General features: G+C 38.7%; 4 protein-coding genes across 9 annotated transcripts; 3 read left to right on the forward strand and 1 right to left on the reverse strand.

Annotated features, from left to right (window-relative positions):
* Nucleotides 1–44,968: 44,968 nt before the first annotated feature.
* On the forward strand, nucleotides 44,969–337,321 carry CADPS2 (calcium dependent secretion activator 2). Of its 5 annotated transcripts, none has more exons than XM_068996437.1 (29): nucleotides 44,969–45,382; nucleotides 106,167–106,280; nucleotides 142,708–143,040; nucleotides 164,347–164,427; nucleotides 165,975–166,211; nucleotides 170,350–170,471; nucleotides 187,146–187,257; nucleotides 197,764–197,903; nucleotides 226,325–226,391; nucleotides 232,054–232,162; nucleotides 233,297–233,500; nucleotides 241,082–241,218; nucleotides 244,803–244,990; nucleotides 252,511–252,624; nucleotides 255,801–255,902; nucleotides 260,024–260,087; nucleotides 262,168–262,291; nucleotides 275,924–276,027; nucleotides 279,600–279,756; nucleotides 286,925–287,066; nucleotides 294,917–295,072; nucleotides 297,254–297,401; nucleotides 298,413–298,427; nucleotides 300,939–301,013; nucleotides 304,261–304,344; nucleotides 304,459–304,491; nucleotides 314,017–314,124; nucleotides 332,407–332,511; nucleotides 336,367–337,321. In XM_068996437.1, exons 1-29 carry the CDS (start codon nucleotides 45,059–45,061, stop codon nucleotides 336,535–336,537), a joined length of 3,870 nt encoding a protein of 1,289 aa, XP_068852538.1. In that variant the 5' UTR covers nucleotides 44,969–45,058; the 3' UTR covers nucleotides 336,538–337,321. The 5 variants fall into 5 exon arrangements, with proteins under 5 accessions (XP_068852538.1, XP_068852564.1, XP_068852545.1 ...); XM_068996463.1 differs by lacking the exon at nucleotides 252,511–252,624 and adding an exon at nucleotides 287,196–287,315; XM_068996444.1 differs by lacking the exon at nucleotides 298,413–298,427.
* A 9,757-nt stretch (nucleotides 337,322–347,078) lies between these two features.
* On the forward strand, nucleotides 347,079–349,514 carry FEZF1 (FEZ family zinc finger 1). Its single transcript, XM_069003874.1, has 4 exons — nucleotides 347,079–347,876; nucleotides 348,041–348,175; nucleotides 348,463–348,595; nucleotides 349,210–349,514. Exons 1-4 carry the CDS (start codon nucleotides 347,079–347,081, stop codon nucleotides 349,512–349,514), a joined length of 1,371 nt encoding a protein of 456 aa, XP_068859975.1.
* Nucleotides 349,515–382,130: 32,616 nt separating this feature from the next.
* On the forward strand, nucleotides 382,131–412,566 carry AASS (aminoadipate-semialdehyde synthase). 2 transcript variants are annotated; one of them, XM_068996485.1, is made up of 24 exons: nucleotides 382,131–382,208; nucleotides 384,011–384,231; nucleotides 385,334–385,510; nucleotides 386,150–386,234; nucleotides 386,965–387,032; nucleotides 387,146–387,292; nucleotides 388,266–388,344; nucleotides 388,429–388,556; nucleotides 388,725–388,873; nucleotides 390,020–390,142; nucleotides 390,293–390,404; nucleotides 390,929–390,988; nucleotides 391,082–391,149; nucleotides 395,519–395,640; nucleotides 397,843–397,972; nucleotides 399,491–399,601; nucleotides 400,874–400,982; nucleotides 401,372–401,512; nucleotides 403,380–403,547; nucleotides 405,680–405,775; nucleotides 407,646–407,761; nucleotides 407,935–408,023; nucleotides 408,349–408,525; nucleotides 410,039–412,566. In XM_068996485.1, exons 2-24 carry the CDS (start codon nucleotides 384,019–384,021, stop codon nucleotides 410,155–410,157), a joined length of 2,787 nt encoding a protein of 928 aa, XP_068852586.1. In that variant the 5' UTR covers nucleotides 382,131–382,208; nucleotides 384,011–384,018; the 3' UTR covers nucleotides 410,158–412,566. The 2 variants fall into 2 exon arrangements, with proteins under 2 accessions (XP_068852586.1, XP_068852577.1); XM_068996476.1 differs by lacking the exon at nucleotides 382,131–382,208 and having other exon boundaries at nucleotides 382,558–384,231.
* A 5,544-nt stretch (nucleotides 412,567–418,110) lies between these two features.
* Nucleotides 418,111–549,065, reverse strand: PTPRZ1 (protein tyrosine phosphatase receptor type Z1). Its single transcript, XM_068996492.1, has 30 exons — nucleotides 548,994–549,065; nucleotides 510,421–510,486; nucleotides 476,319–476,498; nucleotides 474,342–474,493; nucleotides 472,826–472,921; nucleotides 472,508–472,574; nucleotides 468,930–469,087; nucleotides 468,205–468,355; nucleotides 462,568–462,752; nucleotides 461,736–461,862; nucleotides 455,356–455,399; nucleotides 449,225–452,792; nucleotides 445,448–445,592; nucleotides 438,439–438,530; nucleotides 435,121–435,206; nucleotides 432,812–432,832; nucleotides 432,552–432,648; nucleotides 431,059–431,141; nucleotides 430,206–430,340; nucleotides 428,829–428,963; nucleotides 427,683–427,846; nucleotides 425,309–425,444; nucleotides 424,202–424,348; nucleotides 423,490–423,583; nucleotides 423,160–423,233; nucleotides 422,076–422,204; nucleotides 420,768–420,914; nucleotides 420,328–420,470; nucleotides 419,641–419,776; nucleotides 418,111–419,130 (listed from the first exon to the last, which is right to left on the reverse strand). Exons 1-30 carry the CDS (start codon nucleotides 549,049–549,051, stop codon nucleotides 418,990–418,992), a joined length of 6,957 nt encoding a protein of 2,318 aa, XP_068852593.1. The 5' UTR covers nucleotides 549,052–549,065; the 3' UTR covers nucleotides 418,111–418,989.
* Nucleotides 549,066–576,716: the final 27,651 nt, after the last annotated feature.

Genomic DNA, 576,716 nt, shown 5'->3' on the forward strand with positions numbered 1-576,716 from the left:
ATAGTTTAATATCTTTCTTATATTGTAGCACCCAAACCTGCCCCCAGCACTCGAGGTGAGGCTGCCCCAGTGCAGAGCAGGGAGGGACAATCCCCTCCCTTGCCCAGCTGGGGATGCTGTGCCTGATGCTCCCCAGGACAGGGCTGGCCCTCCTGTCTGCCAGGGCACTGCTGACTCAAATTCAACTTGCCATTGACCAGGACCCCCAGGCCCTTTTCCATGGTGCTGCTTTCCAGTACCTCATTCCTCAGTCTGTCCATACATCCAGGGTTGCCCCATCCCAGGTGCAGAATCCAGCACTTATCTCTCTTTAACTTCATATGGTTGGTGATTGCCCTGTTCTCTAATTTGCTGAGGTCTCTCTGCAGGGCCTCCCTGCCTTCAAGGAAGTCAACAGCTCCTCCCAGTTTTGTATTGTCTGTGAACTTGCTCAGTATCCCTTCCTGTCCTGCTTCTGAGTCATTTATGAAGATGATGAAGAGCACAGGGCCAAGGATGCAGCCCTGCAGAACCCCACTAGTGACAGGTCACCAGTCTGATGTCACCCTATTCACTCTAACTCTTTGTGCCCAAACTGAGCTGGATAGATATATGTGTAAAACTAGTACACCCATACTTTCTCATCACTGCTATTACTGTCTTGCTGTTTCCATGCTCTTTACCTATCATATGCTCTTTACAGAGACTAAGGCAGATTTTATTTGTTTTTCCCCTTTCCACTTAATCTTAAGAGGTTTTCATCTTTTGGAGACCTGTAGGGAATAATGACTTCTAGGAAATTTGCATTTTCATAGCCCAAAAAGCACTTTAGACAAGAAAGCCCTATTGCAGTCACTGATATTTACCTACCCATCAATCCTGAACAAGGTGCAGGAGGTGTATCTGAGGCCTTCACAGAGGAGTTTCATGTACATACAGAGAGTCTTCAGTCTGTCTGGAGCCTAAGTTGAAATTTCTTTCAAAATCCTTTCTATTTTTTCTGCCATAACATTTCTACTTGAGCAGAAATATCAGAGCAGTCTCATCCACCTTCTTCCATGGTTAAGTGCTCTGCCCTACCCACCTGCCAACTATTACCTGATACCCAGGGACCTTTCCACCTTGTCCTCCAGTCCGTTAGAGGGAATACCATGGATTGTCAGCTCGTTTGTTAAAGTTCTTCCTACTTTAATTAAAAAACCAGTCTACACCCCTTACTAAACTTCATGAACTTACCACAATCTTGATATGTTTTTCACCCCTTTTAAAAATCTGACAAATTCACCTGGGGGATTTCCACTGCTGACCCAACTCCCACATGGTCCATGCTTTGTCTTTAGCTCCTTGCTCAGCCCATGGCTTTGATTACAACTTCCTCAGCTGTCGTGGAGGCCACACACCTGCCTTTATTCTCAGAGAGTGACCCCCTTGTGACTAGATTCTTCTCCATCACTCACATCACTTCAGTGTCACTGCCTGTCCTGGGCTTATCAACTTTTTCTACCTCTCTATGACTTTAATTCTGTGAGCCTGACTTCCCAACAGCTCTCATTTCCCTCCTGCTCTGCCTGCCCTTTACTTTGCTTGTGTGCAGTTGGTCCTGTCTATGTTTATGTCTCCTGCACCTTTGGTCATGACCATGGAAACTGCCTCCATCTAGCCTGTCAGTCAAGTCCACAGCACATCTGGCACCTTTGGCAAGAACTCCAAATCACCAACAGATTTTCTAAACAATATTTCTAAATTATTATATTTCTTATTATCTTGCAGCTAAATATTTGGCCAGATTTTTATGATTCAGCATGTGACTGCTCTTACAATTTTTTTTTGCTGTTTCTGACATGTGTCTTCTTGCCCAATTGTATCTATCAAAATTTTTATTCAAGGAGCACCTTCTTGGCTTGTGCCTATAGCAATGTTGCTCTGTCTCTCCATAGACTCTCATTTTCTTTGCTCTCCAGCTGCACACCATGTGTCTTGGATTCCTCACAGCCTCTGTCTATTCCACCTCTTATTCAGTGTCATGAGTTGACTCACATCTCCCATTCCCATAATACCAACCTCCACTGTGCACTTTCTAATTTTTCAAGGAGGCCTTTGGGTTGCCTCCTCCCAAGACTAGCACAAAGCTCTCATTGGACACCCTCAGCAACGGCAGTCAGCACCACCCCACCTTGTGTCAAAACTGCTGTTTATTACATAATGTTTGTTGGGATAAACAAGTCTGAACAAGGACTCCTGGGCACCATGATGATGGAAGCAATATGAGTGCTTCAGGATCTGAGTCCTAACTGCATTGTTGCTGAATTTGATGGTCCCAGTAGATTCTCTGAACTTAAACCAGGTGAAAGGAGAGCAGAAATCACTTTGTGCATGGTAGGTTCTGTATTAATCTCTATACACAGTTCCAACCCGAATATGGTTTTGCAACATGCAAGGGACATTTATTTCCTACTATGTTCATCTCTAGTTGACAAAAAATGAAGTGTTGACACTTAATCACAGGGTCACATCCTCACTAAAAATCATATATAAAATTTTGTTATGATGCATTGCACCTCCCGTAATTAAGAATAAATATCTGTACTCATGTCAACATGAGTGATTCCAGCTTTTGGGCTTTTTCACAGAAACTTCTCCAGCCTTTTAGAGTTACCAGTTAAGTTCACTTAGTGCTCTATACTTCTGTAATAGTGTTTTCCTAATTTCTGTACTAGGATAATGAATTGTTTTGTGGGAAACTGCTACCTAAAGGAATGTCATTTATCCAATAAGGTGAAAAAAAATTTGGATTTTACATAAGCTCATAGGAGCAAATCTAGATGCAGGACCACGAGGATACCTGATTATAACTCAAATCACCTATTTAAAACTCTGTGAACTGTTTTTCGGCTCTATTTAAAAAGAGTTAGTCTGAAACAACCTCATTGCTGCTGATATAAGAGCAATTCAGAAAAAGCCCTCCTTAAAACCAAGTCATAACAGCAATGAACTGACCTGTTGGAGAGCTACAGCCCGCATTTGGACAGGTCACAGCACAGCACTGGGAATCACCGCCTCGCAGACGACTAGATGGCACTGTTCTGCTTGGCACAGCTGCAAACAGAAACTTGTTTGCTTGGCTACTGAAACACCCAAAGACCTGACTGATGTCGCTTTCATAATCAGTCTGAACACAAAAGAAAGAAAAGGCAATCTTAGTATCTTTTTATGTGAGTGAAATACGTTTTATTCTTTTTTTCTTTAGGTCCTTATTTATTGTAAGGGTACTGAAAAAATACCTAAGCATTAAAAATATATAATCAAGCATTGCATTTTACATTATTCTGGTAATTTGGGCATGCTCTCAATAGCTAAATGCTTTGATCATTATAGACCCCAAGTTAAAATCAAGCTGCAGTGAGCAATGACAGCTATATTAAAAACATATTTTTCATGTGAGTGTCAATGGTTTTAAGATGAGCTAATTTTAGTATGACTGATGGTCTAAGAGGGAAGCAATATTCACTGTCATTCGAGGAGATTCAAAGCCAATTATATATATGGAAAGTAATTCCATGTGTGAAACAGGATCTCAAGGGACAAACCCAAAGGACGAAACTGTTAAGAGTTAAATGATGATATTTATCAGTGCAGTGTTTGAACCAAGATAATGATCTCTGATTAACAAAATCAGGGGTTTATTCTGCTTTGCTAATGACCTAGGGTGAAGTTGTGAACTGCACTTTAAAACTCAGAGCTGACCTGCCCCTGCAGAGCCAGCTGGAGCCTCAGGCCTGTACGGATGCACCAGCTGGAGCTGAGAGGATTTTCAGCTCCGGTGGAATAAGAGGTGAATTTTTCATCATCCAGTTCAGGCAAAATCAGGCAAATTAACTCAGATCACCTCTTTAAATGCTCCAAAGAGAATGCTTCTGTGATCCCATCTGTTCAGCAGAAGAGCTTGGGAACCAAGTGCCCCCAAAAGAAAGGTTCCAAGAAACACCTCTGGGTTAAGAACTTCTTAAATCATTGCAGCTTTTTGCAAAGTTAAGGTCTATCCTTGACATCTTTATTCCTTTGTAGAGTTTGTCTGCCCAAGGGCTGGAGAAGACCTAATGTAATTTAGATTGCAAAGGGGAAGTACAGAAAATCTTGATAAGTATCACATCCTTTCCTGGTTTGCTTCTGTCACTCCATGCAATAATTTCATGTATCTCTCACCTCAAAGACTCAGCTTTATTTTACTGCCAAACTGTGATGAAGTCTTTGCAGAAATCTTTATGCATTTTTGTTTGGCAAAGGGATAATCTGCCACATGCCAAATAGAAAACTTTTATGTGATCATTCTAAAACTTCAATCTTTTAATCTGGAATAAAAAAGCCAAAACTGTGACAGAGGGCTTCATATCTTATATTTACCCGGATTTCTGAAGTTTTTTTTTCTACTACATGAAATAATGCTGCATACTGTTATGTGACAAAGGATTGGTCTAGTTCATCAAATCTTTTGCCTTGGGACTTTTTTCGCCTCCAGTGTTTACAATAAGGCACCTTCAATTTCTAGTGGCTGCATTGTTCTTTGACAAACCTTTGCCCTAATATTGCTATAGGCCTAATGTAAACTATTCAGCTATGCTCACAATTAACCATAGAATGAATTGCCTTGCAGAAAAGAGAGAGAAATTATGTCTCAAAGACCTTTAAAATAAATTCAATAAAATTGATAGAACCCTTCCAGCACTTTGCCTGAGAGCAAAGCATTTCTAAGCAGGCCCATCAGGTCTGGCACGGGTAAACCAGGCGACCCACTCACACTGCCTCCCGGCTGGGGCACACACAATTTACGCAGAGCAGCCTCTTTTCCAATCTCTGATCCCACATGTCAGACCCAGTTAGATGATGGGTCACTCCTGGGTGTTCCAAGGAACATTCATTTATTGCTTTTTTTCTTTCATTGCAGTTCTGTTATACACAGCTTCAGTTAAGACAAGTCATTACTGTTATCACTGTTTAAGAAGTTTTTGAGGATGATTTTTAAAATCTGTAAGGTTTCTGGGACTATTTAACTGCTTTAAAATTAATTAATCTCATTTTCAATTATGATTTTTTTTTGGTCTCTTTTTTTCCCCCCCTCGAATGTGTGTTCTAACCCACTTCAGATCTTAAATCCTTTGTTGTGCAGCTGACAGGAGGTTGACTTAGCACAAGGGAACTAATGATGTGAGAATAAGAAGCAGCAGGCATGGGAAAAAGTGCAGGGATCGCTTTTTCTATGGCAATGAAAATGAATATTTTCACTGATATTGTAGAAAAACACAGCCTTTGACTTGAGCCTTGTACTCAGCACAGGGAGTCTGTTGCCCAGGGTCCTCCTGAAGCACAGGGTGGTCAGGTGTTTCACTCCTGGCAGAGGTGGGGGTTCTAAGGTCAGAAATACAGCTGCCACAAGGGGGTGAGCTATGTGGAGCTGTGTCTCGTCAGAAGGGTGCTGCTGGGGAGTGCTCCATTTCTGCCCAGATATTCAAAGATTGCAAGCCAAACATCAAGACAGAGAATATTTAAAAGAGTAATATAGGAAGGCACTGTTTACCATCTTACCATGTACACATGGGATATCTTTCAAACCTATTTTTACTATCTAGACTCTCCTTAGTTAAATTTAAACCTATTTTTCCTTAGTAGCCTAGAAAATCAGGAGACAATAAAAATTCCACTACCAGAAGCTTCAGGATAAAATTCTGGATACTGGCAATGCTGACTGTATGAGACACTACCTCTTCAATTACCACTTCATTTTGTGTTATTTTTGCTGCCTTATTTCCAAAGTAAATCCATCTTGCTGCCTTACCAGCCCCACTCTGCTTTGCTTATGAGCTCTAACAAGATCACAGCGTGAGATAGCATGATTGCCATCAATAGACAGAACATGGCTGTGATCATGGTGATTTGCTGAGACATCCAGACCTGTAATTGCTTAATAATAACCATATCTGGTCTTTTCTTGCACAGCAATTCTGTGTTAAAGTTGTCTCTGACTCTTAGCTAACTCAAAGTCGTGGTGCAAAAAGTACAGCTGCTTGCAAATGGTGTGACAAATATAGAAACCATCAGATATGTAAGATGCTGCAATACAGGAGTAAGAGCAGCTAGCAGAGAAATCCCTGCTGTGGAAAAATCAGGCTTGAGAAGCCCTTGGTTTCCTGAAATAAAATAGTACATGGTCATACTTAGGAAATACAGTTCTTTATCTCAAATTATAGTTCTATAGGACATCCTGTTTGCTTGTAGTCACTTTTCAAATTCTTTTCTGATCTGACAGTGAATCCTCACACCTGAACATGATTGCTTTATTCTCTCAAAGCTATTCCTTAAGGAATGCCATTTGGGTGAGGATTAGGAAACAGTCTTAGAAGAAAGACTTTTTGTGAAATGACTTCTATATTAAACTATTTTAAGAACCATGATTGATTCGTATGAATTTCTCTGGACCAGCCACTATAAACATTAATCTTTGCAAGAGCAAGTCCTGATGATATTCAGGTGACACTTTTTTTTAATGCAGAAGGAAATTAATGTCTGGGACAGGTTGTCGAGTAGCAGTTGTACCTGTCACCATCATTTTATGCCTGTGTAATACATGAATTGTATCACAATTGTATAGAACAAAATGACAGTCCAGATGTGAAAGTTAGACAGAAGGATATACAGACTCAGATAAGAAACCTGTCTGACTTTTCTGATTAAATTTTACCATTTTGAGTAACATCCCAAGATAATAAGCATGGCAATTCAATGAATAAAAATGCAGTCTATCTATTTTATTTAGGTTTTTTTTAGTATTTTAATGATGAGTTTCTCCATATACGTTTTTTTTTCAGCACTGAGGAGTATCATTACAGTGTAGAAAATGCTATTGAGGAGAAACTAAGAGGAATAAAAAGCAAAGCAGCAGCAATCAATACAAGGATAGGAAATCTGGTAAAAAGAAAACAATTTAGTTAGAAGTCATGACATAGGTTTATATAACAAGTCAAAACTTACAAATCAAATTCCCTGACAGCCCACCATTCAGTCAGTTTGTTGCTCAAAGGTACTTGAGAAAAAACAGATGTTTGCATCAAAACTGAGTGAGGTCAGTTCCTGGTTGCAGAGAGAGAAGATTATGGTCTCTAAGTGTAAATCAAAATAGTTATGTACCATATACAATGGCATAAATATGAAATAAAACAACTCCTCTGTTCTGGTGATGATGGGATGATAGGAACAGTGGCTGGAGTCACAAGACTTTAGGAGAGATGGGGTAGATGCTGAAGCAAAGGACTGGACCATGCAGAAAGCAGGTTATACCTAGCAGCAGATTTTCCAAGTACTTTTCTTCTTCTCTGACGATACAAGCTGTGCAAAATGATGGTGATGATGTGCTGAAATCAAAGTGTTCTATTAATTTATACTTTTGCCCACAGCATGTTGCTGTGTACTTAAATAATTGTGCAAGTTGTGTGTTACAAGAATCCAGAGACTCTCAGCTACAGGAGAGAAAGGAGGAATAAATCAAACCAAACTAGCTGGCTTGAGGGTGCACATAGCTGTTAGACTTCACAGTGTTCTCAAACAGGCTTCCAAGCTGTAAATTTCTCAGTCTGCTTAACAGCATTGCATTTTACAAACTTGCTAATAGTCTAAGGAAAACAGCTATAAATCTGTAGCATCTAATTTCATTCACCTGAGAAAGCTTTCTGATGCTCATTCTAGTCTTTTAAGACTTTTTGGCAATTGTAACATAAAAAAATCCTCCCAAAAATTTCAAGTAGGAACATGTTGCGAAAAGAAATGACATGCTCCCCAGGCAGGTGCAAAGGAGAGCCCTTCATTGAAAAACCTGGCCTTTTTAAGAACTTAGCCAGTTATCAGTTTACATAGTTTTAAAGCATAACAAACATAATTCAACCACCCACCATACACCACGATGTGAGCACTTGACAGTCATGCAGCATATTGTCCTACCCTTAATTCAGCTGTGTCTCTTTCCCACAGTCCTTTTCTACTTAGCTGAAGTAACAGGCCTGAGCCATGATTTTACAAAGGCAACAAGGCCTTCATGCAACAGGAACACAAAAAGTAATTGCTAATTTAATCAGTCTTACACTGCATGAGCTTTCCCTGGTTCATTTTTACCCATCAGATCAAAACACTGACTTCTTCCAGGCTGCATTGAACTTTTTAAAATTCTTGCAGATAAAAAAGCATTAATATTTCAGAAGAACCATGTTGCTCATATCTGAATAGATTTTCTGACTCATGTAGTTACATTTAAAAAAAATTTAAAATATGGATTCCCCATGTAGAGCAAATAATTTATCAACCCTTCAGAAGTTTTACCTATAGAAAAGCATCTTCTGCATTCAAAACTGTAAAACCTAAATTTTAAATTGTATGTTAACAAATAAATTGCTATCTTTTTTTTTAAACTAAAAGCATGTTTGTGTTGGAAGCTCTGAGGATTCTGCAGTTTTAAAGTCATGCCACATTTCAAGGAGTTTACAAGCCTAATTAAAGGACAGACTCAAATTATTAAAGGTACTACTGGGCCTTCCAAGTGTCTAACATTGGTTTAGTTGATGGACTCCAGAGGGAATAAATCTAAGGCCATGATTCTGGAAAATATACACACTTAAACATCTTTTTCTGGAAATGCCAAGATATGAACTCATACATCTCCTCAGGGCAGTGTCTTTTAACTAGATAGATCTTTCTGAGTTGCCTTTCTTAGGAATACTTTCCCAAATCAAAGCCTAAAATAATATACCTGCTGCAGAATGTGCAAGTATATCTGGTGGGGGTAGAGGATGTTCTTGTGTCCTTTGACTCCTGGCATTTTGCTACACAATCAAACTGCCATAGATGATATTTTCAAGGACAGCTAATCACACTGCACTTAAGCAAACAACAATATTCAGCTGCGCAGTGTCCCAAAGTCCAAGGCTATGGAAACAACATTACACTTTAAAGGAACATCCTAACAAATTTGTAGATTCAAGCTCACTGGCAAAGCTGGGAGTCTTAAAACTTAGAGGCCCTGGCAGTTTCTGACCCAAATAACTCTCACGCACAAACATATATTAAAATAAAAAGGAAAAATGAAACAAAAAACCCAACCCAAAACTGGTTGCATATAAGCTATAGTGTGGCAGAGCATGTTCTTATCTTTGCAATATACATAAGGAAATACAATCACTCACCAGTTCATCACTCAGAAAGCTAAATCTGATTTTACAGTGAAAATGCAATTTTGTCTCATCAGGTTCCATAGTGCTGAAATGCTAAACTTAACAATGGAAACTGATGTGATATGTTTGAAATTAAATTGAATCACTGCAAACAATGGTTTTCTCCAGAGACCGGCCTTGACTGAATATGTTTTTCCACTTCATTTTGCAAAGAAATCATCAAGTCTAATGGCTTCAAGCAATCTAAGTGACAGGTAGGTTGAGCAAATAGAAAAGCATCACTGAAAAAATGCCACACATGAAGAAGGAGAAATTACTACACACAGCACTGAAGGCCTTATCATTTCCACATTTCATCTGAAGTCCTTTTAAGCAAAGCAAGGAGCCCAGCCTTAAACCAGTGAAGTCAGTAAAAAGGATTTAGACTTCTTTAATCCCTGAATAAGGCCCAGTGTCTGAAGCCCATTGTGTGAACCTAGTGTATGATCGTAAAAGGTGGATACAGAGGTATGAGTTCGGATTCTTTATCAAATGTCAGAAGATTTGTCAAGAATCATCAGGAGGAAGACAGGGCAAGTTCTCAGCCCACAGACAACATACCTCAGAGCCAGCCTGATGGGTACCAGTGGCCAAGGCCAGCCACCTCAATGGACAGTACAGGCCATGGGCTGAGTGGAGATGCTGCTCTGCATGGCCGCTCACTCCACACAGAAAAGTTGGGTGTTGCGGTGGCTAAGTCCACTTTACACCCCCCAAGTTGCCCTAAAAGTGGTCTCTCCTTACAACACTGTGCTAGAAAGTTCTCCCTTTGTCTAGATTCTGCTGGCCACTGGCCCTCTCCCCCCTCCCATGCTGTTTCCCATTGGCCCCTGTTATATCATTCTACCTTGCCTCTGCCCCCGAGCCCTCAGACTATTGGTTTTGGATGCTCTGCCCGCCTTTGGGAGTTTTCGGGATAAAACTGGTGCGGGCTGTCAGTTTTGTGCTCTTCTTGCCTCTGTTCCCTTGGGGCTGTTGCCATGAAACAGCTCGGAATTGCCTGCAGAGAGCCCCTCTCGCCTCTCTGTCTGCGGCTCGTGCACAGCCTGTGGGTGTGAGGGCTGTTCACAAGCACCTGCCAAGGTGAGATCGGGGCACGCGTGGGGCTGGCAGAGCGCTGCTTGAGCCGTGCATGAGGGACCTGTAGGGACAAACACGGCATCGATCCACCCAAGCTCTCATTCAACAGTTGGGAATTTTCCTCTATGTCATACATGAAATCCCTATTTGTGCTTGGTCTTTGCATATTAAGTGCCTTAATTAATTTGAGCTTAATATTTTTAAATTGAATGTTAAAATCAATCCATCAGTCCAGGTACACTAATCAAGTTTTTCTGGTCTTCCTGTGTTTACTGTATACCTTTACAAGTGTTTTAAGATGTGTTGGATGTATTTTTATGTTTTACTTGTATCTTGGTTTCAAGGCAGATTTTAAAAAACCCCAGTTGCAACAAACAGCCCAGCCCCCCATAAGCACATGACCCTTATCTCAACTAATATCACCCCTCTGACCAGGAGGAGCCATTGGTGGATGGAGATGGTCTGTCAAAGGGAGAGCACCAATCACCTTGAACCAAAGGGGTGGGCTGTGGGCGGACTGTGGGCGGAGCAAAAGCTATAAAGGGAGCAAAAGAAAGACACGTGTCTCATTCTCCCTTCCTCTCCAGCTTGCTAAGGCAGTGCTGGAGAAGCCTACCCCTTTCTAGGGGCTTTTTAGAAATAGATTTCTTTTTGACCAGCCTAAACTGCAAGTTTATTTTTTTCTCTACCTGAGGTTCAGAGCTGTCTTAAGCCTAAAGTTCCTGAATCCCTGCGCTCCTGGGGCATATCTCTCGAGCCATCTGGATCCCAAATTTTTATATTTTGTTAGTTTTTTGCAATTTTTCAACTTTTTTTCTGTTTTAATAAATTGTTTTAATTTCTACAAAGAGTTGTCTCATTCCTCACAACTCTTTTGGGGGCTCTCCGGGATCCTATTTTTGCCCTAAAATCCAGGTATTTTGGTTAATTTTACTATTTTTGAATTTTTGCGATTTTTTTGTTTTTTTTGGTTTTTCTCCTTGGATTTTCTGGGCTCCCACAAGGATTACTGCAGCAGAGAAAGGACACCTCCGGTGGAGAAAGACTTGTGGTAAGGCTTGAACCCTTCTTAAAGGGAACTTAGTTAGGGACTTACCCTTTTTAAGGGCTATTAGTTTTTGGGGAACCTCCGAGTGGAATTCCTTTTGTGAGAGAGTGTGTGGGGGGTTGGCCGCCCCCAGTGTGTGTGTGAGTGTGCTTGAAAGGGTTCATTTTTAAGGGCACCACGAGGGATCACCCTTTAGAGACACAGAGGGGAAGATCGAGTGTGGTGATCAGCCTTTCTGGGGGGAGGTTTCCACGTTTTAGGGGTGTGCGCAGCCCCAAATTCATTTTTATTAGTGTCTCAGTCTCCTCGGGTCTAGAACTGAGGAGAAACCTCATTTTAAACCCCTCTCTTTTCCTTTTCGCCGCGTGGTCGGCGGCCATTTTGAAATTTCGGGCTGCCGCGTGGTCGGCGGCCATTTTGAAATTTCGCGCCGCCGCGTGGTCGGCCGCCATTTTGTGTCCTTTTAATTTGAACTGCACCCCTTTGCCGTTTTAAGTGCATGTGTGAACTTGTTTTAGCTGCACTCTTGTGGCCAGTGCTATCTAGCACCTTTATACTTCCTGTTAGTTTGGAGTGTTTGGGTTATTGGATTGTAGTTGTAATTTGCTTTATCTGCTTTAATCATAAGACACTACTTTGACTGTTTGTGTTATTCATTATAATCTTTTTCCTTTAATTTGGTTATAAATATTTTAAATTTATCTCTCCTTTGCTAATAAAGACAACTCCTGTTTCTTAAGTATTATATGTATAAAGCTATCTAAATTTCAGTTATACTTTAAACAATTTAAATATTCACTAATTATTCTTTTTATAATTAAAACTAATATTTTCTTGCAACATATTTGTTTCTCACCAGCCTGCCATATCTAATTTTTTTCCCACAGATTCGCCATCATTCATTCCCTTATATATCTACTAACCCTGCTTGCTCTTCTCTACATTAGTTGTATTGTATTTTATGCTTATAACTTTATTATCATTTTTTTATTGTGATAGTGTATTGAATTTAGGTTATTTTGTAATATTATTTCCTTATGCAATATTTTAATTGTTTTATATAATACAATACTTTGGTTTATTTAATTAGAAAAAAAAAAAAAAAAAAAAAAAAAATTTTTTCTTCTGCACTAGCTGCTTGTTTGCTTCCCAGTAACAAAATGGGACAAGCGAATAGCAAAAAGAAAGACCTAATGAAGAAATACAAAATCTTCCCAGACAGTCCGTTAGGGCAAATGCTCCTAAAGTGGGAAGAAAATCTTTTAACTAAAGAAAAAGACCAGTGTCAAATGATTAGGTACTGTGTTTTTAAGTGGCCAAAACATAGAATTAACAAAGATGGTCTCAGATGGCCCAAGTATGGGTCTTCTGAAAAATGGCTTTGTGAGGCTTTGCATTCTTATGTACATTACAAAGCTCCAAAACATTCTGATGAATTAGACTATGCTAAAATTTGGTTAAATTATTGGCAAAAACAAAATGAAGACCAAAGCAAAAAAATAGAATTGGAAGAGGAAACTAAATCTAATTCAATTGGACTTAATAAAAATTCAAACCAAATTTTTTCCATTGCAGAAGAACACAAACAGAAAGAAAAACAAAAACCTAAATTAAATAAACCAAAGTGGGACCCCCTAGACTACCTTCCTCCAGTAACTCCTCCAGAAAGGAGGGTCCAAATTGAACAAGAAAGGGTCCTTCCTTCATCAAGCCACCCAATCGAAAGGGACTCAGAAAATGAGAATGAAAGTGAAAAAGAAAATTCTGTTCCTTCCTGCTCTCACAAAAAGACAACCGGACAAAGGATTTCTTCTAGCCAGGATGGCCCAGCATCTTGCACTAGAAAGAAATCATTTAAAACACCTGACTGTCCCACCTGCCTTAGCACTCCCCATGAGTCTAAAATTTTACCTCTTAGGGAGGTACCCATGGGAAATGCACAAGGAGGAATTGGTTACGTAGTTGTACCTCTAGCTTCATCTGAGGTACGGGAATTTAAAAAGGAAATGAAAAGCCTGATGGCTGACCCCATTGGTCTAGCTGACCAATTTGATCAATTCCTCGGCCCTAATATTTATAATTGGGGAGAGATACAATCCATCCTTCACTCCTTATTCACCATTGAGGAAAGAAAATTGATTAGAGCTGCAGGAGTGACAGTCTGGGACAGAGAAAATAATTCTAATCAGGGCCCAATTGGAGAACAAAAATTACCACTGACAGACCCTGAATGGAACCCAAATTCAGAAGAGGGCAGGAGGAACATGAAGGACTACAGAAATTTAATTATAAAAGGGATTAGAGAAGCTGTTCCTCGAGTTAATAATATGAAAAAAGCATTTTGTGGGGAACAGGAAAAGGATGAGTCCCCAACAGCTTGGATGGCTCGGTTAAGGAATAACATTCAACTTTATTCTGTCATTGACTTAGACACTGAGGGAGGCAAAACTATGCTAAAGGTACATTTTGTGCTTCACTCCTGGCCTGACATCAGAAAAAAATTAGAAAAATTGGAAAAATGGCCAGAGAGGGAACTAGATGAATTACTGGAGGAAGCCCAAAAAGTCTTTGTTAGGAGGGATGAAGAGAGGATGAAGGCTAAAAGCCGAATAATGAATAACAGTACTAATGCTCCAATCCACAACCCTCCTACACAAAGAACTTCCCAAAGGGGCATCCCACAACAGCAAACCCAAATCTGCTCTCAGCAACAGCCACAGGTTTGTGTTTGCAATAAACAACCTAACCCAATTGTTCAAAGACCTGAGAGGTTAATTTGCACATACTGTAATAAACCAGGCCACGGGCAGTGGTACTGTTTTAAAAAGCAGAGAGATCAAGGAGTCCTTCAAATGGAGGGACAAATTTTGAACAACTGAAGGGGTCAGGGGCTTTATTCTCTGGGGCAAAAACATCTTAAAGAGCCCTTGATAAAATTAGAAGCTGGACCCCAGAGACAACAAGTGGAGTTTTTAGTGGACACAGGTGCTGAAAGAACCTGTGTCACTGAAACACCTCCAGGATGTTTTATTTCTCAAGATACACTAGATATATATGGTGCTAATGGTGAAAGCTTTGCTGTTCCTGTAATTAAAAATGTAATCCTTTCCATACAAGGACGTACCCATACAGGGGATGTGCTATACCTACCTCAAGCTGGGATCAATCTTTTAGGACGTGACTTCCAAATACCTCTGAGGGTTGGGGTGGTACCGCAGGGTGGAAAAATGACCACTAAATTGTTTGTTTTATCTTTAGTAGATGAGCAACACATTGACCCGGTGGTGTGGGCCAAACCTGGCAACCGGGGAAAAATGGACATCACACCTCTAACAATTGAGTTGCTCCCAAATAGCCAGCCAGTACGTGTACCACAATATCCCCTCTCCAAGGACAAAAGAAAGGGCCTGAAGCCTGTTATCATGGACTTATTACAAGATGGAATTCTTGAGACCTGCAAATCCAGTTACAACACTCCAATTTTGGCTGTCCAGAAACCAGATAAGTCATTCCGGCTTGTACAAGATCTGCGTGAGGTCAATAAGAGAGTCCAAACCAGGTACCCACTGGTGCAGGACCCCTATACACTCCTGAGTCGGGTACCCCCAGCACATGCCTGGTTCTCTGTTATTGACCTTAAAGATGCTTTCTGGTCATGTCCTCTAGATTCTCATTGCAGAGACATCTTTGCATTTACCTGGGAGGATCCAGACACTGGACGGAGGCAGCAGCTGCGCTGGACTCGCCTGCCTCAAGGGTACACCGAGTCACCCACACTCTTTGGCCAAGCGCTAGAAGATTTGCTAAGTTCCTTTTCTCCACCCGAAGGGATTCAGGTAACTCAGTACGTAGACGACCTGCTCCTCTCTGGGGAACAGGAGTCTACGGTAAGAACTGCTACAATTCAGTTACTGAATTTTCTAGGGAGGAACGGGCTGAGGGTGTCAAAACCTAAATTACAATTTGTGCTACAGGAGGTGAAGTATTTGGGACATCTAATTGGCCATGGCACAAAAAAACTCAGTGCTGAAAGAGTAGAAGGAATCCTAAATCTACCACCTCCAACTTCAAAACGAGAAATCCGGCAATTATTAGGCCTATTTGGATACTGCAGACTGTGGATTGATCAGTATTCACAATCTGCCAAATTTTTATATGAAAAACTAATAGAAGAAGAACCTTTTAATTGGACTAATTCAGACACACAAAAATTACAAAATCTGAAAGAGAAATTAACAAAAGCACCTGTTTTAAGCCTTCCTTCACTAGAAAAACCCTTCGATCTATTTGTTAATGTGGAGAAGGGAATTGCCTATGGCGTCTTGACCCAGGAGTGGGGAGGAGTCAGGAAGCCAGTGGCTTTTCTTTCCAAATTACTGGATCCAGTATCCAGAGGATGGCCCGTCTGCATCCAGTCCATCGCCGCAGCAGCTGTTCTGGTCTCGGAGAGTCAAAAACTCATTTTTGGTGGAGACTTGACAGTGCATACACCACACTCAATCAAAACCATTTTAGCTCACAGGGCTGCAGAGTGGTTAACTGACCCAAGAATAGTCAAATATGAAGCCATTCTCATGCACTCAGACCACCTGAGGTTAGTTGTGTGTACACACCAAAATCCAGCTCAATTTCTTTATGGGACCCCATCAGAAAAAGAAATTGAACACAATTGCATTGAGATAATTGATATCCAAACAAAAGTCAGAGAGGACCTGGTGGACTGTCCCCTCAATGAAGGGGAAATCCTCTTCATTGACGGGTCATCTCGAGTGGTGGATGGAAAGCGATGCTCTGGCTATTCAGTGGTCGATGGACACCAAATGTGTGTGCTAGAAAAGGGCAGATTGCCACCAACCTGGTCAGCTCAGGTCTGTGAGCTCTATGCCCTAGAAAAAGCACTCCACCGACTAGCAGGAAGCATCGGGACCATTTACACTGACTCCAGATACGCTTATGGCGTAGTCCACACCTTTGGAAAAATCTGGTCCGAAAGGGGGTTCCTAAACACCAAAGGGAAAGATATCCTACATAAGGAATTGATCCTAAAAATTCTAAAAGCACTGCAACTGCCTCAGGTGATCTCAGTGGTGCATATTCCAGGTCATCAATCGGGAACCACAAAAGAAGCTCGAGGGAACAACCTAGCAGACTTGGCAGCAAAAGAAGCAGCAGTGGAAGAAGAGGTAAAAGTGATGGAAGTAAACCAACTTCCAACTAACACCACCACATCTGACACTATTCCACAAACTAACATTTTACCCACGCCCATTTTTACTGATCAGGAAAAACAGAAATTAGTTTTAATTGGAGCTAATGAGGATTCTCAAGGTCGCTGGTACTTACCAGATAAACGCCAAATTTTAAACAAAAATTTAACCCGAGAAATTCTACAAAATATTCACCAAAGCAATCATTGGGGTTCAAAGGCTCTGGCGGATCACTATCTCAGAACCTTTGGATGCACTGGTGTTTATGAAATAGCCAACCAAATAACCCGGGACTGTGTAATCTGTCAAAAAGTTAACAAAAAGGTAATGAAAAAGAACACGGGCGGAGGAATTGAATTAGCAATCAGGCCTTTCCAAAACATTCAAATTGACTTTACAGAAATGCCTCCTGTCCAGAGGTGGAAATACCTATTGGTAATCGTTGATCACCTTACCCACTGGGTGGAAGCTATTCCAACTGTCAATGCAACAGCCCAGACAGTGAGTAAGGTGATCCTCGAGCAAATTATCCCCCGTTATGGGATAGTCCACCGCATAGATTCAGATCGAGGTACTCATTTTACCTCCCAAATTGTACAACAATTGGCTCAGCAATTAGGAACAAATTGGAGATTACACACCCCGTGGCATCCACAGAGCTCTGGGAGAGTGGAACGGATGAACCAGACAATCAAGAACACCCTCACAAAATTAATGCTGGAAACAAAATGGACCTGGGTAAAATGCCTTCCACTTGCTCTTCTTAGAATTAGGACACAGCCAAGATCTGATTTGGGTTGTTCACCATATGAGATGTTGTATGGATTACCCTACCTTGCTACACCACAAGAGTTGAATGTGAAAGAGTGTGGAAACACCAATGTACAACAATATGTACAGATAATTGCCAAAAACCTAGAGTTGCTAAGGGAAAGAGGTTTTCTACCACAAACTCCCCCACTTGATTTTAATTTACATCACATCAATCCAGGTGACTGGGTGTTAATAAAATCCTGGAAAGAAAAGTCATTAACCCCATCCTGGGAAGGTCCATTTCAGGTCCAGCTAACCACTGAAACAGCTGTCCGGACATTTGAAAAGGGCTGGACGCATGTCAAGAGGGTGAAGGGTCCAGTAACACCACCAATTGAAGAGAAGAAACCTCCAGACAAACCATCAAACTAAACACCCTGTTTGAAAGCTCAACTCAGCATCCCTCACTCCAAGTTAATAAAATCCTGTACTCCCAGTTCTTCCCCAGTTATACCTCAGTAATAAGTGCTAGCTACAAGTTGTTAAACTAAGTTGAAAATATTTTGCTGTTAATTCTGTTCTTTGTTATTCCCTTTTACAGATTCTGCCTTCACACAACCATATTGTCACATCAACTGTATAGTAAGGCTCCATTTGAAGCCAGCATTCTCTTCCAATAACAGTCCAATCAGACTCCAAAATTATGGGCACGATAACTCTAATCTTTGACAAGGCCAACCCTAAAATAACCATGAGTTTCCAGAAGCCTGAGGTCACTGAAGAACCATCTGAAGGTGAGATGCCTAAAGAAAGGACGAAAGAAGCAAAGATGACAACCCCCACCAGCAGAGGCAACCCAAATGCTGACAGCTCCTCTCGGGTATGCCAAAAGGGGAAAGTGAGCAACATCCTGCTACTAAGTGTCATCTGTCTCTGGGTCCTCTGGCCTCCCTTTACACAAGCAGCCGACAGCCGCTGTAACAGATGTTACAAGACTGTGTACCAGGCAGAAGGAGGCTCATTTCAAATTCGACACTTTTTCCGAGCACATACTTATGTTAATCCATCTTGTTATAACATAACAAGGTTGAGTATCTGCTCAGAAAAAGGTCACAAGTACTGGATTGGCAAAAACATTGGCACCCAAATACATAAGCAGAAGGGAGAGTGCCCCTCCCAAGACGATTGGCTCTGTTTCAATTTTAGATACATAACCAAGACAGAAGATTTGTTAAAAAGAAAGACCTATGACACTGACCTGATCCAAGAGGTGGTCATAGAAGAAAAGGAAAAACAAAAAGAAAACAATCCTTTGATGTCAAGGAAAAACTTGTTTATTGACCTGGCAGAAAGGATTGGACAACAGCTAAATTTAACAAATTGCTGGGTGTGTGGAGGAACTTTAGAATCGGAGAGTTGGCCTTGGCGGGGAGTCAGTCTTGGACCCCCCGATTTACTCCGACTGAGTAATCTCTCCCCCACAACCCGACATGACAATGAAACCTGGCTGCTAAGCAATACTGTTATTGGAGAAGAATGCATCTGGAGGAAAGGAAGAAAATTTTTAGAAGAAGTTGGTGAGACAATATGCAAAAGGTACCTGGTAACTGATGGGCAAAAACATTGGTGGATACCTCAAGAACCAGATGTATTCTGGTCTGCAGAAAAGGTTAAAAACAAAAACTGCATTTTGAATCCTGTTAAAAAACTCTGGCAGTGCTGGGATCAAGGAAATCCATATTCTGTCCTGCCACAAATTTCCAAGTACTGGATTACAGCAGCAAGTATACAACCCCACTTCTGGGAAGCACCACAAGACCTCTACTGGATCTGTGGTAACCGAGCTTATTCCAACTTACCACCTCGCTGGAAAGGGAGCTGCACTCTTGGAGCCATTCAACCAAACTTCTTCCTACTTGCTGAAAACGCTGGAGCCCACCTTGGAATCTCCCTTTATGATGAACTTTTCCGTACTAAGAGACATGTAATAGGAGGGACCCAGAGATGGGGAGAAGAAGAGTGGCCAGCTGAGAGGATCCTAGAGACTTATGGACCTGCAACATGGGCACAGGATGGGAGCTGGGGGTACCGAACTCCCATCTACATGCTAAACCGGATCATCAGACTGCAAGCACTAATTGAGGTAATCACTAATGAGACCTCTCTTGCTCTTGAACTACTTAACACACAGCAAGGGCAAACTCGAGCAGCCGTGTACCAAAATAGGCTGGCATTGGACTATTTACTAGCTGAAGAAGGTGGAGTATGTGGCAAGTTTAACACCTCAGACTGCTGCATCCATATTGATGATCACGGTGAAGCCATCACCAAGATTACCCAAAACATCAGGAAACTAGCCCATGTTCCCGTGCAGAAATGGCAGCCCTTGATCACTTCTGAATGGTGGGAAAATATTTTCCAAGGACAATGGTGGAAGAAAGCTTTAATTATTGTTGGACTTTCCCTTACAGGACTTATTTTTCTCCCTTGTTTAATCCCTTGTTTCATCCGTCTAATCACCACTGTCGTCCAAAGCATGCCACTGATCCAGGATCTTCAAGGACAACAGCAGCGTCCACCATTCGCTCAAAAGATTATGCATATCAATAATAGTAACAATAAGAAAACTAGAAAGGAGAGAAAAATTGCCCAGCAAGTGTGGGACAGTTTTAAAGAGCTTGAATCTATCCCTGAAGAGTTATCCACCTCCACTTAAATGCAAAGACCAAAGATGTGAGCATAAGAGAAAAAGGGGGGACTTGTCATACATGAAATCCCTATTTGTGCTTGGTCTTTGCATATTAAGTGCCTTAATTAATTTGAGCTTAATATTTTTAAATTGAATGTTAAAATCAATCCATCAGTCCAGGTACACTAATCAAGTTTTTCTGGTCTTCCTGTGTTTACTGTATACCTTTACAAGTGTTTTAAGATGTGTTGGATGTATTTTTATGTTTTACTTGTATCTTGGTTTCAAGGCAGATTTTAAAAAACCCCAGTTGCAACAAACAGCCCAGCCCCCCATAAGCACATGACCCTTATCTCAACTAATATCACCCCTCTGACCAGGAGGAGCCATTGGTGGATGGAGATGGTCTGTCAAAGGGAGAGCACCAATCACCTTGAACCAAAGGGGTGGGCTGTGGGCGGACTGTGGGCGGAGCAAAAGCTATAAAGGGAGCAAAAGAAAGACACGTGTCTCATTCTCCCTTCCTCTCCAGCTTGCTAAGGCAGTGCTGGAGAAGCCTACCCCTTTCTAGGGGCTTTTTAGAAATAGATTTCTTTTTGACCAGCCTAAACTGCAAGTTTATTTTTTTCTCTACCTGAGGTTCAGAGCTGTCTTAAGCCTAAAGTTCCTGAATCCCTGCGCTCCTGGGGCATATCTCTCGAGCCATCTGGATCCCAAATTTTTATATTTTGTTAGTTTTTTGCAATTTTTCAACTTTTTTTCTGTTTTAATAAATTGTTTTAATTTCTACAAAGAGTTGTCTCATTCCTCACACTCTAGAAGAGGTGAGTCTTACAGTGATTTTCATCCACTTTCCTGGGAAGAAGGGGACAGTGCAGGCCTGAGAGCACATCACTGATATATCATAGAAAGAGGCTTGTTTAGCTCACAATCAATCATGGAAAAAACTACAAATAAACCAGGATGCATCTCAGTCTGAATTCAGTCTTTTTACGGTCATTTATTTCCTTGAAATACCATGAGAGACAGATTTCTTCAATATAGTTACCATATACTAATTATTATTTTTTTCTCTGTCTCCAAATAAAAAATAAAAGGTCAAGGAGAAATTGCCAGTGTCATTTGTTTCTTTTAGAGCTGATCTGCCAGCTAATTCCTCCTTTCAGAGACAGACGGCTGTTAGGTAATTCCAATATCATCTGTCCAATTCCTAGATGCCTGTTTAACAATATTGTTCATTTTTATTTGTTTACTTTAAGGATAGGTCTGCAGGGAGGTTTACAGCCCCCATGCTTACTTAGGGGATAGCCTGTATGAATAAAGAAGGAGTTAGGAAAACAAAACCTGTGAGGTTTCCTGGGGAAGACGTTCTCCTAATCCTTCCAGGAAAATAATGAGCTGAGTGATAGATCAAAAGAAAAAGCACTCAGTTGAATACTGCTCCAGTCCTTAGACAATGTGGACATCTGAGCCTTCCCTGCAGGACAGCAAACATGCGTCCCTAGCAGTGTCTTCTCAGAACTGAGCTCCTCTGTCTTCTTGTTGTCCTACAAAGCCCTCTTGCTTAGTGACATTCTTCTGAGGGCTCACCTCATAAGCTACAGAGACTTCAGAAAAAATTCTAGGGAAACTATGAAAATTCACAGAAACCAGCTCAGTATCTCACATGGAAAGCCTGCAACACTCAGTGGCTTAAAGCCACTGCTGCAGCTACTACAATAGGAATCCAGAATTTACTTAAAACAACAGATTCCAGGTTCACCTTTTCAAAGAACAGGGGCTTTGAAGGCTCTAGTCTTCCCTCCATGGCTTAGAGCTAGTGTTTGGCTCATAAAGTAACAGCTATATGAAAACTGTTATAATAACAATAACAAATAAAATTTTGTCTTCCTTCTACATTCATGTTCTTGTTCTGGGTAAGTTATACAACAACTAAGATGAAAAAATGCAGACCTGCTACAGTCATTGATCTTAATTAATTTCTACCAGTGGAGAATACGATGACAGATGATATATCAAGAATACCATACGTGTCAAAGTAAGACATTTCTACATTTTAAAATATAAAGAAACTTAAATAAAAGTATTCATCATTTCTTTCCTGTATTATTAAAAATTAAACTGTTTTTTTTTTCTAGGCATAAAACTTTTAAAATTTGGCAAACCCTTTGTTAGCCCTAGCAGCATAGGATTTTCACTACTTTTTTTTTTATATTATTATCTTAATACCAGAGTCTACTGAAGTTATAATGACATAGTTTTCATGATTGCTTTTTTATTCCTAGAAAATGAAAGAAGTCTAATGCAGTCTGTAAGAATTCAGTCAAATCAAATGGGTAAAGTCAGATCAAATGAGTAAAGATTAGGTAGGGAAAGCTCACACAGCTAATTATGTTTTTACATATAATTTTATTCTGGTGAAAATAATTTTACAATATGACAGCATCTCAGCAGCTTCTACATTACATGTTCTTTTACAGGCTAGGCTGCCCCTGGAAAGTCAACAGTAAACTGGGAGTCACACCTTGATCCCTTTGATTTCTTCCAGCCATTTTTCCTGGTGGCAATGTTTCTGCAGGTCAGATTCTGGTTTACTTCTGCCTGTGCAGCTGCAGTGTTTAAGAGTGTCAGGAGCAGAAAAGGCAAGAGATAACTGACAGGATAAGCAATAGCTTGTGCTATCTTGGGACAAAATTTGTGTAGGGCTCCAAAGGAAAGGTTCAGCTTTGTATAACGAGAGAGAAGATAGTAATTTAGGAATTATGTGACCGGAGAGACTGATGATAGAGATTAATTTTGGAGCACCCTTTTGGTTCTGCTGATGTGGACAGAGAGAGCAAGGGTAAACAGCTAAGTTGCCTTGGGCAGGAATTTTAATAGTGAGGGAGAGAAGAATTTGGACTGTGAATCAGGAAAAAGAAATTTGAAAGCACATTGATCTTGGAGAACTAGAGACAGTGATCTTGGAGAACTAGAGACAGTCATTAGGGAATATGACCCCAATTACATATATTACCTTAAGAATATTTGTACTTAACTCAGACATTATATTTTGAATGTGTGATTCTTTGTCAGCCCTTCCTAGGACTATACAAATAGTCTCTGGAATTTTACCTGATAATTCTTGTTTGATTTTGTTTGTTTGTTTGTTTGTTTGTTTTGGGGTTTTTTTTTGTGGCAATCAAAGACCTTCTGAAAGCTGATGAACAGAAGTAATTGGCTTTCACAAAGTACCAGGGTTTCATCCTGATTTGGTAGAGGATTCATTTAAACTTGAGTTTTTAATGCCTTCTTTCTTAAAATGATACAAATATATACATTTTCTCCATTCTTATGTTCAAGTAATCTAATTTAGAAAGGTAAAAAGATTAAGCTTTTCTTAGAAGTTGATAAATGTGAGGTTAATGAGCAGTGGAAGGAGCAATTTGAACCATGCAGCCACACTACTTGGTTCTAAATTAACTGTAACCACTCAGAAAATGGACTTAGGTATCATCCTGGACAGTGCAATAGAAATCTCTGATCTCTCTGTGAGAGTAGTTAAGAAGCAAACAAATTGCTAGAATTTAAAAGGAGCAGGTGGGAAAGTAATACAAAAAGTGTAATAATGCCATTCTCTGAATTGACAGAATGATGTATCTGGCTCCAGACTCCCTATCCCCACTAAAGACAATGCAGAAAAGTAAAGAGCTCAGAGCTAGAATAAGAGAATAAGTTAGAGGAAGAGAATAATTAGATACAGAAAAGAGAGAATGGTACTATTTTCAGAGAGTAATTGAAAGAGATATGCACAATACTGAATGAAAAATCTCTTAATTTTTTTTTAAGATTGTCCCTCTTTCTGAGGCATCTATACGGTGTTGCAACCAGTCCTGATGGTGTCAGTACTATACATACTACAGATGAGTCTCACCTACTTTCTAAGTGATAACAGTAGTATGAAGAATTGCATATTAAAAATTTTCATGAAGCCAGCCCTGTAAACATCTTCCTCTTTAATCTGTCTTCTACATTTTCCTGTGACCTGTTCCCTGTCCCTAATGAGGCCTATTGATGCAGCTGAAAATAATGGTTACTGAGAATGCAATTCAGCTCCTCCATGCTAGCAGTAGGCGAGCGATGGCACGGGCGTGCATGGCACTGCTATGCAGATCACACACAACTCTGGCTATCCTTCAAAATATTTGATCATGTCAGTGTCACAAATTGCCTCATCCTCAGGTATGTTCTCTCCCACACAAGGACCAGCAGGTTGGCTCTGAGTCCTGGGGAGGGAGGACAGTGTTAGCAGGTAGACGAAATCACTCTGAAGAATTTTCTGCGCAGCCATCTGTGGTTAGAGGTACATATTCATTACAGCCAATTGAGCCTGTTGCTAAGGCATGCTCTCTCATCTCTCCGTGTCACTAAACTCTCACAGCCAGCATCTCCAAATGGTTTCAGTTGCCTGGGAGACCCTGCTCCATCCTGGCGAGCAGCAGCTGGCCTCTCTTTTGCACACCTTCACAGGGTCTCTGCTGAGCTCCAGCAACCTGCCTCAGCACAAAGCTGCCAGGTGAGCGGCAGAAAGTGCCCTTGCCCATCCCTCCAACAGTCTCAGGAACTGTGGAACAACACCACTGCATACCTGTCACCACAGATTTCCCACAGAGTACCATTCAGGTCCACAGGGGCTATGCTTTTCTTAAAGATGCCCCATGGAACAGGCCCAAACCAGCTGGAAAATCAAGGATGAATATCACAGTTTATACCTCAGGAACAAAATAATTTAATTTCTAAATTATTACAGAGAACTTAGATTTTTCAGGCCCATGAAAATGTGGTAAGAATTCACATAGGCGCTAAGCTCAGCTGCAAACTTCACCCTCTTGAGTCAACTTCAAAGAAAACAACTTCAAATTTACTTTGTTCTAAAATAAAAACCAGCTAATATAATAAAAATTAAATAAAAAACATATAAACTTAGACAATCATTCCATCAAAGCCAAGCACTGTTCTTCACAAATTTCTCCTCCTTGGAGAAGAGATGAAGAGAATGAAACACATATAATTTTGGCCATTAGGGTCATTTAAAGAATTACTGCCAAAATAACTGGGAGAGCTTGGCTGTGACTCACATTTTTCTGTTAAAATCTCATAATGAAAAAACACACATTTGTGACAGACCTTGGCTCCTAAGTAATAGCACATCACATAATTTCTTGAATGTTTGTGCGTTGTTTATTTCTAAACCAAATTTCTTCAAGCTCACAGCTTTTCAGGAAGATTATGACTGTATTTTTGAAGAACCTAATTTGCATGAGTTTTTTTCAAGAAAAAAAAACAAACCCCCAAAAATATACAAAGCATGTCTCTTGCTGTCACAAGTAAAAATCTTCAAATAGCGTAGATCACTGTTCTTCACATGCAAACACAGTTACCTGATATACTGTGGAGCATTTCTTAAACTTGTTTAGATCCTGTTGGACATTAGATATTCAAGACACAGAAATTAAATATTGGTTTATTTACACCTCTGCTTAATCAAAATTTATTAAAATTTAGTTAGGTTTTTAAATTACCCGTACAAGTAGATTTCCTACAAATGAGCTTTTTTTTTTTTTTTTTTTAAGTGGTCCTTTAAACCCTAATTGTAATCAGGCTTCAGACAAAATTTCCAGATGGTAGTTTCATTCTAGACAATCTGCTCTTTCGAGTGCCTCTCTCTGTAAAGCCCAAAGAGCATCAAGTGCATTTATCACATTCTGATGCAGTTCCTAGCACAAGATAAATTTACTTTTCATCTAATGGCATATCAAATATTTTACATTGTAATAATTGATGCAGCGATTGCAAAATTGCTGTTCAGCAGTGGAAAAAAATGCCATTACAGAACACAGCCAAGCACTCTGACAGTCTGATGTGAACCCTAATGAATTAGCTGACAAATGAGCACAGTAAGTTCTGCTCAAGTGTGTTCTCTAAGCAGCAATTCACAAAATTTGCTTTTCACTGTATTTTTCCCTTGTAAGGCTAAAATCCATGCAAATTAGTTCTCAGCTGGGGTCATGAGATAAAATATATTGAAAACATTCGAAGAGAAGCTTCCAGACCCCCTTCCAACCCTGCGCTGTGCTCAACACTTCCTTTCTGTGCACTAAACCCCTCTGAGCCTCTCAGCACTAGCCATGCTTTAACACTTATTGGCTGTGACACTGAAACAGATGGAACAAGAACATTTTGACCACAGCCCAAACCAGGATTTGCTCCTTGGAGATGTGTCTCCCTTGGCCTGGTGTACCCTTGCCTCAAAAGAGTCCTTCTGTAGCATCCCAGGCCCACACTAAATCTCACAGAACCTTCACAGCACTGAATCTGCTAGAGAGATTTTGAAATTCTCTACTGAAATCATAGTGCAAAGCCTGCCTACCGAGTGTTCTGTAAATCTTGTTCTGGCAGATTTTGCTTCAAAAATAGGATGCAGGCCTTATCTCAGTTGAGGATTGCATTTCCTTGAAGATAACGTGACACAGGAATTAAGCTATGTTCCCCCACCTCCTTAAGGAGGTCTATCCATGCTTTGAAAATCCCCATTGTAGTATTTCTAATCTTAAGCAGGTTTTTCACAACTGATTGATCACCTGCATTTCTTCCACTCTGTCACAATACAGGGTAGCCTGTAGTTGTTGGTTGCTCTTTGTGAACAGAGACACTCTTTGCCTCTCCTAGTGAGCCTTCTGTGCACAAGACAGGACAATTCCCCGCCAGACCACCAACCCACAGCTTGCCAAAAACTTCTGAACTAGTGCATAAAGACTAGCAACATGAAACTGGAACTGCAGGATCCAGTGGCTTTGGGCTGAGATCAGTCTTCATGACACACAGAATCATAGAATTATTTAGGCTGGAAAAGGCCTTTAAAATTTGAAGACCTTACATAACAACGGACATTAAAAAAAAAAAGTATTTTAGAGACAGAGATTCATCTCCTCTGTGGTTGGTTGGGAATAATAGGAACTTTCCCACTCTGAGCAGTCCTGACTGCTAAGGTTACAGGGACAAGCAGATCAGCAGCCACCTCTGCTGGATGGTCTTAACTCTGAGTGGAAGGACTTCATCTCAAAGCTTCATCCACATTTGTAGGTGTCAGTTTAAAACCTTTTGAAAGGTAAATTCCCTCATCATCCTCACAATCTAGCCACCTGAAAAACATACCAGAAATACTCAGGTGTGAAAGCATGAGGAAAAGGAGAAAAGGCTCAGGGCTGTTCATCCTGTTGCTTGACCAGAGTGCTCCTTGGAGATGACAGTGACAGTGACTTTCCATCCAACTGGAAAAAGTGCCTCTGAGAAACCATGTTCAGGAAACTGGACCACAAATGTCACCTAGGGGACCATCAATGACCTTGCAGGGAAAGTACTGCAATTGGATGTGATGGTAGGGAAAGATGGAAAAAAATTGAGAAGGCCCATGGTCAGACCATGAACAGCAATTCTCCGTTGCAGAGTTCCACTTGCAGAGGAAGCAAATGTACCTCAGAAATTACCTGTTCCAGAAGGACTGTGACAGAGCACTCACATATATGTGCATGGAAGGGATGCTGTAAAGGATGTCCCAACTTCAGCCCTTAGTTTACTTCCAGAGAGAATGAAAGTCCAAGAGCATACGTCATTATGTGGCTCCAAGTCTCTGTTTTCTACAGGCAGCCTGCTAAGGATGCCAAGCAGGGAGCAGCAGGCAGACAGTGACCTCCACATGCACCAGATCACTGGGGCCTGCAGAAGAAAGGGCATAGCTGGACAAGCTTGATCAGTAAGCCAGGACATGATGAATAACAAATGTGAAGCAGGAACCTGTTGGGAAAAAGAAGTAATAGTGTGTGAAAGGTGTGTTGTGTACCTGCAGACACACTGTGTGCACCTCAGTTCTGAGGCTGTTGCACCTCTCCCAGACACCTGCTCTCTCTGCTGCTCAGGGCACCCATTAGAACTGCAGTCTGGCCCAGGGGTTGCACAGCCACAGCAAAGAACCTGCAGGAGTGGAGCTTTCTCTGTCCCTGTCCCACAGGCAGATGCAGTCTGTCTTTAAGGCAGGGCCCAGCATAGACACAACACTGTAGTCGAGGAGGGGAATGGCGCAAGTGATGGAACCTCATGGAAACGCTGAGAGGTGTCTCTCAGCTCTGGTCACAGTGGATACCAATGGATTTACAGAGGCACTGTGAAAGTGTGTAAAATAAATGCAGACTGTATTCCAGCCTGGGATGGCCTCAGGAATCCCTACATCAGGAATGGGGGACAACACCTAAATATTCTTAATGGTATGGAACCTGGTTGCTTGATTCGTTACCTCCCTTTTATGTTCTGTCACAGAACCAGAGCTCAGAGATGTGATTTGTTTGTGCTGTTGCTGTTTCATGGGACTTAGTCTCTCAGGAGGTGGCCTTTGCTCAGGGAACCTATTCCTCATGAGGCACTCTGATGTCTTTACCTGTCAAAAAGACTGTGTAGCAAGCATGTGTTAACTACAAGCATCTATAGCTTTTATGAATTTTCTTAGAATTCATTTTAGAAGTTACTTCTCTTTGTATGTCATTTATATACCTACTGAAAATGCAGCATTTAGTCATCAGATCTCCTGGAGACAGCTGCTTTATAAAACCATAAAATAATTACATTCCAGAAACAGTTTACTTTTTTGTTTTCTTATTTTGATGATGGTACATATACAAAATAAACCAAGGATTCTGTCATGTTGAGATTATAATGGATCATTTCATCAGTTCATATTTTTTAATAGGTCTTCTTGGTCTTGAATTATCTCACAAGTTTCATAAAGTGAAAAAGAAAAAGCCAAGGGGCATTTTGGCACTGCTTCACAGCTATAGCTTTTACCCTGCTTGCCACTGAAACATTCCATCTTTTTAGAAAGGATGTGAGCACTTTGCTTTGTTGATGTGGTATGCTACCTAATGTATCAAACAAATGAGGTATCAGGTGGCATTATAATAACACAGCACATCAGCAGAGTTAGCTGTCTCTGTGATCAGGTCGTGCATCATTACACAAGAAAGCAATCAAAAAGCTGCTTGAAACATGGCACTATAGGAAGGAAGAAAAAAATTCGGAAGCATCTTTAACAAGAATTCACAGAATTAAATTAAACGAGAATATACTGATATCTTTTACATGATATAAGGTAGAAGTAATAGCCTTACACTGTCATGTAATCTTTTGCAACCAATCCTAGAACATTCCATGAATAATCAGGCATACACTAGATTTGCTTTATATATGCATACTTTTAGCCTCCAGTTTATGTTAGCTCTATTAAAGTAGCTTATGCTTCCCTCTTTTCTTTCTTGATCCTCTGAACTGGTTCAACAATCAATTTACCTGCATTAAGAATGATATTTCAGGTTTTGCTCAACAGTTAAATAACAAGCAGAAAAAATGAAAAATATCTTTCAAGTTTGTGTTGTATCTCTCACCAAAAGTAGTGATTTTTTTTTCAGTCTAGGGACTATGATAGGAGTATAAGAACACAGGTTTTTCTCCATAACATTTACCTGTGAATTAAATCCATTAGCCATCTGAAAAAAAAAGTTTCTATCCTTCTTTACTTAGTCCGCCTTACCTTCATTACTCAATGAGGTAATGGGAGTTTCACCAGGTCTGGAATCAAAAGGGTGACAGGTTTATCCAAAAAGGCAAGGGAGGATGCAGTCTGCAGATACTATCATTCAAGTCCCTCAAAAACAGAGGGAAGATGCTATGAGTTTCTTACTGGCATATTCCATCTCCTAGACCATGCTGGATCAGCTTAGGTACACTGCTGACACTAAGTGCCCTCTCTCTCGACCATTGAAAAATCATTCACCATTTCCTTTTTTCCTTACTGCCCACAGCATTATGCTGCACTGAACCCAACTTTCCTTCTTCCCCTACTTCTGCGTTAGACATTTTGCATATTGTGTTTTCCCTGATTCTTCTTTTCATGGAGAAAAACTGACTCAGACTATGTACAAGTAACTCCAGAAGTAAATGAGTAACTGAAATACACTGTATAGAAAAACAGAGATTTATCAACTGATCAGGTGCCCTTGTCATCACACCCCTTCGGAGAAAGGAACAGGGAGAAAAATGTAGGGGCAAACCTGGGTAATTCAAGAAGGTAAAATTCCCAGTGCAACAAGGTCTTTGAAGTACAGCAGCCTTCTAGCTGAAACACACTTGGAATTGAACAGACCTTGGGAGATGTGACAGCCGATTCCCTCTCTGACAGCCTCTTTTCCCTCCTCCTGTCAGCAGCCTGGCTGGCCTGGCAGCTCAGCCCTGGCTCTGCATTACTGCAGCCACGAGATGTGGTGAAAGGCTATTACTGAGCTATGAACCCCTGCCCAGGCTCCAGTGGGATAATGCTGTAATTGCTTGCTCTCCAGCCAGTCCTTCATCTGACACCATTGTTATTACCAAAATCCCACAAAACTATGTGTTGGCTGCGCATGAAATTTCTGCTCTTGTTGCATGTGTGGGTGGCTATAATGTCTCAGATTCATTTCTCCCACAGCCTTTTCATTTGCTGGCCAGATTTGGCCATTATCTTTAATAGCCAACTTACCCCTTTAAGTAGAAACCCCAGTGCATTGGGATTTTTTGGTTTTTTCCCATTAAAGCAATGTCTGGAGGAGTCCTTGCACCATCACTTGGCTTTAGCAAAAAAGGATGGAGTGAAACTCAGCTGTGAAAGCAAGGTACTGACTGCTCATAACCTGAGCATGACTGATACTACCTTTCATCTGGTTTTATACTTTTCAGGTTTGAACAAAAATGCTGTGACTAATATTTTAATACATGTAAATTAACATATTGGAGTGACTGGAAACTAACATTTGCAATATGTTTGCCAAAGAAATTGTTACCAACATTCAGCTTACAACAAGTGTTCTAAGCTACAATTGCAGCATAATTTTTATTTTTCAATGCAAATTACTCTGGTCAGATTTAAGATACAGCACCATCTTATGGATCTTTCTTTATAGATTAATGAGTGAAACTGGTTATCTGCTGGCAAAAATGTTTCTTTGCAAAAAAAAATGTAGCAGGGCAGAATTATCCATTGCTGCATTTTTGTATTGGGAAAAGCCAGAATGAGCTCTGGAAATGGGAAAGGACATTGTTCTGACACACTCACTTTGGCAAATCTTACATTTATCTACCAAGTCTATGCTCAGGATGCCAAGTATTCCCACTACTGTAGCATCACAGCTTTCAACAAATACTAAAATTTCATGTAAGAGATATCAAAATACTAGAAATAAATTTCTTAGTCACGATAATAACACATACATTTAAATCTCATTTTATTTGTCTCTTTGTTTCAGGGCCATTCATATGAAGTAGGGTCAAATTTTCAAATTTTTCACCTCAATTTTAAATAATACTGACTATGTTTGTAAGTTTTCTTTCCATGAAAGTTTAAATTCATTCCTATTTTGATGATTCTAGAAACTCCAGAAAAAAACCCAACGGAACAAAACCAAACTACATTCAAATAGCAAGGACCAACAATTCTGTTTTCCAATTTACCAGCCCGCTATTTAAGAGATCATTTAATTAAAGGAGGTGTAAATGTTCACTGTCATTTCATGCATTCTTAGTCATAAATGTCAAATAGACTCTTTTGTGAAAGTAAAAGCCAGACCTTACCTTTTTTTCCTTCAATCAGCATTACAAAAAAAAAAATTAAACTAATTAAATGTACTTTTGCCATTTATCACTTAGCAAGCAAAGCATTAGCGGAGGTTAATGCTTTGGTTTTTAAAGTATTAAATTAGGCATGGAACCACTGAATGCTTCAAATCATCAGCAGTGACTAACTACAAAAACCCTGATTCTCTCTGCTAATTCAGATCTGATTATAGGAAAAAACACATTATCACTTAAAAAAGAACAACCTACAATAAAACTCCACCTCTTTGGGAGCCCATATGTGTTTAACCATAAATACAGGTTTTAGTCTCATCAAACTCAACAGTCTTAAAAGTTTTGTGGGTACTTCCTTGACTAGGGTTAAGTTTGCAGGTAAAATGAAGTACCTTCCTGAATGGTGGAAAAAAAATGTATGTAGAAGGGATGGATGGATAGATGTGTGTGTATTGCACACAAGTATTTTAAATTACATGATTGTTATCTAAAATACAGTGTAAAATTCTAGGCACCCTGTCAACAATACAGTGCATACAGTGAAATCCTAGGAGCTTTGAAACATTAATTGATTTCTAGAATAACTTTTGTCTGGCATTTTGATTCTCTAGGAAGCATAGGTTTCAAAAATCCCATTAGACTGTATGTTTGCAACCTTCCTGAAACGTCACCACTGAGGGCCATAGAAGGAGAAAGGTTTTCTTTGTCTTAGGTCATTAAGGGTATGCTGCTGCCTTCTCCCACACTGTCCTATTTCAGGCCTTTTATAGACTTCTGATTTGAAATAAATGTCTTAAACTTCTCTAGAAACCAAGGGACAGCCAGTGCAATGTCCTGATAACAGTGTTGAGGCTTTACATTGAAGCAGTATGATTACACCTTCACCTGTATGATCTTTGTAATCAAAAGATCAGGCAGGTGCTGCTGGAGATCAAAAACCCAGTTGCAAAACTTAGTAGGAATGAATGGCAGGTGAATTTGGCATAATTTCTGCCATTCATTTTGTTAACTTTCCCTTTAACGCTAATCTCATGCCATGATTTAGCAACCATTCCCCAAAGGCTGTAATCCAAAGAACTGATTGCAAGATGCAGGACAGCAAAAAGAAATTATATTTGTATCTGTTGTTTGCCTTTGGAATTAGCTTAACACAAATATTTAAACACATTCTGTATGAAGAAAGTGTCACCTTCTACTTGTTTATCTATTGTGGGAACAAATATGTTTCAGTAAACTTGCATTGAAGCACATGTTTTCATCTACTGCCTTCAAATAAATTTTTTGTGAAAAAAATAGAATTAAACTAAAAAACATAATTAATTTAAAAAATGTACTTAGTAAATGCCCACTTTACTTAAATTTTTTATTAGATATATGAAAAGTTGCAAAAAAAGTAAAATAAAATATTAGTATTGCCCATGGGGTGTCCTGTGCAGGACCAGGAGTTGGACTTGATGATCCTGAGAGGTCCCTTCCAACTCAGCATATTCTATGGTTCTATAAATATGTTCCTACTTTAGAAGCAAATTCAAGAATTACTTATCTGGCAAAGGTTTCCTACACTCCTTTCAGCTTACTGTCAAGCAGAAATTTGGTAGTTTCAGAAAAATCGTGTCAGGGCTTCATTCAAATCAAATGAAAGTCTTACCTGTCTTGATTTTTTAGTGATTTTATGGCAGCCTCCCTGACAGAGTCACCAGATGACAGAAGATGATAAAATGCTGAAGAGCCAATGTGACATTATAAAAAGATGCACACAGCCAAAGGCAGCAGTACCAAGCTCAAGTCCTTGGGAACCCAGGATCCCAAATCATTCCCTTTGAAGTCATCAGATCTGGGCAAAGCCAGACTCACACTGCACTCTTTTTAACTATGACAAAGCAATAGAGCACAACCACCTCAACTTCACAAGCAGAAGGACAGGGAGTTTTGGGAGGGGGTGGGGGAATACGAAAGCTGAATTGTCAATATACTAACTGCAGGTAATGAACTTAAGGATAACATATCCAGATGCTGTTAAGATTGTAGAAAATTACATGAACAATGCAATTTCATGTTGTAACCAAAAATTTCCTGGAAAAAGCATCATTCGTTCACCTGTGAGAGGAATGACTTGAACTGTATTAAAATTGCACTGAAACTGTACTAAAACAACAATATTGAAATCACATCTTCATCTAACCCAAGGTGATCTGTTAGAAGACCAAGAGGCTGAGAGCATGAGAAAGCAGAAAATTTTGAAAAGGCGATGGGGAGAAAAATGTGCCATGTCACTTCCATCTGTGTGGTTTAAATTATTGTGCTGGTTCAAAATAAATGTAAAGAAATATTTCATCCATGTCTAGCCACAGAATAGTAATTAAAAAATAAGTGATTAAGAAATGGTTCCAGCTTGCTAGGTCTAAAAATATTCCTCTTCAAAAAGGCTATCTAAAGATATCCCCCTTCAGAAAGGTCTTCTAAAGGATAAATCCAGACACTTAAATCTTATCCCTGGATTAAAAATGATTATATTCTGTCATATCCAACTAGAAACTTCCTTAAAGTTCAAAGGCAGGGCAGAGTTTAGGAGCCTTTGGAAAACAAAAGTCCACTGAAGAGAAAAAAAAGGGGCTATTTCTGTCCACAGTGGACTTTGAATCAAGTCCTTACTTGTCAGGATTTACATTCAAAACATGATCAACAGTTATGATTAGAATAGTTTTCAAAGAGGCATAATCACAGTGACAAGCTTTTTGCCCTTTCCAGAGCACAGCCCTTGGGTATGCTTGGTACAGCTGCCCCTATCTGCATTCTCTGCAACATTTTTCTGTGCAATAAAGTATGTAAGTTGTTTGCAAGGAATTCTTCTGGGAGATATATCAAATTCAAACTCATACATAGGCATCTGAGCAGATTATGATTGTCTGAGTACTCAAAATGCAGATTTCAACCCTGAGAGGAGGGATTCTTTTTGTTTTGACCATATGCTGTGAAAGGTCTGACAATGGGTTAAAATACTCTCTTCATTACCAAACAGAAAATGACCACATATATCACTCCAGAAAGGTTTGAATCAAGCTGGTTTCTTCACATGCAGTGGAAAGATGTGGTCAGAACTACAAGGCTCTCTTGATATCATTTCAAACTCTTGAAGAAATTTCCATACAGTCTCATCATCCTTTCAGAATGGTTTGATTAAACAGTTAGTCATACTTTGCCATCTAGGAGTATTTTCTTTACATAAATCACTGAGTTAATGACCCTCTGTACCATTTATTTCATTATCCAGAATCTTACAAAACAAACATTGACTCTGACTGTTGTTCTAAACATTAGGGCATAATAGCTTAAAGCTAATCTATTTTCTTTTCCAGAAGAATGATTCTCATCTCATCGGTCAGTGCAGTGCAGAATAGGGCCATATTAAATGACAGGTCATTTCCATAACAAATGGAATGGAAGATATGAAAAGGACATTGTCAATCCACCTGAACTCCAACACACACCTTAAAGGAAGACAAATTCATTGTGACTAGACTGAGACTGAATTCCAGAGTTCAGAACAAACAAGAAATAATTTTCCTGAACTATGCAGGCAGTCATGCATCATGATATTCAGTTACAGGCCCAGTTCCTGGTAAGAGTTCCTACAAACTGCATTTTTGGATAATTTTGATTAGTTATGTACACAGCCAGGGACCTGAGCTCACCCAGGAAACAAAATTAACAGGATAATAATACTCTCAAAATATTTTCAAGTAGATCATATGCAAAACTGCAGGCTTGCATAGTGAGAGTGGAAAGAATCAGAAAGGCTGAGCCCCTTCTGCATCTCTGTTATCCCTCTTCCCTCCTCAGCCCTACTCCTTTCATGACCACAGAGCTGTTCTCACTGGCAGCATCACTGCACCAAACCCCTGCTTTGACTAGAGCCACGTTTCTAACACATGCAGAACGACATTGGTGGCTGTTCAGTTCATAGTGTTAGGAAAATGAGGCAGCTCTGCCATTGGACATACTAAAGGGACAATCATATGTAAGCTCATAAATTCTATCTGTTCAGCATGACGTGGTAAAACTGGTTTACATCTGACAGTGCCAGTTTGGGAAAAGTGTACTTTGAGTGTATCCATTGCCTGTGCAGGAAGACCAAGGGGTCAGGTAGCCCACAGAAAGCTGAGCAGGAGGAAGAGAATTGCTTTTTACAAAAAACCTCATTTTATAAATAGGGAAGGAATAAATGGCTTTCCATGTTCACTGCAGACAGGTGAGACTAATATGTTTAAATTGCTCATGGAAATTGTGCAGATTTTGGTGGCTCATTACTGGCAAGAGGCTGAAAACTCCTGCTCTTGCTCACAGCATCTCCCAGTCATTGTCCCCTCTTGTTCCCATTCTCCTCTTTGCAGGACTGGAACCAAGCTCTAAGGCAATGCTGAAGGGAGTAGAAAAATGAGGCACTTGGTTTCCTCTGCTCAAGTCCAAAAAGCGCCACAAGTTCTCAGCAGGATCACGCCCTGCAGTGCTTCCTGGAAGAGGGATGGGGCCTGGATGACCTGCCCTACTGAAAATCCACCCTGTGTTTCCTCCTCCATGCCCAGGTATCAAGTGGAGAAAAAGGTTGTGACCCCTTTGCAAGAGCCTGTTTTTTCAGCATAAAAAGATGGGTACCGTGTTGGTTTTTTTCAGATAAGCCCATTTTGCACCAGACAGATTCCTCTCTGGGTCTTTCCCTCCAGCACAGGGGGAGTTCTTAAGGTCCCCCTGGTCTTGACTGAGCAGAACAGCTCCAATAAGAAAGGGAGTGGAGGCAAAGAGGTTTTGTCCTCCCGCATGCCTAGGAATTGAGTAAACACAGTGCAGGGTGAGCAGGGACAGAGTTTGGGATCTTTGGAAAACCAATAACAGAGTCTAGGCTGCATGGCACAAGTTCTGAGAATGGGAGGCTTGGGGTTACATGAAGACAAAGCTCTCTGAATTGAAAAAGTTCAGTGTTGGAACTATTTGCCTAGGAAGATTAAATACTAGAAGGTACTCAGAAAAAGGTTAGACAAGCATCAGTCACAAATTACTTAGGTGTAGCAGATCTTATTTTGGAGCAGAAAAACAATCCAAATAATTTCTTAAGTTCCTTTCCAAGTCTATTTCCTATTATTGATTTTAGAACTGAACAGGGCTTAAGCAAGCACATTCCTCTCAAAATTCCAGAGGATTCCATGGAACAGGATTCCATGGAACTCACTAGCTATGTCTGGTGGCCCCACATGTGCAGCATGTCGTATAATATAGCTGGAAAGACCCCACACCCACTCACAGCAGTGAGTCCTGTGTCATCTGGGCTTGCTAAGAAACCAGGTATTGCAGAGACAAGTAACAGTCCCTGGTAACGCTACCTGTGTGCTGATGATAACAGCCACATGAAAGTATTAATGCATTATGGCTACGCAATAGCTACTTAATGGCTCCGTACATTCCTTGATGTTGCTAATCCAGAAGTTCATTAGCCTATAACGAGAATAATTTTTAGATTTTCACTGGCATTATTAAGCTAACAGGACAATAGACTCTGTGGTGTACATGGTCCTAACATCCTCGCCAATAAAGAGAGGTTGTGAGGTAGAGAGGTTTCTTGTGGATAGAAGCATTCCTTTAAAAAAATGAATTTGGCTATTTCGTTAGGATTTTAAAGGAGATATTTGCGTCACTTTTTCAACCCCATATGTAAAAATCAAATTGCCTTAAGTATTCGAGATTAAGGTGTAGAGAACACTACATTTCAGACATAAGGCAATCCTGAAACAAATTAATTCAAAAGTCTCCATTTTATAGAATAGCTGTTAGTACTAAGGGATGATGTGACACAAATTTTATTATGTCCTTTTAGTGATAACCTACTCTTAACATTGCTGCTGCACAGCTTGTGAGTAAATGCAGTGCCACCAAAATGTCAGAGCAGGGCATACAGTTAGCATTTTCTCATATATTTCTGTACATTTACATACGTATGCACAAGCTACACATGAGCTACAAAACTGGGACCTAAGTGTGGAAATACTTGCATCTAACCTAGGTTTTTTTCTTTATATGGATCAGCTCCTGCCATCACTTGTGCTGGTCAGCTCCCCCTGGGGACTCAACTGTGGAGTTTTGGGTTAGATAGTACAAAGAGATTCTTCACACAGAGGGTGGTTGGGCACTGGAACAGGCTTCCCAGGGAAGTGGTCACAGTACCAGCCTGTCAAGAGTTTAGGAAGCATTTGGACAATGCTCTCAGGCACTTAGTGTGACGCTTGGGGGTGGTGCTGTGCAGGGCCAGGAGTTGGATGATCCTTGTAGGTCCCTTCCAACCCAGCATATTCTGTGATTCCGTGATTCTGTGAACTGAGGAGACAACAGGAATTTCTCTTAAGGGCTAGGAAAGCTAGTTAGGGATCAAGCATGTGGATGCTCTTTGATCCTCCCTATGCTCTTATCTGAGACTTAACCTAACTCATGAATACCAGCATTGAATTCTGGCATGCCAAAAGGAAATATCAGGACATAAAAGCCACTTTGTTTAATGATTACTCACAGGGAGTCAAATCAAATGGAACAGTTTGGGAGGAATGCTGTCCCAAACTCTGCAATTCTGGTATATCGGTGGAGGAAAGGTAAGTTTAAGTAGGAGAAGAGGAATATATTACACATTGTCTGCAAATGCAAGCTGTGATGAACAAGAAAGACTTTGAAGCAGAGTAAGAGTGTGATGGTGGCTGCAAGAGTGCAACCTCTGCCACTTGCTTGCCTGGTTGAGAGGACCAAAGAAATAAATCCCATCTTTTCAGGCAGACATAAAGAAGCAGTCTGAATATTTATGCAGAGAGTCCCACAACCTGTATAGTGCTACAGTGAGACCCACAATGAAGTAAACAGGTGGCAAGCCTGGTTTTCAAGGAAATCTCTATTTTGTGAACACAAGCTGAAGAGCCCAGTTCATTGCCAAGTCGATTATTACTACTACTCATTTTATGTGTGGTCAACACCACAATGTCCAGTGATTTCTTTCTACAAATTCCCATTCAAATACTTGAATCTGCACGGAACACCCGAAATTAATGGAGAGGTACCATCTGACATACCTTTGGGAGAAATGCATTCCTGAAATGAAATTAATTTTTATTATATTCCAGAAATGAAACCAGCAGAAATTTTAGCCACCTCCTGCAAACTCTTCACAAAGGATTAAATTAATCTTCTATGGAAAATCTGGAAGACAGGAAAATGTTTCAGCTATGCACAAACTTTTCACACCTTAGAGGTGAGCACTACAGTGGTAGTAGTACATGAATGCTGCTAAATTCTTTTTCTAAAGATCTATTGTACACCGATCATCAGGAAAAGAATGTAAGTTCTTTTGAACTTTCAAACTTATATTCTTCCAAGCAGATTGTAAATCCACATTAACAATACCATAGGCCCCTAGAGCATCTTTATTATGTGTTTTTGCCTAGACAAAACTCATAAATACAAATGGACAACAGTGTGAGCAAATGCCTTCAGAAGCAGTAAGCAAGGCTACAAAAACAACACATGCCCAACTTAACCATCTTATTATAAAAAAAAGAAACACCATAAATATAATAAAAGATATGTTTTTCTACTTTTTGTAGAAAAAGTTTTGTACTTCTGAGGAAGTATTCTGTCATGCTTTCCAGTTTTTCTCCACGAGTTCATGGTATAAAACCAAAGGCGGTCACAGTGGGTAAGGGAAAGCATGAGGCAGTACCTCAGTGCTGTCTGGTGTGCTATATTCTCATGAAAAAGCAATTACAAAGCATCCTAGAAACATCACTGTCATGTCTGGCTTTGGCTATAACCTGGTTATAAATAACGAAAGGTGAGATTCATGCTTAATCACATGGTTTGGTAATCCAAAATATTAGAGGAAAATAGTACAAGAAGTGTCTAAAATGACAATGCAATGCATGAAGCTAAAACTCCTTACTGTGAACTACTAAGCCTCAAAATTATATGAATTTCATGACCAAAAGACAGTTACAAGTGAATTACAAAGCACTGATTCCCTACTAGGAAATCTTTACTGAGCATAAATATGTTCTTACATACCTTAATTTTAGCCACATATTTTCTCAAATGAAGGATTCAAAAACATAGCTATAATTTTTATGTCTTGGGAAAAAAAATTTAAGTCAGTTCAAAACTGATTTTTTCACCACTAGCTATGTTATTGCTTCTTTTATCCCCTAAATAGCAAACCTTACCAACAATATCCTCATTTCATTGCCATATAAAAGAGAACAATCCAGTTCTTAACACCATTTTGTTTAGACTAATATATTCTAAAAACTAAGTAAGGCAGAATATAATATCTAGGCAGAAAAAGTTGCATTTAAATGAGTGCAATTGTACATAAATCTGTGATGAGGTTTGACAAATTGAAGAGTAAACATAAATAAAATAGTTTTGGTTAGATTTTCTTAATGAGAACTAATGATTGACTTTTCATTGTTGTGGTTGGATTTTTTTCAGCTTATAGGTATTTGAATATAAATATTATGCATTGACATTTGTGCACTTAACTGACTGAGCAGCATTTGAACACAAGCATCTGAGGAATTCAGGGACAAGTTCTGACTGATTCCTGTAAGACTGATACCACCATTGTTTGATGGTAGCATTATCAGTAAGGTACAAAAAGGGCTCCAGAGAGGTAGCTTTTGTGCTCTGTAAAAACGTTTAAAATACATATTTGAAAAATATACTCTACATTTAAATGCACCAGATGAAAAGTAGCACCAAGAATCAACAAGAGATCTGAACCAGAAATGCAAATATTTTTTATTAGACAAGAGTAGCTTTAAAGAATAGAAATACACAAGATCAAATAATGGGTTGTGATACAAGTAGCTGCAGAAGGCAAGGGTGTTCATCCTAAGATGTTAGATATGCTGTTAGATATTGTCAATTCATTTTACCAATGTACCCAATTCCAAGCTGAGAACATTCTATTTTGAGCCTGGTCTGACGGAAAAAAAATCGAAATTGTTTTTGTTTTCATCTTTTTCCCCAAATAAGGAGATACAGGGAAAAAAGCTGAGGCCTGAAAGCAATGCATGAGACTTTTGCTGACTTGCTAGAGGTCCTTTGCATGCAGCTGTAGGGGAGACATGGAAGTTTTAAGTAGTGGAAGAAAGTAAATAGCACTTCTATCTTCAGTAAAGACTAGAAGAAAAGAATAAAGAATAAAAGAACTATGAACCAGTCAGCCTCATTTTGATCCCTGGGAAGATGATGGAGCAAATAACTCTGGAAACTGTTTCCAAACATACTCAAAGCAAAAAAGGGATGGGATAGCCAACAAGGATCTATGGAAGAGAAATGCTTGAGCAACCTGATAGACTTCCATGACTGAGCAACCAGCTTGGTGGATGAGCAGAGAGCAGTGGACATTGTTTGCCTTGACTACAACCAGGCTTTCAACACTGCCTCCCTCCCACAGCATTCTCATAGACAAACTGATGAAGTGCAGGCTGGCCAGATGGGAACACTAAGTTGCCCGGCCTAAAGATTTGTGATCAGTGGCACAAAGATGACCTGAAAGCCAATTAGTAGTGCTGTACCCAGGCATTGATACTGTGATTAATGCCATTTAACATCTCCATTAATGACCTGGACAACGGGACACAGCACACCCTCTGTCAGTTTGCAGACACAAAACTTGGGAGGAGTAGCTGATACACCACATGCTTGTGGAACTATTCAGGTTGTGTGAATCAACAAGCTGGAGAAAATGGCAAACAGAAATCTCAAGAAGTTCAACAAAGGGAATTGCAAAGACCAGCACATAAAGGATGAAAACCCCCATGCATCAGTACAGGCTGGGGGATGGCTTCTGAAGGCAGCTTTTAAGAAAGCTGTGGACACCAAGCCGAACATGAGCCAGCAATGCACTCTTGCAGCAATGAAGGCCAATGAAGGCCTCCTCAGCTGCATTAGAATGAGTGCCACCAGCAGGTCAAGGGTATGATCCTTCTCCTCTCCTCAGCACGGGAGAGGCCACATCCAGAGTGCTGGGCTCCATAGTGATACAAGGGGCTTAGATTTTAAGGGTTAATTGCTGTGGGTACTGCTGGTATTGCAAAACTTTGCAGGTGCTTGCTAAACAATGTACTGCTTGCTGAACATTTGCTATACCGGCCAGGCAAAGGGGAAAGATGTATGAGAGGATAAGGATAAGATGCCAGACCATTGATAAGAAGAAGAAACCATGACCAGAATTCCTGCTTTCGGACTTTGGAACTGGCTCAAACCAGTTTTGGGGTTTGGACTTGGATCAGGACCTCAGAGAGCATGCGCAAGGAAGCAAGATGAAAAGTTCAGGTCTGAGGTAGAGTGTTTACTTCATCAGAGGATGACTTTACTTCATCCCAGAGACCCCGGCCCACGACCACCAGGCGGCACTGTGCAGGTGTAATAAGATGCCAAGTTAATTATAATACGAAGCGGAGATAGACGATGAATATGTATAGGTGTATTGCATAACTTGATGCATATGTAATTTATAACCAGATATATTTCAGGCTGAGTACCACAGTCGGCATGCATGGTTTTTTTGGGCTACCTTCCATGCATCCGGGCACTGCAACAAACATACCTACTTTACAACTTTTGAGTTGTAGAGTCTTTTCTGCATATCAATAGTACAAGAGGAACATGAACATACTGGAGCAAGAAAAGAGTCAGGAAAGTGATTAATGATTTGGAGCATGTGAACTATGTGGAGAGGCTGAGAAAGTTGGGATAGTTCAACCTGGAAAAGAGGAGGGTCAGGGGAATCTTATCAAATTATAAATACCTGATGGAGGGGAATAAAGAACACAGAGCCAGACACTTCTAAGTGATGCCCTGGGAAGGATAAAAAGTAATGGGCACAAAATGAAGTACAGGAAATGAATTCTGTTTAAACAAAGGAAAAACCATTTTACTGTGAGAGTAGTCAAACACGGGCATGAATTGCTCAGGGAGATTGTGGAGTCTTCCATCCTTGAAGATGTTCAAAACCTGATTGAACTCAGCCCTGGACAATCTGCTCGAGGTGACCCTGCTCTGCTAGTTGGACTAGATAAGCTCAGAAAGTTCCTATCCATCTTAACAACTCTGATTTTGATACATAGTGTGAAAGAAAGAGAGACAGAGACATCTCCCCTCCATAAAGGTTCAGGCAGCTACTGGAGCAACCAAAATCCTTTCTAAAGAGTTATATAATCTTATGTATGACAACGTGATCATCCTGGCCTTAATGCAGCAGTAGTTGAGAGATGACACTGATGAGCCACTACATTTCAAATTTTTTGGGGTCTGACTGCTTTAAAGTTTCATAGAATTCATATCCCAAACTGTGCTTTGCACATCTTTAGTGGCAAGGTTTTTGTAGTGTTACTTTAATTTTACTTGCTATTAGAACGAGAACAAGTTTTTGCAAAAGGCATCCACAAATCTGAGTGGACATTGTATTCCTCTTAGTGAAAAAGTCATTTACAGTAACCATACTTTTTATGGAACTACCTCTTATCTACTACAGGACAAGCACTACTTGCAATGGAGACACAAGCACTGGCATGTGACTGGTGATGGTGGTCCCACAAAAGCTGGCTTTAGCAATTACTGCACTGAGGAAATGTGATCAGAAATGTTCAGTCGGTTGACATTTATGCTTTTCCCTGACTACCTTTCTGCATTTCACAGATTTTGCTACTATTGTCAGTTAATGTTAAGGACACAAGCCACCCATACAAGTATCCCCCCTATTTCTGTATGACTGCTACACTTTGCACCCAAACTGTGAAGAAAGCCTGTGTGTTTGTTAGCAGGACTCTCCCTCGGTGTTCCCCTAGTTCCCCTGGTAGAGATCCAGAGGCAGAAAAACTCAGACTCTTAATGCCTAATGCTGCCATCTAGCTAATAGCTGCTGCCCATAGCAGGAGGAATTCCACCTTCTGAGAGCTGGTTCACTAGAGAGATAACTGACAGCTTTAAAGATCCTTTCCTAAATTTGCAGTACTGGGCACTTCAAAATATTGATAAAGGACTAGAGTACTTCACCACTCTAAACCCAGTCCAGCTCATACAGTGAGAACTGGGTTGGCTGCCTGAGTTTGTTGAGTTTTCATGCAGGGCTTTGAAAACTTGCCACTGCTAATGAGCAGCGCCCAGAGCAGTGCGGACACAGCCTCAGCTGCCATTGCTTTAGAGCAGCATACAGAGTCATGGCCTTTCTGTGCACCAGTCCATCCCTCCAGCCTTTGTCCTCCTAGTCCCTAATACTTCCCTGTTCAGTAGTTTCCCTTGTCCTCCCAGAGTGTGGACGTGTAGGGAGTGAGAGAAGGATTTGTTGATCCACAGAAAATCCGATGTCCCTTCCTTCCCCAGGCCTCCCTTCCCAGAAGGACCTGATCTGACTCAGAAATTTGGGTCTGACATGGTGAAGTCCTTCTCGTTCCGAGAGTGCTAGTGGTAGGCTTTCGCATGTTTGCACAGCCTTAACTGTGACAACAACCACTGTGACTATGCACCTGTCTGGATCCTCAGACAGTCTGGAAAAACGATTTCAGAGAGATGTGGCTGCAGGCTTTCAACAGAAGTAACCTGCGAGAGCAATGTACACTTCAGCATCAGCCCGCCCGCGACCTCAGAAACGCACGGTTTCGGTGGCTTCCTTTTCTGGGGCCATTTGAGATGCCTGTCGTTCCCCTACCAACACTTGGCAAAGGATGCCAGCGAGGCTCGGGGTCGGCGGCGAGCACAGCCCCCGCTCTCCCCTTCCAGCAGGGAGTCCGGCCGTGTGTCCGAGCCGGCTGGCGAGCGGCGGGCGCGCTTCCCACGCTGGCCGGGACGCGGGGCAGGGAGCACCGCACCAGCCGCTGCCAGGGCCGGCAGGGCCCGAGCGGAGCCAGGGCTCCCCTGGCCCGGGCTGCCCCTGTCGTTGGGAGCCGTGCCGTGCCGTGCCGTGCCGTGCCGTGCCGTGCCGTGCCGTGCCGTGCCGTGCCGTGCCGTGCCGTGCCGTGCGCGGTGTTATGGCACTCACACACGCCCGCCCGGCCCCGTCCCGGGCACCCGCCGGCTGCTGCCCTCGCCGGAGCGGGCGGAGATTTTAGCCCGGCCCCGGTCCCGCCTCTGCCTCCGCCGGGAGCCGCTCGGAGCAATTCCCACGGCAACCTAGGCTCGACCCCCTTCCCAAACCCCGCCTCTGTTCCCCGCCCCGCCGCTCCCGCCCGGCGGCCGCCGCGGGTCGGAAACAGTCCGTGTGTAAACTCGACGTGTCCGGAAAGGTGCGCGGCGCTCCCCGCCTCGCTCCGAGCCCGGCCGCGGGGCGCGCCTGCCGAGCGCGATGCTGGACCCTTCCTCCAGCGAGGAGGAGTCCGATGAGCTGCTGGAAGAGGAGCGGCGGGACGTGCTGGTGGCGGCGGGCGGCGGCTCGCCGCGCTCGCTGCCGCCGGCGCCCCGGGACTCGCGGGGCAGGGAGGCCGGGGCGGCACGGGCAGCCAGCCCCAGCCCCTCGGTGCTGAGCGAGGGCCGGGAGGAGCAGGAGCGCCTGCAGCGAGAGGAGCGGGAGAAGCGGCTCCGGCTGCAGCTCTACGTGTTCATCGCGAGGTGCATCGCGCACCCCTTCAACGCCAGGCAGCCCACGGACATGGCCCGCCGGCAGCAGAAGGTGAGCCCCCGCCTCCCCGCTCCCCTGCCCCGCCGTTCGCGCTCGTTCCCCGCGGGCCATCCCGCGCGCTCCGCGCCGCTCGCCGGTGCCGCGCTGCCGCCGCCGTGGCGCTCCGGCCCGCAACAGGTTGAGCGGGGCCGCGGCACCGGCCAGGCACGGCACGGGGAGCGCCGGCGGCACCGCGGGCGCTGCCGGAGCGGCTGCTGCGGGGCTCGGTGTCAGCGCGCCTTGCCCAAAGCGCACCCTTTATCTAGAAATCCGTCAGTCACCAGGGGTGAAGGCGTTTAAGTTTTTAGAGTTGCGCTCAAAGTCGCCGTGCGAAGGGCGCAGGGGCGCAGGGCGCGGGCGCGGGGGCCGTTCTGCGGTGGACGATACGTTCCTGCTTCTCGGCGCTGCCTGATGCATGGAATTAAACCTTCCAGAGGTGCCTCCTGCGAGTCGCGTTCTCACCGTCTGTACCCAACCCGAGCAAATTAAGCCATAAAACACAGGTGAATGACAAAACTATTTTGTTTCATGAATTAACTGTGCTCCCTGTACATAGAAACAATCAACGTGCATGTTTGTGGTGAGAATGACCTTCTAATGAAGGTTGACCAAAGTTATTCTCTGTGTCTTGTCCATGAAAGACAAGCTTTTGAGACCTGGCAGTGCGTGGTAGGTATCTATGCTTATTCACTCGTACTTTTGAGCTATTGAAAAGGTAGAATACTTAAAGTTTTGAATTAAGGCACTACATTTCCAGGTAACTACTTAAAAGCTCAGTTCTTGAAATGTTTGGTCTAAAAAATTGTATCTTTCTTACTTTCAGTTCTGTAAACAAACTAACTAATCCAAAACAAAAGAAACAAACAAAACTCTCATTCTACATCACTTTTCAGAAGGATAGCGATAGGACACAAAAATGACTTAGTTCTTCTTGGCTTTTATGATCTTGATACTTCCATATGTCTAAGGGTTTGTAAAATCTGATACTGAATGTTTTGGGGTGTCTGAGGTATGCCTGCTATAGGTAATTGTGTTTAGTGAATTCTCAGACAAGTTAACGTGACAACATGGCAGTAATAATAAGATTTGTTTCTGGAAGACTATTTTGTTTTTATTAAGTGTTAGATACTTAAACTCTGGAGCCTGAATAGAGACATCTTGTAAGCAGAAAGCCAAAGAAAATCTGCAATAAAAATTTTCACCCCACTGGAAATTCCCTACCCCAAAACTGAATCATCATAGAAATGATATTTTGAAGAGACATCTGGATCCCTCTAGATGTGACTTTCCACCAGACAAAGCCAAAGCAGACTTGCTGTAGTGTTGGTATCAGTCTAGGTTCAAGCAGGAGACTCAGAAGCCTCAAGCGATGAGATCCATCCCACAACCTCTGTGTGACATGCTCGAGTGCTGCATTGCCCTCCTCTTGATTAAATTTTCCTAATCAGCTTCCAAGTTGCAGCTTGTGGCCATCAATTGCAGAAGATACTGAGCACTTAGAAGTTCTCACTGATCTAAGTCAGTAAGTATAGAGACTGTTTTAAAAATAACTACTGTATTAATTATTTTTATTAATAAAATGTATGAAAAGAGATTACTGATGTGCTGCAAATGCAGAAATAAAACTGTTGTGGATTTAACATATGAGCAATGAACAGACTGATTGACAAAATTGACTTGATACCTAAAATTAAATGTTTCTCCAGCTAATTACTATTTTTAAGTGAATTCTGGAGATTTCATTAATTACTGTATGTACGAAGAGACTTTTGTCATATTTAGGAATTTAGCTGCAGAACAAGGATGTCTTGTCTTTTCCTGGTCAGGAAATAGTATTCTTAAATAAGACATAACACAAAAAATAATTTTTTCTAGGAGTTGCACTTCTGTCTAGAAGTAATGAAATGCACATAGCCATCCTTCCTCTTATTTGACAGTTTTGTATATATTACCCAGTAAATTATTGCCTGTAGGGTAATAGAACTGGTCATGAGTTTTGAGAGTTCAGAAAACCTGCTTTGGTAGTTTGGGATTGCCGAGAGCTGTATGAAGGAGCCCTCTATTATGTGTAATTTCTGTACTTCGTGCTGCACGGTGGCCCCATGTCAGCTTTGGGAATGGGAGTACAACCACCTGTCTTACTCTGTGTCCTAAGGGAAGACGCTTCTGGAGGTGTGACAGCTGCTGTGGAGAAGAGATGACTGAGAAGGGACCTTATTTATGTATATAAGTGCCTGAAGGGAGTATGTCAAGAGGATGCTCTTCGTGGTGCAGAGTAGTGAGACAAGAGACAACGGGCAGAAACTGATGCACAGGAAGTTCCACCTGAATATGAGGAAGAACTTCTTTACTGTGTGGGTGATCGACCACTGGAACAGATTGCCCAAAGAGGCTGTGGAGTCTCCCTCACTGAAGATAGTCAGGAGCTATCTGGACACAATCCGGTGCCATGTGCTCTGGGATGACCCTGCTTAAACAGCGAGGTTGGACCAGATGACCCACTGTTGCCCCTTCCACCCTTACCCGTTGTGTGATTCTGTGACTCATATTCAGTGGAATAAAAGTCTGTCTTTCTTTCTGAATAAATTTTCTATCTGCCAAGGTAGGGTATGGATATGGACTATTTCTTGACCTCTTGCTCTTTTGCCTCAGTTCTGACTTGTGTGACAGCATGTGGCTGGGTGTCCCTTGCAAGCTGGACTGAGGTTCCTTACCTGTGTTAACTGGCACTGTTGGCTACTGCATGCCCTGTCCATCAACAGTGATCCAAGGTATGGTTTTAAATGAGAACCTGTGATGTTCTGTGGTTTCAGCCCCCTGCCTCTTTCTGCTTGTGAACTCCTTGTAGTGCTTTTGCACCAGCAGTCTTTCAGATACCCTAAGAATAGTATCCACCCTGCTTAAAAACAGAAGTAATTTCTTCTTTCTGCCAGTTCATTTGGCATATTGCTGAGCAAATATTGAGGAATGCAGTTTGCTTTCTTTTTAATGTGGAACATATTATCCAGTAAGGGAATGAGATGGAATTCATATATCAAATATCTTCAACTGCATTGTAATATCAATAAGGAAATGGGTTACTGTATGGCTGGCTTCTTATGTTCTTGCTTTAGTATCAGATTAAAATGTACTCTATGGTATCTTGAAACCACCATACTTAATGGACTGTGTTATACTAATTAAAGAATTTTGAATGCAGGCAGTGTTTCACTCCTCTGTTGTCCTTTCTTCTTCCTTCTTTCTTCTCGCAAAGTAAAATTAGCTCTGCTGTATTGTGATTGATAAGATTAACTAAAAAAGAAAATCAAACTTAAGGAAAAAAAAAAGAACTAGCATAATTCACCAGAGTCCATCAGTTCCTCTAACTTGCTTTTAATGACAAATTCAATGTAATTTAGCCCAGGGTTTGCTGAATCACGTACTTTTATAATATGGCTGCCTTTTTTTTTTTTTTTTGTCTCGAGGATATGTGCTAGAAATACTCTTTTTAAACTGTTCAGAGTTAGTTGACGACCCGCTGTTGTATCCTACCTTGCTTTGGTTGCTGGTAGATTTTTGATAGGGAAGGGGGAATAATCTAATATTGGAGGTGTGGAACTGAAGCATGGTATTATTTTTTGAGGTGGGGTAGCAGATCCTGATGAAGATGGAGTTAGCTCTACAGAGTAGAGCTAGTTTGTATTAATAACATATTTTCAATAGATATTTGTAAACATTTAGTCATGTATTTTCCAACTTGTAGAGAAATATTAATGCATCAATGCATTACATATTGTTCTTTTATAAAGCAAAGTTTGTCTGTCCCTGGTTTAAAGTGACTGTCACTTTTTTGTAGTTACCACGTTTTTATGAGTCCTCTCATATTTCACCATTTTTCTCTTCTGCCTCTTCACTCTGCCTCGTTTCTAGTCCCAACATAAAGAGAAAACAATCATCAGCTGATTACATTCCTCTTTCTTCTGTTCTCGTACCCCAGCCAAACTGAATCTCAAACCACCAGATTGGATTTGTCCATAGAATGAGATTTAGGTGGTGAAAGAAATTCACTTGTGACTGTCTTCAATCAGGGGAAAGTGGTGAATGTGAACATATACTGAGTCAGGGATTAGATGACGACCCTGGTAACTGTTGTTTATACTAACCAATTGTACATTCCTATGTACCTACCCAGTTTTACTCAAGGAGTGTGTGCCAAAGGCAGGTTCTATATCTGGGAGATGAATTAAAGTTCCTGGGGAAGGAAGGGACAGCAAAGTGCTACAGTTAACTAGCAAAAAAAAAGGTGTTCTTCCTATGTTTTTTCTTCCTCAACATTTAAAATTTACTCTAGTAATCAAGTGGCCACACAGAAATCCAAGGCTAAGGAAGAAGTAGCACTCCTAGGCTAAATAAGATTTTGTAATGCATGAAAGGCTTAGTACATCAAAGCTGATAATTCAGGTCTTGCTTTCATAGGTGATAGGTATTAGAAGTAATTGATCTGGCTATGTAGAATTCATAAGTGAGTGAATTTATTTCCTGAATACTTGATGACCTATTTTCCTTCCATTCCTTCTCTCCCGTCCAGCTACTAAATCACAAGTAGATCAAAACCATTGACTTGCATCTAATTCTTGATAGTAGAAGCAGTAATAATCAATAATTTTTTTTCCTCTGAATTTTGTGCATTCATTCTTTCCTCTTTCTTGGACTTTATCTGTAAAGGAGAGGTTTACAATAATATGTGTCCAGTAAATAACACTTTCAGGAAAATGCTGTTTATGGGGATAGACTTCATTCTCTGGATTGCAGTTTTACTCCCAATGTTTTTATTTCTTTTGTCTAAAGCCCTGTATTTCCTTACTTTTGAGCTGGTGCTGTGTATCTCCTTATTTGTTGGCTAAGCATGTTTTGGGAAAGAAAAAATGTCTCTTGGGCTCTGAACATGCTTCATAAGATGTTGTTTTCTGCACTGCTAAAGTAGAAGGGAGAGTACATCCAAAGCCATTGTTTTCAGAAACTCTAGATACATTTCAGAGAAAAAGCATAGCTATAAAACTTGTTCATCTGGTCAAAATTGTACTAAAGAGCTTTCTAGGAACATGTCTTCCAATTCTACCTTCATTGTTTCCTTTACAAATTTCAATTCTTTTTGTGGTGTTCAGAAAGTAATTTTAAATCAATTTTATTGCCTTACTTTTCCCCATAATACCTTGTCATCATGCTCTAAGCTGTATATAGTTTTTATTTTTAGTCAAGTGAGTATAGAGAGTTCAGGTAAATCCTGCCAAAACCCATAATATGGTAGCCTACAGATCTCTGTTCATGTTGAGACAAGATTATTCACAAATAGATCTTTTTACCCCTGTCAGAAATGGCTGTTTGGTGAAGAAGTTGGTTTTGCCTGCAGTAGGAAGGTTGCTCACCATGGGCAATTGAATCAGCCATGGCTGAAGAAATACTGAAGGGTGATGAGAGAATCAAAGCCTTCTTGTAACCAGCCCTAGTAACCCGTCAGAGTTCTGTTTTAATCTTAAACTCTTCTTCTGGCCTACCAGCTCAGCATTGATTGATGTGGCTTGGCCAGAAGCTGGCAATGTGCTGGGAAAGCCACGTGTTGGTAAACAGCTGTGTAATGAAGTGATCATGATTGGACAGTCTGCAAACCTGGTCTACTATGATGAAAAATTTATCACTCTCTTCTTTTGCCTGCTTTTTTTTGTTTTCACTGCCTGTTTTGCCTTTACTTGCCTTTGAAATTTGATTAGTTATTGTTATTTGATGGGACAATTAAATTTTTTTTCTGAATATGTGACCCCAGGTTGTTTCCTTTTTTTTCTGTCACCCACATAGTTTGACAAATGTGTTAACTCTGTTGCCAAATACCCCATTTAAAATGCCTGTGGAAGACTAGTTACTAGTTTTTTCTACAGGGGAGCTGAGAGGAGGAAGGTTTGGAGGATCAGTTGATTGCCACCATCTCTGCAGGGATTGTATGGAGGAATTGTCTGGCTGGGCTGCCTTGGATTTTTAACCCTTTGCAGTTGTTATTCTCACATTGTATTTTGTGTATCTGAACTGCTGTAATTGGTGATTGAGAGGCAGAGATACCAAATCAGCTCATCTTGTCTTTAATACTTTCTCTGACATCATCTGTGAAATATACTCATTGATGCTGTGGAATAACAAAGCTGGGGAAAACACTTTCTTCCTCTCTGAACCACACTCCTTTGCCTGCCTGAGGCGCAATATATCAAAATATCAATTTCCACATGCTGTCTTTAACTGTACAGTATTGCCAGACCAGAAAATACTATTTGGTTGCTAGTTGACTATTCATTGAGCAGTATATTTCTGCAAAAGTAAATTTTCAATTTTTCCCCTTTGTTCCCCCAGGCAAACCTGTTGTCACCAGTTCGTGTTTGGGGACACTACTAATCAAGTGCCTTTCCATTTTCATGCTGGTTATTAGAGTTGGTTTTTCTCTTTCTGGCTTTGTACCTTTTTTTTTTTTTTTTCATAAATGATAATAATATCATAATGATATTAACTTCAGGTTGATGTCATCCTGAAGTTGCTTTCGGTATGTATTGGTTTGGTTTTTTAATATACCTCTGTATTTGTGTTCTACTCTCCCGTTATCCTTGTTTTTTCCTTGTGTGTAGATGTCTCCTACTTTGCTAGCTTAACATATCCCTGTCTCCTGCTGCTTCCCTTGCTACAAGTGGAAAGCTAATAGGTCAGGGACAAGACTTGCCTTATCGACCCAAGAGGTATCCTTAGAGGAAGATGGGATGATGTGTTGTCTGCTAGGAAAGTGCTTGGCTCACCTCCTCACCTCTGCTCGTTGAGGTGTGTATTTTGGGGTGTTTGTCTTTATGCCTCAGCTCTGGTTCTGTATTTAGTTGTACTGAGCCCCAGTTAGTATGTTACTCTGAACCAGGTGCCAGTCTCTAAGGTTTCTAAATGTTTAATTTTGAAGTCAGTTTTCATGTAGGGTTTTTTTGGCACATTAGCTGCAAACATGCCTCCTGTATTTCTTTCCAAGTTACTCCCCTTGCTGCCGGCTGATGGCAGTGGCATGTGCAGGTCTGGCACTCAGACTTCTCCGCAACTTCTGGCTGTTGCCATTCAGGATGGGAGGCAGGGAGAGGAACAGCATCTGCTGGAGTCCTGCTCATTTGCCTAGTGCCTATCTCCAGTGCCCATTTCTGCCTAGAAGTGCTGGCACTGAATTGAAAGCAGCCCTGTTCTTGTGTGTTGCAGCTGATTCCCCCAGGTTTCAGAATAGCAGCTGTGAAAAGGCAGTTTTCAATTTGTTGCTGTGTGTGGGAAACTCTGAGCAGCAGGAGAGATGGAGTATTTGCATGTCGGTACCAGGCTGCATCAGCTTAAGCTTGCATTTTGAAGGTTATTTTCTCAGCCATAAGCATTGAAGGCTCTTCATTTTGTGTTTAAAATTCTCTAGAAGTTGATGGTACTTGCTCAATAGAATTTATTTCTGGTTCTTATTTATTTTGCAGTGAGGAGATAAAGCATATGCTTCTCTTCAAGTATGATTACTTGTATGCATGAGTTCAAGAATGTTCTTGAGTGTTTTTCCTGTCAGGAAAGGGAAAAGCATTAATTAACAGCATTGTGAAGAATGAACAGAGCTACAGTGAGTACTTCTTTAAATATGTGGCCTGGTGAATCAAAATTAGAAAAAGAGGAGGTGATTATACAATAATTTTTCTGCAACTCTGTTTCCATTTTTCTCTCAACCATTAATTATTCATTTATGTTCAATTGTCTTGTCTGTGGGGTTTTAGAAATAGAGGCTGGCAGCTTCTGTATAATGAAAGTGCTGGAGGGATACTCGGAGTGATGGTATAGACACAAAACGAATCCTTAGGATAATACTTTGAGTAGACTTGTTTGGGCCATAGACAAGGATGTGGAAGAAAGGACAAATATATTATATGGGTTTAAATGAGATCTCTGAAGAGATGGTGTACATCTACAAAATTTAGAGGAGAAATAGCCATCAGTGATGGAGAGTTTCATGGACTGAGTTGAAGGTGTTGAGAAAGTGTATGGAACTTAATTTTGGAGTAGAGGAGCAGTTCAGCAAGGACAATGACAAAGTTAAAGAGTAATGAATTTGTAGCAGAGAAATCCATTGGTCATGAGAGTTATGCTTTTCAGTATTAAACAGAAATAAAGGAGGAATATCTTTGGGGTGAGTTTGCAAGAAAGATACTGGTCTAGAAAAAAAGGATGATGGTTAAACTGGTAAATACGGGAATAGTCTCAAAATCCGTGTCAGTGTAATACAGAATAGCAAGGGCAAAGAGCTGGTGAGAAGCTGGACTCCATGAAAACCAAAGCAGTGGCATATAGTGCACTGAAGAAAACAGTGGGTTTTTTCTGCAGAAAGTTGGAGTTTTATATGTTTAGATTTTTCTAATGGTGAATTCATGAGTTTTCTTTTTCTAAGAAAAAATTCACCTTCAGGCAGTCTGCACCGAATGTTTATCTTTCTGGCTTTTGCTGGGAAACATCCCCAGTTTGTGCCTGTTGCTCATAAATTCCTTGATTTATTTCTAAATTATGTATTCTGAGGCCTTTTAGCAAGGTTATTTCTTATTCAGAAGTGTTCTACAAATGTTTCTCCACTGCAACTGTTTAATACATCAAATACATATTATTGCTAAAATATTAATATTGACCATTTGATTTTTTAAATTATTTTTGACCCCCTTATGGATGGAGCATAAGTAAAGAGAAGAATTAAAAATAAATAAGAAGTTGTTTGGTATAGATCTGATATTAAATCATCTTAGAAATCAGTTCCCCTTTCACTTTCTCTTCCTTCCTACAGTTTCATTAAAAGGCAGAGGATTTTTCAGTCTCTTACCAGTGGGGATTTAAGGGTAAATAGTGGTATTTTTTGGAGATGGAAGTTAACAAACTCCTTTAGATTTTTTTTTTTTTTTTGGTAGCAATCTCCAGCTAGCAGTTGGAGTATTTGTCTGAATGGACACTTAGATTCAGCTTGTGCTAACTCAAGTGCAGTGTCATTGTCATAGCTGCACGTGCTACACACAGTAGAGGTTCTGAGTATACCTACTACATGGTTATGAAGTAGCTAGGCATGTTTTAGCTTAAATATTCTGTCACACAAGTTCTGACAATCTTGTTTATATGAGTTTGGGTTCTTTTCAGCATACTTTGTCTCCCAGATTAATTTACTTTTAAAACACCACTTGAGATTAATGCTAGCTTTTAAAGTTGTCTTTCTCTGCCACCCAAGTTTTTAGGTACTTAATGTTTAGTTACTTAATAACTTACTTGATCTTCCCAAGCATTTTTCTGTGATAATAAATGTTATAAAATGACTAGCTATGGTTTGGGAATATAAGCCTTTTGTTTTACTGCCTGGAATATAAAAAAACAAATATCCTACAGTGGTAAGATGAAAATTACAAGATCCAGCAGCGTGTGCGTGTATCAATGTATTTTTCTCATGTGTTTCTGAAAAGGAAGTGTCATTCTTAGCTGTGTAATGTAAAGGTAATCTCTTTGTTCTGCAGTCCCCCACTGATACCAGACTATGTGAGTATTTTTGTGCGTGGCTCTCTCTCAGACACCCTGAGTGTAGGATGTACCTTACGGGACTTCTGTTAGAGCCAGATGAAAATTTCTTTGTCTCCTCTTTGCCCCCACCATAGCCTGGGGTGGGTGGGGGATTTTTGAAACCTCTACTTTCTGAATCGCCCGGAAGGTCAGTGGCATGCTTTGAACAGAGCTGCTGTTGTCTTTCCTTGACTCTTCCTCAAACTTTAATTGGAGCAACTGGATTACAACAGTCTTTCTGCTACTTTAATACACCTTGCTGTCTGTAGATGAAAAACACCATGTAAGAAAGAGAAGTTTCATTTATTTAAAATAGCAATAAAATTATTCAGATTATTACTAAATCTCCAGCTGTTTTATGTGTTCTGGATATTTAAACTCTAATGGTTTATTAAAACAATAATTGCTAACAACAGTTAGTCAGAACTCAGTCTGGAATGGCCTTCAAGAGGTCACAGAGGTGTGATAAAATCAGTAAACTGGTTAAAGCCTCCATACATGACCCTCTTGCTGCACTACAAGCTGTGTCTGTTACAAATGCACTTAACTATGCAGAGCAGCACAAAAGGGAGGAGACTTTACAGGCTGGCAGGGTTCTGTTTCACTGTACAGATGCACTTTTGTGGTGTCACACTGCTTACCAGTGTAGATGTGACCTCAGAGAGTCAGAGAGATTTAAATGCAGCAACTAACACAGAGTCAAGAGAGATGGAACCTAATCGAGATAAATAGCACAACAGGGCAGTCTCCTTTCCGAGCTATTAAAGCAGGACAGCATATGCAATGCAAACATAAAAACAGCTGAAATAATGAAGTAATAAGAGCCTTTCTATGTCTGAAGTTAATTAGGGGCAGCAAACTGCCCCTAATTACTGAAAGTGTGGGATCCTCAGCAAAGCTGCCTGGAATACTAATTAAAAGAACTGATTATAAGAAATAGAATGAATAGTTAATGACTAAGAAATAATTTTCAAGAGTATCTTCAGAGAGCAAATAAAGTGCCCTTGGAAAATATTGTGACACCCTGAGCCATCCACTGAATCTAATCCTGCAGATAGACCTGAACTGATTTGCAAGTTTGCTGTGCCTGTGCTTTCTAGTGCTGAGACAGGGACTAATAGGGGCAGAATGACAGGTAAAATAGGAATAGTATTTCCATTTCAATATCAAATGCTCTCTTCAAATCTTCAAATCAAATATGACTTCAGTAGAACCTGCTTATGAAATAGCAATGCTGACATAGTGTATTTTGTTTTAATAGTTGGCTTTGCAGTAGTCTGCTACTCACAGACCTGGGAGAGGTCTTTGGTGCTTGCAGAGGGCCTCTGGGTAGCATCCTCTGTGTTGATTAGTAGCATGTGTATCTGTAGCAACTGTTGGCTGTCAAGTGTATGGGCCACCAAATGGACTGTGATTTTTCCATGTTATTGAAAAAACAGCAATATGGAAATTATATCTGACAGAATAAAAATTGAAAGTTTAAAGATTTATCTTCTTTAAAAAAAATCTAGCTCAATTAATAAGTCTTTTTTATCCTAAGCAGTTCTTTAAAGGGGCTAATCAGGGGTAAAGTGGCTCATCCGGGGTGAAGTTTTATCCAGGCATCTGTTTGAGTGTTCCCACCTATTTGGCACTCCTTAATTTATTAATTTGAACTGTTTTTAATAGCCTTAATTCTCAATTACATTGACACACATATAGAAACTTACATTAGGAATAAATAAAAATAAATGCTTGGAAGCATTGAACCCTAGGAGTAATTTCCTTTACTAGTTCTACATCTCTTCTGGAGGCGGAGGTGGGAGGCTGGAGGTACCCCAGAGTGCTGGGGTGCACAGGAAGGGGGACATGGGTCTTGAAGTAATTAGGCTGTGAGATCAACCCACTGCTGAGTGATGTCACTTCAAGACAGGTGTGACATTTAATTCTCACGGATTGATCGGTGATCATTGTAGTGAGCCCCTCTTTGTGTGGGATTCACATTCACAGCGGGACCAAACCCAGAACCGGAATACCCATGTCCTTTGTTCTGAGCTTTGGTAAATTCATCTGCATCTCCTTGGTCCCATGAGGTTGTGTGTTGTAATGAACTGATAGGTATCTGTTTGGTCCCATAAGGTTCTATGCTGTAACTCTGAATGTGTTCATGTCCTGGAAGGAGGGAAACAATCAACTCCTGTGTGCTCAAAGTGAGACCATGATCCATGGCAGAGGCAGAGTCCTGCTACTGGTAGTGCATTCCTGCTTTCCTGCATGCTGTGGTTCTGCCAGATTCTTTATGGGGTGTGAAAAGCGTGCATTTGTGTGGGGTTTCATGTACATATGTATATAAAAAAGGGAGGAGAGAGAGAGTATGTGTGTATGCATGAGAGAGGCAGGGAAAAAAGCTGTAGGTACTATGGAAGGGGACTAGAATGAGTGCTGCACTGCATGTTATGATATCATTGGTTTTAAAGTTACGCATTAAGCATAAAATACTGAAATACAAGTTACTTAATACTACTACTTTTTCAGAAATGTCATTTTATTTGTTCTCTTTATTGTAGTGGAAGTTTTAAATTGCCATTAATTTCTTTAAAAACAAATATCATACACTTCCAATCCCCCAAACCAAATCAACAAACCCAACATCCCAAACCCTGCAGATCTGTATTTCTGCCTCAGCTTTTGTGGCTGCTTCTTGTAAAACGAAACTCCTAAACCTTGTGATTAGGAAAAAAATATGTTAATATGAATTATGTAAATAGTAAAGATTTTATATTTTATTGAGCTTTTAGAATTGATCTGATTCCTTAGGGTTAGGTCAGAGTGTGCCCTGTTGAAATGAGTGCACTGAATTTCTAGTATTCTAGTTCTGCTCGTTAAGTTTTACAGGCATAAGACTTAAATATCTTGCTTGATTTTCTATTTAGGATGGATTTATACCTTGGCTGCAGACATTTGCTCTCAAAGCATATGTGTTCTCAGTGTGAAGGATAATTTATTTTCCTAATTTGATTGAATTTGTGGGTTTTTTTCCTATAGTGGAAAAATAATTATTCCAACAGGAAAGCAGCTATCCTGATTATGTGGTTAAAAAAAAAACAAAACAGTAAGAAAAAATTCTCCTGCGCTGCACAACTGTATGGATAGTGCTTGCCTTTTACTCAGTCTGACTTTAGTGAGGCTATAGAGCAGCCAACACAGCTGTCAAAAGTCACTTTTTGGGGAAAAAAAGAAGTTGGTCCATTTTATTTTTAATAGTGATGGGCTTAGGGTGGAGCAGTTGCTTTGTATCAGTGGTCAGACTAACACTGCCTCAGTCAGTGCTAATAAGATAAATGGGGTAGTGCATACTGACCATAATAGCTGCAGTAATAACTTGTCTGAGAGATTGAGTCAAGAGGTATGAGGAGCTGAAGCTCTGAGCAATACAGATGGTCAGTGATGCAAATCCATTTCAATCTGTAGTGCTGGAGAGCCCAGAAAATGAACAGAATTGCATAATAACATCAGAAGAAGATAGGTAGCCTCTAACCTTTCCTTTCTGAATGGCTGAAGGATTCAGTGAGAAACTCAGTCATTTTGTCAAAGGGGTGAACCCATCCTCAGACAGGATGTGCATTTGTGTGTGTCAGGCAGGTGTCAGGTAGTATGTACTCACCACAGCCATCCATATGAATAAGTAAAAAAAAAGTAGTACTTAAGGTACTACCAAAATTGAAAACTGTCTCAAAATACTTGTAAATTGCTTGCTAATTTTGAGGCTAATAATTTTAAGCAAAGTAAGTCACTGAAATGATTTGGGTTTGGTGTTTTTTTTTATTTTTTCATGTAAATAAATTTGTGCAATCAATACAGAAGAGTGAGAAAGATTGGAATCAACTAAACTAATCCAGTTTTGAAGAGGATTGGATAGTCTGAGTTAGGGACACCATTTAGAAGCAGTAGCTTCTAAGCAGTTTCATGTGTGTATTTGCAAATTGTGTGCATACAACTTAGGAAACCAAAATAAGGGCTTTTTCTGAAAGGTGGCACAAATAGGGGAGCTGTAGATTTTCCCTCATATGTTGAGTGAAACCAGGTATTTTATCCCCCTGCCAGTTCACAAGATTCTTTTTGAATCTCCAGATAGTTACCAGGGGACCCGTCTGCTGCCAAACAGCTCTGCTACTGTATTTGTGCCTTTGACAGAACATGTAATAAGCCGGGCTAACAAAGCTGCTGGGCCTCAGGTACACCAAGTAAACGTGCTGGCAAATATCCTGGCTGAAGGAAATTGTGGATTTGCTGTGGGATGGCAAGATTATATTGCAAGTTATTGCAAAGCTGATGAATGTATTCAACACACAGACAAGTTACTGTGTATCATACTTGGACTGCAAATGGAAGGGGCCTCCTAGGTTGAGTCAGTCTTGTGGCCAAAAATAAGACATCTTGTCTCTTTTATAAGCAGGTGAAATTTCACTTAGTAGTATTGCCACTGTTTTTCCTTACTCTGATAGGTGTGAGAACCTTGTTTCCCAGACAAATGTGTTTGCAGGTTTGGTTTATACCCACTTCCTGTTCTGTCAGCTCTGCCCTTTAGCTGTAATAACAGCTTTTCCTTCCTGAAGGATTTAGTCGAGGATGGTGTCTCATTCTACTATACAAAACAATCCCAGGTCTGAACCATCCTTCAGGCAGTAGTCTCCCTTCTTCTCTGACTATCCTAACTGCCTTTATCTGTAGGTTTTGCAGCTGGAATTAATGCACCCTTGTTCTCATGTCACGTTAGCATGGTGCCTGGAGTGTGCTAAGCAGTGCATCTGAGCCTTCAGCTCAGAGCAGACAAGGAGAACAAAAACCTCGCAGAAGTTCTTGTGAGTCCTGGCCTGAAGTTTTGGATGCTGAATTTCACCCCTTTCTGTTACCACAGCTCCAGTACATCTTTTCCAGTACATCTTTTTATCCAATAAGTTTTTTTTAATCCACTCTGTGTGCTACTGCATCCCAGTCCTGAATGTCAGTATCAATCTTCAGATTCAGAATATTTATAGTCGTGTTCCTGTTCTCTGTGTCATAACAACATGGAAACACTGTATTTATGGTCAATTGCAGCTAAATTTCTATTTCTCCTTTAACAGTTACCCTCACATTTTTTTGAGTCTTTTTCCGCTTTGTGGTAGTATCTCTGCTGCATAACTGTTGTCTAGATAAGATCTACAGCATTCTTTTAGCCAGAAAGCAAGAATAAAAAAGAAAACACATTACTTGATTTTTATCATCTTTTGAATAATTATGGTAAATGGGTGACTTTGTAATCCTTCCTGTTCTGGGTCAGATACTGCTCCATTACTTTTACCCTGATTCTAACCTTATTTTTATATCCTTGTCCTGAGGAGTCTATGCTCCTCTGAATATAGAGACCTGCTGCCCTCTTTTGGGAAGGAGGATTCTTTGGTCGATGCTAGACAACTTGCAGACTCTTCTAAAGAGTTTGCACACTGCCTCATTCAGGACTCTCAGCTCTTCAGATGACTGAATTGACTAACTCCTCTTAATTCCTTGACATAGAGAATAAATTATCACTTCTCAGTTTCCAGGCTAAAAAGATCTTCCTGACAAAATGCAAACTGCAGAGACCAGGTTTGTGTTCAATAACCATGCCTATCAGCAAGCTCTCAAAATAATTAAGTGCTGTGGTGATAAAGAACAAAACATGTTCAGTGACACAATTTGTATTAATTCATTTGCTGTGTTGCTGTGTGCCTTCCTTCTAATTTGTTTTTAGCCTGCCTGCCATCAGTAGTCTTGAGTTCCTGGTTGTCCAGTAAGCTTCTAAAAAGGCTGTTTCTGGCATTCTGTCCTGGCCACGTTTGGCACACTGCAGAGCAGAATGTACAAAACATCTGTTAGGTCAAGCATTTTGTTGACCACAGGAGATTAAATGGTTAGGTCATAATGATTTCTCTGTAGAATGTGTCCAGACTTGTGAATTTTCACTATACTTTTGCATATGACTTGAATGCTTGTAGCAGTCATGTATAACATGAATAACATGTATAACAGCAGCATTTGGAATTAATCCTTCCCTCTAAAATACTGAGCCAGTGTTTTTGTTTTGAAACCTATTGACATGTATGTACACAAGTTTTCTGTGCAGCAAAAGACATAGACTTGTGCTTCCTTCCTAACTTTCCTTCCTTTGACACCACAGCTTTGTGGTTGAATACAGCACAAGAATGAGTGACTTATGGCCCTACATCATCTTTTATTCTGCCTGTAGTGTGGTGAGTCAGGCATTTCCCAGCACTGGAAAGTTGCAAGGAACCTTGGCCTGTCTGCCTTACTCCTACTCAGCACTTCTAAGTAATAATTTTAGGAAAAGCTGTTATGAAGAATATAGTGAATAATTTTGAAGGTCAGTCATTTTTTTCCCTACTTCTTGAGAGCGGTGTTTGTGCTTATGCTGGGGACCAAGTGAATCACTTTGCAAGTCTGGTTCTTGCTCCTGCAAGGTTTAATTGCACAAAGTTAAGCAAACCTCACTCACAACTCTTCCACTTCTCACACTCCTCAAGTATACTGGATTTTGTGGAATGGCAAATATGTCTTTTGGTTTAGGCTTGTGTTGTCTGGTCCTTTGCACTAGAAGGAAGAAGAGTTTTAGTAAGGGGAAAAGAGGCATCCTGTCAAATTAAGTTGGTAGTCTTGGTAAAAGAGTGGAGAACTGGGAGTTAGAGGAAGGAATAAGCTCTCTCTGGAAGCTCTGATTTTTGTATGCTTCGGTCCTTCATTGTTATGCCTTCTGTGCAGAACAGGAAGAATACTGAAGTAATGTTCCTCTACTGTAACTTTGAAAATAATAGAAATAGAAAAGTTGAGTTTTATCTGAAGTTTTGAAAGGAAATTACATCTCCCAGGTATCTGACTACCCCCTACCTGATAGTGCAATAGCTGTGTAGTGTGTCAGGTCTATTCCTCTGGCATGTACCTAGTCACTGTGCCTTTTTTTTTCTGTGGCAATGGGAGAGATGGAGATCAGGAATCCTGTTCTGTTGCCTTTTGGTTAGATACATAAATTACCAGCACAGTGTGTACCAAAGTTTTTTTAGGCAGCTTTTGCAAGCTTAAAGGTAAGAATTTGCTCCTGACTTAGACAAGAAAGGCCTGTGCTGAGCATCTAAAGATCTGTTGCTCAGCCATATCCTGTGATCTGAGAGGCAAGTGTACTTGATAATTGTATGTGACAGGGTTAGTCCATTTTCTTTTTTCCAAAGCTGAATTGTTACTGTTAGAAAAATTCCCTTTAAAGCAAGTAGATATTATAAAAAACAACAAACAAAAAAGCCAACCTCTAGATTATACAGTGTTCTTGTGAGGAAAAAGAATATACATTTTCCACTCCTACTAGTTGGAGTAAACTTTTGGTGTCACTTCAGATGCTGATGAGTTGACTGAGTACTTCACTTGAGTGAACTCACCAGATGTTTGAAAAGACACCAGGAAACACTGCATTTTCTTCCTACAGCTTATTACTCTATTCATAAGCAGAAAGCCACAGTCCAGCTTCCTCCTAAACTTGTAAAACCACCTGCAAAGATCTTAGTGGTGAATTTTTTCCAAGGTAGTGCAGTGGTTTTTTCTTATGTATAAACTTAAGTGAAAGACCTGAGGACAGAAAAACTCTGAACATAAACTGTGGCCAGTCAGTGGGTTCTCACTGTACTGAAATAGGTCCTAAGCTGTTCGGAGGAGAAAGCTGCAGCTTCCCCACCATGTTTCAATATGATGGAAAGAGAGTCACTGTAACTCACACACTAGAGATGGAGAATAATTGGTTACATTTTTTTGTCCATAGGCTGGACATGAACAGGGCATTTTGACTGAGCAGTGAAGCATACTAACATACCAATCTGGGATTTTGTCCTTGCTGTCTACATTTGTACTCCTGCTTTGTAGTGCCAAGATGATTTGCCAGTCTCTTTCCCTGGGCTCCCCAGTAGCACTCCCCGTTGCCTGGAGGGGTTGCTCTGTAAATGCAGACCTGTAGTGGCCACTGTTGAAAGTGTCTATTATCCATTGGGTTTGAATTTTACAGCTTTTGTCCTACTCCAGTAATTCCGCTGTTGGCCTGTTTTTCTTACACTTGGAATGAGGTTGTTGTCATCAGGGAAGGCTGGGAGGCTTTCAGCCAACTTCCTTTCATTGTTGCCTTCAAACATCTGATGTTATCTGGTCTGCTGTCATGTTATTAAATATGTGTGCTGTCCTGGAGTCACTTAACCTCTTCCCCTTCACCCATGTGCTATGCCCTGCTCAGATCCTGGCCTTCAGGGGACTGGAGCAGGGAAGCTTTTGTGATTCAGTGGGATATTGCACAAGTAGATGCTTTGTGGATAAATCGTGAAGTTACAACAAAGCATTAACAGAGAGTAATAGCTTTAAGACTATTTTCTTCTTTTCTTTTTTCTTTTTTTTTTTTTCTTCTTATCTTTAAGAAGGGAACAAAAAAAATGGTCACACCGCTAAGCTCTAATTACAGTAGCTTTAGAGAGACCTGCTTGATTTGCCTTTTGAGCTCTGTGCTCTGTCAGGTAGGTTTTGATCAAATGCGTTCCTGCCAGCATTCAGTTGTTAGCATTCAGTCTGAGTTAGTCACCAGTGAATTATGGTCTGTGATATGGTCCAGGTCCCATTGCTCTAGTTCTTTTCTCTTTATTGATTTCCATTCTGATTTTCATTTTTGTCCTGGTCTCTCACTGCATGCTTCCTAGTGCTTTTATTTTGTAGCTTTTCAGACTGAATGTCCATGAGTCATGATTTGAAATAAAATGCTAAAAATGACATTATGCAACACTTTGAAAAAAACATTTCTGAGATTGTTCCTTTTAAGTATTAGACTTTGAGAAAAATCATACCACTCTGCAAGGATAAGGCAGTAGGAATTAGACAGAAAAAAGAAGAAAGAACAGGCTGGTAAACTTGAACATTTTAATTTAAATACCTCATTCTTGAATAGGTTTGCCAGCATCAGGCAGAGCAAGAAAATTTTCTTGGCCATTTCCTTTAAGCAGAAGTCAAGAAATTAAATTCTAATTGGTGCAGAATTAAAAAGATGTAATTATATAGATTTTCCTAATCTGATCTGAATAATGGCTGAACAGTGTTGTGTCCCCTTTCACTATGGGCTTCTGTCTTTAAGACTGTGCAAATATCAAATGCTAGCTCCACAAAGTTGTCCAGAGGAACATAACATGGTATGGTCATGGAGCCAAACATTGTATTAAAATAATTTTTGACTGTTTCTAGTCAGCTGTTGGGTCTATATTTCTGGGTTTGTTTCTAGACTGAGAGGTTTCCACACCCCCCTTTGTTTCAGTGGTTTGCGTCTCCCAGGAAGGGAGGTACTTTTTAAAGACCTACTGATGACAGTGGGGAGCACTTCTGATAAAAGTTTGTGTCCCTTGTCTTTCTTATCTTTACAACTCTCTTTACAGCTTTCTTCAAAGTGAGATCATGGGATGCAGCTGCAACTAAGAAGCTTCATTATATGCTTTGCATTAGTACAACTCCCACACTCACTTCTGTTTTTTAATGAGATAATTGAGATCATATAATCCGAATACTGTAGTTTTTATAACTATTTTTCAGGAGTCTAAATATTGGCAGAGGAGTCAATGAATGGCTTAAGGATAGGCAGATGAGAGGGGGAATAATTTGTTCTAGGGGAGGCAGTCTGGATTTCCCTTACTGGTGGTGATGAACACCCTTACTTGAATGTTTTGACTTCGAAGAGAACATCCAAAGGGTTAGCAAAAGAAAACTCTCATTTGGCAAAATTTTCCAGAGCTGAACATACTTTTAGTTTGGGTAGTATAGTGTTTCCTAGTGATTGATATTTTTTCCAGAATTAATTTAAATGGTTTTACTTGTTTTGACAACGGTGCCTCTGAAGGTCAGGCATGAATAAAAGGAACACCTCAAACTGTTCACTCTTTTAGCTTTTCTGCTTTCAAGATACTAATTTAGTAAAATGAATGGGAATTACAAAACTGTTGGTGGTTGGGAGCCTACTGTTTATGACTGTAAAAATAAAATTCATTGTTAGAGAAGGGACAGGCATCTAAAAGACTTGGATGATTTATACAGTGCTATCAAACATTAGTTGTCTGAGGCAAATCTGATGTTATTTGACTTAAAAATGCCTGTTGAGCTAATATGCAGATCAGCTTAGCAATTACTAATTGTTCTGTGACTTAGGAGCACCTGGAGGTGATGAAGGGACTTTAGTGTTCTTTGAGTGAAGTCATACCAATATGAATGGGTACTACTGCACTGAAGATTAGGTGTGTGGCAATAGCAACTCATAGCCATTTTGTAAAATATCTTCTTTTTTTTGATATTTCTTTCAGCCTCCTGTTCAGAAAGTGGTGTGTTTGTAAATCAGCCTTAGAGGGAATTGTGGATTTTTCCTAGGTGTGTTCATCTTGAAAGAACAATAATATACTATTCTTATGTTTATACAAGATTTTTGGGTGGAGGAGAAAAATAGTTGGCTTTAAACCAAATGGCTCATGGAGAGTGTAAATTTATTCTTTAACATGTGACTCTGGGATTTCACCCTATATAAGCAACATAGTAATCAATAATTTTTTAAATTTATTTTAGATTACTTTGTAGCAGTTGTTTGTAGAATCAATATGATAAGGGTAGATATGCCTGAAAGTCCTTGTTGTTAGAAGTTAGAAATTTGGGCTGAATTTGCATTATTTGCATAGCTCTGAATTTTAGCAGAAATGGAGATCAAATCCTGGGGGGAAATTCTGTTGTCAAAAGATGAGGTAGTGTTTACAAAAGGCTCACAGAACACTGATTTATTTTTGTTATTTTTCTGTTGTTTGATACTGTTTATGATTAAGTAATTCATTATATATTGTTATGAAAAAGGTCTGTTTTTTCACTTACACAGAATATTATTTTCTAAAGTAAGAGAAGCATTGGTCCTTAAGTGTTAGCCCCCTTTAAGTGTGGATTTTCCACTACATCGGGGTTATTGTGGATCTTGTGAGCATGCTGCTGTCTTGTTATGATGCTGGAAACATCTGGTATTTTTGGGTAATAAAATGTTCCACTCTCACAGTATTTTGTAACCTGTGATGCTGTATCAGGATGGAAACTGAGAGATGAAAAGTTTTTTGTCAGCCTTTTTAGCAACTGTACAATTCTTGTGTCCTACACGCAATAAATGAATCTGTGTGCTTTACGCTATTGTGCACTGCAACTACTCTTCATATATTTTACAAATAAAAGAATGAAAAATTTGCAGGGAATATACTAATTATTGTAAAATAAGAATTCTTCCATATAGTAGGATTATTTCCCTCACTTTGTGCACGAAGAGGCTTTATTCTCAAGTGCTGTAATGTCAAAGTGGCAGTATTGTCATGGATGTAGTCAGTGACTCAGAAATGAGTTAGCTGATTTTCAGTTTTGTATTTAACTGGAGTTTGCACATGCAAGAAGAAAAGCTTAGGGAGGCGACACGTAAATTTGGGCACATGTGTCTGCACTCCCATTTAGTTAGTGGTAATTTGGTCAGCGCAGACGAGTGTGCATCAGTTCATTCATTAGGGCATCCCACTCATTTGGGACATTTATGAGGTGCCTGCTGTAAAAGTGACAAGCGACTTGCTCGCTTGGGTACATTGACTGCATGGGTGACATCTCTGCTGAGCACATGGAGGAATTTGAACATCTCCAACAGTGAGGACTGACCTCTCTGAACATCTGTTCAGGGGATTGAACACTCTCACGAGGGAAAAAAATTTCCGTAGGTCTAGAGAAGAATTCCCCATGAGTGGAGTTCTCCAGCTGTAGGCAGTGTAGGTGGGACACAGCTGCCTGAGTCTGGCTAGTGGGAAATGTTGACCTAGGGTGTCACTCAGGTTGTGGTAAGGAACATCCATATGACTCTCTCATAAGGAAATATATCCTGCATCCTGAAGTGTTGCCAAACTGTTCACAGTATAGACTGTATGTAGGTGTTTAATTTATTTTCCTGGTGTGCTGCATCATTGCCACATTGAGGTTTGCATGGAGTCACTTCCTTGAGACCAGAATTCACCAAATCCAAAATGAGTAGGGCTCACACAACATTATATTGCTTGCACGTAGAGGGGAAAGTGGGGGGCAGGCTGTAAGAAACCTCTGCTTTCTTTTGTTAAAACAGCATCACTTTCTGAAATCATGTCCTCTTATTCACTGGAACAAGCAACAGGAACAAGCTACCCCATTTAATTTTGGCCAGATGATGGGATTTCAAAGTTTCTGATCTAAAGACTTTTCTGTGAAGATGAATCTCTCTCTATCAATGTGAAGTAGGTTGGATATTAAGAAAAGGTTCTCCACCCAGAGGGCGTCTGGGCACTGGAATGGGCTTCCCAGGAAAGTGATCATAACACTAACCCTGACAGAGTACAGGAAGCTTTTGGATAATGCTGTCAGATACATGGTGTGGGTGTCCTGTGCCAGGCCAGGGGTTGGACTTCAATGATGCTTATGAGTCCCTTCCAACTCAGAATATTCTGTGAATCTTTGTGCCTACTTCAGTGTAGCTGTAGTACAGTGCTGTAGACAAACGCTTCTCACCTGGTGGGCTGGGATGCTCCAGGGTCCTGAAATACAATTAGGCCTTAAATTTGAAGGCATACTGTGCTAACAGAAGTCACGACAATTTTATCCCAGTGCACTTGACTAATAAAGATGAATATTCTATCAATTGGATAGAATCACATATGATTTTCTATCATAGATAGAATTAGAAAGTATATTTATTTGGTTAAGAACTCTGGTTATTTCTTTTTGTATCTTGCATTGTGTTTAATGTTGCTAATTACCTGTTCCAGATAATTTTTTCCCTGTACCTCTTACATGCCTCTTGCAATTTGCTCTGTCTTATTTGAAGAAAAAAGCAGTTGTGTTTTTAATATGATATGAAATTTTATTCAACCTTATTTAGCAAAATACCTTTACTTTTTTTTCTAAACAATTGTTTGAAAGTTATTTTCCCCTGAAGAAGGGCCTTACTTCATTTAAAGCAACTAGCTTATTGGCTTAGGGTTTTTTTTGGTGTGTTGTCTTTTTTGTTTTGATTGGCTGTTCAGTGTTGGTTGCTTGCCTGTTCATACTTTTAGGATCAGAAACATTGCTTTGAAGGAAGAAGCAATCTCTCATAATGAGTTTCCCTTCCTTTTCTTCCCCTCTGCTGGATTGACTGGTCCTAGAAAAGATGCTTTCCCCTTTAATGTTCCGACTGAAAAGAAGCGGCTACTGCAGCACTGCTGTTTCAGCTTTGGCATTGGCTACTGGTCTGTCTAGTTCTTAACTTTATGAAGTTAGATCTCAGGAGATGGTAGCACTTGTTCTGCCTATGGTAATTTGAAAAATAGAATCTTATGCTTTATACAATTTGTTTGCTTTCTCCTTTCTCAAGAATATTAATCTTATTTTCTGGAGAGAAGGACCTTTCAAGGTAGCTTGCTGCCTCTGAAACCTTTAATACTGACTTCATGCTTCACAACATGCTATCATATGTTTGTTTTTAAAATAAGAACAGAAGTTCTACCTCCCTTCTGCAGTTTTTAAAGGAAAACTTACTTGGCATATGGGCTTTTAAAATTAAAAGTTCAAGTTTCAAGTTTTTTTCAAAGGAAGACTTACTGCCTTTTTGAGATTGCTTTGCTTCCTTGCAAGCTTTGACTTCTTATAGATCAGAGACAATGCCTTGGGGAATCAGTGTTCCATTTGAAGTAATAGACATGCAGATTACAGTGAATTCTAATATCAGGAAAGGTCATGATACGGGATTTCTGTATGGCAGTAACATTAAAGCAGAATTGTCATTAAAAACTTACTCATTTTGGGTAGTTTTTGCTATGTTTGGTTTTCAGCTGGCTAGCTTGTAAAACCAGGTTGGATTGCCAAGAACTTTCAAATTGCTGAGAGAGGCACATCTGTAAATGTGAATTATTTAATGAATGTAGCTGAAGGTACATAAGAGATATCTAAGGAACATGAAACTAAAATACAAAGTTAAGTAATGTGCTGCTTTTAGAGATCAGGAGCTTAATCTGCAAGACCAAAATTATAATGGAATGTATATTCAGTATTCTTCTAAAAACTCTTTCAATGGCCAGTTGTGTTCTGTTATCTTTGTGTTGCCATGGAGTTCACAATGTCTCTTTTCTCTGGGAACTTTGCTCACTTATATCACCCATGAGGCACTCTTGTAGCTATGTACCATTCTGATGCTGAAATTTCTGGTTAGAAAGGCTGTGGAAAGCTTTTGTATTGAGTTCTTGACTAACTTCTTCCTGCGTTGATGAAGACTGTCTTCCACTGTAGAATCTAAATGTAGCTGAGGTCCTGGAGCTTTTGTCATTTATAGTATATAGCTTTTTTCTTTTTCTTCCTTTTTTTTTTTTTTTTTTTAAGTCATTGTGTGTTTCTTTCTCCACCACTGTTACTACAAGTTGGTCAGCTTGATGAGCTTATTTTGGAGCCAAAGTATAAAAGGCTTTTCTTAATAAAAAAGAACAGTAAAGTCAGAACTTCAAGCCTACATTTGTGTAGTCTTAAACCATATTCATGGTCATCTTATGGGTGTTTGTTTAAAAACCAAAACAAAACCTGAACATTATTCACAGATCTTTTGGGGCAAAAACTAGTTTGTTTAGTATTTTATTCTAAATTGTCTCAACTATGAGGAAAAGCAGTTTTGGCTCTAGGTTTAATAGGTCTTCCTGCTTGGTTTCTTTGGAGTCTTTTGTTGGCTTGTTAGCTGGAATATGAACTTCAGCAGTTACTTAGAGAAAATTCTTACAAAGTGTGAAGAAGAATGCCGTGGGCATAATGTAGCATTTGTATTGATTTCTCTTTTTGTTTACTGCAAATCTGTGTTCAAGTGTAACATCCTTCTAAGACCTGGCACTTGAGAACTTGTAAGAGCTCTCCCTTCCATGTAGCTTGCCTAGTAGTCTGCTCTGCAGACTCTTTGCTATCAAAGAGTTCACTTTGATAGGGGATGGAAAAGAATTAACAGTTGCAGAGGGATAAACAAAAGTATTGTTGAGATGTAGTCTTTCAAATAATTACTTCTTGTAATACAGTGATCTAAAGCACTTCAGATGGTGTGGAAAGCTTGGCAGAGGAATAAGTAAATTAATATTTCTTGAAGTCCAAGCTTGCATCAGACCTGAATGCCGGTGAAAAAGCATATGAGAAGCTTTAGGAAGGGTTGCAGGTGAGAGGAGGTCATTGCTGGAGGACACGGCTGGTGCCCTCCATGCAGTGCCGTGCCGGCAGCACTGTGTGCCGCAGCCAGCGGCTGCAGTGGGAGCAGCATCCCCCAGGCTGCCGTGCTCTGGGGCTGCTCCACAGCTGCCGGGCCCCTTTCTCTGCCCCTTGCCCGGCTGCTCCCCGTTGGAGGGGATTTAACAGTAGTAACAGCACTGTGCAAAAACATCCTAACTGTCCACGTGCCTGGGAGGGAGGAGTTTGCTGCCAGTGGGCACGGGCTGGGATTTGACTTTGATTTAGCCATGATGGACAGCCTTGCTGCTTTTCCTGAACATGTTGAAGGATATGCCATTGGGCAGGCATCACACAGACAGCAGCCTGATTTACTTCAGTGAATTGACTTGTGAGGGCTTTTCAACCAGTTTTCAACCAGTTCTTGCTCATTTTCCCAACTAATTTTGGTTTTCATTCTATAATGGAGCTCTCCTGCCAGTCTTGTCTCCTTGCACTGGCCTTTTTCCGTTCCTCTGTGCTTTTTCTGTTTTTCTGTCCCAGCCTTGTGCAACCTGACCCAGCTCTAGTTTCCTGTTTTTCCCAGTTTTCATCTTCCAGCCATTCACCACCCTCTCACTCTCTTTCTTCATTCATCATATCACCTTCTATTTTACCATCTTTACATATCTAGTGTCCAGGACCTAAAGGGTGCTTACAGGAAGGCTGGGGAGGGACTTTTCACAAGGGCATGTAGTGATAGTAGAAGGGGGTGTGACCTTAAGCTGAAGGAGGGTAGATTTAAATTAGACATTAGGAAGAAATTCTTCACTGTGAGGTTGATGAGGCACTTGAACAGATTACCCAGAGAAGTTTTGGACTTCCCATCCCTGGAGGTGTTCAAGGCCAGGTCAGAGGGGACTTTGAGTAACCTGGTTTAGTGGAAAGTTCTCTGCCCATGGCAGGAGGTTAGAACTAAATCATCTTTAAGGTCATTTCCAACCCAAATTATTCTATGGTTCTGTGGTACCCTGAGCTGAGTAGGATGGTCTCATTGATTTGAGGGGGAAACAGACAGTGTGATGACACCGGCAAAGGCAGCATGGCTGTTTGTAGTTTTTCTTTGTAACCTGTCTTTGCTTGTTAGCTGTGTCAGAGGGCAGGCCAGCACCTTGTGGTTTTGGCTGCAGAGGGAGGTTTTAGCTTCTGGAGGTTTTTCAGGGTACACAGCTGCAGAAGACTTGATTGACTAGACAGAAATTAGAATTTTATAGCTCTGCTGGGTTGACCTTGGCCAGCTGCCAAACGTACAACCAGCTGCTCTCTCATTCCCTTTCTTAATAGGACAGGAGAAGAAAAGAAGATGGAAAAGTTCGTGTGTCAAGGTAGACAGGGATATCACTTAACAGTTGCCATCACAGGCAAAACAGACTTGACTGGGGAAAACTAATTTATTTTGTGGTCAATCACAAGAGTTGGATGGTAAGAAACAGGGGTCAAAACTAAAATGCCTTCCACTCCCATCACACCTCATCTTTTTTGCAGGCTCGTTATCACTCCTTCATTTCCAGCTCATCTGCCTCTTCCTCCCGACCCTGAGTGGCACACTGGGAAAGGTAATGAGGGTGTGACCAGTACAGGACAGCTTCTTCTTGCTGCTCTTTCCTCCTCACACTTTTCCCCTTTTTCAGCATGGGTCTTCCCCAGGCTCTGCAGTCCTTCCTGAAATATCACATGCTCCAGAGTTGTCTCCGTGGGCTGTTGGGGCACAACCTGCTTCACTGTGGTCTCTCTGCTCGGTGCCCAAAGCACCTCCTCCCCTTCTCTCACCTGAGTGTCGCAGGGCTGGTTCTCACACTTTTTCCCTCCCTCCTCACTGCTGTGCAATATTTTGTGCTTTCTCAGGTGTCTTTTCCCAGAGGTGCTGTCGCCATGCCCGAGGAGTTCAGATGTGCCCTGTGGATGGTGGGTTGCAGCTGTCTGGAACTGGCTGTGTCCATCCCAGGGAAGCCCTGGCCACCCCTCATGGAGTCCACACCTGCACCCTCTCAGGGTCAGTGCCTGGGCAATGACACCCAGTGCAGTAACTTGTCTAAAAGAAGAGGTTGATTTTATGTTGATGGCAAAATACCTTTTCTGGACACAGGGAACATTCTTTTGTCATGCTTTCAAATCCTCCCTTGGCCTACAGAGGTATTTCCAGGAGCTTTTCCAAGATACACCCCTATACTGATCACCACGGTCACGGCCTGGGCTGCCCCTGTGCGGCACTGGGGTGGGCTGTGGTGAAAGGGGGGATCACTACGGGCACATAAAAACAAAGTTACAGCCTAAAACTGAAACTTTTGCTGTGTGATCCAGTTACGGGGTTTCCAGTTGAGTGCTGTCAGTCTTGCTTACCCAAGCAAAGCATCTATCTAAGTATGTTAAATCATGCATAGGAAGAGTGAGATTCATTTAGAAGTGAACTGTGTGTTTGCACAACACAGTGATTGCTCATTTATTTGTGGGTTTTGTCCTTCCCTATGCATTTTGGATATTTTCTAGTAGAATAATAATCTTGATTGCTTTCTTCTGGTAACATTTAAATCCATCTTCCATTCTGCTTTCTTTTATAATTAACTTCTTGGGGGTGCTTTTTAGGTCTAGGTGGACTGAATATTGTGCTCTTTTTATTTATCTGCCATAGCAGCCAGAGAAGAGATAGTCTTGAATCAAGAGCTGCACAGTCCATTGTCATAGTGCTCCTTTTTATTTAAAACAAAACAATTTGTTTAAATAATGCAGGAGGAAAACCAGTTGACTTTACAAATATTTAATTTCTATTCTCAATAGAAATGTGATAAAAGGACATGTGGGAGTTACCTAAACCCCCGTGTATTAAATGTTACTGCTTCATGGTGATTATTACTGTTCTCTGCAATTTGTCTTTAAAAAGTGAGAGGGAAGGTGAGTCAAACTTGGCCTCCCTTTGTGTGAGGTGGGTGGACCCTCAGAGGTGCAAAACAGCCTCTGCTCCCTTTGTACACCAGTGGCATTGGTGGGTTTTTTCAATGTTGCAGTATTTTTTGCCACACGTATTCATGCCCAAACTGGATGTAATTTTAAGGCTGGACCATGAAAGAGCTGTTTCAGTTGGAAGTGTCTTGGGAGGCTTACTTATTTTCTCTTTTTGTCTCTCTCAGGTTTTATCTATTACTTGAAGGAGACAAACAAAGAAAACATGAATATAGAGGTTTCTGTCCATTGTGGCTTTGATCTGTTCCAGGGAGGAAGGAAAAGCTGTGTTGATGCACCCTGTCTGTAAAGGTGACCCTATACCACTGTTGAAGATCAGAGATTGACTTTCATCCCTTCTAGCTTTTAATGTGCCAGGGAAGGAAGAACAGCGGATCAAACCTCTTTGCAAAATGTTTTGCATTTTATTGCACAGCAGAAGTTCTTGTTTTTTCTGTTCTTTCCTTTCCCACTTGATGCACTTGAAGGAATGTTTAGTTTTGAGCTGGCATTGAGAACTAATAGATAAGCTTGTATGGAGAAGGCTAGCTGTTTGGACTGCAGCAGGTAGGGGAGAGCTCAGCACTTGAGACGCATGAGAATAAGGGAAAGATGGAGAGCTAACTTCAATGTTACTTTTATAAGGTTGCAGGTAACATGAAGTCCTGCATCCCATGACTGCTGTGGGGTATATTGGCAGCTAGGCTGTATTTCTGGGTGTCAAGACACTTTTTAATGCTCAGAATAGCAGAGAAGAACATCTAGGTGTGTCCAATAGTTTGTTATTCAAGCATACAGAAATATTTGCATGTGAGCCGAATTCTATTCACATTTACACATATGCTTATCCTTTCCTGCAGAAAAGAGGAATTAAATTCCTTTGATGAAAATCATGCTGAAATGCTGTCAAGGAGTGGAATTAGTGTTTTACTCTGCTATCTGAATAGTCCAGTTGACTTTGAGATTGTTGATATGCTTGAAGGAAAAGCTATACTGAAGTACATGTAATTTTGCTCTAAAGTCAGTTTTATTGTCTCTTAATAGCTCACTTTTAGCACTGAGAGATCTTGTTCTGGAACAACACAAATTCTAAGAATTATTGTAACTTACTTCATATTATTGAGTCCTAATGCTTTAGGTTTTCAAAACAAAACCACAAACCCTACAAATGCCAAAGTCTTTTGGCAAGTTAAACTGTAGTTACTATATGTAGGTGTCTAGTAGAAGGCACTTAAGAATTCATGTGATGTAGAAGCACAGGACTTCATACTTTCCAACAGTAACCTCTTGTACCCTTCTAGTAACTCGTCACTGCTCCTGAGAAGCTCCTGGGCTTTAACTGTGGTAGTGCAATGCATAGGTGCACAAACTGACTTTACATTGTTCCTCTTGCTGGAGAAGTCACGTTGACTTTTCTAGTGTAGATGATCACTTGAAATACAAAAAAAAACCTGGAAAAAATTATCTGTGAGAAGCCTCTGTAAGACAAGGTAAAACTTCTTCAGAAATAATCAGGAAGCCAAAGAAATGCAGTTAGAAACATACTAGTAGCCTACAGCTAAAATCTGAGTAGCATCCAGTTACATACAGTAGTTCAACTTGACGTTAAGTTGAAATTGTTGATGAATTTTAACCAAAAAAAACCCTTTTAAATTAGGTTTGTCTTTCTAAATCAGGAGTTGAATCATCGTTCCATTATTGCTTACTGCTGCAAATGCTATCGCAGTTTCCTTTTTGAATGCACTAATTTCAATTGTACCTTTTTTAAGTGTATGGGGAAAAGTGCTCTTTATAATTTGGCTAAGACTTTATTTGATACTTACAGTATGGCCATTTTTAATGGTCTCTTTAAGCAAAATAATTTTTAATGCATTTCTGATAGTTTGTGAGCAGGAGGATTTTTTTTTTTATGTACAAATTGCATTTGCTTCTAAAAAAAAACCAGATTTATTTTACTTTATTTTCATTTTTAGGTTTTAGTAGTTATGGCAAGGATGATGAAATTGGACCCTATATGTCAGAACAAGTGGAATTCATCACATAGCCACAGAATCACAGCATGGGTCAGGTTGGAAGAGATCACAGTGAATCATCAGGTCCACCCTCCCTGCTCAAGCAGGGCAATACCAGAGCTCATGGCACAGGACTGTGTCCAGACAGTTCTTGAGTATCTCCAGTGTGGGAGACTCCACAGCCTCTCTGGGCAACCTGTTCCAGTGCTCGGTCACCGCACAGTAAAGAAGTTCTTCCTCATGTTCAGGTGGAACTTCTGTGCATCAGTTTCAGCCCATTGCCTCTTGTCCTGTTGGTCAGAACCACTGAGAAGAGCCTGGCTAATGGAAATGTCTGGCTGTGTCTTGCAGATCACTTTCCATCGTTGGCAGAGGTAAGGCAGGTGTTCCAGGGCTGCAGAGTCTCATCTCCAGGTATTTCCCTTAGGATGAGCAGATTGTGCTATGCCTATTTGTCTGCACGGTCTGGAAGGGGCCTAAGCTGATGGTTAGCTGTCAGCATAAATATATATTATATATAATGTGTATTCAAAGACATCTCATGTGAGGGTACAAAGAAGGAGCCCGCCACTATTCAATGCTGACAGGACCAGAGTCCTTTGGACTTTTTGTTATATAAGCTTAGGCTGCATTTATTGAAAAAAGTAGTACCTTGTTAATAATGATTCTTGTGCTCCTCGTTTGTCAATGTTTTTGTCAATGCATTTGCTCCATTACAATATTTTTTCTACGATGCTTGTAAAAGTATGCAAAATCTTTCTGCAGTCTAAATATATTTAAACTCACCAATTTAAACACTTGTTACTGTCTCCTTTTCCTATTGAGTTGTCTTATTTTGCTTTACTGGAGTGGGCCAGAGGTTTTCTACTTGTGAATTTAAATGAGTTCCTTTGTTTTTCCAGTCCAACATCAATATATTATATTTTTCCGCCTACCTTTCTAGCTCAAATTAAAAGGCTGAGCCTAGAAAATTTGTAGGATGTAGGATGTCTGTTTGAATCCCTGAAAGCTCTTGCAGAACTTCATAAACTCAGAAATCTGTGTCTTGACATAACATATGCTCCTGAATCTGTGGAGGGAAATCGTCACTGGAAAGTGTCTTTGAGCTTTAAAATTTCTGCCACAGGGATTTTATTGCCAGACAAGTTGCTGTGTAATTAACTGATAACTTGAAATCACAAGTTCTTGTCAGAAAATGAAATACTACATCATTCTGAATTGAGATCTGTTTGTTTGAAAACAAAGTTAATTGTCCTATACTTCTTAATATTTAAACTTCTTGTGGTTCTCTTTCTTTAGAAAATGGGTTATCTTAAAAATTCTGAGTATTTGGCATATCTTCATTAATTTGCATTTAAATTATGACTTTGGTCTTTTGTGCAGCTAAAATATAAAGAAATGCTGATAAAGACATAATTAGGTAGCACTTTCCTTTAAGGGATTATAACTGCTTACTACTAAGATACGTGAGGGGAAAGGAAAAGAAATTGATAGTGTTGTGTTGATTCTCCGATACACTTTTCTTCTGTAATGCATCCATTGCATACCCTGAAGTTCAAACCAGGAATCCTTTCTACTGGCATGCAAGAGTTTTATGGGATAATTGACCTTCATATTCTCTAGTCTATAAAAGAGAGAGCAGAGATCTGTGAGATTGTGTATATATACATATAGAATGCATAGAGAATGTATTGTTTAAGCAAGATAGCATTTAGCAAATTGCTGGGTTTCCTCTTCCTCTGTTTCCTCTGCTTTTCCATTATGTTAACACTTAGATTAGAACTCAAGCTACACCATCACCCCCTCAAGTGCATTTTGTAAGAATAAGCAAAGGAGGGGGGAAATGACTGTTGCATTCACTTACATGCACTTGTGGAGTCACCTCAGCAATGTAAATAGGTTTGGCACATGCAGTAAGAGTGTATCTGTATGTGTGGGAATGGAATGGCAAAGAGTGTAGCTCTGAATAGTTTAAATAGTATACATTCTATAAAATATGTTAGTAATATACCCTACAGGAACTCTGCTATGAAGCATGTGGTTTTACAAGAGAGGTAAGGGGGAAAAAGGCGACAAACAAAATAGAAATGTAAGAAGAGAAGATAACCACACACTGTCCTCTGTCTCTGGGGAATCATCTGTAAACTGGGAGATCATGAGTTTCTCACGTTGTTCATAGTCTTTCAATTCAAGAAGTTGAGAAATATGAAAGAAATAATAAATTGCTACCTTAGACTGTCTTCTGATTCTCCCTGCCCCAAAGATTCTAACTTCAGTTTTCATTTCTGCTCATAGGAAATCATAGGCTTCCTTGAAAAACTTTGAATGTCTAGTCAAAGTAGAACACAGAAAACATAATAAATGTTATTTTATCTGCTCAAAACAACACAGCTCATTCGAACCCTGTAGCTGTATTTTTTGGGTTTTAGACACTTTCAGAACTGTTAAATTCTTTTTGTGTTATTATCTTGTGGGATGCAGCTGTTAGTCACTCATTTTACAGTTGAAAGTTGTAGGTTTACACGTGGATTCAAGCTGAGTTCTAAACAGAATTTATCTCTGTTACTTACAGTGATTATCCCACGTAGGAAGTGAGGCGACTTCTGTACACCTTTCTGCACATCAAATGAAAACTGGTAGCAGACTCAAAATTTATGATTCACATTTGGATTTAATAGCCACCAGTGAGTCTTTACCTAGAGCTGACAAACTTTGACAAACAGCTTTGGCTGTTGCAGCAGTTCACATGAACATTCTTCCGCCTGCTAGCATTTTTTTGTTTTGTTTTTATTAATTAGTTCCTATCTGAACTAGGACAGACACAAACAGTGTTAACCTGCTTTCCTTTTTTTTTTTTTTTTTTAGGTCCTGAAGAATTTGTGAAAACTGGATTTTAATTTTTTTTCTATTTTAAGGCTGTCCATATTTAAATGTGTTGCAAGTAGGGTTTATCACCGCTGAAGGGAAGAATAGAAGATTATTATAACTCTTCTGTTCTAAACACCCAGTTTTTCCAAGCTCACTGAGTCTTTTCTTGGCTGATGGTTTTGAGCACTTTCTGAGCTAATGGCTAAAAGTTTTCTGCTTTTTAGCTTTCTTGGAAAGGACTTGTACAATCTTATCATTGCATATGGTAATACACAAATTGTGGCTACTTGGCTAATATTTTTTTAATGTGCCATGCCTTTTTTTAATGATTATCTTTTATAATTTATGTGCTCTTTTAGACAGAAATTGCTGTAGTGCATTGCCTCTAGACTGAATTAATGCAAGAAACCCTTGTCTGTATTACGTGCCTGTGCATTGTAGCCCATTTCGCTGCTTGATATTGTAGCAGGAGATCATGCCTGTACTCGTCCCACAGATGACTCTAATGGGATGTTTTACAGTTGGATATATTGCCTTCCATCTTTGGACTGCACTCTTCTTCCTGGAGCCATGTATAAACATCTCTTACCCTGATTATTCTGCTGCTGTCACAAAGTTAGTGGTTTCCTGGTGGAGCATATGTTGCCCATATGGGCTGCTCTACATGCTGCTTCCCCTCCAGTCATTCCTTTCAACTGTGTTGTGGATCTGAGGGTTTTAAGTTCCAACACTGGATGACCTACATATGGCTGAAAAGTAGCCTTTTCTATTTTTTTAGCCACTGTAATTATTTTGGTTCAGCTGTTGAAAGTGTTAAGAGTAAGTTCTATTTAGAAGTAAATATATCACATTCGGCTTTGTGCAAAACATTTGCCTTGTGATCTTTGGGTTGGTGGTGTTTGTTTCCTCAGAGCAGGGAGGTTTGCTCTATGCTCCTGGCAGCTGACAGAAGGGCTGCAAGGGCTGCCGGTGTGCCAGGTGCCTCTGCGAGGAGCGGGGGATGCTCTCACACCAGCGCTCCCCTCCCGCGCTCAGGGCGCGCACCGGCCGCGGGCGGCACGGCGAGCTGGAGAGGCACTGCAGCCTATGAGCAAAGGAACAGCCAGGCTGGCGCCCGTCCCTGAGCCCGGTGGCTGGCAGGGAGTCTGTCGCTAGTGCTGGCCCCGGAGGAAGGGAGAGCCAGGGCACGGGCTGAAATGGGAGCTGGGCTGGCTGCTGAATCCACCCGGAGCACCAATAGGAAATGAAACAAGGCAAATGAATTGATGGCAAGAGTGATATGTGTTGAAAACCATCAGTTGGGATTGATGGAAAGACAGTGATAGCAGTGGGGAATAACAAAGAGGTTTCTTCAGCAATAACAAAACATAAATTAAATTAATAACTGCCTAAGCAGTTTGTATTACAAGACTCTGAGATAATTCACCAGTATAATAAAATCAGTGACGTGCTGGAGTTCTGTAGCCAAATATTTCTTGGGCAAAACAAACTAATAAAATACAGCACCAAAGGGCCATCTGCTAACATGAGACGCTGTGTTAAAACCTGTCATATTACCATTAGCGCGTGTGCATGCATGGGGTCCTGCAAATCTTTAAAAAGGAAAAAAAGAGTAATACTATTTGTATCTAGTTTAAAAGCTGTTAACATACAATCATTCAAAAAATATTTTGCAATTCCCCTTGTTGATACTTATATTTGTGATTGTGTGGGATATTTTTAAGTGAGAGAATTAAATCTTTTTTCCAAAGGGTAGAAATCATCAGCGTAAAGGATTCTTGAGAAAAAACTTAGCACTCAGCTCTGCTATTATCACAATGTTCTATGTGCTAACTTGTAATCTGTGTTAGCAATGTAAGGCAAAAAAGCCCATTTCTGAGAGCCCCCTCTGCATATCTTTGTGAGAAAAACACTTGTAAATGAAAAAGTATGACACTGATCGGGAAAATCATAATTTTTATGTACTGGGCCACTCTGACTGAACTGATGCAAATTGTGTATGGTTCTTCCCAACTCCCTCTGAACCAGCAAGATGATTATGCACTGTGTGTATTACCTCTGCATTTTTCAGTTTCATTGTCTTTGTCATACTGAGGAATTAATGATTAATCTCAAATCAAATTAGTTATCATACAAGCCTTTTATTCTGGCTGTGGTTGCACTGTGACTTGCCAGCCTTTGTACTGTTAACAAAGAAATAAACCTGAGATTTTTGAGACTTGCTTGGTGGAGTCTGGATTTTCACCAGTTTCTCACTGTGGTCTGTTCCCACTGAATCCTGGAGCTGGATGATCACTTACTCAGTTCACTCTATCGCAGTGAAGAAAGAGTGTTATCACTTTTTGTTCTCTGTGTGTTGCTTATACATCTTGCCTGGGAAATTATGCAGCCTCTCATCTCTAAGTTGCCTTCTAGAGGAAGGATGCTTTCGGAAACCAGCTCTTTCCAGTAAAACAGATCTATTAAAACTGATTTCCCCATCTCAGGAAATGTCTCTTCAGTGACTAAAGAGTCTGAATTTTTCCCAGGAGCTGTGGTGTTTTGATCAGCATCCTAAATTGCTAGAGAAAGTCTGGCTTCACTAAGCACTTTTTAGGGTCTTGCATAGTAATACTACCCTGCTGCAGGAATAAAATGAGGGGTTAGAAGCTGGAATAGAGACTAGTCCTTCTAAGCAGTGTGTTAATAAGATAGGAGAAGATGGCAATTCCTAAATTTTGGGTTCAGTGAAGCTTTCCTGTGCAAAGGTAAATAAAACTGACAATTACCTGTGCTGATGATAACACTAAGGCTTAAAAATTATGAAGCTATTTCTTTTGTTTCCCCTCACTATGTTTCAAAGCTTTTCCTCTTTAGGCAAATAGAAACAGCAGACCCCCCCCTGCCAATAAAGAAAAAGAATGAGTTGAACCCTGGTCTGTGTCCCCATGTGGTACAGGGAGAAGTGACCCATATTTATATCCTGCATGTTTGTTACTTATGTGATGCACTATGTGTTCTGTAGGTACATCTTCTGATTTTAGCTCTCAATTTTGTCTTCTTTCAAGGCACAGCTAATTGTTTCACCTCTTTCACCTACGTGTACAGCTTGTATGGTTTCTGTACCTTTCTTCCTGCCTTCTCCTTTCCCATTTCTCTGCCCTAAATGCTTCTGTGAAATCTTAGAAGGAAGGCATAAACTGAGATTTTCCAAAAACCCTGGGGAAAATATTAGGGAATTTACAATTTGATTATAATTGCTGGTATATATTGGATTTGGGAGGCTTTTTGAAAGTTTATATTGACTCTCAATAGCTGAACTCCCAAATCCAACAATTTAATGTGTTTTAACTGCAAGATCAAGCTTTCTTTTCAACATTTTTTGTTTGTGGAGGCAGGGGTGGAAGAAACGGTGTACGAAGTGTTTCCTTAAGCATTTCCCAGTTTTAATTAATAAGATATGTTCAGCTGATTTGTCACAAAATGATCAGCTGATGTGTCTAAGGAAGAAGGGGATTGGGAAGGGAACCAATTTATGTTAGTTTGTAAAAACAGGCAATTCTGTGTTTACCATGTCATACAGTAAAGGCTATGAAAGCACCAAGCTGCCAAATACCATTATTCCAGTGCATTTGACAAATGAGAACAGTGGAAAGACAGTGTCTTGAGACTCATCTGCAGGGGTAAATACTAGCTCCGTCTGATTGTCTGAGGAAACTTTTAAATATCACAGAACAGGTAGAGTTGGAAGGGAGCACTGGAGACAACCTAGTCCAGCCTCCCTGCTCAAGCAGGGTCCCCTAAAGCACATCACTCCAAATTGTGTCCAGACAGCTTTTGAGTTTCTCCAGAGAAGAAGAATCCACAGCCTCTCTGGGAAATGCAGTCTAAGATTACTCACGAGACAGACAAAATTTCATTTCTTCTGATAACTTTAGAGTAATTTATTGTGGTGTTTTTCTTTAAACTTTTCTTATACCAATTTATCAACATGGTACTTAAAAATGAAGAATTTCTAAATTATCCTCGATAACCATATCCCTTTTAGTCCTCTAGGCAGCTTCATTTATTTGAAGTCAGCTTTGTTCTGATTCTGGGTTTCCGCTAAATGACTTCCAGGCATTCCTGCCTACCTTAAATTCTCTATGATTATATTGGAACAACGGATGGTTACATGATTAGATTCAACTGATACTTCAAATTTAAAGTTTGAGGACTGCAAACATGGCTGATTACACGTGTGATTGCAGATTAGGTAGTAGTTTGTTAAAATCTGTTTGGAATTCATACTTCATGTAGGTTTAGAAAAGACAATTTTACTACTTTGAAATAAAAGCAATTTTTTCTAACTGTTGATAACATCTGCTGCTGTTTTAAATCTGAACTCTAAAAGGTTTCTAAGATTTAGAATTTGTCACTTGGATTGATTTCTTGTCCCCTCTGGACTGCTGGGGTGTAGGGAGTTTGTTAACTAGTTGTTCTGCTTTTTTCAGTGTTAATATGTATCCTTTAGAGTCAATGTGCTTGACCAAATTTATTAACCATCATCCTTTCCTTTCATTAATTAGAATACTAATTATCCTATTTCCCCCCTGAATTTCCTGCCAAGAAATCTGTGAAGCAGTCTTGCATAATAGATTTAATTGAAGTGTTTTGGTTAATAAGACAGATCTGAACATACTTGCTTCAACTTCTTAGTTCAGTTCTTTTTCACGACTGCTTATTTTTTTAAACTTTCTCTTGAGATTTAGCTTTCTTTGTGTAAATGAGATCACTCTATAGCAGCAAAGAATTAAGTCTGGATTTCAATCAGTTACTTAAATGCCTGATTTTACAGCAGCAAGTGGTATACAATGAGCATTCTTAACCTCATCCTCACTGAGGTAATAGGGTTTTGGGATTGTCAGCCCATTGCCTCTGTCTCAGCAAGTTCTCTGTCTGTGGAACTAGAGTTGTGTCAATTGATTGCATTTTCCCTGACTTAATTAAACTAACTACTACTTTCATATTTATTTATAGAGCTTTTAATCAAACAGCTTAATTGTCTGCAGTCAACAGCTGAGTTTGACATTGGGGCAGTGGGGTACCTCAGGGTGGAAGCTGCCTTCCATGGAGTTACCTGACATGCAGGGAGGACAAATGTGCATGCATCTGTGCATATGCTGTTTATAAAGATGAATGTCACATGAGAAAATTATTTTGTGATTATTTTTGTTACATCAGACTGCTTGACACTAGTGTGTATAGATATATTAGAGGCAAGTTAAGCTGGTGACTTTAATTCTGGTTTATTTTGAGCTCTTGGTTTTTGCAGATTGAATGGGTAATTTAAACACAGCTTGAGTATACAGTTCCTTATCTTTTAACTAATAAAATCATATTCCATTGTCACTCCGTTTTAAACCTCAGAACAAGAATTCCTCTTCAGGAGAACATCTTATGAACTTCCTGGAAATGTCTGTTGCTACAGAAGGAAAGATGGGCTAGCAGTGCTATTAATATATTGACTGTACTTGGTCCTCTGTACAGTGAAGCCTCTTGATACAAACAAAGTTTTTTAGTTTCTACACGGGAAACCAGGAGGCTTTCATATACCTATATCTATATCTATCTATATATATATATGTATGAATCTAAACAAAGCTTCAGGGACAGCACAAAATTAGTCTAGGGTGTTGATTTAACCTCAAGGATTTACTGCAAATGAGGTAAAGATTTAGAGCTTCTATGGGGCGCTGCAGGCATCTTATCTAAAAGGACCAAGTGTTAGACAGTGAAAATTAGAGATCATTGCCATCTTCTTCTTTGCTTATTTTTAGAAGTAGCAAGTATTTACTGAAATGAGACAAAGCTAGATTGGATATGTTATTTATGGAAAGAGCTAAATCCTGGAATCCTGACAGCTTACAATCTAGCTAGTGGGCATCAGTTTTTTCATCCAAAGTGAGAGTGTTTAAAATAGGTGTAATTCAGCTTTGTTGGAGAGAGTTTTGGCCAAAAATCAAAAAAATACTCAATCAAATGATATAGTGCAATGTGGTTTTTTCTTTCTTTCTTTCCAATGAAAAATATCAGATGCTGAGGAGAAAAACAGGAAAGGGGGGAAAAATAAAAACCACAAAAGCTCTTAACAAAACCAACACACTAGACTAAAACCCTGTGTATGCACTTCCAAATAATCATGCCTTTTTGTCTAACTTCTCTCTCCAGGCCAAAGTTAAGCAACCCCTTGAACTTTGAGATTTATTTTCCCCGTTAGTATTCAAATTGTTGTTTTTGGGATTAATGTTGGTGTGGAAGTGGTAGTAGCTGATAAAGAGCTCTCAACTGGTAAGTGGCTATAGTACCTTGCTGGTGCTTCTGCTTTTTGCCTTTCCTCCTTTCTGCAAGTTCGTTTGAATTGGGTGTTTTGTGCTTGCTTGCACTGCTGAGCTCAGAGGGCCTTTCAGAGGCAAGTATTGCTGCCTCTGCCAGTTGTTTCTCTCTGGCAAGGCAACATAAGCCAGTGCTGTCAGCTGGTCATTTTCTGGACACTCTGCTGTCTTGCTGATAAGGCATAAGTAGCTGAGACAGTGTTTTAAAGCATAAAAATACACCATTTTGTGTGATGGCTATTTCTGCTCTCCATATCACTGCAGTCCTCTTATTACGCATCCATCTTAGTTCTTCTGCTGAAATCAGTACCCTTTGTGCTGGCACAGACCTGGCTGGACTTGTGTGAGGAGACTCTTTCTTCTTTCTCCTCTCTCATGGATAAATTCTGCCAGTGTTGAAATAGTTGGGAGTATACTCTTCTGTTACTTGTGGATGCTGGAAAGCCTTGTTCATGATGGATAGATGGATGTTTGACCTCTGAAGTCAGGGAGAAACTCGATGTGAGTGCAGTGGAACAGAGTAAAGACAAATGTCATGAGGCAGAACTCTGCTTGGGACAGGAAGGATCATTTTAGGGTGGAAAGTCATTTTAAGGGAACTGGAAGACTCTAATGAGTTCTCTTTTGATAGTTTTTTCAGCACACCTGAAAGATCCAATTGCTCCATAAGAAGCTTGCCTGCTTGCCTGTTGTATTCAGCCTCTGAGTTAAAACTCACTTGGACGATACCATTCAAGAACTCACAGTCCTCCTTCCTACATTTTCTTGCAGAATAAGTGGAGAAGGCAATAAGGAGTTACATATTGATGAACCAGAAAAAAAAATCGGTATGCAGAGTCTTGGCATTTCTTAGCACATTTCTTACTGTAGTTGACATACACTCACTGTGCAGCAGATGTATGACTTAAAGTAATTTGTGGCTGTGAACATATCTGTTTCTCTGGTCAGGATGATAAATTTCAGATGTGTATACACAGTATCAACTAAACCATGCTCTGTTGTCAACGAAAGAGTCCATATGAAGATTTTTAAGGAAACTGATGCTCAAAAATACTGCAAGAAAATATATTTACCTGTTTATCTGACCCTCAGAAGCAGAATGTAAAGCTTAAGTCCTTGAAAAATAAGTAAAAATGTAACACTTAATACCATCATGTCTAGAGATAGAGAAGCACTATGTAAGGTTGTGTCTTTAGACCCGTCTAAATCATTAGGGAGTCTTTCCTTCAGTTCCTTTGCAGTTTGAATGTAATTAATTTTGAATAAAAATATGAAATTAATAAAAAAAATAAATAGGAATATAGAGTCACTGAAGCCTGGCAGCTCCATATGTAGCAATCCAGGTAACTCACACTTCAGGATAACTGGGCTATGCATGCAGCCCTTCTGAAACAGCATCCCCCCACCTTGTCCCCCAAGCAGAACAGCTTCTGCAAGAAATAAGTCCTCCACAGATACCTTCCCATACATATTGTAAAGACCATGATTTGTCAGTCAGAACATTATTTCTAAAATATTCATGAAGTCTTGCTGGTTTTTTCCCCTTTAGGAAAAAAAACCAAACCAGTGCTGTAAAGTTGAATTGGATTAGAATAACTCTTAGAAACACAGTTAAGTCATCTATAGAGCCATTGTCTTGTTCTGTGTTTTCAGACATGCTTTGACATTTGCTCCCTGGTGAATTTGATGTGCCTCTAGCAGATGTAGGAGATTCATCACGTTTTTTTTCTTCCCTGGATGATGCTGGAGGAGTAACTAGCTGTGTTTAAATACTTTGCATATACTTTTTGCTTGTACTCTTAAGTTTGGATTTCAGCATAATTAACTCTGAATTTCAGCTATTTCTAAGGCATAGTTCTGGAGGGTGACTGCAATCTGTAAGCTAAAAACTTTGTTCTGGCACATATAATTTAAATGTACTGTGACGCTTTCTAGTTTCAAAAATCTCATTAAACTACTTTGCATAGAGAAGCACTGTATCAGAATTCATTTTCTGGTATAGGCAGGAAATACAAGATTGCAGATTCAATATATGCACTTCTAGGGACCTTAGAACATAATCTTCTGTCTGTGGCACCTTGAATGTGTCTTCCACATTTTCTGCTTTTACCAGCATGGTCTGGAGATGAGAGAACCTTTAAAGAATGCAGAGATGTTTGCAAGGTAAGCTACCCAGAGAAATGTGAATGTGTGTGGTAATCTCTCTCAGACAACTAAGTACTTAAGGGTGCTTTTTTTTTTTTTTAATTAGGCAAGTGTTCCTGGTTTTACCAATTGTATGTGCAGAAGATACATCTAGCTATTTCCTGATGTGTCTTCCTCTTTTCTTACAGATACCTTCCAGCATTAATCTTTTTTTTATGAGTAACTTTGCTATTGATATGTAAAGAAATAATGAAAAATGGTCTCGAAAGCAATTTTTTGGCAGCTTTTGAAGAGGTAGGGTCAGTGGAATAGAAGAAATGGAGATTCTTCTGAGAGATGGACAGCAAAAGGCTAAGATGTAAAAGCTGTGAATTGCAACAAAGGAAATTCCATCTGGGTATCGGGAAATTCATTTCTGATGGTGAATGTGTTTAAGTGTTCGAACAAGTTGCTCAGAGATTTTGCAGAATCTGTATTACTGGAGTTGTGCAGGCCTGGACTGGCCAAGGCCAGTGGTAGTTGCAATACAGCAACTTTGATTGCTGACTTTGCTTTGAATAAGAGTTTGGACTGTATGTTCTCTACATATCCCACCCATCCTAAATTTTTCTTTAATTTTTGTGCGTGAGAAATACACAAATGATATGTACTTGCCCAGTATGCTTGATTCTTCCAAGATATTTTGGACTGATTTATTTGGCCATATGTGTACCAACTGCATGATGTATTCAGACACGGACAGGAAAACAGATGTGTCTCAAAAGCATGGGATACACTGAGCTTTGGTGGCATTGTCCAAAAATAAGAAACTGTTAGGAAAATCCTAGAAAGAGCTATGCTTAGGGAGGGTTGGGAAAGCTTACTTTGTGATATGATTTAGAACTGACTGTAGCATTGTCACACACCAGTGTGCTGGAACATATGGGCTCTTGCCACAGCTGGAGTTGCAAACATGCTGCTAGTTCTGTAAATGATATTGGAAATAATCCTGTACTATAAGAGCTACTCATGGGGGCAGAGTTGACTTTTGGTAATGTCAGACTACCCTCCCTAGTTAATATCTGCCTGCTTCCTTGTGTATTAATCCAGTAAATGCACTGGGTGCAATTTAACCTAATTACTATATATTTTCATTGAAATATACCCTGTTTGCTTCATGTGAAGTAATTGTAACCATATAGGAAACTACATGGGTTTTGAGCATTCTTTTAGAAAATAGTCTGAAAGAATAAAGAGCAAAAGCTATACCTCTGGAAGAGCTGAGATAGATCATGAGTTGGTTTATTTGTGATCTTTAAGAAGCCCTTGAAGGCTTAAATTTTTGCTTAAAAGCTTAGCGTTTTGGAGGCAAAAACAGTGTTTAGTTTAACCAGCAGTTTTAGCTGTTGATAATCAACTATGCAATTTTGTTATGTCTATGCTTGCTTGTTTTCATTATCTGTCTCTGCTCTTTTAACTACAGAGAAAACAGTTAACGTTATTTCATTCTTCCCCCCCCTCCACTCCCCTTTGTTAAGGGGAAAAGTACTTCTTGTGAGGGTGGCAAAATATGAAGATTTGTACAAGATTAGGGCAATAAAATGTGCATGGAATCCCCTTTTCACTCTATTGTGTGCATATTGCAAAATTTGTGATCGATTGTTTGGTCTTTAGTAATAAAGAGGGATGATGGCTTTCTTACTTATCTTCCTATATTACTTGGAGACCTAATTTTTATATGTTAGTATAGTAGCAATTTAAAGGAATGAAAGAACTCTTGGAACCTTAACTCGTGAAAGGTTAATCAAACACATCATACTGCAAATACTTGTCAGTGTGGAAGAAAAGATAAATTGAGAGGAGTTCCCTGTTTTTTCTACACTTCATAAGTTTGGGAATTGATTCCAAGAGGACAAAATGAAAGTGTTCCCAGTAGATTTTTAGTGAGCGTTCAGTAAAAAGTAAATTGGAAACTGTATCTCCTCTCACTTATCTGCAGCCCATCTTGCTCTGAGTCCACTCTCTGATTGCTGTTGTACTCGGGGTTTTTCTTAAAGTTCTTTGCTCCCTCTTTTCTTCTTTATTGCACACCTTTATTAAAGTCTGGCCCAGGACATTGCCACTTGGTGCTTGTTGTCACACTGAGCTTTGTCCTTGAATTGCAGCTGGCCAGTTTTCAGATTCCTGGTGAATCTGATACTTCAGACTTGGGCTGTTTGCTCTTGTGGCTAACCAATTTTGTTTGTGTATGTCTTTTTTCCCCTCTGTTTCTTAACATTATAAAATAAATTGTTCTAATGTAAGTAGAAACTGAGCACAATATGTGATTAAGAGTTATATTATCTTGTGTTAGGATGTCAATAATGCAGGGATTTCAGGAAGTGTAAAAACTGACAGACTCCATCCTCTCATTCATATCCCCAGAAGAAGTTTTTAAAACCAGTTGTTCCTTCTAAATTGTTTACTGTGTACATAAAATCCAAACAGTTTAGTATCCAAGCAGTTACCAAACTCTATTTATTATATTCTTTTTCTCAACTCTGTTCCTTTGAATGCTGTTTTGTAAATAAATATTTGTTGAATACTAATTGTTGCAGTGAAAGCTTCTCTGGATTCAGGCCCAGAGGGAAGCCAAAGCACAGGGATTGAATTAAAACCTTTGGACAAGCTGAGATACATGAAGTCACACCAAAGTGAAATAGAAATATAGATTTTTAACTTTTTGTAGAAATATATGCTAAGTGCCTTAAACATTAAAAAGCTTCAGCAGAGACCTTAAAACACAGTTCTTGCTGCAGCAGTGTTACCTCTTCACAGAATTCTTTTACTTTAGACAAATATAGATAGAACTATACTGCTCACATTTTTTAGATAGAGTGTTCACATAAACAATAAGAGCTGATAGAAACTGTATACACAAGTCTGTGTAATACCTATGTAACACTTGTGTAAGGCTCACGACTGTTAGACTTAGACCAGGATAGGTTAAGAAAAGGAAAACTGGAATCCTGTGTTAATCTTATTGGTCAATTAACAAATATAATCCACACTTCTGTAAGAAAAAAATGTAATAGAGCAAACTGGAATTAGAAGAAGAAGCTGTTTTCTGCCTGCTGTTTGCTGTTGCTGCTTGGCCTTATCATGTAACCCCCTTGAACTCTGCCTGCAAGAAAGCTATGAGACAATGAAATAAAGAACTTAGCAGAAGAGCAGCCTCCTCTGCTCTCTGATCCTGGTCTGAGTAGGAAGGGTAACCCATCGAAAGTTCAACATCTAATAGTGTTTCTCACAAGTAGATTCCCTGTAGCTGTGTGGTATGTCTCCTTGTCTATTTTCTTTAGCTAGCTCTTACTCAGAATTGTAAGACTTCTACAATATTTTTTAATCTTGATCTATTTTTTTTACTCTGCACTGAGTTTAAAAAAATGCATGTATTCCAAAATACTATGTGAATCCAGTTCCCTTTCAAACCTTAATGAACAGTCTGTGTTGAGCTTATTAGGGATATTTATAACAATTCCAGACTTATTAATATGTTTATCTGAAAAAGTTATTGGATGCTGTATTGTCCTCTGAACATAGAAATTATCTTGTTTGGGTTAAAATATGGAGGTGGTAAAAATGGAGTTTATCTGTTGCTGTGTCCTGCAATTCCAGAAGAAACCCTGGCACTGGTTGAAGTCTCTAGCAAACATGAAGAGAGGAAAGGAACATGATCACTTGTTGCCTAGTTTCCTGCGTTGAGCTGAGGGTCAGCAAAATACTGTTACTATACAATGATTTCCACATTTGGGCTACTTTATCAAGTCAAAGCACCATTGTTTCTTCTATTGAAAATGCTAGTGACAAACTCCTGAACTTGGCTCAAACTTGGCTCCCTCGCTTAGATCTCCTGCCATCTGTCCCTGCTCCACCCAGGTTGCATCTGATGCTGCTGCCTTTTCCTTCTGATCTCTTGTGTTTTATCAAACCTGATTCCACAGTGTGGAAATAATAATTTCCACTAGAAATTATTGCAGTCTACATCCACAGTATAAAACTGTCAGGTTTTCTGCCACTCTTCTCTTTCCAGCTGCATTCCCACAGTGTACTGCACTTTTATTTCCTAGCAGGGAAGCATGGATTCTTGATATAAGAAAGGAATAGTGAGGTTTCACTGGCATGGGCTGTTTTGGCAAAAACCTATGAACCTTACCATGAGTACAGAACGGAATGTCTTTTTAAAAATTGATCATAGGTAAATCTTCAGATTCACGTGTTTTTGTAATGAAAGAACTTTTGTTTGAAGTAACTTCTTGCCTAACATGATTATTTGGATTGTTTTATTGGAGAATGTCTTGAAGCCTTTGCTCTCCAATATTTGACATATGGAGGCTACAAAAAAGAGGAGAGAAAGAATACATGCGCTGTATGCTGTGCAGAGTAAAGGTGAAGATCTTAGAGGTAACATGACCGCTGGATTTTCTTTGTTATTTTGCAAATAAAAAACCAAAACTTTCCTGTAGAATGAGTTTCAGTAACAGCCTGTATTTACTGTTGAGTTGAATATGCATGTATAGAGTAAACAAATCTGTAGTATTATACTATACAACCTTGCTGTTTGTTGTGATTCATTTGGTTTATTCATTGAAGAGGGAGCAAGTTATCAATACATCAGGCATGGTATAGAGTCATGTTTCAGCTGGCAGACACTCAGCTTTTGTTTTCATTATTCTGTCTTGATTAGTATTCAGAGCATGGAGGAGAATGTGATGGAAGGGAATTGGTTTGCTGTTTTACTGACTGACTCAGCCATTTAACTCTGCTCCCTCAAGGCATCAAAGACTACAATAAAAGAAATACATTTTGCCAATAACTTCCTATGGAAATAAGTGTAGCTTAATAAGTGTTTTGATTAGTACTAACATTATTACAGAGTGGAAAACTCCTTAATTAAACTTGCCTTCTTTTTTTTTGTTTCCTGTAAGACTCTATTACTGATACTGAAATCCTATGTTAATCTAACCTCTGATTTATAATTGGAGATGAGATTTTTTTTTTTTAATTGAAATTTCAATTGGAAGGTGTTTTTTTCCAGTACAATTTCTTGTGAGAAAGTAGAATTTTCTATGATTTTATTTCTCCTTATTTTTAAGTAGGATAAGTGATAAGGTTAAGGCCACACTTCTGCAGACTTTTATGCTCTATTTTCACAGAATTAAATTTATCTCAGTGCTGTATTGTGCATTGCAATGTGCCTGATGGTCCCTGCTGCTTGCACTGAAGGACTGATGAGAAATGGGGTGCTGGGATACAGCTCTAAAGGACATAAAGTCTTTAGTTAAACATTGTACTGAACACTTAAAACATTATAATGCAAGAATATTAAGAACCTAAACCCCAAAATTTCTCAATTAATTGATTCAGATAAATGAATCTCTGTAAAGCTGGTGATATGACTAGATTATAGCTTAACTATCAACCTTCTTTTCATACCAAAGAAAGGAGCGGGCATTTGCAGTGGTGAATAATTATGTCTTTGGAAGACAGTGGTACTGGGCTTAGGTAGAAATTGAGAAAATAACTCGAGTATAAGCAGCTTGTGTTGAATGTTGGAAAATCTGGATCACAGAGATTATGTAGGGAGAAGCAAAAAATCTGCCTGAAAGGAGGACTGAGCTGAAGATGATTTCCATTTCCTGGTTGAGTCCTGGTTGAGAATTGCAGTCTCTCCATCAGCAGTGAGAGAAGGAAGGAAAGGAGTCGAACATGGGCAGCACTGTGAATATCTGAGGAGGGGTACTGGACCCAAGTTGACACCTGGGTACCATGGGAGAGGTACCAGAATGACACCAGTCCCTTTTTCTAAGTTAAACTTGATTAGGGAAGAAGCAAAGAGACTTGTGGGTCATCTGCTTAGATAAGCCTGTTGAATGAGATCCACTTGTGCATATGAGCTGGGATGAATACAAAGATTAAATCTTTAGGATTCTCTCTGAAGCATCTGTGAGGAAAGAAGATGCATGAAGAGAAAATTTATGAAACCTGAAAGACTGCAAAATTTTGAAAATGGTAAAGAAATGGGGAAGACAAAGATACAACATGGTTTATATTTGAAAATAAATCATTGGAAATCTTGATGAAAGCTATTCTGATAACATCAGGGGCAAGCTTATACAATTTATGCAGTGTGGATGTGGAAATTTACATGGAGATGTCATGAATTATGTTGTTTCTGGTTCTATTTGAGTACTGTAGATTCAAGTGTTAAAGGTATGTTTTTATTCGTGGGGGTGAGGGTTGGTTGTTTTTAAGGGTGTTGTTCTGCCTTTCTGCTGGAGCATACCTGACAGGAGCAGGAGGAGAGGGAACATGGGGAGCAGCATGCTAGAAGCTCTGTGATCACTGACATTGGAGGCAGAAGTAAGGAAAGAGGAGAGAGAAGATGTGAAGACCCTCGGCTCTTGCTAGGAAAGGGATAATTTTGAGGGTGATAAAGAGAAATGAAGGGGATGTCAGGGGACAGTAGGGGTGGATTGACCACTATGGGGACCAGGCTGGGATGCTGATGGGGGGCCAGAGTCCCAATCATGTCTTGAGACAGTGTTCAAGGTCAGCCTCCATCCAGTGTTCCTCTTGGAAGGCCATGGCAATGAGGCAGGTTGAAAACCAAGCCAAGGAAATGTGTCAGTAGGTGATATTTGGGCTGAGGATCAGGTAGGTGGGAGATGAGATGCTGATGCATGCCATGTAGCCACCACAGGGGCCAGAGAAAAGCAACTCCGAAGGCGAGAGGCTCAGGACCTCTCTGCTGCCCTTCACCACAACTTGCAGTGAAGGGGCTGATCTCTTAACTCGTCCAGCACATAATACAGCAGAGAGGACAAACACAGTTATTTTACTCAGAAATGTTAAAATACTGATACTGTCGATTATTCAGGTTCTCTGTTGTATGAGCATATATGTGCTGCAGACCAAATTAAAACTCATCAGTTATGAAAATTGTGGTGGCCTAAATTGTGCACATCAGGTTGCAGAAAGACTTGATGTGAACCAAGGAGCATTTTCAGAAGGGAAGACAGAAATAACAGTAGGAATTAAATTTGTAGGTTATAATTAGTAGGTGGTGTGATAGCAAATACTGCAAGTTCATTTCAAATGGTTAAGAAGAGGGAACTATTTAATTAAGTAGAAAAGGAAAATGAATCCAGAATCTTGATTGTGAAAGAAAAAAGACAACAAATGGTTTCTTTCTAAAGTATGAAGCGTCTTCCTCCCTCCAAAAAAACCCCACAGGAACAAGGATGAGATGGGGAAAATGTGCTGATAAACAGAAATAAATTCTAAAGTGTTTGGATGATACAAGTACATGCCATGCAGAGGAAATCACTTATCATAACAAAAGGCAGCACTAGAAATAGGGTTAAAAGGCACCAAAAAGGAGAAAGTTCTGAATCACTATCAGGAAAAGCCTGAAAATAAAATCTGTTAGCTGCTGTTATAAATTCCTATTTAACAATTATGAGGATCCCTGTGCTTGAAGTCTCTGAAACAGAAGGTACAGCTCAATGTATTTGTGATATTCAGTGTGGGAGTGTATGTGAGTATTTCTCCTTTTAAGGGAATTTTAATCAAGTATCTTCTTGAGGCTCTTAATTACATAAAGATTACCCAGCAAAATATAGCTTTGGATAGCATTATTGTACCAGCCTCTTGTGTGAAGTCTGACAGATTTATTTTGAGTGTGAACACAGTACATTTAGATTTATGTGCTGTGTTTTCCTTCTACACTTAAATGTTATAGCATAGAGTTCTGAGACAAGCTCGTTTTTCCAGAGAGGTGAGTGATTTTGCAAGAATTGATGAATTCTCCCATTATTAAATCTGCTGTGGAAAGAAGGTATCTGCAGATGTTTGAGTGCTGTGTTAAACGTTTTGCAGACTAAAATAACACTTCGACAAAAGAGGACAATGCAGTCATGTATGGTATATGTATGCACAGCCAAAATGAGACAGATTGTGGAATGCTTCATCTTGTGTTTCAAATATATGGTTCAATATGACTAAATATGTAAATTTGGATAGTATGTGTATGTATTTTGGTATAGAAAGGATTAATTGAGTCCAGTGTACCTAGACATCTGAGAAAACAGATTTGATTGTAATATGCTCAAGGATTGTATGTTACCTCTGCATCTCTTTTGGAAAGCTTTGGTTTTTTTCAGCTTGATAATTTAAAACTAGTTTCAGCTTGAGAATTTGAAACTAAGTGGAGTGCTGCTTAAAGCTGCAATCAGATGTCGTTAAAAGATCTGTATTGCTCTCCCCAGTAGTTTCAGCTGCATAAATTAAGCCTTGAGAACTTTCTGCAAACTGACCAGGAGGGCTGTGATGATGTAGTCTGACTTCCTGATATGCATGTAAAAATACATCCTGTTCCTTTTTTCAAATCCTTTCTCTCTGCTAGAATATTTGGTTCAGGGAGATGTTCGTTTACACTTAAGTCTTCAAATGGTGGAGAGTCTCCTACATATCTTGATGAGCAAACCTAGTGGTGTATTAAGAATGTCCATTTGAGTGTATTAGATCGATTGCCAGTGTTGAATAATCCTGTAGCAGTCATGGCTCTTTTGATGTGAGGAGAACAAGATTTGTTGGGAAAAATAAATGCCTTCTATTAGATTGGTCTCCAAGACTGGGGAAGGTGGGGAAACGAGAGGGAGTTCTAGGTACGTGAGATATTAAAGTCTGCAAGAAAAGCAAAAAGTTTCAGAGTTACTTATGTTAGAGAATAGGTAGTTGTTTGTGGAAGGTGTACATGGTATTGGCAGGGGACACGATAAAACTTTTACTTACTTATTGGACATTTCTCTGGTAGAATCTTATAATGCAACACTAAATTTCATGGGTTCATGAGTGTTGAAATCCTCTAGGTTAATGAAAATTAGTTCTCAGAGAGTTCTGGGAAATGGGGCTGAGAAGACAGAAAGGGAAGAGCACTTTCATGAGAAGTGCTCTCTTTGTGGTTAAGGAAATGTTAAGTGCAGATTGGTTGCCATGTGCAGTTGCTTAGTTTCGTCCCTGTAGTTTTCATGAGATTGTGTGCTGTGCTGGTTCAAATTCATATTACATGCTGAGAAATAAATGTATTCAGGGACATGGATGTGTCTCTCATGGGGGATGTTTATTGTGATGGCTATGCAGATGTTTGTATTTATTGTTCACATAGTGTCTAGATTTTGTTTGCGATAAGTGTATTCCTGAGGCTCCTAGAAAAGTAGGAGATGAGGATGTTTGAAGGCTCATCTTGTGAAGCTAGGAAAGGATTTCAAATTATAAATTTTTCCCACTGCAGGTTTCCAAGGTAGAAGAGTGTATTACAAACAGAAGTGTACAAGATGAGATGATACCTGGACAGCTCATTCAGAGCTGAAGCCCTCTTTCACAAGCAGGGGTTATGCTTGGCAAAACTGAAGGTCTGGTAACTGGGTTAGCACAGTGTTTATTTTTTTTGTGTAGTCTCTAATATTAAGGGTCTTTGAGCATCCTAGTTCTACCATACCATAGCTAAATTGGGTTGTGTATTGTCATGTGTGAAGTATGTATGTCTGTATGATGTGACAACTTAACTGTTAATGACCTTACAGGCCAGACTCTGTTTCTTTAATTTCTTCTGTTTGTTAATTGATCAGAAAACCAGTCGATCTAGCCAACTAGACTGTGTCTTACAGTGGCCTTAATCAGATGCCTAGACAGGGAACAAGTTTATGTTGTCATTCCCATAATTATGTTAGTATTAGGGATTTCCTATACCAAATGGAGGGGTTGGGGGTCGTATTTAGTGTTCATTAGCATTTCTGTGCATATAATCTGCAGTCAATTTCTCTCCTAGTCTCCCAAGACAATTTTTGGTACCTACAATATACTTCAGCAAAGTGTTGATATGTATCCGTGTTACCCACTAATCTTGTTAAATTTTTTTTTGTACATTAATTTGCTATTTGGAACTGAAGGCATGTAATTAAGGAGATAACTGTTAGATCTGAGTTTATTGCCCTTAACCTGAGAAGGGATTCAGTGACATGGACTGCCTACACTTACATAGTTCTAGGGAAGTAAAAAAGCTTTACTTGAAAATAACCACTTAGAGTTTACGTATCATCAATTTATGTTTCCCTTCTCTATAAAGAACTGGTATTTTCATGTTTCTCTTGGGATGATGAACTGGAGGATGATAAATGTGTTGTTCAAAACATTCTGGTGTACAAGTATAATAATCAAGGGTCGGGCTTGATGATCTTAAAGGTCTTTTTCAACCTAAATGATTCTATAGATTAGCTTGGAAAAGAAAACTGAATGCAGCCTTGGCTATGATCAGATGACAGCAGATTGAGAGGAGCACTTGATAGTAGTAGAGCAGGGCTGCTACTTAGGGAACTCCTGACTTCCCAAAGAGAAGAGTTAACAAAAATTTCCAGTTCAGCACAGAGAAAAGCACGCCACACTTGCAGGCCAGAGACCCATGTGCCTTTAACAGGTGAGGCTCTGGCTGGCTAGGTTTTCTGCAATAAAGGACCTGGAGATCCTGATGGAGAGCAAGTAGAGTGTGAGTTGAGGGAATGAAGTCTGGCTGCATGTTCAGCTGCATTAACAGGAGTCCAGCTAGCAGGTTGAGGGAAGTACCTTTATTTGCGCATCTACCTGACATTGGTGTTGTCACATCTGGAATATTCTGTCCATTTTTGCGTCCCCAAGTAGAAGAGTGGAATTAGCAAGCTGGAAGAAGTCCATCAGGGTCCCCTGAAATGATTAGAGAGGTGGAAGACAAGATAAACAAGGGGAAGTGAGGAGTTCTGGGATGGTTTAGTCTGGAGCAGGTTAAGATTTAACTGCTGTCTTGTAGTTCTTGAGGGGGACACAGGGCTATAGAGAAGATTGACCAGGCTCTTTACAGAGGTGCCTAAGAAAAGAACAGTTAGGAATAGTCACAAGACACAGCATGGAGCTTCTGGCTAAATTTTAGGGGTCTGGGTGAGAACTTCAGTAAAAGCACTGGAACAGGTTAAACACAGAATCTGCAGTATCTTTAGCATTGGAGATACGGAACTTGTCTGGACAAGGTCTGGATCAACATGATCAGCCTAGCATTGCTTAGAGAAGGAGGTTTGACTAGATGAATTCTAGAGGTCCTGTCCATCATAAATTTCTCCATTTCACAGCCCTCACAGAGAAGGCAGATGGAGTATGGACACAATTCTGGCTATTAATTAAATTAGGTAATTATTTTTGTGAAAATTATTTGGTAAAATTACTTAGTTTGGTGAAATATTTTTTACACATTATCAGAACCCAGAATAAAATGGATACTTTTCTTCTGTATTTTATTCCAGCTTCCAGTGTTATCCTTTCTATTCCTTGAATTTAAGCCAAATTAATCCTGAAACATGTCACCACAGTGTGATGAGAATATAACTCTTATTTGCCAGATGACAAACACAGTCTCCTAGTGCTGTGGTTTAATGCAGCAGCTGGCTAAACAGGAGACAGCTGTTATCTCAGGACACCAAGCTATGTGGTGTGGTCACCAAGGAGGAAGGACAGGATGTTATCCAGAGGAACCTTGACAGGCTTGAGAGGTGGGCCTGTGTCAACCTCATGAAGTTCAACACTGCCAAGTGCAAGATCCTGAGCATGGGTCAGGGAAATCCCAAGCACAAATACAGGCTGAGTGGAGAACAGATTGAGAGCAGCCCTGAGGAGAAAGACTTAGGGGTGCTGGTGGACAAGAAGCTCAGCATGACCCAGCAATGTGCCCTGGCAGCCCTGAAAGCCAGCTGTATTCTGGGCTGCATCAAAAGCAGCGTGGGCAGGAGGTCGAAGGATATGATTCTGCCCCTGTGTTCAGTGAGATGCTGCATCCAGCTATGGGGCCCCCCATATAAGAAGGACATGGAGCTGCTGGAGCAAGTCCAGAAGAGGGCTGCAAAGATGCTCAGAGGGCTGGAGCACCTCTCCTGGGAAGACAGATTGGGAAAGTTGGGGTTATGCAGCCTGGAGAAGAGAATGCTCTAGGGAGATCTTACTGGGGTCTTCCAGTACCTAATGAGGGTTGAGAGGATGGACTTTTCAGAAACAAGAAGGATAGAGAGGGACTTTTCAGAAAGGCACATAGTTCTAGGACCAGGAGTAATGGCTTTAAGCAGAAAGAGCATAGGTTTAGATGAGCTATGCAGAATAAATTCTTCACTGTGAGTGTGATGAGACACTGGAACAGGTTGCCCAGAGAAGTTGTGGCTGCCTCATTCCTCAAAGTGTTCAGGTTGGACAGGGCTTTCAGCAACCTGGTCTGGTGGAAGGTTCCCTTCTCACAGTGCAGGGGTTGCAACTGGGTGATCTTGAAGGTCTCTTCCCAGGCCCGACTTCTATGAAGGGCACTGGTAGCTGAGGTTCCCACTATGGCACGTACCACTGGGCATAATTTTCGTGGTCACTGCATGAGTCATCATCATTTTTTGTGGCTGGAAGCTTTTTTTGCATAGCTTTCAGGCATGACTGTTCTCCTTGGAACTCTGGCAGTCTCAAGGAAGTAAGGCTGCAGTGCCACTGTGTACTCTGCAAGGGACATGGTCTCAAAGAGTGCTGTGACAAGGGACAGCAGAACACAGCTGCCCTAGCTGTAGAGTTTTGGCAGCCACTCCTGACTAAGAGAAGATCAATGAAGCACGGCAGAGAGGAAACAAATACAATATTATAAATCTAGCTGATGATTGTCAGCTAAATTCTATAGCAAATCTCAAGTAGTAGGAGTAGGTACAAAGAAAATGATTGCAACTGTACTGACAACAACATCTCAGTGGAGATAGCTTTTATTGGGGTGTGATATTTACTGCATTTAGGAAAAACACATGGCAGATTCTTTCTTTTCTAGTGTGGCATAGTCTAAAAGTTTGACTTTTTTTTTTGAACAAGAAAGAAAGCTATCATTGCTATGAGTATGTTTTAAGCAGTTAAATTATTCTGTATTTTTGTATTTTCACTCTTCTGCCAAAAAATTAGGGAAGTCTGATTTTTATTTCTTCTTTTCCCCCACAAAATACTTGTTCCTCTTCATTCTCAAAATACCTATTTTTCTTTTCCTCTCAGGTGCCAATCTGACCTTGCTGGAATCTGTCTTCAGTTCTGTATTTTGACAGTCAGTGAGGTACACTTGAATGCCTTCACATAAATCAGGATTTGCTTTGCTCACTGCCTGTGAGTTTTATGCCATCACCTCTACTCCCTGAAGGAAACCAACTCCCAAACCCTCTGGTCCTTCTGAGATACTTTGCAATTCTGTCAAAGAATCTTGAATATGCTGCTCTGGACAATGAAAATATTTAACTTAATGTTGCATAAGCACCCTGTAAGTGGTATTGAATGGCCAATATGTAACTGGTAATGTTTCTGGTTTTTAAACAAGCCACTGAAAGGTAAATGTGATGTTGTGCTTGTTAGATTAGAAAGAATGATAAATGTGTTACGTAAATGAATTGGCTGATTCTGATACTCTAATATTTGATGCTACAAGGCACTGACTTGTTGCACCAGGATTATGTACACAGTGTAGTGTGCAGGGAGTGACAGCAAACAGAATCCTTACAGACACTGTTTTACTTGGAATAACTTCAACTTTAAGAAAATCAAAGAACAGCCGAGGTTGCTAAGTGACAGCAAAATATTTATCCTTTTTTTAGAAAATCAAACTGGTTTATGCAATGAATAGTAGGGGACAGCATATATTGTTTGCTGCCCACATGCTGTATAGGGCCATTATTGCACATAATTAAGACCTGCATAATTCACCACAGTAACCACAGCTATCACATCTGTCTTAGTACTGATATTTTCTAATACTGTTTATTTAGTCTTCTTCCTCAGAAGAAAATCTGTCAAGTAATCCATTATAAATGAATACTCTCTATCTCTGCTGTGAAATACAAGTATTACTGTTGTGTAGGCAGATAGCGGAAGAGGAGGCAAGATGGGAGACAGAGAGAGGAAATAGAGTGAGAATCACTGTTTATAACTGGCTATTTGCTTTGCAGGCTTATTCTCATCACCAAAGTTAGATGCAGCTCGCTAAGAGGCAATGATGTGTTTTGTTTTTCTGGAAGGAGAGGATAATGATGGGTTCAGCCTAAGGCTCCATGCCTTGCTCTTGGCTCTCTCAGAGGAGCTGTGTGTGGCTTTGCAGTCTGACCCTGTGGATAAAGCCCTCTCCACCACTACAGAGAGTGGTGGGAAGCTGGAATTACAGCAGAGTTGGTGTAGGGTGAAGGCTTGGGTGGCTCTTGAGTCTCATTCAGCAGCAGAGTGAGAGATTTTTCAGGTGTTGTTAGATGCAGTCCTGCCATTCCTAAGGCTGATTTGGGAAGAGGAAAACTGCTGTAATGGGCTGACCGGTATCTCCTCCCAGCTGAATTGGGAGACCCTGCAGAGGAGGCACAGGGAGGGAGATGCTGAGCTCAACATCCTTGGGCATGCTCTGTGGCAAGTGGGATGAGTTAGTCCTTGACACAATTTCAAGTCATTTTTCAGGTTTTTTTTGGTTTTTCCCTTGACAAAGAGGTTGTCAGGACAAGAAATAGTTGTGTTCAAAGATGTGTGTGAGAAGTTGACTGGAAAGATATTTATTTGTACCTTCAGTGCTCTTGATTCAGGAGATGAGAATTTATCTCCTGACTGAAGTGGAAGAGAGGGACAGTTGTTTGAGGGAACCATCATGGGGCTCTTTTTCCACTCTGCTCTAAAAAATTATAGCTCTGACTAAAGTTTTTCAAAACCAACTGCTACTGTCAAAGACATTATACAAAATGGCATAATTCCAAAACAAAAATGCTTCCTATTTTTTGGAAGTGTTCAGGAACTTAAGTCAGTTTTTTTGCTACCGACAATACACATGTCAGCCTTGAGGGTTCAGAAACTGGCTCTTTGATTGGCTCCTCCCTACCCCTCTGGTTTTGCATCCTGTGTACAAAATATTTTATCTTGCTCTGTCTGTAGTTGCAGTCATCACCTCCTGCTATTTCCCTAAAATACCCATATAGCCTGAAAAGGATAGTAGCACACCAGAGTGTGGGAGGAGACAAAACCCGGTGCTGTTCCTTGTGTTAACGTCGGGGCTTGCTGATGCTGGCGCAGATGCCGGCTCGGAGCGCGCGGAGCTGCAGCCCGCGGTGCGCTGGGATCGCCGCGAGGTGGCAATGGCTCAGTGTTAGGGCTGCGGTGCGGCGGGAGCGCTGCCCGCCGGCCCCCGCGCTGCTCGGGGCTCTGGGGCAGCCTGCCCGCCGCCCACGCACCGGCCGCGTCTTACACTTGTGCATTTTTAAGGCCAAAGTTTTCTAGGGACTCTAGCTGCTGGGAGTTCTGTCTTTGCCAGCTGCTGTTGGCTGCATGGGATCAGGGCAGTAGTGAGCGCTCTGTGAACTTCGGCAGTGAGAGGCACATGCAGATGCTCTTAATGAAGCATCAAGCGCAGTGAAGCTACAGCTTTATTTTTTTCCTTATGTCTTGCAAAGAGAAACAAGCAGTATTACTCTTGCAAATGCATGCATGCTTCATTTTTCCTTCGCTGGAGTTTATTATTTAAGGAAGCAGAACCTGTGACATTGGAATAACTTCCTAAACTTCGAGATCTGTTTGAAATCCGACTTCTTATAAAAATAGGAATTTAAAGTCTGTGTAAAATCCGTTTATTGAAGTTGTTTAAAGGTATGAGTGGAGGTAAACCAGAAGTGCCTCTAGGTTTTCATACCCAACTTCACTTTAGAAGGGAAAAACAAATCTTTAATGCTCAAAGAAGAATATATTTGGATAGATGACTTGTTTGACATGTTAAATGCAAGGTGAGAAATTTTTTTAATAGTTAAGTGCTTGAGGCTCTTTCATGCCTCTATATTACTCTAGTTAAATTGCTACTGCATCTTGAAAAAGTTATTCTTAATTAAATAGCTCTTTGAGAAGTTTACTCTGTCTTAAGTAAATGTTCTCATTCTTTGATAGCTTACTAAGGTTAGCAAATGTAAAGTGAAAAAAAGAAGTTACCTTTTTTGAAAGACAGAGGGATGGAAGGGAAGAAAAATCTTTATCTGTTGTGTGACTGCAGTAAAGAAAAAACCAAATTCAAGCGCAGTTAATCTTGTTTTCCCTTAAATTTGTCATTGCTTATATTCAGTCATTTTGCAGAATGCAATCAAATCTGATATTCTCAGTTACTGGAATTTAGTTATACATTCTCCCATGAAGCAGCAGTAATTGTTTATGAAGTATCACAGAGAGTTATGGCAACAGATTCTATACCGGTGAGAATGCAAAATCCAAACAAGCAATACAAAACTGAAGCAGGTTAATGGAAAATAACAGAATCAGCAAGGCTTTACTGTACACTTTTGGTGGTATTCCAGGTTTAGCTTACATTTGGGGGTACATGTAATAATGTAATTATTTAAATTTAAAATTTCCTGGGTTTGGTTCTTTCTACTGAAATTAAAATGTGGGAACAGAGGCACTGACAGTGAAGATGAGAGCAGGCTGAAAGCAAAGGTCTGATGTGTATGGGTCTTGCACAGAGCAGAGGAGGAAAGGGCTTGTGTGATTGAAAGGCAGTGCTCCTGCAGAAGGACTTTGAGCTCCATTATGGGAATTCCTACCACAGAGAATCTGCCCAGGCTTACTGCCCTTAAGTTTAAGCATTTCTTTTGGGATTCTGGTTATGCCTGATGTCTTCTCTTGTTCCATGTTGACCAAATTCAAAGGTAGCCCAGACTTTGGCAGGTTGAGCTGCTTGGCAGTATCCAAGAGCTAATGTCCTGTACAAGCACCTGTTTCTCTGCTTTTGCTGCTACATTCCAGTGCAATTAGACTTCCTTTTTCTCTCCATTTCTAGGCTATTACTGTTAGTTTTGTTTCATTTTTAAGTGCTGCAAATTGAAGAGTGTTAATGAATTCATTAAAAATGACCAACATAAAAAAAAAGAGATGAGAGAGAATTCACTGTACGCTCAATATTCTGACAAGTAAAAAACCCAGAGGAGCTGTCTGCTGCAGTGGACTACTATAAATTATTTTATATCTTGATAGTTAACTGTGTCTCTATATGTGACAGTACTTTGGACGTGTAAAATAGAGTTCAGATCATCCTTAATGCAAGTTGTAGCTTTTCATATTTTCCATTGTAAATACTATTATATTTAGCTTTGCAGAAGAACTTTATTCTGCACATCCAGATTTTGCACTGAAACAAAAGTATTTTAAGAAATGTATAGTAATCCTAAAATGCCACTCAACCCTTAGAAATTCTTACTAAAAGCAGTGAATATGAAAGCCATATATAAATATTTTAAACACATTTAGGTTTGCTGAACTATGATGGTTAGAAATGAGAAAGTCAGAATTAAATTTATATTTCATTGCCTTATTCATAATGTTTTTGTTTGATATGTGGGTAATAGACAAGCGAATCACCTAAAGAATGAAGTCTGCAAGCATGAAAACACATTTTCATAATTGCCTTGGCAGGAAGCCTGCATGTTCTCATAGCAGAGCTGTGAATATTCCATGGGATGAAGGAGCTGCTTGCTCAGCAGAGGGGCACTGTCTGTGTGAGTGCTCATCTAAGTCCCCCAGAAGAACATGTGTGTGCTGGAAAAAGCCCCTCAAACCATCCATCATGATTTGCATTTTCTGATATCTCAACTTGTCCAAAATATTTAGAAAATGAGAGAAGAATAAGAGGACTCAAATAAGTGCAGTAAGATTTGATTTCTGTTGGAAACAGCTATCCCGTGTCGAGAAGATTCTGTGCAAGGAGTGGATTGGATTCTGTGCAAGGAGTGGATGTTTGGCAGACAGGTGGATAGGTGCTGTTTTGGGTGGATGTGCAGCCACAATATGAATACTTTTCTCCCATTGGTTTTTAATTAGCAGTGGTACGGGATGGGGTGTCAGTGTCAGGCTGCTGCTCTCGGGAGTTCATGCAGGAAATTTATCCACTCACAGCAACCTCTGTTGAAGTCTGCTTGCCTCAACAGGAGGACTTTTTTCCTTAGAGGTCTCCTGGGGCTTGTTCTGTATCATTAATTGTTCTGTTAAGATGAGGAACAGAATTATCATGTATTTTTAACTAACTTGGATTTTTTTTCAGAGGCACAGTTTTTTTGGCTTTGCATCTCTGCTGCCTACATTTGATTATTTTTAGAGGATTTCTGATACCGAGTGTATAGATGGAATCTATACTATTGTTTCCTGTCAAAATAAAACAGCTTTCAGGTTTGCAATCAATTTGGAGAGTTTTGCAGAAAATTGTTACATTTTTCAAAGAAGCTCATGAGTTTGCAAACTTTGTATGGGATGAAAATCTTCCTGTGATACTAAGAAAGTAGAAGTTGTCCAAGGTAGGCACATTATCAGGATAGCAGAGATTTTTAAGTGTTGTAGCGTAAATGACTTCAGAGTGTTGACATAAGAGACCTGAAAGTCTAAGGTGACCGCATTTACTGCAGAAGCCAAAAAATTCTTTAAGAAGAAGTGATTATGCCATTGGGGGCAGTGTTATTTGCTGCAGGTTAGCCATTACAAATATAACTTTCTGCCCTCTGGAAAAATATTTACAATTTCTGGCTATACGTTTATTTGTTTGTTTGTTTTACTTAAGCAAAGTACAGGAAGGATGAAAAAACCTTTCAGTCAGTTGTGTTTGAATTTTTTTAGTACTAAATTGAAAGTTCAAGAATATGATGTGATATTCAAACTTCTCACAGATTAGATAAGGAGAAATATCTTATTAAATATCTCAAGAGTTGATAGAAACTTTGACAAAAGACCTGTGTCTGGATCCCTGGGGAGCTTCCAAACTTTGCTTTTTCCCATAACATTAAATGTCGATAAAAATGGGTTGATTGGAAGGTTTAATTGTATAATGTGCTCTTCTAGGAGTTTGTTTTCAAAATGTACTCAACTTTGATATGAAGCCCACCAAATGTTATTGGTTGTCAATCTTGGAGTGTTCGTCTGCTGTTCCCTAAGATCCAGTTGTTTCATGTCATTCCTAGTGTTAACAGCATCAGTGGCTAGAAGTCCATTTTCTTCACAGTACACATGCTTGTTGAAACATTCCAATGGTAGTGCCTAGATTACTCCAAAAGTTGGAGGCATCTCAGTTGCTTATATTCAGTTATTTAAAGGCTGAAAAAAAAATGATGTATTCGAAAACAAGCTAGGAGCTAAGTTTTATTAACTGGTACTGCTGCCATGGAGAAGGTCAACCATTATATTCAGCATATGTATATAAAATAGGGCACAGAAGTATCCATGCAGACTTAACCTCTGGCATCCCAAGGACACCAGGGAAAGCACAGAAGTTTACTTGCATGCTGCCTGCGTGCATGTCTGGTTGCCACGGTGTGGCTTGTCCAGCTGGGACTTCGAAGAGCTGCCGCTCACCAGGGAGCCAGGTGGCCATTGTCTTTTTTCCCCTGTTCACAGCTTCCAAGTGTGTACAGTGCTGTACATTTTTACTTTGAGACTAACTGCATTTATTTTTGTTCTCTCCCCTCTCCTTGTTTCTTTCTTGCATAGCTCAACAAGCAGCAGCTGCAGGTACTGAAGGAACGTTTCCAGGCCTTTTTGAATGGGGAGACGCAAATTGTAGCAGATGAAGCGTTTTGCAATGCTGTGCGAAGTTACTATGAGGTGAGCTGTGTGCTTTGTTCTCTGTATTGTGTTCATAGTATGCCTTTTAATGCAGGTACCAGGAAAGTAATTTTAAGTTTCAAAGGCTGTGAACTTCCAAACCTTCTAGAAACAGTTTCCTCCTAAACTGGCTTTGCTGTTTTAAAAGCTGAAATCTACTGCCTGGGCACAAGAGAGAAACTGAACTGGGAAATATTCACCCTTTTTTAAGAAGGGAAAAAAAATAAAAAGAGAAGATAAAATGAAAAACCCCTGGTGCTAAAAATCTTCCTGGCAGCACTTGATGCAACTAGGCACTGCTATCTTTATCTCCATATGTCCAAGGTAGCTCTTTTAATCAGCACTTTGTAAGTCACCATTCTGAGAAATATGTCTTCTGATTTTTAGTTACCATGCAGAAGGTTTTGTGAGGACCTGCCTGTTCCCTTCCAAAAGAACAGAAGCTTTCCATGCAGATGGGCCAGCTCTCACAATCTGCTGTGACCTCCCAGGCGTGTTCAGTGCCTACAGCCCCAGTGCAGATCTGTAGATGTAGTTTTAATTGCCTGAGGAACAGGTCCCATTCCAAACTAGAGGGTGGTTCCCTGTCCATGAGCATCATAGGGCTAGTAAATTAACTTTTTACTCTTAGTAAATACTCCTCTGGTTTTCCTTCATCTCACTTATAACCTGCTCAATGAATCACAAGGGCGGGATGTTAACCTTTTTTTGAGGGGTCTTTCTTCATATTTCAGTCTACCACATTTTTTTTTCAAAATTAGCTTTATTTTTGGTATTTTTATTTGTTCATTTTACCTGTCAGCTGTTCTTTGCTAGTGAGTAGCTTTTTCTTCAAGCAGAAAAAGATCTGATTTATGTCCTAGCTTGGTTTTATCTACAATAAATTACACTGCACAACAAAAAAAAAGAGGGATGGGCAATGGTTTTCCTGTTGTTCTGAAATCATGGACTCAGTGTGTAGGAATAGAAATTTATGTAGAAACCATAAAACTCAGAGTGTGCTTTTCCAAATTATGGTCTGATCAATGAAGTGGTATTTGAAATTAAGGAATTCTCACAAAAACACCTGTGAAAAATGGGGATATGTCTGCAGGTGAAACTAGAATATGAACATTCTCGAGGTACTATTTTAGGTGTGTGAGGACGCAACAGAAGTGGTTAGAAAATAATCCATTTTTCTGATATATCATTTCTTGTGATAAAGAAGTTAAGGCTGGGAGGAAAAACAGTTTAGAAGATGGTGCAGGGCAAGGCTGAGCTAGTTAGTGGCCCAGCAGTAGGTTTCAGAGTAGGGGGATGTCTCAAGACGCTGAACTTGGGGTAGAACTGAAAAAGGACTTAATGATTATGCTTCATTCTTTTAGCACACTGTGTAAAAAGCTTGATGTGTTAGAGAAAGTAGTCTGCTCTTTGGAAATGATGTGATAGTGAATAAAAATGATTGTAAAATAAATGTCTAAACAGTAACTGTTCTGTTAAGATTTACTTTATGCCTTTTTTAATGAAATTTTTTAGACACATTGAGAACTGCTGTTTAGCATATCTGCTCTTACAGTGAAAGGCTGTGCATAGTAATCTAAGATAGCCTTATAAGATGAAAAGCTCAGCTTTTCCAGCTATTTTCAGGCATTCACCATTTTGAATTAGTGTACAAGTTTTCTGGGTGTCCAGTTTCAAATTCCAAAACTCTCAGCATTTCTGTCAAGGATATAATGTCACCAAGGGCTTCATCCTATGTTAATATACCATGAGCTGATATATCAGCTGTAATTTCAGTCTTTTATTTATTTGTTTATTCCAGCCTCCCAATTCCATTTTGCATTCTTTCCACAGACTTTCTTCCAGACTTGTACAGCCCTTTCCAGGTGTGCAGTTTGAGTCAGCATTTGCTAGTCATTTTTGATTTCTTTTCAGGGTTGTAGGACATAGTCACCAGTAGATTTAATGAACAATGCAGTGGTGGAATCCAGCTGGAGACTTAGTTCAAGATACTGCTCCTCTTTAATGCATTTTAATCAAATTGTATGCATCTGATCACATTCTCATCATTACTTGTATGTGTCTCTTGCACCTTTTTCCTTTTCTTTGCTACCCTTTGGTTGAAAATACTAATCTCTATTACTTCTTTGTGTGTTTGTTGATGCTGGGCTTTGATGCTTTCTCCTCTCTATGTCTACCACGTGGTCCCTCATATCTTCCATGGGGTGATGTTTGTTAGTAGTTTGAATTATGGGCATCTTCCTTGTTTCTGTCATACAGCATCTTACAAACTTCAGTGTTAATTTCCTTATGCTTTAGTTGCTCACCTACGGTTCAGTTTTACCTGACAGGGAAGAAAAAAAATATGTCGTCTGCTCAGTAATTATTTTATTCTGAAAATGATTAACTTGCCTTTAATCCTATGCAGTAGTCATGGTTTGAGAGTTGTTGTAATATCGTTTGCAAATCCAGGGTATATCCATTACTGTAGTTGATTTTCCACTTTAACTTTGAATGCGAAGGAGAAGATCTGTTTTGGGGATGTGACATAACTTCTGTATCAGTAGTTGCAGATGTTTTCACTGTAATCTGTAATTACTGAGTTTGTTCAGAATGTGTCCTCTTAAGAATCTTAAGAGCAAGCTCCAAGGATTTGGGAACTTAATATGCTCAGTCTTTGATTTACTTTTTTATAAATATTTGCAGAAAGAGCAATTTATTTGCTAAATAAATAAATAGGAATTTCAGCATTCATTTCACTGTGCTGTAAGTCATGCTCCTGTGTCAGAACCTCTTGGGAAGTTTACACCAGTTAAGTTTTTTGCCTTAGTTCCACTGCTATGTCTTTTCCAATGCTGCTGTGGTTTTTCAGCATGTCTATGAATAATCTGGCATTGGTTTTCATTGATCTTAAAAATGCAGTAGAAAGAAAATAATTCATATTCATAGGAAAAGTTACATAAATTCTAATTCTCAGAAAAGGTTATTTTCATGTTCTGTGTAATCTCACCTTAGCATCCCACCACACTTTCTGAAAGTCTCTCTGAAATTTAGCATGTTTCATTTTTGTTTACATGTAAATATGATTGTCTTGTTTCCCTCTTCAATCTCAGTTTTAGAGAAGGTATGGAAATGTTTACAGTTCTCTTTCTGAAGTCATTCTCTCAGAATTAGCATAGGATTTTATTTTTTTTGTGTGTGGAAAATTCCACTACAGACATTGAGCCAGATTCTGATCGGTAGAGCATCAGATGGTGGTGCTGCTTTTCAGATAAAGAGAAAAATTCAATCATGTGGCAGTTTTCTATGAGTAATTATATTAGACACACTGGTAAGTGTAAAATTAAGTGAGAAAGTGACTTACAAAATAAAGTCTTTTTTTGCTTAATTCAACCCTGTGTTGAATTGTTTGTGAAATAGTAGATAATCTTTTATTCATCAGTTTGTGCATGCTCTTTCATTGAGGCTGGAAATTGCTATTGTGAGAGCCCTAAGAGGTTCATTTGCCACCTTTAATATGCTTACCTTTAATAGGTATGCATATACCTTGGGCTAAACTCACAGTGCTAATCCTTTAGTGTTGAATTTAGGTTTAGATATCAGTAAAACGAGTGCAAAGAACTGTAATGAATATTTGAAATACTGTGAAAACTTTTTCAATATTGTAATGATTACAAGTTCTCAGGTTTTCAGCTCTGCTTAAAGCAATGTGAAGGTGCAAGAAATGCTACGTACTGGTGTTTTTCATGTTTTTCTTACTGCTTCATTTTAAATGTGTGATTCTAAGCCATGATTACCTCATGCTGATTAAATCTGAATGTTAAATGCAGGATCTGTAACAGTTAGTACTGTGGGGTGTTTTGAGAATTTAAAATCAGACTTAGTTTGACTGTCCCAGTTTGCCTTAATGTACTTTCTGTTTAAATTGAGGTGATTTGTGTACACAAACCTAGGTAATAGTTTGGCACTGCCAGGCTGCAAAAAATGAGCTAGAAGTAGAAAACAAAGAAAATTAAAAATAAGAAAGAGCAGAAGACCCCTGTCATAGAATCATAGAATGATTTGAGTGGGAAGAGACTCTAAAGGTCGTGTAGTCCAATCTGCCTGCCACAGGCAGGGACATCTTTCACTAGATAAGTTGCTCAAAGTCCCATCCAACCTGATTTTGAGGATTTCCAGCAATGGGGCACCTAAAAATTCTCTGGATAATCTGTTCTTGTATTTTACCACACTTATTATAAAAATTTCTTCCTTACATCCAACCCAAATCTACCCTTGGCAGCTTTCTAAATGGTAAAAGGAAGGGTATCTCTTCCTTCATACCAATGTGCATAGGTGGCACCTTTCAGCTTCTGCAGTAAGTAGGCCAAGTGCCCTACAATTACCAAGCTCCTTTGGTACCAAATCCTGAACTGCTAAGGCAAGCCCTTGCACTTATCCTTAGAAAAGGATGAATTGTGTTTATGGGAGATTTTTTATATGAAGACATTAAATGTTGTGTTACTCTCTAAAAAAATTGAGATATTTCTGTAAAGAAATGAGTGAAACAATGGTGCTATTTCTGCCTGTGATTATTGAAAAGTTGGTCTGAAAATTTTTTTGCATGGATGTGAGGGCAAAAGGATCTCACTGATGAAATGAGAGAAAGGAACCAGCTTTCTGGAGTAAGTGGTGCTTTGGTTGCTTTTACAGTTTTGTTTTTACTATCAGCTATTTTAGGCACACCATTTTTATTCAAGGCAACAAAAGGCATAATTGATCCTGATGAATGTTTCAGAGATGAAGATGACACCTAAAGGAACCAAAAAGCATTCATTAGAATCAAAACATAGTACACACAAAGTAAATAGTAATTAAATGTTGGAACATTCTGGTTTTATATTATTGAGATAAAATAATGGAATCAGTAGATTAACCATTTATTTAAATACATTAGGCTAGTGAATGTAGAAGCTAGCAGGGTTTCAGGGCATAAATTCACTGGTTTCTGCTTTCATTTTTTTCAAAAGTCATAATTGGCATATGCATGTATTTAAGGATCTGGGTTTTTTGCTCTGTTCAGGTTCTCTTCAAAAACCTGAGTACTACACCAGTGTGGAATTTATGGTTGGTACAGTCTCATTTGGAGAAGCTGTTTCTAAAGGATGGGTTTTTATATTAACTTTAGGATAATCTTGTGGTTTGCCTTGTGAGGATGCCTTTCGGCACCAGATAAATTTGTAGTTGCAACCTATTAGCACTTACACGTTTCCTTCCAGTTTCTTGAAAACATTGGCAGACTTGAGGTCAATGTAATATTCCATGGGGTCTGTTATTTTAGATGTCTGCTTTAGGCCAGTTCTTTTCATAAAAGTTTTTAGGCCACCCCCAGGAAAAATGCACAACACAGGGTTATTTAGGTCATCCGTTTTGCTGAGGAAGCTCTAATGTCTGCAGTGTTTTGGACCACCAACCACAATTTGGCGTGTAATGGAGATTGTCTCACTGTTAGCAGTCTAATTATTTTCCTGAAAGAAGTGAGGGGGACATCAGATACAACAAATTAAAGCATGCTTTGCATGATCTTGACCTCTTCCATGCTAAGGAGAGACCTGACAGAGTGGAACTGCAGGGTTTGTGATGTACTGCTTTCTCTTGAGACTGCTGTTGTATTGCTGTTGCATGGAAAATGTATCAGTGCTGAAACCCAGAAACTCTCTTCTTTACACATAACTAGATGTAAATATTCTTTGCATTTTCAGACTGGAGCTCCCCTTTTCACTCCCACCTGTATGGTGTCAGAGAGGCTGTACATCTCCACAGAAATGTACTGCTGCTGTTGACGCTGTGTTTGTCCAGTCTCTCTGGACATTGATGTTTGTAGATGATCACTATTCATTTGAGGATGCCATAAGGTTTCTATATTAGCATTGTTGTAAAAGATCTGTATTTCAGACTTTAATGAGGTAGGTGGTTGATGGCTAGAGTTGCATCTTAGATGGCTAAGCTCATTACTTATACCAGTCCTTTGATTTGAAGTGGTGTGTGCAGATAGAAAGAGAGAAAGGAATGGCTCATAAAATGTAGATTAAAAAAAATTTCCAGAAATGGTGTCCTTTTTTGTTCATTTTGTGACTGTTGTCCCAGGCAGAAAAGGATGCCTTGTAGGTCTGACATTGCACTGCAGAGGTAATTAGTGTTGGGTAGTGAGGTATGTCTCTACTGTAGTAAGCATTATGTGATGTTAGCTACTTGTTTATTAGATAAATTCGGAATGCCTGTTAATCTGAACAAACCAATTAGAAAACCAGCAGTGGCACACATTGTTACACAACAGTGAATTTGGTTTGGTTTACTTAATTATTTTTTCCCTAATCTCAGTGCTGTTTTACTCAGTCTCAGAAATAACTTACCTGGACCTTGGTTTTGCAATTAACAGCATGTCACACTGAGACACAGACTATGCATGTTTTTGTTGATGCTGTCTTCTGGGCAACTAAAGGCAGTGGGGATTTTTGTCAGCTAGCCTGATATTAGGAAAAAATGTGACAGTTTAAAATCCTATCTGCCAAAATCTTGTAGGAGATACTAACATTTTATTCTGCGCTTTTTTAAATCTGAAAATCATTATGTGAAAGGACTTTTCTTTAACTTCATGATGAAAGGATGAGAACTCATGATATATTTAAGTTAATCCTTCCTGCTACCTTTTCCATGTCTCAGAACAGAGCCAGCCCTTAAAGTCCTTTGGATGTGGAAATATTATCATAAAATATTTCATTCAGAGTTATGTTAATGCCAATGAATTTTCTTTTGTGCTTTCATATTGTGATGCCTGTATGTTCCATTCAGCAGTATCTCAGGGACTCTCCAAATCAATGTGGAACAACAGGACACTTTTTTATTCTTTTAGCAGTCAAACAGATATTCAGCCATGACTGAATTGCTGTCTCTCTCTGTGACCAGAGGGAGGTGTGTACAATACAAGAGAAGAGAAAATTCCTACAAGACGCCTATGGACTCCATTTGAGCCAAAGTTAGTCCAAACAAGGTCTCTGTGTCTCCTGACTCTTTAGGCTCTAGAATTTTCTTGTTTGATTTCTTTAGGCTTCAAGTTTTGATTAGCAATCCACTGTAGAAAGTTGCTATATTCATCTAATTAACCATTTCACTGAATTGCAAACAACTACTATCTAAATGATTTTGTGATCTTAAACACAGAAAAAAAACCCCAAAACCCAAACAAAAAACCCCAAACCAAACCAATCAACCAACCAAACACCCCAAACCCAACCCAATCAACAAACAAGCAATAAAGGAGAAAATCTCACATTTTCATATACTATCAGATTGAATATACTATGTATATTGCACTTACTCTTGGATTTCTAGATGGTGGGATAAATAACTTTTGTTTGCATGTTTTGATTGAACCTCTCTGTCACTGTTTTACTTTGTGCTGGAAAGCTTTACCTGTCAAATCCTTAGAGATGTGTGACTTCTCAAAATCTTTTAAGCTTAAAAGTAATGTCTTTAAAAAATGCTGTTAATGGTGAATTCTTTATCTCTGAATAAACCAAGCTAGAGAAGATGTGGCAGTAACAGATAAAAAAAGTCAGCAAATGCATGGCTGAAATCCAGAAATCAGTAAATGAAAAGTGAGTTTTTAAATTCTCACTGATCTCTCTCAACTCCATTTCAAATCTGTTCTGATACTAATTTCAAAAGACAGCAACAAATTCTTATATCCTGAGAAATGTAAAGGTACAACACAGACAGTGATGATGTAAATATATTCTCAGTGATTTTTTTTCAAGTTTTACTTGATCTAGACTTCCCACCGTGGGGTATTTCTGAAAAGCCACATTGGAAAACAGAATGTTCTCAAGCTTTTATTTTCTGAAGTGCTGTAGAGATGGCTTTTTCTACTTCATGTTGCCTTAAAAAAGCTATACTCCTCACCGAGCAAGCAAGAGGTGTCTTGAAAGTTAAATGCAGGCATAAAGTTTCTATCTACCCAAGATTCTCAACAAGAAACAACATTATCTTAAACAGAGCATACTAGGAGAAACAGATTACCAAGTCTGTTCCAGTTACTAAATGCCTTCTTCAGGCATTGCTAGTGAACAGTAACTACCTCATTAAGGAAATTTCCTTTCCACTTGGCCTTGACATTAAACCATTTCTCCTAATTTCCTCATTCAGTTTTTCCTATTAACTTAAGGTCATTGCATTAATTTAAGGTCATTGCTTAGCTTGCTTTGTTTTAAATGTGAATTGTACAATCCCTTCTTTTATTGAATTATTCTTTGTATAAATGTGTCTGTCCTGTGCCTCCTTAGCAAAGTAGAAATACTGAGCAAGTTACATATTCTTAATCTGGAGTTTATTATTTGATATCAGGCATTTATTATGGTTCCTCTTTGGACCTTTCACACTCTCAGTTCTTAGGGTTCCAAACACAGCCCCAAATCCTGGTGTGGTTCTGATACTTTGTACTGCTTTATGTTTTACTCTGTAATTCCTCTCACCCAGCTAGTGATGATCCTTACAGAAGTGAGTGATCAGAAGGGATTCAGATTTTAAGAATAATGTAAAGGAAGAATATATCTGCAGGTGTTTTGAGCACGTGTCTAGGGCAGCTGTACCCAGAGCTACCCTGTCTGTAACTCAGTTAGCTTGTCCAGAACTGGCTTCTGTCTGTCTGCTTGTCAGCGTGTGGTCACAGAGATGTGCTCCAGCATTCAGAGCCGAGTCTCACAGAGCCCACCTGCTTGCACAGTTGCCAGTGACTAGCAAGATGATTAAAGACCGTGCTGCTGGTTGGTTGGTTTTTTCTTTTTTCTTATGAAATAGTCAAAAGATGCAGTTCTGCATCTGTACTTAGAGATCGATATGGTCCTAGATGTGCATATGATTTGATTTCTCTGGACATCTTTGTGCTTCCTGGTATCTTCAGAACTGATGCCAAAGTAACTGTTAAGATGCTCACCATGCTACTAGGGCAGCACTGCCCAGCTAGAAAGCTGCAAGTGGGTGCTTGGAACTTACAAGCATCATTACTTTCAGCATTTCCCCTCAGCTTGAATGTCAGCGTGCTGGTTCGCAGCCCAGCATGAGAAAATGAATAATCTCCTGGGGATGAGACCTTGATATTTTTGTTACATTTAAGTTTTCCATTCTTGGTATGCTTTTCATAAACTAGGAAACGTTTTCCTTTGAGAGCAGCAGGGATCCTTTCTTTCTGTGTGTTTGTGTCTCTGCAATTTTCACTGTGATAAATACGCTTCATAAATAATACGTTATTCTACTCCTTGCATGCAGGTACTACTGCAGCAGAGCCTTCCAAGTCTAAGAGTAAGAAGTATATTAATCAGATATGAGGTTTCCATTTCAAGGAAATCCAAGTTTTTCTCAAATCTTTATTCCTGATCAGCATAAAATTAGTCACAAATAAACACTTATCTCCCTGTTTTGAGTCTATTCACTTGCAAGTTTCCTATAATCTTTCTTTGAACATTAACAATAAAAGGAGTACGCCTTTGTCAGCTTATATATTAAATTACAGCTTGTTTATTTGGTCTTTCTTTTTTGGTTTATTTGTTCTCCTTGGTTTGTTTATGTCCAGACAATCTGGAATGCTGTGGTAGAAATCTGTGGACAAATTAAAGGAGTCAGTATCCTCACACTACCCTTTCACTATTTTACCAGTTTTCTCTGAATGCAATTCAGTTTTTAATGCTTTCAAGAGTATTTGCCATATAAGTAGTTAAATTACATGAAAGCAAAAGGAAACAAAGCAAATCTAGGTGTCTAGTTCTGTACTGGTTTATTTCAGTGTTGTAATGAGCTGTGACACGTGCAACGTGATCAGTAGTACTGAAGTGCCCGCTGAAACCTCTTTGGCTTTACTCTCTTGTCATCTCTTACACCTTCCCCCAGGGCAGTAGTGCAGGCGTCTTTTATTTGAGATAAATCTGCAAATTAGAAAATATCCTTCATTTTTGCCTTCAGTTAAGGAATTTTGTCATTTTAAGGTCTAATCTTTCATAATGGAAAGCAAGTTACCTTCTTTTCTTGGATTTTGAGCATTTGTAGCTTAATAAAACTTAGCAGAAAGCTATGAGAAAACCACCAAAACAAAACAGCCAAATCATTTTAAAAACTTTATTTTGAAAAAAGGCAATGAACAAGTTTCCCAAACTTAGTAACATTCAAGCAGCAATATTGTGTCAGATCAAAATCCAAGATAGTCAGTATCCTTTGTCAGATATTGCCAAATCAAAGGAGATTTCTAATGAAAAAATACCAGGGCAGGGGAAGTTCATGCAAGGATTTCCAGGAGTGTCTTCTTCAATTCCAGTCATCAGGGCTCAGGGAGGTCCTCTACCCGTCCACGTTTCCATTACTGGTAACAGCATGTTAACCAATACTTCAATTTTGTCTTTCAACAACAGGAAGAGCTTGTGGTTACTGTATTTGTATTCTGTGCAGGCACTTCTGTGTCTGGAAAACAAGCCTTACATCAGTTGTTAAAATGTTACTTTTTCTCATTTCTTAGAAGTTTGTTTTTGGGAGGGCATATGGGTGAAGTTTTAGAAGCCCTGTTGTCTTCTCTCCATAATCAATTAATTCCTCCGATGTAGTAAAGGTGATTTTAGTTGCTGTCCGGCCATTCTTTCTTTGCTTGTGTTGATGGATGTGGAGGGAATAATGGACTTAGAAAAGTAATCTTAAAATACAGACTTTTTTTCTCACAGTGGCATACTGTCCTAACAATTATACACATGTTCAATCGTGAAAAGACCAAGTAAGCTGGTCCTTGGGTCTCCAGTAACTGATTTAAGTTGTCTAACTGGGGAAAAAATTGGTTCTTTTAAAACACCAGTTCTGATCTGAGACTTACAGCAGCAATCAGTGATTAATTGTAAATGATCTCTGTTGCCTTATTCTTACTCTCAGCCTTCTGATTGTGCTTCAGATATGCTGCAAATACAATTGAGAAAATGAAACAAGGGAACAAAAAGAAGAGATGCATTCCATTTATCTGCCTCTGTTTCACTGCATGCTTTGAGCTGATGAGTCTTCTGTGCCTTAATTCTGGCAAGGGGCTCAGAGGCGAAGAAGAATGAGTGTGCCTCAAAGTGTGCTGGGAGCCCACAGCCCCACCATGGCTGTGCAGCTCGCTGTGATGCTTTTAGCTCTCTTTCCCTCTTGGACTACTGAGCACATCCATCAAGGCTCACTGGGAAGTAAGCTAAAGCTTTCATCCTTCCACATGAAAGAGATTCACCACTTTTCTAATCCAACTAGCAGTGAGTACTGCTTCAGAAAGTCAGTTTCTGATGATGATGAACTCATCAAAAAGGAAAAGGTAAAATGTCCTTCTTCCCTACTTGGATTCTCCTGATGCCACCATTATGCTACTCTGAATGTAGTTATAATTCAGCACATTCAACAGTGGTGTTGAACTTCAAAGGTAAGACTGAAAGGAAGGACAGATCCAAGTCCACACCAATCACAGGCCCTGAAGAGAACATGAATAAAAGACCAAGATGAGTCATAACCTTCATGTGAATAACAAGTTTATCACTGTTTGAGGAGTGAGCTTTAAACACACAGGACCCATGGTAGTGGCCGTTGGCCCAGATAGGTATGGATGCCAAAGTCCTTTTTTTGGACACCTCTGAAACAAAAGTTGAGATGTCACCCTAGGATCTACTTGAAAAGTACTCTTCTGGAAGGATGTCTTGTTTCTGACATTAAGAAAGGAGGGCTCTTTCTGAGAGCATTTGAATATCTTCTTCATTTGAGGATAAACCCAGAAGGAGTATGCAGCTTCTGTTTCCTTGGCAATATTACAGAGATGGGTCTGAGAACTGCAGGTGGGCTGCATCCTTCCCATGTGCCAGCCTGATCATCATGACCCAACAGGTGTGCAGCTTGCATCTAGCTGCATTCTGCAGGTCTGAGGAGACTGAATAAGGCCTCTTTGAACAGGAGTCGCTGAGAAATTTCCAAGCAGTTGAGGGGAAGATGATTTAACTTGTGAAATGCAGATTTCTGTTCTGCTATTAACTCTGAGAAGGACTGTGTGTATCACTTCAGAATCAGATTGATCACTGTGGGTGTCTTCAGGTTTAGCATTGTTTTATGGCTCTTGATCTGAATATGCATAGTAATTTCTCCTGACTTAAATATGAAGACTTGCAGGGGCTGTAGGCTTCACAATAATTGTTTCTTTAAAACAAATTTCCTCTACTGAAAGGAAAGGTGCATCTGTCTTTTCCTAAAAAGAGACAGGAGGCAAATGCTGCTTCCAAAATGTTCATATTTAACCATTAAGAAGTTGAGTAAGTTATCCTGAAGGACTGAAAAATGTGTAGATAAGTAACGTGGTACAGGGACTGGCATAATTTCAGTAGTCAAGGAACAAGACATTTCTTTTAGAAGTATATGAGCCCTGTGTTTGTGAACCCAGACCTGATCCTTTGAAAAAGTAATAATGACAGGGAATACAGGCAGCAGGGGAGTCTGCAAAGCACGAGCAGGCATAGGTTGAAAGCTGTGTGTGGAGTAAGCAGTAATAAGATGTCCTTCTTACTACTGTTTGTTGATAGAGGGGGAAAAACCTTTTAACTGAAAGCTCTTAAAATATACTGAGGTTAACAATGTAGAAAACATTACTTAGAAAATAGTCTGCAAATTTGATTTTTGGTGATGGTCTTAATTTGCTTGTTAGCCTAATTTAGAAGAGATGTTAATGAATGTTAAGTTCATGCTGTTAAACTGTCAGAAAAGGTTGTGGTTAAACATCAGTGTGGACACATTCACAACTTTTGTTAAAGACAATGTTTCCACTCAACAGACTTCGACACAGGAGTTGGTGATTTGAAAAGGAAGTATACTTTTCCTGCCGAAGTAGTGTTATAGCTAGCCTGATGACAGTCTCTGATTTGGTTACCTTCAGCACCAAAAGCACCCAAAGACCTTTGATACTCATACTAAAGCAGCATTGCTACATTTTATCCCCCTCTTCTCTGCGCAGAGCAGGTAGCAGAAAGGTCTCATGCACTTGGTGCATGCTCAAGTCCATTGCTTTGTTTGAGGAAATGGCCAGGACTTCAGTGTTCAGCATTCTTCTACTGGACAGCAGTGTAACAACTGACTAAGTTGTTACAGACAAGACTTATTAGACTATTAGATGGCACAGACTTATTAGACTATTTGAACTAATGGAAGCATTTGGCTCAGTCTTTGTTGATTCTTTAAAACATTTATTTGTTTACCTTTAAAACATATTTCTAAATTTTGCAAACTGCAAATGTGAAACAGTTGCTGTTCTGGTTGAAATCAACTGGAGGCAGAAGCCCGCTGCAATTCAGAGATTCAGAATTAGTACAGAATACCTGAGCTACTATGATGGGGTGTGGGAGTGTGTTGGGTTTTTGAGGGTTTTTTCTCTTTACTTTGTTCATTAACTGAGTAAGCTTTATGGTGAAAGAAGGTAAAGTGCATCTGGAATATACTGAAACTTAAAATGGAAGTCTGAAAAAGTGACAAAATGACACTTTTAAAGGTGATTTCTGTAAAATGTTCTTGGTGTGCTTGTAGTTCACATGTTGCTGCGTGACGAGATCCAGCTGCTACCTGTCAGCCTGGTCATGGGTCAGACAGATGGCCTAAGCATAGCCCATTAGCAAAATAAAATGTATTCATGAAAAACAACTACAAGGGAGGCTGTTTACATTTAAAATTTAGCACACATTTAGCTAATTAATAGAGCCTCAGCAAGGGATTCATCACATTACAGCCTTCAGAAATTTATTTATTCTGGACTAGAGCAGCATATCAGGCTACATTTTGTAGAAATGCTAAGGTTCTGGTGCTCGCATTTGGATTGACAGGTCTGTTTAAATTAGAAATCCCCCTCAATTTGTTACATCTGTGCCAAGTTTCAACACATCGAGCCCAAGGCCCAGGAACAGCTTTCTGCCTTACACAGAAGTTGGTTGAAAATTTTTTGGAGTTCCTGAATAATAAGGAGATGTGGTGTTTTAAAAAGCAGGATTTAAGACAGATTATTCCAGTGGTTATCTGTTCAGATGAAGGGTAAATAATGGACCAAAATTTGGTGGGAATTCTATGTTCTAGAATATGCTGAGTTGGAAGGGAGCTACACAGATCATTGAGTCCAACTCCCAGACCTGCATAGAGCATCCCTAAGAGTCACACCATGTGCTGAACTTTGTCCAGTCACTTCTTGAACTCTGTCAGGCTGGTGCTGTGACCACTTCCCTGAGGAGCCTGTTCTAGTGCCCAACCACCCTCTGGGTGAAGAATCTTTTTCTAATATCCAACCTAAACCTCCCTTGACACAACTCCAGGCCATTCCCTCAGGTCCTGTCACTAGTGACCACAGAGAAGAGATCAGTGCCTGCCCCTCCTCTTCCCCTCATGAGGAAGTTGTAATTGCAATGAGGTCTCCCCTCAGTCTCCTCTTCTCCAGGCTGAACAGACCAAGTGCCCTCTGCCACTCCTCATATGGCTTCCCCTCAAGGCCCTTCACCATCTTCATTGCTGTCCTTTGGATGCTCTCCAGTATCTAATATCTTTCTAATATCACCCCAAACTGCACACAGTTATTTACAGATCTAGCATATAAGTCTGTGTTTTAAAAAGAAACTGCTGGTGCTGCCTTCCCTTCTGTGGGAGCTGGGCTTGATAATCAAAGTCATCATCTGCAATACAGACCCAGTGATGGATAGCAGCAAGCAAGAGGTTTCCATAAGCAAAGCTGAATGTTTGTTTTTCAAATTTGCATAACTAATTGACAGCTTATTAGGAAAGCTGAAAGCTAGAGGCAGGAAAACAAATTGGGTAGAGCAGAGGAAAATTATTGTTACAGCTTTTGGGTACCAGGGACATTTAAACCACATTAAAAAATTATCCTTCATGAGGGCAGATGGAGCAGTCTGTCAGGAGGCCTCAGGAATGACTTTCAGCTGAGTGTGTTGGTGTTGCCACTCTTTTCATCCAGTGGCTGTTCTTCTGCAGCACACTGCCTGACTGCTACAACCATGGCCAGAGCAGCAATAAATCTTGTTGCTTGTTCTGGTTTCCTTCTCTGAGTGCTCCAGTTATCCTGTTTCTGCATCTCCATGCCATGCTGGATGGCTGCACTGTTCACCTGCATGGGGCCTGACAGGCAAGAATGCTGACCATATGGGGTGCTGCTGGCTGGGCTGTGAGTTTTGTAGCTGCTCTGAGACTGCTACTGTGTGCAAGGCATCCAGTGCTGCTTCCCAGGGCTCCTCTGTCTGCCCACAGCATCCTGAGCCACACGTCTGGAAGAGAAACTTTGGTGAGGGCAGTGATGGCTTATTGCACTGGTTGACAAACTGGATAACCATGTGTGGAGAAGGAAAGGATGTATCCAGCCTCAAACAAAGCATATAAAGAGCAAACAGCCTTGCCTGCCAAAACATCTACCTCAAACACCCTAAAATTAAAAAAGTGCTAATTATGTTAAAATAGTTCTAATCAGATATGTCTTGTGGCCATGATGAAAACAACAGTCTTAAAGATAAGAAATACAGAAAAAGTAGCTTTAGAGATAGAAAAGAAGGCTCTTAATGCAGTCCACTGATTTATGTTTGAGAGTGGGAGAAACTTGTTCCTTGATTTCTCTTACAAGGAGAGGAAAAGTTAAGGAAAAATTATTTTTAGGTGGCTTTGATTGGAGATTTTATGTAGCTGGTTGTAAAATACCATCAGATCTTTTTAAGGCTTCTTGCAATGGTTTTTCAAATAGGACTTCTAAGGAATATCTTTTGGGTCATGTAAAAATAGGACTTAAAGAGTAGAATTTCCATGGCAGCATTCTGAAGCTCATCCTGCCTGTTTAGCTGGCCCTGTGCCTTGTGCTGGGAGCATTTCAGTATGTTCTTGAGGAAAATGTTGTGAGGAGGAGGAGGTTTCTTAAGAACTAGCTAAAGTTTAGACAGCTAGAGGGCTGTATGAAAAAGATGGGCATTACCTAAGCCAGAAGAGAACTAGGTTGATGAAAATTGGGAAAAGATTGTACCAGATTTTTAAAAATAAACTATAAGAGAAAGCAATAACTTCAAGATAATGCATTGTTTGTAAATGAAATCATAACATCCTATCTGTATAGGAAAAAAATAGGAAAAAGTCTGGAAAAAACCCCAATAAATAGGAAAAAGCAATCTAAAGAAATGTTAAGCAGAGCATGTGTATTAAAAGCTGCAAATAATTTCCAGTAATCCAAGTGAGTAGTTGTACAAATGGTTCTCATTTGAAGGGGACAGATATCTTCAGGTGCAGCACATTTTCAGATGGCAGGAACCAAACTATGGTCTGTAGAGAGCAAGTGATAGCCCTGCAGAAGGAAGACTACTCAAGAAAGAAAAAAAACCCCAGAAGTATTCTGCATAAATCACAGAACAGATAGGGTTGGAAGGGACCTCTGGAGATCGTCTAGTCCAAACCTCCTGCCAAGGTAGAGTCCCCTATAGCACGGGACAGAGGAACTTGTACAGGTGGATTTTGGATGTCTCCAGACTGGGAGGCTCCATGACCTTCCTGGGCAGCCTGTTCCAGTGCTCTGTCATCCTCAGTGTGAAGCCTTATGTTGAGGTGGAACTTGTGTTTTAGTTTATGGCCTTTGCTCCTTATGTCACAGGGCACTGGTGCAAGGAGCCTAGCACCATCGTCTTGGCACTTGCCTTTGAGATATTTATATGCATTGATGGGATCCTGTCACAGTCTTCTCTAGTCTAAACAAGCCCTTCTCCCACAAGTCTTTACTCATAAAAGAGGTGCTCCAGTCCCCAAATCATCTTTGTGGCTTCCTCTGAACTCTCTCCAGTAGCTCCTTGTCTTTCCTGTACTGAGGAGCCCAGAACTGGGCACAGAACTCCTGGTGTGGCCTCACCAGGGCTGTGTAGAGGGGCAGGATCACTTCCCTTAACCTGCTGGCCACACTCTTCCCAATGCACCCCAGGATATCAAACTGTAATGATTTTAATGACTTTAATTGCTGTCAACTGCTACGTTTGTTCCGTCTCCTCTTACTTTAGCAGAAGTAAAAGAGCTATAGAAAAGGACATCATATGTGTCTGTGTGTGTATATATATATGTATATTTATATGTATATATTTTATATTTATTTGTAAACCAGAGCACAGATTATACAGACTCTTCAGCAAGGCTGCTGGAGTAAACGTGACTACTCTTGCAGTTTCCGAGGCATAGAAGGATTGCTAAAGTTCCTGAAGCTTAAGAAACTGTTAAGATTGACTGGATGGGAGGGGGGAAATGGGTGTGGAAAATTAGGAGTAGTTTAATACAAGATAATTACCCACAAACTGTAGTTGCAAATATGGTGGATAAAAGCAACCATATCCATGAGGATGGAGAGCCTGCAGTTACACCGAGTAAAAACAACTGTGACTGGTTACAATCGGTATAACTGAGAACACATTAAATGTAGGAGATTTATAAGAGAAATATTGATAAGGGGAAGAGGATAGGAGAAATTCTGTAGTTATCAAGACAAAGATGCATGCTCTCTGCCTCTGATTTGGCACTTCTTGTAGTTCATAGAAAAAAAAAAAGTGCTATAAATGAAAATGCCATGGGTGTTAGCATCTTTTCTAACTGATACCTAAAACTGCTATTAAACCAGTTTTAGTCTGGCAAAAGGAGACACAGTTTTAGCTATATGTCTTGTTAATGCAAGGAAAAAATAGTATCACAGTAATTAATTTGACAGTCATTAACTCTTTAGGTAGACCTTCATATGAGATGGTTGCTTGGAACCTTTAAGATCAGAATAGCTACGGCCTAGCTATACTAGTTAAATATAAGCTAGGTTTCCCTTATCAGACTTCACATATGGTAACTGAGTCAGATTCCTTGCTCAGAAGGTTAAATATTTATTTTCTAAAGATGTAAACAAAGTCATATTAAGATTGTGAGCAGTTTCTGACTTTAGGAACTGTAATAGCAATAGCTTCTCCAGAGCTTTTATCTATTTTTCTGTCTACTCTACTGGCATTTTATCTTCTCTGGGGCTTCTCTCCAGTGATTTGTTCATGCTCGTGTTTATGTATTTTAGATTAATTTGTTGCTTGTTAAAACAGATTACCATGCCTAAGAGGAGGGAATAAGAATAAATACTGCTTCCTCCCAGGTGAATTTTGTAATATCATTAATCCAGAGAGCCAACTTCCCATGTCTCAGCTCTATTAGGAAGATGGAGAAGTCTCCTTGACTGAGGAAAGTCAGTCTCCTCATTGATACAGAATTCATTCTTTCAAAAACAGGAGATACAGTTTTCATTCTCCCAACCTCCATTACCTCACATTTTGAAGGAAGTGGCTTCTTGCCTGTGTCTCAGTGAAATTATTTGACCATTTCTCTCCAGGACTGTGAGGCATGTTAGGTCAGAGAGCTTGATGCTTGACACTGGAGCTCTGAAGAGAAATAAGAGCTTTAGATATCATCCCTTTGTCTGTGTTTAGACATCTGTGAACCCTGTAATGTTGTGCCAAACCTCCTAGTACAATGCTTTTAGCATGTGGAGGCACCCAGGCCTGGAACTTCTGCTGCATGGTAAATTCCTGCTGTCAGAGCTGCAGGGTCCTTCTGAGGTCTGTCCCTGAGTTTTCCCAGCTTGTTGCATTATAAAGGGCTTCTGATGTCTGCATGCCACAAGTACTTAAATAATTGATGGTTTAAATAAATGGAAAGAGTGAAATGGTTTTTAGGATGTGTTTGTAAATGCTCTCAAATATAGCAGTTTGAGAATTCATTTAAAGCGACCTTAGTGAAAACTGCCAGTGGGAAGATTTCTCTCCCCCCCATCTCGCTGTCCCCACTGCATAGCCAAGCTGTGAGACAGGTCTGTCAACTCACAGAGAGATGGAGCAGGTTATTTCAATTATCCATTTTTTGTTAACTTTCAGCTGGATCAGCTCCTTGATTTATATGACTGATTCATGGAATTGAGATAATCAGCAGATTTGAGTCAGCTGCCAGATAGCCACTGAACACTTGATGAGGAACTTGGGCAAGAGGTATTGGCTGCCTTTTGGTGGCTGCCAGTCTCAGACTGTCATAAGCATTTCTGCTCAAGACTACTTCTTTTTCATAGCATTTTAATAATTTGCAGGGAAAATTGAATTATAATATTACTGGTTGTTAGATGTCAGTATTTAGGTGACAGAGCTGGTGTTAATGCACACACACACAATAATTCGAATTTCATCAATGAAAGAACCTTAAGTTTAATGGTTATATGGAAAATAATTGGACAATGCTTTTTCACCTTTTTTCCAGAATCCTGTAGCAGATTAAAACTTTGTCCACAGATAGCAATTTTCTTTTTTAATAAAAGATAATGCTGCCCCCGTTCAAGCCCTCTCCATACTTTTTCGCTTTTAGATACAGATAATCATGATTCTGTTGTGACATATGAAGAAGCTTTAAAAGTATTTTCTTCATGTAGTGTGTTGCTCATAATTCTTACATAAAAACACAAAGTGAAGTGTACCCAATTAAACACCTTCAGGAGTAAAACAGGATAAGTCAGGAGAGAAGTCACCTTTGTGTGCTTGGGATACACATCTGTGGTACATTTCTTTCCTACTCCTATTTGCACAAATCAGAAAATGTAACTTTTTTCTGACACTGTTCCCAGTGTTCTTAACTAGATAATATGAGAAAAACTGAATTACTGTCTTCTGTTCTCAACTGAAATATCAGAAGATGTTATCTAGAAAGATGAGGAAGTCAATAACAGTTCTGTTGGGTTTTAGATTGATGACATTGATCTCTATGACTGTGTTGGAGTCAGAAGTTTATATTGCTTATGTAGCATTTAGATAAAGTCTCTATGGTATTATGGGTTATTTTGAAGCTGTCTCCAGTCATTCAATTTCTCTTCTCTAAGTAAAGCTGTGGAGTGAAAACCCAGCCTCAGGTTTACTCTTAAAACTAAAACCAACCAAACAAAAACCACTAAATGAAATGTAGCATAATATCCAGAAAGTGCTAGCAAATTAGGGTTCCTACGTTACTTTTGGGCTGGAACCATGCTATATAATGACAATATACAACAAAACTTCCTTTTTTTCTCACCTTATGACTTCCTTACCTGTTAACTGCATGGGCATAATGTTCAAAAATGGGCACTGTTCGTAAATGGTGTTTTTGATGGAAAAAAGTGCATCCAGTTTCATGCCTTTGCTGAGTTTAGTGTTACCTCTGAGTATCTCTGGGTAGCCATGAGAAAGAGACCCAGGCCATGTTTCGGTGGGTGCTGCACATGGAGTCAGGGCAGACCTTGGATGAGGGGAAGCTGTGTCTTCCAGGATGAAAGACCTCCTAGGAATATTTCAGCAGGGAGCATACCCAGTGTTACTGGGGGCTATAGAGGGCTATAGAGGAAGATTACTTCATGGGGGCTGGGAAGCCACTGAAAGTTTCTTGACTAGAAAACTAAACTGTAGAAACCTTGAAGGGCTGATGCACAGGAGATTAAGTTTTGAGTTCAAGGACTGTTTATCTGGATTACCCAATGGATCTAAATTCTTGATATTCAAAGTTTCCTCCTCCTAGATTACTGTTTCTTTTTTAAAAATATTTTTAAAATATAACCTTAGCATCTGGAAATACTGGTATTTTCTTATGTGTTCTGTTTAGACTGAAGATGGGACAAAGCTTAACTAAAATGGCATAGATAAAGACAGCTGTTAAAAAGGTCGAATCTTGCTTTTAATTAAGTACAGGGAAGTCTTGCTGGAAAGCTGGCATGGATCTTTTTTCGAAGTAAAGCTTAAATCCGGTCAAATTCCAGTGTAAATTTATTTCTGTTGCTGGCATTGAGACATAACTGCTTTTTTTTTTAATTTAGGGTTTATTCAAGTCTAGCAGTGGCTGTTTCATTCTTGATGTCAGTTGTTCTTTGCATCCCAAACAATCAAAGGCTGAGTGTGACAGTGAAGTTTTCCTGCCTTTTGACAATGTGTTTATGAACTGCCTCTATGATGGTTTCACTGCCATGACGGTTTCACTGCCAGTTTCTTACTTGATGGCATTGCAGCTCTAATTGCTTCTGGACTACATGGCTGAAGATGAACCTTGCTCTCTGTGCCTGGTATAGTTTAATGGTATAATTTAATGCAGACAGATTCCAAATGCAATCTGCCAAAATATGTATCTTGAGATGTTGAGCTTGGCTCTGTCAACATGTGAAGAAGTGCCTGCCAAAACCAATTGGAGATGCTGGGTGAGAACGAGGGCAGCTCCAGGTAGTGCCAAGGCAGCATTCTTGTATTTGCTGCAGCTTGCATGCTTCTCCTAGGTGTGTGCATCTTCCTAGCTGTGGCTGCTGCACAAGCACGTGCTCTGGGACATGGCACAGCTGCTGCCCAGCTTTGCTCCAATGTGCCGGGCTTCGCAGTTGGAATATTCACTTTTTTTGTCTTGTTGGGCAGCTGCGTACTGACTTTGTGACTGCAGCAAGTATTAGCCTTACCTTCCAATAGTGTGTTTCTTGTTATAGTTCTTTGCCTTTTCTTAGTCTTTACCTCTGACATGTTCGAATTCTCTAGCCTTTTGCCTGTTTCATGTTTTATGGGCTCAGTTCCTAGTGTGAAGGTGAGATAATCTGAATTATTTCACTGAATGGAGCCATGAATTCTGAAACAACACCCCAATACAAATTCTAAATACATAATTAATACATTCTAAATACATTCTAATACTGCTTCTATTGTAACTGAATTTTTTTTAGTATTTAAATAGTGATCATGATAAATATGCAAATTCTACAGTAAATTAGCCTGTCTGTAGTAATAAGTGTGTTGAAAAGTTCTATCATTTGTAGAAGTGACCATGATAAGGAGGTTGTTTCTGGCTGTCATAAAATTTATGATTAAAATAAAAAGCCTTGAGGGATTATTCTGGGCTCTTTGGACCATCAAATTAGAAAATCTGTGTTAGAAGATGACAGAAGGCTCTTGGTATGAGTAATGTGTTTCAGAAGTTGGCAGATGAATAGTGCAAATGTTTCCAAATAGCCTGACACAAAATTGAGTTACTTTTTTATAAAAACTACTTAGATCAGTGTAAGTCTGTTTATTAGATAAGTAAGTGGGAAATATGTTTTGAGAATAGTCTAAAAGAAGCTGTAATAAAAATGAAAAATCTTATGCATTAGTGGAATTATGACTAGAAATTGAGTGGAATAACAGTACAAAGACTAAAATTAGAAGAATCTGCAATCAGACTTTGGCTTTGCAGTGGTCAGGATTTAACCTTATGGGTGACAAGAGATATGTGGTCTTCTCTCTGGGCAATAAAAATGCATTATGATGCATTATGACTAATAGGCTAGTCACAATAACCAAATAACTTAAGCTTTATCTTGGTGTAAGCAGAACTGTTTTTACAGCAGGAGGGTAATGTTTGTTTGCTTATTACATTTGATTTGTAAACCATTTGCATTTCTTGCCAAAGTTCTTCACTGGATTAGCTTGAAAACATTTTGGAATGTAGGTGCTACTCTTACTTGAGAGACAAAGCTAAACAATAAGCATACATTCCTGTACCTTTCTAGTTTATTGAAATTGGTGCCCATAATTGGAGAAAATAGAAAGGAGGTGAAGCCTTGTTAGGCTGAATTTGAAACCAGACTGGGAACAAACTGGAGAAGGAGAACCTTTCAACATCATGGTGGTGTTGGTTTTTACTTCTTTTTCCATCCTCAGTTCTCCACACTGTACTTGTTGCTAGGAGTTGTGAAGCAAAAAAGTTCCGGGCTTTGGGGGTTTTTTTTGGAGGGGCCCTCAATTACAAGAGCTCTGTGAAGATTTTTTTTTTCTTGCTTCTGTGTGTAACTGTCCAACAGAACTCTGCAGGATCTTGAATTACACTAGATAGATAACTAGGTTTTGTCCCTTCATACACAACTATAGTTATCTCTAGGAAAGAGGTTCCTCTGACTGTAATAATTTCGGGCTGCCCCATTAGCTACAAAAGAAGTTTCATGGGTTGTTCTGCTATTATCAGCACCTCCCTCTGGAAACACAGAAAAGGAAAGGCATGGTTGTGGAAATTCTGAGGGAGGAGGATAAAGGCATATGGACAATGTCTTCCCCATCATCCCAGCCTGGGTGAAAATTTTCTTACCTCAGCTTACCATTCTTTCGGACTTGAGGCCTTGCCTGAGCAGTATGGACACCATGGAGGTCAGGGGCAGCTGGAGCTTGACAGGCAGCAGTTGTTCCTGTAGGAGGTAGAGGCTATAGCTGGCTGGTGTGGCTGTAGAGAGTGGCTGTAAAGAAGTTAACTGTTCACTTTTTGTGTCTTAAATTTTTTGATCAGTTAAATCTTTGCCATAGAATATACTGCTAGCAAGGCAAAATAGCTGACGATTGTATAAAATAAATAAATAAGCAATTGAAGGTGTTTCTGACTTGATATATTGAAAAGTAATCTTTAGAATGGTCTAGAGAATGTTGAAGTGTAGTGAATTAATATTTTCTAAAACTTAAGTACTCTAAAGAGAGAGAAAACTATGACTAAGAAGCCTCAAAGTTACCATAAAAGCTATTTGGACCTTGACATATAATTGGAATGCATAAAAATAGTCCAGCTTGTAAAAGTTTGCATTCTGCATGCTGAAATCTAGAGGGATTAAACTGCAGACCAACTGTTCATTAATCTTCCCATTGAAGCATTTCTGTCTGAAGTGCAGCCAGCTGGGTGATTATTAAATCTAAGGAAGGATTTAAGATTTAGAATACATTTTGAAGCTTTTTTGTGTATTATAACATTCCTGCCGACACCATGAATTGATCACCCGTGCAAAAAATTAATCAAGGAAAATGTATTGTTGTTTTTTGATACACAAAGATTACACTTAATAAAAGGGGAGAGAGGGAATATATTTATGATGAAGGTTGACTTTTAAAGAAAGTGGTATTGGAATAAAAATATTTGTAAGACTACAGTTAGCAGCTAAATCATACATGCCAATGGCTTAGTGTCTGCCAGATCTGAATATCCTTTATAACTTTCCAGAATAGAAATGCATTCTAATGAGTGATGAGATGGTATTGCTGTTGAGAAACATCCACACAAATAATAATGCATTCTAAGTGCAAAGATATAACAATTCCCCAAGCACTCCCATTTTCATGATGCATTGTCCCTGCCTGCATCTGCACTCATATTCCATTGTTCTTATCTTCCTCTTAAAACAGAAACACTTTGAAGTACAGATTGTCTTTTGGGAGAAGCAAGGAAGAAATTTTTGTGGCACCAGATACATTCGCATCACAAAACTAGTACTATCTATCACATCAGCTTGCAATTAAACTCAGCTGGTTTGTTCCATCCTGTTTCTCCCCAAATGATTCAAAGTCTTCTGTTGTGGCAATTTAGAACTCCTGGAAGGTATTTATGCCACTTGCCTTGGGATGTTTTGTGACAGTCTGGACAATAATCTTTGCAAGCTTCTCTGTCCTCATTGTGGCAAGAGAGTGCTTCAACTCTAGGGAGTGCTTCAAAGCAGAGCCTGCATTCAGGAACTCCGGGTTGTCCTCTGGAGGGGTGTAGCATGGCCCAGCATATGGAATGGGGTCTAAAATGGGTGAATTGCACAGCTAAACATGGATTGTAGGATGGTTTGTACTCCTTTAATCTTCTAGTTTGAGTCTTTTTATTTACTTATCTCCAGTCATGCAGTTTTAGTTACCTGTGGCAGTTGTTACCTTATTTTCTCCTGTTCAGCCTATTTTTTCTTACTTCCCTTATTTTAGTAATGTTGGAATTATTTTTAAACAGTGGTGGTGAACTATCCTAGCAGCTGTTGGGTCATGCAGGAGGCAACAGGTGCAAGCAGCCTTTTCTGTTTGGTTTGGAATGGGAGGTCCACAGCTGTGGTTCTTGGTCATAGATCTTTTGTGCTGTCACTTCTGCACACTGCATCTAATTCTCAAGAATACTGTTAAAACTATGTCACCTTTCACAGGTTGCAAAAGAAGTGTTTTCTTAGATGCAAAGTGGCTGCATTTTCCCATGTGTCTGTTGTTGCCTTAAATCCTGGGGATCACAGTAGGAGAAAGGTGGCATATTGATAGATAGGACATCATCAATAAGCCTTCAAAGGCTTAAGAGGTTCTATTCTTGTCTTTGTTTTCCAGTGACTACTCAAGTTCTGCAGTAGTCATGATGTGTCAGTTCTTTTCCAGTTTCCGTAGGCCACAGAGTGAAGTCAGTGCTTTAACCTTTCTCCCCACTCAACAGTGCCCTTTCTATTCTGCCAAAAAAATAAGCCACTAAAACTAATTATGACAGGGGAAGAAAGTGGCAGGTTATTTGCTTAAGTTGTCAGTTTGCTGGCACTTTTTCAGTTGCTAAAACAGAAAAAAAATAATGTTATGAGACACCATTTCAGGTGGCTTCAGCCCAATTTCTATTTGCTCATGTCCTTTTTGAGCATTCAGCTGCAGTGGCAGAATATATAAATTGGAAATGAAAAAGTGGCATTGATCAGTAAAAAAATTGTTCTGAAACAGTGTTCTCACTTTGCATGAAGGTATTTAGGATGGTGGTGGGTGATAGGGACTGAAAGGATCTCAGCAGACCTGGTCTGTCTACAGAGTGCCTGGTACTATGTTTAAAAATAGAGATATAGTAGTATGCTCATTTGAACTAAAAGCTGTTAATCTATACTCAGGTGAAAATGGTTAGTGCAAAAGCACATTAATGGTAATAGGGAAGTGAAATAACTAATTCTTTCCATCTCTGACAAAAGAAACCCAGTGTAATACCAGTGATGAAAACTGTCACTTACATAACTTCCACTTTCAGTCAAGTGGAATAAAAACTAGAACCACAAGTGACTCCAGAGGAAAATTTAGAGAAATGAAGGACTATTTTCCCCCTTCCTTATTGTACTTGCCCATTTACTTCAATTTTTTTCAAAGTTAATGCAAGAAATTGGATTTTATATTTAGTAAGATTGCATCCTAAGAGGTAGCACTACGATAAGAGATAAAGTGCTGGGGCTTATTGTGTTCTGTACAGCACTGAGTAAACACCAAAAAGCTGGAGAATTGAGGAGTTTTTTAGCAAGGCAAATGAAAATGTGAGTTACTGATTTTGAGGAGGTGTGTTTTTTCTCAAGTTTGCAGGTACCAGAGGTAGTTATGTGTAAACTAGTCATCATCTGTTGATTGTGAAATAGATAAAAATGCTAAGTAATTTTTTTTTTCCCTGATCCTTTTTAGCAAGGCTCTGTTTGATCCCCATTATTTCTGTGTAAATAGGTTTCCTTTTTGAAGTCTGGTTTTTTTTTCAATCTTTGTTTTTTTCTTTCTGCTTTGTTTTTTTTATCTGCTTTTGTTGTCCTTCATCTTCTTCCCTCATAGTCAGGGTTGGACACCTTCCTTATGTTGGACACCTACACTTTCTGCTGGAAAATAGGGACCAATAGTGAAGTGAGAGTAAGCCTTTTTACAGTGACATTGCCAAGGCATGCTGTATTACACATTCAATTTAACAGCCTCTTTCAGGCTTATGCTATCTAAAGTAGACCCTTTGAAATTCTCATCACCTGGAACTTTCCATTGGTCACCAAAGGGAGGAGTTCTGGTCAGGCAGGATCAGCTTACTGGAGAGCAAGCTGTTAGCTCTCTTATAAAGAGGAAAGAAACTCTGGAACAGTGTGCTGATCAGCTCCTAATGCTTTCATTAAATTTCACTTTACCAACCAAGAAAATGCACTTCGGCAAAAAGAGGCTTTGCAAATTACTTCTTTTCCAGGTAGATGGTGATGCATATAACCAAAGACAGTGAGCACGTTGAAACCCTACACAGTGGAGGAAGAAATTCCTTACGTGGACAAGGAAAACCTCTGCTTTGTATTTCTCTGCTGTAGCAGTATCATGTCTGCTTTGATTGCCAATTCTTGAGTAAATTGGGAAAATAGCAGAAGAACAAGTTCTGGTAACTTATCTGACTTGGTGACAAGACAAGCCCTGCATTTAACTTGCAAGCAAACAAATGTGTTCGTCAAAGCATAAAACTCTACTCCCTCCCTTTGGGATTGTGTGTTGCTCAGTATAAAATATATTTCTCCTTGTGCTTATGGTCTGTATCAGTCAATATATTAAAAAGACGTTTAGAACATCTCACGTCTAGCATGGAGTTGGGTTTTTCTTGCTATGATGCTAATTAACATCTTCCCCTGGGCAGGATAACAGCTGAAGTACCATTTCTGCTGTGGAACTATTGAACTTCATGATTTATTCTAGATCCACTGTGTGTGGTCTGTTCTTCCTCCTCTATCTAATGGTCTTGAGAAACATCTACAGGGATAATAGAGCTTTTTTATCAGGAGAGAGTTAATGGATAGAAAAGCCTATGCCTGTATGGAAGCTGCTCAGTCTCCAGTGACATAAGCATTGTTTCCACAATTAAATAGGAATGGTGAGTTGGCCATTTAGGTGTGATTTCAGACCTCATGGCATTGCCTACAGCATTCGTACAATATCCTAGCAAGGAGAAAAGCGATACGCAGAGGGAACAGTGTTTTCTCCTAAGCAGCATATCAGATTTCCCATGCCATTACTGGACACAGAATTATAAAGATTTCTTTTAACAGCTGGCTACTCCTTATGTTTCAACAAACCAAGCATCACAACATTTTAAAATATACAGATCTATTTCTGCTGTTGTTTTACCTATTTATCAGCTAATTTCTCCCTGGCATAGACAACTGAAAGATGAAAAGTCATTTTGGTAATTGTTTGCTTGTAATTACCCCCATGCAGGGTCTAGCAAGAGCGTTTTCAGGCATCATCTTTGGGGAAGATTTGCATCTTTGTGGCTGCTAGAGTTGAATATGTGGCTGCGGATCAGCCTGCAGAGATCTAAAATTATGTGAACATTTCATTGCCTGTGTGAGCAAATTCACTCAGGAGGGAATATATCCTGGTGATATCTGGAGAACAACTTCCCCAGAATCTTGGTACCACCTGAAGGCCAGTACCATGAGGCACAAAGTCCCCCAGCATGCTTCAGCCTGAGCAATGGGGCTTGGTCAAAGGGGAAACAGTATGGTTAAAGTGAAGATCACAATGCCTAGTCCAGGTGGAGGCATAGCAAAAGTAATCCACACCCATTCTCATGTAGGCAGCAATCTATATACTATGTCTCACTAGGGTGCAAAAACTATTGTTGCTGTTGTCAGCTGTGAAAGGAGGATAAACATGCTTGTTCCAACAGGGTAGCTGGTTAACTTTAATAAATGAATCGAGGAGAAAACACTGCTTCTGGGTGAAACAGTTTTGTGGTTTTTTATGGATTGTCCCTATACCTCTGTTTGTTCTTATGCCCAAAGCATGAACATTGCAGTACACGAGTTTGTGAAATGTGTAGCCATCAGGAACAGCAATTTGAGTAGACACCGGCAATTGCTTGTGCATTTTGAAAAAGCTGCCAAAGAACAAATCCCAGCGCACAGTGTTGTGTAGTACGCTTACCAGCATGTAACCCTGGAGCAGTAGCACACATTTTAATTTTCAAGAGTTTGAGTTTTGGTAGTTTTTCTTACAGATAGCTGGTTGCTAAGCTGGGGTAGATGTCCAGTGCGCAGCTGTAGTGCCCAAAAGAGCTGAAGAAAGTAAAGTAAATCACCTGAAGATTTCAACTTGTCGTGGTTTCTGAACCGTTAATCTTAATAAGAAGAAATCATAGCTTAATATGCTCAGGAAGGGTAGTAGATATATTTAAAAAAAAAAAAAAAAGGAAAAAAATTATTATGGCTCTTTGGATGATGATGGTGGTTTATTACTTTAAATTTTGTTTCCTTTTTTCACCTTTGTGTAATGTGATGCTCTAAAGAGGTTTTAAAAACAAACAAAAAAACACAACCTCACTGTTAGCCAAAATTAAAGATTTTTTTTTATTTCAGATTTCCCACCCCACCCAAAATTAGGGAAAACTATATGATGTAGTATACTTCTAAGAGAAGTAACCTTTCATTAACAAAATAATGATGGAAATTCTGAAATAGAGTAGTCAGAGTTTATAAGTGTGATTTCTTAAAATATCAATCTTTTGCTTTTACCTGAAGGTGAGGACTCTGTTCTGAAGACTTACATAGATTGAAAAGTACGACCCTTTAAGTCTGATAATTTCATTGTAAAAAAATCAAAATAGTGCCTGGAGGATATTTCTCAGGTATGAAAGAGAACAAGGGAAGAAGAAGATGTAATTTAGTTTTTTTTCTAAAATTGTGAAAAGTGCTTCTGATTTCAAAATACTGGGCAAATCTCACTAACTAGCTCAATTTCCGCTCATGTTCAAAAGTTATTAGAAGTAGCTATTAAAATGCACTGATAACTATTAATGTCTTTTTCAATATAAATGCTATTTCAGTAGCCAATGCAGTAATTTTATTCAAGTAGCATAAAAATAATTAATATTACTCTTAGACGGATGATGCTACTACATTAGCTATTTACTTTTGACCCAGAATGATCTTGTTCTTGTAATGGGCTTAGTTGAACTAATCTAAGCATCAGCCTAATAATTTTTGGTGTGTTTTTTTAGTGTTGTATTTTATAAGTGCAGTGAGAACATCATATCTGAAACAATATTTTTGTCAGCAGCTCCAGGGTATAGCAGCAGACAGCGCTGGTCATGATATACATTAATTGCTACTAGGAATAAGCCTTTGTTCTTAAAATGTGTAGTTGTGGAAGCTGTTCTCCAAACTGTCAGAAAGTTTTGCTCCTTCATCAAACTAGCCCCAGCTCTTGGTGTGGTGCATTGTGTGGTTTCAGTCTAGAGTAGAACTACTGAGGGGTGTGTCAGCTGGTCCTGTTGACAGTGACAAGCGTTGCTAATGAGCTGTGGTATGAAAGGCTTTGAAGAGCTGCTGCAGTAGCTGCAAAGGGGCTATTTAATATTACACAGTAACTGTCCTCTGCTTTGTTTTGCCTCAAGTAATGCTTCTAGCACAACATGATGATGCATGTCACATCCAATTTTTAAATAAGAAACTTATTTCAATTCCTTCTAGCTTGCAAGAACAGAATTATTGTCTTTTGCAGAAATTGTAGCGCTCAGTTTATTGCTCTCTTTAAAAAAAATTATTCTGTATGTCATAAACTTAAGAGTTCTGGTAATTGTACAAAGCACAGCAGGAGCTTGAGTACAGAACACATCAGAAAAGTATATTAGAAACCTGAAAAGCATTCACGGACTTGAATGTTCCTTGGACTTCCATTGAAGTCCTTTTAGCCCTTGTTCAGTCTTTATCAAAGAGGTACTTCCGTTCATTTTTATTTTTTTATTTTAATTGACAATTTCTGATATGACATAGTTGCCATTAATTGTTATATAGTTTCAGCTTTGCTTCTGGTAAGCTTAAAGGAGAAGAAATTTCCTTTAAAACAAAAACAATTCCATAAGAACAAAATGTTGCCCTCCATAGCTGTGTATCTGTTTCTGGTTGATAGGGTTCTTCTGAAAAAAATCTCCAAAGAGTAGTATCTTTAGGCCTTATATGACAGTCTTTTCTCTAAGTGATATGAAAAGTTTTAACATTAGTGTGGTTAAGGATGCCCCAAACATCAGTTGCAGTACATTGTCCTGAATGAGCTCATTGGAGATCTAGGTAGGTAACTCTGGTTCATCAGTCATTGTGCTGGTATAGGAGGGCAGTGTTTGGCCCTCATGCAGCAATACATTTACAGTTGTGTCAGCCTCTGGTGGAGTCTTTGCAAGAACATCACCATTAAAGAATGTGTTTGGATTGGTGGTGCTAGCGCAGTGGCCACACTGTAGTGCTTGCAGCTCCTTAGCAAGCTTCAGGAGGCCAACAGAGACCTGCATAGTCCTAATTAGAAGGACATATGTACTTCAACAGGCAAAATAATGTGCAGCAGTTGTTGCAATCATTTATGAATGCTCAAGTGTAGGTAATGAAGCATTTCCTATGGTCTGCATCAGTGCAGAGATTCCTGTTACAGCTGTGGTTGGTAGTCTGGAAGAAAAGATTGATTTATGCTTAATTCAGAACGGCGTGCAAGTAATCATAGTAATAGAAGGAGGAAGGTACCAGAACTCCTGGGTGACCTGTTATTTAGAGGCCGTCACTTTGTGCAAGAGATGTGTTTTTTACTCATTCCACTTTGTCATGAATGGGTGATTTAGATTTCTTAAAGAAGCCTTGTGAATGGTACCAGCTGAAGCATTTTTAATATGATGTTGTGGCAGTGTGAGTTAACAAGGTTCAGTGTCAGTGCTCACTCTGTTACTATGTGGCGCAGTTGTTTAAGCAGTGATTGAAAACTACAGAGGCACAAGTAAAGCTACCAAGGCACAAGTCAAAGTTACCATACTAAAAGATTACACACAATATGGGTTGCTTACCAAAGATCTGCCATTGGTAAAGGGTCTCAGCCTTGAGAGGCTCAAGGGAAGATCACCCCTATGCAGCCAGGCTGTTTAGGTGGTAGAGCTCAAAGAAAACTCATTTCATCTGTCCTGTATATGGAACACAGTGACTGGCTTTTAGTGAAATTACATGCAATGGGAGAGGTATGCATGAGATTTCTTGTACCCACAGCCTTCTTGGTTCCTTGATAAACAAGTCTTGGAAAAGCCACCCACTATTCACTTGTGAGTCGCTTGATCAGTGTTCCAAGGTCATATGCACCAGTGGTCACTTGGGTCACTCTGCTCCTTTGTGGGTTTTCAGAGAAGAGATGGGACCTAGAGGAGCTCCTGGCCAAGCTGTGGCCCAGGCCATGACCTCCTTTGGAGCCTGTACCAAAGTACTGCTGGTTTGATCATATGGCTGAGTGCACCTGTCACACACCTATTACTGTGCTGGAGTGTGCAGGGAACCTAAGAGTTTGCATCCAGAATGCCAGAATTTAACAGAAATGGAAAAAGCTGTTATGGAGGTTGAAATATGTATTGTAAAGAAAGGTAATAAGCTGATTCAGATGCTGTCTAGTATGTCTACAAGTTTGCTGTCCCAGAGACGTGTAGTGTGCATTTTGAGCTGCCATCATATTTTCCATGAAAGATGATGCATTGAGCCCTGACTGTTAAGACATAGGATGTGTATAAAGTGTAAATGTGATCTCCTCCAAGCTACAAGAACAGAAGTGACCATCAAAAATAAAGAAAAGTCTCTAGCGGCTCTTGTGGCAGATGAAACTCCCAAGTGCTGTATTGCTTAAAGAGGAGGAGAACACTGGTGCTGTTGCAGTACTAGAAGGTGTACAGAGGTCAGATGAGCAAGAAGGTTTCTTGTCAGAGGTTGAGAAATCATCCTTGTAGTCCACCTGCCCTACTGCATTTGCTTGAATTTTTTTTTCCTAAGCTTTACAGTGGAGAATAAGATAATCATGCTTGTGTTGCCTGATTATATAATTAGTTAAATTTGGTATGATGTCCAATAAGTAGAAAAGTTATTTAAGGGGTATGTTCTAGAAGTGAAAATCAGTTCTTTTCATAATATTTCCAACATTTTCTCAAGTTGTAGGCACTACTCGATAATGATTTTTCATCTTTAAGCAAAACCGTACTTTTAATGTAACTATCTAGTGCTAAAGACTATTTGAATTAAGCTTTTTTATTAGCATTTGCAGCAGATGAAGTTGCATATATGTAATGATTGGTAAAAAGTGAATTTAAACAGTGCTTCAGTAGATTAAAATTGTTATTGGGGTTTTTTTTAAACATGTTATCTCACCTTTGAGTGAGTTGAACTTTATCCATCAGAAACTGAAGGTGTGGTTCAGTCCAAAAGTATTTAGAAGGACTCTAAAAAACTTGAATTGAAAAAGTTCCTCAAAGTAGATATATATGGCCCATCAAAACTATCTGTTTTCTCCAGAATGCATTTTATTTGTTAATAGAGCATTCCTTTTTAGTGTTTGATAATTTGTTAGCAGTGGGTAACACAGACAGTTGATGTTGATTTGTGGATTCAATAAACCAGTAATGATACTAAAAGTTCAAATGCTGACTGACAACAGCGTCAATCCAGGATGTCTTTGAGGAAATCTGGAAAACGTTGGTAGTAACAGGAAATGCTTCATTATAACTTTGAGTCTTATCAAATTATTTCTAAATAATGTGAGGATTTCCAAAAGATCATGGCTTATCTGCCAAGTCTAGTTCCATGCAGAATTAGATTTCTTTGTCCCCACAATAACTTTTTCTGCTATTTTATATATTACATTCAAACCTCTTAATATTTTTCCTCTTCAGTTCCCCCGTAGTGCTGAGACACTTGAGATAACATTTTAACATTGTACATTTTCGAATAGTCATTTAATTAGAACTAAGTCTAATGATCAATTGAAGTACAGGAATAAAGGGAGTAAGAACCAGAGATTTAGTGGATGTACTTAATTAGTATTTTGCTTTAAAGATAAATATCAATAAAAATGTTTTCCCTCATGGGAATGATTGTGCTGCTCATATAATCTTTGAAAGCTCTGAAACCAAGGAGATTAATCTCAAGAAGTCTAACTGAAGTAAAGGATTTTACATTCAACATGGAGTGTACCATATGTATTTCAGGAACAGGATTAAAGAGACAAATACATCTTAGTGTTTAAAATTTGTGACACATTTGATACATTCCTAAAAGAATTTCTATTCTCTTACGGTTTTCTGTTGCAGACAAAGTCTTGCATATGGAATAGTTTTGTTAAAATGTATTGCTTTTTCATTATCTTGAATGCAATTATTTCATTTTAAAGATTATGTTAATGTTTTTTTTTCCCCCCAGGAAAAAAAAAGGTACATTTCCACTCAAATAGGAGTAGTACAATAAGAGCTTTAGATCCAGAGGATTCCTTTGCAGAACAAACCATGTTTTTCATAGTCTGTTATTCACACTTTGGGTTTATCTCTTCCTTCTATAGCCACTGTATCTTGAAAAAGAATTACCTTGGAATACTTTTAAAAAATTTTAAAAAGTACAGTTTGTGACCCAAAACACATCAGAAAGGAACATTTTAGGGTTAAGGGCACATGCAGATTGTATTTTCTTTTTGCACATACCTGTTGCTTTGTCCAACATGAACATGCCATTATTCTGTGAATATTACGAGCACCAAGTGTTACAATAGGGCTTCCCTTCCTTGGGTAAAAAGTGGAATGGGTTTTTCCTGCAGTCTCTTGGAAAATCAGCTTCAGAATCACAAATAAATTCTGAATTAGTATGGTTCATAAATCAAAGAAAGTGCTAGCAGCTTTTCAGCCCTTTCATTCAGGAATGATAATTTGAAATAATAAGACTGAAAGAAGATGATGAAGGTGAATGATATGCTATGTTTTTACGGTGTGTATTTTGCAGGTTTGGGGTTGGGTTTTTTGGTGGGTTTGTGGGTTTTTTTTAATAAGACCGATCCAGTTACAATAGCAATACATCGAGTTGTGTAATCTTGCAAGAATATGAGATTTTGGGTGAGAAGAGTCTATAAATACTCCTAATTTCTCACTGTCTTCTGCATCTGCTTTTTCTCGTTGGGTATGCAAGCTAATGTGATGGAAGATTAAATATTGTTTATGAACAGTGCAAAGTAGCTGAAATAAGTTTGAAGTAATCTTTTTTACCAGTGAAGCTGTTAGAGGGATGAATCATTTGTAATTGCAGACTGTTAAAACAAGGAAAGACTTAATATCCTTGCACCTGTTTGTGTTGATAAATTTTACTGCTGAATGGAATTTCTAACTATTATTTGCTTTGAAATGAGATTCAATATTTGTGTAGCCTTTTGAGGAAATTAATGTAAGCATTAACTGACAGTAACTATGTCAGGTCCCTCTATGGGTAAGAATTTAACCTTAGATACTTATGTTTCCATAAAAGGAAATGTATTGTGGTACAGATAAAGCATAATATGTGATTAGCATATATTGCTGATGGGGTTTTTTTAAATAATCTCTTTGGGTAAATACTTCTGTGCTTAATCTGCAGCATTTCAGTACAATATCAATTAGGATATCTGTTGAAAAATATATTTTTTTAAGTAACTGAATTTTAAAGTATGCTGCACGAAAACGTGCATTGACTAGCGCTAAAAATTTTAGAATTAATTTTTCTTGGTCTGCTTGCATCTGTGTACTCCTCTGCTCAGCTTTTTACCTCCTCTCCTACTCCACTTTTCTGTATTTTACAAATGAAGCACAGAAGTGTTTTAGGTTGGTTGTTAGGTGCACTGTCTTCTAACACGAGACAATACCTGGAGTCAGAGCTCTACTGTGCTATCATCTCCACTCACAAAATCATACGTGAGTTCATAGCTCGTGGTGACTATAATGACTGTCTGAAAATGCATGCATAATTCCCAGTTCATACATCTGACTGAAGAGAGCAGACAGTCAGAAGAGTGGTGGTTCTGTTTCAACTTTGTGGTTTCTCATCTGTGCCTTGCATTTCGGCTGTGTTTGGGATGTTGGGTGGCACCCAAGCAGCCCCCAGCAGCTGAGCTGTGCAGGGTGGAGGGCCTTGATTCATCTCCCTCTGCTGCAGAAAGCCACGTGGTTCTCCCTGAGTTATCCTTTCAATGGCGTGATGGAGTTTAATCCTGCCCAAGGCACACATCCATTGTTTACACAGCTGATTGTGCTGCATCATCAGCTTTTTGTTGGTTGCATCTTGTAGAGGAACAGTTTCATGAGACTTGGTACTAGAAATTAGCTAGATGCAGGCCACATACAGTGTCTGGAAAGATCGACCTTGCCAAGGCCCTTCTAAATGAAGAGATTAATACAACCATTCTTGAACACTGGAAAGTTTTCACAGAATGCTGCAGCTGATTTAATTGGTTTGCTGTAATTTGCTTTGTCATATCTTAAGAGTATGAGTAGTTGGGAGGAGTTTTTTTATGTTGGCCTTTGATGATTTTACACAGAGAATCCCATATTGTGTCTCCAGTATTGTACCTACAATAGTAAAAACAGCTCTGTGTCTTTGAGTCTATCCTCTCAATTGTTAATATTGATTGTGGTGTTTCTTTAGTTTTTTGGGTTTTGGTTTTTTTTTTTCTTTTTTTCCTCCTGGATTTCTGTCTCATTGTGGGTGAATTTTAAATTAGCTGCTGGTAATTCGAAGTTCATTCTAGTCTAGCTTTTGTAGATTTATGCATAAATACATGTAAAACTACTTAGTTTAAGTACTTATTCAGTGCAAAAATTTAGTTTAAACATGGTCACTTGTTTCTTTATGTAAAACGTAGCAAACTTGGCCAGTATAACTCTTTCATATTAAGCTGTCTTGCACAGAAGCAAAATACTAGCTTGTATTCCCTTATACAGGGATTGTTTTGTATTTATGTCCAAGCCTAACTTTTTCTGTTTGTTTTTTTTTTCTCTTGTTTTACTTTAAAAGGTATTTCTCAAGAGTGACCGGGTTGCAAGAATGGTCCACAGTGGAGGATGTTCTGCAAGTGACTTTAGAGATGTTTTTAAGAAAAACATAGAAAAGAGAGTCCGAAGTCTGCCGGAAATTGATGGATTAAGCAAAGAGACAGTGTTAAGTTCTTGGCTAGCCAAATATGATGCCATATACAGGGGAGAAGAGGACTTCTGCAAACAGCCAAATAGAATGGCCATAAGTGCTGTATCAGAGCTGATTCTGAGCAAGGAACAGCTTTATGAAATGTTTCAGCAGATTCTAGGGATCAAAAAATTGGAACACCAGTTGATTTATAATGCCTGCCAAGTAAGTATTGATGTCATTTGGTTTTGTTGTGTCCAGAATATCTCCCTTCTGCCTGCACGTCTAGTGTTCCTCCCTGTCTGTAGAATCCTTCAATTTTAGGTACATTTCTGCAGTCCAAGGAGATGAGGCTGCTCAGCAAGGAATCTTTGCATGATTTGATTGCTGCTAAGCACTTGGATAAAGCCTGTACAGAGTATATGGTACTTATGCTACAGGGATCTCCTTTTTACAGTGTCACAGCTCATGTGATTTGAGTGATCCTGAGGAATGTTCCATGGTCTGTACACCTCCGTACCCTCTGACAATTACATATGCATGCACATACATTTCTGAGCATATGTGTTCATCAAAAAGAAATTTTCTGCTGTAAATAGATGGCAGGTGATTCAGGATTCTATTGGACATCCAGTGTCTCGAAGGTTCACTTGTTGGAACTAAATGTGCTTCATTTCAAACATCCTCTACAAAACTAATTTTCATATTTCTGCATTGTTGTTTTGTTGGATAAGTGATGTTTCCTGTAAATTACTCACTAATTACTCTCACTAATCAGTAATATAATTGGTATGTAAAAATATTTTATTAACCAGTCTTCATAGTGATGGAAGTGTAAATTAGCAGTTACTTAAGGAGGGAAAACCTGAAGAGAAAGAAGGTATTTATGTAAGTCTCACAACCAAGCAGCATAGATGAAGTATTTAAACTGAGATCACACAACTTCTTACACTGTCTGTAAAATAGTCAACCAGATTACAGATAAAATGTTTTTCATGTATTATGCTGAAGGCTGGTCTGTAGTTACAGGCCATCTTAATATAGGAACAAATTATATGGATTAGTGTGGCATGAAGTCATGTAACTGTTACATGATCGAAACATCTGCAGTATTTAACACTTCTCAGTGTCACAGACCAACTTCCATAATGAGAAAGTGTAATATTCAATGCTGCATCAAATTATGAGCAGTGTTTTGAATTAAAAGAAGTGGAAAGTATTCCTTCTTTTTTTCCGTTTGTCCCCTCTTTTTCCTTTTGCCTTTAAATTCACATTGATGTAAATCACTAAGTCAGCCTCTGTGATATGAGGGTTGGTAATAAGATGAAGAAGCATTGAAATCTGGGGGGATAATTCTGCTTATTTTTGGGAGGGTTTTATATACAACAGAACATAGAGGCATGAGATAGTTCAGTTTGGGTAAGTCCTCAGGAGGTCATTCAGTCCACCTTCCTGCTCAAAGCAGGGTCAGCTGTGAGGACAGACTAGGTTACTGAGGGCTTTACCAGGCAGGTCTTAAAATTTCTCAGAATGGAGACAGACCGTGCAAACCTTCTGGGCGACCTGTTCCAATGTCTGAAAACATGAAAAAGCACTATTTTTCACCAAGTAGATCCTTGTTAATTATAGTAGAAACTCTATATGGATTCCTCTCTTCTGCCTGGTGATTGCTAAGTCTTGCTTTGTGCATTGCTGTGGGTGCTCAAAATCTGCTGTTAGTCTGCACTAGAAGAGCACAAAAAAAGTGTGACTTGTAGGACTTTGAACAATTAAACAAGAAAATTGTTCACTTAGTCTAGAAGTGGTTTTGATGATACATCCACTAGGTTATTGTATCTGTATACTTGAAGGCTTCTTTGTTTTGGTTCATGTCTGTATAAAATTTGATGGACCAAAACTGTTTGGCAAATATCAACAACTTTCTGTCTTAAATTCTTCTATGGAGAGACTGAAACATACCAGTGGCTCATTTTTGTCTTCTCACATGGTAGAATGACAAACATGGAATGATTTTCTTTTCTTATTTTTTACTTGCAAATTAAAGAGAAAATAATCTTGTTGGGGTAAGAAGGGAGAAAGATTGACCACCCTGATGTGTTCAAAGATGACTCAGTGGGATTAAGAGAAGGTGCTTCTCTTGCTCTTCGTGCTTTCGAGCACTGAAGGTTGTAAAATCCCCCGTGCAGGTCTCCGAAGTACACAGTTACCCTGGATTCATGTAATTATTGGAGGATGGGAAGAAATGAAAATCTACTTCCTCAGGAGCAGATATATGAAGCACCTATGTACTTCAAGCTGGAAGGAATGGAAAGGGAAAGGCTTCAAGGCTATACCCTTGTTTGGGGTTCTAGCTTTCTGCAGATTTTAGTTTTCTGAGGCAAGGGTGAGGTTACTTTGCTAAAGCAAAAACTTTCATTATGTACTCCAGCAGAGTTGCTACCAACAACGGTTTTCATATCCTGTTCCTGTGGTCCAGTCAAGCACATAATAGACCAAAGGTATGAGGAGAAGTCTGTTGCAAAGAAAAAGAAAACAATCATACCTAGCCTTGCCAAGAAGTGCAGTGCAGACAGCAACCAGTGTCTGATAATGTAATACCTTTTCTCCTTTGGTGAAATCCCTTATTTCTCATTATAGTTTTAATAATATTTTAGTTTAGCCTCTATCTTATTCCTTTTTATTGACAATTTATTTATAAAAGATGGGATGAAGTTAGACTCAGATTTCAGTCAGCACCAGCAGTTTTCATTCTGCCCTAGAAGCCTCTATCTGTCTTTGTATGGAAATGCTCACTTTCATTTCCCTTTGCTGCTGCTGTTTAGAATACTAGAGACTTGCAGATAATGATAATCAATAGTGTCTGGGAGCAGTGAGATAAGTCAAAGTCCAAACAGATGTTAAAATTGTATTTTTGATAGAGGTTTTGATTAGTTTGGATTCCAGCCTATGCTTCTAGCAGAGAATCAGATATATGAAATTCTGTATATTTTCCAGCTCTGAGAAACAGCTGCCCTTAACAGCAAATCTGTACAGTTATAAATTGTGCAGAAAACTTTTCTCTTTCCCCCATGTTTTTTATACCTTCCAGTCCTTTGGAAATAGGAAACAGAAAAATGTCTTACAATGTTGATGATAAGAGTAAATTATCCTGCTCCTAAAGGGCTGCTAAGCAGACAAGGGTGCTCTGTATAACCGTAGGAAGTATTGTCTGCCAGCCTCCTCCTTGTGACTTTCTCAGCATATAGAAACTTTTTATTGGATTTCAGTAGCTTCTGCTCCCCAGCCTGTTCTAAATGGAGCATTCCCTTCAACTGTTAAACCATTGGTATCTTGGTATCTCAGCCCAACAGACAGTTCTGCTGGGGTGTGGGTTCCTGCGCATCCACACCAGTGCCAGTCTCCATCCTTTGTGTGATAGCAGTGAGAAACAGCCTTCATTCAACCAGCAGACTGACTTAATCAAAAACAAAGTGAAAAATAATAGACCAACTCTCTAACACTGTCAAACATAGTCCATGTAGCTATGAGAATTTTATGCATTTTTCTTTGAAGAATAACTCATTTTCACAATCTTTTAACATACTCTAAATGCCTAAGCTTGTACTTAGGTAGTGAACATTAACAAGAAGTTCACATTAGGATGTTGAAGACTTCTGTGATCTTGTTTTCAACTTCACTATTTAGAGAAAGGCCAGCAACTGCTGCCAACCACTCACATCCCTTTTGTGATTAAAAGGTTCAATTTTGTAAATGTTAAGACTTTCACCTGATTTTTATTTACATCGTGTTGCCTCGAGGTGTGTTACATGATAAAGATATTATTGTCAGTTAGCTGGGACTTAATGAGCTCCTTGACTTGCTTTTGAGATGCCTGGTCAAACTGTTACAATTTCTTTGATTTACAGAGATCAAATATGATGCTTTTTTTTCTATTTTTTTTCTTTTTATTTCTTTAATTATTCACTGATGTAGAAAATAACTTTGCAGTGAGTCAAACTGAAAGTCAAACTCAAACTGATTAGTGGTCTATTATTACACCACTTCATCAGTACCAGTTTCTTTGTCAGGTGAATTGTAACTCCACAGAGTTTATTTTCTTTTGAAAATGCCTTTATAGGGTTACCTGTTTTGGCTGATCTAAATCCCCTTCTTGGGTGCCCAGAAGAGAGAACAATACTTTTCATAATGAAAGAACTTTTGCAAGTCACATTTTGTTTTCTAACAAGCAGTAAATAAGTTTCAGTATAATGTAACAATTTTTAAGAAGAATTACTTGCTAAGTGCTTTAGTTTTGACAGTTTTGGGAATCAACCACAAACTAATTCTTTTTGGAAATAGGTTTAGATGGTACTTTGCTGGAAGATATAATTTTCTGCTTAAAGTCCTTGTATTGTGTCTGATCCTTGATTATCTTTAGCTTTTGCAAGATATAACTCTCTGTTTAAGTGTCTAATATTGAGAATGATGGATTATATTGTATCGTCCATAGTAAATATTTTTAATTCTAAGAGTAGTTTCTGTCAAGAATTTCATCTGACTGAAGTCTGCTTATGGTGCTCAATGCAAGTGCAGTCTTTTCACCCAGCACTTTACTGAAGTCAGATTAATTACGCAGTTTTGGAAATAAGTCAGATTAAGGGCAATTTAATATGCAGCAAGGCCTTCATGACTTTTGCATGTTTTTAGTTCTGATCCTTTCCTTGGTAAAATGATGAAAATAGTGCAGGTATTTCACAGAGCACAGAATTTCCCATACTTCTGGATATTTTCTGTAGAAACTTCCATACTCTATATAAGTTATGAGGACAAATGTGAGTTTATGAAGCACAAAGAATAATGGTCTCTTTGTACAGAAAGTTTCAGTGTAGTGTTGATAATCCTTTTCTTGCCGTAATTAAACAAGTACTAAGATTCCATTTAGTCTATAGACCAAAACTTAAACAGATTCATTAATTTTTTAAGTTGAGGTCTGGCACAGGAAAAGAAAAAATGGTTTGGGCTGTGTATTCTAGAACACATAAATATGTATATCTGCAGGTCTTACAGTCACAAGAAAAGACGCTGACTCTGTGAGATGTTACAATGTGAGCAGGGCTTCAGTTAAGCCAGTGAATTTCTGATGGTCACCAATGACTGTCATTACTTACTTCATGAAAAATTATACCGTATACAACAAAGTAACCTGTGAAAAATACTGGCAAGGTCCATTGCTGTATTTTCTAGGTAACATCAGGCATTAGCTCAGACATCCACTGATGTCTTAAACATCCCATAGGGCTCAAAATGTGCTTTCACCTGGCCCAAGACTGCCCTTTTTAAAAACAAAACAAAACTAACGAGCAAAAAACCACAAACCAAAACCCATACCACACTCTTTTGCTCACCATCTGCTTTGTACTGGAGATCTGCTACTTTCAGGCTTTACCTGCTAAGAGTTTACTGCTGGGTAGCTGGTGCACACCCCCAGCATGGGGCAGGTTTTTTGCTCTCTGGATAAAAGACAGTTTTGCAGACACTGCAGACAGGGCAGGAGTGACGCTAGAAGCTGTCAGGCCTCTCAGTGGGCACAAAGGACTGCAGTAGTGTGAGAAATGTCTGGGGAGAAGAAAAGCAGTAATTTTGTGGGACTGTGGGAGGCTGTAGAGTTATAGTTAGTATTCAAGTGTTGACTGCATTTTTATATGCTAAATGAGAGTCTAGAAAGTTTCTGCACACTGTCATAATAGTGATGTCCTTCCTTAGAGAACAGGTCAGTCCTTTAAAATTGTCCTATGTGTCTGTCAACCTGAAATGTGTTTCATGCCTTTTATAGCAGAAAAATTCAAATAACCACACTTCAGGTTTATTCACACATCTACTTTTCGTTTCTAGTGCCTGTAAATACCTGAATATGTCTTCCTCCATGCCCTCCTCCCTGCCCCCACCCAAAAAAGAGTTTGCATTCTGATTGATTTTACCCTCTTCAAAGGGAAAAAAGATCTCCCACTGTTTGTTCTTGAACAAAATAATTCAAACCAAATATTTCAATGAAGAAATAAATTGTGATTTCTTACAGGATTTAGGATGTTGCCTTTTATTCATGAGATGTCATTCTTGATTACATGCATATAGAATTTTAATATGAAGTTATTTCAGTAGTTATATTTTCTTTTCTTTTTTTTTTTTTTTTTTCTGAGGTGCTTCATTGGTATTTTACCTCTATTCAAGAGGCTTGGAAAGGTATTGCTCCTGACAAAAATTTCAGTGCTTTGGGGAATAGTGCTGCAATCTCAACTATTCCTCCCAAGATTACTTCTGTAATAAGATTGTGAGAAATTCAGAGCTAAAATGAGTGGTGTTTGTAAGGCCAGTTTGGATTTTCAGCTTAATAACATGAGTTCTGGTGAAAAAGGAAGTCTTGTAACCCCAAGTGCTTCAGTTCTGTCAGCATGCAGTGATGATATTTAAATAGGCTGTGGGGAGAGGATTTTAGCTCCTGTAAACAAATGGGTTTTTTCTATAATGGCAGAGTTTACTTTGGAAAAAAAAGTCTCTGATTGCCCCAAAGGTTGTTGACTTGTTCTCTTTTACTCTAATGGTAGAAGAGTGATGGAAAGAATATTAAAACATCCTCAGAAAAGCAAGTTACCTTTTTACCATGCTTAAGTATCTGACTCTGAACAATGTTTAGAAGCCATGCAAGCTACATAATGAAATTCTTTGAACTATTTCTGTTTGTAGTTAAAGGAATACTGAGAAAATACCAGGGAGAAATGGTGTGTTGGCAAAATTAATACATTTTTGTCCTGGAGGTATTGCAGTATCCTTCTTATTCAGCTGTTGGATGAGGAAAATTGGCTTTGAAATATACATTTAAAAGAAAAACAAGTGCATCTTCTGAAAACCATGAAACTATTCAAAGCTCTATTTGTCCAGTATAAGTGTTAAGAAAAAACCTCTGAAGGATAGTTTTGCACATTTAGTTACTTTTAAGATGAAATTTTCATGTGGATTTTTCTATCATAGAGCTCTTTATGTATATATGACTTCTGTTTTGCATCTGCAGGAGGGAATTGGACATTTAGGGTCTCTAGTAGACTGAGAGACTATCAGCACTCAAAGACTAGTGGATTTGCTTGTGTTGTCTGAGTTGGCATTCTTGTTGGCCTGTTCTCCTGTGTATCACCTTTCTTGTCATGAGCGGCCTGACTGGGAATCAGCAGAGAGAAGCTGAGAATCACCCATCTCCCCTGCTCTGTCTTATGCCTTCTCTGAGGATGGAAATCATAGACACTGGGATTTTGGCTGCAGCTCTTTCTTTCAAGCAGCTTTGTTTTCTAGGACTGCCTTTGGCATTCAGTGAGTGCAGGAACAGCAGCAGAATGGCTGTTGTATCACAAAGAAATAAGGAAGTTGTTTTGGGCTTTGTTAAAGGAGATAGTTAAGCTTTTAGGAGTTAAGCTTTTATTATTACCTTCCCTGTGTTTCTTCCCCTAAATACTCTCTTGGCGCTTTATTGAAGTAATTAATGGTGTTTTGACATTCTCTTGAGTTCTAGATCCAAGGGAGTTAAGCTTGCCTGAGCACTTAAAGCTAAATATATCCAGCATTTAACTTGCACTTATATTAAAATCACCAGTGCATTTGACTCATCATGTTTTATATTACCAGATGAGAATAAAATTTGTCTTCTCTGGTATTAAGCAATAAAAATAAGTCTTTTCTAGCACAGGCTTTTGTATTATTAATTTTTTTATTTTTTAATCTTTTTTAAGGAGAAAGATTTTATGTCTTCAGGTAGATGAATACAAAACAAATCATTTTTACAGCCACATTTCCAGACTGATGATTAAGCTTATTAATGTGTCTGACTACTAGCTTATATATGCATTTGAATGAATCGTTGTGAGCAAGCTGAAGAAGTTAATGACCCTTAGCATGAATTTGTCACCTGTTCATCTTATGACATGATAATATTCTATATTTCCTCTTTATCAATTCAAAGTAAAACAGTTTTGCTTAGACAATCATTTCTCTGCAGCGTTTTTCATCCTGAGGTGTCTTCAGCAGCCAGTGTGCGGCTGCTCCTGTGTGAAAGCCACAGGAAAAGAATGACCCTGTTTCTGTATCTCTCTGGCTCACTGATACTAAATTTTTTGTTCTGAAATGTATCTGCTTTTATCCCCCATTTTTTAAGTTTTTGAGGGAGAACCCTCTTAGCTTTTCCTGATTCAGAGGAAGTTTCTTTGCAACTGGCTTCCAGGACAAGGTCCCTAGGGGTTCCTGCACCCCAGTCATTCCAGAGGCAAAGATGCAGGTGAATGTGGAAATGAGCTGTCTCTTTCTCTCTCTCTCTCTCCCTCTCTCTCTCTCTCTATATATATGTATATATCATAGATACATGTTTTGGCCGTAAACTCAACATCAGGAAGAACCAACCCTTTATGCCTTTATGTTAACGGTGGCAGAGCATTGGAGAAGGCTGCTCAAGGAGGTTCCATGCTTTAGGTTTGACCCTGCCTTGGCAGGGAGGTTGAACTAGCCCTTCCTGTTCTGTGATTCTGTGGTATTTTAAATAGAAATATAATAGCACCTCCATGATACAGGATGGGCTGCCATGTATGAGAGTAATTGTTTATGTGAAATGGCTGAGAAATCTACAGCTCTCTTTCAATGAGCTGTAATTTGTGTGTTTATTTTTTCATCCTCTAGGAAGGTATTTTTGTGCCTGTCCTAAAAATGAGAGAACTCTCAGGACACCTTTTTGGCTGTCTCCTCTGCTGAGGCTGTCCTGATCTCTAGGCTCTAATCTCTCAATCTCTAAGCCTTCAGGCTGTCCGTCCCAGGTACCTTCTCACTTTGAAAGAGGATTGATTCTCAACAGAAGAACCATCATGCAGGGAGATGCTGCTTGTCCTTTCATTTATTCCCATACTTTATATTACAAACCTCAAAGACAGTTGTTCGGATTCAGTCTGGTGTCTGTGCTGAAGCTGTCTGATTTGTGATTAGATGTTCATAATTGCAAACTTCTGAAATGTTTACAAGGAAGTGCCTATTTCTCTCTCCAGGTCTTCCTTCTATAGGTAGGTGAATTATCTTCATTTTAGTGCTATAGGCATTATATAAAAATTCTCAGGCCAGCTAAAATAACCTTGGTCAGTAACATGAGTAGACATAAAAAAAAAACCAAAACGTAACCCTCAGACTAAAAGTTTACAGCCTACTGGGGAAGAGGAGAGTAAAAATAGTACTCCTCTGTACTTTTTCCTTATAGGAATTTGTTTCTTGAGATAATGGATAAATAAATTGACTTCCAGACATTTTAGCTATAAACAGGAAAAATCTGAAATAAAATTGAGGCTACATATTTAGTAGAAGTGTCAACTTCTAGCTGATGTTGAAAGGAGGTGTTGTATGGTAAGCACCCTGGGGCTATGGCAGGAGAAATATCCCTTTGCAAACGATGTAAGGGAAGAGTCACTCCCTGTATCACCTCTGAATAAGCTGTCTTCCTAACTGGTTATGCAGTGCCAAGTTTTTTTTTTAATGTAGGAACACTAAACTTCTGTAAATAAGGGAAAATAGTACTGAACCATGCCTGAGAGAGCCTCCAAGGTATACACAATTTCTGGAGAAGCTTTGTTTTACTCCTAGGAGCACTATAAACTCATGTTCCAGTCAATCTGGCACAGTCTTCTCACTGTACTGTGTCTTTTCTCGGGGACTGGAGACATCAGAATCTTTCCTGAAACACCTATTCCTCCTTAGGGAAACTTCTGTGAATGATACTCCATTTTTATCATACTGGAGCAACTGTTTTGCCTTAAAGATGGATAGCAGACTTTATGTAACTGGTGTTTTCACACATGTTTAATGTTGGCAATTTCCATGTTTCCAGGAGAATAGAAGCTGGAAGTTCTATTTTATGGATAGGTATCTATTCATCACACCACCACTGACTCCTAGAAACAGGTGGAAATACAGAACATTCTCCAGTTTATGCTATAGAATGGAACAGAAAGGGAGAAAATTGGATTCCATTTCTGTTATCTTCTAGCTTCTCCACATCATATTTACAGAGAGTTGTCAGCCTGAATTCTGTCTAGTTAAGTCAGCGATATTTAATTATTTGGAAAAAATATTGACATGACATTCAAGCTGGTTTTGCTTACTTAATGCAATTCTCATTAACATTTATTGCCCTAATTGTGTATATTCCTTTTGGTTTCAACACTCCCAAGAAATTCTTACCAGTGATTAATAAGGCAAGAAAACATTCTGCATGATATTTTTGGAGAGTGAGTAGGGTAAGCAAAAGGAGAGGGGATTTCCTTGTGAAGCAAGGATGACTTCAGGAAAATAGAAAACACTGTGAGCCACTTTAGGACATAAATATGCATATACCAACAAGGTTTGCATGCTAATCTTTCGGTTGTCTTGGATATGGTAATTTCTGTGCAGGTGGTGGGAGAGGAGGAGGGTGGGAGACTTTTCCTAAGGAGGATCAGGAAATGAGTCATAATTCATTTAAGGCCCATCACTTCCTGCTAGGGTGGGTGTGGGAGGGTATTCCCTAGGCAGAACCTGAAACTAAGTTGTATTTAAGGTGACAGCCAGTATCTATTTCAGCAGGGTCCGGGGGAAGGTGAGAGAGAGAATAAAAACACCCATTTCTTTGATCATCTTACTCACCAGAGATTACCAGTGCAGCTGGGACTTCCACAGTATTCATGGTAGGCGTACAGATAACTGCTTGAGCACTTTAAATAACTCTGGAGGCTTCTCTGTCTCTCTGTTGATTACCTAGGGACCGTACATTTCTGACTTAAAAGATACTTTATTTAGATGGTTCAATAGCTCTGTGAATAGCTCTGAAGTTTTTTGCCCTAGCTGTAGGAGGAACACCTATACAAATAAGAAGACAAAGACTTGAGTGAAAAAAAAAAGTAAAAGTTAAGCTATTTTATGTGTGGATATTCATAATTTTGTGGTGGCAAAGTTGGGGTGGAAGACATTTTCATAGTTAGCAACAACTGAAGAGTTTGACCTTTACAGTGTGGAAGACAGTGCTGTGATGAGTGTGAAGAGTCTGTCTTGATGATATCCCAGAACTCCAGTATGCAGATGTGAAAACCAAGATACAATTAGATAAAAAATGTTTACAGTATGGCATATTACAGACTTACTTTTTTCATTTCTGTTAATAAAAAAATTATGCTTTGCATCCATGTCCTGGATTTATCTGTAGGATGTATTTTTAATATTTATTGCGGCTAAATCTGTAAGTAGTAAGAGTCTGTCATTATTGTCCTTCCTTTTGTCACAGCATACTGTGCTTTCCTTGGGTTTTCATCCTGTCTAGCAGTGGTGGCCAAGCATTGGAGTTTCTAGCAGTAAGAAGGGCAAACCTGGGTTTTGTCAATTAATCTGTTGTGTTGCAAATGCCAAGAGAGAGGCAGAAAATTCAACTGTTTGCGGTAGCACTTCTGACCTGTGCTAACATCTTTTTTCTCCTCTGTAATCCCCTACTGATCCACTAATTTGAATCCTAATGTGATTCTAATCACATCTAAGTCTGCAGTTTAATATTTATATTTGTTATTTAAAAACAGTGCTTCTCTAGACACCCAGTGTCTAGAGTCTGACTCCTCATCACCCCATGACACTTTTTTCTGAATGACAGACTCTGTTGTAAATATCCAAGTCTGGGTAGCAGTATTTTTATGGTGCAGTCTTGATGTTTTCAAAGGAGGTTTTGGATAAAGGTTTCTTATGTTTTCCTTTTGATTGGTTCCTAGGGAGTTTAGGTGTTGTTTCTGTCTGGTTCACTCTGTTTAGGAGAATTGTTGCATGTTTATTGAATATATTGTGTCCTGGAAAAGGCACTGTAGGGGAAATCTCTGACTTAACAGATGGTATGAAACTGTTACGTCTACTCTAATGTTGCTTGAGCTGCAGGGAACTCGAGGAGGATCTCACAAAACTGCATGGGCAGAAGTGTGACAGATGTGATTTCATGTAGCTCTAGTGTGGCTAAGCTAAGGTGATACATTAGAGGAGAAATAAACCAGTGCACGTCCAGAAGATGCTGAACTGTGCATGGGCAATTACAGCTCAGAAAGTCACTTTGGGTTCCCTGTGGTGAAATCATTAGTTCTTTGTACAACAGTACCATCATTTTCCTGCTCTATATAACCTTCTTATGCCCTTACATTCAGTACTGTGTGCAGCTTTGGTCTCCCTCTCTGAAGGATATAGGGGAGGTCAGTGAGGACTAGAGGGTGGCACTGAAAATCGCAGAACAGCAGCCTTTTGCAGAGAGACTGAAAGGGCTGAAACTCTTCAGTCTGCACCTGAGAAGGTTGACAGGGAGGAGGAGCATGGTTGAAGCTTACAAAGTTATGAGGGTAATGGATAAGGTGAATATGTACCTTCACTCAGTAAATGCCACATCACTAGAAACTGGGACACTCAAGGAAATATGTAGGAGATTGAAAATAGAAGCACTGCTTCTGTATATGACTTTTGGAAAACTTCCAGAACTTTTGTCAAAGGGAGTGATGAGGGCAGAGGTTCAAAAAGGTTTGGACAAGTTGCTGGAGAGCAGGTCTGTAATTTGACATTAATAGGATTTTGCCTGGGTGCACCTTATAATCAAGCCACACATTTCCCTCAGGCTCCACAACTATCATTAGAGATGTTTGCTTTGGAGAACAGCCAGGCCTCAACATTTTACCCAAATAATCTCTTCTGCTGTCCCTGTCACACCCACAATTCTGGTCTATATGGACCAAATTCAGGGGGAGCTAATGTTGTCATTTTCTTTTTCAAATTTGTTTTTATTTGGGATTTTTTTCCCCCTTTCAGAATCTGCTGGTAGTAATGTCCAAGAATTAAAATGATTCCAAGGCTAAGTAAAGAGTCTGTAATACTTACAGGAATGCTAGCTAAAGACAAACCATTAAGTGTCTAAGTATATGCTGTCTGATTTTTCTCTCCTTTTAGCGTAAACAGACTGCTGTGAATAAATAAATATTTCAAATATCTGTATCTAGGTCAGAGTATCTTCATCACTGAATGCCCACATTGCATAATTAACAGCTTCTGTGAACCAAAAAAAGCATTAACTTTTATCTTTGCATTAAGTCAGAGTTAAAACTAGTAGCAGACTCAGTATGGAGATAGTGATTTTCTTTGTAAATATGAGGTATTAGCAGACTTTCTTCAAGTGTTATTATCCAAATACCTAGCCAAAATGGTGATATGTGTGCATTATTGAATTCTGTTTATTTGTTTACATAATACTTGTCAAGATTTTTTTTCAAGACAAGGAACAGATCTCAACTCTTGGAATTTAGGTTATCAGAACACCAAGAGTTGTTATAAAGTAAAATGCATTAAGTGTTTTATTTGGGCAATCAAGGCAGAGCAATTATATGACAGTGTTGTGGAAAGGACCATGCCTATAAATTAATGAAAATCCTGGTTGGAAGCTATAGTTTCTTTTCAGCTCACATAGATAAAAATGGTGCCGGGGTCTGTTCAAATCCAAACAGACCAACAAAAACCTCATTTTTAACTGTGCAAAGACATTTGTATTACTTTTCCAAGTGTCCTGTTCTCAAAATATCAGTTCATGTCTGTAGATCAAAATAGGCAATAAAATATTGAAGACTACATTTTAGTTTGGTCTAGAATAAATTTTGAACTGTTAATTTATTTTTTAATTTTCTTCAGTAATGGTAATACTAAGTAGAAGATAGATGTTACATGACATTTGGGACAGGCCATAAAGGCTAAGGTTGTCTGTCAAGGTTAATCAAGTTCACTGTTAATAAAAGGTTTTTAACTATTTACAGATTCTCTAAAGGGTTAGTAGCAGTCAAGTAGGAAAGAAGATTCATAGGGAAGCAGTTATTGACTGAAGTTGCATTGTACAGCTGCACATCACAGTATTAAATAAACTCTTTCTTGACAGAGATTTCTTCATTAATACATGGTGTGTATTTAATTCTTCAAGTGTCTTACGATTTACAGTATTGGCAATGTACAGTGAAAGTTTGATCTATGCACCTACCCTGAGTGGACTTGTGTTGGCCCTTCCCCCTGCATACATTGTGATTAGCTTGAATATTGTATGTACTTCTTTTCCTGTTTATTTTCAAGTCTTATTGTAGGTTTTACTTGGGATTTTGGTATTGGAAGTCCCTGAATAAAAGGAATCATGAGAGACATTTTAACCAGTGCTGAAAACTCAAAACTGCATATAATTTATTTTCCAAGCTTGAATGTAAGGAAAGGCCATATTAAATTCTCAGCTTTGATTATTTTGGAAACTGCCGAAGTTTCCATCCAATGGTTGATTTAAAAAAAGTCTGTATTTTAAAATTGTATAGTTTTCAGTGTTGTTTTTGGAAAATTTGAATTATTTTTTAATTAATTTAATTAATGTAATCATGACTCTAGACTTTGGGTTGGTTTTAATATTTTTATGATAATCATATTTTACAAATCAGTGTATAATAGGTGTAATTAATGAGTACAAGCAATTCGTATAAGTGATATCTAACAAATCAATATTGAAATCAAATAAGCAGGTTCAGGACTTTATAAAAATATTTCAGAGAAGATTCTCAGCATCTGAGATTGTACATGATTTTTCTGAGCTTTTTTGGTAGCACAAAGCTTGTAAAAAAATTCTGAGTGAGTTCCTATATGAAATGGACACATTGAAGGGACTCAGGCACAGTTGTTGAAAACATTGATTTGATTAGATTTTTTTTTTTATCCAGCTGAAGCCAGTGTCGAGTATTTGACTGTTGACTGGCCTTGCTTTTTACCTACATTATTACTTGTTTTTAAGAATATTGACATACTGTAGAGGGTGATATGCTAATTGCTTTCTCTGTTCATCTAAAGACCTTCCATCCTAATTTCAATATTTATATGATTATAAAACTGCTGCTTACCCTCCCCCCCCCCCAAAAAAAAAAAAAAAAAATTAGCAGTCAATAAGACTTCTTACTAAAACTAATTTTAGCAGATGTTTGAGCATTTTGTTGTGGGCACTCTGTTGCCAGAAAACTGAGTGATTGGCTTGGCCAGTTGTCTGAGAGGCAATCTTGTGCTCTACTAGAGCAAAATCAATACAAAAAGCCTGTGAGGCCTGATGGTGCATTGAGAGAACTTGTCTGAACACCTAATATGGGTTTTGGACTTGTACAGCTTTTATAAGTCTACTTACTGCAGACAAATTGAAAGTAGAAGTGTTTTCGGTGGCTGCTGAGTTTGTCTTTTGACATAGAATTTGCTGAAAACATGCCTACTGCATTCCACAAGAGAAATAATTTCAATAATAGGTGCCTTTTCTTCCTCTTTAACTGTTAAGATTTTCTGTCTCTGACATCATTTCTCTTACATTTCACTTGATTTTGTGTTGCACATATTCTAAAACATATTTCTACCTTTATTTGCCAAAACTAGTGATTTTTGGGGGGTTTTGTATGTTTACTGGGAAAGGGAATGAGTTGGGAAGAGCAGGATTTGAGAAATGAGTTTTTTAAATTTGTGGTTTGCAGAGTTCTGTGGGAAATCCACAGGATTTCACAGTCACAGTCTGGGTCATCCATCAGCATAGCCATTTGTGTGATACATGATAGGGGCTTTACAGCATGCAGAGAATATGAGAGAGTTTTAAAATATCATTTTATTGATCTCTTTTATGAATCTCAATTAATCCTCTGTATAATCTATAGACAAGGAAGAGAAATACCTTAAAACTAAAGCTAAATGGCACAGCCTTCTCTGAAATAGAGGAGTGATGACATTTCCTTTACTTTTACAGCTGTGTCTTTCTTGCTGTGAAACAGGAGGCAGGAGATTTATCAAAAGGTCCAGCAGTACCTTAAGAAAGCTCCACACATCCTGCCCTTTAATTAAATCTGGTTTTTACCTTCTCTGTGAAGTGGAAGCAATTTACTTCTATCACAGTTTTGTCCTTCAGAAGGAAAGTCCTGTTGAATTCATGTCCAAAAATGATTGTAGTTGAAGACTGGGTTTGGCAGCTCTGTTTTTGGCCTGACTTGAAATTTGTTGATCCTTCCAGTGTCCCGTATTTAGTTACTAGTCTTGGTTCACAAACTTGGGACACTTCGGGAATCTCCACAGGCTGTTTGTGTTCAGTGCACAGTGGCTCCTTAGGGCTGCAGACACCTTTAATCTCTTCCCATTCTGTTCCTTTCAAGCAACTCTCTCTGTCTAAAGATAAGCACAGGAACAGATCCTGCGGGCCTGAGAAGTGCCAGGTCTGTCTAAAGCAAAACTCCTTTTTTTTGAGTCAGAGATAAGAGGAGCAAGGACAATGATCTGAAACCTGCCAGTATTTGCATCTACTACACCCATTACCTGCCTGCTGCTTATTTGATTGATGACCAAAATTGAGCACTAGGATTTCTCTGTCCTCTTCCAGCCTTGCTCCTGGATGCCATTAGTTGCTTCCAGAAAACCATTTTTTTCATTATTGTATTATCTCAACAATTTAGTTCCAAGTCCTTTAATCCGTTTGGTTTATGTTGAAAGTTTTTGCCTTGGCTGTCTGGCAGTAGTCAGGGATGGACCCTGCAGGTTACCTCAGAAGGGCATCTGCAAACCTTTCAGCTCAGCAGGGCTCAGACTTGGTTCTGTGTGGCAAAAGGTAGCTATAAAAGAAAAACAAGCATTGCTGTCACACAGACTTTGGATTCCATGTTGCAGAAAAAGAGCAAGTACTTGGGTATGTGTACCATCATTTTAGTCGTTAAATGTAGAGAAATTTATAATGCTATGGGCATATATATGTGTTTCTGGGAATTAAGCTAACACAGCATTAATAAAATAGTCACATGGAGGAACTATCAGTTTGAGCATTGCAAATGTAAAGAAAAAAAACTTGCAGCAGTTCTATGCTCATCTGTATACAAGCTGGTCTCATTTCTTGGGCATGGGGTATCTGACTTAGTTTGTGTGTAGAGTAATGTAGATGTGTGCCAGGGGCTTTAGTGCAGCACCTCCTGGCAGCATTTACCTTTTTTGCCTTGTGTTGCACATTAACCAGATTTTTTCCAGTATACAATTTTTCTTTTGGACCAAAATACACTGCTACATTACAGCCTTGTAAATAATTTAAAGCCAGAAAAAAAAACTTCAGTAGGAATCACAAAGTATGCCATCATTTTCCAACCTGTTAAATATAGAAACATTCAATTTTTCAGATGTATTTCTGTTCTGTGTTGTTCAGGCATCACAGTTTGTCAAGCAAGATAGCATGATGTTTCTGATTTGGAGTTTTTAACTCTGATAAGTTTACAGTCTTTCTTAAATGAGCAGATAATCTGAGGAGCATTGACTTCATGCTGATTCAAGACAGAGCAGCACAACCTGAAGATGCGTCTGAATGTAGGGTGAGATTTAGCCTCTGGTAGTGGCTGTTTGTAGCTTGACTACTGCAAAGGTGATTTTTCAAAGGTTCATAATGTGACCAGAGTTGAGCTGATTTTCACAGTTGGGGTCCTGCTAAATTTCAGATCCTTACTTCAAAGCAAGATATTCCTTGAACTCCGTGACAAGATGGTCGCTACTTTTCTTAGTATGGGTAAAGTAGGGTATTGTCTATTGTCTACTCTGGTCTCTTCAGAAGCAAGGGAGTGTTTTGGCTGAAATCATTAAAGCAGAAATTGGGAGTAGAAAACTTCAGTCTGTCTTTCAGAAGTGGACACTTAAATAAGCAACTGAAATCCTCTTAATAAAAATTGTTGGGCAACTTGCATTTTGAGGATGTTCCCACTCCATCTGCAAAGATGATTGCCCCTTTCAGAGTGAGAAAAAATAAAAGCGACTTCAAGCATTAAGGAGTAAAAACATTTTTAAATTAATAGCTTGTTGTCTGATGGTGGTCGGTTCATTTTAGAAAGCTGTTTTAATGTAACACCATTGGGGGAAAAAAGAGACTATGATCTGTCACTTTTAAAAAAAATATAAAGTAACTTTTTATTCACCCAAGTCTAGTCACTCATAAGTACTGATTCTTCTGAAGAAGCTTTAAAAGCCATAATCATCTTTGCAGAAAGAAAAACTGTCTTACTCATGCTTTTGCTCAGTTGGGAATGTTCCAACTGAATTAACTAGCCCTCAAAAGAGGAGTCCATGACTGTGCCTAGGTTTTACAAGTTGCCATTGCCATATGTGTGGCATTTAGGGGAAACATTGATTTGTTTGGTCAGGACTTCTAATGTATCTGATGTACTGAAAACAGGTCTCTGGTGTCTGTAGAGTGTTCTGTGGTGAGGTCCCCTGCTGCTAAAATACAAACTGATTATGTAAGGTTTAAGTGACATGGGAAGCATCTCTAGTGTTGGTGCCATCACTGAATAGCTATGCAATTACTATTGCAGCAAGCTGAAAAGCTTTTTGTTAAATGAAATTTCTATGTATCCTCTTTTTCAATAATCTCTAAGGCTGTAACTTCTAAAAAACATGACTTCATATTTAAGAGTGGGAAGCATTATGTGTGATTCCCATGTAAATGTGAATTATTCTTGAAAGAAAAAGCAAATGAAACCTTTATTACAAAGCCTCTATTTTAAGTCCTTTCAAATTAGTGGTTTCTTTTAACCAAATTTCAACTGTAATACTGAGAAGAATCTGAGTAGCTGTTCTGCACTGTTACATTTATGTTAATTTCTATGCAGTGTCATATGCTTTCCTAGTTTTTATTTAACAGTTTGAAAATTTCTTTAATGGTTGTCATAACTCGATATCCACAGATGTCTTGGGTATGGATTTGATCCACAAATAAGGAATTGAGGAAAAGAGTACATTTGATGTTAATGATTGTCACTTCTCCCCACTCACATTATGGGTTCTATAAAGTGTCTCCCTATGTAAAAAAGTGGACACAACTCAAAGATTCCAAGTACTGGTTGTATTTTCAGAATTTTCTCAATCCTTCTGCTGTTTTCACTTCATATTCAGTAGAAAAATAAACTATGATTGAGTACACATTCATAATCACTAAGTGCATTGCTTGCAAAGTTGTTTTTTCATTTTTTTTTTTGAGTTTGGAATAAAAACAGGTAGAATGACCTCTCATGGAATGGGATATCAAGGTTACAGTTTTTCTGATTATTACTTCATTTTGTGTACTGCAAAAATAATATTGGCAGATTTATTTCTTACTGGGACAGATGTGAATGACCTACCAGTCATTATTGCCTTGGCTCTTTTCTGTAAGTAAAGCAACATTGTTTGCTTTTCACCTCCTCAGCTTCTTCCCATACTTTACAAAACATCATTACGAACAAACAGCAAACCCATTAGAATGTGTAAGTATTTCAGGAAGAAGACTGAAGTTTTAAAATAAGTAAGTAGGGAAATCACATTTTTAAGTACTCAAGTACAAAGATATGATGGAAAGCAATGCAGAGTTGAGGAAAAAATAGTAAGATTTGCAAAACTAGGTAACGTATTTGTTAACTTAAATGGTCATATTTTTTAAATGGAAAAATAGCTAAATATCGGTCTTTAAGTAAAATCTCTTACTTCTTCAAATGAGTTAGTGATAGAGGCAGTCATTTAAGTTGTGCCTTGACACAGGAAAAGGTTATAGCTTTGTTCTTTTCTCCCACACCCTCCTTTTTGCAGAAATCAAAATTCAGTAATTGAAATTACCTTCAAGCAGATATTTTTCAAGCAATTACCTATCATGGGATATATTATTAAAATAATTTTGACCTTCTCTTAGCCAAAAAAAGAAAACAACATTGTTTTTCATATTTGACAGGCTTTCATACTTAGTAAACAAAAATAATGACAAAAGCATGTGGTTATAATACAAAGGAAAACAGAAATTAGAAATATTCTTGGTGACAAGTTCAATATTATTCTTTTAAGAATATTCAAGAATACAAGCCTGGGAATTTATTTGGAATACTGTAATTGTGTTCTGAAAACCTAAAACATTTGCTTTCATGAAGAACAGTCTTGCCATTTATGCTCACAGTCAAGTCGGGAGCAGATTTATTGGCAGGCTTAGTGGGAGAACCCTTCCAGCCTGGAACATGATCCATCTTCTACTCTCTGGTATAAAGTTGAGCCTCTTTTGTTCTCTTTCTTTCTGGTAGCCTGGATCAGTTCCTGCAAGGATCTTGTAAGATGCCAGATTGCACAGGTGGCAGATTCCACGTTCTGTTACCACTTCCGTACTAGCATTGAAACACTTTTCCTCCTGTTGCTAAATGTGGTCAGATTTGCATTAAGCATATTGCTCTAATTGACCTGTAAGCACTGGATAATGCATTTTTAATTGTTCTGGGTTTTTTTTTTATTGGAATGGCTAATTTTCATGAGTGCTTTGGCTTAAGAAGTATTGGATTTAACTGAGGAGCATTGTAAAGGAGGTGGTGTTATGTATTTGGCCCAATGCACTAACTAGCAGTCTCAGTGAAAAAACACTGAAAAATCCTTAGTTTAATGCAATGAATTATTTGTCAAATTAACTGAGTGTTCATTAGCTGGAGATCTCATTTGATTAAAGAACCAGGTTTTGCCAGTTTGCACCCCTAATCATTTTAAGATTTATTTTAGTCAAGAGTGATTCAGGTGTCCTTAAACCTTACACTAAATGCACTAGAGTCCTTTCAACATGTCACATCATGTCTGTGTTTAGCCCTAGGGACAGAGAGCCCTCCATAGCAACTCTGTCCTTCTTTGGCAATTGTTCAGGTAAGATGGCAAGGTGTGACTGATCTTTTTCAGATGTATCACTCTTTTTTCTTCTTAACCAGCTGTGGAGGTCTGTGCACTGAGGTGAAGTCCCACTTCACCCCCCCTCCCCTCCACTGCCCTTAAAAAGTAAACAAGTGAAAAATGAGTTGGGGAGTCTCATTTATGTTGAGATCCGGCTGTTCTGTTGAGGTGAAGAGATGTGTCCTTCCCCTTTACCTCCCTGACAGAAGTTAGACATTTAGTCCTGACTGTTCTGTAGGTATGAAAATATTGGAAGTTCAAAAATTGGATTTGCCCTGATGTGAGCAGTTGGGCAATACTGGGAGAAAAGAGCTTTGCAAGTGAAATAATACCATTCTCAGAAGGCACAGTCACACAGTTTTCTTTCCCTATACCTATATATGCCTATACAGGAACTCATGGCACCAAAGAGCAGATTTCCTTGCAAACTTTTTCTAAGCCAGTCTGTCATTCCAGTTTTCTGCTTCATGAAGAAATTATTTTAGCTGCTATTTTTATAGAGAAATAATAATACCTCTTCTGTGTAGCCTGAGCATTATGACTGCAAGGGAGCACTGGTTACCCTTCAGAAACCCTGAGTGCTGTGACTAACTGGTGGCCATTATATTTCTTTCGTCTTGGTAAGCCTCAAAGCTGTGTATTTGCTTAGTGTTTCACTGATTTTAGGATGAAAATTCATTTCTCTTGTTTTTTAGCTACATTGCTTGCTATAAAGTTAAAATATAGTGCGTTTCTCACAGTTGGATTTATTTTTGTTCTCTGTCCAAGTTGGATAATGGAGATGAGCAAGCAGCCCAGATAAGACGTGAACTAGATGGACGACTACAACTGGCAGAACAAATGGCAAGGGTATGTGTTTGCTTTCCTGTACCAAAAACATATCTTCATCTGATATTGAGTGGGTTGATCCATAATGTGTGTTTCCTGTTTCTGATTCTAAAATTAAGCAGAAGATTGTTTGAGAACAGTCTGGCAGGTACATTTCTTTCTGCTCTGAAGAATGTCTGTCAACTGGGGTAGGGAGAAAGCAAAACCTGGTTTTGGAAAGTCATATGCTGTGTGATCCTACATTTCCATCAACAGCAAGTCCAATTTTCCTCATTTTTCATATTGGATGGAAAAAGCATCTTTACAAGAGGAAAGATCTTTTAACAACACAACAACAGTCTGTTTTATTTGTCTTTTGTGTCGGCATATTATTTGAACGATCCTCACAGGATATAGTTAGTACAGTTTGAAAAACACTACGAAGGCTTTGGGGTTTTTTGCTAGGCAACCTTCAACCTTGGCCTGCATTTTTTAGTCTCTAACTATAAATTGTTTTTATTTGTAGGGTATTTTTAAATATGTAATTTACTGGCTCTGTCATGCTGTGATGAGCCAGTCCACACGACTTGCTGCAGGAATTTTTGGTCACAGTCAGCTTGCTTGGTCTTTATTATTGAAACAAAATCAACTGTAAAGGATATAAAACATCTTATGATAGGCCTTATAACACATAATGATAAAAATTGTCTGGTTTAGGAGCAAGGTGCCTGTCTTTGCAGACAGTACATTGGGAGTGGTGTTTGTTTCTCATTTATATGTAAAACATATATTTTAGATTAATTTGCATTTTTGTTTAATCTTGAATGACACTCTCCCAAGCATCCAGTATTCAATATTTGGAGAAACTGTGCATAAAATTGACTCTGTATGTGTTCATAGATGCACTATACGTCTACATATGTTTCTTTTTTGTGTTTATAGTTATAAACACAATATTTAAATAATATTGTCTAGCTTCTACAGAGGAAAAAATTGATTTTTTTGCTATCTCTAATGTTTAAGGGAGAGATTACTATTTAAAACAAACCAGTGCATAGTAATTAAACATTACTTTCAAAATGAATGACCCATTTTTAAAAATAAAGCTAAACAATGATAGCAATTTCTTGTCATGATTGTAGTTTATTAGCTTCATACTAGAAACATGACTTTTTTTTGGTAACATGGAAGAAGTAACAAAGCTATTAGTGGACAGGTCATTTTATAAATGTCAGTTTATAAAATATTGAAGGTAGCATTAAAGGTATATTATTAGTTACTATGCTTAAAACACCTGTAATTGGAAATACTTAATGTGTGGATCTTCAACTTGGGTTTATGGTTAAATGATTCAGGGAAGTGTGCAAGGTTCCATTTGTACTTTATTTCTTCTTTTCAAAATTACTGCATTTATGGGTCAGGATTAGCCTTTCCATTACTGTTTTGAAGACATAAAAATAGATAGACACTGAAATTATGACTTTTATTTATGTTTATTGTCCCTTAACTGAAACCAAGTCAGTAAATTAACATGATGTATAATGTAGGAAATTTTTTTCCTCCCTAACTTTTAAAATATATTTTCCAAGGAAAGAAAATTCCCAAAATTTGTAGCAAGGGAAATGGAGAACATGTACATAGAAGAGTTGCGGTCTTCGGTGAATTTGCTGATGGCAAATTTGGAAAGTCTGCCAGTGTCTAAAGGTGGGCCAGAATTCAAACTGCAGAAGTTAAAGCGATCACAGAATTCTGCGTTCTTGGACATAGGAGATGAAAATGAAGTTCAGCTGTCAAAGTCTGATGTGGTTCTCTCCTTCACATTAGAGGTAATCACAGATTTCACTTGTTGATGGTTTAAATTGATAGAATATTTGCCTTGATATTTTTTTGTTATTAGTCCTTTCTTGGTAATTTTAAAATGTTATGGTAAAGAAGTAAATTATGCTTTGTATCTTCGGTAATTAGGATTTAGAATACAGCTGTACAGCACATTTTCCTCTTGCAGCAGTAGTTGCATTTGGGCCAACACAGCAGTGTGGGAAGTTGAATCTCCCACACAAATGTAACTTTAAATGAATTCCAGTTCATTATATAGCTAAGTATAATTTTAAATGTAATAATGAAACACTGTTGTTATCAGGAATGCATTTACAGAATTTTATAAACAAGTAACATTTTCTCACTGGAAGCATTTAGAGAAAACACAGTGATTTTTCTTTACTGATGATCATAGCAGTTTTTTATAAATTTCTGCATTTTCCTCAAGAAGCTATCTTGTGTTTCTGGGATTATGCAGGAAGTCTGGCCTGTAGGGATGCAGTCCTAATCCATACAGAGCTCAACTGACTTCATGAGGAAGCCAAAAATACATTTGGTTTTTTAAACAATTCTGATGACAATACAGAATATAGAATGGTTTGGGTTGGAAGGGACCTTAAAGATCATCTGGTTCCAGCCCCCCTGCCATGGGCACCTTCCACTACACATGATTGGTTAAAGCCCCATCCAGCCTTGCCTTGAAGACTTCCAGCATCATAACTCAGGTCCAGTTCTACAAATGTGGATACCAAGAAATGCTTATCTCTCTTTCAATAATAATAGAATCAAAACATTATCACAATGTGCATTGTGTATTTGTTGGTCAGAAGGTGCCACACCTGTGTTATGCAATTGAAGTGGCTTTAGCTTATTTAAGACAGCAGATAATGTTACACAATAAATATCTCAGTTGTTAAAGACTTTAAAATAAATAAAAATTGCATATCTTTTAAACATTGTTTTTTTCTGAAGTGAAACGAGCATCAGGTTTTTTATGTGTTGAAAAGTCAGATAATTTTTTTCCCATGTCATCATTAAAGATGTATAATTAAAAACATCAAATATGGACAATGAAAAAGTTTCAATTCTTTGTCTAACAGAGAAATTACTTATCCCACTATATACAATTTTAATATTGCTAACTAATAATGTAAAAGCCCTTTCAAAGAGTAGTAAGATCCATCATTCTGTATGCCAAAAAGTATTAGTTCATCAAGCACGTAAAACTGGAGTGCAGGCCTTAGCATTGAAGTACATGAGAAGATGATTTATAACTCCTGTGCTGAATCCTGTGTGTCTTCATCACATGTGTCATGTCTGCCTCGAGGGGAATACCAAGCTTGGAATGGTCCATAAATAGCATTTGCAAGAGGAGTTCTGAAGAATCTAAAAAGTACCTTAAAAATTTTGGCAATAATATTTCTGGTCTTCAAGAAAGTGTGCTTGGTGATAGATGTAAGAGGAAGAAAAGGCTTCTCTGTCCCTCTAGAGAGAACTCTTACACACTAGAAATGATGTGACATTTAGAGGAAAAGCACAGTAAAAGTTTGAAACAATCATGAAACAAAAAATGATGGGAGATATAATTTCTGGTAAATTCATAGCAGTTTTGCTTTGTTTATACCCCTCTCCTCTTCCATCAGAAATGCAGACTGTTAGGTCTGATGAACTAAGGTTTTTTTTTTTTTCTTTTTTGCCATCAGTGATAAAGAGATTACTGCAAGATAAGTAATCTACAGTTCATCCTGTGCAAGGCAAGAATTAAAGTATTACTCTACATGTGATAGTTCTTAGTAGGGCAGATTTTCATTTTAAACATGGTAGTAACCACATAAGGTGATTCTCTTGTCAAACAGTATGTTTTGCTCTTGGGAAGCAAAATCTCAGAAGATATAAGGGCAAAAGGAAACAGGAGAATTGATATTAATGAAGACTGAAATATGGAAGATGTGGTCTTTTTCTATGCAAATGGCCAACTAAGAAATGCTGTTGCATTTCCTTGAAGACAGAGTACTTCCTTTTTTGAAAATATGAGGTCAAATGTACACAATTTCACATTTTTTGAATGACATATAAACATATCTATGTCACATCTTGTGTGGGGACTCAGTTGTAGGGTAACCACCAAAATCCCCATTGAGGGCTGCTGAACTGGCACATGAATGAATAGGAAATCTACATCATGTAGGACAGAGTGGAAGAACCCCAAAATTTCTAGATGGAGGTAAAGTGGCCAGAGTTCTTGCTGTCACTGCACGTTGTTATTATAAACAGTAAAACTTGCTAGTAATATTAAGTGTTCTAATGGGAGCAGACCTTGCTGACTAAGGTCAGAGAGATCCCTGAGCATCACTGCAAGCAACAACCACTGTTTTTATAAGTTAGATGTTTCCTTAAAATCCTGTTTGTAGCAATCTAGAAAAAAAATCAAAACCATAGTAGTAGGAGAAGACTTATTCATACTCTTCAGCTGTTAGGCAGTTTCAAAAATAGACAAGCATTTAGGAAGCTGTTTATCAGCTAATGAGCTAGTACATCTGCTAGTGACAGTTTCTTTGGAAAGAATGAAATGCAACTTTTTTCCATTGCTGGAATCCAGAATTGCTACCAGAGAAAAATGTGCTGTGCAATTAAGTTAGAAACTCAGGAAAAGGGGTACCAACATAAAAATGAATAAACATGAAGTCAGTATTCAGCAAGGTCATACATTTTATATGTGGAAAGATCATGTAGGCGATATTACCTAGAAGGATCTTTAGTGTTGTCTCTCAGCGATCTAACTGCTTGAATTCCTGGACAACAATAGATGGAAAAGAGGGATAACTTGATCATTCTCCCTGAAATGCTGTTATTATTTATAAAGCATAATAGGCAATGTTGATAATTTATTGGTAATATAAAAATGGTATAAATGATCAGTGGCTGTCATCTCACTGTAATATTTACAAACCAGCAATTTTGCAAAACATACAACTATTACTGAGGTTCTAGAAGTTTTAAAGTACTTGGAACAAAGTGGCACATGTGCAAAGAAGTTTAATAGCAACATATTTTAGTAGTTGCTTGCTAACCTAAGAAACCAACATCCTCTAATGAGAGCAAAAGTAGTCATTACTTCTGGCACTTTTAAACAAATTAAACAAATATTGGTTTACATGTAAGGTTCAGTTGAGGACAGCATCTCTTTCTGATAGAGTACATTTTTCCCAGTTTCTTTGCATGGGCCCAAATGGAACTGGCAAGAAAAGCAGCTTTTCCAAAGAGAGCAGGGGAACCTGACTGTCTTCTCAAGTCTTCTAAATTAGAAACATCTGAAATGCAAAAATTCCAGTAAGTTCACACTGTGACAAGATTTATAAAAGGCAGAGAGCATTTAAAGTAGAGCTGCATTTGGCTTTTCTGAGCTAATGCAGAGTAGTCTAGAGGAGGTGAAAATCTATAGGATCTGCCAAGCTCGTAATTTCCCCTATGAGGAAAACTTTCGGGGCACAGCTGGTAGCGGTGGCTTTTTCTTTTTCTCTTCTCCCCCTTCCCCATATGCATACTGAACCTGACTGCAAGTACTGCACTGGGAGAAGGAAAAGATGTGCATAGTGAGGTCAAAAAATTACAGGAGCTGATACCAGTGCTCTGACCTGCCTCTTGCTCAGCACAGCAAAAAATCCCTTCTGAGGTTCAAGGGTTGCAACCTCCAGGGACACAGCACCATAATTTGCCTTTCTAGATATGGTCAGTGTACTTACTTGTTTACCATCAGACTTAGTAACCTATTTCTTCTATAAATATTCCCTTAGATGACTGATTAAAAGATACATTTTCTCATGTATAAAGATTTAGAATTATATTCAGACATTAGCCTCAAATTCTACTATTGGCATTTAAATTATGATTGGAGTGAGTTTTTGGTCACTGTCCAGGCGAAAACAAGCACAAAATTTTCAGTTCCTTCCAGATGTTGTTGAAAGTGGAAAAAGAAGATAAAATCAAAACTCTCCTCTGTCTGTTAAGACTTGAGTGAGTGGACTTTGGGACTTCGGGGATTTTTCCTTTTCTTTTCTATTTTTTTACGTTCATGGAACTTAGTATTGCAGTAACTGTGCTGTGTAATTTTTTCTGAAGGATAAACTATTTGCTTTTTTTCCTCAGATTGTTATAATGGAGGTACAAGGTTTAAAGTCAGTCGCTCCCAATCGGATTGTCTACTGCACCATGGAAGTGGAAGGGGGCGAGAAGCTTCAGACGGACCAAGCAGAAGCTTCCAGGCCACAGTAAGCCACTCTGCTCTTGCTGCATCAGTATCTCTTTTCTGTCATGGGAGAACTTGTCTGATTTTCCTTACAGTTTTTACAATTAGCTTAGTGCTAGGTTGTGTGATTTTTTTCCTAAGTAGTTATCTTGAATTCTCTCTGAAAAGTTAAAATACAAATACTAGTTATTTAGGGTAAAGTAAGTACAAAGTGTGGATGCTATCCAAATGAAAGCCATTGAATGTATGGGTGAGGAAAAGAACTAGAGACTGCATCCTCCAAAAATACAAACCTCTTGATAGATGTTAGCCTGAGGTGATTTTATGTATTCTAGGTTAATGTGCAGGTGGCCTTGTGGAGTGCAACTTGTACAACTCACACCAATGATATCAGGGAAATCAATACTCAGTAATCAGTCTTGACAAAGCTTGATCACCTGCTGAGCCTATTTCATTTTAAATTATAGGATCCACTTCTTTCAATTAATTTTTGATGGGGCGGTTAGCAAACTGACTTGGAGGGGGATAACATCATGCCGTCTGTAGTTGAACCAGTTAGTGTAGCAGAGAGTAAGAAATTAAATTGGTTGATTTGTTTGACCTACATGCTGTCTTCAGACACTTTTCACTCTGTTAAAATGTCATTTGGAATCTTTTGTAGACAACTTTCCAGGCAGAATGTTGGGGTTTTACTGGCACCACAGTGTGCCTTGTGAAAGACAATTTGAAAGTTACTGTTGTTACAATATCTCATAAAATATCTTCTATGGAATTGGGATGGTAGTTTCTATTCCATTTGGACCACAAAGACTGAATGTTTTTAGGCAAAATTAGAAGCACAATTTTATCTGTCTCTTCTATGGTTGGGAGTAGAAGAAGATATAATTTGGTGGACTTTCTTCTAGCTGCAGCAAATTTCCTTGGCAAGTTAGCCAGCAGCATATTCCAACAGCTTTGCAGAACACTTAAGTATGTGGGACAAGATGTGAAATTCATTTGTCATGGTCCCTGGCTGTGTTCCTTCTCCAGGATATGGGAATGCTTATTCTTATCATTTCCATGTACTACGTGAGGGCCTTCTAAAAGGAACGATAATGCAAAAGACACACAGATTTACACATTGAAGCAAGGTCGTAAGTGGGTATTCAACATCATCTGCTTATTTTTTGACCTTTTGGGATGTTTTCTGGTGGCTCAGGGTCCCCTGAGACCCACAAGGCTTATTCATGGAGGGCACATCTCCAAACTGTCCTTTGACTTCAAACTCAGAGTTGCTCTCATATTGTTCCCTGCAACATGTGCCTACAGCCTTTGCCTGCTGACACAGCCAAGGTTTTTGTTTCTTCTAATGGTGTATTGCTCTTTTTCCTCACCCTTGAACTTGTTAGGGTCTGTTTTAAACACTTGGTTAACCTCTGATATCATTGGTGTGAGTATTTAAATTACCTAGAATGCACAAGTTTTTGAATTTTGGGCATGTTTATCTTCCTTTCAGAGAACAGTCTGTGGATGTTAAGGGTTTTGTTTTCCCTAGCTATTTCCAGATATGGTGAACAAAATATGAGAGGGATGGTTCACAATCACTTCATGGCTTGCTTACTTCATACTGCAGGTTAAGGTAAAGGTTGTAGAATCAATCAGAAGTGTATAGATGCATCAAGTAAAAGTTACTAACAGATTAATTGATTTTCCTACTTGTAAAAGTAGAAGCTTTGGGAAAGGGAAGTTCCAGGAAAGATGGAGTCAATACAAGAACAACTGAAATGTTTCTAGGAAAAGGTGTAATGTTGGGACCTGCTCCAAGCTTGTAAACTGATTTCATGAACTTCAGGCTCAAAAGGTATGAGTTGATTGAATATGAAAGACAGATTATGGGATATTCCATCTAAGTGATGTTGTACAAACTTACATGGATTTGTTTGGAAAAAATTATGCATCTTTAGAAGGTGGATTTTTGAGAGGCGCCCTGAACTGTACTCTGGAGGCACAGGAATGGGAGTTACTGGTGCTGTTGACCTGCTGTCCTGTAAAACAGTGTAACTTAAAGGGGCAAGGATTTTAGTGCTCTGAAAAGTATCTAGTTCTTGTGCTCCTCTGATTTGTACTGTTTTCCATTTCTGGCAAGAGTGATTAGGAGACATTGGCATGCCGTATGATTATGAGCATTTAGAGACACAGCTCTTGAGCACAGATAGAGATGTCGTTTGAGGCAATGGGGAGGATATTAAATTAGACAAGCATGAAATTAGCAAATTACGAGCAAACAGTAAGAAGATGGTGAAAGCTGCCTATGGAATGGGACATGCTTTCTTCCATAGTTTAGTTTTTCTGTTAGAGGCAAACCAGGTTTTCTTGGCAGTAGCGATATTGCTTTTATTGATTGGTGGCAGAGGCAACTAAGTGGGCTTAGCAGAGTTTAATCAGAAATTAAGCTGGTGGAAGAGCGCTGGTGGGCAAGCACAGCCAGACCATCTCTTTTCTGATATAGAAAAAACAGCTGTCAGATGCCCGGGGCTACTGCCTGCCTGCTTTGCCTGCTGCTGGAGTTGTCTTCTTACTGGTATAATTTTTAGTGCTGTCTTTCTGATACGAAGGAAAAGTATCAGTGAGGCTGGAGGAGATCATAACTTCAGATTTTATGTAGGATGTGCAGCTAGAAAAGGGTACTGAAGCTCTCATACTAAGCATAGAATGAGACAGTGATGAAAAGTGAATGATTACCACCAGCCTGCTGTGGGAGACTGCTGTCAGGAGCTCCAAATCATGTGCTTGTCAAACACATTTTTCTGTAGTCAGTTTATCATTTTGAACTGGTAGCTACATTTGTGAAAAAAAAAGCAGTATAAAGAATTATTTATGCCTATTTTTTTCATCTGTGAAACATCAGTGTATGCAGTGCAATGCTACTACTCAGAAAATGCAAAAGCTTTGACAGGGAAAAGGAGAAAATGAGATACTCAGATGAATGTTACAAAATGCCACTGCAAGCCAGTGTGATCTTAGAGGAGAGATTAATGGAAACATGAGCCAAGTGAACACTTAATTCACAATTTAACCACTGTTCCAAAATGTTGAATATTTTCTCAATTATTTTTATAAATATATAGAAGTATTCCTCTAAATCCCAAAGTGCCACCATAAGAGTAATAAGAAAATTAGAAGCAATATTCTTTCTTAAAGGGGAGGTGCCTGATTCAAGTCCCTGGAAGGAGAGCATAGTTTTGATCAGTAATAAATATTTTCTGGTTTGTTAATGCATTTAACCCCTGCTTTCTCTCTTGTTGAATAATAACTTCGTGAGTTTATGTTTAAGTGCTTCATTTCCTTCTTTAGCAAGCTAAATGAAGTACTGCTTATATGTATCTTACTGAGTAACTAATGATCATTCTAAAATGCAAACGCTATAGAATAATGCAGTTTTACTGAGCTTATGTCTTGGACAGTTTTACAAACAGATCAGTTACACAGCTTCACATGCAAGCCCTATAAAATTTTTATAACTGCCTGTGAAGTATTTCTTCATTCCTTCCAACTGTTTCCTGCCTTTTAGCCCTACTGAAAATCCCTCCAACATAGCCTGTGACCTTTTCTACCAGAGATCAGTAAGCAGAGCCCTCAGAGGCCCTTTTAGTTGTGTGAAGCTTTTCATAACTTTGTTGCTGTGATGCCACAGGGGGTCATCTGCAAAAATCCAGTGCTAATTTCATTTTTCAAATGTTACTGAAGTGGCCTTGTTTTTAGTCTTGTGAAGCCTAGTATCCACAATTTTTTCTTACTGATTTTTATTAATTCTGAATATTAAATAATGGGATTTCTTGAAAGTGTCATGTTTTAGGCGTGTATAATCATGCCTAAAGATAAAAAATGGGAACATGCTGTCATTTAGTACTACACATGACATTCTCTTGTGACATACAATAGGAAAAGATCATATCTTGATGCTGAGAAAACTTTTAATAGAGACAGGATATTCTTCATGTGAACAAAACAAATAAGATGATCATATTTTACTGCCAGTGATTGCAGAATCCTATTAAAAGGGTTATTATATGTTAGAAGTATGTGAAGAATGCATGATTAAATGTGACTAGAGGAGGCAGGGAACCTCGGTCAGTGCTGCACAAATGAAGTAAATGCTGCTCACATTATTTTTATGCCATATTCTACCATCATTAATTCCATAAAGTATTTGAAGTATGAGAACTTGTAGATACATTGTGAGGTTTGCATAGCAAAACTTCGATAGAGCAGTTTTTAAAAAAAGGAAAAAAAGGGCCTAATTTCTACAATTTAAAACTTTCATAAATTACATGTTCGCCCATGAAAAAAATAGTACTTTTTTAATAGGGTGTTTTAAGGATGTGGTCTAAGACAACATTTCTGAAGGGAAAAAGTATGATAACATTTATAATATGACAGTCATGTTCCAAACATCAGAAAGTTTTCTTTCTTCATCTTCATCATAGTTCCTGCAACTGTCTAATCTTTTATTTTTGATTAAGGGAAACAAGGGGATAGTAACACTTAAAGCTGTCACCTAACTTGTGGTTGACAACACAGATGTACAGTGTGTAAGGAAAGAGAAAGCACACCTAATCTTCTTTTCCCACGTGCTGCTGCTCTCTGTCTGATAGATCTGCATAAATGAAGTTTGTTTCATTCAGTAATGCTTTAAATACACTGCTGGTTTTCTGAAGTCATTCCTCATACTGCTTTCCTGTGTAGGAATTCATGTTCTTGCTTTTTCACAGGAGAAAATGTAGAATGAAAAAGTTGTACCTGCCTCATATGCACCTGCCTTTGATTCTTAAATAGAAAATGAGAGAATATACACACAGGAAGAAAGGAGGGACAGAAACACAAGTTTTGGCTTATTAGAGAGGCAATAATCAAACTCTTCCGTTGCTGGCAAGCTGACTAACTCTCCTTACATTTTGGGGTTTTTTTCTGTTCTTTGTCTGGGTGCCTTTTTTATTGAAATGAATATATTTGCACATGGGAATTTTTATATGGGGATAATGAGACTGTATTTTCATGGTGCCTGATCTAACTGTGCTTAGCTTGCTGTTCATATGCTTCCTATTGTATCTTCTGAGGATAAATTCTCTTTGGGATTTAGCTTCTTGATCAGGGTATTTTACTTTCACCTGTTCTTGTAACTGTTACCTTTGAAAGATTTTTGCTTGCAGCTAGGTGCAGCAAAATCTAGTGTTGATCTCACATAGGATAACAAAGTAGTTCTTCCTACTTTTGGCATACAGAGTTATTTTCTTTAAGACATAAATACATTTTAGACAACATGTACAAAAACAAGATTATATGTTAGAGATCCTCTGTATATTTTTATTAAGATCATTTCACAGGCTAAAGCTTGAGAGACATAATTATGTTGATGTACACAATGCTGAAAACTTGGTGAAGATGAGCATGATCCTTTAATAGTATTTTGGAATTTTAGGGTGACAAGTGGGTATCATGACAGGAAACAAAGTGTGTCTGCTTTCATAAACAAGGCTTGACTGAGTTGTGTAGTGATTGTTATCATTTTCTCCAAGATTAATCTTTATTTCTCTAAAGGATAAATCCAATCATTGTGTTCATCTTGTCATATGTCAGTATGTGTTTCTTTTTGGAGCAATTCACAAAATAGGGTGGAAGAAACTATCTTTCAAAAAATTGGGGGCTGTGATTAAATACCATATATGTTGATTATCCAGCTGTTAAGAGGGAAAAAAAGAAATTAACAGTAGGAAATGATCTGATGTTTCCTTGGTTCTGCAAAGAAAATGATGGAGAAGAAAAAGAATATGCATTTATCCCAGCCTATGTTCTGGATTAATGATGGAAGAGTTTCACAGAAGAAATATGGATTCAGCTGAAAATACACTTTGATAGTTTCATTCACTTGGTGCCTTGGTGCTATGTTCTGTCATTGGTTACTATTTTATATTGTCTAAGAAATTTTTCATCTCTCTTATTGCAGAGAAATACGAATTTCATACCGAGCCTTAATATTAAAAGACATTTGAAACTGCACTGGATAATAACCTGAGCAACCTAACTTTAACTGTTCTTGCTCTGCACAGGGTTTGAACTAGATGACCTCCAGGGGTTCCTTTCAGCCTAAATTTTATGGTGATTCTATGATTAGCTCCCAAAATATTCTAAGTCTAAGGGACTTGTGAAAGCCACTACTGTTAGAAGGGAATATTCAGTTTTCGGATAAAGAAGCGTAGCATGGAAGAAATTGGGATGAAAGGAGATAATTAAGGCTGGTTGTATTCCCTGCTCTATTTGGATAGTTAACAATGAACATAATCCTTATGTCACCAAGGCATATGTTAAGGTATAAAATATATATATACCCTATATAATACATATATAGAGAGTATTAACCCTCCTCATCTAGTGGCACCACTGGAAAGAACAGCTGCGTATCTGTCTTCTTTTAAAATGTAGTATTACATTACATGTCTCCTGCAAGACTGAAACCAGTTTTATTTCACAGTGCATTTTGGAAGTCTTTAGGTTTGAAGATGCATGTCCCACCCATGCCTTTCACTATAGCAATCAGAGCTTGGAGGAAGACTGGTTACACACTGCTTAATGCACAAGTTGTATCTGTTTCCATGCTCATTCCCACCTGATCCAAAACAAATGCAATATCTTACAGACAGATACAACACTGTGCTAAAGCATATAAAGATGTGTGATCCAGCTTAAAACTGGAAGCCATTTGGCTATGAATAACATGGTGGAGCCAAAGCTAATTAAATCTTGCTTATAAGCAAAACAGTTCTGATCAGGCTAAGCCTTATTCTAATATAGCTACCTGGCCTCTGGCTGGGTCAAGCTGAAGGCAAAGGCAGCCTGTAAAGTATCTTCTAGAGGAATGTGGTCTGTCTGTCAAAAAAAAGGTGGGGTTGCAAAGCATTACCTCAAATTTTACCTCCAATCTCCTCCTGGAATATTTTGGTAGAGTGAATTTGAAATTTGTGTTTCAGAGTGGTTTGCACCTGTCTTATCTTTGAGAGGCTTAGTTATTGTTTATGGGCAATAGTTGGCATGAAGAAAATTCCTTTGGATTCTTCTTAAATTTTGATGTGACCTAAATGCCCTATTTTGCATTTTAAAATTACCCTATTCTTTTATCTTGGTTTGATGAGACCTTTCAAAGATTTGCTTATTATATGTCTTGTAAGCAATATGACACAGGAACATTAAAATTAATTGCTAAAAATTTTACTAGATATAGTGTTTGAATTGGAACAAATTTTACAGCCTAATTTAGTTCAGGGTTGTTTTTTGGGTAAAGAGAAATCGTGAAAAAAAGGATTTGAAAGAAAGAAGTTTCTGCTTTTGAGTCCTGTTCAGGCTAAGGATACTTTATACATCCCAAATGCTCATGACATTCAGAAAGCTGTTTTTCACCCCACTATGGGCACTCTTCTTTGCTGTCACTTGGTTAGCATGTGCATTGATCCTCAGAAGTGTCAAGAGGTCCAGTACTTTTAGAATACAGAATAGTCCACTGAACAGATGAAGAAAATATATTTAGAGATCCTGAAATTTCTTAATAACTACATTTATAATAACATCATTTAAGGTGTGAGTCTGCAGGTTAGTGTGCCTATTTGAAAGCAATACTAGCAGGTTGAGAGTAGGAGGACACCAAAAACAAAGGCAGGGTAGTGTGGAAAGCTGATAAGAGCAGTAGGACTCAGAGAAGTAAAAGGAGTTTCAGAATAAAACACACCTACTGGTCTTATGCCAGCTGTAATACTGATGATTTCTGATTTTATTCCTGGCTCTTCCCTGATAGACCCTGCAGGCTCGGATAGGTCAGTGGTTTGTGATTAATTTCCCCCCATCTTTAGACTGACATGACAGCATATACCTGCTTATTCAAAGTACAATGAGTTTATCAATGTTTGTACAAGGTTTTTGAAGGTTTAAAGTGTCACAGAAATACAAAGTAACATGAAGAAATAGGAGTTGCAACTTTTAACAGTGTTGTGATGGATTCATAATTATCTTTTTCAAGGAAAAAGTGAAATAAATATGCATATAGAAATTTCGAGAGCATAAATGACCATATCTTGCCTTTGTGTCCATCACCAGTCTCTAGGTGGGTTTGAACCTTGGAGGTAATGCCTCTTATGAATTGTTCACTTAATATGTATCAGTGGTTGCCATCGCCTGGTAGTGTGTCAGTCTAGATACATACCCGTGAAAATTTTCACCCTGGCTTGTCTTGGTTGCCTGTATTGAAAGTGAGATGTGAAAGCAAGACTAATAATTTATTCATACTGTTTTATGTTTGTAATGACATAACTTGTCATAATAGCATTCTGTACTGTCAGAGTGCACTTTTCTCCTTTTCAGTGTAGGAAGCCTAAATGAGTGTTTTTACTTAGTTGCTTATTATGCACTGAACCCCTCTTCTGGTTTGCCTTTCTGGTTTCTATTAGATACCTTTTTGTTTTAAAGGAAAACTAGTCACAGTTTTGTTGTGGTTTTTTTACAAGTAATTTTTTTCATGTATTAATAGTTTTTTATGCTTAAAAATAAATACATAGTTGTGCGTAGATCATTGTTAGCTCTGAGATAAATAGTAATTTTGAGCTCTGTTAATTCCTTTATTTAAAACAGTTGTTATTTTACCAAAAGCAAATCCTGAAAAAAATGTGCATATTATCAGATTATTCTTTTTTTCTTTAATATTAGTAGTTGTATAAAGGAGCTTTACAATATAGCATATTGATCAGAACACTGTATCCTTGCTGTTGCCGAAGTAAGGATACAATTTGGACCTTTCTGTTCCTTGAGAAAAAAGTTCCAAGAAGGGATTCCTGTTATTCTGTAACAGTCACCCTAAAACCCCTTAATTTTGCTGCTAAATCCACAGAAAAAGAAAAAAATTACCCAAACTTTTTTTTTTTTGAGTGACTATACTAGATAGTGACTCAAAAATGAGTTCAGAAATTAAATGATGGGCTGCTTAGTGTGTGCAGCTACAGGTGCTGAACACAAATTTCCTGTAAGGGAGTGCTGAAGAGATGGTTTGTTAGTCTGCATTTCAAACCATTAGTGTGCTGGCTCAAAAGTTCCCATATAGACAGAAATAAATGGTAAAACACAATAGTGTAGACTTGGCTTAGGTGGACTCAAAGGTGACCTTTAAAGGTAATTGCATGACTTTTCCATGCTTATACCAAGACTTACCTTTTTTCTGTACTTTCCCTTCCTCCTGTCATTCATCTCTGTAGAACAAATTATTTTTCTCCTATCTATATTTTGTAGCTTTAGGAATGTTTTGATGGGAATCTCAGGGTTAAAACCATTACCATTGTCATGCTTCTTCAACAGCTGACAGCCCATTAGATAGTAGCTAAATAGGGAAAGTATTTATGCCAAGTATTAGTGTTTCTTTGATAGGGATTGTGAAACAATGAATTTGTAGTTCTCAAGATTTGCACATAAAATGGTGGAATCACAGTAACACAGGGAAGAACAGAGTCAAAAAAGATTAGCTGAGATCAGTGATGAAAGGCCAAGATACAAAACCAACCTCATTGCCTGAGCGTGGGACTTGTCTGTGCTTCTACTGTGAAAGGATGTTATGATTTGTTTAGAACTTCCTTTATGCTTTGCTTTTCAGTTGCAGCTTAATGTGCTTGCTCTGAGTGAGGAAGTTATGCTCTTTGTTCTTCCTTTAAAATAAATGAGTAATTTTAAAATAGAGAAATAAAAAAATATTTCCCAAGGAAAACATTTACAATGCAAATCCCATTATAAGCATTATAGAACGGTACAAGCATACAAGCTCTTTCCCTTGTGGTTCTAAACTTTAATTCCAGATCTCACTGATATACTGGAGAATGCATAAATAAATAAATAAATAAATAGTGGTTTTAATGTTGCATATAAGGAATAATCTCTACCCTATCGAATCCTTAGTGTTGCATAATAAACTTCTGTTGCATGTGCAGTAACTTTCAACATCCCTTTTCAAAGGAAGAAGCTGCAATGTTCATATTATTTGGTACAGTGGTCAAAAGAAAAAATAAACATGCTTTTGGGTTGTATGAGATGGCTGTTAGAGTTAAATCTATGTTTTCTAGTGTAGCATCCTGGTGTCAATCATTAACAAATGGCTTATTTTTGTGCTCCTAAGAGAAAATGAAATGTTTATGATATTTTTCCAAGTATCAGCAGGGAAGAACTAGTAGCAATTAGCACCAACTAATACTCTCTTTAGGAGTCTCAGTAAAACCACCAAAATCAAATAAGTATGGATTTAACTCTATTTTTATTTGGCTGAGTGGAGCCTCCTCGTCAAATTATAGATTTATTGTCAGATTGGTGTGGGGTGACTTGCACTGCTGGTACAGAGCCTGGCTCGTGGTCTCACATTTTCTCTCTGTCTATATCCATGCAGTTGGATGTAGTGATATGCAATACTTCATGAATTCCACATTCACACAATCCTTCACTAATAACAGAAGGTTTGTCAGACCCGGATTTGAAGTATTTTAATGCATCAATGTAGTTGGATGTGTCAGGAGGTGCTGAACCTCCTCTGTCCTTTAGTTTCCTGGCCTTTCATCTCACAACTTGCACTGTGAGTATGGTTTCTACTCTGAGGGTTATAAATACCTGGTTTTGTACAGTTAAAGTTTGTTTCTAAACAAAGTAGAAACAGCAGAGTTGGTATAGGTTCTTGAAATAGTTGAAACACAAAGATATTGCAGAGACCTCAACATTGTATTTCCAGTCCATCTCCAAGATGTGCAAAGATGAAGTGCTGGTAAATCTCTTGCTCCTGTGGAGCAGTAAGATGCCTAACAAACTGGCTTGGGTGAGTCTTCCTGCTCATTCCAGCTCATGTCCACATCCCTGTTTGGATAGCAAATAAGAAAACTCTTCCAGAAGGCCTCTTAAGATAGGTTAATTAATAGTTAAGAAACACGTTGCAGTTATGAAGAAGACTTAAGAATCAAACCCAGAAAGGTGGCACCAAGGAAGCCAATACACTCTGGTACTGGTTTCAAAACTGAGGTTTCCTTATTGCTGAGGACAAAAAATGGTGTAAAAATTCTGTAGAGTTAATATTTTATCAGAAATAAAATATTCCAATAATAAGGGCTAAAATAAAATTCTAGATCTTTGCCTAGAATAATAAATTTTATTACATTCACTCCCATGATCTCATTAAAAAAAGTTTTGACTAACAGATACCATAAGTTAAATGGAACCCGAGAGAAATTTGCTGCTGTTTCCAGTGTATGAAATGTGTTCCAAACTGAAGTAGAAAAATAAATTCACTTAGAGGGGTTTCTGTGACACAATGATAAATCTTTAGCCGAAATAAACATTCACCTTCTTCCTGGAAGTAGGTACTATTGCAGTGAAGGGAAATAAACTTTGGCAATAGATTTTGTCACTAATTACTGTATCAGCCCACGTACCTCTGACAGCAGCAGAGAAATATGGTGAAAAGACTGTGGCTTGTGGTTAAAGATGAACAAACACCAAATCACTGCAGTTTCTATAGTAAAGAGAATGAGTAGGTAAAAGCAGAAAAATTATGTAAACAAAGGAAAATTATATGGCAAAATGAGAGCCTGAAGAGGCAAAATTAGGAGGGTTTTTTCAGACTTAAATTTGGTAGCTTTAGAGGTGTCCATTATGCTACATGGGCTGCAGTTGACAGTGCTGTGAGGACACTGCAGCAGTTAGTGCTGAAGTTATTGCTACTTTTTCTAGCAAGATTTAAGAAAAACAAAAAAACAAACAACCATACTATAATGGTAGTTATTTAGCTTTATATAAATATTGCATGAGATCCATACTTGTTTTGTCTAAAATTTTGCACTTCCCATCTGGACACTGTCAGCACCAAAATTTTTCACATTAACAAAAGTCATTGGACCAATACTCAAAAATCAATGGCTCCTCCAAAGGTGTGGAGGTGATTGATTTTTTGTTTCCATTGCTTGCATACGTTTGATAGTTAAAACATATCCTATTACAAATATGAAGCATTGCATTTTTCTTTGTAGTTAAGTTTTACTAAAGATACACTGTTTGTAAATAACAATTTCAGAAGATAGATGAATTAGTTTGCTTGTTCTTCCTTCTCATCCTTCCTTCCATCCTTCCTTCAGGAGCTCCATAGCAAAGCAAGCTTTAAATAAATTATCTGCAATATACTTTGACTCAATATCAAAATGGCACAAAGGAATTGCTTCTCTTTTCACAGAAAGCCAGGTTTCAACCTACAGGTTCACCTGCGTGAAAAGTAAAAGTCAGCTGTAAGATTTATTTTCATGCAGAAAATATTTCAGTTATTGATGTTGAAAGTTAAAATATAAAGAAGAGCAACTTCTTTATTCTGCATTCATGTTCTGGAGACCACATTGTTCCTATTGAATACAGAAAGTAGTTTGATTAAACAATTTAAAAGTTTTTGTCTTACGAACTAATATGAACAATCCTTTGTATATTGGTTGACTTCAGTGTCTGTGGTTCAGAAACAAAAACATTTCTGGGAAGTACTGTATTTTCTGTAGGAAAAATATCAGGTTGCAACTCCAAACTTAAAAGAAAAACATCAATTTGTCTGACCTATACCTAGCAGCTTAGCTGCTAAATTTAAAGGAGTTGTTCTGCTAAAATATACACTCCAGAGAGATTAAGCAAATGTGAGAACCAGAAATATTAATGCTTTAATCGGTGTCAAAAAATGCATTTGACAGACTACAAATGTGTTTTGGAAGAAAAATAATTAAATTTTTGAGAAAAAATGTGGATGTAATTACACTAGCACATAAAATCTATAAGTTGAAAAAAGAAATTGCAGTAATGGTGATCAAGATTTGTATCATGATAATTACGGTATTGATTCCCTCAATTACTAGGTAATTAAAATCCACCATTAAACTCACCAGCTCTTTGAATAGGTATATAGTTCTAGAATAAATACCCAAAAGTATGGAAAAAATTTATGGAATTTTACAGTGGAAATAAGAAGTGATTAAGTAAAATCTTATTTACTGGATAGGAAGGCTATATTTACAATCTTGGCATTGTAGGTAAGATTGATCCAATTTAATTACGCAGTTCTTAGTTGCAGATGATGATGGTACAATACCTTATTCAAAGATATTGTTTGCATGTACGTTGCAATAAATTTTAAATTGATCTGTATGCTGAAAATCTGATGTCTTTTTTTATCCTCTCAGATACAGAAGCTGAAAATGTGATATCCGTTTAAATGGAATTTGGTTTAAATGAAGTATTATTCATAAACAGGAAGAATTAACAAATCGTTGATTTGTTGACTGGAGTTGTACCAGGTGTCATAAAAGAAATAGCCAGGGGGGAAAATAAAGTTGAAATCTGTCAGATCTTGAGCACCTGTATAATTTCAGAACAGTAAAGAGTATTTCAAAATAGTCTGGCTTGTGTATGCCTGCAAGCTTTACTCATTCTATCCCTTATTTTGGGTCGTCCTTAATAAATGCTGAGTTCCTGGTATCTTGTTATATTCATGGCACAACCTTTACAGATCAGAATTTTATTTCTAACAGAACTGAAGTTTATTAGGAGGTGTTGACAGTGCAAACTACAGCCAGAAAGGCCATTCTTATTGTTACACCTCATTTCATACCGACAAAACAAAAAATTCAAATTGCAAATTGTTATTAGCATGAACATTCATATGGGTTAGACTACAGGTGGGAATTTTGATTAGGCTGTCATTTCTGACTTCTGCTTCAGTTGTTGCCTGATGTATTAATAGTATGCATGATACCATTATGTGCTTTTAAATGTACAGCATGTAGATGAACTCAATCTATCTAGATAAACTCAATTTGTCTAGATTATTGGTCTCTTATATTCTTTCTTGGAAGGAGCAAACTAAAATGAACATGATACCGCTATTTTGGCTGCTGGTTTCAAATGGTATGAATTGATACCTCTGCAACAACACAAAGCTTCAAAGAAACAGGACTTGTGTTCCAGTAATACACAAGGAACAAAAAGATGAGCTGTGTGTACTTTGCTGTTACATTGGCAGACAGGAACACCGGATGCCCACAATTAAGTGTGATAGTAAAGGATAGAATCTTGGATTTGCCTTTTCTAACAGAACATGATTTCTCATGAGCTCTTTCATGAGGAATGATAGTAAAACCTAAAGTCCATAAAATCTGTGATCATCTGCTCTTCCAGATAAGTCACTTTCAAATAAATGTCCCTAAGAGGCTATGAGAGTCAGCTGAAGTCCTAATCATCCAGGAGCATGCAGATCAGCTCATGGAATGTTTCTACCATGAACATTAAGCTTTAAGAATTTATTCAGACCATTCTTGTTCACCCCAGGATTTTCACTTACTGCTGCAGATGAAACAGGGGATGGGAGAAAGATGTCAGTCGAGGCTGGTAATCAGATTCAATGTTAAAGGTGATTCCTAGTACTATGTGAGTGCCAACAGATGGATGATCCCATGTTACTCCCATTCTCATCAGTATCTCACTGTGCATCTAAATTGAAAAAGGAGCAAATTCTTTCAGGCTCCCTGGGCGAGGCTCATGTGTGCCCCATCCCTGCCTGCTGTGTCCTGCAGAGATGTAGTCTGGGTCTCCAAAGAAAGCTGCACCACTTTCCAGGAAGTTCTTTGAACCTGATGCTAGGGTGCTCAAACCCCAGCAAATGTTGAAGCACACACCTACTGCTCAGCTTGCAGAACCTGAGTTGCTGCAAGTGATGTTCACTTCATTGAACAGGCTGGGTCTCTTCCCTTCAGTCAGCGAGACCACTTATTTCTCTTCTCTTTTGTATGAATTGATGCTGGCACTAGACCTTTGTAGACCTTTGGGTTTGTTTTGTTATTTTAATGGGAGTTTCTCTTGGGTTTTTTGTGTGGTCCTGTCTATTATGGCATGCACAGTTTAATGCTTCTGGAAGCTCAGGGACAAACAAACCTGACAGCTGAGAGAGAGGGTGTAGCTATCAAAGTGCTTAGATTGTGCTTCCAAATTCAAGGCAGCATTCTTCCTGAATGCTGGGATCTGGAGGCTAAACTGAAGATAAAACTATCTCATCTTTTATAAAGGTGCTTTCTCCTTGGAAATTTCATTTCTGTATTGTGACAAAACATACCCCTGCCACTGCCACTGGGAAAAGCAGTAGTGCTAGGCATTGTCTTATCCTGCAGCTGCAGCATCTATCATAAGATCATAAACAGGTTTTCTCCCACTCAGGAAGATAATTTGTCAGAGTTTCTATTTCAATTACCACTTTGTGGAGGCTAAAGCTATGCACACCACAGACACAGTAAGCATCTATCTAACCTAGACGAAGCAAAGAAGACAGAATTTAATGCAAGATTCAGTTAATTTGTGGTGAACTTCACTTTTGGAGTCAGGCATGCTCAGCCACCTGTAGGACTGGTTTATACAGAACTGCTGCTTCCTTAAAGCTTTATTGGTTTTGATTGCATATTACTTCTAGACTTGGTCTTGAAGTCTGTAACTCATGGTAGTTGAAGCATTTTCTTTTTCCCTAATAAATCCCTTTGCTGGAAAATTGCTACTCTTATGTTCATGTTGCAATACTGGAGAGATTGTGTATTCTTGAATGTAAATGAAAATAACTTCTTTTTCTAAATGAGAGCCTAAGATTTTGGCTTGTGTAATACATCCTTTTATAGAGCATACTCTTAAGGTCATTTGTTTTCTTTATTTTATTAGTTTCTGATATTTGTAGTATCTCACACAGTAGACAAAATCAAGAGAAATTGGAGCTGTGCTTAATTTTTGCATTTTGTATGTGTCTAGTAGCATAATCACAATCATTTTAATCTATGCAATGGCCTGCTTGTGGTTGTTGAGAAATATGGAATAGATCATTGAAGGAAGTTGCAATCGAATTTGTATAACTATTGTTTTTTGTACCACTGGCACACAGGGAGGAGGGGGGAAGGCTGACAAACCAAGTGCCTTAACTGAGATAATAGATTAACAACTAGAAGTCTGTCTGCCTAATTAAAGTTCTCTAAAAGCATGGAGCCTTGTGGCAGTAATTATCTTGCAGAGCTATAGTCACTCTGATAATATTTTTTCCTATTATTTGCATTTGTGTTTACATTTTTCCTACATTCTCATATTAAGTTGTAACATCTCATAAAATATAAGATTTTCTTTGCGTAAGTCTCTTAATTTATTCATAGTGTGGTTGCCTGAAGTGAATTGAGACATGATTCTTTGCTAAATTAATTTGATTTGTATGCAGGAGATAGTGAATATGTTTCATAGAAAATAGATCCCTATTTGCTTTCTTGCTTAGTTCTTTTTTCTCTATGAAGACGTAATTTCTGTTCTTTGAGTTTTGCCATTAAAAATTTTTGGATTGATGTTTTATGACAAAAGTCATACAGAAAAACCCTGATTTGTTTTATCACAGAGAAAAGCCATTCTTCTATGTCAATATTTGATCTTAGATGTTCAAAAATGTACCTCCATTTTCTCTCCCCTCCCCCTCCTCCAAAAGCTTTAAAATTAAGTTCTAGGAGTGCATTGATAAATATTCAGTTTATATATATATTTTTTATATAAATATTACATTCCTATCGCTCTCAGGCCTGTGCTCAGCCCCAGTTAAATTTTGTTGTTTTGTTCATTGCAGATGGGGAACCCAAGGGGATTTCACCACTACTCATCCTCGGCCTGTTGTCAAAGTAAAACTCTTTACAGAAAGCACCGGGGTGCTGGCACTTGAAGATAAAGAACTGGGAAGAGTGAGTATTATGTGTAGACAAGAGAAATATGTGAGAAATGATGGGTGGAAGTGTGAATATTGATAAAACATAAATGCTATAAGGCCTTCCATACCAGCCTGCTCTGCTGTGGCTCTACTAAAGAGTGTTTTTTTTTATATGAGTGACTTTTCCCAGTGTTCAAAACACGATAGGTTGACTTAAATTACCTTACAGAAATTTACATCAGGCATACATGGTGGTTCTCTTTGTCTTGTTTAAAACATCAATTTCTACATGACATATCAGTGCTTGTAATTACTCAAATTAGGTGTGAAAGGGAGAGAGGTATGACTTGGCATGTAATAAATGTAGCAAACAATTGGGGAAAGGAAAGGAAGGACTTAAGTGGTAGAAGGATGAAGCAGAATGGGAGAGGAGTGAGGGAGATAATCTGTCAGGGTATAATAAGAGTTTATTCTTGTACTCCATGCGCTTCTCCTCCGTGTTCATGTTTTCCCTATCTTGACGGGATACTCTGAGACTGACTGAGTTAGTGAGAGGATGGTGCTAATAATGCCAAGGTCATGGGTTCAATCACCACATGGACCATCCCCTTAATAGCTGGACTCAATGATCGTTCTGGGTCCCTTCCAACTCAGACTATTCTGCAAATTCTGTAAATTTATCCTTTTCAGGCCAAAATCAAGAGCTAGAGAGTGCATTGTATCATAGAAAGAAGAGGTAGGATGAATTAGGTGTAGAGGGTCTGCAAATCTCCCCCTCCTCTCCTTTTGAAATTTTCCCCTCTGACATGTAGCACATGGAAAATAGCTCACATTTTAATGCTCAGTTCTACAATTAGAGTCCTGGCTGTTTCTGATTCAAGCAAGGACAACTTGTTGGGAAGAGCAGAGCTCTTCTCCACTTTGTGTCCTCTGAGCACAGGTGGTTATGCAAAGACACATTCTCCCATGCATTGTGTCACTTGTTAAGGTCAGGACTGTGTCTTCAGGATTACTTCTTGCCTCATCTCATATCCTTCTAAAGGGCTTCCAAGGTCACTTGGTCAAGGTGTAGGTGGGATGTGCATGGGGAAGGTTTCCATGGGGGTACACCCTGGCAAGAGCCAGGCAGGTAATGAGACAGGTACAAAGGAGCCACAGCTGTGCAGCTGAGCAAGCCAGAGTCACCAATATCTGGATTCAGAACAATAAAAGAGATGCTGAAAAGGTAAACTTGCAGGAGCTGCATAGTGTTACTAAATGCAGAAAAGTTTTGTCTCTGTCCCTTCTTGTTCAGTCCTTTCAAAGAAGCAAAAGGGAAGTCAGTGCCAAGGTGAAGGACAGTGGAGGAGGGACTATATGGCCATTGTGAACAGTAGCCAGCATACTCTTTGCCAAGGAGTCAGAGAAGAAAAAAAGTATCATCAGTATGAAGAGGCTAAGGATCACAGGTTTTAGCAGGATCCTCTGTGTCTGCAACCTCAAATAGCTGAAGTTCAGGTACCAGCCCTGGCCTGCTTTCTTATGCTGCAGCTTGTCTGAGTTTCTAGGACAGGAAGTTAAAAGTATTAAAAATTTAGTTTTAAAGAATGAAAACACTTCAAATATAAAATATTGAATATAGCTTTTGCCTTACTTGTGTCCTATGGCCACAGATGATTGGTTTGTGGGTTTTTCACTGCCTCCTCTCCCTGCACACTCCTGGCTGCCTTCTGACACATCTGTATTTGTCAGCTGGTCGAACCAGTTTGAAGAAGGTTTCTTGGTTGGGAGGGGTGAGGGAAAAGGGAAGAAAATAGGTAATTAAGAAGGGATAGAGAGCTCAGTGCCCTGTTGGAGTCTGACCCAGCTTTCCCAGAGACAAAGCAAGCTATACTAAAGATGAGGTAGGGAAGAGCAATCTTCTGTTTCTGTTGTTGATTCTTACTCTCCTGGTATTCTTTGGCAGAGAGTCTGTTTGTTTTTATCAGATGCTCTGAGATTTGGCAGTTTCTAGCAGAATAAACCTATTAAAATAATTTCTTTTTGCTGTTTTTCTTTTTCCCTTGTGAAAAGGATAAAGGCCATCACCTTTTTTCCCCCTCACATTAAAGCTTGTGCTGAGATTGGGAATAGCAAACAGAAGTACCCAAGAGATGCCTGGATACTGCTTTTCCATTTTATAATCCACTCCTGATTTACCAAAAATGTCCAGCCCACATCCTTGCCAAAGAATACCTTCTGAGACAGGCAAGTCAGCAAAAGATAAGCCTCCCACAATGACCCTATGTAGTGCACATGGTCCTTAGCAGTGGAAAATAACATAAAAAGGGCATGTTGGCTGTGAGTTAGCCTGTTTGGGTGTCTGTCCTTCTGCACCTCCCAGGTCTGGTAAAACCTAGGGTTGCTGACAGACACCTTCCAGCTTGTGGGGATAGATACTTAATTCAGGAGAAGAAAGAATCCTCCAACTTACTCCTCTGGTTTAACCAGAGTATTTGTGAGTGGTGGTTGCTAGTTTCAGGGGAGATTGGGAGAAGATCTAACAGAATTCTTACAAAATAGTTGGCAGTAGTATGTACTCTTACGGTACACATTTTAGCTTTCAAAGTCTTCTTTTGTTGGTGAAGTCTTGTTTTCAGGTCTGAGAGATTTAAATTCAAATAGCGTTTGAAAGGATGCAGAATCCCACTGGGTAAGCTTAATTTTTATATTGGCAACTTTATGCTGGGTCATTACAATGCAGTGACTGGAAGGAGTTCATGTGATCAAGCTAGATTTGTTATCCTTGGAAAAGGTCTGAAGATACTTCCTACTGGTATTTTTCCTGTACTTAAAAATTCAACTCAAACCTACTCTTTCTGAGGTAGGCTTACTGTGGACGTTAATTCTCACCTGTCAAGTACTTTCTTGACAGTGTGTGTCTTGACCTGATACCATTTTTCTACATTACTGAAGCTTGCCTTTCCAATAACCTGCAGTTATCCTGAAGGTTTTGTTTTGTTTAATCTATAATTAGTAATAGAAGGCAGCATCAAGCTACATGGTTTGAATTTTGAACTTCTGTCACATACTAAAAGGTTTCTTCTGCCACCAAGGCATCAGTTTTTTAGGAAAAGAGAAATATGGAGCCAGCAAAGGTTTCCCCAGAGCTGTAGAGGAGAAAGTATTTCCATTAAATCCATCTGTGCATAGTGATTTCTCTCACACAGGAACTTAAGATGTAGACCCTGGTATCAGCAGGTCCCCCATTTCCAGAGAAGACACCGCTTATTTCCAGAAGTAACCAGCTCATTGAGGAGCAGAAGGGGTGCAGGCCTGTGCTTTCAGTGGAGAGAACAGATCATACCTACAGCTTTATATACTCCATGTTTGGAAGCTCAGGCTGGGGCCTCACAACCTCTGCTGCAGAAGTCACCAGGTCAGCACCAAGTGATAGAAGGGATGTTGTCTTATTTGACATCTTCTCCCTTCAAAGCATTTAAGATGTGGTTAACTGAAAGGAAGTAATACTTCCTATGTCACTTGTCTGATATGGCTGTCTTCCTCCAAAAATACCAGTAAATCCAGTTGTGAATCTCAAAAGAAGATTTTCCTTGCTGCAGGATATTCTTCTGGCTTCCTGCTGACCACTTTCAAGTGAAAATAAATCTTAAACTTTATTCTCTGTTCTACACAAACTGGAGAACAGTTGTACGAATTCAGTTTTCCACTGAAATTAAAAGCAGAGATGTATGCTGCACAGGAGGGGAAAGGATGTTATTTGGATTTGGGTTCTGCAGAACATAAGCTTTTGGAGTGGTCTGTGTTTGTACAGACCTCTACATACAGTGACTTGAAACCCTGGCTTTAACTTCTAGAAAGTGAGACAGGCTGTATCTTTGAAGGTTAACTTATTCTAATGAGGAAATGTTAAGAACTTACTTTAGTCAAATATCTTTATAATTTGTGGTACAGATTTTATGTGACTGAAACTTATCTGGCCACTTGAATAATTTTTGTATATGCATACAGAAGGCAGAATTGATGTTTGCATTTGTACTTGGAACAATTGAGAAAGTATGAAGAAGCCTTCAGGGTTTGGTGTAAATACTTCTGCAAAATCAGCCTGGTGGTTTCTGAAACACAAGGATCTGACACCACTTTTGCTTGTTCAGTACTTTGTGTATAAAGATGTTCAAACCTAGTAATTCAAAGTGACAGCCATTGTGCGTGCTTAGCACACATGTGAATACAATGTGAGAGCAGCAGGTGCTGTTTGATTGCTGATACTTTTTGAATATAAGAATATTTCAGCCTTGTCGCTCTAACTGTTCAATTAAAAGAAAACTATTGTCTCACAGCCTGCTTGTCACAGTCAGCTGCAGCCAGTAATAATTAGCTGTGCAGCTATGCTTTTGGTTTTTTCTCCTTTAATACTGTTACTCTGTGTTTGATTTAAAATTATAAAATAGCAGTGCTGGCTAGGTACCTATACTCACAGGATTGCTGGGTTTCTGAATGTCGACTGCACTGGGCATGTTGTTTATCTTCTGTGCCGCATTCAAAGAGCCCCTGAGCAGAGACAGTTTCATTCTGTGACTGTTAATTTAAAGCCTGCCATCCTGGGGATTGTCTTTCTCCATGGCACTTTGAAATTACTGAGGTTTCTCAGGTCTGAGTTCTTCTGTCTTTCTTTTTTGAGTATGGAAAATGATAAGAGATTGCTTCCACTCCCACTTTGCTCTTGTCCCCCACGCAGTCTGCCTGTCAGCACTCTGTGATGTCTGTCCGAGTGTTATTGTTTCCATTCTAACGGGGTTCTCAGTAGCTTCTTTGAGAGTGCCTCTCATTGGAAATGCTTGAGATATTTTGTATTCAGGCATTCTCTCTCTTAGATATGGGGGAGAGGCTCTTTAGGAAGGACTCAAAGATTACTTTTATCAATTGCTAAGACCTACCAGAGTAAGTGTTCAGCCAGCACCATCAACAGAGGTTGACTGTATAAACAGTTCTTTATCATCAGCAGTATTCTAGATAGCCCTCTATGTGCCTATTCAGTTTTTCTGTTGGTTTTTGTTTCTTTTTAACCACCTGTTACCCAAAGCCTTGTCTTGGTGTTTCAGCTGTAATGCAATCATAGCCAAACAGCAAGAGATTACTCAATAGGTGAGATGATGGAGCATGCAGAGAAAACTCATCAACTCCCTTGGTGATCGAGCTTTTATTATTTCTCGTTCTTTAGGGGTTCCCAAGGTGATAACTTTTCTAAGGGAATTACTCTCAAGAGAGACATCTCGTTTCCCCTTTCTACCTCCAAATTTGAGCCTCTTCTTGAGCTTCTTTTTCTGCAGTCACCTGGTAGCAGGTTGTCATGACTTAATGCTCGGGGAAAGCAAGTGCAGTGCTGTGCTTAGCAGGCTGCTGCTAGGGCATTCGAGGGAACTTGTCACTGACAGCAGCTTCTGGCTTTCTGACATTAGCCAGTCTTTGGGCAAGGGGCTGACATAACACAGAACAGCTCCAAACTTTCAAGTTAGGGTAGAAGGTATCTTGAGAGGAGTCAGTAGACATTTCTATCAAAACCAGGTGTCCCATAAGTGAGGCTGGGGCCAGAGTTACACAAACTACATAACGTTAAAGGGTTTCTCTAGTCATCTATTTCATATCCCAAACCAGCTTCAATAATTTTTGGTCTATAACTATTTTCAGATCAGTGAAACAGAACATATTTAATAGATTTTTCTATCATATTTGTTCAGAGGATGACCAGCAGCATAAATTTACATATGCCTAATAATAATGGGTATTTGTTTTATAATTTAAATTTTGCTTGTCCTCTCTGCTTGCACTGGCATCTTTTCAAATTGCTGTGTTTTAAAACATGAAAGAAAATCCTTACATTGTATTAATTAGTCCTGTGGCATGATGAAAGCTTCAACAAATGGAGTTGAGGGACTATGTGATCTTATGTGTCAAGCACTGGCTATTTTTCATAGCTTTAAATAATCACAAATTGAGTTAGAAATGTCTCTGGTAGAGCATGGGAGTTAGAGAGTTTGGTTTCTCTAGTTTGTTGTGGGATTGGTTGCATGACTAGGAGTGTGTTGTTTATTCTGAATAGACCTCACAAAGCTGCTTATGATTAAGGCTGTGTGATGCATACTGAGTTCTCAACTGTTTGTAACTTAGCCAGACCTTAAGATATGAGGTTGAAAGTTTTCATTCTATGTATGGTATAAGATAAAAAAGAAAATGCCCTTTTGGCCAGCAGCAAAAAACCAAACATTTTTAACACCATTTGTGTTCTGAAAGAGCACATCAGGCATGAGAACTTTTGTCTCATAAAATTTTCTAGCTTTCCTTTTGGAGACCATAGTTTGAAGAAAGGATAGGAAGCTGGATGCCAGAAGCAGGAGCAACTCCCTGGGGTATCGGGGCATGGGACAGGATTGGGAGACACCAGGGTACCCCCATGCATCAGGAGCCTCCCTGGGGATGGGGCTAAGCTGAGGTTTGGTTTGCTTTGGTTTGAAGATGACCCAGGCTGTGTTACGAAGAGCAGACTGTGGATAAGCTGCATCTTCCTTTTTTTTAAGGTTGTGTGGTATGGTCTGTACTGAAGGCCAGATAACTATTTTTTGTAATAGCATGCTAAACATCACCTGCCTCTTCAGCCAGGGCATTAAGATGCAGATCTTCTTCGCTTTCATCATTTTTGCTTGTGACAGTGAGCCAAAATTCAGCACAGTCAGCTCAGAATTACCATAATTACCAAGGTCTGGTGCCCAGGATCTGAAATTTCAAAATGTGTCTTAGATCATCCCAACTTGTAAAATCTATCTCATCTCAAATTCTTGTGTCAAAAGAGTGGGTAAATCTATCACTGAGGTTCAGCTCTTGAATATCATGAGTTTTGGTGGAAGTAGGGGATGGGGAGCATCCAGAAAGTGAGGACACAAGTTGGCTGAAACTCAGCCACAAGTGTCAGAGGGGGGAAAAAGTAGAGAATATCTTGACTCTTGATTTTTCTTGAGGTGCTTACAACTTGCCAGTCTGCTTGCCTTCATTAGTCCCTTTTAAAGGCTGCCTATTTTGACAGGAGGACAACTGCAGCCAGGAATGGTTAGCCTGAGAGTTTTATCTCAACATGGGAGTACCTGTTGGAGATATTTCTGAACAGGCTGTTCAATCTGAACCTTTTGCTCAATTATATTCTCTGAGAAAACAAGACTGCCCCCAGTTTGGTTTGTTTAAGCTTTTAGAGTACCTTAGGCAACTCAATCTTTCATACCTTTAAAAGAAGATATGATCAGTGGGCCAAAAATAGAATTAATAGTTGCTTTTCTGGATTGACTCTTTGGCTCAGGTGTACTTAAATTAACTTCTTCCATTGTGACCCACCTGGGGACCTAAATACACAATGGAATCACAAAAATGATGGTTGCTTTAAGTTGTCAAATTAGCTTCAACATCTTTCAACCTGTCCTCTTTTAAGCCCAAGAGAGAAACATTTTCAGTCATTCACAGCTAACAAACTATTTTGAGAACATCACTTGCATAAATGCCTACAATGTTGCTCTATAATATTTAAGATTTCTGTGTTTATTTTACATCCAGATGAGTAGAGGCATAAAGTGAACTTGACACTTTTTCAGTTACAGTGTGGTGTGAGGAAATGTAATGCTAGATATAATTGGAAAACGTGGTCAAGTATTTTTTAATTATCTCAACCCACACTGTTCTGATACTATTAATTTGCCTTACATGAGTTGAAGCAATCCAATTCACAGCAACTATGTTCACTGTGTAGCTTTCTGGTCATTAATAGTTCATTGTACTTTTTAACACAGATTATCTGTTAGTGTAATTATGGTAAACACTGTCCAAACTCTCTGTGCTGCTGCTGCACAACTTACCACGGTGATATCCACGGGTACATGAACAATAAAATAAATCAAAATAAAATAAAATAAAAGTTCAGAAATATATGATATAGTACAAAAATACATGATGCAGCAGAAATTTTATGAAATTTATGAAAGTTTTAGGCACAGTGAGGGTATCCTCTAGGTGACTATTATACCTGCCAGAGAAGACATGTGAGTTGATACCATTTCATTTTTTTAAAGTAGATTATGAAACAACCAGAAGATTAAAACCCCTTAAGCGTGCTGAAAGGAAATCTGAGACAGAATAACCTTAGAAAGCTTCTCAATGTACAACGGCAGTAACCTCACATTACAGTGTTCCATAGTGGAGAGAATGCTTTTAATAGAAATTTCAGCAGTTTTTTACTTTTCTTATCAAGGAGCAGTTGCCAAGTGTTTTGTTGGGAGCTTACAGGTTGTGCTGATAGTATGGTACACAGTAGTTATCATTGCCCCTAAGGGCAATACTAGTATGAAGGTTATTGCAAAGTATGCCTGTCACATGCTTTGTGTGCATGTGCATACATGTGTTTGTGTGTAACAAAAAGTTTGATTACAATGTTCTCTCAAGCTCTCATTGTTTAAAGCTGGAAGGCATGACAAAGTATAACCTAACACAGTGCATACTTAAACAGTCTGACAGATACTTATTCTTAGTGAGAGGTTTGAAATTGAAGCCCCATAATACTTGTTTAAAAATTCAGGAAAGGAATTGTCAGTACTGCGGATATAAATTAATTATACTCTTCTCTGCTTTTATTTTCGTCAGTGTTCTAAAATCTCAGGAAGTTGACAGGAGAAAGATGTCACTTGAGATGCTTGAGCAGTAATAAGCTTTTACAGGACAACAGGAACTGCAACCTGTAGAAAAGGAAAAATTCTTAGCATCACCTACAGTTCTATGTAAATACCTAGTGATTAAATGCAAGGAATGTATAATAGTTCTGTTTATATAATCTTGCAGTTAAAGGGATGAACCAAAAATAATTTTCCCTTTGATACATCAGAACGCAAAGGTTGCCATGCTCATAATGTTTTTAAATGTTTTTTTAAGGAGTGCCTTTTACTCAGAATGAAAATCAGAAAGAAGGAATAAACTCTGTTATAGATAGTGGTTTCTGTGCATTTACAAGAAAAAAAAAAGTAAACTCCTGGTTTGCTAAGATCAGAATATACTGATTCTTCTGCTATCTCTTTAAAAGGTACTGAATGTACTCAGTAAATCTGACAGGTTATTTCTTCCACTGGTTTTACAAAGGTTGCATATTTGATTAGGAGTGATGCATCATATTTCTCTGCTTGACTGGAGCTCCTGATATTAACGGGATGCAGGGATGTGCTTCTGCAAATTATTGAGATGAGAAGCTGAAGGCCTTCCACTTACACCATCTTTCAGATGATTAGATCTGAATGACACTGTTGTAATATTTTTGGCTTAATAACGTCTGTTAGATTATATCTGTTTGGACAGTTTTGCTCAAATACTTGATTTAACCTTCATAGTAACATAAGGGACAATATATTGTGTTTTAGATATATGACACAAGACACAAGTACTATGTGTAAGAAATTAACTTAATGGTTAACATAATAATTAATTTTGTTTTTCAGGAAATGAAAGATGTGAAGAATGGTACTTTTTAGAGTGTTTTTATTTTTGAAATGATAATGATAATTCAGAAGTCCCTGAATGTTATGACAGACTCCCAAGTAATATGTTAATACTTTAGAGTCTAAAGTGGTTCAAAAGTAATACTTATAATAAGAATGAAAGGAAATTATGTTCCAGCAGCATTTAACTGCTGAACATGTTGCTGTGGGTAAGGATTTGATGAAGCAGTAATTTTTAATTGTACTGGCTATAAATTGATAAACTTTCTGGATTGTAAATAAATATTTAACAACTTGTGACTAACACTAATCTAAAATTAATTGTTAGAAAATTCAAGAAATTTATATAAATGTTTTAAAAAATAAATCTTTAAAATTCAATGGTTTGGGGTTTTTTATGTCTATCACTGTAGATTAAACAAAAGGTTTGTGTCATATCACATGTGAATTGTACATAGCATGTTACATTTATTATATTCCATTTGCAGCAAAGATGCTTTGGAATTCATCTACAGTTTCTGTGGTTTTTTACTAAAATTGACTTTTATTAATGCTATTGATCAAAAATTGGAGACAGTAACAAGACATATACTTTGGTTATCTTCTCTCAAGCAGTGCCACTACTGAGGGCTGATCTGTTACATAATGCTACAGCAAATTGCTTCAAAAGGTGTTTCCAGCAGAGCATTGAATAATGTAAAAGTTTAGGTTCCTATTTAATTGTACATGACCCTTTTGAAATGCCAACTGTTCTTTTTTTTAAAAAAAAGCTCTTAATTCAGAGTTTATTAACAGGAGAAAATTTTATTAACTCATAATATGAAAATTCCCATTTATAAGAGAAGGAAGAAGTTAATTTTTGAAATTTGTCTGTTACAACAAGATTGATTCTACTGGTTTATTAGATTTATGAAATCTTTTTTAGTCATCTTTCATATTGGAGGAGATGCAACAAGAATCTTCACTGCTTAGATGTTTCCATTAAAGACTACCAGGGCTGTTTTTTATTAGCTTGCTGAAGTTTATCTTTTCATGACTTTCAGGTAGTGTTATATCCAACGTCCAATAGCCCAAAGTCCCCTGATCTGCATAAAATGATAGTTCCCAAAAACAGTCAGGACAGTGACCTGAAAATTAAACTGGCGGTGAGAATGGATAAACCACCTCACATGAAGCACTGTGGGTAAGTGTCCATTTCCTGGCTGTCTCTATTTTATTATTTTGTCTCACTGTGCCTGTGTTTTTACAAAGTGTATCTAAAACTGTAAAGTTTTTAAAACCTTATAAATTTGTAAAACATTTCCTATAGTATGGTATTGTGTTATATCTGCATTTTATACGTGAAGTTTGGACTAGTCAGGAATAACATTCATTTCAGATGTTCAGTGATGTGTAAAGACAGATGCTGAGCTAGGTCTGAAATGGAGAACTAAGAGTACAGTCTCATTTAGATACTGGTTTTGAATGTTACAATTTATGGCACTTTGTTAAATATTTAGGAGAAAAATGTTTTTTCCATTAAAATAGGATTAATCATATACCTGAATGGAGTGATATTTGCCACATAGTCTCCCCTTTCTTTCTCTGTCTGTTGTATGTACTTTCTCTTGAAAAAATAATATGTATGAATGCCAGTTTAAGGATGTTTTTAACACTGAAACTATGTGGAATAGATTATTCATAAAGACAGCTCCTTTAATCGACTGCCACCACTATTCCTCAGCCCAGCTGCAAGGACCCGTAGTGTTGCTAAAGCAAGTCTGTATCTTTTTTATAAAGCAATCTCAAAGAATCAATATACTGTCCATGCTATTTAGATTTCTTTTTGGTCTGGTCTCCTCCTGTTTGTGTTCTGCTCATTGTATACAGGCAGTAATTGCCAAAATTTCCTATATATGATACTTCCTTTAAAAAAACGACCAAACTGACTAAAGTTTTGTCAAAGTGTTAATTAGTTGGGCTCAGATTTCCCACATATCAGTCTTGTCCTTCATTTTGGTTTTGTGAAACTTAGACACTAATGATTAGGACTGTAACAATGAGACTTGCTAGATGGAGACCTGTGACTGGTGACCAGGAGTTATGAGGAAAGAGAGGGAAACTAGTCATAGAGTCAGGGGGGAACTGGAGCTACTGGGCTTGGAGACTGGAACTGAGATGAGAAAACTTCAAAGCAGAGCAGCAAATACATAAGGGAAATGGGATAATGTAGCAGGAGAGAGCAGGAAGACTCAGCTGACATGAAGCTGGAGTAGAGAGGACCTGGAGAGAAGTGTTTGTACTAAAGCATGATGCTCTCCTGTGAGTCCCACCTCCTGGCCCGTTCATTTGCACTCAGCAAACACCGGTGAAAGGGTTTGGTGATGGTGGCACATCTTGATCTAGATCCAGCCCACTAGCATGGATTCAGTTTCCTGCTGCTGAAAGGTTTTCAGCCCGTTGGCAGTAGTGCAGGATGCAGGGAGGCACGGTGCTACCCGGCCTCTTCAGCAGGCTTGTCAAAAGGCAGCATGGAGGCAGGCTGACTTAAACCACATCAGAGAAGAATGATGTGCAACAGATTCATCTGCACATGACCTGGTTCAATTGCAAACGTCACCCTACACACATCAGGGGTGTTGTGCTGCCATGCCCCTATCCTAAGCAATGACTAGGAGAAGTTCCCATTTTTGATCAGGTCACTGATAATGTTGGGATCATGCTCTCTGCACCCCCAATTAGAGTGTAGATGCAACTGGATCCAGCAACAAGGAGAAGGCTCCAACACTTCCTCTCATCATGCTCCTCTATTTCCCCAGAGGCTGTCTTGGCAAGTAAATGTTCTTCTGGGGTCTTCAGAGGGTCTTCTAGCCTCCCCAGTTCAGTTTTCCTTGCTGGTTTATATCAGTAGTCTTGTCTGACCATTAAAGAACCCCATCAAATATTGTTGTCAGTAATTTAATTTAATCGTTATCCATTTCATCTGCTGCTGATGGTTACTTCCTCAGATTGATTTTGAATACTAATCTCCTGGCACCGTTGTTTACTTCTACATATTATTTCAGGGTCACTACTGTCACTATTCTCCCAGCAGATATTGTAGTTCTTCCCACCAAAAATGCTCTAGGTCAGTCATCATTTCCACCTCCTTATAGCTATTAGCTGTAATGATTATTACCTCCATACTTGTTAAGAAAAGCTAGGGCACCCAGGGATGTATGGACTTGTCCCCCATTAATATATGTGAAATTAAATAAAAACTTAAGAATTCCTTCAATAACTGTTGAAGAGATTGATGAAGTATTGTAGAAAACACTGGAGTTGCAGTGAAGAGGAAGGAAGCGGGTATCTGCTTGGAGGGAAAAGAACACCTGCTAGTAGAATTCTTAGTATGTACAGTCAAGAACTATTAATATTACAAAGAGCCATCATCCAGGCACTCTCTGCAGCCTTCTCTTGACTTCCTGGGTGAGTATAAGTATTAAGTGGCCATTTGCTGGTTTTTTTCAAGAGCTATTCCCACCTGCTTTAATACACATATTAAAGCTGCTCTGGTTCTGAACTGATAGTGTGTTATCAGGGAAATCTGCATTTGTGAAGAGACTGGATATATGTGATGGATGATGGACCTCATCATCAGAAAGGCAAAGGAATATTTTGCAGTTAAAATAGTTGAGGGTTGCTTGGAAAAAAATGGTTTTTATCCCCAGTTGTGCTGCGCAGAAGTTTCCTATAAGGGACTGAAATGTTTCCACCTACAGTAACTGATCTTACTTGTTTCCTGTGTCCAGTTTGATAAACTGGAATCTGATTTCATAGAGGTGCTCGTCACTCACAGCTGTTAGCTGAAGTCAGTGGAAATGGGGCTTTAAATACTCATTGTGCTGTACAAGTCCAGGTATTCTAAAAATTAATATCTGAAGCCTAACATTTTTAGTATTTCAATTGTCCTGTTATCAAGGGATAGTAGTACCACCTCCCAGGATCATACGCATATGAAGATAAATCTTTGGAAGCATCTGGTAGAAAAGGTTCCCACACTCCAGAGGAGCTGGGGGAGTTGAAGCATCGTCACTTCGCTCAGCCAAAGGCTTGTGCTCTGCTGGGCAGGGTTATAACAGTGCCAGGCTCTGCAATTCCCTGGAAAACCTGTACAATGTGGAAATGCAAATAACTCAAGTCTCTCTGTACAGCAGTGTTTGCATAAAACATAGTGAAGGAGGCCATAGGACAAAATAAAGTGCTGAACAGCTCAAAGGCAGCTGCTGCTATCCTGAATGGTGAAAACAACTGGGAGGTTTTTGTCTATGTTATTTATGTTTTATTTGATTTTATTTGATTGTTAGAATGTGGTCATATATTTAAGTACAGTGTCATAGAGTACACAAAAGGAAGGGATATAAAAGGATGACAGAATGTGATCATCCTTTCTCCTGGAATTTCATCATGTCAGCAAATTGAATTTTACAACCTTTATAACAGACTTCTAGTGTAGTTAGTGTGTTCAACCCAGCTAAGTTCTGATTCTTCATTGTATTTTTCAGAAGCTTTATCCTTAACCAAAGTTTGAACTAGACAACTTAATGTTTTCTGTGTGTCAGTCTGAGTTAACAAACTAATGTACAAGATTCTTATGTCTCTTAGGAAAATAAGGCAATCTGTTGGTGTTACATAATTATTTTCAGTTGAGAGTCTCAAAAGTGATTCCGAGTTGAATTCCAATTTAATCCCACAGCCAATTGCAGAGGGATGGGTTTTAGTAGACTAATACTCTATCTAATTACAATAAGAGTTTTTTTAGATATGGGAACTGTGCCCAAATATTTGAGGTTCTGCAGGGTTGGGAAAACCCACAGGCCCAGTCAAATGGTGGATTTTCAATTTTATCTCTTCAGAAAAGTTTTTCCTTTTTAAGACTAACTTTACTTACTGACACAGAGGATATGCTGGAAGACTTCAAAACTTGTCTTGCATTTATGCTTCAAGAATACTGAATTCTACAAATTTTACTGCCTTGTACTTCAGTCACAAATAGTATTCTGGACTGCAGCACCTTCAGATCATGTTCTCTCTTTGATTTCCATTGTCATAACCAAAAATTATATTTTAAATTAGATTATAAACTTGGGATTTTTAATTATGAATTGTAACCTTTCTAAGAGCAAGAAATAAAAGTCTTTATGACTCAACACTACTGTGAATCTCAATTGCAGTTCATTTGTACTTCTCCAACAAAGAGGTTTATATTTATGTTGACACATTCATACAGTTAATCTAGTGTTACTCCACAAATATGATTTCAAAAAAAACACTTGCTCAAGGAAACAATTCATGTTTTTTCAATGTATTCTGTTAAATGCTTTGAAAAAAATTGAACACTATTATACATCTTACAGTAAACATAATCCTATTACTTATTTTACATTTTTATTTTTATTCTTACATGAAAGGCTCTCAAAGTAATAATTAATCTGAAAAGATATATAACTACCCTTTTGTATCTGAATCCTGTCAGTATATTACAAGGCAAAGCATACACAGCTAGTCTGAGTAGTGACAAGGTAAATATTGCTCATTAAGGGGGATTTGTAGAACAGTTCCAATTATTGACAATTCATGATATTTTAGATTCCTTTCTCATAATTTGTATTGCATTTGTCTTCTCATAGAATGTGGTAACCTTTTCCTTATCTAAAATGAAGAGCACATAAAAGATATTTTTTAAATCTCTTTTATTTAGTAAAGCAAATATCCATACAAAAGGAGATTTTTTAGCATTATTAGCATTTCTAATATTTTTTTCATCAAAGGAAAGGAGTAAAATTTGAGCTAAAAACTTCCTCTATAAAATACTAAAAACCTGTTTCTTTCTGTTGAAAGGTCTATTTGTTAGAATAGCAGCATTAGGGAGGTACTGTTTGCTTCGGGAAAGCTCAATTGGATCTCCTTAATTCCTAATTATTTTAGGGTTGAAAACCCCAGCAGGACCGGTTAATTGACTCAAGATAGGTGGGTTACTCTAAATCCCTTCTCTAATGCATGGGGGTTTTTTAAAGTGCCTTTGCACATCTGTGTGTGCATTTAAATCATGCATTATTTTAAAAAGTAGATTGTGTGCCTGTTTAGTTGTATTTTAGCATAGCCTAGTGGTTACTACAGGGTATTATTCTATTGCTTCCAATTTAGAAATAAAAAAAGGAATACTGAGATTTTTTTTTTTAAGCTTGCCTTTAAAGGATTAGTAATGCTCAGTGGTCTTACCAAAAAAAAAAAAAGAAAAAAAAAAAAAAAGGAAAATAAATAATAAAATAAAATCAAATTCTTACAAATTGAATAGCCTGAACAGGACAATATTACAAAGTGGTATTATTTGGGTTTGACTTCCAAAATGAAACATTTTAGCCTAGCTCTTGTCCTGAAGTTTTTCCAAGATTTGAAGGGCAAAATTCATTCTTTTATATTCTGTTCTGCTTTCTGCTATGACACGTTTAATATGTAAATAATGTATCTTTAATTTCTTCAACTTTTGCATTTGGAATAAACATTCTGCAAGCACTTAGAATTTTCTCTCTGTCTCTCATCTATAAAGAAAGTGTTTTGGTGACTTCTTTAAATTTGTGGTCTCCATAATAGTAAGGAATCTGTGTGAAATCATTTTGCTCTCAAAACTTGATGGTTTGGGTTTTGTTTTGTTTTTGGGTTTGTTTTGGTTTTTTTTATGGTTGTATTTTGAGAATATAAAATCACCATTAATGTGCTAACTCCTAAGTTTTTTCTCTTTTGCACTTGCAATTGGCTGAAGTGTTCTTAGGACAGTATTTATAAACAGTAAATGTAGCTACTGGTTCCTGAATGTGACAGAAGAATCACATTTCTCCTCCTTCTGCTGTAGTTTCAGAACTAAAGGATATCTGTGAGACAAATGCTTTGGTTAGCAGCCTTCTAAGATGCCGAATTAGAAGATAAGTAATTTTTTCCTCTCATTTTTATGATACTTGTCACCTATCCTTAGAGAGAAAGATGAGTATAATCTGGTTTGCAGCTGAGTGAAATGAAACACAGGAATAAACAGAGATCACCCAAGGTCATGGTCAATTTGGTGACAAAGCTGAGGGTAGCACTGGGGTCTGCTGGCTTCTCAGTGGTAGGGCTGCCGTGCGTGCCTGTTGCCTGGATAAACTGCAGTCACTGCTGCTACTGAGCTCATAGCTCAGCTGAGAAGAGCCACAGGGGCACTGAAGTCAGCCAGAATGAGGCTGGTGCCAGCTCTTACGGGCTGTTTGTTCATGGTCACCTGGCAAAGAAGAGCAGGACAAGAAACAGAATTACCTTTACAACTTGAAGATGTGTAATCTGGGTTTGATCTGGAGATCTGCTCCCACAGTCATGATTTCAGAAAAATATGCAAGGTGAATACATTGCAATTACTCTATTGCAATTCTGGGTTACTTATACAGATAATGTAAGATGTCAGGAATACAATCACACTTCTCTTAGCACGTACTGCAAGCTCCCTGTCACAGATAAGCCTTCGTAATTTGAAATGTGTCAGTCCTTAGTCTCTGAGCCAAAACACACAAATATGTCAGAATAACTCTAAAAAAACTGTTTTACCAACAGTAAAAAGATGAAATAGAAAGAAATTTTTGGCTAATTTAAACTTCAGGTTTAATTTTTCTTAAATGAATAGGTGTAGAATTGCTTCAAAGTGAAGGAAAGTGTTAGAAACCTACAATAATACCTAAGATGTTGGCAACATCTTAGAAAATTCTTACTAATGCTTGTTACTATATGTTAATATGAAGCATAGACTTCTTCAATTAGTACTGCTTTCTATGAGATAAAACTTGGTATATTACTTTTCAACAGTTACTAAAAATATGTTTCTCCTTACTGTTTTCCTCTTTCAAAAGCAAGAGCTGATTATCTTAGAGATTTCTGTTGCTCTTTCATTTCTTATAAACATAGCATGAACCAAATGTTAAAATACTCAAATGCTTACCTAACTACAGCATTTCTTCATCTACATATGTAAACTCCTCTGGATCCCTTTATAGTATTTGATTTGTCTTTCCAAGCTGGTGTGCTGCCTACCTGGTTGTAACCATAAAGTCAGCATAGTAGCACCATCTAGCTTTCTGTTTGCTGCTATTGCATTTCTTCTTGGAAAAGCGTAGCAGGGCAATGACTTCAGCTACTGCCTCAAAGAGCAAAGTTCTCCCTGTCCCTTGGTAGAATGCTTATTTTTTGGTTTGTGAATGTCAAGACCAAGAAGCATAGGAGAATTCAGATGGAAGAAACTGTTGAGTTTGTTTGAATTTTGCAAGCTTTACATAGCATCAGATAATTTGGAATTCTTTTCTGATCATTTAGTCATATGGCCTCACTACAGCAGCCAAAAAATTTAGGTGTTTAGGCTTTGTAAGAGTTCTCTGAGTTTTCTCAAAGGAACTACTATGTAGGGTGGGATACTTTGACACGTTGGTTTATCTAAGTGGTTGGCCTAAGACACTGGCTATTGAAAAACAGGAAAGGTATGCTGGAGGTAGTAAGGTAAACTTTTCTCTATATATATCCCACTCAGAAATATAGGTTATCTCCTAAATTAAAATAAATGCCCTGTGACCAGAGGCAAAGCTTTGAAAAGGTGAACTACCAGAACAAGAGGTGTGCTTCAGGCATGTCATCTTTTTCTTCTGCCTAATTCACAGTTTCTGAAATCTAAATTCAGGTAAAAGATAAACTGCATAGCTGCCCAAGTGAAAATGCCCTGGTCTCCTTATATTTTAAATGAAACTCAGGCTAATTTGATAGATAGTAAGATATTTTTGCTACAAGTAACAATACAATTAGGAGAAATAACTTCATTTCTGCTGATATTTCTTGGGTTTCCTACTATACTGATCTTTATAGAGTAGTTTCTATTTATATAGTTATGAAGATGAATAAATTCATCCTCATTCAAATCTTACAAAATTCAATAAATATTTTATATTAAATAAACATCACTTATATTAATTCATGTGAGAATTTTATGTCTACACTGGTGACATTTTAGGATTTGTGTTGTCTTCTAACACATACAGCTTGTTCTGTTTGGCAGCAGACGTGCTCCATTTGTATTTTTAATGCCTCCGGTTTTGTTCAAAAAAATTTCTTATCCTAAGAACAGTAGTTAATATCTTTGCCATTTCTTCTGCAATTACTCCTAATTAGTCTCAAATATGTTTAGAAGGTAAATCTTTCTAAAAATGCCTGAGAGATTGCCCACTGCCAGCATCAGGCCTTCCAGTTTCTTTGAGATGACCAGCAATCCATATACAAATGAGACATTTTTCGACTAGCTTTGTGCCATTTGAAACTCCTCTGTGAAAAGATAATCCTCAGCCGGTCTTCTTCATGTTTGGGAAAGGGATGCCTACCACAAAGTGAAGATTTGTTCTTGATTCACTAACCAAATAACAAAAATACTCCTGATTCCTGTCACAGTCATTGCCTTGTGAAATCTTGCTACATTGAAACACTGTGGGATGCACCAGTCTGCTGTAAGATGATCCTATCACAGGAATTGTGTGTATTCATCTCAGCTGCGTCTAAGTAAAACTTAGTCACTCCCTCTCACTATGATTTTATATTGTGCACATTTTTTGTCTCTCCATTTGTTACTGGCAAATGGGATGCAACAATGTTTGCTTGGTCTAGCTGGCCTCTGTAGTGCCCAAGGTGTCCAAAGAGCCTCATTCTCATCTACCCACACAGAGGAACTCTTTTCCAAAGAGTACCTTTTAAACTAATGAGGATGTCTGGAATACAGAAACTGAAAAAAAGCATATATCTCTGAAGGGAATTCTCTCATAAAGAAACTTATTTATGAAGCAAAAGTGAGTTGGAGATTTCTTTTACTGTAATTGAAGAGGTCATGGGGCTTGGTGGTAGCAGAGAGAGGAGGCATAATATTTGTCCAAAACCCAACACAAAACCAAAAAATTGACACTGTGATGCCAGCACCTGCACTACAGAACTGTTGGGATCACTCACATGTTCACAACACTTTTGAATTAGATTTGGCTCGTGTTCAGACTCATTGCATGGACAATGTGACCTTGTATTTGCTTGCCATATACCTTTGAGACACTGGGCAAAAGATTTCATTGTAATTTCTGACAGGAAGGTGTAAAGAAGTACCAGTGTTTCAGGTGAGTTTATTTGACTTCAAAGACAAAAGAGGTGTGAACTACAAAGTTTCATTTCCCAATCCATGTTCAGCCTAGACCTAGCATGACAATCTCAGGTTTGATCAAGACAAGCACGGTAGCTGTAGGTGGTTCTGTAGTGCTGAAGCAAACTGTATTAAGGCCAGGTCTTTACCACTCACGGAAGATATGTTTTGTGGCTGATGAAATAGGCTTTGTTTGAATTTCAAACAGTGGACTGTTGAAGAAAAAAAGGGGGGTTGGTAAAAAAATGTTATCAGCACCTGAAGTATACAGCACAGCAAATACCACTCAGGAATTACCATTCGGGAATGCCTGCTCCTTACTTTACATCAGGGTGTGCTGAAGTGTCATCTAACATCCAGCATCACAAATCTGTATGTGTAGATCATATTTTCTCTACTCAGTGAAAAATCCTGAAGAAGAATATGTCACAAACTGCTATAAAAAGTATCCTGGCTGCGAACTTCAGAATACTTCATTAAATGTAGTCATTGCTAAACACCTTGTACTGGAAAGGACTGGTATGACTGATCTGTAAGTTAACTACTGCATGAAGTTAACATGATTCCTTTGAAACCATAAGAGCTTTTCAATAAAATTTACAAAGAGGATAATATCTTTCTTTTCAAGAGTAAGTCCCAGACAGTTGCTGACTCTGAAAGATCCAAGACCCTGGGACCCTGAAGACAAGTGTGTGAGAATCCCTTTTTGCAAAATAAAACTCATAAATCCCAGCACAGAGTAAACCCAAGTACTTCAAAGACTTCTGACATGTGGAATGACACGACTGAGAAAGTAAAGGAAAACTAAAAAACTAGAACAGTGGATTTATTTTCTGCAGAAATATTGGTCAAATTTTGGCCCGTCATGAAAAAGCAAATTTAAATTGGATTCAAAAGCAGTGGTGTATATTTTTTGTTTATTTTGTCTGGAGTCAAAAATGCCATTCATGTGCCAGTAGCTATCTTATCTTGCTAAATTCTGACAAACCTGTCCTCATTTTTCCATTCATAAAGGAACATGTATATATTAAGGTCAAAATTTCCTATGTACGTTACAAGCTGCACTTTTAGTGATGCATGAAGGTGTTACTATTATTATACCAAGGTGTCTCATGTAAGTATTTTCTGTTATGCTACTTTGTGCTTAATGCTGGTATTTCATTGTGCTAAATGAATGTTAGCATCTTGCCATGGAGAAAAGTGCTAATGTGATAACTGTGTTCATTTAAATGATTTTACTATTACACATTTTTGCGAAATCAATTTACTATAATCAGTTACTTTTTAAAAATGAAATTGAACTTCATGAAAAATGACACATTAAAATTACATTAATGATTGATTGGATAATGATAATGGGTTAATGCAAAATTACTATGGAAGGAAGAAGCCAAAGTGTTTATCCTGCTGCTAGATCCTTAGAGAACAGATTATAGCTATGAGCCTGATTTTCAGTGCTTCACACAGTAATTACTTCTGAGAGGCACAGGGAATCTTTGAAGACCTTAATGATATGCCACTGCCACTTTAATTGCTAAAAGAAGCCAAGAGAATCCTAATTGCTAAGAGAAGCATTACTAATTAAGGTGTCATTCTTCATTTATTCCATAGTAATTAATCTGAAATATTTGTAAAAGCTGAGATATAAATTTAGATCCAAACTCACTTAGCTTAATCACAACAGACTTCATGTGAAAAATATCTATGGATTAGGTAAGGTTGATAGTAAAACTTACAATACTTCTTTTCTTACGAAAAATTTTGGTTTGCTTTTGCTCATAACTTCTTTTAAAAATGAAGTAAAGGAATTGAGAATAGATTTAAGAATCTGTTCTCTATCAATATGTAATTTATATTTAAATTGTGATTCTAGTCTCACATTAAAAAATCATTACAACTGTTTATACAGGGTGTTTCTTTTTTTCATATTTCACCTTAAAGCTCCATGCTTCTGAAATGTTAAGATGGGCTTTCTTTAGCTCTGCGATGGGCAGTGACGCAGGTTCAGTTGTATATGTATTGTCTTTAGATCGTAACTGTAGCAACACTTGTTCAATATCCTCTTGCCTTCACTAGGATGGAGTATGCATAATTGATTAGGTATAGAAACTCCCCATAATCAGTACTGCATGTGTGTCAAATTCTTCTTTGGTTTGTCTTTGCTAAAGTCCTTATTCAACCTCACAAAATAAGCAATTGGAATGAGTGGTCATGCCTGGTACCTGTCCATTTCCTGCCTACTGGGTTTTGTACCTTGTTCTCTTCTCAGCCTTTAATGCAGTTACTCACAGTCTCACTGTCCTAAACTCTTCTTTTGACATGGATTGTCCCTTATGGTTTACCTTAATGGTGCCTTGCATTCATATGTAAATGCCAATTCTTTTTATTCTTGTCTCTATAATATCTCAGAGCCTATGACCAAACATCTCAGTGACCCATAGAACAGCTAGGTAGACTTTTCTAGTCTCTACTGTCAATTAACTTAACTTTTAAGCTCATTAAATTCTTAATTTTAAAGCTCTTCCCATCTCAACTTACTGGTCTTTGTGTGCATGTGCGAGGAAAAAAAATAAGTGAAAAACCTCTGCACATTAGAGAAGAGGCCATAAAGATGGTGTTGAGCTGTGCTGCAGCATCACTTACAACTTGTCCCAATATTTTATGTGACTGACTCCTAATTCATATCTTCTCCACTTGGGCAAATTCAAATGCAGCATCACTGCTGAGAGCGTGGTCGACTGAGTACCTTCTAGCAACAGCCACTTGTTGAAACAGTGGGGTGAGATTCAGCCCTGTACGAAGAGGGCTAATTGCATGTGGTAATCCTACCATGCAGAGAGAAGAATTAAAGAATGAATGGTTCAAAGAGCAGTAAATTGGACTTTTCTGAGGCACCTATGAAGGATTTTTAGCCGCTGATGGCCACCAAAATTGTTACTCAATAGAAAGAGATGGTAATCTGCAAGACCTGAACTCTGTTTGGCATTTGTCTCCTTGACTACAAAGGGAGCCAAGTGTGATGTGTGCCCAGACAGATCTTTACAGAGACTGAGTGATTGCTGAGGATCTGGTAATCACCTCATATGCATTTCTGGGGATTTAGTTTAGTCTCTGTTGTGTCTTGTCCTAGATTTACAGCACCCTGGTGGCTGGAATATGGGAGGTACACTAGCTGAGCACCACAGCTGATTTCATTTAATTCCAGAGGAGCCTTTTTCACCTGCTCTGAATCAATTCTGCAGTGTGAACCAAGCGCTGAAACTTTGGGGCAATGAAGGGATTTTCTTCAAAAGCATGCTCCTTACTCAGACTGATTTACCAAAGTAGATAAGTCCTTTTTTCTTTAGGTACTTGATTTAAGTACCTGAGAGTGGTTGGGCCAAACTGGGTAACATCTTCTACTGATGCCCATGTCAAGGGTTCCATTAAGGCTTCAATCCTGAAAGTATGTGAAATACATGGTATCGTGTGAAATATTGCATTTGTGCTTGTAAATATTTGCTTTATTGGGTTTTTGAAAAGTACAAAGAATGCAATCTAAACAGTCTTTCCTGTTATTGGATATGCTCAAATCAGAACTTTGGAAAGTTCTTAATGTGCAAAAAAAATTTTTTTTCTGTATTTTCATTAAAAAGAGCAAAGCTGGTGGTAACTTAGAAGGTGAAATGATGCAGTAATATTTTACTGAAAATAGACTTTAAGTTCTTTAAATTTTAGGGGAGGAATTGAGAAAATACTTTCATCTAAAACTGGGGTTCTTTTCTAAAACACCAAGTAATACCTTTTAAGTTTCATTTGCATGTGTTTTTTCTACCAAGTAAGTAGACTAGATGGGCTGACCAGTCAGTGCTATGTGGGTTGAAGGTAGTATTAAAAAATTAAATGTTGTCATGCTGTAGCAAAACACATGCCTTATTAGGGTCTCGCAGGGAAGATCATGATCTGAGTAATTTCATGGACGTGAGGTGAAATACAGGCAGGACATTTTTTTTGACTATGCATCATTTGTCTTACTGAAATGAAAGCATGAAGTAGGCTGCTTATTTTAATGCCATAAATGATGAAATTTATCCTATCAGAGGTGTTCTAAAATTTGCAGTAATAAGTTCAGAGTATCAGGAACTTCACAGTAACTCTACAGCATAGTTGAGGAGACTCTGGTTTGACTGGAAAGTTCAGGTTGGCTTCTCCTGAAATTTCTGTATGCTATCTTTACACAGTTCCCATAGCTTTGGAAAAGTGTAATTCAGAGCAAAATCTGACTTACAGTTTTGCTTGAATTTGCTGCTCTGTAAATGCACCCAAAATATGCTGAGAGTATCATTAGAATGAAATTGCGTGCAAGTATTCCTGCTTCTTAGCCTATTCCAGAATTATATATGGTAGACTCTATGTGTTATTTCGTATTATATTTTTATTTATTTCAGATTAAAATGTTTAACTTCTTGCCATCCAAATTTCTTTTGAAAGTTGTCCAGAAACTTCCCTTACATGCTTGAGTCTGTAGAAATGAAGATGTAACTGATTATGACATTCATAAGATTGTGCTGTGCATAGTCACCTAAGCAATATTCTTATTTTCCCAGACTGCAGAACCAAACATCATTTCAATAATTGTTTTAGATTTGGTTTGTATTGCTTTATTCCATTACAAATAAGCACAGCACCCATATAATACAGGTGAAAGATGCAGTTTATTTATTAGCCTTTCTCGTCAGGTGATCTGAGCTGGTTTTTGATACCATACACTAATCTGTGACATCAAATTTAAGAGAGTTCTTTTCACCTGACGTACGTTGACACTGCATGTGGTCTGGCCTGGCCTGGCCTGGCATTATTTCAATACCAAGAGTGCCAGTCCTATTAACTGCAAGGATGGGGGCGTGCCACCTACCTCTTATGTCCTTCTGTCTCTTGTGCTTCCATCTGTTACTTGTAGGAAGGTAAAATTCACCTAATTTTTGTCTTTTGGAATATAAACCTTTACAAAATCAAAGGTACTTATGGCAGCAAAATATTTTTCAGAAACTAAAAGTATGTAACCAATCTAATCCATCCCATGTGTCAGAATGCTGCCTCAGAAACTGTAGTGTCAGTTGGGCTATTGTAGGTCTGAGGGTGGATTTCAATTCATAATACACTATTCTTTATGGGCAAAAACAATTCTAACACAATACTGAATGTAAAGACAGGGGTAACTCTTTATAAATTCAATTAAGTGGTTTGTTGGTTTGGTTTTTTTTCTCCACAGTAGTATAATTTCAATTACTAAAATATTGCATTTAATTTTGACGTAATAGCAGAGCCCCATGGTCCTGCACTACTCCTGTTTTATTCAAACAGTATATTTGTCATAGTTGGCTCTCTTTAAATAGTCCATGTCCTGCTAAATGTCAACACAATTGTGTTGGCAGATCAATACTGTTTTGTCGGGGGCCTTGAGTATGTCTCATCCCCAAATAGGCATCGCCGTGGTAGCCTGGCAGTTTCTGCAATGTCATCAGTGTGGTGATGCTTTCATACAGAGTTCTGCACTATTAGCTCATTCTGTCTTTTTATTTAAATAAAAACTGTAAAGAAGAGCTCATCCCACACTACAAATGGTCTTTTTTGTGTGCTTACCATCACAAACTTGTTTTAATTTAATCCCATCTTAAATTAACTTTGTGCCTGTTCAGCAATGTAGCTCAAAGCCTTGTCTAACCTGGCCTTGAACATTTCCAGGGATGGGACATCCACAACTTCTCTGGGCAACCTTTTCCAGTGTCTCACCACCCCCACAGGAAAGAATTTCTTCTTAACATCTGATCTAAACCTACCCTCCTTAGCTTAAAGCCATTCCCCCTTGTCCCATCACTACGTACCATTGCAGAAAGTCTCTCTCCAGTTTTCTTGTAGGTTTGCTTTAGGTTCTGGAAAGTTGCTCTTAGGTCTCCTCAAAGCCTTCTCCTCTCCTGGCTGAACAACCCCAGCTCTCTCAGCTCTTCTTCATAGGAGAGGTCCTCCATACCTCTGAGCATCTTTGTGACCCTCCTCTGGACTCACTCCATCAGGTCCTTGTCCTTATGTTGGCAGCCCTGGGGCTGGACGCAGTGCTCTGGGTTGGGTCTCAAGAAAAGTTATGTTAATTCTAGCACATGTGTGTTAAATCCTGTGCATGGTTTGTCTTTGGAGCAGCAGACAGCAAAGACCTCTAAGATTGCCTCTCAAGGTGCTGTTTGTATGGAGTAATCTGCAGACAGATTGGCACGGGAAGTGTTCTGGTAGGGGTAGGTTTGAGATCCACAACTGTCTCCATCGGGGTCAGACCAGCTTCCCTTTTTTTACCACATGGAGAGCTTCTCTGATAATGTTAGAAAATTGCCAGCCCAAAACTGCTGTCTGGTTTTCTTCATAGTTTTTTCCAGAGATGAAAATCTATATGGTTGTGATCAGAGAAGTGTACCTGATCCTAAATACACAACTAGTTACCTTGCTCAGTGAATCAGTGGCTTAGAAGTTACTGGTTTTTATCATGGGTTACTACCTTTGTGATTTAAACTGCCAATTTAAATTTTGAGGTCATTTTAAGTTCAAAGTTTTAAGTAGAAGGCACCATGTCATAGACCAAGGAAAAGTAAGAAACTTGGTTCAGTTTTTAGTAGTGCTGGTGTGGAAAAGTGTGCCTAAAAATGTACTCCCCTCACAGCTTGACAGCTGACAGCAATTCTCTTTTCTAAAACTGAATGTTTGTAGCTCTCTAACCTTTTTCATCTGGTTTAAAGTCTTAGTTTCAAAGGGCAAGGTAAGGTCTGAAGCAAAGGTCTAAAGATTTAAGAGTACGGAATGATTCCTTTTAGATTAAGGGCAATAGGCTGGGCATGAGATATCATTTTACAGATCTTTTAGTCAAGCCCTTTAGAAACACATTCTGAGTAATGAAAACATCCAAATGAAATTGGAGTTATTCGAGCAACACATCTGGGACAGGTATAAAATATTACAAATACTGCCAGAAGCTGAGAATACTTGCTAGGCTAAGATCTCTACAAATGGTACAGATGTTACAATTGGTTTTTTTTCATTCACTGCTGATGAAAATTGAAAAAGATTCAGAGGGAAACCAACAACTGTAAATGCAGCTTTACCATTGTTTTGTATATTGAGAAGCAATGGATCCATTTTCTAGGAGAAAATAACTGGGATCCTTAGATTAGAATTGGATTATTAAGTTAATAAAATAATCATGTAATGTAAAATTTTATTGTCATTACAGAATGTCGGTGTTCAACCTGATGTTACATTCATTTTTAATTGAGCTGTGTATAGTCTCCTTAATAGAGGGCTTCATTTTTTTTTCCTTGCACACTCAATATATTTTAATTGAACACCTGATTCTTGCCATCAGCACATTAACATCTGGACACTATGTTTTGTGCATATAGATACACTGATTAAAACTCAGCAGAGTATGACAGATAATGGGAACATAAAAAGACAACATTATAGAACACTTTCAGCCATATTTTTTATTATATATTGAGAAGCCTTTAATTATCTTATTTCATTTAATTAGTCCCACTACTTAGGTCATTTGTTTTTTATTGAAATGGCATGTCAGCAACTTCACTAATTGGCACTAAATGGCATATGACTAAACGAAATGTCTTATGTAGTTTGGTCCAAAAGAATTTCTTATATTTTTTCACATTCCTGAGACTTTTTATTTATTTCACAGTCTTTTCAACAATATAAAAAATATTTTGACAGTGGCTTGATTTAAAATTTAACATTTCACTTTTCATTTTTGTTTCTGAGTTAAAGACAAAGAAGTTTCTAAAGAAAAAGTGTTTACTTCCCAACATATTTTAGCATCAGAAAATAACACTACATTTTTTAGCTTTTAAAAATTTTAGTCTTTCTTTAGAGAGAAAAGTATTTAAAACTTTTTTTTCATTAAGACTTTAATCACAGTATGTCAGAACTTACAGATTCGTCTGGAAGAAAACCAACAGTGCTGTGCCACTCCAGCAGTTGTACTTTAGGGGTGTAGGGATCTGTTTTGCACTGTTCTGTTTTAAACCAGTGATTTAACAAATCTGACAACTCTTGAATATAGATGAGCTCAAGTTATATAAACTTTTTAGTGCATAATATTAATTTCCAGTTGATTATTAACACACCTTCTAACAACAGAGACCTTAGGTAAATGTAATTGATAAACAAAGAATTTTTTCCTGCATGAGATAATTTCTTTGAATAATTGATTATAAGAGCTCCCCCTAATTTTAGGTTCTTCAGTTCCAAACCATCTTTTGTATTTTTCATTAAAGATGTAACATATTTTTTATTCAATAATTTCTCAAGATGTGTGTGGTATCTCTGTACCAGGCAAAAAAGATTGCAGTTTAACTAATTAACATCATTTGGTTTACCAAATACTGATACTTCTGCAAATTATTTCTGTTTTTTGAGTTGTTGGGTAATCTTTATAATATATGTGTTCAACTGTGTTCGCACTTCAACAGATGAAACAACTCATCATTTTGTGATGAATGTTCCCTCCTAATTTGAGAATAAATGGGTTTATTAATATGTATGACTCTGTGCTCCCACAGACTCATGATTTGTGGAAAAATAAGAAATTCTACTAATTTAAAATAGTCTTTTAAAAACTATTTGAAATACCAGTTTCACAGTCCTTGCCCTGAAGTTTAATTTAACCACTTTTTGTGATTACACAGTGGCATTTTCTATCCTCCTCAGTCTGTAACAAACGGGTAACAGGGATCGATTTGAACCAGATTTTCTTCGTCTGGGCCGTGGCATTATACATGTCCTGACATCCACAGGAGGGCAGCATGGTCAAATTAAGGGAGAAGATGGGAGTATGATTATAATGCAGATAAATTAATCTCACTTTTGATTGTTTATATTGTCTTGTGAAAGTGTTCATAATTGAAAAAGTGCATGTTTTCCTGGCCAATACAGGTAAAGGAACTGCATGTTGATTTTAGAAGTTTCAAAGTGTAGCTTCTTAGTACCTACAAATATGAAGTTTTTTTCTCTGTATATACACAATCTATTTTGGAAGAAGGCTTTAAAATATTTAGGGTGGGAGTTATTAAAGCCTAGTTGAAAATTTAGCTGTGCAAATTCCAAGAAATTCTGTTACAGTATTGTGGTAAATCAAATATTTGGAGAGTGGAGGTGGCTATTCTGATATGTTTACAGGACACAGGAACTGCTCTCTTCTCTAATGTTTGACTGAGTTATAGCAGGAAATTATTCCTTTTATATATGTGTGTCTAAATATATATATATATATATATAAATATACGCACAGATGTAAAGTTCTGTTTGGGGAAAGAGATCTAAAAATCTCAATCTCAGATTTGAACAATAATTATTGAATAATAATAAAAATACTAATTATATATTTTTTACATTTAAATTGATCATCCAAACACTCATAGAAGACATTCCTTTGTGTTATTTACAAGTAAATACAATTTTAAAAAAGGTATTTCTAGAACTTGAAGTAAGGAGAAACTACTCAAACCTCTCCTCGCATCCAATTCATCAGCAATACACCTTCTATTTTCTCTTAGATTTTATGGATTTTTAAAAAAAAAATTATTTAACAGCAATTTTACAGGTGAATATCACTGTAGTATTTCAATTTTGAGGAGACAGTTACTTATCAGACAAGCCTGTGCAGCAGGAATGGACTGACCCCAGTAGATGGCTCTGATGCTCCCTCACAGTTAGTAGATTCTGTATTCCTAAATTCCTACTTCTACAGCTCCAATCCCAAATAAGTTCCAGTTTAGTAACTCCAGTGGGGGAACAGCATTTGAATGTTTTATTTTCTACATATTTGTTATGATAAAGAGCTTTGACCAAGAGCAAATCTGTGCTGTTTTTATAGGCTTATATCTTTCTTGTATAGCTTTTTTTTTCCCCCACCACCATCCAAACTGAAACCATCTTAGGAATTTTTTTTCTAATTACATTAATGAATTTTAAAAATCCTGAATGCCATGAAGAAATACACGAGGAACTTTCTCAAAGGGGATACATTTTTCAGTGATGCATTTCTGTTGTATTCTGGTATATGTCCTGTGGAATTCAGTTTTAGATTGTCTGCTTCTGTGTGGCATTTCCAAAGATAAATATCCAATCACATTAATGGTTCTGATACAAATTACTGTACACTGAAAGCTCTCTCTTCCAGTGCCACAAGACAATTGCTGAATAATACTAGTGGGTGCCAGTTTCAGTGTGAAGCATACAAGCTGCTTTCGGGCACAGGTACTTGAGATGTGGAACTGTGCTGCTTACTGGGTGTAGATTTTAAAAGTTTAAAATGGTTGAGAAAACCATTATGGAAATTAATTGAAGCAAAAATCTATTAAAAAGTTAAAAACACACAGACGCCATTTCTAGACAAAGAAATCTTGGGACAGTATTATGAGTATATGAGGAACCTGTGGGGATGTATACCTGCAAGCTTCCCTCCATATCCTTTTGAGAACAAGACACAGGCCTGAAAGTACTTTTGAGTGGCCGCTTCTACATTCTTTTGGAGAAGTTTCTTCCAAAGTGACATGGAGTCAGAAGTCTATTTGTTTCCCTGGCATCTTTAAAATTCTACATGTATTCTGTATAGGAAAGTTTTTTAAAAATTGATACTTTTTAATACCATAAACTGATTTGTTAGGTCATACTATGAAAGCTTTCTTCCTTGTTTTTACCCTTGTATTGTCATCAAAAGATGGCCAGGAGTGTAAAAGTACTTTTTTGAATCTAGTTTTTGATGAAAGCGTCACCTACAGGAGTCATTCTGCACCAGTAGGTTTTTTGAGGCAGAATGACTCTATTAGAATATTAGATTAGCCTTACTGTCTTCCACTGTGGCCAGCTGCAGATGACTAGGAAAATTTATAAGAGTAATTTCTTATTAATCTTCTTAAAGAGTATTCTTTCAGACTCCACCCATCTGCAGACGAAGGACTTTCTGAGCCAGGTATGACTCTTTGCATATGCAAGCATTCCTTGCAATTAAATTTCTCTTTCACAGCCTGTCCAGGAATGCCTAAAATGCACAATGAAATGTAACTAATTCAACTTCATGGAAACAAGCCTCAACAGTTGCACTGCTGTGTGAGTGGAAATTAATGTCTGGCACTGTTCCTACATTCCTTAGAGGTGCTCAAGACATGATGGAGACAGTCTGCACTGCTGATATACAGGCACCATTGTGTTTTCTTGCTGTTGTGTGTTGGGTGGAAAGAAAAGTGGTATTCATTGGATCCAATGTTTACATGAAGTCTGCTAGATTCAAAGGGACTTTTCCAATGTATGAGAGCATGAAGTGTCAAAATTTTAATCCAGAAGAAAATTGTATCATTCCCAATAAAAAGCTTTTTATTTCTGCAGCGTGGGGAGAAGCTGCTATATCAAAGATTCTGTATGAATTCCAAAAAGGTAACTGCATTTTTGCCATTGCTGCTTAAATTGTACTCTAGTGCTTTTCATTCTTGATGGTTCTGTAGTAGCACAGCTAAAAAGAATTGTTTTCTGCCAAGCATGGTGAACATTTTGAAATCTCTACAGTCAATGTCATCTCTGTTCTTTATTCGCTGAGTTCAGACATTTCATCCACAGAAGTTTTACCTCATACCATTGGCTGAAAAGAGCAAACAGGTTTATTATTCTGAATTATGCTTTAGAATGAATAATTTTGTCAGACTGCAAATACCAAACATTTTCCATGCATGTCACATTGACTTTTTATGATTGATTCCTAGGTACAGAAAACCTCCTTCCTAGGATCTCTTTCCAGGCAACTAATTACAACAGCGAAGTTAGGAATCTTTGCACTGTAGGGATCTGGTAGAGCACAGGGAGACAGAAGGGTGCTTCCAAAGGGTAATCTGCAAAGTTCTGAAGAGGAAATACACCCCAAGCACTTTACACTGGATCTATACAAAATACAAGGGAAACAGGATCACTGAAAGTGGAGTTGCAAAGACAAACATATTTAATTTGCTGTTTCCCTTTGGAACATTTTATTTTCACTTTTTTTTAAATCATAAGTGAATTGCATGTTTTGACACACAGTTAAAAGGCTGAACAGCTTTACAAGCTTCTGAAATGTATTTTCCAACTTCTGGAAGGTGAGGGCTGTTGTGAGGGTGCACTAGGAACTCAAGTTCTGAACAGTCTTGCTCTTTTCCACTTTGGTTTCTCTCCCACAGAAATTAATGTGGAAGTACTAACCTCCTGCACTGGACATACTGTGAGGAGTAATTGCTTGGTTTACAAAGCAGTACTCAAGTGTCAAGTAATGCTCCTATTAAGAGAACAATGCTATGTAAGTGAGGACTTTTTAAACTGATTTGTTTCAAAGGTTTGGTGATATTTTTAAGTGGTGGTTTTAATTGAATTATTTTATGGGTTTTTTAAAAAATCCAGCTATCAGGAATTTTAAAAAATAGTTTTAAAACATCATATCATTCTGAATAAACATCTTCTATGTGCACAAATTAAAGGAAAGTGCTAGACTAATTCATTATCATAATTTCTGTCTGTCATGTCAAATCACAAATAGGGATACCAAGTGTAACATGCCTCCTCATTCCTTTGCTAGTTTAGACATACCACTTTATACTAATTCATAAGTACTTTAAAATACCTGCTCATTATAATGACAACAAATGTTATGAAAATACTTAGAATTTAGTCTTTGGAATGAAAATTTATTTATCTCATTCTTTTAATATGTTTTATTACAAGAAAAAATAGCTCTGCTGAGGTCTGTATTCTCTATGAATATTGTATTATGAATTAATTTTGTATTATGTCAATGCAAAAATGGCAGTGAAAAGTATATAACCAGTCAGAGATAATCAAAGTCAAGTATCATGTCTGAAAGATATCACTGCTCTTACTGGCCTCTACCACCAAAGTTTTCAATACCTTTTGACTGTTTCTGTCAGTTGATGTGTATGACCTAGAAACAAAAGTAAATTTTTCATGCAAACAGGTTCCCAGCCATTTAGGCTTTCTAGATCACAAATAATATCACTGCCAGGCTGGAAAAACGGTCATCAGGTTTGTTTTTTTTTATCTAACTGTAGTGCCATGTGCTTCCAGGGACATGGAGAGATGTCTAGGCTGGACACCCAGCTGCTTCTGGGTCCTCGAGATGCTTGCAAGTTGTTTAAAGTCTGTCAATGTTAAGAACTATTTCCACAACCAAAGTGAATCCTCAAGGGAGGGCAGTGCAATTTAGATTTCTTCGACTACTTCAACATCAGAATTTAAATTTAGATTTTCACTTTGAAAACCAGCTTTCTCTTTTTCCTTTTCTCTTAGCTCCTGCTTTCTGTGCTTTTGTGGTCACAGACTGTTACCCTTTTAGATTAAATTAAACTAAGAGGTGACCTTCAGGCATGTACCCATATATGCTGCAAAACACAGGTAGCTGTTTTGTCCATGGGTTCAGTTTAGAGCTAGACCAAAGTAAGCTGCATCAAAAAGCACAGAGAGTGGATGCCAGTTCCTCGGCCCTGGCTGTTTTGCTGCATTACCTGTTTACATTGCATTTAGATTACATTAGAATCAGAGTGCTTTCTACATTTATGTTGGATGAAGGATTTCATTCTTTTATTGCCTGGAATTCTCTCAAGGCCAAAGGATTTTTCTGTCTTGACAAACACTCACATTTACACGCCAAATAGGTTTCATGATATGACGTAAATTAGATTAATAATTCTCAAGTTGCCACTGTACTTACTTCACAGGTTCCTTAAGTACTGGCATGCATATTCACAAATGGTGAAGCGCTCTAGAGTGTAGTAAGGCATCACTGTTAAAGAATCTAGGGATATCAGATCATCCAGCATTCCTATAACCGTTTATACTGTAAGTGAAAAGTGTTTAGCAGGAAGAAAAGCCACACGTTTTCCTGCTCATACAATGAGTATCTTGCTTATTGGAATAAATGGAACTGTTTTCTGTGGCTGTGATGTTTTTTTTCTTGACATTCTTCAACATTTCTTTATTCTTAGCAGGCATAATTACAGTAGTTTAGGCTGATTTTTTTCATTCCATCTGTTGAAGGCTTATTTAGTTCTCTTTCTCAAGAGCACAGAAAGTACTAAAATGAATCTGAGAATGTTTACAGCTAGATTTCTTATGACCCAGGTCATATTGTTGTCTTGAATCAGTTTTCTCTCTCGTCCTCTACTGAAAACAAAAAAATTTCTTAATCTTGCAGGGTTAAATAAAAGGAGGAATGCAGTGCAAGGAAGATTCCTTTTATGCAAGGCGCAGGGATGACTGAAAGTGCCTGTGGGCATTTGGTCCCCATTGGCTCTCTCAGCGAATGCAATGATGCCCACGGATAGCCTGTATTGTTGTCAGTTAAATGGGATCATGAGTGTCTGAAAGGTGTTTGAGAATGAACTGAAAATCATTTTCACAAGTGGATGATTACTTCTGCCACATGTTAACCGAACTCTATCAGAGTGGCCCAGATTTTTGAGACTGCATTAATTGCTCTTTCAACCTTGACTGAGGTTTCTCTTTAAGAAAGGCCTTTGCTGGACTAAACTGCTACACGTATTGATTTTTCTTTCTATATTTTTTTCATTGTTTGTGATAAATGAAGCCTTTTACAAGTAGAGAATTTATCATTCAAGATGTAGATAGATTGCTTCATTCCTTAGAATAAAAAGGCTGGTCTAAAAATGATCTCTGTAGAAGGAGTAAGTCCATTCTCATTTCTCCCTCAGTGAATAGCTCCGGTATTCTGCACACAATTATGTTTTTCAGCTATTCATTAGTGCTGATTTTTTCATCAAAAAGTAGAACCCTGCACTCTTGCAGTGAGGTGAGGACTTAGAGCAAATAAGCTGCTGTCTTCCTTCCTGCATATGTCATCACATAACTGAAGCTGAACTATAATATTTAGCAATATGATTTTGCATTTTAGTAGCACAGTGAAATGCACTTCAAGAGATATTCAAACTTTATATAATTACTTTATGTAATTATAGCATGGTTATGCCCAGACTTTTTAAAGATAATGTTATTTGTTCTGTTTCTGGAGAAGAAAATTATGCTGACTGAGATGAGATGATGTATAAAACATTTTTATCCAGGCGTTTCTGTGTTTTGTAGTGGAAATGTAATTTCTTGTAATTTTATTTGTTTTCCAGGAAAATTAACTATAAATATTAAATGGGAATTTTTTGTATCATATTGTAAGCATTGTGAGGTATAATCATGTAATTCTGTGACTTCATACAAATCCAATTTTTATCTTTTCATTTGGGAGCGAGTGAAGAGAAAGACAGCAGTATTAAATAATTTTGAAGAAGATTGCAGAAGTGTTTTTAAAAGAAAAAGTCTCAGAAAATTGATTGCAGGGTTTGTACATTTAATTGCATTTTCATATTACTACAAAACATGTTAGAAAATCTTCACATTGGGGTCGCATTCAATGACTCAATGTATTTGATCACTTTCTGTGTGCTGAATAAAAGCAGGTGTATTAGTCTTAAGTTACTGGAAATTATGTAATATAAGAAAACTGAAGAAGGCAACCACGCAAGCATATTAACTATAAATATGGTTTCTAATGTACATTTGTACAGACATAGGTGTTACATGTGCATATCTCATTTATTATATATTTTTACAGAATAAAAGTCTGTCTATACATGTTTTAATATCCATGAAAACACCAGTCTTCTTGTCAGAATATTTATTAAACATTCTCAAAACATGATCTTAAAGAGAAGTCAAATAAATCTAAGCAGTTACTATTACAGTGTTCAGATACAGGGGAAGTATTTCAGTGTCTTCCTTCCCTGTATATGGCTGAACTTTAATAATTCAATAATTATTTTAGATTATCCCAACTTTGGAACCCAAATTAAAGGAAGAAAAATTGAAGAAAATGGTGTGGTTAGTGTTTAGAAATATGGAACTGGCTACTTCTGAATATCAGTTTCTTGTTAGTATTGCACATAATCTTTTAATCCTAAGGAAAGGCACAGTGGTTGAATGAATGGCTGTTCTGTGTTTCTTGTTGCTGCTGAGGATGTTTAAAATAGTCTGAACAACTGATGGTGTGCATTTTGTGTACGTTATTTTGGATGGAGAGAGTGACTGTGGCTTCTGGGTGAATGCAGATGCACTCACGGGTAAAGAAATAGCAGGCTGCAGCTCTGTGAGTTCGTGACTGTGAGGTTCTGTTCTGGTTTGCAGTACTGGCATTTACCTGAGACTCATGGAAAATGATGCAATTGCCCACCTTAAAAATAAAACATTCTTCCACTTAGCTATAGGACTTAGCTCACTTCTGAATCTGTTAACCTATTAATTTTCTGCTCCAGGTGTGAAACCCAAGTGTCATTTAATTGTGAAAACTGGCTCTTGTAGATTTTTTCTGTTCTGGACATCAACTACAGTTTCTACAGATCCTAGATATTACTGTCTAAATATAAGAAGGTTCTGAGGTCCTTTGCTTCTTTTTTTTTTTTTTTTTTTTTTTCCCCAAACAGAAAATGAACGAGAAAGAGGAGCTCAAAGAAGACTCTAGAAGCCTAGGAAGTTTGGGTTCTTCCGCTATAAATGTTAGTCTTGAGTAAGAATTAACCTCTTATCTTTGAGGAGCAGGCACACTTAAGATTAGCACAGGATATGCTCCTTGTAAATGGCTGAAACTTTGTACATTAGAAAAAAATTGGTACCATTAGAGATGGCACTGGAAGAGGGATTAATAACATGAGATTATAACTGTGTGTTTATAGTGATTTGTAAAACCAGACAGCATAAGTTTTTGCATTTCTATATTAAATCCCAGCTTTGTGTTATGAATATTACTTTCTTTGTTACCTACTCCTATGTAAGACCTGTGAATTTTAAAGTTAGGTGGTTAATGTTCCACTCCTTTGTTTCCCAAGGAAGCTCTTTTTTAGCACCCTAGTTGGAAGTGATTTTTAGGAGGAATAAAAATGCACATTGCTATTTAATTTCTTTTTGTATGCTTCCTTATTTTATACTTTTGAATTTACTATATCTTATATTATTTCTGCCTGTACTGCAGAACTATAGGTGGTACATCTTACATGAAAAGTAATTTAAAAGGCAGCCAAGTAATATAAAAAGATCACCTTTTCTCTGATAACAAATGTTCTTTTAAGACCTCTTATTTTACAAACACATTTCTACAGCAGGCTCGGTTAATAATGAAAAAGAACTAGCATAGAGTTTCTAGGGTTGGGTTACTCATTTTACAATGAGCAAGAAGCCTTTGTTAATCTATGGCTTCTCTATAGACATTTAAGACAAGAGGGTGGGAACATGGTCAGGATATCTTTGTACTGTAGCTTTGGAGTACTGTGTATTTTCAACTGTATTTTCAACAGTCTGTGGGGCAGTTGCCTTCTGACACATATCACAAAAACCTTCATGATACTCCAAGGGATGCAGGGGAATGCAGTGGCAGAATCACCATGAAGAACAAGGCAATCTTAGGACTGAGAGAGACCAAAGGCCATCTGTGGAGTTTTTTACTTTTCTCCCTCAGGTCACTAAGCTTCGAGGCTATTCATAATTTGTTTCCCCTCCACCCTATGACAATAGTAAAGAGATTAGCATGGCAATATCAATGTTGTGTGCTTTGGGGAAAAGTGAGTGCTCTGAAACATGTCTGAAAAGGAAAACAGTTGGTATTTTGGGGGGGAATGTGTGACCATCAGTCTGTGAGGTAAATTCTTCCTTATTTGCAAAATAGTATAAATTTTTGAATAAACACTAGTAGGCCCTTTTTTTTATACCCTTTCTGTCATAACCCTTACTCCTTTCTTTTAATTTAATTTATAATAGTCACAGAATTAAGATGTTAAAAAGACTGTGGCAAGATCTGGTCTATTCAAAGAAGGCCACATCAGCTGGTAATTGTGTGCATAGAGCCAATTTTCTTTCCTTTCATACAAATAAAAAGCAGAGTAACCAAGTAAGGTAGAGCTTCAATACAGGTATAGCTGGATTTGAAGAAGGACAAACACTGGTGTCATAATAATAAGGGAGCCACAACATAATCTGGCAAACAACATTTAGCAAGCAGGATGCTCAACGTTTATTTTAGACATAAATTTGCCTTTTGAGATGCCTAATATGGAAAAAATGTGCTTGAGAGTACACCCAGGTATGAAGTATGGAAACACCAAGTATGAAAAAGGTTTGCCTGTATCTTGCTTACTCATTTCACATAAGATGTTGGTTCATTGCTCTGTTTTTAGACTGAGTTGCAATCTACTGGGCAGCAAAGCCACAGAAGTGAGGAGAGGGCAGCAGAGCATGTTCTCTTACCAAAGAGGCCCATGTTCATCTGTCAGTCATCTGACCAACCATCTCCCATCCCAGTTATTATAGCTACTTCATAATGTATGTGCCAGCATCCTCTGGAGAGTGCCTTGTGAAGCCAGCATTCATTGGTCTGAACAATCATTGTTCTGCCTTTGGCCAGCCTAGCTGTACCAGATGTCCTTGACAGAAGCTGGCCAGCCAGAAGGGACATCTCATGCATAATATTTTGCTCTCCTGTCAGGTTTTAAGCAGCAGATCCTTACCGCTCATAGGCTCTTGCTTACGATCTCACTGCTCATCCTTTTCTTGCTGTCTTTGTTAACAACAGTGCAACATGACCACAGTGACAGAAAAAATGTCACTATAATGCCAGGAAACTCACTGCAAGTTCTTGGGTAATGAGTATGCTCTCTCTACCACCAAACAGTATCAGCATCTGTGATTTCTCATCTCAGTGGTTGATACTCCTGATTATATCCTCTGATTCAAAGCCTGGAAATTACTAAGGTGACAAGGAGTTTTTGTAATCCAAGAGTCTTTATAGTGAAGTGCTTCTGTTTGGAAATTAGATTCTAGTTTACTCTGAAAAAAATTTAATCTTGTGTGTCTGCTGACATTGTGTTATGTGGGCATTTTATCACACTATCACTGGGACTGACTTCTCACAGACTAAATAAACACTAGAAAATCTGTGGAAACTAAATGGAATAAAAACTGTTGGGGACTTTAACTTTTCTAACATTCAGTATTTCTGTGTAGTCAAAAGTGTTCTACTTCAAGCTACTTTTTCTATTTTTCAGATAAAATTGGTGAAATAAACAGCCTTTTGTTTCTGGATTTTTTTCTTATTTTGAGTGAAAAGGAATGTTTCTACCTTTTTATGATATGAGTAAATAGAATAAAAATCACTTTTTACATATGACAACACTGAAGAAGCAGCTCATAAGAGTAAATTAATACATATATTTGTGTTTGGTCCTCCTCATGTCATGCTTCTTAATAATGGAAAACCACTCCCTTTATTATTTCTTTTGCAGGTATTTGTATGCTCTAGGACAGAAGGTTTGGAAGCGGTGGAAAAAACGCTACTTTGTGCTTGTTCAGGTTAGTAGCCAGCCGTGAAATTTAAATAAAATAGTTCTTGGACTATAAATTGTGTATGATTTCTGGAGCCATTTGTAAATCAGTATCTTCAGGCAACATGTGCAGTATTGCTCCAAGCTTCTTGCAGCACAGAGACATCCCGCTTATTTTTTTTTAATTTATATACCTAGTAAACAAAAATGTTACCAAGTTTTAGAGATATATATAAGTGGGTCCCTACGCAGAGCAATGTTTCAACTGAAACATGAAAATTTCTGGATGAAATTTTTGTGACTTCGCTTTTTACCAGCACTAATTTAAAATAAAGTCATATTTCACAAAATGGATTGTGCTTACTGTGGATTTTTTTCTATCTCAACAAATATTTCCTGCCTTTGAAATTAAAGCAACAATAGTTACTATTAAGAACTTTTTCTGATTTTTTTTAATAATGCCTTTTTTTTTTCTTCATTTCCACATGAAATTGGGTAAAATTATAAAATTATTATTAAAAATGTGGTGTAGAAAACAAAGATGTGCTAGGCTCATGTTTTATAACTTTTTGTCCAAACCTGGAACTGTTTGTATTGTCACATGCTAGTGAATGGTGATATTGATTTGAGATTAATAGAATAGTAGATTTTGAGTCGTCAAAACAGAAATTAATTGTTTTTGGGAGTCTTTGGAAAAAAAAATCATTGGTTTCTGTTTGTGTTGTCTACAGATTACATTTAATGTTCCTCACACTCAGTTGAGAAAACGCTGTTTTGTCTCCTTTGTTTTATTGACAGAAAACTCTTAAACTCTGAGTCTCCATAAGTGTCATACAAAGGTTGAAGCCTATTAACGAGGCTTTTTTAAGAACAAAAGCTTCTAAAACTACTTTACAGAAAGCCTGATTTCTTTATCATGCTGTCAGTCACACTCACCTGGTCTCCTCCTACTCCTAAATGATTAAAATCATAAGGTTGTAAAAAAGAAAATTACTGAACAAGTTCTTTATTAATGTTAAAAGCCAAGAGTATTTGAAGGAGATTCTGGAAAGTCTACAGAATTCATTCAGGTTCTGAGTTTACCAAAGTCCTTTGTGATGAGATGAAGACGTTTTGTGACTATTAATATTTGTTGGGAAGACCTCTATAGAGGATAGCTGTCAAGGCATGGATGTGAGCAGAAAATAATTTCAAGTTGCAAAGAAAACCAGTAAGACTACATGCTCCCTCGTCCTTCATCCTTTTCTTTAACACTCACCCTACTTGTCACTCCTTTCACAAAAAGAATGAATTTGTTCTTTTCCTCTAAGCCACAGGTGTCATCTGATTTTTAAATTGTACATCTAGGGTCACATGGTCTTTATATGCATGCAATATGGAGCCGACATCTGGGAGACCGGTTTATTCCAGTCAAGTTAATTTTAACTATTTTCTACTCTCTATGCTGAAATTGAGATACTGGAGGAGAATATTACAGGAATTTTCTACTGTGATGGGATTTAGTCATCTATTTCATTTTAAAACAGCTATCAATTCAATAAAGCTATATAAAAAATACAATGTTAAATCAATATTTACTGTCCAGACAGCTGTGGCTCATTTATGTAGTCCTGCTGTGATACATTCACTGGCAATAAGCTGAAGTCAATACATGTGAACTAAGCATTCAGTAATGAACCAGTCTGTTGTATTGATGTATTATTGACATATTGACAAGTCTTCCTCTATAGATTAACTTTTAGCTTACAGTGGTAAGATATCAAGGACATGAAATTCAGTGCTAGGACAGAAGCTATCAGTAAGATTTACACATACTTTGAAAACTCAGTTGCGACATTGGTGAATAATGTTGATTTTTTCGGAGTGTGAAGTGAGTAATGTGCACCTTTATTATTGCTGCACATATTACAAGTTGTTAGTGGTTTCTGAAAGAACAGATCAGTGTTGCAGAAAGGTTACAGTATCTGGAAATTTTAATCTCTTCATTATATTTGTTTTTTTATCCTTTACTATCCAGTCACTTTTCTAAAAGGTCATTAATTTAAAACCAGAAAATGACAGGGAGGTAAAATATTAAGTAAAAAGCCTCAGGTAGACCTGATATGTTTTACTTCATTTACTGTCTGATATCTTCCTCCAGTAATCGGAATGCAGATCCACTTCTGTCATTTCAATTTCACCTGGTCTGATGTTTGAAAAGGCATTCATTTGATTCATGGATAATTGTTTTCTAAACACACCAACCACACAGGCTAATTCTTGCTGCTGGAGTGAGCTGCCCGGTGATGGCCTGTAGCAGACACCACAGGATCAGCTGCCAGGTGTGCAGTAACACTTCTCCCAGCACATTAAACAGTGTCTGTGTGCCCCATGGGGACATCCCTTAGTGACACTCTCATAAGTCCCATTCACATTTCTGTACCAGTCTGTCATACCTGCATAGATTGTTGGTTTTGCACCTTGTTACAAAATAGATAGAACAGCTGGTAGTCAGGTGTTTGGACATCTGGAAAATAACAGAATTCAAGTAAATGCAGTTGTAGGAAGAGGATTGCCTTTTATTCTGCCAAGATAACTATTCAAGAGGATGGCGTGATTCTGTTTTTATCTGAGAGTGTGTTGTACATATTCCTGACTTTTGAGTACCCATTATTCTATGAAGTATTTATGCTAATTTGCTGAATTCTTAGGCAAAGCTAATTACAGCTCCATTAACCACTAATAATACACTTAAACCCTGTCAAAGATCTATATTAAAAAGTGTTATTTCAGACTGTGCTGGTGATTCTCTCTGTAGCAAATGGTAGCAGCCACTGATGACCATAAGGAAAAGGGTTTAAGAAACTGCAAGCATAAATAAATGAGGCAAGTTCTGTATTTCATTATTTTGTTGAGACTTTTATTTCCCAACAAAGTCTCCTGGAGTTTTTCTATCTATCTCTTTGGTGACAAAACGTTAAAATGTCTCATTTTCAACAAAAAGAAGAAGTCACTGATTGTGACTTATTCTTCCTTTAAAATAAGAGAACGTGTTTGCAGTATGTTTGATAAAGTAAAATCAGCAGCATTATAATGTCTGTCTTGTTGCAGAGGTAATGTTAAAAATTAATAAAGATGCATCACCCAGATCTTCAACAAGTTTATCTTCAGAAACATTCAGTGGCTGAAGAAATCTGAAAAATATGGGCATCCTGTGCATTTCCATTATTAGTGTCTGCTAGCTTCCTTTCTGATGGCTCAGACTGCCTATACAGTGTGGTTATGTGGAATTGTTGACGTGAAAATTTGAGAGCAGAATGTGGGTCCTACCAGGTTATTTCATTCAACCAAATGGAATAAACTGAAAAATGTTTTTGCTACAGTGCAAAGTATCAAAAATTAAAACTGTAGGTTCAGTTTACAAGGAAAAGAAAAGGAGGAAGCACTCATGAAATATAATGCTAATTGCAAAGGATTTAGAGTTGTGTGACTAACCAACAGCTCCCTCCATGCTTGTCCATGAGGGCAAATGTGGTTTTGGGACTATAAGCAGTGACAGAGGTGGTGCTGCTGCCTCACCTAGAGCAGAGGGCACAGCGCAGGGATGAGCCCCATGTCAGGTCCCATCCCAAAGGGGACCACCAGCCCTGACTGTCCCTGCCCACAGCCCAGACCCCCATTTCAGCCTCCTGGGGCCATCATCCCCAGCCCCAGAGATGCCACAGCAGGGCTGGTCTCCAGTTCCCCATATCCCAGGCCATCCTTGGCCTGTGCCCAGGGCTGGCGATGGGGCTGGTTGTCCTGCTCCCAGCTGGACCCTGGACCCTGCTTGTCAGCCCAGGGATAACTTAAAATGTTTAAACCAAAATATGGTAATTTTCTAAAATATATACTGTTAATGAAAGCAAAACTGTGGGCTCAATGCACAAACAGGGAGGTGAAATTCTGCTGTGCCTGTCATGCTGGAGGATGGGCTGGCTGCTTGTAATAGTCCCTTTCTGGCCTGTAAATCTGAATTTCTGTGTGAACTAGATTGTCTTTTGTGTTTATGTATACTTGAGCTGGTCTTGGTGTGCCCCTTTAAACGTTTGTACCAAATCTGATGTGGAAAGCTGACACACAGTTTCAGTGATCTAACTGTGTCTCTCAAATTCTTATCTCCTGTAAAACTGCCTTTGTTTAACTAATGAAATAATTAAACTAGAAGAGCTGTGTTTAGTTTCTCTCCCCTGTAGACTCCTGCTGTGGTTCTGGAGACATCAGTTTGGCATTTGAGCCCCGATGGCCATTTTGCAGAGAGCTATTACACCTGCTCCTTTTGCTTGTACAGGCTGTGGCAGGGAACGTTCAGTCACCATGAGCTGCATACACATAGATAGCATAGTCCTGTTTCAAAAATGCCCCAATATATAAAATAATGAAATCTTTTTAGACCATTACCCAGATAATAATCACACATTCCATCCTTATTTTCAAAAAACATCAATCTTTTACAAAGAGTAAAGACACAGCACCAGCAAATACATGAATGAAGCTGACAAATGTCCAAATTTTACTTCGAAAAGGATCATTCCTGAAGTTGTAGCCAAAACAGCTAAGTTAGCTGAGCAGTCAGCAGTTAAAATAAAGATGATCCATCGTATATGAGATGAGCTCCTTACCTATCTGTAAATCCTTGCATAATTTTACAGATCTAAGAAATTATATTATAGTTCAAAACAAGTCTGTTGGTCAGGTATGCTACAGTTCTTGGAGATGAGAGTTTCAGAGGTGCCTATACATTCAGTTCCCTTAAGTTTCAGGTGTTCACAAATTCATATGCTCTTTCTTCTGGTCATCTTTTATAGTCTTCCCAGCTCTTCATCTAAGGCTGGGAACACCTCAGTTTTGCTTCATTGATTGCTTTTCCCTCCCAGATAACTGCATTTCTTTCTTTATCATTCTTTGTCTTTCCAGCCAGTTTTTCCTCACCTCTCCTTACAATTTTCTATTTCGTCTACAGAGTCGAAAACCTCCTGGTGACAGATTCTCACTGCTGTATTATTTTTTTGATAATTGTACTTGATGACAAGTAACTAATATTTTTCATGCCACCTGCAAGCAGCTTGGCCTACACAGTACTTTATCTAGTGAGCCAAACAACCCAGGGGTGGGTGAGAACACAGACGCAAAAGGTACAGAAATTAGAATACAAAATCAAACTGAAGGTTCTGATGCTTGTCATCATTAGCTAGAATTGGCCAGATTATATGTTCTTTCCAGTTTCATGATAATTGTGCCACTCCTTCTGCAAACAGTACTTTTATACATAAAAGTCCTTGTTGTCTCAGTTTCTTGGAATATAGTTCTTTTTTTCTCTTACAGTATACTGAGCAATTTGGTCAGTACCACAGTACTATGTATTTTCCCTACCAGAATCTAAATGGCTTCCCTTCATTTTTTGGTAAAGCAACATCCCAAAATGTATTTCAGGAAACTGCAGAGAGATGCGTTTATGGGTTATTTTGTTTGGAGGCTTTTTTCCTTCATTTTGGCAGAAAGGGGAAGGAATGAGAAGTTTTACACTGTAAATACTTCCGGAAAAGAAACAAAAAAAAAAAAAAGGGGGAATTCATTTATTCAGTGCAAATGAAAGCTAATTTAAACTATGGTACATTTTTTATACAGTTCTGAAATGCAATTCAATAATTAAGAAGTCCTTTCTTATTCAGGTTAGCCAATACACATTTGCAATGTGCAGTTACAGAGAAAAGAAGTCTGAGCCTCAGGAACTGATGCAACTGGAAGGATACACTGTGGATTACACAGCTCCTCACACAGGTACTTTTCATGATTTTGAAGTAGGATACTGAAGCACAATATGTTTGTGTAAATTAGCTGATTCAATTTGCTCATTTTGGTCTAGCAGCAAAAAATCCCGAGGTTCTTTGGTAATTATTGCACTAGGACATTCTGGTGTGAAAAATCATGCTTTTAGAAAGAAGCTTGTTGTATGACTAATGAAAAATAAACTTCACACCAAATTTTCCTGAAACATTGTAAGACCACATATAATACAAGGAAAAAATAGTGAATTCTAGTTAGTCTCCCCCTTTCCTCTTTTTGATGGTGGTGGCAAGTGGCAGTATACTGTGAAGTATATTCATAAGTAATTTAGAAAATAAGGTGAATGATGACAATGCTTGTGAAAGACAAATTACTCATAGTCATCAAAAGTAAGTTTGGAGATATCAGAGAAATCTCCACAAGTTAATATTAAAATGGCAGAGGGAAATCTCATGCAGAGGAAAACAATTCTACCTGTGCAGTGGAGGGTTACAAAATTGAAAGACTTCTGAAACATTGAAGATTAATCTTTGAAAATGTTGGGTCAATGTTTAGAACAACTGAGAAGGCAAACAGTGCTTAGAAGGTGTTTGGAAAACCAAAACAATTTTGTCATAAAGAAATCCCCAGCACAGCCACATTGACTGTTGTTCTCATTACATGCTCTGAGAAAAAAACACTGGAATGAGAAAAAGGACTAAGGAAGGAAGAGCAGCATTGATAAAGGGTATGGAGCTGTCTCTGTTCAATAAGAGATAAGGTTGACAGGAAGTTCCAGCTAATAAAATAATAACCAGGAAGGAGAATATGTTAAAAAAATGCAAAATAGCATATGACACAGAGAAAATAATTAAGAAATAAGTTGGAGCTGAATTGAAAGTGGAGTCACGTAAATATTTTCTCCTGTGACTTCTGTATTTATTTTACTTATGTTACTTCCATGTATTACCATTTGATCCTTATAGCTCTAGATTTATCTTATTTCTAGGTCATAAATACCTATAAAATGTTTTAGCACACCCCTCCACACACACCTACTCAGACTAAAACCAGTAATGTAATAAACATTAATGGTGATTTAGAAGTAACCTGCATTTATCAAGATTACCTTCTTATTTGCTGCTTCAGGTCTTCAGGGTGGTCGAATGTTTTTCAATGCTGTTAAAGAAGGCGATACCGTGATATTTGCCAGTGATGATGAGCAGGATAGAATACTCTGGGTTCAAGCTATGTACAGAGCTACAGGTCAATCTTACAAGCCTGTTCCTGCAAGTCAAGCTCAGAAGATGAATCTTAAAGGAGGCAATGCCAACACAGATATATCCCCACTTTGTAAGTTGGCTTTTGTTTTCTTTTGTGGCTTTGGTTTTGATTTTAGCTGGTAAAATATGTAGCAGCTCCCTCAATGAAGTTTAATTAAGCAGAACTTACTCACTAGGCAAATGTGTCTAGCAGTTCATTGTTAGCCAGAAGCTCTTTAACTCAGATTATTAGTAATAACAAGGGAAATCCTGACTTGCAGGTCATTATTTTTATTATAATCCATGAAAATACAGCAATTAGCTTCATATTCCTTACAATTGACCCACATATTACCATGGAGACGGTGTTTGGTTTGCATTATATTTTTCATTAGCCAGTCAGTGTAGTGTTGAATAGAAAAGCATCAATCTATTCTCAGAATTTTTATAGATTTAGGTCAGCTTTATCATACACTCTATGTATTAGTTACCAAAAAATTTCTATGCAGACAGTATGTTGTGAGTTGAAAGGCAATAGATGGGCTCCTGGATGTTTTTGGCACATAGTGTAATATTAAATTGCATATAAAAAATTCTTAAAATTATTCAGGTTTAAATTTTCATCACCTTTCTTTGAGAAAAGTATCATTTCAGAGAAATCAATGTAGATAGCATATATTAAACATACCTTTAAATCTTCATATTATCTCTTTGAAAGTATTCTATCATGTAGATATCTGCATGAAGGAAGCATATGTATGATTTTTTTTGATGGTATTACAGAGGCTGAGTGCAATCTGAGGATCTTTGTAGTAGCCATCAAATTTCTGGAACATCATATGATTATTATACAATGATCCTTCTTCATTATCATATAACCAATCGTACATGTACAGTGATAGAAGGGAGATACATGTTTTAGACTAAACTTGGTTTAGTGTCTGAAGTCTGTAGCAGGTTGACCCAAACCCATTCTCCTCCCTCAGTCCTGTTATCACTCAGTCTCACGACCTTCTATTCATCCTGTAATCTTATATCAGTTAGCTTTTAGAAAACAGTAAAATGTGCTTGTTAAACTTAGTAATATTTATCTAAAATCCTGACTGAGCTGTCAGTGTCACTGAGCTTTTCAATGTCAAGATAATTGAAAAAAGTTTAGTCTCACAAAAGCACTGACATCTGCTTTTTATCTGAAGCAATTTGGAAGGGAATTAATCTGAAACACTTTGTGAAGTAATCTTTCATTTTGGGGCCATTAAGGTGAAGTAGGATGGAAGTAATGTTGCAAAAGCAAAGGTGGAGCAACATCCAAAGAGGGCTTCTGCTCACCTCCTCCCAGTTCCCTGGATTTGTGCTGGGTGGTGGGAGTTCACTGTGTTCCCACCTAATGTCTCTACTTCATGTGCATCAGTTAGAAAGCACAAAAGAAGTGACCACTGTCAGCAGTGGCCAAGGAATTGCTCCTGGTTTTGGACACAGTGTTTACCTGGAAGTGAAAGCAACTAGAACACGCTGACCACAGGGCAATAAAAATTATAGAAAGAAAAAGGTACAAAAAGCAACCACAAGTTTGGATGTACTGAAATTGTGTTTTCAGAGATAAAATTATTGAAAATGTGAAAGAATTAAACAGCAAGATTGTCACATCTTGATATTATTTTAGGCATTATTTTAGAGAGACTACAGTTTTTGGGTGGAAACCATAGAAAAAGTGAGGATTATTGTAAAGACATTTTAAGGGAAGTTCAAAAGCCTCAAATACGTATTTTTCTGTCATGCTTATGTATCTAATTACACAAACTCATATGAATGAGCTGTATATAAATCAAAAATCCATATTTTTTATTATTATTGGGTTTAATGTACTTCAAAGTTGATACTATGTAATAATTCATAAAATAATTCATAACTTACAATTCATAGATTTCTTTGCAATAGAGTAACTTGTGGAATCTAATTTAATGTGAGATTTAGAACCATTGTTTGATTGATTTTTATAATACCCCAGTTCTCTCTACATGAGGAAATTTTTTTTATTCTCTCTCTTGCACTTGAGGTAGAAATGGGCATAATCAAATTATTCCATTTTTAAGAAACTTCAAGAACTAGGGTTTTCAGATATAACCTTAAATAATTATGTAAGACTCCTACTTCCTGTGCTGAATTTCTTGAGGCATAGTTTTACTCCTAAGAAGAATCTATAGATGACCATTTGTCACATTTAAATAGATTCAGTTTCATGAGAAGTTCATTTTCTTTTCCCCTAGAAAAATGTTTGCATGAAGCTAAGTTTCTTTTATTTTTAATCAAGATGTAACACCAAGCAAGTACTTGATAGCTGGCATATATATTAAATGAAATTAATTTCCATTTTTTTTGTCTTTACTATGATGCATTTTTACTACGAGGAAATAGAGTTTTGACCAGATATTTTTATGATTCTTATTTTCCTATTAGTACATAATTTAAGCATTTCCAGCTAATAGAAGATCACATTGTTTTAGTTTCTACAGTATCTTATGCAAAGCCATCTCCACTTACAGAAAGCAGAAAACCAGCTTGGGCTTTGCAAGAAAAATGTCAGTTAATGGCATTCAAACTTTTAAAGTTTGTCCCCATCTTCTTTATCCTCTAAGATGAAAAATCAACTCACCCTGATTAAATGGTCAAAAAGAATTTTCAATTATTTGGAGAAAATTAAATATCTTTAAATTGCAGGATGTAGAAAAAAGTCAACTTGAGGAGAAATGTTTCAATGTTTTTCTATATCGTTTTTATAAAATATCTTCTTTCATCCTGAAATTTTCTTGATAGTTATGAGAAGTATCTGAAAGTGGTCATTTAACAGAATCAAACTGCTGTTGTACCTGTCCAACTTCTAAAATGTAGAATACCACCCAATTTTTTCATCTCTAAATAACTTGGTATTGCAGTTTTGTGGTATTAGGTGACTCCAAAACAAAAGTGAAGCCAGGCTAATATCGGCAATGATCAAGAGAGGGAGAGTGACCTTCAGTTCCACTGTTCTGCATGAGCATATTGAATGAAAGAACATAGTATTTAGGGGATGCATGATTGTAGAATAGCCATAAGTTTCTGAAGGACGTTAATGTTTCAGGGAAAGCACCAATGAAAAACAGATTAATCTGAATCACATAAAGGTTCAGAAAGTGATCCCTTTCTTAATAAGCAGTGTATTAGGGGATATATTCATGCAATTGAAAAGGCTGCTGGAGTGCTGAGCACTGCTAATAATTTGTTCATAACACAGGAGTTAAAAGCAGGACCTGAGGGGATAGTCACATCTTAATGAAGAAATACAAAGCCAAATATCATTCTGAACCTATACCCTCATGAGTTCTGAGACGATCTCTTTCAATTAATTACATTTTTAGAAAAAAGTGAGTAAAAGATATTTTTTCATCTGACATAGTTTTCTTGGCAGGTTTTGCAGCTTTATGTTGTCCACCATACTCTTCTGCCTTTTAGAAGACTGGACTAACTCCACTCTCCCTGCATGTTTCCCCATTCCCCTTTATGTCCATTTCGTGCTTGCCTCCATCCACTCCCGTCTCCCTTTTAGAAGGAAAATGTTTACACCGGCCTCCACCACCTTAGGCAGTCAGTAAGTCACCTGTGGGCTCTCTTCTGTACTAGTCAGGAACATGTAAAAACTATCTAGTATCCTCTTCAAATTTGCCCTTCAACGAAATACTGGCAGTCAGTCAGTGTGGTATTCCCAGCCTGACAGTTGGGCCATATGGGCCAGCAGCTTTCTCATTCTCTGCCAGTTTCTCTGCAGAAGTTATTTTGCGGCCTGATACCTAAATTATAAAGTTCTGGGGTCATAGATTGTCTCTTTGGCCTGTGTTTCTAAGCGTGGAGCACTTTGGAGTCCTGGTCAATGATCAGGAGTCAAAATGTTCCCAATGTAAGCTGTCACCATCTGTCTGGAGTGGCACTTGAAGGAATGTAATGCATGTCTTGCCACTGTCTTTTCCGACCAGTTCCAGCCCCTTCTGTAACAGAGTCATAGTTCTTACCCTACTAGTCTTAGTCTTTAAATCCTTTTAATCCCTACAATACTATATTGCTTGCCTCTAGCTGCTCTTCTTTCCTGCTTGCCTGAGCTAGTTCAGATTGCTTTCATGATGCTTAAAAACAAGCAGAGATGTCACTGAGAGCCACAAAAAGGAGTAGGTCACCACTCAGCAAGGCCAGTACCTGTAGTTCACCCTAGCACAGAGTAGATGATGCAGGAAATGTGTATTTGCTTTTGGGCTGGAACAGGGCAGAGATGCTCTGCAGGGATGCTAGAACCCCTTGAGAATGTGCCATAAACATGAAATTCTTGGTAGTCTTAATTCAGTCAACTCTGCTGAGTCACTGAGGATGTGATGATTTTTATGGCCTTTACAGCTTAACTAAAAGTTTCTTGCAAAGGTGGCAAATGGCATACTTAGAATGCTATTCTGCCAAAATTAATATCTTTGTCTAAAAGAGCACCCAAAGAACATGCTAAAACTCCTGCAATAGCTTTTGTTAGTTTTTAACATCGTTTGAAAACGTATTTGTTTGTCCTATCTTGATCAAAAATAAATGGATAGTTTTTTGGGTAACAGTTTCCAAAAGGTGAAATACACAACCTGAAACAGGCAGTGCAACATGGAAGTAGCAGCCAGTGATTTTGAGTTAAAGGCAACATGGAGAGCATGACAACAAATTCTATTAAGAAAGGAAGAAAAACTATTTGTGAAAAAGCAAGAGAAATATTACTGCTTCAAAGCTCTCCCCAAATGTCTTCCAAATATTTTCCAAGGTTGAGAAATGGTAGGGATAAATGGATTTGTATTCTTTTCTTAACTATTTGACAATATAGCACTTTATATGCCTTTTGCATTTGCATGTTGTTTGAACAGGACAGCTAAAGCTCATTTGTGTAAGAATTTGAAAAAATCAATCTCTCTAACAATTTTTAAAAGTAGGGTCTTGAGTAATTTTTTTAGTCATGGTCATACACTATTTATGAATTCCTCATAATCTTTGCTCAAGTTCTTAAATTTTTTAGTTCCTTTTCATGTCAAAATATTTACCAGCTATCTTGTATGTATATCATAACAATAAACAAAAATGTAATGTATTACACTAGATCTATTTTTCTGTTATTTCCTGCTTGCCTACAGCTAGCAAAGGTAAGTTTTTAGTTGTTTTTCTGTAGCTAAAATATATTTGGTAACAGATCTTGTGTTACTGTTTGACAATGTTACTTGTACTGCTTGATTCACTCAAAAAGATGATCAGTCATGGATCTTCCTTTTAGAATTAAATCTAGCAAATATTTATACACTTAAATCCATATTTTTGCTTATCTTGCCCAAATTATGTAACAGTATATTCTGCTTTCACAAGTCGTGTTGTGTTCAATGGGTCACCTTACTCATTATGATCATCTGGATGTCATCATTCTGATCATCAGTGTGCTGGATCTGTTTAATTTGCAACATCCAGTCTCCTGATTTCAAAATACTTAAATTACTTGTCAGTACTTACACTTTCTCTCATAAAAAAGGGGTATCTTTTATATTGGTGTGGTTAACCAGAGAAAAAACCAAAAGGTTAGTTTAAGAATGATTTGACTCTATATAATTTTCAACATGATAGCAAAAAGAAATATTAATACTTTTTCTTTTTTGTCATATATCTTACTATAAATAATGTTTATAGTATATGATAAACCTGATATTCTTATAAGAAGGAAAACTTACAAGAAATGTTGAAATCAGTCACCTGTACATTAAATATAATGGGTTTGAAATAATTTTATCTGTGTTTGGACATTTTGGAAGGTATAGATAACTTCGTATGTTGCTCAGTACTTTTGGTTGATATCAGTTGTTTATCTTTGAATTAATATGTTTAAATACAGTTAAATTGCAGTAATTAAGAGAGAGCATTTCCTGTACCTGTGTCAAAAATATGAGCTAGGTTTGTCATTAATGATAGGCTAGCCTAATGCTCGTTGAAATATTGCTAATCTATGTAATCACATATGCTACAGATCTTTCAATCATTTAAAATACATGCTGCTGTTTCTCTGGGATGATGGTCTCATACCTTACACCATCGACCTATTGTCATACTGTTTATTTGCTACATCCACCTTGGTGAAATCTGTCACATGGATGTGACTCTTGCTTTGACAATGCAAAGCCAAGTGATATGAATTAGTTTCTGCATCTTTCTAGGATTTGATGTTGCAGATCCTTCAGCTTGAATTAAATAATTCTCCCATCCACAAATACAGCTGAAAGTTGGACTTGACATGGATCAATATGATCTGGGGCTAAATTTCTAAATGTGACTGATTATGTTAGCATCATGCCCACAGATCAATATTGAGTTTTATTATGAACCTGACTCTATAATTGGGTTTAATCAATAAACTTTTGTCTCCTTTCTTTAGAAATTTTAGATTTCTACTATGCAGGTTTTCAAAATTGCATTTAGGATACACTTAGATCTATACTTTTCTGGTAACTAATATAAAAAGACCTAGGTTTGAATTTAAAGGAACAAAGAGCTAAGACCCTATTGAAAGGGGAAGTCAATTTTTAAGTTGATAGGACTGTTCACCCCAATACAGTCTATAGAATCTAAGACAGCTAATGTGCTAATACATAACTAGTCCTTTTGGGCACTGTAAGGCTTTTTCTGTCCATACTAGATAGATAATTCACATTGAAGACTTTGACAAAACATAGCATTAATGAAAGCAATCACTAGAGCTTCTCTTTTGATAAACCCGCGGGGTTTAAAGGCGTTGAAAGATGCAATCTGTGAAGAACAATAAATTTGGGCCTTTGATTGAAGTGCCATTTGGGATGGTATGTTTTCTCAATTTATTTACACAAAAATGCTGCTCCCTTTTTCAGTACACTTTGCTGGAAGGTTGAAGGAGCTCTTTGCCATTACTACATTAAGGTTTGTCTCATTAAAAGCCGAGTACAAAAAGAAGGCTGGAAATGACCTAGCTCAAGCCAGTGTGTTCATTTCTGCTCCAGTTTGCCATTTGAGAAGTAGGCTTCAAGCCATGATGAATATTTCTATTAAGTGGTACTTTGAACTGCAGTAAAGATGCTCTTTCATTTCTGAAGAAATAAATGCATAAACTTGTTGGGGGTTTTTTTTCAGGTTTTTTTTTTTCTTTTTTCCTAGTATTTTGTGGTTATTTTGCTAAAATTAGAAAAAGAGCCATACTAAACCAGGAAATTACAGAATATTTTTCTTTTCTACTTATAGCATTGTTTTTAAGTTGAAACATTTGCAGAGCCCACTAGAAAACAATTCTTTAAGACTTTTTTAATGTACTATGTTGTGTTTTCTAGCAACCTTTCTAAATTTTGGTTTATCTGTCAGTGAGCAGCAATTTTTTTTTCACTGTTACACTCTGTAGATTGATATGATAGAAAAATAATTCAGTAATAATCTTTTCAGATTAAAAGATCAAGATTCTGTAATAATTCACCTCCAAGCATCTCTCTATATGAGTTATTTTTTTGAGATACTTTCAAGAAAGCTTATTGAGACTCATATGCCATGCATATACTGGTGTTTGTAAGTCTGAACACACACTCACGTGTATTGCTCTGCACATTTTCCCTTTGTGTAACAGATACAGACCGTGGCCAGAAACATGGCATGGATGAGTTTATTTCTGCTAATCCCTGCAAATTTGACCATGCTTCCCTCTTTAGACTGCTTCAGAGACAGACCTTGGATCACAGATTGAATGACTCCTATTCTTGTTTGGTGAGTACTGGCTGGAACATAGATATAAAGAAGTGAGAAATAGTAGTAACAAAGTAGTCCTTTCTTCCTTGTTCATTCAACAGCTGCAGTTGTAGGTGGAATAAAGGGTCCAATCGATTGGTTTTAAATTTGAAAATTATATACTTGCAAGCGGCTGCTGTGCCACTCAATAGAAAGCAAAGAGACACAAACTGTCTTCAATTTTGTCAGCTGAAATTTACCATGTCCTCTGGGGAGGTTTGGATAAAAACAGAAGGTTTTGACGACAGTAAGAACTCCTGTGATAGGATTTACTGACACCTGTACAGACATTTTAAGGTCCAAATGTAGTTGCCTCATTACAAACATTTTCATCTGTCTTGAAATGCTTCATTCCACTCTGGTGTGAAGGAGGAACACCAACGAAGGGAGGCATATCCATAAGAAATATAGATATATGGGCTTATATGTACTACCTGAATTGAAAGTAACAAAGGGGAGTATAATTATTAAACAAAAGCAAATAGAATGTGGTCTCTGGATCAAAATGAATGTTTTCCACATTCAAATACCATAATTACTGTCATAAAAGGTAAGATGTTGGCTGCAGTTTCCTTTTCCTACAGTCATTTTCTATTCTGTGCTTTGTGAACTAGTTGAGGATGGGGCTGCTTCAGGTTTTGTTTTCATTAGGGAAGAAAACCAGCAACAATCTTGTGGAAGTTCATCAGATTATACACACTCGTTAAACAGGTTTGTGTGGGTCAGACCTCATAACTTCCTGAGGCTTTATTTTTCACCTGATATCATGTCTGAAAGAGTGATCTCTCACTAAGGATCTAAAATGCCTCACAGCACATAATTTTTTTTCACTTTACTGTCCCAACAGCAACAAAAAAGATAATAGGGATTTATACTTCTTTTTTCCATTTTTCTGACTAGTCTTGTAATACAAAGATAATAATTGGAGTTTTTAGGTTTGTTTGCAGTTTTTAAAAAGGTGAAAAATTATTATTTGATGACAGTTGTCTCCCTTTTAAAATACTGCCAGATACGTACATATAGAAAAGTTAAAAGACTCATTTTCTGTCTGTGGGTTGCACACTGAATCAAAGAGGCCTGAAGGTACATCTGTACAAAGTAATTGGAACTCAAAGAGAAAATGGTTAGCTTTCTACCAGTGCATTGGGGTCAAAATCTTTTTTTATAATAATAATATAGTAAGACACTTAATATAACCTTGAAATCAGGAACTTTTAGAAGAGGTTAGGTGAAATGCACAGTGCTATAGCAACCATAAAGCAGATGTATTTCTTACCATTCTTTTTTAAATTCAGCTTTTAATAAGTGGAATGGGTGATAATTTTTTTAATTGCATATTTAACTCTAGTTTTTTATTTTTTAAATATTGGGAATGTCAAGGTAACACTAAAATACATGGATAATATGAGTGTGATTTTTCTTTTCTCTAACAGCTCATGTCCCATAATTTTTTTATAATTTTTTTATAATCAATTCATCCCTTTATTTTAACAAATGCAGTGTAACCACACAAACAACTTTAAAAAATAAAAGTAACATGTAAGAATTAATATTATGCAAAGTTCTGTATTAAATTATTATATAACCTCAATTTCTTCAATTCTACATTCTTCTTGGTATCGAGAGAGTATTGAGGAGGTTGGGGGGCTTGGGGGGCTTTGTCAATTATAAAATAAAAAATATGTGGTTATCTAATAGCAATACTTTGTAGGATATAGTTGTTACGTGTTTGAGAGTCTTGTGCATGATATGGACAAGGGCAAGGAAAGCACACATTTATATGAAAAATGACCACACAAACAGATCTTTTAAGAGAGAGTGAAGTTAAATTAATGAGTTCTTTAAAATTTTGTATTGTTGTCACAATTATATCCGATGAGAATGAGCAGAAATTTTAATAGTTTGCTTTTGTACTGCTAGGAAATGATATGCAACATTTTGTTAAGTTTTCCATAAAAATGTAGGGAGAGATCCATGACAATGATAACATATTGGGAGAATATAAATCACCATAACCACTGTTGATTATATCTAGGGCTAGGACACATATAATTGCAGAAATGTAGTTAAAATCCCTTTCCTTTCTTTTTTCAATAGAATACCATATTTTCTATCAAACACTGTGTAAGCTACATGAGGCATTGCAACATGATCAGATACTAGATTAAAATGCTGAGTACAGCTCTGGGTTCTGTAATAAAGCTAAGTGTTCTCTAGAAACAGATGAAGCTCCTTAAAGGCAGTGGAAAGATTGACTTCAAAGAAATTAATTAGGAGGAAACAAATTTATTAAATATGAAATACCTTTGAGGTGTTCTTGCTTGCAGATAATACATTAAATTTAAGAGTTTGGGGAGGATAAAAAGCTTAAATTCCTGTCTCATGCAAGTGTTTTAGTAAAGTTAAAACACATTTTTTAAAACTGATGTGAATGTATTTTTAAGTATTGTTCAATATTATTTTTGATGATATTTTGTACAAATATTAAACATCTGATTTTGCAGAAGTATTCACAAGCGTTAGGTAAATATCAGTCTTCAGCTGCTATATTGATGTTATAAATTCATGGCTTTGCAAAATCATTTTGCTTATCCAAGTTATTTGTATATTTGAGTTCAGGTATTCCTCAATCTCTCTTAACCATTTGATGAGATGGAATGATGAGAGATGATGAGAGGTAAATATTACTACAATCGAAACAAGAACAAGGAAAAATGCTTATGTAGAACAGCTATGCAGTAGTTGTAGTTTTCTGAGGTTTTTCTCCATGCTACTTTTTGGAAGCTCACTGTGCTACTTTTTATCATATTTCTGCATCAAGACTCAATTATATTTTTTACACTATGGATTCATTCAAGAACTGTGTTTGTGATGTGAAGGAGTCTGTACTTTGCTCATGTCTGTGTCAGGGATAAGCTGTTCTGGTCTCATCAAAACTCTGACCAAGAAAACTCTCAGTAATATTACTTAGATTTAAGGTCAAATCTTACTCATTTACTCAGGTGGCTTTTAACAAACTACCTAGTTTTGTATCTCTTTCCTAGTAAATGTTGTTTTAAAGTTGTTAAAAGTGTATGCATGTTACATGGGTAAAGGGTTGAATTGTGGTCAAAATACTAAAGTTGCAGCCACTGAACATCCAGAAAGTGTATTTTAATGTCCATGCTAATGTCCCTCAGCATTACCCAAATGTTAGTTTGTATCTTACAATTGATTACTAAAGCAAAATTAATTGTTTTAAAGTGTTAGTTTATATTAGGTTTTGATATATAACTTAATCTGTACCAGACTTCGGATGTATTAGCATGTTTTTTGTAAACTATGTATTTCTTAGTAGCAGTAACTCATAACTGCAAATAGTTTCCTGACATTTAATCCTTTCAGTATGAGGGCTATCATGGGATCTAGTTTCCAGTGCCGTCAGCCTTAGTCAGATGTAAATCATTCTAATATAAAAAGTTTATGTAATGGACATAAAAATCTATGTTTCTATTTTTTGTTTGATTTAAAGCTGAGAGTGGGAAAATAAATCTCAAAATGCCGTGTGGTTTTTTGCCTTTCAGGGCTGGTTTAGCCCAGGTCAGGTCTTCGTATTAGATGAATACTGTGCTCGCTACGGAGTGAGAGGCTGTCACCGCCATCTCTGCTATCTCGATGAATTGATCGAATATTCAGAAAATGGTTCTGTCATTGATCCAACCTTGCTCCACTACAGCTTTGCATTTTGTGCTTCTCATGTTCATGGTAACAGGTAATTTGACGATATATTTTTTAATCTGAAGTATTTAAATGCATAGTCTGAGTAAAAGTATTCATAGGCTCTTGTGTTCACCAGGTAGGGAACCACACACAACAGACATCAGTTCATGAAAGTTTCTTCAGGGGCACTGGAGGTTCCATACAGATTACTGTTTAAAAAAATCTCTTTTCAGTGTGTACTGTCTTAATGCAATGTGTTTTCAAGAGAAAAGGATCTCATCCTGTTAAAAGGGTAATTTTCTTCATTCTGCCTTTATGTTGTGGTACTAAATGGTGTTTCCAGTAAACATTTTGAACAATTTTGCAGTTTAAGGGAAATTATGACTCTTTTTCTGCAGTCTGTAGCTTGGCAGCTAATCATACTATACTCAGTTCTTCTGTCTGTGCTGTCACAGATTGAAATAATATATATTGGGAATTAGGTGTAACCCCCAGCCAGGAAGAGCTAGGACACTTCTGGAATCCTTTCCACTAGACAGGTAGACAACTTCAGGAGCTTTTGGCCACAGTGTTTGTCTTGGGATGATATCTTCATTCCACTTGCAAGTGAAAGAAAGAAATTAAGTTGTTGCTTTGCTATTTTTGCACATTCTTTAAAAGAAGCACTGCTTCATCTATGTCTTATTCCAGACGGGAGAGGACTAGCTCTGCTGCCGGAGAGCAGCTATGGCAGATCAAATCATAGGATAGCTCAGCTCAGGAGGGACCACAGGAGGTCTCTAGGCAAACCTCCTGCATGAAGCAGGGTCAGTTACAAGGTCAGACCAGGTTGCTCAGAGCTTTTTCCAGTCAGGGCTTTACCCAGTTTGAACCTGTCTAATTTCAGTGTAGTTATATCTATTGCCTCTTGTCTACCACCCAGTACACCTGGAGGGCTGTCATTCAGTCCACTTCAACACCTCCTATTCTCCAGGCTGAGCAAGCCCAGCTCCCTCAGCCTCACCTCAGAGCACGTGCTCTGGTCTCTGACTATCACAGTGACAATTCAGTGAACTTGCTCCCTGTCTTCCTTGTGCTTCAGTGGGGAGTGGGGCAGGCAATCTATCAAATTATAGGAGAACATGCATTTATACCTGTTTCTTGCACTAGAGTTGTAGACTGCTATGTGGAATGTGTTTAAGAAGTCCCAAAATAGCAAGGAGAAACCCAATAGATGCTCCCAACTGATCCAATCCTGCCACTAGGGAAAAACATCACAGTCCCAAGAAGAAATTACTGTGTTGCTGTCAGTAAATCCCCAAACTGAATCTTGGTAGGGATTGGAAGAGAGAGATTTTCTGCCCAAGATGTATGCTTATGTTGCTTTACAACCAGTCAGCAATAGAGGCTGTTTTTTTGTCCTCAAGCCAGAGAAGAAGAGGCAATCCTTAGGAAGGATATTGTTTCCTTCACTGGCTCAGTCAAAGCCTCATCTGGAGCTGGGCATTTGTGACCTGAGTGATTTCACAGTGGTAGATTAACAATATATAATACATGATAATAATATCCAAAATTGAAATGTTTTTAAATGTGCTTGAAATGCTGTCAAGAATCTTAACATTCATACTGGTGAGGTAGGAGATTTCTGGCTTTTATTTGGTAACCTATTCTCTGTAAAAGCATGCTTCTTTGTCAATTCCTCAAGAAGCTGACACATTCATATTTGCTATTGAGTCTCAGTCTTTGTTGTTTCTCGCCTTTTTATTATTGGTTTCAACCTAAGAAGACAAACATATGTGATAATTGCTCAAACTTACTTCAAGAATTCAAAAGAAAGGTAGATACATTTCTTTTTATTTCATAATTTGAGTGAAGGACAATCGTGCACGCAGTGCATGAAAATATCTCAGGGAGCACATCATTTACACAGTGGTAAGCACTCTGTATTCTGTCTATTCCTACTGTACAGATATTCTCTGAATAGCATTATGAGTGTTTTAGGAATAAAAGAATTGTTGAACAGAGAGGGTCTGACTAGAACTGAGATATTGTAAAAAGGAAGAAAAAGAAACATGAAGAAAGAAAAAAAGTAAGTCAAGGACAGAGGCAGATACACTCACTCAGAATGACAGACACACATCTATGGGCACATAATATACCCACTCATTCATTCACTGCAGCACTAAGTAAGAGGTATAAGAGAATTTCACAGACAATGCACAACAGGCCAAAGTTCTAGGCTGGTCCCTGGTGTTATACATCTTTGTTTTGTAAGTCAGGCTGGGAATCAGAAAGACCACAGAACAAAGGGCTTTATACTCCGGGCATGATGTATTTAATTTATATGTCACCTTTGCTTCACAGAGGGATCTTAGACCCTCCCCTAGCCTGAGAAAGATCATCAAAATTGATCTTGAAGTCAGGTGGTGGAGGAGCATGTAGAAATGCAGCCGCATCTGTAGTTCATACTGTCCATTTCTTTTATGTATGAATTTTAAAATAACAGGCAATCTAGTGACATCAGTCAAACGATCAGATACAAGTGTCTCTCACCTGCATTTCTGGTGAGGAGAAACTCAGTCTGAATCAGCTTTGGCTCTTTCCACCCTTCATATGTTTTCAAACCTCTTCCAACATGTGTTTGAACCTTCAGGTATTCCCTGTGCTGTTTTGCTGCACCCTAGGACTTGAAACATGTTTCACACTGCAGGCTGCAGTGCTCTTGCAGACTTTAACATGTTACCATGGGCTTATTTCAAAACACCTGGAGTAAACATGTAGAAGTTTTGTTGTCTTAGAGCTTCATGGACATTTGGAGCACAGAGGAGACCTGAGCTGTGCTCCAGTCTAGTCTGTGTGCAGCAACCCTTGTCTCCTCATCTCAGGACCAGAGAACAGCCCCCAGCTTCTTTTTTTTCTTTCCTAAGATATAGGCAACAACTTCTGCTAGATTTATCAAGTGTACTGGTACTTTGTGTGTTTTATGCCAGTGCTGTTGGTTTGGGAACAGAAATGTTTACTCAGGGTCAAACACAATGTGCTGAGTCCTAGATTGAGAAATTCAAAGCTTATTTTTCCTATTCCTTTCCCGTTCATAAGTTAGTCCATTACAACTGGGCTAACAAACTGCTTATGTAGTAAAAGGTATTTCTGCTTTTGTAGATGACAGTCTTAAGACATTCTCTTCCTAAATAGCCAAAAAGGAAAATATTTCACTAAAAGAATAGCTGTGCTGTGTTTAAACAAATATACATCCTTGGGTTTGAGTCAACTGTTTTCTTTTCTTCTTTTCTCCATAAATAAAATCATCTTTCATTGTCCACACTCCTGGTGCTATGTGGCTTTACAGTAGCATCTCCTTTGGCTTCCCATCACAATGGTTTTCTTTTGAAATATTCCATGGTCACTTATATGACATATTCTATATAGCCCTCATCAATATAGTTAGTTCACAAGTAAACTTTTTGCTCGGCACTTATGCATAAACTTATTGCTGGTGAAAGTGAAATGGGCAGAACAGGGAACTATAGGACATTCCTGAATTCTGACATTTCAGTCTAAACAGTCCAGGTAGGAGCTATTGTTTTCTTCCCCATCATGTTCACTCTTGTCTACTTTTCATGCTGTGACTTCTATTCAGGCCCTCTTGTCTGAAATGAATGCTGGTGGGTATCACATGAAGTGTGAAGTGACTTCTTTCCACCTGCTGAGTTACAGACTGAATTGAAAAATTCAAAATTCGAGCATATTCCCTTGTTATACCTTTTTGTGTTCAGAAAGATATGTGATGTATTGGAAATTCAGATACAAGAAGTGAATGTGAAAGTAATGCTACAAAAATCAGTCTATAACTGAAGGTGGATGTGGAGGGTGGGGGGTTGTCTTTATTGTAAGAGCTTCAGCACATGTGTGTTTCCATAGAAGAACAGTCATATTGAGTCAGGGTTCTTCTGTGCCAGTCAGTCATCTCTCTCCAGCATTGACCTACTTGGAGTAAAAGAAGGGCGAGCATGTGCAATATTTCATCTTTCCGACTCCCGACTCTTTGCAGCTCACAATATGCCCTGTTTGGTAACCTGGAGTGAGTCTTTATTTCAGGTACTTGTCTATTGCACCGCTGAACCTCTGTAAGCCTTTTTCACCCTCAACACCTCTGGCAGCGAGTTCCACAACTCAGCCTCCTCTTGCTTGAAGAACTCTTGCTTTGAACTTGACTCCTACACATCTCATTTCATGCTCTGTTGCTGTTGGAAAGACAAAGAAGAAAAATGAAAAATCCTATTCTGTCTCTTTGCTATTTAAGATTCAAGAATTAGAAGTGAACATTGCAATGATTGCATTGGACGGAAGTTTTCTGCTAGTTCCTTGTCCTTTTCTGGTGTTTCCCAGTGTTAATTTGCTCCTTTGGTTGCTACTGAACAGGGATAATTTCATGGAATTAACCATCATAAAATTGGGATCTCCATTCTGAATAACAACTGTGTTTTCCTTACATTTATCTATGTTTATCATTGTTTGCTGTTGTATTGCTGCCTGATTTCATGAAGTCTTTCTGGAATCCCACACTATGCCACATAACTATCATTAAAATTACATTTACTGTCACCTCAGTTCTCAGCTGTTAGTCAGGTCATTTATGAATATTGTAAAACAACACAAGTCTTAGTACAGATCTCTACAGAACTCTACTGATAACATACCTTCACAACGGGTACTCACCACTAATTTTAAATGTAAATGTAGGGACTTTTACTCAGACACTGCTTAATTGCCTTAAAAGCTTTTGGTTAGGGACTCTGGAAAAAGAGCTTTGGAAATCCAGGTACGTCATATGAGCCAGGTCACACTCATCCACCTATTTTCAATCCTTTTAGAGAACTTCATGATCACAAGGTAAGATTTCTATGTCTTATAGCTTCAAAGCCATACACACTTGACAATAGATAATATTTACCCAAATATCCTTACTTTTATCCTTAAATAGCCTTATATTATAGTTCCTTCTAATTTTCTGGGATGTATGTAATACTTACTGGCCTGTAGTTCCCTCGGCTCCTTGGAGACTTTCTGATTTTTGTCCTCCCATTCTGATTCTGATCTCCCATGCCCCAGGAGGATGGCAGTTCTCGATGAGAACTTTCACATAACCACAGATAATTCACGTTGCCAGGTGGTCCTAGCAACTTTCTGCTGTCTGTTTTTCTGATTTGTTCCATAAGGGCTTTTTAAAGTTGCTTTCATTTTTAAAACATTCTGTGCTGAAAATTAAGAATTCCTTTTCTATGGGCAAAGAAGGGTTCCAGCACAGAAGTCTTCTTCATAATAACTTGCTTCATAACAATACACTGGTACAAAAAAATCATTTTCTATGCCTGTAATAGCCTTGCCCTCTCTGAGAGCTACTTTTAGGTCCTTGCCATCATTTGGCAGTGTAGACTCTCTGACAGGCTTCTTGCTTTAGTTATGCTTAGTGGAAATATCTTAGAGTGGAATAAAGGGACACACAATAGAAGTGAAACTATGGAAACTTCGGAGAGTGCTATGCATTCATATATTTCTTTTAATTTTTCAGTGTTTTGTGATAAGAAACGTTTATTTCAATTTTACACTTTGTGTCAAGTCATAAAAGAATGTTCAGAGAAATCCTCTCATTTAAATCTGGGACAAGTAACTTCATAAAAATAAACCAAATAATATCATTACATTGCTCTGTCTCTTCTGAATTTTTTTCTGGAACTTCTGAATAGGTATTTTCTTCTCTGACTAACTTAACTTTAAAGTAAGGTTGTCTATATCTTGATGGTTTCTCCTTCATTTGGTGTCTTTCATAAACAATATGTAGTAACACTTAAACTGCTTATGAGCATCACAGCCCCAAGCCTCTGATGGGAGACCTCTATAAGTAGTTACATTTGGAGTAACTGGTTTCGTTTGTATATATATATATATTTTTTTTTTTTTAATATATGTCATTCAACTAGTGGCACAGTTTTCTATGTACTACTCTTGTAAGTGGCTAGAAAAAAGTTGTCAGTGGGGTTCTCTTGTATTCAAAGCTAGAAGCAAAACACTTCACCTTGTTGCAGGTGCCAGCTGAAGTCATGTTGACTTCACCTTTGTTTAAAGGAAGGCTACTGTCCTGTGTTGGAAAGTGTTCCTAGCTATAAAAGTGTTACAACAAAACGTGTCCTCACTACATTATTAACAGAGGCACATTTTTCAATGTCTCAAAACAAATCTGTGCTGAAAAGCCTCAGAGAAAATGTCAATAGAAAATTAAACATAATTCAAACATTATTAAGAAATATCAGAAAAAAGTTCTGCCTGTTTAAGGTTATACTTGCCATCTTAGGGAAGGAATGCTATTACATACACTTACCATCCCTAAACATTATGCAATATTTTGTCATTAATTTCAACTGATTACTGCCTTTACATACCCTTGTACATTGGGTAAAATGATATTATATTATTACATGCTTTGCTTTTCAGTAGAAGGGAATTAAAAAATCCCACCTAAAATATAACTGCATACAATATTATTAAAAATAACCCAATTTATGATCTTAATCTGCTGTTGTGACCTTCAGAATTGGTATTTTTCATTCAGTTGTGAAAAAGGGGCATGACCTCTAAGCAGATGTCAGAGCAGACTGAGAACTGCATACAGCAGAAGGCTCCATTGTGCCAGTTTTATGTCAGAATATTTGAAGAATAGTTAATATAAACAACAAAATGCTCAGTCTTCAAGTGTCTGGTGATTAAAGCTGTGTTTGAATGCCATGTGGTAATGCACTGTCTTCTTTTTCTGTAACAAAAAGACGTCTGCTCTGTCTGCTTCTATGCTGATGGTGGAAATCATCGTTCTTAGGTTTCTGTAACACAAGCCATGGACTCTGCAAAAGCCTTAATACGGTTGCATTTTAAAGGAAAATTTTGGTATTTAGGTTCTTGAATATTAAGTCCTATAAATAGATAATAAAAATTCTACATCAAATTCTAAAATATTTAATCTTTGGTTTTCTAAGAAATGAGCAGTCAAATTCTTATCTTACTAATTTGAAACTTGTCACTGTTCTTTTATTTGACTGTACATCCTGCTGAATATAAAAACAATTTCTCTTAGAAAGCACTGAATTTTTCTAAAACACTTTGTTTCTAGGAGAAAGGATGCCATTTAAGTTTGGTTTTGTTTTTTCTATGTCCTTTAAATGTAGTTTATTACAGAAATGTTTTAAAGACCTTAGCTGAAGTATTTTTCTTTTATTTTGTTTTTCATAATAATTTCTCTTCTTGCTCTGGTAAATTCTTTTTGGTCAGCCTTACTTTTCATACCTGTGTGTATGTTAGATTACCACACTATGCATTACTCTCTTCATTTTGTTTGTTTTCATGACAGACCAAAGTCATGGTCTATGTTTTTGATGAGGAAAGCTCATTAAAAAGACTTTTAACACTTTTAAAATAAAGATGCATAAAAGCACCAGTATCAATGATGTTCCAGAGGCAAAAAGTCAGGCATATTCAGTTAGTATTTCCAAGGCTGTCTTAACAAAGTAGTCTTGCTTGAAGTAACAATTCACTCTCCAACAGGCCACTAGGAGAAGCTGTTTCCAAAGTTGAGAGCTGGAAACAATCTACGGTCAACCCAGTGTCCATCATATCTAATTCCCGTTGGAACTGGAATACAATTTTATCTTCTGTGCTGTAGGTATTCAAAATAATCTTAATCCTACAATTCATCAAGTGACCTCTGCAAATTATTGCAGGTTTTAAGATGTCTGGAGATCAAAATAATTCTAGAGGGTACTCCAAGCCTTAAAGGATTATATCAAGTGAGGAAAAACAGTCCATTGCAACAGGAAAACTGAAATCCACCAGCTAATCAGTCAGCTTCTCTGGAGTAACTGCTGTCAGGCCAACGATCTTGCAAGATTTTTGCAGTAAAAATAAGTTTTAAAATTCTGGTCAACCTTTATTTTTGGTTCATTATTTAAGTGGTTTATGGCCCAGCAGATACTTTTTTGCTTGAGTTTACTAGCTCTAGTTCGTGAGGTATTTATTTCAAATATTTTTTGATATTTAAGTCTGAGTGAATTAAACAATTTGACTTTTGACCAGAGATAACATTACATCTGTGCCAGTTAGACTGGGATCTAAGCAGATAAGACAGGCCAATCCAAATCCAATTTACAGAGTTCTCAAAAAGTGGAAAACTAATATAAGTGAGAGAGAAAAGGCTACTCAGGTTTTGAGTGTTCACTGTTTCACCTAGTTCTCTAATTCTAAAAAATGTTGTGAACAATAAGGAGGGAAAAGAGCGTGGAGGAAAGGAAAATTCACTCTCCATCACCTTCTTGAGAAGATGATGTTAAAAAGAAAACTCTTCTTAAGACAGTCCATCACTTTTCTTGGCTGAGTTCTTGTAAGAGAGGTCCCAGGCTGCAATAACAAAGCTTAGTATTCGTTTTGAATTGAAAAAAATCGAGTCCCAACCACATATTTAAGACAGTAGGAAAGACACATTTGTTGTTGCTTTTAGTTGCAAAATAGTTCTTGCATAGTTTATGGATGACCTAAACCTTTGAAAACTAAATGACTGTGTGAGTCTGATTTTCTTTGCAGGCACAGTAATTCATAAATAAAAATAACCAGCTCAAAACAGTGTTATTTTTTTTATTCAATCTTCAAAGTAAAAAAAGAAAAAATATCTCAAAGATTAAATGAGTGGGAATTTTGAAGTATTCATCTATATTTAATATTTCAGCTCGTCTCAGAGTCAGATTCTTTTTTCCATGGATTCTTTTCTAATCAGTAGTAGGTATATATTCCCATAAGTAGAAAAATTACCACCAGCACAATATGTCTCAGAATTGTGTTGCAGAATGCCTTTTTATATTCTTGTTGCAATAAGGTTTGCAACAAGAAGAAACAAAATTGTGATTCAGACTTCATGCTATTTTCTAAAAGCGTGTCTTCAATAGATGAGTTTTTCAGTGCTATAGATGGTACTTTTCCAACACCTTTTTGTGTACTCCTTCTGGGACATCTGCTTCTATGCAAACATATATTTAGCAGTTCTGAAAATTTTAGTTGTTGTCATCAAGGTTCCTTATGACAACAAACTCGATGAAGTGACAGGTCCCTGGTACGTAGTGATCCTAGCCTTAGTGCAGGATGACAGATATGACATCCTGCTGGCTCACCTTTTTCACTTACTGTTATCTGGACCCCTAGGTCTTTTCTGACATATATATGACATGCCTCAGCGAGGCCTAATATGACAGAACTATTTACTTTATCAGTCCAGAGCGCAATCTCTCCTGGCAATGAAATCAGACAGTGCAATTTACTTAAATTTGAGCTCATTCCATCTGTCAGAATGCTGAGGTAAAGTATCCTGGCATCTATCAAAAGAGAGAAGATAAGTTTTTTGCTCTTTCACATCAAATTTATACAATGGTATATTGATGTGCCTTACTACTACTGTACCTACCACATCTGATTTTTTATTGTTGTCTTCACAATAATTTAAGGAATTCAGGCATTCTTTCCACCTTGACTTGACAGGTCACAAATATAAGTGATTTAAAGGGTGAGAGAATTTTTAATGTCATGACCAGGTAGCAACTTATCCCTCCTAGATTTAAGTATAGTGCAGAAAGTTAAAGGAAAAAGATATTCATAGAATCCTAGAATGATTCTTGGAACAATCAGAATGTTCCAAGAAAGAATGTTGTCTTTCTTCATGACATTTTACTACAATTCAGTTCTAGAAACACTGAGATAGTTTGGGAGGATCTGGAGCAGATACAGGGCAGATCCACACACAGTGTCAGGTTCAGAAACTCAGGTGAGAAGCAATAGCTGATTTGTTACCTTGGAGCTGGAAGTTAAGAATGTAACAGGAAGTTTTCAGAAACTTCTTTTTAAAGTATGCTGTATGTGGGGAAGTTGTGACTGCATGACAAAAATAATATTTGGGAACTGTGTATTTCATTTTTTTTTTACTTCTGTCACCATTTTAATATAAGTACCTTAGTAACACATTTAGGCTAAGACGTTAGCCTAAGTTTTTTATTGTTTTTTATTTTTGTCTGCTGAATGATGCAATATAGCAGGTCAATAAGAGTACAATGCTTAACATAATATTTATAAATATAAATATAAATATAATATATATAATTATATATATCGAATATAATATAAATAAATATAAGCTTATTTTTTAATTATTGTGACTTAAATTTGATGTTCAAAAAAATGCAAGTACTTTTGTTTTTTAAAGACCTTTTTGTTGCATCTTTGATGCTGTGCCTATGTGGAAGTCTTGAACACATGATGCTATTTGTCAGTATAGGATGAGGATTCAAACTATCCCCACTATGTAGGATTCCTAGGTGTTGCCTGCTGTGGCTTTTCTCACTGTAGTTTCCCTCCCACCTTTACTTTAAAAGCACTTTTAGCTGTATTGTGCCTCTAGGAAAATAAACAGAAGATTCAAGGAGTTGAAATTTAACAAGATTTGAGTAGGCCTCTCTACTGTGACAATAGTACTAATTTTCTTGAGAAAATTGTCTTTTGGAAGGATTTGCGAGAGTTATATGCTACCTTGTGTTCATATAGAGATGATGTAGAAACTTAGGACTTGAATTCAGAAGTTCAGCTCAAAAGTTAAAATCTTTGTCCAGTTGCAGCCTGTTCTTCAACTATATTCACGAGTATTTGCTTATCCTTTGAGACAATGAGAAAAGGGAAAGGGGAGTTAACACTGATGTTAAATAACACTGATGTTAAATAAAAACTTTAGAAAAAAAGGTCATTGTCCAAAGACAAATCCACATGAAGACATATCAACAATTATTAAATATTTAATATTACAGGCCGGATGGAATTGGAACAGTATCTGTGGAAGAGAAGGAAAGGTTTGAGGAAATTAAGGACAGACTTTCCTCCCTTTTAGAAAACCAAATAAGCCATTTCAGGTAAGTGTAACATTTATTCAATGAATGCTCCATTTTTTCTGGAAGAATTTTCTTGTGGTGTTTAATTTTGGTCTTGAACAAGTGGAGTGAAAATAAAATAGTCTACCTGCAAAGGAATAGCTTAAATATGGAATTATTTATTTACACAAGCAGTTGTACTTGAAATTTATTTGTGTAATATGTGAGTTTTATTTTTCTGTGATAGAAAAGATTGTGCAAAAATATAGGCCTTGGTTTTGTTTATTTTTTAAAGTTCAAGCTTTGTATATCTCTACCAAGAAATCTGTCTGAATGAAAGTGACTGTGCCATGACTATTTCTGGATTACTAGAGGTCAGTAAATCATATGAGTAGAGGACTCATTGATAGATGGCAGCTAAAACTCTTCTTGATGTCTTATGTAATTTTCTTGGTTTCATGATATACTTATCTTTCCTAAGGTAAGGATCATCATGCTCAATAGTTTGTCATATTAAAGACTGTCAATACCAGCAGAAGATGTTTAGAGAAGGAGTGCAAGAAACAGAGGAAATGTGGGATTTCCTGCTGTTTTGTGGCAATTGGTTTATGAAACAGTATAAAAATTGCATGTAGACCACCAAACCTGTTACTTTGTCACACTAAGCCAACCCATCTGCCACTATTCTGTCAATCTAATCCTTTTAGACTGTATTTATAGAATTTTTTTTGTCTCTGTATCACATCATAACAGCCAGTTCCACCATTTAAACAGTTCTTTGTGAAACAGAACTTTTGTTTGGCAGGGTTGACTATGAGTTTGTTCAATGTCTCTCTGGTTCGATGAGGTAAATATCTAGTATTCACTGGCATCATAGGTCACTGGGGACTTTTTTGAACATAGAGGACATAGCAGCCTTCACTTGGGACTTCATATTTATATTTAACTAAAGAGAGCTAGGGTTCTCCTTGGAGAGTGTTCCTTTCAGGGAAAAACAATGATCCTTCCTTTCCTTTAAAGAATCCTCCCTGACACATTTCCTCTTTCCTCCCTTCTATGGGGATAAAGAGCTCTTACAGGAGAAATGATACAGAACAGTATAGGACAGAGTGCTCCCTACCTTCAGGCCTTCACATGCATGAGACTAATTGCAAGATGTATAGTAAAGTCTTATATAAATGTACAAATAATCTTTTGAGGTGAAACAAATAAAAATCCCCATCATGTCTGCTAACCTACACTTTAGAGTTATGTCAATGAGCTTGGGCTACATCACTGACCGTAGAATCTTTCTGCCTCAGTCTTGGTGGATTTTGAGCAAATTTAAACAGCATTAGAAACTCCTTCTTGAGAGCAATTGAATGTGTCATTCAAACATGAATGACTTCATCCTTTAGAGGACTCTGAGGTTTGCCTTAAAATCCTATTTAATCAATACAGACAAACTGCTCTGCCAGGTGAGGAGTGGTTACTGTCTTTTACTGCGAACAATTAGAAATAAAAAAGAAAAAAATAGGTGAAATGTCTGGATTTAAGCAAGAATACTGGCATAATACTGGAAGAAAGAAAAAAGATACTGCCTTAGAATCTGAATTTATAAAGCATATAAAGTCACAATGTAGGACATAGTGACAAAGCATGGGAAGTAACATTTTAAATAAAACCTTGACTCAAGACATGTATAAAGATCACCGCTAGTGATTAACAAAGAATAACCTTGGCTGTCAGATTGCTTTCTTAGGAAAACATGGTATTAAAGCAACTCCATATTTCAGTCCTTCAGAATTGTTATGATACCTGTGAAATGCAGAATATTTTGAAAAATACATTCAACAGTGAAGATTTGTGCAGAGTATGCACTGAATTTCTCTGCTTTGGCCTTACTGTCCTTGAATGCCCTGTATTCCCTGTCATCAGTCATTGCCACCATCTCCCAGGCTGGTTTCCTACTGTCCTTTATACTGTCAGTGTGGGCATCCATGATGTTTATTTGTTATATTTCCTAGAATATTTCAGAGACTTTCATGTCCTCCATGTTCAGATAAGTTTTATCATTTTTAAATGCCAGATTCCCTACAGTAACCTCTTTATCTTCCTCATAGAATCACAGAGAGGGTGTTTGATTGTTTGTTACCACTTTGGTTTCTTAATTGTGGCATGCATTTGGCTCCTACTTTTTTGAGTTTTACCTCAGGCTGCTTGTAGGTTTCTTGCTTTTCTTGATTGCATCTTTAAGGTTTTTGCTTTCATTTTTCAAGTTCTTCATTTTTTCATAGATCCCATTTTTGAAATTGTATATACATGCACTAAATGTATATGTACTAAATTTTGGGCTGCTCTCTTTTGCTACATTATTGAATTGTATTGCCTTATGATTATTACTACAGAGCACCTCTTCTGCTCTGCACCTCTCAAGCTATGTCCTCTTCAGATTTGAGACCAAATACAGAATAGCATCTTTTTTTGTGGGTCCTAAATTAGCTGTTCAAGAAAGCAATTCAAACCTGTGTCTCAAAATATTGTCATTATGCCTTGTCCTACTGAAATATCAGTCAAGTGTATGTATCTAGAGTTGAAATCTTGAACTTGCAGCTCCTCTAATCTCACTTAACATTTTGTAATCACGCTGATCATTATAAGTAGGGGATCAGTGGTACAGACTTCCAAGAATCGTCAGCACTTTTTTCCCCTGTAATATGTTGGTACTTTTCCAAGCTTTGCCCTCTCTCCATTGCTTACTGCTGTGTGCACTGGTCAGCTGTCATGGGCAGTTTAACTGAAGAGTGCACGTCTCTTCCTGCCTTTTCAGAGCAGCTCTGAACATTTGCTGTGTCCACCTAAGTCACTAGGTCACACCCATCTGAAAAAGACGCTCTCCCTTGCCTGCCAACTGACCTGCAGCTTCCAGTTTTAGTACTCCCCTATGGCCTTTTTAATTTCATTTTCACTGCTATCAGCCTGGTTCCATTATGATTAAGATGCAGTCAGCCCATCCCGTGCTAGTGGCTGTCATCTAAAGTAGTTCTTAAGGTACTTACACCTTTCCTCTCCATCACCTTGTCCACCCACTGAGACTTCAGATCTCTGCCTGCCTCTCAGGCATCAAATGTGGAAGAGACAATATTTCTGAGAAAGCTATCATGAAGGTCTTGGACTTTAACATCTTGCCTGGCTGTGTGAATTTTATCTCTGGAGTCTTTCCAGAGGTAAAAGCAAATACTGGAATTCTCACTGCAGGAAATCCTGTTTTGACCTCATTTATAAGGCTTCATTTTGGCTGACCAAATGTAGATCTAAAATTCATTGGTCTGAATCCTTTTATCATTAGAAAATATTTGACTAGTGGAAAACATTAGAATAGGAGGCTACCATTCTCATTCTGAGTAATAATAAGAAAAAAATAATCTCAGCAAAGTAAAAAAATCCTTTTTCCAATTGGGGATATCCCAGTAAGATTTTATAGACAGGATTAAAAGAGATTACAGTCACTTAAGCATTGTACTCTTATTGACCTGCTATATTGCATCATTCAGCAGACAAAAATAAAAAACAAAGCTGTGAATGCAATCACTTTTTAATTTACATAATTTTAAAAGCAGCTATGTTTTAAGTTGGAGCTGATAAAATTTAAGGTAAGTGCTTTTCCAAGGTATTTTTAATATAATAGAAAAAATATGGAATATCTGCCAGCATTTATATCTCTAGAAATTAAAATATCTGGCATTTTATCCTTGTCTTAATCCAATTTTAAAATAAAATACAATATACAGAATGCTGCTTCACAGGTCCAACTGCAGTCATGGCTACATGAGAAATAGTACCTCTTTCCAGGAAGATGACAATTAAACTCATCAGAGACCTTTAAATATCCTTCATGGTTGATAAATTGGAAGTTATGCTTTCTGCCTTTTAGGGTTTTTTCTGCATTTAGGCCTAAAATGCTGATAGGCTGATACTGCTGTGATATGAGTGTACTCCATGGTAGACTACTGAAGAGGCTTTCTGCTTTTATTAATACTCTGGGTATGGTAGTCTTCTGCTAACATAATTTAATGCAAATTGTATGCAGACACATCTTAAAGTAAATTCGTAAAGCAGCTTTTATAATTCTGGTAATTTTATATTCTTCTTTTTTTATTATTATTTTACTTTTACTTTTTAAGATACTGTTTCCCTTTTGGACGTCCTGAAGGAGCTTTGAAAGCCACACTTTCATTACTTGAAAGGGTAAGTTTGAGAACATACTTTAAATTCTGCGTGACTACTGAGCCTGCATTTTTCTTTTGCCTTCAGGCTGCTGAAAGCAGACTCATGTCTTCTCAGGTATTTTACTACTGGTTTTAACTGCTCACTGGAAAGTTGGTTGTTTTTGTTTTTCTCTCATTATCTTCCACAGAGGCAAACAATTGTTTTCTGTAGGGCTTGTTTACTTTCACTTCAAGCCACTGAACTGTAGTCAGTGACTATGCTCCTTTTTAATTTAACACTTATGCAGCATTACCTCTAAAGTAGTACAAGTGTACTCTATAGCCCCTCTTTCCTGCTGTTTATGCCTTCTATGCTGCTAATATTGTCTATACTCATATGTAATATTAAGAGCCTTCTATATAATTCAAGTAATATTCTTTAAATGCATAATCTGAGTAAATTTAAGAAGCAAAAGCTATACGCAGCAAATCTGATACGGGCAGCTTTGAATGTGAACTCCTGCCCAGCAAATCCTCTTGAATTGACTGGAAAGGAGAATACCTTATAATGATAAAAGCATCTCAGTCATCTCTGTGGAAAGAGGACTTTAAATTCCAGCAGAGATTCCAAGGGAATTGTACCAGCAGGAGTCTGATGAAGGTATGTATTTAAAAAAAGCTTAGATCTCAGGCTGTGTTGCTTTGCCAAAATCTGAGAGGTTTGGTCCTGGCAAATATTAGTTATTCTGCACTGCAGAACACTTCATGGATAGAGATTCTCTCTTAAGAAACCTCTGCAATGTTCAGAAAACACATAGGGAGTCTGAGTAGATATGTTTTGTTTCACTTACCATCTCAGTGATTGTAGTGCTGTGTAGGTTCCTTTGTGCTTTATGAAACATCCATTTCCTCTCCCCGTTCCTGCTGTTTCAAATGGCAATGGTGCTCTAACTGGTGCTCAAGCAACACTGCTGTCCGTCTTGACTAGGAATAAATGTGCTTTCCTACATTTGTGGATGCAGAATGGGTTAGAAACATTTTATTTTACCTGTCTTTGAAAAATCTGAAAAAAAATCAGAGCAAGAACAAAAGGTTTTGAATACTGAATATTCACTTGTTTATAACCCAGAAGTTATTAATTAAAAAAAGCAAGGTAACACAGGTAGATAAGTCGTATTTGTTTGCAAGTATTCTAGAAGTCTGCTTTACAGCAATGTCTTCCTAATAGCTTCTCTGTTGCTGAACCTGTTTCTTTTCTACCACATCCTTCCCCAAACAGTATCTCTCGCTTCCTCCTTTTAACAGTAATTTTTAGATAGATAAGGGTGTAGCTTGTCTGGGGATCCACTTGAGAAGCATTTTTTAAAGGTTATGTGTTATTTGAAATTTTATTATTTACATGAAAATGTGATAAAAACATACTGAGTTTTGTTTACACCTACCTGTTGAAAGTTAATGGAGTGCAGAATTAAAGTAAAAATGCAAGTGAACCAACAATTTTTTTTTTTTTTTAAATATAGTAATTCAGAGTATATTATGTTGCATTCATATAAAGAGGTATGGATTCTTGGTTTACCTCACTTGCAGTAGGTGAGGTAACAACTCACATGTTTTGAAAACCTTCATATGGACTGTTCTTCTACTTGTCCATAATAAAATATTCTGCTGGAAGTTCAACGTTTTCCCTGCCTACAATAGGCGACATTATTTTCACAGCAAGAACATGTTGAATTTGAATAACTTTACCCTGTTTTAGAGTCCATGGTTATGCAATGGTGGAAGCTTTTCCACAGGTGAGAACCAAGCAAATTTCCACAACCACATCTCTAGTGGTAACCATGATCCAGCCCATCCACAGAACACTCTTGACAGCACCCATAGACTGACTGGCAGGCTGCAAGATGTGAAACAGGAGGGATAAATACCATAAAGGCACTCAAACCAGGGTTGAACAGAAACCTTCAAAGATGAAGATCCAGCTCCACCCCCTGAAATAGTTCCTTTTTGACTTCTGCCTTCAATCATTATCAGATCTGTAGTAACTTCAGGATACTTTTATCCTTTTCCTGTGGGGTTTTGGTAATAATTTTAATGAAGTGGTATAATTGTCTCTGACACAGGTTTTAATGAAAGATATTGCCACTCCCATACCAGCAGAAGAGGTGAAGAAAGTGGTTAGAAAATGTCTGGAGAAGGCTGCCTTGATCAATTACACTCGACTTACAGAATATGCCAAAATAGAAGGTTAGTACAGCAATCAACTGCCAAAGTGGCTGTAAAAGCCAACAGTGCCTATTAGCTGCATATTCCGTGAGCAGCCTTTTCCCTTTCCAGAACAAACCCCTTCCACAGCAAGGGGAAATGTCTCATTAAAATCTCAGCTGGTGAACTGTGGAGCTTTTTCCTATTCATTGCTTTAATATGCCTCCTGGGACCCTGTTTGAATGAAAAGACTAGGACTTCCTAATTTAAGTCGCTCTTTGTTCTTACTTTTGAGTTCTTCATAAATCTAAGAGGTTGTTTATGGGTTATTTTTTATTTCTCTAGCTATTTCTAGTGATTAAACTACTGACAGAAAATTCTTTCCTTAACACCAGTGTCACTGCCTTGAAATTTGAAAACTCTTTGTATAGATTCTTTTCTGAAGTATTTATAAGGCAGACAAATAAATAAATGCTATTTATTTTTGCTGCTGTGTTATCAGATGTTTAATAATGATCTGATGATTAAAACCTTAATTACATCCTGATTGAATGAATTAATGGGACAAAATGCTAGGTTTGAAGGTAATCAGGAGTTTTTCTGAAAGTTTGGTATGTTCTATAAAGTATATCATGAAATTAAGGAAAATTTTGCTAAAAATAATGGCCAGGTTGCAGAGTGTCATTTTACTATTTGTAAACCTTATGTAGAACAAAAAGGAAGTCATAATTGTCAAATGCCTTGTCAAGACAGACTTTTATTCTCCCTAAAATACAAAAAGCTTGAGATGCTTCCATCCAGGTATAGTCAAGAGCATAAAGCTGTGTGCTCTGGATTTTTGGAGCTAATTACAATGAAATATTGAAGGATGAATCCTGTTTTGTAAAAATACAAATTTTATGCATATTAATTTTTTTAATAGCATGTATTTCTAGCAATACACCAGGAGAAACAGAGTTAGCATAGGAGCAAATTGAAGAAGCCTCATATATTTAGCAATATTATAAAGCCAACTTTTTTTCCATTTTTATCTCTGCTCAAATTCTCTGAAAATCATGAGTTAACCGATCTCACAAGTGATTAACAAAAGATACATCTCATCACTATAGAAACCAGTATTATATCATGGAAGTAACAACATGAAACCATCCTAGTAACCAGTTTATCATAATTAATTATGATATCATGTTGTGTTAAAGAAAGAAAGGATGAATATTAAATCTATTCTGGAAAATGGAAAGGAAAAAAAGAACTTTTTTCCTTAGTTTCTATCTTTCTGTATTCATAAAGGGAATTTTTAATGTTTGGTATTTAAATCATGTATCAAACCTGTTGAAACAATGAATATAAAACTAGAAACATTTTTGTAACATGACAAAAGCTTGCAAAAGATATCTAAACTCATTGACAGTAAAATGGATTGGAAAATTTTTTGCCATGATGTAAATACATCTTTTCCCAAGATTTTTGACTATATCCTAGAGGACTGTGGGACTTCCCCTGAAGCAGGCAAAGTTTGCACTTTAGAATATTCACACTGTTAACACTGAGTAAGCTGGAACAGCACATGAAACTGACTCCCATATTTCTACTTGCAGATTTCTTTTTGGATTTATTGCCTTTTGGTTGGAACACAACTAGATTTATTTAAATAGTTTTACACTCACGTAGTTGTAAACTCAAAGCACAATAGATTATTGCATATATAAAGATAAATAGGTGAAGTACTTTTCTGAGAATAAAGTACTGTTTGAAAGTGAAGGACTCCAGCATCATAACATCAGAAAATTCAATGCACTGGATTTCAGTAGCAGTGAGTCCTGTATTGGTCTCTTTTGATACTCTGGTCATTACAAACATCCTACTTTTGTACCAATATAAAAGTAACATTTTTCAGCAGTAGGTTCCATTCTGCTTCTTTAGGTTTATAGGAGCATTATTGTATCTGTGCACTGAAGTTGCATTCTTCTCTTGAAAGTAATTTATGTTAGTGTTTGCATTAAATGCTTACTCCTCAAATTGCATACAGAAAGCATATACTCCTTATCTTTATAATATTTCTTATGTCCTCAAATATGGCTGGCAGCCATTTTGGAGATTTTTGTCCTTTGAATATTTCTTCAGTGAACAACATCATATCAGTTAGTCAAAATGTAACTATTACAAGATAATATCAGCTATAGACCAATAGCAAATACCTAAAAAGTAGAGTTACAAAGAAGGTTCTAATACAAATAATATTCTCATATTTTTACTTTCTTATATTCTTTTAATATCATATATGTTTCTAAATTCCCAGGTGCAATATGGCTGCAAGCTCAGTGCCTGAGTTTGAAATAAAGACTATATAGGACTAGTAAATGCAAATATATTACTCAAAAACATGCACCATTTCTCCCTCACATGACAAAACCCATCACTTGTTTGATGTACTAAAGGTTTTAAGAATATTTGAACTCCTTATATGATATTTATTCTTCCCTAATTATATGAGTTTTATTTCTGTACTGATGTTTTTTCTTTCCCTATTTTTTTTTTATTTAGCAACAGCAGAAAAGGACTCAGGTGATTACTATTTGTGTGCATGTCTGCATGAATTACAGATGTGGTGTGTTGTGTCTGTTGTTATTCTTTTTCTTTTTCTTGATTTGAACAATATCAAGATACCAGAACATTTGTGAATATTAAAATCAATTTTGGTGTAGTATAGCCCATGTATTTACACTGATACTTAATTATGATGTACGTATTTATTTGCAGTTTAGCTAACTTTGTGTTTTGGAATATGATGAAATTGTATTTTCTGTGAAAGTATAACTAAATGATGCAGAAAAGTTTAATTTTGTTAAATTCACAATCAGTTTGTGTATTTAGAGAAATGTAATTTCATAGTCCTCTGCAAAAATTGTATCTGTTTCATAACAGGATTGCTCAGTTTATTAATGAAACTCTTCATGGGAAAAAAAATCTTGTAAAACTGGTTTTATATTTCTCTGATACAGCTTGCTTTAGTGATAAGTTTCTTTTTCTAGATACAGCTGAGGGTTACAAGGATGGTAGTTCTTTGTGTTCCTAATTTCATGATGATGATATGGTGTATGTTCTCCTATAGTACAGGGAGTGGGTTTTGAGTTCTTATATCCCAATATTTAAAAATCATCATACAAAGAGCACAGCTGAGATAGTATTTGCTGTTGAGTGTAGAAGTATGAGGGATTGTGCATATCTGTTCTGTGAGATAGAGCTGTGCACTGCTTTGTCTTACCTGACATACTTACCCAAAGGAGGATTGATTGGGGTGCTTTGTTGGGTTTCACAAATAGTATCAGCCACAGTTATGGGAAGGGGCATTGAGCTGGTGATGAACTGATTTTCCATCTGGAAGGACAGACTGGCCTGATGACTACAAATTCGCATGAATGTAGTTCAAAGAGGAGCTCCTTGCCAATGAGGGGCTTGAAAATTACCAGCAAATTACTAAAACTACATTTTTTAGCAACTGTGTCTGTAACTGAAGAGTCAAAAAATTCCACAGATTTCCAAGACTTCCACTGTTTTTTGTTTAAAAGCTTTAAATGCCCTGTAAATAGGATATCTATTTGTAAGTTTTAAAAAAGAGAGCAGGGAATGCACTAGTGGGATGGATATTCGTGCCACAGTCTGTTAGGATGAGTTGATGGGAGCTCATATTGCTCAGACAATCTGCTGACCCCTCCAATCAACAGGGAGAGGTTCCTGAGGCAGGGGACTCAGAGTGCTCTGAGGGTCCTTCAACAATTTCTCTGTGAAAGGACCTATCTCATACCATCAATTACACAATACCCTAAAGACAGTTTCCCTTCTCGGTAAGATGCCTAAAGCTAGATAGCACAAATATCCCATTTAAAATTTTCATGCCTGTAGGTATTAAAGAAAATATCTCTTCAAATTAGAAATTCACAAACAATTGAAAACAATTTGTGAAATGAAAAAATGTTAGAATTGTTTCCTTTCACCTTTGCACTCTAAAACCTCGCCTGTGGACTTTTATACAATATATACACTTTTATACAACGTTTATCACCTCAAGTACAAATACTCCTTGTGCCATTGCTAATCTTAGTTTTCCTCAGGCTCTTTATGTCAGAAACCCACACCATTAAGCACAGATGACATAGTTACAGGCATAGGAAAAAAATAAAAAAGAAAAAGAGAAAGGGCTGTACCTGATTTTAGTCATTTTACATTAGGTTTCTCCATGCTTTGAAAGAAACCATTGCCCATCTTAGGATAGCGAAGTTGTCCCTTAAGCGACTTGGCAAATAACTAGATTAGAGAATGGATGAGAGAAAAGCCAATCACATACAGTGAGTAAATGGAAATGCACTGTATGAGCTGGCTGAAGCTAGAGGTTTATAGGCTGTGTTTATAATTTAGTTGCTTAATTAAATACCAGTTCTGTCGGGGTCCCTTCCCCCCCGCCATGTAGCCCTGGGAGAGGGGCCCTGGGGGGAGGCACAGTGTTTCCCTGCTCCTGCCCAGCCTCGTTCCGCATTGGTTGTTTTGTGTTCCCCTGCGCGGGCAAAGGACCCTCGGGTCCTGTGATTGAGCAGTTCCTGGGCAGAGCCCGGCCATGCACCTGGAGAAATAAACATCTCTGAAACATCTACCAAGAGTCCGGCCATAGATATTTCTTTTCCACGGGACTCCTGGTTTGATACATCATGTTACAGAATCCCCGCTGTAACACCGGTCTGACTAAAAGTGCAGAAACTCAGAAAGTCGGAAAAAAAATAATTTTATTGAAAGGAGTAGATAGACTGTGTCCACCAGAATTTTTTGTAGCATTGAACACATTTCTCTAATGCAAAAGACAAAGCCACTGAGAGGAATCCCAATAAAATGACATTTTAGGGGCAAATCCTACTCCTGTTGCTGTCTCTAGCTGCACTCCTACAGATTTCATAATGAACTTGATGTACAGTATGCTTAGCCCTAATACCATATATTGTGCTTTTGTGGAAAATAAGGAAAAACTATTTCTAGATAACTATTATTTACACTTTAACTTGTGCACTAGATACTGATAATGAATCTTGAATTGCAGGAGTGTCCTTGTTAGGTAATACGGAGGTGAATATGCAAATTTTTTTTGTTGTGAGAATCCTTTCTCAGCAGTGTGGTTGTCAGGTTCCCAGGTCTATTCCCCAAGTGCTCTCATTTTCACAGTCTCAATTGAACAAGACTCTGAATGTTTCCCAAAAACAGTGGTTACTTTCTTAATGGCAAACATAGTGGTGTAAGCAGCACTTCCATCAACAGTATTTGTTTACAGTCAGGATGACATTTTATTTAGCATCTCCCTGTCATTGTACTGTTATGAATATGAAACAGATTTTTTAAATAAAATTACATTTGCCGTGGCAATTATACAGGGTTCAGCATGTCATTCCTTATTACATGTACAGCTGAATTTCTCATGGAGTATCTAATTTGCTCAGTGAGTGCCATTACCATTATAAAGAGAATAACAGGAAACCTACTATTATAATTTTGAACTATATCTAAGAAGTCTCATATAATGCTCTGGTAGTTTGCAGCAAGGGTTTATAATTTGTCAAGGATATGAATCACAGCATCAATATATGAAAACCTCTTTTTAAGTATGAGCCATTTTCATTTCAGCATATGCTGCCTTTGAGACTTCACTAGCTGAAAGTACTTTTTAAATCATTTTGTGTATGGCATGTCTTATTCAGTATTTAACTTACATTAACTCTTCCTATAGATAATGTTGAACATAAATGGACCTGCCAGATTCTGAGACCAGAGACCAACACCATTCTTCATATGCATTTTGCATACTTCCTATGAAGAGCCTATAGAAATTTGCATGGCTCCCTCACCTGTTTTCTCTCCTTCAAAAAAGATGGCCTTTCTTATACAGACTTCTTATTTTTTACTTATATTTTATACACATCCGTGCACACAGAGTACTAAAATGCATTATTTATTCCTTCTCAGAAGTTAATATTTTGCCCCATTGAAATCTGAATGGCTGAGGACTAATTAACTCTGCTATTACTGCTGTTATGGCCTGAGAAAAGACAGAAACTTACACATAAATACATTTTTCAGCAGAGGGGCATTATCTTGCTGTGCAGATATAAAAGGATGGGTTAGGGATTAAAGTGGTAAATGTCTGTAAAGCAAACAGGGCAGTCAGTATCTTTCATTGTCCATAGATAGTAATTTCTGAGGCAATAGACAGATGATAAAGATTTGAATTACAGGGCAGTTGTCTTATAACTCACTCTTTTTAAAAGACTGGGGTAACTCAGTATAATGGGCTCTTTCTGCCAAATAGGTTGAATAAAAGGAGTAAGAATAAATTGCATTAAAATTGGAGCGAATAGTTGCTGTGTAGTGTACAATTGCTCAAAGACAAATCAGTTGTCATCCCAAAATTTGTTTCTATCAGAAAGACTGCTGGAGGCTGAATAAATATTAACTCCATACAAGAGAACATCAGGAGGAACTCAAAAGTTTGCTGGGTTTTAAGACAAGGATGGCTAATGTACTCATTACATACAAGTTTCTAAAGGAAGGGTAGTATGTAAATGCCCTCAAGGCTCAGAAGGATCTGTCTGGCTTAAAAAGAAGAACACTACAAATATCATTGAAGCTGAGAAGGCAAGTGGAGAGAGTCATTTACCTGGAGAGGACTTGATTAAAGCTCTCCATGCATGTTCATTTCACTGAACAAAGAAAAGTGGATGAATTGCACAGCAGCATAGAACCTTCTTGGTCTCTGTTGTGCAACTAAATGGAAAGGAGGATGTGCATAAACATCCCTGATTCCAGTCTTGGAGCAGAGGTCTGTAAAAGAATCTCTGGTTTTTTAGGTCCGTATCCTGGTACGCCTTTGTAAATACACCTACATCCTCCTTTAGCAGTAGGGCTGAGGCAGTCTTTGTCACTGTGCTTCCCCTTTCCGGTCCCCTGTTTCACCCATGTGAAAATCATTTCAAGTTCTATTTGCTCTACAGGTGTATCATCACCTTTACAGTAAAACTAATTCCCAAAAATTAGCACGCTAACCTTGTCCTGTATCCCAAGTGAGGGAGGGATAGTTCCATCCTTCATTAGCATTTCATCATCTCCATTTCTTCCACACCCTATGATACATTTCTAGACAAGAGTTTTATACTCATGCGACTTAGGCTTTCATCACGTTATCTCTAAGTAGCCTCCTATTCTTCATTTTTATCATTTCAGGAGTCCTTCTCTATTAAAGTTTGAATTCCCCCTTCTTGAATGCTGGTGACAAGAACTGTGCAAAGTCATCCCTGTGAGATGCCTTGCACAGTACTAGCAGTACTGTTATACCAGAAACATTTTATCTAATATAGTCAAGGAACATGAGTTCTGATGTCTGTATCATGCTTGTGTCACACAGCCCTTCTGTGAAAAGTTAATTCAACCCAGTCTTCAGAGTTTTCATCATTTTGAGATGACATATTCCCAGTTTATAGAAAATGTTTATTGCTGTTCGTGTGTCAAAATGTATTGCCCCTTCTTAAAGTATTTTAATATGTTTTCCTTTAACTCTTGAAGGTATTTTAATATGTTTCTCTCTTCCATTCTTTGGAATTACCCAATTCTTTTTACTGCATCTATTTCCCATGTTTTACACATTTGTGTTGTCATTGTCCTCCTAATATTTACTCTAAAGTCCCTGGTGAAAATATTAAGGAAGCTAAGATGGATCTTCAAGGAATCTCTCAAGAATCCATTTTTTGCTCTTTCTCAGCACTGCCTGTTGCCTTTCACTTGAGGCATCTTCTTTATCCCACACACAGTTTCTTTTTTAATCCTCATTTTCTTCAGCTAAACTGGTAGTTTTCCCATGAGGCACAGTATCAAATGCTTTATTAAAGTCAGAATAGATGAGATCTACTGAGTTTCTTTTATACAAAAATATCTTATCTAGAAAAGCTACTGCACAAGTCTAGTTCAACCTACCTTTGCAAATCTGTTACATTTTATTCTATTTTCTGTTCATTTTATGTCCCCAGTTAGTGATTTCTTCAATTTTTGTTTCAGTTAATAATTTTTAACATCTCTTTTCCCTTCTCCTTACATGCCAGCATTAGATTTCTTGTTGTCATTTTTCAGTAAGTCTCTAAAATTTAGTCTTAGAATATTCTGGTTTTTTAAAAATACTTTTTACTAAGTCTGCATTTTCAAGTGCCAGTTTTCTCTCCATCTAATAGGTGAGTTATTCACCTATTCAGTTATTGTTATTCATGAAGCCTTGCAGTTTGCCATGTTTGTTATCTCTGAGTTTTATTCTACAGTATCAGGAAGAATATTAGTTCTTTCCCCCTTTGAAGTGAAATTAGAAGTGAGGAAAAGAAGGAAAATACTGACTGCTCGTGTCTATGTTGCCAAAATCAGAATACAAAGAATCATATATTAAGTGCTTTGATGATCAGCTGTAAAAAATGAGATTTTTCTTCTGCTTTTACCTTTTAAATTTTGCTATTTCTATGCTTTTCCATAAACCAAGATTCCCTTTTTTGAAAAAAAACCAAAAAAAAACCCCAAAAAAAAACCAACCAAAAAACCCCACCTGTGAGGGTAATTTCATTGAATGCTATGATAAATTTTAAAAAACTGAAAATACTGTAGTGTGGCTCAATAAAATGGTAGATTGTGGACTAGGAGATGTAAACTCTTAACTTTTTACAAATCTCATAATCTTTCTGTACTTAGCTAATAATTGTAATTAATTCCTTTTTTTTGCTCCTAAAATTTAAAATGCTATTGAAATCATAGAAAGCAATTATGGAAAGACTGGTTTCAGCTTCCTAATTAAAGCTAAATCCCACTATTCATATAAGGTCAGATTTTTTTTTTTAAACCAGAAAAATACGGAATGGCCTTCCAGATCTACCTCCTTACTGTTTCATGCAGACTTAATTCAGGGAGAAATTGCACAAAAATTCAGCACAGTCAAATCTAAATAATCCGTGGGTAGGTGATACCAGTTTGGGGTTAACTCTTCAGAGTGAGTATCTTGCAGGTTTCACTTGTTAAAAAGACCAAATGCATGGGCCCTGCTGGACCAGAGTTGGGTCTGTAAAGCTCAAATCATGATGTGTCTGTATTATCAGTTGCACTATGTCCTGCTTTACTGTAAGCCCGCTGAGGCTGTGAACTTGGGGGCTTCTCAGCATGCTTGCCTTTTTTCCAATACCTCTGACTGGAGACAGGTTGACTTTCCTGAGTGTCTTGTTCTGGACATGCTTGTTTGAAGAAAAGGGGGGAAGGATGAAATATGAGGCAGAGAAAACAAGTAAGGGCTATATGCTGTGTCACTGGAGACTGGCAGGCCAGAGACAGGAGTCTCCTAGTTGCACTGTGTTCTTAACCAAGAAAAAAATGCCTCTTTAATCAGCAGATTCCTGTGCTCAGCAAATGTCAATGAGAAATTAATCACACATGTTCAACAGCTTACATGCTGGGGAGAAAATGGAAGAGGTAAACTGTGCATTTCTCTTCAAGGATAAACTCTCTTGTGGAAAGCAAGCTTAAGTTAGGTTTTAGACACACTGTTGTCAGGTTTTAGACATCCTGATTGTCTCAAGAAAGGAGGACTGGGGAGAAGTTCCCTGACCTGTGTGACGCAGGAGGTGAGACTGGATGATCTGACAGTCCCTTGTGGCCCGAGGCTCTGTTGGTTCATGAAGCAGTCACTTTTTCATTTCAGTAGCGGTTCACTCAGTTAACTTAGCTCATTTAACAATATTTTCTCGGCACCTATGTGACTCACTGGTAATGCACACTTGAGAAAACATCCATTATTTGCAAAGCCTGGTTTGCTTTTTCATTTTGGCAGAACGTGAAGCTGAAAACAGATGATTGATGGCTTTTTCTGTTTATTTTCTAAAAGATGTCAAGCAGCATATTTACTGACTCGACTCCTGCTGCAACTTGTAAGTTTGAGCAGTGTAAACACATCTTAACAACCTTCAGTAATTGTGGGAAGAAAGACATCATGAATATAATGAAAACTGACAGTACAGATTTCCATTCCTGTAATTCTTTTATGCTTTCAAAGACAAGCACAGTATTTTGCTCAGGTGTTTTGAAGGTTCTAAAATTTCCAAATAGGAATTCATTGCTACTCATATTTTGTATACACTACTTGCTTGGTAAAGAAAAAAAAAGTTAATATTTCATTCTTTATTTCTCAAATTACTTCATAGCCCCTTGTGTATATACACATGTAAATGGTGGATATCCATAAGACATATTCCCTAGAATGTGGAAGGTCCTTAGTTACAGAGAAAAATGGCTAGCTGATGTGGTAACTTACAGATGGGAAAGGGAGCTTTAGATGAAGCTTAAGTGAAATGTAGGGAAGTCTATATCATGCAAAAGAAATTGCATGTACTGATTTATTCCATGAATAAGTAAACAAAAAAAATTATATTTATCTGAGGATGCAGACTGAGTGCAATTCTCTGCCACCTTTTCTTTTGAACAAGTCTTCTACGAAAATTATGGTTTTTAAAATATTGGTTATAAAATATTGGTTTTAAAATATGGTTTTTAAAAAGGTAGAAACATTAAGAGTAATTTGCATGTTTTTAGCTTGTAATAAATAGCTTCAGTGTAAACTAGTCAATAACACGGTGAGTTTCATGGAAATCTGAAATTGGAGTTCATTCAGACTAGTATGTCCCACATTTTTACTCATTCCTGCCATGAAACATCAATTGGAGACCTGCCATACTCAATTTAAAGCTGTATTTATAGTTTTCCTACTATTTTTCCTCCTAAACACGATAATCCTATTGAAAAAAAATGTTCCTGAACATTAGTCCCACAATGACTGAAAACTTTAAAATGTCTAGTTTAAATAATTTATCATGGCTGATTTATTCATCTGCCAGCATCATCCCTGATCATAGGTAAGTCTTCTTCTTCCCAAGTGGTTCCACTTTGGGGACACTGTATTCCCACATTGCCTGTGAGCATTTCTGATCCTCTCTTTCATCCATCATTTTATTAGGCTTATGATGCCTTTGAGACAAACACAACAAAAAAACTCCTTTCCTTTCCATTCCTGATCAAAATCCATCACTTCAGCACAGATGACCAGAACTGCATTTCCTTAATGCCTTGTTCTTGGCAAATGGTACTTGCCTGAGACCATATTTCTCTTCATGGTGATCTTATCACAGTGGTGGAGCAGGATAATCTCACAGGTGGTAAATCTTTTTTCTCCTACTCTCCCTAGTGATAATGATACTTGTTCAATAGCCATTTTTAGACCATCATGAGCTAATTGCAGGTGTGGAATAAGTGAATTTACTCCAGTGCAAAAATGCAACATGAAATTCAATATAATTATTAGAATTACTTTCTTAATAATTTAGAGGAGCCCTTCTAGGATATAATTTTTGAATATTTTACAGCTTATTTCATTTCATTAGGAATATATGCAATTATGAATGCAATTATTTTGTTTGCTTGGTTAGTGGTGAGGTAATGAATATCAGGCCAAGTTTGTAATAAAATGAGTTGTTTATGCTGAAGTCAGATGTTCCAGTCATGCTCTGTATTAATATCACTGGTTTATTCCTAAGACTCATTAACATCAGTGACACTGTTAGTGATGTATATTACCTGTATGAATTGTACTTGCTGTGTGTTCAAGGAGGGGAGTACACTGACTGCTAGAAGAAAGAGTAATTTCAGTCCAGGATAAGTGTAGAAACCACTGGTTTAGTCTGAGTCCAATAGTAGTCTTTATAATATAACCTAAATAATAGGCACTTGTCTGATCCTTTCTAATCTCACTTGATTCAATATGGTTGTTGTTGTTGTATTCATGTAATCATTGTACAGTATAAAAATTGTAAATGCAACACAGTACAGTATTGGTAATGGTGATCTTGGCATTATAAATGTAGTTTTGTGTCTCGTGTGTGCTTTGTGCTTGAACCATGTTCCTACACTAACTCTTTCTTGAGTTAAATCCTGGTTTTGGAAAAAAGAACTATTCCAACACATTTGGTTATGTGGACTCTTTTAATAAGATTTTAAAAAATTCTTTGTAGTTGCTTCAGTAACTAATTTGCCTGCTTGGCTTTTGCATGAAAACAATGTGGGGTTTTAGTCACTTTGAAGTAGATGTTTGCTGGAGATTCTAATCCAGTGTTTCTTCCAAAATTGCATCAAAGCTATATATTTCATCACTGTTATATGCATTAGTGTGCTAGTGCTGGAGAACTGGACAAGTTCTGGAATGTTGCTTTGACTTGCTAGAAATATTAAGTGTTAAAAATATTTGTTGCATGCAGATTGACATTCTTACTAACACCAAGGAGATTATTGTTTAATTAATCTGATAATGTTCTTTGTCATGATGAATGCAAAGTGGGAAAGAAATGTCAGCAGAATTTTCTGCATATGAAGATGTGTATTCACATGATTTGCTATCCACTTGATCCATAAAAATGCACAAAAAATCAGAAATAGAATTCCTGAAACCCTCAGTGACCTTGATATCAGCTTTATAAGTCCTCTGCAAACCTGGTTAATGTGATACTTTATATCTGATTATATTGTACATCATTTTCACCATCTCATGATTTATGCTTAGCAACAAGAGCTTTTTTAGGTAAACAAGCTATAATAGCTAGTGCTGAAGTTATCCCTAACGATTCAAATTTATTCAATATGTAGTTGGACAAATTACTGATTAAAATATGTTTGTAAAAAAATTCTGTTGGACTCTTCCCTTATCTCCTGTGATTCTTTGTGAAATCTACTGCTATGATTTTTTTTTTATTTCAAACTAATGGTTGTTTAATTTCCCTGTAAGTATTTTAGTTACATTTGGTTTACCTTTGTTGTTTCCTTTCTTTTTGAAGTCTACTGGGTAAAATGAGTGAGCCTCATGTCATTTGTAACTTCTGCATTTGTGCTTCTTTTAGGTGGAATTTTTAGCAGGCTTGTGTTAATTCTGTTATAAGATCCTTATTTCATAATGCTGCTTTTCACTATGGTACTGAAAAGAATGCAGATTCACCGTTACTGATAAACAACAGGGAGAAAATTAGTTATTTGAATAATTAGTTATTAGAAATTAGTTGTATGAATTATTGTGGTTTTCACTTTTCTTATTTTTAAATATGTCTAAAATTGAATGTCTTCTTTTGATGAAACATTTGGAATTTTTGACTGCTGCAAAAGGTACGAATATTGCTGATGACAGTAATGAGTCATCTGGTGAGAATGACATTGTACTGACAATAACAAAAAACATCTCCACTATCTGCTGTCTTTGTATATATGGCCTTGGAGAGAAAAAGAACTTCCTTATTGCAAAAGTTGAGCATCTAATACACTGATGCACCTGTTATTTCTCTCATATTAAATCAGATAATGTTTACGATGACCAGTGATGCTTTTGTGAATTATTTTCTCTTTTTAGTGATCCGGACATTCAGCGCTGTTTATGTGTATTAAATTATTATCCTTAACACTTGAAATTTCTTATACTTTAGAAACTTGTCAGTTTGCACCATTCCCATTAGTTTCTGACATCGTTTTCTCTTAACTGTAAATCATATTCGTAACTAAAGCAATTTTGGTTTATATTTTATATTCATACAGAGACCATGAATCAAGCAACACCTGCTAGAAAACTGGAAGAGGTTCTTCACCTTGCAGAACTCTGTATCGAAGTATTGCAGCAAAATGAAGAGCATCATTCAGAGGTGAGGCTGTAATTGCATTTGCTGTAGAGAATGGTTTTTTCCTAGATTTTCTCTCCCCTGATGCAAAGCAAGTCTGTCAAGAAACATTTTAGTTTTACTATCTGACATATGTTTAAGGCAGTTCACATTTACAGAGGAATAAGAAACTTGACGTTTATGAAAAGTGAAGTGAAATAAAACTCTACTTGAATTCGCTTGAATGAACTGTAGGTTTAGAAATGAAAATTAAAGAGCATAAAAAAGAGAAAGCATCTTTGTGCTGGAGGTGGTGAAATGGTATGGAAAACATTCATAGCCTTATACAGCCGTTCCTTCCAACTTTTCACCTCTCGTTCAAAATAGAAAGAAAATATGACTGAATGTTGGTTTTCATCATGCTGTATAAATCTAAATTATAGGTACAAAAATAATTATAGTTATCATAATCTCATTCCCATTGCTCTTCTGCTGATTGGAAAAGTATGCTTGTAAACTTGTGCTTTTAAAAATGTCATTGTAAGGTAGAAGAAATGAAATAGAACAGTTTTATGTTTCTTACTTTCATATCTTTTGCTTCATGATACAGAAACCATAATAGCTAGAATTCTGGCACCTCTTATATCAAGAAATTACAACATTTAACTTGCCCAGATACACTTGTATATATTATTGAAATTTAATTAATAAATACAGTTTTCTAAGGTTCAGGAAATTGTTTTTAAAATGTTCTCAAAAAACTCAATAAATATTTTTTTGGAAAATATGCAAAGGGATAAACATTATTTAGTATATACAGTTATAAAATATGATCATTCAAAACATCTGGTTTTATATCACACTATGGAATCTGATTTTTAGCTTACATCTGTCATGTGTGAACTTGTTATAGTTGTTTTATCTTATACTGAAGAAACAGCTGTTTTGATGATTTGAAATTAATTCCCTGGAGGTCCTGTTCTACACTACTGTTGCCACTATGTTACAGTGTAATGATTACTTAATAAAATGTATATATTGTGGTCTTTGTCTTTTGAGGACCTGCATGAATGTAAGAATATTGGACTTCTGTGGAAAAGAACACAGAAACAGAACCCAAATCAAGTCATACACATATGATTAAATATCTCTGTTCAAAGATTGCTTGCTGTACTTATTTGCAGTCAGAGATGTGGCATTTTTCAGAAGGGTAAATAGATTGCATGTGCCTTCAGAAAAATTTATTCAGCAAAAGTTTGCAATCTTATCTAAGGTACCTTGAAAAGAATAAAGATAATGCTAAGACTATTTTCCCCTTCCTTTGTTCGTGTAATAAGTGTTCAATTTCACTGAAATTTATAGAGCATACAGAATTTCTATATTAAAATATATGTGAGAAAAAGATTGCTGAATTATACATTCCCTACTCAAAAGTAAATATTAAGTATGGTGACTTCACATCGTAATGTTATGGAAATGCTCAGTGTTTGATGCTACAGCTGACGAAAAGGATCAGTAATCTGTAAAATAATATATCACATTTTTTAATACTAGATTTTTTTTTTCTTTTTTAAAAATTCATAACATTTACAAATTTCGGGGATTCCCAAAGGGAAGAGAGGTATGTGATTCCTGATGAACTAAGCATTGTTTTTCTCTGCTTATAGCATGGAACTGTGCATTGAACATGTAGCGTAAACTGTTGTGATGTTTTCTGGTGTTGCATAGTCACATTTGTGTGTCTTTCTAGAATCTAAGACCTCCATTCTTCCTTTAATCCTGTCAATGTTTTTGTTCTAGAATGTGTGTCACCAATTGCTAATTGCTTTTAGCCTGTTATTATCCCTAACAACTGTGCTGTTACATTTATCTGTAACTTTTTCTATTCTTCTTTCTTGCTGCCTGAGTAATGATGCATAGCTCTTGAGAGAGTCAGAAGAATTTCTGTCTGGGTTCAAAGTGTTGTTTACAAAGAGGAAAGAAATGGAGAGAAAATGTGTTCATTTTCTAGTTTTGTTTTTGCTTTGTTTTGAAATTTTGGCAATATTTGCTTGCTTAGAAGGGTCACCTGCCAGTGCCTATATACATTTTCTATTTTCATATAGTTATTTTCTAGAATAAGGAGTCTGTTCCTTTAATGAACTCCTATTTAAACAGGGTTTATTAATAAGAAACTTCTACCAGTTTGATGAAAAAGACTCCATTTCAAACTCTTGCAAAAGTTTTTGAAGCCTCATCTGTCCTCCTTACTATGGTGCCAATTGTCATCCTTCAGTCCTGTCACTGCAGCGCACTAAGTACTTTTCAATAGCAGAGGATGCTCAGCATTTCTTTAAAACCTTTTGTCAATTCATCATTTCTCCTTTTGCCCTATGTCAAAAAGAACTACAGGCAGTCATCAGAAAGTCCACAATGCAAAAACACATTTGTAGACCACTTTAGAGAAGTTGTCTTTTATTTGGTGCCTTTCAAACCTGAGTACATAATTCTGCACTACCCAGGGCCTACATTTCATAAATGCAAGTGAAGATTTCTGTGAATTTTTTTGAAGTTATAGGGACTCAGCTCTTATGTAGATCAAGCTACATGTGTTCCATGCTGGCGACTCAAAAATATTCAGAATTATATATTCAAAATGAGTAGAATAAGTTTGAAAGCAATTACATCTTCCTGTGTTGCGTGTGTGGGTATTTCTCACTGTCAGACATTTTTATAAACTCTGAGCAAAACTCTCTCAGCAGGATTTGATATTCATCCTAGTTCATAAACTCCCTTCACCTTCATCTTTAACTGCAGGATCACAGAGCTCCCCTTGATCCAATGCTCAGCTCCAATACTGACTTTTAAAAGCCTAGATTTATGTGATGGTAAAAAGGTACAATTGTTATATGTCTTTAATGCAGAGCTGGCTTTACTTGCTGACAATATTTTTCACAGATTATTTATCTTCTTTAAGGCTAGGATTACCTAAGAATATAAATTTTTGCCAGAGAAAACATGTTAAATTACTGAAAATGCGTACAGACATTAGTGAACTTTTAAAGATTTATAACATTTGCAGAAGGAAAACTGGATGTCTTGCTCAGAAGAAGCCAACATCTTTAAGGCAAAAATAGGAATTAACATCAAGCTCTAGCTGTTAAAAAACCCCCTTAGACTTCAAGGAATAAAATTTCACACTAAAACCATCCTTTCTGATTACCAAATGAATGCAAAATGTATTCATAAAGATTTATTTAAAAAATAAATCCATCTGCTTTAGAATTTTATGAAATCAAAAGAAACATATACAGTCATTTTTTCAAGGATGAGGCCTTCATGCTTTTCTTTGCTCTCTCACAAAGAGTTGCAGGTATTTATACTCCCTTTTTTGTTTTTTTTTTTGGCGTTATATATTTATTCTTATCATATCACGTTTCCCAGAATAATCTGCTTGATTTCTTAAATTTTTCGATGCAAATTTTTATAAAATATTTTCACATTTTTCACTTGGCCCATTCCTCCACCCCAAATGTGACAGGACATGACATGACACACCCAGATGTATTCTGCCATAGATAGAACACATCTCTTTGCTTTGACTCATGTTCAGTAATTCAATTTTGTCATGTTTTCAGGCATTTGCTTGGTGGCCAGAATTGTTGGCTGAGCATGCAGAGAAGTTTTTGTCTCTGTATTCTGTTGATATGGATTCAGCACTTCAGGCACAGCCACAGGACTCCTGGGACAGCTTCCCACTTTTCCAGCTGCTGAATAATGCCCTCAGAAATGACAGTAAGATCTTAATTTTTTTTTACATACTGCTTGCATAAGATTGTTCAATGCACCCACACCTTAGAAATGTGTTTCTAAATAATATAATGCTCAAAATAAAAGTGACAATGCCTGTTTTTATGGTACATATCCTGGTGCTCCATTTCCTGCAAGCTGAGCAGTTTCTCTCTATCCTTGAGCCATTTCAGTCCTTATTCTGGCAATGCATTAGCCGTTTGGTATTCACAAATTACTCAGTTTTGAATCAATAATGTACAAGTAGTGTAAGAGGTATTGATAGTCTGCATTTATTCCATACTGCTTAAATAAAGTTGTGGTTTATATTTCCTTCTAAGCCTTCTAAACTACTTTCAGACTAGTTATGTCTGTTAAAGGTATAGTAGTCTTAGCATGAATGGAACAAAATACACAGAACGAATGTTCTGTTTGGATCCTTTGTTGGGCCAACTGCAGCTTCAGAAACTTATTAAAATTGCCATGATGGCAATTCAGAAGGTTGCCCAAAAGGGTGCAGGAATTTTTCAATCTTAATGCAGATCTCAGAAGAGCTAGACTCCTGAATGGTAGACTGTGCACTACTTCAAGTGGTGCCTGATCATCTAAAATCCAGATTAACAATGTGAAGCCTATATTCAGATGTGATATTCAGCCTATTTTCCTACCATCATACATTTTCAGTTTAGGAAGCACGTCTCTAGTTGTGATGTTACATGAACTTAAGACAATTCTTTGATTTCTGCAAGCTGTGTAGGTATTTTACAGTAGTCTTACAAGAAGGATTTGTGACATCAGTTCTAACTGTATTTTTGTGTCATTTGTGTTCCTTTGAGCTTTGGTTCCAACCTGAGAGAAATGGTAGAAGCAAACAAGGGCTGTCCTCACATGAAAGAGATTGCTGATAGGCTACTGATTTTTCTTTCCTTAAAAGATTAAGTGGATAATAATGCTAAATTACTAGAATAGGCTTATGAAAGATATTTTATGAAAACTTTCATGTTAAAGCAATTATTACAAATATTGTAAAACTTTAACTGAAGGATATGAAACAACTGTTGTATGAAATATCACACCTGTATACCAATTTCAGTAATTCCCTAATGGTAATAGATATATTAAATGACAGTTTCTGGCAAGTGAAAGCCATCTGGAAAATTACACACTTCTTTTTTTTCCCCAGAACTACTGGAAAGCAACCATGGAAATTAGTCACCTATTAATCAGGGGACATGTTAGCAAGTGGCAAGTGACCGTTCTACCAAGAACTGATTCCCAGGTGGAACATACCTCAGTGCTTATTCTTTAATTAACAGCCTTTTCACCTTGTAACTGCATTGAAAGCATTAGCAAGAGCTTCCCATGCTTATATAATTAATTTTACAGTCTTCCAAGGTAAAATCAATAATTCTGACTTCACCCTAAGTGAAAATCTTTTCCTGAAAACTATCACCTTCATAAAGATATATTTAGAAAAAAAAATCTAAAAAGGGAAAAACTGGAATGTGGTCTCATGAGGATAAAAAGGCTAGTGTTAATAATTAACAAGGAGAGTGAAGTGGAGTAAATTAGCCATAATAGAGCCCACAGTGACTGGCAAAGTCACCTCTCATTATCAAAAAACTCATTAGGAAATGAAGAGGTGGAAATCCCACTGGGTTATTCTCACTCTCTGGCTATATCAGAGATTACTTTTCATACTTCTTTCAAATGAAGAACTGTTAGGTCACCATGTTGCATATTAGGTTAATCTTCACTGAAATTTGGAGGACTGACACTTGCATGTTATTCTATATCAAGAGCATTAAATGAGCTCTAAATCTTTGGTGCATGAATCAGTTTTCACATAAACCTGACATGAGAGAACTCCTAACAATAAAGAAACAATCTTACACTTACAGCATTAAAAAAACTTATATGTAAAACTATTTTTATAACTATGTCACTAAAGTATAATATTACAGAAACTCTGAGATAATGAAAATTGATATTCATGGCTATTCAAAAAATAGTGAATGTGCTATTTTACACAGTGTAAAAAACACTGTGCAAGATTCAAGGTGAATACTTCAAAGTCAATATTCAATTAACAGTGAGAAAAAAATGCATTTTCCAGTATTGTGTATGATTTTTCATGAAGAGAGGGGAGGATGGGGAAGTCCTAAATGAAGCGTCTCATTTCTTTCATGAAGGACTCCATTTTGTGTCACCCGAAGAGTCTCCATTTTTTTCTGACCTCATTCCACAAGGAAGAGTACTTCAGTGATTGCATTCCCGTTTAGTCTAACTGAAGAACTTTAAGAAATGGAGGGAGGGAGGAGGATGATCTTCCCATCTTGTAAAATATTTCTGCTTTTCTCATGAGACCTAACTACAAAAAGTGACTTAAAAAATTATGTTCACTGTGGAGATGAATAATAGATTAAAGATAAATTTGTTGTGATTTTTCAAATTGTAAATATTTGAAAAAAATATTGTACCTGCTTTTATAATATTCATTTTAATGATCTCCAGAGTTGCTATTGTTCATACTCAATTATGCCTGATTCTGTAAAGCTTTGCAGATTGTACAGTGATAGCAGTATTTATATATATATATGTCTATATATAAACATATATATTATGTATAGATATATACATATATATATATTCATATATATCTCTCTCTATGATAGCAATTTTTTTTTTCCAGAATTAGATATTCATAGAGGGAAGAAGAACATAGTTGACCCAGGATTGTGTCTCATTTTCTGTAGTGACCATGTTAATTTTTGTCCACAGAGCTTATAAATTGTGTCGTTAAGGGGCCTGCTTTAGAGGGCAGTTTACTTTCTGTAGTTGTTTAATTATTCAGATTAATCTGGTTTTTAGTGCCAAAAGACATATAATAATTCCTCTTCATTTAACATGGTGTGAGAGATATCTTTTAATGGCATATGCCTAGTTAGATGAAGTGTCTATATATTTTGCTCATATTAGAGGTTTTCCAACTCCACATTCAGTATTCTGATGCTTTCCTTGCCAAGTTTTCTCTCCAAGTGTCACTGACACTATGTGCTGTGCTATTTCTCAGCACTATTGCATTGCTACCTAGTCAAAACTAGGAGTATTATAAAGTTAACTCATAGTCTTCATTCTCCATCGAGTGTTACTCAGTGGAATGTCTGTGCACCTGCTCTAACACTGCCACAGTCTGCTCTAACGGGCAGACAGTGTGATGAAGCTGATTTAGGAAAAACAGCATGTTGAGTGTTAGCCTTTTGAAAGCCATTGCCATAATTATAGTTATTGACTTCAAACAGGAATTCTCTGATACGTTTTTTCCACTATTGCTGTTGGTAGTAGCAGAGTGGCAAACACCACCAAAGACAGAATCATCATCTTCCTGCTTTGTTACAGTCTGTGTACCACTTTTGTACTAGAATTTATGGATAACATTATACCCTATCCTAAACTAAAGGGTAGAGTTAGAAAACAACTTGGACTTAAGGTAATCAGAGCAAACTTTATACCCACACGAATATCTCACCTCAAATCTTACACTTCTCATTCACTGGAGTAGGAATCTTTTCGTAGATCAGGGACTCAGTCCTATTAGGAGCTGCTTTGAAATCATAATCTGCATTCAGATAAGAGCTACATGTCTCAGTTACTGATACTGAGAGTTAACTCAAGCTGCATTATTCCTTACCAGAATATCCAATAATCTTTTTTTCCTAATGGGACTTCTACACAGAGGTAAACTGTGCAATAACCTGTTTATGTCACTCTATCTTTTAAAGATTAAATAAATTTTAACCTTGCTTTCACAAAGTAAACCTCTAAAATTCACTTTTAAAACGTGTCTTATGTGAAAAAGTACAAGATAATTTCTATATAAATTGGGACACTTGCAATTTTCACTGCAATTTAACCAGCTGATTAAGAAATTCTGTGTGGAGGCAGAATGTAATATAAACAGCAAATGCATGGGAATATAAACTTTCTTTTCACATGTCATTGGTTAAGTTTTAATTGCTACAAATATAATCTGGACCCTCAAGGATATTTCCTTCTTGAAATTCACTCTTTCTTATTTTGGATTTTAAGTATGCCAGAAAATTCAAGTGATGTTTTCCAGAGAATCCTATGAAAAGCAGGATAATTATAGACAGTCTGACAGAGTTCTAATTTTGTCAGGGAAAAAGACACTCATGTTAATCTGTATCATTCCTCCTTGCCTTTGATTCTGCAGAAGATCTTGAGCACAGCATAACATGCTCACTCCAGGACAACTCCTAAGATGTGCCTGTTTAAGTAAAAGGAATAGAAGCCTCACAGCTTCTGTTGTACACAAGCACAGTAGATTTGTTTCCTACTGTTAGAGATGAAACCTCATTCCACTACTGGATAACTAGACTTTAGTTTTCATCTCTAATATGTTCTTGTCATATTTTAATATCTTTCAGCTAATTTATTTCTTAATATGGAAACAAAATTAATAGTTTTCTTCTTCAACTTCAATATTTCAAGAATATCTGCTTTGGGGTTCTGTTTCTGTTCCTGTAATGTGTTTTCCTTTAACGTTCCCTGTGCATTACCTTGCTCTGGCATAGGCTTTCATTTTATTGTTGCTTGTGTGAATATGAGATGGCTCATATGAAGAGGGTGTGGGGTGTCTATATTGAAAAGACAATGGAGAATTAAGCTACAAATCTTTGAAGACAAGTGGTAGTTGAGGGATTTGAAGTACGGCATTTTCCTGAAGGATCTCTTGTTTCCCATCTGCTTTGATGCACAGGTGGTACCTTTTGGCAAGATCAGTTTTAATCAGAGGGTAGAGTACCATGAGTCTGATGATGATACTCAGCTATATCACTTATCCCCGTGCTCTGAGTTCTTTCTCTGCCCTGAATTAATCCTTGATGGAGATCTCCAGATGGGTAAATCAGAGCTGCCATGTCCTGAACCCTGGGAAAACAGAATGCTCACAGAGTTGTTGATCCAAGACAGTTCTCTTGTGAGTGTACCCACATACACAGAGGGATTTCTGTGGAGGTGAAATAACTATAAGTCTTGGCATAATTTTAGAAAATTTCACTTCCCTGTAAAGACTGGTGTCATGATATTAGGAAAATGATTCAGCTTTTTAAGTTGAACACCTTTTTGCCTGTAACTTCTTAAAATTTCATGCTGACTTTGAAATAACAAGACTCAGCCTCCTGCCCATGAGGCTTCATTACTGTAATTGCCAGAGCAGGGCTTATAGCAGAGCATTTCTGTGGTGTGCTCAGAAAATACTAAACTACAAGCTTATCCCTTCAAGTAACTGTGATTGCCTGATTAGTTACAGTCCTTCATTGGTTCACTATAAAGCAGCAAGATTGATTTAATTGGCACAGTTGTATTCTTGTTGTTATTTTTCAGCTCAAAGTTGCCTTGAAAACTCAGCCTAATATGCAAATGGATGCCAGCAACCTTTTGTTTCTTAGAGGCAATGCTCATCAGCTGTTTACTGTGCAACTTTTGTACTAATATCCAAATCCTCCTCAGTCCTTTGTTGCTGGTAACAGGTGCTGTAATTTTCAGATGTAGAAGATAATTATAAATAGAGAAAAATGGCACTGTTTTGAATTCCTGATATATAAATAATAAGCCAGAACTAACTAGTTAACAGTTATTTTGAGGAGCAGTGTAAATAATGGATCATGTTTGTAACGGACTCACAGGTGCTCTCAAGGGTGGATTCTCAAGTGATTAATAAAGAGATGATCCTACACCTCTGCCTTTTTCTCAGTGGAAACCCTAATAATCTCTGCCTGCTACCTAGCTGCCTGTTTTTATAAAAATTCATATATCTGATATCTGATATCTCTACCCCTGTCTCTAAAGTGGTTGAAATTAGCTGAAAGTTTCAAAATTCTTAGCAAGAAAGGCAGTTACACAAACCAGAGAGAGTTGATTGCATAATATTGTTTCCTTAGGTAAAGGTGATTGATACAAAATTTCCTATTACTCTACAAGGGTGTTTTCAAGAAAATAATTTTTGCTTCCAGATCATTGTATTCAAGAAAAAGAAGTAACATAGTGTCCAGACATTCAGCAACAAGGGCACTTCTTGCAATACACGTAGAAATAGGGCACTGAAGCTTGATGGCACGTTTTCCCCATTGTCGTCCTCTCTCCTAGGTTCAGTTTGGGCTGAACATCATTCAGGAATGGAAGGCAAAATAGTTTTTTGGAAGTTATAGAAACTCTTTTGACATGTTAGACATGGAGTTGGCATTGGTAGTAGAACAAAAGGGATTGTAATTTTAAAGGATGATGTCCAGAGTGAGCCCTGTGACCCAGGCTGGTCTTCTTAGGAAGAGGAGGAAGCCTCCTCAAGATGTAATTTTGGTGCTCATCCAGTCATACAAGAAGCCTGTATGCCAGAATAGGTGGGAGGAGAAACCCACAAAAGAATTTAAAACAACAGAATACAGATGAGACAAAACAAGGGTTGCCAAGGTCATGAAAATTTCTCGCTGTGGCTGAGCTTCTATGATTTTCATATGCACATGGGAATATTCTTATAGGTCCTAGCAGCAGTGCTAGATTAATGGGTGAACACAGACACATTGAAAACATGAAACATATATTCCCTTGGTGGGACAGGATATTAGTGTGCTAAGAGTTAGCATTTGCTGAGAGAAGACTTCAGGGAATACAGGGACAAGCAGTGGTGGTGGCAAACTAATTTTCATGTTTTGAGCATGTTCAGTTTGCATGTCTATACAGTTTTTCATGTAGTAAGTCCCATCTGTGAAGTAGGTAATATTTTACTGCTTATGAATGACATTCAAATAGTTTTGGGTTTTTTTTGCTTTGGGTATTTTTTGTCCTGTCTTGGTGTAGAAGAAATGAACAAAATTGCTAATGCTTAGATTCAGCAAAGCATATTGTTAATTTTAAGAAGATGCAAAAAGGTTCTGGTTCAGTAAAGAACTTCAGTAAGTACCTAGTTTTCATTACACTGACAGTTTGAAATGTACTGCACCGTCCTGATGGAACACTTCATGTACCTTTTCTGAACTGTATATCCTACACAAGCTGGATTTTTTTCTTATAATGCTTTTGTGTACTAAAACATTTTAAGATATACTTCTTCCTATAACAAAAGGTCTGAAATTTTTGTCTTTTTGTTTTTTTAAAGCACTTTTGTGCAATGGAAAGTTTCACAAGCACTTGCAAGAAATTTTTGTTCCCATGGTCGTCCGCTACATTGATCTCATGGAATCATCAATTGCTCAGTCCATTCACAGAGGTCTTGAGCAAGAGTCATGGCAACCTGTCAAGTAAGTCCTTTTTACAAAATCTGAACAAAGCACCTGCCTATAGCTTTCTGTCTAATAAGGGGTTCTCCCCTGTTGTCCTCTAAATATTCTATTTTTTATTGTATTCCTACATTGTTTATTTCTTCACAGGAGCATCACCAACAGTCTTCCTAATGTAGCTCTTCCAAAAGTTCCAAGTTTGCCTCTTAATCTTCCACAAATACCTAGCTTTACTACACCAACCTGGATGACTTCTTTGTATGACTCCACGTGTGTATTCTTCAATAACTTTCTGACTGTATGTCAGCTCTGCATGGCCTTGCTAGTGTTCTGTGCAGCTGTATTTGGATTGCATGGTATTTATCATCTCTTAGTTGGAAACTGTTGTTTCTTGGGAGTGAGCCAAGCATGGACTGTTAGTGAGTTGCGCTTTCTAGTGCATTAAAATGTAGCAGTCTTAAACCTGATAATGTAGAAAATCAACTTGGCAAAGGTCTGTCATAGCAGGAATGATGTTTAATACTCTAAACAACCTAATGACTCTTCTGAATTAATAAGCAGTGGGGAGCCTTTAGGATAATTGATTTTACATTGTGGTTTTGTAAAATAAGGCAGCCCATTATATTTTTGCATGGGTTTGATTAACTCATTTTGTATTGGTTCTGAAAATCATTGATTGCAAATATTGTCATTAGATTAAGTATCCATGTTACAGGAAAATGGTAACATGTTAATAAGTACAAGAATAAAATTACATCTGTTTCTTTGTCTGCTTGAGAAAAAAAAAATACTTCTTTCTGATTTTGCCCAATATTTCAGTGCTCTTTTCCTAAAAAAAAATATAGAGTATATGCACCCTGCTCTGTGGAAATATTCCCATAGTTACAGGTCAGATTCCTGTGTGAGGACACATTAATATATGTTAGGGAAAGGCTCAAGAAGAACCTTATTTTAGCAAAGGTTATATTGGAAAGCATGAATGTGAAAGATTCCAAAAAACACACATTCAAAACACATAGGTTTATAATATTATTTCAAGACAAGTGTTGTGTTTTCAAGTTTTATGACAGACTCCTAAATAGCATTAGATCTATCTCTGCAAGAGTTCATACAATTGTAGAATACCATGTTAAAAGGGACCTCAAGGATCATCTCATCCAACTCTTCCTGGCAAAAGCATGGTCTAGTATGGCCCAGCACCCTATCCAGACAAATTTTTAAAATGTCCAATGTTGGGAATCCACCATTTCTTCTGGGGGAGATGACTCCAATGGCTGATTGTCCTCATTGTGAAAAATTTCCTCTTCTTTCTAATCAGAAACTCCCCAGAAGTAACTTGAACCCATTATCTCTTGTCTTTTCCGTGTGACTCCTTGTAAAAAGGGAGTACTATGATTGTTGTTCTGCTGTTAATTCCCCTAAAAAGTGACAGAATTCCTCTTAATCCTTGGCTTTGGTACCTTTTGTGTTTACTATAGTAATGCTAGCTTTCTCCTGATGTGCTTATGCAAGTCATTTCAACTTTGAACACAAACTAATTGGCTTTCTGCAACTCAAATTCCTTTCTGTTATCCCCAGGTTTTCAAAGGTCACTTTTTTTTTAAAGAATAGCTTTCAGAGTTAAGATTTGCTAATCTTGGAAGTGCTCTTCTTGCAGTCTGATTTCTGGCAGCCTCATCCTGTAAAAATAACTTGTATAGAGGAAAATTTATGTATTTTGAATATTGAATTTATAATTAATACAGATTCTGGTTGGAGGATTATAGTAGTAGATCTTTCCAAAATGAAGGGTTTGGTGAAGCAATATATTCCTAGACTGTGTTGTCAAAACACGTACAAGTATAGTGAAATTCAGCCATGGGCTCATCCCCCTTGCACACGTTCTTGTATTTAGTTTCATGGTATGTATGAGACAGTATACATAAAATCCTAAACTAACCAGGGAGGTTTTCCTAGAATTTGGTGAGCAGTGAGGTTGACATGCTGTAAACACTCGCCAGAAGTAGCTGTCATTCTGCTGCTTTTCAAGAGAAGTGGGGATGAGCAGTGTCTTCACTGCAGTTGTGACCTTTGTAAGTCCATCATGCCCTTTCAGCCACCCCTCACAGCATTCAAGAAGAGGTCTGCCATGGCGCTGGCTCTGGTGGAGGCACCTCTTCATGTTCTTTCCCCAAAAAATAGAGCTTTGAGGTTATATTTTATAAAATGTGTATGAATTTACAGTCTCGATTGTAGGTAGCATTAAGGTAGCTTTGTAACACTCTGGTATTCAGGCACTATTTTAAGAATCAGCCTATCTGCATTCTATGGAAGAGCCAAGTAAATTTTTAGAATAGTCCTGTATTTGGGTAAAAAAAGAAAAGGCAAAACCACTTCAAGCCACTTGCTCCTCCTCCCATGCTAAGGAATTTCCTTTTTCCTGCCGGTAACAGTGGCTCAGTTCCTGGCAGAGGAAGTGATTTACTTTCACTATTATGTGAAAGAAAGGAGGAGGGTTTTATTTTCTCCTCTTCTCCCATCCCATCTTTTTCAGGGAGAACACACTTACTAGTTAAGTTCTTCAACAGGGAGTAACCCAATACATACACTCTAATACCAGCTAAGCAAAACCTAGTTTCCTGACAGTTTTCCTTTTCAGTGTGATGCACACCCCAGCTTAGATGGACTAGAGGGGTACAGTGAGTTACACATATAGTCAGCAGAGGCATGTAAATTCAGGAGCCCAGGTAGACTCCTTCTTTTCACTGACTCCCCCAAGTCTTTCCCATTTCACTGTGCTCCCTCCTCCCGGCCACAAAACTGATGATTTGGCAAGAAGATGACAATGTCTGTCACAGAGTTCTGTGGGACTTTCCTCTTTCTCTTTGGAAGTGATGATTTTGGCTAATTAATCATTATCAATCTGAATTACACAATGAAGAATCTAGAGTCAAAAAGAATGAGAATGAGCAGTCTGTGAGCCAACTGCATTAAAGGTTTGCTGAAGTCATGTGTCTCTTTTATCTGTAATACAAAGAGATTTAATATTCTCCAAACTTTACTAATGTTTGTGTCCATGCTCTCAAGTTCATGTTTAAGAACCTTCATATTCAATAGAGCTGTTATGTGCCTACCTAAGAACTTTTGCTGAAGAGAAAGAAGTGAAAATATATTCACAGTTGGGCATCCCTTTTTGTGCTTTATTGATGAAAATAGAGAAAATAGATTTTCCCCATTTTCACTTTAAAGTTGCTACAATTCTCTTGAACATTACTAGCAACAATTGTTTATATTTTTTAATTAATTGTTTCTTTTTTCCTCCTTCATCGTATGTGTTGGAGCAGTAAATATAAGCTACTTATAACAGCATTTAGAAAGATCATTGCCTTTTTTCCAGTTCTTTTTGGGCATTGGAAAGTGAGATATGAAAAGGGAAAATTGTTACGAGGAGTAGTCTGTTTTTCTTGATTGGTCTCTGGAGAAGACAACTCAGAGGACACATTGGCTAGACATGCAGAGCACTGTGAATTACTCTTCCATTTGGCTGAAGATAATCTTAACAAGCAAAAATGTTTGAATATTCTGTAATAGCTTTCAATCAGCCACAACTAGTTTTTCCTTACTTATTCATTAATTCAAATATACTATCTTAAATTGCTCTTCGTATTTTAAATATCATTTTAAGTTAGATTTGTGGGTGATTTTAATTGTTTATGGTTTAATTTATAGATTGTTCTTTTCAGTCCAGACATGACATAGTGTCACTGACCAGAGATATTGTAGATACAGACCTGAGGTTGTCTGTTGCTATCTGGTGCCAGTTTACAACATCAGCTTCAGGAAAACTTGAGGCTGGGGAAACCTGAAATAAGATATATTTTTACAGCAGAATAGTCCTGTCTTGTCTTCCACCCAGAAGAGGCAACATCAAAGGAAATGTGTCATTTTTGTTGTTCCTGCTATGGCTCAGCTATAATGAGTGATGAGAGAGACAAGGCTGGAGCAGTCACAGTGCTCCAATAGTGATATAAGGGAGCTGGTGTGAATGTGTCTGAGCTCTCTGTGTGTTTGTGAGTGCTGAATGACTCAGGAGGCCATGTTTCATCTCTATTCTGAGGGGTTGTGTCTGCAGTGCCACATACATTCCTGTCATAGAGCTTACCTCCAGTAAAGTGGTTGGAGACCATGGCCTGCATTTTTAAGGATGGGTATTTAAAAGTATAACCATAAGACTGATGGCATAGTGAAATCTGACTGATCTGCTTTCAATGGAATAAGGAGTTTTGAATATAGCTTGGTCCTATTGAGCTTTCTGGAAGACAAATGTGTATTGTGGGGCAAATTTCTTTCCTTCCAAACATTTCCAAATGTTTCTTTCCTTCTGACTATGAAGTAAGAACAAAGACTCAAGGAACTTGGTTTTTGTTGCTTGATCCTTAGGTTGCCTCACTCCTGAGCTAAGAGAAGTCATGGGGTAGCTCTTTTCCCAATATCTTTGAGGGACTTTACACTAACTGATACTTGAAAAAGTTCTGCTCCATCCTTCCCCCTCATCTGCTGGTGAAAAGTAGAGAGATGGGGCTGAGTGCAACTGATGCTGGAATTATTGAAAATCCTGTTCTGTTGAAGAAATTCTCAATTAACCTTCTGAGCCCTGAACATAAATATCTTGAAGCAGCATAAAGAATGTAAAGCTGGAGTTCACAAGCTGGGGGCTCACAAGGGATGTAGAGCTTGTGCTGTGTTTTGTAAGAGGTCCTCACAAAATGCTAGTTGGTAGTATCTCAGTAGTAACTTTAAAAAAATAATAATTGGAGTAATTTGTAAAATGACCGTCACTGCCCTTGGTAAATTATAGAAGAAATGAAGCCAGCTGCTTTTGAATCTTTTGGTTGATTGATAATACTCTTAGATATTTAATGTTTATATTTTCATATCCCAAGCCACCCTATGGAGTTTCATATGTAGGCAAGAAATTATTTATTCTGCATCTATTGAAGTCATGTGTGGGTATATCTTACAACCCGTGTACTTTATTAGTGGACTGTTTGACTAATTGCTACTTCTTAGGTACCTGGCAAGCCCAGTGAGAAGCTGCCTCTTTCAGCTGTCAATGTATAAGAAGTGAATTAAGGCTGCATGCCTAGGAGGCTGCATGCAACTCCTAAATTTGATATGCTGCAGGTTCTTGGAGAAACATTGTCTTGGATCTTTTTTTGCTGTGTTCAGTATGATGCAAGGCATAAAGCCATAAAATAATTTAAAAGAGACCTCTGGAAATACCTGGTCCACTCTCCCAGTCAAAGTGTGACCAAATGCAAAGTTAAATTCCCATTAGAAAAAATGGGAATTTAACAGGATGTGCATAATATTTACCTCTTTTAATCACTGGTAACCTTCTCTTACTGCCATAACCCAATTAATAAGAAAGGACAACTAGACAGCATCTGAAAGGTTAAATTTTGGCCAGCAAAGAAGTAGAGTTTGTGCTTAATTTTAAAACTGTGGAAACTATTAAATATAGTTTTTAAACAAAGAGTGTCACTTCAGATTCCTGGTAGAGCAGTTTATTCCCTTCTTTAGACTGAAGTAGCTTTACCATAAATATGAAAATAAAAACTTTTCAATAGCCAAGAATGTGTCATGTCCCTTCACAAAAAAAAAAAAAATGGTTCTGAAGTTATGGATATAGATTCAGGCTTGATTTGAATGTAGGAATTACTCTTGTGCCAGGAGGAGGTAAAATCTGAGTTTAGCTCTTCTTTTGCAGCATTTAGCAAATAAATTAGACATTTGTGTTTGAATGTGTGAACTGGGAACAAACAATTTCTGTTGCAGCACTTTATTTTCCTTCCTTGTCTTATTAGTATAATATGTTAATCAAATTCAAGTGTCATTGGACAATGCTGAATAAAAAATTGAAGAATGCAAGCTCAAAATTATATGAAAAGAGAACAAATTAATTAGTGTTTCTCACTGAATTAATTCTTCCATGAACCTGTGCCTGTTATTACATTTATTATAATTGCAAAACTTTATTTGGTAGTCTAATTAAACAAAATTAAGTGGCTACTGCAATTTAATAGTAAACAAAGTAGTAAATGTGTATAAGAATGCATTTATGTTGTTATGAATACATTAGTCTTCCTGAATCCTAAAGAATTTCCTTTGGAATTCCATCAGATGAAAAAGAAACAACTATGGGAGAATAAAAAAAGGTTAAATTGTATAATCTGATAATGGAAATGGTTAGTTTTGTTTTTTGAGAAAGTTTGGTTTCTTTTCTAGAAAATATGTGTTTTTATCAACAGTTATATAAATACTGAGATTGTCCCATTTCTATCCCCATATAATTTGTCTCATTCTTTTACCCCAATCATCTCAAAAATCAATGTAGTCACTTTTGAATCAGATAAGGTCTATAACAAAGCATCTACAGCTTCACACACTGCCAGTGTACACAGCAGATGCAATGATATCTTCAATATTTGCTTGTCACATGACTTAAAAACCAGTCTAACAGGATTATAAATTTTCCAGAAGTTTTGGTTGTTTTTCTTTCTATTCCTTAATTAAACTTAGTAATGTATGAAAGTGGCTCTGGTAGCATTAAGGCAGTGGAGCAAGGGGCATGTGGGTGTGTCTGGAAGGTGGTGCATGGAGGTGTGAGACTGAAGCAGTGCTCCTGCTGCATCCCTGCTGCCACTTCAGAGCCCTGAACATGAGCTGGGCTTTAATTCACCTCACTGCCCACTGCCTCAGGTAACCCGGTGTGAGCCAGTGGTGGTGCTGCTGTCTGAGGGGTGCATTAGCTGGTCAGATATTAGAGGTCCTTTCTGGTTGCTTCCTTTGGTTTTGAATCTGACCCTCCTCTGTCCTGAGCACATACAGTGCTCACTGATTCCTTCCATGAGAGCTGGGGGTCACTTAACACTTTGATAATTCTGTTCTTTTGTCATGAGGCAGAAGAAACAAAATGATAGTAGTGATGTATTTAAACTATTTGGATCTGAATTGGGACTGTCAGGCTGATTTTTGGTTGGTTGTGTCACTCACATCCTGGAATTCCATGTTGTGTAGTATGCATTGACCTTAAACAGTAATTCAGGCATTGAAGTACAGCACATGTTGTGTATGTAATTAATGTAATAAATAATAAATGTAATTAATCTGCATTGACAGGGGAAGTGTTAATGAACTTACTAAGTTTAGTTGTATTTTACCGCAAACAAATGTATTTAAATTTAGCAGTCATTTGAAGAATCACTTTAAAACATTATGGATGATCTGAGATGGCACAGAGCCATATTAATCCCCTGGTTTTGTTTGTACACAAGTTTCTTTAAGGAGTTTCTCTTCTCCTTTTTTTTCCACCCAGATCTGATGCTATTCCCTCAGTTAGAATTCATGAGCATTTATCAAGGGACTATTTGTCTGGTTGTCTCTTTTACAGTATTACTACTAGCATCCTCATTTATTTGGTAGACTTATCTACCAGAGTTATGAAGGCAAGAAAATATATGCACAAAGTCTTCAGTATGTTGAAAAGATCCTTACTATTCTTGTACCCTGTATTTTTCCTATCTTGATCTGAAACTTGAGCTGCTTCATTTTCCATGCTCCCTAACATCCCATTTACCTCTCTAGCCTGCCATATTTCTCAGTTAATAAATGAGAAATACTTTCCTTTTTTCACCCTAAGGGGAGTTATTTTAAGTTTCCCACTACCATTTTCCATTTTTGAAATAAGAGCAACTGTGCTAAAAGAAACAGGGAGGTGAAGGATGTGTGATAAGGAAATCTTATTACCTTAATTATGTGGCAACTGGGTCAGACATCCATACATTTATCTTCTGTTTCTGGGGGGCTTTTTTTTTTGTTGTTTCTTATAGCAATGGATCAGCTACATCAGAAGATCTTTTCTGGAAACTGGATGCTCTGCAGATGTTTGTTTTTGATCTTCACTGGCCAGAACCAGAATTTGCCCACCATTTAGAGCAGAGACTTAAACTCATGGCCACTGACATGATAGAAGCCTGCGTTAAAAGGTATAGTGGAAATGACCACTTAAAAATTGGGAGAGATTTGAAAATTAACAGGAGGGGTCATGCTGGCTTGCAGAGGTTTATCTATACCAGAGTCCTGTCACAGGAATCAGGGCAACTCTAAAAGAGATCATGACTTGTGTTTCTTTCCCAGCATCTGGCAATCAGCAATTTGGCAACATCTAGGAAATAGCAAGGAGAATTTCTATATCTGTTGTGAATAGACCCTTGGAAATGAATAAACCAAGTTGGGGTTTTTTTCTATTCCATATTTGTGGCAAATATTAACAAAACTCAGAATTCTGCTAGAAGAAATCTTTTTGCACATTTCCCTCCCCCTTTACTACATTATTCTTCATGTTCAGTTAATAATATTATTTTGTCAATTTTAGAGCACTGTCCCTAAGAAATATGTTACAAACCATAAAGTATACAGTATTTCTGCATTTATACAACAAATAGAAGAAGGCTGGCTGAAAATCATCCAACCAAAACTAAGTTTTATAGTGCTAAGCTTCTGGAAATTACAGAAAATGTAGTGCTGTTTCTTCTTGAGCTGTATCTTAGCATTGTTGGTATATTCTTTTAAATTTAATACAGGTGATCTGAAAAGACCTCTGCTATAGCTTTCAGTAAATATCACTGAGTTTAGAAGAAGTATCTCTATGTCTAGAAAATTTACGGAGACCTACAATTAGGTGCTTCAGAAAACTTAATCTGCATGCATAAAAACACAGATTTTAAAAAAAATAATAGAATAGGGAAAAATAAATTTTGTAATTTCATTGTATTAATCATAAAATTTACAATACTGATAAGTCTAAAGAAACAGAGAACCTTTATAGATGGCGCAGTGTTGCATTACTTTCTCTAAACACAGTAGGAAAAAGGACAGTCTCAGGCTTACAGTATGAGCCTGTTGCTAGAGCTGCAGAAATCATGATTAAAAAAACAGAAACATTTAAAAGAACATTTCTATTTGATTATGAAAGGGGAATGATACAGGGAATGTATTCAAGTTAAAGTTCTAACAAAGAAAAGTAGGAAACACTAACATTAAAGCCATCCATCTGTTCTAAAGAATTTGGCATAGAGGCTCAGTCAGTTTTGGTTATCTAAGAAATCTTAGAAAAATGGTGAAATCTTAGAAAAATGGTGAAATCTTAGAAAAATGGTGAAATCTTAAAGGGCTGGATGATTATTAGTATAATCTTAGTCTAAAAAAACCATAGACAGAGTAGCAAAGAGATTCAGTGTTAATAATACATGGATTATATTGATTTTGAGCCTAAAAAAAATCTTTACAATCTTATCAACAGGACTATAAAATATTTTAATATTTTAGACAATACATAACATACCAATTTTAATACACCAATGATGTTTTACTGTGGTCAAAGATACTGTATGTCAGGTAATAAAGATTAGAGTAGCAACTCAGAAAAAAATGATGGAATTCTTCTATTACAGCTCCTCTTGTGATATTTATATGATCTTAAGAATTTTTAAAATGGAAAATAGGATTCTTCTGTTCCCATCTTCTAAAAATACTGTTGAATTTCTGGTACCCACATTTAAGAATAATGATGGAAATAAAACATTTTTATGGTTAGGTATGCTGAATTATAGTTTATTTCAGTGACATTGCTCGTTATTTACACTGATGTGAGAAGAAAATAGGGTGTTTATGTTATGTATCTCCTGATATGTCTTAATTTTCAATATACATATTAATATTTTCTTAAGAGTAAACTCATTTTCTTTATTAAAATTCTATTTCCATTGAAGCCAGAAGAGGACTTTTTCATTATATTTCTTAGAAGTAAGCATTTTATACAATAAACTGCATTTTAGCATAAAAAATCTGGAAAATGAGGGGTATTTTCATTGCTTTAAATTGTTCTCAGTCATCACACAAGGAAACATATTGTTATCTAGAAAGCAAGAAGATAATACTTTTATTGTTCAACTGAATTCACTGAAGAAGGGCAGAACCTTGAAACCATCAATGCAATTGTTTATTGAAAGGTTGATCTTCTGGATTTACAGAATTTTAATTCTAAAATGTTCTCGTGCATAGGTACATTGTTAAGCCAACATGTTCAGTAAGATTCATACACGTTTACAGTGGTTGTTCAGAATTATCAGAGATACTCATATTACAAATTTTGTCTTAATAAACAGAACAAGAATTGCATTTGAGGTGAAGCTGCAAAAGATAAACAAATCAACAGACTTGCGTATCCCTTCTTCTCTGTGTACAATGTTTAACGTCCTAGTTGATGCCAAAAAGCAGACAGCTAAACTCTGCATACTGGATGCGGGGCAAGAGGTAAGTGGAATTTAGTATGTTTAATTCCTGTGTTTGGTTGATCTGAAGCATCTCACACTGGAGACTGTCCTTGGATTAATTTCAAGCTAACTGAGATGTGTCACATAGCTCTGTTTGGACAGAAGTGTGCATCAGCTGATCCCTAGAAGCGTCATGCAAGACACAACCCCTCATCTTCCACCAGAGAACACACAGAGTGCTTCTGTAATTTGTTTGCTTTGACCTGTGAGTCTGTTGAACATTCAGAGGATTTCTTGACTCACAACCCCTCCAGGAATTTCTCTTGGGTTGCAACAGAAAAAGAGCCCACTTCAGGACTCTTTTGTAATAGTAAAATGCAGCCAAAATATTGTGCTTTGCAGACAGGTTTTAAATGAGTACGGTTTGGTTTTAATGGGTTATAGACACAGCATTCATGCCTAGGAATATGCTGAAAATAGAGGAAAGAAATAATCAGGTAATTTAATGGGTTTTTTTAATTTGGTCTCCAAGGACAGGGACCATTTTGGCAGTAGTCTGCTGCCAGGTACTCCACAGTGGAGCACTGATGTGCTTTTGAAGGATATGTAAACTTCACTGACTTCTGTCGCTCCCATGTTGTCACTCTCAGAAGGAATAATCTGTGAAATTAAAAGGGTATGCTATGTAGATTGGTGAGACCACCAGCAAAAAATTAAAACTGTTCTTTCTGTGCTAATGCAATAGCAAGTAATTTGGTTTGTAAGTTGTTTGATTTGGTTTTGGAGAGATGGTAAAAACATTTTTCAGAATTTGGCAACAGAAAATGTATGTCTGCTTTAGGCACCTTCACAATTACATTTTTTGGGCATATTTTTCTCAGTTGATTTTTGCATTTCTATACTGTGTTCTTCATTTCATTGACTGATCTTTTCAAGTTAGCATATTCGATGTAATTGTCTTTTTTTTTCTAATTCAATGAGACATTCATCATTTTCCTGTTATACCCTGTCATCTTTATTTTTCCTTTTGATTTTCCGTGACATGAACCAGTTTGCTAGTCAATGGGTAAGTGTCTTTTCATTGTTTTTTTGATTTACATCTTTTTTGTTTAATATTAACAACCACTTTTTATTTTAAATGGTAATATTGCTTTTCATGTTAATTTGCTAGCCAGGCCCTCAAAATTCCTTTACAGTCTGACCGTGCAACAAACTGATCATCAGCTTCTCAGTTCTTTCCTTGTTCATCTTCCAAGATGATTCCAGATGAAGTCTTCACTTTTCTGCTTTTCATACCCAGTGTCCTGTCTTACCAGGTCCCAAAGTTTTGAATTCTTTCACCTCTCAGTGAGGCTCATCAGAAGTAAACCACAGCTATCAACTCTTGATCTGAGCTGATGCTGCCATTTCACCTTTCATGTGTGTGCAAGCAGTAACCTGCAAACACACACTTGCACATGCTGCTTTGGGTACAGGCAATATCAGTACCTCTAGTGACCTGCAGACAGATGGCATAAGCCCCTTCTCCAGGATATGCCATTCTTCTTGCCTGCTCTGGATTATCCCCCTGCACTGTCTGCCAGTCCACTAGGAGCCAAAGTTCAGCCACATTCTTAAAGCCTGGAGTCAAATCATCTTCCACGGGATCTGAAGTTTTGTTTTGCTGAGGGTTGTTACTGTTTTAGAGGAAGTTAGCACTGGAGAGGAGTGGGTTAGAATATTTGTGATCTCATGGTTTTCAAAATAAATAATGAAAAAAAATCAGATTAGTGTAATTTAAAAACTATTTCTAAAGAAATGTCATGATTTTAGAACCTTGTGGTTTTTGAAAAGCTTGGTTCATTTCTTGGTTATTCCTTGTTCGGAAGTGAAGTTACTGTTTATACTTCAATTCTACAAAATTGTATTTGCTTTGTTGTGAGAAAAAAAAGAGAAAAAAATAGAAGAAAAAAACCAAAAAATACAGGAACTGATCTTACATAAATCCATTAATTTAATGTACTGTGGAGATAAAGCTGCAGACACTTTCTGGGAGGGACGACTGTTTTTCATAGATCATAGGAGTATGTATAGTTTTGTCATTCATCAGTGGGAGAATAATTGTTTATAGTTTCCAGAGAGTAAGAAACCATTGCCTTGTGAAGACTTGTAAGCAACAGATATCACACACTCTTTGGGGTGATTAGACTCCTTAGCAGATCACGACAATTTTATATTGGTCAAGGCATTAATGTGGTTGGAATATAATATATATGAAAATGTAGAAAGTTCTTTGATGTATTTCTAATATGCTCTTTTACTGTTCCAATGTGATCCCAGTTGTTTGCCTGAGTTGCGTATTTACATGTTCCAAGTGTTTTTAAACTTTAAAAGAAATAAAAAGCAAAAATTAACGTTTGGTGTTGGTACCTGTAGCAGACACGTATATGTGAACAAACACGTCTCATGGTTTTATTTTCTCTTAATTTAAACCCAAGTTCAATACCTGTGCTCTTTAGAAAATCATTCCTAAAAATATTCAGCAGATCAAATGTTTTGGTTTGTATGGCAACTCTGAAATGGATGAAAAATAGCCTTTAAAAACTTAGGACTCTGAAAACTATTCAGGTGGCAGCTACTAAGTTAGGCTAATGTTTACACTGACCTCAGTACTTTTACTCCAAGCATTATACTGTTAGCTGTTCCAAGTAGTCTTGAACTAGGAAGATAGGGTTAGTCTTTACAAGTCACATTTTCTGTGAAGTGGCTATTGGGGACAGTCTTTGCTGTCACATAAATGTTTCTAAAGGAAGAATTACTGTTTAAATTGATGTGCCTCCTTGACAGAATGGGATCCCTAGTTCCTATTAATTTCAGAAGGGAACTCGGTAGGATTATCTAAAAAGTCTTTCAGATTTATTTTAAAAGCATTTACTTAAAGGTACCTTCTTTATGAAAAAGCTAAAGTCTATGGAGAATGAAGTCTGTTTTATTACGCCTTCTATGGCCTATTAATTTGTTACCATCTATTCTGCTTTGTTGATGAAACTTTAATTTTGCCCTTGCTTGAGCATATTGTAAGATTTGTATAAACTGAAGCTCACTGTGCTAACCAAAAGGCTCTTTCAGGATGAACAATTGGAGCTCATTTTATTTCTAGAGGACATTTAAAATAACTTATGAATGAGAGTTGTCAGACATGAAATGCTGTATTAATTAAATCTTATTCTAGTCTTTTTGCTTCTCCAGCTAAACCAACCCTTTAGAAAAAAATACATGGCCACCTTAATTATATAGGAGAAGACAAAAAGTATCCTTCACATTCCTTCGCCTGAATAAGTATAAGAACTCAATTCATCTAAATAATAACCCCATTAGCTGCTTAACTCAACAGTGTACATGGGAAAATTTTCCACACAGAATGTAAGAAACTGTTGATTGGGTGGATCATTTTCAAGGGTTTGTTCTTCTGATGTTCAAAATGATAATTTTAAATAAATCTGATCTGGCAGGGTTATCAGCTTTGCACCATTTATGACTTATGACAAAAGTGTGTGTTCATATACATGCTAATGCTTTTTTATCTCTTGAAATACAGCAACAATACCATTCAAAAATAGATGACTTGATTGAAGAAACTGTTAAAGAAATTATTTCACTTCTTGTTTCAAAGGTAAAATTATTTACATTTTAATTTCTAATACAGCAGAAAATGGTTGAACTTTGGAGATGTCTTCAAATATCACACAGTTTTTCTACACACAGGAAAATTGTGGAGGACAACATGATTTGTAAACACAACTTGTGAAAATAGTACTGAATTTACAAAATTAAATTTTATAACAATTGAGTGAACAATTTCTATGCAATCTACTACTGAGATAAGGTTGCACTCTTTTTCTTTTGTAGATATGAAATGCTAGCAGCTATTAGAACTGGTAGGACTAAATTTTGTCAATATTGTCTCACATAATACCATGTGTTAGTTTTTTTAAGTTTCTTACATGAGAACTTTCTTCCTATCACTTAGTATTTAAATATTGTATTTAGAAGTGGACATCCAGAGTTTCAGTTTAACTTTTTAATGATATTTTGGTCCACAAACTGTTTAATTAAAAATGTTTTATAAGTTGTTGTTTCTTAAAATTTATTTTGCAGGCTTTTATATTTAAAAAGAAAATGTTTTGACATGATATAAGGACTTGGAGAATAAGTGAAGAAAACTTCAAAGTCTTGTCTTTCTGTAGCACCTCTACTCCAGTAAAAGTCTTAAGGTTTCCATCCCCAATAGTTTGAAGAGCACAGCAAATAATGACAGAAAAGAAGGATTTTATAAGAAGTTTTATTATCTATGCATGGCAAACTACCCAGAAATACCCGTTTTTCAAAGTAGGATAAATGAGCCATATATTTACAATTTACGAGTTAGTGACAAAAAGTAAGACTCGGGTCATATTTTCATCATGCCTTCATTTTTGCTTGTCGCAGCTTGCTGGGGGGGATGGAGGGTGGGAATCTGCTTTTGGATTGGCACCCATCAGTTGAAGAGGAAGGCTTTGTAGGATCATTACAGAAGTTTAAACAAAATTAGTCCATTTATTAATAACTGTGTAGAAACCACACATTTTTGGTCCAAAGGGAGGTTTTGACATAAACATAGCTACAAGCAATTCAGCTCAACAATTTTAAGTTTTACATGTTGCCTACCATGGCTCCCAACTAATCTTCCAGTTTATGATTTTAATGTTATTGGAAAGGAAGAGGAAGAAAGGGGAGTTTAATCAGAACAAATCATACTATTAAAGGTTAAAATTTTTGATTTTTTTTTTCTTAATATCTGAGATTATAAAAAAGGAAGAAAATAGTCATATTCCTTCTGGATTTATGTACAAGAAATTCTAGAGACAATTGCTGTCAATACAGAGGGATTTGCATTATTAGTTATCACAGTAACAACAGAGATTGAAATCTCAAAATAGGAAGCAAATATTCCATGTCATTGGCTGATCACTGGAAGCTTAACCAGTGTCTCCTCGCTTGAGACGTGAAATACCAGTGACATCCTGATTCTGAGGTACAGAGGAAGGCTAATGTTAAACTCTTGGTTTTAGCCAAAAAAAATGCCCTTCAGTGTGCATGATAGCCATATGCATTCATCTTTTGCATCTAATGTATTTTCATTATTTTTTAGCCTTTACCTCTGTATTGTCTCCTTTGTGTCCAAGTGGAATAAGCATTTCAGTCATTGTTTTTAGCTGCGTACCAGTCTAAAGCATTTAAAAAAATCACAGGAATAGCACAAAACATTGAAACAAAGCACAGTGTGTGTCAGGGTAACCAGTTCATAGAATGTGAGGTATGCACAGAAATGCTCTTAGAGTTTCACAAGTCCATACATTGACATCTCGGAAAACAAGTTTCCAGCTACATAACTTAGCCTTTTGTTTAAACAGACATCCTTGACACTGAAATGTTTTGCTCTCCATTATTTTGTGTCCCACTTGTGTCAGATTCATATGTTGGCACTGCAGACCCCATGTTGTTTATGAGATCAGCCTTTTCCATAGTAGACCTTTGCACAATAAAGTTGAACACTTTTCTGCAGAAAGAATCCTTGTCAATAAGATAAAATGACTTAAAGTATGAACAGCAGCTTCTTACAGGAATGCAACTGCAAAGCAGAGAGCTGGTATTTGGTCTAATAAAGGCGGTGCAGAAACAACTGCCACTCTCTTTTGTGATGTGGATTTATTTTTTGATTGGCGCCTATGTGCCGGTGTCTTAATTAATCACTGTAAATATGACAGGTTAGATTGATAAATGACAAATGTAGGTTTGCACTTGCTCCTGCTCCTTGAACTGTTAAAAGCAGGGCTTATTGCAAAGTGATGATCTCAGTTCCTCTGGAGGTGACACTGTTGTGACACTGTTACAGGGCCCATTAACAGCATGCCAGATGGAATTTTGTTCTGTCCTCACACTCATAAAATGATACTCTTAGTTGTGGGAATGACTGTGTTGGGAGCAAGGGATGACTTTTAAAACAATCTTTATATAAAGTGGAGCGCAATTTATATGTGTAAAATAAACGTGCATGAATACAATGGCTGACAGGTATTTTATGTTATATACTGTGAATTACTTGAGCAACATCACAGAGGGATGTGAGAAGGGAATTTGCTTTAAGGCAAATTTGGGGGTGTTCAAACATTAAAGCTGTATGTAATGCTGTTAATAAGATTTTTTCTTTCGGTCAGAAAGAAATTTTGGCAAAAACACCTATTCATTCCTCTTACTAAGGAGTCACACTACTCAGAGAATAGCAGGTGAAAGTACAGGGGAGAGAAACCACACCACAGCAGAGACTTCAGGCATACATTTTCTTGCCTCCTTCTTGGCCACGTTGCAGCTCAACAGCTCATGCTCCTGACAGAAAACCAGTGTTATTACACTTTCAGGTGAAATCAGAGCTGGTTTTCTATTTAATAGCAAAGATAAGAGAAACATAATATCAAGATAACCACCTTTAGCAACTGTGCTCCATCATCTTTGAAGCTGTGGTCCTAGAAAGTAGCATGTGATTTCTACCCAGAATACCTGCTGGGTACACACACTGCTATATTCAACCACTTTCTAGAGGCAGCAATGTTGTGTTGGAAGCAGGCCCACCTCAGGAGAAACTTTGCGTTGGATTTCTATTTCTACAGTGGCTCAGCAGTTTCCATCTGCTTGATCAAAAAGTGAAGCTGCAAAAAGAAGGTTGTCTTTGATTTCAGCACTTTGTGAGATGGAGATCAGATTTACAGTTCGTGTTGCCCTGCTGATCAATACAAATATGAGAAAGAAAAATTCACATTCTCATTCCAAATATTTAATTTTCACACCGTGCATTTAGATTTTTCTCTGTGCTTTTCCTCCAGGTTGTTTCAGTGTTAGAAGGTGTGCTGTCTAAATTGTCAAGATATGATGAAGGTACTTTCTTCTCATCATTAGTTTCATTCACTGTAAGTGTTTGGATTCTCAAAGGTTCTGTTCTTCTTTCTGTGCATAATTCTGAAATTATGTGAAATTTGTAGTAATAAATACTTACTGTGTTTTTTATGCTTAATTTTCTAAAGGTAAAAGCAGCTGCCAAATATGTTGATGTTCCGGTAAGTATAACCCTTTTAGATTTGTTTATTTTAGTGTTCATAATAATTCAGAAATTCGGGGGGCTTTAGCTCACTTTTTTATTGTTGACATTTTGCTTTCCTACAGAGATTTGTTATAGCTTTACATAGAATATTTAAACAGCCACTACAACCTTGAGAGGACATTTCATTTCCCTTGTGCAAAACTCTCAAAGCAAACCATGGAAAGCGTATTCTCAATGCACTTTTTCAGTTGTGGAAGAGTGAGGATTGTAACTTAGATACTCTTTTGTGGGGGTCTTTCCATAATTTGGATAAATTGTTCAAATGTGCAGTATTGGCAACAAGTAAAAGATTCGTACTTGAATATCCATTATTTCTTGATTTCTTATTTCAGGACTCGACTTTGTTTATTTAACCCCTTGCTTGCTCAATCTCCACTTGATTTACCATTGGTTGTGCAGTGTTTGTGTGCTATAAGTAAAAAATAAAGGGGTAACTGCTGGAGTTCTTTTATACATAAAGTCAAAATCCAGCTGTTAAAATATTTTTATTAGAGTATGATAGTAGAATATCTTTTCTTTAAATAAGCGAAGAAGTTGTGTAATAATGTCATTTTCACTGTCAATATCCCTTGTTCTCTCATAAGTCTGCATTCTCATCCCTTTTTAATGCAGTTCTTAAAGAATCTTATTTTCTAAGCATAGCAAAAAGAGACCACAATTACTACATATGTGACAGTTACTATGTAAATTAAAAATATTAAATTAAAATACAGATGAATGCCACATATGCTAAACTGTGTGGTGGCCAGCAAAACCTTCAGCAGTTCTATCCTGAAAAATACAAGCTTAAATGATTTTTTTTTTCAATTTGTGCATGTTAAATTAAAGGAAAAACTTCTGTTTCTGGAATTTGTTATTTTGCTGTCTTTATATTTGTGTTATTCATAATTGTAGTATTTCTGTTGTTTTCAGATGATGTTTTCAGACTTTTTTTTTATTTTGTTGCGTGGATTTTTTTTACCTTTATAAGTGCTCTTTTGTTTTATAAAAAAAGAAAAAAGTAGGCTCAATCTTTCATTCAAAGGAATGACCTCATATCAAATCCAGTTAATTTAATTTACCTCTTGTTCATCTATTGTGCTGTAGAGCAGCCACAAAAGGTCCTTGGTGAGGCACTTAAGACCCAAAGGCCTAAAGAAAAAATTAGTGGACAAACTAGAAATTCATTGACTTCTTTCAGGTAATATGGAAAACTCTCCAAATTACATAGGGTATCTGTGAGGAGGAGACAACAAAGTCTTTTACCATTGGCCTGGATACATTGATGTTGAAGTTCACAATAAAAACGAGACTGAAACCTTTGCCACAAGTTCAGGGGAATATTGCAGATTGAGTCACATAGGGATGCACTTACTGTTCCAGAGAAAGAGGGAGGCAGAGCAGGGAGATGGTTGCTGGAGCCCCACTGCCCTTCTCGCATTCACTGAATGATGGTGCTTGGCTTGAAGAAAGGACCAAATTATAGACAGGCTGTCAGGATCCTTGCATTATTATCCTGTCTTCACTTTCCAGCTTTCTCACACACCTTTCTCACAGCCCAACATGTAAACTGGATTGTAGGGCCACAACTGTAAACTACAAATGTAAACTGTACTTGAGAGAGGCTGTGGATCTGACCAGACAAAGGTTTTCCAAATTCTGTAGGGCTTTTTACCTGGATTGAAAGATTTTCATTGGCTGGGATTTGATTTTGCTTCTTCACATTCTTTCTCTTGTTGTGAAGATGCAGTTGAGGCCAAGAAGTGGACAAACTAGAAATTCATTGACTTCTTTCAGGTAATATGGAAAATCTACTATCATACTCTAATAAAAATATTTTTCTGCCCTTACTGTCACAACTGACAGCAGCTGTCCAGTCTGAATATGGCCTGACATCACAGTCAGGTTAAAGTAAAAACTTCCAGCTGCAAGAGGAGGCTGAAAGTCCTCACATCACAAGGTCATCACCTTAGCTCACAGCTGAAGTGAGAAGTGGAGTGAGGGGCAGCACACAGGGAGGAATGTACACTGAGCTCTTGGTAGTGTGATGGTAACCTAGCAAGCCTGCACTGAAGCTAATTAAATGCCTTGTGGTTTTATTTTGACCTAATATGTTATAAAATCTCTTCATGTACTTCCTTTCCATATAGCTGCATATGTGAAAGTTACTTAAAAGTGACCACAGTCAGTTCTTTCTTTTGATGTAGTTACAAATATGTGCAGACTTGCAGTGTGTTAGACAATGGCATTCTGCCCCTGTGACCCACCTCCATCTGAATGAGATCACTTGGTGCATCTAGGGGAGAAGGGGGGGCAGGGAGTTTGGGGGTGTTTTTTTGAGTGTTTGGATTTGACAGAGTTTTTGATCTTTGATTACCAGGATTTGGGAAACAGTGAAAAATATGCTGGATGCTAGTGAAATAAAAATAACTAGACAAAAAATATGTTAGAAGAAAATGAAGGTAGTACTGAGCAAAATGTTTCAGAGAGAGGATAAGAGGTAAAGGAGATTAAAAAGTTAAATCAAAGATAAATAAAAATAGTAAATTATTCAAAAAGAAGGAAGACATTCCTGGATGATTCTGGGTCATTTTGAGGAAAGGGTTAATTCTATTAATATTGAGGAAGGGTTTAGACAATAAATAGTTGGACATGAAGGTGCACACTCCCTAGACTGCATCCCTCCATTTCTCAGGACCAGGGTGGGAAAGATAGACATAGACTTGTGGTCCATTTAGCAGATAGATTAGTAAAAGTGCTACCTATCTTTGCTGTGTACCCTTCCCTTCATTAATCTTGACAGAGAATTATGATTAATTACATCCAAAAGAAGAAAAAATAAAAGGTGGTTTTGTGGATTTTTTAACTGTTTAAGAAAACATACAGCATAACCCTTAATTTTTCAGAATGCCCTTTAAGAAGTGGGACGTATGCAGTCCCAAGGAGCTCTCATTGCTTTCCCCAACTATGCAAGACTACCCAGACTAAGAAGAATAACTATGATGTCTTGTGATTTCCTAAAAATAATACTGAAAAAATCTAGTTGCTGTTATGCTCTTCTTATTGGTAATTATCACGGTACACAAGGCTCTGCAGTGGAAAAAAATGTGGCTGATGTGCACGTGAAAGAAACCAAATGTTTGAGGAAAATAACATAAATGTTACAAGTAGTGCATGGAGGATGACATTGGTTCTCTTCTTAAAGCTGTTTTGATAACTGGGAATGCAGAAGCTGATTTGAATACACAGCTCATCCAAATCCACTATAACCCTTCAGTAGTTTCTCTTAAAGTCCATGCAATCCATAGGAGATGTAGAAGTACAGCCTAATATTTTTCCTTTTTTTTTTAATATTCTGTTCACAAAGCAAGTTAATTAATGAGAATAGGGAAAGAATGCTGTAAAATTGAGGTAAAAAAAAGTATGTTGTTAATCTCAAATGGTTATTATTACTTAATCATCTAGATAATTTCATTGTGTTCAATTTCTCATCATGTAAGTCAGTTTTGCATACAAATAATTGTGTCCTTAGCTGGTCATTTCTATACACATTTGCTGCATTGACAAATACAACCAGAGCAATTACTCATACAAATTGAGCATCCAGTTACATGCTTATGTGTATACTGCTTTTTGTTCAGAAAGGTATGTTTAAATCCCTTTGTAGGAGCCAGTAATCTATGCCAGTTACTTAGAGGGCACAGAAGGAACCTAATCCTCCCTCTCTTCATATGGGCCACCTGTCATACCAAGTGCAGAGAGGCCATTTGAAGGAGCCAGGGCTGACAGCAGTGCACAGCTCGCACAATGCCAGCCCTCTCGCTCCACTCTTGCCTTTATGTGCGGATCAAAGGTATGAAAAGGGGCCTCACACATGTGCCAGCATTTGACTTATGGGGTCTTGTAGAGGCCAAAGAAGGAACTCTGCCTCCTACCAGGCAGATGCACATGGGGACCTTCCAGATACCTTCGTTTTCAAATATCACACTTGTACTGCATGGCTTCATTTAGCTGGTTTTAAGAAGCGAAAGTCTTTTTGAGGGAAATAAGTGTTTATTCGGGTGTGGTCAAACTGTGCTAGTCATTTTTAAGCTGTATTTTCTTGGAGAACTCTATTTAGAAATAAAGACCACAGATGAGTCATTATCCTTATGCTTAGGGCTTCTCTTGGCTTCCTCCTCCTCTGTATACCCAGACCTGGGAACTGGCCCTTCTGTTTTCTGATCTGTGAAAACAAGCTATTGTAGAATTGGAGGGAAATCCTTGCAGCATCTGTTGTAAGTCAGCAGTATTTTTGATACCTCTTAAACAGCAATCAGAAGGATGACTATTAATGAGTAGGAAAGCTAAAATAACATAGTAAAATACAACTTTTGGTGGCAGGGAGGGAAGCGTATTCTAATACCCAAATGTGTCATAGGGGTGTGGTATTTTTTGAAGACCTTTTGCACTAAAAATCAAAATCCTGGTGCAGACATTTGCATGCCTGTGTTGCCCCATGAATGTAATGAAACTATATGAAAAGATGTTTGTGTAAATGCTTGCAGAATGATAGTTTAAATTTTCCATGACACTTCTCAAAATACAGACATTTCCTCTTTGCCAAAGTTGCTTTTTTTTTTCAAGATGTTTTTGAGAGAGAGGAAAATGCATTGCATTTTTTCATTTAAACAAAATAATTTCTTTCGTAACCATGTGAAATTAAAATGTTACCTTTATAATAGACTGATTATGCAAATTGTGCACCTTCCTGCCTAGCTTATGTATTTAATTTTGTAAGAAATGAAGAGGATGATGATCTAGCCATGAATACTGGTAGTTTTTATTCCAAAAATATTTTAATGGTATTTTAATTCTGTTATTCCAAAGCCCAAGTGATGAGCCTTGCAGTATTTAGAGAAGGACTTTCAGGCAATAAAATTTTCCACCATGCTCTTTCATTTAGTGGTGGACACTGAATAAGGAGCTCCAGTGTTCCTCACAATAGCCCCCTCCAGATCATCACTCCTTTTCATTTCATTGTTACATCCACGCTGTAGTTAAAATTACTCCCTCCAGGATGCAGGGGAGGGAAAAGAGGTGGAGAGAAGAGCAAACACAAAACTGGATGAAGTTTTTTCTTGTATAGTTAGTCTCTAGCATCTGTTCTCTTTGAAACATTAATGCTTTGGCAGGATAGCAATCAGTAAAACTAGTTTCTTGGTTTTTGGTAACACAAGTTCATTTAATACTCTCTGATGCTAAGAAATGTTCTGTGACAAATGTCAAAGTGAGAATAAACATAACTCAAGCATTACAAATGTACGTGATTTTCACTGAGAATTGTGCCAGACTGTTGCATTGCAAAATGCTGTTCAGAAACTTGGGTGTAGCTCTCCTGTAGGAAAATGCCTAATATTAGTGGCAGCATTAAACCCATTACAATCTTTCAGCAGCAAAATATTAGAATGCCTGGAAACTAAGGAAATGCAGCATTACTTCTCACTAGGTGCTTCAGGCAAATATTGCAAGTGGGAGGCATGCATGTCAATCATAGAACAGCTTCTACTGCATCGTGGAAAGTGAAATAATGTATTTTAACATTTGCCTCCTTGTTACATGGACTCTGTGATACTGTTTTCCTGTTCAAATAGGGAAAATTAAGCTATTTCTTCTTTATCTGAATTTATTGCTAAGAAAAAGTGCCTGGCAGTCAGGACCCACCTACCAGTGAATAGTAAGAGACAACCTGCACCTGTGGGATTAGGTGCAGCAGCAGGAAGTAAGAGCACTTCAGTATATAATTAACAAGGATTTTTAAATTTTTTTTTTCCCAAACAGCATGTTCATCTTGCCAGGTTAACTAGTGATTAACCCTAAAAAAGAATGTGCTGAAGCCTACACCCTTGTTTAAACTCATTCACTCGCCAGTGTATTCAGTTACTTGTGTAACCAGTGACAAAGTAACCCTATTTACAACTCCTAATTTCCTGGTATTTTATTTGATGTCTTTGTGTTTCCAGTTTCTCTATTCATCTCTTTGTCTGCTTCTCTTTCATTTTCAGATAGGCAAAACATCTTGTCTGCTGTTCTGAATAAAACAAACTTATAATAACTTTCTATCTATTATATAAAAGCCCACCTTTTTTCGTGGGGAAACTTTCAGACAATCTTTTTTATACTTATCTGGGTAATATACCAGGTTAAAATTTTCTCCCAAAGATGTGCAAATAACGCTTATTAACTTCAGCAGATGTTCTGCCAGAGATTCAGAGATTTTTTTCATATTGAGTATAGATGTGGAGACTGGAATGCTTTAGTCTTTGCAATTAAATGCCCCCTGTGGCAGTTACTTAAACTTTATCTCAGTTTCTATTTGTTTGTCTTCTAAGGTACATTACATTTCTTAGTTGTTGTTTGTTTGTTTAATTCTGTGTTAACTTGGGTTTTTTCTGATGCTTAATAATTTAAAACAGATCAGTAGAGGATCATGTAATCAGAGGTTTCCAAATAATATATAATCCCTATTTAAAAAAAGTTAATACGTTAAATGTACAGCAATAAAGCTATTTTGATGCTTATAGTAGCTTTTTTTTTCTTCTTCCACATGTTTGGAGAAAACAAATAAATTCAGTGCATGTAATATGAAGAGATAATGAAGTATTTGGTATACTGTTGGTTCATTCAATGTTTAATGTGTACTTTGCCCACCACGAGCAAAGATGGTTAACCTTCGGTGATTTTGGTGAGGTTTAAAACAGAGTTATGCCTCGGGGTATTGATAATCTGCCTTACCCAGACTTACTTCTACTGTAGTCAGACACTGTTTAAAAGGAAAATTAATTTTTTTTTCCACAGCAATTTCAAAGATAATTATCCTGCACACATTAAGAAGGATGAAGTGTTTTAAAGAACTGTAATTCTAATTGGTAAATGTCACCAGCTGTTGCAGTTACTCTTACTTGTGTATATTCTTTTTAATGATTACACTCCTGTGCCACAAGCTACATGAAAATATATTCACTAGGTGTGAAATTCCCATATGTCACAGCTTCAAGACTAGGTAAACATCTCAAAGATAAGGGAGAGTTAATGCTGATGGGAAATGTTACTTTTCTTGCTTTGGCTATCTGCAAGATGAACATTTTTATTGAACTTAGTAAAAGAAAAAGTTCTATTAATTGGAGAACCACTAGGTTTGAGAATTCAGTGGAAGATTCATTAATACATTTCACTATATATGCTCAAGAACTATAATCAGCCTTTCATTTGCTAGATTATCTCCTTCACCCATCTCTGAAGATTTCAAAATATTTTTCCATTATTCCTCCAACTTAACTCTAGTCCAATTCCTGTAAATTCTGTATCAGGTTTTAGAAAGTACATATGGTTTCACTGCCGATTGTATTCTCTTGTGCCATCACAAATGAGTATACTAAGGTAAAATATGGAGTTTTCTGTTCTAAATCTGCTTCACTTTGTGATTTGTCTTAATAGAAAAGTATTTCTGTCACATTTTAGTGAAGGTACTTTTTTATGAAGGAAATCTATTGATTTCTGTCAATCAGGTTTTCCAACAGAAAAATGTTTTGTCTATTGAAATCTTACATTTTTATTCTATGCTTAGGATTGAGGTGTGTGATGCAGATGTAAGTATCATTGGTCCTGCTTTCCTCTTAAGAGTTTCATCTAAGCATATATAGATGGGATAAGTTTTTGCAATGAGATTTCATTGCCTCTGGAATGACCAATCCAAGTGTGCAGGAGATATTTCAGGTTTTCACTGTGAGTTTTGGAGATGCTACAAGTGTTAAAGCTGGCCATCATTCTATATTTAATGGTTACTTTTAGAAAATGAAACTGCCATATATGCACACCTATAAATTAAAATCTTTTTATTTTGGAGTATATTCCTCTAAATGTCTGTGGTAGATTCAGGATAAAACGACTTGAACCTCATAATCCAGGAGGTTTCACTCACTGAAGCTTTGAGGAGAGAATGCTGTCATCCTATTACTGTAATAGGATGACAGCAGTTTCAGGACAAGGTATAGTATGGACATGTTGCACCTCTCCTTCCTTCTTGTGCTCAGACTTATTCATATACATTACAAAATATTACATACAAGGTAATAAGAAATAAGGAAAATTTGAAGTTGAATATTCACTTGCAGACTAGAAAGGAAGCCTTAATATAAAATTATATTTAATATTTTAACCATATGAGCATGTTCATCCATACAGGCTTTTAAAATAGGCTAAATATTTTACAGTGTTGTTTGTATGCTGTTTTCAGACAACAGTTTCTGAGAAATAGACATGTCTTATGCTTGGGAATTCAGGGCATGGGTATAAATGCTTTTGTCCTCCTTCCCTAGAACTATTAATTATTCTGTATGGAGTCTTAGCAAAATCTGGATCCTTTATAAATGTTAAGGCCTATGTTAGGGCTTGCTATGAAGTATTATAAAACTTAGCATTCTTTTGCATGCCAGGAGCATTATAAGCTGTTATTTGGGAGTAATACTTCTACCAGCTTGCTCACACAGAGGGCATTTGCAGAAGACTTTCCAAAGTGCCTATGTGCATTCTTTGTTCCTGTTAGAAAAAAGTGAACTCCTTACCAGCGCTGCATACACTGCCAGTAAAGGGCATGTTGCAGGCTGTTAGGAGTGTTGGTGTGGAACAACTTTCCATGACTATGGAGATCCAGAAGTCACAGCTGGACAGCAGAGAGCAGTTTCAGCCACCACTGTGCCTGTCCAGATGTACTATCACATACACACAACATATCCTAGCCTGGCTCATGTTTGCGGGTGTGGTATAAAAATTATGCCTACTCTGCTATTCATACAGAACATAAATCGGTACAAGAAGGGAAAAATGTTGGTCCTTTCTCCTGCCCTGGCCATCCTGTGGGCTGACTGCACCAGTGCAACAGTTTACAAAATATAATGGTACAGGACTACACTCAAAACAGCCTTTTTATGCTGTTGCTCTCAGGGATGTGCTTGAACTTAGTTTGGATTGCAGTTAGTTGAAGCTGAGCTCAAACACAAAATTCAGCTGTAGATTGGAAATAATAATTACAAGAAATCTTAGTCAATGAAAAAGGAACTGAATGCTATTTTAAAGCATTTTCTGAATATGATAGCAGGATTTGGATCTCTGCACTCAGGCTGGAGTGGCGATCCATGAAAGCCTCACCAACAAAAAGAGGGGAAGATGTCCAAGTTTACCATTGATGTTGCCAGAGCCAAGAGTTCCTTCAATTGCATATGGCAATGTGGATTTATGACCCAAAGCATCCATAAATTAAAATGCATAGAACTATATTGATAGTGAAACCTCCTGGACATGTTAAGTAACCAGAATTCCCAGCAGGTTTTGTTAATACAGTTTATACATTTGTGAACATTGTAGCATTTGTTTTCATTATGTTTAACTTCTTCTGAGTCTCAGTTGTTGAAGGGTCTGTCTTTCCCTTCCTGTTACTTTCTCCCCTCACTTTTTGTCTTCACAGAAACCGGGAATGGATCTAGCAGACACCTACATTATGTTTGTTCGGCAAAACCAGGATATCCTTCGAGAAAAGGTCAATGAGGAAATGTACATAGAGAAGTTATTTGATGTAAGTAACTACACTTGCAAAGTTTTCTGGTATCGCTACTACATCAGAAGGGATAAGCTGGACTTTGATGTTCAACAAGGTGTTTAGACATTCTCTGTTGATAATTTTTTCTTTTGCTCATTATTTACAAGCTTCAGCTGTCAAGGGTGGCCTTTCTTTAAATTCTGCATGAAACTTTTAAGTGCTAGAAGGCAGAAATAAAATTGGTAGAAGACTATTTTTTGAAGTAGTAATTTTTGCAATGTGAGTAGTTGAATTATATTCCGTCTTTTGATTTTGAATTCATTAATGGAGAGAATTGGATTGGTGTGGTTTGTGAATTCCATTGTAGAACTACTTCCCCTTAATTAAGAAGTTTTGCACATCACTGCCTGCTTGTGTGCAGAAAGAGTATACAGATGCCAGGTACATCTGTGGGTTAGACTGGTCCTTCTGTGGAATGACTTTTATAATTTTGTTGTATGGATTTCCAGTTTAAGACTTCTATTTCTTAAAGTTGACTTTATAACCATTTATTAAATTTTCAAACTCATTTTCAAAATTCTAATCTGATTTCTGCAAGTTCAGAGTAATCTTCATCCTCAAGGTGCATGCAGTAATTTCCCTCAGTTTTGATAATAACTTCTGCAGCCTTCTTCCATTCATTCCTTTGCCCTGATTCCTCATCTTTTTGTTAGAAATGATCACATTTCAGTTCACTCAAGTTCTGACCACTAATTTATGTCTAGTATGTCCTTTCCTTAATTGCCTGAAGGAGAAGCTGTAGGCAGCTGAAATAGTACCTTCTGTATAAATTTAAAACCCTACACATGTAAAATATATGTAAAATAAAAGTTATTTAATGATAAGCTTGGATCAGTTTACGTGACAATTATCTCAGTCACAATTATATAGGAATTTGAACATGGAAAGAAGTCATCTCTAGCACTGTGAAATGGAATTTATTACAAAACTAATTCTGGAACGGAATATAGACTTTGAAATGTATTTATATGTGTCATCTCCTAAGTATTTTAGAAAGCTTTGCTTGCAGTTTCATTTAATTATGCAAGTTACAGCAAATGTTTTCATAACAGCAATTCACAGCCTTTACTGTGACACTACAGTTGTGGCAGTCACAGAATGTCCCATAACATAGACTCTCAGCCATGGTATGTCATGTCAGTGTTTGTTGTTTGTTAGACTGGGTGGTCAAAATAAGACTTAACTCTCAGATTTTATATTTCCAGACACTCCCAGGCATCTTTACAAAAAAAAAAAAAAAGTATCATCTGTTTTAATAAGCTAAGTGCTAATATGTGTGAAAAGAATGATTTTATAAAAGCTTTGATGCCCTGCAGGGGTAGAAAAATTATCATCCATCCAGCTGGCACCTTCACAAAGTACTAAAACCATATTAGCAACTTCTGCTTCAGTTTGCTTTTGCAGTGAATCTGCAAGCATATGTTTCATTTTCAAGTTTCTATTTTTTTGTTTTTCTTTGGGGTTATTTTTGCTTATGTTGTCATTTTCTGCATGTTAATAAAATTATCTGCCTAAGGCCAAGTCTAACTCTCACTGGAGAGACCACGTTGACTTTTTTGATGTAGTGGGATGGGTCTGAGTCTCAGACTGTGTCCACAGGGTGCACTGGCCAGGGCCTGGGCCCAGGCGTGAGAACTGTCAAGGGATCCTGCACACCACTGAGTCACCAGCACAGTTCCTGGAATGGTTTTGGCTTACCACTAACACAAGGACAGGGCTTCAGCAGGGCTGGGTTAATGTGGGTTAAGGACCTCTTCCGAATTTCATTTCAGCAATTAAGCTTTTCAGCACAAGAAGGCATCTCCTGTATGGATGCAAGTTCTGATACAGCACTTTCCTTTGAGTTTGCAAACCCATTTTTGTCCCCTTTTACTCAGTAGTATACATTGTATGCTGCCATGACCAGTGCTTGTATCTGTAAGAAAACTAAAAAGAGGTACGTGATTTGTATTTTGTGTATCAAATATCTATTTGTGTCTTTATTTTTCTTTCTGCATGGTGGTATCACAATTCTATGTAACATCACAGTGGGAGATATAACTGACTGGACAGATGCAGATAAGAGCATTAACAAGTAAGGAGGCTCATAGGATGCAGAAATTTAAAACAAAGTCATCTCTCTCTGTTAATTCACCTTTCCTGACATTAATTCAGATTTAGAACATTATGACTGAGCAATATTTTGCACATGATTTTTGGAAGGGTTTTTTTAAATTATTGCTTTAAGAAAACCTATGTACTCTTTTTATAAATTCAAATCTATCAAGTTATATTTCAATAGAAATAATAAAATATATTCACATTTTTATGCAAATATACTTGAAGCCATTGGACTGGCTAGAGTTGTAGATCACAGTTTATTTCCTCTTAAAACACACTCAATTAGTATCAGCTAAGTAATCATCAGCCAAGTGAAAGATGAAAAGTACACTTTCCTGTGCTTCAGCCAGGGAAAAACCTCATCCAGAATAACAAAAAACCTGACTGTTCTGTGTGCTAGAGGTCTTAATTACTAACATAGACAGGATCAGGCCTCAGACACTATTTTAATCCCCCAGAAATGCATAATTGCAAGCTATTTTTGCACAGATTTCACTGACTTCATCCAGGGCTGCTAGATGCCAGCAACTGTCAACAGTGACCAAGCAAACAGCATGTATATCACACGAAGTTTTGTACAAAACAAAGATCATTTAAATTCAAGAATAGCATTGATACAAGTACAAATGCCTGCCAGTGAGTCACTATATGTTAAGGCTAGGAGTTGTACAATTTTTGTTCTACCTGAGAAGTCTCAAAGTGGAGAGAAGACAAAAAAATAAGTGGTGTTTTATATGGTGCTTGGTAAGCCTGGAAAAGCAGTGCCATGCTATACAAAATACAAAAATAAGGAGAATGGAATTTAAACTTGTGGTATGAATCCTTAAATATGAAAGAGGTTCAAATCTCCAGTGACTTTGAAAAAAAGACTGGGCTGGTAGTTTCTTCTGCAACACTTTTAAACCATTAAAGTCTTGTGCTTCAGTCCATCTTATGATCATGCAGCAGAACCAAGGTGAATTTTTTTTTCCTTCATTTCCTCTGAAAAACTCAGCTTCTTGATACATTTCATTACTACCTCCTCCATAAGGGCTATAGACAGCAGGCACAGCAATATGTCCAGGTGCTCCTGGTAGCATTGATCTCTCCCAGGTCAGTGTGCCACCTTCTTGTTCTCAAAAGTGGTCACCAGGTCTGAAGTCACAAAGATTTTTCACTTGGTCAGTTTATCAGAGACATGGGAATTTTTGCCTTCCTTTGCAGTATCAGACATGGTCTTCTTCCTAAAATCAGCTGGGAATTTTGCTTGTCAAATTCCTTCTGTCACAGGGACTCAGGACATTTATCTCCTACTCTCATGCAGTTACAGCTTATGGTTGAGGCAGGGCGATGGAGAGAAGTGTTTGTTTTTAACATCACATTTCTTAAAGAGCACTTGGAATTTTTGTAGTCTGTTGCACATGATTAAGCTCTGCAATAGCTCTGGGTTAATGTTTTAGAAACAGTATATTACTTGAATTTTATTTTTTTGTAAATAATTTTAAAAATACTTGTTTTCAGAAAAGACTAAATCAAGTTGGTCAATGAAAAAATTAAATATTTAGAATATAATTACACAAACCTAGACTAAATAGAAATTATTACTAAGTATTATTAATGCCTCTCTTATTTATAATCTGTTTCATGGATGATGCAAGAGCATCTGTGTAGTCTGTCAAAAAACAGTGCTGTATATCGATCAAAAAATTATTATATTTTAAAAATATCCAACTATGGAATTCCCATGTGATCTGGTTCTACCTTCTCAAAATCAATAGGTGTTTTACCATTAACTTTGATAAATGCAGTGCTGTGTCCATAAACATGCCAGGTTATTCCCATTGACTAGACTTAGATTCATGTTTCTACTAGAATTTTTAAGAGGGGACTAGTAAATCTTGAACTTCTGAGAATTTTAATATACATTGGACTTGTACATTAAAAACTATTTCCTTTAAACAAAATTGGATTTTGTTGACAAACCTCTTTGAAAAGCATTTTTTTAATTTCACAGAGAGCTCTGTTAAAACATTGATGCAATACTTACTTTCTGTAGTAATGTGTAGTTCCTGAGTGCCACCTGGGTAGATTCTCACTTTCTTGTACCTGTGAATTGCACATGAAGTATGGATATTCCTGTTTGAACACAGAAAAAAATCATTCCGGACATTTTTGCTTCAGATTCCTTCTTGGTGTATTTGCCCTTGAGAGCACTATATAACAGGTTATATTTGTGTCTGTTGTGGAAAACTTACGGTGTAAACAGATGCATGATTCCAGTTTTATTAAGACTATATATGCAATGAAATCTTTATGCAATAAGTGATTGCTGCTCTGAGAAATAAAGATTGGGTTCAGAGACCAGCTTTAATGCATCAGTGTTCAGCCATTGGTACAACTGAAAGGGTTTCCAATTTTTTTAGGATTTAATTTCTGGGAAAGCTCTTCCGAAGTGTACCATAAACACATAAAATAGTCAGAGTGCACATCTTGAAAAAGTCAGGACTGGCAAAGAGGTGCCCTTAGTTATCTTGTACAAGATGGCACCTGTGAGGAGATACTGGCTTTGGCCCTGGTTGCCCATCTCCTCTTGTGGTTTGATGCAGTATTCCTGTTGACTTTGGAGGGACTGCCCATGTGGGAGGACTTCCTGGAGGCTGTGGCCTCATGCATGGTAACAATTCAACAAGCTGTGTAAGAGATGTAAATGGCAGGGAACTAATACAACTGTCTTTGGAGTGCAGAAAGACTGAATGTCTTTATGAGCAGTTTAAAAGCTTAAGCACTCCAGATTTACATAGCTGGTTTTGGCCTTTGTATTTCAAAGGTTCAGATGTAATGTGATATTCTTTTTCTGTTGAAAAACTGCTTGTATTTTGTCTGGAATGTTTATTAAATGCTAGTGGTGTTCCCATATTCCAACCATTATTTTTATTTTCCATTAGTAGCAGGGATGGACAATTCAAATTCAATGATGTACTTGAGATAATTTGAGGTCTTAATTATTCTTCAAAGATTATTGTGTCATGTACTCTGCTCTATGGCTAAAGGGAGATATGAAGTACTAATTAGACTAATTTCTGTTTGCCATCATATCTACAAGCATATATTTAGTAAATGCTTTATTCAGTTGCCTAATTTCTATAGGTTTTCTGACCTCTTACCAAAAAAAAAAGTGTTTAAAAATGTGCAAATCATGGTGTTACACAGCCAAGAGGAACACTTAATTTAAATTGAGTTTTCAGTAGTACCAACTCCTTGTGCTGTTTATGTCTACTTCAAAAGCACCATTTTTGTAGTATTTAGTATTCAACAATGTTTTTCTAGAAAACTTCAATTGTGATTTTTTTTTCCTTATTCTCAAATTACTTCCTGTCACGCTAATTTTAATAAGTAATCTTCACTTTTGTTGTTATGTAATTATTTGCAAGTGTGTGATTTGATAAAAGGTCTACTTGGTTAAAGGCCACATTTGAATCAAAAGCTGTGTTTGTATTAACCTCTCAGAAACGTGAGAGGACCGTGCCTAATTACTTAAAAAAATACTAAAAAAAATGGATTGTAGCTTGTTGATCTTCTTATTTCTTTTGATAACTCAGAGTAATCTTCAAGAAATATGTGGGCTTCTTTCTCAGATTCTTGAAATTTGATCACAGTGCAAAATTGTCCTTTGGCGCAAACCCAGAAATACACATCTTTGCATGATGCACCTGGACATATGTGGCAGGTCTGGTAGAATCAGCTAATTAACAACACAGGCTTAAACAGGCACCTCATCTGGCAGTGTAGTTAGTTGCCTGATGGTGCTCAGCAGGATTTGGTAGTGCTTTTTATTTTTCTATCCTAATGGTCTGCTGCCCACCTAATTTTGCCTTATTGTCAGCCACTACTTACTGCAGCTTGAGGCCCTCCCAGGAGGCTAAATTATTATCAAAGGATTAGGGAGATGTAGCCTTGCAGCTCTGACATTTCTGATTACTTGTCTATGCCAGAACAGTAATTAGCTGTGACTAATTAAGAAAAATGTTCCTGCCATAGAAAACCATTTAAAAGAACTGAGAAGTAGAAAAGCAATTGAAAAGCTGAGCAGTGCTCAGATTTGCCGATGCTCTTTAGATTTTCACCAAAGTCTTAACTCATCTTTAATTACGTCTCTTATTTTATAGGGAAAATAGAAAGCTCGTGATACGAGAACCACTCTGCAGTCATCTCATGATCTAACAGAATTTTTTGTAATTTTGAAACAGTTGTTTCTTTTTTGGTAAAAGAATTTTAAAGAAGACTGTAGACAATGTCACTGAAAAAGTGAATTATATTGACGTTCAAATATAGGAAACTCTTCTGCAAGATGGAAGCAACATCTTGCAAATTCACTGTTCAAAGTCTTTTTAAAGTTCACTAAATTGTTCCTGATGTTTTCAAATAGACTTGCCTCATTTTTCAAGGTAACAATCTCTATAAAAGAAAAATAGTTCATTTGAAATCTGAAAAATGTAACCTCTATCAGATTTCATATAGTGTAGAAGTTTTCTTTGATTTTTTTTTTTCTGGATTATGCTGAGAGAAAGAGTGCCCACTCTTGGAGGGTGCTGATTATGCTGCTATAACTGCAGCAAAGCTCACTACTGTTGAAATCAATAGGACCACAACACACTTAAAGTAAAGCATGTGCTTAAGAGTTCGTTGCTTCAGGATCAGAATATCCAGCACTTTGTAGGGTATTTTATACTGTAGCTGATAGTGTTTTCTCTAGAGAAACACAATGGCATAACACAATGACTGTATTTTATATGGTTTTGATATGATACGCTTTCACATCTTCATTTTTTGTGCCGTTTTTAGTTCTTGAATTTCCATTTTGTTGTTGTTGTGTTTGGTGCACACAACCCAGAAAGATATAAAAATTATTTTCTCAAGACATTAAATATCTCATAGTCCAGTGTGCATTTAATATTCATGGAATGGATGTCTGACACCTTTTACACACCAATTCAGTCATGTTACTTAAATTTTTCCTGCAAGGGAGTAAGAAACTATGAAATAGATATTCTGATACCTTGCTAAATGCACTGTCTGGGTATAAAAGGGAAATAGAAGATTATTTTTAGGGCACTAAAACCCATAGCCTGATACTCAGAATTCCTTACCCTGTCCTGCTCCCTAATTTCCCTGGCTTGTGTGAGAAGCTCACTTTTTGGAAAGAAAATAAAGAACAATATATAAATTTCTCTTAAAAAGAAATTTTAAATGAGTGTTACGAGTCACAAGAGGAAAAATGGGGAGGAAAAAAAAGCCCAAACTTAATATTTTAAAGCCTATCTGATTTTTTTTTCCCTGAGGGAATTTTTTCAATCAAATAGAACTACAAGGGGGTTTTGCATGTTTGTTTGGGGAGGGGCTATAATATTGAGAGCTTCCAGTACAATTCCCTCATATGCATTTCTGGTATATACTATTCATTCATTTATTAACTTAGTTAAATGCATCTATCCATCACTCACAATATCCATTCACTAAAAACAATAACAATTCTATCTAATGAAAGAGAACTCCTTCCAACATCCAGGCACAATTTAGTCCTTTAACCTTTTTATCCTGCTAGGCATAAAGTAGCAGCATCTCATTCCAGGCACTGCACTTTTTCTTCTTATCTAGATGGCTTGAAATGTGTCCAGCAACTTAATAGAATCAATTGAGCGTGGACAACTATAAAAATATAAAATAGCACTGAAACTTTAGATGAGTCTGTCAGTAAGTGTTAACTGTGGCTGCAGCTTTCACATTCTACACAGTCAAGAGAAATCAATAAGGATTGTACCATTTATATTGTCTTACCTAATGTTTGTTCACCATGAAGTGCCAGGCACAAGCACCATCTAGGGAATATTGATTTCTTGATGTACTGTAATTCACACACATATAAACAGCAGGAGGACCTTGTGGCTTCTCAAACCTTACTTGCAGGTTTGATGTTTATGCTTGTATTTCATTTGGGTCAAGCTTAGTTGAAAAAGGAAAATAAAACTCTGCCCAAGTGTTCACAAATAGACACACAACCATATTGTTGATCATATTACAAGAAAAATAGTGCCAGAAACCATAAGAATAATCTAGTTTTACTAAAATGAGTCAGGCATAACAGAAAAAGGTTGCTATGCTGCGAATCAGAATAGGTAAGGATGCTGCAGAGTGCTCTGACACAGATTTGTCAGTGGAAAGAGCTTCTTCACATATTTGATCATGGGAAACTGAAGCTTTAGCACTGATTTAAATTTGCAGAAGTATTGAACTATATAGAGATGATTTCCTTTAAACAATTTTCAGGTGTTTCACTGTATATTTTCTTATTTCACATTGCATTGACTTTCTTTTGCATTATAGTGCACTCAAAGAGCAAGGAAAAAAAGTAAAAATAATGCACAGAAAATTCATCTCAAAAACCCCAACACAGCTGTAAATCTACATAGCTGAAAGAGTGTTCACAGGCAACAGGGTCAGGGATGGAAAGGAGCAAACCAGGCACCTGCCCAGTGCAAGGACATTTTGTCCAAAGAGAAAGGGGAGGAGAGAAGCAAGAGGGAGGCAGGAGGCTGGACCTCTGCTGCACATTAGGGCAACTCAGTGTAGTGCCCAATCGATGTGGTGTAAGAGAGGAGTAGCTCCAGCAGTGTGCATATCCCTGTCAGATTCACAGCTACATCCAGCCCCAGCACATGGCACTGCAGTAACATAAAGAGTAAATGGATGAGTCAGGACTGATGAGGTGCAAAGAAATGAGCTGCCTGTAAATATTCACTCAGAATGTTTAAATACTGTAAAATATGTACTTGGACTCACTCCACAGGGAGCAGGGAGTCTAAGCAGAAAATTCTAGGACAAAAACTACTAATATGAGTGTAAAAGCTACAGCACAGATGCTGACCCAATTTCAGCCTATCTCCCTTTTGGTACTGAGATGAAGAATATTCTTACTTTACGGGAGGGATGCAGCTAACAGGAGGTCTCCTCCTGTGGTCCCTTTGATGATATCTCACTCCAGGGAGTGAGAACTCCCTAGGGAGTTCTGGATGAGTGGGAAAAAGCAGAGATGGGTGTCTGGATTACATACTTTACAGGCAGGGTGAGCCCAGACCTTTAACCTTACTGAGGGCCACAAAGATGATACAAGACAGGCTGGGAGAGCTGGGGTTGTTCAGTCTGGAGAAGAGAAGGCTCTAGGGCGACCTTAGAGCAGCCTTCCAGTACCGTTAGGGGGCTTATAAAAGGGAGGGAGAGGGACTTTTTATTTGGATATGTAGCAACACGACATGGGACAATGGTTTTAAGCTCAGAGAGTGCAGGTTTAGATTAGATGTTAGAAAGAAAGTACTTACTCAGAGGGTGGTGAGGCACTGGAACAAGTTGCCTGGAAGAGGCTGGAGATGCCACATCCCCGAAAGTGTTGAAGGTCGGGTTGGATGGGACCTTGAGCAACCTGATCTGGTGGGTGGCATGCCTGCCCATGGTAGGAAGATTGGAACTGGATGATATTTAATGTCACTTCCAGCTCAAACCATTCAATGATTCTTAACGTTAGATGTGCACTTAGGAAGACTGCTTAGCATTTGTACAGCTAAGTACATTTGTAGGGCTTTTAGCACTAGAGCCTGATAGCAAGGGGCAAGTGTTACAATGAGTAACAACTTGGTCATTTTGTATCATGTTAATTTGTATATTTTGAGGATCCAAGCTGGCTTTCATTTCAGGGTCACTCAAGTGATGTTCCCTGTTCTGTGCCTTGGAGGATGCTTGTGGATATACCCAAATTGCAACACAACACACAGTGTAGCAAGACTGACACTGTTTGCTCCACAGAATTTTAGCACCGGAATAACCTGTGGAAGTTTTGTTCACGGATGCAGTGCATATGCAGAGTGGAGCAGAGAAACTGTTTGTACTGTTAGTCTCTCGCAGTCATGAGCATCGTGTTAGTACCTACTGTTTAAAATCAGAACAATAACATTACATATGTCCAGATATGGAAGGAAGTTACGTCTGTCTAATTTTGCAAACTTCCAGTTTCCCAGCTTATCTGCCATATGTGAAGAAGCCAGAAAAAAAATGAAGGTCACAAACATTATACAGTAGCATAAATATTGTGAATTGGTGTTTAACAACCAATATGTAATTCAGGGGAAGATGAGTACAGTATATTTTGCATTAAAAGTGTATATTTATTTGTAAATTGGCAGCAGTTCCATAGCAACTATCCATCTTCTAATTAGAAGGCAAAAATACAAAGAAAATAACTTTCCTTCTAAAAGATAAGTTTTTCATATGTTACATGCTCTTTGTTATTTCAGAACTATATCCTTTTTGATCAGGAATTTCAAAGATGCTTAATATGCTTTTAAATGAGCCATGGTTTTTCATTTCTTCTCCTTATTGATTTATGAAAACTAATTTTGTTTCCTTGTATCACCAAAATATCCCATCCAATAACTGTTCACTTGTTTGTCATCTTAAGTCTTTCTGAACAACATTTTTCTGCCAAGGTTTGGGTTCCTTTTTCTGTTGAGCTCCTTTCCCTTTTCTCCTGATTGCTTTGGGAGTGGCAGTGGGAATCCTTCATTCAAATAGGCAGAAAAGAGACTGACTAGAGACTAAAGTATTTCTTCTTAAGAAAAAGAAAATGTTTTCTGAGCTTCCTGGAAGGCTGGAGTAATAGCACAAAAAAAAAAGGAAAGGCAGAAGAAAGTCAAAGGAAGCATCCTCCTGGAAGAAAGAAAAATTTTCTTCCTTGGCCAAGAAGAGTGCATGAGGCAAGTTCTTAAATCTGCTATAATGATTTAAAAAAAACCCAAAACCTTGGGGGCTGGAGTGTAGAGAGGGTAGGAAAAAATAAAAAAAAAGGCAGGGGGGATGTACCCAAACAGAGTTTGTCATTTCAGATTACTAAACTAAAGAAATCTTGGTCCTGATCCCTGTATCAGAAGAAGTATGAGTGTTGAAGCAGAAGGTGGTGTCTGATTCCTTTCTCACCTCTCCTTTCCTGATACCTGTAATTTAGGCTATCAACATTTTTGCACATTCCTAAGACAAAGTTCAAAACTTGGCTTAGTGTTCCAGGCCCAGAGGAGGAAGAAAAACACGGAAGCTGGATGAAAGCCTGAGATGTTTCCAGGAAGATGCCTAGATAAATGGTGCCAAGCATTAGGATTGTAAGACACTGGTGAGGTGAAAGAGGAATGTGTCAGAGGCTCTGTGCAAAGTAGGAGCTTGTGAGGCAAACCAGGAGCATTACAGCAGAAGTAAGCAACGCAGCAATGGGAGGACTTCTGGACAAGTCCTTGAATGAAAATGTAGGAAGGGACTGTAGCAAAATGGGGAATAGAGTTTTTGCATTTGACCCAATATTGATTTAGTCATTTGCATTTTCCAGATCAAAGGCTTTAAAATATCTGATTTTTTTTATATAGAGAAAAAGATTCATTTGTTTGTCCTGCCTGCTAGTCCCATGGTTTCAACAAAGCCAACTCCGTGGGTTTTCCACTCATGCTAGTTTAATCTTAATTTCTTTCAATTTATCTTAAATGAAAGTTCCTAGGGGAAAAAATGGTGCAAAAGGAATAAATGTGGTGGCATCATGATGACCCCCACAAACCAATAGTGTTCTCCTTTGTGGACATCTGCTTTCAAGCAAAAGTAAGCTTCCCAAGCTTTCCAGGTCTGATATCTGCCTACTAAAGGATTTACATTATTACTGGATAGATGCTGAAGTATACTAAAGGACAGTTTCAGCTTTAATAGTTGTATTGATTGTATTTTTATGTTTTAAATAACAGTAAAAGTAAGATATCCTGTGGAAATATACATGTAGTGAATGCACATGTGAAGCAGTGCTTGATCAGTGCCCATTAAAAGGAGTTGCAGTTCTGTCTCAGCACAGTTACGTGTCAGCTCTTTCCCCAATAGTCCCTTTGCTATAAAATTTATGCCACATAATTCTTTTTCTCCAGTCATAGCTGTGCATTGAATCAAAAGGTGGAGAAATTTTTCACGTTTCAGAGAAATAATACAAACTTCTTTGATGTCTTAAACAGGAAGACTGGTCTCACAAAAAAAAAAAAAAAAAGAGCCAGCAACATTAGGGTAGCTGTAAGAATAACCAGGCTACAAGTGTACTTGAAAATTCTGTTGTATCTGGAGATGATAAAATTTTTATTTCTGCAGTCAGAGGCCAGCTAACTGACCATATCTGCCAGCTGTCTCTTACTGGCACTACTGCAGAAGAACATCTCAGTACCATAGAAATCTCTGTTGATTGAGAGCAATAAAGATAAAACTCACAGACACACCAAAAAAAAAAAAAAAGAAAATCACCTTTGCATGGACTTCTCATGAAGGCAAAATTCTGGATTTTGGTGAGAATGTTTTTCCAGGGCTGGCACTGTAAACTTGGGTTCTCAGAGAGTGAAACCTAGCTCAGCATTTTATGTTGTAGCACTGTGACGCCAGGTATGATGAGAAACCACATCCTTGTGGGGCTGGATAACATGTTGCAGAATGGCAGTGGCTGTCATGGGAAGCCATGTGGAGCTGATAGCGGGATGGGAAAGCTCTGACATAAAAGCGTTCTCTTCTCTCAGGTTTCCCAGCTTCTGTTCTTTAATTTTCCTGGTCACTGACAGAGTTTTTCACTGGAAATGTGACTGGAAGTGCCTCACAGACTGGTGCACATCTATGACCAGTGCAATCCAGAAAAGAAAAGACACTGAGGAGATAATTAGTTCCTCCCAGGGAATTGGTGGGAGGGCAGTACCTCACTAGTCAGACTTCTGTCTCCCTCCATTAGAAGAAATTGATATTTTAAACAGTTCATAAATTGTGCATGTCAGGAATCAGAATTGAGAGGCTGGAAAGAGAGAACAAACAAAATATCTACATTTTGATACACTGAATTTTCTGTCTACCTGCACTTACTTCATTCTTCAAAGGTTTCTCAGGCTTTCTTAATCAAAAGACTACCTAAGCCTGAGGGGAAAGCACAAATGCCTTTTGCAAAGTTGCTTCCTTGTTGCTTTATAGGTTTTTCAGAAATGAAAAATATTTAGTTGCAAGCTAGATATTTTGAATATTAATTACATGTTCTTACTTCATTTCCTGTTTTGGTATTCCTGTGTATACATACCTTCTGATGTATTATGGTGGCCCACAGGCTGGAAAATCCTTCCCCAAGTTGGAAGGGGAAGAGACAGGTGGCGGGGGGGGGTGATTTGTGATTTCAGAGTTGCCAAGACTTTACAGCTTTCAGAAGAACATGAACTCATCATTGCTCAGGTAAAAATTCTCATTTAAGTGGATGATATCTGTAACTAAACTTGGAAATACATCTATACCTTCTAAACCTCAGAGTATTTTCAAAAGCCTTACAAATTACATTTGTGTCCCTCACTAACACTCAACAGAGGAAGTCAGTATGACTATTCATATTTTGCAGAAAGGGTAATAAATTATGAAACTTAAATCAGGACCTTTTTTCAGCTTTTGCTCTTTGTGTTTTTAAGGAATAACTTTTTTATTTTTTCACCATTTAACATTTTTTTTAATGTCCTGAAAGTTCCTTGATATGCTACTGATGCTTTCTATCATAAACTTGAAGCAATATAATAGCACTGTCCTTTAATAAAAACTAGGCAATTTTGTCCTTAAATTTTAACATGCTCATGTTATGTCTTATTCAACTCATTGTTATTTTCTCATTTTAGCTTGTGCTGCATTTGGTGTACAATGTCTTCAGTGAGAAGTACACTTTTTGTTACTGTTTCTGGTAGGGCAACTAAAGCCAAAGGAAGTACAAACATCCAGTTGTTGTCTGAGTGACTAAATTCCTGATCAATATTGCGATAAAGGCTTCTGCAGGAACATAAAATGCAGTTCCTAGTAAAGCTGTTCCCCCTGCCATACTCAGCAGAGAAAGCATTATGACGATGCCCATTTATCAAGAGCAGTCAAGGTATAGAAACTCAACGGGGTCTTGTGTCTTAGGCGTTAGGGATACCAGCCCTAGAAGGACTAAACCATTGTGTATTGCTATGTATTGAGCCTCCTTCCAGGTGGCAAACAGCTGCACCTTTTTATAAAACTTCTAAAATAAATTTGAAGTGCTTGCTTTCAGCCGATAAGTGTTATATTTAATTGAACCGTTCTGCAAATGTTATAGCTCAGGCACCCAGAAAGATGGTGAATATTTCATATATTTGTTTTGTATTTCCACCGATCAGCAGAATAATGAAATTCCTTAACTACTTCTCTTTAACTTGCCTGAAGAAAGCACGGTATGTTGCTAAATCGCTTTTCACTAGCCCTGCCGAGAAACAACTTTAATCCTTGTTAGAAAATTGCAGAGTCTGGGCCTGACAAAGAGCTCATGCCTGGCGCATTGTGAGCGCTGGGAGCGGGGCGAGGGGAGCCCTTTACAGCTGCGTGCCTCCAGCCCGCCTGAGCTGGACTATTTAGGCGAGGAGGTTTGTCAATTCCTCCTGACAATGGAACGAGTTTTTCAGTGCCTGTAGCTGCGCCGAGCCCCGTTGGGGATCAATGCTGGCCATTCAAGCTGCACCCTCTTTCATTGCTTTGGTTTGTTAATTTAAGACTAAAGGTCTGCTGAGGGGGTTTAGGGTGTTTAAGAAAGCTGATGAACTGTTTAAGAAATCTGATGAACTGAGAGCGTTTATAGCCCTGGTGTGGCAACTATTGGCACTGAGGGAGCTGTGTCCTTGTTGACCCTCTTGTTATTAAAAATGCACAAGTGCTGCGCTTCTCAATATTTCAACACTCTTTCATTGTCAATACCACCTTCTGAGCCCTTCAGCTTGTTGCTTGCTCTAAAGATCTTCTTAGATTGGGTTTGAAAACTTCACCTTAAACACTAGATTAGACTGATGTTCTGTTTTCCGTGCTCCTGTTGATTTGTTGAACCTTCCCAGGGCTGGAAAGCAAGTAGCAGCTTGATGGGGAGACGGGCTGCTAATATGATTTACCAGTGTACAGTCATGCACAATAAGTGTGAATAAATACAAGGGTCTCACAGAGTCAACCCTAGCCTTTCCTTTTCTCTTATTTTTTACTTTGAAAGAGGTATCTCAGGAAAATGAAGTGAGTAATGCATGCCCTTACAGGAGCTGGATGGGCTATGAATGAGGAGAGAGGAGGAAATAGCGAGGCAAACATTTTTGTTAAAGTGGTTGGCTGCTGTTATTTGCTGATTTGGAAAAAATACATAAGCACTTACTGCTTTACTCTTGCATAGAGAACAGCAAAGAGTGTGGCAGTAGTACCATATAATGAACATCTGCAAGAGATGCATTGTCCTTTCACTGCTGTTGTTACCAATGGGAAAATTACTTTTTCTTAAAACCAGTTAGAAGCAACTGGTTGTTGTTTTTGTTGTTGTTTTAACTGGATAATCTCAGGACAATTATCTAATCACTCAAGTTTTGGGGTTTGCAATAGATTCCCATCAGCCACAGTAGATCCATCCCTGCCTCTGTAACATGCTCATGGTTGTCAAAACGTGGCCTTGGATTCTCTGACAGGAATTTGCAATGCTGTCTTTTTTAACAGACTCCAGAAAGAAGTTATAGGGAAATATTTTTTTCTTGATATGAAGTCTTGCAGATTTATGTTTGTACAGCTTCAGCCTATACTAAGTCCTCAAAACTAGTGGATATAAGACCAGTCCTGAACAAAAATCCTACCCACAAGTACCTCTGGGAGGATTCTAAAAATATACTGGATGTGATTTTTATTAAAAATACCGTGACAATTAAAAATAAAAATGCATTTTTTCTAATAAAATAGCAGTTATATTTTTTCTGAACAAGGTATGTTGACAGAAGAGCAAGTACTCTATATCATTTCACAATCACCAAATTAACCATATGTACTGAAGGTTTAATGCATCAAAGCTAGTCAGGAAAACGTATTGGTTTCATTCATAAAGTTGAATAGAAAATTAATTTCCTCCAATGTCTTAGCTTTGTTTTCAGTGCATGTAAGAATATCACAGGTATGCAGGGAGAGTCAAAGTTTTACTGCGTCCATCCTAAGTTACTTGGCTGGGCTTTAAAACACATTTTGCCAGAAAACTGGAACAGTCTATTGTCAGTAATCTGTCACTGTTCAGTATTGTTGCATAGGAAAATCAGTCTCAGAATTTTCAATCCTGTCTGTAGTTTGTTCATCTGAGCAAGTTTGAGCCTGTTCTGCTTTCTACTTGGTACAGAAAGATACATCATGGATGCATTACTGGATTTCTCTTATGGAAGAATATCCGTTTTCAAACAGTAGAGTCTGAGTGATAATACAGTTTTTTGGCTTATCTTATTGCATTTGGGTAGAATGTTTGATGTAGGAATTTTTATGTTTATTTAGATCAATAGAGTTCCCCAATTAATAAGCACAATCATATTTTATTTTCTAGACATCTGTATACATACAAAACCTGTCATACAGTTTACAGCTACCACTTAGTAACAACTCTGTCACATTAAAAATATTTTGCAGGTACTTACAAAGGAAATCAATATCAGCATGAATGTTTTGGATTAAATAATGTAAATAGGATAAGAATGTCATTCAGTGATTTAAAAAACAGTATTTTATGGATATCCACTCAGTCCCACATTTTAGTGAATAAATTAAACTACTTTTACCAAATATGTAGCTATCTGCCTTTTTCGTGGTGCGTTTTTTTCACTTCTGCAAAATAGTAAATTAATAGGAGAAACTCTAAAAAGGTAAAAGTAATTTATTTCCAGTGATTTATAATTAAAATGCAATTTAACACATTCAAAAAAAATAAACAGAAGAATTATTATATTAATATCTAATTTCAAACATCTTAAAACTGATAGTTAGAATGTAATGAGATGGTTACCTGTAAGGAAAAGGTATTTGTAGTTATTTACTGTATGTCTTTCAAGCTTTTTACAGAGACTTTACATTTTGATGGAAGAATTCTTTCTTCTGTTACATCCAGTAGCAAGTAATTTGTCTTCATATTTTCAGTATATATTTTATTTTATTTGTTAATGTGGAGGTGGCTAATGAGATGTTAGATACTTTCTTTGAATTACTTTCACAAAATATACCTTGCCTAACATGCTGCATTTTAAAATACACACATGATTTCCTCTCTTTGCATATCGCTGTATTTTGCGAAGACACAGGAAATTTTATTAGAAAAGAATTTAAGCCTCTTTCCTGTGGGAAAAGAGACTAGAAACAGAGGTATGACACAAACTCTGTTAATCTCTCACTGTTAAAATTAAAAAAAGAAATCCCTTCCTTTTTACAGTCTGACTAAATGACATCTGGTTGTGATTTTACAGGAGGGGGAAGAAAAATGCTACAACTATATTTAGTAAAATCTCTTCTAATCCAGTTAATTTGAAAGAACTATTACAGTAGCTATTTGGAACTGAGCATTTTTTTACAGTAACATAGACACCAACAGCAGAGGGCTTATTCTTAACCCATCCATTTGTGAAGTGTTGAGTGAAAACATACCCCTGCCTAAGACATAAAAAGGAAATAAGGTAGGCTGTCATTATAATTAGTAAATAATGTAAATCAAAACCTTAATATGATTATTTTGGGAAGGGTGGAGTGGTGTTTTGATCTTACTTAAATACAGTTTCCATGGATTTCTGCTTTTTTTTTTCTTAATGATGAAGTCAGTAAAAAAAAAATAAAAAAGACAAATTCCTTATTCTCTGATACTGTTTTCCTGTTTGGATTGAAAAATCTAGTCATTGTAAATTCTCTCTCAAGATACCCTACCTGTTTTTATCCTTGCTGTTTTAGCTGTCAATTCTCTCCTGTAATTGTATCTTTAATATCCATTCTCACTGACAGATAACAAAGTGCATAACACTATTTTGCTTGAACATGTTGTAACTGAAAGATAAAATGGCAGGTGCTAATTCATGTAAAGAATGGTCTAGGTCAAGTTATTTGATTTCCTACTGACCCATGCAATTCTCGTAACAGGAAATTATATCATTGTTGACTTCAAGTGCTGATCTGTGATCATTTCAAAGTGTTTCATTCCCTCTCATTACCAAATCTGTTAAATGAATACTGCAGTGTTATTTGGTGGTGTTTGTTGTTGGTTTTTTTTATCCTTCTTTTCAGCAATGGTATAGCAACTCCATGAAAGTCATATGTATGTGGTTGGCTGATAGATTAGACGTTCAGCTTCACATCTACCAGCTGAAGACTCTCATCAAGATAGTGAAGGTAAATAAAATGTGTTTGCATTAGACTGCATAGTAAAGAGAGAAAAGTAATAAAGTAATAACATGGATGATCACTCCAAAAGTTAGAAAATGTGGAATAAATTTGTAAACTTATGTAGTTTTATGTTGGGATTTTTTTTCCCACAGTTGTAGCAAATTCCAGAAGTAAAATAGCTTAATAAAACTTTCCGTGTTAATTATATGTGCACTATTATTTGTCATAAATTCTGGACTCGGGGACAATTAAAATCATTCCAAGAAATTTTACAGCTAGCTGTACAGCATTGTTGTATGATTATTCTTAGTAAATTATTGTCTGTCTTGTTACTGATTTTTTGGTTTACCAAAAATTTTAATTTTTGTTTACTGAATAATTTCAATAGTGTTCCTTCTCCATTTTACCCCTTCTCCTAAAAAAAAGGAACTTTTCTTTTTTATGCATATGTAATTACTAGGTTTAATTGAAAATGGTATTCAGTTTATTAGATAACATTTTCTAGTCTTTCATACTCAGGGATAAGTATGAACAGAAATACCAATCCCTCCAGTTCAGTCCTCAGTCATTTACATTGCCCAATGTCAAATGCTTCTGAGCAAAGTGTAATATGCCTTGAAATAGGCAATTATGGGTTAACCTTCCATAAAAGAAAGTTTCCTCCTAGCTCCCTTTCAGATCTTAGTTGATACCCTTAGGCAAGAGACAGAAAACCAATTCAGATTTTTTTTCTTTTAATTCTGTTCTTGTTTAACTTTGGACATTCTTGTTATCTGTACAAATGTGGAGTAAGAGACACCTGTTGTCAGTGGTGACTTGGGTTTTTTCAAAATATTTTCTCATGAAGTTCATGCAAGACTGTAAAGTCAGAAGCATTTTAACTTGTGGTCACCAGAATTGCAACTGCAACTTTCAGGATTCACTAGCCAAAAAGGAACAGAACAGAGAGAAATGCAAGAAAACAGTCAATAACAATGGCATCATGACTCCCTGAAACACCCAAGCTTAGCTTTGCTCTTTTTGACCTTAACTGCTTTCTCTGGAAGCAGGATTTGGCTCTTCACTAGGTTGTGGGTCCAAACAGCAAAAGCAGTTTGCTATTCCTTGTTGAAATTAATGGCTCTTGTGAAAGGTTTAAAGCTATTCTCAAGTGAATCATAGAATGATAAAATGGTTTGGGTTGGAAGGGACCTGAAAGATCATATAGTTCCAACCCCTCTGCCATGGACAGGGACACCTCTCACTAGACCAGGCTGCTCAGAACTCCATCCAGCCTGGCCTTGAAGACTTCCAGGGATGGAGTATCCACGACTTACCTGGGCAACCTGTTCCAGTGCCTCACCATCCTCACAGTAAAGACTTCTAGGAATATCTAATCTAATCATACTCTCAGTTTGAATCCATTCCCTCTTGTTCTATCACTACATGCCCTTGTAAAAAGTCCCTTTCCAAGGTAGTTGTCATCCTCTGAGGAAAAAGATAGGTGTTAGGGGGTCTAAAACCAGTGCCCCATGAGATCTAAGAATGGGCAGACTAAGTTGTACAAGAGAAATATCATCAGGCAGATTAAAGGAAGCTCTTATAAAACTGAATTTCAGGTGAATGAGCAGCACTGCCAATCCACCTTCCCTCTGCCACCTGGCACACTGGTTAGCCTTGTTCAAAAGCAGGAGGCTCCTGCTGGAGGTGGAAATACTGCTTCTGGCAGTGGCCTTTCTGTGCCCATATACCTGATTTGCTATGCTCAACTGTGTTATTCCATGGCACCTTCTGTGGATATTAAAGAGTGAAGAAGATTACGTCAATCATGTTGGTTCTGGAAAACAGAACATTGTGCAGGCTTTGGTTTTGGTGGGTGAAGAAGATAGAACCAGTAAAATAGGAACTCAGCAGACAGGAGGCTGCTGGGAAATACAAAACAATGGTTCAAAGTAGAGTATCATAAGAAACTTTTCCTGCTGCAGCCAAGCTGGGGAGAGACATGTGGGGAGGCACAGTTCCTCCAAACTAGAGTGAATGAAGGCACTTTTCTGTTTGCTTTAGGAAAAAGAAAAAAAAAAAAAAAAAAGGAAAAAAATCTAGGAAGCTGTATTGTTCCTGTCACTGCTTGAAAATATTTAAAGAAAAAATACAAAATAAAATAAATTTTAAAAATTAAAAATAAGTAAATAAATAAACCCCAAACCCAAATAAGTAGGAAGTCATTTTTGAAGGACACAGGATGAGTAAGAGAAATATCATTCTTTCAGATTTGGATGCAACAAGAGTAGTGGCATTATTAAGAAAGACTAGAAGAAGAAAGATTGTTCCCTTTAGTCTCTTTAAAGGCTTATGATGGCATAAGGGTTTCATTAGATATCTGAGACACGTGCAGAGGGATGTGACTAAAGAAGGGTCAAGGACCAAGAAAGTTAGGGAGAAATGAAAAATTAAGCTTGGAAGTGAACATTATTATCCTGCAAAACTATGTCAAGAGAAGAGCAATGTCTGAACCCCAGAGTGCTGGTCTGAGAATGGGAAGAATACAATGTAAAACTGAAGGAAATTGCTGTAGGACCCATTAACAGCATCAAAGCAAATTGAATGCACAGTGTTACAAAAAGGGAATGCAATGGTGACACTTGAAAAAGACCAGGCGGGGTACTCGCAGGAGTGCGTGAGCAAAACATAAGCTGCATCCATTGACTCTGACGTTGACCTGTGAAAGTCAAATAAATCTCAGTTGCAGTGATTCAAGCAAGGTTTAAATAATCATCATAGTGGCAGAAAAAAAACCTCCCAACTGAATGTTACCCATTTTAAGAGTGGTCTTTTGCAGTTCTCTGAAATATTGAGTGAAACAAGATCAAACCTTTTCTTTCTCTAAGGGTTGTACATAGTCTTCTCCTCAGGCAGAGGAATGGGCCTGATAGCCCTTAATTATCTTCCATTTTCTTTTCCCCATATTCTCCTCCAAAACATTCAGAATTTGTAGTGATAGTGTACATAAAATAAGAAACTACCTAGATCAACTTGTCCTTTTTAAGCCTTTAAGGGTAACATCAGGAAAGATTATTTCAAATGTGTTACAGCTTAAAAATAAAGTATGCAGGTGATTTTTCCATGTGCTTACTTGAACATAGCATTGATGAATAAAACAATAGCACTCAAAATTCTTACATGATGGAAAATCAACAAAGAAAGTGGTATCTGCTGGTTCATAGCAAGGATGAATACAAGGGAAACAAAATCTTCTGAAGTGAAAAAAAAAAGTAGATGCAAATCAAAATGACTTAGAATGTAAGTCAAAATTATTTACATTCTAAGTCACAGAGACTTGGAATGTAAATCAACTAAGTAGTCACCTGAGAAATTATGACACTATAGTATAGATCATAATCTATATTCATTCATAGAGTATATATTATAATATGGTATAATCATTATTTTTCCATATTTGGCATATAAATGTAAAGATAAAGTTGAAGATAAATAAAATTCCCCTATGAGGAAAAGGTCCGGCATTTACATTTTCTGTGAAATGACAGAACTGGACTACCTGTAGTCAAATTCACATTTCAATAGGTATTTAGAGAAATTCTCAGCTGGTTTCTTATTGAATAAATGTAACAAATGGAAGTTACTGAGAAATCAGCAGTTAGTGTAAGCTGTAGCACAAAAGACAATCTCTTAATAGAATGACCAGCAAATTAGAATCTCTAGAGTTTGTAGAAAACTCATGCAGCCCAAAAACTAAGACCGCAAAATCCTTATCAAAGCGGTAAGTCCCTAACCTGCAGGAGGACTAAAGCTGGCCGCTGCCATGCTAGCAGTACTCAGACTTGCTGGAGTCCAATTCAGGATGTTTTACTTTTGCCACAGAAAACCTACCGAGACTTCAGGTTGCAAGGAGTTCTGGAGGGGACGCTGAACAGCAAAACCTACGACACCGTGCACAGCCGTCTGACCGTGGAGGAAGCCACAGTCTCAGTCACTGATGCAGGAGGACTTCAGGGCATTACAATGAAAGACAGTGATGAGGAGGAAGGATGATTTTATTTCACAAAGCATTCAGAGATGAGGGGTGATGGTCTGAGGGTGGGGTTTATCTTTGCCTTGGGGTTTTTTGGAAACTTGTCCTTGTTAATGCATTTATAGTTTTGCCTTATGATATCGGTGCAGAAATATAATTTGCTCCATTAAAAAAGAAAGTAAGATTATCAGAGGAAAAGTGCCAAGGACTTTTTGAGAATAATGGTTGTAGCATATTTTTATGTATAGCTTTGCTTAGGGCTGCAAGAACACTGGCATGAAGTTTTGAGTTTCACTTGTGATTATGTTTCTTTCCCTTTTGTTTGCTACCATTCGTTCTTGTATCTCCATCTGATATTGATGTCCTGTGCAGAAACAAGATGTGTGTCTCACTTAAAATACAACTATACAGGAAACCATTCTTGGAATGAGTCAATGCCCTAGGTAAAAAAATAGTGTATTTTCAGGATTACAATTTGTTTACCTTTTTTGTGCTTAATTTTACATTACTATGTGACGTGCATTAAAAATTTTAATCTTGGTTCTTTGTATATTGAGGTTGGTATGTAAGTACAAAGAACTTCAAGGACAGTCAAACACAAACTGCTTAGGAGTGTTATGTCTATTCATTTTGCAAGTTTGAAGATATCTCATCCTGTTGGATGTCAGTAAGCTTGCCATCTATGTTTGTATTTCTGTGAAAATTTTCAGGCAATAAGAACACATTTTGTCGTGGCCATTTACGTATCTACCCAAGTTTGTATAGAATTCTACAATTAAAAGATGTTTTCAATATTTCAAACAATTTGAACCATTGTATGATTCCTCATGAGAATGAGTTTTTTGAAAGATTATTTCATTTATATAGTGATTTATAGCAAATATATTTCTTTTATAGAGCAGCTATATATAGCAAACAAGTATCCAAGGACACAATGCCTTGATAAATGAAAAAAGCAAACAAAAACCTCTCAATAGCAGATGAACAGACAGGGCCCACTGCTTGTTTTTTGATGCCCTCAGTATGAACTGGAAAGAATTCAAATTTTCATCAGTCAAAACTCACACAGCTTACAAAAAGTACAGCAGCTTTTTTTTTTTTTTTTGGTGGGAGCATGACTGATTCCTCAGTTTGTGTACACAAAATCAGAACACAGATGACACCCAAAGAAGTTATATAGGTTGCTGAGGTCCTTATTGAGCCATAGCATTACACCTGAGGGGCTTTACTGAGGGACTGGTGAGAGTTTGCAAGGGTGATGTGGGGTTTCCCTGCAAGAACAGTCTGTAGGACTTCAGGGGTCTATTGCAAGTATTCAGGGCTGCAGGAACCGAGAATGAGAGCTGCAGGGAAAGTGGCTTTCGGCACACTTGGAAGCTCAGCCAAGCAGGGAAGGGCAAGTTACACTTCTCCTAGGTGTATAGGGAGAAATCCCTAAGTGGTAATTTTTTGCTGTGGCAAACCAACCTAATCATCACATGAGCTGAGGTGAATTCAGCTAAAAGGAAGAACTGGGAGCTGGTAAGGAAGACCATTCTGCTCAGCTTTTCATCACCATCTCTGCTGGGCTGGAGCCCCAGCAGTATTTTCCCCTATTACCAGGCTCCTAGATGGGTTTGCTGATTTAGGTTTTCATAGCAGTAAAAGAGTTGCATATTTCCTTTCCTGTCATTTATCCTAGTTGTGCTGGTGTGTGGAAGCTGACAAAGGGCCATTTGGGACTCTGGCTGAGACCCAGACTTGGTAAGGGATAACCTGTCTGGGCAGGAGCTGCAGCCTCAGCCCCAGTCTGGCTGTGGCAGACAGCAGGGTGCAGAGGAAGCCAGGCTGTCCAATGTAACACCCATCTCCCAAACCCAACGTGGCAGAGAGATCAGTGTCAGTCAGGCACAGAGGGAGCTGTGTCTCTGCAAAAGTCTCCCTCTCTGCTTCCCCTCTCCCCATCTTTACATTCCTGAGACCCTGCAGAGGTGCCTGTGGAGAAGCCAGGTGTAAAGAGGTGAAGGCAGGTATCACTGCAGTGGCCCTGCAGTGCTTGCCAAGGCCTCCTAGTGCAGGGTTGTGCCAGGTCTGTGCAGGGCTTTCACTAGAAAGCATTAGATTTTTAAAGTTCCAAGGTGACACAAGAGTAGGAAGCAATATCAAAATTGAACACTATCCCTAGCAAGCCACTAACATCATAGGGAGCTGGAGTGGGACCTGGAAACACCAGGACAGAAGTGCCTGTCACCAGCACAGCCTAGGAGATAAGTGATGGGTCTATTTCCTTCAACAGAGAGTGACCTGGCATTAGCCTCCCTGCCCAGCCCTGCGGGATACAGTGATTTGCACTCACCTCCTCTTTGGGCTTTTCCTCTGTCCCAAGCTGCCCCCATGCCAAGAAGGATTTCCTGATTAGGCAAACGACTCTCCCTTATCAGTTTGGACAATTACAGAGTAGATTGTAGTAATTTCACCTGTTAGGTCCTCGGGAGATTATAGGCCATCATGGTCCTGATGGGCCACACCTGGGACACCCACCCACAGCTTTTGTCCAGGGACTCAACCTCAGCTCTGTCCAGGGCTGCCAGCCTCTGCCCCAGTGATGGGAGAGGAGTGCTGGATTGTCACCTCACTACAGCCCCACCTGTGCTTGTTTATGAGCACTCTTTGTCCAGAACCTGACCCAAAGATTGACTTCAGACCCTTGTGACCATCACAAACATGTTAGTGATCTGATCTCGGGGTTGCCACCGCCTCTTCCCCTGCCTTGCTCCCTGGGAGGGTGTGGTGGGACTGACCCTGACTGGTGGGGCCTTGTCCAGGCAGATGGGGGGAGACCCTCTCAGCTCCTTTTGCCTTAGGGAGCAGTTAACCCTGTCTACATCCTGACATATTTTTTAAAAATTAAGAAAAAACCCACCTGAACAAGGCTATGACTTTTTGTGGCTTGAAGTGGGCCTGAGTTACTCAAATTTCACAAAGCATTATACACGTACACCCCTCGTCAAGCATTTTGCTATACGGTTTCTTCTGCATGCAGTACTTGCAAGAAATATTAGTCAGTAAGATGGAGCTGAGTAAGGAAATGCTAAAAACAAACAAAAATCCAAAAGAAAGATGATGATAATAAAGAAACAGTAAAAAACAAAACAAAAAACCCCAAACAAACGAAAAACCAACCAAACAAAAAAACCCCAAAGGACACTGATGATATAAGCATGAAGAAGTTACAAGATGTTTGGGAAAGATAAATTAACTCAGACACTAAGCCTGGGATAAGTTATTGTTGAAGACACAGCACAGCAGACATCGGTGGAAGACAGGTACAGAAAAGACAGTGCTTCAAAGGTCCTTCAGTTTCTTTCGAATTCAAGGATATTTTTAGTATCTAGATTTGTGAAACCGTGAACCAACGTGAAGCTTGAGAAGGCCAGTGAGTGACCTGCGTGACAGCTCCCGGCGTTAGGCACCGTCGGCTCCTGCAGCCAGGGCAGTGCCCTGGGAGGGCGCAGGGGCCGCCTCTACATCTTAGGTGTTTAAGTGGAGCTGTGTGCCCGTCCCGAGCGGACGGCATCGCCGCTCGCTGAACGCCTTTGTGCGAGGCAGCCAGCGGCGCGCCCGCCGCGCTCTCCCGGGGCTGCGGGGGTCTCCGGGGGCACAGCTACTCTTCCTTGAGCAGGCACGGAGTGCAGGGAGCCCTCAGGAAGGGGGCAGGAGCGGTCTCGTTTAATTCATTCCCCCTAAGTCTTAATGGCATAAAAGAGGCTTTAGAAGCCGAACCAGAAGAAGCCGCGACCAGGTGCGTGCCCCGCGCTGCGAGCGATGCTCGCAGGTGTCCCGCCGACGGGCAAAGGGTGCCTGGGGCCAAGAGCCCGCTCCTCCTGCCTGTCGCTTAGCCCGGACAAGGAGGTGATAGGCAAGGCAAGGCAGCGGCTGGGGGAACCACCGCGACGGCAGGGCGACTTTGGGGCACTGAGCCTCTCACCTCCAGGCAAGCAAAGCCTCCGCCCCGGCCAGCTCAGGCTGCGCCCTTTCAGCTCGCACCGGCGGGTCCCGCCGCCGAGACTGGTGCTTGTAGAGCCGCCCCTCCCTTTAATCCCGACCGGGAGCGGAGGGCGGGCAGCCCCCGGCGCAGGAACCGGCGCAGCTTTGGAGGAATAGCCAGACATAGAGGGCGAGTGGCTCCCGGGACACCGGTGCTCATCGAAGGCGCCCAGCGGAGCGACCTCCCTCCCTCCGTGCTCCTGTGGACACGGCACCCACACAACGCTTCCTGGGCTCCCGGGGGAATCTCGGGTCAGGTGCCGGATGTTTCCAAGTTTTTGGGAAACTCCTCCTGGGACACAGCAGACTCCCGGGGCAGAGGCCGGGGGGGGGCGGGTACCAGTGTCAACTTCGGAATGGGCATCAAGTGCGGCTCCACGAGGGACACGGCGATGAGTGCGGCGGGCTGGGGAGGGAGTATAAGGCTGTGAGGATGGTTCCTGCACAGAGAGTGCCCTTAGGCACCTACCGAAGAGGGTTCAATCAGGTGTTTGACTGCCAGCAAAGGAGCACGGAGCAGACGGCGGAAGCCGCGCGGCAGCGGCGGGGCAGCCGTGGGGGGACCGGGACTTCTTCTGTGCGAAACGGACGGAACCCGGGACGCCCGTGAGACCCGCAGAGACACCACGGCCGGCCTCCCTCCGGCACGGGCGCTGGTTGTTTTAACAGAGACTGGGGGAAGAAAACGCAGCTAAACAAACAAACAAACATGAAAAATCAATCACACACACAGAAAAAGTTTATGGTTTTTGCCTTAGCAGGTGTATTGTGGTGTCATGCCCCCCCTTCTCTTCCTCCCCGCTCCGTTCCGAGTTGCTCAGTTGTCCCCTGTGTCTGTGCCCGGGTAGGGGCTCCGAGCGAGCAGCCGAGAAGGTGGGGAACCCTCCCCGGGCTCCATCCAGCAGCGGCTGCGACAGGGCACGACTCCTACTTTCGTTCTTATTTTCACGTTTCTCACTTGGCTTCTCCCCTTCTCTCAGCAGCGGCACATCGAAACAGGTCCCACCGTAAACGAGCAGGGTTTTGTCCCGCTCCGTGTCCGGCGGACACCTTCCTGTCGCCATGACGAGCTCGGCGCACCCCGGTGCCGGGAAAACAGCACACAGGCGCCCACACAGCGACCAGCTCTTTGCTTTGCTCCAGGTTACTTCCCAATACACTGACAGAAAACGGAAACAAAAAATAAGTTAATTGCTCCTGATCCTATTCAGGAATCTTAAAAATAAATAGCTTCCCCCAGCCAAAGAGCGCGAGGCGTTCATTTAGCAGTAACGGGGCTAAACATTTGTTGAACTGGGAAAGGAACAAATGAGAAAGTGTCATTCATGGCTCCAGCTGCCGCTGGCCTCTCCCAGCCACTTCCACCAAGGGCCCTTTGGAGTTGATGACACCGCTGGGTCCCCTCACAGGCGGACTGATTAGATTAGACGTGATAGCTGCAGTCCACGTTCGGAGCTGGCACACTTAGCCAAATCGCTCGCGTGAATTACGGGAGGGCCGGAAGCGCTACTTTAGAGGGTCACTTGTAATTTCATTTATATGTGATTAAAGGCTTTATATGTGAAAAGGCTTAATTTGCACCAGTTTGGTTTTCGGTTTAGGAAGGTCTGTACAAAATGTACTGTACTGCCAAACTTTTTTTTACCTCCGGGAACACTTGTATTTTGTGGGTCAGTGTCAACTGTTTTTCTTCTGTGATGGATTCGGTTACAAATAGCAATACTTTATTCTTTTGCTTGCCGTGGAACTGCTACAGAAGGATGCCAGCACACACTCACCGTATGGGAAGACTAGACGTAGTCTCCGAAGGTGTGTACACACGCACACACACATTTATATTATTTTCTTCCACCGGAGAAATTATCAGTGGAGAAAACGCGAATGTTACAACTTAAAAGCTGGGAAAGGCCAAGCGCCTTTGCCCACGCTCCAGAAACAGCAGAGCCCGAGGCTGCTGCGAGGTGTACCCGGGCTCTGCCGCCGAGCAGAACCGGAGCCGGGGCAGGGGCCACGGCCGGGGTCGGGGTCGGGTGGGCCAGGGAGCTGCGTCCGCCACCTCAGCAGCCGGGCAGGTGGCGGTAGCAGCAGATCCCCCCAGAAAAGGACGGCGGCGCGGGATCTCCCCCAGCGCCGGCTGATAAACTGTGACGGCGGCTGGTCCACTTCCCCCCGCTGTAACTCCGCCGCTTATACTTTTACTTCCCTTCAAAAGACAGTAAACAACAAGCCCTGAGTAGGAATGAACAGCGAGCCCTCCAGCACCGCAGCAGCCAGGCACTAATTCCCAATTTTAACAAACCAGGGCCAAGCGTTCCGCCGCGGCGGGGTCTGCGGGCGGGCGGGCGGCGGGGACGTGCGCGCAGCGCTCGGCGGCGGTGCGGCTGAGGGAGCACGGCGCCCCTGCTCCGTGTCGGGGTACATCGCCTCTTCACAAATCCGGCGGCCCGGGAGGGAATGTCTCGGGCTGATGCGCAGCGAGAGCAAACCGGACCTTTAGCAGCGAGTCCCGGTAGTGTCACTATTAATGACAACTATTACAACACTAATAATTGTAATCGGGGTTTGTCCAGCCGCCGTCGGGTCCGCCGATGTCGTGGCCAGAAGGGTGTTTTGTAACCTCCCTGGTTCCCTCCACGCTCGGGGTGCCCAGAGGCGTCCCGGAGCCAGGCGGGACGTTGCCGTCCCTGCCCTTACCCGGTCGTGAGGTGCCAGCTCCGAGCGCACGGAGGGAGCAGCCCCCTCGGGCAGCAGAGTTGCGGTAGAACACTCCCAGGAAAATATTCATACACGCAACAGAAGGTTAGCGGAGTTATTATCCTTTTCAATTCATTTTTTACTTAAAAACGCAATGGAATTATTCATTTTATTAAGGAGGAAGAAATTAAAGATTAGGCTCTAAGGCGGTATTTTACCTCCTTCTAATCGCTTCTGGGATCGGATTGGAGTAATCCTGACCACGAGATGAATTCGCCGGTGACTCGGATTTTGAGTGCATGTAGAGATACGTTATGATAATAATGCAAGTGAGCAATATCAAGAACATAGCTTAGGAACGAATGAAACACAAAGCCGATTACGGGGAAAAAGAGAACAGCAGCTTTCCCGGGCAGAGCACGAAATCAACTCGAGACAAAACTTTTGCCCTTAATTCCTGAGACGGTTTGTAACTCTGGGAGGCCGGCCGGCCTGCTCCTTCCCTCCCCAACCCCTTCTGCTGGGACTTGGTACGTGCTGCCAGACTGGAGGGAGCCCGGGCCCGCCGTGCTCCCTAAAAGAAACCGGCCGAGAGGTTCCGTACTGCCACCTTCAGAGCCTGTAAATCTCCCTGCCTCGGGAAAAACAACCTTGCACCAGCAGGATATTTGCGGCTCGGCAGATACGTGAAACATAAAAAGATGTGGTCCGAGAGAGCAAGGCAAAGTTCAGGACAGGACTAAAAGGATATGTTGAGGTTGATTTTAGTAACCCTTTCTATATTGCGAGCAACACCAGCAAGCATCTAGCAAGGCTCCATCTCGGAGACAGAACAGGATGAAGCCTCCTCTCCTTTCCAAAAAAATGCTGCTTTTAGATCGCTACTGAAAAATCAGGCATTAACATAAGTTTTCGTGAGAGGTACTGAAAGAAAGGGAGGTATATCCGTAAGGAAGTAACGGATAATAAAGCTACCGCTTCTCCAAAAGTGTATCTCAACATTGAGGAGACCAGTATAATTGCAATGGCAGGGCTGTAATTGCTGCTTTGGGATATTTACCCTGCTCAAATGACACTACGTATTTTACTTTCAAACACATGTCAAAAAGTCAATCCCAAAAAGACCAGTTAAGAACAAGCTGTTAACATATTAAGTATATGGGATTTGAAGCCTCTAAAACCCACTCAACAATAATTCCCTTCTTCAGCACCAATCAAGAGGAAATTTGCCTAGATTGAATTAAATGTAAATTGCTCTGAAGGAGGAAATTCTCCTCTGGCGGACACAAAGTACGAGAGAGACACCGACACTCCGGAGAAGCGGGCAGCCCGGGGCAGCTGCCTCTCACAGCGCTGGGGGGGGCACGGCTCCGGACCCTCGCAAGTCCACGATCCCTCCTTCCTACGGGTAAGAGGGGGGCGGCTGCAGCAACCCGATCCGAGGCAGCAATTACGGTCTTAACGTCCTGACCCACCTGCCACGGGGAATTGCGGGGGAGAAGCAGGTGAGCGGTACAGCCCCAGTTAGCGGCCCCCCACCTAGATCCGGGGAAAACAGGGAGCAGGGCTGGAGCGAGGCATCGCAGACGGAGTCCCCGCACGGCCCAGCAAGTATCCCGTCCTTCCTCCGCCTCATGCTAGCCCGCACGGCTGTGTCCATCCCGACACGTCCCGAAGCCAGCCCCGGCCTTGTCGCTCGCCTGCGCTACGGGACACCGGAGGGACGGGGCGGACACGGGGGTCGCAGGGTATGCAGAGAGTAGTGCCCGGGCCACGGCCCGTCGTTCGACGTCCGTTCTGGGGACCGCAGGACATTCTCTTCCTCCGTGCCCCGCAGCTCCCGGCCGCGGAGGTACCGTCGTGGAACAGCCGCTGCCTTGCTCTCCTCAAATGGAGCCGCGGTGGCTTCAGGCCGCATCGGCCAGGTCACAGCGCCGGGGGCAAGGATGCCTCCCTACATCCCTCCTTCCTTCTCCCCAACTCTCCCTCCCTTTCTCCCTGGGCCCCAAGCCCTTCCTCCCTGCTCTTACTTCCCCGCAAGAGGGTTGTCCTGGGCCGGTGGCTGCGGGGGGAGACACTGCCATTTGCCGGTTCCTGGGCTGGTACCCGAGCAGTGGGGGTCGGGCCTCCCTGCCTCGCTGGAGGCTTCTCTCCATTAACAAACCCGAGATCTCCTGTCTCTCTCCCCCTGCCTCGAAGAAGGGCAATGCTGGACCTCTGAAATGGAAGCTGCTGCATGGGTCCCTCCTCCGAGGAACGCGGCCTGGCTGCTCGCTCTCGGGGGTGGCAGGGACGGAGAAACCCTTTGGCTTCTCCTGGGTAATTTCGGTAGCGGCCTCTCAGTCACCAGTCGAGTGATCAGCAGGCCTGCGGAAGGAACGGGACCTTGTCCTGAGCCTGAACTGTGGGATGGTGGGGTGGGCGGGAACACAGAAAGTCCTGTACCCACCGCAGCCCCTCTCATCTCCCCGACCACCCCCGCTTCGCTGTAAGGACGAACGCCCGCTGGCGCTGCCGGCCCCGAACAGGGCCGTCAGGCTTCTATTAAATACATGGGGATTGCCTCCGTTTACGTGCATATACTCCTGTACACAGTGTGTGAACTGTATATTCCTTCACGTATCTATGCCAACCCTGAGTTCTTGGTATTTGTGTTGTGTATGTCTTATATAAGGACACAGAAGCTATACTTAGTGCATATGCAGGCTGCATATGTAGATATATATAAAGAAATTTAAATATAAATAATGCTTCAGATTTAAAAGGCACTCCTTCTTCCTACCTCCTTTTTCTTCTCTTCCCCTGCCCCAGGTTTTGAATCATCCTTTTGCTCCCAAGCACTCGTTCCATTTGGCCCAGGAGGTTCCTGCATCCCCACGCGCTGGTCTCGCCGTCTGCTTGTTGCAAGTCCCCCGTTTATTTGTCTACTGTGTTTTCCAAAAGCTCGCCGCCACCTGACCTTGTTCTTTAAAGCAGTGAGCAGTCCCAGGAGCAGTCCCAGGAGCAGAGCAGCCATTTCCCTCCCTCCCTCAGACACACACACGTACGCACGCACAAAGAGCTAGGGCTGGAAAGTGGCAAGGAAACAAACAGCTTCCCCTCCAGCCGCTTCTTCTGCAGCACCTTGTTTGACAAACACCCTGGCGCTTGCCCTTGAATTGAGTTTCACATCCCTATTTAGCACTTGGACAATGATTTTAGATGATGTCATTTAAAGCCGAACAAGAAAATTGATCTCGGATTTGCTTGGCCTCTAAAGCCTGGCTAAGCAGATTGCAAATAATAATAATAAAAAGAGAGAGGGAGGGAGGCAGAGGGGAGAGAGGCGAGAAGGAGGGAGAGCCACCTCCTTCCCTGGGCGGGGGAGGCGCGGGCGCCAATGAAAAGTAGCCGCTTGCTGGAGGGGGGGGAAAAACTTTTCCTGTTGACTGTTGGAAGCGAATTGAGCAATTATCTAGTTTACCTTCTCCTCTTGGAAGTTAACGATTGGCGAGATCTTGGCTGCGTTATTGACACAACACTTTCTATTGATAGAAATAAGTAGCGATTGTCCCGAGTCATTGGTGCGCCAAAGTAAACTGTGATGGGCTGGCATGAGTCCACTGGACTGAGAAGGCTGGTTCCGCCGGCGGCGGAGGCTGTGGTGATGGTGGCGGCGGCGATGCTGGTCTCCCTCGTCGCAGATCAGTAACAAGGAAAGGGGCAGAGAAAGTGAAAGAGAGAGAGAGAGGAGAGGGAGGGAAAAAAAAAAAAAAAAAAGAAAGGAAAAAAAAAAAAAAAAAAAAAAAGAAGAGGCGTCTACCAGAGCGGCTCAAACCGGGAGAACAAATGCAATTCAGCCATGGACAATAGTGGCAACCACACCGCGACCAAAATCCTAACGACACCTCCGTCCAGAGAAAGCCTGTCTGCCAGGAGCAACATGATCAGCACGCCCAAGCCACTCGCCTTCTCCATTGAGCGCATCATGGCGCGGACTCCAGAGCCCCGCTCCATCCCTGTCCCGCAGCTCCTCCATGGCTCCGTGGCCAAAGGCGACCCCAAGCACCCGCTGCACCTCAACTCCTCCATCCCCTGCATGATCCCCTTTGTCCCGGTGGCGTACGACACCCTGCCCAAAGCGGCGGTGGCCGGAGAGGAACCCAGGAAGGCTCAGGTAGATTCCTCTTCCTCGCCCTCCTTTAGCTGCGGCGATCTCTTGAACTGTGCCCTGAGCTTGAAAGGAGATTTCCCCCGCGATGCCCTGCCCTTGCAGCAGTACAAACTGGTAAGACCCCGAGTGGTCAATCACTCCTCCTTCCACGCCATGGGAGCCCTGTGCTATTTCAACCGAGGCGACAGCCCCTGTCACCCGTCCTCCAGTGTCAACATCCACCCGGTGGCTTCTTATTTCCTCAGCTCTCCCTTGCACCCGCAGCCCAAGGCTTACCTGGCGGAGCGGAACAAGCTGGTGCTGCCGACCGTGGACAAGTACCCGGCGGGGTTGGCCTTCAAGGACTTATCGCAGGCTCAGTTGCAGCACTACATGAAAGAAAGTGCTCAGATCCTTTCGGAAAAAATCGCCTATAAGACGTCGGAGTTCAGCCGCGGCTCCCCGAGCAGCAAACCCAAAGTTTTCACGTGTGAAGTTTGTGGAAAGGCAAGTAGCGCCGTACCCCGCCTCCCTTCCCCAGCCTCCTGTCCCCGTCCGTCTGTCCGCCGGTTGTCGGTCGCTTGCTTGCTTGATTTTTAAACGACGGCTCCCCCTCCGCACTCTTACCTTCTAATCGCAATTTTATTTTATTGTCTGCTTTCTCTTCCAAGGTATTTAATGCACATTATAACTTAACGCGCCATATGCCGGTGCACACGGGAGCCAGACCCTTTGTTTGCAAAGTTTGCGGGAAGGGCTTCAGACAGGCGAGCACGCTCTGCCGGCACAAGATCATCCACACCCAGGTGAGCCCATCCTCTGTCTCTTCCTCCCTGCCCGACCGTCCGCTCACCTTTTTTTGGGGAGCTCGGCGTTGTCCGAGACAGCGGCGTGGGGGGCGGCCAATCCGCAGCCACGGGAGGATTTCGTTTGCCCCAAGCGCGGTAGGTACCGCGGGGTGCCCCGCACCGGCAGCTGCGAGCCGTCAGTTAAACACACAGACTCCACTAACCAGCTCATAAACCCCGCGAAACAGAACACAGACCCCGCAAGACGGCCAACAAGCCGTGACTTGGTGTTTGTTTTCCTCCAGGAAAAGCCACACAAGTGCAACCAGTGCGGCAAAGCTTTTAACCGGAGCTCGACCCTGAACACGCACACGCGAATACATGCCGGCTACAAACCATTTGTCTGTGAATTTTGTGGCAAAGGATTTCACCAGAAAGGTACCGGTCTCCAGCACCCACTCTCTTTCCCAGCTTCCCCCTCCCCAAGCCAGGTCAAGTGTCGGGACAATTTGCGACAGGGAGGGTGGTGGGGAGTTAATTTTGTTTCCTAGTTTTATTGTTAGATATTTAGGTTAATTTTAAGTATGGCTAGCCCCGACACATGTCCTGGCCCACGGAGCGGGGCAGAGGTCTCGTTCCGGGGGGGAGCGCGGGACAGTCATCCCGCGGGAATCGCCTGTTCTCCCCGCACCGCAACATGCAGCTCCAGCGCGGTTCGGCAAACGAATTTGCCTCTTATTCCCCCCCTCAAAATACAAGAATTCAGCTGCTTTACCCTCACGCGTTGCTGTGAAGTCTAAACGCAGGGGGTTTATTTCTGCAACTGTCCTGACTTTGGTTTATTCGATCTTGTCTGTTAACATCTGTAAATCTTGCCTTGTCTGTTAACAGCCGCGGGGAGGATGGGGAGAAGGCGGGTATCTGCGGTCGTTTTATCCTAAAACTGGGCTCTGATGATGGGACAGAGTTTGGGGATTTTTTATATTTTCCTCGTCCTTTCAGTGTCTGTCTTTCAAACCCAGGTCCATTTGCCCTTCTTGTCTCATTCCCAGGCAATTACAAAAACCACAAGCTGACTCACAGCGGGGAGAAGCAGTTCAAGTGCAATATCTGCAACAAGGCTTTTCACCAGGTGTACAATCTGACCTTCCACATGCACACCCACAACGACAAGAAGCCCTTCACCTGCCCCACCTGCGGCAAAGGCTTCTGCAGGAACTTTGATCTCAAGAAGCACGTCCGTAAGCTGCATGACAGCGCCCTGGGACTGCCCCGGCCCCCCGCCGAGCTGGGGGGGCCGGACCCGCTGCCCCCGCCCGGGCCGCTGCTGCAGGGCCCGCCGCCGCTCCAGCCGTGAGGGGCGGCCGCCGGCTCGGCCGGTGCGAGCCCCACCGCCTCTTTGCATGCACCTGTTAAGCGGTTTTGTGTATTATGGTCTATATCGCCACTAACGTTAATGGGACAGGTTGTTTCCTATTTTTTTTAAATTTTTTCCTTTGTTCTTTAAAGACTATTTTTTTTGTTGTTGCCGTTGCATCTCAGGTGAAGAGATGGTTAAAAAAAAAAAAGAAAGAAAAAGCGCCAAGCCAATTTCTGCTGTATTTATTTGGGAATCTGTATTACCCGAGCCGGAAACGCTGCACTACTTTAATTATTTCGATGTATATATATTCCCCTTGTGTTGATCCTGCCCTGCCTCCGCTGCCTGCTGGTTATCCCAACCTTCTTGGTTTCCTCCTCTCCCTCTCTCCCTGAATATCGTATCTATATGGACAGAACTGTTCTCTATGTACTGATTTGAATTTCTCATTGATTCTTGCACGTGGAGAAAAAAAAAAAAAAGAATTCGTTGACCTGATGGAAATAAACCTTTGCCAAGGAGTGACTGCGACGGCGGGGGCTGCGGCGCGGACGGGCGGGCGGGGAGCGCGGCTTTGGCGCTGCCGCACGGCAAAGCTCTTCCTCGTCCTTGCCAAAACACTGAAACAACCGCTAAAGACTTTAATTAAGAGGGGTAATTAGTTCGAATTGATCAAAGCAGGGTTGTTATGTTATTAGCTGCTCAGCAGACTCTGCCAAGCCGATCCTTGAAAGCGAAGCCCGCCCGTCGGTGGCCGCCTGAGGAGCGGCGGGAGGGGGTGTCTGGGATTATACCGCTCCTGGGGTAACAGAACCAGGCATGGAAAACGGGTGATACCCCCCGGGAAGGGCAGGCGGGCCCGCTCACCTCCCTCTGCTCCCTCAGGGCTGGGCCCGCAGGCCCCCTGAGGCTCGAGGGTTCTTCCCGGACAGGGAGCCGGGCCGTGCTTCACTCCGGGGCAGGGGCCGAAGGCGGCGAAGCGTGGCGGTCCGAGGAGAAGCGACGGGTGCCCCACAGGCGCTGGGGGGTTGCCCCAGTCGGGGGACCTACTGTAAGGAGCGCCTGCGGGTCTGCCCCAGAGTAAGCCCTGCAAGAAAGGGCGATGTGGCATCTGGTCCCGCCCAGATTTTGTAGCACCTGGAACCCTCCCAAGGTTTTGGCTTTTGGTGAGGAGCGAGGCACCGAGGTTTACAATCGTAGCTAACGCGTTACACCCAAGAGAGGGCTATCGCCTTGCAGCCGGCGCTCCCGCCGCCCCGCCTGGGACGCCCCCCCCCCCCCCCGGGGGTGCTCGCAACCAGCAGGTGTGGTCCTCAAAGCTGGGGCTGGCGGCTCTAGTCTCCACCGTGCTCCTTTGAAAGCGGCTGAGAGGGGAAGAGCATCTCTCTCCTTTCACACATCTCAGATTACCGCGGCAATCTCTTTGGCAGGCGGTTCTGCGTGTAAAAAGCAAAGCAACAGGTCAGATCCACAGCTCGGGCAGACCCCGCGGCACCCCGGCAGGGCTCAGCCCCGCGGGGGCCGCTTTTCCCCTGCTCCAGGGGAAGAGCGGCCAATGATTTGGATGGAGGGACCTCCGTGCACCCGCTGACACGCGCTGTCTGTGCAGCGACGTGCGGCCTCCCTCTGGAGCGGGTCTCCCCTTCGGAGACCTTGGGGAAACCGGGAGCCGCTCCCCACTTTTCCCGGGGACTGTGGGAGCAGGGGCATCAAGAAGGGGAGGCGAGACACCCCTCAAAGTGACCCTGGGTAAGCTGGAAGTCGGGATGAAGCGGGGTAGGGAGGAGAGGCTCCTGTAGAGCTGTGGCGGCAGAGCAGGTGTCCTTTGACGATTCGTCCCTCTGGGCACTTCTCTTCAGCTCTGCTCGGATCCTGGGACTAGAAGAGTGTCATTCTGGTTTGAACACAGATAAATTTCTCCCTAATCAGGTGGCTGCAGTGTGTTGCTAGTTAAGAGGAAAACTTTTGCAACATATAATGAAAGGTAAGATGTCCAAAAGATCCCACTGAATTGATGCGGGTGTGCCATTCCTCTGAGCCTCTCCTTGAAGGAAATAATTCAAAGCAGAAGCCCAGCTTGCTTTCTTATTGAAGAAGTCCAACTTTATTTTCTTATTGCTGAGCAAGTGTGATACTACAAGGTACTGCAGCTATACTTGGCCTTGCTAAGTATCTTAATTTTACAACTTTTTTAACCAGTTCAAAATTATTCAAACACTGCAGGAATACTGGAATAGTCCCAAAAGTATTTTATATAATGACAAAGGGATGTGAATGTAAATATATGGTGAAACAAAAGGGCAATATAATCTGGTAATTTTGTGATGAGCACATAACATCAGTTTCAAATCAAACACATACATGAGGCCTGATTATACTACTGGAGATTATGTGCACTGGTTACCAAGATGTCTGGCAATCCTGCACTCAATTTTATTCCTTCAGATTGTTTTCTAAGTGTCAGGAAAAATGAGGGCTCAGTCCTCCCCGTGCAGAAGCTGTAATTTCTCCCTTTTTCATGGTAGAGAAGAAAGAATTTCCAATGTTGCTTGACCACAGACCATTTACAGGTTTATAAACAGTAATTTTTTTTTGCCTTTTCTCCTGTAAAAGATCTGCAGTAGCTGCATGATCTGGGTTCTTCCATGTCTTCCTGATGAAGAACAATATTTTGCTAAGGAATGTGCATGCAGGGGTGACCATGTTTTGATATGGAGTGGAAATGAGGTACTCTAGCTTTATTCCAAGGTGAAGCAGAGAAACTCAGTGATGAGCATGGATAAGCATTTATCTTCCTAGATTTCTTCGGGTAAACACTACAGATGTGGGACTTAACAGGGAGATGAGGATAGCTCATTTGTTATTTCACTATATAAAACCATGTTTGTGTCAAAGACTGGTATTAATTCATGTCTTGGAAGGCCTGCACAGAATTACCTTTCATTTCCTCTCTTTCAAGAATAATCTCAGGTCAAGTGAATTTCTAGTTAATGGTCTGAGGCAATTCAAAGCTATTGAAATCATCATGAGAGACAAAAGCTATAATTTGATGTAGCTGTATTTGACATGACTATTATCAGCTCCCCTTACTACAGACAAGATTTAATAATTTTAATTTTTTTTAATGGGAATAATTTTTATAGGAGAAATGGAGCCATCTGTACCTAAAGGAAAGGTTATATGTTCTCATTTCTGTGTGCCAATCAGCATCACTGCCGTATCATCCATATTCTGTGTGACAACTGCTCAGCCTCATTCTACCAGTCCCTCATGGATGCTGGGAGGAGAAGAGCCTTGGTGTGTCTGGATGTGCTAAAATCCGGAGCAGCAGAGCTGAGCATTAGCATCCTGACTGCAGTGTAGCCCACCCCCCCCACCAATCACAACAGCTTCACTTCAGTGTTGAATGAAAGGGAGACAAGTCTGGTGCCCATGGGACCCTGCAGCAGAGAGCCCTTCTAAAGGAGGAGCTGTTGCCCTCTACTCTCATTCCCACCCAGGAGTTCTCAGATGGGACTGAATTTCTTCTGTGCTTGTCAGATGCTACAGTTTTGTTAACATGTGTCAGTACTGAGACTGTCATGTATCTGAAAGGGCTACCAGAATTACCAAAGCTGTTGTATATTGCTGTAGAAATAAAATACAGCACAGCAGGATCTTCTCACAGCATCAAAGCTCCTTCTGAAGCTGAAATGGTACTGACTTAGTTTTGCTAGTGCTTTATTCATGACCAGACCGTCCTCAATAACAGAAAAAAAATCCTCTCCCTTGCCCCGCCCCGCCCCCGCCCCGCGGCTCCCCCAAAAAAGGAAAAAAGCCCCAAAGATATTAGTGAAAATGTTTGGGTTTTTTTGGTTGCTGTGGGGGTGGTGGTGGTGTTTTTGGTTTTTTGTTTTTTGTTTTTTTTTTTTTTTAAAAACCCATGCATGCCAAAATGTAAACTAAGTCCACAGCTCCTTAATAGCTTCTAAAATCATTCTGTACTTCATGGGAAGTTATATAGAAATCCAGCATATCTTAAGGTGCCCAAAATGAATATTGGACAATATTTAGTTAAGGAAGTGTTTTTAAAATAATTTCTGTTATTATTTTTAATCACTTTTTTACTCCCAGTCTTTATAAATACAGTGGTGAAAAAGGAGAGGTTAAACAAAGTTCAGTAAGTTCACTTGGAGCCATCTCAAATGGAAGGCATGTTGGCCGCAGCTCAGTAGCAGGACATTTTATTCCTACAGTGCTTGAAAACTAGCAATTAGGAAATGCTCCTACTCTGTACCTCCTCTGCCATACTTAGAATGGGACAGTCACCATTTTGTTCTTTGGAGCTTGGTAAAGAAAAAAGGGACCAATTTGCTCCTGGGATTTTGACATGCTGATATAAAATAGTTATAACTCTTAAATTATGTAAATCTTTCCACCCACTGGCTGTTTAGCTACTGGTCTGATCAGGTACCACCCTCATGGAGGAAGAATTGTGTTGTACCCTGCTAGCCACTGTAGTAGTAACTATTTAGTAATAACTCCCACCTCTCCAGCAAAAGTAGTGGCAGCTACAGCTCCACTCTGCGCTGGGTCCCCTTTCTCTTCCTGGCCCGAGGCTACAGGCTGGATGACTTCTGAATGACCACTTAGGGGCTGCAAGCACACTGCGACCCTCAGCAACAGATGGCTGGACTCACCCTTAGTCCCATGAGTTTGCAGAAAATCCTTTTGCTTCAGTAATCTGCAACTCTGGAAATAATACAAGACTTCTCTTTTTAAAACTTCTGGTTGTATTAAGAAGTACAAGGTGTGTCTATCTTTGGCCCTCCTTTGAAGCTTCCATGGAAGTTATTTAATGGCTCCACTGTTCGATCACTCTGTTGTCGTCAAATCCTTGCCTATTTGATCCGGCACAGTATTAAATCCAATAACCATGCCCATGGAAATATGAAAACTCCTCCCTTTCTGTGTTAGAGATGGTTAATATTTCAGCACCATTATTGTGTGAATTCTAAAAAATCATCTTCAGTTTCCAATGAATTAAAATACATAGAGAAGCTGCTTTTCTGGTTTTGTTTTTTTTTTTTTTTTTCTGAATAATTATATGACAAATTAATACACAGTATGTTTTATTTTGTGTGCAAAATGGAAGAGCGATACTTTGCAAATGTAAGCACGAGCAACTTATCTGCAACAGTACAGGTATGTTTTTATTTTCAGGGATGGGACTATAAGATTCAGTTGCAGACTGACATGACATGCAAGAGAAACCTTGATTCACAGTACTTTAGCTTATAGGGATTAAATACAACAGATGACAAAAAGAGAAACCTTTTCAAAATATTTCTAAACTACCTGTTAACCTCTTGATATTACTGTGAAACATCTAAAGAGTGTATGCCTCCACATAAAAACCTTGCCTAACTCAGATTTTATAAAAATAACCTTGAACAAGAACTTTCTTTCTAAACAATAATAATGGAAAACTCTTGGACAATAAATAAGTTCAGGTGATTTTTTTTTCTGAACAAGCAAAAATTTGTAAAGCAATGTGTGCTGAAGAAGTTAAACAAAATCTGAACCTCAATATTTTTAGAAAAATATTTAGCACTACGTAAGAAACACCTCAATAAATCATGCTTTTTTCCTGTGTTCACCAGAAAATAAAAAAGAAATTGAAATCTTACTTTTTAACCTACTATATTTTAAAAGGAACACTATATTTCCTGCTAAATTGAGGAATGCAGGAATCATAACCATTTGCTCTTTTGTTTGCCAGCAAATACATCAATCTGCATATCATAAACAAGAATATGTTTTTTAAAACCACTTTGGGCTGCTTTAACTGAACACTAAAAGCGGAGGGCCAATGGTCGCTTATGTCCAGTAATGCTACTGCATTGCATGAAGCAGTGCAAGAGACACAGCGAGTTTAATTTAGATGACATTTTCATGGCATACATTTAAAATTTATCCAGTTTGAAAAGCTGCAGTAGCACTGGCTAGAACTTTCAGGTAAAGACCAAAACAAATTCATAATTACTTTTGTGGGCAACGTGTAATTATTATGATTTCATATAATTAAGTCATGGACTGTTTTGATCTGCAAGTTCTGAGAAGCAGAGACACCCTTCTCTACAAACAGTGCTCCTTCTGTTCTTGTGGAGTGTGCTGCTTCTCACATACCTTTAGAAATGCAGTGTACAGTTACATTTTCTTTGTGAAAATAGTAAACTAGATAAGTATTATAACTAGAGCAGAGACTGAGTTACCCCAAAACAAAACTGCCACAAGACAGGCAGCTGAGTCCTCATCAATGCAAAACTCATGTTTCTTGAGAAAGCAATCAGCAATTGTTCTAAATCTTGCCTGTTGCTGAATGTTATTGCACTGCATACTGACTTGTGAAAGTTACAGCGTGCAAAGAGCTACTTTAATTTATGTAAGAAAAGGAATACAACACAGCCAAGTTGCATTTACTAATCTTGACTTACATCTCTCTATACTAATTACGGAGGGTGTAAAAGACCTTATAAGGTCTTTTTTTCTGAATAATTTTTTGTAGAAATTTATTTGACAAATCAGCATTTATAAATCACTGTAGAAATTTATAAGTAGATGTTGATGAAACATTAATATAAAAACTTGCTCTATTGGGAGCAATTTTCTTCAAACCAGAGATAACCAGCTTAAGGGCAAGGAAGAGTCTGCTGGGTTGGGTTCTTGCCTGCGGGGGTCATGCTCACATTCAAACGCCCCTTCTGCTTCACGTGCTTTCAAGCACTTCAGGAGCACCTGTCCCGTATTATAAAATCAGAGTATCTACCTCTGCTTTCCGTGGACTGCTTCTCTTTGGATGAATGTCAAAAAGTCATAGGATCAGGGAGGGAGTGGGAGATTGGATGGAGGTCCCAAATCTGCAGCACATGATTGGTCCTGTGACAGGTGTTCAGTACCTAGTTTACAAGAGAAGCCTTTTTAGAAGTGGCTTAATTAAAAACTATCCTACTATGCTTAAGCAACTCATAGGAAGATATAAATAATTTAATTTAACTGGGTGTCAAACATCTCAGGAGCCTTGCCCAGTCCCTAGGTTTCTGATATTCCAGATTCTGGGAATTAAGTGTCAGAAAAGGACTGTTGGTTACTCAGAGTGGGGCTGCAATACTTTTGAAAGATCTTGGGTTCACCCTAGTGCACAAATGAAGATAATTTCTGGAATTATGAGATTGTTCGTTAGCCAGCATTCCTGCTTTCCCAGCCAGCTTTGTTGGTCATGTTCTTCATACAAGCCATCTGCTTCTTTTACAGATCTCTTCAGCTTTTTGTTTTCATTTCCTACGGAGCATGAAGCACCAACTTGTAAAGTGTCCCACTGTCTTATCCAATGTTTAGATATAGTTACTCCCTCACCCCTTTTTATAATAAAGTGGTTGCTACATGCCACATGGAGTAATTTGGTTATGAATAATTTTGTTTTCCAGATTTTTGTTTCCTTGTTAGCAAAGTTCAATTCAGAAAAATCTTACTCAAGGTGTGAGTCAAACCAGCCTGTCTACCTTGCACAGTGCTTATGACTTTGGGCATTTTAACACGAAGTAAACGAACATAAATGTTTGTATTTTCTATACCATCAATGGAGAGATATAGGTTGCCGTTGTGTCCTCTGGGAACAGTTCCCACTCAGCCCGGTCAGATCGGGACACAGCAGGCAACGGGGGCCAGCCTCTGATATCGGAGGGATCAGAGGTCTGGCTCGTGGGTCCTTCCAAGGCACCGCGGCGATGCAGGCAGACGGCGGAGGAAAGGGGGCAGGCTCAGAGTTGGGTTAAATCCAGAAAGTTTATTGGTCCTCCGAACGGGGGGACCTCAACCACCAGGGGTGCCCAACCCAGAGCACCTGCCGATGGCGCGCCGGGGCATTTTATGGCGGGGGGGGAATGGGGGGGTTGTACAGAACAACCAAGCAGGGAAGGAAAGGGTGCGGCAAGCAGAACGAGGGACACATAAGGGAACCAACTATAACAGGGGAAGGGAGGGACTCCTTTCCCAGGACCATTCACCTGGCCTCCTGGCTAGAACTTTCCAGAAGCCTGGGACGGGTGGCAGAGTGACAGACAGGGTCCTGGGAGGAGATAATAATGACAGACAGGGTGATTTAAATAAAACAGGGGGGGTGCCAAGTGGGGTACACCAAACTTACAGAACATAGGGGGGAGACCCGGACTGAACTAAACAAACACACTCCCACAATAGGTGCCTCTAGCAGCATGAAAAAGGGACTCAGTCCCTTCCTTGTTAGGTGCTACCTTTAGTGCATATAGTCTGCAGTTCTAGCAGCCTCCTGAAGCAATCCAGTTGCTGAAGCATTATTCTCTATTATGTCTTCTGGGTGAACAAGATGAAATTCCAGCATATGGTGATAGTGACTACTTTTTGCACAATTTGGTGGCAAGGTTACTTACGCACATAGCCTGAATCTGTGCCCTGCTTTGCTTGGCTGACTCTTAACACCAACATCTGCATTGCAGGAGACCATCCTAGTCCTTTGGTCACGGAGTATGTTGAGTGAAAGCACTCTCCAAGCCTCCTAGTTTGCTGTGCATCTGACATGAATACACTGATGTGGCCAGCAGGACAGTGACCAAAAAGGACTCCTTTCCCTGCCCTCCTGGGTCAGGTAATCAGAGGGAACAGAGCTGTTGTTCTAGCTGGGTGCTGTTGAGCACACATACAGTTTTCAAGCAGCTTTGGAAGCACAGATGAGATCCCAGTCCTGCTGCCTAGTCAGTATGTGGTGTAATCACTGGCAGCTCTGTGTCTTGCATTCCTGGCTGCACAATGTCTCATTTTAAAGAGAGCTGAAAAATACTGTCATGTAGAATATTGTGTAGCTTTCTTGTTTTCAGCTTTTACCTTGGATCTGAGTATAGTCCATCTTGTGTTGTGCAGATTAAGGACATTTTCCTGCTGGATGAGCTGAATTTTGACAATTGATAGATTTCATTGTCAAACGCCACTCTTGCTTGCACCTGGTAGATTTTAAGAAACCTTCAGCTCTCATCAATGCAGGCTGGAATGACTCTTTCTGGAGCCCATGGCTGTGGCTGTATTCAACTGTGAAGACTTTCCAGCCTAGCAAAGTGCCTGGGCAGATAGGCTATACCTGCTGCAGGTAATGTCAAAGCAGTTGTCATTTCTAATAGCACAGCTGAGGTAACAGAAAAGTTCCAGATTCTTCAGTGCAGAAAAATTAAATGTATAAGAGACTTTTTCCATCTCTTTAAGAAATATCCCCAAATTAATTTGATTTTATTGAATTGTTAAAACTTTACAACTGTTTGGGATAATCAGGAAACCTGTTCTTGGTTTGCTTTTGAAAAAGTATCTTCCTTGGAGAGGAATTTCTTTTGGATACCTGTACCTTTCCAACAAAAATTAGTATTTGAAAATAATAGCAGTGGAGTGTAAGTGTATTTACTTTGCGAAGGCTAGCATAAGAAAATGTGGCTATAAAAACTTCCCCATATTGCCCACTTTGGATTTTATGAATTCACATAAAAAGGAATACTTCTTGCTTTATACATCAAACATTTGCAACAAGTGAAGAGGGCCTTCTTGACACTTGGATACCTATCACTTTCTTCAAATGTTTGAGAGCCACCATACCTTTATACCCATCCCTGGGAAGCCAAGAGGAGTCTCATGGTGGTCTCAAGATTGCTAGGGCTGGATCAGATATGAACCTGACAGTGAGATGAGCTGGTGGCAATGACTGCAGACACACTCCTGTTTTCTTGTCTCTTCCCCATGCTGGGGACCTGCATTAACTGGCAGCCCATGTGCCAGGGTAAACTCATTGTAAGTCATCTGACACCTCCTCAATGTGGCAGCTGCACTTGTAGGCTGTGTGCTCCTCTCTTAGTGAAGAACTGTATTTGGAGACCCTTGATGTCAAGCACTGAGGCTTCTGCCAGGCTGTGGTACTGAGAAGGCAATGTAAAATTATATTGTGCTGATCCCACTGAAGGTTTCTGGAACTTGGGAGACAGATTTTTTTTTTGTGTTGAAGATTGGCTTTTGTTTTTTTCCTGAGATTGGAATTTAAATCCTATTAAATGGAATGAAAAAAAACAACCCTTCTCTCCTTCAAGCCCAACCAATCAAATAAAAAATTTTTGAAAGACAATTATCCTGTGTTATCAGCAATCTACAGAAGTAAAAAATGGTTTATGGTACCTCAGTTTGCAACTAATAATTTTCCATTTCCAAAGGGCTTTCCAAGCTGTCAGGAACACCATATCCAAACTGATCTGGATGTTCTCAAGTATCTTACAGTTTTATTCTGTTACTCTTTCTAAAAAAATCTGGTGACACACCATTGTATTCTGTGTTATTGTAAAATGAATTATTCAGTATATCCAGCAGAAAATTTTCACAATTTAGATATATTTTTTAAATCCACGTCTCAAATTTTATATAATACTGAAAACTGCTGTGCAGGTTTTAATGAAGCAACTTACTTTTATTAAAAGTTCAGACAGAAGCTTCATGGAACTTACATTTTGCCACCAACTTCAATTGAATCAGTGTGAGACATGGGTATTTGAAAGATGATTATATGGATATGCTGAAATATTGTCCACTTTTGTATGTAATTGTTTTGGGAAAACATTATGTTAAAATCCAAATATAAGCGTTCTGAAGACAGATGGAGGGAAAGATGAAAGTGTGCCCCAAAAATCTAAATATTTCATTTATACTGGTAAAAATCACAGAATCACAGAATAATTTGAGTTGGAAGGGACCCACAAGGATCACCAAGTCCAACTCTTCAATGAATGGCCCATAAGGGGGTTGAACCCACAACCTTGGCATTATTAGCACTGTGCTCTGACCAACTGAGCTAAAATGTTTGGGCATCAACAGTTGTGGGTATAATAAGTAAGGGACACAGTGTTTCCCACCCATCAAATGTTACCATGCTATAGTCTATTTCAGAATGTGCTGCCAAATAAATATTTATGGATAATCCTGCATTTTTGGGGTTAGTAGTCTGATCTCTTCAACAGATGTCTGGGCAATGTCATTCCACTGCAGATGTACCTTGCAATCAGCCTCATACTCACAATGGGATACTGCTTCTAACTGCCACAGTTATAGCTCAGAATAAGGTAGCAGCTTCTCAGTGAAACAGAAACAAATTAAGATTAAACTTAAATGAATCAATCAGAAAAAACCCCCAATTCCACAGGTGTCTGTTGCTTTTGTAGTTCATTAGCTATTAACACTAATAACACTGTAAAAGAATTGCTAATTTTCCTGGGACATATAGTACATGCTATCATCCAGTAAAAGGGAGTGTTTGAAATGTGAGTTGATTCTTAGGAATCTAACTCAGGTTGTCTTTGAGCTTTTTGCTGATAGATTCCTCAGTATTCAAGTTTTTTGGTGTGCACTGTCAAGACTGAGCCCCTGTGTGATCCTTGGTAGTGAGTATCATTTCCATTTGTTTTGTTCCTTTACTTTCCCAAGGCAGGAGATTTTCCCAATTGTTGACATACAGAAATATGCAAGGATTCAGTATCTATGAGTTGAGAAAATATTTTATTATTGGCTCCTTCTAACCTCAACCTTCATCACACCAGTGAAGGAACCTGTTGTCAAGGAAGACAGATGGAATCCAAAACTGTGGGTTGATTTTTAAATCCCAATCTGACCACTAATGCTATCATTTTCTATTTGCCCATATTAAAGCCAAAAGTGGGTCATAATAAGATATCCTTGAATGATAGACTCTCTTAATTAAGAGGAGCATGCTCCTCATGATGGTGAGCTGGGTGACTAGAACACCTGTTCTAGTTATAAAACTGTAAGACAAAACAGACCCCTCCCTGCTTTGAAGTCTGTGTAAGGCTTTTGCACTGGAATTACACTGATCATGTCTAAGACCGTAGCTAAGCAGAAAGAAACTTGGCATGTAAAACTAGACATAGGAGAAAATCTTCATTGTTAAAGTTACTGACAGATCCTGTCATCTCTGTGAAATCCAATTGAGCTTAATCTTTTCTTGATGATTTAGATGTGAAGGGCAGAGATTTAAGCAATTGTTTTCTGTGGCTGGCAATTGAAAGGAAACAGTGGAAATTCAGCGGGAGGTTTTTGGGAAAACCCAAGATTACAAACTTGTTTTTCTCATAATTTCCCTTTACATAAGTAGGTAATTTTTACTCCCCACCCCCTTTCTCCCTCACACACACATATGGAGGAAAAAAGTACTTTGTGTATACTCATTCAAGTCGGTAGCCATACAGTCATTTTGGTCTGGAGCTTTGTGCATTCCTGTAGAGACCTGTGTCTTACTCACCACCCAGCCTGAGTCCCTGGTTCTGCCAGGTACCCTTGCACATGAGCCCTCAGTTTGCATGAAGTTCTCGTTCTCAATGCACTATCAGAATGGAAACCGGCATAAATAACACTGTCATGGAGCCACAGACCCTCCTTTAGCGAAAGGAAAACTGTACAGGTTTTGCACACAACCATGAATACTGACTGGCTAGTTCCAAAAGAGTTGTATGGATCTGGGGGAACCCTCTTGGGCACTGAAACTCAGCTGTTAGTCCAGTCACTAGCATGGATTAGTGAGGGCCAGACAAACAATTCCCAAACACAGTTAAGGATTAGTATTGATCAGGGACCATTCCCACTGGGCTGGTTGGATGCAGCTACTCTCTTTTTGGCCAGTAAGAAAATTTAGTAATATAAATACAGGTTGTTTTCTGTGTTTTTCTTGCCAACTAGGTTAAGTGCTTGCAAAGCTGTCCAGTGCATGTTTTACTTACTAATAAAAAGCAGCCTGTGCTTATGCAATTCAGGTGGTGTTTGAATGGAAGGGTTGGATGTATTGTACAACTACAGGAAAAAATCCTGTGCTGGGCATATAGAGCATGCCCAAGGCTGCAGTCCACTCCCTATTTTTCTGAGAAGTGCTGAAGGGAAGACTGGATGGAAACTTAAAGAAGCTGCAAGTAGCTAGGACATCTTCAACAATATGGTCCACTCAGACACGGTACCATGTTCTTGCTGCTGTCTGGTGTGATAACACAGGCCTGAAGCAGCTTCTAGAAAACTGTTATATTTATTTTTCAGTGTCTTCACTTCTCAGTATTTAGTGTCACTAATTCTGTAAAAAGTGATGGACCTGACCTAACATACTGTCCTGGATCAAAGCGCTTGCAGCAAGGGAAAACAACTTAGAAATATTCAAACTAAACTAGTGTTACAAGCAAGATTTCAAAATACATAAATTTGTTTCAGATATTTTGTCCAACAGATACATCAAATTATTTGAAAGCATTTCTTCTGGTGTTTTGTCTGACTTTAATCTTTCCTAACAGAAACTGTTCACAGTCTAATTTTCCAGACTCCTCTTAAAGTCACTGAAGAGAAATAAGCGTTTCCAGAGCATGATCCACCTCCTCTAAAACTGATTTCATGAACTTTGCTTTAGATGTGCTTTTTCTTTTTTCTTTCTTTTTTAAAAATTGTGTATGGAAGGATTAGTGATAATCACTTGGGTTATATGCCTACAGTTGAAAGAAGCCAGTGCTGAACTGGCTGAGTAACACCTTCCTGTGCCTTTGTGGTAGGCACACAATCACAAGCACCAATTACTTAATTCCACCCACCTACTAAGCCTTCTTCAGAAAATAGATGGCACTCAGAAATGCTATGACTAATTATTCTTGCTAATAACAACAACAATACCCTCTGTTTTAAATTTTTTTTACTTCCAGCTGCGAGATGTCCTTTACCAGTAGGTGTTTTAGCAAACACATCATCCCTTCATGTGCTCTGTTTGCAAGCATGTCTTCCTGCATGGAAAACCAGACTTTTCCATTGGTAGAATTTTCTTTCTGTGCCTTCTGTGTTATATATCCTCTTAATAAAACTTTCCAAAATATAATAATCGTATGGTATGAACTAAACTTTACCTACCTTATTTCTCAACAGATTCATCTTATTTTCATTTCAACATCTATTTTAAATGTCTTTTCCCCCCTGCTAGATCTGTTTAGATATTTGCATATGTTTTACTACAAAGCAGTTCCCAGTTTGTATAGTAGCCAAAAGGAAGATAGTTGCACTGCTTCTATACTACTTTTTTTTTGGAAATGTTCTTCAGCTTTGTGCCCTGTATGACCTGTTTATCTGTTTGTCTGCGCCGGGTGCTAATGTAAAATGTTTTGCTTTGTATCACTTTGTACATAGCTTCCCTGATGATACATGTTTCTTTCCTGCATGATGCAATCCATATCTGCTAAAAATCTGCAACGTCTTTGCCTTTGCAACTTGGTTCTGTTTCTACATTAAAATGTCTGGTGCCATACTGCTGCATTTTGCGTGTGCATAATTATTTGCAGGTACTACCTTTCTGTTTTATACTATGTATTCATCTGGTGCTAGTGAGTATTTATCTCTGCTGTTCTGAATAGCTTTTTATGGCTTTCCAATGATTATTTTTTCTAATATGAAGTTGTCCTATGATATTGATTTCTTTTGTATTTCTTTTGAGTGTCATCCTCCTGTGATCTTTATCATCACCGTGTCACATTTATCAGTGAAATAGCTGTCTTGTATTAGTAGGTATGACTGGGTTACCCACTCACTAACTGCCTCTGTTTGTTCCTGTTTCTCTCACAGAACATTCTTCTTTGTATGAAGGGCCTTTTCCCTGACAAAACAATAAGAATCAAATGGCATAAACAACCTATCTGATTTTTTCCCTCTCTCCTTCAGTGTGCTTGCCTCTTGAGACCCTTGCTCTTCCAACATCTCTGTCTTTTTGCCCAATACTCTTCAGAAATGAGCAGCTTCCTGGATTGCAGACACTTAGTTAGATCCTGCACAGATTAACATCATTAACTCTTTCCACTTCATCTCTCTTCAGCAGCTTCTGTTTTCTTAAGTCCTTGAAGAACACACTTCTGGCACTAGTCTCCACAAGAACCATGGTCAGATAATTTTTTTTCTAGTGATACTATGACATCTTGATGAGATCACTTAGAGCAATGGAGAATTATAGATGGATACTCTGAAAAGCCTGTGAATAATCAGGAATTTGAATATCATAGAACTGTAGTTTCATTAAGGTTGGAAAGACCTGTAAGATCACTGAGTCCAAAAGTTAAAAATATGTTTTCTTGGACCTTGGTTCATGCCCATGGTACTTCAGGGCTTAAACTCCTACTGAAGCCCAAAGTCTGAGCTTATCCCTACTGCCCACATGTCAGGCATCTTCTACACCTGCCTTGGAGAGGGTCAGCTAGCTTCCCATCTGGGAAAGGTAAAACATGGAGGGTTCCTGGTCATTATTGAGCTTTTCCACTGTAGTTAATATGGATGCAAAATGGCCCAGATCATGTCTCTAAACTTAGACTAGCACCTAGATTTGAGTGTGGTTATTAAAACTATATCAGAAATATCCTTTAACAAAAAGCGTACAAGACCGTGTCTTACAGCCAGAATAGTACAGAATCTAAGCAGTGACAGTAATTTCCTAGTAACTTCATAACCACAATTAAACACAAAGTATGCGTGACAAAAACCAGAGGCTATGGAGGTTTATGCATAGGATGCTTGCAAAATTATTTGGCATTGGCATGCAGCTTTTCTCTTTGCTCCATGACTCCATTTTTAATTTAAAATAATTTTTAGTAATAAAAATGACATGATGCAGAATTTGTGTGGAACAGAAGTAAATGATTGTTAACACATGAGAGGTAAATAATAGGTATGTGGTCAGGATACTACTCAGACAAATGTAGCTGTTGGAATACCAGAGGAAAAAGAGCATTTTTGAGTTTGGTTTCTTTCTGTGTGATGTTAATAATTTCTGGTTTAATTGTGAGTTAAGACTAACATGACCAGCCTCTATTAAACAGGGAAAATGAAGGGTTTAAGTGAGATTAATTTGACCATAGAAAATGAGTTTGGCTGTCAGACCTCTGTCCTAGAGGAAGTACCTCTCTAAATTAAATCCCATATAGTTCATCAGAATGGCAGCTCTGGAGTGTGTGCTGGGGCTGACACGCCTTTGCAGGATCTCTGCCTCCAGAGAAGCTGCTTTGAGCTGGATGCTAGATAGCTGAAGTGCCTTGGAAGGATGCTATGGTGCCAGGAGTTTTTTTCCTCTAGGTGAGGAAAAGAGAAATATTGCTCCCAGCTGCTATTTTTCATCTCTAATAAAGCTTTAGCTAGTAATGATTACTCTTTGTATTTTCCAGAGCCAGAAAGGAGGCTCGTGCTCTTTTCACAGGCTCTTGGATTTCCTCATCAATTTTTTTCAGGTTCTAACAGAATATGAAACACTAGAAATATCATGTAGTAATTGAATAACAGTAATGTGCAGGTAAGAAATGACAGAAGAGCATGAAGTAAAATGAAAAAGTGAAAAGCTTGGGATTTTTTATAGTTAGTTGCAATTAGAGAGAAATAACGAAAGATCACTTGCTTAAAATAATAACTTAATGTTATGAATAGTGCTGTTCTTACATGTTTGTAGGACTGAACTTTCTTCCATACTGTTCTTCTAGAATGGAAAGGAGGAAAACCAGCCCATGAAAGATACTTGTTTTAGTGACTGGGTTCAGTTCCTGGTCCAAGAACCCCAGATAGTTGAAATGTTCATATCCTCAAAGAGAGAGGTTTGACCTCAAAAGTAGGTCTCAAATGGAGCTAAGATTGTGTGGAAATCTTAACATCCAGGACTGGGTAAATGGCTTACTTTCTCACAGTAGAGAAAGAAATCTTGTGGAAATTAGAGTTGAAAGATACTTCTGAAGAAAATAAGAAATCAGTCTCATTATAGATTTGTGAACTGGCAGTAGATAAGTCGTATTGGATAATCCTTTAAATCTTATAGATCAGAAGAGTCCTTTAGAGGTTGACTCAGGACTCAGCTGAGAAGTTTGGACCTTGAGAGCAGGGAAAGAAAACAGGTGGCAGAAGGGAAAGGAGATTTGTAGATGAAAGCAATCTCTACCCAGGCTTTTACATAGAAGCACTCTTTCCTATAAGTTAAGTGAGACCTTTGGATATCCAGCAGCCTGCTCATGGCAGTGACAGTAGCTTCAATCATGCTGCGTGTCTGAACATCTAAGTGACAGTACCTACATGTGTATGCACAGAGAAGCTCTGTTGCTGGCACTCGGTGAATCGGATGTATCTGGCAAGTGTCAGCCCTGCTTTACACACTAAGCAGCTGATTTGCACCTGCACAATAAATACAGCACATCCTAAGGGCTCTCTACTGCACATGTACACAATGTCTGTGCAGACCACACATTGCAGAGTCTACTCCTACAAGACCTAAAAATGCAGTCTCTGGAAGAAGAATTTTGGTATTACCTTTTGCCTAGAAACCCCTTAACTAGTACCCTAATTTTGGATGAGGACATGCACAAAACTGTTCTGTCCCTGCTTCCCAGTCCTCTCCCTAATAGAGAACTGTGCCTCTCATCCTTCCAAACCCCAATGCTGCACCACATTCTCTGTTTCATAGACAGAAACATTACAGATATCATTATATGTGGCTAAAATGCTTGTTTGCAGTTGTAGAACCGGAATGGATGGTTCTGTGCATCACTCATGTCACTGTAGTACTTGGGAGGTTTAGTCATGAACCACATCATCCTCCCCTCCCCATGCAGGTGTTGCACAGACAAAGGACTCAGCCCTGCCATACCCCCCTCCTTACTGTCACAAGAGGAGATGAGGAACAAGAAATGGATGTTTACTGTAATCTAATGTTATCCAGTATCCCATCTATTATTATCTGGTGCACTGTACATGATTCCGACATTGTCTGAAGCTTGTGAAATTCCCAATAACTGGACAACTATTGAAACTACAGTTTTGTTGGTTTACACTCCTAGTGCCTAAACAGAACAACAAAGCAGTGTTTAAAAGTTGTTTTTAAAGTACTTAAAGCTATTGGAGAATCACTAGTCAGTAATTAATAGTAATAGGTAATAAACAGGTAATTTAGGTTAAGAATCAAAGTTGGTACTCAGCCCTTAAAAAATTGCCTCTTATTTTGGTATGATCTGTATCAGTGTTTTTCTTTTTTAAAACAAGCAAATGCATATGGAGCTTCCAGGATTGGGCCAGAAACAAAATTTATCTTAAAATACATCATTCATCCACTTTCAGGAGCTGGCTCATAACAATATGATAACGTGACCTTTTCATCACTTAAGGAAGATACTCTCTAAGCACTGGGGGAAAAAAATAGGTAGTTTGAATAACTGTCATGGTCAAATAGAAGAGACAAAGACACTGTAAGAAATTCTCTGCAATTCTTATAAACAGTCCAGATTTTTAAGAAAAGAAATGTGCTCAAAAGAAAGCATAAAATAAATATTTTTTCCTGATTATCTCCTCAGAATTCAGAATCTCGTTAGAGAATTATTTTGTGCTAAGGTTAAAAAAAAAAATTTGGTGCCATCAAGTGGAAGTATTCAGTATTGCTGAGAAGAGCTGGCAAAGTGGCAGCACATGGATTTCATTAGATATACATACCAGCACTTCAAACTATTGCAATGGAAATGTTTTCCCCATCACACACATTATATCCTGTTTGAAAACTGGTAAGAAATCTCATCTGTTCACATGTTTTGAGAACGAACATCCTTCTTTCTTACATATGGCAAAGATTTCTTGATTTTTGACAAATCTCATTTATGGCTGTCACTAAAGACTATTCCTCTCTGGTTTTGTAATTACCCTGCTGGCGATGTAGCTGTGTGCTGCTGGCGAGAATTTTGCCTATTGCCAGATCCTCATTCCTCTGAGGACCTCTGAGGGAGGTCTTCACCAGAGCCAGCCAGCAGCCAATGCTATGCATTGAATTTGTTCCAATGTGAGGGGATTAAAAATCACATTCCTTTGTATTTCTAAATTTCTCAAGTAATTTTTTTTTATTATTATTTTTTTTTTTTTTTTAAGGCAAGATAACCTGACAGAATTGAAACTCACTCTGACAAGTTTCCTTGCAGTAGTCCTTTGTGTTTTACCACTGTTCTGGGAATACCCTGCTTTCACACTAGAGCTGGCAGAGCATAACATCCCTTGGAGATGGGTAATGCTTGACACTGCCTCAGCTGCTAGTTCACTGAACATCAGTTAAATCCCTTGGCTTTATGTTAGGGAGGAATTGCATGGAACAAAATTCAGTTCATCATAGTTGGAGGTTTCTGAGACCTGTCACTTAAATGGTACATTTCCTGCCCTCTGGAGACTCGTTTTTCAATATTAACCTGTCTGGATTAACCTGAATAACTCAGACTTGGTGTTATTTTAACTGAGTTTTTCCATGGCTATCCCAAATTTTTAAAAACCCAAACATTTTGATGTTTATTATTCTATAACCTTTTATTTATCAAATTAAGTAATTTTATTTTGGAAAGGTAATAATAATTCAAAATAAAAATGCAAGATTAATTTTTGCTAATGCAAGATTATTTCAAATTTAATGATCAAAATCTTTGAACTATTTTGTTGAGAAACATTGGAAAAAAATATTGGAAAACACTTCACTTCGGTAATTTCTTTATTCCTTTCCATTTCTGAACAGTTATTACACCAAAGTATGTTCTTTCTGTTATATTCAGGACTCTGACAACCACTCTTGTCAGTTATCACATATAGAGTATAACGCATTTATGATGAATTTGAAGATCTTAATGGTCTTTTCCTACCAACTGATTCTTTGATTCTGTTATCAACTACCATGATTTCCTCCAGGAAAGCAAAATTGTTGGGTTATGTTACTTTAATCAAATTCAGAAGATGGTCTCTCTGTATGCACACACTATACATATCCACACATATGCATGCGTTTATAAAAAAAATTCTCTCCAGTTTCTCAAGTCTGGCAAAGTACTCTCCTAAAGCATTATAATATTCAGTCAGATGCAGACCAAAATACTATATTATACTCTGTTTTGGAAAACAAACTCTAGTGTGTCATGCCACGTTTTCATTCCTTCAGGTACATAGTGAAAGGGTCCCACTGATGAATAAGGTGTCACGGATGCTTTTGTCACCGTAAGATTTGGCTCCTGCTTTTTTTTCCCCTCCATGATCACTATGGAGAAATGAACAAATTCTCCATCAGCATTATGTAAATGTATAAAGCACTCTGCATGAGGCCTGGAAACCAGAGCAGAGTTCTAGATCACCAGATGCCAAATAAAATCCTGGCATGCTCCTGTGTCAGCTACCACCTGCTGCTCTGTCTCCTGGCACAGGGCTCTGGGGAGAGGGATGCCCTGGAGCCCTATTGCAGTAATGCATCAGAAAAGGAAACTCCTTAAAGAAAGGTTATTTTCAGAGGGTTGTTTCTATATATTTGAAGGGTTTTAGAAGCCCACTACATTGCAAAGTGGTTAAAAGGATGCAGATATAACTGAGAATTGGGTCCCTTGGATCTCAAGGGAACAGTATGACTGTACTTGAAACCCTGATTTACTTAACAATTTTTGAGTGTCATATCTGGAGGAGAGACTAACTATAGTATGTCTTTAGGTATTTCAGGAAAAAGAGCAGATAGGACGTGGTTAAATGCTTCAAAGAGCTCATATGAAGTATGTTTAACTCTGTTATATATCCTCTCCTTCAGTGTCTTACGGATTTGAAGTCTCCAGGAACATTGCTGAAAGGAAAGCATGTACGTTTTTTTTATGCATACTGTAATAAATACGTAAACTGTAAGTCCTCACATCAGAAGAACAATGCACTCTTGTTAAAAGGATCATGGAGTTTGTTGTTTAATTCTTTGGAAATGTCGTTTGGTTTCTAATATTTGAAAGAGAGAGAGAAAAAGATTCTTGAGATTTTTATTGCTTTGTTATTGCCCATTTACAAGTGGAGTTGCATCCTGCACCTTGATTTTGATGGTTTAGTAGAATCTCTTTTAGTGGCAAAACCATTTCCTTTTAAGTCAGTTAATTCATGCTTCTCTTCTCCATCTTGATTTTCCTAATAGATGAATGTTTTCTTCTATTTTGCCAAATAAAGTCAGAGACATTAGTAACTTGAATTCTATATCAATATTAAAACAATATCCCAATCACTAAAAATTTATGAGGTCACTCAAAGATTTTATAATTGCATAAACAATATTTAATTTGGGAACTCAAAGGCAGCCTTATTTGATTCACTATCATACCCTTCTTTTAAATGATAAAATGATAAGTATTTACATTTTCTTGTGAAAGAGCTACTCAGAACCAACCTATTTAAGTCATTGCTACTACCTCAAGGGCTGGGTTTTTTTCTTTTCTTTTGTTTTTGCTTTTGTTTTTGCTTTTGTTATTGTTATTCTGTCCAGGAATTGAAATCAAGGTAATGTTGTAATGGTAGACTTTTATTGTTATGGACCTAGTTGTTATCTTATGATATGGGATGTACAGAGCCAAGATACAAAGATTTGATTTTATAAACACAGTATAAAGCTTTTAATTCTTTCATTCATACTAAAGAACTTAAGTTGCACACTAGCTTTCAGTATATTTTTTATTCTCAAATGTGTCCACTGGTTGTAGTTTAAATGTTTTCCCAAAGAAGATGAAGACACTGAGTGTGTATAAATGCATGTGGTTGTATGTGCATATAAATGTGGTTGCATACAGTCGTGTGGTGGGTCTATCCTTTTTTCTATAGTGTTTTTATCCACACCAGATTTAAGATCTAAATATTGAAAATTGCATAGAAAGATAATGTGCCTTGGTTAATGGTGTGTTTTATGATGTATTTATGTCATATAAAAGTAAGTTTTAAAGGGTAGCACAAAAGAAGCAGTTTTTGTCTCAGGCTCCTGGGCAGATTCCTGGGCAGGTGGAATTGGCTGCAAGGTTGTAAAATTCACATAGTAAAACAGGTGGGTTACCAAGGTAGGAAAATCTTCATGGCATTATATTTTTTAGTCTAGTTCCTGTTTATGGCCTTCATATTCCCTCTATGGAAGGCTGTTTTTCATCTCCACTGCACTCTTCCAGTTGGTGGAGTGAAAGGAATCTGTATAGATACATTGATGGGAAGGCAAGGCAAGCTTTGTTACACTTACATGACTATTCAGGATCCCTAGTGTATATTAGTTTACAGTTAACAATCATGTCATTACTATTATAATGCCCAGAACATTATTATAACACCCAGAAGTCACCCAGAAGTGATTTGAAAGCCAGCTGGCCCTTGGATATGCTCTGATCACATGCAAGAGTAGATTGAGAATCTAGTTTGGGACATCCTTCTCAATGGATGTCAAAACCCACCATACTGAGACAATAGCCTCAGTATTTTTTTTTTTTTTTAAATCAGCAATTGTGGCCTAAGCAGACATCTCCTCTTCCTGTCCCCATCCCACTTTGGTCTTGTGCCTCCACACTCCACCAGTTTTTTAAGTCCGCTGACTTGTACTGAAGAATGAGAAGTAGCCTTATGAAAGAAGTAGCTATTTTTTGTTTTCAGGCAGAGTAGTTCTCTTTTATTTCTTGGTTTAAAGACAGCTGTGCTGGTCTAGAACCTGTCACTATACATGTTACATACTTCCTACTGTTTTAATGGTTTTGTTAAAATAATTTTTGTATCTCTAATTTTAAAGGTGCATAAAGAACCAAGAAATCTTGCAAAAAAATATTAGCGAAGAAGTCCTGGACATCTGGTCTGGCACTGGTCTGAATGTGAATTGTGGGCTGGACCACAATTTTGTGCCATTTTTATCAGCATTAAAATGTGAACAATACACATTCTCCTACTGCCAAACTGATAAAGAAAGACACTAATGGCACAGAAATGGAAAAAAGTTTTGAGTTTTCTTGCAATTTTTTTTCAGAAGTTCAGCTCTTCCTAACAAACGTCACTGGCAGGAGCTAAGGCAGTGACTGCCATTATTTGCTGAAGGAGCCCAAGAGCAAGGTTGCACTTTTAACACAGCTCCAGCACAACTGCTTTAATGGACTCTTTAAGCAGTAACCCCTGATTCTCTCAAAATGAGTTTTGATTTTATTCATGCCATGGATCCATACTTAGTGGTAGATTGTTATTGACTTGAAAGCCCTACTGGCGAGAGCATTGGTAAGTCTAATTAATTGACTCAATGAAGATTTTTATGAAAGTATGTCAGATTATTTTAGCTGAGCTGCTGTGGTTTCTTGCAATGAACCTGGTACTTGTCTTCTAATGAGTCAATTCACTAATTTGCTGACTAACCTGATATCACAGGCTGTTATTTTCTGTGTTTAGGCTTATTTACACAGCCATTTAAAAATACTTACATGATGTCTTAAGGATTATGAGAATGACTTAAAAAGGTATCTCAATTTGATGCAGCAATCTCAGTATGCAATATGAATGTGAAAGGCAAAGCTCTAAAGTGAACAAGAATATAAATGATGCTACTGTGAATTCTAGTGTTTGTGAATGTGAACAGATATATCCTACATCTTAGGCGTTACTAAAATTAGAAGGTCTTTCTTTGGGGATGCTGAGAAGGCAATTTTCCCCACTGGGCAATAGGAATGTAAAAATACTCTCTACATGATTGTAGAGAACACAACACTGTGCTGTTCCGTGATGTCTAGTACTCTGCTGTGAGGTCAGTATTCACAGTGGCAGTCAACAGCCACTGCAGGTAGTGGCTTTTGAATAAAAGGTCATGTTTTTCAATAGCCTCATTCTGACTGAAAGCCTGAAAGCTTCTTGGAACTTCTTGATCTCTGCAGTATAAAACCAGAATTAAAGGAGAAACAAGAGTTTGAGAGGTAGATACACAGTCTGCAATAATCTCTTCAGGACATCAAATCCCCTGTTCACTTGAGACATGGGGAGAAACCCTATCCCAGCAGAAGTTGGTGTGAGTTTTTCATTGACTTCAACAGATTCAAGATTTATACGTGATAGTTTAAGAATAAAATCTATGAAGTCCACCTCTCTCTGTGTGTTCTGGGAGTTTATTGTTACCATAATGGAAGTCAGCACTTCCCCCACAGTGCTGAGTAAAAAGCATTCCAGCTGAGTAAGAATTAGACCTTATAATTAGGGTTTTTCAGACAGATGGAATCACAATCTACACAGACCAGAAGGTATTTATTACAGAAAACAGCTCTAATTCCATATTAGTATGTTTTTGTAAAGTCTGAATTTCAGATTTGTTTTATTCCTTTTAAGCCATTCCATCTTCCCTATCCAGAGCACAGTACAGTGCAAGTGGGATTCCCCTTACCTGGCTTTACATTGCCACGGCATGAGTTCATGCTCTTTGCTTAGGCTGCCTTTTTCTCTTTGAAGCATAATGGGCACTTTTGGAGTGCAGTTCTCCTGGTCTGTTTTGGATGCAGGAAGAGACTCAAATGGTGCTGATAAAATTTTCAATCTCCCTTCCGAGGGATGGCAAATATGTGGCAGAAATCAACTCTCCAAACGGCATTTTGGCAGTATCTCAGTCACGTCCTTATTTGTTCTGCTCTTCTTGCTTGCACTTAAGAGTTTTTCTGCTGGATAAAGCCAGAGTCACCAAGTATATATCTGTGACTGAAGAAGGATGATCTTTGGTTTGCTGACTGTTTTGGCCCAGCCTGGAACTTCCTTACCCTAGAAGAACATTCAAAAGCATCAGTAAACTAAAACGTACAAACCTCAATAATTTTCAAATGACACAAAAAATACTTTGACCCCAAGCAAAGTCATTGTTGGGGTTTCAGTTTAGTCCTAGTTTTTTTTCTGTTAAAGGAATTTTTTCCCATAGCATGTTGCTAGGAGATAAATGGCCATACTTGAGAGGAGATAGCCATACTTAAGAAAGACAAAAGGGCCCGTCCAGGCTTTTGTTCTCACCTGGCGGGCAGTTGAGTTGGCTCTCAGCGTCTGGAGGGAGAAGCCGCGGAGAGAAGAGCTGCTGGTTCCCGTTTTCGGCGTCTTTCCTTTCTGCTGGGAACAACACCGGGGATCCCAAAGCTGCTTTTCCCTGCCCTGCTGGAGGCTGGGCTGTGGCCGCCCGCCCCGCTGCTGCTTCGAGCCTTCGCTACGCTGTAGCCGTGCTTACCCTGTCTGCCTGGAGCCCCGGGGGGTTCCCCTTTTGGATACATCTCCTCTGCCACCCGGGATTTGTGTTTGTGCCTGCCACTCCAGCCTACCAGTCCAGCCTGCTGTTTCCGGGAACCGGGACCAGCTGCCCACCGGTTTGTGAAGCTCCTTTGTTCCATCCTTCCCCGGGATCCCAGGGCACCGGTGCCGCGTGTTCCCCGAGCTCGCTCCGGAGCGCCCCCTGCAGCTGCGGGGGAGCCATCGCACCTGCCCTGCTCACCGGGAGCCACCAGCGATCCCTGTCGGCTGCGAGCGGAACTGCACCCGAGGGGAAATAGCCTGACAGCCGAGAAGGCTGGGACTGGGTTTGTGTTTGCTGTTACTGTCATAGTTGTTGCTGTTTTGTTTGACTAGTTATATATATATATATATATATATATATATATATATATATAGTAAAGAACTGTTATTCCTATTTCCCACATCTTTGCCTAAAGACCCTTGATTTCAAAATTATAATAACTCAGAGGGAAAGGGGTTATCTCTGCCACTCCAAGGGAGGCTCCTGCCTTCCTTAGCAGACACCTGTTTTTCAAACCGAGACAGATCTTGGCGCCCAACGTGGGGCCTGAGGGCATTAAGAGAGAGAGGTGAAAAAGGAATAACAGTTCCTGGATAACTTAATTTGGTGTGTTGGATATAGGAACCTTGGTAGGCAGCACTATGTGGTCTACTTTGCCCTGGTTCGGGTGGCATGTGGCCGTGGCTATATTCTTCCCCTTTGCAGCTCCTTACTTGAATATGGGTCCTCTGACTAAGGCTACCATTGCTGTTATCCAGCTTGTGCTATGGGTCGAGAAGGTGAGGAATTCATGGGTTTTTAACTTCCTCCGGAATGTGGGCACGTGGATAAATGGCTATCACACACTGAGCGCATGTTTTTGGGGTTATGTTAACAATGGTACCTTCTGTGAGGAAATGACACCAGGGGAAGTTTTCCCCCAACCCCTCAACCAGTTATTTGGACCCACCCCATCAATTTTCGAAGGGTTTAGATTCCCTCTGAATACTAACCACCTGCTGCTGGTAGGCCTACTCTATTTAGCATTCAAGGATAAGTTGAGATTGGCTTGGATAACTACCCAGACACCAGCCCTAGAGACTAGAGATCCTGCCCCAGAGCCTGATCCTGCCCCAAAACCTGACATGGCCCCAGAGAGTAAAGTTCCTACCCCAGAGCCTGATCCTGCCCCGGAACCTGACACGGCCCCAGACACTAGAGATCCTACCCCAGAGCCTGATTCAGCCCCAGAGCCTGACACAGCCCCAGACACTAGAGACCCTTCCCCACAGCCAGATACCGCCCAACAGCCCACCTCAGAAATGGACTACCCGAAATGGGTGGGGGTACTGGCGAAAGGGATGCAGGAGATGTGCCAGGAGATGGGCCAGGTGCGCAAGGAGATATGCCAGGAGATGGGCACAAGTGTGCAATTGGATAGTGGTGAGGCAAGGTATCTGGGATCGTTGACCCAGGACCCAGGTGTGAACCAGGTATTTGTGAGGGAGCCAGGGCCCCTTTCTCTCTGGGACCGGCTCTTAATGAGTGTGAGAGAAAGGTTCATTCACAAAGAAAGAATGCAGGAGTACCATCATAGAATGCAGTGGAAGACACTTGAGGAAGGGATCCAGCAGCTAAGAGAGGTGGCAGTATTAGAGGTACTCTTTGGGAGGGATGGACAGCACGGTAATGACCCCGATAAGGTCAGGTGCACAGGACAGATGATGTGGAACCTGGCAAGACTAGGGCCATCGCAATACACCACCTTCATTGCAACCATTGATGCTGACAATAACCGAGAAACAGTGGGCTCTGTTGCCAACAAGCTCAGGAATTATGACAGCATGGTCAATGGTCCACTGAAAGCTCATGTCTCTGCTGTGGTCCAGGACCTCAAAGAGGAGATGAAGGAGATGAGGAAGGAAATGAGGGAGGAGATGGAGGAGATGAGGAAGGTCAGTGTGGCACCAGTGCGAGTCACAGGCCCCCAGGTCAGAGCCCGTCGTCCCCCTGCGAGAGAGAGAGGGTACACCCCACGAGCTGAGCTGTGGTTTTTCCTGTGTGAGCATGGGGAAGACATGAGAAGGTGGGATGGGAAACCCACTTCTGTCCTGGCAGCGCGGGTGCGTGAACTCAAGGAGGGAGGCACTAACCGAGGGGGTTCCGCTAAGGTGAAAGTAGCCTCAGCCTCCCGTGACCGAGCTGCCAGGTATTACAGACAGGAGGATGATATGTCAGATCCCCTCGAAGGTACCTCTAGTATGTATGCCCAGGGAAAGAATGATAACCAGGGCTAGAGGGGCCCTGCCTCTAGCCAGGAAGAGGCACGGGAGAACCGGGTTTTCTGGACGGTGTGGATCCGATGGCCTGGCACATCAGAGCCACAAAAATATGATGCATTGGTTGATACTGGGGCACAGTGTACTTTAATGCCATCGGGACATGTGGGGGCAGAACCTGTATCCATTGCTGGGGTGACTGGGGGATCACAGCAGTTGACCCTTTTGGAAGCTGAGGTGAGCCTGACTGGGAAGGAGTGGCAAAAGCATCCAATTGTGACCGGTCCAGAGGCCCCATGTATTCTGGGCATAGACTTCCTCCGGAATGGTTATTACAAAGACCCAAAGGGACTCAGGTGGGCATTTGGGATTGCTGCTGTGGAGGCAGAGGGCATTAGGCAGTTGAACACCCTGTCCGGACTGTCTGAGAATCCTTCTGCAGTTGGGCTCCTGAAAGTGGAAGAGCAACGAGTGCCAATTGCCACCTCGACAGTGCACCGCCGGCAGTACCGGACAAATCGAGATGCTGTGATTCCCATCCACAAGATGATTCGTGAGCTGGAGAGCCAAGGGGTGGTCAGCAAGACCCACTCACCCTTCAACAGCCCCATTTGGCCTGTGCGCAAGTCTGATGGGGAATGGAGATTGACTGTGGACTATCGTGGCTTGAATGAAGTGACTCCACCACTGAGCGCTGCTGTGCCGGACATGTTGGAGCTCCAGTATGAGCTGGAGTCCAAAGCAGCGAAGTGGTATGCCACTATTGACATTGCCAATGCATTTTTCTCCATTCCTCTGGCAGCAGAGTGCAGGCCTCAGTTTGCTTTCACCTGGAGGGGTGTGCAGTACACCTGGAACCGACTGCCCCAGGGGTGGAAGCACAGTCCCACCATCTGCCATGGACTGATCCAGGCTGCACTGGAAAAGGGTGAGGCCCCAGAACATCTGCAGTACATTGATGACATCATTGTGTGGGGGAACACCGCAACAGAAGTGTTTGAGAAAGGAGAGAGAATAATCCAAATTCTCCTAAAAGCTGGTTTCGCCATCAAGAAGAGCAAAGTCAAGGGGCCTGCCCGAGAGATCCAGTTCCTGGGAGTGAAGTGGCAAGATGGACGGCGTCAGATTCCCACTGAGGTCATCAATAAGATCACTGCGATGTCTCCACCAACCAACAAGAAGGAAACACAAGCTTTCCTAGGCGCCATAGGTTTCTGGAGGATGCACATTCCTGAGTACAGCCAGATTGTGAGCCCTCTCTACCTGGTTACCCGCAAGAAGAACGATTTCCACTGGGGCCCAGAACAACAGCAAGCCTTTGCCCAGATCAAGCAGGAAATCGCTCACGCCGTAGCCCTTGGCCCAGTCAGGACAGGACCAGAGGTGAAGAACGTGCTCTACTCTGCAGCCGGGAACAATGGTCTGTCCTGGAGCCTCTGGCAGAAGGTGCCTGGTGAGACTCGTGGCCGACCGCTGGGATTCTGGAGCCGAAGCTACAGAGGGTCCGAAGCCAACTACACTCCCACAGAGAAAGAAATCTTGGCAGCTTATGAAGGAGTCCAAGCTGCCTCAGAGGTAATTGGAACTGAGGCACAACTCCTCCTGGCACCCCGACTACCGGTGCTGGGGTGGATGTTCAAAGGAAAGGTTCCCTCCACGCATCACGCCACCGATGCTACTTGGAGCAAATGGATCGCCCTCATCACGCAGCGCGCCCGAATTGGAAACCCAAGTCGCCCTGGGATCTTGGAAATAATTACGAACTGGCCAGAAGGTGAGACTTTTGGGTTATCTTCTGAAGAAGAAGAGGAGCAGGTGACGCGTGCCGAAGAAGCCCCACCGTATAACGAGCTACCAGAGAGTGAAAAACAATATGCCCTCTTCACTGATGGTTCCTGCCGAATTGTAGGCGCTAGCCGGAAATGGAAAGCCGCTGTATGGAGCCCCACACGACAAGTTGCACAGGCTACGGAAGGAGAAGGTGGATCGAGCCAATTTGCTGAACTCAAAGCCGTTCAATTAGCTCTGGACATTGCTGAAAGAGAGAAGTGGCCAAAGCTCTACCTTTACACTGATTCATGGATGGTAGCCAATGCTCTGTGGGGTTGGCTGGAAAGGTGGAATAAGGCAAAATGGCAGCGCAGAGGAAAACCAATCTGGGCTGCTGAGGAGTGGAAAGACATTGCCGCTCGAGTAGAGAAGCTATCTGTGAAGGTCCGTCATGTAGATGCTCACATTCCCAAGAGCCGGGCTAATGAAGAACATCGTAATAACAAGCAGGTAGATCAGGCTGCGAAAATAGAGGTGTCCCAGATAGACCTGGATTGGCAACATAAAGGAGAGTTGTTCCTAGCTCGATGGGCCCATGATGCCTCAGGCCATCAGGGCAGAGATGCCACCTATAAGTGGGCACGAGACCGAGGGGTGGATCTGACCATGGACAGTATCTCCCAGGTGATCCATGACTGTGAGACATGCGCTGCGATCAAGCAGGCCAAGCGGGTGAAGCCCCTGTGGTATGGTGGGCGGTGGTCCAAATACAAGTATGGGGAGGCCTGGCAGGTTGATTACATCACACTGCCTCAAACCCGCCAAGGCAAGCGCCATGTGCTCACAATGGTAGAAGCCACCACAGGATGGCTGGAGACCTACCCTGTGCCTCACGCTACTGCCCGGAACACCATCCTGGGCCTTGAAAAGCAAGTCCTTTGGAGGCATGGTACCCCTGAGAGGATTGAATCTGACAATGGGACTCACTTCAAGAACAGCCTTATAAACACCTGGGCTAGAGAACATGGCATTGAGTGGGTGTACCACATCCCTTACCATGCACCAGCAGCTGGGAAGGTTGAGCGGTGTAATGGACTGCTTAAAACCACCTTGAAGGCACTGGGTGGGGGGAGTTTCAAAAACTGGGAGGTGCATTTAGCAAAAGCCACCTGGTTAGTTAACACCCGAGGCTCCACCAGCCGAGCCGGCCCTGCCCAATCCGAACCCCTACAAACAACAGATGGGGATAAGGTTCCAGTGGTGCACATGAGAGGTATGCTTGGAAAAACTGTTTGGGTAAAGTCTGCCTTGAGCAAAGGCAAACCCATCCGTGGGGTTGTTTTTGCTCAGGGACCAGGTTGTACCTGGTGGGTGATGCAAAGGGATGGAGAGACCCGATGCATACCGCAAGGGGACCTTGTTTTAGGGTGAACTACCCATGGCTCTGTACTTGTATCAGTATCAGCATGTACATATGTATATAATTTAGGTGATGCTTGTATTTATATGGTTAAAAAGTTAAGTTTCATGTAACATGTTAGTATGGAAAAAAATTCGGGGTGGATAATGTTGGGGTTTCAGTTTAGTCCTAGTTTTTTTTCTGTTAAAGGAATTTTTTCCCATAGCATGTTGCTAGGAGATAAATGGCCATACTTGAGAGGAGATAGCCATACTTAAGAAAGACAAAAGGGCCCGTCCAGGCTTTTGTTCTCACCTGGCGGGCAGTTGAGTTGGCTCTCAGCGTCTGGAGGGAGAAGCCGCGGAGAGAAGAGCTGCTGGTTCCCGTTTTCGGCGTCTTTCCTTTCTGCTGGGAACAACACCGGGGATCCCAAAGCTGCTTTTCCCTGCCCTGCTGGAGGCTGGGCTGTGGCCGCCCGCCCCGCTGCTGCTTCGAGCCTTCGCTACGCTGTAGCCGTGCTTACCCTGCCTGCCTGGAGCCCCGGGGGGTTCCCCTTTTGGATACATCTCCTCTGCCACCCGGGATTTGTGTTTGTGCCTGCCACTCCAGCCTACCAGTCCAGCCTGCTGTTTCCGGGAACCGGGACCAGCTGCCCACCGGTTTGTGAAGCTCCTTTGTTCCATCCTTCCCCGGGATCCCAGGGCACCGGTGCCGCGTGTTCCCCGAGCTCGCTCCGGAGCGCCCCCTGCAGCTGCGGGGGAGCCATCGCACCTGCCCTGCTCACCGGGAGCCACCAGCGATCCCTGTCGGCTGCGAGCGGAACTGCACCCGAGGGGAAATAGCCTGACAGCCGAGAAGGCTGGGACTGGGTTTGTGTTTGCTGTTACTGTCATAGTTGTTGCTGTTTTGTTTGACTAGTTATATATATATATATATATATATATATATATATATATATATAGTAAAGAACTGTTATTCCTATTTCCCACATCTTTGCCTAAAGACCCTTGATTTCAAAATTATAATAACTCAGAGGGAAAGGGGTTATCTCTGCCACTCCAAGGGAGGCTCCTGCCTTCCTTAGCAGACACCTGTTTTTCAAACCGAGACAGTCATGTGTATAGAGTTTTAGCTTAAAGCAAAGTCTCTTTTATATACACATGAAGGAGTCTCTAAATGTTCTTGCAAACAGAAATATGTTGAAAGTGAAATGCTTTGGTGTTAAAAAATGGTTTTAGCCACTGTTTTGTAAAATCCAGTTCTGTGTTTGCAGAGCTGACCGGAGCTGCAACACTGCATATATCCAAGCAACACTCTATAATTAGGAATCAACCTATCCTTCTCATCTACAGGAGTCAATCCTATAGATGTCTAGATAATGTCACAGGCCTCACAAAGGACAGCGGTAACTTTTTAAAAGTTTTTCATCACCATCACAGTAGTTAGAGCATTCAGTGGTGGCTCAGATATGAGACCCCTCAGATATAAGGCGTAATTTACAGATAGTATCTTCCAATGTAAAAAGCTGAAGGAGACTTGCCCTAGAAACCCCAATTTGCTCATGCTTATGCTTCCAACACGTTTTTCAGTCAGCATTTCAAATGACCCTGCAACTTGGAAAACAGCTCTCAATTTTTGAGTAGTGCTCTAAGCATTTGGCTCGTGGCCAAAGCAGAACATACGACATAGGAGGCAACATAGGGACACGTATGTTATCTGTGTAACATGCCCATTGGAAAGGCTTGTGGCCTAGTAAAAGTTTCAAACTCCCAGGGAATATTCACAGCCGACAGCTCTTGGCAAAGGAAGTCCTCTCCTCTCCGAACAGCATTAAGTTCAGGCAAGTGCCTCCTCCAAGCTCGCTCCGCTGGCTTGCCGGGATGTTTCCTGTCCAGTTCCCGTAAATGGGCTCCTCCGTGCATTTCCTAGAAGCTGGCCCTCCCGGGGCGGGGGGCGCGGGCGGGCGTGCCGGGGCCGCGCCATTGGCGGGCAGGGAGGTGTATCCCGCGCCCGGCTCGCGGTTGGCTGCGGCGGGGGCGGCGGCGCCGCCGGACATCGGCCGGAGGAGGGAGCGGGGCCGCACGGCCGTGCCTGCCGCCGCCCCGCTGCCCGAGGTAGGTACGGCGCTCCGGGCGCTCCGGGCGCCAGCGAGCGCTGCCCGCTGCCCTCCGCCCTCGCTCACACCGCTTCTCCCCCTGCCCGCCGCCTCTCTGCCTTTCCCTGACGCTCCCCAGGGATTTTTTCCCCTCCCGCGCGTCGCCCCTGCTTGCGGGAGGCCCCTCGCTGTGCAGCTTGGCACTGTCTTAGCCCCGGTGATGCTCGGGGTGGGGTCACCCGCTCCCAGCACGGGCCAGCAGGGACCGGCGCGGTGCGGCCCCGCGGTCACTCGACGTGTTGGGGAGGCCGGGAAGGGTTCCCGGCTCTGCGGGCTTGCAATGCTAAAGCTAGTTTCACTTTTACAAGGGGATATGGATATCTCTGTGGCTGAGCCTCAGCATACCCCGGGAGGCATGCAGACCAACTTCCAGCCTGCCAGAGGTCACCCGACTGTTTGCTCCCTGCCCGGGCGCCCACGATCCCAGTGCAGGGCAGTGCACTTCTGCTGGAAGGCGTCACTTCTCTCCTTGTGCAAGTCTTCTGTGAGAGGGAAATTAGCTTCACTGCAGGCTTGGGTATGAGGTGCAGTGTTTTAGTATGAACTGCTCTCATGGTTATATTTTAGAGTGCAGAGATAGTGACATAGTGTGACAAGGCTTCCTCTTTTCTGAGGGGCATCATCATGCTCTTTGAGAACCTTCTTACCATGCTGAAGAGAAGTGTCACAAAATACCTTCAACTTTGGTACAGTAACCTCTGCTGGTGGAAAAATGTAGCAATGGTAGGAAGACCACACTTGGAGCTATTGTAGATGACTGTGTGCTTCTGTCCTTGCCTTCCTTCATGCGCTAGTCCCTCTGTTTCAGCAAGCCTGGAGTTAAACAGGAGCTCTGAAGTCTTTAGGTGTATAGAGATATTACAAGTTTGAGGCATGAGGACAAACAGGATTTTCCAAGTGATTCAGATACAGTGATTCATGTATTTTCAGTTAAAATTGTGTTGGAAACAAAGTTCACATCTCTGAAGCTTATCTCTGAGATTCACATCTTTTAATTGCATAAGTAGCTGAAGGCCTTAGGCTCCTGGGTACTTGATGCTGGACCTGACAGTGTCCCTGCAGAAGGAAACAGTAGGCTTCACTGGGAGTGAAGAGGATGAGACAGAAAATAAAGGGGTTTTCCTCCGCAGGTCCTAGGAATCTGTCCAAGTGAAGCTTTTCCACTTTGCAGAAAATTTGTATTAGGGAGAAAACCTGTTGTTCCTGGCCACACATATGCTGACTGCTAGGCAGTAGTTAAGGTCTTGGCCTTATCTTCCATTTTTGGCCTGTGTAAGAATTAGCTGTGTAAAAATACTTAGTGTTGGGCTTTCTCTTTGAATCAACTGCTTGCCATATAGCCTGTATTCTGCTTTCTTTCTGTGTGTTTGTTACTTCTGACTGTTCTTGATGCAAGTTTTGATGGTCTTTGCATGTTTATGATGGCAAATGAATATAATTGGTAATTTTAAGTTTCCAGAATTCTTTTAAAGCCTTGTAGTTAAAAATTTGCTGAATAGGACACATTAAAAGCCTTCCTTTTCAGTAATCAAAACAACTAGTAAAATTGAAAATTTGTAAGGACACCTCATCAGATCAAGATGCAACAAAGTTAATGGAAATTGAATTCATGTCTCACAAAAGTAAGGTGCAACTAGAGTATGAAGTATCTGGATTGTGTTTTACAGCAGATGCTAAAGGAGACCAGAACTTTTGTACAAACATTGTCTGAATTGTACATGTACCTGTATTATTTTATTAATTTGTCTTTGCTGCCATCAGGCTTTACCATGCTCCGAGCCTTTAGTCACACAAATGGTAGGTGTGTGTTCCACCATGCTAAGTGTTGGCATCATCGTAAGTCTGTGCTGGCAATCAGGAGGGAAGATGTCAATGCATGGGAAAGAAGAGCACCTCTAGCACCAAAGCATGTTAAGGAATTGACAAAGATGGGATACAAGGTCTTGGTGCAGCCGTCAAACCGGAGAGCCATCCATGAAAGGGTAAGGTCCCATTTTGAGAGACAAAAGCAAAACCATAGTTCAGTTGTTAACCACAGTACATAGGAGAAATAATATTCAAAGGCTATTAATGAGAAAACATATTAAAAAATCCTCCCAGAAACATTCAATTTTGTTGCTAAATGAGGAGTCATTTGCTAGTGGAAAGGAAAAAGAACAGTTTGTTTAGCCTTTTAACGTAATGTTGGCACCATGGTGGATTTTTGGAGTTGTTTTTATTTCTTTCTTGTCCTGTCATCACTCTCCCTAGAAGTTCTAGGTTCTCTTGAAGTGGAAACTTGGGAATTCCTTTAACATTGTTGTTTTTGTCTTCTGTTTGTATGAAGGCAAGATCTCTAAAAACCACCTGTATTTCTTAAAAGAACAGGAAAGATGAATCTGGTGAATTCCACTCTTGCTTCAATCCCTTTTCTCATATGAAATGAAGAGAGATTTTTTTTTCTTTAATTCTGTGAGTTTCAGGACAGAGAGCTTTTACTGTTCTTGTAGCAGCAGTAATGCTGTGTTGTAAGATAACTGATAAAACAGGTAGAAATTGAAACAAAAATGGGGAATTAGTGATTACTTGCACATACCACCTTTTAATTAAGGCACAGTGCTTTTTTCATCAGAGCACAGATCATCCTATGTAAACATATTTCCTTAGAAATATTCTTCAGCTTGGATTTAGACTTATACAATTTTATAAAATCACATGTCATCAGTCTTCATATTTTTGAATTTTTCATATTTCTCTAAACGTATTTCCAAGTATTTGAACACCTTACAAAGGACTGTTCATTATTGCAATACTACAGGGTACTTTAAATTTAGTAAAATATCCTTTTTGTAGTCTGTAAATTTAAGATGAAGTATTTTACTAACACATAATTATAGTTTGGCCTCATATAATAGGATAATAGCATGGTAATTCAATTTAATACTTGATACCTCTTTATCGAAGAATTTTGTGAATGTATCACATGCAGTAACTTGTTTCTGCTTGGAAGAATTATTTAATTTTCCTCTATTCTAGTTGCTAATATGCTGAGATCTGAATGTGAAAAAACACAGAGAAATTTTCTTTGATTTTTCTATTTCATAGGAGTACGTCAAAGCAGGTGCCATTATTCAAGAAGATATTTCTGAGGCTTCTCTGATAATAGGTGTGAAGAGACCTCCGGAGGACAAATTAATCCCCAAAAAGAACTATGCCTTCTTCTCTCACACTATTAAAGCCCAAGAGGCAAACATGCCCCTTTTGGATGAGATTTTAAGACAGGTAAATTGTGTCATTTTGAAGGCCATTGTCAGTTAACATGGGGTGGAAACGGAATGCTTAAGTGTGATCAAAAGCTTGCTGCCTAGTATAGTTACTTCCAGCACACATACTTGTGGATGGATGATGAGGACAGTTTCCAGTACCCTTTCCTGAAACTGAGTATTTCTTGCTCAGAGGATCTTGTGTTTGCAGTGTTACTCTCTTCATGTGTGTAAGGCAGATGAATTGTGAGCATGGTGTGCTCAAGAAAGGCTCTTTCTCTCTGAGCATGAGGAGTTGTTGGAAAGTTACTAAGCTGGAGTGCATATTGGCCATTTTAGAGGAAGGCAGCCAGTTCACTCAGAAATGAGCAGCCTCTTGGCAGAGGATGTGAATAGGCCTGCAGCTGCTGGAGTGGCACGCTGGAGAGCTCTGTGCAAAGAGGGCATGGGCAGTGCAGTGAGTCTTCAAAACAAGAATTCAGTGCAACTGTTGTGGTTTTATACTTAACTCCTGTTACATTTGCCTATCTTATCTTACCCATCAGACTTTATCATGAAGAATGACAAAGGCGTGTGAAAAGGTAGCTCCTGGGAGAACAACGTGCCACAAACTGCATCCACTGAAAATGTTAATACTCAGTTTGCTGTGTATTTTCAGGAAATTCGACTGTTTGACTATGAAAAAATGGTTGATCATAAAGGAATGCGAGTTGTGGCCTTTGGAAAGTGGGCTGGTGTAGCAGGTATAGTGTATAAAGTAAAGGCAGGCTTGCAACAAGTGACTTCCTGTAATACTTCTGGTTGTCTGTGCTTCCTGAAAGTTGAGGCTTGCAATGTGTTTTTAACTGCATTTTTAATTATTGCTTTTAACAGCATTTTTCCATTCCAGTTTGTGCCTCCTACTTTCCTGAGATGGCATGTCAAACAGTCATGTGGATTCCTGACAAACCTAATATTTTTTGTTGTTGTCTTGAAGTCCTGTTTGTCCATTGAACTAATCTGGAGCAGACTAAAGATCAAGAGATCAACTGATTAGGCTTTTGATAAAAAAAAAGGGCTGCTGTCCATCCCGAGAGCTTGAACAACATCTGTTTGTCACTGTTATGCATTAAATCTCTTTTTTGTGAGGCGTGGCTCTAATTTCTTTCTACTGAGCTTCAATGCTGTTTCTTCAGGAGACTCTTCTATTTCCTTCTTTGGAATCTGGTAATGTGGATACACCTCATAAAAGGATATCTGAATGTTAAATACTGCTTAAATGCATAATGGGCCAAGAGCAAGTTTAAGGTCTGCTATTAAATTTCTCCTTCTCTGGTTTTATGTAGACTTTCTTTAGAAGTAAAGTATTAATATAAAAACATGGGAAAACATATCCGGGATGATTTGAGGCTTCAGTCTGTCTCTGCAGTTTCTAACTGTGCATATTTGTAGTTAAGACTGATGGTCCGATTATTTTTTTTTTTTTAACCACAGGAATGATCAACATTCTGCATGGGTTGGGTTTACGATTTTTAGCCCTGGGTCATCACACTCCTTTCATGGTAAGAGTATGTGTGTATGTATTTTTCTTTAGCTAAATAACCTTTTGGCATCTGCTAATTATCTGTATTTGAATATGGAAAATATCTTGATGGTTCTGTGCCTTTGATTTCAGCACATTGGGATGGCACATAACTACAGGAATAGCAGTCAGGCTGTGCAGGCAGTACGGGATGCCGGGTATGAAATTTCACTGGGACTGATGCCAAAGTCAGTGGGGCCCTTAACATTTGTGTTTACAGGCACTGGTAATGTTTCTAAGGTAAGAATTGTCTTCAAGATGAAATGCTATATTATTGTTAATAGAAATTCTTGGCATTTGATGTGTATCAGGTTAAATGGGTTGATGGGTTCATTTTGTTTGCTTGGACTTCACATTTTCCTTTGCCAGTAACTATTTTTAAGTACCATAAACTAAAATGTCTGAGATAGTGCCTGCCAAGGCTGACATGGTAACTTCTTATCATGAAACATGGATTAAATCTTACTGCTCCTGTCTCCTTTCCAACCTGCATGATTTCTGTCCCACTCTCTCCCCCCTCTTGATTCTGTGCTCACAAGGTATGTTGAATCATTTCATTAAAGCATGGGGGAAAGAATAATTTTTTCCAACACTTGCTGAGTTTTTATATCTGTATAGAATTGACTTGGCTTACAAGTAGTGGACCTCAGGGCTATTTTCTGTGGCACAGGGAAAAGACTTACCCCTGTTTTAGGCAGTTAAGGCTCCAGCTATAAAGTGAAATCATTGCCTGCATAAATATGTTCTTTCTAGCCAAAAGGATTGTGTGTCTGAAAAGCTTTTGGTTGTGATCACAGCTCATTGTGGAAGTAATCTTCTAGTTCTTGGCCTTTAGAACAGCCTGGTTGATGAGGAGTGGCTTCAGGGATCTTTCCTAAAGAGAAGCTGCTCAGAGTGGCAGCAAAACTCTCTGTTGTGGCTGAGTTGAGGCCTCCCAGCGCAGCCATTAGAAATAAGAACCAGGCATTGGATTGTGGTTTAGGCATTCTGCAGTAGTGGGGAATGATGTAAATTCCTTGCACATAATGCTCAGGCAGCTTAGTTTTGGGTAAGCAGGAGTATGTGTGAAACAGTGTGTACATCTCTGAAGATGTTCTCTGGCAGTGCTGTCAGATTGTTTGTGGCATTTTTATATTTGTTTTCAAACACCAAATGAGCAGTGTTACATTACATTTATGGTCTACTTATTCTAAATCCTACTTCATGGTTTTAGGGCGCTCAAGAAATGTTCAGTGCTCTCCCATGTGAGTTTGTGGAACCACATGAGTTAAAGGAAGTTTCCAGATCTGGAGGTATGCAGTGACAATAGTGATTGAAAATATTGGAACCCTTTTTGTCAAAGTATAAGAGCTAATTTTTTTTTTTTTAAACTTCAGACCTCAGGAAAGTTTATGGAACAGTGTTAAGTCGTCATCATCATCTTGTAAGGAAACATGATGGACTATATGATCCAGCAGACTATGATAAACATCCAGAAAATTACATTTCTCGCTTTCACATTGATGTGAGCATTTCTTCTGTTCTTTTATGAAAGGTTTTCCACAGAGTGTTTGTAGTCACTACACTTTTGCATATTCACTGAGAGGGCATTAACTTAAAATGCTAGACCAGGTGCTTTCAGCTTCTTAAAGTTCTAGGTGAGAACATCAGGCATCTGTAACTTTCTTTGCAGGTTGCACCCTACACAACTTGTTTAATTAATGGCATATACTGGGAACAGAATACTCCTCGCTTACTGAGTCGGCAGGACACTCAGAAGCTGCTGGTGCCAGTTAAATCTGCTGCTGCTGCAACGGATGGCTGTCCTGAATTACCACACAAGTAAGACTCCTCATTTCACTTGTAACAATTTTGCAGCACCATGATTAATGTGTAATGTTAGGCAGTTTTACCACAGTATCTAGTAAATGATTCTGTTTCTTTTACATTGTTCCTTCTTGCATGTTTTACGGTGCCCCATTGATTTTGCTCTTGTTGTTTTGTGCTTTGCAGTCTTGTTTTCAGTTTGTAGTTTTTGAAAACATCTCAGTACAAATGACTGATAGGAATCAGCTGTCTTTCTGCAGAGGTAGTTCTGCCACTGATCTTCATACAGAACCCAATACAAACAAAAGTGTGATATCTGGGAATGTACCTACAGCACCAGTATTGGTAGAAGTTTCTATGCCTGAGCAGAGTTTATGGGAAGGTTCTTCCTATGCTGTCATTTGGCTTGTACAAGTTCAATAACTGTTCCTTAGCACCTCTTATTTCTGCAGCAAGTAGTGGAAATGCTTCACAACCCTAAATAGTTTTAAGGATAGAATGTGGGGTGCAAATCAAGGGTTAGTCTCCTCTCAGCGTGGGTGGGAGCCACCCTTTCTCTAATAGCCCTGTCATAGATTTGAGGAAATATATCCTGGTGAGGAATTAAGTCTCTTCTCTGCTAGCTCTTGACACCTTTCTTTCTCTCACATGACAAATAAAGAATTGAAAAGTTAACCTTCAGTGGAGCCAGAGGTTGTGCATTAGGCTAATGAATGCTCCACCTGCGCCTGCTATCTCTGAACTGGTAGGAGGCAGCTACTTCTTCAGGCTTCCCTTTATGATGGGGAAGTTAGTTTCATGCAGGACTGACCAGGCACAGCTTGAGGGAATTGGTAGATGGAAAATGAACGGGAGGTATTAGCAGCACATGGCATGGAGAAAAAAGATCATGGGTGAATGGATTCTGTCAGTCTTTCTCTCCATGAAGCTGGATGCTGTTGATATGAATGTAAACCTAGCACCGGATTTCCATTGTATTTCTGGATACCATTGTTTGTGTTTTGTTGACTTCTAAATGGGTTGAGATGAAGGAGGCTACAAGTCGGATAGATCTTCTGGCATTTCTTTTATTTCCTGTTCACTTTTGTCCTTTTATACCTGTGTTTCTTAGTAATTTGTATAATGCTCTATTCCATGGTCTTTTTATTTTAATTGCTTTAGACTTCTGGCGATATGTGACATTTCAGCAGATACTGGAGGATCTATAGAATTTATGACTGAGTGTACAACAATTGACAACCCATTTTGTATGTATGATGCTGACCAGCATATTACTCATGACAGGTGGGAGAGCCCTTACTTTTTATTGTTTTCCATTGTAACTTTTAGAGTGAAACGTTACATTGAAAAAATCATGCATTTAAAACACTTCTGAAAGGTGCTACCTTTCAGGTACTAAGAAGTAGTTGAGAAAAGCTATTTTCTCTCTTTCAGTGTTGAAGGCTCAGGGATTCTGATGTGTTCCATTGACAATCTGCCAGCTCAGCTTCCTATAGAAGCAACAGAGTATTTTGGGGATATGCTTTTCCCTTATATTGAAGAGATGGTAAGGTCTTATGTATCTGACAAGAAGGTAAAAGGCTCAGAATTCGGTGTGCTTGTTTATTGCTTTTCTGGTCTCCTGTATAGATTCAAAAGGAATCTGCTGTAGAACATAACTGACTTTGTACTTCAAAACAAGAAAAAAGCTTTTGAAGTCTTGAGGCAATCCTTTGAAAAGGCAACATGTGAATGAGACATGAGTGACCTGGATGTCTTAGGGATTTGTCAAGAACACTTTCTGTAGGCAGGAAACAGCCTCTGGCAGGTAGTACATTGCTTCTGGACCCTGCAGTAGATGTATACGTCTGATTTTCTTGGGCACTCAACAATCCCTCACAGTCAGACTCCTGTTTGAATGCCTGTATTTTCCTAAAAGTCAAGTGATGCTGGTTGCGGCCAGAAGTATTTCAAATGTACAAGATATTGGCATTGTTGCATGCATTTAAATGTTACTTAAAATCTTAACATTTTACTTTGAAAAATATTTGGTAATAAAATGACCTGATTTGAAATAACTTGTCTCCACAGCTGTTATCAGAAGGCTCAGAACCTCTTGAAAAACAGAATTACTCACCTGTTGTTCGAGATGTAAGTTTTGCAGTTTGGCACTCTTATTGTCTTCCCCTGCTTTGAAACATACAGATACATAAAGCCCTCAAAATTTGTTTCATATGTTTCCAGGCAGTGATTGCATCCAATGGCGCACTGACACCTAAGTATCAATATATCCAGAAACTGAGAGAGAGCAGGTAATGTTGGTTCTTAAAGTTTATTTGGTTCAGGATTTAAAAAGTCACCTTGTCTGCATTCTGTCTCCCCTTTTGCATTCATTTATTGTTGTGTCTTGCTGGAATGCATCTATATTGCACTGTGTCTAAGTGTCTTCTAGCTTGATGATCTTATTTCTTTATTGCACATTGCCTAAATCATTAAAACATGTTACTAACTTATATTGAAGCTGAGAAAGTGGTCATTTTTCTCTTTCTTGCATTATGAAAACTGTTTTACCAGAGGCAGAAAACAGCCACGTGCTCGTATTACTCTGTTACTCCTTGCCCTTTTGAAATGGATGTAATATACAGTCATTTGAAAGGGATGGCTGAAAGCAAAGGCTCTTGAATATACCTTGAATCTAGTTACTTCTTTTATGGCTCAAGTACTGTGCTGGGTAGCACTGTTCTGTGACTGGATGTATTGGGGAGACTCTGAGACTCTCAGACTTTTTGTTATATTCATGTACCTACAGCTTCAGCTACCACTTCATCCACACCCTGTCACAGCAGTTATGTGCCAGTGGTAGACTTGAGCGAATTAAGTTAACAAAAGTACAAATAACTTTGAAATCCTTTCCCTTCCCCTTGCCCCTTACTATTAACAAACATCTATAGTTTACATATGAAAAATGCTAATTTCACAATAAGTGGGTTAATGTTCATGGTCAGTGACAGCTGCACTGTACATCATATAAAAACTTAAATTGTTCTGACCATAAGCACTGCATGGACTATGCACTAAAAGCATAGTGTGTTGACTTCAGCATCTCAAAGCCCTCCAATTTCCTTCGGGAACTTTGGGACTTCTGGTTATGAACTTGTGCGTGATGAACTATGGGTGCATTTTCCACACTAAATAATGCTTCTCAGAAGCTCCAGCTCATAGTGATTTTTGTTCTGCGCTCCTTGATAGACCCCCTTAAGAGGTCATCTCAATAAGAATTTTTTTTTTCCTCACACATTGCAATGATCTGATTTTTTTTTTTAGCTTCCTCCATAATCACTTGCATGGTCTTGTGTGAACTACCATGAGAATCTGGTGACTTCATTCCCAAAGGTGTTTTTGTGGGTAGATTTTTGATATTTCTGCAGATCTGTGTGTTGCATGTGATATTCATTTGTCCATTGGTGGTGTTCACTTAGCTGTCAGAAAAGCAGAACCTGCTATTAATACCCTCCTTTATTTTGCCAACTTCAGAGGTGATGCACATGAAAGCAGGTTTAACTGCTTAGGATGTGATGGTTTAGCTAGAGATGGTTTAGCTCTCGTTGAGAGCCCGTAGGAGTTATGTGGCTTGTTTTCTCTCTAACAAAGTACTGTGTGGTGTCCAGTTTAGTTTTGGAGGGTTCTATTTAGACTAATTGCCAATAGTTCTTCAAGTCTGTCAGTACTTCAGACATAGAACAGCCAGACTGTATGAGCTGAACTGTCTTGGGTGCCATTAGATTTACCAAACAAACTCATCTACATCTTTGCACCCTTACTGGCTTCTTGGCTGCTACTGCTTTCTCACCCACAGCTGCAAAGGCACATCACATTAACAATGTTATTGTTATTTGTATATAGATTAATGTAACTGAATTATTTAAACTCATTTATAAGGAATAGGCATAATCTGGAGCTGTGTAGATTCTGTTCCCATACTTTATGGGTCATTTGGCACCTCATGTTTTTGCCTGTCCTAGAGTAAACATGCAGTGTTTGATTCAAGTGTGACTTCATTCTAGACACTAGAAAAGTTTTTAATAAATGTTACAAATGGATTGCAAAATCCAGCTTGCTTTCATATAGGAATGTTCCCTTCATTAACACTCCCTACCTCTTCTGCTCCCTAAAGCATGGAGAGGAATTCTTCTCTTCCCCTGCCCATAAAGGTACAGCTATGGAAGGTGTTCTATTAGAATTGATAGGAGGAGGAGGAAAGTCCTTGGGGTTGCCATATGAAAGGATATGATGGTCTTAGAAGGCTTTCTGTGAGTGTATTAAATAATGATTTAATTTTTGAAAAAATCAGATCTGTAAAATTTTTATGAAAGCAAAAATTTCCAGTAATCTATAGTAATAATTTTGATTAGAGAGTTGATACATTGATACATACAATAGAGATTTAATGATCTGAAAAGAATGACTTTAAAAAAAGTCTCTGAAATAGGAGGGAAGGAGGATGGAACATCTGAAATTTTTGGGATTTAATTCAAACTTTACAGTACTGATACAGTAGGCTGGAATGTGCTTCAGACAGATGATACAGATGTATTTGGTATTGATTTAACTCTCTTCACTCAGAGTAGTCTTTCAGTGCTATTGTTTGAGCCCTTGTGCCCCTAAATGTACTCAGATACTTCCTGCCATGCTTTAGGTTGGGCAACAGTCTTCTTGTCTTGCTGTCAGGGATTGCCCTGGGAAGCTTCAACATCATCTATCACTGTTATGGCAATTTTTGAAATGAAAAAACACAACATTGGCTTTTGGATGCCATGAGAAGCCTCGAAAACATTTGAACCAAATATTATTTAGTAGACATATGTTTGGTCCTCTTCTAAGGTCAGCAGGTTTCAGCAGAGTGGACATCGTCAGCTAGAGGTCAGGATTCTTTATGAGACATAATCTGCGATGCTGGTATAAACTCTTAGTGGACAAAGGGGAAACGAGGACCTTGCTTATATGTTTATGAAGATTCCCATGAGACTGTATCTTTGAAAGTCCTATCTATTTATTGAAATTTATTTTCAGGGTATGGGATAAATAAAGCCAAACCTCATTCTCCATTAATTAGATTAAACAGTAGGGCAGTGAAAACAGCTTTCTTCAAAAATAAGAAGTGTTCTAAGAATTCTTTTTATTTGCTGTCCTGGGGTGACTTTATGATGTGTATACCATGTCGCTGCTCTGTGCCCATAAATTAACTTTGTGCCTTTCTATGCCTCTAAACTGAGCCTGAGAGGGGAAAGGAAAAACTGAGCAAAACTTTCTCAAAGCAGTTTGCAGCTTGTTCAAGGTCACACAGAGATAGCAGTTTCTGCCCAGCTGTGGCAGGGGAGGGAGGAAGCACCCGGCTTGCTGCTTTCCAGTCAGCTTTTGGCCAGTTGTTTCAGTTTCCTTTTCTCTGGAGAGAGACTGAAAGTTGAATTTTTCCTTCCCTGGGATTTTGGATTGTCTCCCTTTGCTACTGGACTGCTTTTCAACCTCAGAGCACATCAGGAGGACTTTCCACTGGGCACAGAGGGCCTGGCCCTGGGCCAAGCCCCAGCTCCAAGGAGACCAAAGGACGACTCTGACACTTTTTCCCAGGTTTTTTTCTCCACAGCAAGAGATTTTATTATTTAGCATTATTTTCCTTTCCCGTGTGTTTGTTAAATAAATAGTTTTATCTCCTTCACTTTCCTTCGAGGAAAATTTATTTTTTCCCCGAACCTGGTGGGGGAGGGGTGGTTGTGCCTTCTCTCAGAGGATATATTTCTAAATTTGGCCAAACTGGAACATTTGCTAAATAGTTTTTATCTATGTGGTCATCATATGTTAGAGTTTCACAATCCTGACTTTACAGCTTAATGCAAATTTAAGCTAAAAGGAAAAATAATTATAAACAACCAAAATGTGCATTCCTACTATAATTTATGCATTTCTGAGAGCATATTTAAACAACTGTTAAGTGCATTATTCTGGTTGGCAGAAAGAAATGCAGAATCTGATGTGAATGCATTTTATATTGAAAGTCAACAGAAGACCTACTTAAATTTATTTATGAGAGTAATAGTAGTTAGGTTGAAACACTCTGTGATGGTTTTGAAATCTGAGTCCTTGTCTGCAGTGTTGATTTCTTAGTTGGGCATTAACTTTTATTTGACTTTTATTGACTATCACATTCCTGTGAAGGACTAGTATGAACCTAGTGTAATTTACACAAAATATGCTTTCACCAGCATGATTTTTGTGTACTTTAGCAGTAACCTGTGATGGAAAGGGAGCAAGGCAGAGCCTGGAATCCCTTTCTGACAGCCTGACACGACATTGGTAGTCCTCAAGTGGTCAGGTTACAGTAATTTGGCCATTGGGAAAAATACAACTGAGGAAAGTTTTGATGAACAGCTAGAAGCAATTGGAGAAGCAGTGGGAGTGTCAATGGACTTGGTCGTGTTTATGTTACATGAAACAAACTAGAAATTATGCAGCAGAAGAACGGAAGCAGTGCTAGACAGTCCTGGATCAGATAGCTAGGAACTTGACTCTTGGTCTGAGTAGGGCTCTTGGTTTGTAGACCTACTAAAATAATACTTCTGTTAACCTTGGCTGCTTACAGTTTCCTTCTGTGTCATTTTAAATTTTGCCTGTAACACCTTCTAGGGAACAGGCTCAGGCACTGAAGATGGGTGATGAGAAGAGGGTTTTGTTGCTCGGATCTGGCTATGTTTCTGGGCCTGTGGTTGAATATCTCACTAGAGATTCCAACATTGACATCACAGTTGGTATGTAAGAATTTGTTTGTTTTAATTTCACTATTATGTCTGTGGCAAAACCTTTCTCATAAATAATAAATGGATGTGGCTCTGAGAACAGATAAAGAAAATCTTTGTTATTATGCACAGCAGAAAAGGATTTTGTAGCTTTGTGAGCATTTTGAATTTATACAATTGATTTGAAAAGGACATAGCCATGTTAAAAGTTAACTGTTTGCATGTGTAACCTGTAGGGAAATTAGAAGTATTTTTCCTTCTAACCTGCTTTGGGCTGGGGATTGGTTTTGTAGATAATCAGTCACTTTGTTGGTGTTTTGCTGTGTTTTCAGCCTCACACAACAAAGAGATGAAAATGTTTTTATAGACATCTGTATGAGTGAAGTAACAGCTGTTCTTATAACCAGTGTCATGGTAATAAAACTTCAGACCCTGATTCTTCCATAAGCACTAAATGCTTACTTGTTTATTCCTCTCTTTTGGTTTTATCTGTAGCATATTTCAGGCTGGGCATCTCAGTAATCCTTTTCTGTATCCTCTTAATGATGACTTTACCCTGATTCTGTGACTTCAGATTTAAAACTCAGGCTGTATTGCCTTATTGCCTGAAAGATACATTGTGGGAGGTGGTTTCCCTTAAAACTTACAGTTTTATTGTTGTTGATTGTTGTTGTTATTGCTTCGATTTTTTTTTTTTTTCCTTCATGCTACTTTCATACTTGGCTGCTTTTGCTACCCTTCATGGTGATAACCATAGTATTTTTAACCCCTGGAAAAAAGATTTACTATGAAGAAGAGGGGAAATCTAGGAAAGCTGCACCCTTGTAAGCGCTGCCTGAAGTAGTGAAGAGGGAAGGATTACAACAATATGCAGTGCCCATCCCCTCATTACTACAGAGGTTGTCTCCACTCCCTGCAGTGCAGTGGCAGGAAGGGAAACCAGGTGAACTGGAAGATCTATTTTGCCAAGCACTGAGCAAACATTGCCTCTTATCTGAGTAGCTTAAAAACATGCAGTTTCTACAGCACACACACACAAATAGCACGGAAGGAAAGAGACATGAAGATATTACTTGTTTAGTATTTGACAGCAGGCAAGTAGGTGTAGAAAACACAAAACACAGTGCCATGCTTGGTTTCCTACTTTTAGGCTACATCACTTTAAATCCAAATGATGAAAATTTAAATTGGGAAACCTTAATGCAATCAACTTTTTTTAGTTTGAATTTGTAGATGATTTTGCCTAGCCCCTTTCCCTCAATACACTTTGATTAGTAGGGTATAATCACCCTCTGGTAATGTTTATTTCCCACTGACTGTGGAAAGGCCATAGGGAAATAAGGCCCTAACTTAGAGGCACAGATGCTTTTAATTCTCCATAAGCTTGTGCCCCACCTGCTGCCTTCTTCGACCATTCCTTTTTCCTGGCTGTGTTCTCTGGTTTGTGCTGGCAGCATGGTGAGCTGGGAAAGGAAATTAGTCAGATGTAGCAAATACTGGTTGTATTACTGTGGTTCTCTTTTTCAGTTCTGCTTTCCTTATAATGGTAAGTGCAGATGGCTTTTAATTCCCCAGAAGCCTGTGCCCCACCTGCTGTCTTCTTTGGCCACTCCTTTTTTGTTCTCTTTGGCTTGTGCTGGCAGCATGGTGAGCTGGGACAGGAAACCAGTCAGAGGTGGCAAATACTGGTTGTGTTCTCATGGGTCTTTTTCAGTCCTGTTTTCTTTACAAGGGTAGTGAAGTGAAGGCAGGCAGAGACTGGGTTTATCCCTTTTAGTTATAATATCATATTTGAGATTGGTAGGACTAAGCCATAGGTAAATATTAAAACTAGTCTGTTTGAATCTGGAACTTTTGCACTTGACCTAAGCTAAAGCTTAATGTTTCTATCATTGTCATGTTAAAAATGGTGGTAGATGTGAATTGATTTTGCTTTAGACTATTAAGCTGTTCTTGACTGTAAATAGGAATTCTGTTAAAGTGTACTGAAACAGAGATTTATCTATGAATGCATAGCTATGTGGAATGAGGGATTGAGTAAGTTTTTTTGAACACGTTTGTTTACTAAATGCCTGATTTTTTTCTCAGCTGTTAGTGAAGAAACACATGCGTGCAACTGTTTCTCTTTGGGAAATATAGCACAATTATACATGGGTGTGCTTTGGACTTGGCTTCATCTTTAAGTAACAGTTTATTGTTTTACTTTTAAAACAGTATCTGTCATGAAGGAACAACTTGAACAACTGACAAAAAAGTACAGAAATATTACTCCAGTTCATATGGATGTCCTTAAGAATGAGGAAGAGCTGTCCTCTTTGGTGAAGAAACACAACCTTGTGATCAGGTCAGAATTCTGTGTAAAACATGATAAGCTTGACACTGAACGGTGCCATAAATCAAATCCCTCCTGATGGGAGAGAATTTTCTAAAAGTCCTTGCAAGGAGTTTCAAAGATAAACCAAGACTTTTCCTGGAGTTTCAATGCTGCTGGATAGTTGTTTATTAAGTCTTATCAGAGGAACAGAGCCACTAGAGTGACCCAGGTACAGCACAGAGCACAGAAAGCAGGAGAGAAGTCTCTAATTATCAAGATTTACACAGTCTTTTAAAGATAATTTAACCAACGATTACTAAAAACGTACATTATTTTCACTTTCCTACCAATTATCCAGTAACAGGGTCAGGAACTGCGGAGTTCTCTATCCAGTCATTCCAAACTGCTTTTACTGCAGAACATGGAGTAGTAGAAGAAGGAGAAGAAGGTTTAGAGAACAACAACAATCCTCCATTTTGATACTTTTTACTATTATCTATTTACTACAAAGAGAAGCCCAAAACCTCTAAATTTTTCACCGTGTGACAATCTTACATAGTAGTCTATCACCTAATTCACACCACTGTATTTTCTAGTTCCTGTCTGATCGTTGGTAATTTTTTCCAAGGTTGGAGGTTAAAACAGTGTTGTTCAGGGGGGTAAGAACCCTTAAAAACAGGCAGAGAAATATTCTCGGCACTCTGGGTTCCTACAAGGCTCAACCCTAAATCATGCTTCTTCTTTCTCCTAGTTGATTACATGGTAACTTTTTTTCTAATGGCCAAGAAGTGGGGTCATATTTGTACATGTAAGTAGTTGTAACTGGCTGCTGCCTTCTCATGTAGTGGGGCATCAGAACTTTAAAAGGGATTTTGATTTCTTCAGAAGTCTTTACCAGTTAAATGGACTCCCTTGTTAGTATGAAGGGTCAGTTGCATCCACAAACATATGTGACCCTGGGGTCAAATTTGCATGTTCACAAGAGGAGGCAAAATTCTGACATCTTGGTATTTTCTCCTGAATATCCCGTTAAGAAAGAACTCATTCCAGATATTGATACAGGGAAGGAGCTTCATAGTCTTTGCCATTTTGTTTCTTTTGCCACGGCTATCATGAATGTTGTTTCCGTTCCAGGTAGAGCATGCTTTTCACAAAGTGCTTCACCAAGATCTTTGTAATGCAAGCTTTCTCAAGGATGGTTTTGCAGTTTTGCATCTTCTAGACCTCTAGCATACTTGTTTAGATGTCTTTGGAAAGAGGTCAGTGGTTTGTGGTTTACAGAGAAGTGTGACAAAAGATGCTGTCTCAAGAATGACTCCCCTATTGTTCAGTGCCCTTTTCTGAGTGCATACAACAATGCTGTCCCGATAGGGTAGTGTTTCACTTTCATAGGTATGAAACTGCTCAGGGCAAGGCAGGTATGACTGTGTTTTTGAGCTATTACTTGAGCTCTTTTGTAGGCATTCAACAAACATTTGAGCATCTTCCCAGTGACAGGATAAGTAACTGGTCGTATTTTGATGTTGCATGATTCTCCTTCATTTGTAGTTTGCTGCCTTATTCAGCACATCCTTTTGTTGCTAAGAAATGTATTGACAACAAAGTGAACTTGGTAACAGCCAGCTACTTAACACCAGCCATGAAAGAACTTCAGGAGAGGTAGGTGTGAAAGTAGCATCTCCCTGGTGTTGCTTCCTTCTTTAGTGCATTATCTGAATATTTTTCAGTCTGTTACACCTGCAACACTTATTGTGAATTACTGCTGTCTGCATTCCTTCTGCTTCCCTTTCTGTGATGGAGGACCAAGTAACTTTCCCAAAGGTGCATGTGGCAGAGTGGAGGAATGAGTGCATACCTGGTGAGACTAATGCTCTAAATAATGCAATGTATTTTTCTGCCTGTATCCAACTACCTGATGTAAATGTGCCTTTTCCTTTTCCCTCAGACCTGTTGTTTGATCTGGGCTGATTTCAAGCTGATTTCAAGTTGGGCTGTCCTACTCTACCAGCAAGCTTGTTTGTCATCCTGTGCCTTTCCCTAATAAAAACTTACTCTTGGCTTGTTGGATCTACAGTAATCTCCTCCTTCATGCTCTTCTTTTGGATATGCCCACTGTATTATTTTCAGATAACAACTCTAACTACTCTAATGTTTCTGTTGTTGTACTTGTTATATGCTTGGAAGTTGTTTTGAGCATGGAGCTTCATCTAGGTGCTCCTCTCAGTCACAGTACTGGAAAATCTGAAGTGCATTCAAGTGAAGTGAGAATTGTACATGCTGTGTCATTACAAAAGATAAAACAGAAAAAGCTAGACAGGTAGAGAACCAGTGTTGCAGAAAGTGAGGGATATTTGGGGGCCTCTCCTACCATTCTTACTGAGGTAATTTTTTCTCAGGAAGAAAGAAATTTTGCAAGGGCACTTCTCATTTGTCAAAAGACAAACTGATTTTGAAAATAAAATAAATTTGTGGTGATAAGTGAATTTCTCTGGTACTGTAGGCAACTATTAGGAAAAAAAACCTCCAAATACTTGTAATTTGGGAAGTAGACCTTTTAATCTCTCTTCCTTGTAGGAGCTCTTTAGGGCAATTATGACTAGCTCTGTGCTGCCCTCTGCATTACTACCTTCCTGCTTTATAATGCTGTCCAGGAGATTGTGGGATATGGAGTATCTGGTAGAAATTTTGTTTTCCACCAACATCTAGGTGTTGCAGAGAAATAAGAGAAACAAAGGTTAAAGGCTATTAGTCTGTTGTCACTGTCCAGGTTTTAACATCTGCTTCTGTTTCTTTTTTTCCCACAAGCTGCGGGCAGAGCCCAGAATTTACTGTGTTGGGGAAGGTTCACTGGGCCCTTGTTGGGCAGATTTACAGAATAAAAGGCCAGTAATAGTGGATATTCTGATGGCTCTGTATTTCTGTTGTTTTTAGTGTAGAAGCTGCTGGTATTACAGTGGTCAGTGAAATGGGTTTGGATCCTGGTCTTGACCACATGTTGGCAATGGAATGTATTGACAAGGCGAAGGAAGTTGGTGCTACGGTAAGGTTAGCTGGTAGTGTGTAGTTCTGCCAAGATTATATTAGTAAAGTTGTTCTTTTAACACCATGCAGGTACTGAGCACATCACTGATGTATAACAGACTCTGGACATCTTACTTTTTCTGATGCATTGAGTTTCATAGCTACTAATTCACTTGGTGAGCCAACTAAGATGGCCTTGCCCCAGTGTATGTTTGGTTTTCTTTCCTTTACAGGCAGTGCCTGTAGTTTTCCTCTCCCCCCTGTAGTTTCTTCTGATCTGGCCCCCATTATCTTGGGGATAATGTCAACAGAAATTTTCAGAACTGATGGGGGTTCTGCAGGGTAGATCTGTATGCATCCTGATCTGTCTTCTCTTCACTGTTTCTTTCCTGTGGATGAATCGAACAGGTTATATCATACACTTCTTTCTGCGGTGGCCTACCAGCTCCAGAGCACTCTGACAATCCTCTGAGATACAAGTTCAGCTGGAGTCCACAAGGAGTGTTGCTGAATACAGTTCAGCCTGCTACGTATTTAAAAGATGGAGAGGTGAAGTAACGTGAACATTTTCATTTAAAACCGGACAAAAAGGTGGTATTTGGCTAAGGAAGGAATCGGGACTTGTAAGATGCTGTGTTTACTTTCAAGCCAGTGGCAGTCAGTTGCCTAAGCCAGCTGCATAAATCACTTAGTCCTATGTTTGGAGCATGATGATGCCTGGTCGCTGCCACATTAATTCTTACTATGTGGAAACTGATTGTCAGGAAGGAATTTGTTCTAATGGCTAAAGCACTGGATTGGAGTTGATTTTTCTGGGTTTAGTTTCCATTCCTTGGGTGCTGCTTTTGCCACTTGATTGCCCTGTCTTTGGCCCTGTGAAACAAAGGTGAGAGTGCTTTCCTATCTAGTTGTGTTCATAACCCAAATTGCTTCATTTTGTACTTGCACAGTGCATAGCAGAACCCTTGATTCCTTTTTCTTTTGGTGAAATGTGTAATACCAGTAACCCACTGAGTGGGTTTTATGAAATGCTTTTTGGTGTATTTTATACAAGCTCTGTTTTGCTGTTTGTCATTAGGCTTAACCTCATAAATGTCACTGCTTCTGTTTTATGGAAACTTTGTAATTGATTTGTGCAAGGCTATTGCAAGCCACTATCACGTTTCTTCTTTCCTATCTATTTCCACTCTAACTTGCTCAGAGTAGTTACTGCAATTATCAAGGAGACTGCCTTGTATAACCACTGTAAAGTTTAGGTAATTACCTAAAACTCTTTGATCTCCAAAAACTTAGAAATCTTTTGAAATGTAATCTTCCAAAATATTTTGTCATGACATTTTGGTGCTCTACTGTTCTTATGGAAGTAAGAAAGGAGAAATTCTGGAATTTTACATTGGACCATTATTTAAAAAGCAGCAAAGTATAAGTTTCAGATGAAAAGTATTCTTGGAAAATGTTAAAATATTTCTTACTTAATTCTGAGCTGGATCAGCCATTGCTATGAAAAACTAGAGCATGCATATGAATGATTTATTATGAGAAGACTAGGTGAGCTGGTCAGTAAATTTTGCAATTTTTCCTCCTTGCCGTTAAATACTTATGTCTTTGACCATTGTGTAGGATTCTTTCACACAATGTCTTGCCTTTCGGCATTTCTGCAGGCTTCACTGCTTTAGTATTTCTTCTATAAGTAAACCTCTTCCCCTTGCTTAAAAATCAGAAAATGAGTTTGTATTGATGCTGCATAGCAGATCTGGGCTTTAGCTGCTTGAACGAAGCAGGGTTCAAGGCTGTGGCTGGGAGTGATAATAGAACTAGTCACCCATTTTTTTGTTTTCCTTCGGTGGTGAATTCTCTCTGTGCTTTGCAGCCTCAAGTAAAGATACACATGGGCAGTAATGTTATATCTGTGTAATATCACTTGATTTATTTTAATTTTTAAAAGAATGAACAAACACCCATTGTTCTGTTTTTATTTTCCTTCTCTCCCATATATAAAAACCCAAATGAAACCTAAACAAGGTAATAAATTATTTGACAAAAATGCAGGGAGCTCATGGGCAGAATCTCGCTTTACACTGGTGGAGTTTGGGGCATGCTCCAAAATGCCATTAATGTAAGTGAAATGGGAACCTGCCACTTTAATATAAGTGCAACAGGAATTAACAGTGTTTGTGAGAAGAACATGGCTTGTTTTAGACCTTTGCTTAATAATGGCTGACACAATGCATGCTCTTCCTGCACACATATGATTAAATGGCTTGGGCAACTGCTTTATTTAGATTGGGTCTTTATTTGCACTTGCAAGACCAAACATGTTTTTCCTGGTTTTGAGCATACTTTATCTTTTCTGTTCTGAAATAAGTTGAATAAGACTGCACCAAAATAATATTTGCTGTTCTTTCACAAACTTTAGATTATCAATATTCCACCTGGAGGAGCGTTACTGGATTCTGTTACTCCAATGGACTTTTTCCCAGGGTTAAACCTTGAAGGTTTTCCTAACAGAGACAGCACAAAATATGCTGAGCCATATGGTATTCAGACAGCTCGCACTTTACTGAGGGGCACCTTAAGATACAAAGTAAGTTCTTGGTGTTATCATTAGTAATTATTGTTTTCATCAAGAGATGAATGTTGTAAAGTTCAAGAAAACTGTGTATTTAAATCTCAGCCCTTTATGGCTCTGCACTTGCTATTTATGAGGTCCCCGTTATCCCAGCTGAGAGATAACAGAAAGCACTTATCTAATTCTTTTTAAATGTAGCTTTACTTGCTGTATTTAACAGGTTTTTGTTGCAAAATGGAAAAAGACTTTTATTTGTTTTTAGACAGTTGGCCAGTTGTCATGCATAGTCTGTGTTCTTTTTATTCTGGCTCTGTACCTGGTGTCAGATCAATAGAGGATTTTTAAAAATGAAATAATTCCATTTTCTTATATTCCCGTGAAAAACATAATGTAAAAATTTTACAGAAAATTATTATTTTCCATCAATCTGTGGACGTTTCTCATTAAGTAACCAGAAATCTTTAATTTGAGAAGCTTTATAATTTTGGTCAGCTAAGTAAAATGTTAAGAGATAAATGTGTTTTCCTTCTAACTGATCAACTCTTTTCCTTTCGTTAGGTGTACAAAGCAGAATCAAAACAAAACATTTTTTCTTTCAGATTTTCTTTTATTTTTTCAGTCAATATACATTAAGGAGTAATAAACCTAAAACCATATTGAAGGCTTGAAAAAGCTTTTATGGATGTTGTATTATGTCTGTTAAGGTTTATGTCAGGGTTTAAGTTATTGTTATTTATCCATAACTTGAGGAAGTGTATGTCCTTTTTGTCTTAATTCCTCTGTTGCAATACAACAGAATTTTTTCTCTATTTCTGGGAGGGAGGGAGGCTTGCTTAGATGAAAACATGGAAGAAGATGGAAGGCCAGATGGGGGGAAAAGGGTTATAATCTGTAATAGCTCTCTTTTTGTCAGTCTAGATACAATCTCTTTTTCAGAATGTAGAAACATGTGGGAGGCGTCTATCTCATAATGAAATCTTAATATGACAATATCTATTCTTCCATTTGATGCCTGGTAAAACTTTCTTGTTTTGTATGTGTTAACACAAGGAACTGCAAAAGGTCAGGGTGACAAGCCAAGGGGTTGTCAGTGTGCTGCAAGAATGCTGTTTCTGTGGTTAGTGCTGTTTTCTTAACCCCCAAAGCAGGGCCAGCACTTTGGGCTGGGGTGATGTTGGTAGGGTTGTTGGGAAGGGTTTGCCACGCCAGCACAGAGTGCTGAGCAGGGCAGAAGTTAGTGTTGGCCCTTTGCACATGCTGCTGTGCTGCAGACCAGAAAGCAATCTGTTCACTGAGGAGGCAGTCATCTCCTGAAAGTGCCTTTTTGGAGATTAAGTTTAGATAGCTAATGGAGTCAGTTTAAAAAGAGGTATCACCCAGAAGAATCTCACTGCAAGGCCATCTGAGCTGATAACCTAGTGCTGGTGGAAGTGACTCCTAATTTAATTAGTCTTCTTTCAGGTGCTTTATTTCCTCCATTCTGCTTTTTAATGTTTCTAGTCACTTTGCATGTAAGTGCTCTCAGGTATCCAGCAGCTGTGTGGGAATGTTAATGGGATACAAACCAAAGTAAGCAGAAATCAGTTGAGACTTCTTTTGTTGTGCAGCCTAATGCAAGCTTTGCAGTTATTTTAAATACCATTTTACCGCTGTTTGTCTGTCTGATATTCCTGAAGATGAGAATCAAACACCCAGGATTCTTATCTTTAAAATCAGCCAATGTGATGTCCACACAATCCCAGTGGTGTGAAACTGGTGAGCAGAGTTCTGCCTTGTGCTGTCTGTATTCAGTAGTTCGTTTATGGGCCAGCTGGCTGATACAACTCTGTCTGTAGTGATGGGCTGGGGTGTCAACTACTGCTGGCCAGCTGAGCCCTTTGATCTCAGGAACCAATGGTACTTGCCATGGAAGTATTGATAAGAGAATAAGCCATTAAAAAAGATTGAAAAGTAGTGAAGGGGTGGAGAGGGGCTGGGGAAGACACCACTCTGTGGCACCTCACTGGCATCAGGTTATTGTGGCTGACTTCCCAAGAGAATAAGACTTAACACTGCCATGGTTGTGTCTATCACTACATTCAAACCAAGGAGAAATACCTCAGTTTCAAGTGATTATTATATCTAATGGTGTTATTCTTTTATTTCAGGGATACTCCAGAACTATGGGAGGCTTTGTAAAACTAGGGTTAATTAACCCAGATCCTTATCCTTTACTAAGGTCAACTACACCACCTCTAACCTGGGTGAGTTACTCTATACTCTGCCTTCTTTCCTCTGTTTTATTGATGGTTTTCTTATTGCTAGACTTGGCTGTACTTAGCAATGGGAATCTTGTATTGCATCCTGATCTTTGATTTTTTCCCCCTGGAAATTAGGAAAGTTTTCTTCAGCAGGGTTGTAATAAGGTGCTGGAACAGGTTCCCTGATAGATTCTGGAGTGTTTGTCACTGGACGTTTTCAGGACTCAGCTAGACAAAGCCATGGCCATATTTTTATGAATTTTCTTATGTTTTTTGTTAGTCACAGTCAACTCAGTGTCTGAGTTTGCAGTGTCCATATTGCTACTGGCTCATGATCTTCAGTGTAAAAGTTTTTTTTTTTTTAGGGCATCAAGAAGTAAGAGATTGTGCATATTAAAATCTTTTTTTCTATTAAAATTCTGTACAAGCATTTTTTTGGTCTTCTATTATGTTGCTTTTCTGTCTTGATTTTGTGTGCCTCAATTTATATTTATCTCAGCCAAGGCATGACTGGTGTTACATTTGACAATCAACATTTTGGTTGTCTCTGTGGACAAACAGGGAATTTCATATTTCAGTATGGGGTGAACAGAGCTGCACTGACAAATGACTTATTACTTGTCAGGTCTGTTTCTCTGTCTTCTGAGAAAATTTTCTTCCCTTTTGCAAACACAAAAGGGAAGAAAGAGAAAATAACTGTTTATTACTCAGATGAGCAAAACTCAGATCTGTCTTCATATTTGTGCTTTTTTAAGCATTTATCTGGAGAAAACCAGCAGGCTTGTGCTGTGTGATGGTCTTTGAACAACACAGTATTTTTCTGATGATGTCATTATTTCCAGTTAAGAATGTCATGAGTGTTCTCAGAGCCAAGAAGGTAGAAGGTGAAGAGGGCACAGTCTTTCTTGTCTCTGACTAACATACAGTATTGGGAAGGTGAGCAAACTCCAGGAGATTTTGGGCTGCCATATGGGAATTACTTTCTTTTTTTTTTTTTTTTTTTTTTTTTTGAGATTATTTTGGTCTACTTTCAATTTTAGGGTTGATATTTTCAAGTTTTCTTTGTAAAGATGGCTGGAATTTCCAGTTCTTCAAGCCTATGATAAGAATACAGTGTTAGGTAATCTGTAGAAATAGCTATAAATGTATCATTCTCACAGCAAAGATTTTGTTAGTGATGTTTTTACATCTTGGTATTTTCCCTTTATTAACTCTACCAGGAAAGTAGAAGATATGGGCTAACCTGAGCTCCAAATGGACTCTGGAGTTCTTGCTTGTTTCATATCTTGCTTGTAGTTCTCTTTATTATCCACCTTGCTGTGAATGAAGCAAGAAATAATTAGCATCTAGGTAGCACAAAATGGCCTTCACATATGCACAAATATAGTGAGAAAGCTCTTTGGTAATACTCCCAGGATTGCCAGAGTCTTGTTCATCTCATCAGTCTGTTTTCTTCCTTCTGAAAGGGACATTCTCCGTTTGTAAACCAACTGAAAGATATCCTATCTCTTAAGTTTTTGACTCAGTCAGTCTCCAGGTGGCTTCTCTTTCATCCTAACATTCTCCTAGTGTCCCTTGTTTATGCAAGTTTCTATGTTCTTTCTTTGCTGCCAGAGGAAGGGATAAAACTAAAATGTAGGGGGAAGCAGCTGAGGGGTGGGGTACAAAGTCTTTTAGGAAAAGATGAGCCCTATTTTCACCTGCTGTGATTAAAATTCTCAAACTTTCTCACTTTCCCTGTACACATAACCTGTCTTCTCTGAAGTCCTGAATTTTAACAGATCTTAGTGGAGCAGCTGGTTCTTAACAACCTTGAATGAGATGGAGTGGGAAGAGATGTCAGGCCTTCATGAACCTTTTTTTTTTAACACAGAAAGAACTCATGTGCAAACTGGTTGGAATTAAGTCACCTGCTGAGCACCATGTTCTTAAAGAAGCTGTATTTAGCAAACTGGAAAAGGACAAAAATCAGCTGGAAGCAGTGGAATGGTAAAATGTTCCAATGATTTTTAAAGTTAAAAAAAGAAGAAATGTTTGCAATTCCAGCCATTTTGGTTCATGTTGAGACTGTTAAACTGGTATGCTGAACAAGTGGAAATTAAAAAACTATGATGAAACTGTTGATAGGCAATGATATAAGACATTCTCATTTCTTCTGCCAGGTTAGGTTTATTGGGAGATGAACCGGTTCCAGCAGCAGATTCCATTGTAGGGGCTCTTGCAAAGCACATGGAGACGAAGCTGCCCTTTGGTATGTGTTCTTTTTCATGGGTTTGAATGGAACAAGGCAATATCTTTTATAAGCCTTAATTGGATTTGTTTGCTCACCTTCATTAATAAACCTTCATGATACATTTTTTAATGTATTGTGATGTCCCCTACTTCCCCAATTTATCCTTTTCTTTCCCTGTTACACTTTTAGTTTGATCCTAGTATTTTGTGCTCCTTAATAGTCCTTGCCTTCAGTCACTTCCATGACATCCATGCTGTGAATGTGTAGTGCCTGGCTCCTCAGGAACCTTGTCTTGATGTGGCTGAAATACAAGTAACGAATAGTTTGTGTGCTTTTCTCTTAGGCACTGGAGAGAGAGATATGATTGTTATGAGAAGTGAAATAGGTCTCAGGCATCCTTCTGGTCATTTGGAAGACAAATTTATTGATCTGGTTGTCTATGGGGATAACAAAGGATATTCTGCAATGGCTAAAACAGTAGGATACCCCGCGGCTATTGCTGCTAAAATGGTTCTAGATGGTAAGTGGCTATTCCAACTTCAGTAACTGTATTTCAATCCTCTGTATCTTCCTGCCTCTAGAAAGTAAATATGTAGTGTTTCTGAAGTATATTTATGTATATTTTTAAAAATTTGTCAGACTCTGACTGTCTTCTTTACAGGAATTTTTAATCTGCATGTTTGGATGTTCAGATGTTCAATGACAACTCTTAATTTACTGCTTAATCCACAAAGATTTTAAAGTCATTTAATATTAAATGTTACACTAGTGTAGAGGAAACCTTTAGCGTGATAAATTATAATTGATTATGCTACAGTGAACCTATACCTATGCTGAATAAACTAGCAACTTCCACTGCTACTTTCTGGATTGATGAAATTTGAGGCTTGGGGCATATTACCTAAGCATGTTGTTATAAGCAGTCAAACTCCTCCTAGCCATCACTGTTGAAAGAAATACTGTGATTTCCCCTTCCTTGCTCTTAATCTTTAGAACTTTCTTCTCCTGGCTAACTGAAATGAGCAAAACTTTGGGGGTTTTTTTGTTGTTGTTCTTTTTAAAAAAAACAATTCACACTTTTGAAGTTTAGATACTTTTCATCAAACTGCAGTTTCAGAGTTCTGTGAATTAAGTTCAAGCTGTGTATACCACTGTGTTTCAAACTTGTTTTCCATATTCTTTGATACAGTACTGAGGCTGTGTGAGAACACAATGCCAGGATTTTTAAATCTGCACATGTAAATATATGCAAAAATTTTTTAAAATCAAAATTTATATAATTTGCATATTGATCTTTGCATTTGTTCTGGGTTCCCCTTGGCTGGTTGCCAGATGCCCACTCAGCTATTCTTTCACTCCTCCTCAACAGGGGGAGAAAACAAGATGTAAAAGCTCCTAATTTGAGATAAAGATAGGGAGATCACTCACCAGTTACTGTAATAGGCAAAACAGGCTCAGCTTGAAAGAAAAATTATTTTACTTTATTTCCAATTAAAACAGGTTTGAATAATGCAAAAAAAGAGAGAAACTAAACCAACATCCTTCTCCCTGCTTTGCTCTCCCAGGCTCAAATTCACTCTCTGTTCACTTCTCAGCCTCTTGCCTCTCTCCTGAGCAGTGCAGGGGGCTGGGCAACAGGGGCCTGTGATCAGTCCGTAACAGCTTCTCTCTGCTGCTCCTTTTTCATGCTTTTCCTCTCCTCCAGCTGGATCTCCACCAGGGGCTGCAGGGAAATCTCTGCCCCAGTGCCTGATGCACTTCCACCCTCCCTTTCTCTGGCACTGGTGTTGCAGGGCTGTTTCTCACACTTCTTTCCTCACTGCTGTTCAGCGCCTTGCCCTTTCTTAAATAAATATTCCCTGAGTTGCCCCACCCATGGCTGAGGGACTCAGTGCTTCCCTGTGCCTGGATCTGACTGTGTCCAGCACAGCAGCTCCCACCTTGCCCACAGAAGCCCCACTGTGCAGCTACCAAAGCCATTCCAATAAACCCAGTGGAGCACTAACACTGTTTTTTTAATACCTTTATTTCAGGTGAAATAACTTCCAAAGGCATGGTCATACCTCTGACAAAGAATGTTTATGGGCCAATACTTGAACGTGTTCGGGCAGAAGGCATTCTGTACAGTACCCACAGCATTATCAAACAGTAACTGAAAGCAGTGGATTTAATCAAGTTTTGGCTTTTTTTGGTTCCCCCACCTCCCCTTCTGGAATCTCAGTTTGGACCAGCTAAAGGCAGCACTTGCCATTTCATACGCAAACGTTGCCTTCCATAAAACCTGCCACCCGGCTTTGAGGTAGAAACTGTAGATACTCACAAATGGTGATGTTTTCCTCTTAAAATTGTTAATCTTTCATGTACATGTTTCAGCATCAATCGGATCTTTCCTTTTATTTTTTCTACAATATCTCAGAAGGGCTTTTTTTTTGTTATTAGAGTTTATCTTCTCAGTGTATAGGGTTATTATTGTGACAAATTTAAGCTGAAAAAAATCTAATAGTGGATTATTTTGTGGTGGAAAAGTCTGGGTAATGAACTCTATTGATGAAGTTTGATTGTTCATGTGGTAAAAATAATTTTTCCAAAAAATGGAGATGAAAATGATACTTAAATTTTAAGTCTGGTTGTCCCTTTCACTTTAGCAATATTAATGAGTGTTTTCACAATAACAATATGCAAAAAATAGTTTAGAAATTCTGCACTACTAACAAATAAGATCCTTTTAAATCTTGAAAATGTTCCGTTCTTAAACATTTGAAACCTAGATCTTAATATTTTTTAATCACTTTATAATGAATGTAAATTTAAATTAATTGGAGGAGGGAAGAAGATTAAAGCAAGCTTCCCCCCCCACCCTTTCTTATTACAGAGTGGAAGCTGGTTGCAATATATTGAAATACCTGCTGTTACATGTTGCCTTGTGCTGTGGAGAGAGCACATTAGCATTGAGCTCTGCAGCTAGGAAGGGCAATCTGAAATACAACACAGTTAATGTGCCTAGAAGATGCTCCAAATGACATGTTTACTCTTCCCACTTATACTGCATGCCTCATCCAGTTTAAGTACTGTTACAAAGGGAATACATTGTGTAGTATATGCAGCTTTGAAATGCACTAGGTTTAGAGGTTTAAATTGCCACTTTTTGAGTTAGCTTCAAGGTTTTGAAGCGTTCACTTGGGAACCTATGCCTACTACTCAATACAGTGCCACTTTAGACTGATGGAGCGTAACAGCTCATTTGCTGCTGAGTGCTGTGCTGACAGATGTGTCAGCCCTGCTCTAGCTGCAGTTTAGCCACATCAGTCCAGAACTGAACTTTAGCCCAAGTGCAGCTTCTCTGCAACATAGCACCAGCTGCCTCCTTTCGTTTCAGGGCTGCTTCTCTGGCTTTTGCTTAGGGATTTCTGCACTACCTTTCAATTAAAGCATGGCTTAGACTTCACCAGTCAGGTCTGTGAGGTGTAATGCTGTGGGCAGGTTGTATTTGCACTGGTACCTGTGCAGCTGCCTAGAGCTTCCCTTTTCTAAAGCTGAATACTGATGCAGGAAGCTGTCTGCTTTCAGCTTTGCTCACAAGTGCACTTTGCTGATAAATGCACAGCCTTTTCCTTCCTGAGAAGCAGTGCTGTAATCACAGTTTTGAGAGGCTGGAATTCCAGGTGTCATTTTGCATGGTAGGAAAAGCAGCCATAACAATAATTCAAGTTTTGATCTCCAAGTTTTGCTACTCAGGATTTGGATTTTCTTTGTGCACATGCAATGAAGTAGCAACCACAACAGAGTTAAGTGAAAGGAGCCAAAGGGAGAATGGAGAATGAAGGGCAGAGTGTTACTGTGAAAGAGAAGGACGTTTTATACTGAACCACTGCTTTTGTAATGCAATGCCATATTTGGATTCTGTTACAGTGCCATGCATATATCACACAAAATCCTGTCTCCACAAAGTTGTTTTGCTTCCCACTGACCTTACAGGCTGTTGGTCTGTTGTCTGTCTGGTGTATGCAGCCGGGGTAAGGATGGAGCCTGCAATGAATGTTCTGCTCTCTGCTGCCTCCTCCTTCTCCAGGTACATTAATGGCCTACAACTAAGGTTTAAAGTTATACTTGTCTCTGCTGGTTCCTTCCAGTACAGTGTTTGGTGAGACCAGGATTTTACTTGAGAATTCTCTGTTCCCTTCCTTAGCCCACAAATACACAACCACGGAGTTGTGCCTCTGTCTATATGCATGCACCATACTTGCTTTTCTGCCTTGGAACTGCAGTATGAGATGAAAATCAGAATTTTAAAAAAGTATCTAATATTTTTCGAGCATTAAAGAATGAGCAGTGCAGTGTTTTCTTCAAGAAGCACTGGTACTATTTTTGAAAAACTTTATATTGGAATATATTTCTATTTCCCAGTGCAATGCTGCATTTTGTTTTCTATGTTTAGACTTAAATGAGTTTATTGCCTATCTTTTTTAATGAAGATTATACTTCTCAGTTCTCTTTGCATATTACTGGAAAGATAATTGTATCTTATACACAATATTGCTTGAAAAATAAATCTGAAATCCTCTGTTTTGTTGTCATGTCATCTTTACAGTCCAATAATATGTACCTGAATGGGATTTGGCATAGATGGTTATATTGAAAGGATGCCTACACATGGACTTTTCTATGTGCATGAAATACCTTTGCATACTGCTTGCTAGACTCAGGAGAGGACTTCAAGGGTTGTTTAAACATGCCCATCTCTATATTTATATATATATATATATATATATATATATATGTATGTATATCTGTATCTAGATAATTTTCATCTATAATCTTAAGAGATTTGTGGTTTTTTAGCACTTTTTTTCTTGGGCATAAGGACAACTACTGAAGTGGTAAGCTACAGAACAGCAGAAGTATGATTTCTCCTGTGCCTCAGGAAGGCATGAAACCTTGGTGTCTCACAGCCTGTCTCAGCTTGAGGACTTTGGTCAGCTGAATACATGGCTTCTGCTACCACTGCCTGTGCTGACAGGCTCTTAAACTCTTTGTTCACATGGGGCTTCAAGGAACAGATTGTTTCACTGGGTGTCTCTCATTTTTTCATTTTGGAATTTATGCTATTGACAGCCCTTCATGACATGTAAGATCACAGTTTCTTTCTGAGATGGAGGTGCTTGAGCCCCATTACACTCAGACTGACTTCTCTGCCTCTGTGTTTTGCATGCTCTCAGCCCCAGATATTCCTACAAGTGAGAATTATATCCCTTGGAGGGACTGGAGTACAAAAGTGACACTGCCAGAAAAGGGTGTAAGCTCATAGCAAAATAGCTGTTTAAGGGGGGAAAAAATGGACTCTAGTGGTTGTGATTAGGCTGGAAAACTACAAAGAGGAGGGGGAGAAAAAAAGAAATTTAGCTATGAGTGTCTAGCAGAATTTATCAAGGCAAATCATACCATCTCAAATATATTCTTACTAAACTACTATGTACAGGTTGTGACTTTCCTGAAACAAAGGAATTAATTCCACAAGCCATAAGAATTCCATTCCATAAGAAGGGTTTTTTTTTTTCCCCTCACTTGTTTTGGCTTCGAAAGGAAAGAATTCAATTTGGAAATGGAGGGGAGTCAGACATTATGTGGCCAAATATTGTGAGAGAGACTTCCCTTCTTTCTTGTCCCTTTGAAACCGTAATCCACCAAAGCACAAACCTGTGACAAGTGGATGGTCAGACATGGGCCTTGCTGCAGGAAAGGAGTGAAAACCAGGACTGTAACCTATGATACCTTAGACTCCAGGTAGCAGTGGGGCCTTTGTTTCTGTTTTTAACCCCAACAGGACAACAGTGCTCCTCTCATCCCCAGCCTTGCTTTGTTTATGCTCCAGAATGAGAGAGAAATGCGTTTAACTTTGCTAAACTCATCTTGAAGTAAGCATTTATCACAGAGAATTTCAACCTTTCTGAAATTACACACATTATCCTAGGACATAGCAAAGAACTGTAAAGCTAGGTAAAGCACTGTGATAAAACATTGCTAACAAGTTTTGTCAACTGATTTTTGAAGTCCATACTAAGGTCTTGAGCTAATTTGTTGTGGTGCTGATAGTGATGAGTTTTTATGACTTTTGTTCCTTACTTACTGCTGATTTTTGTAAAGCTTTTCCATAGGTATTAAATCTCCACATCACAATCACTAAAAAGTTGGTGATAGTAAATTACTTGTTTTCTTCTTTTTTTTTAAACTCTCAACTCTTTTCTGATTTCTTAGAAGGAAGATCACTAATCAAGTTTTCCTTGTCACACATAACTTACAGCTATGTAAAGAAAAAAGCTTAACCTGATGTTGTTTATTAATATCTTACTTCTTGCCAGAGATACATAACATCTTCTCCACACTTGACCCAGTTCGAAAAAGCAGGCTATATGTCTTTTGAGTCTGTAGCTTGGATTACAAGAAAAAAATTAATTAGAATATGGACTTTGTCTGAGAGAGGAACTGACACGCATTTATTAAAATCTGTAATCCATCACAGTTAAAGATTATAGAAGATTTTTTTTATGATTCTTATTTTTTTTCTAGATCAGAACCAATATGTGTGAGTAAAGAGATTATCTTAAGCATTTATGTTTTAAATAACTTGTCAGCATGCTAAGATGATGAATGTGATTACAAACATCTCTGGAAGAAACCTTGAATGACAGCTGATTCCTTGGATTACAATTTTAAAATGTCTGCAAAACATTTAGGTTGAAAGGAACAGTTATATCAAGATGGGAATTTAGAAAGGAGGATTCCTTTTTTGCTTTTGGTCCACAGATGCTTGAAAAAACCGAATTAATTAGCCTAAAAATTACTTTGTATCTACAACTATATGAACCTGTAAATAAATTAGCAGAAGTCACCTTCATGCTTTTTATTTGATATGTGAGGCAATAAGCCAGTTTTCCAGAAGAAAAGGCTGAATAAGTAGCACATGAGCACTACAGTTTCTCTTGTTGTGCTAATGGGGTGAAGTGCAGAAGTATAGTATCTGCTAATAAGGTTATGGAATATGGTTTGCAAATGGCCATAAGATCACAATTAACCTCTCTGGTATGTACACCCCTAGACATTCAGATATCAAAAACTGTTTCTATAATTTTTGACTGAGAAGGGGGAAGTATATAATATTGCTGTCCTTGTTAGCCTAGATGTGCAAATGGAGTGTGTCAGCAAATCTGAGTGCTTCAGAGGAAGTAGTAAGGAACCCTCAGGCCACCTGAAAAAGAGGATAATCCCTTTCTCAAAGCACAACCATTGCACACATTTGTATGCACCAAATTTGTGCCTGAACACTCTGAAAAATATGTATGTGTAATTCTTACAAAAATGTCCATCACTTGGGGCAATGAGCCTGTTATGCACATTTTTAACTCCTGTCAACTCCCCAACTCCACAAATGTAATAAGAAAATAGTTCTAGATCCTATTCTTGAAGGCATTTAACTCCACTAAGGATACATTGCATGTTTGCTTGCACTTAGGAGTCCTATCTCAGTCCTGTTCTTCCTGAACTTCAGTAGTAGCCAATATGCAACCATGGCAAGGACCACAGGATAAAAAAAAAAAAAAAAAAAAAAAAAAAGTGCAAAACCTGAATAAAGATGTTTTGGCCCAGGAAAGTAGGTAGCCTCTGAATTATTTAATGAACTAATTATGGCTTTGAACTAGAGATGAATACTTGTATCTACGGGCACATGGCTGGCACCCCTGGCCCAAGGCTCAACTACCTGCACAAATTCTGAGAAACTTGCTGGAGAGAGCAAGAGTGAGCAGCTAACAGGAGTTAGGAAGTGGGCCATAAAGTCTTGTGGTGCTACACGGGCAGTTAATGGGGAGTTATGTGAGGGAAGGCCAAGCTCTGGTGGAGAGCTGTGGTGGCCGGTGAACATACATTACAAGGGACAGAGAGCTTTCAGTAAGACAAGTCCCTAGTACCACAAGAACCACTTTATGTTAGGGTGACCAGAAAGGCTTCTCCCAGGATGCTTGTTCTGTTATGTTAATCTATCCCAGTTTGGATTCCCCGGTTGGCTTCAGCCTCTACCCCTCGTCACTCCCCCAGAGCTTCCCCATTGGTCCCCGTTCCCTGATCCCGCCTTTTCCCCGTCCCCAGATAAAACTGTGAGTTTCGGGATCATGTTGGTATTTGCGTCTGCACCCTTCGGCAGTGTAGCAGCAATAAATGCTCCTGCCGGAACGCACACAAATGCCCTTCTCGGCTCTTTGCTACCGACTGTAACACTGAACCCACCCGTGCGTCTGTGGGGGCACGCGGGAGCCCACGGAGCCCAGCAGGGACAGTATTAGAGACCTTTTGGAAAGAAAAGCTTGTGATGTGAGAAATACCAGGGAACTGGATAACACCATTATAGCCGAGATGATCTAAGCAGCAGCATCTGAGGTTTCACGCTTGGGTATGGCGTAACAAAGCTAAGACCCATGAAAGTAATTAGGTAAGAACTTTTTTCATCTGCAAAGGGATAGAAATGGTTGGAGAAACAGAGGCACTAAGGAGAGCAGTTCTAAGCACAGGAACAAGGAGAGAAGAGGGGTAAAAGGTGCTTACATATATGTGCTGGCTGCTGGCCAGACCCTTTACCCATTCATGCCCTGTGCCTGACCATGGCCCTCTGTCCTGCCTCCTTCTTAAATCCTAGTCCTATTCTCTGTGTCATGAATCCTATTTCTACCATCCTGTGCACGTGTCTCCCTGTGTGGAACATGGGCACTGCATATTCCCTGGCTGGACCTGCACAGGGCCTTTGGGCTTACAGGAGAATCATCCTGCATGCAGTGGATGGGGAAGGGGAAACGTCGAGGGTCCCAAGTCCAATGGACTCAACCACTCCCTAACCTCTTGGACTGAACTGCTGTGGTTAGAAAGAAAGTGTCAAAAGTAAAAGAGAATTTAAGCACATTAATATTATAACACAGTTTTACAAAACCCCGCTATGTTACATGGGCTAGATGACCTCCAGTGGTCCCTTCCAAACTTACACCATCCCTGTGGTTCTGTGATACATTGTTTTGTCTATATGATTATTTTTCTTGTAATGAAAGAGGACAAGAGCATGAAAAAGTCTGCCTTACTGCTAGCTATTTTGACATTCTGTGCCAGTCTGTCTCCTTGTCGGACCTTCACACTCATGTGTCAACAGTATGAGGATTCTTTAAAGATTCTGCTCTTTAGATTCTTCCAAATCTAAATTCATTTTGGCTTTGTTGCGGCTCCACCTATCCTCAATCACACAATGCTGAGGAGGTCTAGATCTATCTGCTGACACACTGAGCTCCCTTACACATGCCTACTCTAGGAATCAATCAACTAAAATCTCCAAGCCCACATCAGGCCTGTCTTTTTCCATGCTTAGTTTTCACCTCAGAAAAGGTCCATTATTTTCTGTGCATTTTACTCCAGAACAGTATTTCTGCTCTCAATATTTCTACATAGCTACTGTATAAACTGTATAAAGTGACAAAATAGTTGGTCTCACTGCCCATGCTAGTTTTAAACAAGTATCTTACTCTGTTCTGGGCTCCTCCAGCCCCTCGTGGTGCAACCTTCAGTACAAGCAGTCTCTTTTCTTGCCAGTTTGGAAGGTTACAGAAAATGATTGAGGCCAACTTGAAGCATTCTGCTTTCGTTCCTGCAGAGATTCCTTGCTTTATTGCTTCCCAAAGTTTGGCTGTTGCCTCGCCAAAGGAGGCAGCAGCAAAGAGCTCAGCAGCTGAATCAATGATCTGAAGCCAAGCCAGCAGGGAGGTGTCTTGGGAGGGGCCAGCTAAGGCAATTGGGACACCTGCAACAGCCCATTAACCCGTGTGTGACCAGACTGGAAGATGTGGGAGGAGACACTAAAAAAGGAGCTAATGTGGACGCTATAGGTATGGGTAGGAGTGGAGCAGAGATTAAAAAACAGAAAAGTTTTCTATGAGTGTCTCCTGAACTTGCAGATTCCATGGGAAGAGCAGCTGTCTGCAGATCAGCCTTAAGTCCTTGCTCTTGTAAGTAAAAGCTCTCCTGCATGGCAGTGAAGACTGTATACTGTATGTGGAAGAATACTAAGCACAGACTGGAATATTTATATTTATTTTTGCAATACCAGGGTAAAAACAATTTAACAATGCCAAGTACAGTGTTATTCTCATAAAAACTTTTCATTTCAAAACAGATGATTTCTAGTTCCCACAAAAGTTAAAATCACATGCAGCTATATGAAGGTAAATTGCTTAAGATGCACAATTATATATCAGAAGTCTTTGTTAAAATAAAACCATACTGACTACATCATTTTAACAAGGCAATTACACAGAACTAGAAAACTGACTCTGTAGTAAAATATAAAAATCTACAATTATAAATATAAATTTGGTCCATGGATCACTACAGAAGTAGCAGTATTTACAGTAAGTATCAGATTACTATTCTAAATGTCTAAATGTCTTAAAATGTTGAATGTTATGTAGAACAGGATTTTATTTACATTCTACTGTATTAAAAGTTGCATTTCTAGCAAATGTAAATTGTTATAAATACAGCAAATAAACCAAATACGAAACCCATGACATGTTTGTAATTGAGGATTCCCTAACATCTATAAATATGGTAATTTTAAGTTAAAAGTAAAGCCAGATAAATCAAAAAAACTAATACTGAAAAAACATACCACAATTCAATTATTAGAAACACTGTAAAAGTCAATCAAGTTAGTCCAGATGTAACAACGTATTACAATAAATCTTTTGAGAAAAGGCACGCATTGTTGATGATAAAAGTTCCACAGTAAAGTCATATATAACAGAAATGACTTGGTTTGAGCAATGGTTGGGATCTGATTATATATATACTGACTGGACAGATTTTCCCCACCCAAGGTATAAAACTGAAAATAATAATGGTAAACTCCAGGTGTGATTGGTGTGATGCAGTGATGTGTATGCTTAATCTGATGTGTTAATTAAACTAAAGATTCTAAACTTTCAGCTGCATTTCCATCAGGTAAAGCTGAGCCATTACTGTCCATCGATGCTGAGGGGTTTTCTTCTTGTCTTGTGCTGACAAGGCTGAGAATAGCCTTGTACAGAAACTGGTACTGTTCCTGGAGAAGAAAAGAGAATACACTCAGGATGCTGGCAGAAAGAGTTATCTTGTGACACTGTTACTCAAAATTAATTAACAGCTGATGTGCCAGTCTGTTAATGTACTGTGCTCCAGGATTTATTGCGTTACTTAGCAGCTTTATTATTTTCTGACTAATGGCTCCCCCTGTATACAATGTACAGCATGTCATTAGGGACCACAGTACAGGTAGGATAAAAAGCTGTATTTTTGAAGAAATATATGCTGAGTCTGATCCTTGTTAAATTCAATTGCAAATTTGGGGACAGGATTAGGGTTACTGTTTGTCTGCTGGCTTTTTTCTCCTTCTTTTTTTTATCTGAATTCTTTCCAGAATCCAGAAGATTTCTTTTTCTACAGCACCCCTGGAAGACAATTTTCATTAATACATGCAGAAATTAAGATGTGAATAGTTCAGTAATGTTGCCCTAGGATCTAAGCACGCTAATAATGTCACACATAGGAAAAAAAGGTGCACATTATTACTTACAATGTCGGTAAAGACTCCAGGCCTCATCAGATTTATCATCTTTGCTACGTGGTAAACATCCACTGAATTCTCATTTTCCAGTTGATGCATCAGAGTTGTTAATGCACAGAAAGTGCCTGCTGTCACCCCTCCATGCCTTTGTAAAGTAAAACAAAACAAAGCTCTAGAAACTGGATCAGGTTTTATATCTGAAGAAATTACAAATTCTGGGGCAAACTGGTAAGATGAATTTCTGTCATGCTGGTCTGCCCAGCATTGGCTTAAAACAACTTTCACGGCACCTGGCTACAGCTTCTTAGAGTTATTTCTCTACAACCCTCTACTAACCAAATCCTGAAGGCCTTGGGACCTTCAGTGTTTCAAGATTTTGTTATTTTTTGCCATTATTGGACAGCTGGAGAAGGGCAAGGTGCCTCATTGAAACTGTTAATTCTTTCAGTAAAAGACAATGAAGTCTTAACTGGTTTCCTCTCCAGCAACCTATCTGATAACCATCCAGAGTATCAAAATGATAAAACTGAAATGAAGTATGATAAAATAAAAATGTTTCTCTTGTTGATGCAGCTGGAACAGAAGCATTACCACTATTGTTAAGTGCAGACTGTGCCTTGTTTCAGCAGCTTTTACTCAGTGAAAGGATGATTCTACAGAAAAGCAACAAAACAAACAGAAAAGTGCAGTTCTTACTCATCATGTACAATCATGGGCCCATCACGGTTGGAAGCTTCCTCTTTGATGATGCTGATCAGTTCAAAAGTTTTACTAATAGGACTATCAGGATTTGGCCATTTTGGACACTGAAAATGCCTCACTTCAAGTACATAGTCATCCTAAATGATAAAAAAAAAACCAAACAAAAACCTCCATAAGTCAATTTTGTAAAAGATTGACTTTCTTTATTCTTTTCTGTCACCTTGTTCCAGCTCCAGTCTCCAGATGCAGAACCCCACTGCAGTGGAGGTTGGACTATTTCATTTGTCATCATATTACCTTATAGACGTTACTCCCTCCGTGGATGTTCCTAGAGCATGGATTTTTTTATCTGTCATTTAACATCAAAAATGTAAGAAGATGTGGGCATTACCTTTAACAAATCAAGTCCTGAGTCACGTTTATGACAGTGTTACCTGTGTAGCTTCTAAAATGAAGTCTTGGATTATGAGCTTCTCCTCGTTAGACAGACACTTGTGTTCTTCAGCAATCATAGTGACTTTGAAACTCTCACAGTTTATAGGCTCATCTTTGTTTGGCCAGTACACAAATTCATCTTCAGCCTCCAGGAAAAAAAAATGAAGTCATAAAAGTAAGTAATGTTGAGCTCTTACAACACAAAATCTAATATAATAAATAATGTGTCATGTATATAATCAATCCAGCCATCTAGATTTAAATTGACAAATCAAATTTTGAGTGGTTTAACAATGGCAAAATGATGGTTTTCAAACACCTCTGCAGTGATCCTGACCAGAAGACCAATGTACCCTGTGGACCCATTCAGCAATGAACCTGCAGTGCTACCTTGTGCCACACATCCAGCCTGGCCTTCAGGCTGTGCTGTGCTGCGCATAGCCCATGGTCACAGGATAAACTTAGCTGGTGTGTTGTAATGTATGTGTGGTCCTGGAATGATCTGAAAGTGCAGAAAAAGGTTCTCATCGGAGCATCCTTTCTGTTTGACAACAGAAACAAAGAGAGATGGGTTTTTTAAAGAAAATCCTCTAATAGCTTGAATAACCAAAATGGTCAGATGGATAGGGAATGCTCCTTGTCATGTGTCCTGTCTGCCTGTCGTGTGTGTTTCAGGGAAATTGGGGTGGGTTCCAGTTGTGGTGGATGCAGAGCGCAGAGAGGCCGTGGCTGTCTGCTGGGTGGGTACTACTGCTCCCTGGTCAAGCTGGCAGCGCTTCAGTGCCCTTCCTGCCCACCCTTCTGCAGGAACTGCTGCCCCATGCCCTGTGTGCCCACCCTGCTGGCAGTGGTCCTGGCCACTCGTGCACCCCAAGGGCTTCTTTTACATGTGAGAAATGCTTGGCCACTGGTGGTCCTGGCCCTGCCCAGGTCCCACCAGCTGCTGTCGTGCGAGAAACAACCTCACACTTCTGCCCTTACCTAATAATGGCTAAGAAGCCATATTACAACTAAGAAGTTGTGGAGCAAAACCTAACCTTGCATAATGGTTACTTGTGCTGTTTGGCTCCTTTTATAAATTGTACAGGACTGATTTAATACTTTTTCAATCCAATCACAAATCTGCCTAGACAAGGATTTCCAGATTTCTGCTAGATGACTTGGGGATTTTACACTCAGTTTGGTGTTATTAATTTTTAACTGTGTTTTGCAGAATGCAAGATATTTTCTCATATCCTGCATATTTCAAAATGGTAATACTAATAAAATTCATGCATAAACCCATAACAATCAGACACAGAACTCACCATATTCTGGCTATCAGGAAGCATGACTATTAACTGGGCATTATGGTCCCATATCATTCTCCAGAAATCCTTGATAGTGTGTAGTAAGGGATGCTGAGTAATAATGAATTCATTACTTTGATAATAACCCTACCAAAAAAAAAAAAAGACAGACTCAGAATTGCTACCCAAGTATTAATGCTTTAAGGAAGCTTCTAGTGGACAGAGCAAGAACCTAGAAAATGCATTGCACACTTGTTCCTTCTTTAGTTTCCTGCAAATATTAGAAAAATATAAAACTTCCATGGAAGTATTTTCCATGGGAAAAGAATAAATTCAATTACACTGAAACAATTTTTGAAACTTCAAAAAAAACCATGATAAAAAAAGGACAAAAGAGATCAGAGCAGACTCAAAGAGGCAACTCATAATAAAAATGACTGACTACCTGAACCAAATAAAAGAATACTTGAAAGAGCTGCAAAAATCCCAAGCAGTTTCTTAATTTATACAGATAGATCAAACTCCTACCAGAAAAGAGAGTTCCTATGCAGTAATGTACCTGAAAGATCATGTACACATACCATGGCAGAGAGCTTTCCCATTTCTTTCCTGAATGTCCAGGAGGCATTTACTCCTCCCTCTCAGCTATTGAAGGGGGAGAGAGTTGAACAAAACCCAGAGAACAAAAAGATAATGGAAAGCTGATGAACTGTGGTATCCTAGGCTATGCCAGTTGCAAAAGCTCTGTAGGATGAGCAGGTACGAAGGCAAACCACAGTACAGCCATTGAAAACTAACTAGTTATTTAACACACTTATTTCATCTCAAAAGATCTTCCCATAACTGGCATTTAGCTTTAACAGTTTTTGAAACTACAATGTGATTTCTCTTTCCACAGATTGTTAAAATGCAATGCACTTTACCAAACTTAAGACCAGTAATAATGGTAATAGTACTTCCTGGGGGAAGTAACTCTTTCAAGCAGAGTGAATAATGGAAGAAAGCAGCTTTCAAAATCAGGATTTTGCCACCCTAACTCAGCCACATGGCAGCTCTGGAAACAGCTGTGCATTGTTTTTCACCAATATATTAAATAACTTACCATAATATAGGAAGCATTGATGTAGTCTGTGCCTTCACCAGATAGTGATGAGATACCCACTCTAGATCTTTCCACTGTAAAAAATTATGAATTCATAAATATGTTGCAATGACTTATAATACTATAGAAATTATCTCACATCTCACAGTAATGATAACCCTGAGCTCAATCAATCAGAATAAAGGGCTATCCAGCCATCTATTTTATTTTCCTGTGCATAATTCTTAAAGCACTTCTTTTCAAAAAGTACTTTTTCAAGTACTTTACAAAACATTGCTCCAAACCAATGCAGATGCCTTCAGTTCTTGATGAGGATTTGATCAAGCTTACCAGGAATGATAGATGAGGTTCGGTTCTTTTCTCTGTTACACTGTTTGAGTGCAGTCGAATAATCACACTGCTGTGTGTTAGACTGGCTCAGCAACTGAAACAATGAAGTTAAAAAAAAGTCAGGTAACTGTAGAAAAGCCATTCCTTCATAAGCTGCATTAAACAGAAGGGTGCATATATTGCAGGTTTGCTGTCTCCCTTAACTGTAGTTATCTACTTATCTGTCTAAACTACTTAGCAAGTCACCAGAATATTTTTTCTTCACTGTTCTTAGCAGTTCAAATTATTCTTAAATCCTAGATCAATAAGCATATCTTTGAAGGTGAAGTCTGTCATCTAGCCAGTGCTGTACACTGATTGATCAATATAGTTAATGATGTATTTGCCAGAATAGTATCTTTCCAGACATTTTTACCTTTGAGATCTTTCTTCAGAGGCATGCAGTTAAGAGTTTCCAAAATCTATTTACTGTCCTATTTCTCATGATCTCTTCTTTGTGGCTTTTTTTGCTGGATTCCTTGTTTAAGAGTATGAAAATAATTCTTCTGTCCCAACTGACTGCATTCGTTCAGTACATTTAATCTGAATTTAGGCTCAGCAGTTAAATTTTAGGTAGAGAAAGCTGATGGAAGTTATGTTGAGATACTTACTTTTAAGTCATTCAGGGTTTAAAAACCTAAAGATTTTCACACTACTATCTCAGAGAGCTCACCTTGAATTGTTTCTCCAGTCTGGTCTTTCCTGTTGGTCCAGGTATCAAGAGAGCATTAACATAGGCATGAATGTGAGTCTCAAGGACTTCTGTTTCTTTACTGAGTATTGCTTCGACCAGTGCATCATGAATGAAGATGTATTGCTCCTAGGAAAACAAAACCAAACCTCTGAGCTCTCATGATTTTCAGATTCCTCTAGATACCTCTGGTTAAGCTGCCACTTCTGATGTGGTCAGTATTTTTTCAGAGGTTTTCTCAAATGTGATCCTCTACCACAAAGGCTGTCCCTCTCCAGTGACAGTACGCATTTACAAGCACAATTGACAATTATACTTGCAATACATACATACACACATATATATATGATATAATACCAAATCCTCACAACTGTGATATCTCACATTAACAGAATAGAGTTAAAAATGCAAGCACAGCCTTAAGTCAAATTTTCAAGCCAGTCCTGCCCCTAGTTCTTACTGCTATCCTCTATTTTCTCCCTCACATCCTTTGGAACAAGTGCCCTAGCTGTTGATTAACTTTTTTTTCTGTTAAAAGGCACTGGGGAATCTAAAGACCTGTTCCTGAAACCTGAAATAGACTTTCAAATGCCCTGCTGTTGCCCTTACTGTTTTCTCTTGGTCTTTCAATATTTTATATATAATCTTCAGTTTAAAGCATCTATATGTAATTTTCTGTCTGGAACAGGTTTTTTCCCCGTATTTTATTGCCTAATATAAACTGTTTGATGAGGTTCAGTGAAGATCTGAACACCTGATAATGGTGCTTCCTCAAAAAGCTCTGTGACAAAAATACAAGTCCTGCCAAGAAAGCCCTACTGTGGGAAGCATGATTTATAAAGGCTTCCTTCTGAGTCCTCCTTAATAAACAGACAAGAGCCCACAGAAAGGTAATTTCTAGTGCACTGCTCTAAGCATGCCTAGAAGGATGTCTCTATAAAACCAAGGCAAGCAAAAGGGAAAATCCCACCCAGTCTGGTGACCGGTTTCTGTCTGTCTGGTGATGCCAAAAAGAGCACTGCATCATCTCTCCTCCTGCAATCAGAAATAGTTTGTAATAGTCTCATGCTATTTATATTTTATTCTTACCTCAGTCTGCACCAAGTAGTTCCTTTGGGTACGTATGTGTTTTAAGAATCCAAATATGTTGACTGTCCCTTCATGCTGAATTTGCTGTAGCATGCTGTCTAACACTATGTATGTGCCTGTCCTTCCAACACCAGCACTATAAAACAAAAATCCAGTCTTGAGCCTGAAGTAAAACACTAGTGGAAAGAACTGTTCCATACACAGTTTTTTCAACAAACTGCGGCATAGAGAATATTTCCCTCTGCAAATGAATTTATTATACAATATACTTTGCTAAAGGTTCGAGGCCAATAGTAATCTTTTTTCTTTGTGCAAGAATAGGCCTAAAGACTATTTTCTCAAATGATTTTTAAACTGCTGGCTGAAATAGAACTAAGGGGTTTCTTGCAGGTCTGCCATTTTCAGGCTTCTGATATGCCTTAGGATACTTTGCCAAGTATATCTACAAAAGGTGGTATATGTCAGCATTTGGGCACACTTAATGTGTTCAAATTCCTCTATGTCAAAACAGCACTTTAAAGCAAAAGCTGCATTATTCCACCCATTACATTATAGGAGATTTCAAAGATAAACCCCAGGAAATGGCAGAACTGTTGAGAGTATATCTGTAAGAGAAAAAAGCTTAGCACTCTTAAACAAAGCTAAGATGGCAAGGAATTGTTGAAAACCTTTTTAAAAATAGAAAATGGAGAAGTAAGGGTTAATCAACTCATTCCTGTTATGAACTCTGATTAATGTAGTATAAAACCAGTCGTATCACAAAATTAAAGAAAAACTTTCTTTTATAAAATAGTCACTTGTAATTCCCCTCTAGGATATGAAGGAGCATTATGTGTACTGTACATGTAACTTGAGAGCAGCACCGTGCTGGGCCTGCATGGTCCCCTCTGGGCAGATCCAGCTCAGTCCATACATGCTAATTCAGTCATCTCATTTCTGCCACAGAGAGGGCACAGAGCATAGGTAGTGTGAGCTTAGATTGCTGTAATAAACTGTCTAAATAAGTATGATATGAAATTCAAAGGTCCAGCTTGTTAATACCCTGTTAGACACAAAGAAGTACAAAGATTACCAGACACCATCTGTACTTGTTATGAAAGAAAAAACATGAAAAGTACCAAATAAAAATAGCTAAAATAAGTTTCATACATCTCATCATTTGTGTCTTCCATATAGCCTGTGAATATAAATAAAAGTTACATTTCCAACATGAGATGATTCCGTTGAAATTCCATAGTGCATGTGGTCAGGTTAGCTAAAAAATGTACAAAACTGCCTACAGACGGAGGTGAGTTATGCCTACGACCCAAGGGAGAGGTCTGACTGAAGCCACATGACTTACCACTATTCACTTTTTAAAAACTGAATTTAATTGACTCCTAATGTACTGCTGATATCTCAGCAATCTCAGGCTTGACATTTTGAATTTCCCAAGAACAGGCAGGATGTAAATAGCAGCAGAACAACAAGATACGGAATTTTCATTTTCCAAGCTAAAAACAGATGTCAGATTAGATCATCCCACAAATAAAATATCTTCATTTGCAGCATTTGTGAGGTGACTTTACCTGTTCGCTTTCTCAGAGTCAGCTCCAGAAGGACAGAATTCATGAGGAGGTTCTCTTTCCAAATGTTCCATCAAAGGTGAGGTACTACAGCGGAAAACCAGAACCTGCTTATATATTTTACAACAACCCGGTCCTTCATGGGCATTGTGAAGTCATTCCAGGTCCTACAAGCCCTTTTTAACCAATTTTCCCTGAGCTGCCAGTTTTAGTGAGCACTGACAGAACACCTGCCTGCACACTGCGGCACATGCAGACCTCAACCGTTCCCCAGAATGCTCCTCCGTTGCAAATGACTGCTAGAGCCCAGAGTAATGTTAAAAACAGCAGTTGTAGTTCAGCCAGGAATAGAGTGAGTCTTCTCTTGTGCACAGAGCTCCTCTTAGGATTACAGAGTATCCCTGCACCAAAGAAAGCATGAGCCAAAAGCATCCTAATGATATATTTGCAGAAATGAAACATTTATCCCCACACATGTATCTGGTAAGCTCATAGCATTCAGGAGAGCAGTACAGAAATGTGGAAAAAAAAAAAAAGTAAAAGCACTTTTGCAAAAAAAGAAAAAGAACATAGTGCAGAGCAGCATCATCTTGTTTATGGAGATTTACGGATTTACAGAAGTGGCACAGACAGTTGATTAGTTGGCCTTACGAAGGAGAGAAATATCAGATAAGAATATCAGCTAAGAAATTAATCTTACTCCATCAAGAATTGTTAAATGCAAGAGTGAAATTTTGCTTTACCCACTGAGAAATTATTTTTTCTGCAAAACAAAAGTGGAGTGAACCTTACAGGACTAAAAACCACACCTGCAATGAACCACAACAGGCCCAACAGCGTGGCGCTTCGCATGCGATGCCTTCCGCACAAAGGTGAGAACGGGCAGTGTGTATTCTGGAACACCCATGTCAGGCCACTGGGTATAATGGTACTGAGTCACTATGCGTCCACTAGACCTCCCCTTCTGGGAACCCTGCAACAGAAACATAATTCCACATGTAAGCAGCCCATATCTTCCTTTATTTTATCTCCGTACCTAATAGCTGTTGAACTGGCTCTGAATATTCTAGCCTTCAAAGAGAAGGGGAAGGGCCAGTGCTTCTGTCTCACCAGCTTGCCCACTGTGTGGAAAAATGACCTGACACTGTCTCTTAGGAAGTCATAGAGAAAGACTATGAGCACTGGAGGGATAACATATTACAGATGCTCTCAAGAGTCACCAGCTCTTCCTGCCACTCTGCTCCTCTGCTGAGTGAACAGAAAGAGTAGGATTCATCTCACCCAGCTTTAGTGGTCTACAAGGTAAGTAGCCCTGTCTAGGCTGCTTTTCTAAGCTCCCTTCCTCCATGGCAACTCAGAGGCAGGGATTCCTTCAGAAAGCAGGTAACCTCATTCAAAGATTCATTCCTAAAATAGGCAGAATAAATTAATTGATAGTAAATGCTGCACGTTATGTATTAATTATGCAGGGGCGGTGAGAGACTAGATGTCTCAGACATTTATGTGGCTGGAATAAATTAAGTTTTCAGAATTGTTCTCAAAGTAACTAACATCACCCTGCTGAGAGAGCATGCTGGTTCTGGTTACAATAAAAATAAGTGCGGATTCACATGTCTTTAAAAAGGAAAACGGAGAGCTGAGGTGGATAGTTTAACTCATACCATGTTTTCTTCAAGTTGCTCTCTTTCTGAAAATGTATCGTCCTGCTACCCAGACAGGCAAAATCCACATCAGCTCTCCAATTTGATCAGTGCTTTTTCTCTGATGGTCCTACAGTTTTCTGAGTTTATTCATCTGGTCAAATTAACTGAAGTTGACAAGCATCTTGGCTGGCTGAGACCTACAGGATTCGGCTTTACATATACAGCAGAAAGAGTTGTCAACTGCCTTAAAAATATCCTGAGCATCTTTTAAGACTTCCTTTCGCCCACCTCTGTTTTCAGGATGCTACAAACCTTTTTGATCTTGGTGTTTCTAAGAGTAAAATTCCTCACAGTGTAATAGGCAAGTACATGAACACTCTTCTGAGTAACCAAGAAGTTCCCATATTCTTCACTACCTTCGGCAGGCCAGTACTGGTCACATTTTCTCTGTTAAAAAGAAAATAAAAAATAGACAAAAAACCTCCTAAAATGTCAAACTAGTAAGCCAAAATATTCAAATTTAAGAGCACAGTAAAGCACAAAACTGTACAGCAACTGTCAATATACCCAGTTTATAAATAGACATGATCTTCTGTGCAGGAGAACAAGTAACAATTATTTTGGCTGTGCAAAGATGCTCTTTATTTGGAATACTCCAAAAAAGAAGTTTAAATCATACTATCAGAGTTGAAGGGGTCTAATGTTGTGGAACTTTCCATTCTATAGACACTCTAAAAACTAAAGAAAACAACATGATCTATAGGAAAAATAGGAATACATCCAAGTCAGTAGAATTGTATGTGGCTTTTGATTAGTTTATAGTATAGGCAGAGAATATTTATAACTGGTAGCCAGGTTAAGAGTGAGCCTGTGTATGGCTAGAACACACAGCAGAGAGCTGTGATGTGTCCAGCCTTTTGGCTGGGTAGTCATATAGCCTTCTCTAAGAGTATTAGAAGAGTGTTTGTTTATAGCATGGTGTTATGAATGAAGTGGTACTCCTAGGACAGCCCTCATCTGCAATTGCTGTGTCTGTATATCTGAGAGATGCTTTTTAGGTTGTATGGTAAGATTTACATTCATTTTAGGCACTGCTGCCAGTGTGCGGCAAGTGTGATGCAATGTGTCCTCATGTGACCCCAGGGTACATGTATACTTGCACCACATAACCAGAGAAACACACACCCTGTGATGGGGTTTGACCTCTTTTTGTCTCACTGGACAAATGTGTGTCTAGTCATGTAGTAGGAAAGGAACTGGGAGTAAAGGATGTTAACAGGGAGCAGACAGTGAATTTCCAGAAAAGTTCACCTGAACTATGTTCTTCTCCTTTCCATGGTCAAAGGCAACCCTGACAAAGAGCATGATGGCAAGCAGATTGGTAGCAGAATGTGGCACAAAGTCCACAGTCTATCCACTTTCATTATATATAAGAAGTCTTTTTTTCAGGATAAGATTTTTTTTGTGGTTAGAACATGGTATTTTCAAGACTTATTGAATATTTTCTTTAGTTTCATACTACAAATCCTCAACTTTATACTTCCATAGCCAGTCCTAGTACAAGCAACTACTACAAACTATTGATTTTTGTTCAATAAATGACAAAACCAGATTTTTAAAAGACAGGAGTTTGCTACAGGTAGATCTACCAACATCAGAGAAATAAAAAACAGACAAAGGTACTCATACCCTTCCTTTCTCAATGAGATTAGTTATCATCACAATAACTTCTACGTTATGTTCCCATATCATTCTCCAGAAATCTTCTGCTGTTGATTTTAGTGGCCCTTGAGCTGCAATGTAGGCTTTTGGCTTGTTGTAGCCCTAAATTGAAATATAAGAAATGACACTTGTCAAATCACTGTCCATGAGCAAAAGGAGGTGGGGAGGTGTACATGACATTTAATGTATTAATTTTTAAAGACTCTGAAAACCTTTTAAGCACTTTTACGTTTTTAACTATTGAAATTGCAGAAACCCTGTGGTATCAGATAACATATGAATACAACTGTTATGTCAATATTTATAATTCCAACAAATAGGATATGTATGTTCAAATGCCTGTGTTCAGGCAGAACATTGATATGATAGTGATTATGAGATGTGTTACAAAAGTGGTTTAAAAAATGAATCATGATCACTCACGTGTAAATACCTATGTAATGAAAACCGGTAATGGTGCCTTGGTGAGGCTCTCAGATAAATGGACTCTTCCTCTCATGAGATTACCTCAGAGGGGAGAATTAACCACTCAGATGAGATATACCTCTAAAATGACTCAGATGTGACTGGATATTTTTTCTTTAAAAATGCCCTTCATTAAGCTGCAGCTGCTACAATATGAAGACGGATTCAAGAAAGAATTGGCATTTTCCCTCTGCTTTAACTTCGTAGGCTTAACTTAGACTACAAAAGTTTTTTTAACAAAATCTGTAATATTGTGATACTTCTTTTGAATTAAACCTATTCATCTCCAAACATATTTTTCTTTACAGAAAATACTGACAGATCAATAGGCCAGTAGATAGGAAAAGGCACTTACATCGACATAGTTGGCATTAATGTAATCAGTCAGTTTTCCATCCTTTTCTGCAAGCTGGGCTAATTTAACCCTAGTATGATCATCTGCAGTAAAACAAGGGAGAAAATAAGCAATTTTTGGTAAGAAATATATTCTTTCTTGTAAAAATAATGAGGTGTATTTTTACAATGCATAAGACCAATACAATCACATATGCAAACATCTTTCCTTAGGTATGAATCAGCTTCAAAATTCTAATTTGCAGAAAAATCAAGTAATAGCTCCAAAGTTTGAAGGGATTCAGAATCTAGTGGCCTGAGTAGCAGCACCTCGGATCATTTTAGGCACTAAGATGTATTTCCCCTATGGCCTCTAGCTGCTGCCTGTAAATCTGTATAGGTCTTCCATAAGTCCTGTGTCATGACTGCCAAATCTGCGCAGTGGGATGTCTCAAAATGACAGCAGGCACCATTGTTGAGGAACTTTAATTCCAAGTTAAAAGAACACTGGAGAGCAATGGGACTTTGAAAATGCTGGTCATCTGAAGCATCAGCAGTGGCTACATCAGGGTGAGCTGAAACGTTCTGTAGGCTGCACCAATTGTAGGAACTACACTTGAGTCGCTTACAGAGGACAATTCTTGCTACTCCAGCTGCCCTAAGCTGCCTCTGTACTGCTCTTTAATAATAAACAGCCCCTGGGCTGGCACATTTTGTATGACCAGCTACAAACAAGAGTGGCAGAGGAAAATCCCTGAGTTTTTGTCCCTTTAGAGACATCTTTAGCCAGGGGGATTGTCATTTCCTGTTGCTGGTTTACATTGTCTTCTGCCAGGCAGCTGACTCTGTCACTTTTTCTATTAAGCTTTAGTGATGCTGAATGCTGAAGATATATATTTATCTAGACCTTTCTTGTAATCAGAACAAAGTCAAAATGCAATGGAGAGTTAAAAAAAATATTGAGCCACCAAATGATCAAAAACCCAGAGGCAACAGCTTGAAAGAGCTATTAACAAAACTGAATAGTGTTTCAGAGAAGAAAAACAAGTGTACTGGCTAATGAAGATGATGTATTACATTGTTGCCAGGCACAATACAACATAAAACCAGAACATTCATATTTATATGTGACAGTAAATATATCCAGGGATTTTGAAGCTCACAGAGACAATAAATCACCATTATTCTAAATCAAAGATGAATTAATTTTGACAATCAAAACACAGCTTCTTAGGCTTTCTAATGGCATTATAATGAAATCTCCCAACTCCCTTTGGGTCATCGCAGAAGACACGAATATGTCTTGCTGACACATGCTCATCAAAGCAGCAGAATGTCAGAGGCTTAACTTGAATAGATGTGAAATCTCATGCTAACTCCTCTCCAAGGGGCACTTTGCTGAACAGTAGCTGGAGGTTTCAGTGTAGAAGTATTTTTGCTCCCACTAATAACATATAAATCTATACTTTCTGTAATTATTTCTTGCACAAAACAACAAGTAATGCTTTTACTTACAAGCAACAATGTTTATGTATCTATTCTTATTCTTGTTGTCAGGGTGATTAGAGCTGTCTGATGTAATACCTAGATCTACAGTACAGCTCTGGATTTCCTGAAAAAAAAGTATGCCATACTTTAGTAAGTATTAAGATACATAAAATGTCTTTAAATACAGTAAGTAAGCATGAAAAGAACCACAACCTTACACCCAATTATCTATGATATTTTACAACTACTTCATTGCTAAAAAAAAATGCAGTGAAATAATTCCTTACCTGATAAAACTCTTTCAGTGTCTAATGAGGGAATGAATGCAAAAAAAGTAAAAAAAATCAAATTCCACAGCACAGAACAAATGGATAAGTGTTTATATAAATTACAATTACTATATGGAAAACAGTTATGGTCATGCAATATATCCATAATAACAACAAAACTGTGTATTTTGACAAAACTCCTAAAGGAAACGAGCTAATTTTCCCAGTTAAAATGATGGCATCTCTTTTCCTATCTTTAATGTTAGATCTTAGGCCAGTGAAAGCTTGTACATATGAGCAACACCACAGACTTTAGCCAGATTATCTGCAAATTTAACAGTTCATTGGAATTTTTATTGGTCCTTATGAATGCATCAGTTTCTCTGGGGAATGCTTTTGCTCTCTGCATTCAGCTGCAAAACCTCCACTGAAGCAGGACTGTGTGCTGTTCAGCCAGCCTCAGAGTACTCTGGGGAAAGACAGAGTTACAGCCCTCACTCTGGCTGCCAGCAATTTCAACAATTTTATAAAGAGAGACAGGCTTGAGAAGACAGGCACAAACTCTCTAAGACTCACAAAATTAATAATTCATTTTACTGATTACTTTAGTTGACAGGAAACTCAAGCATTTATAAGGCCCACACTGTTAAATAGCAAATATATTGCCATCACTAAAAGTACTAACGATGTTTCCCAACACTTTTTATAATTCATTTTAACGTCAATGACCTTAATCTACTTAAATATATGTATAAAAAGTGGTTGTCAGTCTAAAAATTAGATTTTAAATTAGTTATTTTGTAGTAATATAAAAAAAACTTGCTACCCTCCCCCCCCCCAAAAAATCTGAACCACCTTTGTACTCTTCAAATGTATGCTAACTCTGCAAAGACAATTACTGTATTTCAGTTTTTCCCAATCTTCTAAGTTTTCTATCAGTAGAGAAAAGAACTGGACACTAATTCTGGAGTAGTGCACAAAGCAGAAAAAGGATCACCAAGAAATGATGAGGACACTGACTTTTTTTGGTAATAGTTAAAACTAGCATGAAATATGTCAGATGGTGCTGCTGTAGTTTGGTGACACCCACTATATTTTGTCTTTAGATCACTTCTGTAATTTAGGAAAAGTAAAATTGTAGGAAAAGATCAATTTAGAATGAATAATCTGATTTTTGTATTGCTGTACTCACTAATGGTGACAGAACTTTGTATCCATTGTATTTACACACAGTCCTTCAAGATCTGCTCTCATTAATAGCTAGTTGAGCTGGAGCCCAGTCCCATCAGTGCATATGCACATGTGTAGTATATGAATATGTACTGGAAATTCACAAGTATTTACAAATTTGGTCCCACAATCAAATGGATATTCTGAATGTTAAATGAATTGAAGAAGAAATGCTGATGAAGGTTATGTGAAGGACATGGAATTTTTGGTCGACTAGATCACAATACATTGGCTGGGGAAACAAAAGCAAAACCTAAAGATGCAAAACTCTGAATTTTTTACTTTCCTTATTGTTTTTGCAATAGGAATATTACAATTGTATTTTAAATTAACATAGCCCAGTTAAAAAACTTGTTCCCATCCCAACTGACTGATTTTGTTTCAAATCTCTTGTAAAAATTGCTGATGGTACAGCTTTCATTACGGTATTTGGGGTTTTAATGTTTATGTCAATTAAGTTAGAACATATCCATCTTTAAATTGTTTGCAATACACGAGTGTGAAAAACAATGAAGATCATTAGTTACATATGGTGATAGTAACATTACATGATTAGAGCATATTTTTTAACATTTTCAAATACCTCTTATGAACCATATACTTTAGGAAAGGAACTGTAAAGCTTTCACTACCACATATGAAGACTACATTAGCTCCCCTGTTAATCAGAAGTCTTGCCACGTGTACTCATTTTTACTTCCATTTTATTTTCTCTGTAAATGGAACAAGCAAATGTGGGTAGCTTCTGCAAAATTCAATTGTCATTAGTATTGGAAAAGCTTTAGATCTATCACTGTGTCTGATAAACCATATACATTGCATTATCTTTGCATAGTTTATTCACACAATTGTTCAGTATTTTATCACAATAATAAACATTCCCATTTGTACCAGTCCTGGTAGCTTTTAGGAATCTCCCTAGGCTTTATGCATAAACTCCATACTGGGCTCAAAGCACTCACATTTATTGTGTTATTTCATGCATTCATGAAATTGATGCCCAAGTCAGAATGCAATGCCCCCATTTTTGTTTCCAGGCATTTAAACTTAACATTATTTGTACGTGCTAAGTAAAAGATGACATCATAGAGCCATACCTCAAATTCTTCAGAAAAACCATTACTTGCATGTAAATCTGCAACATGTTTTGGAAAATGCTTTATTGGAATTGCTCCAACATCATCTTAGGGGTGGGAAAAGACAAAAAGTATATTTATGTAGAATAAAAAGCCAGTGACATATAATGAAGTTTATATGTAGGCAATCCACAAAACATCCTGAAATAAAATTCTTGGCATGAACTTTGGATATACAACTCCCAAAATATTACAACATTCCTTTATGCCATTAACATTTCTAAAATAGTTACCTAACACTTGAATATTTCTAAATTATTATTTGGAAAGAAGACAAAGAAAATGCCTTGCTAGGTCTTGCTCTGTCTGTAAGCCCCCCAAATCAAGGTGCTGATTCTGCAAGATGATGAGCTTTTCTGTTAAACAGAAGAACACACAAAATTCCCTGTGAAGTCATGGAGATATGGGAGGATTAGCTCTTTGCTCTCAAAGGTAGAGAGCAGAGCTCTGAATATAACTGATAAAGTAGGAATGATTAGGCTGAGTTGTCTGGGTGCTTCGCGCTGATTAGTGTTGCACTGGAACTCAGATGCAGTACATGGACAAGCTGCATAGTCCCAAGCCTACTAAATTAAAGCAGCATTATGCCAGTAGTTTCATATTAATTTACAGTTGCATGTTTGCACTGGCATCCAAAGTAAACAGCAATAATTTTCATCTTTTACTGCATTAGTGACTACCTTCAGTACAGAAATTTCTCCCCGTTCTCCTTATGATTCTATGATTACCAATTGATAATAATCTTATGTCTGATCATGGCAGTACTGACCACAGATTTTCACATCAGGCTTCACATTTCAAGTTTTAAATGCAAGATTTATGTTTAAGACTTCTTGGCTACCCACAAAGAACAAATCTACATTCTCAAGGCATAAGTGTGATTAATGTAACATCTCCATTTTACTTTAGAAAAATACAAAAAACCACTTGTGTAGAATATGCATCAGGAATCACATCAAAAACCTTTGGGACTTTCAGTCTTCTCTTTACTGCAAATATGCTGTGTAAACAAAGTCATCTGTTTGCTAATTATCTGCTAAAGGATGGCATTATTTCACTTAGTTTTGGTACTGAAAAATAATTTTGTTGGGTTTTTTTTTTAAAGCCTTTCATGGTTAAAAATATGTTTATTTCACAATCTGTAATTTCATCACTATTTCATATGCGAACAAAACGTCAGAACCATTGAACAAGGACCTGTTATTCACATCAACAGATGTTTAGCATTTAGCCCACCTAATAATTTTATCTTTCAGTTACCAAGAATTTGTTGATTTGTACCAAGATCCATCTGGTCTTCCACTTACATGACTGGATCTGAATACAAAAAGTGAATTTATCCAGTCAAGCCTAAGAGAAGCTGAACAAATGTGTAACACAATCTTCACACTTTGGAAATGAAACCTTGCATGAAGGGTTTATCCTAATGATATGCAAATGCAAAACCAGAAGGGAAAGTAAATGACCCGAAGAGTGAGTACAATAATGGAGAAATAGGTTTTGTTTCTTTGCCCATGCAAATCTCCCAATTCAATCACTTCTGAATCCAGGAACATATTTTATATCTGGATGTCAGGTATCACTTCAAACTACTGAGAGTTTGATAGTGGATCTGAATACTACTCTGTGATTCATTATTATTTGAATGCATCTTTGAATTGTACTGTGAAGTGCCATGGCATTTTCTGTGAATAACTGCAGCTCTCCTTTCTCTGCCAATGAAACTCTATGGAAGGAAAACTTTATATATAATGAGACCTGTGGAGTGTGCTTTTGGTCACAGCCATAAGAATTGAACTTAGCAGTTGCAAAACACTCTTCCTGCCCTACACTCTTTTCTAGTATTACATTGTAATTAGATGCAATTGTAAAATTACACTGTTGAAACACTTGTGCAATAGAAAACGTAGTGACTGTTCACTTGACATCTGTTGCACGCAAAATAAAACTATTTCCTCAGTGCTTGCAGCTTTTTCCATAAAATATTTTGTGTATCTTCAGTCACTTAGAAAAAAATTTCTCTTTAATATTTATCAGCATTTCAGAAGGAAAACCTCCAGCTTCAAAACATGTATTTCAGGCACCCAGAAAAACTGTAAGTGCAATTATGACAATGGAAAACACTTTCTCCCTGAGGTGAGCTGGTCAGGAAAAAGTGTAAGAAAATTATGCAGTTGTAATGCAATATAGTTAATGACGGAGAATTAAAGCAGACATTTCCTATAATGATTGCTTGACATTCATATATAATCATGTTTTCTGAAATCAAGCTATATCTCTGCTTTTCAACCATTTAGTTAAAGGTTGTGCATCTCCTAACAACAGCAATCCATACAAGATGCATTTGAAGATATCTACAATTCAGTTACAATGGAAGCCTAATGTTTAGGATTTATTTAATTAGATCTGTTTACTAGTTATTCACAAAAGGGCTGATTTTTCTTCCTTTAGTCATTCCATGGAAATCCATCTCCTAGTGTAATAGCACAGTTTGCAAAAACATTACTTGTGGAACAAGATATCCTTGTCTCATAGGTGATAATGTGGCTTAGGATATGCTTCAGGATTAATCTATTTAGGGTTTAAATAGATGAATGAAATTAATCTATCTCATTCTACACAGACTGAAAAACCTGTGAGGCTGCACGTGCTCCTCTGATACTCTCTGAGGAAAGGAAGGAAACAGTTTCTCCAAATAAATGTGGTGGATATAGGATCAGAAGATGCTAATAATATTCTGAACTTCTGTATTATTTTCATGAGAGGTTCACAGAACTTTACCATCGTAATTATGCAAGTAAAATATGTAAGTGTAAGAACACGCTGTAATTGCAAGTGAAATGCAGACAGATGAGGCATATCCTCATCCTCCTGGTAAAAAGAATAGGACATGTTCTATACACAGGTGACAAATCCAATTAAAGGCAGAAACACAACAGAATATGTTGCTGGTGTTATCCTCTAGAGCTATTTAGGGTGGCTCAGATGGCTACATGAGCAGCCACTCTAGTGAGGCTACACTTCAAATGGCTACAAGGCAGAGTATCCTTGAGGCAACTCTGTAAGCTGAGGATATTTGTCTTCTGTGTTACCTATAGAAGAGACTATTAATAACATCAGTCTGCCAATGTCAAGTGTACCTGTTTACACAGACTTGTACAAGAGGTTACAAATCTCTGGTTTACAGATGTTACAATATATGAAGAATTCATATTGACACATATAAAGCAGCATCTTCCAACAGCTAACACCAATCCACAGAACAGTTGCCAGAAATACCTGAGACTGGGAAGATTGGAGCTGGGGGAGCAGAAATCACTCGAGGTGATGTATTATCTTCTAAATAAAAATGAGCAGTCTGGAAACATTTCCTAGAGAGGAATAAAAATAAAAAAATATTAAAAAAAAAAAGAAAATAAAAAAGAAACAACAAAACCCCACCAAAACATATTCTGGCATTATTGAGTCAGAAAGCAAAATCATGATTCTGAAAACCAATTTTCATGGAATGTCTAATACTACTGCTATAATATAAATATTCCCCCAGCACATCACCAAATTATGCATACAACAGGAAGATACTACATTATCTCAGCAAATTACATAGCTCATGCATCTTTACCTATACCAGAAGCAGAAGATAGAGCACACATCAGACATAGTGACAGCTGAAACAGAAACTCTGCACCAGGAGCTACTGTAGATGCTGCACAGCTCCAAGTACAAAAAATGCCACTGTCTTCCTTACTTACCTAAATTCACTTGAATAATTACTGTTCCCTTTCATGTAATGATGCTAGCCTGAAAATGGAGCAGTGTAGGAGACTAGATCTGATAATTCATCAATAGATGCTACCAATAGATGCAATAGACAACACGCCCTGTAACAGCCAAAACAGTGGCTCTAGAACTACTATGACTGGGGCTAAACAACTTTTCATATTGTACTCACAACACTGAGCGACACCTTAACTAAGGAGGGCTTCCCAAAGTTGACAGCCCAAAACAGGGGAATTTCTAACTCCAGGAGATGCCAGCTTTGTTGCCAAAACATTGAAGTATGAATACAAATGGAATCAATCTTAACTATGACCCACAATGTTATTTGTATCTGTGCTGTAATCCAGATGTGAAGATTATAGGAATAGCATCTGTTAAGAATCCAAGCTATTCAAAGGAATGAATAACCAACTGTTGCTGTAAGCATTGCAAAGCCTCTTTAATTAAAAAATTTACATATGATTAGACATGCTAATAACAATCTTAACTTTGTTAAGATTATTATTCACTAAACATTAAATTTAAAAATATGCACCATGAAAATACTAATCTCATTTTATATTTACAAGATTCTGCTTCTTCAAAGCTGTTGGCTGAAACTATTGTATGATTGTTTGCTACTTTGTATAATTACTGTTATTTTAAATTCTGTAGCATTCTTGTATCACTGCAGTCATAAAACCCCTCATATAACTGTTATAAGCAGAAATAAAATTTGAAGATAATTTGAGAAATATATAGGGAATATGTGGCTGTTGTCATTCTTTCCAGAACCATTAATGTAGATAATAAAGACTTTGGTAAGCTTATTTGAATTAAGCCGCTGGGAAACATGCCCATATTCTCAGAATGTGTTGGGAATTTTCTATCAGTGTACAATACAGATTCTCTTAAAACACAAGAAAAAGCAGACAGCTACCTAAAACGGAAAACTGAGGCATGCAAAATAGTTCCAGTGACTCTCATGACAATTAAACCTGAAGTCCAGCTAGAATTCTCTAAAAGCGTATTTGTGATGTTCACAGAGAAGCTTTGGCTTTGCATGAGAAATTTGCAGCAATACTATCTGTTATGTACTTGATTTTACTTAGAAATGGCAATTTCAGATGCAGACCAAGGACACCAAGGTACCTGGGAACACCCTGCTAAATTTTAAGGCATCTCTAGCATTAGAGTTAGTGGCTGCTGAGGTGAGAGAGGCTGTCTCAATGCTAGCATAAGACTCAAGAGTTAGTATCAGAACTCTGTGAAATGTTTCTGAGACAGGCAGGTACCAAAGTCTTCAAATCATTAAACACTGGAAAGTCTGGCCCTGTCTGCTGGGCACAGTGAATGCTGTATTGTGTTTATTAAAAACTGCACCAACCAAAGATGCCAACCAGTCTGATGCTAAAGCTCCAAACCCAAAAAGTGTCCTCCCCACAAATGTCTACTGCTGGTAAACACCCATCCCATGCAAGGTTTATGGACTAATGTTGTCACCTATTTGCGTGAGAGAAGATTGAGCTATAAAGAATTTAATTAGCATAATGACTTTCACATCTAAAGCTGTACTTAAAACGTCCTCATATTATGCCATACACTCATTATCCCTCACTGAGCCAATGTATTTTTAATCTTTAACAAGTTAATTATGGCTCAAAATAAATTACACCCTTAGCACATTTGGGAGACAAATTCATAGCAGTTGACTTAACCTGTATTGAGACTCATAAATAGGCACTCCATCTGCTTCTGCATCAGCACTGAAAGCCTTCATGACTAAATCTAATGTTAATACTCACATCTTGTTAATTATCACTTGTTGTTAATGAAAAAAGTGATGACTATTTCAAACTTCCAGACAAAGGTCCCATCACTCAATAACCTGATTATTTAATTTACACCTTTCATCACAGCATTTAGATCTCCAACCTAAAACTGTAATTTGTAATTTAGACACTGCACTTGTTCAAAAACACACTTTATATATGGGGGCAGTGCTAAACCATTGAATTAATTACAGTGTCTGGATCTGCATGGCAGCAGCAGCAGCACTTCTGTCTGACAGGAGGGATACTAGACCTGAATGAGCACTTCAATGGGAGCGACTTGGGACTACAAGACTAAGCCTCAGACTGTGGGGGACATAGATTTTCTATCATTCAGGCCCCTGGACCTTGGCTGAGAATGTGTGCCTACTTCTGCCCTGGGGCAGGCACAGCTCAGAGCCTGGCTGGGACTGTCACCGAGGCAGGCAAAGAGCCCCGTGCTCATGGGACTGTGCGTGTGTGCAGAGTTCCTGCCCAGGGACTCAGGAAGGGAGCTGAACTCTGCAAGGCAGAGGCATCTGTGAGAGGATGTGTTTGCACTTCTGCTGCTCATGCAGAATGGTCTTAGAGGCATGATTCCATCTTTCTCTGAGAACTTCAGTTCTTTTGAGCTCACAGCATTATCTGCCAGTAGGTCTCAAACACTTATTAGATTTTTTTTTTTTTAATGTTCAGATAATTTAAAGATCTGATGGAGCCAAATGATCTTTAAGTGGATCCTTAATGGATGCCAATTGTTCAATTTTTAAATAGCTGCAATTAATTTTTATGTGTTTGTCAACTGGAATTTTAATTGTCAGATTTTATTAACACTTTTATTTATGAGATGCCACACTGTTGAGAAGTTTTTCCTTTACAGATGAATGAGTGTGGTCTCTGTATATTGAAATCTGATTTTAATGTTTCTGCATGTGCAAGTTTAATGATCCTTAGAGAGGATTCTCAACTTTCTTTCTATAAACTTATCACAGGACTCAAGGCATGAGCTCAAATCATGGATAAGAAAATGAGCATTCTCTGACAGGTATGTTTCAAAGATATAGGGTGGTAGAGGAAAACTAAAATTCAAATAACGGCTCAGGGTGTTGTCTGTCATCAAGTTGGTAACTTCTGAAGTTTTGCTATCACGAAATGTCTAACAGGCTGCATGACAGGCAGCTGATACTCAGTATGTCTGTAGATGCAAATGGACCTGCAAGTGCATTAGCAGTTAGTGGTTCATGTTATTATGGTCTTTTACTACGATTTACTACGATGTTTGTTGAGAAAGAATTTTGAATGGTACAACTCCTACTGATAACTCTTACCATGCCACTATTCTCCATGCTCTTCTTACAATAAACATTGTAAAAACTGATCTGCACAAACACGAATAATTAAGCAAAATGGTAATAATGAAGCCACCAAGAAAAGAACAGAGCAAGCACATTCAGGTATTCCTGCCACATCTCTGCTGCAAGAACTCAGAAAGTAGACAGATACTGAAAGCAATGGATAGACTCTAGATTTGGACAGAAAATTCTCTCTAAAGCTATTAAAAAAAGTCTATCTGGACAGCAAGGCCACTAAACAGGGCAAAGAATCTCCTTATTTATTCTACTGTAATCTTAATCATGATGAAGAAATGAAAGGAAAATGACATTGCTTGAAAATTGCTTGAATTACAAAAGATACATGAAGCCAGAGTAGTTAAAAATTGTGCATTTTCCTACTGGTAATTATTCAATCTTTAGACAATATTGCCATTAGAAGTTTTCATCCTTGTCAGAGAAATAAATATCTATCAAAAAAGATTGAAATTATGCCTAATGAGATAGTGAAGAGATTGAGGAATTTTCTCAAGTGCTGATTAACAATTTCATTTAAAAAAAAAACCCAAAACCCAAACCCAAACAACAGATGGTACAGAATTATTTTTCTGATACAAGTCATTAAAATGAAGAAATAAATAATTTTTCCGTTCTTTAACCTTGAGAGACTGGAACTTGTTGCTCTTGGTAGTCATTTGGTTTTCCACCAAATAACACAACTTTTGCACATTCAAATAAAGAGCTAATAGTGGAAACAACCCTAAACACTATACACTCAAATGACCAGCTATGACCAATGCTTTTTTTTTGGACTTATGTTGCAAAAGGAATATAGAATAACTCCTCGTAAACCTAAATGTTTTTATGAACTTTAATAAATGAAAGTAATTGGCCCAAATTAGGAAAAAAAAAAGGTGCATTATAAAAGGAAATATTAACATATAACAGCAATTATTTCAAAACAAACTATTAGAAAAATCTTACAGACTTTCTACTAGTATTTCCCAGGCTTAATAAAATCTGCATAGCAATGAAGTTAATATTCTGATTTTTTTCCAGATTCTAAAAAGAGGTGAGTGTTTTGGCAACTTTGAAAGAGGGCTGCAAAGTCCTACCTACAATGCATAGTCTTTATGTTGCATTACTCTGAAATAAGAAATAGTTACTGGTGTTATCATAATGCCAAGAGAATTTTGAGGATTAACAATAAAAAAGCTCCATATTTTATTTTGTAGTGCACAAGAAATGCACAAAAGATTAGATTCAAGTCAAGAAGATATTATTGCTAACGGGATTTTTGTTTTATTTTGAAAGACCTGTTTTACAGAATTGTTCATTCCCAGAGAAAGAATACAAAATGAACACGATGTTATTTGACAAAAACAAGCTTGTAACGTGTAGGATTACTAGAACTGCATTGTACAATCTGGGTCTTTAAATGCATGGCCTTCTTTGGCAGATAGAAGAGATTTCAAACACTGTTCAGCATCAGGGATGAAACCCTTTGGAAGATGAATATGAACAATCATGTTGCATAACATGAATGACAGGGAAAGAGTCTCAGTATGCAAGTGGTTAGCTGGAAATCTTGGGATGGAGAATATAGTTATACAACTAGGCATAAACTAAGAAATGAGTTGTGCAATTATTGTGGCAATTAACTACTACTTTGAAAAGCAGAAGAAATCTTTCTCAAGGTTCATTGTTCAAGTGTCTTTAGCCATGGCAAAGGCTGTCTAACTCACTAGCACACTTGCCTGAAACCAAGGAAGCTTGAACTCATTCTCCAGCCTAGTCTGTTCAGGGATGGAATGTGTTCTGTACCCATGTGGAACACACCCTGATACGCCGACAGAAAACCGGTGTCAGGAGACTAGAAGAAAAGTCAGTAAGCACAACCCTGACACTACAGCCTAGAGATAACAGTAGTCAGTAGTTTGGAAAGGGCCAAAGTTACTGGTTCTCTAGCTATTTTTCATTTTAGATTAAGCAGGATTATTTGGGCTGAAGGAAGAAGAAACAGGCTCTGGAGGCATCTGGAAGGAGATGTTTGGAAGACTTCCCACTTCTTTATACAGTCCCTGTAAGAGCAAGGTCCTGTTTCTGGCTGCTAGTTTATGTGTTAGCACAGCAGAAGCAGGATCAGCTTCCAGCCAATCACTGAAGCAGCAGAAGTTTTTGCAGCTTATTTCCCCACACAACGTTTCTGGCCCACCACAGCATTTCCTCCCTGACAACCTGCACACTTGAGAAAGTCTTAGGACTGTGCAAAGGTTTTGAAAGCAGGCATGCCCCTAGGAAGACTGTCTTTAACTAGAACCAGTGGAAGAGTGACAAAGCCTTGAGCATTGCCACATACTGTCATGTGGCTGATGAGGTTCCTGGTACATTTTTAGTTCAGGCCAACTTGCAATATTTCACACAATGCTTGACACAGTTTGGGGTTAGCACAGGGCAGAGGCCATCCCCAGTAAGCGTTGTGAATGCAGCCACTCTGTTTTTATCCTCTGTGAGGGAAGTGACTTCAGCCGTATGGAAGATACCTGTGCCATGCTAGCTGGTCTGTTTTATTGCACAGTGTGGATACAGTTTTTTGCTCTTCCTGATTATGTTATTATGGCTTCTTTTAACCATCAATTCTCTTTATAGTATTTTTTTTATTGGCTTATCAATTTATCAAGCCACAGAGAAACATGTCCATGAGAAAAACCTCAGCACATGTGTGCACATGAAACACATCCATAGTTATCCACTAAAGCTTTGAAAGGCTGGAGGGCTAATTTTGGTTTGGCAGAATCACAAAGGAGAATGACTTTTTAACCACAGGACATCCTAAGAGCTACTCAGTAAGTGACCTTCAAACAGTTGCACTATTACAGTATCATCATCCCCTTTCTGTCTTCTACACAGTGTCAGCTACAGCACACTCCTACAGTGCCATATGAATTGCTTATTTACATACTCCTGTTGAGGACCATAGATTCTCATTCTAAATTGGTATCTACCTTTTTCAATGGTTAAAGGATTGGAAAGATAGTAAATAGCCCCATGCCATGATATTTATTTTCCTTCTCCCTCTTGCATTTCCCAGTGCTCTGTTGAGTCACTTGGTTTCTAGGCATCAATCACAAGTTATTGTTTACTACAGTCTCCCAATATAAACTATTTGAAGTGGTTAAACCCTCACCAAAAAAAAAAAAAAAATGCAGTTGAGTATTTTGGACAGAAATCACCTTATTTTGTCCTCTTTATGACACAGAGCAATATGAAGACATGGTAAGAGACAAGATCCAGTCTCCCTCCTAAACTAGCTCAATAATGCCAATCACATTTTTGAAATCAGAGCTCTTTAGAACTGAAAAAAAGATCAACCAAAAAACAACTTACCTCCAGTAAATGAGAATACCCACAAGAATCACTAGACAGATAAAAGTCAGGGCTGATACGACCACAAGTGGTATAACTGTCTTCTTCTCTGATTCCAGACTCTCAGCTAGACCAATACGAGACTCATGGCTAATATTACTTGCCTCTGCAGTCAGAGAAAATTGAAACAGTCCATGTTTAAATTCTGAGAAATGCACAGCACAAGTGAATGTGTCTTATAATGGGCCTACTTAATATCACTTACCTCTATTTTTTACTATGTACTGCAGAAAGTTTATACATTTGCAAACCAGCTTACAGAAGATAAGCAGATAGAGGGTAAAGCAAAGTGTTCAAGCTTATGTGACTCAGCCTTCCAGCAGTGGAGACTTTTCTTTGTAAGAATAGCAGACTGTTGTTAAAATTCAGAAGAAAATTTTTTTTTTATTTTAATTTGTTTTATTAGCTGAAAGCCAAATGAGTTAAGAAATCTGAATACATAATATTGGAATGTACACTGGAATTGATATTAAACTGATAGTCATATAATGCAAGTCACTTCTCTGGCTAACAGGTTAGTATGAAAACTATCTTGCAATAGTCCTTATGTGCTGGCTGTATTGCAGTTTAGCTTTCTGTATTTTTATCCACTGCCCATTCTATAAATTGCTTTATGGATACATTCTGCTTCCTTTGAATCCAATTGCCTCTCTCAACTCTACTGGAGCCACAATTAAATTTCCCACCTCCATCTTTACAGGTGATCAAATTATTATTTAGATATTGCTTTAGTTTCATATTTCTGTGAGTCATATAATGCTAGATGAAAGAAATATTTAGACATAGGAATCTGTATGAAAATTAAAACAATATATTTTCTAATTTTATTAAAGAAGGAAACACAATGGTGGACAACATCAACACTGTATTTTTAGCTTTGGTCGTACCTCAAGAAGTAAACATTTTAAAGTTGTGATGTTAACATAAAAAAATGGATTTATTTCAATATGTGTGGTCTCCTGTGAGCATTAACTGAGTTAAAATGCAGAAATAAGCACTTTTGTGCTTGTTAGAATTAAACCCCTAGAATGTTTTCTGCTTTTGTGAACAGTCCTACTTCAATGAATTTTCTGTATAAGAGCAGAATTTTGCTGTATAGAAAACATCTGCACTCCATTGGGATTTCAAGAGACCAATTCTACATGAAAAAAAAGCTTGTACACAAAGGGAGGAAGGAATGGAGTTGGATCTGGAAAGAAAAAAAGACAGCAAATTACATGCTCTAAATAAGATGTCAAAAAACAAATGGCTTCACAAAGTACAGATTTCTAGGCAGCTCTATTTGTTTCCATTTTCTTGAGTTTAGAGGCTTTCAGAAATTTATGTGCAAAAAGGTCTAGGCTCTGATTTTGCAGATGTCTTCTTGGTTTTAATTCAAAATACTCTTTAACACCCATATCAATCACTTCGCTTTAAATTCTGCAGCTCAGTGGGCAAAGTAATTGAAGGCACAAAGTTGCTCCTGAAAATTCTCCAAGTTTCTCTTGGTTGATACTTCCTATTGATTTCAGAGAAGAACTATGTGTATGCATGAGAAAACACAGTATGATCCCTTTGAAACAGTCAGACTTGCTTATCCAACTCTGGACTAATCCACAGCATAAAATCCAATATAAAATCCAATGCTACCTGTGTGATGACAGGGTTCCTTCAAACTTCATGACCATATTCTATTAGGATTCCTCCTATGGGGAATGAAGTGCAAGACTTCTGTAACAGGAGGTTTCTTGCCTACTTGGCCATCACTCCAATGATGGCAGCTGAAGAGGCAGTCTCAGCTATAGTAGATTTTTTTGATTTCTAATAACTGATGTGTTTGAACCCTTTGCATATTTCTTTCTATTAATTTGCCTTAGTTTCTCAAAAGAAGCTGAAAGGCTTAGGTAGTCATAGAGGTCTTAAGGAAAAAATCCTAGTTCAGAACAAGCATAATTATGCATCAACAACTACAAGACTGGGAAAAAGTTTAAATGATGTTTTTTTTCTCTAATGGTCACAACAAGAAGATATTTCACCAATTTCTGCAACATCCACTGCAATGTATAAATAAGTTCTCAGGTGAGATATTCTTTTTTTTTTTGTTTCATTTGTTTATAATTTAATTTAGCAAATATGTCTTTGATTTACAGGAGACCATGTCAGACATGTTGAAATTGAATTTTCAGTTTATTAAAAGCCAGTATTTAGCATCATGTGTTGGAAAAAAGTAATGCACATGAAATGATACTGTAGAGTGTCTTTCAATAATATCTAGAAGACAAACTAAGTCTGTTGTACTCCTCCTTCTCCAGTACTCTATAATCCTTTTTGAGTTACTATTGGTAAAAATTCAAATGACACCCATTACATAAACTCTAGTATCTTACGCCAACACTTATTCCTACCAATAAGATAGGTTTTGAAATATTAAGGTTATTTTTGCTTATTTTTGAAGGAATTTTATGTATTTTACACAAAGTGGTAACTACTTATCAGTGAACTAATCCACTTACTAATCAGTAATGTTACAATTTTGTAACACCTACCTTGTTAGGACTCCTAGTAATTTCAATGTTTTCTATTTTCTTTTAATTTTTATTTTCTATTTTTCACATTCTACTAGCCCAAACTATACCGAGTGCCAATTTACCACCTTTTCATATTAGTATTCTGTTGCTCATGAGGTATACAACCTTATGTAATTCAACTGTGTATTTATTTGTAGGACTGGGCCGAAACCTTCCCACGCTTTGTGGATTCCATTCCTTAGTGGGTTTAGTTGAATGATACTGCCCTCTACAGATGCTGCAAGTACATAACAGAAGTTCAATTTATTTTCTAAAATACCAATTCAAGCTTGTTTGTTGTTTCTTTGGGTTTTTTTTTCAAAGATCATAGATTATTTTTGACTTGATTCTTTGATTTTAAATTCTTTAACACAAGAAGCAATGAAGATTATGTGTCTGAATACTTCAGATTTTCCACAGTGCATTTTCAAATACAAAGGAAATGGGTTATCAATTCTGATTTCTGACTTCATCCTTGGAATCATGGGTCACAAATACTCTCGCTGACTTTAAGAGGAATAAATAGGAAAATAGCATTAAATATAAACAGGTAGAGGAGAATCTGGCTTTACTCTGGGAATATACAAATCTGGCACAAAAGTTCTGCATCTGAAAGTGGCATACACAGAATAAAAATTAATGTTTTTATGAGTACATATGAATCAGAATCAAAGCAGCATCTTCTTCCTTGTTCAACCTCTTAGAAAACACAAAAAAAAAAAGTGCTGCTCTAAGTTTAAAAGAGACTATCAGGGGTATGTTTCCTCTGGCGGAGGCATGATTTCCTCTGGTGTTATTTCCATAAGGGCAGCACTTGTCTTTGTACAGAGAACTTAACAGAGAACCTAAGTCTCTCTCAAACCTTTAAAACAAAAATTAAACAATTAGCACTGATTCTGGTTTTAGATTTTGCACCACTCAACTTCTGCTGACAGTATGCATCTATCCAAAAGCAGAGCATCAATCATTTTAATGAAGAATATTTCAGGTGCAGTTTTAAGTAGCCAGAAGTAGCATTCACAAATAACCAGCTCAGTATGCACCCCTGTTCCCCAATGCTTCTTTAATCACACCCATTGGCACTGTTACTTTCTCCCTTTATTATCTGTAGATAAACCTGCTTGTTCTCTATGGCACGAAAGTATCCCCTCACAGCTTCCCATGGTATTCATTAATCTTATCCATAACTAACCTGCCTCAGAGATGTTGAATACTGATGAGTGATCACTAGTAACAGATGAGGTTGATGACTGTGATGATCCAGGAGTTAATTCTGAGTTACCTGCTTCAATTGCCCCTTCAGTGTCTCTCTCGTTATGGTCAGGAAAACTGAAATCTGTTGAAGTTTCATTATCGTTAAGGCTATCTGAGGTACCTTGGCCAGAACCACTTTCTTCATCACTTGTCAAAACAGCCCAAGACTTAGATTCTGATGTGTTTTGGAACTGGACACTAGAAGTCTGAATGTGGTTCTCCAAAATTTTCAGGTCGTTGTGCTTCTTGGGTATCACACTTGCTGTCAAAGTTGGCATGGATGTATAATTACGTCTGTCGATGGCACGGTTTATCTGACTGTCAGATGCAGCAGTAGAAAACTTCTCTTCTTCAGGTTTCTCAGAATATGAACTTATAATTAGGTTACTCTGAGACTTGTCGTTGTTTACCTTTGTATTTTGATCCTCTACTAACATATCCTGATCTTCTCTATGGGAAGTGCATGAGATGCAGTTACTTACAGGGAAACCATCATCATATTCATCGTAGTCATCCTCAACTACAGAAGACCACAAATCAGTACTGGACATGACACTGGGAGACAACCCAGAGGATTCTCTAGAAGGAACCAGCAACCTATGCAAAGTTACAGGGATCTCACTTTTGGGAGGAACAGCCGTAACTGAAATAAGTATATTTGGTAAAGGAAGAGTGTGATGAATGAACACATCAGAACCAGAAACAACTGCAGGCATATGAACAGGATCAAAACCAAGTGAGGAACTTGAAGAGGCACTGGCAGCCTCACTTCTTTCAAAAACACTTGAAGACATATGGCTGTCTGTAGGAGTAGCTACATGTGATGATGTGTCACCTGTTAGGAAGGGAGTTGTTACAGCATTTGCTGCCTGGGGGGGAAAGACATTTGTGTTTTCTAAACTGGTCAGCTGGAATGAAACATCACTACTGTACAACGAAGGCATAACCTTCTCAACATCTTCACTGTTAAATAAACTGGAGGAAACATATTTCTCACTTCCATAAGAAACCGATAAACCTTGAAGTGACGCTGTGGGCTTACTAAAAGTGTTTGACATCATATCAGCAACAGAAGGTGCAGATGTAGAATGCAGCTTGCTTTCAGTTGTAGCAGAACCTGGTGCCATTTGATGCAATATTTGGTCAAATGTAGAACTATCTTTTTGAACCCTTGAGCTTTCAGCCAATATTGGATCACTAGGCACAACTGCAGCTGTGTTAAGCAGAGTGCCATCACCAGGAGATTGGAAGGAGGACTGCAGTAATGCTTCATTATTTAATGTAGCTGAGGTCTCATAAAAGTACAGCTGAGTCGAGGATAACATTTTGCTATAAGCAGGGACAGAGAGAGCTTGATCTGAGCTTGCACTAAGCATAGGTTTAAGCAAAGTGTCATCAAAGGCCGGAGTTGTAACATGCAAAGGCTGAACAGAAAGGTGCTTTTCTGTAAGTTTACTAATATCGTGATCAAATATCTTAGTAGTGGGAAAAGCAAGAGAGACTGGAAGGATTCCCTTTGTGCTAGAAACAGGAAGTGGGTTTTCTTGCAGAGACATATTCTGCTCAATTACAACATTGTTAGAAACAGATGTAGAAAGTTCATGTATCACTTTACTTTCAGCACTGGAAGCCATTTCACTTAAAGAGGAGGAAATTTTCAGTTCTCTCTCATCTCCATATATAATATCACCTTTTTGAAGCATCCTATTAACATCACTAAACCCAGATGATTCATATGGAATCTCATCAACAGAATCAGAGGAGGAAACGTTAAGTACCGTCAAAGTATCTGTATCAGGCAAAAGGGACTCACTACCAGAGTACGCTTCAGACCAATCCGTGTCACTAGATAGAGAGCGTGTAGGCTGCAGCAAAGTATCAGCTTGTGATATTACAGAAGAAGGTTTATGCACCAGTACATTGTTATAGCTGCTAAATAAAGGATCTTGACGAAATATGTCAACAGAATCATGCACAAATTCTGCAGAGTCATAGGAAACAGTAAAGCTTTGGAGGGAGCCCACATTACCAGACAAAGCATAAGGAAGTTCAGACATTGTAGGTAGTACATGCATATTTAAATCACTGCTGGATGGTTCAACTTGAGAAAATATGTGAGTTCTATCATGACCAAATATCAGTGTCTCCGAAGCAGCATGAGTGGTCTGATGTGACACCACATCAGCATATTGAGCAAGGCTTGGCTGTATTAATGGATCACCCTCTGCCAACGTCAAAGAAGCATGCAGGGACACCTTATCACTTGCAACAGCTGGAGTAGCACTTTGTGGAAACATTTGAGAAACTGTATACAAACGGTGAAACATTTTACTACTGGAGGAAGCAGAGGAAAATGTAAGCAAAGGTACATCATCATAGGAAGACAGGGTGGGTTCAAATGACACATCAACACTGGGAAATACAGGTGTAGCATGCAAGGTCACATCACTATCTGATGTAGCAGGGGTAGTGTCGAGCATCTGAGAGTCAAACAATAAAGGGGTGACTAGAGGAAACACTTCACTACTGTAGGAAGGTTGAAGAGGTATCTCACCATTATAGACTGGCTGAGTTGTCTGAGAGAGTACCTCACTGGCAGCAGAAGCAGAACCATATTCTCCAGAGCTTGAAGAGATAGAGTGAGGTGATAATTCAGCAGAGGAGAAAGCAAAAGTAGAATAATGTGGCAATTCTAAATCCGCATCTGAAGTGTCTCGTGAAACGACTGGGCTGCTTGAATAGGGCACTGTAGTTGGCTTTAATCCCTCTACATAAGCATCAGTGTAACTGGTCTGAGACAACTGCCTGCTAGGCGATGCATCAACAGATTGAGTTGTTGGAGCTGTAGCATTATGAAACCACAAATTTCCATCAGTGGAAGTATGCTTTGGAGGCTCATCAGAGCTTGAGGGTGCTACACCTTCTGAAACATATTTAATGGAGCCTGGGGAAAGAACATCATGCACACTTATATCTGGACTTCCTGAAGGAAGGGCATCTTCTTGGGAGGTCTCCTCTGTAACCAGCTGTGATGAAGAAGTGGTAGGAACTGAACTCCAAAAGTCATCAGATTCCTGATGAGGCTTAAAAGGAGACAGTAAGAAATCTTCATCACTGTGGCCAGTAGTGGTTATTCTTGTTGGCTCGGTGCCTGAAGAAAGATAAATATACTCTTCTTCTCTGCCTTTGGTAGAGTCAATGAGTTGAGGAGGACTTCCAGCAACTGTTTGGGATTCCGAAAAAGGATCTTCCTCTTCAGAAATTTCACCAATAGGTGGAGAAGTAGCATAATAAACTGCTTTGAAAACATTATCCTTACCATGCAATTCTTCTCTTGTAAAGTATCTATTTGCTTTAGCTTCACTGGGTTTTGTTCCCATTTTTTCTTGACTGTAGCTGGATGTAATCACCTGAAAATCTCTCCTCAATTGGTTCACTGTACTGTCAGTGCTAGGAACCACTGCAGTTTCTTCATCCACCTCTGTTTGCCTTTCATCAACTTCATCCTTTGAAAAAAATATCATAGCCGAAGACAATTAAAAATGTTTATAGACTCTGTACATGAATGAAAACTAAAACTGTAATAATACGCCTTCCTGCATCCATAAAACAGGACAACACTTGAGAAGACACTTTGGTCTTAAACCAAAGTATTAACTGCAAGAACAGGTATCTTCTTCTATCTTGAAAAATATTACGTATTGGCAATAAAAACAGAAAAATACTGTGTCCCAACAACTTCTTCAATACTGTGTAACTTTAATTGTGTTTGACAGGCAAAAATCACTCACAGTATTTATTTACTTTATTAAAAAAACTCTAACTCTTTCCTAATAAAATGCAATTGTATATGCAATATATAGTATGTACTGTATACACAGCAATGAAAAATAGTTTTGCTATCAGAATGTCCTAGAGGTTTGTACTAATATCCTGATGGCAATTAAACTGTAATAATAAGAACAGAATTTGTAAAATATATTTATGACCTCAATGCTGCTCAATCTTCAGAGTTTTCCGGAAAAGAAGATTTCAGGATCTTCAGCATGACTGTAAGAGTTTCACAAGTGTTCTGAGTCATATTCCCTAGTCCTGTTATGACCCTTTGTTTTCTGAACATGAATGATGATGAATAGCAATGCTTTGTGCAAAATCTGTGTTAGAGTTTTGCCTTTTAAGAATGTATCCGAAAGAAAAAAAAATTACATGCCTGAATGCAATCAGGATTTAGGCAGTACTTGAGGATCTAAAGTCAAACCTTTTTGTTCCCTCTCCAGCTTTTCCTGCATCAAATCAAAAGACAACATTGAAACACCTAACTTGCTCAGCAAGCATTTTTGTTTTGACCTAGACACAGCAGCCCCTGTGGCTCTGGGCTGTTCCCCCATCTAGAGCTGCACCAGAAGTGAACCTGTCCCAGCACAATCTGCAATCTATACTGAGGGACAGTTTCAGTTTCTGAAGGAACTTGATTTGACAGGCACACATAGCCCTAAGAGACAGAGTGGCACAGAGCCTCTTGCAAAATAGTTTCTTTTTCTTTTTTGAAGATCTGGCTTGGTGATGCAGTGGAAATGCCACTGGTTTTTATTCAAAAGCATAATGCTGAGAGAAAACTCCCAGTAGATAGGAGATAGGCACAGTTATCAATCTAACAACTCCTCAGTTTCCACTATAGTTTAGGTTGAGTAGATCTTCCATTCCTGCATGGAACAGGGCACAGCAGGGAGAAGAATATAAAAAATGAACAGCCTTTGAAGGAACGTGCCCAAGATAAAGAGCTGCTGAATACATTATTGACTGAGGCACTCAGCAAACAGGAGTTGTGAGCTTTTACCCAGTCCCACCAGAGCAAGGGCTAGAGCTGGGCTTCACACTGCAGTCCCTCTTTGAACAGAAACCTCTCAAGCACTCACACAACATAAGGTACTTCAGACATGACTCTCAGGTTTTGATTTCCTTCTAAGGACTAGATACCTAAAATATAGGGACAGCAGCACCAAGACTGTGTGTCTTCAAACCCGGGCTGGACTGGACAGACCCTTGTTTCTAAAGATCTAATTTCTGCAAGGCAATGTATGCACTTTTAAACTTTCTTGGTTCAAGTAAAAATCAGTTGATGTTCACTGGCAACTAACAGATGCAATATCATAATCTAGATACATAGCTTACAACAAGAGAGAAATTGATATTACTGGTTACTCAGCGTCTACAAATGCAAGAGAGGGTAAATACACAGGTAAGCACAGGCTGTCTATTTAACTGAAAGGACTTGTCATGCAGGGAGAATATTGTGGTCATAGACTGAAACTATAAATTAAAAATTCTGAGGGATTACTTGATATCACTTGTCAAATGTCTTACTGAAGTAACTGTCATGTTGCAAAGTTGGTACTAGAGACTGTTAAAAACTTAATTATGGTATGTTTACATCTCTTCTTGCTGGGATACCAGAAACCTATTTACTGAATATAGCCTCCAAAGGTTATCATAAAATCATCAAAAATTTTGTAAAACAGAGCTATACTTTAACAAAAAGGTCAACCTGAAGTTCAAGAAGCAAATGAACCTCCAAGAATTTTTGAGTTCACAGCACACTGATAGCAGACACCCTTGAATCTCGCTCTCCAGCACAACCATCATCCTCCCTTACTTTAATTTACTACATGGTAAGACCATCACAAGCAAGGAAAAATCAAACTTCTCTTTAACTAAAAAGCCTAACACTGGATGGCAGCTTTGATTCTGCTAAATGAACAATTCTGTCAGACTTCACAGAAGGGTGATTTTAAACTAATGCCCCATTAAAAAAATATTTAGGAATATTCTCTGATATCCTTTATTCACCATGTATCTCCAGCCCCAGAGAAATACTGAGCTATCTCCAGAGTTACCTAGGGAGGAATATAGCTCAAAAGCTATATATGCACATACATATATGTATACATAAATGCAGATAATACACTCAATTGGTGACATAGTTTTGTAAACTTTCACAGAATATAATTTCAATCTAGTTGAAATGTATTTATTTTAAATACTCTTTTAAAAAATAAATGAATGTTATACCTCATATTCTTCAGCTTCACTCAGTTCAGGAATGAGGTCAGCCTCTATAAAACAAAAATACACACCGTATCATCCACAATTTTAGACAGACAGAATTCTTAATTCTGCAATGACTCAACTGATTAATTAATTAATTAATTAATATGCTTATTGAGACCATGTCTAAGATTTTTTTGTAAGATTGTGCTTGGAGAAGTGGCCAACCCCCTGGACTGAGGAATAAGGGTAGCAATGCTCACTCATCTAGACAGGACACATTCAGCCACAACAGTTTAATCTGGCTCTATTTTCATGCCATAGGACTTGCACTTTTGGAGGAGACACATGTTGGCTGGGGAAAGCCAAGTTTACAAGAACATTTTCAATGAGAAGTACAGTTTAATGCAGAAACACACGAGAGAAAAACAGTAAGTCAGGGGTCAACTATTTCTCTACATTAAACCTGAAAGCTCTGAAGATAGACTTGTAAAATAATCTGTTCTATAATTTTCATATAGAAAATTCCCTGTTTGTGCACCCAGGCTTGGGCTTAGGTACTAGAGCAACAGCAATGCCATCATACTCAGTATGCAGCAGGCTGCATGCCTCCATCAGGGCAGACCAAAGAGACCCACCCTTCCAGTGCTTACAGCCTTTTTTAAAATCCCAACCTATTTGACTTAATGTAAAGACATGAAGCCAGTTGTATCACATCCCAGAAAAAGTTCCTAATAAACAGGTAGTGCATGCTCTGTGAAGAACTGCTCTAGAGGCTTTTGAGGGATTCCCAATTTTCATAAATAAAACCCAGCTGAAACGGGTTGAAGAAATTAATCTCCTACAACCCAGTTGAAAATCCTTCTCTCCAAATTTAGAGGTAGTCTCTTGCCTTCTTTCTCTCTTTTTGGCCAAATCCAGTGTCGTACTTCTGACAGTGGTCAGCAAGAGAGGCTTCAAAGCAGGTTGAAAGAAACATCCAACTCTGGTAGGAACCGACACAGGTCTTCAGTGAGGAAATCTAACACTGCTTCCACAGCACTAAGAGCATCTTACCTCTCCTTTGGTCCATAAAAAGGCCCATTCCCATTCTGAGTCTTTCTAAGGCTTTCTCCTAAGCCATGTTCTAGCACTCTGTCTGCACACAAGTGCTAACACATATTCTGAGGGCTGATTTGCACTAGGTCAAAATGCCAATCTCTTACCCTGGAGAGGGATTCTAACAACAGCATCACACACAGCCCCATGTCTGCATGTCCTCCACAATTCCCAAATGTAGTTTCTTCAATACACTTGAATAAAGATGTCATCTCTGTATTTCTCATTTTTGCAGTGTCAGATGTGGATCTATGACTTAATTTGTATTCTCTTTGGTCTTTCCATGTCTACCCTCCAAAACAAATTGAGATGTCCTATATGCACCGTACACTAGATGAAGTTTATCAAACTAATAAGCTCACACAGTTGTATTTGTAGATTATACATGCAAACAAATTTTGACTAAGCAGTGCTGCACAAAATCTTCACAAATTGTCCTTTAGTAACAAACATCTATAAATTACCAAGTACAGAACTGACCTTTCATTAGCTAGATAGATAAAAAATTATCTTACCTCTGACTCCTGAGGCCTATGAGGCTCTGGGGCAGGGTGGGGAGGGGAGCGGAGGGGAGGAAGGGGTGGACGAGATAATGATATTCCCTGGCTTCTCAATGATATGAATCAAATATTGACATTAGTTTGAATTCCTTCCCACAATAGACCCATATCATGTACTATGTACTCAACAGACTTCTCTAAAAATTTTTTTTAATACAGAGAAATTCTATCCAATGTTTTTGTGGTCACTATTCTTGAGTTGAGCTTTAATCAGACTCAGTCAGAAAAACAAACTTTACTGATTGTGCTAGAGTATACAGAAGGGCATATGCTCTCAAATTCCACCAGCAGGAAACTACAGTTTCTTACTGTTTTCTCAGTGGAGAGGCATTAACATACATATATACATACATATATATATATATATAAACTGTATATTAACAAAACCCAGTAAATCTTCAGGAACTTTATAAAGAATATTTAAATTTGGATGGTAATAGAAAATTTATTTGTCAAAAGTATGAGAGACACACACTTACAGGAGTTCTGTTAGTTCTGTTGATGAACTTTTGATTTGACAGGAGATTACAGAAATATATTAACATCCCCCATCCAAGGTGAAGAGCCGCACCCTCCAAAAAACAACCCATTGATGTAGGTTGATGAACAAGCTTGTTTATTTTTTTCTGGAACCACATATTGATTATTCTATAGTATACATTTTAAAATAAAATAATTAAGTAATTAGTTAGAGAGTTCTGTAGAGGTCTTTTCATAGTCCATTTTAATGACAGATGGAGAAACGATAGAACAAATACAGAAAAGGTAACTATTTCCCTACATTTGGATGTTCAATGCAAATATTTAAAAAATCTCTTTAAACAATGTGATTTATAATCGTAGAATAATGTGCACAGCATAAACTCTTTTCATATCTGTACTGACTAATGTAATAAATGGCATGGCAAGAACAAAAGTAAAGCCTGTTTCTTTTGATTAAATCAGTTTTCAGATTTCTACTTTTATCAGAAAAAATTAGAAAAAATCATCCCCTAGATCAGACATTTAATATATGCTTAGTGCTTTTTTAAGACAAAAATCACAAAGACGAGTTACAAAGAAGTTGCATAGTTAGACTCTCACAAAGCATTGCTGACAGCATGAGCTGCCAGGCAGGAGACAGCATTTGAGAGCTGTATCCCAACACGTTGGGTATTTTTTGACAAACACCAACTGAAGTCTACACAAAGGAACAGGAGTGGGGAGTTATAGTCTTATTTTTCCTTTCCTGTGTCAGCAAAAGCATGTAAGTACCACCAGTATTAGCTACACAACAAACTATTGCATAACCTTCAGTTCTATACAGACGTTATCTAGAGAGTCAAAGCACACATTATATAGTTATTTGAAATCCAATTCTAACAGCAGGTGAATAACTTGTAAATAAAGGTTGGATTTTTATCAAAGCTGACTAAAGTACTCTGTACACGATTCCCTAAATTTTCAACGGAGATTTTGTAGCTACATCACTAAGTGCATTTGTTTGCTTTTACTAAGTGAAGACTAACTGGAAAAAATTTTAGTGTGCACACACACACACACAAGGTGAAGGGCTGCCATTCTGAAGAGTTCAGGAAAAACCCAAAGAGCAGAGGTCTCCACTGTGATAGCCTGCCCAATGTCATTACATTACGGCTCCTGAGGCTTCCACAAACTGAGGCAGAGCATGGCCCCAAAGAGGTCCTTCCTCTTACAAAGCACTGTTGAGAACAAGAGTCTTGGGTCTGTGGTTGACCAGAGCCTGCAGAGCCCTCACTAACTGCATATGGGAGGCACCAGACTGGGTGGGGAGAAGGCATGAGAGACACATTTGTGAGTATCTCAAAAATGAAAGCCTAAAACAATGGTCTTGAGCTTTTTGAATACCAGATCTCATTAGAAGCAGCCATTCCAAGGATAGAATTTTCCTGGAAAAGGGCCCATCTAATGGCTCTGCATGACTCATGCCTTGCTTTAGCTCTTAACATGAAGACTAATTGATCTGGAGGTGACTGTAGTGAATTTCATCTTAATTAAACTGGATTACTCAGCATAATTCTTGAAAAGGAAAGATTTAATTTAAGCTTTATGTGTGTCAACTTTATTTCATGTCTTCACGGTGAAGATAACTTTTCTTTCATAAATTCCCAAGCAGGAGCTCCAAGAAATCCCCTTTTGCCTCAAGATCTATAAAGCAGATCACAAAACCAGTTTGATGTTATAGTTGTAATCAGCAAGCTGCTCTGAACAAATCTTTCTTATCAGATATCTACATTCTCATATGTCTGTTGTTTAATGTTAGGTATATTAAAATTAAATGTGAAAATATTTGAAATATTTGCAACAGTTAATTCAGATATAAATAATTAGTAAAAGTAAGTATGCAAATAAACATTAATATTAGAAATTAATGGAAGTTTTTTGCATATTTTAAAATTGTATCCAGAGTTGACACAGCAGGTAAACAACTTATTTATAGAGCAATGTACACTCTTAGGAATCATACTAATTACATGAGAGAAATTTTTCCCTGAATTTTCTTTATTCAGTGCTTTCATTGGTACCACTGTGGAAGTGCCAAAATAAAAGAACCAAAATAGATTTAAAAACTTTGTGTCCGCTTCAGACAGGAAGCATGTCAATGAAACTTTTGGGGTTTTTTGTGAAACAGGAAAATATGCATTTTGGCATTTAATTTTTATTTAAAACCTTTGCTCTCTTTTTATTTGTATTGTTTAAAATTTAAAGTATTGAAGTAGAAATTAATGGTTTTTCTGTGTAAAAAATCTTGAGAGTATCAGACCTTCAGTCTGATATACAACATTTATTATAACAAATATAACACAGTATGAACTGTAGCATTTATTGTACCAAATTCTCTTGTCTGAGCATGCAAATCTGAGAGAAATTTCTGCTGATACTGGAAGGTGAAATTAATTTTCCAGTATGTATTTCCCTCACTCTTCCTTCTACCAGAATGAATGCAAAGCCCCTGTTTTGCATGACTTCAGCAGGAATACAGCAGGGATGCTGTGCTGGGTGGCTGGATCTGCACTGCTGGCCAGCCACAGGCTGCCCAATGCCTCCTCATCCTCTTGCTGAGCCTGTTCCCCAGCAGCATCTGCTTGCACCACAGGTGCACTGACAGTGCCTGCCCACCCCAGTGCTCCTGTCTCTCTCCCTGCCTCTGCACCCACGGTTCCTTCCAAAGGGAGTCATGGAACACAGAAGGGTGATATGCAACTCATCTTTTCAGCAGGGATACAGCAGTAGGAGGGATGTTTGTCCTCTGGATATCACCTGTATTGGGTTTTGTTTTGCAAAATATATTTTCAGAGGTTTTACAGCTGTGATAGCAGCACTGTACTGACTTGGTTTGTTGAACTATTGTTTAATGATGATAACACTATGCTGCTTATTTGTCATTCCATGTAGAAATGGATGTGGGGTGTGTAGATGAACTCTCATCTGAGAAAATTCTTCAAACAGGAATCCAGCAAATTCTGGAAAGTAAGTGGAAGAATATACTATCTAAGAGATGGATAAAAGGTAGGCAGAAGAGTGAAATGTCAGGCAGAATGTCAGAACCTTGTTGTGGACATTTTAGAAAACTAAAGAGAAATAGGAAAATTCTGGTATATATTAGCCTAAGGCCCCAAAAACCATTATTCATAATACACTGTGTTTGAAAGACAAGTTAAATCTTTATTAAGTGTATATGTACTATACCTGATGCTGTGTCCTCCTCCTACAGACAAACCCACTCTATTACAAGCCTATTACCCTTATTAGTCCAGAATTCATGTGGTAGAGATTGTTGAGAATCACACTCTCTCTCACTGTAAAGGAATGTGGCTCCCTTGAAATGAAAAACTGTCCAGTTTTCCCAAGTTCACCACAACATCACTAATGACCTTGCTGTGGCTAAACACACATACATAAGTGTAAAACTGAATTTACAGACTACATACACAAACAACAAAATCCAGGTCCTTAGATGAAAAAATAGTTCCTAGCATGATCAAAAAGCATTTGATTTTTTTCTATGATTAATTACAGGGTGCTTAATTAAAAACACAGCCCTCACTCACTTTCATAAGAACTGAATCTGATGCTAAAGCTTATACCGAATTTAAGGAATTATTAAGGACAAGATCAAGCTTCATGCTATAGTTTCAAATTATTTCATAGGCAGAAGAAGCAAATCTGGCTGTGAAATCATTAAGATTTGTTTGTTAGGTCTTTTGATTTTTTTGCGAGGCAGCATTAAGAAGCAAGGGAATTCCATCATCACAAGTCTTTTGAAATCAAACTCCAAGTATTCATAAGAAATCAAATTTCAAAATCATTAATATAGGCTTATAAATCATATATTGTGGTTGTATTACTTGATTCCTTAAGACTTTGGCTGTGTGGATTAATTTTGAGAGGATGCTTGAACTATAGAGAAATAATCCAAACATGGTTTTATTTCCCTCCATATCTAAAAGATACACTTGTGAGATTTGAAATCAAGTAGGTGATTTTCAGAATATTCTTAGAATTAAAAAAATTAACATGCAGTTTTTTATAGGTAATTCTTACAAGGAATTACATAATGTAAAATATCATTAGCAAGGAACATGCTGAAGGTTAACTGCAGCGATTTTGAAATTTCATTTTAGCATAATTTGAAAGTCATGCATTTATCTGGTTTGCAAACAAACTCCTTCTTCAAATACAGATTTTTCATCTAAAAGTGATTGTTAAACTCAAAAGAGCACTTACCTGTGTCCTCTAAAGGCATATCAACAATGACTTGGTCACTGTATTTTCCATACAGACCATTAGAGCAAACAGCAACTATCTGAAGAACATAACTTGTATTGGGCAGCAAATTATTTAGAATAGCCCCCTAAAAGAAAAAAAACACATTTAACCATTTACTTGCAAATAAGTATCAAGTATTTGAAAATGTTAATATTTCATAACACAATTTTCTTATGAACCAAAAAGCTCCGTTCTTCTAGTACTATAATGTGTGCTTTTTATGTTTTACTGTCACAAATGGTTTTCAGTCAACTTAAAAAAAAATCTCGTGAGTTTTTACATGGAGGATACCAAACCCAATAACTATTTAGTGCTGGACACAAGTTTAGGTAACATTATGTCTGATAAGTTATGAGTCTTTAAAGAAGGTTAGAGGAACACATCTCATTAGTAAAATACCACGAAGCTGTAATCAGTAACTTAATATTTATAGCAGTATGATTGAATTGAATCTCATTAGTTGCTTGTGCAGGTCATTCTTTCACATCCATGAGCAATGAAGTACAGATCACTGTTAACTGACAAAGGGTTTTATGGCTAAAGAGCTCTGTGATTGACATGGTCATGGCAAGTACAGGCAAATCAAAGCAGCAAACTGTAGAGTTTTTCCCTGTTCTGGAAAAGAGAAGCTTCTAATTTTATTTTAAATTGTCTTTGTGGCTTTACAGCCAAAAAATGAGAAAATTTCTCTTCAATTGGGTCCCAGTTACAGTTTAGTCCCTCAAGAAAATTAACAGTGAGTTGTTATGCCACCATCCCTTTTTATGAAAATTGAAAAGTTTACAGTTACCAAGTCCTGATACCCATCTGTCAGAAACTCGTGCTTAGTCTGGTCTTCTCCATCCAGCTGTTGATAAAAGACAGCAAATCTCTCAATTGTGGTGTCGTATACAACACGAGGTCTTTCCCACGTTACAAGAAGACTAGTATAATTCTTTGGATCAGATTGAACATTTTCAGGTTCTGAGCTGCAAACTGGAAGAAAGAAAAGAGGAAAGAATATGGTATTTATTAAATGGTACAAGTGACTCTACTAAAATCTTGAACTACCTCCTGGGAAAACTAATGAAAGTCTTTCGTGTGCCTCATTTTTAGCTTTCTACTAAAATATTTGAGATGCCATGCCACTATAAACAGAACCAGTATTTTAACACTAGATTTCCAAAAGCAAGTAAATTTGAGTACTGAGTCTCCTCTCCCTGCCTCTTATACCATATTTTGTGAAATATTAGTATCCAGTTCCTAAGAAATAAAATATAAATGATAAAACATAAAGATTCTTGTATCTCTCCTGGGAAAGAAAAAAATCTCAATAATTCTGTCTTTATAGCTCTATCAAAGTAGAACTAGAAGAGCTGCATACTCTCTCATTAGCTATAATAGTCTAATCTATAGTAGATTGTTTTTAATGGTTAAAGGTGAAGCTATCACACCTGAATTTCCCCTCAAGGATGCTTACATCTTTTTATAAGTACTTAAAGAAGAGAAAAAAGGCAAATAGGAACAAGTTAATTGTTACATAAGCAGTAGTGATTCCATGTTATTATATTTTAAGGCTTGTTATTATGTTTTTAGCTTGACTTTTGCACAAGCAATTACACAGTCACTCCCCATCTGGAATAAATGAGGAGACATTTTTTAAATCTCATAATCTCTTTAGAGCAAGATATGAGTATCCAGACAAAGTAAGTAACGAAAATCTATTTAGCTAACTAAGAAAACAATTGCAGATCCTTCGGAGTTCTCTAAAAGGAAGCAAACACCAAGATGCCTCAACGCTTTGGGGGACAATGCTGCATTTTGAAAGTGAAGTCCTGTAGCTTTGCATTTTGCCTTTTGAACACAAGGGGGAAGTCAAGCCCCTCCAAAATATTTGTAAAAAGCGTTTCTCCCGTTCTGCAGGGAAGATGGGCAGTTCGGAGCAGCTCCGGTCTGAGATAGTCAGTGGAAAATAAGCAGCAAGGCTTTTTTAATTTTTGTGTTTGTGTGAGCAAGCTAATAGTAGCGGCAGTGTTAGTCTGTGTAGTTTAGTTGAATTCTGTTGCCAGGTTTTGAATTTATTGTGCTATACAATTGATACACCATTTTATTAATTACACTTAATTATTTTAATTGATGCAAAGGAAGAGCAAATTAAAACAAAAAACTCATGTTGTGCACATTCCATTCCATTCCATTCCATTCCATTCCATTCCATTCCATTCCATTCCATTCCATTCCTAAAATTTATCATTCCTCCCCATTTCCACCAGATGGCAAAAAGAAATCATTAGACCAGCAAAGATGATTCCCTTCTCAATTCTGAGCATTAAGAGAGACGATTTAAACAGATTTCGTTCTTTTTCAATGAACCTAAGGAGTACTCAGATACTTCTTTTCAAAGGTGTTTAAAATTCTTGTCAAAACGCTTTTTTATAATATAAACACCAAGCTTCTCTGTATTCCAAACTCTTCTCTACAGTCCTTTTTCCTCCCTTCATCTTTTTTGCTTATGAGTGTATTTGGTTCTGAAATCTGTGTCTGTATTCAGACTTATAGAGCAGCATTATAAAACTTTTAAAGGTACAAGGCTGGTGCTTCCAGTGTTATTTCTTTGTTTTCTTTTTTCCTTTTCCAGATGGTTCTTCTATTTTTTCCCAAGAAAAAAAGTCTTCCTTTTTGTTCTCCTTTTGATGTCCATATCAGCAATGACCAACAATATTGCTACATGACAATCATCTACATATTATTTCACCTCCATTTCTTCCCAAAATGTTGTCTCTTGCCCTTCTTCTGATGTCACTTCATAAATCATCCTGCTGTTCCCTTTTCTTTTCTACTAGTCAGTAACACAGAAGTACTTTGCTTCTGCCTTTTCCCATTTTCCTTCTCCAGAGACTAGAAGAAGAAAGGAGACCACATGGCAACTTACCTAATTAAGTACTTCTGCTTTGATACTGACTTTTAGAAAATCTGAGCAAAGAAACTGCAAGAAAGGGAGTTCTTAAGTCTGTTACTAGTCTGAAGCCACAAACATTAAACTCGATTACAGGTCATAAGCAGCAAAATACAAAATAGCAGAAAATTCACAGGAAGTCAGAGGCCTACTCAAACCCCTGCTGGACTTGAATCCAAGTCTTTGCTTTCTTCATGTGAATACTTAGATTCTGGTTTTGCATATCATATGTCATGGTAATGCACCTAACTTTGCTTATTCTTCTGTGGAATAAAATGCTACCCATGTAACTTAAGAAATTTTCAACTAAATGTAATTGCATCATGGGGAACCACTGGGGTACATCACCCAAATCATTGCCAAAAACTGCCTGGGCTGTGTTTTTGACCAGAAGACCTTTACAAGCTGCCCAAATTTGGCCTTTTTTCCCCCCACATTTGTTGCTCTCTTCTACTTTTAGCTAAATATGGGTTTGAGATTATATTTTAAATGCAACTTTTCAATTGTTGAAGCCATGAAATCATGTCGTTTACATTAGGATATTCAGGGGCTTTGAGGATCACTGGCAGTGTGTGACAATAAGCAATTTTTTAATATTCCCAATCTACTCTTTGGGATAGAGGTGGAGCAGCACAGTAGACGTGTGCTAGGCTGACCTTGGCTGGCCACCAGGTGCCCACCCAGTCACTCGCCCACTCCACCTCCTCAGCAGGGAAGTGGAAGAAAGTAAGATGGAAAAGCTGATGGGTCAAGATAAAGACAGAGGTCGCTTGCCAACCATCATCATGGGTAAAACAGGCTTGACTTGAGGAAATTTATCACCAATAAAAATAGAGTAGGATAGTGAGAAACAAAAACAAAACCACTGACACCTCTCCACTCTTTCTTTCCTCCCAGGCAGAACTTCACTCCTGACTCTTCCACCTCTCCACTCCCAGTGGTACAGGAGAATAAGGAAGGGGAATTGTGGTCAACTTGTAACACTTTGACTCTGCTGCTCCTTCCTCATGCTGTTCCTCTGCTCCAGTGTATCCATCCAGCATCCATCCACAGGATAGTCTTTCATGATTTTTTCCAGCCTCCGCACAGTCTTTCAGGAACAGACTGCTACACTGTGGGTCCTCCCGGGGTCAGAGACCTGACAGATAACCTGCTCCTGCATGGGCTCCTCTCCACAAACCACACCTCCAGACAGGAGCCTGCTCCTGCATGGGGGTTCCATAGTCTGCTGCAGGATAGACTGCTTCACCACAGTTTCACCATGGGCTGCAGGGGAATCTCTGCTCTGCCAGTGGAGCACCTCCTCCCCTTCTTCCTTCTCTCACCTGGGTGTCACAGAGCCGTTTCTCTCAGGTTTCCCTCACTGCTCACTGCTATGCAGCTTTGCTTTCCCAGAGGTGTCTCCACCATGGCTCTCAGTGCCCTGAGATGGGTGGGTTGGAGCCAGCTGGAACCGTCTGTGTCTGACTTGGGGCAGCCCTGGGCTCTCCTCACAGAGGCCACCCCTGTACCCACCACTGCCAATGCCTGGACACCTGCACCCCGCACACTGTGCCAGTGGAAGTGTCCCACGCACACATCTGGATAGAATCTGAGGATCTGAGAATTTATAGTGAAGTCATGTTGACTGAAGAATGTGAAAGGGCAAACGCACGAGTCCTGACCCCATGTCTCACAAGACAATTTAACTAAGCTGCTGAACTTTACATAGTTGTATTTCTCATGGGAAAACAGGCTGACTAATACTTTTTATCAATATATATTGTCAGTCTTGAATTTTAAGAACCCATTATTATTTATACCTCTACTAAATCCAAGAAGATAAACAAGAGTTAGGTTTCTGCCCTTACTCCCAGGGCCTTACCAGAAGGGTGGAGCAGATAGAAAGTCACCCAATGTGCCCAGCAGCCAGGTTTGGTTCTTAGGTTTACAGGAATAAACAATGATTTCTATTATAAATGAATTTGCATGCCAGCTGAGGTTGGTGAGATTAAGCATTACAACTTCAAAACACTTTTTTTTAGGTGAATCTTCAAGTATGGCTGTAAGGATTAGCTATTTTAATCTTCTTAAATTGATACATACATACCACATAGGGAAATTACATACATTACTAGGCAGGCGTGGGGAATGAAGCATCTCCCATGCCCCTAAGGGGACCGTGTTTGTACACCAAAAATGTTGGGGATGTCACTGTGAGAAAATTCCTGAAAATATTTTGCTGAAATTAGTTTATAATGGAATAGAAAGACACTTCTAGCTTTTCTAAGAAAACTTAGTTCTACTGAAGAAATGTCATGTCCTAACAATAGCAATTAATCAAGCATTTAATCCTACTGCCTAATGAGAATCTACACTGAATGCAATGGGAGAAAACTGGGATTCTAGGTTTCACAACACAAAATAATTTTTCAGTTATCTACCTGAGTAATAACCAGTCTTGGCATTTCTCATGTGTCCTCTAAAGGGATTAAAAAGATTACTTTTTTCTGTTGACTACTATGCAATATTTAATATGAATAAGTTTGTAAGTCTATTGACTCCTGTAGACTTCGGCATTCATATTACAGCTCCTACATCTGAGCATTTCTGTTTAATGATTCCTAAGCTTTTTAAATTTAATTTATTTTAAAATGGAGGTGAAAATATAAACACTTCCCTAACGTTCTGCATTAAACAAATCCTATAGTTGCATTTGTGTGCATCTATACATGTGTGTGCACATAAATACGTAAAAGTATGTGTGTGAAACCACACTTCTAATCTGGACTACACCTATAGTACATGCTTAAGTCATTTGTTTATGTCTGATTAAACACAGTTCAGTGCAATTGAGTTAAAGAATCTACAGGAATTCCCATGCAAGTAGCAACATAGTGCTTCCAGTTTAGATGTTTCCTATATATTCCTTTGTGCTTGTTAGTATAGGAATCGTTGACTTCCATATTCAGTTCTAGAACTTGTTTCCCATTATACAATGTACTGTTTTGGTCACATAACCTTCACAAATTTCCCTGAAGTTTAAGGTAAGACTAAGAACAGAATCTGGCTTCTGGAATTCTCTCCATCTATCACTTTCTAAGCAAACTACACGGAATTAATTTGGTGACATCACTTCAGTCTCTGTTGGAAAAGCATCCACACTACATGATAAAGAACCAAATGGGTTTGTAAAACAAAATTCTCTTGCAGTCTCTGAAAAGGCAGCTTTGTTGAAGTCTGAAACACATTAAAATGGCAATGTAAGGAAGCTTGAACTGATGTGATCTTCTCTGAATGCTTGGTCAAGACAAAGCATTTAATTTTCCACTCCATTTAATCTGACATGTTTTATGATTGCTGTTTTTTCCTCTGAAGTGATAGATTTATGACTAATAGCACAGTGTGCTACTTTCTACACAATTTAAAATGAGTAACTTCATACTTGGATGAATCTTTTACTGAAAATCGTCTTTTAACTTGTGAAGAAAGGAATGACTGTTCAGTAAGTACCTGCTTCATGAATTTCTTCTTGTCCAGTGTAAGAGGAAAACACTTGCCCAAAGAACTTATATTGCTGTTCCCTGAAGTTGTTTTGCAGGTAGTCCATCAGCATAACATAGCCAGACTGCTGCATTGTAAGCACTTCACAGAATACAGCTAACTAGAAGAGGAGAGGAAAAAAAGAAGTTAGAAGTCATAAAAATTGACCAGATTCTGCTAATAGGAAAAAACTCTGAGGAAAAGATGTTGGACAAAGTCTCACAGTTGAGTTATCCTGCATGGCACTGAACTTCTGTTCTTCTGTACTATCAGCATATCTAATGGTTTACTCCACAAATAATTTTCAACCACTCTGCTGTTGGAGCTATGCTCTGCCCAGCACCACCATTTGGCTGGGGGAATATCCAAAAGGTGTTTCATACTCCTCTTTATCTGAGCTCAAAGTCCAGACAGCCTGGAATATGTTCTTACCCTATTTTAAGACAAGATCAGATTCTACTACTAAACTAAAAAAAAGGTAAAAAGATAACACAATTAATATACATGTTTTCTAATTTAATGGCATCACGAAAGACTTCTAACTAGATAAAAGAAAAGCTTTCTTGTTGGGCTGGCAATGAATGCTTCTACCATATACATGGCAAATGCTTTTCTTTGGTATATATATACATATATATGTATATATATATATATATATATATAATTTTTTGGTTTTACTACATTAAACAAATTACCTGGTTTTCAGAAATACTTATGGTATCTTTAAACACAATCCATTCAACTGTTTCAGAGCATGGAGGAGCTGATAGAGACCCATTATAAGTGTAATATTTGTCTGTTGCGTTCGGCAAAAGATTCAGCAAAATAAACGGTTCTAAGGCGGCCTGTTTTCCTAAAAAATAAAAAAGAAAAATAGAGTCAGATAGTCAAAATACTACAGAAGCAATTAATAAATAGAAATCACACTCTCCAAGAGAGCTACCATTATAGGAACACTTTTGCAGCTTTTCAAAATTTAATCTCCAGAGAGACTAGCAGACAAATAAATCATGAAGTCTTCTATTTAGTTTGAAAAAGTACAGCTCAATCCCAACTTTGTTTACTTGGGAAGGTGTAGTGAGTTACTCCAGTAACAAACAGAGTAATTTTAATTGGTTCACAAGAATTTTCTCACCATAAGCTTACCTGCAAGGTGCCAAACCTTTGTCTCACTCTCGAATTTTGAAGAATAAATTTAGTTAAATCTTTGTTCTAGGTCTCATGACAGGGCTTCAAACTCTCCCTGAATTTAATCAAGTTGTTGAGTTTTTTGCAGGATCCAAAGTGCTGCAGAAAATCACTGCCAGGGGAACTGTTGCCATGTTAGATGTGAAGGTTAATATTACTCATGATTGCAGAAGCAGAATTTCTGAGGATCAGGGTTTATTTTTTAAATGCTGATAATATAATGAAAACCTGTAACAGCTTTACACAAATCAGCAAACAATGCAAATGTTTATTGTTCTGTGAAAATAATATCACATCTTTCAGTCAGCAGTTTACCTGGTACCTTGTCAGCTAGAAGTAAGCATGCGGGACTGCTGGGAGTCCTTCCACAGAAAGCTAAGGGTCTGCTGGTATGGCAGTAGGGTCCAGCAACAAAAATTGGCATAAATGGTAACAACTTCAGCAAGGCAGACTTTTTCAGTCTGTGACAATTATCTGCTTTATTGTCTGGTGCATCCAAAAAAATGCTGCCTTTCACACCTTGGAATAGTGTAGATCCTTATACACCTTATTTCAGTCTAAAGTTACTCATTTCAAGTTTCTCCCTAATTGGTAAGTACTCATTTCTGAATATCTAATAAATTTCCAGACTGTGCATAAACTTATGCTTTTACAGGTATCTCACTTCTTCAGCCCTGTACAGATTTCTGACCTATTCATAATTCCTTACAAATTTGGTGAGAGCAGCAAATTGCATTAGCAGTTTACTCCAAGTGATGCTTTTCTCTACACTTGACTTTTCTACTGAGTTAGGGTTTAGGAGCTGACTTTTCCCCTCTCTCTCATTCATGTATCATGAAGAGGGAACATTCAGCAGCATCGAGCAAAGAACATCCTTCCATTTCTCCTGTCAAAATGTTAATCAACCTTCAAACAGAGCTATCGTTGCTATCTGGTATGTCTAGTTAACCCATTCCTCCCTCAGTAAAAATGAAATCCATTTTATATAGATGGCTGGGGACATGAAACTTCTCACTCATAACAAGAATCCTGCCATACATTTTGCAACTTTGGATTTTAGAATACCCTTTAATGAGACTGACAGCCTAGATTCTAAAATCAAACACCTACAAAGAATGATGAAAAACAGAAAATTTGTCTATAAGGAACAGGAGAGCTCCTCTGCAGAGCTTGAGAACTCAGCAACTGTGATTCAAATAAGCACAATACAGATATGACTGACAAGGACAATTTATGTACATCACAGACAAGGACAGATTGTGTGCTATTCACTTTTCTTCAGAAGAAACAACTTGATTTAGTCATGACCTGAATTTCCTGAGGTCATTTGCATTTTATTCAGGAAAATTATATTCTAAGCATTGTTGAAGTGCCATGTAGTGACTTTATCTTGCATCTTGCTGCTGACAGTTTTACAGCTCCTTCCAAGGCTGTAGGACAGCATCTGTCTTGATGTATTACTAGTTCTCCTTTTTGTTTCACAGAAGATGATACACAAAAGTAATGAATCTACTACTTTATATTTCCACCTCCTCTGTCTTTCTAACTTATGAAAGGTGCTTCCTTTTACAGTTTTTGAATAGTGCCTGTTTTCCAGAGGAAAAAAATATTGATTTTAGTGTCATAGTTTTGAGAGCTTTTGAAACAGCTTTTTACATTTTCAACCTACCAATCTAAAGGAGCCCAAGCACCATTACTTAAAGGAAAACTGAGACAAGGTTTCCTTAAAGTCATGGACATGATATAAGAACATATCCCTGGTTCAAGACAGTGCTCATTCATATTTTTTCTTCTGCAAAGACACCATGAAACTGGATTAGAAACGCAGCCCAGATCTCTTCACGTACCACACTGAACTTCATGTGTCCTGATAAGCAATCACTACCAATAAAATACATTTGGATTTTTTCGGATTTACACAGGAGCTACTGAAAAAAAAATATGTCTCCTCTGAGTCTTCTGATATCCTGACAGTCTCACTCTTGTAAGAACTTTCTTGGATAGTTACAACAGTCTTATCTGGCTTCCAACCAGATATAAAAATTCTAAGATGTATGATTAAGAAGATTTACATAATAAATCAGATTTATCTGGATTTAGAATTTAAATAGTTACAAATTTCTCATTTTAAGTTATATGTATTCATTTACACTTCCATTGTAACACACAGTCTTGGGGTAAATAAATCAGAGAAACATGAACTATCTCAAGTTGGAAGATATGTATGAGGATCATCACATCCAACTCCTTGCTCCTCAAAGGACTACCTAAAACTAAACAATATGACTAAGAGCATTATCCAGATGCTTGGTGCCATGACCACTTACTTCTCTGGGGAGACTGTTCCAGTCACAGATCACCATCTCAGTGAAGGGCCTTTTCTACTGCCCAGTCTGAACTTCTAGCACAGCTTCATGCCATTTCTTCATGTCCTATCACTGGTCACCACAGAGATCAGCAAATGCCTCTCTGTTGCCCCACTTAAAGAAGTCATTGACAGTGACGAGGCACCCTTCTCCAAGCTGAACAAAGTGACCTCAGACACTCCTTACAAATCTTCAAGATCTTTCACAATCTTGGTTGCCCTCCTCTGGATGCACTCCAAGAGGCTGATGTCCTTCTTACACTGAGGCACCCAAAACTGCCCCCAGCACTCAAGGTGAGGCTGACCCAGTGCAGAGCAGAGAGGGACAATCCCCTCCCTTGCCCAGCTGCACCCCAGGACAGGGCTGGCCCTCCTGGCTGCCAGGGTACTGCTGACTCAAATTCAATTTTCCATTAAACCAAACCCCAAATCTTTTTCCAAAGGGTTGTTGTGTTCTTCAGGCTCTAATTCCCCAGTTTGTTTATATAACCGGGATTACCCTTTCCCAGGAGCAGAATCTGGCACTTGTTTATGTTAGATTTCATGTGGGTGGTGATTGTCCCGTACTCCAGTCTACCCAGATGATTTCTATAATTTCTAACAAAATAGACATGACTGAGCAATATACAACCATGCTCCTCAATGTCTTAAAGGTTTCATAATCACACTGAAGTGGAATTTAGTTAACCAGTAAGCAATAAAACATGAAAGCAAACTTACCAAAACGACTAACGCTATCTACTCCATTAATGATTGGATTATAATCTGGATTATCTTCTAGTCCAATCTGTTAAAAAGAAATTGCATATTTTAACAGTACAGGCTTCACAAAAACAAAATTGAAAGTTAGCACCAAAATTATGGATTATTTAAAGTCAAACCAATGTATTTTGCCCATTTGCTTTTCTGCAAGAACCAATTAGAAAGATACATGCGATTTTTTAACTCAGTGATCGCATACTGGAACCAGTTAAATTCAGTTTGAACATCTGCTGTGTTTCAAGGCTATTAAATGACACAAAGATATATTTTGTTTACCTCAAACAAAATTGATAAAGCTCTTAACTTTCCACTTCCTTTAACTGCTTCTTCAAAATCTGTAAACTGATCTGCATCATAGCAGTAGATTTGCATCTGCAATTAAAAATATATTCAAATGTTACATATAAAAATTTTTTTAAAAATTAAGCAATTATTTATATTCCCATTTTGAGGAAAAAACCCATCCAAACAAAAAATCTGAATACAAATATAGGGATTTTTTACCTATCTTGTTTGCATTATCTGAGGATACAGAACAGAACTCATCAACATTTAGCTGCGTAAAAACAACCTCTCCTGGAAAACTATTAAGGATGCAGCAATTACCCTTTCAAGGAGCACAATGCTTTGCATGGATAATACAGTAAGCTGAGATAATGAGACACCTGATCTAGAGTACTTGATGAGATGAATCTTGACATCAGTGATAAAACATGAATAATATGTCTCTACTGCATCTGCCTTGCTGCAAGTGTGGAGAAGCATTGGTAATATAACATTACCAGGCATTTTGAGCCCACATCTGTCTGCTGTCATGAGCATTGATTTTGTTGCACCCCTTTCTCTCTTTCTCCGAACACAGGTGGAAATCTTATCCAGTGCTGGGTGACCAACATATATGGGGGAGTGACCTGCTCCTACTAGCTTTCCCTCAGATGATGATGGAAGAGAGTACTCTCTGATGCCTTGTCATGACAGATGGAGTGTGATTGGGAATTTTTAAGTGGCTAATGAGGTAAAAGAAATGACACTGTCCAGGGATTGCTCCTGGTTTACCACTCTCCCCCATGTATAGGCCAGCCCTGGCACTGTTGCTTTGCTTTCACATAGAAGTTAAAAATCCTTGGAATGAGGAACAGGACAGTTGCGTGCCACAACTACCTCCTTTTAACTGGAAAATGAAACAATGCCATGTTGAGGGAAGAAAGTTTGGCCTTTGTACATCCCAGCAAGAGTTGCTCCTCTCCTCCACCCCACTCCCATGCTGCTGCAACCCATTCTGCCAAACCAGCCAGGAGAACACTGGCCCAGTTGCCTGTCAGTGTGGTTGCACCCAGGACGTGCTCATCTGGCTCTTGGCACACCACTGCCAGCTCTTTCCAGCCCAGCAACATGGGCCACACTTTGTCTCTGCGAGGCCCAGCAGCTTCCATGGGCTCTCAGCAAAGCTCTGACTTTGAGAAGTCCATTTACACTTTAAACAATGAACTGATGAGGGGATGATGGGCCAAACTTGTAGGAGCTTAACTTTTAGTGGGAGCTTTGTCAGATTAGTAGAACTGACATCTAATATAATCTTAGAAGATGTGCAAAAATGCAGTTTAGACATTCTCAACATGCCACTAACACCTTAAACTGCCCTTCTATAATGCATCATTTATTATTAATTTGGATTTAAGTGAATGGTTATATTTGCAAATAGACTTAAGAGATAAACAAAGGAATTTTGTAGAGTACTAATGTTGCAGAACACCAAACTGTTGAAATCATCAAAATCAATTCTGGACTTTACCTCAAGAGGAAATTTTTGTCCTTCTAAACTATGTTCTGATCCATCTGATGATGCGTTGCATTTTCCCCAGTGAAAAGTGATCTTGCTTGCTTTGAATATGGTGTCTAATCCACCTCCACTCACATAATAATCGCTTGTCAGATTAATTTCCACTGAACAAATTGAGAAAGAGGGAAAAAAAGGAGTGTCAATATAAAAGCCAGCCAAGGCATCTATAACTCTCATATTTCAGTATTAGGTGCTAGAAGATAAACATGATACACTTATTTCTCTGTATTTCATAAGCAATTTGACAGGAAATTGATTACTTAAACTAAGTAGTAAGTGTGGTAATTCACTACTAGCATGGAGAAGTACGTTTAATTTCATGCTATAATTCATAAAATAATAATTTAATGAAGTGCACTTGTTTCTTCTTATCTGAAACTAAACATAGAACTACACTAAAAAGCTGGTCTAGACACCAACTGGCTGTCTAAGAAAATAAATTCCTGAAATATATACTTTCCTGAAAGCACCTCTGTTTTTAACAAAAAGGAAAATACACACCTGCCCCCCATTTCTACCATAATTCTATATACAAATCATGAGGCAACATGACAGAAGAATATTTCAGCCAGTTCCTAGGAGGACTGTCCTGACATAAGACTCCTTAGCTGTGGAACTGTCTCCCATGGGAAAAAGCAATGACAGGTTTTCAGCTAGACATAGCTATACACAAACTGTAGATGGGACAGAGCCTTTGTCTTCTGGAGAGAATGAGCAGGGTGGGATAGACTGAAGCCCCACATTTTGGCTTTCTCACCTCCAGCGACTGTGAACTGCTTGACTTCTTGATAAAAGAGCACTAATGGATCTCAGTTTCACTGCATTCCTTTCCTCAAAACCTTAAAGACCATTTAAACAAGCTTAGCAGTCCCTCATATAATATCTGAATTGCTGCAGATGAGAAAGAGCTCAGTTCACTTTTAAGGACTTTAAAGAACGTTTTCTCAGGGGCATCTTGAAAAGACAAAGGACTATTTATCTCAGCTAGTAGGGCAAGAGGGAAGTAAGTGATCTGTGTATGGTATGCAGGAAGTACATGACAGAGCTAAGCACAGAAATTAGGAACAATGATGCTAAACTGAACTGAACTGAACTGAACTAAGCCAAACTAAACAAAAAGGTTGATCTAGGGGTCCCCCTGGAACTGGTAGAAGGTCAAAGACAGTTGTTAAGTGATACCTTCCCACACCTATGCCCAAACCAAGGAACAGTACTATACTTCTAACAAGCAGCTTTTAGTTACTGCTTTCCTGGATTTATAAGTGGTTGTAAAAAGATTTGTCTGACAATTCAGATGACACCGTAAGCTTTTTTTCATGGCTGGGAGAAATAGGCACTTGTAGGTATAAATCACTTCTTTCTAAAATACATTTCTAAGATTGGTAAGACAAATCAGACCATGAAAGCACCTATTTCTCTTCTTTGACTGTTAGAAGGTGTCTATGTGAGTAAGTCAGATGAACATTTCTATATTATATGTGACATATGTAGGTGAGATGAATCCCAACCTGAGTTTTTTGTAACTTCAACTCATCCATTAAGTGCTTTCAGATGAGTGGGTAACTTACTCATACTTTTAAAAAATAATTTTTGCCTACCCAGTGCAGACTCTGGATATGTACTAATAATTACCATAATTTCACAGCAAATGCCAACTTATTGTTTAGCTTCAGTGACGTGCCATGATGGGATGATAGTCACGATGTGATTGCTTTGGCTGTATCTGTGCATGCACCTAATTTTTGTTTGTGTGATTTCTGTTTCATTTAGCTACTGTAATCGCTTTTGTGTTTATTTATTTAATAGATAAATTCAGAATGTACCAGCTAAGTGAAATAAAAATGATCCATCAAAAGTCTTTGGTTGGTTCTTTGTCCTATATCACTTTTCTGACCTCTTAACTCCAAACATGAAATCTGACTTTTGTACCTGTTTTGCCAGTGTTGCGAATGAAAGTATCTTCCAAAGTTTCCTTTTCCCATCCATGGAATTTAAGTTTCTTCAGATTCACATTAACTTGGGTAAGGTCTCCATCTATATTAATAGGTGATTGTTTGGCACCATTACAGGCAGAGTATTTCTTGCCCCAGTTCTTTTGGTTCAGAGTTCCTAGAAATCAAAACATTTGGGGTAAATACATTTAAACCCAAAATGGCATCCATATATTTTTTATTGTGATAATGTTAAAACACAGTTTGCAGTCTAAGATCAGAGTACCTGCCCTTCTTTTAGACTTTGTCTGTAGCAATATTTAACACACCTACCACTGATTCCTACCTTCAACAGTTAAGTCACACTCTGAACACTCTAGACATCAACACATACATTCTTATGAATCTCTAAGGAAAGAATAAAACAACAACAAAACCTTCATGAACAACGTACATAAAATGAAAAAAGCTTTTAGACGAAAGGAATCAGCATGCAAAAAACTATGGGAATTGGGGAAAACTATCCTTTCCAAATAACTTTTAATCATACCAATGTTAGTGCTCCTTTTGCTCAATGAAGTCATCTATTCAGTAAGGTTTTTAAATATAAAGAAGGAGTAAGATGTTTTAAGAATTCCTTACACAGAGGGGTAAAGGTAAACGGAATTCACTCTGGAAAGGGAAGAAAAATGAGTGATGCTGTGTCTGAGAGCCCGGCTGTATGGCCCGGCCCGCCTGTGCCCGCGGAGGGCTGTGCACTCCCACTCCAGCCATCTGTCTCCCTCCGCAGCCGCCGGCAGAGAGGAGCTCCTGTGCTGCAGCAAGGGCCTTCTCCAGGGCACAGGGGCTGCGTGGCATTTCACTGGGGCCACTCCAGACACGGAGTAGGGACACAGACAGCATATCCTTCACCAAAGACTTGATTACTTTCAAGAAATGAACAAGCACTCCACAAATCAGTATGATGCATTAGCAGCGGCTATGACAATCTTTTGTTTATATAACATACTAACATAAATAGCACAATATTTTTGTGTATGTTAATGTGTTTGTAAATATAGATTTTTTTTCCTGACAGGGAATTCTGGTAACATTTCAAAATGCTAATTAAAACCAAGAGTTAACTGCACAGATGTAAGAAAATGGAATTACTTCAGTTAACTTCCCACTTGCTAATAGTTAAGAACTAATATTAGTGTATGCAGTGCATATATTTGAATTCTATTAGGTATGTTGAAATAAACCAACACTCATTTACAGGCCAGTGTGGCACATACAAGTCTGTCAGCAAAGACCTGTTATCTTGTACTCCAGGCAAGGACAGCTCTCGTATTGCACACAGAAAACTCAGAGAGGGGAGAAGAGTTACAGCCAGTGCTGTAACCATGACAATAGGCAGTAATATGAGATGCTCACCGGGATAGCCAGCTAGCTAGAAAGAAACCTGAACTAAATTATTGAGCAAGTACAAGTCAAGTGAGTTACCAGTATCACCTTGCTGCATCAGAATTACTGCAGATGGTATACAAACACATTTACTGCTTGCAAACAGCAACAGAAGAAACTGTCAGGCACAACAGTCAAACGACCTAAAGTGAGTTCAAGTGACAGGCTTATGAATGGGAGTAACCTACAGGTGGGAACTAGGGCCCTGTACCAAGCAAGCACTGGTCCCACTAGAAATGGCACACTGGGTAAGCTTTCATCTCCTCAAATCAGACTTGTCCTGGACTTTAGTTGTCAGTTATAATTTATCACCCGGAAAAATAATGGAATATCCTGATTTGTAATGTACTTTCACAAGAAAAGAGTGGCTAATATTTCATCTCTTTCAAAAGCTTCCCTTAAGAAATTCTGAGCTCAAGTCAACCAATACTTGGAGATTAATCTGTTCAGATCTTCTATAGTGAATTTTCAGACAAATATTGAAGGCTTTTAATACCATGAAAGACAATGAAAAAATATATAAATTAGAATAATTAACTTTCAAACAGAAAAGCCTCCAAACAGGGTCAGAAAGCACAGAAACAACAATTCTCAGCTTGGCCTGTTCATCATTGCAAACAGGCTCCTGTTTGCAACTCTGATTTTAGGCAGCTCAGTGATTTTCCAAGCTGCAGTAAACTCTTTAAAGCTCTCCCTGTCACGTTTCTGCCAGCTTGGGCTGAGATGGCTGCCCATGGCCATCCCTTGGAGTTAAGCTGCACCCCCTACTCCATGCTCTATTTCTTTTGCTCCTTTTGCCAAAGCCAAACACTTCCCCAGACTCCTGCAGCTGCCCCAAGGCAGTAGAAATCTCCATGCTTTCCACTGACATACCCAATCCCCCAGCTCACCTGCAGTCTCTCCTTCAGAACACCATCAAAAATCTTTTTCCAACACGCATTTCTGTCATTCTTCTCTTTCCGTCACTGACATTAGAACTGACTGAAAACACTACTCTTTTCTTTTTCCCTCTACAGTGCTTTTGGGAACCTCCTTCCATGCTTCTTTTGATGAATGCCATTATTGCATTGTCCCTTGTCTTTAAATTCTCTACTATGTGTGATCGTGTTTAATAAAAACAAGTAAATTAAAATTAGAGAAACTATAATCTCCTTCCAACTTCCATAGTTTTGTATTTTCTGGTTTTTATGCAGAACTTAAGTTCTTCAATTTGATAGTCATTACCTGTGGCTCAGTGTGTAATAAACAAAGTCCTAACATGCACTTAGTGATAAAAATTATAATCTTTTCTCATCCCAGAAGACAGTATGTAGTTGTAGCATTGATAAAAATTATGGAGTAAAATGTACAGGAAATCAATGGCAGGGTTTGATCTGGGGCAGGAGCAAGGGGAATCCCATAAGGAATGGAGTCTGAGAAGGAGTGGAGAACTGGAGTCTGCTCATGATGACCCAAATTACATTTGAGCAGCAAAATACATGTCTATGCATGAATGCTGCAAATGCTGGAGCAGATACTGGTTGTGTCTATATTAGCAAATAGTGCTGAACAATACGAGCGGCTTTATAAAATGAAACAGTTGAGGCTGAGGACCAGATGTCCATACCATATGTTTTTCAGAAGGTTTTTACCTCAGTCTAGCTCTGTCTGGTTCTATGGGCTGAATGCCCATGGCTGCTGAAGGGTATAAGGTACTTTCCTGCAACACAACTCTTGTTTGGTACCAGTTAAGATGAACCCATGCCACACACTGTGAGACAACTCTATCTTGCAAACCAAAGCCTTGTAAGTGGGGTGCAGACAGGAGATTTGCTTCAAAAGTCCACTCCTGATCTGAACTAAAATGTTAACATAAATTCACCTGGTGTAGGCAGCAGGTGGTGAAACTGCTGCATTTTACTTATCTTGCTGAAAGCCAAAGTAAAAGTGAAAGAACAGAATGTTTTTAAACAAGAGCAGATTGTTTTACTATAGATGTTATGATGGAAATCATAAATCAAAGCTGTGCCAACCATTTTGAAAAATATTGTTTGAAAATGAATTCTCCCAAACTGTGCTTTGGACATCTGAGGAGAACAAAAATATGCACAATAAATCTTGAAGAGTGCACAGAGGAAGAATGTTTGTCAAAGGTGTCAGATCTGAAGAAGTAACTGGCAATTCACAAAGAATGGAAATAAACCTGAACAAAGTAGATTAAATGGAGGCCTACCTATACCATAACCTTTACCACTCTTGTCCAGGGCAGAATGTCTGAAGAAAATTTTCCTAGCCTTTCTTTCTAGGAAATGTTCACATCTAACTCTGCTCCTCAACCTTGGTCCCTGTGATCCCATCCCTACAACAAGCATCCAATTCTCCTTTTGGCTTCCACTTCAGCTCTCCCTGAAAGAAAGAAATAGAGGTATTGGAGTGTGTCCAGAGAAGGGCAACAGAGCTGCTGGAGTCTGAAGGGTCTGGAGTCCAAGTCTTACTAGGAGCAGCTGAGGGAGGTGGGACTGTTTAGCCTGGAGAAAAAAAGGCTCAAGGAAGACCTTTAATTAAATTGATGTGAATCCTAGGGTTTAATTTATGGATGAAAGAAAGCAGAAAAGAGAGATGGATTCTTCACCTCTACTTAATTTTTTCCTCTCCATTTTTCATCAGCTTATGCTTTCATGATGTTAAAATTACTTCTATAAACATAGATTGGACACACATAGGAGATTAAAGATAACCTCTCTGTGTGGACTGTTTATAATGGATTTGCCTTATTAAAAATGTTATTGACTTATCACTTTGAAGTGTTAAGTGATTTCCATTATTTTTTTAAGCAAACATATTTTAGCTAAGATATGAAAAACCAGAAATAAGGCTACAAAAAGATATGCGTACTTGTACTGGGACAAAGTTTAAAATTAGATGCTGAATCAATATTGCTCTGAACTTTAAAATACAGATGTCTCTGTTATTAAACTAAAAGTTGCACAACTCAGTCTCTAATCCTCCAAGGCCCTGACCACAATCAGTCTTGTAATTTTATAAAAATTCTTAAGATTGGAAAAGCCCTGAATTTAATGGATGAAATTACTTGTCCAGACAGATTTGTAACTACAAAGAAGGAGTTTTGGCTTCCAGGTTTGGGCTTAGCCATTTATTATGCCTGTCTCAGTGATGTAGTTGCTTGGAGGTTTTCCAAGACTGGATTTCTTGCCAACATCTTGGTCAAGTTTTCAAAAATAAAATTGTACTGGTTTGGTTAAAGAGAGGCAGCCCACAGAATAAATCCAGAAGCATTTAATAGTACTTAAACCCTCAAAATTCAACACAAATAAAGTAACTTGCTTTTAAATGAGCACAAGTCAAATAATATTTATCCCATGGACCTTTTCTGGCACTCATACAGTGACAAATTACTTCAACATATTTTCTTACTGTGGGGTGTAATATCTCAAATAAAGCAAACAGAACCAACAGAAAATTCTAGCTGCTTTTCAACCAGATGCATTCATGTAAGCCAAAACATCTAATCTATTATTCCATTTAACACCTTATTTGTCATTTTTGTATCTAAATATCAGCTTACCTAAACTGTATCTTGTGCATTGTGCCTACGTACACACAAACATGGATTATCTATGAGAATACCCGAAAGATGGCACAGCACTAACCTGTATTCAGCTGAGCCCTATTATGTTAATCTTTCCTGTTCCTCATTTAAAATGTCCTAGACCACTCACCTCTTATTAAAATCTGTCATAGGAGATGTGTCAGAAAAATACCGATGAAACATTTTGCTATCTTCAGATTATGGCTCTTTCTTCCATTTTTTGTTTGCTTATTTTTTGAACATAAAATTTATGCTTTCTTCATATCTACAGTCATGGAGACATTGCTCAATAAAGTAGTCAAAAAACAACCAAGTGAGAAAAAATGTTTTGTTTTTTTCACTTTATCCCCAGATAGAATAAGCAACAGTTGTTGAAATACAGTGGAAAACTGTAATCAGTATTATTAAAACAGTGGCTATTTGGTATTTTTTCTTCCTGGGAGTCAGTCTGATGATTCATAGTCAGACTAAGTGAATTACTGAGCATAATGCATAGGAGGATGAATGCCAGTGGACAGCTTTCTTTCATAATAGAAACTGTTTGCTGTTTCTCTTCTTTCATTGCCTAAAAGATATGGCCATTTCAGGCTAGTTAGAAAATACACAATCAAATACTTTTGTGCTAGAGAAATACAGATTATCAGAGATGCTCCATCTGCAGGGAACTCAATAGGATAGCTGTCCAGACTAGGAAAAGGATTATGGGAGAAATTCAGTTAGCCTTTTAAGGTAACTCTTTTCCATTATTCTCATCTCATTGCTGCTGAATCTGCATACAGAGAATCATGTAGTTATATATAATGAAAACTTGCCACATAATTTTTTATAATTACTGTAGTGTTATGATCTAAGCAATATTTTTCAACTAAGTATTAAGGAAGGAAGTTTGGTACAGTGCCAAATGAGAAAATGTCCAATAAAAAGTACCACATTCTTCTTCCTGCTTTATTTAATTCTTGACAATTTATGAAGCCCTAATTGGAAGTCCTGAATACTTCTAACCTTGTTCAAGGAATTCAGGTTGTAGAAGTTATTTCCTTTACCTTCAGTAACACTTTAAAGCATGAAACTGAATACAACAGTGTTGAGTGACAAAGATCATTCCAAGATCACAAATAACCAGAGCTGAAAACAGAACTGGAATACATGGCTGACTCATTCTTAGACTAAGAAATAAGTACCAGGAAACATGGCCTATGGCTTATTTTCATATAACGTACACATATTTTAATTAGCTGTCAATGTGTCATGGCAACCTTTGGTCTCCTACCTGAGAGTGTCTGGTCTCCCACAAGAATAGGACTCCCCACCTGTTTTTCAGCTGTTTCACATGCTGCTAGCAGGGAAGGAAAAATAAAATGGGACAGTCACAGGCTTTGTCCCTTAAAGCCACCCTTGATTTGCAACATGAAAGCAACATTTTTCAAACATGGTGCATGAGCAGTTCATCTGTACTTCCTAGAAGTAGAGCTTACTCCCTAATATATGACTACTGTGCATAGAACAAGTGGATGTTTATTGTCTTTTTGTTGGTAAACATGGACATAAACGAAGCTTATGGTGGTATCTCCCTCTTCCCCATATCATGCAAGTACCATTTTATGAGAAGCGGAATGGCTGCATATGAAAGAAATTGTGTAGATGCAAAGGTAGCACCAACTTTAAACAGGCCAAAAAAAAAAGCACTTTAAAGGACTCTCAGCTGGAGCAAAGAAAGAGGAAGCTATAATCTACTTCAAGTACAACATTTAGCACCTGTTTGATAAGCGATAGTTCATGCAGTCCCAGGAGATGAGCACAATGAAACTCATCTTCAGTGGCAAGAAACCTCATTTTTGCTAGAGTACAGATCACCATTTAAGTCTAATGACTTGCATTACAGCACTAAGTCAGTCTTCACTTTTCTCTCCTCATTACTACAAAGTAGACTTGACTGTATTTTAGAAATTATCTTGGGTGACAGAACCAGGCACTCTGTACAGAAGCAATGGTGAATTTTAGAAAACAGTATATAATCTCCTTCTCAGCTCACAGATCTAACAATATTGGCTTTCACTAGGAAAATCAATACAGTTTCCTTTTCTATTGTGGTATGACCTCTCTCCTTTTCTCTTTCTTTCTTCTGTCCTTTCCCCTGCTTTCTTCCCTCTATTCTCCCTCCCTCTTGGACCATTAAATGTTAGCAGGCAGTCTGTTCAGTTCCATGAGGTCCTGTTGTGGTATAGCATAGGGACACTTTTCCCTGTTATCAAACACATGGATTACTATGTTGCTATCACCTAGGAAAATAACTTTGGTCAGCACTAGCCTGTCAGAAGAATAATACATTTCATAAAGGCCACAGTCATGAGTTCTGATCCAAAGCCTGCTGAATTATATAAATAACCCAGAAGTAGGTTCTCTGGGCTTTGAATCAGATTAGCTGTGAATATATAAAAAATCAGTATTGAACAACAGTAGTGGAACTGTGAATGCAGAAGTCCCACAAATAGCTATGAAAAAGATCAGCATTTAACTGTGAATAGCAAAAAGGCATTTATTTCAACTGTAAAGAATAACATAAAAAGCAAGGACTAGATAGTTATAAACCAAAGCAAGACAAATATAAGTATAAAAGACTACTGGATTACATGACTGGCCAGTGAGCCCCAGAGGCTGCCTGAAGACAAATTACCCTAGTGTCCAAAAGGACATGCCCGTAACTCTGGTTTTTTGCTCCCCAGGTTCTCATTTTCACAGAGTTGCAATTTTTATAAAATGAAGCTCCTACATGTCTCCAGAAGAACATAATACCATAGGAAATCTGGATTACTTTTAGCATATTTTAGCAGGATTTTGTATCACACTTCTGTGGGAATTTCAATACACATTCTGTTTGCATAATGGTAAGGATAAGAGGAGATGATGGGCAGGAATGTGTTATACAATATTATATTGAGCCATATGGATTTCTTACACAGAGCCATAGCTTATGTGTGCTTATCTACACAATTGCTTATCATATTTTATTTTCTATTTTGGAAAGACAATTCTAGTTCATAAAATGCCCTTTTGCCAAGGCTTTTTGACTATAATAGCTAAAACCTTAAATTCTCTTTCCCTTATCTCCCCAAAATAAAAGAAAATCCTTAGAAAAATGTTAAAAAACAACCCCTTCCTAACATTACACAAACCTTCCTTCACTAATGGCATTATTTTATTTGGACTGAGTATAATTTCAGCATTACCATTATGTTTACATTTTATTCAACACCTTTGTAATAGATACTTTCAGAACTGCCATAGCAATGTCAGTGGATGTACATAACTGTTGCTCTGATAATATTCCATGTTAAGTTTAAATAATACTATTATCTGATAAGACTTTTTTGAGATTATCCTCAAAAACACTCTTCCACTGAGAGACGTTTTACCCAGTCTTGACGTGATAACAGCATTATGTAAATTACACAGTAGGTATTTCTTTCAAGTACTTTTTGCAAAAACAAGTTGTGCAAATCTCTCCTTTTCCTTTGCAAATGTATAAAAAATCCTAACCATCTTTTAAAACCTTTCAGTATTAAGAACTCTCAAGGTCACTTTCAATGCTGAGTAGTTATTTTCAAGAGCACAGAGCTAAAAGCTATTGAGCAGTAGGTGCAATCCACCTCAGATTGGGAACTTGCTGCCTTTGGCAGGACTTTCCTTTACAGCTTCTCCATTCTCTCCTACAATGGAAAATGTTTGAAATGAGGATCGAAGCAGCATTGAGTGTGACAGAGGTACACAATTCATGCATCTTTGGGCAGCTGCAGTCTCACATCTATCTCAATCAGCCTGTAAGTTCTTGTACCTTCTTTAGCCTCATTGTGATAAAACTTGCTTAAAATGTCTTGCTGCTCTTAGGAGCAGAGCTTTTTACTTCATATTTTCTGAAATGAAGAATTCATCGCACTGCTTGTGTTGAGAAACAAATACAAACTCTTGCCTAACTACTCCATCTAAGAGAAAAGTTCAGAGTGGGGAAGTTTTCATATCAATATTAAATTTAAATTCACTAAACTCTTAAACAGTTTAGTACTTTTTTTTTTAATCCACAGCTAAAACACATAATTAGACAACCTAATGTGCAATCTTCTTCCATGAAGACTGGTATAATAATTTTTCTTTGTCATTTCTCCATGGAGAAAGAAAATATTTTTTCATATATACACATAGGAAAGTGGAAGAGGATCTAAAGATCACGTTTCTTATTTCTGTCACATTATTAGCCAGGGATATAGAGCACACTTTTTACACCTGCAAACACTGCATTTTTTTCTTTTTCCTAAATAAACCATTTAAGCAGGAAGAGATCTAGCATACTTTATCACGGTGGAATAAATTAAAGGAATGGTTCTTGGTCCTTTTATATACTTTAACCAAGAAGTTACTATGGCACAAGTAACACGTGGTATTCCTGACTGACTAACATCAACTAATCATGAAGTGTCTCCCCAGGGCAGAACAGTCATTTTCTTCTGCACAGAATTATGCTATCACTCACATAAAGGATATTAGCAAGTCCGCAGAGGGGACGGAATGCACACAGGTAACTTCAGTACCAAGCACTCCCCAGTACTGAAGAATCCAAACACTTCTTGATTTGTAGGGGCAGATTAAATTATAATGAAATTTTATCTATTGTTGCTTGTCCTTCCATTTTCACTCTTGTTGGAAAGTATCAATTTTACCCTCAGGAAAAAAATTATACTACCTGAAACATGTTATCTTGAATGTAAATGCTATTTTGAAAACACACTTACATATACTGAATTACTCCAGACTAAAAGTTTTCAGACAAGAATCTTGTCCATTCAGTCTGCAAAGAGTTGGACAGCCACAACTGAGGCAGGTCTGTAAGCTGTTAGGACAAAATCTCCCCAGTAGATGTCTACTGTGCACCTAACTGAATTGCAGTTAATAAAGTTCAAGAGACCAAGTCACATTAGAGTTCATAGATATCCAAATTTCACAAAAAGCTCCCCTAAATATTCTATTACTGTTTGTGCCCTAAGACACTGCCAATTTGACTAAGCTGAGGAATCAAAATCAAAGCCCATTTTGGATACACAGACTCATCACCCCTTGCCAGTTTCCCAAGGCACAGATCCAGCTGGTATGGGCCTAGTGACCCTCAGAGCACACGGCCAACAGCACCAAGAGGAAAGCAAAGTCCTGCAGCTGCACCTCCTGCTCATTTTAATACAATATCCCAGCAGTTACAGCCAGGAGCGTATTTGGCACAATGTGGGTTGAGCATGCTCTTCAGCCAAAAGAAAATTATTCACCATCCCTATTTTCCATTTTCCATGACAAGGCCTGAAAATAGTTAAAAGGAAAAGAGAGCAAGTCATCTTTACTCATTCTGCCAATGCTACGACATGGTAAGGCTAAAAATTCAAGTGCCATTGGGCCTTAAGAAGATAAGGAGAGGGATGGCTGATTTTGTACCCCAGCAGCAGGAGCATTCAGCAGGGAAAGAGCAGGGATGACACAAATGGGCTGAGGCAGGCACCTTTCTGCTAACTGGTGTATTCTGAAGGAAATAATTCCCCCTTGTGCCTATTTATGTGCCTAATGTAGGTGCCTAACCTTGAATTGTGAACTTAAAGAAGATATATCTTCCCTACCATCAGCACTATTACAATGGGACACATTAAACCTTTGTGCACTTAAGAAATCTGCAGCAACTTACTGCAAAATTCCTCATGTAGCTTCCACTGGCACATATAACCCCTAAATCAGAGTCTATTTCTTCTGTAGTATTTCTCTGGTGTTTTGGTTCCCATTTGAATTAGGTCTCAGCCCCACAACCAGATTGATGTGCACATTCAGCTGCTCTGGTCACAGAACATACTGATGGCCACAAAACACCTCGTGAATCATTAGTCTGTTCATATAAATAGATCATATGTCTGTAGCAAATCAAACTCCACTATTACTAATGCAATTAGAGCAGGTAATTGTTAAAAATTATTAAGTATAATCAGTTTCTAGCTGTTTTACATTTGCTATTGCAGCTCAATGGCTAGTGCATTTAATATGGCAACAAATAGCACTGCATGCATTTAGAGTTTTCTGACACAGTTCCATAACTATTTAATCATAGAACCATAGAACGTTAGGTCTGAAGGGACCTCAGTGATCATCTGGTTCAACTTTTCTTAGCAAAAGCACAGTCTAGAAAAGATGGCCCAGCACCCTGTCCAGCTGAATCTTACAAGTGTCCATGATGGGAAATCCACCACTTCCCTGGGGAGATTATTTCATTTCTGACTGTTTTGATTGTGAAAAATTTTCCTCTTTGTGATCAAAGTCACAAAATCTCTATTGACCTAAGTCTGCATCAGATTATGATGCCTAATTACTATATTCTCAAACAAGAAAATCAGATTGCATTGTCATGATTTAATCCCAACCAACAACTAAATACCACGCAGATGTTCGCTCACTCCCCACACCCCAGTGGGATGGAAAAGATATCAGAAAAACAGTAAAACTCATGGGTTGAGATATGAACAGTTTAATTGGAAATTATGGTAAATTGCAATAGTAATATTAATAATACTAATGATAATAGTAAAAAGGAGAGAAAGAGAGGAATAAAACCCAAGAGAAACAAATGATGCACAATAAACTCGCTATCACCCACTGACCCTGTTCCCCAGCAGCAATTGGCTCCCAGCCAACTCCCCTCAGCTTATAGACTGAGCCTGATGGTCTGTGGTAGGGAATACCACTTTGGCCAGTTTGGGTCACCTGTCCTAGCTGTGCTTCCTCACAGCTTCTTTGCACCTCCTCACTGGCAGAGCATGGGAAACTGAAAAACCCTTGACTTAAGGTAAGCACTACTCTGCAACAACTAAAACATCAGTGTGTTATTAACAGTACTCTCATAATAAATTCAAAACACAGCACTGTAGCAGCTACTAAGCAGAAAATTAACTGCATCCAAGCTAAAACCAGGACACATGAAAAATAACCAGGAAAATCAGAGAAGAAACCTCAAACAGTTTATGCAAAGTGTAAGCCAACCACTTACTGTTTTGAAATACTATTCTTCTGTAAGAATTTCTCTTTTGCTTACCATGTGTACTCTACACCACAGTATATCAGTTTCTTCTCTCTCTCTAATTCTTTGAGGACCTGTGTATGACTTCTCCCTAATTAGGGTAGCTGTGGATGACTAATGTAGGAATTGATTACAATCGGGGTTGAAAATGTGGCAAAAGGTTATAATCTTTAAAGCAAGATACAAGACCTGAGTTTCTAGCTAACACATATCACACAGGCAAGACATAGTAAACCCAAAGTGCTGAATTTCCATCTCTTGGTATAGTTTTGAAGATATGAAAAGGTTAATCTCATTCTTGAACAACTTGCACAACATTTACACAGAGATTTCAGTCTGAGGGACTTAACGAAAACCCTATAGGTGAATTATGTGATTCTTCTGCATCAATTCTAAAATAGTGAATAACATATCACCTTAGAAGAAGGTGGGAGCTTGGGGGTGGGAAAGCAAGGCGAAAGAACTATGTAAATGAAAGTTTGTGAGAAAATGCAGAGACAGATTCTTGCATATGTAATTGTGAAGTCTTTGAAAATAATTTCTCTCTGCTGTAAGCAACAACAACTTTTCCCTTCATGAGAACAAGCTCTATCTTGGAATAATACCCAGAATCTTTTGTTTTCAGTACAGCCTACCTCCCTGAGGGGTAACATCAAATCCAGAAGACTCAGTGAGTGTAGTTACTGCAAAGAAAATATGTTTTTGACTTCCTAGAAAATACTGCCAGTTTGTGACTGTGAGTCACAGGAGATCTACTGAAAATGATTTCTTTTCTATATTGCCTGTACTTTTGCTAATATCCTGTCACACTGCAGTTCTGATAAAGAGTTCCTTGACTCACTGTTGTCTTTGAAACCCTTATTCTGTGGAGATTTACCATTGCAAACTTGTATTGAAACTCACTCACCCTTATCATCTCTTAGCTTGCCATGTTCTTCTACTTCCTTCCTTCTCTGGTTTAATAATGATCTGTCTTTTGTGTGAGAGTCTCACTTGGAATCACAGAACTACAGAATGGTTGAGGGTGGCATGGATCTTGGGGGCTCATTGTACAACTCCCCTGCTCAAACCAGGTCATCTAAAGCCAGTTACCCAGGACCATGTCCAGATGGCTTTTGAATATCTTCAGGCATGGAGACTCCACAATTCTGGACAACCTGTGCCAGTGCTCAATCCCTGTCACAGGAAAAAAGTGTTTCCCAAAGTTTAAAGGGAACCTCCTGTGTTTCAGCTTCTGCCTGTTGTCTTCTCTGGACTCTCTCTAATCACAGAATCACAGAATGGCTTGGGTTAGAAGGAACCTCAGAATCCTCTAGTTCCAACCCCTCTGCTATGGGCTGGGGCACCTTTCACTAGACCATGTTGCTCAGAGCACCATCAATACATCTGTGACTCCTGTACTGAGGAGTCCAGAACAGTACTCCAGGTGTGGCCTCACCAGGGATGAGTACAGGGGAAGGATCACCTCCCCCTTCCTGCTGGCATCACTCTTCCTGATGCAGCCCAGGTCAACATTAACCTTTTTTTTCTGCAAGGGCACATTGTTGACTCATGACCACCAGGACTCCCACGTCCTTTTCTGCAAAGCTGCTTTCCAGATGGTTGTCCCCCAGCACATGCTGATGCCTAAGGATCTTCCTTCCCAGGTGCAGGACTTTGCACTTCCTGTGTTCAACTTCATGAGGTTCCTGTCAGCCCATTTCTCTAGTCCGATGAGGTCCCTCGGCACTCCTCAGAGTTTTACATCATCAGCAATCTTGCTGAGGGTCCACTCTGCCCCATCTTCTAAATCACTGACAAAGATAGACAGCATTAGTCTTTTCCCATTATGCTGAACCTTGTAAAGAAAAAAATTACATGGACTTGTTAAATCAAGTCAGAAAGAAAATGTCTTCACCAGAACTACATAAACTCTATCAGAGCTAAGAGCTCCTGAGGTATTACAAGTATTCTACATGGCCATCCCGGGCCCCTCTCATTTGTGAGATGAGTCAAGCACAGTACTCCACAGCTTGGAAAATCATATTCCATGAAATTACAAGTATTCTACATGGCCATCCCGGGCCCCTCTCATTTGTGAGATGAGTCAAGCACAGTACTCCACAGCTTGGAAAATCATATTCCATGAACACATTGGCAACATCAGTAGGCACGTATTGTTCTTGCTTCTGCACTGTCAACCTGTAATATTACAGCTATGCCACCAAAGTGAAATACTGAGGGACACTGTGAGGGTCTCATGATGCTGGCATTCAGTCTCTCATCATGGAGGGATTTTTGTTGACAATTGTGTCCTTGTCCAACTTCTTAGCTGAGCAGAATTTAATTAAAATACGTCTCCTGAGAACACTTGATGACTGTTCAAATAATCCTCAGCTTGCAGTCACAGAGCACTAAGGGAGCTTTACTCCCTGCCCTTGCCCACTCTGCATTCCCATGTCCTTTGACTTGACTGCAGCTGTATATCTGCATAAACTCACCCCTTCAGATTAGGTCTGACAACTCCCTCTTTGATACTAAGTAGAGCCCATTGGAAGACTGTAAAGCTTGATCTTACCTTAAATTTAGTACATAATTCAATTTGATATTAGGACAAACTCTTAGTTGCATAAAATAAATACTGCCATTACACATATCACAATGGTTCCCTTGTTAATGATGCTGCTGCTGATTGCTAAAAATTTGGCAGCTGTCTTTCTCCAGATGTGCTACTTAAATGGCCATTTAGGATAGAGAATTTCCAGTCCTGTGCTTTATAATTTTAATAGTTCTAACCCCTGTACACACTGGGCATTTTCTGGAGCATAAATATGTAAGATCTTACTCCATTTTAATTGGCTTTGAAAACAAAATGCTTCTTTACAAATACTGCAGGAAACAAAGTGTCATCGACAGTATACTGTTGTCTCTTTTGTATCTTGAAAGGACTGAAATGGTGGTAGCTGACATTGAAAGCAAATTTCCCAATTTTCAGCTGCAGTGGTCTAATGAGTGCTTAAGGGATAACTTATGAGGGAGCTAAAGAAATGAAGAACTTGCATTCAAGAAGGGTGATTAGTACTGTGGCCTCCTGTGAAGCATTAACTTGACAGCCATGTTCAAGCCAACAATATTTTTGTTCTCTCCTCCCCACTGAGGGTATTTTTTCAAAAAGGGTCATCAGTTTGCAAATCTGCATCTACTTACATTGTTTAAAAATCTTACAAGACTCCCATTAGAATAATGGGTCCTGACATATATTTCCTAATTTGCTGTATGATATAACTACTGTGGACAACTATAATCATACTCCAATTGCTGCTTTAAAAAGAGGTTTTTTTAAAATTGCTCTATTGATCTGAGATGTTAACTGCATCTGTGACGCTATAAACAATATGTCCTGTGGGACGACAACATCAATATTTTATTACTAACTTCTTGCATAGCCTCCTATGTGAGCTGTGGAATGTGAAAACAGCCTTCACTGCAGCAGAGAAGGAAAACCAAAAAGTGGATATATAAATAACTTTTGAGAAATATTTAGTAATTTAAACGTTTCATAAGCTGCATTTCTGCTTAAGATTTTGGCTTTTAAACTGCAGGTTTGCTGCCCTGCATATAATTTAAAGGATGCTCATTGACAAATCAAAACCTGGTCAGTCATTTTCAAGAAAATCAGATTACTTGGTTCAAAGGAGCACATTTGTCATTCGACATCACATTGTCTATTTTTAGAGGATGCTTTCTCATGAACATCCACATGACATTGTTTTACTCAAACAAAAAGAAGAAACTGAGGGGGAACATGTACAGAAGTTTCTGGCCACCTCTCTGCAGCAGTGCACAGGCTCAATGCAATATATCTAATGCATCTGGCAAAATACGCTACGCAGCCGAAGGCAAAAGGACTTGAAGGGGGACAGCCAGTGTTCACAAATTAATTGCCTTTTTCTCTTCACTGGCTATATTGAAGGCTGGCACCTTTTAAAGGTCAGTCCAAAATGTCCAACCAATTTTCTCTTAATGGAAGTGGGGATGGTGGCCACAGATCATATTCCACTGCATCTGCACCAGTTATTAGAGCACTGGCTGAGGAAGCAGTGACTTGAATTTTTGGGTTTATTCTTCCTGAAGGAGTTACACCAAGATACTGAGAAAAGGCCTAACGAGTAAAAGAGACAAGTGTCCATCCTTTCCAAAAAGGGTGGGCTGCTATAGCCTCTGGGCAGCAAGAGACCTCTGGTCTCAAGGTGAAAAGAAGCCTGACTTCACTTTGTGGTTTCAGCATTTAGGGTAGGGAAAGGAGGACAAGAGAAAAGTCCGAAGTTTTGTCTCTCCTTTTAGGTCTTGATTTTGCCTTTTACTCAGAGATAATCTAATCTGAGAGGTGGGGAAGCTTCATCTGGAACCTCGATTCCAGTGAGCTGTGCTAATTTGCAGGAAAATTTCAGCATACAGTGGGAAGAAGAAAGGAGCTGTACAAGGTTAGATAAGACTAGTTACAGTTCATGTAAGAACCTGCAACTCTGTAGACTCTAAGCTGCAAATTTATGTGGAATGTGTAACATGGAGAGCACAAACGTGTGAAAAGAAAACCGAATGTATCCCCAAAGGGCATTTTTAATGGAAAAGTACTGCTTGATTGTGTATTTAATTTCACTTTAACTAATTAATACCAGTGGATGCTTCATTTGAAAATAAAAAAGAGGACAAGTGATACTTGAGCCTGATGAACATGATGCCCTTATGCAGAGATAGACAGCCCTGCTCCTCATACACACCAGCACTTCTGTGCTCTGCTGCCAGAAAATACCCCAGTGGTTCCTGGCAGCTAGAATAGTCACTCCATGGGTTATAGAAATATGTCAGAGGGAAGAAGAAAGATGTTTTAGAAGTGGCAGCTAAATTTTTTTCCTGACTGCACCTCTGCCTTCAAATCAGCAAAGTGCATAGGCCTGTAAATTGCAGTGTCTTAAATTTCCAGTAACCTCAAGGGACTGCATAGCTAGAATCAGATCCTAAATGCGTATATAAATGTATCTTAGGCTAAAAGAGCATCTGCTTAAATGTACTCATAATATACAACAAAAACATGCAAAAAGTTTACAGGTTCACATTACTGATCTGGGCTGCTCAGAAAACAGAAAGTAGTTTGTGTTTTTAAAGAACATACAAAAAGTTTGTGAGGATAGGTGGATGCAAGCCTGACATTTTAAAAAGTGACTGCAATTGTTTTTTCTAGATCTGCCCTTGTTGGGTGGGTTTTGTTTTTAACTGTTCCATCTCTAGGCATAGGTTCTGGCTCCATTATGTGGTATCATTATGACACAAAAAAGAAACCTAGCATTATCCTCATAGGGATATGGATTCATTATACGCCACAGTGCAGTTACTTCGGGGAATATTGTAAGGATTGTTTCAGCTAGGCAGAAAGGGAAAAAGTGTGACATAAAAGAAAGTGATTCACCAACAACAAATGTGTGAGCACCAGTGATGCACAGCGATGCTGCTGAAGGAAGCTGTTGGAGGTGTTCTGAGACAGCAGGCTGGAAAAGCTGATTTCTGATATTATCTCATTAACATAAAATGTGAGTGCTAGAACAAATACAAAGCAGCCACTGGAAACTTCTAGTTGAGTGAATAGGTGACTCAACTATTTGTGGGCTCTGTGGACTCGGGCCCTGCTAGTCCACAGAGCCCACGAATGCAGAACAGGATAAAAGCAGTGCAAATGCAGACTAGTCAACCCTTGGGCTCCTCTGACAGTGAAGTCAGTATATTCCAGCTGCTGACAGTCCAGATGATCTGAGCTGCTCAGTGGCACAAGAAAGAAAATGCTGCCTGACTTCAGCGTTCTGACTGCAGGCGTGCAGCAGTCCAAGAGATAGAAAATTAAATCAAATTAAATTAAATCAAATCAATTCAATCTCAAATTGTCTGCAACAAATGTCCAAAGAAAAGCAAATTATTTTGGGTTTTAAAAAGGCATCCAGAAGTTTTGGAAGAGTAAGTGATTGATAAAACCCACAAAAAGTTATGAACTTAGAGTTAGAAGAAATCTTCAATGTTAAATTTGAATTGTATGCAAATCAGACAAGCCCCAGAAACAAGTCAGAGTGACTTAAGAATTTAATTTCTCAGACAGAGGTTTCCATCCTACTGGATCCTACTGCAATTCCATTCAAAATAATTACAGTAATCTAAATCACCCAGATAACATTAAATTATTTCAACAAATATTTCACGTAAGGGCAGAGTGTCAAGAGCTTGCCCAAGAAACACTTGTCTTATACAGAAACTGAGTTGATAAAACAAAAGCTACCTCATCCTTCCAGAGTCTAGATCCAATATAAGGACATATCAGGCTTTCAGAGAAAATTTTGTGCCTTTTTTTTCCCAGAAGAGAGAACTTGCATGTTTTTCTGCGTCTCCTTATAAAACCCCATATTTTTGTCTGGAATGCTCCCTGCAGGCCTTCCTCCCACAGTCTCAAAATGTCAAAATTTAGGAAATGACCTAGCATAGAAAATAATTTTCTCAGACAAATGTTTAATGATTAACAAAGTAGTGAAGGTTTAAAAATATGGGTAATTTCAGGAATGGTTGGTAGTATTCTCTTTGTCTAAGCAACAACATATACAAGAGGTGCTGTTTGAAAGATGATTAAATTGGGTCTTACATTGCCCCAAAGCATCACAGATGTGCAAGACTGAAAGGTCATCTGAGTCCTTTCCTTCATTACAGGATCAAGTATAATCAGATTTAATAATCTCTCACTAATGCTTGACTTTCCCATTTTTTTGAAAGAACTTCAATAAGAGCGATTCCACAGCCTTCCTAAGCAGCCTGACCAGAGTTATTCTCACAGTTAGATTTTCCTATTGTTGCACCTCAGCCTTTTCATCTACAGATTAAACTGATTCAACCTTGTCACTTCAGTGGAATTGAGAGCAGCTGACAACTTTTAAATATTTGAAAAATATTATCCTAACCCCCTTTTTTACACTAACGTATTTCCTTCAGTTATCTTCCAAGGACTTTGGGCTTTCTTAGACACCAATCATTCTTTCTGGTTCTTCTCTGCTCCTTCTCTCAATTTGTCACTGTCTTTTCTACAAGTGTGCAGCCCAAGGATAAACACAAAGTACAGCTGAGATCTTCCTAGTGACAAGTAGAGCAGAATAATTGCCTCCCATGCCTTATACGTCATTCCTGTTAATTCACCTCAAAATGGGACTGCCTTTTCTGCAACGACAACATATTGTTAATTCAGATGCAATTATGGCTAACTGTCATACAGCCACCTAACCAGCCAGTACCCATTTTGCATTTACATGTTTGATTTTCTTTCCTGGTGGGATTAATTTGTGCTTGCTGTTACCATTTTATTTACAAATTCTATGTGATTAATTTCAGAACATTTCTCAAGTTCATTTTGAATTCTTACTATGTCACCCAAAATTCTTGCAACTTCCAGCATGGCGTCTTCCATGAATTTGCAAATGCCCTCCCTTTTGTTATCTGAGATACTAATGAAAATAGTGAAGAATATCACATCTAGTATCACATTTAGGGATGTTTCTTGCACATGTTTTGAAAGACTTTATGAAACTATTTTCTATTCTCACATTACCATTAATTTTGTAAAAATCTCCATCATTCTTTGTGTAGAAAAAGCTGTATTTGCTTGCATTAATTTGAATCTGGTACTACCATAGACTCAAACAGTAGCTCTGGAAAGTATAAAGTTAGCCATTCATCTTAGAGAAGTATTAAATATGAAGTTGAATGACAATTAAACATCAACATTAATTTTCACTGATAATCAGCTTTGCAGAATAAAGCGAATATGCTTGTAATTTCTCTTAGAATGCAAAATAATGAGGAATCTGCATGGCAACAGCTAATTGCCATTCGTATTATGGAGCAATTCCTCACCTAACTGCCAAATACTTCTAGTTTTGCTGTGATAATTTTTTAAGTAATTCAATAATTTTTACACATGGAAAGTAGAATAAATATTTGCACTCCATTTCTCAGTATTTTTCCTGCCTGCTCCATCACTGCTAAGATCTACATGTATAAATTTTGTTTAGAAACACACTCCACTGTTAATGTGATATAAATTGGTCATAACTATAAGGTAGGACTGATTTGAAGTTTAAGTTAAGGGATATCTTTTTCACTGATTTCAGTTGGCTTTAGTTCTGTAAGATCTGTAAGACTGAAGTTTGAAATTAAAGTATAGGTAATTATTAGCAGTTGTAAAATTGTGTACCTACATAGCAACAATTTAAACATTATTTACACAGCAATTTATCAAAGAGATTTATCTATGGGTGATAGCATAATAAAGCTACTAAGTGGATACTTTTTTTTAGAGTATAAATCATTGCAACTAATGATGTTTGAACAGGAAACAAACTTACAACATAAGTGATATTTCACCTAGGATATAGAACATTTATAAGCCAACTTCCTTATATTGACTCATGATCATAAAGGTGGTGGAGCTAGAGTGAGGCTGAATTTTCCTGTAGAATTTGAATGAGAACACAGATGACTATTTAGGTGATTTCTAAATGGAGATATCATGGAAGAAAGAAAGGAAATAAAGAAAGGGAAGGAAGGAAGGAAGGAAGGAAATAAAGAAAGGGAAGGAAGGAAATAAAGAAAGGGAAGGAAGGAAGGAAGGAAGGAAGGAAGGAAGGAAGGAAGGAAGGAAGGAAGGAAGGAAGGAAGGAAGGAAGGAAGGAAGGAAGGAAGGAAGGAAGGAAGGAAGGAAGGAAGGAAGGAAGGAAGGAAGGAAGGAAGGAAGGAAGGAAGGAAGGAAGGAAGGAAGGAAGGAAGGGAGGAAGGGAGGAAGGAAGGGAGGGAGGGAGGGAGGGAGGGAGGGAGGAAGGGAGGGAGGGAGGGAGGGAGGGAGGGAGGGAGGAAGGAAGGAAGGAAGGAAGGAAGGAAGGAAGGAAGGAAGGAAGGAAGGAAGGAAGGAAGGAAGGAAGGAAGGAAGGAAGGAAGGAAGGAAGGAAGGAAGGAAGGAAGGAAGGAAGGAAGGAAGGAAGGAAGGAAGGAAGGAAGGAAGGAAGGAAGGAAGGAAGGAAGGAAGGAAGGAAGGAAGGAAGGAAGGAAGGAAGGAAGGAAGGAAGGAAGGAAGGAAGGAAGGAAGGAAGGAAGGAAGGAAGGGAGGGAGGGAGGGAGGGAGGAAGGGAGGAAGGGAGGGAGGGAGGGAGGGAGGGAGGGAGGGAGGAAGAAGGAAGGAAGGAAGGGAGGGAGGGAGGGAGGGAGGAAGGGAGGGATAACTAAAAGTGTCTGCAAAACCAGAAAATCTGTAATTGTTTAATTGTGATGAACAGATCAGTAAATACACCAAATTGTTACCATAGTATCTTGTTACTGTTACCACCCAGTACTAGTAACTCAGTACTTTCCCCATGAGAAAAGAAGAAAAACAGCAAGCAGCACTAAATAGGAAGTACTAGGCTGTGTGTGTGCAGGAAGCTCTGGAGATTCTCAGTTCTGCTAATTTCACCTACCGAAGACATGACATGTGAAAACACACCATAACATATGGGAAAAACAGCATTAAATACGACATGAAATTCAACAATGCAATTTGTAAAATGATACATTTAGACCAGTAGTGGGAGTTTTTGTTACTAATAAGAATCTCAACATAGGAAAAGCATGGGGGAGGAGGAGAATCAGACCATGTCTGACAGTCTCAGAGGGCTGTAAACAGCATGACAGAAGGGCAAGTGTGTACTGAAGCTCTAACCATGCAACTCCTAATAAAGATAATAATGTACTAATGTCTCTGCAAAAAGTCCTGCAGACAGTTCATCCAGGATAAGTGGATGAGATACTAGTCACCCTGCTGAAGACAAAATAATTTTAGCTGAAACATGAATGAGCAAATAAAGCTAGAGCAATGATCGAAGGGGGACAAGAGACCAGATTATTGTGATTTAACTTAAAAAACTAACAGGAAAGGGATATCAGTGCAGGTAAATTTTGCCAATACAAAGAAACTCCCTAAAGAACAAAAAACCAACCAACCAATCAATTCTACCAGAAGAACCAGATTATCTCAGTGGTCCACTAATACAGCTAGCCTGGAAATCCAAATCAGTTTGGCTGGCCAAGTGCAAAGAGTGGTGGTGAAAGGAGCAAAACCCAGTTGGCAGCCAGTCACAAGTGGGGTTCCCCAGGGTTCAGTTCAGTGTTTAATATCTTAACTGATCATCTGAATGAAGGGATCAAGTGCACCCTCAGTCAGTTTGCAGATGACACCAAGCTGGGCCAGACTGTCGATCTGCTGAGGGGCAGGAAGGTTCTGCAGAGGGATCTGGGCAGGCTGCATCAATGGGCCAAGGGCAACTGGATGAGGTTCAACAAGACAAAGCACCAAGTCCTGCCCTTGGGTCACAACAACCCCATGCAATGTTCCAGCTTGGGAGAAGAGTGGCTGGACAGCAGCCCAGTGGAAAAGGACCTGGGGGTGCTGACAGCCACCTGAACATGATCCAGCCTGTGCCCAGGTGGCCAAGAAGGGCAATGGCATCTTGGCCTATATCAGAAATAGTGTAGCCAGGACCAGGGGAGGGAGTGGCCCCCTGTACTGGACACTGGAGAGGCCGCACCTTGAATCCTGTGTCCAGTTTTGGGCCCCTCACTACAAAAAAAACCATTGAGGTGCGTGAGTGTGTCCAGAGAAGGGCGACAAAGCTGCTAAAGGGTCTGGAGCACAAGTCTGATGAGAAGGGGTTGAGGGAGCTGGGCATGTTTATTCTGGAGAAAAGGAGACTGAAGGTAGAATTTGCCACTCTGCAAGTCCCTGAAAGGAGGTTGCAGCCAGGTGGGGGTCAGTCTCTTCTCCGAGGTAACAAGTGACAGGACAAGATGAAATGGTCTCAAGTTGCATCAGGGGAGGTTCAGATTGGGTATTAGAAAAACTTCAAGTACTGGAAAAGGCTATCCAGGGAAGTGGCTGTGTTACCATTCCTGGACGTATTTAAAAGATGTTTCGCTTAGGGACGTGGTTTAGTGGGGTACTTGGCAGTGTTAGGTTAACAGCTGGTCTCAATGGTCTTAAAGGACTTTTCCAATCTAACTGGTTCTATGATTCCATGAAAAGTAAAAAATGGGTTTCTGAGATAGTCTTTCAGTGAAACTATGAAGCAAAATATTTCACCTATTTTAAAAAAAGATTTCAATTAATTTTATGGAAGAGTTAGATGACATGATTGCCTGTAGCAGGAGTGTTGGAGTTGGGGAGTTCATATATGGTACCAACAACAAAAACCTGAACATTCAATTAAAGGAGCTAATCACACTGGAAAATCCCACTCCATTCGCTGAGCATAAAGCTGAGCAACTGGGAGAAGAATATTTTCTTTATATAAAACATTTATCAAGGAGACAGATCAAAGTACACTGTAGTTCAGAGCTCTTCTTTGTATGATCACTGAATCTGCTGCAATGTGTTTACAGTCTACCTAACCATTTGTTTAAGAGAATATGACCAACTTAACCTGAAACAAGTGACTGGCTGGAACAAAACTTACTAGTAACTTATTATTTGGAACAAAGGCATTTATTCATATTTATGTTTGAAACTTGTTATTGAAGTCAATGATGTATTTTAGAAACAACATTATTGCTCAGTTGCATGGAATTTCAAGGTAAACTTCAATATCTGTTGGCATTTTAAAAAGGATTTTATTATTTCAGCTACAAATCTATCTACAGATTGCTAGGTAAAAACCTGAGGTTTAAAAAATCATGTTTTCCAATGGATGGATGCAGGATGTACTTTATTTATATTGACTTTCACATCAGGAAACCATATTGATGAAAAGTTTCTTTTGCTAATAACAGTATTTCAGATTGAATGATAAATTATAAGGAAAGAGAAAACACCTTAAAATCTTTTTATAGAAGGTAGTTAATGAATACAGCACAGTATAAATTTCACTGTTCTCGATCAGCACCTACATTCATGACCTGTTGTGCTGGCAAGCTCACCAGCAGGTTTATGTATGTGACTTGTAACACATCTATAGATGTACCACTACTGTCACAAATGGAGGGGCAAAGAGAATATCCTTAACTGACTGAATGGATTTTATGCTGCTAAATTGAAGCAAATCTTACACAGAACATGCACCAATAAGTACTGTTTGATATGTTCTATTTAATTGTGACACAGCAGGTAAGAACCTTCCCTCCTTGTATGTCCCTATAAAACGTGCAGTGGGTGTGCAGGCTCTGCTGAACCCCTGCAGGCGAGCCGGCTGAATGCACCACGGTAACCACGCTGGAGGGTGGCTCTGGCATCTAGGAAAAGGCAGCTGGGAGAGACTGCAAGATAGCCATGGAAACACTCAGCCAGCTCTTTCTCCATTAGTTACTTGGGAGAAAACTTTTTCCAGAAACACAGGAGACAAAGTGGCAAACTGACAGTTACTTCATGGAGCCATTAAGAACGTCAGGGAGAAGTAGGCAACAAAACCCTACATGATTATTTGATAGTGGGAAAAAGATGAATTTTATTATGCAAAAGGGAAACAAGTCGTGGCTGCACTCAAAGAGAAGAAATAAAGCAATATGACAAAAAGTGTCATGGAATGACAAGGAAAGGAAAGGGAAAAGATAGGAAGATTTCATTTGAGAATGGGATGAAGTGAGGAGACACAGGAAGTCATCCAGAAAAGCTCTTTTGAGCACATGCTCCACAGCTTCTCTAAGAAAAAAACAAATGATTTCAAAGGGAGTTTCAGGTGTGTGATCAAGCCACTGCAACGGATTATCATCAGTTGCTTTCACACAGAGGAGAACAAGTACTGCTCTCATTTTGATCAGATACACATCACATTAGGACTGGCAGGTGTACAGGTCTCATCTTGGTGGCTAAATGTGTTGGTAAAGCTTAGCCATGATAATGTACTGAATCTGTTTGAAGTGGGTACTTACAGCTGAAAAAAATGAATGCCTGCCTTTTTGAAAGTATGTTCCTGCTCCTTAAGACTGCTGGTCACCTCCCATCAGTTTTGGATACTCAGAAAGCAAGTGAAATACAGATTAAACAGGTATTGTGCTACTGTTCCTCTGTTCACACACACCATAGCCCTACTGTAAAGCTAGCATTCAAGAAATTACATTTGAATAATAATAATAAAAAACCTCTTAGTTGTGATTTTTCACTGACTAGAACTCTGGCCATAAATATTTGCTTTCCTGAAAAACAACAGGAAAAAATATAACAGAACTTGATCATACTGTTCTGTGTATATGCAAAGTGGTCAAAACCTGTACAAGCAGGCAGAAAATCCACTCTTCTGGAACAGGAGAAAAGAATTTATGAATCATAGACCCAATATTCCTAAATACTCCAGAAACAGTATTTTTTTCAGTTTTTCCTTTCAGTTAATCATGCAGGGTAATATAAAATTGTGTATTTGTTGTTGTGGAGTTGTTTATGCCACTAACCCAGTAAAAATAATTATAATCAGACTATAGCCAGGCACCCAAGCCCTGAATTGACTCCTTACACAGCTAGGGAAATACCAGAAGCTGGGAAACAAATTTCCAAGTCCTTACATGTAAATGATTCTTCTTCCTAGCATTCAACACATTATCCCTCTCTTGCTTTTACATTTTTAATACCTTAATTTTCTTAACTACCCTTTGAAAATGCCTCTTGTTATAACAGTTTTCATCAGATAAAGTGCACTGACAGAGGTACCACTGACAGAGGGAAAACAGCTTAGGTTTCAAATGCAGCATCTATGATTAAGGATGAAAGAAGACAGTCAATTGTTTCTGTGGCTCCTAAAACAGGATCAACGCCAGGCAATATCAGATCAAGCCACAGTTTACTCTCTTATATAGAAAGCTCTTGGAAGAGAGCAGAAAGAGGCCATCACAGCTTGTTTATGGAGTTTGTTGCAAGCACAACTGTTGAAGCATAGCTAAATATGTATGCAGAGAGACCTGGCTTCTCACAAAAAGGACTTGTGCATTTTTCTCAGCTGGAAGAGATGCTCAGAACTGAAATTCTGTGATCTTGGCAATTGAATGACTGAAGGAACAGTTCAGCTGATAAATCTAGTGGCAAATGCTGAATTTTCCAAGACAGAAATGCTGATAGGTTTCCCTAGCTTCCCAAATTGAAAAGTTTTGGATTTTTTTTTTTTGGGGGGGGGGAAAAGTTTTAACATTTGAATATGAAATTCCATAGTACAGCACAAAAATTTGTTTACAGTAATTTGCAGTAATTTAGCATTCAAAATTTAGAAACTGAAATAGAATGTGCTGCCCCTCCTATGCTTCCCCCAGCTACACCAAGCACACTCGCAACATGCCAAGCCCACATCACTCCCTGAGCTTGTGGAGGCTGTGGATTCACAGAACCACAGAATATGCTGAGTTGGAAGGGACCCATCAGGATCATTGAAACCAAATCCTTGCACTGTGCAGGACACCTCAAGAATCACACCATGTGCCCGAGAGTGTTGTCCAGATGCTTCTCGAATTCAGACAGGCTTGGTGCTGTGACCACTTCCCTGAGGAGCCCGTTCCAGTGCTCAGGGGCACCTGAGCCTACAGGAGGTCCTTGTGCTGTCAAGAGAGAAGTCAAACTGCACTGTCCCCTCCAGCTCAGGATCCTTCCTTGTCCACTTCATCTTCCTTCTGTCACAGACTTGTCTAAACAAGCCTTTTGGGGGACTGCTTTAACGCTTATGGGTTAAAGAACATTACATGGAAAATCTATCTAGAAGGGTTTGATATCTGTTGAATTAATGAGATACAGCAAGGTCAAGAACGGCTTCAAATTTTTCAGTAAATGGCAAAGAATTATTTATTCAGTATTATCAGACTGTGCATGCTGAAATGAGTGGGGTTTGAATTCATCAGGAAAAAAACCTGTTATAAATACAGCAGAATAGCCTTTGAGTGAAAATGTCAGGAAGGAAGTCCTAAACAAACTGCAGGTAGCAGATAATTAAACAAGGCCTTCTGTAAACGTAAGCAATGTGAGAATTATTTGCTGACTCTAAACTTCACAAATCCATAGATCATCTTGATATGGAGGTGATGATCTCAAAGTAATCATCTGTGCATTTGGTAAGCAAGTAGTCCCCAAGAACATAACCTTCCTACTGCAGCATAGATTGAATGCACTTGTAAATGAGAAATAATTCGGTAGTATGTGCATAAGGATACTTTTACAATCATTTTGAAGGGCAAAGAGGCTTAGCCAGAGGCTGCAGTCTACTGTGAGATATTCAAAATTTGCTTTTTCCATTTTACTTTGGTATATTCTCAAAGACAGCAGTCATGAAAAAGCTTTTCATTTCCAAATGCATTTACTTGATGGGATGTTTCTACATCTTTCTTACCCCTGGACAGACCTTGGCATAACAGCAGTGCCACACTATGCAAATACCTTACACTTAGACTTCTGTACTTCAGAAACCAACCTTGTGTTTGAAAAATCTAGATGATGCTCAGAAAAAGTTGCTTTGCACTTTGTGAAAATGACCCAGTGGTTTCCTTTGTTTATACCATTAAAGGATTGAGATGGAGGAAGGAACAGTCTTATCTGACTTTCTTACTAGAAAACTTTGTCAAACTCATACTTCAGTATTAATTAAAATAAAAAATGCTATAATTTAGCAATGATGAGGCAAATATGAATACCAATATGCAGTTCTTCACACCTGTCCTACAAGCATCCAACTTTAAAAATTCTGTGAATTTGGGGTCCAATTCTCCTACTTCCCCCCCCCAAAATCCCTTGAAAAGTTTTCCACTCAATTTATCCTGGAAATATTACTGAATGAAAGTGAAATGAATTCCACTTTGCTGCTAATAGCTTTCTACTGCTCAAAGATCAGCTTTCTTCATTGAAAAGAAAGCTTCTTGTAAACAGACTTCTGAATCATATAATCTTATATGAATTCAAAATCCACAGATATACTGAATAGACATCTTTGTGTTGAATAACATGCTTTGTGCTGTTGATTCAGTACACTGAGATATCTTAAAAGAGATTTCTTGATGGCCAGAAATGCCAGCATGTGGCTTTTCACTTGAGGACACCTTGTCCCTTTGATGCAAACAGATGCTTAACTATGTCATTTCTGCTGTGGAATCATCAGCTTCCAAAAACAATAACAATGTAATAGGCTTTTTAATTAGCAGTCCTGTGAATTTAGTGACAAAACACTGGAAGCACGAGTGACTGTGTGATCTGGGGGTTATAAATACATTTAATGAGCTATCATGCAAGAAAAGGTATGACATCCTCTGAAGCATAAGGTCTATTAAAAAAGAAAAGACCCTCTGCAGAACTACTTTTATGAATTAATAAAAGAATGTTATTTTCATTTCTTATGCTGCACCTTTTATTGAAGGAATCCACACAGCCCAAGAGCATAGGCTTTTCTTTATTAGCCACAATGGGTACAGCACATCAGTCATGATTATACCTGGTTATATACAAAGCACAAACCCATGTATTTTGCGGGAGGTCATAAAAAGACTGGATCATCTCATGAAGTTATGCTGATACTGCCATGGTAATTACTTAGCAAGGAAAAAACTTCATTTGGTGTGCATCATCTCCCCAGAACACAGTTTTATCTAGCCACTGAAAGCAGAAGGTTTAACCAGTTCTTGACCCAGCCTCTCTTGGAGACGTTTTAGTGTGCTCTGGTAGAACTGTCCATTAAAGCAGTTGGTTCAGGAGGCAGATCCTGGATCCCACCTCCAGCAGGCTCCTGCTGGTGCATCCCACTATCCCACACGGGCCGACTGTCAGGATTTGGCTCACAAAATGGCTCACCTATCATGCTGCACCCTGGAAGGTGATGGCCAGGACCCAAACCCCTGCCCTTCCCTCCTGACTCCCTTTGCCCTTTTCCTGGAGCAGTCTCACAGGAGCATGCACCATGCCCACGCTCACACAAACTCATCAGCACAGCCTCTCCTTCACTGTAGCTGCAGGGCAGGGAGCAGCACCTGCATGCCTGACCTTGTCCATGCTCCCAGCAGATGGCTGCTGAACATGGAGACATGGTGAGGATGAGGGGAAAGCCTCAAATTTTCCACTTTACCTGGACCAAACTGGGGGGTAGCAGAAGCAGTAGACATTTTATAGAATAAGCAGAATTAGCTATCAATGTTAAAATCATTCTGTTCAGCCACAGCTGAGATGGGGCAGATTCTTCCTCACTTTTTAGGCTGAGTGAAAACCGAAATACACACATACATTGTTACAGATATTAGCAACAACATAATTTTCCATAAACTTCATGAGCAGTGACTTTGAAAAAGAATCTCCTCAGTATTTAAATATGATAGAACATTTAAAATTAAAATATTAGATCTTGTTCAGGCAAGAAAGAAAATTGCATTGTCTCAGTACCTGCACTGAAAACAAAGGCCATTTTAATTTCTGAGCCAAACTACAGGCATGAAGATTTAAAGCAATCACCACAAATTTATGGCACTTGGAGCGGCAAACCCAGCCTTTCAAAAACAACTGAAGTTTTGTCTGTGTAGCAATAGCAATGGGAAGGATAAACTAGGGGAATATCCCCAGGAGGCTGTTGAAACAGACACAAAAATGTAACAATTTCAGGTTTAACAAGATTAGTTCAGTTAGTTCGACGGGGGAACAAAACAAAGAAATCATTACATTTAGGCATTGCTACTGAAGGAAGCATTGGTGCAAGCACCAGAAGAGCATCATAACTATACATTACTACTGAGAAACACCAGATAGTAAAAATTATCTGGGAATATCGTAATTAATAATCCTGATGGGCAATGAGTTGTGTGTGTGTCAGCAGAGTGCCTTTGCAGTCAGGAAGACAAATGCTGTCCTGGGCTACCTTAGCAAGAGCGCGGCCAGCAGGATGAGGGAAGTGACTTTTTCCCTCTATGGCACACCAGTGAGGTGACATCGAGAATGCAGAGTCCAGTTTTGGTTTCCTCCTGAACCCAGTATGAGATGTATATTTACAAACTAAGGGCCGCTGAGATGGGCTGGGGGCTGGAGTATATCGTGTACGAGGAGAGGCTGAGGCACCTGAGTTTGCTGAAGCTTAAGCTGGGAGAGGGAACTTAGCTGAAGTCCTCCTGCTATGCAAAGGCAATCTACAGAGCAGTGCTCAAGGAAAGGATGAGAGGCAATGGCCACAAGTTGCAATAAGACATATCACAGCTGAGTAAAGAAAAAATGTCTTCAAAATAACAGTAGAACACATTGACCAAATTGCAGCATCTCCTTCTTTGGAGATTTTGAATACTTCCCCTGTTTCAGTTTTGAAGTTCGTTCTTCTTTGAGCTGAGGCTGGAACCACATGATCTCCAAGGGCCCCTTCAAACCTAAATTATACTGTGATTCTGTGATTTATGATGCTTCTCCCCAGAGAAAAAGGAAATATTAGTCAGATGTTGCTTGCACATAAAAAACGTTCTTTGAATACCTGGAGACCAATCAGTTTATACTAAAATTACCCTTTCCTCAAGATGAGAGTTGCCAGTATTTACAAGGCAATTGTGTAACAGCGTATCACATAATAAATGGCAGCACAGGCTGAACATAACACTCCTACATGGTGAGGCAAAGGACACCGATCCAACTATGGTATTCATTTACGGAATACATTCAATTTTTAAAAACGTTTAAAACCCTTGGCTTTGGTAATTCCTGGAAGACTGTTTAGAATCTCTTGCTTTTAACAAATTTCAGCTGTGGTTTTTTTTCCCCTAAAGCACATAACTTGTTTGTTGTGAACAAGAACAAAAATCCCAAGAGTGAAACCCAACAGAAAAACATTTCACTGGGGAAAAAAACAAAATCTTAATTTGTGGTATCACTTGCCAGTTTTACATGCGAGCTTTTAGACTTGGACCTTTGACTACTATCAAACAGCCATGTTAAAATCAAAAACAAACAGAACCAGAAAAGAGCATTATATCATTCCTACTGCCAAGAAAAATGCAGATAAGCAAAGCACCAAAAAAAAATCAAACTTTCACCTCTATGACAGAAAGGGACTGAATCTCCTATTACTTGTTTTATGCTTTGAAATAATATTTGAATGACCAAACTTAGTAGTACAGTTAAATACTGTCTAAATGACCTTTGCTTATCAATTAGCATGTAACTGATTTAAGGAAATCAAATTTTCCCAGTACACCGGGTTTTTCTAGAACAAAAAATGGCTGGATTCACTTTTTGCCATATGATATCCTTTGAAAATATTCATGATATTTTTAAAAATATATATTACTGTTTTAATGAAAAATACAATGAAAGGTTCTTAAAATAATTTTTACAAATAGGCTAGCTTCAGGATCCCCTTGTTCCAGAAAAAAATGGATGCATCTGTAACAAGAACTTGCACCTTCCAGTTCTTTAACATTGTATTTGTTTATGCAAATACATGCAAAGTCAGGACACAAAAAATTAAATTAATGCTTGTAAATGCAAGCTTTGTCCATGGCTTAAAACAGAGCCCTTAGAAGTATTACAAAACGTTTCCAGTAGCATTTATGATTTCATTATATGTTCACCCAAGAGGCAAAATCTGATGATGACTCACTTTAATTTCCAGTGTGTGAAATTGCTTTATTATGAAACTTCACCCTAAGAAATTGGATGATTTTAACAGGTAAGACTCTCTAGTTCCATTTTACTTTGATCTCACAGCACCATCCCAGCAAAGGAGTGTATTGACCCACTGTGGCTAAGGTATCTGAAATTTCTTATTTGATACAGAGAATTACACCTGCTCAAACTCAGTTTAATTTACCAAGCCAGTTGGATTTCTCTTACCCATGGTAGATTAGACTCCATGGTTGCAGGATCCCCAGGCTCATTCAAAACACTTCATTGGCACATTGAGTCTAATTTTTCACTTTCAGTGAAATTTTTCACATTCAGTCTTTCGGGTTGTAAGACAGAAGAATATAACTGGTGTCTGAGGAAAAAATGTACTGCTAAAGTGTAGTTCATCCATTCAGAAATGTGCATGTTGGTCTGTGCCTCACAACCATAAGCCTGTGCTGGGTACAGAGGTTATGCATGCAGTACCTCACACTGCCTGCCTCAGGAATTAAATAATTTATTATAAATGAAAGAGATCAAAACCTATGTGCTTCAGTCTCTAGACTTCTATGCCTCCAAAACACAGTGTTAAAATCTGTAATTTTTATTCACATTCAGGAAGACTGTCTTTTTATTAGTGAGAGCTGAGTTTGTGTATTCTGCCTTATGCCATGAACCAATTACCTGGTACTTCAGCAAAGCATCCCGTAACACTCAGCTTGCCACTTGGTTGCTAGCCCTAAGCTCTGAGTGCCTGATTTACATGCAGCCTTCCCCAAAAGCTTTGGGCCAGGAATGGAGTCAGCTGTGTTAAGAATGCTGGGGGCACACAGAGCTTGTGCAGCAGAGGGCCTGGTGAGGCAGCAGAAGCAGGGCAGGACGCACCTTGGGCAGGAGGCTGCAGGAGCAGCAGGATGCTGGGCAGGGCTCACAGTGCTAAGCAGGGCTCCTGTACAGGTCTGAATAGGAAGAAGGGCTTTGCCAACAGTGGAGACACTAGAGCAAAGCACATGAATTGAGATGACTACACACAGGTACCTCACACGTTAAGGGAGAGAAACAACAGGTATGGACCATCTGACATGCCAAGTCTGTGCTATTTTTCCATACAAAATATCCATCAAGGGTGAACTGTGGATGCTGCAGCAGCTGTAAAGTGCATGGGTGCTCTGTGCAACCTAGGGAAGAGCTGTATCCTCTGATACCCTAAATAGACCCCATTTGCTATCCTTTAAAGATTGCCCTCTGGTCACCAGGAATTCAGGATGTTTATCCCTGCAGTCCTCTAACTACAATATTAAAAAATGGATCAATTTTGAACATGAAATACTGTATTGATTGATCTTATGCTTGAATTTTGTCACTACAATCTGTGTAAGTGGGAGTTTTCATTATAAATCTCATTTTGAAGGGTTTATGACTAGCCTGTTTCAATTCTCTCTAGGCTTAAAACTTGTTAGATATGCTTTACACTAGAAGATAAAAACTGTCTTGAAAATGAGAAAGAGAGTGAGAGAAATAAAAAGAATAGTTTAATTTTCCTTAACTACAGGAACATGTATTGAATCCAATTTATGAAAGACTGAAATTTGACAGTCCTTATTTTTCATAGTTTGGTGTTTTTGAAACTTAACAGTTAAGTTAAGCAATTTAAAATGTAAGTGTCTACACACATCCATAAGAAGTCACTTCCTACATGTTGGGCAAAAGACATCTACAACAAAATTACCTTTTCAGTATTACTGAAAGTACTTGACTTACATATAAGAATGTAAGAGGCTAATTGTGAATTTCCCATTGTTCGTCTTTAATGAGGCAACAGTCATGCAGAATTTCAGGGCATATCTTTCTTACTCATGCAAATGGAGAGACCAAGTGACTGAGTTTTTAGGAGAGTCAGGGTGGGACTTAGAAAGGATGCTCAAGTGCTCAGAAGCACAGAGTAGAAGTTCACATGCAGTATATGGATAGGTTCTTTCCCACATAATGTGCAGTGCCTTGTTTCAGCCTCTCTGTCTACTTTTCAGGTTTGCTAGAACAGTAATGTTCAGATGATAAATGAGCACCTAACAATTTACTGGCACAGCCTTCAAATAAGTCAGGTCTCAGGCTGAGGTTTTAACGATGGGGACTTTCTCTTTCCAAAAGTGATAGATGTAATCTATTCCTAAATAGATTAAAATACTAATCTAAATAGATGAAAGTACTCTCCTATTGTAAAGTTCCCATACTTTTAATATTCCATTTCCTGCACTTTAGCAATAGTTTAGGCATATGGTAAGCAGTATACAGACACGAGGCTCTTAAAGTTGCAACAACGAACACAAAAAATATCAAATTTAAGTTATTCAATAGACAGTTCTGCTTACCTGTATACGACCAATCAATCTCTTCAATCAATTTCCTCTGTTGTCTATAGTATCCGTACACCAAATCTGCAAAATAGTAATGAAATTGCAGTATTAAAACCAGAAGCCTGATAGGACCTTGAAGTGTTGATGACACACCCCCCTCCAACAAGAAAATCACCGCTTTAATTACCAATTAATAATTTACTCTGTCTTTATCTTGGACCTCAAATGATAAATACTGGTTAACAGAATATAAATATCATTAACACTGTAGCATATTAAGGACACAAGCAAAGCAAACAGAGGATTTCCAATCCTTCCTTCCTTCCTTCCTTCCTTCCTTCCTTCCTTCCTTCCTTCCTTCCTTCCTTCCTTCCTTCCTTCCTTCCTTCCTTCCTTCCTTCCTTCCTTCCTTCCTTCCCACAGCCATTCCTCCTCTTTTAAAATTAATGCAACTCTCTCACAAAGAAATCCTCTTTCGTGATGTCCTTTAGAAAGAACCATTCTAGAAAACTAGGATGTCAATGAGAATTAAACTTTGCTTCAGTGTGGTCATGACTTTACATGTTTTCTGTAACTTCATACTGCTGATACAAGATAAATGATAAAGATAATGAATAAAATATTCTAAAATATCATTTCATTGTGCTCTATCATTGGCATAATTATAGATAAAGTAATTGAGATTACTTATATGTCCATAAATTTGATGGAGAGAGAAGGTTAGATACTAGTTACTTTTAAATGATGTTGTATTTTTCTAGAAAGAAATATCTAACTGTATAAATGCTCATTGACTTACTCTGACTACTGAATAACCGTCACTGTTATTCTTTTTATGCCAGTTCTAGGGCAATTCTAGCAACACAGTGATATGGGCAAATAGATGACTATGCCCCCGAATAATCACTAAAGCATGTGAATTGCAGATACAGGTTTTTTGAGGCTGTCATTTCAAGAGCCATAATGTTAACCAACCTCATTACTGTTCTAGAGAAGTACAATACAAATTATCCAAGAAGTATTTGCCCTCGAGCATGTTAAACACATATATGGATTGCTTCCTTGAGAAAATGCCATAGAATTCAGCTCATACTCTGCAATAAATAATTTAATGAAACAGTTTCATAATATCCATTTCTTTTCATTTCATGCAGAAAGGTAGTACTGATTACAGGATGTTAAATCATAATTGTTATTTGCAAGTTTACACGTGTTTGTGTGTCTTACAGTGACTTTCTGCTACCTATCTGAAGTCCATGTTTCATTAACTTCACCAGACTTCTGCCTCCTCCATGTGATGTGACTGCCCTTTAATATTTTTCTCTTCTCCCTGCCTGCCAAAAACCCCTGAACTATCCCTTGTAACAATTCACAACATTCACTCATGACTAAGAGCAAACCTCACAGGTAAGTAAGGGCAGTGGAAAAGGATTTATATGCACCGAAGTTGTCTTCGGACCACATTTCCAAGTCAATGTGCATTGTGCCTGCTCCTTCAATTAATTATGGAAAAGAAAGCTGTGTAAGCTGTGATTCACAGCTGTTAGTTGACATCTCCAGTTTCCTCCTTTATCCATTGTCCTAATTGTTACTTCCCACAATCAGTTGATCAGTCACATGCAAACTAAGCAGGGGCTGGGCAAGAGAACTTCCCACTGCTTTTTAAATTTCACAGGGAATTCTGATGAACAAAGAGTGATGGTTTCAATGGAGAAGAAAAAAAATAGGGCAAGGTTCACTTTGTTTGGTGCATTACATACTTATAGACCCAGAAAATCTTACAGAAAATCTTTAAAGATTCCAGGAAGTGTTGATACACCTTCTTTCCTCTGTTATTCGCCAACTGTGTGCCCACAGCCCCTCCACAGCACACTCACAGCCATGAACCTTCTTGCATCTGCAGGGACTCTCTGTGGTTTTGGTCTTGTCTCTTTACACTTTAAATATGTGGCAAAACTGGGGAAGAAAACCAAATTTCATCTGGGAAATGACTGAAGAATCGTAGCTAGCATGAGTGGCAGAGGAAAGTGCTGTGTGAGTGTGAGGACAAGCCGTGCAGCAATTGTTCCTTGAGCTGCTGGTGTAAATTGCCCTGGGAAACACAACCATGCATTCTACTGCTGTGTCAACTGTCACTGTAGAGACCAGCTGGATGGAAATTATTTTATTTTTTAGTTTGTTTTATTTTGTTTAAAGTTAACAAATTTGCATCCCTTTTGCTGATGATATATGACAGCAGGTACTTCTGCTTAAATACTGTATTTAAATTTCTTGCATTTAATTTAAATGAAGATGGGAAGAACATCTTCACAAAAAAAAAGAAGGCAAAACTGATGTCAAGTCTGGGGTTTTATACATAAATCTATGATAGCGATTGAGCTTGATCAGCTTGACAGTCTGCATGACTCCTGAGACACTGCCTGACATCTCCAGACAGTGCCTAAAATAGTTTGAATTTTATTGGATGAGGTGCTGCTTTATGAAGCAAAAAATACTAAATATTCTTTTTTTTCCAGGAAGAGATTGAAAATGTATCAATAAATTGTTGATTTACTCACAGAACAGGGCAGCTTGGTTTCAGGATCATGTTTTAAACAGTTTTATGGTTATCTTTCTATGCCTATTAAGGAGACATGCAAGATATCATTAAGTGCTTCCCCTCCCCCACCGCCCTCTTTTACTACCCTCCTTCAAAGTCAAATGTTTCTGTGTGAGGCTGTAAGACTTGTTTCTTTTTTATATTCAGTTGAAACAGTATGTGCCCCAGTGCTCAAGGCCCATGAAATCAGAAATAATGGCGGCAAACGCTTCCCTGCTATTCATGGTGGGTAGCGGGAGTGACTGATTTGTGTCTAACCCTGTCTCATGTTCAGTCTCAAGGGCAAAGAGAAAACATGATCTCTGGTTAAAACATAGTGCTAGGAGTAATAAGATCTTGTAGATACGTTTTCCAGATTAAAACATATAAATAACCAGATTTTCTTTCTGACATGAGTCTGATACTCCTTTTGTACTTACTGGCCTCAGCTGAGTTGCTTTTGATTTAGTGCTGTGAATGAAACATTCTAATCCTCCTAATTTTTATGCATATCTAAAGGTGAAAAATTAATACCTTTAATGATTAACAGAAAGAATTGACTGTGAGGGAGATCCTCTTGATTTGACACTCTGTGCCAGAAAAATGAGTCAGAGAAGAGGAAATGGGACCTTAAACCTCTGAATGCTGTTGGGGCAATTCCTCTCAGAGATGCTGAGGCAACAAGCCCCACGTATGCACTAGAGATCCCCCTCCTAAGCCTTGGTATAAAGGGCTTTTTAAGGACAGTGCTCAAGAGACTGGGGATGCTGCACTCAACGTGCTGCTTTGCTACAAAGGACACAGGCTCAGGCGTAATCTGGGACTGAGATTTGTACCAGGATGCTGTAATTTTACCCCTTATGTCCTTTGTGCCACAGCAGTGTCAAGACATACCAGCTGCCAGACTCAAGAGGAAAAAGGGACAACCTTCTTGTGGTTTTACCTCCACTCAGCCTGAACTTGTGAGCTGCACCTGCAGTGGAGCTGGCATTTATGATTCTGACACCAGAATGACTTATTTATGGGAACTGGGACACATTAAGTAATGTCAGCATTAGTGAGATCTACAAATGGGACATTGATGTTCTGCATGTACAGTATGTGTAGACACTATCAGCTATGCATTTAGATTACAAACATGATTTGGTCCTGGAATACATGGTCCATTCAATACTTTCCTCCTAAAATCTAATTTGAGAGCAAAGAGGATAGATTCTAAAGTATAAGCATTCATCTGTATAAGTGGATAATAGCAATGTATTACAGTCATGGAGATAAAGGTTTTGTTGTTATTAAAATTCCAATTTACATAAGGAAGATTCAATGCATGGTTCTTAGGCCAAGGAAGTGCATAGGAACTCTCAGAATACCAGCCAGGATGAGCAGTCGCTGAAAAATGTGATAATTTTCTCTTTGAGAAATACAGGAGTTCTTGTTTCAAGCAAATTGTGTCTCATGAGAGCTCAGCTATGTACACTGGTATTACTGACTGCAGAGAGGGAAGCTATGAATTACACAGGATTACACAGGTTTGGAAATGATTTAAAAATCTGTGAAGGAGAAATCCACAAACACTTCTTAAACCCAGTGATACCACTTTTGGCTCACTAAGTCCATTGCTGAAATTGGGAGGATTATACTGGGAAATTCTCATTGCATATTTGCCCTCTTTTAATCCACTTGCCTCATCAGCTGGCATTGGTTATTATCAGACAAGTAACCAGGCAAGTGGCTTATTTGTAGATTAAGATACACACGTCTTCACTGGAGAAGAATTAGGAATTGTAGAACAAACTGAAATGGTACAGTAATAGCAATGCTTATACAGGGTAACTGAAAGAGAATCTCTGCATGGCTAGTGGTTAAGAAGGGGGACACCAGACAAAATTGCTGCAAAGACGTCAAAGAAAGGAAGACAAACTGCAAAAATGGCATAACAATAAATTTAAAAAAAGAAGCTACATGTAATTAACAAAAGAGATGCTTGGTGCTTGTCAAATATGAAAAGAATACAATTAAAACGATTGGATAGAGTTTCATTATACATGTTCTGCTTATGAGAATGTTAAGCAGAGCAAAACTGCAAAATCACATCTGATGATAAATGGATTGCTTCTTCAACAATTTTAATTTACTTATTTTAGCCTCTTTCATTGACAGGAAGGTCACAGGATCCACTTCTGTATCTTTCATTGATCTCATGATGGTGTAGCTTCATTGCCTCAACTGAAATAACTCTTGATTTATACTGACAGAGGAAATGAAAAGATTCAGAGCACAACCTGTTAACAGTCTTGATGTTTTAAAAGACAGTAGCTAACTATAAATCCCTTTAACAGAATGATCTACATTTGCCTGAGTAAGGTCTCTCTCTTCTTATGAATGTATTTAATTCTGTAATGCCATTTGCAAAATTCTTAAAAACACAAAAAATACTTTAATAACCCACCACTACAACTTCACATATTCTTTCTCCCTGAATGTCAAAGTGTCTAAGTCTTCTGTCAAGACCTGTCTGAGAACTCTCACACCCCTAGTGAAATTTAAAAATCTTTTTTTACCTACAGTTTCTTCTGTGTAGACTTATTTCAGGCTTTGGTACATGACTGGGTAAATAAAGAGAGTCAGTCCTCTCCATCACACTTGAGTGTAGGCTGTTCATTCCAATACAGATTGACAAGTGAGACTTTTCCTGCACTAAATATAAAGCCAAAATAAAACTCTTCTTACAACTTGGCCATTGTTGTGTTTATTTACTAACACAAATTGTAATTAAAAAAAAAAATTAGAAGAAAAAGATCGACTGTTTTAATTTAAAAGTAGCTATTATTAAGCACCAGAGTATTAATAGGCACACTGCTTACTTCACCTGTCACAGCTTTACAGTGAATACTGCCAGGAATTACAAATATAATACCTATGGCATCCACTAAGGTTTATAAATCACATTTAATCACAATTTTCCAGTGCATTTCTATATGCAAACATAACAAGGACTCCAGTTTGACCAATTTAGGTTCTACTCCTCTGGAATTTTACTTGCTGAAGTTTAGACGGGCCCTGAAATTCCTAATCAGTCAGTGGAAATTGGGAGGGATACTCTAGGGTATGATTCAACATGGTTAAATTATGGGCTGCCACCTTCACTCTGACTACAGGGAAAGTAGTAGGAAATGTCAGATGTGTCCTTGCACTTGGGATCTTGCACACCCAAACAGTCTGACAGCGTTCAGCCTCCCACACAGCCACTGGCCAACAGCTGAAGCATTATCTACAGCAAGCTTTAAGGCTTCTCTCATCACTGATGTAGCACTCAGGTGTCTGCCCACTGAGACCAAGTAAGAGGACAGCTTTTAGATGGGAGAGTGGTACTTACCAGGGTTTATCTTTGAACAGGCACATGTGAGTGAAATTAAGTGCCTCTGAAGCCCTCAGGCTAAACACAAAGATTTATTAATAATTTAAGGACCTAGAATGAGATAGACCTGCAAAACTACAGGAATTGATTGCTGCTGAAGCACCGAAAAATATGTCCAAAGCCAAAACCGGGAAGGACTTAAGAGGACTGTAATTCCCACAGAAGTGTTACACCATTGTCCCATGTATGAGCGGAGGCAAGGTGGTGTTTATGATAGAAATTGGAAATTATATTAAAAAAAGCATGTACCAAGGAGTGATTCCTAAGACACACTTTTCTATAAATCGGCTGCTACCCAGATTCTTTTCCCCATACCCAGGGAGTCTTTTAATGCAACACATGTAAATTCATGGAATCATACAAATAAAAAGTAAATCCAGGCCAGACATGAATTGAATCAAGTCAGGGAAACTATAAGCATTTGATTTCAAAATTAATTTATTTCTCTTATAGCAGTACCAGAGAAGAAAGAAAGAGATAAATATAACTGAACTTTGTTTAAACATAAATAGCAAAGGTAACTTAATTTTATTTGCATAATCCTCTTCAACATTCTAGGTATTCCAAAAACTTCAATAATCCCAATATCTGTGTGAAGTACTGCAATAAATATAATTAGGAATGAAGAATATGTGCTTTGCTTCTTACATTTCACACCAAAGTGTAAAAACATTCACAATTCCCTTTACAGAAAACAAGAAACATTGCAATAAAAGTGCAATGAAAAATAAAACAAATTTAACTCCTATATCCAAAATCCCAGGGTTCACATTTAACTGGCTTTTGGAAAGCTGGTTTTTTTATATTACTACATTTCTTCAATGCCTCTCTGCCTGTTAATATTAGCAGCTACTAACCAGTAAATCTCTAAATCTTTGGCAATATTTATTTAAAACTCTTGAGAGTAGACCCTACGCAAATCACCTCAAAGGAGCATTTACTGAACTAAATGCTTTTTTTAGCACAGTGGGGACTGTGAAGTCAAACTGTTAGAAATTTTGTCTTTTGCAGAATATTTAAATAGCTAAAATCATCTTGGGGACCTGAATGAACAGCCTTACACTGGACCCTTTGAAGATTTTGGTGGAGGGGGTATTAAGAGAAAGATATTCCTTACAGGAGGAAGTCTTTAATTATTACAAATTTTCCTTTCCCATTTATTTCATGTTGGAATTGCAAAGTCTACTCAACCCTCATCCTTCCAGTCATATTACAGTCTCAATGAAAGTACTTTTCAATAACCATGGGGAAGAGAGATGTTGCCTTAGTTGATTTTCTTATAAATACTCAAATAAGTCTAGGGATTATGCCACATACCTGTTATAAAACAACACCAACATCATTCTACTCCCTTAAGGAAACCACAACATCAAGACTGAAAAATCCCAAAGCCCATCATGAAAACCCAATAGCAACTGCATATGTCTAAAATTATCTGTCTCTATTTCATAACAAATATATGAACATAATGAAAACAAAACACGTAATCAAATACACAACCTGCCATTTTTTGACAAATCCTAACAGTTATATTATATATGTGCACCAGTATGTCTGGATATATCTATAAGGATTTGTCAAAAAGGGGTAAATAAATACATACACACACATATTGCTCTTCCTTATGACAACATCATGTTTTAAACCTCATGTTTACTCTTTTCCTTTAGCCATTTCCTTATTGCAACTCATCACAGAAACACATCATTTGCAAAAGAAAACAGTGTCTCATGACCGATAGAAACAACAGAGAAAAATGTGACAAACACTGGCATACTAGAAACACAAACCAAAGTCAAAACAAAGACACACGATTTATGGGTTTGTGTTATGATTTTTTAATAATTTTCTTTTCTTACTAGAATGCAGCAGAATTATTAATATAGTGGCATAAGGGAGATCACAGAGAAAATAATCACAATAATGCAATTACTTTAAAACTCATTCACAATATTGTATTTAACAATACACTGAGGTGAGGAACCAAAATCTATGCTGCCTTTTACCTCACAGGACCTCTGATCCCCTCACCATGAGCAGAGGGCAGTACCTTCCCTCTGTCCCTGCAGGTGCCTTGTACTTGCCTTTTGGGTGGTCTTAAGGAGCAGCTGCCCCATAGATTCACCTCTCCCCAGTAAGAGGAAGAAGAACCTGTCTCCTGATGTTCCTGGAGTTTTCAAGCCAGTAGGATGTAGTGAAAAGGAGATTTAGTGTCAGTAATACCTTACATGGAGCTTAACACTACAAATGTGTTTTTTAACCTATTCTGATAACATTTAATTTGTAAAGGATTTCTGAAAGATCATTAATTTTTAAATATGTGTTAGAAATATGTGTTAGACATGAACTAAACTCCAGGCTGCTCCATGCTATCCAGACTAAGAAATTCTCAGCAAACTCTAAAGCAGAATTTTAAGCATTCAGGAGACTTTCAGGGGAAGAAGTGAAGTATCTGTAAAGTCAGGCATCTATTTCTCAGCGTTTTCAGGACTTGGATAACTTTGGACTTGGGTGTCTGTCTTTTGCCTAAGAGTCACTTTTCAGTCTGACTCCTGCTGTATAAAATTACAAAAGCCTTTGGAAATTCACTGCTGAATAGGCTGAACCCTACCTGTTGACTCTAAGTACAGTCTAAGTACAATCTCTAAGTGAGATTTCACCACAATGTATTTGAAATGTATATTGAATTTAACCTCTATGGCACCACAAAACCCAGGAAATTACTGGAAAAAGAAGTACTTGTCACATAGGTCAGAAAAAAAATTTAGTGCCCTCAGCAAGAGTTTTTCCCAGATCCTTGAGCTTTGCTCAGAGAAAGTGGCAGTTGGAAGGGGCTGACTGTTTGATGAGGGTCTGGTGCTGTTGGATGGGGCTGAGGTTCCCATAATCCTTGTACAGATCTCAGAGCTACCAAGGACACACAGTCCCAAGTTTAAATAATATGGCCTCTGCTTTTGGTGGGATGTCATTTTATCATTTCACTTCAGCTATTCAGAAGTTAATTTCAAAAATTTCTAAGTCAATATGGACAGATTAAATGACATTGTTTTAGCCTCTTTTTATTACTTTGGGAAGTCAAATAAAAATAAAAGAGTACCAAAAAAGGGGCATAGCTTGAAATTCCAGAGGATGATCTAAGCTTTCTTCTGTTGGGCCAACTCCTGCACCGTGTAGGTAGAGTGCCACACCACTGCTGTATTTTCATACAATCCAGGCACTTAGAGCTCACACTAGACTTTTGCTGACCAGCATGTTTTACTCATGTTTTAAAAAGCAAATGCTCAGTATCTGGTCCTCTACTTCATCAAACATACACAAATACGCTGTATTGTTCTACAGAACAATATTTTTACTTTCACAGACTGCTGAAAACAACATGGTGTACTGATTGTTCCTGGAGGTTTATTGTAGCTAACTACAGCAATATTGACACTTGATTTTTTTCTTTTCTGATACTGATTTAATTGAAAAAAAAAAGGGAGGGGGGCGGATATCAAACAAAATAAGGTCAGGCCGATTAAAAATCTATTTTCTTCACATTTCTTTCCTTGCTTTCATTTTTAATTCTCTTCAATAACTTGTTTTCTACTCTGTAGCTACCATTTGATATAGTTTTGGGGTCAAAGTCTATCTCATGGTTTATGTATGTCCAAGAAAGCACCAGGAAGGAAAGAGGAATCTCATCCTAGTCCTGTACCAATCATCCACAAAATTGGAACTTCAGTGACAATTTTGGAATTCAGATACTAATAATATTTGGAAGTAGAGAATGAGATGTTTTGATCAGATGTTTTGCGTGATCTACATATTCATGTATCTTTCTCATTTGTATTTAATCAAGATGCTCTTCACCTTGGGATGGGATGGTAAATCTTACTGGGAAGCTCTATAAGGCCCACATGAATGCAGACAGAACACAAAACTACTATACAGTGGCACACAACCATCACCTACCCATCCTCCTAATGTCTACTTTATGCCCATTTTACATAACAGTAATAGCAGACAATGCAGATTCGTGATTTCAGAAAAACAAACCCACAACATTGTTAATGTTCTTTCAGTTCTAATGCCTGTTGGATTCTGTCAGGGGAGATAAACTGAGTTGAGCAAGATTTGTTCCAAAATGCGGAAATAATAGCCCCATAAGATGACAGAAACATGGCTTGAAAAATCACTGTAAACATGAAATTTCACCTTCCTGCAATAACCATTTTCCCATATAATCCAATCTTTAGCTAAGGCAGTAAAAAGCATTTTCACAGGTGTCAGGTGGTGGTGGCACTCCATGAAAAGCCTTAATTTGTGCACTGAACCACAAAATGGAGGTCCTGACCTCTTGTTACTTGCAATCCTACACTGTGTGTAACACAGTCTGAACTGAGAATCCTGTTGCAGCACTCCTCCTAGGCTCCCATTAGTTCAATACAACCGAAAGGTTCATACTTGTGGCAGTCAGCTGTCAGCACTCAATAACCAACTGCAAATTGACTGCGACTTTCTCATAGTGAGAAATTAAATCTTTGAAATGAAAATCTGTTAGCCTGGAAATGTTACTGTGATTCATAGGCAAATTTGTATTACAAACTAAACACTGAAATGTGAGGAAATAAAATACAACGTACCTAACTAGAAAAACTTGCAATGACTCATGTACCAGGATTGAATTATTTTTATAGCCAACTAATAAATTAATTAATTGCTCCATTAATTAACAGCAACGAGAATCAGGAAAACATTTTCTAAAAAGGAATAGTAAGTTAGTAGCATGAGCATGCTTGAATCTCGCACTTAGGTTTCAATACAGTAAAGCAGCTTGTGAATTTACACCAGGACTGATAAAGTCATTCCCACATTGGGAATTCACCTGCTTAAACACTTTGCCAGGTCAGATCTCGACTTCCAACAGAAGTAAGAAGTTTTGGCTCTTCAGGGATGAACAATTCATACCAGAAAGGAATTTTAACACTGAACTCCCACTGCAGGCTCCCCAAATCCTCAAAGCCCTTGATAAACGCAGCCTGTCCTTAGTTTAGGTGTAGAGCAATAAAACCGTGGGTAAAGGCATTAATTAGCAGCTTGTGAAGCCTGTCTGCCTGTCCCCCTCTCTCTTATGAATATTTATATAAAGGTTTTATGGTACAGGGAAAAACTTCAATAGGCTGGATTCAGAGTGTCTTCTGTGAATACTCGCTGGGCACATAATTAGGGCGCTTTGTCCTGGAGCCATTTAGACACTTCTGCCATTGTGCTAGGGAGGAAGCCTGACTTACATATCACGCCTAGTAATGCAGAGTTATGAATAGGGAACGGCCTGGAAGTTTACATATGGTCTTAGAAGAAGCTCTCTCACTGCCTCTTTCCTGATAAATACTTCAATTTGAGGGTGCAGGCCCAAACAGACGAAATGAACAGAGTGCTAAAACTCACTTCTTTGAGTGAGCAAGGAAGGTTTAAACTTCTAGGCACTGGAGACTGCCTAGGGGAAAATATAACTGCTGAGAGGAAAGGAACATGACTCTATAAGAACAAGTTGGAGCCCTAATAATAGACATACTATATACATATTTACATAAAATACATATAAATACAAATACATATTTTATATATAACTATGCATACATGCAACTATGTCACAAAGGCTAGAAAAGAAAAGCGAATTGAATTCCTAAGGGGGAGCAGGATGAAATAACCAGCACAATGTAACAAACCAGTATGACCTCAGTGGGCCCACGTAAAATGGGCAAATGGCCCAGCAGGACAAAGCTTAGAGTAACACTGATGTTGCAAATCTGAAAAGTACCTCTTGAACACAAACAAGCCAAGGCTTTTCTTCTATTATGTACAGCACACAAGTCACCCAGTGAACAGCAGATGAGCCATTAAAGGGTGATGATGGCACCAAAATTTGAATTAATGTTCAAGGGACAGCAAGGGTGGCAAAATAGTATACTGACACCTACCTTTACACAAGCTTTTTTAAAAGTTCCCCAAAATAGCAATACAACATTTCTTCAAAATGTCTACTAACTTTCCAGGAAGAGAAACAGTTACAAGATCCAAGAGGATATAGCAAAATGTGATGCACAACATTTAATCTATTTTAATTTAATTTTTTGCAATTTAATCAGATTGGCTAAAACTATGGTTTCAAGAAGTTCAAAGAGCTGTAGCAGGCAAGGTAAATGTGTAATAAGGCCAAATGATGATTAGCTTTGACAGATGTAGCAGCAAAAAGTAATTGAAAAAAAGTCACTGAAAAAAACCCCTGCTTTTACTTTGTTGGGTTTCCAATTAACTTTATCAGCTGATAGCATAGGCCAGGGCATCCCTGGACAGCGAAACCAATCTTAACTCAGTGTATAGCTGGAGTCCAAACAGAAATTCGGAAATATTTGAGAAATGGTGAAGAAAAAATATTATTGCCCCTTTAGAAAAAATCATCAGTGTAGCTTTATCTGGAAAACTGCATTCTGTACTGAACTTGCCTTCTTGAAAACAATTAAGCACAATAACATGGGTTAGAGGGAACATTGATGAAAGTGGTCCCATGGAAAAGTTCTAGATCAAGGAGATGGAATAAGTTAAGAATGCTTGTTTTGGAAAGAAAACAAATATAAAGAATAATGAATGTTTCTAAGATGAAGACTGTGAACTTTTGTTCCCATCTCTTTGGAAGAACAAGAACACCTGGGGGCATTAACGAGGAGACTGAAAGTAAGAAAAGCACTGAAATGATTCACTTTATTCATATCTGTCTCGGCAATTATCACTGCAAGAAACTGTTCAGAATAACAGCTAAATGAAGACTGAAATAACTATAAGGATATCAGGAATACTTGGTCTTATCACAGTACATTTTGAAAGGTACTTGGCATAGATGAGAAATACAAGAAAAGATTGGGGAGTTTTTCACTACCTACTGTATGATTTCATACCCATTCTTCTGAAATATCTGCTCCAGCCTGTCACACAATACTGAATTCAGGGATGACCCAACATGGCTATTCCTACTACTTGCATACTGCATGTGAATGATCCATGGTGTTTGAAACAGTGGCAGCATTTGTCCTAGATGAAATGCAACTACTATTTAAACTTAAAATAAATATCACTTACTATTCTACTTTTATATCCAGGTAAACAACGAAGTTACCTTTGAGAAGCTGGCTGGAGAAAGCGATATGACTGACTCTTCCCTTGCTTCAATTCACAGGACTGTGTCCCCAGATGCTGTTAAGCAATGTCCCCCTTAGGACTCTGAAATTCCATCAGGGACACAAAACATGACTGTGAAGTGATATTCCTAATAAAAGGAAAAATCTCAGATCCATCAGTTGCAGCTACCTTATAGAACCGGGATCACATGATGCTTACTTTTGTGTTGCAATATCCACCTTGTTCAAAGAGCAAATGCTGGTTTTAGACAATACTGTCTTTCACTGCCCTTGTAAGAGAGTAGGGTAGAACAGATTTTGGCCTAACCAACACTGCAGAGTACACCCTTTATATTGTGGGCAATAGCATTTTGAAATGCTCCAGTTCCATGATTCCTCACTGTACAGTTCATTCTCAAAACCCAATTACTCTACAAAGTTTTATTTAAGTGACTACTATTGCTAATATGGCTTTTTCCCCTGAACAGTTTATAGACATTCTGCTTTATCCAATTGTGTTTGACGTGGAGAAGGAAGAGAATAGCCTGATCTGGCCATTGATCCCTATGCCTCCTGTAAAGACATCTGAGATACTCCCTAACTAGTATAGCTCTGCCTATGCTCTTATCTTTTGTTGCAACTTTTAAGGAAATCCTTGTTGCTATTGTCTGCTCCTGTGGAGAAAGAAAACTTAAATGTCCAGTAACAATGCCAGCCACTACAGTACTTAAGTGTTTTTCCTCTGCCTGGATGAGATTTTGTTGTTGCTTACACTGTGATTGTCCACCAATAGTCTTGTCTCTTATGCCTTGAGCAGTTACCAAGTTTCCCATTACAGGTTTTACGTCCAAACACCTCCACTGGTGGACAAGCACAGGGCACAGTGGTTCTTACAAAAATAATTCCAGGAATTTACAGCTCTTAAATTGATTAGGGGTAAGTACCAACTATCCTTGCTGTCTTAATTCAGTGCTCTGCATTGAAAGATTTGCCTCTTCCCACTGTGAAGTTGTTGGGTAATGACATTTTCAAGAAAGGCCAAGAAATGTAGTTACAATGCTCTCTAAATGCAGCTTCATGCAACAATACGGCAAATTTATTTAGCTAACACTGGTGTGTTAGCTGTGTGTTGTGAAAAATGTTCAAGCAGCACTTGATAGATACTGCAAAAAAAAAAAAAACCTTGCATGAATTATATACAATGAACTGTTTATTTTCTTCCATTATTGTATTTACTATTTTTAACTCTGTCATCCTTATCATTGAAAGCGAGCCGTCCCTAATACAAATCTACCATTAATCTCTGGAAATATTCTGCAACAGATTTATTAAGATATGGAGCAGAAGGATCTTTTACTTTCACTAGTTGAAACAGATTAAACTGAGACAAGGATTATTCAGTCTTTCAAATTAAATCTCTGCTGAGTAGCCAAATAAACATAGGTTGCCTAACAATACTTCTCCTAATATTTGTACTGTAGTTTCATTTAAATGCAGGAAAAAAACCCCAAATGCTATATATGATTTCTTTGAATAAAGACAAAAGAGGAATATAGTTTCAATCACTTTATTCTTACCAGGGCTGTAAGCTGTACCAGCAAAATCATTTTGTCTGAGGAAAGTCAGGATGAGGTGGAGGACTAGACTTGAACTCTTGTTATGTCCTCTGATGGCTGACACATGACTTTGAATTCCCACATTTGCTCAAACCCATCTGTGTCTTGCCTATCAGGTGTGCTGACCACTCCTGCCCAGGCAGGACTTTCACCACACCCAGGAAGGCAGTGAGGACAAGTGCTGCTCAATTCCCAGTCCTAAAGAAGCGCAGTATGAACTAACTCAGCTGCCCATGGCTGAAGGCAGGTAATGAGCCCGGATGACTGTGGCATTTTCATGCTTCTACATGCCCAGGCAGAGACTGCAAATAACTGCAGGACGTTTTTTCCTTTGTTTCAGGGATGTATCCATTCTTCAGCTAACTGTTAAATTTTTATGCCCCTTTACAGATGAATGATATATTTTGATTGTAGCAGGTGACCAGCATTCAGCTTTTTCAAAGAGAAACCCTTACAAAACAAAGTCCAGCTCTGATTAAGTTGACTATCTGAATTCAAAGCATGTCTTGACTGCTTTCCATGAAAACAACTGATCCTTTTCATGGGTTAAGGCCATTGTAACTTCCTCTACACATTGAACAGATTACCATGGACACAAATTCAGACTCCTTCCATTCACACAAGGTCCCTGAAAATTTACATAAGTCTGCAGAGAAAACAGGCAGCCAAGCTTTCACTGACATGGCTATTGCGATGAACGTTTCAAACATACTTTTTCCTCCTAAAATACAGTTTAGAGTAAAAAACCTTCAAATTAGTTAAACAGCAAGGAAAAAATATTTTAGGTAACAGTCTGAAATGATCTTTTAAAATAAATAGTCACTACCCAACTACCTTAGATTAAGTAGCTGCAAAATTAAAACAGTTTGGGAATATCCTATGTGCAATAAAAATGCCACTCTGCTATGCCATAACAGTGAACTTTTTATGTCCAAAAGTTACTCTGCAAGTCACAGGAGTCCATCTGTCACACATAAAGTAAAACGAACATGTAATACCTTCACTTGGCTAACTCAACGCAGCCTGGCTTTGCTGACCTTGCCATGACTAGACTTACAAACATAAAGAGGGTACTTCTGTTCTCCTCAGTCCCATTTTTTTTGTTTGAAACATATCGCTGAAATCAGTTTTGGTCTATAAGACACCACTGCAATTTTGCATCCAAGGACTCTGAAATCAGAGGAGAGGCCAGGAAAAGGTCTCCCAGCTACTCAATTTACTGTAACTATGTTTATATATCATAACAAGGAATTAATTTTAAGAAAAAGGCCTTGGGACATTCAATACTTCCAAATTAAAATGCTCCTACTGCAGGATATTGTGCACCTAAATGCCATGAATCCTTTTCAAAACGTTTCCCTGAGAAGCAGGAATACACCTGCTGGTACCACATGCCACTGGAAGAGAAAACCAGATCTTTATGAGGAATCTGGATTAGTCCTGTTGGGCTAACCTTCTGGTCAAGGGTATGTTACAGCATGAAGGTCAGTGTCTTACCTGAACAATCTCTTACTCCAAAGGCACTGAGCAATGCACAGTCTGTCCAAAATGCTTCAGTTTATATTTCTGAGTTTATTGCCATCTAATTTTCAGTCTTCCACCCCTCTGAGTCCATCTATGGCTAATTGACATCATGTCTTCCCTCCACAAAACCCTCACTCTGCTGGTTTCCAAATCTTATTCATCAGCCTCTGCTCCTACAAAACCTTCCCTATGACTCTGCTGTGTACAAGTGGAGGAATTTTCAATAATGAAATATATATCTGTGGGATTTTTCCTAAGAGAATCACACTGAGATTTTAAGTTGACTGATATTTTCATAGTAAAATCCTGTCCATCTAACAGTACTCATGGGGTTTAATGAAAGAAAATGCTTTTCTTTCTCTGGAGCCTATTTTTTATAGCCCATAAAGATAATTACAAACCGAAGAGCTCTCTCTTTTATATTTAAAGACAGAAATTTTACAGAGTTCACAGCTGATTGCTGGTTTCTTTGACAAGGCCTGAATTACTTTTAAGTCAGACTACCATATAATAGTTTTAACTGTAAAGTTCCTTCTTGTCTCCCTTACACACCCAAGCCTCTCCACAAGAAACCGTAGCTTCATTAAAGAAACAGGAAGTGTTGCCACAGATTTTGATGAGATCATTAAGTTCAGGTATGATCTGAGAGTACAAAAAATTCATTATCTAAAATGTGTTCAACATATTGGAATTGAAGACAATTTCCACAAATGAACTGAAAGAAATTTTTCTCTTACTCTATTCTCCTTTAAAGCAAAGCACCTCTTATGCTCTAAATTATCTGCTCATCCCAATACAGGGTTTAAGAATGATTTCCAAACGATAAAATACATTTATTAGTAAAGGAAAATAAGGAATTTAGTAAGAGCCATTGGTTAGTCTAAGTATATTGTTCAACAATTTATTCTGTGTATGAGAGAATTCTAGAATTCTGAAACTGACATCAATAATCATATGTGCACGTAATGTGGTAACCTCTGTCTGGGACTTCAAAGGTAATCTTGAAGTTGTACCTTAAGTTCTACTCTGAAAACGAATTTGGAAAGAAATCAAGTATCTTGACACTCATCTGAAAAAGACCTAAGTACTGAGTTTCTAAGTGATTGTTGTGCAAGGACATGCACAGAATAGACGATAATTACAAGAAGAAAATGGAAAAATCTTTCTTCAGTCCATAAATACCATATCTATAATAATAAATATATTTCATATATCCACATAGCTTTCTGCAATTCAACATTCAATACTTCACACAGTATTCTCTGATACTTCATTTCATTAACTTGTTACTTCAGTTTTACCATGAGCTTCAAGGTACTTACATCAAAGTATCTTTCCATAGAAAGAAAATAGTTTTTCTGTGAAAAAGCATTATATAAATTATATATAGTTTCATTTATAGGAAATGCAAATTTTCCAAGCTCCAAATGCTGATTATTTGAAGTTATATATAATCTGTGATGAAGAGTACTGTCTCTTTCCAAAGCATGGGTTTTGAAAAGAAAATGAGAAATTAAACTTCCCCCACTCCCCACCCACTTTAAGACACTGGCATATGAAAGTAGCAGGAAGTAAATGCTCTCTTTAGAACAGTAAGGCACATCTCTTGGGGGTGTGCTGGCTACACACAACTTGTGCAAACAGTGCCTTTTTAAAGTTCTCAGGAGGCACGTGTTACAGGTAATTGAATTCAACAAGAAATAGATAATTGTATCAAAGTCTGCATTAGAAAAAAGTTCCATCTTCATCCCAAAGGAGCATCTTTGGTCCTTGAGTGGTCAGAATATGCGGATCAGCATTAACTCTCCCCTTTCTTGTACTCTGAGGCGCGACAGGGGAAAGGGCCCATGGCAGAATCAATCAAACACATCATACAGCTCAGATTAGAAAGAAAGAAAATAGGATTGGTCTATTCTTCTACTGTAAATTCCAAATTTTATGTAAATGTATCTAGGCTTTCGTAAGAGATTGTAGCATTATGAAAGGATCGTGGCTTTTTATGAATACCTGAACCCATTCACTTTTGAGGTCAACATGCAGAAGACCAGAGAGTGTGTGTATCTGGTCATTTTTATTTCTTCATTGGTAAAGCTTACTTCCTAGCTGAAGACCAAAACAAAACCACCATACCTTTCCAAAACACGACACAAGTGTTTCATATCTCTTTCCAGAAAAAAGGGAATCAAAACTATAGCATGTATGTGAAGCTCAAAGTGCAAAAAAACCCCAGAGCTTTTGAAAAAAACCCCAAAAGTCTTCTGGAAGAAGTTCTTTGTTAATTCAGGATAGGACCCAAACTTCACTCTGCTGTCTTCTAGTTTATTTCCCTTCTTCTTTCCTTCCTTTCCTAATTTTTCCTTTCCATTTTGCTCTATTTTACAGCTGGAAAGTTTCAGCTGTCCATTTAGCCTTCCGGCCAACTTTCACTTCATATGCACCTATTTCCAGATTTCTAATGTTTTAATTGCTCTATATAACTTGCTCCCATACACTTGCCACACAAAGGCCAGCCCGGTGCAGGGGGCCGTCCCTCCACGTGCCGCTAGCACAAGCTCCTGCGTCACTGACAAATCGATGCTAGCGGTGGCTCAGCTGCCAAAGCATTCAGATCCCCTTCCTGGGGCCATCTTGGGGGCTGACCAAGAGCCTCTTTAATGGCCACATTGATTTCTCTGGTCCACTCTTGGTGGCTCTCTCTGTCCCAGAGTGGCAGACCCCTATTTGTGTGCATGCTGGGCGTTAGGTGAGCTCAATAAGCCTGATTGTGACAGGAATAAGCTTCTCAGCTCCTATAAGAACGACAGCTAAAGGCAGGCGGTTGCCATCAAATTAACTCCCCAGCGAAAGCAAGCTGTCAGCAGTTAGCTGAATGATGGATTAATTGTTCTCTGAGGCCACATATAACACACAGATAACTTCTCAAACATTTCCTTTTTCTTGTATCAAACTGAAGCTCTGCTTTTCACCTATACATTTGTGCCTCAGCCCACATCTCGGATTCGGTTTACATCATTATCTTCCTAGTCCCCAGGGTCTCATTTAGATTTCGTAATTTACCTTTATGGTTGTCTTTTCTCAGCATGCTCCTCTTTTACTGGTGATTTATAGGCTGAGCCCTGTCATCATCAGAAACACAAATTCCCTCATATCTAACCCACTTTTTTTATTAATTGTCATGCACTTATTTTCTCAAGGCTTGTCATTATTAATGTCATCATAATTAGATGAAAGGTGAAGGAATATTTTATCTATGCTGAGTGCCAGGTAACTGCAAAATAACACTTTAAGATAACTAGGGATTTTTTTTTTTAGTAAACAGAGGAAATCCCATCAGTATTAATTCTGGCTACTATATAGATATGCAATAAAAGAGTTTAGAATATTAATACGGAGAAATCACATTCTTTACTTTCTGTCTAGTGCATGTTTCCTAGTTTGATGTCAACTAATTGCTAAATCAAGCAGTGATGAAAGAGTTGCATTTCAATTTATCCAGCAGTGCTTGGCTTATTGCCAAATTGGCTCACTGCTCTTATATAGGCAATATACTAGTACATTTATGTTAGGATTAAATTTTATTAGTTCAGTAAAATGTGTCTAGTTTCTTATGAACTCCATATTAGTACTCAAAGGAAAGGCAATGACAGAATATAATTGTAGGAAAAAAGGGTTTTTTTATTTTATTGGTATCTTAATATCTACTTTTATGTTTATGGTTCTTGAGAGGCTACACTGGTGTATGCTGAATAGGTCATTCCCATGCAAGGGCTGACTACTCCACAGTTTTTGCTGTGTTTTGGATATTTTTCTACATCAAAGAAAGCAGATGACCATATGCAATTGGAATCAATCCTCTTCTTGAAATTTAGTTTGCTATATGGTCATTTGCATTAGCAGGTAACTTTTTTCTGATTTCTTTCTGAGCATGTGAGCCACTTAAATGCAGAAGTAGCTCTTGGATACTAGTTCCTACCCTATGTCCTGGTTTTGGCTGGGGTAGAGTTAATTTTCTTCACAGTGGCTGGTATGGGGCTGTGTTTTGGATTTGTGCTGAACACAGGTTTGATAATACAAAGATGTTTTTGTTATTGCTGGGCAGGGCTTGTGCAGAACCAAGGCCTCTTCTGCTATTTGTACTGCCAGGCTGGTAAGGAAGTTGGGGGTGCATGGGGGGCTGGGAGGAGACACAGTCAGAGCACGTGATCCCAACTGACCAAAGGGATATTCCAGACCCTATGACATCATGCTCAGTATACAAAGTGGAGGGATGAAGGAAGAAGGGAGGAATGTTTGGAGTGATGGCATTTGTTTTCCCAAGTTACCTTTACGTGTGATGGAGCCCTGCTCTCCTGGGGATGGCTGAACATTTGCCTGCCCATGGGAAAGGCAGGAAAAATTCCTTGTTTTGACTTGCTTGTGTGTAGGGCTTTTGCTTTCCTTATTAAACTGTCTTTATCTCAACCCATGAGTTTTCTCACTTTTATCCTTCTGATTCTCTCCATGATCCTGCTGATGGGGGAGTGAGCAAGTGGCTACGAGGGGCTTAGTGCTGGCTGGGGTTAAACCACAACACCCTAATATTACCCTGCTCTTAGAAACTTACTTGTTGTACAATGTACACCAGGAAAGTGTAACGCCTAGTAGATGTACATCAAAAATGTTGTGGACACACTTTAGAACTGAGCAGAAGAATTTTCTTTTTTGATAAAGGTTTGCACTAGCATGCCTTTTTTTTCCTGTCAATTTCTTTCTTTACTTATTTTTGGTTTTCCATAGGAAATTACAGCTTGCTTCTCTTTAGATTTTTTTCCCACAGAAAACTAGGATACTCATCACACCCATCGTGGAATTCTGGCATGGAGGAAAAAGAATGGAGATCTTCTCTTTAGAGCTGCAAGCAGAACATCAGTTTTATTTTATAGAGTGAATGCAACTCAGTCAAGCACATGTTCTTTCATGACTAGAGCCTTGGGTGAATTCTTAAAATAGTATTCATTATAGTTATTGCATCAAAAAGAATTTAGAGTTGTTTTCTCCAATTAAAATAATTGTGAAATTTACCTGAAACTTATTTCTAAATATTGTTTCCCTGAAAAAAACTTAAACTTACAGAACTTACTGCCATGCCAGTCTGTCTGTTCCCTGTTGCACACTAAAACTCTTCCCAACATGGTCCTTACACATCCAAGGCTTTTTAACTGCCCTTCAAATATTTCCCCACAAAGAGTTACTACCAAATGTCTGTACATTTTGGTGAAAACCAGCAGCCCCTGTTTAATCTGTAACACACACCTGTGTCCTCTCCATAGAGGCAGCAGTGAGTTTTACCATCAAATCTTGGGTTTGCAGATTGTTCAAGGAGGCAGCATTAGTTTGGGATGTATTCATTATAAAGGAAATGTACTATTCCAACCAACTTACATTTCAGCCTAAGAACACACATTTCCCTTTTGAAAACAATAAAGCTCCTTGAAGTTTTTTAGGTTACAGTGGTCATTACAGCCTGAATATCACTGTCAATGCTCATTTTTTAGCAACTATTATAATGATTTACTTGTAGTACTGCCAACAAATCCATAGAATTTGAGCTGCATTGAGATTGTAAGTTGTACAAATAGAATTTATATGATAATCTCAGATATGGATGCTTGCCACAGGCAGTGAGTGACAATTAGCCAGAATCTGCTTTGCAGTACTCCCTCCTACCCTAAAACAAGAACAGTTCATTCTTCTAGAAGAGTAGGATTTTCTGAGGGGAATCTGCTTCACATCCAGATATGGGGCTCAGAAAGAGAAGGAAGGGAAGGGGAGTGCATAAGGTTCCCTATGAGGAGGGAGAAAGGAGGAGGGGTTGAAGGTCAGCCTCAAAGGCCAAGGCAGTGTGGAAGTGTGGGTAAGGGGGCAGGGGGTGGTGTCTCTTCCTTCCCCAAACCCATCACTGCTCTTGTTTCATCACTTAGTCTCTCCTTGCAAGTGTCAACAAGCATCTTTCTATAATTCATTCATCATATGCTGGCTGGAAGTATTACACACCTACAGGTCTTTAGAGACCACTGTGGTGATGATGCTGAGGAAGTTACATAAACAGTTCCTGTTAGAAGCAAATGAAGACTCCTCAGCTCTTGCTCTGAACTTTTTTCTCTGTTGTGATGAATGAGCACCTCAGAAATTGCTCTGTAGTAAACTCCACTTGTATGCATTCATTAAAAAAGAAGAAGAAATTGGTAGCATTACCCTCTTCATCTTCCTCACTACCTGGAAAACAGTTGTGGAAAAAACCTGAGATTGAAAGCTTAGGTTCACTTATTTCATTTCACTCTGGGTTTGGTGATGTGATGGCTGTACAAGGCACAGCAGGCATAATTTGACTCCCCCAGTCTCCTTTTCTAGTAGTTACAAATGATGAGTAGTTGCAGAATGCAGCAGCACCACAATTAAAGAACATGAGAGAAAGAGAAGCTGCACAAGTGGCAAATGTGTCTCATTTGTAAACTTACTCCTTCCTTTCTCCCTCCCTTCTTCACTCCCTCCTTCCTGTTTCTCCCTTTCTTTATTTTTGCTGTTCTTGTCTTTCATTTACTCTCTCAGTCTCTCTGGGACTCCTATAAACTCTAGAGCAAGGACTCTGGAAACTACCATTAAGTCTCGTCCTCTTGTTAGCAGGGCCCACCACTTTTCTTACTCTTTTTCCCCTGTAAGTTATCACTTGCCAGGAGACAACAGAAATCTGGACTGGTCCTTCAATTCATTTTTTAACATTTGCTATTTTTTTAAAGAGAGAACACAAAGCAATGTAGGTTTTCATCCACTGAACCTGTGCAATTTAGAACTTTTTTCCACGTCAGTACTTGGCCTTATGGTCACATCTTAGAAATCAACACTTATTTCTGAAGTACAAATAACAGACACAGAGCATCACATCCCTGAAGTCAGAATTGCAGACAAGAATGGATCAGGACACTGCAGTGTAGTAACTGGCAGCAAACACTGAAGCATGCAGGGTGATCCATGAAGTGGCAGTATGGGGGGCATAAGACAGAAAAGCTGTACCCATTCATTCAGCACCAGGGACCACCTAGAAAATGTGTGTTGCAAGACCTTGTGGAACTGAGATGGCAGCTAATGGAAAGCAGCTGCCAACAGCCACCACCCCTATAGCTGTGCTCACATGCTACCTTTGTAGCATGAAGAAGAATGATAAATGAAGAAAAATGAGACAGGATAAATAGTATCATTACTTTTATTATCATCAAACATGACACATGGACACAAGCTTTACTGACTGCTACACCTGAGGAAAACCTAATTTTCAGTATGTTATGACTGTACTACCACACCTCACATGAACAGCAAATTACAGCAATTAGATAAAATAACATCAGTGGTATCCCCATGCAGTATAATTGTTCCTTTTGTGAGATGTTAGAGCTTTGTTTTACACACCAAATGCCTACCTGATACTGCCACATTTCTCCATGTTGACATTCAGGGACCATGAGGTACAAGACCTTGTTGCAGCCCATAGTTTCTGAGTAGCAGTGGGTCATACAGGGTGAGAACCTCCATTTATGATTATGATCAGAGGATCCACCACAAGCTAAATGTTCAGATCAGCTGTTTTGACTCGTGTTTTCAGGTGTAAATGTACATGCAGTCTCCCCTAAGTGAAGTCACACAGCATTAGGAAGGCTGTGCTCAGGCTGAAAGGGCTCCCTTTTTCACACAAAGCAGAACACCTTAGCTGCTCTCATGCCCACGTGCACTCTGTAATACGTCTGCACTCTCATGTGTATGCAGTACTTTTGTTCCTGAACTGATGTCAGAAAGCATGGGTATATCATCTCAGCTTTGCAGGAAGCAAACAAGCAAAGGTAAAATGACATGCTCGAGCTGAGACTGCCAGGTGCAGTTCCAAGGTCTCATGATTTCAGTTTCCTATTGAATCATCAGGATACAGCAGGTCTCCAGGTGAACGCTTCTCCTCATCTCAAAGTGTTACCTGGAGATGACACAGCATGCAAAGAGCTGCACCAGGGACTCCAAGGGACTGCAAATGGAGCTGCCTTCACACACAGGTTGGGTCCTCAGAGGCTGCAAAGGTTCCCTGCACCATGTCCTTGCAGAGGGACACTGCCCTATAACCTATGACTTGGAGCCAATCTTTTCACTCTTGAAAGAGCTTCAGAAATGTGAACGTACTCTTGTTCACACAAAATACCTTTGAGTGAAGTATTACTACCTCTACCTTTCTGAGGTAGAACAGAGACAGGCCTTTTAAATCCCTCTTTGAAAATGGGTACTCACAGGAATAGCTAGAAAAGATATGACTAATTGCTGCTTCACCAGCTCATCTGTTTTTTATGCTGACTAATACATGACTTTTTCTTAGCACTTACTCCTGTCTTCTCTGTCCTATCAGCTTCTCGTTCTGTATGTTATTTTATTTCTAAATTCTGTAGAGCAGGTGTCATATTCCTGCTCTGTGTTCACATGGTACCTTATAAAATGAAACCCTGGTCACTGCCAGATGCACTTAAATGTTGTCAATACATAAATAATTAATGGTAGCAATTCCCTGATTATACAACATCTCCACATGTCAGTATAACCTCAGATCTCATTTTTGTATAAATATCCAACACATGTAAAAGGCCAGTTAAAGGATTAATCTGTGTACACAATGAAATAAATATATTGTGTATTTTAAATGGTTGTATTTCCAGTAACCAATTATAAGTTTCCCAATTTTTTGTAAAATATCTGAAGTGTACTAGAACTGCATCTATAGGCACAGTGCTAACATTTAATCCCTCAGTGGAAAGCTTATAGACAATTAGAGAGATCTTTTCCCCCTCATTTTACTTGGATGTAACTATTTCATTATGATATAAAACCATTAAAATAGTATTTGCTCCTTCAAGAAGCAACTTCTGGTATTTTTCACTTAATCAGCCACAAGGGAGAATTTATTATGCAATTAATCAAAGCAAATAAACGTTTCTGAAGATGCCTCCAGCAGGTGCATATTATATGCAGGTGACAGCACTACAATAGTTTTAAAAAAACCCATACATCCTTAAAAGCAGAGTATTTTTAGAATGCATTTTTATTTTCTTAAAATGTTCTTATTTTCTCTCTTCTACATATTAATAACTGAAAGTTATTTGAGGAACTGCAAAAAGTTCACAAGCAAATACCACACTGCTTTATACCTAAGAACCTTCTTAATTTTAATGACCTCATGAAAAATTGAGTGAGTTAGGGAAACAATTTGGTGGATGGCATTGCTAAACCCACAACAAGGATTAGTCAAGTACAGAAGATAGAGCTCACGTTTTGCTCTCAGAAAACACAGTGGCAAAAATGAAGCTTCAAGACTGTAGCTAGTTAGTTTCTCTGCAAAGTATTCCTACCATTGAACAGAAAACAATAAGCTTTCAGACATACTTTAACATTTTTTTAAAAGAATCACATTTAAGTACCTGTGATAGAACTAGTCAGATTTTCATTAGGTTTGCTTCTAGAGCTCTGGCAGAATGTAGCCTTGTAATTGCATAGGAATTAAAAAAAAAAAAAAACCAAAAAAAAAATGAAGAGAACATGAAAGCAAAAATTCTTCAATCAAGTCTTATCTTCAGACTGTAAGCACATGCAACTGCAGACCTCCTAGGACTTTCACAGTCATTTATGCAACACAGAAACACTAAAATGACTTCAAATCGGTTTTGGAAGGAGCAACAGCAAATCTTCCTCTGGCTCTCTGCCACGCCACTGTATTTCACAGTTTGCTGCTGTTCTGTCACTGCATCTCTCCAGTTTAAGTCATGCATTTATTTCCTGCTCTGGAGTGATCAAAGCTTTCCCGTGTAAGACAGAACATTATAATTGCCAATTTCAAAGGGTTTTAGGAAGTTGCTTCGTATATTTGAAATCATTAGCAACAGACTTAGTGCTCATCTAGTGAAATATCTTCTAAGTCTTACACAATTAATTAATTACAGGTTTGACTAAGCCTTTAAGGTCTTGCCTGTACTGGGAGCAGAGTAATATGCTTCACCTCAGCAGAAAGCCTTGGAGATACGGGGCTTTAGGGAAGCTCAGTGACTCACCAGGGAAACGCATCTGTTGTCTCTATGCTATCCAAAGCATTTGATTTGCTACAAAAAGGAGCACATGCTGTATTTTCTTCCAGGGCACTGCAGCAGTTGCTCACTCCATTGCCATACCTGCCTGTGGCAGAAAACCTCCTGCTATTCCAACAGGGGCAGTGCAAATGCATACATTTCTTACACAGACTAACGGTACAGCTACACAATTTTCCGGGAGAGTTACAATCCACTTTTGTATCTAACTGGTTCACCTTCTGCAACACAAAAAAATCAGCAACTGGTCCAAGACTGAAAGATACAGAGACTTCATGGGTGCAGGGTAAGCAGGTGACCATTCAGAGATGCCCAGAAGACCTAGATAAGCACTAGATGGACCACACCTAGACATACAGCAGCATTCTTCATCAGGTTTCAAAACTACAAGAGACAATAGAAATCCTGGTGGTTTTTACATCGGATAGCAGGGACTGGAATCCCATGCATCACTCCTTTTATGACAGACATAACCCAGTATGGTCCAGCTGCTGACTCAAGGCTTTAAACCAACCTACAGAATGTATTTTCTTGCCCACTGCCCATCACAGACAGAGAGGCCCTTCCCAGCCAGTACAGGCTGCCAAATGCACATTTGTGTCCATCCCAGCAGAGAGATCCCTACTGCAGCCACAGAGTGACAGTGTTGTGGGGGTGTAGCAGGGGAAGATGGTAGGAAGCCACAGCAGAAGGCGGAGACCAGGGATTTGCTGCTCACACACGGTGGCAGCTGCTGCTCTGGAGCAGGGTAGCAGGGGTACAGTGAAGAAGAGGGGGAAAAAATCTAGTCTAGCACCTGGAAATGCTGTACTGAACCACCTTATCCCACTCATTGGACTGGATATTTAAGTTTTCTATGTCAATCTACAATTCCCATCTTCAGCCTGGTACAGATTAACAGTGTTGCCCATCCCCACCTGCTGTGCTCTGTCATACTGTGGATCATACTGCCCTCCACAGCTGTGGTTCAAACCCTGGTACAGGGGAAAGGTTTAGGATTGCCACCTCCTGCTCCTTTGGCAAATGTTGTATTGTTAGGTGATGATGGGAAGTGTCCAGTACTAGCATTGTATAGCTGGTTTAGGGGTAGTAAGATCAACAATTCTGAACTTCCCAAGTCTAGCCATCTAAACAAGATGTTTCAGCATAGTTATGTCCAATATGTGGCCCTAAGAGGCATGTCCCAGTTAGTTATTTTTTCACACTTTTTTATCTACACTGATCTTTATTTTACCAGCCAAGCTTGCATGTCCCAGCACAGGGCATGCTGGCTGTTGTGAGTCTCAGTCTATGCACACCCAGCATTCTGAGTTGCACTAAAAGACGATGAAACCCCTTTGATTTAATCATACTCTGAGCAGGTTGAATTTCCTGTTGCTTTCAACGGAACAGCAGATTTCAGGGTTACATGTCTTTCAAAAAGCTCTTGCACATCCAAGGAATTATTTAACTAATGAAGCAAACCATGAAAACCTGTATTATAGTTTTGTTCAAATGCACTCTTTACAATTGTGATAGAATGAGTAGATCATATTAGAAAAAGCTGATTAACTCATATTACCTTATTCACCAAAAACAGGACTAGATTTTCTGGTTGCTCCATATACATTTTCCTGTATTTCACTTGACTACATGTAACCTGAAACTATTTTTTATGCATCACTGCCTTATTAGCTTTACCAGATTTAGATGAACCTGTCTTCTTCCATTCAGCAGGGCAATAAGGACATTTTTAATCTGCTCTCAATTGCACTTGCAAAACATTTTACTATGATGAATCTCTTCTACAGTAAACACTTGAATAGTTGCAAAAGCTAATCGGATCATAAAAGATGTGCACGTATTCCTAACAACAGGGCATATCTGTTCCTTTTGTCATTTTTCATGGAACCATAGAATCTTTAAGGTTGGAAAAAACCTCTAAGCTCATCAAGTCCAACCACAAAGTCCACCACTTTATCATATCCCCAAGTGCCACCTCCACACGTTTTTTAAGCACTTCCAGGAACAGTGACTCCACCACTACCCTGGGCAGCCTGTTTCAATGCCTGACCACCCCTTCAGTGAAGAATTTTTTTCTAGTATCTAATCTAAACCTCCTTTTTCATGAGTACAGCCGCTGCTCAGACAAATCTTTAGATGATTTTGTGTCACAATCTTATCACCTCACACAAAAAGTTTGGAACTTCCCATACAGACAGAGATGACTACTGCCACACTGAAACATACTTTGTCTGCTGATTCATGCATTACAAATCCCACAGTGGGTAGCACAAACCAGAAAATACTGAAAAAAGATTCAGATTAAAGGATATTTTTGCATAATCCTCAGGAATTTTTCATGGATCTATTTTTCACAAATGGATTAAAAGAAAAATTTCTAGTCTAAGTATTTCTGAATGAATTACGTCGAATGTAATACTGTCCTGACCTCTGGTCAAATACATATTCTAAATACAGAAATATTTTATGTCTCTCATCAAGACATACCAAAAAATAAACCTTTGAAATTGATTAGGCAGCAGTGCAGAAAATAAAACTTGTAGAGAAAAAAATAAGGAATTTACATTTTTTACCCAGTGTTTTGTTCATTCTAATACATATTGATTTATGTTTGATTTTTTACCACACAGATAAAGCAGTAAGCAAAACACAAATCCCTTTTTCTTCATCACAAATAAAAGAGGAGGAACAATCAGGGAGAAAGAATTGTATCAGATATGTAAGAATTACACTTTAAAAGGAGTGCAGAAACCAATCAATGAGAACCCTCACAAAGTTGGAGTAATTTTACATGAGTAAACTACCACATAACTGCCTGTGTCTTTGCAGAAATGTGCATGTAGTGAGAAATGGGGCTGACAGAGATGCCAAACCATTTATATGAGAATATGACAGGTGGACATGGAGAGGTTTGATGAGAAATGGGCAGATGAGCCTGAGAATACTTTCAGAATTCAGCCAGTGCAAAATTTGACACAGAAATAAAATGAATTGAAATCTCCTACAGTTGTATCAGGTGAGAGAGTGAGAACACTGCCAGCTAGCTCCCTAGGATTTTCAGTTGGCTAGTATTTTAACTCTACCACTAGCCCCTGAAGTCATACAACACAATTTCAAAACCCTTTCTTTAAAGGAGGTTTCTTACCTTGTACTTGTACAAGTAATCTTATTTAAAAAAGCAAGTGGTCAACAGCCCCAAAATACAATAAGCAAAACACAAAATGCAAATTTTTAAGTGTCATGACTTTGTATTGTATTTATGATATATATAGCCTCCTATTTATATACTTCTTTCTTTTTCTGTATGCATTTTGAAATGCTGAGGGGTACTTGAGATGCTAAGTGAGCACCCACTCCTTAGTACCTCAGCTTAAAAATGCTCCAGTCCATCATGAGCAATGACTGGTTTATGTGGTTTTGGTGGGCAGCTGGCTGGCACAGCCAGGTGCACACTGCTCAGTTTTCTTATGTAGCACAGTTTGTGCCATGCTACTCACTGACAGGAACTCCTAGATCACTGTCAGGGTTCTCTCCTGCTTCAGGGGCCGCAGGCTCTCATAAAAAATGTAGTACTCTACAATTACCAAAAAAAAATATCAGGTTGGCTTTTTGATCCCACTGTTAACATTGGACACACTTTTCAGAATTCCACTGTTGTAATGGTTAGGAACTTCCTTTGAATTTTCAGTATAAATTTGCACATTGCCAGTTTACAGTCATTTGGGTTTGTATAAGCGCTATCCTAAAACTTAAAGAGGTCTTCTGGAACTTTTTCCCCTTGGTGCTCATCCAGGATTTATTTATGCACATAAGCCAGAAGTAACTACTCTGATCTGTGGATCTACAGTGATACACAGGGTTTTTTTAACACAAACCCAAGGTGTGTTAGAAAAAACAACAAGACAACCCAAAGTAAGTTTTTCTGCAACATTGCAAGATACATGAAATGCAAAGGTAGCGACCAAAACTCACAGTTAATAAAGGAGGTAGGCACAGACCACACAAGACTTGCCCCAAACTCTGTGCAAATGACAGGCAGATGGGTTGTGTGGTGAGTGCACCAATTTGGTGTGACATGTCACAGACACGTCGCTGGAATGCTCTAAGAAGCTGGAAGAAGGCTCCTGGGCCTCCCAGGAAGTCCCAGCCTGACATATTTGTTAGTTATCATACTTAGACATGCGTATCAGAATAAGAGTTACAAAAGGAAGCGACAGAAATAACTGGCATACACTTGGAACCAAATGACTTTTCTAAATGGCTAGAAATAGATCAAACACAGTTGGTCAGTTTGGGGATGGAGCCAGAAGACAAATTGCCTGGAGTAATATTAGGTCCCTTTTATAAAGCCAGCTGTTACTTTGATCATTAGCTATTTAGTCTCAGCAAGAAGATGTTTTTCTTTTTGGGAACTTCTGCTGAAATCATGGAGTTCAGCAAATAAAGCAATTGAAGAATCAAGTCTTTTTTTAAACGCTGATTTTAAAGGCTTCATTTTTCCTCAAAATATTTGCTGTAGCTTTCAAAAAGCTTTTAGTTTCTTTGGTATATGCTGCCCCTGCAGAACATCACAGATTTATCTTTTTTAAGGATCTGACAGCTTTGAAAACTAGCATTATTTTTGGAAAAATGTATTCTGAAGAATTGTGATACAAACCAGTCTAAATCTCAATGAGTTCAGTAAATCCTTCAATTTTCTTCAGGAAAATATTTCATTTGGTGTGGATAGCTTATCAAAAGCCAAGAAAAAAATCTGTCCTGATTAAAGAGCTTACCATGACTTCCAAGAAAATTTTAAATGAGTCAGGAATTCTTTGTCACATTCTGTTAGGGAATTTACATAACCATGTCTTTCACTAAGATTCATTTGATGTGATTTATTTTTATGCAACATCCTTAATTTACAGGATTTTGAACACCAATTTTTGTAACACGATTTTAACACAGTAAAAGTACTCTGGACATCTCTTATTTTGCCCTTTCCATGTCACCGTTTAACCACCTCTTCACTGCTTTACTCTTATCATATCTCAGCAAACAGATAAATGAGGCAGTGAAGATGGATACCTTTTCAAATGTTACCTACTTTGTATTTCAGCCTCCAGGTAATCCAATATTTAGCAGAAGTTTTTTGGCAATGAGGATGATAATTCACAGCCAAATTACTAATGGATATACTGCTCTCAAAAACTCTTAATAAAATCTCTCACTGCTCAGGTGAAGTCCTAGTATCTTCATAGAGAAATACAAATTGCTGAATGCTACCTGCACAGTAGGATCTTTAGTATTTCAATATCACAGAGAAAATTTCAAAGTAACTACATTCTTTATGTTTAGTGAAACATAAAGGGGAATAGGAAAAAACCAAACATATCACCTTGTATGTCTAACTGGATGCTGTAAAAATCTAGACAAGGAAATAGTGCTTTTTATACGGCAAGTAGCCAAACCACAACTAGCCTATTTTTTAGCTGCTGAATGTGAAACTGTGGTGCAAAGGATGTATTAAATAGCCTTGACTTAGAAAAAAACTTAAGTGCAAAAACTCAAGTGCAAGATGGCTTTAGCAGAATCACCCACCTGTCACACAACAGCAGTAGGCTCCAGAGCCCTGAAGTTCAGGCTGCTCCCCCGTCTTTAGGTGATCTAAGCAGCTGAGTGCAGTAACAAGCAACTGGCTTGCCCAAATGGTACTCAGCTGACCAGGATAGCTGATGTCAAATGCTGAGTTGGTGGAAATACACTTGAGGCTTGCCCACCTTTGAGAGGTTAATTTTTCAGGAGTACAACCTAGAATTCCCTTCTTTAAATAAGTATCTGGAACTATTAAAGAAACAAGCAAAATCTGCTCAACCAGAGAAAATGCGTGGGTAGTGATTTATGCATTGTATCCAGCAAGTAGATAATGAAATACTGAGTAGGAGCAGTCCTAAGACCTCGTACATTCTATCTTGCTGTGGTATCTTACTAATTCAGAGTCCTTGCTTCAGAAGCCTGAAGTGGACAGTGAGAAAAAGGCAAACTTATATGCTGGAAAATTTTCTTGCAAACTCTCCCAGGTTCCATTTCCAGCTCCAAAAATTCCTGAAATAGATGTGGTTTCCAACTGCTTAGCAACCCTCTTTCAAGATTTTGTCCAGAATCCTCTCAAAATATTGTTCTAACAAAAAATTTTAAAAATAAGATAAATTGTTTCATATTACACAAGAAGTATGAAAAGTCTTCTCATTTGACAAAACCTAATGTTTGGAGACAGAAGATGGAGGTTCAAATCCCTTTATCTCAGACGAGTCCAGACTCTCTAGACTGTCTTGGTAAAATGCTTCAGTGACTGGGCTACAACATGAGAAGGTGGCACAGCCACCATCTTGTCCTTTGTCCCAAACAGAAGCAGCAGCAGCAGCCAGATCATGATTCTGTCAGCATGTATTTAGGGAACCTTACTGACTTAAGGCTCAGGAAAGTCATCTGAAAGGATATTTGGGTTTGGATCCAAGGAAACTTTGGACTTAAAGAGGCACTGAGCTGCACACGATAAGGTCAGGTTAGGGCACATGCAGGAGAGAAACTATGGCTGCCTGAAAGCTTCCCTGGAAGCCATCAAGGTACGAGCTGAGTCAGGGAACCTTCTGATTAAAATTCTGGGTTCAAACACCTAAGTTCCACAGGCATCCTACTTTCATTGCCGAGGTTTCCTCATCAGATGTAGGATAGGACTTTCATCATCCTCGTGACTTTCACCACAATTTCTGAAATTAATTAACTCAAACAATAGCTCCTGGGGTCTTCAAATAGTAATGAAAAATACTGATGTGTAGGATGAAATATGCTACTTCCAGTGGATCAAAGAAAACCAAAGTCGCCTATGGGCAAGATGTAAAGGCAACAGGAGCTTTTGAGAGGCATGCCTCATCTAGAATAAGCTGTGACACTTCACAGTGTCTGCTTTACTTAAAAAGTCTATTATTTCACCTCTATCAGATAGTGCCACAATTACTAGCCAGTGATGCAAATCAAGCAAAATAAACCCTCCCCTTGTTTCTAAAATCTCCAGTTATTTCCACTTTAGCCTCAAGACTGAACTGGTGGACCAACATCTAATTTGTATTTGTAATTTGTATTCAACAAGCAACCTGCACCATACCTTCCTACCAAAGTATTCTGCTGCCAACAGTTCCTCAACAACCTGCAGGAGCCAAGTCTCATTTATAGTCCCAGCCTCTTTGAAATATTTGCTATCTTTCATTTAGTGGATTTTGTTTATTTAATACTGTAAGTCCTTTTCTTCCTGTAGATTCATCTTTCTAATACAGAAGGCTTGACATGTATTCAAAAAGGTAACTTTTGTCTTTATGGGAAAAGAAGCTTATTGAATAGCCAAAGGATGTCTTGTACAGGAAAGCCACATAAATGGTGCACGAAGCTGTGAGAACTGAGCTGTTAAATGGGAGCTGGGGGCTCCGGAACTGCCACAGACTTCTAGGCCCTACGGGGAATACTGAGAAGCACAGCACATTTGAAGAGGAATTGAAATTGTCAGGGAAAGAACAGAATCTGTTCACCCTTAAATTCCTAATTAGAGATCTCATAGTGGGAAGTGGCCACTTAAATGATGAGCACTGAAAATCTAGGAAATAGCCTTCCTTAAGAAATGGTCAAGTGCCTATTTTCATAAATTAACATCCTAATTTACAAGACAGATTATAATTATGTTTTCAAATTATCATCTTATTTTTATATATAGTATTTAGTTTCTCTCCAGGAATCCAGATAGAAGGGTAAATTCAGAGATGAAGTGAGGCCAAATGCAGTTTAGAAAACTCTCCTTATGAATTGTATTGATTCAATGTTGGAAATTACATAACTATTTTAGATATGTCCTACAGATGACTAGTGTGCTGAGTAAATACTTGGCTACACTGACATTAATTTTAAAATTACATTCATTTCATCACTTTTCATACCTGCTAGTATTTGAACCTAAAAGAAATCCATACTGTATATTTAGATTTTGATATATATAAATGTCTATGGTACAAAAATGCGTAACATATATATGGTCATAATATAGATGGTTAAAGTATAAAAATAAATCAGTTCTAAAATTCTTTTTTTTTTTTGTTTTAGCTCTTATGTTTTAGATATGGCAGGATTAAATTTCTCCATAGGAGAAATGCATATGTATCATCATGCATAGGAACATATAATCTTAAGTGTAAAATGTGCTCAAGCATTAGCAGTAATATACATTACTATTACTGTGATGCAATTCAGTTTGAGGTGTGCCAAATAACTGGCCTACAAAAATATTGTCAAAATAAGAGGTTAGTGCAAAAAAGAAGGATCTGATTCCACAGTCCTCTAGCAGTCTAAGGGCTTACTGAGTCTAAACACGTGGACATGAGAATGAACACACAGTGTGATTGGATCTAGGAAGCCAAAGTGTGCTGTGCTTTAGATTCTCACTATTTTTAGTTGTGACCATCCAGTAAAAAGTGCAGAGAAGTTGCTTTCATGTTGATAGTGAGGTGCATGCTGCCTGATAGCTTGAAAATACTGTCCTGATGTCAGCTGTATAAGAAAAACAAGAATATTTAGGGAACTGTTACCAGCTTTGTACAAATAAAGTCATGGCACAGGGATGCCAGAAAAAAACTAAAAACGAGAGAGAGGTATTTTCTAGATAGTGAGAAATTAATCTGAGACACAACTAATTAAATTTAGAGATTAATTACTTGCATTTTGAAACACAAAAGCCTGGTTGAGGTCAGACAGTGATAGTAGTAAGATGCAGATCAGCTAATTCTAGAGAAATTTTTTACCTTATTTGGGGAAACTATCCATACATTTTTCTAGTGAGAGCATGGAATATTTTTAACTCTTGCCTAAATATTTACACTTCTTTGACTCAAATTTAACCACAATTACAGTGTAATTTGTTAAAACGTTCCTTTTTCTATGAACATTTTCTTGCCTACACAGATTCATAAATAGTCTACTTACTGAAAAGACTCCAGATACTATTTCCATAGGAACAATGCCACAAAAGGCACCAAAAGGGCACACCTCATTGACTTTCAGGTTATATGGAACACATCAGTAAGCCAGGGCAGATTTTCAAAGAATATCTTCAGTCTGAGACATATACAGGCTGAAGATTACAGATTCATAAATTTCTCATTTAAAATAAAAATGTAAAAATCCAAGTGAATTGTCCATATAGGGTTGGGGTTTTTTCCCTTTAATCTTAGTAAAAGAAAAATCTTAATAGGAAATCTCTACACAGTAGTGCTCACAAACAATTGCATAGGGTTTCTTATGAGCTCTTACTTGTGACTGAATAGCATCTCACTCCACAAGTTTCACTGAATGGCACTCACTGAGAGTACTCACACAGTACCCTGCTCCATAAAAAATTACATCAGTACTTGATGTAATCAAGTTCCTTGGCTTCAGTAACACTGAAGGAAGGTGCTGTTCATAACTCAGCAGGTAAGTTAGAAGCTCCTAAGCATTTCTTCAGTTAGACAGAGAATGAACTGTTGCTGTCTTGTCATTCCCAGAAGAACTTTTTGCCTTCATCTGCTCTAATAGTTTATTCCTCAGCGAGGGTGTCCTGGCTGCCTTGTCTTTTTTGGACACATATGAGACAGATTTCCCTGATGAATCTCCCAAAATCAACAGCAAATATCCCAGTCAGATTCACTAGGAAGGACCACTTATAAAGCTCTGTACCAGACCACCTGATGTCTGGTACATTTTTTGAAACTGCAAGCAAATGAGGCTGGGATCTACACATTGCCTAGCCTCATACTAATAAGTGTAGGCTCCACAAAGGCAGATTGTCATGCTCTCCAGCACCAATTCATTCACAGAGCTGTGGGTCTGGTTTCTTCTGCACCAGAAATATTTAATGGTAAGAGCCAGATAGTCCCATCCAGTTCTTCTCTCTCACCAAACCCTTGGAACCATACATTGGTGGTATGCAATAATTGATACTATTTTTTATGAAAAAACCCAAACAAACAAAAACCACAGAAGAAAATAATATCAGGATTCTGACTAAGTATTTGTTTCTATGAACTAATGCTATCAGATTATAGCATATTTGTTATGGAGAGGTACTCAAACAGGAACATATTCAAATCAAATCTGATTAAATCTACCTAATAGCTTGTACAGGGTATTCAGTCTTGGGAACAATCATACTGTTGAACACACTGAGAAGTCTAGCACATGAATCTTCAGAATGATGCATCATTGAGACCAAATCAATCCATCACATCTAGAAAGGGGGTCCTCTTCAGGTCAGGATTGAAAACAACAGTGTATCAGTCTAGAGAAACAAAAAGTAGATGCACTTACAGCTTATGTATGAGTAGAAAATCTTTTCCCAACCTGTCAGATCTTGTAAATTCATGAATATAACATCCATACACACAACAAGTACCTAACCACTACATTATATAAAACCAGCTTACTTCTAGTAAGATGCTAGATGACATTATTTAAAACAAAACAAAACAAAAGGTTACAGAAGTTATGTTTGTCTTTCATTGCTTCCAATGTGATAGGATCACCTGAATAGGGAAGTTCTTTCCAAAACTGAATAGAGTTGTATCACATTATGATCATATCATTGTATACTTGATCTGTTCTCAAGCATTTTCATATACCTCCACACAAATGTAAAAACATCTGCTAATTTTTTTCCTTTAGTCTCAAGAGTACATCTGATTTCAGGAAACAGGTTGGCAATGTAAGAAAGACATTATGAAAACTTATCAAAAGTTTTATAATAGGCCATTCTTTGCCATAGTACAAGAAAATTATTAGAACTAAGAGAATTGGAGTAAGCACCCTATTTTTAGGAATAGGTTAGTTTAAAAGTGACATTAAAATGTTATTAATGCCCTTACAAAGATCACACGTTTTAACTGAAGGTCAGTTACATTCATCACATATATAGCTGAATCATTCCACAGTATTTTCTGAAAAGAGGCAAAAATACTTTTCCTCATAAAATTTTAAAAAGTAGTTTTCTCTAACTAGCAGAACTTGGTACGAAATTGCTTTCACTGCGAGTAACCTAACCCCGATCTTTGTTTATAGAGCTGCATGGTTTCAGAAGCAGCACCACCTATTGGGTGACAAATGTAGGTTAGTGACTACTTTGTCACCACAGACCTATTGTAAGACTGGTTTTGTACACATGGAGGTGAGGCTCCCAAGTTCCTCATACTGAAATACAAGCAGCCAACTGGTATTTTCTAGTGATCTATTTGATAAAAGCTTATAAATTCAAATTGATTATCCAACAAGATACGAACCCTACCACGTAAGCTGCTAGAATTTATTTGACGACGTACTGAAGAGAGCACTTCTAACAGCATCAAGTGACTCACGCTGGTTATAATAAACATCGTCTCGTGTAACAGGGCACTGCATGATTTGTAGAATGCACTCCAGTTGCACAGGTCTGCATGAGCTGAAAATGAATTTGGTTATGTAAGCAGTCCTACTAAATCTATATATGAATCCATATTCTGTATGTGGGGTCCCACGTGAATAAACGACTGGTATTTTGCATGGTTTAGGGCAACCACTGACGTTACCCGTTCAGGGAGAACGAGTCCTTTTATTGAAGTGAAATTTTGCACCATCCCCTTCTCTTCGGAACAGCTCATGCGAGAGCGTAAAGTAACATCTCACATCCCATGTCCCCAAAGAAGCTCGATATCAGCATTGCCGGGCATGGATTTTCTCTCTCCCCCTGTCACCGGCCCCCACCCGGTCCCTCCCCCGCGGGTGCAGGCAGCCCAGCGGGGCCGGACCCCTGAGAGGGCTTGGCGGGGCGCACTGGGGGAGCAGAGAGGCAAGGTGGGCTGGCGAGCCCCGCCCGGAGCAGCCCGCCGGTGCCGGGGGTGGCGTGGGGTACCGCGCATCCTCGGAGGCCGGCGGCTGAGGTAAAAAGGGTAGGAGAAACGCTCCCACCCGTGGTGTTGACAGCGTGTTTTCGCGGCGTGGAACAGACAGGGACTGCGCCTGCAATACCTAAGCAAAAGGGATCAGAGAGACCAAAACCCACCGGAGCCCGGGGAGAAAAGTTGTTCCGAAGCCCGAAGATGAATTCATGCAGAGATCACTCACCCACTCTGAGGATACAGATGAGCTGGATGCAGGCAACCAAGCGCCCGAGAATGAGCATGTCCAAATCGTTCCTCGCCTCCTTCCGACTGCCTGCCTGCCTGTCCGGCTGTCTCAGCCTCCTGCCCGCCCGCCTGCCTCCGCGGGCTGCTGCACCTCTTCCCCGCGGGAATCCGGCTCCGCGCCGCGGCCGCGCCCGGCGGCCGCCCCCACGCCGCGGGCGGGCGGGATCAGCGGCGCTGGGAGCTGCGGGGCCGCGGCTCCGCTCAGCGCATGGCGGGAGCTGCGGGGAAGCGCGGTGTGCCCGGGCGGGTGCGTGTACGCGGGTGTCCGCTTGATGTGTGTGCCGCGAGTGTGTGCACGTATCGTGTGTGTGCGTGTGCGTGTGCGTGTGCCGTGTATGTGTGTGCGCGGGGGGGCGGAGACCGCGCTCGGCTGGGCGGGCGCGCACGTGTGCGCGCGTGTGAGAGAGTGTGTGTGAGGGTGTGTGTGAGGGTGGCTGCGTGTGTGCGTGTCAGGGTGTGCGTGGGAGTGTGGATGTGGCTGTGGGGGGGTGCGGGGTGGGGGATGCGGGGGGGGGGCGTTGTGCGCGGCGAGTGCGGTGGCGCGCATCCGCGGGCGGGAGCAGCAGCAGATCCCCCCCCCGCCCCTCCCAAAAGGCAGGAGGGAGTGAACGGGGGCCTGGGGACTGAGAGGGGTTCACGCCGCCGCGGGCAGAGCGTGGCCCCGGGACCGAGGACTGGGACGCAGCTCTGGCGGGGGGGGAGCGGCCCCGCGCGGGAGCAGCCCCCCAGACACCGCCAGCCTCCCCTCGGCGTGGGAAGAAAAGTTTATTTCGAGACGGAGAAGGGGAGGGGGCTGTCGGGTTCTTGGGGGTCTCCGAGGTCAGCGAGGTGCGCGGCCGGCCAGTGCGACCTGGGGCACGCGGAGCCCGCAGCCAGGGGGAGGGCCCCGTCTGGAAGCGATCGCCCCGGGCCAGCGCCCTGCCGTGGGTCGGGGCCCGGTTGCGGGCGCGCACCGCGATGGGCAGTCGTGGGAACGGGCGCGGGGCACCGGAGACGCTGGGAGCGCAGCCGCCTCTAAGGAGGTGCCATTTGCCGGCTGCTCCCTGCCCCGGGAACTGGAGGAGTTGCGTGTTCCCTGGGAACTGGAGTGGCAGCGGGGGAAGGGGCTGGAGCCGCGGAATATAATTATCCGACGGAGAAGTGGGTCAGGGCGCAGGCACTGGCACTGTTTCTGCGGGAAGTCAAAAGAAGACCAGAAAAAAAAGAAAGCAAAACCCACCCAAACCACCCAAATAAGAAGTGAAAAATGAAGGCGAGCAAACACCAGGTCCCGCGTATTCGCAAGTGCGGGGCGGCGGGGCGGACACCGGGCCGGGGGGATGCAGAGCAGCACGCGTGGGCCCGGTGCGGGGCCCCGACTGAACTCTCCCTGCCCTGCACGCACCCCGACCCGGTGGGAGTGGGCATCCTGCCCTTTGGGCAGCGCCTGCCTTCCCACGCCGAGCTGAGCCCTCATGGGAAAAGATAAGTGGGGGCTGGAAACACCCCTGACAAACGTTAAGAGATTTTGGGAGCGTTGGATGGTACACACGGTCCTCGGCTTCAACCCAGCCGAAGTGCAGCCCAGGAGCCGTGTGAATGGTCCCTGTGTTTGTGATACTCTTTGCATCCGAGTGAAACGGTCTATTCTGCACGGATGTGATGTGACTTTTAATGGTGGGCAACTTAAGTGTAAAAACACTTGGTGCTTTATAGGTACCCTGCTCTACTGAGCCTCTCAGTCTTCAGGCACAGGAGCTGCATCTGCAGCTTCTCATTCAAAGAAAGCAAAAACCCCTCCTGTGTGTTTCTCATTTCAATATCCTCCTGCTTTACCTGGCTGTTTGGGATATGAGCTGTCTTGACACTAAGCAAAATAGCAATTCCAGTGTGAACAAAAGTTAGAGGAGAGAGTGCCAAGATGCTCAAGCAGTCAATTGTATTTGGAAAGCAGACTGTAGATATGTCTTATCATGCAAGGTCAGCATCTTTCAGGGTACTACAGAGTTTAAATACAATAGAGGTTGGTTCATTAGGAAAAAGCTTAACTTGAGTGACAGTTCTTGTTAAATGGACTTTTGGTATCATGGGAAGAAACAAGCTCCATGTGCTGAGCTTCACTAATAAAAATCTATTTTAGGATTATCCTAAGGGGAAATGTTAAAGATTTTCGTCAGCTGATTTTCATGTTATTAAAAGAACCTAAATACCAGGAAAAAATGATTGTGGTTTCCAAACCCATGCACAGACAAGCATGCACAAACACACTGATACACATATGGAAGACAAGATACTAATACAAATAGTTAATATATTTGTGTTATATTAACTAATATGGCTTAGTTTCTCAGTAGGAATGAGAATAATACAGTATTGCATAGCAGTATGTATAGGTATTACTGTAACATATGGAGGTATCATTGTAATGTACAGTGTAAAGCCAGAGCCTGCAATAATACCTGACTCTCAGGTTGTACCTCTGCTTGGCTTTCCTCTCGACATGATAGGTAGACATAACTCAGTTGTGTTGCTTCTAAGTACACATAAGCTTGCAACAACTTCCAGGCTTCCCCTCTATCCGTGTTGGAACCAGCTTTTGAGCAGTTTGGTGACTTTCTAATCTCCAGGTGCTCAGCTGTGGCCAAAGGTTTGTGACTGTCTGAAAAGACTAAAGGACCTCCTCTTAACAGCTGCTAACCTCATTAGCTGCCCCAGGTACATGCTGGAAAAGCTTTAGATAGATCACTGTATTCCTTTCTTACAGGGTCTCTTTAATAATTCCTTTTTATTTGTGCCATGAATAAGTTACCTATTGTGAACACATCCACATTGAAGGCTGAGCACAGCATTCACAGAGGGCACTACTATTTCCAAGTTTTCCATAGTAGTTGCTACACAGGGAGACTCTGGACTGACATGGCCATTATGCTTATAGTTAACTTTCACTTTCAGTAGGTAATACACTATAATATTTTACAAGGTGAATGATTAACATTTAAGACAGATCCCCAGTGAATGTGTTAAGAGTCTCTTTTATTTCAAACCTTTACATCAAAAATTTAGTCTCCTTAAAACATGGCCACAGATGCCTACACTAAGCAACTCATCTGCTTTTTATTGCCTATAATACAGACATAATTAGGATGGATTAGAAGGTTCATTTCTGGCCTTTCAGTGAATATGCATATCTGGTCAGAATAAGAATTAAATTATAATATCTTGATGTGATAATACTTTACAGCTGCTTTGAATAGGTGTCAGTGTTTAGAAAAGACACAAGGACAGAGGCCAAGTGCTACAATTCCCTTCTGGTTCTTGAGCTGAGGAATGGCAGGGGAGAAAGCTTTCTGTGGTATAGGAAACACTTGGCTGTGGCAGCGTGACGCTTCATCTTTGCCTTCAGCTGTCAGTTCATGATGTTTTAGCTTGTACTGTGACAAGCCAAGTTCACAGCAATTAATTTGGAAGTAAACAAATGTGTAAAGAAAACAGCTCACTAGCTCCAATCATGATTTATATTACTGCTTCCTCTCTCTCCTGCATGAAGTATATGTAACCCAGAACATGAGACAGGAGCAAGCAGATGTGAAATAGACTTGTAGTTAACATTTCAGATTTCTGTTTCTTTAAAGCTTACTATTCTTATTGATGACTTCTCAATGAAAATATGGCTTACTTTCCTCACTATACTGTATAGTAAATATTTTGTGGATTTGCATAAAGCTTTTTTTTCAGCACACAATATTTCTACTTGTACTTTTATGAAACATTAGCAAATCTTGATGAGAAACTGGTCCCTGTTTAGTTACTGTTTAAAACTTTTCTCCTTTTGAAAAGCCTTTCCTTTTGTTTTAAAATTTCTTTTATGTTCAGCTTACTTTTCCCACCTGATGTTAAATATTTTCCCCAAATCTGCTCTTTTTATCAATTGCAACATTTTTTATCAGTCTAAATGAATTTTTCTCAGTGTTGATACTGTATTTCCCTTTGTATTGTGACAACCTTGTTAATTTTCAGGGTGATTCATTCCATGGTTCTGTGAGCTTTTAATTTTTTTTTCTAGCTTTGAGTGCCTTATGGGTTTTTTTTTCACAATAATGTCAAATTCTTGTGGCATTTATCTTCTTCTCTTGTTTTCATTTTCAATGTCTTTCATATTTGTCAAATCCATTTTTGGATTAGATTTAGGATTGGATTTAGATGCTCCTCTCCTCTCCTCTCCTCTCCTCTCCTCTCCTCTCCTCTCCTCTCCTCTCCTCTCCTCTCCTCTCCTCTCCTCTCCTCTCCTCTCCTCTCCTCTCCTCTCCTCTCCTCTCCTCTCCTCTCCTCTCCTCTCCTCTCCTCTCCTCTCCTCTCCTCTCCTCTCCTCTCCTCTCCTCTCCTCTCCTCTCCTCTCCTCTCCTCTCCTCTCCTCTCCTCTCCTCTCCTCTCCTCTCCTCTCCTCTCCTCTCCTCTCCTCTCCTCTCCTCTCCTCTCCTCTCCTCTCCTCTCCTCTCCTCTCCTCTCCTCTCCTCTCCTCTCCTCTCCTCTCCTCTCCTCTCCTCTCCTCTCCTCTCCTCTCCTCTCCTCTCCTCTCCTCTCCTCTCCTCTCTTTCCTTTCCCTTTCCTTTGCTACACCACCAGTATGTCTTGATATGTATGGTACAGTAGAATTTGGTGGGCTTCCATCTTTGGTTTCTAGTTTGCTGGAGAAATCCACATGTAAACCCAAAACATTTAAAAGGTGTGTGCAAAACACATGTCCTGGCAATCGCTGTCACTACCACCATTAGGAATATCGTTCAGATACATCATACAAAACCCAAATTCATTAGGAGTCATGCTGAAATCAAATGTGTCAGATCTGCCAGGTTAAAATACTGGTTTTCTTCAGAGCATTTACTTATTCCCAGGGGTGCTTAATATTAAATACCCCCCTACATGGAGAAGTTTTAGCAAGGGATTTCAAACTTTTGTTTTGGTAATAGTAAGATAAAAAAATGAAAGTAATCTGACTGTTTTTGTCTGCCTCAATTTTGTTCAGCATGTTAGAGTGTCAAGATCATTAAAAACCAGTGAGCAGGTTTTCCATATTTTAAATGAATTCCATTTTTTGCACTCTATCTAGTGTTATTTCTTTTTTAAAAATTAGTCTGAAGCATTACTTTCCCAATTGATCTGCCTCCAAGAATACAAAAAGACAAGAAAAATGATGACTTTGAACCTCTTTTTTGGCCCTTTCCTAAAGAGAATATGTAACCCAATGGATTTTCAAAACTAAACCAAATGGCAGTACATGTATATGTTTTCCTCTCACAAAAAGATCAAAACTTGACAGTTTGATAGCAGCCAGGTGCCATCAGACTCTTGGAAGGGCTGTGTGAGAGACAAAGTCTATTCACATAATCCAGTTTTATTATTTTACTTCCCTGTAAGAACCAGTTGAAGAAAGCTGAATTGTTGGATGCACTAAAGAAAGCAGGGGTTAAACCTGGTTTTTTAGACAGCTGTCTGGCCTAGCCCTGGAAAAGCCTGCAACACCACGTCTTCTGGCAAAGCAAATGAAAGGTTTGTGGACTAGAAATCTTATATATCTGTTTCTCCCAGCTTTGCCAGGTGATTCTGAAATAAACTCCACATCTCCTTACCAACCCTGTCTTTTTTGGCAAAACCAGTCTGTATCTAGCTGATTCTTTAAGTGTCAAAACAGGTGCCCCTCATTAAGTCTGCTGAAGAGTGATCTTCTAACCCCACTATGTACCAGAGCAAAGTGCTTGTAGAGTATGAGAAGTAAGCAATGATGGACTGAAAAGCAAATTTTGAACGTCATATATCTATATCTATGTATATATATATATATTTATATGTATATATATATATACACACACACATTCATACATGCATGAGCACTCAGTCAAATTTATCTGCATTTCCTTCATACTTGTTTTTGGCTTTTTGATCACAATTTACCTCTCTGCGATGTAGCACTCAACACTACTACTTGACACCCACTGCTACTACTCAGCACCTGTTGTGTACAAGTCTTTCCAACATATTTCATGAAGGTTGGTTCTATTTTTTCTACATGAAACCTTTCTGTGAAAAAAGATACACCACTGGCTGAGTTTCTGACTATGTTTTCATCTCTGTGAGAACCATGACCATGTTGTAAAATGTTCTTACTCCAGTTGCAAATCCCTTCCTATGTTCTAGACAAATGGATATGCCTCTAGGGGCATTTGGTTATTTTCCATCCTGCTATGCAGCAAAGAAATGAAAGGAGGAAATGAAAATAATGTTTCATAGTCCTGTTTAACACTCCTGTTCATTTCTGCTTGGATTATTAAAGGTAAACCTGGGAACACAAAGCGCAGCTTCGACCACACTAGCACATCATCCCACTGCCTGGTTACCTGTTAGCAACACAGTAGTTTCCCGCAGAGACAGATAAGGCTAACTCCTGAAATGATAAATGAAGAGTGGGCAGGAGTGAATTATTTAGTGTCCAATTCCCCCGTCCCCCGTCCCCCCCCCAGTCTCCAAACACAGGGTAGTGTGACCTCCTGGGAGGTTTGACTTTTGCTCAGCTTTCTATGAAAGGCCAGATGGAAGCAGGTCTGCCTTACTGCTGGGGACAGTGGCGGCATGCAGAGCCACCCCCAGCTCCTCTGCAGCCTACCCAGGCACTGAATTTGGTCTTTCCCTTTGAGACACATAAGGCACCTACTGTCTTTCATGTCACCCACGCGGTGAGCTGTGCCTACAATTTCACGTGTCCCCTTCCCCTCCTGCTCTTACCGCTGGTAAAGGTCTCATTAAGGAATGTAAAGAGGCATTTTCTGTGCCAGTGAAGAAAATTCTTTCAGTCAGTTACTGCAGAATAAGGCACTGTTTTCAGTGGTGTTGATGATTAAAAGGCTCCTTTTCTCCTGCCTTCTTTTAAAGATAGTGTACATCCTGACAGGAAATTTGGACAAATAAAACCAAAATGTATACTTTCAAAAACATCAATCCAAAATGGAAAACTGTGGGGTATGCCCAGCCCCTGCCGTGGAGGGATCTCTGCTGAGATAAGAGATTTTGCAATCGCCCAGCAGGACTCCCTGGAAAGGCAACCACTTCTTTGGTCACGGCCAGAAAAGACAGACCCACGATCCTTTAGGAGACATTATGCAGATTTCTTTGTAACCCATTGGCCTTTACCGATCCCCTGTATCCCTATAAAAGCTAAGGCCTCTGCCCCTGTGGGACTCAGAGAGAGCTCTCGTCCCTGGCTCTCCCCTTCACTGGAGGGGACCCACAATAAAGCTGCCTTCGTGCGGAACCAGCCACACGGGCCTTCTCGTCTCTCTCTGGTCTGGCTTGGCCTGGAGGTGCCCTGCAGAGCTGAGCTGGAATCACGAGCTGATAATCACTAAAGAGCTGACAGCCTCTGCAAGGGCCCCTCTGCCAGCAGCTGAGGGAAGACACTGGGCCTCGGGAAAGCGATTCCTTTCGGGACCATCTTCCTGGACCGGTCATCTCTTCCTGGGTCAGAGCCACTGACCCCATCACCAGCTGTAACAGAAAACTGCAGTGCATGCTTAAGCTATAGATTAAAGGCATGCATAGACCCAAACAGTTGGTCATGCAGAATAAACCCCATTCCTACATATGCAGCAGGCTTTAACAATAGCCCATTTAATAGTAAATAATAAATAAATAAATAAATGCATCTCTCTGGAACAAGCCATTAAACCAAGATCTACCAGGTCAATTCCAGTCAAAAGCAAGTTGTTTTGGCACATTCACAGATCTTATCAAGTAGTTTTTCCTATGCTGATGTCACGTTTGTAATTTTTTTTCTCTTTTATTTGTGAGTTTGGTGGCATTCTTCTTACAGCAAGTGCTGACCTACAAGCACAATAGATACGAACTCCCTGGAACAATTTACCATAATCATAATGCTTGGGTAAACATTGTTGATGATGCTGCACAGAGGAGTTTTCAAATAATGCATATTGAATGGTGGGAATACTTCACTGCTGGAAAATGAAGTATGGGGGTTTTTTTCTTAAATACATGTTTATAATTTTATTTCTTCCCCTTTTTATTTTTTTTTTCTTATAGCAAATTGCAGTACATTTAAAATATATGTTTCAATTTAACTGGCGTAAAAAGCTATTTAGATTATGGAAATGATTTGCATACTATGACTGCTATTATTCTCATAGTTTTTAAATATATAAGTATTTTTGAAATCTATTATTCAACTGGGGATAAAAGTACACAGTAACAAAACAACAACAAAAGTATGCTGATATGCCATAGCTCATATCAAAAATAGCAGCTATTTGTCAGCATTCAAGGTATCCACAGAATAAATTCACAACTCCTCCTTCTTTTGATAGTACCACATGTTGTTGGTTCATTGATAGGAAAAACAAACAGAGGCAGACATGTTGGGTTCTAGTAAATGCCCAATTTACTATTACTAATGGAAGCAAAATGCCCAAGTTTCCCAAGTAGGGAAAGAAATAACGAAATAAAACAATGTTCCTTCTTAATTCTAAAAGAATTTCTGGCGGTCATTCCATTGTAAAGGCTTTTAAGATTTCAGAACATCTGCTGTTAAAAAGAGTAACTTCTGAAATTTGAACAAAATTTATTTAGAAAACATAGATTTATCTTAGTTTTCTACGAAAACTTCAGAGCTGCCTATCAACTGTGGTAACAAGTATATCAAATTTAATACATACAAAGAAATATGTGACACATGTATATAAAAGAATTCTATATTCTAAAGGAAAATTATGAGATCTGAGATTACTCTTGCCACTCACTATTTGGTATTTGGGGTTATGATAAACAGTTGTATGAAAAGTCTTGCTCACTACTTGGTAGACGTCAAAAAAATGGCAAAAAATTTCTTAATAGAGAACAAAATAGGCAATATCATTACTTATGCCACTCTATAAATCCTCTCCTTTCTTGACATTTCTAATTATGACTGAAAGAAAATTATTCCTTAGGTTCTGTTGTTTGGGGTTTTTTCATCATCACACACCTTCAAATACCAAAATTTTCTTCTCCAAAGAACAGTGACCTTCTCCAAAGAACACGTCAAGGATGAGGTGAGATGGCTTCTATGTTTAGGGAACAAGAAGGAATATATTTGAGGAAGAAAAAGAGAGTCTGAGATTTCTCAGTCTGGAAGAGAAACATACCACGACCAAGGTCTGTAGAACCAGATTAGACCATGGAGAGCATAGATGGGGACTACTCACTTGTCCCACAGGAAGAACTGCTGGCAGCAAAGCCAAGTTTGAAAAGACTCCAACTCTAAAGTTCTTTCTGTGATTAGATTCAGGCTTGGGAAAATCCTTGGCAGTGGTGTTCTGGATTCAGTGTATTTATGAAAGTTCAAGAACTGTCCAAAAGGAGTTTAGAAGATTGCTAAATGCACATGTACCATCAGTCTTAGTAAATCTGAACTCAGGATTAGTCAGTAGTACCAGGTTACTTGGGTGAAGTATTGTGTACCAGTCCTCTTTTTCTGTTTTGTGGGGACCTGTTAACCACTGGGGAAATAATGGATGCTTTTTCTGAGCCAAATGACACTTTTGGCTTACATTGTTATAGGTTCATTCTTCACAGATAGCTGAAATATTCAGAGGTCTTGTCAATGACAGGTATGGTGCTGACTGATGACAGAAACTATGGCATATTTAAATGTGCCAGGATAAAAAAGGTAGCAGTGGTGTTTACCATCAGACCATCAAAAAATTCTGCCTGCAATAAATGAGTGTGCCATTAGGTTATGCTTTTATCAAATGTCATTTGCTTATTTTAAAATGCAGCTGGAAAAAATGCAAACATGTCCATGGAACTAAATTTCAGGAGAAAGCTAAATCCTTAAGTAAGTTTCATCATTAAGGTGAAGGTTAGGGACCAATTAAGTGAAAGCTAAGCAGCCAAGTGTAAGGTATGCAGGGAGATGACAGAGCCCTGGCTTGAGGTTCAGCTAATTGAACATGGCATGAGACGTTTTCTTGTGGGACATAATGAACAGCAGAGTGGAAAGCTGTCAAAAGTTAGAAATAGTACTGTGAAGGTTGGCTGTATTTCACAGCTGGTTAAGGGTTACGTGAGTTGAGGGCTGACCAAAATTCACAATAGTTGGAGGGCAATAGTGGCGTCTTTTGGGGAGAGGAACTCTTAATGTGAGCAGTGCCTAGGTAACAGTATCAGTAAACTCATGTAAGGTCAAGATTACCTAGGTAACTACCAAAAATACCAAATTTGAATATGTATTTAGCAAAACTGGGACAAATGGGGAAAAATAAATGAGGGTTGGTTGATTATCTAGAGGAAGACCAGAGAAGAAAGGGAAAGATTAAGAAGGATGGGAGAACACTCTTGGGAAAATGTTGATGAGGAGCATAAAGGGACTTGCATGTGTTAGCAGATAGTTGGTCAATAAATATTTTTTACTTTAATCAAGCTGACTGAAACATTCCCAGTTGACATTATGAATCAGCAGTAGTGTGTGAAGACCCATGTGATTGCCTGTATTATAATTTCTACTGTGATCTTTCACTGTTTTGAAATATTGTATAATATTGGGCAAATACTTAGAGTGAATTTTTAGTGTCAGAGTACATGACTTCATCCCACTAGAATCAGTAAGCTCCCTTGTTTTGTGGTTATCCTTGAAAAGCCCATGCCGAATTCCTGGTTCTGTTTTATATTATCTCGATGAGGAGGATATAGTTTGCAAATAAGGACATGTAAATATAAGAGCCTCCAATATGACTATGCCCCCATATAGGTCATGGAGAACTGGCCAGTGTTTGCTGACCAAATACCAGTGTCTGCTTTGCAGGACCTGTTGAATATCTCTCTGAATGCCATCGCGTGCCTCAGTTGGGATTTTACCGTGAGAACTTAGAAAACTCACATACTTAGAGACATTTAAGGGCTCAATTCAAGTTCCTAAATATGGGCATCTAGTGCTATTTCAGAACCTCAATGACCTGCATGCTGGGATGTTAGATCTGCCTCAGGAGTTTGATGAGACTTATGGCAGTAAGGGGTTGCATGAAATTCATTCATCTTGAGTGTCACCAGATGCCAATACACGGGTACATGCGCTCAAGCATCATCTTCAAGCTGAATCTTTTCCCTGGTTTGTTGCCTTCAGGGAACTGCTAGGAGCTAAATCCCCAAAGGGGTGTTAGTGCATGGGTGTTGAGTTTCATTCCATATTGCCTTCAGATGTCTGGCTGTTGGAGAAAGATTAATGGGCTGAGGTAAGTTCTGTGCTTCTTAGAGGTTAGGGATGGGCAGACATTCCCTCTTTCTCCAGGTCAGTATCTATCCTCCCTGCAGGACTGACTGTTGCCCATGCACCAGTCAAGGTGTACTAGTTTGAAAACAAACCAGTGAGAGGCACCAAGTCAGAATAACAATTTAATGGAAATTAAAGAAAAGGAAAAGAAAGTAAAAGAAAATACTAACAGAGTCAAGATACAACCTGAGTCCCTATTAGGCAGGGTAGTGGTAGCAGTCTGGTGGAATGGTGACTGCAATCCTCTGAAGTGGTGATCCTGTAGTAGAAGGGGTCTGCTCTTCCTCAGAAAATCCAGCGGTGGCTGTGTAGCTCCTGTCCTCTGGAAGTCCAGTGGAGTCCCCTCTTTGGTGCTCAGAGTCCCAGTTATATCCACGATGGGATGCTTGGTTCCTCCCTCTGGGTGGAGCATCTCACAATGGGGTAATGAGTCATGAGGCCAAGTGTTGATTAGGCTCGTTAACAGAAGATGGTCCGGAGGGAGTTATCTCTGAGTCATGCAGCGGGACAATGATGGGCCATTAACAGCAAGATAGTCTGGGGGGAGGAGGCAAGGAAACACTGCCCCACCTGATTTCAACAGCTCATGAGGATGGTAATAGAATACACTGCAACCCAGGACACAAGGACACAGTCCTTCTGTGTGCTTAGGAACATGCATGTTCTATTCTATTTGGCCTCCTCCTTCTTCGCTGGTGGAGATGCAGAGATATCTATCATCCTGCTGTGGTGCTTGGCAGAATAGGATTTGGGCACTCATGAGACAGCTGGGAGAGAAAGCATGTAGGCTGATTTAGGAGGATGGAGAGAAAGGCAGGCTTTTTGCACTGTGTGGTTTGGGGATTGATTGTGTAAATGCTATATATGGTGAAGGTGGGCTACCCTGTATGAGAGTGGGAAACTGAGATGTCAACAAGATGACAGAAATGTGCTGGGGAAAAAGGAAAGATGCCATACTTTAATGGAAAAGGATGAAGAAATGGGATATTCTTTGACTTGGAGCAGAGAAGCATAAAGTTGTCTACTTATAGTAGAGGTGAACAAAGGTGTAGCAGGTCCTAAAAACAGATCTGGCAACCATGGCTGCCAAGGCTTAACTGTCTTGTCTAAATCATCTCTCAAGGTACAGACAATTAGCTCACTTCTGGAAACAGCTGAAGATGGAAATGGCCTCTTTTTGTAAAGCAGCTGAAGCTCCTACAAAGGCAATAACAGGACACTCAAGTCCTCTCTCAGTTGCTTTTGCAAAGTTCACTCCCTCTTTTTTGTTGCCAGAGTTTGCCTGAAGGTCCTGAGACCCATTAAGCTGCGTGAGTGATTTTGTGGGTTCTATTCCAGTGTTTTTCTGCTGTACAGGTTTCTATCTGCTCAGGAAAGATACCAGTGCTAATCTGGTCACATAGGGATTTTTGGAAATGAGCACTCTACAGATAGCTCAGTAGCAGTATTTCAGACAAACGTAGCCTGTGCAGCACTTACTGTAGTTTGTGGCAACTTCAAGCTCTGTTTAGATTAAAGGTTTTGTGAAAAGGAAGATTATCATAAAGATTTTATACCCATATCTAGTATAATTATATATGAGTGTAGGAATACTCTTGCTGAAACATCTCCCATTTAGCTAAATTATTATTAATAGGAGACAGGGAGGCTTAATAAGTGGGATTAGCACACATGAGTGGCTACACTAATGAACTGTTAGCATAAATGAAATACTTTGAACTTTCATCATTTGGAACAAATAAGCTTGTTCATCTCCTGAGTGATTTTTGAATATACCAAAAATACCCTTCAATCTTTGATGTGCAAGGTAGCTACTTTAACTGGGAAGGGTGGAGAGAAGGGTGGAGGTTTGTATGTGTACATGTGTGTATGTGTGCATAGTGCAGCAAGCTCCCACACTATTTATTTGTTTTTGAATTTTGTCATCTCAAACTAGATTTCAGACTCCAGAAACAATCAGGAATATGGAAAAAAATTAAAATATTTGGAAAAAATTTAACATTTCTTGCCCTGTGACCAATGTCACCAGAGTGGTGTGAGCTGCCTTTGTGCTCCAGTTCACCCTGCAGGATGCTGAGCTGGGCAGTCAGTCTTGAGAATACTTCCCCTATCTTCTAGCTGTCCTGAAGTTGGAATTAGCCTTAAAGGACTTGCTGTGTGTACCAGTGTGAAAAATTCCATAGCTAGAGTAGGTATGACTGTGAAAACAGGTCCCTTTTCCATACTTTCAGAGTACATGCTGAAAACATTCAGTTAAACCAAAGACGGAATAAAATCTGTGGTTTACTGTGTAAACTTCTCAAATCAACTGAAAAGGCACAATTTACATTGTGCAGATATCAGAACTCAGAATATCAGAAAACAGGGTCACACCTTTAATATTTTTTATTAAGATGTAGGTAAGTCTCACCACCAGTTTATGATACGGACAAGCACATTTGTCATAGAATTAATGAATTTTTGTAACTCACACCTTGAGGGGTTGGATTAAGTTCAACTGACACAGGTAACAAAGGTGCAGTAGCTATAAAACACCTTGGCTTTTTACTAAAATAAACTTCAGATTTTCTTGGTATACACTGTAAGTAAATGACTGAATTTGAAACATTTTGCATTCAGTTTCTTTGTACTCAAAGCATTAAATAATGGAGGGTTTTCATCTTATAGCTGTTTTGTCCTCACCACTTTTCTAGGGCGTACATGACTTCTGTACTAGTCAGCTGGCTGTGAAGCACTGCAGTAACATAAACTGTGATGCTTTAAAATGCAACACTTCTACTCATGGCCTTTGTAATATTGGCCAGTTCAAATTCAAAACATAATTTTATTCATACTTGTAGTATTGGACTGTGCCTGCCCTACCTTAGCACCTGCTAAAAATTATACTGAGAGGCACAAAAATTACTCTTCCTCAGTACAGATGAATTTTTCTGAACTGTACTGTGCAAAATTAAAAAGCCTGGGCTCAAATGCCATTGCCCCTATACCTCTCTTCCACAAGTGCTAGATGGCTGCTGTAAAACCCAGCAATGGGTTTTACCCTTCTGGCATGGGCTTTATAATGCTTTCTCTAGGTTGAGCCTGGAATAGGAAGGCCTCTGAAAATACAGATGGCCTTTCTCTTCCTAATATTTCCTACATTATCTACATAACCCCCATATACCCATTTCCTTGTGAGGAATGCTCTCACAAGGTTCAGGTAGGACAATGACAAGAGCAGGAGCTGTGTGGGTAAGACAGTCCTTGTCTGGTCCCAGGGTAAACCTGTAAAAATGCACCACAAGTTTTAGTTATGGGATTGACAGTGCTGTTGCACTACATCTCTCCACTCCAAAACTGTCTTCATTTCCATTCAAATAAGAATATTGAGTCCTTACAGAGGGACAATTCAGGCTCAGATTGTATTTATACATCTTCTATGGGATGCAATGAGGATGAAAGCCTGGCCTCTAGTAGAGCCAGTGGTACAGCTCCCTTGCTTCCAAGAGTTCATGGTTTAATCTAATCCCTTGTACTTCAAAAAATACATCTGTGTGCTACAGGTTAAATTTCTTTAGTACTTGGAGACTCCTGTTGAGCTTTGAAATTGTTAGTAGAATAGGTGCTGTCCTTATGCTTTTAAATGCTGCCACTTCCTTCTGCCTTTGGAGTCCAAGCGAGCAACAAATGTTTTTGAAAGGCAAATAGTAAATGCAGAGAAATAATACATAGTGGGATATGTTGTTCTTTCTTAACAGTGACAAGCAAGAAAGATTAGGAAAAACACTGGTGGAATGATTAAAAAGTGTATCATCAAACATAACCTAACCCACGCCCCTCCTGCCATATGTGCCTGTTTTTTTCCTTCACTATCTCTTAAATACCATACACAAACAATTCTATAAAGTTTGTTTGGGTTTTTGTTTGTGGTTTTTTGTTTGTTTGTGGGGTTTTTGTTTGTTTGTTTTAATCTAGAGCCATGCCTCTATTTTTGTGTCTTTAGCTACAATTGGATTCTATCTACAAACAACTGGAAGTGTATGCTGACCTTCCAAAACATTTGTGGAAATCCTCAAAGGAAATAATAGTCTTGAATTGGGATCGTGTATTAAAACATGGGATTACTGAAAGAGATGAGGTCCCTAAAAGTTTACCCTGAAATGTTTGACTACCCCAGTACACATTCAGGCCTTGGTGTCTAGTTTGTCTCACATACATAATAGCTTCAAGGATATTAGGAAGGATATTTTCTCAAAAAAGGAGCTATTGAATCAACATGTTCCCTCTCACTGCCTGAGTAACTTTAAAAAACATATCTGCATCATGTAATTCTAAAATCCTCAGATGTTTAGGAAAGAACTAATTCTTAGAGAGTAAAGGAAAGCCCTCTGTAATTTATTTTTATGTCAAGGAACAGATTTTTTTCCTAGTGCAAACTTACTAAAGGCAGTTTTTATCCAAGAATATTCAGTTGTTGGTAATACTTGCGCTGTTTCTCTATACAGGAAAGAAATATTTCATGATACCTGTGAAATCTGTGCACATTTCAGAAATGGATTCTAAATTGTTATGACTTTTAGAAAGATTGGTTCAGCTTTTGAGGAGTAAAATACAGCAGATGGTGATTCTATTTTTGAAAATCTTAGAGTAGAAGTTATATTCTATAAATTGAACAGAATTTCACTCCTGTGTACACAAATGCATAGGAAAAAACCTCCCATGCAGGTATTTTATTCCATTTTCTTTTAGCTGGGTAATCTGAATAGAATTAGTATTAATGAGGTGCTTCAGCTGAAAGTTGACAAATGTGTATTTTTTAAGCCTACTGTCTCACTAAAGGCCAAACTGTGCAACTCATTCTCATGCTAATGAGGAGTTGAAGTCAATGGGATTTGACATGTAAGCGCTCAACAACTTCATAATCTTGCCCTAAATGCTTTTTCTTTGATAGATCTGTCTCGTTGTCTTGCTGTCTCTGTCTTTTGAAAACAGGTTATCTATAAAACTTTTTCTGGTGATATATTGTGAAAAGAGAGCTCAGTAGGCTTCCTGCCACTTTTTGAAACCCTGTTAATAGTACATATTAATTGCTGTTTGCTCCCAACTTCATTATAAATATAATTTTATGCTGATATTCAAGCTCCATCGGACAATAATAAGAACCATAATATCAAGATATCTACAGCATCCATCAGCATGACTGACAGATTAGACAATTGTGCTTTTTATCAACAAGATTTCTGTCTCTGAAGACACTCTCAGTGCAGTGTAAAGCCAAATAAAATGCAAACAATACAGTGTAGTCTACTAAAACCCTGAAAAAATAGTGCTTCAACATCTCTTTTGTGTGTTTCTTCAACAAAGAGACTTAGATCTCCTTAAGGAGGATAAAGGTTTTAGTGGCCAAAGAGGGTCCTTAAAAGAAAAGATCATTCTGGCCTTGGACCTAATGTTTCTCCTGCAGGGATATCTTATCTATGGTTACCTGAGATAATAATAACTTAAAAAATGAAACTGAGTAAAATTCACACAACTAAATAGCATGATACTTATTTACTAGATGAGACTTTTTCCTTTGGGCACCAAGGGAACCAAGGGAATTCTGTTTCCTGAAGGGCAGCTCAGTATAACACACAGGACTACGACAGTGAAAAATGAAAGCAATTTCACTGATACAGCCTGGTGCTAATACATATGCATCCCTCCTTACCACGCTGCTCACGGGCTCAAATTCAGCTAGCAATGCTGCACCTGTGCACCAGGAGCCTACAATGGATGTGTTTTATAAACCAAATTATCAGTGAAAAGGCAATCTTTAATTTTACAGGCTACAGATGAAATGTGTCTGTATTGTATGCTCTGCACAGAATGCTTAATGCAGGTATTTGTCATATCAGGAAAAGATTTTTCACCTCAATGATGTTCAATCTAACCTGCAAATGAACTCTGGATTCTTGGCCTCTCTGTTTCTCCCCTTCCTTTGTGCGCATGGAAACCAGAAAGCCAGCCATGGCTAACCGTGGACCAGGGTCACTGTAATGCTGTCACTGGCAGTCCTCTACCACTCTCTTCATATTATGGAGCAGCAGAAGGGACTCCCACAGCAGAACAGAGCAGAGCATCTCCAGATACGGTAATTTGTGTTTGCTTCAGCACTTCTTCACTGAAAAGCAAGGGTGCAGTTAACACCCCTCTCTCCAGCCATGGTCATCTCTCTGTCCTGCTGAAGGATGGTCAAACCCTGGGGACACAGAGCCCATAAAGCAAATATTTGAGCATATTGCATCTGCCAGAGGATGAAGAGAGAGGTGAGCAGGGCTGCAGCTGATGCTCAGCAGAGTTTCCAGGCTGATGCCATTCCCATGCCACACAACTGCAGTTTGTCACTGCTGGGGATGGAGGTGTCACAAAGAAATGAGATTTAAGTATTGGTAAAGTAACTGTCTGGACTCTGTCTCACCAGAGGCTAAGCTGTGCTTCTTCCAAACCAATTTACTGTCCAGCCCTCTCCCAATCAATCTTGTGTTGTGTTGCATATGTGCAGACATTGATACACCAGCTACAAAAGAAACATGCATTTAATAGGCTAAAATGAAGATATGGGTGAAAAGCCTTTACAGAAATGAGAAAAAATACTGTGAGCCATGATGATTTCTTCTTTTAAAACAGACACTTTCTTCCAGTTCACACACAAAAGACTAAATCATGCTAATTTTTTTCTCAAAATAAACAAGAAATTACCTCTATTCACTCTGCAGCAGGTGCTTTTTTGTGTATTTGTGTCTGCAGTTTTAAAGCTCCCTCACTTCACTAAATTTAACAAAGTTTAGCCTTACTGGCTCACCGGTCAGGACAAGACATCTGCAGGTGAAACCCACCTGCACAGCAGAGCATACTGTTATTCTCTGTTCCATCCCCTGTCCCAAGAAGTCCAGTCATTCTTAACCTTTTCCCTTGGGGAACATCAGAAGACTTCTGCTGGACTGCAAGGCAATGTATCTGTATTCTGTATTTGAATTTCAAATAAGAAGCTGATTAATTACTTTAATAACATATTAATTTGCACTGAAGTATCTTCAGGATACTACTACTGAAATAAGTGGATTTACTCTACATAAACACTACCTGAGCTGGCTGCATGGTTTTGTTTAAAGAGGGTCTCATGTGAAAAAGCCAGGGTAATTTCCAAACACTCATAAGAGTCCAATGCCATTCTCAGATACCATATAGTCTGTGCAAATAGTTGATATGAAAATAATTAATTTAAGGAAAAAAGAGCTATTTTTGTTTGGAAACAGCATAAACCTGAGGGGCTTCGGAACAGTAACATTGCAGAAGTTAGAGAAGAAAATTCATATCTAGTTCCTATTTATCCTCTCAGGATGCAGAGAGTGGAAGATAGCTCTCCCTAAAACATTTTATTGAAGCACAGTCAGTAGCAAGGCACTGGCCTTTGTAGTGGGATACCAAATCCACACAGTCTGCTCTGCATCCTAGACCTGTATCTTCTACTTCTGTTAGAAAGACCCACCCACCAGGCTACTCTCCTGGACAGAGCTGAGATAGAACCTCTCACCTGCAGAGGCAAAACTGAAGGCTTCTTTTCCAAGGATGAAGTGCTAGACTGCTTCTCCTCAGGAAACAGCACTGTAAACAGGCTTGCTGCTCCTGCTGGGAAGGACCATTGAGGACAGGAGATGACAACTGCTACCTCTTCTTCCCCAGCTACTGCCCTGTCCCAGTATAACCTGGCTACTTCCTGAGAAGCAGAAGCAAACTTGGTTTCTTAGAGACAGAAAAGAAGCAGCAGAGTTCTGTTCACATGCTGCCCTTTGTAATTATCTGTTGCAGAAAGCTGTTTACATGTCCTTTTCCCAAGTTCACGCCGAGGTGAAAAGTACTTTGTTTTCACCAGAAACTCCATTTTGCAACTTGGAAATCTTTACAAAGTGTGTGCATAACAGGACAAGGTATTGTTAGACTGACAACCTTTGGTTTTTCTTTGGAAATGTCAGAAAAAACTCCTATGCAGCACTGATACTTACCTTTTGAAGAAAACAAAAACAAACAAAAAAACCCCACTCTTCTACTCTATAGGCTTTTCTGAAGTTCTGATTCATATGTGTCAAGAGATTTGAAGATCTGAAATAGGACAAACTGCATGTTCTGAGCATTGAGTAATATCTCTAATTATTGAATATTTGACTTTCCCTGTATTTAGAATCAATAGTAACTTTCTCGATAGCTCAATAGAAAATATCAAAGTAAAAAGCAGAGCCAAATCATAAATATTTTGATTAGAAGATTACAAACCTAAAACTTGCCTCATCAGTTCACCAGCTACAGATCATCAGTTCTATTTCATTGGCCATATTATTTTTGAACTGCCTCTAACAAAATGCTACAGACTTTTCACTTGTGTTTGTAGAAATGAGAATAACTGAAAAAAAATTTATGTGAGTCATTACAGAAATAGTACCAGTCCAAAGAATTGCCCCCGGAATGTGAACTTTGGTGGCATACCATATTTATTTATTAATTTAGCAAATTAACATTTGCATAAAGCTCAGGTAGAGCTATTCCAATGAATTAGGTTGCACAATAACTTCAGACATCTCTACTAATCCTACAGAACATCAAAAGCAATGCTGGCTGCTATTCAACACTGGATTCAGTGCCATGACAACAGATGGAATTCATGGCTGAGGAGTAAAAAAACAGACTTCCATCCCCCTGTCTCTTTTTGTAAGAATCCCTAAAGAGAAAATTATGCAAACTAGTTGAAACATAATGTAGAACAGGAATGCCTGTGACTGTGTGCTATCTGCATTTACACAAACCCACTTATTTGTGAAACAGAATTTAAGTGGTAAAAGTAGATATGGAAATCTTATTTAAATTCTTGCAAAGGGCAAAGAGGAGGAGGAGGGAGAATGGGCTGGATTTCTCTTCCTCTGAGTTCATGGCGAGCAGACTGAAATTCATAATACTATGGTCACAGGCAGATGACATGAGAGTGATTCTTTTATGTTGTTAAATGAATGTTCCTATGTTTTGTGAAGAGATAATTTTGAGACATTTTATCGAAATATGTATGTTTTGCAGTAGAATTCTATTTGTCAATATTGTGATATCTGTAGATTTAACATATTGGACATTACTGTCCTGTAGTTAAAAAAAACTATAAATGAAAACCTTAAAGTTAGAAGTACTTGTTGGTTTACATTATCCATTAATGAGAAAACTGTTGAGATGGATGGAAATTGCAAATGTAAAGGAAAAGAGATCTTGGACTAACTTTTGTTGCTGGTTGTTTTTTTTTTTTTTTTTTAGTCTAGTTAACATCCCGCAGTTATGGTGATGAGTTAGAAGTGTCTACTATGCAACTACTAAAGACCACCGTTGCTTCAAAAGACCAGGCAGTCATGCTTACCAAGTTTAGAAGACAAAATAGCCATACTGATGCACAAAAAGGTCAAGTAACAATAGGCTCAGTGTTGCAGGTAGAAATGAGAATTCTGGGAACTGAGATGCAAGTAATAGAAGCAAATGTAGTCTTAAGACTGGATGCAGCAATGCATTGTTCAAAAGATATCTTATCCATTTGCTAAGGTGTTTGCATGATCAGATAATACATGTGCAGCAGAATATAAAATAGAAATGGCAACTCTTTAAAGGTGCCCTCTGGCTACCTATGCCTGTGCCTAATAGAAGCACAGTGTTCCATAAATAGATTTTCAGAATTGTCTTCACATTTTTCTAGGCAGTAAAAATGTGCTGTCCATCAGACCATCTGTAGTACAGAGCAGAGGCATGAGCGATTCTTTTTCTGCAAAACTCACCATATGGTTCTGCATTCATTTTATTTTGGAATGCTTGTTTAGTACCCTGGTGATTGGGTGCTGCAGGAAAAAAAGGGATGTTTTAACATTTCCTTGCCTAGCTACGAGGTCTGTAGAAAACTTGCAGTGGTTTGCCATTGAAAGAATACATAAGGAGAAAAAATCTTGACTAAATATATTATGCCTGTATGGTTGACCTTTGAAGAAGTTTGACTCAAGGTCTCCTTGTTTTGTGGCCTTTGCTAGGTCACTGGGAATTTTCTTTTATTTCTTTTTTTTACATATGGTGAAAAGAGACAGCGTTTGATAATAGCTGAAAAAATTGTTTATTTTATTTTTTGACTTGTTCTCTAATTTATTGCAGTAGTTATGACTCTGAAGTACCACAGCAATTTTTTTCCTGGAATACCTGATGTTTGTGTCTGGTTCTTTGGTCTGACCTATTACAAAGAACAAGCACATATATGAAAGACTTCTCTGCTCAAGCAGTGTGATTAGATGCTCAGCTGTGCATAGTTGCATTCGAGGGCATTCGGTTGCAGATTTTAGATTTGAGGGGCATTTTAAAAACATAGTCAAGGGTATAAACTATGTATCAGCCTTGTTTTGGATTCCCAGTTCCTATACTACAAAAGTATTTATTTGGCCTTTAGTAAGACTACTCCTTCACCTGATGTTTTACATAAAATTTAATGTATTACTAAATTGGCCTTGTTAAAGCTGACCCTCAGCTGAGTGGAGACAGAAATTAATCATGATAGACTAGTAGACAGAGCTATGTGTTTTTAAGGCTAAGGAGGATTTTAATGTGCTCATTAAAAAAGAAATTCTCTAACAAAGTTAACACTGTCATACAATAGAAAAATTCCTAATTTTGTGATACACAATGGGGCACCCAATTTAGGAAGGGTCAGTAAGTTTCAGAGGTCCCTTTCCTCCTTTCTGGAGTGAATACATTCTTTGGAAACCTACCTTTTGAGGAGAGGGTGGAAGGCAGCAAAACCTTTTGAGACGACAATGAGATCAAAAAAGAAGGAGTGATTATTCAAATCCCTCAGAGAAATAAAAGCCTGAAGTAAGAAGAACTGAACCCAAAAAGAACCAGGCAGGGCGGGTAGTGGGCAAAGGGGAATGAGAAGCAGAAACTGAATGCAGAGGGCAAGGCCTGAATAGGAAGCAGTGAAAGAATTAGGAGTTGAAAAGGGAAGGAGGAGGGGAAATTAGGGGTGAAGAAGAGAAGAAAGCAGTGAGAGGCACATCACGGTGAATGAAGCAGAGATGGAAAGTTTATTCTTCTCAGCCTGTAGCCGTTCTTATGAATACTTTATATGATGGGTCTATTTTGCTAAAGCACAGCTTAATTGTATTGCTTGTCCTGAAGTTAGATTTATCAAATTTTCTATTTTTTCACCTGTTGTCAGAGTGGGCCACACTGGTGAGTGGCAGGTACTATAAAGTTTCAGAAGGCCATGAGACAGCACATCCAGTCCTCCACTTGGTTGCTTAGATACTCTAATGAATTGTATTAGGAGTTTTTCACCTCACATTTGCACTCCCCTATGCTTCAACTATTGCATTTCAGATAATAACATGAGCAGGCTCCAGGCATGCAAAAATAAATTCTTCTTTTTATGAAGAAAGCTACTTACAGCACAGCTGCAACAACAGCAAGCATTAGATCAAATAGTTTTTCTCATATTTTTTCTAAAATTTTTCTTCTGTATTTAACATCCCAGTTAATTTTACTTTATGTGACTTTCAAACTCTTAAAAAAAATCATTGCACTTATTAGGTGAAGAAAAACCTAGATTTATCCTATCATAATTTTCTTCTGGTTTTGAGAATAATAGTCCAGCTGCAAGCGCAGTTTCCCTTTCAGTATTGGCATGTAGTAAGATGGAAGTCAGTGTCATCTCCAGGCATGGGCTGTAGCTTTGAAAGAGTCAGCACACAGAAGCCTTGTGGAGAGTTACCTCCTTTTGTGTCATTTAGCCTATTGCATAATTTGGCTCAGGTTGAGTCTCTTTTTGGCTCCTTAAAGATCTGGGAGAACTTCATGGGTCCTAGACATAAATTGAGTCTAACCTGTGTTGAGAAAAGAAGGCAAAGGAGATGTCAAAGAGGGAGAGGGAGAGAAAGAGGGTGATGAGGACAAGAACAAGGAAGGTGGTGAGGATAATAGCACGAACAAGGAAGAGGAAAAGAAAGAGAGAGAGAGAGAAAGAGAAAGAGAGGAAGAGAGAAGGAGCTGGTTATTTGTTCTAATGAAGTTTGGCTATGAAAAGTTACAGAAAAGATGATACTTAAACGTTTATGTTTTAGTTCATCCCATGAATTTAGGAAAATTCATTTAAGAAATAGAGAAAATGTACAAATCTGGCTGTGTTCTTATATTTTTCCTTATGAAGAACCACCAATGCATGACACCATGCTTTAACAAATTAGACATTGATGTTAAATACATTGAGTAATATAACTGTCGAAATAACGAGATACAGTGAAGTGTCTGATTAAGTACAGTCTCTGGAAGAATAAAATAATTTGAGCATCCTGTTACAATCTCTAATAGTAAAGAAGTTAACAAACAATGGTTATTAAAAAAGAAAAACTGATTTATTGTAGGAAGAGCTAGAGAAATAAAATCTCTCACTAAGAAATTGAGTCACAAACTTTTATTTTATATCAGAATAAAATATATTTTTCCATAGACAAGAATACATTCTCCTGTGTCCTGTAAGCTTTGGTTTGGTTTGGTTTGATTTGTTTTTTTTCACCTAGTTCAACTTCTAAATGTTCTCTTGTACATTCAAATTCTACAGAGTAATATTGGGAAGCTTGTGCAAGGTCTCTGTTTGTCTCTTAGAGTCCTGAAAAGAATAGAAGATGGCTACATCTGCAATTCTTCTGATTTAAGTTATGGAAAAGTGCAGTTATCAGTGTTTCACAACGGAAAATGTGATTCAAAGCACTCCAAAGTTTAGCATCTGCAGACTTTCTCCTCCCTTTTGAAGGAGGTGACCTATTTATTAATAGCATTTCCACAGAAATTAATGAGTTTCAATTCATTCCCTTCTCTCCCCATATGAATGCTGTACACAGTGTTCCTATGTTTGTGTGTGTTCATGAACCCTGAAATGGAGAAATCTGAAAGGGAGTCTAAACTGAGTGTTAACCACTTTATCTTTACAGCTTACTTTGACATATGCTTAGATGAAGCCATTGCTCTCAGTAGAAACAAAAAAGAACATTGTCCAGACATTTCAATAAGTCTTTCCCCCCTTTTTTTCAGCAGGGTGTCTTTATTGTTGTGTCTGATTGTCAGTAGACATTAATAAATGAGTAACTAATACTTGCCTCCAAAGAAAAATTCTCCTAAGTAGAATTCCTCATGACCAATTCATTGCATTCCAAAGAACTCTGCATGTGCCAGGTATAAGACTGCTGAGCAGTCACTCTGCAGTGGCATCAGCCACCCTTGAGAGCATGTATTGATTGGATCTCACCAATCCCTGGAGGTTTGATGGGTCCTGCACAATGAGGTCCCTTCTGTTTCTTCTGGCTAAAAGATACGTAAAAGACTTTGATACTCAGTTGACTTAACATCTGTGGTTTTTCCTGAGCTAGGGAACAGTTTAAATGGTCCAGCTTAGAGACATTCAGTAAAGGTATTATGACTCAGAGATTCCACAACCCATCATGTCATTGTATTAAACATTTGACCAAGCACTGGCTGAGTGGCAGTAGTTGCCTATATACACATCCTGAAATAATAGGGAAAAGAAACTTGAGTTTGATTAGGCCACAAAGAAAAAGATGCAATCTAAGTTGAAACACCTAATGATTATCCCAGGATCAGAGCACTCATCCTCACTAATGCAACTGCTTGACTGACAAGTGAAGACCTGTGCAGCTGACGCAACCTCTATGTAAATCCAAACTCTCAGAGTGATTATTGTCCTCCAGTCCCTTCTTGATTCTTGGAAGGAGTCCTCTGAGACTTCAAAGGATGCAAAGCTAATATCCTACTCTGGCCTCTGACAGGTAGGTGGAGGACATTAAAGATATGTCCCTGCTCAGCCTGCTTATCCTTCCTGCTCCCATAGCAAAGAAGAACATCTACAGTGGGCTTGGACTTAAAGCAGCATACAAAATGGGAATCTCATGCACCAGTTGAGCTAGAAGTTGCATTTAACTTGCAGAAACTTTCTAATATTGTGAAACAGTTTCTATCATTTGATTGCATAAACCTGCTTACTAAGACTTGATTGTAAAGCCTTTGGTAAATCCAGTTTTACTACTTGCGAGGACACACGTAAGTGTCAGCATTTGGAAAGAAGTGCTTAAACTCTGTGTGGAGTTGTTAAGAGGCTTGACTCAAAACATATGGTTAGGAACTGAAGAGTAGGAAAATATTTATCTAAACCATAGAAATTTGCAAACTAAAAGGAATACATATGAAGACAATCAAGATTTGGGAGAGAAAAAATTGAAGCAAAATTTAGACAGTCATGCAGACAGAAAGCGTGTATGAGAAAGAAAAGCTCCAGAGGAACGAGGAGCTATTTTTTTCCCCATTATATAAGGTAGACAACTACATGTGACAAAATATAAGTGGGTTTTTTAAAATAATGTACTCCTGGTAGGGTTACCGTGTGAATAAGGTATGTAGAAAGTAATACAGTCTGTCTTTCCTGAGTGACTTTCATAAAATCCATCTTCAGCAACTCTTGTTTTGTAGCAAACAATGGGACATTCAGCTTATATGTGAGGGGAAAGGGCATTCCAGTGAAAAAAAGGGGGCACAGAATGGGAAAGAGAAGCAACATTGGCACAAAAGAGTCAAAGAATGCCAATTCAGAAGGCGAGTGTGAAAGTGAAATCTGCTTCCATGCCTGCTACAGCATATATTACACAACTGGCACTTACTTGGCAAATCATCCACTCAGGCACTGAACTTGGCAGCATCACAGGGATGACCTCTATGTGAGGAAGGACTGTTCTTCAACAATATCCCTAAAATATTTGGCACCAAAGTACTTTTTTTTTAAGAAAGCAAGCATTTCTTCCATTTCGTATTTCAGTTGAAAACGAGCATTTTCTTTTGGCTGCAAAGGAGACATCCTGTCAGTGACTTTTGGTATATTCTTCATATGGTGTTTCAGATTACTTGATATTGTGTACAAATGCCATTGCACAGCCATCCCATTTTGTAGATGTTCCCATGTTAGAGAGCAATGGGTGTATTCAGAGACTTGCTCAGCTTAAATGATCTCCTTGTTAATTATTTGAGGAATTATGACAGAGTGCTTGAGGCTGCAGTGCCCTGGTAGAAAGTCTACAGATGGAAAAATGAAAAGCACTCAAAATAGTGCTTTCAGTGAAACTGAAATATATTTTTTTCCACTGACATACTATCATACACACAGTAGTGAAATAAAGATTTGGGACATTAATAAGAGGAATAGTCTTTTTTATCTTCAGCAGAGTAAATCTATTCACTTTCATGGTTTGCTGCAGGTTATATACTTCAATTACATAGTCATGTAGAAAATCAGTGCCCAGTTCTATAAACTGTGAATGCTATTAATTTGTGTGAGAAAAGTTAGGAACATATTCAAGGCATCACAGGGTATAAATTTTGGATAGTTGCTTTAAAGAGGGATGAGATCACATGACTCTTAGAATGAGATAGGGTGTTTCTAAGCACTCTCCAAATAGGAAAAATCAGTCTTCTGGATAAGAACCTAAGACTCTCAAAGAAAGCAGGGGTTAATTTTAAATGTGGCTGGAATTATGATTACTAGAAAGAAACAAATATGTTATTTTTCCAATTTGCAAAGAAATGTGAAAGTGAACATAGGCAAAGATGTTTACTACATTGCAGATGAAATTAATTTCTACAGACTTGATTTTGAGTTAGATTTAGCCTCTAAGAAATAGCTGAAAATTTTCAGTGAAGCTAAATAGTAGAATGTCTTCTTGCTGTGCACAACAAATTCAAAGTCTTTGAATCAGGAGAATGATAGTCACGTACAAATATGTAGGCATTGTAAGCGATTTACACTCTATTCAGTACCTCCCACAGAAAGCCTGTTTAGGTGGAATATGGACATTGCTTTTAAATAATGTAGGTGTAAATGCTACCACAAGCTTTAGAAGATATAATCATTCTGAGAATTATTCTTGCTAGGAAAGATTGCAGCAGTGAACTGGTAGATCTTTGTAGGTAAACATTTTAAGAAGCCTTCTAAATAGTGTTTTCCCATATGCATGCCCATACTTAGCACCAGATGGCATAAAATGGCATCACATGTTGATCTCTCTCTTATTCTCTTTCACTTCCACTGTCACTCATTTTGATGAATAGAGGGTCACAGCCAAAATGACACACACGTGACAAATGCCTGAGGCCCAAATGAGGAAACAAGACTTGTTTCAGGTCTGAACTGGACCATTTTAATGATGGTGGGAAGAGACAGGAACTATACCTGATCAGATGGGATAAGCAGCTGACTTTCACTCCTTCCCTGACCTATAATGGGCTGACATTTGA

Source organism: Aphelocoma coerulescens, chromosome 1A (assembly GCF_041296385.1).
Source record: "Aphelocoma coerulescens isolate FSJ_1873_10779 chromosome 1A, UR_Acoe_1.0, whole genome shotgun sequence".
Classification (NCBI taxonomy): domain Eukaryota; kingdom Metazoa; phylum Chordata; class Aves; order Passeriformes; family Corvidae; genus Aphelocoma; species Aphelocoma coerulescens.

Bases quoted from the DNA above. Each gene is read 5' to 3' on its own strand.
- PTPRZ1 (XM_068996492.1), bottom strand. From the start codon at position 549,051: ATGCTCATTCTCGGGCGCTTGGTTGCCTGCATCCAGCTCATCTGTATC. The intron at 432,833-435,120 runs GTATGGCTCTAT...TTCCCTCATTAG, and splicing joins GTTTTTCTGAAGAATTTGAG to ACACTGAAAGAGTTTTATCA. The intron at 419,131-419,640 runs GTAAGTAATAAT...TTTCTTCTCCAG, and splicing joins CTGGAGTCTTTACCGACATT to GAACAGTACCAGTTTCTGTA.
- CADPS2 (XM_068996463.1), top strand. From the start codon at position 45,059: ATGCTGGACCCTTCCTCCAGCGAGGAGGAGTCCGATGAGCTGCTGGAA. The intron at 244,991-255,800 runs GTAATTTGACGA...TTAATATTACAG, and splicing joins TCTCATGTTCATGGTAACAG to GCCGGATGGAATTGGAACAG. The intron at 301,014-304,260 runs GTAAAATTATTT...CTTTTCCTCCAG, and splicing joins TTTCACTTCTTGTTTCAAAG to GTTGTTTCAGTGTTAGAAGG.
- FEZF1 (XM_069003874.1), top strand. From the start codon at position 347,079: ATGGACAATAGTGGCAACCACACCGCGACCAAAATCCTAACGACACCT. The intron at 347,877-348,040 runs GCAAGTAGCGCC...TTCTCTTCCAAG, and splicing joins CGTGTGAAGTTTGTGGAAAG to GTATTTAATGCACATTATAA. The intron at 348,176-348,462 runs GTGAGCCCATCC...GTTTTCCTCCAG, and splicing joins ACAAGATCATCCACACCCAG to GAAAAGCCACACAAGTGCAA.
- AASS (XM_068996476.1), top strand. From the start codon at position 383,890: ATGAAGTATCTGGATTGTGTTTTACAGCAGATGCTAAAGGAGACCAGA. The intron at 391,150-395,518 runs GTAATGTTGGTT...AACACCTTCTAG, and splicing joins CAGAAACTGAGAGAGAGCAG to GGAACAGGCTCAGGCACTGA. The intron at 399,602-400,873 runs GTAGGTGTGAAA...TGTTGTTTTTAG, and splicing joins ATGAAAGAACTTCAGGAGAG to TGTAGAAGCTGCTGGTATTA.